Genomic DNA, 576,716 nt, shown 5'->3' on the forward strand with positions numbered 1-576,716 from the left:
GCCTCAATCCACTTAGTGAAGTAGTCAGTGGCTACTAAGATCCATCTGTGCTGGCCACTGGAATGTGGATTAATTTCTCCTATGAAATCCAAACCCACTGCTGAAAAGGACCACTGGCATGTATTGGCTTTAAGGGCAGGGATTTCAACTGCTATTTTCCTTCAAACCTCTGGCACTTGTCACAAGATTTGACAAATGAAAAGACATCAGAAAACAAGCTGGGCCAATAATACCCAGCTCTGAGGACCTTGTGGGCTGTGGTTTTCTAGTAGTGATGCCCTCCACAGATGCTGGAATGAAACTAATGCATGACCACCATGGATTGTTCTTTGTCCAGACACCTTAGAAGGATTCCAGATGGGTCCTTCCAATGCAGCAAGTTCTCATGAATGCAAAACTTGGCTGCTCTGAGCTTAATAGTCCTGGCTTAACTTGCACTTAGGCCTGGAGGGACTTCTAGCTTCAGTAAAAATTGAGTTATTGTAGAATACCATTCACACGAAGCTAGGTTTTCTGCCAATGACTGGTTTTGCCCTGGTGCAGCTATTTCTTCTATTTGTCCATCATCTGAACTTGTGCTTATAAGATTTATGTCCAACATCCTGCAATTTTCTTTAGCCATCAGTTTGGCAAGGCCCTGACCTCTGACAAGCTTTGTAGGCTTCAGCTCTATGTTGAATTCAATCAGCTTTGCAGTCCATTTAGCCCTTCTTCCATCAACTTCTGGCTGCATTAGGACATCTTTCACTGAAGCAGAGGGCACATATGCAATTACCTTGGAGTGCAGAATGTATATTCTGAAAGCTTTCAAGGATTTGATAAGAGCATAGGCCTGTTTTTCTATAATGTCATACCTCAGTTCAACATCCCTTAAGGTTTTGCTGAAGAATGCCACTGGATGCTCTGAACCTTCATCATCTTTCTACAACAGAACTGCTACAAGGGTGTCACCTGAGGCAAACGAAAATATATGGAACTCCTTGCTATAATCTAGGCTAATTAACGTGGGAGCTTCCATAATGGCTCTTTTTATGGCTTCAAATGATCTTCTCGCTGTATCAATCCATTTGATTTCTAACCCCTTTTTCAGCATGGAGGTGATGTGTTTTACAAGTTCTGCAAAACTAGGAATAAACCTCTTTACAAAGTTTATTTTGCCCAGAAAGGACTAGATGTCCTTCTTTGATCTTGGGACAGACAAGGTCTGTATGGCTTTCACTCTTTCTGGGTCAATTTTGACACTTGCAGCAGAGACAACGTGTCCTAATAGCTTGCCCTCTTCTAAAGAAAACTGTGACTTTTTAGGATTGACTGATATCCCAAACTTTCTACACTTCAGAAACACTTTCTTCAGGTGCTGCAAATGGTCTTTATGGCTGCTGGAAAATATTGTTATGTCATCTAGGTAGACAAGGACAAATTTATCCTTCTCTCCTACAAATGCTATATCCATATCTCTTTGAAAAGTTGCTCCAGCATTCATCAACCTAGAAGGCATCTTGGAATACATAAAAGTGCCCCAAGGAGTGGTGAATGCAGTCTTTTCTTAGTCATCTGGATGCACAACAACTTGATTATACCCTGAAAGCCCATCCAGGAAAGACATCACTTTGGCTCCTGAGACTTTATGTAGCAAATGCTCCATCTTGGGCAGAGGATAGTTGTCTTTCTTAGAAAAATTGTTTAAGTTTCCAAAATCAACACAGAGCCTGATTTCTCCACTTTTCTTCCTCACCACTACCAAGTTGGCTACCCATTTCGAATATCTGAGAGGGACTATGATTTTGGCAGCCAACAACTTCTTTATTTCCTTTTCATTTAGGGGAAGGAGCAAAAGATTTATGGGTCTCAGCTTCTGCTTGAAAGGGATGGTGTCTTTCTCCAGGGGGATCTTATGCTGGATGATCTTTTTGTCATAAGTCTTGAGGTCACTATATTCCCAGGCAAAAACATCAGCAAACCGCTTCATCAAGGTGCAATATTCAGCACTTTGGGCAACAGACAAGTGGGTAGACAGATTTATATACTTTGGATGGTCTGGACTCCCTATGTTATGCCTATGGACTGCAGATTGACCTTCTTTTTGGACAACCTTATGAGGCACATCATTCTAGTCAAACAGCTTCTCCAGGGGAACTAGGCCTTTAGGTATATAATTGCTAGGCAACTGAACAATGTTGTCTCAGCCAATTCTGTTCTTTAGCTGGGGCTGGGGGCATTCCTCCAAAGTTTCATTCTCTTGACCAATTTGCATTTCAGAGAATTCATCAATGACTTGCAGAAACCTATTCACTTCATCATCGTCATCAAAAACTTTCTAGTGCTGGACATTATCAGGCAAGGATGGTCTATACTTTATTTGGACTTCATAAAACAGTCTGGGAGGCATGGGAGGGATAAACATGCTAGGAGACACAGCAAGGGAATCAACAAGTTGATTTTTGACTATAGGAATATATGAGATATAAAAACTATCAAAAGAATCTTTGAGTCTCCATACCTCATCTCTGTATGCTTTCAGCCTTGGGTGCCTTGCTTGGAACGTTTTGTTCACTTGCTTAATGATGAGATCAACATCTCCAAACACCTTTATGTCTCTAATTCCCCTATCTTTAGCTGCGTTTAGGCCCAATATCATAGCTTCATACACTGCTATATTGTTGGTGACCTGAAAAGTCAGTTTAAAAGACAAGTGTGTGCTTTCTTGTTTTGGAGATACCAGCACCACTCCTGCTCCTGCAGTTTCCCTTGAACATGCTCCATCAAAGAACATATCCCAAACCTGTTTTCCTTACTCTTCCATGGCCTGGCCTATTGATTTCTTAAGCTGCATCGAGGCCCTATGGGATTCTTCAATTTGGAAAATACATGCTCCAAAATCAGTGTCCACAGCATAGATGGGATGATTGGTAGGATTCTTCTCATCACTGATGATATAAGCCAGTTGTGCTTCTCTGTACAATCTCCTGCTCTCTCCTCCAAAAACTGGGACAATGGCATAAGATAAGTCATTTTGTAATGTTCCACCCAACCTCTTAATCCACCCTCTGGAAAGTAGCATGCCAAACTTAGGGGGGACATCTGCTACCACAATATCCATCATCATGCTCTTCATGGGCAACTGAGTTAGGGTGATAGCCAAGTCTTTGATCAATCCCAGACATTTCACCTTTCTTGAATCAAAGGAGAATAGGTCATGATAAGGTCTGGTAATGTCAAGGCCTAACTCTTCCATGACAGCTTTGGGCATCAGATTATGGCTGGCACCTGTGTCCAGCAGGCAGTTATGGAGGGTTTTGTCATGAATGGTCAAGGAGACATAAAATGATGGGGAGCTATTATCAGAGGGTTCAGTCATTGGGCTAAGCACAACTGTAGGTTTATCATCTTGCAAATTCACATAGTCATTGGAGGCTTGTGAGGCTTTTAGCTCAAGGGCATCAAGAATAGGCTTTCTAAAGACTTCACTCTTTACAAGTTCTATCGGAGGGACATATATTTTTAACTTCTGGAGTTCTTATTTGAAACTGAAAGGGGAAGGGAACTTTTCAGGGCCTCTTACCTCTTGGGCTAGTGCTTTGAGGATGATGGGATCAACCACTTGTTTTTTTAGCTTGCTGCTCTATGGGGACAACAACTCTTTGGGTAGGGTCTGACATTACTCGTTCTTGACCTCAAATTATATCTTTGTTGATCTTCAGTTTGTAGAACAGCTTCTCTGTCCCACTCTTGGCTGGTCTGGTCTTTGAGTAATGACTCTTCATAAGCAACCAATGTCAAAAAGGTAGCACTTCCCTTGTCTTCCATGTAGTGAATCTCATCCTCTTCATCAAATTGTTCCTCCTCCATGACTATGTTCTGAAAATGAGTCTTAACTCTTTGTTCTTCATTGGTCCCTTTGCCTCTCTGAATGATCTGCAATTGATCATTTGCTCTTCTGAATGGATTTGGGTTTCTGGGAGCAAATGTATTAGGCAGCCTTACCTTCCCAGAATTCTGCTCAACCTTCAGATTGGATATCTCAGCAGCCAGTGACTCTATCATCTTAGTCATTTTATCTAATTTAGTCTCGGAAGATGAAGAAGAGGAGGAAGCTTCACCTCTCTGCCTCCTTCTATCAGCATGACCCTTGAGTTTTTCTGCAGCCATGATATTAGATTCTACCTCTAAGGTTGCATCTTGCATTTCAGCGAGAGTAGCACATCTTCTTTCTCTCAATAGCAGGCAGAAATCAGAGTCAAAAGCATTGGCATATGTGAGTTTTGCAGAGGTAGGGGTAGGCTTTACTTCAGTTGGTAACTTGATATACATACGGTTGAATCTCTTATTAAAATCAGGCAATGATTCCCCATTTTCTCTTTCAAGGTTGCCAAACTCCGTATGGTAGTATGGCAGGTCTTTCTTATCTCCCCAATGCTTTAAAAACACATCATCCAATGCTTCAATGTTTGCTATGGACCTAGGGGTCAGCTCTCTGAACCACTTTCTAGCCTCTCCATCAAGGCTTTGGACAAACACTCTCATCCACACATCATCTTCACTGATATCAAGATTATCAGCATAACCATAAAAAGACTCAAGGTGCTCTTCAGCTGTTACTCCCTCTGTGCCAGTGAATTTAGGCATGTATTTCTGGTATTCTCCTGTAGGCGTGGCATTCAAAGGAACAAGCAGAACCAGGGGTCCATACTTAGCAGCTATGATTCTTTCCATCTTAGTAGGAGCTTGTGGGCCTGCCATGACTGGGGTAGGTGGAAGGATACGGGCAATTTGGAAGGTAGGGAGCTGAGAAACGAATGACAGGGCTAAAGGAATATGATGGACTGTAGGGAAGGTTTTCTTTGGACTGAGATCCAAAGGGGAACTTATTGAACAAGGAGCTTTATGAATCTCTGAGGGTATTTCCTCACTGACAATGCTAGGCTCTATATATTCAAAATGAACATGCTCAGTTACAAACCTCTCTTGTAGAGATACATAAGATTGTTTAGGCTTACCTGGTCCTGATGCTCCTTTCTGAATGATCTTTTTCTGCTTAACAATCTTCTTAGGGTCAGGCACTGGGTCAACAGGTGATTTATGAGGATTTCTCTGGTTATGCCTCACAAACTGAGCCAGAACTATAATGTGGAGTCGGCAAAGGTTGGTCGTCCAGTAGAGTCACCAGAGAGATGATTACAACCAGAAATATGTCTAGACTTTGTCTATCGTCAAAGTTGGATCTACATCGTTCTCCCAAGGAAGCTGAGCTTCAAACTCCTCTCCCCGGCAACAGCGACAATTATGTTAGGATTCCAAGAAAATCTCCTAGGTTGTAGCTCGGAGATGCCTGGTAACATATAAATTCAACTTATTGTTGCAATGGATGAATGGAAGGAATGATGCTTGTCCAAGCCAGATAACCACTTCTACTTTGTTTCACTCCAGACATGCGTGAACACCCCCAGACTACAAGGCTTTAGACCACCAACTACTCACAATTTAGAGATAAGGTGAATATGGAGAATACTGACCACACCAGCAGATGCACAAGACCATGTGATGGTCGGCTGCAACCAGTAAAGAAGTCTGTAAATCTATTCTACTAATGCACAGACAGGATGACAACTTTCTGGCACTAGGTAGAAAGAAACCTGAATAACCTATTCAATGATGCATTCAACAATCTAACACATAGATAGGATGATAGCTTTCTAGTGCTAAACCTTAAAGATCAAGAACTCAACATATCGGGCACAACTTAGAATAGAAGAAAATGGAAAGTGAGTTGTTAACAACAAAAGAAGCTTGTATTAGCTAAAAATGAAGACGAGACGCTGCAAGTGACAAAATATCTATAGTCTCCAGAAGTTGAACCTTACATCAAAACATCAACCATCAACCCTGATTACATCTTGTTTAGGGGTTATTATAGATTTACATTACAGGGCACTTGGGCCATTTAGGTATGGAGAGGTCATAATTGACCACCAACTGCATTTAACTGCTTGATGGAGTCTCTGAGTGTGTTTTCTTGCTTCAATGGATGAATCTGATCTTTGCAGGTGTTGTGCTGTCCTCTTAGGCATTTGGAGTGCATGGGCGAGTGGACGAGTTGGATGAGAGGGAAAGTTGGCCGTCGGATCGAAGAAATGGACGGCGAAGATGGCTTGGCGGAGGGTATCGAACGAGGTGGGAGCCGGATGGACAAGGGCCGTTAGATCTTAGGCGGCCAGATCGAACAGTGATCGGAAGGCGAAGGTGCGTAGTCGTTATCGAGCGGGAGCGGTTTAATTGGGTGGTAATGGTATTGATCGCACTGCCTTTGGACATAAAGTGGTAAAAGGACAAGACCACACAATTCCACTCAGCGCATGACACATAGCGGCTGATGAGAGAGAAAAACCGCTCTCATCGCGCGCTAACGTTCCATCACTTTGTGGTCGCGATAAGTGCCAATGTCGTCCGATCTCTTCGGAGGTGATCAGACGGTGGGGATTTGATTGCGCAAGTTGCTTTATCGGGTGCGACGAGAGCTGTTGGATTGGTGGGAGGAAATCAATGGTGGGGAAACGTTGAAAGGCCTTTAGCGAGCGCGCGGGGGCGTATGGGATGGTTTTATGAGGGTTTGGGCTTTGCGCTTGGGGCTAAAGCTAAAAGGGGTTTTATGTCAGGTCTAGAGGAAAAACAGAGGAAATAGAGGTGAAGGAGAGTGAGCGGAGCAAAGGAAAAAGGGAAAAATGACCACAATGGGCTTTCTCTTGAGCATAACCAATCCAACCAAGCTTATCTCTGACCTTCAAAAACCATAGTTATATAGCAGAGCTAAAAGGTAGGATAGGTAGAATAAGAGTGCATTTTGCATATAAATTAAAGGCATTATGCATTTTGTGCTACACCCTTCATTTATGTTTCAAAAGTAATAGTTCCAATGCTATAATATGAATAGGTCCCTTCTTCCAAATAGTGTGAGGTCTAATTGCAACTTTACATCAAGGTCCCATATTTTTGACAACATTAGTTGGTGCTAAAAGGAGGTCCAACTATTTTTAAGGTCTAAGAGCGACTTTACATCAGAGAAAATGCCTACTATGTAGTAGGGAACTTTTCCCTCAACAATAGAAATTGGTCCTCTCTCTATTGTCAATTTATGCTTTAGAGATAAAACACAATTGCTCAATAGCAGGGGTTCTCTCAAATGTAAACTCCCAATAATACCTCACACCACTTGGAATAGGGAACCCACCCAGTTTCTAGCTTAACAAATGTTACTAATGAAGTACAAAATGAAGGGTGAAGTGCATTGTCTTATTCTACCTAGGAGCATTTGTTAACTAGTGGATGCAAGGGTGGCTATATATTTATGTTATTAGTTTCAAGAACCATAAGCTACCCACATAAACAATAGAAAGGCATACACATGCATATGAACATAAATGAAAAGTGTAAAGTTAGTTTTTGTATTACTATTCACAAACTCACATTCACCACTCTAAATAAAACATTTAAAAAAAAGGAAAATGAAGGAAAATAATGGAAAATGAGGAAAATAGAGGCCTCATTCATAAAAAGGCTTCTGGGGATCAGTTGGTAACCTTTGTCAGTTCAGTTTTGGAGTTCTCTCATTACTCTCTCTCTCTCATACTCTTGGAGACTTAGAGTTTTCTTGGAGCACTCTTGGAGGGTGTGGCATACTTGGATTCTTAAAGCAAGAAGGCAAAGGAAGAGTGGGAAAGTGCAAGAAGGAATTGAGATCAACAGCTACACCATATTTTCTTGCAGGTACCGAGTTGCATGTATGTTTCCTTCAGTAGTTTTGGCATGCATGACATATGCATGTGGATTTTTGGTTGTGATCTGTCATTGGCATGGAGGATGGTCGGGATTGATAGTGGATTGCCTAGCCTTTCCATTTCCTGGATAGCCATGGTGATTATGGTTTATTTTCATTGTTGTGGTTTTTATTGGTTCTCATGTTTCCTTAGCTTGAGTTGAGTTACTAGTCCTGGAGCCTTGTTTGGACAAACACTCTGGAGCCCTGCAACAATTTGGGTTGAGTTACTAGTCCTAGAGCCTTGGTTGGAAAAACACTCTGTAGCCCTTGGTGGGTTGATTTACTAGTCCCGAAGCTTCGGTTGGATAAACACTCTAGAGCCTAGTAAAAGCTGTGGATTGATTTACTAGTCCTGGAAACTTGGTTGGACAAATGCTCTGTAGCCCTAGATGGTTGGGATAGAGACCGATTAGATGATGGTTTTGTGATGTTCGACCGTGAGGTGGAATCACTATTTGATGGGTTGAGGTGGGTGGCCTCTAGAAATCCTGGATGAGTTATGATTGATGTTTTCTACAAGATCCCGCATTCATGCTTGGAATATAGCACGAGGGTGAATAACTGAAGAGAGATTTTGCTCAACCATTCTACGGTCGGGTGGAACATGGAAGTCACATCCTGGGTTTGGATTTTGAATCATTAATGAAAGGGTATTTCTCCTTGTATTTCTATGAGCATTTTGATGGATTATATGCGGTCTATATGGTTGTAATTATGATAGGTGTCAAGTGGAAGTGCAGTGATGTATGCAGCTGAGGCATTCTAACAGACCGGAAATAACTCCACAGGGAATTTCAAGACGTTTACCAATATGACGTTCCATTTGAGTACCAAATATTGCAGAGGGTTCCACGCGAGAGATAATATCTCCTTTCCAATATTTTTCCGTTGGAGTTTCCCTTATTCCTTTTCTCGAACATAATGATGCGAATCGCGCTCTAATGGGTTCTAATATGCAAAATTTTGTTGAATATATTCTCAAATTTTTTCGGGACTTGACCAGAACTCAGATTGGGGAGGAACCACTTTCGTGAGTATTTTTGTTGCTATTATATTGGTTATGTATGTATTTTATGACAGTAGCCATGTGTGGATCTCATCATGTTTTTACTTGTAATTGAATGATCAATGTATCTATGACCTAATGGATGGAATGACAATTGGTGTGTTGAGGCATCGATTATTCTTAATGATTCTTAGCTAAGTATGAGCCCCTATGCTCAGAACTGTTAATTACACCTATAGATTACACATTTGCAATATGTTTGACGAAATGTCGGTCATGGCTAGTAGGGGTCCGTCAAGGTCTTAAACAAGTATTTGCTTTAATACTGTCATTTCTGTGTTATTTTATTGATCTGAAGAGATGGTTCAATTTTGGGCAGTGAGCTGGGTTGTGGGCCTGAAAATAGTGGCTCAAATCCCGGAGTCACTAGCATAGCACTGACAGTTTTGGTCTCTAATCGCTGGCAGGCAAGCCTGTGAGAGCGACTTTGAGTTGTTGGTCGCACTCATGCTTATAGCATGGGAGCGACTGTTGATTAAATCGTCCAAAAGCGCAATGGGACCGGAAGGCAAGCTATCGAAAGTATTTGATTGATACTTGAGGGTCCTGTAGCTGATGATTAATGTTTGTATGGTGTGTGTTTCCGTCGGTTCCACTTCCTTAACATGACTTGGGAGGTTGAACCATATCATAGTGGCCTCTCGTCGCATGTTTACCCTGGCTGGACGGTTGCTTGGGTAGATGTGGGAGGAGGGTGTTACAGAGTGGTATCAGAGCATGGTTCACCCCTCGAACTAGATGGGCTATGTGTTGGTCATGCATGCATGTCAATTGCATGTGTGTCTCTCACCCTTTCATTCCATGTGTTTGTTGCATTTGCATGATGTTGTTCATGGTTGTAGTGATGTCGTCATGTGAAATTTGAGGTGTTATTGTGGAATGCATCGTTGTGAGTGTATGACTAGTTACATGTCGATTTATGTCGCTTACATGTATCGTTGTAGTATGCTTGGTTACATTCTTGCATGTTTGGTTACATTCTTGAATGCTTGATTGCATGTATCATTCTTGCAGGTTTGATTTCAAGTAGTGCTCATTCATGCTTGGTCATATATGTTTATGCATATGTGTGGATGGTTATGCATCGCTTATGCATGTTCATGGTTGTGTGTGGTCAAGTGTATAATGACGTAATGATGGTGGTTTTCATGCATGAGGTTGGGTGTGTGTTGTTGTTGAGGTCATGCATTGATGATTGGACCTTAGCTAGAATGACGGTTGCATGGTCGTATGCTTATGTTTCATGTTTCTATATGCTGTCATGATTATGTTATACATGTATCACGTTGATTTATTGATCTTGCAGACAAGGTATCCTCCTCAAGCTATACTAAGGTACGTCGGTTTATTGTGATTTGGTTTAGCTTACATGATATACCTTGCAGGAAGAAATATCAAATGGCTAGCAAGATGGTTGACTACAAAGACTCTCCCTATGAATCAGAAGAGCAGTATGGTGTTGGGAACTCTTCCAACTTGGCAGTGACACTGAGAAGTTTAAAGGAAGAAATAAGGAGTTGTAAGGCAGATAATGACAGAATCATACAGGCACAGGAAAAGTTAGCAGAGGTAAATGCAGTCATACTTCAGAGCTTGTCAGATTTGCAGCGACAGGGACCACTTCGGATCAACCATGAGCAGGAGGATAGAACTAATGGGGCATATGGTAGTAGATCACATGGTGGTCACCGATCAGAGAGAGATGACACAATCAGAGATGGCAGATTGTTGGACACTCCGGATAGGAGAAGGGATAGACATAAGTATGATTCTAGTTCTGATTTAGATAAGCACTATGATCATCATCGGTATCATCCTTATAGGAGGAGTGATAAGGGGTATTTGCCAGAACAGTTTAAGAAAGCAAAGCCACTTACTTTTGATGGAGAGGTAAGAAATCGTAAGATGCAGAGGCATGGTTGCTAGGCATGAAGAAGTTCTTCAAATTGCATGACTAGTCATAGAACATGAAAGCTAGAGTGGCTACAGCCAGTCTCGAAGAAAAGAAGACATTTGGCGGGAAGATGTGAAGAATGTCAAAGGTATAAATGAGGAAGATTTGACTTGGAGTGAGATTGAGTAGCTATTCAAGAAGAAGTATTTGTCAGAAAGATACTTTGATGATAGGGTGAATAATTCTATGAGCTAAAGATTGGATCCATGACAGATGATGAGTACACTAGCAGATTCTTGGAGTTGCCAAGGTATGTGCCTTACCTCAAGGAGGAGAAGGCTAAGATTCAAATATTCCTTAGTGGGTTACTAGTTGCATTCAAAGATAAGATTGAGTTCGACGAGCCTAGATCATTAGAGGAGGCCATCCGAAAACTGAAGCATTGCTATGAACAATCGAAGTGCAGAATTGAGACTAAGCCAAACTGGAGAGGTAATGCAAAGAACAAAGGAAAATGGGACAAGAAATGAGTACGACCACATGACACAGGTAATAAGGAGAATGTTGCACCACCTAAGAGGTTCAATGCATTAGATAGAGGACAGGGACACAAATATGAGGAGCAGAATAAGGAGCCTGTGCGGTGTTGGACTTGTGGAGGAGATCATCACAAGAAGGATTGTCCATAGTACTAGAGTGGTAGGCCTAGGATATATAGTGCACATGAGGCACAGACTATTGGAGATTTTGGTCAGAGTATTCCATGTACCTATGCAACATTGGATAACAAACATGCAGAGCATCAAACATCTATCATTGAAATGGACGGTAAGCTTTGTGATCAAGTTATTTCTATTTTGATTGACCCTAGATCTAATTATAACTATGTTAGTCTTGACTTGGTGATAAGTGTGGTTTGAGTAAGGAATTGCATGTAGAGTGTTGGTTAGTGTAGTTGGCTATAGGTACAAAGAAGTGAGTTCATCATAGGGTAAGAGCTTGTGAATTTGATTTGAATGGTATGCCTACTACAACACATTTGAATGTATTACCGTTGGGTTCATACAATATGTTATTAGGCATGGATTGGTTGTATCTTCATAGAACCAAGGTAGACTATTATGACAAAGCCATTGAGTGTGTTGATGACAATGGGGAACCATGAGTCTTACAAGGTAAGAAGAAATCTACATCAATTAGGATGGTGACAGCGATGCAAGCAAAGCGTAGTCGCGGGAAAGGGTGTAAACTATTCGCAATGCACATCTCTAGTGATAAGGGTAAGGAAGTTGAGGATATAGATGTTGAGCAAGTAGCTAGCTTTACAACAATTCAAGGATGTATTTCCTGAGGAAATTACAGAGTTGCCACCTCATAGGGAGGTAGACTCTTCTATTGAGTTAGTGCCAGGGGTAGCTCCAGCATTAAAAGAACCTTACAGTATGAGCACACCTGAGTTGGTTGAGTTAAAGTTACAACTGAAGGAAATGTTGGACAAGGGATACATTAGGGCGAGTGTATCACATTGGGGTGCAACGATATTATTTGTAAACAAAAAAGATGGAACACTGAGATTATGCATTGGCTACAGATAGTTGAACAAAATGAATATCAAGAACATATACGCTTTGCCGAGGATTAATGACTTGTTCAATCAGCTGAAGGGAGAAGCAGTGTTCTCGAAGATAGACTTGAGATTTGTGTACCATCAGGTACGCATCAAAGAGGAAGACATTTACAAGATTATATTCTAGACCAGGTATGGGCATTATGTGTTCGTTGTTGTTCCATTTGGTTTAACTAATGCTCCAGCTACATTTATGTGTTTAATGAATAGCGTGTTGCATCCATATTTGGATAAGTTTTTTATTGTGTTCATTGATGATATACTGGTATATTCTAAAAATGAGGAATATCATGCTGAACATTTAGCAACAGTGTTGAGGTTGTTGAGAGAGCATCAGTTGTATGCTAAACTCAGCAAGTGTAGTTTCTTCCAGATTGAGGTACACTACTTGGGGCATGTTGTCTCTAAGGAGAACATTACAGTAGATCCAGAAAAGATAAGAGCCATCATGGAGTGGGTAGCTCTTAAGAATGTAGATGAGGTGAGATCTTTCATGGGTTCGGCAAGCTATTACAGGAAGTTCATCAGGGACTTCTCGCAAATAAATTGCTTATCCTATCACATCATTGCAAAGGAAAGGTAAGAAGTTCGAATGGACAAAGGAGTGTGAGGCTAGCTTTGAACAACTTAAGCAGTTGTTGACGCATGCACCAGTACTAAAGATTGCAGATCTGGACAAAGAGTTTGTGGTATGCACAGATGGTTGCAAGAGAGGACTTGGTGGATTCCTTATGTAGGATGGACAGGTGGTATGCTATGAGTCGCAAAAACTAAACGAGCATGAGTATAACTACCCGACACATGATTTGGAGTTACCAGTGATCATACATGCATTGAAGATGTGGAGACATTATCGTGTTAGCAGGAGATTTGTACTTATGAGTGATCACATTGGATTGAGGTATTTGTTTGACCAGTCGAATCTGAACGCCATGCAGGCTATCAACGAGTTTGATTTTGAGATCAAGTACATCAAAGGTAAAGAGAACAGGGTGGTAGATGCTCTTAGTAGAGGGGAACAGGTAAATCACTTGGCAGCCATGAGCTTCCATGGGACAGACTTACAAGATAGGATCCTGCAGGCAAGTCAGCAGGATGTCAGGTATATGGAAATTGTACACAGGTTGCAACAAGATGCTGGTATAGGTACATGTGCAGGTACAGGCAATGGTACAATTAGAGATGAAAGTACAGGTACAGGTGCAAGTGCACACCGAATTATTGTCTTATAGCAGATGGGTTGGTCAGGTTTCGAGATAAGATATATGTACCGAATAACAGTGAGCTCAAGAAGGTGATATTGAGGGAATTTCATGCAAAACCATACTCGGGTCACCCAAGTTATCAGAAGACACTCACGACGGTGAAGAGATTTTACTATTGGCTAAATTTGAAGAGAGATGTAGCAGAGTTCGTGCCAAGATGTTTTGATTGTCAGTGAGTGAAAGCAAAATGTAAACATCCAGGTGGAATGCTACAGTTGATCGCGAGTCCATAGTGGAAATGGGAGGTCATTTCCATGGATTTCATCACAGGGTTGTTGAAGACAGTGAAACAACATGATTCCATTAGGGTCATTGTGGACATGTTAACAAGGGTTGCACACTTCATTACGGTGAAGTCTACGTTCTCAACTAGTGAGTATTTTTGCTGCTATTATGTTGGTTATGTATGTATTTTATGACAGTAGCCATGTGTGGCTCTCATCACGTTTTTCCTTGTAATTGAATGATCAATGTATCTATGACCTAATGGATGGAATGGCAGTTGATGTGTTGAGGCATCAATGGTTCTTAGTGATTCTCAGCTAAGTATGAGACCCCTATGCTCAAAATTGTTAATTACACCTGTAGATTACACATTTGCAATATGTTTGACGAAATGTCGATCATGGCTAGTGGGGGTCTAATTAAGGTATTGAACAAGTATTTGCTTTAGTACTCCCATTTCCTTTTTTTTTACTGATATGAAGAGATGGTTCAATTTTGGGTAGTGACCTAGGCTGTGGGACTGAAAAAGTGGCTCAAATTTCGGAGTTGTTGGCATAACACTGACATTTTTAGTCTCTGGTCGCTAGCAGGAAAGCCTATGAGAGTGACTTTCAGTTGCTGGTCACACTCATGCCTATAACATGGGAGTGACTGAGCCTTAAATTGTCCAAAAGCTTAGTGGGACCCCAAGGCAAGTTGTCTAATTTATTGGATTGGTTCCCAAGGGTCATGTAGCTGATGATTAATGTTTGTATGGTGTGTTTCTGTCAGTTCCACTTTCTTAAAGTGAGTTAGGAGGTCGAATCATATCATATGGCCTCTCGTCGCATGTTTACCCCCGTTGACCAGTTGCTTGGGTAGATGTGGGAGGAGGGTGTTACAGGTCCTTACAAGGTGTTGCAAAAGATTGGTACTATGGCATACAAATTGGAGCTACCCGCATCTTCCCAAGTACACCCAGTTTTCCATGTTTCATGCTTAAAGAAGGTTATCAGTGACAAGCTCCTAGTTCAAACAGTATTGCCAGAACTTGACGAGGAAGGAAAAATCATATTAGAGCATGAAGTCATGGAAATAAGAACTCGGCAACTACGAAATCAATCAATTTCAGAGTATCTCATTAAGTGGAAGAACTTACTCGCTGAAGATTCCACATGGGAGGATGATAATTTTATATAGAAGCATCTAAAACTACTCAAGCGTTGAGGACAACACTTTTTTTTGAAGGAGAGGGGCATGTTAGGTCCCTATAATACAAGTGTAACCCCCTTATTGTTATTATTGTGCCCATGTAACCCCCATATTGTTATTGTTGTGCCCCATAGAAGCCCATGTTTGTTATTATTATGCCCTTACATTATTATTGTTATGCAGGCTTTGATTATATTGTGACCCTTTAGACTCCTATATATATCAAGGAGGTCTTGTCATTTGAATCATCTAAGAATTGTTCATTTATGTGATCTAAAGGAGGTTTCCCCCTTGAAGAGAATGATTTTCAAGTCATTGATCTATCTTTTCTTTTGTTTTGTGATTTGGTTGCATAACACTGTTTTGCGCTCTTTTCTCTAGTATGAAAATATGCAAATAGGAGGAAGAGGTACTATCCATGGAGTTACCTGAGATTTATGGATTGTAAGGGTGTTATAAAAGTCTTATCCCTCTTTATTTTGCTCTAACTTATGACTCCTAATTGTTTGATCAATTGTGGAACAAATACATCGACACATAATGGAATCCCCATTCTTCCTAGTAGCTCGTTATTTAACATAGCTCAATAGCCATTTAGAGATAGGGTTTTGACTTCCTTAACCCTTAAATAGAGTAATAGTTTTGGACCTCCTAGAATATTGTTGAAAGTTCACACATGGATAGCCCCATATGTGGGACTAATGGGCGTTGACATGGCATCCTCTTGTACCACGGTGGACAATGCCATTGGTGGGAGGCATAACTTTTGCATACAAGCTTCGATTGATACGATGTTTACACTATTTGAAAGGTATTTATGTGTCGATCAACGTCAAGGGGTCCAAACTAAATCTGGGAAAGTTTTAACCCTAAAAAAATATGTTTACCTCAAAATGACTCTAGAAGGTTTCAAACTTCAATTTTCCTAACTAGGACCAATTACTAAAATGACCATGCAAGCCAAATCCTCCGATTGTTTTCCACTATGAAAGCATCAAGATAGATGAAAATAATATAATGATCCAATCCATATCAACAATGCTACTATGTATCATAACCTTGGAAAATGTGCAAAATTGAGACGGTTGAAACTTAAAAAAAATGAAACTTTGACATGTTGTGAGAGACTTTAAGACTTGATTGGGATGAAACTTAGTGGAATAATAAGGTATCTAAAATTTAATAGACCAATAACAAAATATTTAAATCATAAAAAGGACTGAGGACTTTATTCAAAGCAAGAAAAGATTAATTTTATTAAAGTTATGATATGAAAATTTGGATTCTCTTTAACTTAAAGGAAAGAAAAGGCAGGGTCCCCAAAATTTTTGCTCAAGTTACATGACAAACATAAAAGGAAAAGGGAAGTTGTTGCTTGCTCAATTATAAGCTGATTTATCATCCCTAACAATGAGTTTGATTTCTGGTCCCTACTTGAACATGCCCTTCTCTATCAAACAATTGGGATCTATTCTATTGTTGTTCACAAATACAATACAAGGGTTGACTCACTTTCTCTACTCCAAGAGTCAATATTCACTAGGTCTCTTCCTTTGGAATCAACCCCTAGTTAATTTCTTTTGGCATTGTTTCTTTGGGCCCTTTTCCTTTCTACTCGTCTATTGAGAGACTTGAAAATGTGTTCCCCTTTTGCAATTTGATGGAAACTCAATTGATTTGGGTGTCATCATTTTCTCCTCATGTTCTCCAATTGTTGCCATTTGTTTTTTCTCAAAATAATCATTTTGTTATCCCCTATATTGTTATGACACTCTAGTGACCAATTGATTCTCTTATGTTGAAGATTCATTTCATTTGAGAATGATTCATTCCCTTATATTGCATAATGTTGGGAGTTCATGTGTTTCCTTTAGCTACAATCCATTTTGTAGGCTCCTCCACTACTTGTTTAGAGACCATTACCTTCTACCAACAATTTGACTTGTTGGATTTTTAGATTAGGAATTCAACATAGTTGACAATCTTCTTGCTTGTTGAAGGTTTACTTTGTGGTACTTGGGAGTTGTTTAGGTAGATGTGGCCACAAGTTGAAATCTCTAACTCAAAAAATATGTCATTTGATTCCCTTCCTTAGCAGCACCATTCCATGCATTTTAGCTTCTCAATTGGATGAATCTCGATGACACCCTCTTTTGGTTTTGAGTCCATTCCAAGTCCATGTTGACTAAGGAATCCAAAAATCGTTAGTTGACTATTATGGCATATTATTGATGAAGAGGGTGATTAGATGATGTGTGTGGAATGCGTTCAAACCTTCTCCATTTACTTGTCTTGCCTCATGACCTTTTCCATGTCCAATAGAGAGTCACTAGTTGGACCTTACAAGCGAGGGTAACCTTGAACTCATTGTCCACTACCCACACAGAATCGTGGTTGACTTTTTCTCCACATATCTTGCTTCCTGTTGTGGTTCTACGAGCTGAGGTTGCTATCTTATGGATTTGGTGAATTAGAATTAGACATTGGTTAGAAAATCCTTCAATTCAACAAACCAATTTGACTTTTGTATATAATTTGTTTAAGAGCATGTAGAACTAGTACCTAGTAACCAAGATTTTCCAAGAAGGGCACCGATCCCAAAGCTCATGTTTCACAATGGGTACACTTCTTGTTTCATTTCTTGCACATTTACTTTTTTAATTTTAAGTAAAATGAAATATTTTAGGTGAAGGGAAATATTAATGTAAAATGAAATCATAATCCTTGCATTGAAATTTTTAAAATTGTAATCTTCACCTAGAATGAAGATATTTGAAAGTCTATGGAGATCTACATATTTTGTTGAAATTATGATCTCTTACAAGGAAACACATGTTCTTAAGTAGAAGGTCCACTCAAACTATAAGAAGTAAAATTGTAATTGAAGGTAATATTTGGTCTCATATATGAAATTAAAGCTATATACTTGAATGCACACAATTACATTTCTTTAATCTCAATAATAACAATATGAATTGATTTTCTTAGATATTATCTAAGTTAAAATCACATTTTGGTCTTAAAATATGACCGAAAGCTACTTAGTATTGGTTAAAAACTCATATTTTTTAATGTAAGGAAACAAATTAACAACCTAAAATCCAAAAACATATAAAAAAACAAAAGTCTATATTCTTATGACTATTAATCTAACTGACATTTTTACTTTTGATGATATATATATATTGCATTTAAAATGAGTTTTTGAATGCATGAATGGCTTCAATGTCCTCCATTGTGCATTTTTGAATGCATAAATGGATTCTAAGCCCTCAAAATCTCCCATTGCACTTGCTTGTATAGATCATAGAGCTCAAACTTACTATTTTAAAAAATTTCGACAAAATTTTAAGCATAATGCATGTAAAAATATTGCCCAAAAAATCAACGATGTCTTACCATTCCAAAAAATCCTCACTAAGATTTTGGATAAAATTGACTAAAAAAACAATTAAAAATGTTTTATTATTCCAAGAAATCCACAACAGATTCAAATTACTAAAGGAAAAAAATATAAAAATAAAAAATATTCAAATTAAAAAAGAAAAAGAAAAAGATCTTATAATTAAACTATGCCTTTTCAATAATCCAATTTTATTTGTACATGATTTAAATTATTATTATAATATGAAAATAGGTAAAATTCTAAATCGCATAGTCTAACGAGGTGGAGGAGTTGCCCGGAAAGTTATAGAAATTCTGGTTATATTTAGAGAAAATCCGGCAAGGATTTTTGTAAATCCAAGTTATAGTTGTTAAACTTCAAAATTTTAAGTGTTCTCGATGTTTTTGATGGTGCTGAATCCATTTCCACTATCAAAAACATGATTCAAACACTGTCTCTACAAGATTTTTTGAATTTTTTTGCCCAGATTCTGATCACTTTTGGTCGTCCAGGCAATTGCTCAATTGCTCATTAGAACACTCCATTCTAAATAATTTTTCACATAATTTTTCACGTGTGAAAATCATCAAATTGTATCGAAATTATACCAATAAATTAAGTAAAATAATGTTTTTTCTTGCTTTCTGTTGGTCTGTTTTGAAGGTAGAAACATAACCGCGGCCCAGAACGGCTCAAAGATTTCCCAATATTATGGTTCCACGGTACACATAAGTTGAGGAAAGTCTAGACTCTGGATTTCTTTAGCATAAGTTGGCAATGTCTAGACTCTGGATTTCTTTAGCTTTTATCCACGCCTAATTGTTCAAAGGTTTTGTTATTATTATATGATCAACGAGCCGCTCTTAGCTCCGAAGGTGTTAATCTGGTCCGAGTTAAACTAGATGCAATGGCCTGGGCCTGAAGATCTAATTATACGTGGCAAGATTGGTTAGTGTAATTGCAATGGTCTACAAGAAAAATGAAGGGCCTTAATTGTTTCAATGGATTGCTATTGATATTCGTATTGCTCCTTCTTTCCACTACGTCCAATGGAGCTTCTGTCACTCCCCAAGAGGCCAAGCTGCTCCGAGATGAGGTGGGTGATCGCTTTGCTGGATGCTAATTGCAGTTTTAGGGTTCTGTAGTCCTGCAAATAACCGGTTAGGCCTCCCAGAATGCGTTTTATTTTCAGATCTCATTCTGTTTCACCTTTTAGAAAACGTATCCATATACAGTTTTGAGCTTTAGATTAGTCTTCTTCTCAGTCTGATGCTGTCGAGGTAATGGCGGAATTTGAAATTGCACTAGAGCTTCATTTATTTGTTTACATTTTTTTTTCCGTTCTGTTCAAACTTGTTTTCCATTCTGACTGTTTAATGGTTTGCAAATAGCATGCCATGTTGCCTTGAGGAATATATATAATTTGTTTGCTTACATCCTACTATTCTTCTTTTCGCGTCCTCTGGGACAATCCAGTGCACTGTAATTCAATCCCATTGAATACCAGGCCTGTTAATTTATTGCCAGTGTGAATGAAGATCATACTTATGATATTTTTGATTTTTGGTTTCTAATTTTATTTTGAACTGGCAAGTCTCAGGGTGTAAACATAACTACATTCTTATTAGACACCCACGCTATCAATATGGCTTAGGAGGTCTGCATCAACTGCATATGAATTTTTTAGCACCATGATCTAGGCATATATGAATTCACTCCCAGTACTTGTGGTCCATTGTACTCTCCAAATCACCTTCTTCGCTGAATGGATCCAAAAAAACTGCTCGAACAGGGGTGGTGAACGATTATAGCGCATTGGTTTACCTCTTTGTGCCTTGATGACAGGTCAGCCCCTACCCGTGCAGATGTTGACTTATTGAGGCATGACCATTGATAACCTTGAGTGATTATGGCAGTTTAGATACTATTTGGATTGGTGGTTCTTATTATTATTATTTTTAATTTTTAGGAGGTCAAGACTCAAAATGTCTCCTTGCTTTTGTGTCTTTCCAGTATTCTTGATCCCTTTAGAAGCTCTAATAGTGTTGTTGCTATTTGTGAGGAGTTTGCTGTGGGTCTTCTTAAAGTTCAACTCGTCCTAGGAAGCTTCATATTTCATGTAGACTTGTTGATGTTCTTTAATCTTTGATAACTCAATATTTTGGGGATTATCTTGATAAACCTTTTTTTTGAGAAAATGCCCTAGCTGCTCTACCTCGTTTTGAAAAAAATCACATTCTGAGAGCCTTGTATATGTTTTGACATCTCTTAGTTGTTCAAATACGAGATCCATATGAGTATTGTGTTATTCTCTATTTTTTTTTAAAAGATTAAGATGTCTTCTAGAAAGTCACCTCAAAATTTCCTAATGATGGAATATATTGCTCATCATGCAAATAAAGATAGGAGGTGTGCTTGTAAGGACAAAGGCTATAAATAGGAATTTATAATGTATGTCTCTTGTTGTGAAACCTATCTTTGATTATTAAATTCTTGTCTAGTGGTATCTATTTCTTAGGTTTATTTTTAAAAAGATAGTTGTTCCTCTTTGCATCTTTTTCATATTGTTAATTTTAGGTAACAATGGTATGTTCTATGCTTAAGAGCAATTTTACTTCAATTTCTTATCAGCCCAATATCAATATTTAGTTTAGCAATCGAATCAACATGATAGTAAAATGCAGATAGAACATAAACAATAACAGTAGAAGACAGGCCAAGACAAGAGGACACAAGATATGGCACCAGCCAGGGACAAACCCCAATGTGGGGAAACCCTTGATCTATTCTTCTTATAATTCTTCAAAAGTTCAACAAAGAGAGAGAGAGTACAATATACAATTTTCACTTGCCCAATCAAAGTGAAATTTGACCAGTTAAACAACAGTAACAGAAAGTCCTAATCAGAAAGTCAACCCTGGTCAACATGGCAGATTTTGACCTCCAAAACAGCTCAATCAAACTCGGTCAACTCGGCCTCCAACAGCTAGTCAGATCAGCCCAAAAACAGTCTAAAAAAGTCTAGTCAAATATGGTCAACAAAAGTCAATGCTGCAGCAAACCCTTTTGCAGTGAGTGTTGGTCAAACAATGGTCAAACAACCTTGATTTTTGTGCCCAGATATGCAGCCTACCCAAACAGAGATCTCCCTTACAAAAACACAGTCAAAACAGGTCAACGCTAGTAAAAACGACCTTCCTACAACTTCGGTCAACGCTGGGACAAAAACCATTCCTTCTTCGCATGTGAGGAGAGTTGCCTCAGAAATCCGTCCCCAATCAACGAAGGAGTGAGAAGAATGTGAGTGAGTGAGGTGTCTAAATAAGGAGGAGGCACCTTGTATTTATATGCAAATGTTGAGGATGAATAGACGTGACTGTTGGGCTTCTGAGCCTACATTAGTTTCCTGGCCGACCTTGACAATTTGTCCATAAATAAAATAGATTCATAATTCCATTTGTACATGTTAGAATGAGATGATCTTTAGATCAATCCGACACCTCTCGGAGAGAGGAATCCAATAAAAATATCAGCTGCCTCATATGAGTTGTCCAAGATGAAGTTTGGCCCTAGTTGCCAAATTTAACACTCCCTCTCAACTAGGGAGAACTTCACTTGCCAAAATGTCTGATAAACAATACCATCCCTGTCTCTGCTCTGCTCTGCTTTGCTGAACCATGAAGAAAGAAGAAATGATCGAGAATGTATCATACCATTCTCCACTGACCCAAAGTCAGTTTCCAATAATAGAGAGTGTGTCATACCACTCTTAATTGACCCAAAGTCAGTTTTGATTAATCCCAGATCAATATCAGACACCCTAGCATGGGGAGTATGGTAGTACACGATGCGTCCATCGGTAGTACTATGGTCCCTATCCTCATTTCCCTACTCATTGGCTAGATGAGAGGTACTTCCCATGAGTCCCAGACTTCATGGGTAGGATGTATCGGCAGGAGAAGGTGAACCACTCATCCTATGCATATTTCAACATGGGCTATCACAAGGGAAGGTGAACCACTCACCCTGTACATTGCGCACCACTAGGGGAAGGTGAACTACTCACCCTGTGGTCGCTCATCGCTCCAAGAAGTACCCCGAACCCCCAGAGCTCCCAGAGCTCAACATCCATCTCATACGGGACCCTCATAAGAGGGTCTCTCCACGACTCCAAGTCGTTCACAGAAGGTTAAGAATTTGACCTTGCCTAGGGGCTTCGTAAGAATATCGCCAACCTGATCATCAGTCCCAATGTGTTGGAGCCTTATTGCTCCCCATTATACCATATCCCGGATAAAGTGGTACCTGGTATCAATATGCTTGGAGCGGTCATGAAACACAGGATTCTTAGAAAGACGAATCCCACTTTGGCGGTCGCAGAAGATCACGGTGGTATCGAGCACGTGTCCAAACAACTCACTAAAGAGCTTCCTCAACCAAACAACTTCACAAGAGGCCATACTAGCAGCAATGTATTCAGCCTCAGCGGTGCTCAAGGCAATTGACTTCTGCCTCCTGCTCATCTATGATATTGAAGCAGAACCTAGAGAGAAGCAATGGATGTGCTTTTACGATCCACTACACTGCCAACCCAGTCTGCATTAGAGTAACCATGGAGCCTCACATTCTCGGTAGTGTATCTCAGTCCATAAGTGATTGTGCCTCGGAGATATCTCAAGAGATTCTTGGCAGCAATCCAATGTATGTGATGAGGCTCGACCATAAACTGACTCAATGTATTCACTACAAAACATATGTCCGAACAGGAGTTCACCAAGAACATCAGGGCCCCCACGAGTTGACGATACTCAGAAGGATTTCCCAAATCGGGCCCAGCAACACTTCCACATAACTTCTTGAAGTTAAGTTCCATCAGAGTAGTCACGGACTTGCAGTCCACCATCCCAAATCTTTCAAGTAGCTTCACAATATATTTTCCTTGAGAAAGGAAAATCTCGCCTGGCTTTTGCCAGACCTCCAACCCTAGGAAATAATGCATCAGTCCTAGGTCCTTCATTTCAAATTCAGGAGCCAACTCCATCTTACATTGATGAATAAGAGGGTCTTCCCCTGTCAGAAAGAGATCGTCGACATAGAGTACCAAGATGAGAGGTCTATCATTCTCAACCTTAAAGTAAAAGTTCGGATCAACTTCACTTCTTGTAAATCCCAACTTCATCAGATAGCTGTCGATCCTCTCATACCAAGCCTGGGGTGCTTGCTTCAACCCATAGAGGGCTTTCTTCAACCTGCATATGTGTGTCTGACGATCTTGAACTTTGAACTCCTCAGGTTGTTCTACATAGACTTCCTCCTTAAGTGAACCATGCAAGAAGGCAACCTTGACATCCATCTTGTGTAGATTCCATCCTTGCGAGGCAGTAAGGGCTATGATTGAACGAATGGTGGTGTAGCAGGCAACTGGTGCAAATATCTCATCATAATCTACATCTTCCTTTTGAGAGAAGCCTCAAGCAACAAATCTAGCATTGAAATTTTCAGCACTTCCATCAGCTCCATGCTTGATCTTGTAGAGCCATTTCGAGGTGACAACGGATTTGTCCTTGGGTCTAGGGACCACATCCCAAACATCATTCTTCATAATCAACTCATACTCTTTGTTCATTGCATCCTTCCAAACTTGGTGCTTTACAGCTTCTTCGAATGTGCAAGGCTCAGATTGAACAATGGTGCTCATTGTAGTTAAGTACCCTTGGTACCTATTCAGCTTCTTGCTTTCATGAAATGTCCCCCTAGGTGCAACATGTTTCTCGACATCTTCGAGAGTCTCCCTAAGCCATGAGGGTCTCCTTTTTGAGGAGGAGGGCTCATGAGGGGGTGGATCAATGGGATCCATTGGTCCTTCAGCATCGGGCATCGGCTCATCCTGCGGTTCTCCTTGCTTTCTTGAATCTGCGTCCTTGTCCTTGCTTGGAAGAGAAAGGTTACTAATCTTCTCAAGGGTAGCATCCTCATCGAAGGTGACATCATGACTTATCTCCACTTCTCTTTGACCAGGCACATAGATTCTATATGCCTTAGAAGTTTCACTGTAGCCCACAAATGTTCCTTTCTTCCCAGAAGCATCCAATTTGCTTCTCTTTTCTTTCGGCACATGAAAATATACGGGGCTACCAAAAATTCTAAAGTGAGAAACATCAGGTTTCTTACCAGTGAAAACTTCTTCGGGAGTTTTGGAGTCCAACGCTTGATGAGGATATCTATTTTGAACATACACGGTAGTGTTTGCAGCTTCGACCCATAAGAAATTTGGAAGGCTTTGATCATGAAGCATGGCACGAGTGGCTTCTACGATAGAACGGTTCTTCCTTTCAACAACACCATTTTGCTCAGGAGTATATGCGGTAGTAGTCTCCCTCTTAATGCCAACTTCTCTACAATAATTATTAAACTCATTTGGTTCATATTCGATTGCATTATCTTTGATCTTCTTCCCGGTTTGATTTTCGACCTAAGCTTTGAAAGAACAAAACCATGAGAATACTTCGTCCTTCTTCTTCAAGAAATATATCCAAGTCTTGCGAGAGAAATCATCCATAAAGATAGCATAATATAAATATCCTCCCAATGAGTTCACAGGCATCATACCAGATAGATCAAAATGAACCAATTGCAATATGTCGGTAGTCTTGCTATCACTTGAGGGGAATGGTCCCCTTGTATGCTTTCCTTCGACACACCCCTGACAAACACCTTCATGTTCTAGTTTAAATTCGGGCATACCTGTCACCATCTTCCTCACATTGGGTAGAGCCTTATAATGTAGATGAGCAAACCTCCAGTGCCATAATTCAGGTTGAAGTGATGCGTGGCAAGACATAGCTCCCAATGGATTTCCTCCAACTTGATATAGGCTATCAACCCTGAAGCCAAGTGTAAATGCATCTTTGAAATTTTTATTCCACACACGTACCTTTCCATTAATGAATGCCACCTTGAAGCCTTTGTCTTCCATCGCCGAGATAGATACCATGTTCTTCTTTAGATCGGGTACATATAATACTTTTTGTAGATGAACGGTGTTACCTTGATTCAATTGAAAAGTAACATTCCCAACTCCCTTCATGAGATAGGTGGCATTGTCTCCAAGGATAGTTTCCAGATTTCAACCAGATTAGAAAGAGCTTCCTTATACCCAGTGAAGTGCCTTGAGGCACCACTATCAATCAACCAATTTCCCAACGTGTCCGGAGGAGAGGCAGTAGAGAGGGCAGATATAAGTTAAAATTCTTTTTGCTTGTTATCAACAACATTAGATTCATCATACCTGGTGTTTCTAGATCTCTTGGGAGGGCGACTTGATGAGGAGCGGGAGCATTCCTTTTTCCTTGGTTGTTGAATCTGCCATTCCTTTTATTGTTGTTGCCCTGAAATTGTTGTTGTTGTGGTTGTCATCATCATGAGGTGTATCCCTTCTATTAGGACACTCCCTAGCATAATGGCCAAACTTGTTGCAAATGAAGCATCTTCCCTTCCTTCCATTTTTGGAACCCGACCTTCCTTGATGTTGCTTCTTTGAACCTGCGTTGTTCTTCTTTTTAGCATGAGCGAAGAATGCAGTAGGATCATTCCTATTTGAAGGCATATCTAGTTCCATCATCCTTGTTTCTTCTTGAGAACATCTGGTCACAATTCTTCAAAACCTGGAATTTTGTTGTTGTTAAGAATAATGGTGTTGAACACGTGCCATTCACAAGGGAGTCCTCTAAGGGCAATGAGAGTAAGCTCCCTATTAGCAATAGCTTCTCCAATCGAAAGAAGATCATTTTTGATCTCAGTAATCCTCATGAAGTAGGATTGAATGTCTTCACCTCTTCCCTTCTTTATATCCTTCAGCTTGTTTTTGAGAAAGAGAACTTGGTTTGCATTGCTAGATTTGAACATGCCAACCAACCTGTCATATATCTCCTTTGATGTGTTCAAATCGGAGATGTAAGCAACTAAATGCTTATGAATAGAATCCCTGATGATCTTCTTTGCTTTGACTTCACCCTTCTTGTACTTTGTCTTAGCAGCAGCCGGTGCATTAGAAGGAGGTTCCGAAATATTTCCCTGCACATAGTCCATAACATCTTGCTCTTCTAAAGTCAAGTCAAGAGACATCTTCCATGCATGATAATCAGACTTATCATGAAGTTTATCATCAGACTTAAAGTAGGATGTGGAGGCCATTGAATCTTTTCCTTGATCAAAGGATCTCAGTGATTTCTCTTCTCACTCTTGCTTGGGCTTTGTCTTCACTTCAACTCTGATACCATGTTAATTTTAGGTAACAATGGTCTGTTCTATGCTTAGGAGCAAATTTACTTCAATTTTCTTATTAGCCCAATATCAATATCTAGTTTAGCAATCACATCAACATGATAGTAAAATGCAGATAGAACATAAGCAATAACAATAGAAGACAGGCCAAGACAAGAGGGAACAAGATATGGCACTAGCCAGGGAGAAACCCCAATGTGGGGAAACCCTTGATCAATTCTTCTTATAATTCTTCAAAAGTTTAGCAGTGAGCGAGAGAGAGTACAATATACAATTTTCACTTGCCCAATCAAAGTGAAATCTGACCAGTCAAACAACAGTAACAAGAAGCCCTAACTAGAAAGTCAATGCTAGTCAACAGGGCAGATTTTGACCTCCAAAACAGCTCGGTCAAACTCGGTCAACTCAGCCTCCAACAATTAGACAAATCAGCCCAAAAACATTTGAAAAAGTCCAATTAAATCTGGTCAACAAAAGTCAACGCTGCAACAAACCCTTCTGTAGTCAACGCTAGTCAAATAGTGGTCAAACAACCTCGATTTTTGTGCCTAGAAATGCAGCCTACCCAAACAAAGATCTCCCTTACAAAAACGCAGTCAAAACAACCTTCTTGCAACTTCGGTCAACATTGGTCAACGTAGGGACAAAAACCATTCGTTCTTCGCACGTGTGGAGAGCTACCTCAAAATCCGTACCCAATCAACGAAGGAGAGAGAAGAATGTGGGTGAGTGAGGTGTCTAAATGAGGAGGCACCTTGTATTTATATGCAAACGTTGATGATGAATAGAGGTGACTGTTGGGCTTCTGAGCCTACATTAGTTTGCTGGCCGACCTTGACAATTTGTCCATAAACAAAATAAATTCATAATTCCATTTGTACATGTCAGAATGAGATGATCTTTAGATCAATCCTACACCTCTCAGAGAGAGGAATCCAATAAAAATATCAGCTGCCTCATATGAGCTGTCCAAGGTGAAGTTTGGCAGTAGTTGCCAAATTTAACACATATGGACTAAATTTATTAGTTCTTTTATCTTGATTGGGGTCCTTCTTGATGTCTTTGTGGTCCTCAAGGCTCAAATATCTTGATTGTTGTTTTCGCTGTTAGGGCACTGATTGTATAATAAGGGCCTTTCATATTTTGCATTATATACATGTTCTTTTGAAATTTGTGTGCTTTCGTTTAGATTTTGGAATGGAGATCAAAAGAGTGAGTTTATGTTGAGGTTGTTCTTATTATTAGGACCAAACTTGGATCGATGAAAAAGTTGATGAGGATAAAAGTCAAGAGTATGACTTGGATCGAGAACTTGGGAAAAACTTGGCAAGTACCAAAAAAGAAATACACAATAATTGCAAGTCAAACTTACTCAACATGGCTCCAACATAGTTAAACAAAGCTTGACTCACTCCAAGTTTGGAAAACTCTTTTGTTGGAATATTTGAGTTAGAATTGCAAGTCTAGAGAGAATAGCTTGTGATCCTATTACACTAGGTTAGATTTTATCTTTGTTCAATTAATCTTTTGTTTGATTATTTTGAGCCTTCTACTTTTAGGGGAACATTGATGCTTTCTATAGTGTCTTGGGTTCTAGTGCCATTGTCAGTTATTTTGGGGTAAAAATCCCTATTATGATAATTTTAACATCGTTCTGGTTTGTTAGCGGGTTATAGGTTTTGGTGTCTGCTATGATTTCAATTTTCTACACTTTTACCATTTGTTGGCTATTCCTCGTAGATGTAAGGCTACTCTAGATAAATCACATTCACGAACATAACAAGAGTAAAAATAAAGTTCTACCAACTTTAACCATGTTTAGAAGATTGGTCTACTCAATTTTCCTTCTTAATTGGAGAAAGCTACTTCTTTGGAGTTCTTGCTTGTGGACTTGCCTTGTGTGGATTAGGATTGCATTGTATTATTTACGACAATATGAGTTTGGTGTTTATGTTTATGGAGATGTAATCATGATCTTTAGCCATCGAGTTACATGGGGGGGGGGGGCATTTTTCTTGAGCCTTGATACCACTGTTATGGATCAATTACTTTGTCGTTGAAGCACATTCTCAAACTTGTGAAAAGAGCTAGCATACAAATTGACCTATTTTAGTTACTACAAGGGATAGTGATGATCAACCATCTTACTATACCTCTTGAGTAAGGTGATAGAACATGGCTATTGAAAAATCTCCTTATTGTTGAAATCCATTTGATTTTCAACCTTGTCCCCCCATTGGCTCACTAACTTGTGGCTCCACCAACATCGCTATATGTAATCTCTACTCAAATTAAGTATAAGAGGATTATACCTTGATATAATGATTGATATTTCAATGGTGGCTTGTGAAGATGGTGAAAGTGGGGTGGTGTTGTTACCCCCCACTAGGTTCAAGTCTATACAATGACATGCTTGTGCTTGTGCTTGCGGAAACAGGTGGGGCTAGGTGTGACCCTTGGGTGACTTCAGTGGAATAGATACTCCTCACTCGTGGTTTCTTTTCCAGACAAGACTTATGTAGTATGGTAGGACATTTTTGGCCTATGTTATTTCTAAAACAGAGTAGTTGCCGCTTGCTTATGCTGATCATAAGCTTGAATCAATAAAAAAATTAAATGATATATTAAAGTATGAGGAGATCTTCAAAGTGAATACCTTCTAAACAAAATTTGGCCTAATCACTCCCAAAATGGAAGAATGGGGTGGAAGCCCCAAAATAAAAGAAAAAGGAGATGAAGCCCTAAAAAGGGAAGTATTTGTTGAAAAGTGTAGCCAGGTTTGGTCTTCATAATGACATATGTAAATGTGATTTTATGTAATTGATGTAAAGAAAAATAAAATTATTTTTGTAATGCTTATCTCATGGGTTTCATGAGCAAGGAATTTTATTTTTAGTAATGGCTCCCATTGTGAGCCCATTAGGATTGGTTATAAAGTCAAAGAGAGTCAATATCATGTATGAAGGACCCTTCTTGGGCATGTTACATTTGTATAAGAGTCAATGAAAGTGTCAAATAGCCCTCCAAGACAAGCACAAACATCTCCCTTCAAGTCGGCTTCAAAAAGAATAACAATATCTCTCCAAATGACACGTGGACCCAACTGGCTGTCAAGTCGGCTTATTTTGATGAGGAAACAACTATTTATAGGACAACTCGGCATCATTTCAGGAAGAGAATTTCAGTGGTCATCTAGTATGAACTATGAAGTAAGAGGTGCGAAGTACAACGAGGAAGCTTATTATCAAGCGAAGGAAGGAAGAGTATAATTCGAGCTCTTTTCTGGTCTGTTTTTGGGTTGATATCCTCCACACGTGTGAGGTAGCAAGAGATCTGTTGCATCAAAAAGAGCTAAGAAGAATAACAATCCTCATTGGGTAGTTGAGTTGGAAGAAGGTCAAGACAAGAAGGGAGTCGAGTCAAGCTAGAAGAAGACCCTATCCAAAGCAAAGAAAGTGAAGGCATAAGATAAGGTCTTGTGCATAAGCTAGGGTTTCTGAATTAGGATTGCAGACCTAATACAAGGAGGCCAAAGGTTTGAAGCAGTAAAGGAGTCGAGAAAAGGGAAGGAGCAGAAAGTTGACTATCGTTTTCTAAGGATCTCATCAAGGGAACTCGTGTCTTGGTCTTGGAGTGGCAAATAGGTTAAGGGTCTTGGTCTTGGTATTCGTCAATTGAAACCTCTATAAGAGGAGGAATTTGTTCGGGTTTTCCTCTCAAGTGGGAGAGGTTTTGGCCCTGGCTGATAGCCTATATTTAGTGTCTCTTGTCTCTTTATGGTTTATGGATTGGTGGTTGTTTGATGAAGAAGAACACTAATAACCTAAGTAAAAGAAGATCCTAATCTAGAGAAGTAAAAAAGCACTCACACGCAGTTACTAATAGAAGAGAAATCACTTAATTTCTATGCCCTAGATTTCTCAACATGGTATCAGAGCTAAGGGAACAAAGTCAAGGAAGGGCATCTTATCAAGAGACATAAGGATCAAATCTCGAGAAAGGTATCAAAGCAAAGATCATCTTAAAGTCAAGATCTACAAAGGAAGCATTATAACCCTAGATCGAAGAAGGAGCCTACAAAGAAGTCTTGGGATCATCATCAAGAAAAGAAGGCCAAGTTGAAGAGATCTACGAATCAAGGATCATTATTGAAGAAAACTATCTTCATCAAGGATAAGTTTTCTATTCTCTATATCATTATCAACATCAAAGAAGCAGCAAGGAGAAGTAGCATCCTATCAAGTAAGTATATTTATGTCCACATCTGAATCTGTCAAAATGTCTTTTTGCAAGGAAAGCAACAAATTGGTTGGGGCTTCAAACTATCTTGCATGGAAGAAAAGGACAGATTTGAATCTCATTGAAAATGAGGTGATGGAACATGTCAAAGGATCTATCACAAAACTAGGAAAGGAAGATGCTCAGGCTCTTGCAAAGTGTATGAAAGGGGAAGTTAGGGCTCAAAGGATTCTCATAGAATCCATCAAGGATCCTCATAGAATCCATCAAGGATCCCCTCATTCCATATGTATCAAAACTCGAAACTTCAAAAGAAATCTATGACAAACTGGTAGAGTTGTATTCCGTAAGCACTGTTGGAGAAGTCATTTAATTAAGGCAAGAACTCTACAAGCTGAAGATGTCAAGGGAAGATGGAATAGCCTCATACTTTATGAGGATATCTGAGATCCGAGATCAACTTCAAGATCTAGGAGAAGTCATGTCTGGTAGGGAAATGACTACAGTTGTACTAAATGCGCTACCAGAGGAGTGGGGTAACTTTACCTCAAGTATTTATGGGAAGAAAGAAGCTACTCCATTCCATGAGCTGTGGTCACCATGCAAGATTGAAGAACCCAGGCTAAAGGCCAAATCTGATGTGGGAGCAGGTGAGAAAAATCAAGCTTATGTTACAATGACAAGGAGAAAGGGTGGAAAGTTGGTTCTCAGAAAAAGAAAAGGAACATGGCTAAGATTCAATCCTATGAGTGTCAAGAATATGGACACTAGTCCTAAGATCAAAAGGGACAATAACAAAAGAGGAAGAGAAGAAACCCATATCACCAAAGAAGTGGAGGAAGCTGAAAAGAAGTCCAAGAAAGAGGAAGTAAGAGATCTCTACTATGACTGAGTGTTAAGTTTAGGTATGTTCTATGCTTAGAGCAATTTAATTCAATTTTCACAATTAGCTCAATATCTTTTTCAGATTAGCAATCACATCAACATTAAAGTAAACTACAGATAGAACATAAACATAAATCGCAGAAGACAAGCCAAGACAAGAGGACACAAGATGTGGTGCCTGCTAGGGACAAACCCCAATGTGAGGACACCCTTGATCAATTCTTCTTATATGTTCTTCAATAGTTCAGCAGAGAGAGAGAGAGAGATAGTACATTTACAACAGAAGTCAACACTTCGACTTTCTAGATAAGAGAATAGATCATCTCTACATGAGATCAGTTGAAGACATGCTGCTTCAATTGATTCTCCAAGGTGATTCCATCACCATGCTGCACCCATCACTGTGCTGCACCTCATCATCATGCTGCTCCTCATCATCATGCTGCATCCGTCACTGTGCTGCACCCAATCACTGAGCTGCTCTTATCATTGTGCTGCTCCCATCACCGAGCAGCACCCAACTATTACTATGCTGCACTTCACTACTGTCTCTAATACCATGCTGCATCCAACTGTTGCATCTAACCATACTGTCTAACATGCTGACCACACAAGCAGTCACATCAACCTTCAGTCCTTATCCTTGTGCAACCCTTAACACAATATGCTGCTGGCTATGGCCTGCGGCCTAGCCCAGCAGCAAGCAAGATTGTCATACAGTACTCAGCTATTACCCTTGAAGAACAATGTCTACCGATCAACCTTATAGCTGCACAGTCATGCCCAAAACTGATCTCAAATGTGTCACGCTATCATCTACAACAATGTGACATAGATCTGACTTTCCTTACAACGTCTAAGGGTTCATTCCTTACAGAGTTATGGACCTCTTAAACTTCATCATTTGGCTGATAGGGTCCTCTCCAATTGCGGCCAAGATGACCTCCTTGAGGGCTGAGACTAGGGCAGTATTTGGCCCTACTTGGACTGCGGTTTGAAGCACAAATGACAGCTGCTAGAAACCTTTATTTCGATGGCTGTAACCTTCACCTTTTACTGCGGCTAGGGCAGATAGATGCCTCTTTGAAACTGCGGATTAGGCTGAGTGTTTAGACAGTGGATGAGGAACCTTTTAGGCAGCGTATGGTGGCTCTCTTTGACTGCTAGAGATCTCCTCGAACTGTGGCCAAGTCTTTCCATTATCAACGGCTAGGTTAAGGCTCTAGTCCTCCCAATAGGACTGCGGCTAGGGCTTTCATTTAGAGCAGTCAGGGCACATAAGAACCCTCTTTAAACTACGTCCTAGAACAGTTTGTTAGGGCATCATTTAGGCTTATTCTTGCTGTGTAGGAAGGTCATGTTTAGGGCAGCGTAGAACCTTACTTAGATGACAACATTAGGCTTCTACCATACCAGCGTTAAGGCTTCATATGAAACCTTCCTCCCTGACTACGTGAGCCTTCTTCTTGCTGCGTATTAGATTTCTCCATCAGGGCAGCGTAGAGCCTTGTCCATGACAACTTCTAGGGCATCTTCTATTAGGGCAGCGTATCACCTAGGGCACTCCCTCTAGATCTCATCTTCATCAAACCCAAAACAAAATGAAGAGAGATCTCAAGAGTGAGTGTGTGAAATGACTTGAAGGCCACCTCTATTTATACTAAAACATTGAGCACAAGTGGGTTTATTTGGTTGCTGGCCGACCTTGACGAATTGTCCCATAACACTAATAAATTCATAACTCCATGAATACTTATCAGAATCAGATGATCTTTAGATCAATCCTACATCTCTCGATGAGAGGGATCCAAGAAAAATATCAGTTGCCATTAATAAGACGACCCACATGGAGTTTGGCCCATTTTAACACTGAGATAGTCTTCCTCACCTAAGTTCTTTTCATAGTTCCTAAGTCTTTTGTTGTAAGATATGACTATCATAATTTAGTAAGAAAAATTATGGGATGGTTCAAGGCATCATAGAAGCATTGAAAGCAAGAGCTCATGACATCATCATAGAGAAGCATGAAAGATGGTTGAAATTAATTGACAAGTCAACTATGAAGGATATAGCTATTGGGAACCTCATTGGAAACATAAGTTGCACTTATGGAAAGGAAAAAGGCGATCCAGGTCAAAGCTCATCATACATCAGTCAAAAAGGAAACTTCTGCTAGATGGGGATACTCTAGATCCTCAAGTTTCTTTGATGGAATCTTCATCAAAAGGTTCACCGATCAAGAGAGGAAGCAAGTGTTTCATCAAGAATTACAAACTTGTGGGATTCAAGCTTTTTCAATCAAGGGAGCTGCTACAGGAAGTTTGGATGACCCAAAGGAAATATGAGGTATGTATATTTACATTCAATATTGTAGAGTTATGTCATATGGTCGCAGGTAACATGGATCAATGCTCTATCCTGAGAGCATAATCAAAAGGAAGGATCTCCTCCCTCGAAGGAATGCAGGAATGCATGGGTCACACATTCACTAGATGAAATCAATGTAATATGTTCTCATATGAAGTATGAGGTGGTTGACATTAATTGGAGGAACTCTGATTGGAAGTTCTTGAGAAAGAAATGTGTGAAGAAAGGAAGGAAGAGATCGTGGGATATGCAACCATGGAAAAAGGCAATCAACATCCATAGACCAAGAATATTTGACTAGGATATCTCCATGAAAGATATGAAGATTCTAATGGAATCTGGAAAAAGAAAGAGACCCTTGACAATATATATATCTTTGGGAGATGTGTCGATATGTATGCAGGATGTTGATGCAAACTAGAATATGTAAATGATGAAAGACCATCACAAAGGTAATTTTGATTTATATGTTCATTTCTTATTTTTTGAACAAATATCTGGATGGGCTTATGCAGGGCTGCCGAGGGAAGATCTATGGATATATTCCACCATTGATGCCCATGTAGTAGGATGAAAGATCCTTATGGAAACATGGCATGAAGGAAGGCTAGATATGAACAAATGGATCACTTTCCGATGATGACATGACTGACTCATGGATGAAAGTGATGGATGGTCTGTGCCCTATGAAGAAGTCCCAAACATGAAGACTCCTAGATAACGAAAAGAAGTTCATGACATCGTGAGGAGTTCTTCAAGCAATTGGTTGTCCCATCATCTCCACCTGAGGAGCTGCTGTAGGTCCCTAATTAAGAGGGAGTTTGGAAACAAGTTTCTTACTTGGTAGAAACTTGGAAGCAAAATTCCTAAGCTAAGAGGGAGCTTAGGTACATTCCTTCTGTAGGAATTAGTACATTCCTTTATTGGAATAGATATGTCCTCCCTAATTAAGAGGAGAGATAGACACATCATTCTTGTCTTCACTTGGGAAAATAAAATGGAGGATTGGGTAAACTTCTAGCATCCGATGCTCTTTCAGGATGTGTTAGGGCATCCAAGATAAGTGTAGTCGTAGAGGACCGATATTCTTTGAGGACTGGGAATCCAAGATAAGAATAGTCCTGGTGGAACACACCCTGAGAACTTGGGTGGGGTGTGTTCCGAGAGAGACAATGATGAGGGTGTCTATACATCATTGGTCTTGCCAACATTGTGCTCAGATCTCATGGAGAGATAGAGCTGTTAGTCAAGGCCTTGCTATGTGAAAATGCTGGTTGATATGATGCTATACAGATGGGGTTACCAATCCGACTCTTCTTATAAGAAATTCTTCAAATTGAGAATGACCAAGAACCATTATGAATAATGGCATATGTAAATGTGGTTTTATGTAATTGATGTAAAGAATAATAAAATTATTTTTGTAATGCTTGTCTTATGGGTTTCATGAGCAAGGAATTTTATTTTTAGTAATGGCTCCCATTGTGAGCCCTTAGGATTGGTCATAAAGTCAAAGAGAGTCAATGTCATGTATGAAGGACCCTTCTTGGGCATGTTACATTTGTATAAGAGTCAATGAAAGTGTCAAATAGCCCTCCAAGACAAGCACAAGAATCTCTCTTCAAGTCGGCTTCAAGAAGAATAACAATACCTCTCCAAATGACATGTTAGCCCAACTTGCTGTCAAGTCGGCTTATTTTGATGAGGGAACAACTATTTATAGGACAGCTCAGCATCATTTCAGGAAGAGAATTTTGGTGGTCATCAAGTCTAAAGGAAGAGGTGTGAAGTACAGCGAGGAAGCTTATTATCAAGTGAAGGAAGGAAGAGTATAATCCGAGCTCTTTTCTGGTCTGTTTTTGGGTTGATATCCTCCTCACCTGTGAGGTAGCAAGAGATCTATTGCAGCAAAAGGAGCCGATAAGAATAACATTCCTTATTGGGTAGTCGAGTTGGAAGAAGGTCAAGACAAGAAGGGAGCCGAGTCAAGCTAGAAGAAGACCCTATCCAAAGCAAAGAAAGTGAAGGCATAAGATAAGGTCTTGTAGACTTGTACATAAGCTAGGGTTTCTGAATTAGGATTGCAGACCTAATTCAAGGAGGCCGAAGGTTTGAAGCAGAAAAGGAGCCGAGAAAAGGGAAGGGGCAGAAAGTTGACTATCATTGTCTAAGGATCTCACCAAGGGAACGTGTGTCTTGGTCTTGGAGTGGCAAATAGGTTAAGGGTCTTGGTCTTGGTATTCATCAATTGGAATCTCTATAAGAGGAAGAATTTGTTTGGGTTTTCCTCTCACGTGGAGAGGTTTTGGCCTTGGCTGATAGCCTATATTCTGTGTCTCTTGTCTCTTTATGGTTTATGCATTGGTAGCTGTTTGATGAATAACACGAATAACCTTTAAAAGAAGATTCTAATCTAAAGAAGTAAAAATCACTCAAGCAATTACTAATAGAAGAGAAATCATTCAATTGCTACACCCTAGATTTCTCAATAATATTGGTGTAGCATTTGATCATCGGTCCAAGGCCAATAAGTAAGGCTTATGATGGTGCACGCATATGTTACAGTTAGAAGAAATAAATAATTAGAATAGAAATGCAACTTTCTCAAAAGTTACAGTAATACTTATAGAAAGCTAGAGCCTAGAGCAATAAAAGGTACCTTTGGCAAGACATCTGTGAAGGCAAATAGAAGCTAAAATGTTTGATCTTTTAGTAAAGATGTCTAAATCTAATTTTCTATTCTACTGTGTAGATTTTTTTAGAGCACTGTAAAAGCATGGACTATACAACATAGCTTTGCTTCAAGATGTCAAAACAATGGCCGTTCAAAATCTGGGGCTGAAAACTGCAGTGATTTCTTGTTTTCTCCCAAAATTAGGATTTCTTAATGTGGAGCAATGGCATGCATATTTGAAGTGAAATCTCATGCACACAATGTGCAGAATGCATCCAAATTCCAATTATGGGTTGTTTATATGGGTAACATCCCCATAAGTATTCTTGTTATAGGTTTGCTGGGTGTTGTCAGGGCTCAGTTATCCTTCTTAATGTAGGTTTAAGTTTTTAACTCGATCCACAGGTTTATCATTGTCATTTTTTGTTCAGATCAAACCTTGATTTGAGGTGTTGAATCTTGATAACTGTCTTTCTTGTATAAATAAATTTTCTTTGCTGAGGAATTAGGCTGTTCGTTGTTATTTGAAATACACAGTATGCCAATTCGGTGTTTAGATATTTGCTAGTACCATAGCACCTTGTTATCTTTGACTGAACCATACCTTCCATCAATAAATTTCACAATTTCGTCACGTCCGGTCTTTGATATTAGATTCTGTGGTGTCCTCCAAAGTAACCAATCAAAACAGAAGCACACACTATTGGATGATTTTAGGTGCAAATTTACCTCATGGTACACCTTGGTGATGAACAACTGAACTGGTATAGGTTTCACCACTTCATCAGATGCAATATATGCTGTGGAATGCAAATGAGAATTGTGTGAGTGGATATGAGTCATAATGACCCCACCTGAGGGCAGCTAATCCTGGGAATAATTGGGTATATATGGTGAAAATTATGCATTCAATATAAAGGGAAAAGAAAATATGTGGATCGTGCAAAATTCCTAAATAATCATCTTGCTTAGTTTCCCTGCCTACTTGGATTTCCTTCCTCTCTATGGTTCTCTGGACATGTATCTTAATGTAATTTGTGCATCAAATAAACATAATTGAATTGTTATAACATGATCCTAGTACAATTTCTGCTGTTCTATTACTTGTGGAGCTAGGTTTTTTTCATTTAAATGAAACATAATCATGTTGTGTTTCTTGCTTGATTGTGATTATTTTTTTTGAGTGCAGGTTCAACAAATGTTTTATCATGCCTTTGATGGGTATATGGAACATGCTTTTCCTCTTGATGAGCTAAGGCCTTTAAGTTGTACAGGAGAAAACACACTGGGTGGCTATGCATTGACGCTTGTAAGATTGAATGCTATAACCCTAGCATAGTATTCAATTAAGAAATTACTTTAGAGTGAGGATTATTGTTTTAACCTTCAATGTATGAGGTTGCTGAATACAATGACATTGACATCTCTCAGGTTGATGCATTGGATACATTGGCACTGTTTGGTGATAGGGAAAGATTTACTGCTGCAGTTCAATGGCTGGGTAAAAATTTGCATTTTGATAAAGTAAGTCTTATTTTCCTGGTTTTTGACGCGTATCAAGAAATTTCCGTAGATATTCTCATAATATTTGGAGGGTATCATGTGAATAGGACATTCCTTGGTCGTTTCCACATAACTGGCCTTCTACACTTTCTCAGGGAAGCACATTTGTAATGCAAAATGGCTTCTTTATATTCTGTTAAAAATTATGCAGGTCAAAAGCTATTCTTGCTACAATTTAGTATTGAATGCATTTGATCTGTTTCGAAGCGATTCAGGAGTTTTCCTATGAGATTGCGGTTATCTGTTATGTGTATAGGAGAACACATTTGACTAGATTATGATGACTGGTCCATAAAGGACAGGGTCCAAAGACAGCAGCCAGAAAGTTTTTGCAAAAGGAACATAATCGTTATGGAATTTTCAGAGCTGCTCATTTATTTCTGTGATCTTGTCCCTGGAACATAATTGTGGTACAATCATGAGTTGCAATTAGATACTGAGATGTTCCATACATATAATCTTCTTAATAAATTCTTTGTCAGATATTAAGAGGATATTGTGTCTAACTCGGAGACAATTAATGCCAATTTCAAATTATAACCTTAGATGATTCCGAATTTTGCTCTTCAATTCTGATAGTTCCTGCAGTATATGGGGATGAAAAGCATAACAAGTTGTGGAATTTTAAAGTGATTAAAGTTTCCCTCCTTTTTCTTTCTTTCTGTGTGATGCTTCCCTGGGGAAATCCACTGGGTACTTCTCTTCATTCCAAGGATGCTACCCAGAATAATTTGGATTCTTCAGGTCTCAAGGCCAGGTCAACAGTCAACAATTGGCTCACAAAGAGAGCAAGCACAAAGTGGGATGTAAACCTTGACGGTGGAAGATAACAAGTTCCTGAGCTCTTGGCCACTTGATCTACAACTGGTTGACAAAGTGATTAAAGTTTCCTTGAATTATAGGAAGAATTGGTAGTAATTTCGGAAGTATACACCATTGGGCACTGAATATAGTAAGCTTTCTTCTTGCAATATTGTATGCATAATTATCTGCGTAGATTGTCAGAGGAATGACATCAAGGCAGGATGGGATTGAACCTAGAGACAAAATATTGCTTTTCATTTTCATTAAATAACCACAGCCCTCTTTGAAATCAGCATATTCTTACTAGCAAATCACTGCACAGTATGGGCTATAATTTGCAATGACTCTATGTATTATTATTATTGATCATATATTTGGCATGAATGATTATTTATTAACATGGGAAGTAATGTTTTTAGTATTTTTGATTAAAAGCTTCATTGGACTGTTAATAAAAGCAATATCTCCATGGATGGATTCTATACAAAAATGGCAGGCCACAACTGCAGCCTCCACAACCACTATCAAATTTCAAAATCAGGTTGGCTAGTTACCAAAATACCTAAAAGTCTTAACCACCATTATTCAAAATGTTGCAAATGAAAAATAATTGTAGTCCATGAAATTGAATCATTAAACATAATGCTGTTGTTCTGGGCATAAACACATGAAGATTAAGCAGCAGCAGATAGAGCTTGTTGCTGCTCAGATTGTACAGGCACTGCAACAACAACTCAGGTCGGGAGTTGTCACTTTGATCCCCGACCTCTCCGTTCTAGCTTTCTCCCAACAATAGGCTGTGGGGGGTAGTCCCTATGGAAATGTGAAGATGAAGGACAAGTTGGCAACCAATGAGTTTGGGAGACACGATTGAGTGGCCTAGCTACTTGGTTAAATTTAGCAAGACTTAAGGATTAAATTTAATTCAAATGTGAGACCAGTGCCTTATGGAGTCAGTTTCTTGCTTATTATCAATTAGAAACCAAGTTACCGGATGGACAATCGCTGCTTAGATGCTTCACTAACTTATATGCCATGCAAATCCTAAGACGTAGGTGTGATGCAAGAATCATGGTTACTTTTAATTATATGCCTATTCTAAGTATAACCTTCCCCTTAACTATTTTGAAGCTAGTCTCCAGAGTAGGTTGTGGGAAAGAGGCCAATAGGAAGCAAGCAATGGCTTAATTAACGATACCTTCTGTTAGGCTCTAACCACCCGATGCCTCCGACAGTGTAGAGACTGTGGCTCTGATGATTGTGAGGTAACTGTGTTAACCACTAAAGAGTTGCTAAGCCCCTCAAGCTAGATGAGAAGGGTGGCCCTAAAAAGTCTATCAACTAAGCTTATGCTTGGAGGTACGCTATTAATGCAACTAGACTTAGAATTCTTATGCAAGGTATATGAGTGATTTCTTAGGTTAAGATTGTTTAATGCTCAAGTACTTTAGTTATGATTAGCTTTTATGACAAGAGTACTTAACAATAAATGGAAAGACAATCTTATCACCAAGAATGTGCCAAATTATCAAGTGTCGATGCTAAACAATAGATTTCTTCAATCCAAGGTAAAAGAGCTTGATTCAGGGTGAGTTGAGTTGATTGAAGTGAAAGATACAACTGCCACTTCGTGACAGTTGGTATCAGAGCCCACTTTCCGCAGGGCTTTGATTGAAGTTGAAGAAGTTCAACAGGGGCTTGTTGTAGGGTCGAAGTTGAACAGATTGGTATATGGTCTTAATAAGATCACAAGCAAAACTGATGGCAGACCAGGTGGAAGAACCTTAGTTGACAGGTGAATGTAGTAGGGATGCCGAGATAGTTTTTATGGACATGCTATTGGACCGTATGGAGGAGTTTGTTGCAGAGATGGCTTTGTTGAAGGCCGAGAATGATGAGTTCCAGGACAAGTTCATGAAGTTGGAAGAAGCACATGAGAACCTCAAGGTTCATACGAGTATACTGAATGGCAGTATGCACAAACAGAGAAGGAAGTCAAGAACATTGGTGCTACAAGAGATCAAGGTTTGGACGAAATATTGAAGTTGCAGAAAGCTCTTGACGATGCTCAGAATGAAATAGCTGTTTTGAAGAAAGTAGTTGGGCAGGGACCAATTGGAGGGATTGCTCATGTGAAAGTCAAGGAACCTGATTCTTATGATGGGATGAGGAGTGCAAAAGCTCTTGGCAATTTCTTATGGGATATGGAGCAATACTTGGAACGCCTGGAGATACCTGATGATGAAGCCAAGGAAAAGGTAGCTGCTCAATTCCTCACTAAGGATGCTAAGATGTGGTGGAGACGGAAGTTAGATCTGATTTCCAATGGTGATGCTAATGACATATCTACTTGGGACGATATGTAGAAAGCTTTGCAGGCTCATTTAGCCCATGAGATGAGTCTTGGGATGTAAGGACGAAGATTAAGTATATTAAGCAAACAGGGAGTCTACAGGCATATCAACGGGAATTCTCGAGTGCGATCTTGGAACTACCTAACATGGCGGAGAAAGACAAGGTGTTCAATTTCATCATAGGATTGAAACCTTGGGCATGCAATGAGGTGAAGAGGCAAAAGATCAAGACTCTAGAAGAAGCATTTGTTGCGGTTGATTGTCTAGTAGAACATTATGATGAAGGGACTGAAGAAAGAAAGAAGAAGTCTGATAAACCGAAGGAGAAGTCTACAAAGGAGGAGCATTTGAGATCAAATGACAAGTCGAAGATGAAGAAGCCTCTGAAATGTTGGTTGTGCGAAGAGAACCACATGGTGAAGAATTGTCCTTCTAGATCGACGGTGGTTGCAGCAGCACAAGCCGATGCAAAGAAGAAGAAGGAAGATCCAACAGTTGGGGTGATGCAGATTTTAGGAGCTGCGGTAGCTACGAAAGCTATCCCAAGGCGGGATCTTGAAAGGAACAAGTTGGAGTATGTTAGCATGAAGGTTGGGCAAGGCACTTTACTCACAATGGTGGATAGTGGTGCAACTCATAACTTCATCAGAGAGGAAGCTGCGAGGAAAGTTGGGTTGAAGTTCTCACCAACCCAAGCTCGTCTTAAAGTAGTGAATTCTCCACCAGATACAGTTATTGGCATGGCAGAGAATGTGGATGTGAACATTGGTGAGTGGTTTGGGAAGATCGACTTCACGATTGTGCGGATGGATGACTATGAGGCTGTATTGGGTATGGAATTTTTGAAGCAGTATGAGGCTATGATGGTGCCACATATGAAGAAGTTGTACATTTACGACGGGATGATGAACCTTTGGGGGTACCGACTGTGGCAGCTATGTCAACTGGGTGTAAATTGACAATGATGAATGTGGAGGACATCAAGCGGGATGAAGAACTCTATGAGAGGTTGTCTTCTGCAGAGACAAAACTTATGGAGCAGTCACAGGTTATTAGAGCATTGTCTGATAGTATCCTGGATTTGACAGGCAGGCTAGAGGCAGTGGAAGGAAATGATGCTAGACCAGAGACTCAGGAGGAGAGCCGAGAAGCATACATGCAGAGATTGGAAGAGGAGGATCCGGATAGGTGGATTGAGCTATTAGCCGAGGATGAGAGAGCCTTTGGCCTCCACATGGGGATGAGGCTCATTGTTTGCTGCCCGTGGCAGTGAGTCCTCTATACTTATGAGCAGACACTTGGGGCGAGATGGACACGATTGATAACAGGATGCGAAGATGGTCATGATGATGTAGGGAGCATGCGTTCTTGTGGAGGCGATGTTACGGTTGGATTAGCTACCCAACTAATCACCATCACAAGGGGATCCAACACATGATTTTCTTGCAGAGTTTGGCAAATTTGTAGCATGGAGCAGGTCATGGGTGGAGCTATCTGGGTGCCCACACATATGGATATGTCTTAGCGATGGAGGTTGTTGAGATGGTGTTGTCGAGGGCGACAACATTTTTAGAGTGGTGGAGGATGTCAGGCCCACGAGTTGAGTCGGGCGCGCTCATGTGCGACGAGTGCCCATATTGACCAACTCGGGCAAAGTGCGACGACATTCAATTAAAGACGACTGAGTTGTAGTAGGCATGCCCATGTGCATGCCCGTACTACCCAACTCGGGTTGATGTGCTATGTGGTGAACGCGTTGGGCCAGCGTGTCGGTTAAAGGCGTCAGGCAGGCGAGACGAATGGGCGTTGGGCAAGACGTGCAGACAAGTTGTGCGACGACGGTCGGGTGAGCGGGCGATCGACTTGAGCGATCCATGATAGAAGTGCGACGAGTTACATGTGTTGGCCGAGTTAATACGATGGACGAGCCGAACTTATAAGGGAGGGCTGACTTGAATATTATAATGGACAAGCCGATGTGTTGATTTGCGGATGGGTTGACCCATGGTGAAATGAAGGGTTGCGTCTCTTGGAGGTGCCACGACTGTGTGGCATGGATATAAATAGAAGATAGACGAATGGTGGAATCATCATCGATCGAAGCCGAACAAAAAAGCATCGAACAAGGACTTGGATGCAGGGAGCGAGCAAGAAAGGCGGAACAACAACAGGCAGAGTGCGGAACGCAGGGCCGTGTTTGCTTGGCCGAAAGTCGGGGTTTCTGGGCAAACCACAGGGTGGTGCGACAGGCGAACAATGTTACAGGCTGCTACACACAGAAACGCGATGGGCTGACAGGGCAACCTGACCCGAGGGCGACTCGACCCGAGGGCGACCTGACACGAAGGGCGCGGGTGCAGAATTGTGCGACAGGTGCAGAACTGTGCGACGTGTGCAGAACGGTGCGACGGTGTGTTGAACAATGCGATAAGGCATGGGAGTGTGCCAAGAGGTGAAGAGGGTGTGTAATAATCCGATAGAGGTGCAGAAGGGTGCGGGTGGACCAAGACAACGGGTGGTAGACACGATAGTGTCAAAGGAGTTCGAAGTTTGGGCAAACCGTGCACGGTGACACAACTTGGTTAATTTCCGTAGGCATGACTTGTAAAACATAATTGTGCTGGCTGTGCTTGTTGGCAGCACGACCGTTTTAATTTTATGTACAATTGAATTATAAAACTTGTGTTTATTACTGATATTGGGCAGACTTCAGTTTATGGGAGTTTCCCTTCCCTTTATGATGATGTGTTGAATGTTTTATCCGCTGTGCATATTTATTTGATGAAGATTAATTGAAGTTTATTTTCGTTGCGATGTAACACGTGAAGTAAAAATTGACTAAGTGTTTGGCTAGGCGTAGTCCGCACATTTTAGTATTGGTGAAAAGAAAAAATGTGGCGGTGCCGCTGTCACGGCCCTATACCTATGGTAGTCTTTCAACCAACATATAGCGGGTGCGACACCACTACATTTTTTCTTTTCACCAATACTAGAGTGTATGGACTACGCCTAACTTCAACACTTAGTCAATTTTCCAATCAAGTGTTAACAATGCAGTGGAATTACATTTACTTCAATTATATTTCATAATCTTTATGCAGCGGAAATCAATAATCATACAAGTATAAGTATCCACTTCAACAATAATGACAATTACTTGAGACAATTTGAAACCTTCCAAGATATTTCAACAAAGTAAATGCCAATGATCATCTTATGCCAATATTACTTAATGCCAACAATCAAGAGATGCTCGATTAGATTAGAACCAAGGACACTTAGAATTTCAATACCAATGTGTATTTATCATTCATAAATGGATATCATTACTAAAGCAAGAATGATCATGTGAGAGTACCAATTTTCCAATTAGATTGCCACTTAAGAGAAACAAGATACTTTAATGCTAACTCAAAAACTTCAAGTAAAGAGCACTTAGATCTTAATGTCAATATGAGGTTACCATTCACAATGATATTTTATTCTTAATTTAGTACTTTACACAAGACAAGCACATGTTAGATTCCAATGTTCAACAATCCTTCTTCACAATAGCATTTAAAACAATGAGAGCACTTGTGTAACTTGCATTCCAATTAAATGAGCAATCATTAACCCTTTAGGACAGCAGTAAGATTATGTATGACAGCAGTAGATAACTTATGAAAACAGTGAGCTACTAGTATGTCAAATATGCAAAAATGCTTCTAGATGCCAAACCAAACTTGCCAATATGAAATTGTGATTTAACAAGTCTTCTTATGATGTAGTTTCCAAAATTATATCAGATCTGATCACACTTGTTATGCAGAGATATCAGTCATGAAAACTTGAAGATTTATGCCAAAAAATTAATGCCCAAGTTGCTTAAATTATTTGACAATATGCTAGATATCTTACCAATCAATTTTACGCCTCTTAAATGTGTTTATCAGTGATATATCAGATCTGATTACTTTCATTACAGTCAGCGAGAAACCATAAAACAAACCTAATGATGAATGCCCAACTCGAGTAATTAATTCCTTAGTATGCTAGACAATTTATAAATTTATTTTAGGACCATTAAAATGAGATTTTGCCACTATTATGAAGTAATTATGACTGCTGTAGCAAAACAGAAATGAGAGGATGGGGGTTAGAGGCCAAACCAAAGGCCCCAGGCCTAGAAGGAGCTTGCCAAATTTTTTCTAGAGGCTGAAACACCTGCAAATATCAAAATTTGAGCCAATATCTCTTGTAAAACCCACCAATATTCAGTCCAGAAATTGAATGACCAACTAGAAGATGGATGAGCACAAACTAGGGCTAGGAAGAGGGCAAAAGGCAAGGGAAAAAGGCCTTATAGGCCAGCGGCTAGGCTCTAGAGCAGGGTTGCGGGGGAGTGCCCCCCCGGAATTCGCTCCTAATTTGCGCTCTGCTCAGGGGCTACCTCGGGAGCGCGCTTCCTTTAAAAAAATTTCGTTCCCTGTTTTTGAGGGAGTTATTAGGGGAGCGATCACTCCTTGACCGCTCCCTTTCGCTCCGGGAGCAATTTTTTAAGAGGGAGAGCGGTCAGGGAGCGATCGCTCCCCCTCTTAAAAAAGCGCTCATGTCCGAAAAAGGGCCGCACGTCGGAGAGAGGGAGGCGACGACTGATGGACGGAGAGGGAGAGGAAAGGGAGGGAAGGGGAGGGCGAAAAGGTTAAAAAGACCCTCTCCTCTCCTGTTATTCACATGTTTGTCTAAGTTGGAGAGGGCAAGAGAGAGTTTGGAGCTTGGAGAGAGCAAGAGAGAGGAGCTTGGAGAGAGCAAGAGAGAGGAGCTTAGAGGAGCTTGAGGAGCTTGCAAGAGAGATTAGAGCTTGGGATTGAAGGCCAAAGAGGTAGGATCTACACTCTAATCTAGCATTTTTGTTTTTTTATGTTCATTGATAAATTTTTTTTTTTTTCTCTATTTCCCTTTCCCATTCCAGCATTTTTTTGCAGACTCAAAACTTCTAACATCATGGCTATACAACTTGGCATTTTCTTCTTATTGGTTCTTTTTTTGGTTATTATGGTGTTCGAGAGTAGAAGAAGGAGGGTTGATCATGATGAAGAAGAGGATGAAGAAGTGGGTAGTAGTGGATTTGATGAAAACCTTGGAGAGGAGTACCTTGGTTAGGAGGAAGAGAGTGGACATGATGAGGCCCCAAAAACTAAACAAAACCAAACCCCACTGTGGAAATATGGTACTAGGTCTGAAGCAGGGAAAGAGGGTGGAACCACTAAATTTACATGCAACCATTGCAACAAAATGTACACAGGTTCATAGACCCGTGCCAGAAGACACCTCTGTGGGAAAAGGCCATGGGATGGAGATAAACCAATAGGAATCAAAGCTTGTGTAAGTGTGTCAGCAACAAAAAGAGCCAAATACATAAGGGAAGAGGAGGAAGCCCAGTACAAATCTAAAAAATCAAAGGGATTATTTGAACATGACTCACAATCACATGCACAAAGAACTCCTTCAGCATCCTCCCATGACAGTGGATATGGAGGCACAGGAACAAACATCTCATTAAGGCGTAGAACCATATGAGATTTCCTTGACGAAGGGTCTAGGAATGATGTGGATTAAAAAATTTACCGGTTTCTCTATGCATGTGGGATACCATTCTATGTTCTTCGCACACCTTATTGGCATGAAATGGTTTCTGCCATTAATGATGCCCCCAAAGGATACAAGAGCCCTGGGTATGACAAGGCTAGAACCATTGGAATTGATCATGAAAAGGCAAAAATATCACATTCTTTGGGTAAAATGATAAATTCTTGGAATGAACATGGGGTATCCATTGTATTTGATGGATGGACAAATGTAAAAGGCAAGCCATTGATAAGTGTTCTTGCTGTGTCTGTTAGTGGTGCCATCTTCCTTTCAGCATATGATTACTCAGAGAAGTTCAAGATCGACATCAACATCGCAAAACCATTACTTGAAACAATTGAACGTATTGGGCCATACAATGTCATCACTGATAATGTTGCTAATTGTAAGGCATCGGGAGCAATTATTGAGGATAAATACCCCAACATATTTTGGTCTGGGTGTTTGGTTCACACAATGAACCTTTTAATGCATGATATTATTAAGAACAAAAACCAACAATACAAATGGATTGGTGATTTGTACAAGAGAGGCAAACAAATGATGAAATTTATTACAACTCATAGCAATACCCATGGGCTTTTCCGCAGTCACTCAAGATTGGAGTTGCTGAAGATTGCGAAGACTAGATTTGCTAGCTATTACCTCACCTTCAGGCACTATTTGAAGGTAAGAGATTGGCTAGCATGGTATCAAGTCCACACTAGCAGGTATTAAAGGACAAGGCTACAAATGTAGCTGACAAGCAAGGTTTTTAATAGGTGGAGGAGACCGCTCTCTATGGTCCGTTTTGGCACGTGTGAGGCAAGTATTGCAATTCACCAAGCCCATTTATAACACGATTCGTTTTGCAGATATAGATAAACCAGTGATTGGGGAGGTGTATGAGCAAATGGATACCATGTTGGGGCAAATAAAAGATATTGTTCTGGAAGATGATCCCAACTTGTATACAGTATTCACAATTGTGTGTGTACATGGTGGAATAAACTTAATGTTCCACTACATGCCTTGGCGTATATCCTTATGCCAAAATACTACTCTCCATCTTGGTTGGGCCAATCTGCATGTGGGGGTGGGGTTAAGGCCAAACCCCATATAGATCCAGAGGTATAAGAGGGATAAATGAAAGCATTAGACAAGCTAGTCCCTGATAGGGAGGAGTATGCTAATATGCGTCTTGAATTAGGCAGATACTTTAGTTGCACTAGTTTGTTTGGTTCTTTGCATGCAATGGAAGATAGAGACAAATTTGATGCTCTCACATGGTGGGAAGCATATGGCGGCATGGGACTTTTGCCAAAATTGGCAAAAAAGTTCTCTCATAGGTTGTAAATACTTCTTCTACAGAGAGGTGTTGGAGCACCTACAACTTCATACATAATGTGAGAAGAAATAGACTCAATGAAAACTGGGCAGAAAGCTTGGTTTATGTGCACTACAACTTGAGGTTGTTGAGTCATTATTGTGATTGGGCTTATGAGGATCCAACATATAAAATTTGGGACAACCACCCAGAGGACGATAATTTGGAGGATGGCACTATACATCTTGAAGAATTGGAAGCAGAACTTTTGAGAGATGATGATGAAGCAACAACAACCATGCCACCCCCACCATCCAGTAGTAGTGCCAGTGCTCGAGTTCCAACTATTGTTCCTTTGCTGTCACCACCTCCATCTACATCCTCACGTGGAGGGCATGTGCCTTCTGGTTCTGGTCGTGCGACTATGCAGGAGGAGACTCCTAGAAGACCACCAATAGTACCATGACCTGCTCAGAAATTAGACATTTCTTGTGGCAAGAGGCCCAAGAATTAGCAATAGATAATAGATTTACTTGTCTTTTCTAGTTTCTAGTAGTTTTTATAACTGTTGACTCTTTCATATTTATTATGATATTTTTTGTAAACAATATATGACAATTTAAGTTTGAAGTTTGAAGTTGGCAATTATAACTCATTAGTAATGAATGCCATGTGGTTCAAAATCCATTGTCCATGATCAGCCTTGGAAGAATCACCAGGAGGGTTAGCCAAGGCTTTGGCTACTATATTCTTCATTAACCAATAGAGATAGACTGTTTATTTATACTATGAAGACCTGCCTCTGGAATGACCTAGGTCGGACACCAAATCTTGCCAATCACCTAAATCAATATTTGCGTTTGCTGCCCGTTGGTTCAACTCAGCTTCCCAACCCGAAATTAACTGTCGAACTTGAGACGGAGTATCAATTTGAAATGCTTGAGCTGCATCTCGGATGAGTTGGGAGGTGGTTTTGCGGCCTTTACTCCTCACTGGGCGAGGTTGGGGTTCATTGCCTTTGCGGCTCGGCCCCGGCGTCCTACCGCGTCCACGCCCTCCACCTGTCAGAGAGCCTTTGACAGAGGAGGAGCGAGCCATGTGAATATTTAAATTAGGATCATGAGGATGACAAACCTTGGAATAGGGTGTTATAACCTTGGGCTCACTACGGGTGACCAACTTAAAGTCCCGAAACCCTCTCGGTACAAATAAACCTGCAAGGATACCATGGCATACATGTAGATAACAGTGAGAACGCAGACTGTCTACCCAACAATTGTCTTGGAAAATGCTTTGGATCTAGCCCAGGAGTCCAGAGACAACCACCCAAGGCTCCCCAAGTCGTCTTAGGATAGGATAAAGAGACAGACTAAGTAAAACCATATCCGGGAGATCCCAATACTTATTGACAAGCAAAACCAGTGAGCAGTCAAGGTAGTAAACATAGGCCTCCATGCATGAGATATAAATAAAATGCCAGACCAGAAAACCCCAATACATCCCATGCGAGATAGAAAGATTCCATAATAAACAGAAACAATAGTGCAATATTTAGACAATCCATCATAAAAACCCATTGTTTCCTTCCAACAATTGCGGGTAAGCTTCCAGCTGACTACAGGCATCGAAATATAACCACTTCTCCGGTGATAAAATAGAGAAACTGAGCGAACAGGGGAGATGGAACAAGAGAAGCCTAGAAAAGAAACATACCTGCTGAGATAGATCGTTGAGGGAAGGCGGCCGACTGCACCTGGGTGGCGGACTGCATGGAGCTCCTTCACGTTCAAATGTCGAGCTGCCAACAAACCTGTAGCCTTATCCTCTCTCAGAACATGAAAACTGTGGTGTGAAGTTAAAATATTGCCATCATAAAACCCCGGCATAGAAGTGGTCTTGCCACCTTTCCATGTGTCATAAATGATAAGCATGTGCAATGCCACCTCTCCATATGGCTCAAGTGTGCGAGGGTTGGAGTGAAGCCACCATCCAGCCTTACTCTTCATCACATTAATGACAACGACGATCCCGATGCAACCAACTCGCACCTTGATCGGGGAAATTTCTCTAACATTTAAATTTTTGACTCTAATTAATTAATTTTCTGGCTTAGGATTAATTTTTATTTTTGCCAGAAAAATTAATTAATTGAGATTTGAGAGGATTAATTATTTTTCCACCCTCAAGTATTTTAGCCATGGTGTCTAAGTATGAGGGACCATGCACTAAATTTTTTTACATAAGATTTTACAAATTCACCCCTCAAAGGGGGAATACCCGTTTTTTATAGACCCTCAAATAACTTACCCAATTTTGCAACACAATATGATCTAGTAGACCAAGTGACTTGTAATAAAATAATTTAGTGAATTAGCTTAAATTATTCCCAAATGACTTTTACCGAAGACTCGACTAAACACTAGGACTCACTTAAGTTTTTGACGATAAATGCCACCCTAGCTTTGGGGTGAGGTTGGAGGGAAAAACTCTACTGATCATCCGTGTTTAGAAACACAGATAAGTCAGTGAGACAAAAAACCTCCTAGGACGAAATTCGTTGCCAAAATAATAGGCTTACCTAGGCCGTTACATACATACACTGTCTTACTAGCATCATTTACATTACAAATTTTGTAGATTGGGTTTACAATGACTCAAAAAGCGGATGGCTGATGATCCTGATCCTTTGAAAAATTTGGTACAACTATTTCCTTGGAACTTTGACAAAATGTGTGCAACGGAGCCTAGCATTGGATTGCAGATCATCGTGATCACTACAGCTGGTCCCCAATCAATGCCATGTGGTTCAAAATCCATTGTATGAATGCTATCCCTTTTTGCCAAGTTCTGGTGGCTTGGTAGTCTTTGAGATAGCTAGTGACAGGGTCACAAACTGTCTTGCTTTATCTGGGGAGGAGGCCAACTCTCCCTCCCTTCATGCTTGCCTTTGATAATACGACTAGATTTATGATGTGGTTGATCTTCTGCTCTTTGCAATTTCCTGGATCGAGCTAACTGCATTGGGTAGGTGCCTGTGGAGGTGCTAGGTGACTCCCTGCTCATGTTATAGACAACACCTCTCCAAAATTCTAACAACTGTTGAAAGGGGTCCATTTTATCTAGCATCTTTCGTACTTGAATACTGGTCTGCAAGGACATGCTTGTATAGAATAGGGCATGGGCAAACCATGATAAAGCTCTAACATGTTCCTTCTTAAGTTCACGTTAAATAAAACATCATATGATCATTCCTTTTCTTCCATATTAAAAAATGGATTTCCACATGAACAAGGCGTTGTGCACCCTAGAATGCTATGGCCCAATAGACTTTGCATCCAAGGAGAGTGACTCTCTAGAAAATGGTAGCAGGGAGAAGTTGCTCACACAAGGACTTAACCCAGTCCCAAGCAGATTTTACAAGGGGACAAAACTATAAAAGATAAAGGAGTTTTAGGGTGCCTACACTGAGGATAATAATGATTTTAAACACTCAGGTGAGTAGGTCCCCTATCTATAGACAAACCTTGCATGACTAATGACCATGCAAAACAAATGTCTTTTGGGGTCTAGAACTAGTGTTCATAGGTTGCATAGCTTGGACAACCAAGGTTTCTGCTCAGACTTGATTCTTCATAGCTTGTTTAGGGGGCCATTTATGACTGGCCTTGTGCACAACCATTTGTAACCATCAACAAGCTCTTACTTAGTGAAAACAATTGATCTAAACTTAGTTCATGTGCAGAATAGGAAGCTATCATTAAATGCAAAATTGAGGAGTTTTGAAGGTTGCAACCCAACAATGGTTATGATCATATGAAGACCCAGTTTGGGAAAGTTGATGTGATTATGCTTTCTATTTATGATTCTTATGTAACTGCTATTTGGCCAAGACACTAGCAGGGGAAGTGGAAAATTAGCAAGTTGATGCTATTTTCTTTTAAACAGATCCAAATCACCAAAAACATTAGCATTTTGTTTATGTTGTAGTCACATCTTTTGCATTCTGCTTGCAAATTTGAATTTGACTGAATCTTTTCTTGTACAAATATGCACATTTGATCTGTAAATTGGCATGGATATTCCACTAGAATAGTTTATCACAACAAATCTAATAAGTTTTTGCAAATTTACTTGAGATTAAAATTTAATATTTGAAGCTTAGTGCTCAAAACACTGAGATAAATGGAGAACAAAGTGAAAGAAGATAAAACAGATGAACACAAGATCTACCTTGCGAAACCCAATATGGGAAAACTAAGCCAAAAGGTGTGGACTATGCCTTACTTATTTCTTTTCATATATGAAATATAAATACAAAGAAAGAAGTACTCACCATGGAGTTGCCATAGATGTTGTGGCCTACACGATTGCCACAAGGTCTCTTGCGTCCTGTATTTCGATAATAATGTTCCACTCCTTTGCTTTGCTCAACTATGTAATAGTAAATCCATACAAGATTAGAACCCCACCTTTCCCTAGTGGCCTAGTATTTTAACATGTCTTAATAGTGGTATAGGGTTAGGGTTTATCCATGCCTCAAGTCTTGATTAGGGTTAGCGTTTATCCATGCCTCAAGTCTTGATTAGGGTTAGGGTTTAGGGCACTTTAGAATCTTCCTGAAAGTCCACATGTGACTAGCTCCACGTGTTAGTAATGGGAGCCAATGTGACATCCACTTGGTGCCACATTAATAAAAAATATTGGTTAGCTTGTGGTAGGCTTAAATTCCTCATACTAAGTTTGATTGAGGTGATCTTTGCATTGATGGAAAGCTCTCAATGTGTTGACAAATGTCGAAGTGTGGGAGATTTCGTTTGCAAAGTTTTGACTCCTAAAATGATTGTTTAATTCCTCAAACAATATCTATGAGTTTCTAGATGCCAAATCACTAAAAAAGGTCTTGCCCTAGGTTGGACCCTACAAGTCAAAATCTTCTATTTCTCCACTCAAACTACCAAAATAAATGACAAATTATATAGTGATACATTTTCGATCATACCTCCCTATTTTGGGAGGTGTTTGGTCGCCAAAAGTTTTTACTAAAAGGGGTGAAGAAATTTTTCCTCTACCTTCTACCTTGAGTACCATTTGGCCTTGCTTGGAAGTTACCCTTTCAATCCAACCTATTAGATTTCTTGTCACCCTATTCTAGTTGTTTTGAACTTATTTGCAAAACTGTATCCTCTGCTAATTTTGCTTGAGCTTTTGGCTCCAAGTCCTCTATGGTAGATAAGCTTTTCCTATCACCTTGGTTTGACATGGAAGGCTCATAGAGTTTCCCTTTTTTCTCATTCACTAATGAATAAATCTGCATGTATGGAAGTAGATTGAGTTTGTAGGCATTATCACTTGCTACAACACTTAAGAACGATATTGCAAATCTTTGATCTTTTATGAGTATCTGTTAGCCTTTTTTTAGATGTAACTCTAAATTGTATGATATGGGGAAACAAGTATGTGTATCAAAACGGAAACACGTTGGACCCCTTAAAAATTTGGAAATTGGAAAAACAATATTATTTATATATATTATAAATAATGTGTGATTTTACAAATAGAAATTATATTGAAATTTTGAAAGAAAGAATTTAACATTCTGATTCCGATTTATGAATCAATGAGCAAAGAACATCTAAATAAGAAACATAAACAAGTGCTACATCACAATTTATACCTAAACCCATCTCTCTATTATATCTGATAGATGATTACATAATGCAAGTAGTAATATCCAAAAATGGCCTTTGTAAATGAGGTGATATATTCAAAATCAACCTTTATATATGAAGCTACAATGCTACATGTATGGAACTATGAACATAGAAATAAAACGTGAGCTAAGCTAGTAAAACCCAATAGTTATCATCCTCATCTTCTATGTGTCATGGAAAATTAAAAAAGATGCACGTTCAACAATGGAATGGAAAAAGTACTTCCAATTCCACTTCTAGATTTCTCAAGATTCAGTGCGTCAAGAGAGATGTCCAAGTCAGAGGTTCTTAGATCTGTTATCGCACAAAGTGTCTAGGTACCGCGACAACACTCAGAGTAAGCGCTGTCACTCTTATCCTTACTCACTCCGTTTAGACTCTCTCCTAGACAGTTCAAGGGGGTTAGTCCCTAAGGTGAATGAATGAGAATTGCCTGTGAAACATAGGCTCTAGGAGGCTTGAAGATGGACAACTTGATGAATTTAGAACAAATCTTGGTCACTGAGATGAATAGATCAAACACTAACACGACCAAGACACAACCACAAGATAAAAATGATTATAGACCAGTGCCTTTATACTCAATTAACCATAGACTAAGTAAAACAAGTTATTCAAAGCAATTTATAAATGTGACAAATAGTGACGATCATGAATGATCAATGCCCAAAACTTTATCTAGCAATTAAATCCTATGAAAAATTATGAAATTTAAATGCTAAGCAATGATTCCAGATTTAAAATGATTTTCATTAATAACCTAGATCTAGAATAATTTATCATTCTCCAATAGTCAATGATTTTAAAACATTAATCACACCTGACAATAGACAAATCACTACCACAAAAATTAAAATTTTATACTTAGCATAAAAGACACCAAGGAACTTTAGATTAACAAGTTAATTATTCCTTAGGCAATTAATTTAATGTGGTAAAATGAAGAAATTATTTTTTTAATGTGACTAAAAATAATAAAATCAAAAGGACTTTAATAAATTAAAATTTTTAATGGGCCATAGGCCACATAAACATTTAATTTTTTTAAATGCAAAAGTGTGGGTCCTCTTATGATTTAATTCCTTAGTAATCTCATAGCCACAAAAATGATTTTTTTTTTAAAACTTTTTAGATTTTTAAATGTTTTTTAAATTTTTTAGATTTTTAAATTTTTTAAAACAAAATCAAAATAATGAAAAGCAAAAAAAATCAAAACATAAAAAAAAAATGAAATCATAAAAAACAAATAAAAGGAAAAGAAGAAGCATCAAAATTAAAATAAAAAATTTGAATCTAGAAGTTAACCAAAGTAAAAATAAAATAAAAATCAAATTAAAACAAAATCAAAATGAAACTTAACCAAAAAAGTAGATTTTTATTTTTATAAAACATCAAACATTTAACCAAAACTAAAAAAAATAAAAATGAAAAGGAAACTAACTAAACCCTACGTATATTACAAATAAAAATAAAAGTGAAACCTAAACCTAAGTGAAGCGAAAAGAAAAAAGAAATCGATTTTTGAGTGTTTGTTGTGTGTGCAGATCAACGGCGGTAAGGGGAGCTCGACCCAGGGGAAGAGATGATGCAGGCTGAGGCGGAGACTTGTTAATTTTAGGTATATGTTCTATGGTTAGAGCAATTTATTTCAATTTTCACAGTTAGTTCAATATCTTTTCCAGATTAGCAATCACATCAACATTAAAATAAACTGCAGATAGAACATAAACATAAATAGCAGAAGACAAGCCAAGACAAGAGGACACAAGATGTGGCGCTAGCCAGGGACAAACCTCAATGTGGGGAAACCCTTGATCAATTCTTCTTTTATGTTCTTCAATAGTTCAACAGAGAGAGAGAGAGAGAGAGAGAGATAGTACATTTACAACAGAAGTCAACACTTTGACTTATCTAGATAAGAGCAGAGATCATCTCTAAGAAGATGATACATGAGATTAGTTGAAGACATGCTGCTTCAACTGATTCTCCAAGGTGACTCCTTCACCTCTCATTGTGCTGCATCTTGTCATCATGCTACACCTCACCGTGCTGCACCATGCTGCATCCATCATCACAACGCTGGACCTCATGACTGCTGCACCTTATGCTGCACTGCTGCCCCATGTGCCATGGTTGAACCATGTTGTCATACAATGTGTCTCATGTGCTTGTAGCACCATGCTTGCCACTGCTATCCATGCTGTCCATGATAGCCATGCTGTCCATGCTTACTGTTGTACCATGTGCCTTCTGACATGTCACAGCTGCTGTCGCACTTTGCCTTGCCATACCTTGCAGCTGTCCCATATGTCTTAGCATACCACGCTGCTGTCCATGTGTCTTAGCAACACCATGTCACCTTGCTGCCCCATGCATGTTAGCAACACCATGTCACCTTGCTGTCCCATGGATGTTAGTTGCACTATGTCCTTGCTGTCCCATGCATGTTAGCAGCACAATGTCCTTGCTGTTCCATACATGTTAGAAACACCATGTCCTTGCTGTCCCATGCATGTTAGCACTATGTCCTTGCTGTACCATGCATGTTAGCAGCACAATGTCCTTGCTGTGCCATATATATATTAGCACTATTGTACTAGTTACCTTGCTGTCCCATACATCTATCCATCAGTCCACAAACAACCCTTAATTCTGCTACATGCTACTGTTGATTTCTGCCTAGGGTTCTGTGCATGTACTAGTCTGGTTAGGGCACACCAACTAGCTTAACGTATAGGGAAAATATCCATGTTTGCCTTGCTGTCCTTAGTGTTGATTTGGGGTAGCATCGGATGTGCTCTTGCCACAAAATTTGGTGGAGAGGTTGGGGCACATGAGATCTCCAATACCCAGAAAGGGTTTGGGTAGATTCTAAACAGATAAGGAGATATTAAAATAATTAATATTTTTAATGGAGTCCCTAAGTCCAAACTTAGGGAAAATAAAATATTAATGTGTATTAATATGAATCTGTGTTAGAGTGGTCCAAAAGACATGGATCAAGCCAGATCTAATCTTAGCTGTTGATTAGGGACTTAATCTTGGCTGTTGAGATGTCAATAGGAAAAGTATAAGAGGAGGCTTGAGGGTCACTTGGAGAAAACACCAGATGATCAGTGATTCTATTCTCTAGAGCGGGGTTTGCTAAGAGAGATAGAATCAGTGATCGGGAGAGCAATTGAGGGGCATTGAGTACAGAGACAAAGAAGGCAGAGATTGTGCCTGGAGAGCAGTACAACAGCCAAGGAGAGTGACGCAGAGCCAGCAAGGGCTCACACAGGGCCACGCAGAGGTAGCGAAGTGCTGCGCAGAGCACCGAAGGGGCCAGCGTAGCTGACGTAGAGGCTCCCAGAGCTGACGCAAGTCCTCCTGGGGCTGACACAAGCCAAGAAAGGCTGACGCAGGGCCAGTGTGAGACAGAGAGGCGCTGACGTAGTCCAGATTGGGCAGACGTTGGGGTTGCAGGAGCAGTTTTGTGCTGAGGAGCTGCCGGAAGGGTTTTCCGGGGTTTCAGCCAGGATATTTCTCTCAAACTGTGAGGTATAGCTGCTAAGGAAATTCTCTGTTGGGTAGGCCAGTTACGACACCTTGATTGTACTATGATATTGCTTAATAAGAAAACCCTCAGATAGCTGCACCGGTTTTCCCGCATTGGGTTTTTCCAGGGACATTGGTCCAAAAAATAATGGTGTCATGTGGTGTGTTTGTTCGTGCTTTTTTTAGTTGTTGATGTTGGCATTATGTTTCAAGTGTTGTCCTTGATGGCAACTCACTCAGAGGTTGGTACAGGTGCTCAGAGGTTGGTACAGGTGATGGCAACTTGATCAGAGGACAGATCTCAGTACAGCAGGACAAGAAAGAGATATACGCAGGTTCAGCAAGGAGAATCCGCGTGTACACGCAGGTTGGCTTCAGTAAAAGCGCGTACATGTGAAAAGTACCTTTGGTCCGTGGTAGTTAGACCTTGGAAGTTGTGCCTATGGTTTTGGACCATAATGTCTCGACGGACGTGTTGATCCCTAGTTTCGAGGTTGATGGTATTGTGTTTCTATGGTTTTGGCTCTTGGTATTGAACAAGGCCTAAGGCTATATAAGGAGAAGATCACTAGGCAAAGGAGTATGGATTGTGAGTGTCTGACGCAGTGAGAGGATCTGGTATTGCTGGTTATCTGTTCGGGACGCTTGGTAAGGGTCGGATCTGACAGCGAAGGCAGAAGTAATCATTTCTAGATCTGCACGCGGGTTGCCTTTGGAGAAAGCGCGTATACACGCGGTTTTGGTACAGTGAAGTAGCGTATGCATGATAAGGGTTAATATTTCAGGTTGCTGCTGATTCTGGTGGTTGTTGCAGAGTTCTGGATTCTGGTTTGGGTTCTGTGTTCTTGATGACAGGGTTTCAGTGATTCGGTATTGGGTTGTTTAATGAATTATGATGCAAGTATAAGTTGATGATTGTATTGCGGTAATGTTTGCTTTGTACTCTTGGATCCAGTCTGAAAATTGATGAAACGTGGTCCCTGAAGGTTGTAGGGTCAGCACCTACATACTAGTAAATGGATCAGCTAGTACAAGAGCTGAGGGGGTTGTAACTCCCTTCCAGAAGTAGTTGGAAAACGAGAGAGGGTTGTAGCCCTCTGCAGGTTGTAGCCTGCGTACTGGTAAAGGACTGCACCAGTACATTGTAAAAGAAGTTTCTCATTAAAGAAGAAAGAGACGAATTGCAGCAGGTGGTTTTCACCCACATTGGGTTTCCACCTTATATCATGGTGTTCATGTGTGTGGCTCTTGTGTGATGTTCTGTTCTGTTATACTGCGCCTGTTTACTGTTAAATTGCTTAATAATGTTCTGATGCATTTACTGAAGATTAAGCTAACTGAATTATAAGATCTCTGGGTATACGCTAGTTGCATTAGACACAGTCGCGTGTACACGCGGGCTCACTTATCTGAAGTCGCGTATATGTTTCTGAGTATGAAATTGAAAAGTTTTATCTGATCTGATAATACTGATTCACCCCCCCCTCTCAGTATTATTTCCAACAATTGGTATCAGAGCAGGTCCTTCAGAGGAAGCTTGATTGCTTGAAGGAAAAGATCCATCAAAATGGCTAATCCAGAAAGAGAGGCACACATCAGGCCACTAGTCTTTGACGGGAACAATTTTACTCACTGGAAGATAAGAACCACTGCATATCTACAGTCTCTTGGAGCAGAAGCTTGGGGAATCGTAGAAGGAGGATACAAATTCCCATCAGCAACTCCTACAGATCCAGCAGAGAAAAAGCAATATGAGCTCAATGCCAAAGTAGTTACTGTCCTATTGAGTACTTTGACTCAATCAGAATTTATGAAGATCATGCATTTCAAATCAGCTAAGGAAATATGGGACAAAATCGTTACAAGCTACGAAGGAGATGATCAGGTAAAAATAGCAAAGCTTCAAACTCTCAGAATCCGGTATGAAACTCTTAAGATGCGAAGTAATGAAAGCATAGCTAATTATTTCCTGCGTATGGATGAGATTGTGAATTGTATGAGGGATCTGGGTGAAGAATTTGAGGAAGTTGTCTTAGTTCAAAAGGTTTTTGAGATCTCTGTCTACTAAATTTGATTCTAAAGTATCTGCCATAGAAGAAAAGGAGAATGTGCAGAAAATTACCATGTCACAGCTTCACGGGATCTTAACTGCTTTTGAAATGCGACAAGAGGTACCACCAGAGGCCGCATTCGAAGTGTCAGAGGAAGAAGATGAGGTAAATTTTGTCAAGAATCTTGAACGGGGAACTGGACGGTTCAAAGATAAGCTACCTTTCAAATGTTTTCTATGTGGTAGAGTTGGTCACTATGCTGCTAGATGTCCTCATAACAAAGGAAAGATATATGAAGAAGATGGTAGAAGCTATTATACCCATATTAAAAGTACATTAAATGATAGTGAAGATATTAGAAGTCTCATGGCACATAAGAAGAAGAATGCTTCATCCAATAATAGCGAGGATATTAAAAGTCTCATGGCACATGAAGAGAAGAATGCAGAAACTGAAGAAGTTGCCAAATTAAAAGAACAATTGGAGACAGAAACCAGGGTAAGGGAGAAATTGCAGGATATAGCAAAAGATCAGAGCACAACTATTCAGAGACTTGAATCAAAGATCCTCTCTCTAAAAGATGATCTTGAAGATCAAAAACATGAAGTGATCAAACTAAAGCGACAAGTGGAAGAAGGGAGAAAAGTTGAAGAAGACCTAAGGAAGCAGTATCTGAAAAAGGAAGAAAAACATCAAGTTGAGGTAAATATCTTGAAAGGTAAACTAGAAGAAAAGGATAAGCTCTTACGATTTCAAGATAGTTCTAAAGTCTTGGATGATATTCTTAATAGTCAAAGATCTCCTGCTATCAAGACTGGTCTTGGTTTTCATGAATATGTTGAAGGTGAATCTAGTTCACAAGGTGAGGCAAGAAACTCTAATGAGAAATCTGAAATGCTCAAGGAACAACCAAGGAAAGAAATTCCTCAAGGAAGATCCTTTACTCCTAACTATGGACGTGATAGACGATTATTTCCTCCGCTGAATAATGTTGAATGTTATGTATGTCATAATCTTGGACATGTTGCAGCCAGATGCAGAAGTAGAATGGTTCAAGAAAGATCATCGCATCCCAGGTATTTCAGAGGGTATTGCTTTGCCTGCAATGCATATGGACACAAAGCAATTGATTGTGATAGAAGGAACATGAAAAATATAAGGTGTTATACATGCAACAACTATGGGCATAAAGCAAGGGAATGCAGGAGCAGATTTCAAAATTCAAGACAAGGGGACCATACATCATCACAGTTGCAGGAATTGAAGAAGACAGAGACAGAAAGGTGTGGGATAACTCAGTCAGCTGACATAACAGACACAGGGGAATCTGAAAGTGATGAAATTCAGTATTCCATCCTGCATACGCTGATATAATGAAGACAAGTCGCGTATATACGCGAGTTACAGGCTGCAAAGTCGCGTATATGGAGAAAGGGCAGCAGAACAGACCCAGGTTCAGTCATGGTTGGCTCAGGCTCAGGGGGAGCAGAACAGACTCAGGAAATGGTTCAGACATGGTTGGCTCACACTCAGGGGGAGAATATTCTTCAAATAATTCATTGTTGGCACTATGGTTAGAAGTTGATGATACATCTTGTTGTTTGATCAAAGGAATGGTATTGCAGGCTGATGCTTATGATACAGATCTGAATGGCTGGTCTTAGAACTTGCATCTGCTCAAGGGGAGCGTGGATAGATTGGTACACTTTGGCATATACAAAGGGGGAGCCAAATCAGAAACTTCAGCATGTACTCAGGGGGAGTATGGACAGCAGTATGGACAGTAGAAGGTATACCAAAGAAGAGCATATCTTGGTACGCCCTTTGCCCTTGATGTCAAAGGGGGAGAGTGACTTGGTGTGGTGGTTGCCATCAAGTCCAAAGGGGGAGATTGTTGGCATTATGTTTCAAGTGTTGTCCTTGATGGCAACTCACTCAGAGGTTGGTACAGGTGCTCAGAGGTTGGTACAGGTGATGGCAACTTGATCAGAGGACAGATCTCAGTACAGCAGGACAAGAAAGAGATATACGCAGGTTCAGCAAGGAGAATCCGCGTGTACACGCAGGTTGGCTTCAGTAAAAGCGCGTACATGTGAAAAGTACCTTTGGTCCGTGGTAGTTAGACCTTGGAAGTTGTGCCTATGGTTTTGGACCATAATGTCTCGACGGACGTGTTGATCCCTAGTTTCGAGGTTGATGGTATTGTGTTTCTATGGTTTTGGCTCTTGGTATTGAACAAGGCCTAAGGCTATATAAGGAGAAGATCACTAGGCAAAGGAGTATGGATTGTGAGTGTCTGACGCAGTGAGAGGATCTGGTATTGCTGGTTATCTGTTCGGGACGCTTGGTAAGGGTCGGATCTGACAGCGAAGGCAGAAGTAATCATTTCTAGATCTGCACGCGGGTTGCCTTTGGAGAAAGCGCGTATACACGCGGTTTTGGTACAGTGAAGTAGCGTATGCATGATAAGGGTTAATATTTCAGGTTGCTGCTGATTCTGGTGGTTGTTGCAGAGTTCTGGATTCTGGTTTGGGTTCTGTGTTCTTGATGACAGGGTTTCAGTGATTCGGTATTGGGTTGTTTAATGAATTATGATGCAAGTATAAGTTGATGATTGTATTGCGGTAATGTTTGCTTTGTACTCTTGGATCCAGTCTGAAAATTGATGAAACGTGGTCCCTGAAGGTTGTAGGGTCAGCACCTACGTACTAGTAAATGGATCAGCTAGTACAAGAGCTGAGGGGGTTGTAACTCCCTTCCAGAAGTAGTTGGAAAACGAGAGAGGGTTGTAGCCCTCTGCAGGTTGTAGCCTGCGTACTGGTAAAGGACTGCACCAGTACATTGTAAAAGAAGTTTCTCATTAAAGAAGAAAGAGACGAATTGCAGCAGGTGGTTTTCACCCACATTGGGTTTCCACCTTATATCATGGTGTTCATGTGTGTGGCTCTTGTGTGATGTTCTGTTCTGTTATACTGCGCCTGTTTACTGTTAAATTGCTTAATAATGTTCTGATGCATTTACTGAAGATTAAGCTAACTGAATTATAAGATCTCTGGGTATACGCTAGTTGCATTAGACACAGTCGCGTGTACACGCGGGCTCACTTATCTGAAGTCGCGTATATGTTTCTGAGTATGAAATTGAAAAGTTTTATCTGATCTGATAATACTGATTCACCCCCCCCTCTCAGTATTATTTCCAACAGTTGATCTGTAATATGTTGAGCATGCACTGGTGTTTATTTTCAATATTTACTTTGTAAATAACTTGTCAAAGAAAAATGAACAAGTAGGTAGGAATAAATCAGAAAAGGTGCATGAAGGGTTTCTAAATTAAGTAAACTTAGAAACTTCAACACTTAGAGGTGACTGCGGCCTGGTTAGGGGGTCCGTTCTAGGTCTCTCGGCCATCCAAACTTCATCTCCAATTGCTGTAGCAGCCGCTCACTGCGGCCCTATAAATGTGTCACTAAAACTGCCCACAAATCTGTCCTATGACTGCGTCTGCCCTTCCAAGAGTCTATACTCTTCCACACGATCCTAAAACAATCCTTATTGCTGCGGCATGACAACAAGGGAACTCGGCCCCTTCTCCAACACTTCAGACCCCTCCAAACAATGGCTAAGACTCCTGCTCAATACGCTATCCATACAGCCCTTCCATGCTGTCTAGGGCAGCCTCCTAATGCTGTGGCTAGGGCATGGTATTGTCCTCCTTGACTGCATTTTGGTAGGGACCAACGTAGGGTTGTAGGCTTCCTTCTTGATAACGTTAGGGCTTCTCTTTCATGACTGCGTCCTCTAGATTAGGGCAGCGTATTCCTTCTTCTAGACTGCAGCTAGGGCAACCTCTTTTCCTCCAACGTCTAGGGCTTCCACTCCTAGATTTCTCTTTCACTAAAACCCAAGACAAGTGGAGAGAAATCAAGATAGAAGTGTGTATGAGAAATGACTCTCAAGTCATCTCCTTTTATACTAAAACGTTGAGCACAAGTGGGGTTTATTTGGTTGCTGGTAGACCTTGACGAATTGTCTTATAACACAATTAAATTCATAACTCCATGAATACTTATCGGAATCGGATGATCTTTCGGTCAATCCTACACCTCTCGATGAGAGGGATCCAAGAAAAATATCAGCTGCCATAAATAAGATGACCCACATGGAGTTTGGCCCTAGTTGCCAATTTTAACACTCCCTCTCAACTAGGGAGAACTCCATCCGCTGATCCATATGTCCGATTGTACTATCTCTGCCATCAGTGCCCTACACTGCTCTGCTCTGCTCCACTGAGATCTGCTCTGCTCTGCTGAACCATGAAGAAGAAGAATTGATCGAGAATGTCTCATACCATTCTCTACTGACCCGAAGTCAGTTTTATTGTTCCCAGATCAATATCACAAGAGAGTGTCTCAAACCACTCGTACTATCCTAGATTAGTTTCATTGATCCCACATCAATGGCGGTCATCCTAGCATAGGGAGTACGGTAGATACAACGATGCGTCCATTGATAGTACTACTATGGTCCCTAACCCGATTTCCCTACTCATTGGCCAGATGAGAGGTACTTCCCATGAGTCCCAGACTGCATGGGTAGGATGCCTCGACAGGAGAACCATTCATCCTGTCCCTCAGGCGCCTCGGGGTATCACAAGGGAAGGCTGAGCCATTCACCCTGTACACAGTGCACCATTAGGGGAGGGTGACTTGCCCTATGGTTACTGTTTGCTCCAATAAGTACCCCAAGCCCCCCGGAGCTCCCAGAGCTCAATGCATGCAACATGCAGGACCCTCATAAGAGGGTCTCTCAATGTTTCCAAGTTGTTCGGGAAAGTCACAAATTTGACCTTTCCTCGGGGCTTTGACAAAATGTCTACGACCTGTACATTAGTCTCAATGCGATGGAGCCTCCTTACTCATTGACATACCATATCCCAGATAAGGTAGTATCTGATGTCTATTTGTTGGAGAAATCATAGAAGACGGGATTTCTCAACAATCGAATCCCCCCCTGGTTGACACAGAGGATCATGGTGGTATCCGTCATGTGTACAAACAGCTTGTTGAAGAGCTTCCACAACCACGCAGCTTCACATGAGATCATACTCGTAGCTATGTATTCGGTTTCAGTGGTGCTTATAGCAACCGACTTCTGCTTCCTGCTCATCCATGATATCGAAGCAGAATCCAAAGAGCACCAACACTTAGAAGTGCTCTTGCGATCCTCCACACTGCCTGCCCAGTCAACATTCAAATAATCATGCAGCTTCACATTTCCGGCAGTGTATCTCAATCCATGAGAGATTGTGCCCCGAAGATATCTCAGAAGATTCTTGGCACCAATCCAGTGAGGCTCAACCATATATGAGCTCATCATGCTAATTGCAAAACATATGTCCGGACGGAAGTTCACCAAGAACATCAACGCGAATGAGTTTATGAAACTCAGAGGCATTTCCCAAATCAGGTCCGACATCACTACCATATAACTTCTAAAAGTTAAGATCCTCGAGGTAGTCACGGGCTTGCAGTTTATCATTCCACATCCGGAATCCAACTCCCTCTTACTTCTGCACATGAGAGGGTCTACACCTGTCAGAAATAGGTCGTCCTCAGAAGGTGCCGGTATGAGAGGTCTATCATCCACAACCTTCGAGCAATGGTTTGGATCAGCTTCACTCCTAGTGAATCTCAGCTTCATCAAACAGCTATCAATCCTCTCATACTAAGCTTGGGGTGTTTTGCTTCAAGCCATATAGGGCTTTCTTCCACCTGCACACATGAGATTCCCGATTATGAATCTCAAACCCCTCGGGTTGTTCCAAACCTGTGGGCCTGTTACATGAGGGGAATAGCCCCCTTGTAAGATTTTCCTTCGGTATATCTCGGACATGTACCTTCATGCTCTTCTTGAATTCAGGCATCCCTGTCACCATTTGACTCACATTGAGTAGGGTCCCATAATAAGTAGACCTCCAGTGCTATAGATGAAATGTGACAACTGACATGGTCCCCAATGGACCATCCTGCAACTTGATACAAATTTCCAACCCTGAACCCATGAGTAAAAGCATATTAGAAAATTCTATTTTCAAACACGTACCTTTCCATCGATGAATGCCACCCTGAAACCTTTGACTTCCATTACCGAAATGGAAACCAGGTTCTTCTTGCGATCAGGTACATAAAAGAGATTCTTTAAATGAATCGAGTTACCCTCATTCAATTGAGGGGTAATATTCCCTACACCCTTTCCGGGATACCCTTCTATCCGATGAAGTGCCTTGAAGCACTATAATCAATAAGCCAGATTCCCATACAATCTGAAGGAGAGGGCCAATACAAGATAACGCTTCTTTATTTGATCAGAAACAACATTTGATTCTTCATACCTGGGGTTCCTTGCTTTCTCTGAAGAGTCGGCCATTTCCTTGATGACCTGCATTACCTGTCATTCCTCTGATCATTGAAGATGTCCCTGGAATGATTGTTATCATCATCAAGTGATGTGTCCCTGCCAGTGTTGCAGGAACCGTCCCCCCCCCAAAGGATCCAAAGGTAGATCTGCGTCCCTTATGGATCCGCCTTCGATCCTTCGGCGGAACCGCAGATCGGAAAATTGGATCCGTGGTTCCTCCTTTTTTTGGCGATTCCTGCAAAATTGTATCGTGGGGGCCGGATCTGCGGCTCCTACTGCCCGATCCCTAGTTTCTATTTCCCGATCCGCTAATCTGGAAAGGATCGGGTGCGGATCTGTGGAGGTTTGGGCATGTATCCACCGCGGATTGCGAGCGGATCCGAGAGAAGGTGGACGGTTCCGCGGGGCTTTTTTTGTTTTTGGAAATTTCGAACTGTTATGTGAGGAACTACACTTTCCGAATACTCCCAAGGTGCCCCTTGATGCTCCCTAGACGCTTCCTAGATGCTCCCTAATGGTAATGTTAAATTCTTAAAGTAAAAGTGACATTCTTCTTTATCTTCATTTCCATCATTTTACTTAAATTTTTAACATTACCATGAAATGACTCAGGATGTTTGAGAGTGGTTCCAACCTCATCAGACTTCATATGGAGAAAATAGAATTTCATATCCCATTCAAAATTTAGCAGACTTAACAGTTTTCAGGATCAATGGGATTGTGGCATTTCATTGGATTATATCATGTATGAGGGCATGTGATTGGCATTTAATCAATAGCAAAAAGCCCTATATGTACCCCAATGTTGGTGTTATTGATTGTTGAACTCCTTTGTCATGGCCTTAGCAATTATGTACCCTTCACTCAAGTCAAAATCATTGATCAAGCATGTTAAGCTTTCTCTACCATATTATAAGGCTTGGATTAAGCTGTTTGATCAAAATTAGGCAATGTTGACTAAAATCCCTATAGAATTGAAGTAGAGGCAAAGGCTAGACAAGAGAAGAGGAATCTAGATTGTAGATGGTTGATGTTGGAATAATTAATCATTGATGTACAATGGATGCCATATCTATCTTGATTTATGTAAAAATATGCATGTTTTCATGTCTTCTACAACTAATTTGGTATTTTGGATGTTTTTTTAATATAAATGCAAAAAAATATAATATATATATATATATATAGTAGACGCTTTTGAGACGCTTCGCTTCCTAGATTTTTGGAAAATGATGCTTCCGCATCCCTGCTTCCAAAAAACGTCCCCGTTTTGTCCCCGCTTCATGCAACATTGGTCCCTGCCATTTGGACACTTCTTCGCATAATGGCCAAACTTGTTGCAACCAAGGCTTCTGCCTTTCCTTCCACCCTTAGATCCGGACTTCCCATTGAAGTGATCTTTAGGTAGGCCATCTGAAACTTCTGCTACGCCATTCTGATAATATTCTCTACTTCGAATTCACCCTCGGTGAATTTGAAGAGGGATGAGGAATCCACTGATCCTTTTGTTCTTTCCCAACTGTCTTCGGTGATTGCTCTTTCACTCTTGCTTGGGCTTTGTCTTCACCTCACCTCTGATGCCATGTTAATTTTAGGTATGTTCTATGCTTAGAGCAATTTATTTCAATTTTCACAGTTAGCACAATATCTTTTATAGATTAGCAATCACATCAGCATTAAAGTAAACTACAGATAGAACATAAACATAAATCGCAGAAGACAAGCCAAGACAAGAGGACACAAGATGTGGCGCTAGCCAAGGACAAACCCCAATGTGGGGAAATCCTTGATCAATTCTTCTTTTATGTTTTTCAATAGTTCAACAGAGAGAGAGAGAGAGATAGTACATTTACAACAAAAGTCAACACTTTGACTTATCTAGATAAGAGCAGAGATCATCTATAAGAAGATGATGCATGAGATCAGTTGAAGACATGCTACTTCAACTGATTCTCCAAGGTGACTCCTCCACTTCTCATTGTGCTGCATCTCGTCATCATGCTGCACCTCACCGTGCTACACCATGCTGCACCCATCATCACAATGCTGGACCTCATGACTGCCGCACCTTATGCTGCACTGCTGTCCTATGTGCCATGGTTGAACCATGTTGTCATATAGCATGTCTCATGTGCTTGCAGCACCATGCTTGCCACTGCTATCCATGATGTCCATGATAGCCATGCTGCCCATGCTTGCTGTTGTACCATGCTTGTTGTTGTACCATGTGCCTTCTGCCATGTCACAGCTGCTGTCCGACTTTGCCTTGCCATACCTTGCAGCTGTCCCATATGTCTTAGCATACCAGGGTGCTGTCCATGTGTCTTAGCAGCACCATGTCACCTTGCTGTCCCATGCATGTTAGCAGCACCATGTCACCTTGCTGTCCCATGCATGTTAGCAGCACAATGTCCTTGCTGTCCCATGCATGTTAGCACTATGTCCTTGCTGTCCCATGCATGTTAGCAACACAATGTCCTTGCTACCCCATGCATCTATCCATCAGTCCACAAACAACCCTTAATTTTGTTGCATGCTATTGCTGATTTTTGCCTAGGGTTCTGTGCATGTACTAGTCTAGTTAGGGCACACCAACTAGCTTAACGTATAAGGAAAATATCCATGTTTGCCTTGCTGTCCTTGGAGGTGACTGCGACCTGGTTAGGAGGTCCATTCTAGGTCTCTCGGCCATCCAAACTTCATCTCCAATTGTTGTAGCAGCCCCTCACTGCGGCCCTATAAATGTGTCACTAAAACTGTCCACAAATCAGTCCTATGACTGCGTTTGCCCTTCCAAGAGTCTATACTCTTCCACATGATCCTAAAATAGTGCTTATTGCTGCGGCATGACAACAAGGGAACTCGGCCCCTTCTCCAACACTTCGGACCCTCCAAACAGTGGCTAAGACTCCTGCTCAATATGCTATCCATACAACCCTTCCACACTGTCTAGGGCAACCTCCTAATGTTGTGGCTAGGGCATGGTATTGTCCTCCTTGACTGCATTTTGGTAGGGACCAATGTATAGGGTTGTAGGCTTCCATCTTGATAATGTTAGGGCTTCTCTTTCATGACTGCGTCCTCTAGATTAGGGCAGCGTATTCCTTCTTCTAGACTGCAGCTAGGGCAACCTTTTTTCCTCCGTCTAGGACTTCCACTCCTAGATTTCTCTTCCACTAAAACCCAAGACAAGTGGAGAGAAATCAAGATAGAAGTGTGTATGAGAAATGACTCTCAAGTCATCTCCTTTTATACTAAAACGTTGAGCACAAGTGCGGTTTATTTGGTTGCTGACTGACCTTGACGAATTGTCTTATAACACAATTAAATTCATAATTCCATGAATACTTATCGGAATTGGATGATCTTTAGATCAATCCTACACCTCTCGATGACAGGGATCCAAGAAAAATATCAGTTGCCATAAATAAGATGACCCACATGGAGTTTGGCCATAGTTGCCAATTTTAACAAGATGGAGTTGTGGTAAATGGGAACGCGGAAGAGCAGGGATGGAGCGAGGAAGGGAGAAGCTTGAGAGGAGAAGAGCACACACAAAATGAGGGCCACAGGAAGAGGGAGACCGACGGTTGTGAAGGAGAAATGAGGGAGTCAAAAGTGGGGAAGTAGCTGCAGTTTCGAATAATGGCAGCGTTGAAGGTCGTTAGGAAATTATATATTACAGAGCAATGGAACACATAAAATATTTGCAGAGATATAAACACAGAAAACACATAAAACAAGAGAGACACAGATATATGTGGTTCACCCAGTTTGGGCTACGTCCACCCCGAACAGCGAGTCCTTCCTTTCTATTATCCAGCAAAATGAAGAGACTCAACCTACAACAGATCCGCTGTAACATCCTCTGTTTTGCTGTCATAGTCTCACCTCTCTGTTTCTCGCTCGGAGAATACACATATATTACACAGACTCAATACAATGCCCTCATACAAAGAGAGGGGTTGCCTTCCAGGGCAAAAAACCCTAAACTAAAATAAGTTCTACCGTCAGATCATTTCCCTAATGAACGGCCCAGATTGACTAGAAATTACTATACTTTTACAAGGCAATTTTACATCTGTTTTTAGCTTCGGGGGTGCTGCCCCTGAAACCCCCCGCCAGGGGGGGAGGCTCCCTAAAGGTCGCAGCTGCCTCCCCCTGGACCCCCCCTGCAGCGAATATTTTACGGGCGAACTGGGGTCCAATGTGGCGGTACCTTTGAATACAGAAGATAATTAGGCTCCACACCCAACAAAGGTTTTGCAGGAAGGTCTTGATTTTAGATCCTCAGGCGTTAGGGGAAGTTTTCAGTTGGACCAGCCAACTCCCGATCCATGTTTTTTGGTGATGCACGAAGGGTTTTGAGTTAGCACCTCCTTAAAATTTAAAAATTTAATTTTTGTATGTGAAATTGATAGATCTGGCTGTTGAAAGTCTTAGATTATCAGATTTGGGAGTGGAGTTGGACTCATACTCCTTAGATCTGATAGATCTACCATTCTTGTGCATAGATCTGTAATTTTTTTTTGGTTTTCTGACTTGGGTTTCTGGGGTTTTATTTATTTTTGTATATTTGGGTTCTGGGTGTTTTTGTTTTCAGGTACAGGTTGCAGATTTGAAAGAGAATTTTGATTTGAAGCCAGATCTAGGCCTTGGAGGGTAAGATCTGGCATCAAAATCATTTTTTGCAGGGATATTATCCAATTTTTTTTGCAATCCAAGGGTTTTTAAAATTTCAATCTGGAAATTTTTTAAGGCTTTCACCGCCATATCTGAAGCATAATAAATGTATTGATGTAATATTCGTTTTTCTAGGTTTATTTTGGGGTTTTTAAAGCTTACCATTAGCTGCCTGGAACTGCTGTCTGGTTTTTTCTCTTGCTGTAAAAAATTTCGATTTTTTTTTTGTAAGAATCCTTCTGCAGCTCCTTGTCTTTGCTGCATTCTTATTTGCTGCATTTTTCCATTCGCTGCCATACCTCTGCTCCTTTTCCTTGCAAAACCCTCGCTGCCCTTTCTTCCCCACTCTTCTTTTCTCCTTATCCCTCCATCCCTCTCCACTTTCTACCCTCGTCCCTCTCTACGTGCTGCCCTCCTTTCTCTGCTACGTCCTCCTCTTTTCCCTGCGGCACCTCACCTTGCCAGCCCGTAGCCTTCAAGATTGACCTGTGTTTTCCGTTGCTGCCAGCTCCTTTCTCCTGCTATATCTCTTCCCCGTTGCTGCCTAAACCCTCGCAGCCATATCTGTCTTCTCATTCCTTGGCCTGCATCATTCCTTCCCTCAACCCGCGGCCTCCTTTCCTCATTGCGTTCGTGATATTTTCATCCCAAACCCTCGCTGCCATTTCCCACAACCCTTCCCTCCTCCACCAACACTGCACTCCTCGTTTCACTCCGTCGACTTGCACATGCAACAAACTCTCATTTGACTTTCTCTTTTTTTTTTTTTTTATATTTGTTTATGTATTGGTTAGGGTTAGGTATTAGTTTTATTAATAATTCAATTTATTTATTTATTTTTTCGTTCTCGTTTCCTTTTTTCATTTTTGGTTTTGCTTCTTTTTTGTTTAATTTTTTCAATTGTAATTCATGACTTTGATTTTTTTTTAATTTCTTTTATTCTTTATTTTTTTATTTTGTTAAAAAATAAAATCTTAAAACATTAAAAAACAAAAAGCAAATCTAAAAAATTAAAAACATTAAAAAATCTGAAAATTTTAAAATTATTAAAAAATATTAAAAAATTGTGGTGACTTTAGAATTGGTAATGAAATAAATCAAATGCGGTACTAAAGCTTTCACGTTAAAATTTTTAATGTGGCCTATGGCCCATTAAAGTTTCAATTGACCCTTTTGATTTGTTTTACTTTTGTCACATTACTTTTTTTATTTCATTTACCACATTAAGTTAATTGCCTAAGGAATAATTAAATTGTTAATCTAAAGTTCTTTGGTGTCCTTTCGTGGTAGTGATTTTTTTATTGTCAGGGGCGATTTTTTAAAATCATTGACTATTGGAGAATGATAAATTATTCTAGATTTGGTTATTAATGAAAAATCATTTTAAATCTGGAATCATTGCTTAGCACTTAAGTTTCATAATTCTTCACAGGATTTAATTGCTAGGATATCTTGCGTGATAAGGTTTTGGGCGTTAACATTTAATTGTTCATGATCGTCACTTTTCCATATTTATAAATTGCTTGGGATAACTTGTTTCTGTTTAGTCTATGGTTAATTGAATATAAAGGCACTGGTCTATAATTATTTTTATCGTGTGGTTGTGTCTTATTTTAATCTATTCATCTTAGTTGACCAAGATTTATTCTAAATTCATCAAGTTGTCCATCTTCAAGTCTCCTAGAGTCTGTGTTTCACAGGATATTCTCACTCATTCACCTTAGGGACTACCCCCCTTGACTTGTCTAGGAGAGAGTTTAAACGGAGTGAGTAAGGATTAGAGTGACAACCCTTACTCTGAGCGTTGCCGAGGTGTCTAGACACTTTGTGCAACAACAAGATCCACATCCAAATCTTTACAAGGCCCACTACTGTATTTTGGACCCCTACAAGATGCGGGGCAGTGGTTGGAATACACATAACAAGGATCCTCAACTTTTTGCAAACCTCCAACTTGTTGTGTTTCATTGAATGACTAGAACTGTAGGTACTCCAATTTCTTTCTGCTAATGAAGAGCTTGCCACTTGTGAAAGAATAAGAATGGGAAGGGTTTGCAAATGTACATTGTTGCTTCAAAATCTAGCAGGCCTTGTGAGAGGCCTCACAAGGCAAATGCCAGACCTAGTTGCAACACTGAGATGGATTGCTACTATCACCTTAGTATTCCTCCTCGTGCTTTTTAGTGGAATTACACCACACAGGAGGCTTCATAGTTTTCACGTAAAGGATATTATAATTTAGATGGCTCAACGTGATATGAATCAAAGGCTAAGTAAATGTACTTCTTTGGTGGATAAGGGTACAATCCTTTATGTGTAGGAGCAACATACCATATATAAAGCCCTAATGAGGGACTTGTGACCTAGGGTTTCAGGATATGGATCAACAATGGAATGCCTAGGCATACCAGCACTAAGAAAAGGTTTGGAAAAGATAAAATCAAAAAAATGAGAAGGCAAACCTTCAAATTAAGCCCAAATTTGAAGTGCTAGCTAATGTTAGAGTTTTTTTTCTACGACACAAATTGCATAGGAGGATGACGTCAGCCCTATTAAGGCAGATTTAACATGAAAAATGTTAGATTTTGAGTGCCAAGGATCAACAAAAATCAATTCAAGCTTCTCAAGCTCCAACGTCTATCTAACAAGTACCCTAATTGAATTTGGCTCTATGCCCTAGCCCTACTAGCTTGCCTTAAAGGTCTCAGAAAAATAGGGGAGAAGAAAAGGTAAATGTTTTTATGATTTTTAACAAGAAGGATTTCCAATGCCTTTTCCTACTTGAGTGATGGAGTCTTTATTGCTAAATTTAAGAGAAATTGAATCTATGCTTAGAGTAGGGAAAACCCTAGTTTTCACTTGATAAACCCTAACTATCCTTTTATGAGGGGAGAAATTAAATAGGGGAAAGCTCTCTAGGAGGTCCCCTATGGTATTCAAGGAAGACAAATTTAACATGCAATAATCAAGCAAGATTTTCCATAAAAGATATGGATTTAGACATGGAATAAGAAAAATCTTAGCTTTAATTTATCACATGAAAAACATTAAAAATCTGCAATTACACTTATAAATCTTCCAAGAAATAGCCTTCTTTCAATCCCAAAATGACATCTCCAAGACACAAATCATTCTATAATAGCAATAGCTCCAAAAAGTTCACATCTCCACAATAGCAAGTTACATCTAGGCTAAGTCGAGCTCTCTAAAGGGGTTGAAATCCACACGTGACAATGAAAAGATACAATGTGTTAGTGTCAGTCTTTCCAGCCTTCCTCCAGTGATCAAATATGCTCTTACAAAATGGTCTCAGAGTGTCAAGGTCAAATTTTGTTATTTCAAAGAGTCTTCAAGCAAAATTTGGTCACTAGGCTTCAGGTCTAGGGTTTGCTTTCACTCCTTCTAAAGTTGTCCAAATGTCGGTCCATGTCATCATTCAGCTGAGTCTATCATCATTCATAGGGTTGTCCTCATCATGTCAGGTTCCATTGGGTCATTTTACACCTTGTTCATGCTTCAGTGGCGCCTAGGCAAGGTTCATTTCCCTCTCCTAGGGTTTTGGAGGTAAATTCTCTTGGAGGGTCAAATCATCGGAAAAATTTGTATCTTGATGTTCATACATTTTCCCCTATCCTTCATGTACCTTATTAAACACTTCCCATCCCTTAGATCCGCCAAATTCCTCATTTTCGCACAAACCCTAGTTTCTTGCTACAACCTGGCAATTTTCTAGGTTGGGCCTGTGTTTTGCCCTTTTAGACCCCTTCCCCTCACTCGATCTCTAAGATTCCACTTTCCCCTGCTTCCTAACATCCCTCCCTACTTCCAAAAATTTCCCCAAGAATTTAGAAGCCCCTCATCCCCTTCATTTCGCTTCATTTCGACAAAATCCCTTGTTTCACACATCGGGATAGGTTTCACTCAAAAGATGTTTCAGAGCAATCAAAGATGAATTTGGAAAAACTGAGAGAGGTTTTTGTTCACAACATGCCAAAGAAGAAAAACCTCCTTCACTTTTTACACAGGTGTCATGGTTTTAGAGAAATGTCAAAAATATCGTTGCCTCAGGAGAATTGAATGCACCTCTGGAGTGACCTTGGGAAAATCAAATTTTCTCCTAGCTTGGTTGGTCAAAAGAATTTCTTGATGAGTCAAATGATAACTAGACACAAATATCTTTCCAATGAGCTATCATGAGCTCAATTTGGAGTTGAGGAAGGCATTCAAAAGTTGACTGCAACAGCACTCTGCCTTGAGGCAGCCTCATTTGGCACATTTTGACCAGTCTTGGGAGATTTGATTTTGGACAGGGCAAATGAACTCCAAATTGAAAAATTCTAGTTGTGTTGGAAAGTAGACTCAAAGACCTTTCCAACGAGCTATCCTGCGCCCGATTTCAACACCGGGAAGGCCTCCAAAAGCCTCCTGCAAAATGCACTATGTAGCTGGGTGCGCGCTACGCATCAGGGTGGGCGCGCTACGCATCAGCACGATTTTTCCTGTGTTAATTTGTTCGTGCGCTACGCACCAGAGGCGCGCTACGCATTGGGCAAGGCGCGCTACGCGTTGGGTTTTTCGCCCAGAAACTTGCCAGCAAGCATTCAAATCCTTTCTTAACTCAAGCAAACTACAACATTTTGAAAAAGGAAAAAGTCAAACAACAGTCAATTGTGTGCACAGTCAGCATATACATTTCAGCCATCTTGTCTTCAAAACTATGTCAGAAACCGAATCAGCTTATGAGCAGAGTTATGACAGTGATTCAACACCAGAAATAGAGGTGCCAAGGAGGTATCACAAGGGTGGCAAAGGTGGTCGGCATGTCAGGGAGGAGCCCACTTCTTTGGCTCATTTGCAAGCTTGTCCACTTGCAATGAACTGTTTTCAGTACCAATCATGTTTTGAATATTGTGAGCGGATCTCACAAATCCAACATCACCGAGAACTAGTTCGCTTATTTGTCCTACATTTGCAGAATGGTCATGTAAACCTTGCTGGAGTGGATTTCACCTTGTCACCTGAGATTATTGCTCAGGCCACCGGGATACCAAATGTAGGGGAGGAGTGGAATAAGCGCCAGCAGTTAGACAGATTTCACTATGAGCCATATATCAAACCTGGGTGTATGAGGCACTTAACTGCTGTTTTTCCTTTCAGATTCCTAAGGGATGAATATGCACCGTTGATTAGACTTATTATTCGGTATTTCACTTGTGAGGGCAGATTTTCACGTCTATATTCGTACCATATCCGTTTGTTGATGCATTTCACAAGGGTACGAATGATGAACATTCCATTTTTCATGTGTCGCAACATAGAGAGGATGGTGCCTATAGTACAAAGGAAGAGCCCAGCACAGCAGCATAAGAGCATCTATCATTATGCACTGATTAAGATCATAGTGATGCATCAATTGGCACAACAGGGTATTGCTTGGGAGGATTTCATTTCTCGCGACTTTTTCACGGTGCCACAGCCACCTCCCGAGATTGTCCATGATGAGGGAGGGCCTTCACATCAGTTTGACATTCCTGAGCCCGAGCATGTCAACGCTCCTTCATATGTTACATATCAGAGAGGCCACAGGGCCTTATTTGCATCTGCACGGCGAGTATTATCTCCACCTAGGGTGGAAGGGGTCTCGCCTTCTTCATCGGCACAGCGAGTATTATCTCCACATCAAGTGGAAAGGGTCTTGCCTTCTGCAGCACAGGTATAGGTACAGGTACAGGACAGAGGCAAGCAACCCATATTTGATGAGGGACCTTCAGGAGATCCGGACACGGATATTATTGATCTTGATATCAGTTCTCCTAGCTCGGAGCTAAAGGAGATCATTCAGCAACAAAAGACTGAGAATCGCTTGTTGCAACAGAAGTTGGAAATGGCCAATTGGACAATCAACTACTTGGAGCAGCGCAACAAGCAGCTAGAAGATGAACACACTCTTTATGAGTTGCGGCGAATCCGAGAAGACCGAAACTTGGCCCGCAAGAGACCCGGTGATTTGACACCTATTGAGCGAGAGTCTATGCTTATCCGGGTGAACACTCATTTAGAGAAATTGTTAGCCACGGCAAAAAGAGACAAAGATATGCTCCGCCATATGAAGAATCATTACTGGGCCCGCATGCATGTTTGCAAAGCGAGAATGAAGGTTCTTAAAGGGCGATTGAGCAAGGCATTAAAACGGCGAAAAAGGCCCAATCCACTCCAAATTTTGGCCGAAGCCTCCTTGAAGGAGCATGGTACTTGATGATACACCTCCAGCTCAAAATTCAGAAAATTTGGAGAACTTTTGGTCAATTTTGAAATTTTTGTGTTAAAAACAGGTTTTTGCCCTCAACGCGTAGCGCACCGCGCGCTACCTTGAAGATGGGGAGGTCCAATTCACAAAAGGTCTGCATTTTTGGATTTGTCATGATGAAATACACCTGCTCAGCCACTACCAAGACATTTCATCAAGTTTTGGGCCCCCAAAAGGTCAAAAAACATGCAAAAAATGACCTTACTGCCCCTTTTTGGACACATAAGAAGCAGTCTTGGGAGAATGCACTTTTGGAGGGGCAAATGGGCACCAAATTGAAAAATTCCACTTGGGTTGGAAAGTAGACATCCAGACCTTTCCAACAAGCCCACCTGAGCTCAATTTGGATGCCGGGAAGTGCCCCAAAAGTGAGCTGAAAGGCGCGCTATGCGTAGGGTTTTGGCGCGCTACGCATTAGGGTATTTTCTAAGTTTTTCATCTTCAGCACAGGAAAACGCAGCTATTTGACTAGTTTTGACTTTTGATGGGATTTTTCACCCTCTTTGATGTAATTAATGTATTTTCATGTTGACATGACACTTATTTACCTATTCTAGAAGATTCATTCATAAAATAGCAAAAAATTAATGAATGAATTGGTTTCCTAGCTTATAGAGGCAAGTTGTTTTGATTGCCTAGATTGTAGTGCTTTGTTTAGAATTGGTTGAAACAGCTCCTAGGATGATGAGCTCGACCCCTAAAGGCAAGGAAATGTGTTAGCTTGCCTATATTATGTATCTTCTTAGTCATTTTCATGGTTGGACTCTTGAGGGATAAGCTTAGACTGCATTACACATTGTATCTCTGTAATTTTGGCAAAGGAAAGACCAGGGTTTTGCAGCACTATTTGGGATTCCTGTGGTTATTTGTGTTGATGGTGTGTTTCTCTTATGTACTTGTAAGTTTGTTATGTGTATCATTTTCCTACTATTCTCTTCTGCAAATTAAACAAATGAAGTGTTGAGGTAGAATTCATAATCTTGTATGCTCTGCCTTTAAGTTTGTTTAATATCTATGTTTTCATCTGTTTAAGGAGAACTCCTGAAAGTTTCTCGCTCTCCTTAGCTCCTCACCGGTCATATCTATCCATTCAATTCCTTTAAAGACATCAGGACGATTGCCTACCTTGCCCCAAAAAGACCTCTGCAAAAATTGTGTCACATCCCCGCACCCAAAATTGCCTTTCCCTGTTTTCCAAAAAAACCCTAAAAATCTTAAATTAAACTATCTTTATCAATTTGCTAGCCTAAAATCAGTATTCATATCGGTCATCTCAGCCCCTTTGAAGACCTTTTGCCGAGATAGACCCGGAGAGAGCCCTCTCCTGTCCTCGTAGGGCTAGCTACGAGGCTGAGCGTGGTATGATATTGCCTCGAGTTTTTCCTTCCTCAGCCTGAGGCAGATTTGAGCGATAACACAATGGAGTGATCCTCTATTTATATGGGGTCAATCACTTCCATTCATTTTCCTAATAACCCTCTGACAAGTTTAATTTTGAGTGAACGTGAAGAAAGTGGGTTACAAGCCAACCCAATAGCTCAATACAATAAAATAGGCCACCAATAGTCCACATGTGTGGGTTGAAGATCCTCCTAAGCACTCTGTCATGCCCTTTTAAGCTAGTAAAGCTCCAAAAATGCAAGATAAGGGTTAGATGCATCTCCAACCATCATAATCAACAATGGATTTGAGGGTTAGTCTTCAAATCAAGCCTCAAAACGTCTCCATGTGTCTAAAGCCAACTTTTGGTGCCATGTGTAATCTCCATGAGGGCCATTAAGTCAACGTGGTGCAATCCCTCTCAAGCATTGGGGCTTCATAAGGTGGTACAAGCCCTCCCTAATCATCCCGAGGACAATCATCTTCACATGGACTCCGGATTAAGGCATGCCTATCCAACAGTGTCAAGGCTAGCTTGGGGGCATGTTGGGTCCACTGGGTACATCATTAAGAATCTCCAACACTAAGCAGAGTGAGCTCAACATTTTGGCATTTGGGGGTGCTCTGAGCTATCAATCAACTACTAGAATCATCAAAGTGAGAAATGCTTTGATGTGGAGGGGCAATGCCACATCTTCAAGGTCATCACTGCTCTCTGAAAGTGTAGTGCAACCTGGGCATCATGTGGAGTAAGCATGGAGTGGGTGTGCCCTCAAGGCCTTTGCTGCTTTGTGAAAGACGACTTGGAAAGACCATCTCAAGCTCAGGTGAAAGCAATTGATCATTAGAGACAGTGACCATAAATGCATCATAGGGGACCATACTTAATTTTTAAGGGCATAATAACACTTCAAACTGGGACCAACTTCAAAGATGTAACTAGACCAAGTCTCGTAAAAGTGTTCCCTACCTTGTTAGAGGTGGCCAAGTAATCAACCCTATTAGGTGCTTTTAGCCTCTAAGGGAAGGTGACATGTCCAAGGTCAACCCTTCATTTGATAGGTGTTAGTGATAGTGGTGGCAATAGGGGGGAAAGACTTCATGGCTAGGTGCCATGGCCATGGGACTAGTTGATGGTGGTTCATCATACTAAGTGTATAGATATATGGAGGAGCAATCGTGGAGGCATGAGTTGCTCCTTTCCTCGGCCTACTTTTTGCACCCCTCTGGTGTGCCTTTTACTTCTTTTTGATAATTCTTTGATAAGGAGCATAGCTCAAGTATCAAAGCTTTCTTTTAATGATATAGCATATATTTAACCCTTAAGGATGAGTCGGCCTCTCATATATCAAGGTTGGGACTTGCAAGGGTTCCTTATGATGTGATGGAGCATCAAGTTCTTAGGAACCGAGCGATGGTTATTGAGGGAGTTAGAGCTCATGCTAGGCATTTTTCCATGCACTAATCAATATCTTGGCCATCATTTGAATTTCAACTTTTCTTTTTCTTTTGGTGTGGCCACCTTATGCTTTTATCTTTCTTTTAGTTGCATCAACATCTAGGGCAAAGTTTTTCGACTTTGACTCAAGGATGAGGATGTGAAGGTGCCAAATCCCAATGAACGACAATGAACTCAGAGGATGGATGTGAAATCAAGGGAATGATGAAAGGTGATAAGTATGGGATGGTTATGGACACACTACTTCAATCCAAGTTTCACAAGTAGTGGCCCTCCTATAACCCTGAGGCCTTCGATGAGGTCCCATTGGACTAGGGCCAAAGACTAACCCCCTTGGTAAGGTGAGAGAAAAAGTTTACAGTCAAGATCAGTCAATCATCTAGATCACCCTTTTATCCATGCTAGAATGCCCAAAACATTAAGTAAAATCACTTTATTGCAAAATGGTTAAAATACCGAGTGGTAGCCCACCTTCATCCAAGAGGAATGCCAAATGGTGAGAGGTGTATGACATGTGCAAATGGCAAAGGAATGTGGAATATCATCATATTTGAGCAATGTATAGGGCTGCTATTTAGCTGGTTGTCCAAGACAGGAGAAAAGTTTTCTCTTATGGGGTTACCCACTTTTGGTGGGTAACATACACCATTTGCTCCATGACAAATTCACATCTATTTAGAATCATGTACTCCTCTCATCCAAAGTTGATATGTTTGAATAATTATCCAAATTAACAACCAAACTAGCAAATTCATCATTCACCTCTCTATGTACAGGAGATGAAAATATTCTCATAAGAGCTCTTTTCACTCCATTTGCCACCTGTCTCTCCTTATGTGGTGCCTTTCTCTTCCTACTGTTTTTGGCAATAAAGTCTTTATCATACCAGCCTAGATCCATCTTAACTCCTGATCTACCAAGCGTCGAGAGGGAACAAATCTCTTGAGATGCAAACCTCTCTTAGAGTGAAAGGAAATTTTATCCCTCTTGACACTCGGTAGATTTGGAGTTAAGATGGATCTAGGCTGGTTTAACTTCACCCTTTAAATAGGCTATATTCCACATGAATACCATGGGTTGTCATACCATGAAGTTATTTTTTTTATTAATTTTATTTTATGCTGACCAAGTAAAATTGTTTTCACGTAGGGTTATTTTAATTTTAATTTTATTTTCACCGAGTTAAAAAAATGAAGAATTTTATTGAAAAATAAAAAATAATATATTAAAGAACACCATATTATTTTTTAAAATAAAAATACTACATTTTAAAATATTATATTAAAGAACATTATATTATTGTTCAGTCCCAGTAACACAACTGGTTGAGAAAAGGTTTCAAACCTCACCGGGCTGTTAAGCACGTGTGCTAGGAGGAGACATCTGACTTACAAAAAAAAAACATTATATTATTTTTTAAAATAAAAATATTACATTTTAAAATATTATATTCAAAATATAGAGTCCAAAAATTGTCGATGGTAAATTGACTATTTTACTTTAATCTTATTTTGATTTATAATTTTATTTTATGTAATTTGACTAAGTAAAATGTTCAACAGGACAGGACAAGACAAGACATTACAACATATACTGGGATGGAGAGCGCCTCTCGGTGTAAAAATCTAGAGTTCAAGGCATGTGATAAAGTGTAATGAAGTGTTGAATTAGTTGCACCTTTAAATAATGATTTTCTTCACTAAATCAAGAAAATGAGCATTGACAAATAAAGTTGAGGAGATTCCTATGAAATAATTTCCATAGTTTTCTCAACCATAGTATCCATGCCATCGTAAACCTCTCCCAAGAAAGGCTTTTCCATGTCAACTCAAATGCAAGGGATGTGAACTTGAGCAAGAAATCTATCTTGCTCCACCACTCCTCATCAAAACACAATATGTGCATCATAGTTCCCTGCTTTAACTTTATATGTCTCCGCTTGGCTCAAAGTTGACTTACAATCGTAGAAACTAACAATTGCTTAACCTTAAGAACATAGCACAACATGATGAATTTTGATGCATATGTTGTCTCAACAACTTTCAACAATTCAATTTGGAGTACTCTTGATATATTGGTTAAAATTGGTGGTGGTTGGTGATGAATTTGATTATCTCTCTTGCTTTCCCTGTGTGTACCTTAATCCATGGAACTTTATTGTCAATATCTTCTAAGATCATATTTAAATTATGGACAACACAAGGAGTCCAAAAAATGTGATCATACCTGCTCTTAACAATCAAAATTGCAACTTTGCAGGATAGTACATTATCTGTGATCAATGTTCCATGGGCATACGTCCCTTAGGGTTGGAGGCTGCCACCCATGCTTCCCATGCTTTCAGGATATGAGAATGCCTGTGGAAATGTTTTCCCACATCCCCCTTTTGGGGAAACGTAGAGGGAAATGTTTTCCTAGCGTTTGCCCCAAAGGGGGATTTCTAGACATCTCCCTAGAAATGGGGTGCCTCTGAGTGTCCCCCCATGAAAGGGGGACTTTTGGGCTTTCTCCCCAAAAAAGGGGTGCGCGCCATAAAAAAAGGGGTGCACGCCATAAAAAAAGGGGTGCTTCTGGGTGTCCCTCCAATTTTTTTCCTATAAAGGCTTAAAAAATGAAAAAAATAAAAAGCCAAAAAAACACAAAAATAACCCTACCTCAGTTTTTGTTTTATTTACCTATTATTCACTTTAACTCTTTGATCCTCATTTTGTTTTCAATGTTCATTATGTATTGTTAATTTTTAGTTTGAACTTTTGAGTCTTGACGCTAGATATCGATGTATTTAACTTGTCACTCTTTACTCTTTTGAGTTTGACTAATTTCAATTTACTATTTCAAACTCTACTAAGATTCTGGAGGAGTCCTCCCTCTTTTTCTTGGCATAATCACAGATGATTTCCTTGCCTCTTTTGGGATTTCTTTGGAATTGAAGGGAAGGGGATTCCAGGGAGTCCGGGGGGGAAATGGGACTAGTTTGATTTGAGGAGAGTTAACAGGGAGGGGTCATCCAGCCAAGAGGGGTTCAACTTAAAAGGGCTAGGCGGTTTATCGAGGAATGAATCTAGATCTAAGAAAATTGGCATGTGACCTGAGTTACCCCCAACAGAAGACCACAGCTTTATTTTGAGACTAGAATCTAGCAGGCTCTTCGAAATGAGAAATTTGTCTAGTATTTCAGCGATTCTAGATGGACCAGATCGATTATTTGACCAAGTTGGCGTTAGTTTTTTGTCGAAATAACGTCACCGAGATTAAGGTAATCTTGTAGTGAGACCATAGAATTTGACAAAGGACCCCCAAGATTCAGAATTCCCTAAAGTGAAATTGAGATCGCTGCCTAGTACAAAACGGTCAGTACTGAAAACCAGGAGTCGTGCAACAACGGACCGAAATTCCTATCTGTCAATATATGCGCTGTAAAGATTGATAAAATGGAACGATGTGTCCAGTTCAACAAAAGTGAGATCCATTGCAAGGAAAGACTTTGAAGACCATGTTGAATTGAGGCGCATGAGTTTGGGGTTCCAACCTGTGATTAAGCCACCGTATCTACCGATTGCATCAATAGTCATAAAGTCCCAATTTGGAAGGATTGAATGCAAAACATTGGTGGCCTTATCTCCATCCAGCATGGCTTCTTGGAGTAAAATGACTTGGGGAGAGAAATGATCGAGGGGTCTCTTGAAGGCCAATTTTTTAGAGGGGTTGACCATCCTCACAGTTGAGAGAGAATTTTCATGAGGAACCATTTGTAGGGCCTGTAGCTCTACGTGCCCTTTCAATCGAGGTTTGATTCCCAGCTTGTATCTAATATTGAGCCTTACACTGGGCTTTTGAAAGGAAAGATTTTCGACCTATGGTTGAGGAGGAAATAGAGAGGTCCTCGATAAGCCCTAGTCCAACATTGGGATCTGTAGGGAGAGGAGTAGATGCGGCCGGGGGGGGGGATGAAGAGCGACCTGAAGATCACAAATTGTAGTGGTGAGGGGAGAGGGGAAGGGATGAAGAAGGAGGACATGGATCCGAGGGGGGGAAGATGTAGAGCATGGTCCCCAATGAGAAGGGATAGGAGATAGTGGGAGCTGAGGAAGGCAAAGAGAAGAGAGGGAGGGGAATGGCCGAAGAGAGCTGAGAGAGGGGAATAAGGGGGGCAGAAGGGGGTGTTGAGAAATCAGTGTGCTTATGTATTAGTGTTGATTTCTCTGTCATGATAATTACTTGTGAATTTGTTGGCTTATTTATTAAATTTTTATTCTCTTCTTTTCATCAAACAATTACCAAAATGCAAAAAATATTAAGATCACAGACAACAAGAGACACAACATATAGGCTCCAAGCCAAGGCAAAAACCCCACAAGGGGGAAAACCCAAAAAAAATCTCTTCTTATAGAGTCAAATCAAAGGGAGAAATCCAAGACCCAAGAATCCAACCTCCATGAAGCCAAGTCAAGCCCTCCAAATCTCAGATCATCTTCCATAAAGCACTTTCATAATCTTAGATTATCTTCAACAGGAAACCAACGTTATCTCAGGTTTATAATCCAGGAAACTTGCATTCTATTGCAGACATATGACTTTAGGAAACTCACATTCCTTCACAAGATGGTGACTACTAAAATTCACACATCTTCCTCAGAATTTATCACATAGAGCACTGGAATTTTTCTTGCCAAAATAGTGTAGGACGTATGCCAATACATAGTTGATTTCATATGCGAAAAGACTCTTCCTTTGAGTGTGCCGACTTGTCATCTAGGAGGGCCGACTTGGCTTCTTGAGGTGAATTGACCAAAATAAATTTTGAAAAATCCTTTTCTCTTTTTCTTTAAAAAAGGTCCAAATAGGACTTTGACTAAACAAATCCTAGAAGTATGAAGAATATGCTTTACTAATGAAACAATAATAAAAATTTATCTTTCCTCCTTTTCTTCTTTTTGCGTTTTACATAAAATACATAATGATACAAGTACAATGATAATTATGAAGACCGAACCAAGTTACACTTTTCAACAAGGGGAATAGGGAGAGAAGTACTGAGAGAAGAAGAAGAGAACCACAAATGATCTTCAGTCGGAAAGGGATAAACTAGGTGGGCCGACAAATCCATACATAGATTGGGAGGAGCAACTGAGGAGAACGTAGATGCTGCCGATACTTGAACTGTTGTGGTCTCCATTGCTTGATGTTCTTGTGCCTAGGGAGACATTGAAGAGGAAGGAAGTTGAACATGAGCCATGCAAGCTGTAGGTTCCTCATTAGTTTGTGACAGAATAGTTAGCAAATTTTCCTTGTGAGCATTCAGAGAGTCTTTAGGAGATTTTGCAGGTGATGGGGGCAGAGTGACCGAGTAGAAGTCATTCTCGCGAACCCATATCTTTCTATGTCCCTTTCAAATTTCATAGTCTCGGCTTAAATGCCTATAAGCATGGCAGCGGGAACACTTAAACAAAATTCCCTCATAATCGATGTTTTGCCTATGAGTAATTGAAACTGTGTGGATGGAAATGACTCCAGAAGCCCCATGGACAGATTTAGGCTGACTAGAATATGGGCAATCACCATGACATCTATTTGCTTGAAATAAAGGCTATCTTTGTAGAAGAAGCCCAAAGAATTCCCAACCTCTCGAAAAACACTTTTAGACTAGAAAATTGGGGGTAGGGCTAGCAAATAGTCCTAGATAGGAACTAGATCTATTTTTTTTGCTCATGCGTCAAAGCTAATGGTCCATTTGTTCAGAAGGAGGGCCTCAGTGCCCTACCCTAAGACCATTTTTGAGCTAGAATTTTTTCAGCATCCTCAGTGCTCGATGCCTGCTAGCCCATCCATCCCTTTGTGAACAACATGCAATGGGGCAAGTACCCAAGTGGGGGTTTTAGGTGAAGTTTCGTCCACTTGCGCAAAACAACCATAGACATTCTTCGACTGACGAAGCGACCGACCACCACCTTGTCTTCCATATCCCAAATCTTGTTTAGATGGACTTCTTTTCCTAAAACCAGGGAGGGCTCTTCAGGATGACATTTAATGCATTTTCGAGAAAGTTTCTTAGGCAATCCAGTTGGAGGAGAAACGTCGTCAACCTTCTTTTGAGAAAAACCACCATCGCTAAGCATATTCAGAGTAAGAATGCCATTTAGAAAACCGGTAGGAGGGGAGAGAAGGCAACTTCTTGGTGAGCAGTGGGGGGGATCCACACCATAACAGATTGAGTGAGCGGTAAAGGGTAATCCAATGGGAATCACAGTGAGGAGCTATCGACAAAGGGGAGGGTACATGGAGCTGAGAGAGACAAGCATGCTTCGCGGGATTGAGGAGGGGGAGAGGGGTGCATAGGAGAGTGGGAAAATCGCTCACCGTCTGATAGCCTTGGAAGTGACCTCAAGAGTCACATTGAGAGACTGCCTAAAGAGTTAGGCCATACCTTTGAACATGAACCAGATATGACAAAGGTAGGGTAGGGGTCGAGATTTTGCACGGGAATAGGGTCCCTCCAAATGTTAACCCCTTCCAAAGGGTTAGGTGTATAGTCCACCGGATCCTCAATCCAGTGTAGTGGCATATTTTGTTAGTTGATAGATTCACGGAGAGAAAGGATAGAGGAGACTTGCGGGGTGGCTTGTGAGAGTGCTGCTATAGAGTGCTGAAAACCCTAGCTGCAGGCTGAATACTTGCAGAGCCCTCCTCCACATATGATGAATTGTTATTGTTGGGATTTTATCATTATTATTTTTATTTTTATATTTTTAGAGATGGTGACTCCTATGATAGTTACCCAATGTCCCCCTGCCCCACCCGATTTTCCCCAAAATTTGGGGGTGCTTCCACATGTTCCCCGTGTGTCTACTAACTCCCATGCTCCCTTGTCTCATAAACTTGGAGGACATTCTTTGATAACTTGCACCACCTTATCTGGTCCTATTTGCTCCATAGTTTTGATTAAAATATCAGCAATGAATTGAGTACGATTCATTCTTTACATTCCTTGAAAAATCTTATACTTTAAAAAATGTTTCTCCTTTTGGTGAAGTGGCAATGATATTGATCATTGGACTATATCTAATATCTGTCCATTCATCCATGACAACCATAACCCTAGAGCTACTCCATGAAGCATGAATAGGTGCTAAAATATCCTCAACAAGTTCTTTCTCCTTTTTTAACAGATGGGTTCAGAGCTTTCCATGGATATGCCCCTTCAGCCCTTGAGGAGTTATGTTAGTTGCCCTCAACATATCTTGCTAATAAGGAGATTAAACTGTGTTAAAAGGGATAGCACAAGCATAGATGGCTCTTGCCACTCTTGTTTCAGCTTTTCTCTCTTGAACCTTCACCATTTTCTTGAATTGCAGAAGATGAACCAAAATCTTTAGAATTATGCTTGTACTTGTTGTTGTTGAGCTACTTTCTTCTTCCTTGCTTCATGCACAATCCTTGGCTCAATAATTGGAGCATGAGGAGTAGCATTGGCAAGATATTCATGTCTATTTTTAATCTTATTGGCCTCTTACTGCTCACTCTCATACTTCCTCTTCTCTGTGGGGTCACTTGTTTTTGGGCAACAATCAACACACTTTCCCACTTCTTGCAAAAAAGTGTGCCTTCTCTCTTGGGTAAGAGTGCTTCTGTAGGTTATTACAGAGATCACAACACCATTCCCATGAACCACCACCAAGAATTTTTGTAATATTTGTAACATGCCTGCAAAGAGGATAGTAGTCAGTCCTTTTCTTCCACTTGGGCATTGGAGTAGTGGTACCTTGGTTGGAAGCCATTGCTGCTGCTGCTGCAAAAAAGAAGATCTGCAATAAAGAAAATCAATAATGGAAAGCATAAACACTAAGAAAACAATAAATAATTAGTAAGAAACTTCAAGAAAGCTTGCTGCTCACCTAACACACAGGAAAATGGTTGTTGAAGTTGCACAAAACACCACAGAATACTGTAGCTGAAGCTGTCCAAAAACACCACAAAATACTTGATGTAGCTGAAGCTGTCCAAAAACACCACAAAACAACACCCTTTATGGCTGTATTTAGTATTTACCCAAGAACGCCACAAAATAGGAGACAATGATGGCTGTAGCTGCTCAAGAAACCAAAAAATACCATAGAAAGATGGCTGTAGCTGCTCAAAACACCAATGAAACTCTAAATGCTTGTTTTAGCAGCCTAATAAACTGAATCCCCTCTCGCTGGAAACATCTTTGCTCAAACTACCTTTCAAATCACCCTTGCTCAAACTATGTGAGGAAAAATGAGAGTGATTTCCTCTTTTTATTTATACATATATATATATATTTTCTTGGTTTCTAGAGGCTTCTAAGATTCATTAATTATTAATTGGCCTCTAATTAAGGATTAAATCCAAATTTGTGGGTCCCAGTAGTAAAAAACAATAAAAATTGGGTGAATTTAAGCTGGAAATGGATTGTACAGATGCGGGTACAGCCTTGGAACACGTTGCCCACACATGGGATGTATCTGTACAATTGGAAATGCATTTCAAAGCCGTACATACACACTTCCATATGGCACTTGAAGCCATGTTTCTTGCAACATAGACGCCACAAGATTTGGTCTCCTACCTTGAATGTGTTCTCAATTTTGTGTTGGTCATGTAATTTTCCATTGATTTCTTCAACGTCTCTAGTACTTGTAGATGGAACTCCCTAATCTCGTCAATAAATATTTCAGCCTTCACGGCTTCTTCTATGGTGTTTTCCCTTTCTCATCCTTGTTGCCCACAATACATATGCAACATTAAAAGTCAAAGGTGGCAAATATCCAAAGCATGTTTTAAAAGGGGAATTATTGGTGGATGCACAGATTTCTTTGTTATAAGGGTGTTGAGTGTAAATCAATTTTTTGTTTGATACCCTTGGATGCTTCTGATTGTGACTCGTTGAAGGCTGAACCAATGTGTTGTTACTTTTTTCTGCCTATCTGTTTACAGATGGAAAGCCATGGATCTCTTCAACTTGGTGTCCATCTTCCCCCAAAGTCCAGTCCAAAAGGCACTAAGGAATCTGGTATCTTTGTTTGAGATGGTGCTCCTTGGTATCCCAACGTGAACCCAAACCTTTTTAAAGAACATTATTGCTGCATCTTGTCCCTTGATGGTCTTTTCAAAAGGCATGAGATGTTGACTGAAGTAGAGCAGTAAGGGTTCTGCTTGCCTAGGTGCCAAGGCTAGCAGAGAGACCCACAAGATAGCCACTTAGCAGAATATTAATTTATTTAACTATTTCCTAAAGTTAAACTTCGGAAAAATTTAAAATCCTAAAGTCAACTTATAATTTAATCTCAGCCCTTCATCAAGATCTAATCTCAGCCATTGAGAAGGTTTGTGGGGTTTAAGTTGAAATTATAAGAGGAGATAGAGTGAAGAAGTGGCCAGTTCATTCGGCACAAGCAGTGTGTGTCAGATCAACGAAGGGAGTGACTAGGGTTTCAGTGGATCGCAGAGTTTCAACGACCAAGAAGGAGAGATTGAGCGAGGGCCGAATTGTTCTAACTCAGGTAGCATGAGTGTAGCCATTCAGCTTGCACATGTGTGTAGAGAGACAGGGCTGTGCGCAGATAGGCTGACTGTGCGACCATACGACAAAATGAGTGCGTAGGAGTTCGATTTTTCTTGGGGAAGTTGTTCAGAAATTTTCTGTGGTGAAAGGGAAGTTTTCCCTTACTGTGAATTTATGAAGAATTACCTTTGCCAGAGATAATAAAAGACACACCTAGTATGCATCAGTGTTGCGGGGGAGTGTCCCCCGCCCCCTTGATCCCGCTCCCAATCCGCGCTCCGGGCGGGAGCGACTGGGGAGCGGGTCGGGAGCGTGCTTCCTAAAAAAAAAACGCTCCCTGCCTTTTTGCGAGCATTTAGCCTTTTATGCAATTTTTTTTTGCAGTAATGTTCCAAATGCAATTTTTTTTCAAAGAAACAAATAAGTTTTGAGTGGGGCAACTTAATGATCAACCCTATGGCCCTAGTATTGATATGCGATTCATGGTAATGTTAAATTCATTGTTAAATTCTTCATTTTCATCCTTTTACTTAAATTTTTAACATTACCATGAAATGACTCAGGATGTTTGAGAGTGGTTCCGACCTCATTGGATTTCATATGGAGAAAGTAGAATTTTAGATTTCATTCAAAATCCAGCAGACTTATCAGTTTTTCAGGATTTCAGGATTGCAATGTTTCCATTGAATTTTGTCATGTATTAGGGTATGGAACTCGTATTTAATCAAGAGCACCAATCCCTCTATGTACCTTGATGTTAGTGACATTGGTTGTCGAACTCCTCTATCATGACCCTCCTAAAAATGTACGCATCACTCAAACAAAATCTTGACTTGACATGCTATGCTTTTTCTATCTTATGTTAATGCTTAGAGGGTGATATTAATGACAAAGATCCCTATACAGATACAGAGGTAATGACAAAGATACCTCTGGATATTAATGCTTAAAGGGTGATATTAATGACAAAGATCCTGATTTTCCAACAAGACTAAAAAATTAGACATTTCTCGTGGTGGCAAGAGGCCCAAGCATAAGAAATAGATAATAGATTTACTTGTCTTTTCTAGTTTCTAGTAGTTTTTATAACTATTGACTCTTTCATATTTATTATGATATTTTTTTAAACAATATATGACAGTTTAATTTTGAAGTTGGAAATTATAACTCATTAGTAATGAATTATGAATATGATGCTTCATGAAAGTTGAAAGTTGTTTCATTTCATTTTATAACATTTCATTTCATGTTAGATATTATTTGTTGTAATGGTTACACTTAGCTTACAAGAACATCTTTGGTGATCAATGATGATAAATGTTATATATTGAATTTTGAAAGCTTGAAACTTTAAGATTGATGAATCATGAGACTCAATATGTTGTATGTTACTATGTTACTAACTTGTGGATGTGGTTGATGAAGATTATAACTTCTAGATGATTGTTGTTATATGGTTCAATCTATGTTTTTTTATGTTTTATTATATCTAATTCATAATTCTACATGTTTTTGTTGACATATATGTATCAAAATATAAAAATATAAATATATATATAGTCGCTTCCGCACCCGTTTTCGCTCCTGCTCCCCGCTTTCGCTCCCGCTCCCCGCTTTCGCTCCCGCTCCCAAGTAACACTTGTATGCATGTTTTCCCCGGAGTTGGGGTTTCCTGGGTATATCTTGTGCGCTATGTGTTGAATGTTTGTCTTTTGATTCATTTATTTCTTCTGTGCATACCAAGTTAGAAAACTTGGTGTATTTGTATTCTAAGTTTTCAGAATAACAATTGTTTGTATTTCGATAACACACAGAAAATTGCAAATCAGTTCCTGGGTTTTAAGGAAATCTAACATGGTATCGGAGCGTAGCCTTTGATTGAAGACTAAACACATATTTTATCTTCAGGAGCAGGTTTTGTGATTCAGAGGAAGCGAGTTCACCAGTTCGATTTGAATGCTATCTATTCTGGGCAGTGCAAATTGGCAGTATGGCATATTAGGGCCTCAGATTCGAGGATGGATTGGTCGGTGCATCCAACTTTTGTTCTTGGCATGAGAGGATTGCTTTGGTGATGGAGGAACAAGGTGTGCGGGAATTTGTGGATAATGTCTCAACTGCACCCAATGATCCTCAACAGTTGACTATGCATAATCTACAAGATGCTAAAGCGAGAAGAATCATCTTGGAGGGGGTCAAAGACCACATTATTCCTCATTTGACTGGGAAGAAGACATCTAAAGCCATGTGGACTGCCATCATTGGCCTCTTTCAAGGTTCGAGCGAGGCTAGGAAATTAGTGTTAAAGGATAAACTGAGGACTATCAAAATGTCCAAGTCTGATTCCATTGTGTCTTACCTCACCAATTTTACTGAAGTAAGGGAAGAGCTAGCTGGTGTGGGCTAGACACTTCCAGAGAAGGATCTAGTGAATTTTGCCTTGTTCGGTTTCACCAAATATTGGCAAGCCTTCATGGATGAGATATGTGCCAGAGAAAAGCTTCCAAACTAGGAGCGATTATGGGGTGACTGTGTCCAAGAAGATATTCACAGACAAGTTTAATCTATGTCTCGTGCTAAGACTGAAGAAGATGAAGAGAACTTTGCCCTAGCCAACAAAGGGGGCAAGTCAAAGGGAAAAAAGAGCAGTGGTGGTGGAGAGCCAAGCTCCAAGGGTGAGAAGAAGAAAAAGGATCTTAGCAAGATCAAGTGCTTTTCGTGCCACTAGTTTGGGCACTATGCTACTAAATGCCCTAACAAGAAGAAAGGGTCCAAGAAGGACCAAGTAGCAGCCTTTGCAGAGATAGATGAGTTCTCTTCTCATTTTGAGGAGTTTTCACTCATTGCTTGCATGGCAAGCTTAGTGGCTACTAGTTTATGGTCATTGGTATGTAGATAGTAGTTCATCCTATCATATAATAGGGAACAAGAACTACAACAAACTGTCAGAAAGGGACATGCAGTTCGACATTGAGATGGGAGATGATGGGAAGTACTGGGTTGAGGGTATTGGTACAATCCGATTTGAGAGGGAGTCTGGAAACCCTTTGTATCTCAAAGATGTCCTTTACATACTAGGGCTCAAGAAGAACCTCATTTTAGTTTTAGCATTGGAGGACAAAGGGTATGAAGTGACCTTCAGATAGGGTAGGGCTTTTATAAAACCCTCAGACTCCAAGGTGGCCAAGCAGATTGGGGTTAGGCATAAGAGCCTATACAAATTACAGTTTGACATAGCCGCTATATGAACCAATAGAGGGAGCCGTGACTCAGGCAGGCGAGCTTGGGGAGTTATGGCATAGGCGTATGGGGCATTTGCACCATGGAGCGCTAAAAATTCTCAAGGAGATAGTGACAGGGCTGCCATAGTGCAGCGCAGATCGGCATGACGTGTGCAAGGGTTGCACACTTGGCAAGTATGCCAAAACCTCTTTTCCTAGCAGAGACAACAGAGCCAAGGGTATCTTGGACCTATTCATTTAGATGCTTGTGGTCCCTTCTCTTTAGTATCCCTTAGTGGGTACAAGTATTATGTCACCTTCATAGATGATCACTTGAGGAGGACCTGGATATTTTTTATGAAAAAGAAAGATGAAGCTTCTCGAAGTTTCCAGAGTTTAAAGCCTTGGTTGAGAACCATATTGGCAAGAAAATCAAGGCATTGAGGTCTGATAATGGTGGGGAGTACACCTCAAACATATTCAAGGAGTTGTGTGCCAAGGAGGGCATCCAGAGGGAGTTGACTACACCATATAATCCTCAGCAAAACGGGGTGGTAAATCGCAAGAATAGGGCCATAGTGGGAGTGGCCAAAGTTATGTTGCATGACTAGGGGCTGCCCAATTTTCTTTGGGCTAAGGCATGCAATAGAACAATTTTCTTGTAGAAGCAGAGCTCGCATAGAGTGTTGGGGCAAGTTACACCAAAGGAGGCCTTTACAGGGAAGAAACTGAATGTGTCACATTTTTCGATTATTTGGTACCCTGGTGTACTGCCATGTACCAGAGGACAAAAGGAAGCAGTTGGAATCCATAGCAGAGAAGGGCATCTTCATGGGCTACAATGAGACATCCAAAGCATATAGGGTGTATATACCAACACTCAGAAAGATAATTATTAGGAGAGATATGAAGTTTGAGGAGGAAAGAGCCTTGAGGAAGTCCTTAGAGTGTGAGCAGACTACTGTACAGGAGTTGCAACAGGCTCCCAAGAAGGAAGTGCAGCCAACACCTCAGACTACAACTGAACATGTTGATGGGCAGGCATAACAATGTGAAAATTCCTAAACCTAGAATCCCTACTGCAGCAAACTAATGTTACTTCTCCTACTTGTTAATCCATACAAGTTATTTACTGTGTTCTACAGTAAATATTGAAGTAAATACAACTGCAACATTCACTGTTAAAATAATATGCCGAAATAAGAAAACTGAGCAAAAGAAAAACATCACAGAGGACATCGTTATTTTTGGACAAATGTCCCCGGAAAAACCCAATGCGGGAAAACCGGTGCAACAGATCTGAGGGTTTTATTATTATGCAGTAGTAATTATGAGTACAATTCGTTGGATGCTCAACTAGCAATCCGATACAGAGAGAAACTGGACAAAACAAATAGTGAGATGCTCTCACCCTGTCACTGGAAGAATCTGAGTCTGATCATGCTGGACTGGAGCCTCTGCGTGGCCTCTGCGTAGAACTGCGTAAGCCTCACACAGTCTCTGTGCAGAATTGCGTAATCCTCACGCAGTCACGTAAGCCTCACGTAGTCTCTGCGTCACCCTTGCTGGGAATCACGCTACTCCTCCTCCTTCGGACCCTCTGTTGGCTGGAAATTCCGAATTTTTGCCTCCTGGTCTCACAACCCGGCTCCCAGCTTCTGAAACTCTATTTCCTCAGTAGGAATTCGATCTCCCTCTAAGCCCTGTGCTGCCACTGCGTCAGCTCTGTGTGGGCCAGCGTCTCCCTCTCTCTCTCTGGACGTTGTTTTGCCCTCTCTTCCTTGTACTCTCTAGCCCAGGAAAACTTCTCTCTTTCGGATACTATCTTTGCCCCTCACTACAAAAGATCCCTTAGATCACTCCTCTAGCAACTGCTGTGCTGCCCTCTCTGAGAAATTCGATCTTCTTGATCTCTCTCGGTGTTTTTTCCAAATGACCCTCAAGCCTCCTTAAAAAAATATTCTCGTTGATATTCAACGGCCCAGATTAGAAGCTAATCAATGGCTAAGATCATTTCTGCTTGATCTTCGTCTTCTTCTAGAAGTTACACCCACAGTTAAATTAATACCCATTAATTATTTTGATTTCCTAAGTTTAGACATAGGGTTTCATTAAAAATAATTAATTATTTTAATAAAATTGTCTCTGGGCTGAATTTCCCAAAACGCTTTTTGAGTTCTTTGGAATACATGTGCCCAAGCCTCCCTGCAAAATTTGAGACTTAGAGCACATCTGGTGCTACTAGAAATCAACACTCCCTCTTAGCGAGGAATGTGCTCTAGCAATGCCTCCCACTGAAGCATCACCTTGACTTCATAACATCGTCTTTTGCGCTGTTGATGTCTGACATGTCGTCCACCAACTACTGCGCTGCTGCTGATGCTGCCACTGTCAACCCTGCATCCGTAATACAACTCCCTCTTAAGTGTTGCATCTGTGCTGCTCCTATCACTGCCACTGCTAACACTTCATATGCACTGCAACTGAAAAAAATCCCAAAATCTGAACAAGTGTTCAGCATAGATGCATCTCGATGTTGAAGATTTGACTACTGCTAGTCCCACGCTATCCCTCTGAAGCCACTACGATGCTGCTGCTACTGCACTGTGTCTCCCTGCACTGTTGCAACTCTGCATTACGCTGCTCAGACTTGGCGTTCCAGCCACTGCATCTGTCGCTCCAACACTCCTTTGCACCAAATGACACTGGTCCATCTTGCTACTTATGATCTGGGCTCCCGTAACAAGGAATTGATCTGAGAGGTGGGCTCCTCAAGGATCCTGACCATCTATAGCTCTTTCGAACTACAACTCTAAATCAGCCCACCTCCCTCCTGGAGGTATCTCGGCTGTCATGCTAAACTCCTCCTCGATCTTCATGGGTGCTGCCTTCGAATCGTGCTTCTCATCTTTGTCCTTCTTCTTGAGAGGACACTGTGTTGCGTAGTGACCCATTTCACCACACTTGAAGCATTTGATTTTCGAGACGTCCTTCTTCCGGCTCCACTACTCCTGCTGCCCCTTGGATGCAAGGGCTGCATTCTCTTCCTTCTCTTTGGGCTTCAACCCACTACTACTGTTTCCGTCAAGCTTACACTTGACCAGATCTCTCCTCAGCTCTTCCTGCTTGAGAGTTGCCCACATACTATCCCAGTTTGGCAAAGCTGCCCTGCGCAGGATGCTTTGGACAAAGACTTGCCACTCTTATGAGACTGAGTTTAGGGCCAGTCTCACCATCTCGGAACCTTTAGGTGTAGACCCCACAGCTGCCAACTCGTCCCGGGTCTTCTGAAGCTTCGCGAGGAACAGATCAATGCGCTCCCCCCTTCTGCATCTGTGCAGATCCTAGTTGCTGCTCTTAAGTATATCTTTTGTTGCTCGGAAGATCCATGATACAACCTAGACAACGCATCCCACATCTCCTTAGCAGTCCCTCTGCTAGCGATGTGACAGACCACATGATCCTTTACTCCATCGAGGATCATTCTCTTTGCCTTCGCCATTTCTCCCTTGTACTTCTTCAGCGGATCTGGATCTGCAGGCTCAACCACCACGTTGTCGACATAGGCCTTGAGAAAATGCTTGTCTAGAAGGCACAACATTCTTGCTTCTAGATCACATAGTTGGATGCCCCATCCAACCTGTCCTGATCTCTCAACCCACTGGCTGCCATCTCTGCCACGAAAATGTCAGAACTGCTCCTCTCTGTCTCTTACTGCTGTTGCTCAGGCAATAAGAAAACAAACTTCTTGGTGGGAAGTCTACTGAGGAAAAATTCCCTCACTGTGCTTCTCCTCTCTTTTCTGATGTCTTTCAGCCCAACAATCTGCCTGCTGAAAAACTGCGTCCCACCAGATCTTTCCTCACACTTAGGCTCTGTGCAACTCCCTCTGGCATGGCAAAATTTCGGTCTGGAAGCCCTTCCTCTCTGTCGACTCACTTAGAGAGAGACTTTCCTTGAAAATTCAGCGCTCCTGGCTTGGACTGTGCAATACCTCTAGGGATTCGAATTGCTGCCTCTTGTAGCTATTCAACCTCCTTCTATGCTCAGCGCTGGGTTATCCGACACTGCTCTTCTTGTTTCACCTGCAACTCTGATACCATGTGAAAATTCCTAAACTCGGAATCCCTACAACAACAAACTGATGTTACTTCTCTTACTTGTTAATCCATACAAGTTATTTACTGTGTTCTACGGTAAATATCGAAGTAAATACAACTGCATCATTCACTATTAAAAATAATATACTGAAACAAGAAAACTAAGCAAAAGAAAAAAACATCACACAGGACACTGTTATTTTTGGACGAATGTCCCCGAAAAACCCAATGCAGGAAAACTGGTGCAGCAGATCTGAGGGTTTTATTATTATGCAATAGTAATTCTGACTACAATTCGTTGGATGCTCAACTAGCAAGTCGATACAGAGAGAAATTGGACAAGACAAATAGTGAGATGTTCTCACCCTGTCACTGGAAGAATCTGAGTCTGATCACGCTGCACTGGAGCCTCTGCGTCCCCTCTGCATGACCTCTGTGCAAAACTACCTAAGCCTCATTTAGTCTCCGCGTCACCCCTTCTGGGAATCACGCTGCTTCTCCTTCGGACCCTCTGCTAGTTGGAAATTTCAAATTTATGCCTCTCGATCTCACACCCCCGCTCCCGGCTTCTGAAACTTGATTTCCTCAGCAGGAATTCGATCTCCCTCTAAGGCCTGCACTGCCACTGCGTCAGCTCTGCATGGGCCAACGTCTGCCTCTCTCTGTGGACACCGTTCTGCCCTCTCTGCCTTGTACTCTCCGGCCCAGGAAAACTTCCCTCTTTCGGATACTATCTCTTTCCCTCACTGCAAAAGATCACTTCGATCACTCCTCTAGCAACTGCTGCGTTGCCCTCTCTGAGAAATTCGATGTTCTTGATCTCTCTCGGTGTTTTTTCCAAATGGCTCTCAAGCCTTCTTAAATAATCTTCTCGTTGACATTCAACGACCTAGATTAGAAGCTAATCAATGGCTAAGATCATTTCTACTTGATCCTCGTCTTCTTCTAGAAGTTACACCACAGTTAGATTAATACCCATTAATTATTTTAATAAAAATAATTAATTATTTTAATAAAACTGTCCCTGGGTGGAATTTCCCAAAGCACTTTCTGGATTCTTTGGAATACATGTGCCCAGCCTCCTTGCAAAATTTGAGACTTAGAGCACATCCGATGCTACTAGAAATCAACAAAAAACATAAGGACGAGGGGGACACACAGTTGGAGGAGAGAGTGGAGCCCAATTAGGCTGTGAATCCCAATACAAGGAGAAGGAGAGTGAGATGGGTAGTTGATCCAGGAGGCACATGAGAGAGTTGGTGCTCCTAGTACATCAGTTCGACAGAGAAGACAACCATAGAGGTACACATGATAAATAACACTTATGACAGAGTTGTTGGATGCCAAGCCTTCCAGTTTCCAGGAGGTAGCCACTCAAAATTTGTGGAGAGATGCCATGGTGGAGGAGTATGCCTACATCATGAAGAATGATGCCTGGGAAGTGGTGCAAAGGCCAAAGGGCAAATCTGCGGTGGACTCTTGCTGGGTCTACAAGATCAAGCATGGGGTTGACGGGAGCATTGAGAAATATAAGGCAAGATTTGTGGCAAAGAGGTTATCGCAAGTAGAATGGATCGATTATGACGAGACCTTTGCCCCAATGGCCAAATATTTGTCTGTCAGGACTTCATAGTGATTGTAGCTCAGATGGGGTGGAAGATCCACTAGGTGGATGTTAAAACACCATTCTTCAATGAGGTTGAGGAGGAGATTTATTTGAGTAGCCAGAGGGGTTTTAGACACACATCAGAGAGACACACGTATGCAGACTCAAGAGAGCCTTGTATAGGCTCAAACAGGCTCCACGGGCATGGTATGCTCGGATAGAAAGTTACCTTCAGGGATTGGGCTTCACCAATAGTGGAGTGGACCCCAAGCTCTACTACATTGTGGTTGGAAGTAAGCTGCTTATTCTGGTGTTATATGTGTACGATCTGGTTTTGACAGGCACAGATAAGGTCATCTAGGAGTGGAAGAGAGATCTTGCAGGCAAGTTTGAGATGAAGGATATGGGGCTGATGCACTATTTCCTTGGGTTGGAGGTTTGGTAGGGAGATGGAAAATCTTCTTGGGGCAAGGCATGTATGCACTAGAGATTTGGTAGGGAGATGAGTAGATCTTCTTGGGGCAAGGCAAGTATGCTCTGGAGGTTATGTGGAGATTTCACATGCAGGATTGCAAGCCCATGACCAAGCCTCTAGTCACAAATTGGAGGAAGGTTGATACATCTAGGATGGAGTGAGTAGACCCTACACCCTACCGGAGGTTGACAAGTTAGCTTATGTATTTGGGAAACACACGGCCATACATATGTTTGTAGTTAACTTCTTGAGCTAGTTTATGGTCAAGCCTACTAGAGCGCATTGGGTTGCTGCTAAGCATGTATTGAGATATCTCAGGGGGACAGTAGAGTACAGATTGTGGTATAGACAGGTTGATGGGGTGAAGCTTGAGGGCTTCATTGATGCAGATTGGGCAGGGAGTTCCACAGACAGGAAGAGCACATCGAGTTGCATATTCAGTGTTGGATCGATAATTGTTTCTTGGTTCAGCTTGAAGCAAAGATCTGTTGCATTGAGCTCAGCTGACGTTGAGTACATGGCTACCAGTTTGGCAGGGTGCGAAGCTATCTGGTTGAGGAAGTTGCTAATGGGCTTGTTTGGATAGGAGATAGAACTCATTGTGATACACTGTGACAATCTGAGTTGCATCAAACACTTTGTGAATCTAGTGTTTCACAATCGCTCAAAGCACATCGACATACGTTATCACCACATTAGGCACATTGTTCAGAGAGTTATAGTAACACTCCAGTATGTACCAACAGAGAAGCAGACAACAAACATTTTGACCAAGGCTTTGCAAGGGTGTAGATTTGTTTATCTCAGAGAGAAGTTGGGTATAGTGTAAAACAACTTCCTTTATGAGGGAGTGTTGATTGGAGTAGAGAAGTAGGGGTTCTGCTTGCCTAGGTGCCAAGGCTAGCAGAGGGACCCATAAGATAGCCACTTAACAAAATATTAGTTTATTTAACTATTTCCTAAAGTTAGACTTAGGAAAAGTTTAAAATTCTAAAGTCAACTTATGATTTAATCTCATCCCTCCATCAAGATCTAATCTCAACCATTGAGAGTTTGTGGGGTTTAGGTCGAAATTATAAGAGGGGATAGAGTGAAGAAGTGGCCAGTTCATTTGGTACAAACAGTGTGTGTCAGATCAACGAAGGGAGTGACTAGGGTTTCAGCAGATCACAAAGTTTCAGTGACCAAGAAGGAGAGATCGCGTGAGGGCCGAATTGTTCTAACTTAGACAACCTCAATGTAGCCATTCAACTCGCATGTGTGTGTAGAGAGATAGGGTTGTGCCCAGATAGGCTGAATTGTGCAACCATATGATTGAACGAGTGCGCAAAAGGAGTTCGATTTTCCTTGGGGAAGCCATTCAGAAATTTTTTGTGGTGACAAAAAGTTTTCTCTTGCTGTAAATTTTCTGAAGAATTACCTTTGTCGAAGATAATAAAAGACACACACAATTTGCAGGTTTTCCCTGAAGTTGGGGTTTCTTGGGTATATCTTGTGTTCCATGTATTGAATGTGTTTGTCTTATGATTTATTTATTTCCGCTGTGCATGCTAAGTTAGAAAACTCAATGTATTTGTAATTTAATTTTTCAAAACGATAGTTGTCTGTATTTTTGGTAACACACTGAGAAAATCGCAAACCAATTATTGGGTTTTAAGGAAATCTAACATAAGAATGAACATTTTACTAAACTTGTCCAATACGACAAATAAATGGTCATGTCCTCGTTTGGTTTTCGACAAACCACCTATGAAATCCATGGAGATGCTCTCCCATGGTCTACTAGGTTTTTTGATAATCTAAGCTACATCTTTTTGTATTTTGGGCCTAGGCACATACCTTTGTAAGTTGGCCTCTATTTTGCCAACACCAAATTGCTCTGCAACTTTGAAGTTGTTTCTCTCATAAGTTGCAATCCTTCTCCTATAGAACATTGAGCTTATCCAACTTGTATAGCAATCAATCTTGGAGATGGAAGTCATCCAAGGGCTGTGGCGATCTGGAGTGACCTTGGGAGCATGGTCCCAGAATTTGCTCCTTGCGAGAGCGAATACCAAGAATGCGCTCCGTTAAATTTTTTTCGCTCCCTACCTTTCCGGGAGCACCCGTATCGCTCTTGTTCGTTCCCAGAGTGAATTTTTAAATCGGGGAGCAGTATGGAAATCTCATCAAGAGGAAAGGTTTGGCTTGGTCTTGGAGGGGTCTTGGTCAAGGGTCATTGGTATTGGAATTCGTCAATTGAAGTTCTATAAGAAGAGAAGATTTCTGGTGGGTTTTCCTCTCAGTTGGAGAGGTTTGGCCTTCGCTGATCGCCTATATCTTGAATCCTCTTATTTTACTATTCTTTATGGTTTGGTAGCAGTTTGATGAAAAGAACACATAATAATAACAAGTAAAAGAAGAAGCAAATTAAGTTAAGCAAAATACATCACAAGCAGTTATCAAAGTAAGAGAAATCACCTAACTTGTTGCCCCTAGATTTCTCCATAGTTAAGACCAAACCCCATACAAATCCAGGGTACAAGTTGGGTATATGACAACATTAGACAAGTTGGTCCCTGACAGGGAGGAGTGTGCTAGATTGCATGGAGAATTAGGCAAATACTTCAATAGCACTGGAGTGTTTGGTTATTTGCATGCAATGGAAGATAGGGGCAGACTGAACGTTGTCACATGGTGGGATGTGTATGGCAGCGGGGGACATTTTGGAAAAATTGGCAATAAAAGTGCTTTGATAGGTTGTTAATACTTCTTCTGCAGAGAGGTGTTGGAGCAGTTATAGCTTCATCCATAATGTGAGAAAAACCGCGTCAATGAAAACCTGGCAGAAAGCTTGGTTTTTGTGCACTACAACTTGAGGTTGTTGACACATCCTCCATCTACAACCTCACGTGGAGGTCATCTGCCTTCTGGTTCTACTTCTGGTTTTGGACATGGCCATCCAACTATGCGGGAGGAGACTCCCAATAGATCACAAGCTTCTCAGAAATTAGACATTTCTCGTGGCAAGAAGTCCAAGTAGTAGATAATATATTTACTTGTCTTTTCTAGTTTCTAGTAGTTTTTATAATTGTTGACTCTTTCATATTTATTATGATATTTTTTGTAAACAATAATATATGACAATTTAAGTTTGAAGTTGAAGTTGGCAATTATATATCATTGGTAATGAAATATGAATATGATGCTTTGTGAAAGTTGAAAATTGAAACATTTCATTTCATGTTAGATATTCTTTGTTATAGTTTGGTTACTTGATAATGATAATGGTTACAAGTACAACTTTAGTGATCAATGATGACAAATGTTTTATATTGAATTTTGAAAGCTTGAAACCTTAAGATTGATGAATCATGAGACTCGATATGTTGTATGTTACTAACTAGTGGACATGTGGTTGATGAAGATTGTAACTTCTAGATGATTGATGTTATATGGTTTAATCCATGTTTTTATGCTTCTTTATATCTAATTCATCATTCTGCATGCTTTTGTTGACATATATGCATCAAAATATATAAAAATATATATGATATAAAAATTTGCTCCCGACATGAGAGCTTTTGAAAATGTCACTCCCACTCCTGCTTCCGCTCCTGCTCCCAAGCAGGCCTGAGTCATCCTTGCTATCACTTTCTTCTACATGAAATTGGCCTTGTAGTTGATGAAATACCTCCTTGGAGTCCTCATCTTTTTGTGTATTCCTCTTTGTAATCAACATGGGTGAAAAGAACTGTTGCTTCCTAGGAAGTACCATATATTTTTTCATGGAAAACACCACTATAAGACTTGAAGGGGATGCAAATCCCAAAGTCTTGTAGGCCATCTAGATGATTGTGTATTTGGTGTCCTAGGCCATTTTGATGGTCAGCCATACCCGACCCCTGTTGACCCCACTCTTAATCCCTTTAGTCTTGAATGGATTGGAGGCCTTGGGATGGATCTATTGGGAGCCACTTGTTTGCTATGTAGAGGTGATCAGACTATGTAGGGCTTGTTATATCCATGGTTTTATGCACACCTATGTCTTTTCCACATGGTCATGTTTATAGAGTATATATGCACTTCCTTGGTTGTGGTATATTCAGTTTTCCTCATGACACTTTCATAGTTCACAACAAACTTCACGTTTCCCAAGCACTTGATGGATCCAAATGCATAGGGTCCTCACCCCAAAATACAAGGGCTCAAAGTGATCAACAAGAGGTGTACTTGACATACCATATTGAGTTTTGGTCAAAGAGAGATCCTATCATGCAAAATTCAGCCTCCAAGACAGTTGATTTCTCTTCTATAGTCACATGGATGAAAGGTGGTGGGTTTGGATGTTGCATGTGCATGCGTGAATGTTGAAACCCATGCAAAAGATGAAATCAAGGTGAGCGCTAGCCTCCTCAAGCAAAATCTTAGCCGTCTCAAGCAAGTTGTTGACTAATCAAGGAGCCATCCTGCTTTTATCTAGCTGTTGCGGGTCAGAGAAGGTTCTCCAAGTCAACATTGAGCATCTAAAAGGAGACATTGAGCCTTTTTTGCCTTTCTAACATTACTCTAAGTCAATCCAACCTCTTTTGGAGGGGAATGTTGGAATCCCAAGTGAATCAAGCCTCTTCAAGGTAGCTGTCATACCATTGAATGCTAGCCATATCCTCTATCATGCAAGTCGCTGACCAATTCAAGGTAGCCGTTAGCTTCCTCAAGCAAGATGTTGACTCCTCCATGGTGGATGTTGGAGTTTCTCATAGCTGTTGGACTTTTCCTCATGCAAACAGAGCCCATTCAAGGGAACATTGGCACACTTTCACTAGCTGTTTCCTCTTCAATGCAAATCATTGCCATTTACTTGCAAGTCAAACCGCTAGTGATGGAATTTTCAGTTATCTTTCTTGTGTAATTGTCTTAGTCTCCGAGGATTTGTGGATGGCAAGTTAAGAAAATATTATTTCGATAGAGGGATGAACTAGCTGTCACAAAAGAAATCTATATAAGGCTAGTCCCTCTTGCCAACTAGGTTGTTGTTGAACTATGAGTTCATATGCCATAATGAAATTTTCTTTTCAGAGCATTTTTGGGGTTGACATTCGAAATTCTCTTTTTCTTAGTTAATGTTGTAACAGGGTTAAATGAATTGTAATGATTTTCTGGGGCTGCTACAAGGCAACAAGGTTAATCCTTCAAGGGGAAACAATGTCACGTGGAAGGAGAGGTCAAGGTTATAACCTTCATCCCTTCTTTGTCATTGTAAGATGTTTATCAAATCTCATTGCTGGACAAACCCTTATTGGGGGTTCCTTTACCATGGGTGTGATTTCACTTTCTGTCGTAGTTGACCCAATGGTTGGAGACTTTGCCATAGAGGGATATTTCCTGGTAGAATTCGGGGATCCTAATTCTATTCTTGACTAGATTAGTGGTTGATTGTTGCTTTGACGCCAATTCCCTTATTCGAGTCCAAATTGCATTATTGACAAAAGTGGGGGTTTTGACATTGACTCCACGCCTTGGAAAGGTAAAAAGCATGGCCAAGGCATGTCAAATCACAACAACCATTTTTACTCAACCCATTATTATTTTTCTGTTTTTATAAAAATAAAAATACAAAAATATTTTCTAACTAGTGCCTAAATTTTATTCTTAAAAGCTAGCAAATATTTTAAATTTTGGTTTAAGATCTATTCTTTTATCTAAGGAAATTATTGCCTTATGTTTTCTTTTGCAAATAAATCATATTTCACAAGGGCATTTTGAGGTGTTTTCATATATCTATAGTAACAACAAATTTTCCATGACCGGTGAAAACCCTCACTCAAGAGTTTGGGCAAGTAAATATAGTTTCAGATTTCACCCCTGTTTATTCCAAATCTGAATTTTATCGTTTATAATTATTTTAGCTTGTTGTAAGTTGCATATCTCTCGCTGGAAAATTTTCTGGGCATAGACCGTAGGTGGAATTAACCCCCTTTTATTTGCATGTTATTTCTAGATTGCAGGAAACTTAATTTTACTTGCAGATCTAAGGGGTTGGGCTGTTTTTATTATTACTAACTTGTTGCCCAAGCTTCCCCACCCACAGTTCATTGATCTAGTGTATTTCCACACTTGTGGGTGATTTCGAAGGGCACTTTGGCTTGCTGGTTTTCGGTGTTTTTATTATTTTTGCAGGTCTGAAAAGTGCAGGAAAACAACCAAGTTGTTTGTATACAGCCACTTAGCCAAGAGGTAAATCAAGGAAATCATCTCTCATCTGGTAGGGCATTTATCACTCACCTTGTATTGTTCTAGAGCCAAATATTTTGAGGTTTGAGTGGTTTCTTGTTGCTGGTTTGCGTTTTACTGTCATCCTATTAATTTCCCGATTAGTAAAATAAATAACTCCTACCTTCATCGTATATATCACAGCTAGGCACTGGATTACTGATTTTGGGTGAAGTTGTGTATGTGTGGATTAAGGAAACCTCCTTTAGTTTTAGTAGTAGTTGGCTTAAAATTTGGGGATATTGTGCTGAGGGGATAACGGGCATAAGAGCAGTGTTTTAAGATTCGGCCGGCTTGGAAGCGATTCGGCTGAGTTGGTCCGAGTCAAGGCCTCACCGGGTCGACTCGGCCAATGAACCGGTTCGGCTGGCTGGGTTGGATGACAGCGACCCGTGAATTAAAAAACAACGATTTTTTTTTTAATTTTTTTGATTTTGGGGGACTCCAAGGTTTTCACAATGATACTTTAATGGTTTTTTGTCCCTAAATAAGTTTATCTCGCTTGATCTTGAAAGGTTTGTTTAGTTGGTATCACATATGTAGTAGAGATTCCTTAAGGGATAGCTTCATTCTTGTTCAAAACCTTCCAATAGGTTCTTTGCCCCTTTCTTAAAGCAAACCTAACTTTGTGGCCCCAACCTTGGCCCTCCAAAGATGAGCATCAAGCCTTGAGTTGATTCCACATGATGCTACACCCCTTGATGAGCCTCCAAATGCTAAAACACTAAACTTAAAAGCTTGGATGTTGGATTATTTGATGATATGTCCAAATGGACTGAAGATGCCCCCTGGCTGGCCTTGACCCTATTTTGGTGGATGGTGTCTTCTTCCAAAGCACAAATGAGGATGGTTATCATTGAGACGACTTAGGAGGGCTAGCACATCCCTCTTTGATGCCAATGCTTACCCTTAGGGGTGCCATGTCACTCACATGCTTGAAAAGGGTGACATAGGGTCTCTCCTAGATGACATCATGGTGGAGGATGCACCTTTTGAAGATGTACACATGCACTTTGGGACTTTCTTGGAGTGAGGAACACTCTTGGACCCTTGTATTAGTTCCTTGATGACTTACAATCTATTTTGGAGGATAACACCATTTCTAGCCTCCTTGGTTATGTGTTTTTGTTTTGATCTCTATATCATCATCATGTATGTATTGGACAGTGCACTGGGTGCCATTTTGATATAATGGATATATTCATGAGCCTACTTTGATCATATGTTGTCTTCTATCTATATTCTAATGCTGTGTGTTTGGAAACATGAATGAAAATCTTTAAAATTATGTTTTTTTATAAAAAAATAAATATTTAATGTATTTTTTACAACGACTGAGTCATTGAAATCAAGCCGACTGAGTCGACACCGAGTCGGAGTCGACCCTCGGCCGAGTCGGAGTTTTAAAACATTGCATAAGAGTACCCATAGCGATGATCTTGGGTGTGGGTGGCTTTGAAAGGATGTTTTCCAACTTATTATTTCCCTTCCTATATTTGATGATAAGATGAAATTGTTGCAAAAGTCCCAACCACTTGTGTCTTGTTTGTTGAAGCTTGCTATGGGCTTGTAAATATTGCAGTGGTTGGTGATTGGGGTGGATGATTGTTTTCTTGTCCATTAGATAGTGCTTCCATTACCTAACAGCTTGTACTAAAGCGTAGAGCTCCTTCTCATATGTGGGGTAACTCAGGAATCTGCCATGAAACATTTCAAAACGAACGCATAAAAACTTACTTTCTTGTACCAGGACTATTTCCATAGCATATCCACATGCATCCATCTAGGCTTTGAAGGGCTATTGCAAATTGGGTAATGTGAGAACTAGTGTTTGACTAATATTCCATTTCAACCCTTGAAAAGATTTGCGTTGATTCTTTCCCCACTAAAAGCTTTTGTTGCTAGCTGTTATGGCACAGAGTGGTGTAACCACCATAGAAAAGGATGTTATAAACTTTCAAGGGAACTGTGTTGCTCGCATAAAGCTCCTGACTTTAGTGATTTTATTTAATTAACATGAATATATGAATAAACGTTAAATAATAATAATAATAATAATACAATTAAAAGACATAACCTAACTAAGGGACATGACCATTCAACCATTGTGACTAGCAAATGGCAAATGCATATAAGTTTATAGTCACATGCCATTGTATCAATCTATGTCTATCTCACGTTCAATTACTCAATTATAATATTGTTATCCTATTTAGATTTCAACCTATTGTCCTTCATATGTTGGATATCCTGTTCACTCATTACATTTCTATCAAAGCTATGTTTGATTTCGGTCTTTGGCCCCACTTCTTTCAGGCCTTGTTTGACTCGGCTTTTGGCCAAACATAATTTTTTAGAGTTTCTCTGATTATTGTCTTTGACCATGAACTAACCCTTGGCAATTTACAGCTTATAAATATCATTGAAAAAGAAACGTGTTTGTTGCAAATTCAACGAAAACAAAAAATTAGGAGAACACAATTTTGCTACAAAGATAAAATTAAGTTGTTGACAAATTGAGATGAGTTCCAATTATGTGGAAGGAGAAATTGAAAGGAATTTACATAGAATTAATAAGAGTAATTGTTGGCCACCGTTTGGTATAGCTATGACCAAGTAGTCTAGTACCAGAGGTGACAAGATCCCAACAAATGACGTCTTCATTAGAGAATCGAGGTCAAGGTAGAGATGAAAGCTGTTTTGTGTGCTCAATTAGCATTTCTGGTTGTTTATTTGATCTTTGATGATACTACCAATTGACATATATGTGGTCAAATTGCATGTCATCGTAAAATTGTTAGAAGCGAAGGTATATTGTGGGATGATAGGTGATCTTTGGGTCACAAGCATGTTCCCTTGTGAATATCATGAGGCGTCATGCTGATAATAAAACTCCCTTTCAAACTAACTCAATTATTATGAAGAAGAAGCACCACATCCGCTATCCAAATTAACTCAAGTATCAAGAGGAAGAAACACCATGTTCCATACTAAAATGTCCATTTTCAACTTAACCCACAAAAACTAAAACATGACAAATATAAAATATAATATTGAATTTACTTTTGGGTTAGTGGACATGGACAAGGTTATGTAAGGTTGCAATATATATTCCAAGGAAAAGGCTATTAAGCTTTTAGAAGCATGTGCCTTTGTGAATATCACGAGGCATCACACCCATAGTAAAAATCCCATTCCAATTAAAACATGTATCATGAGGAAAAAATGCCATGTTCCACATTCATATTTACTCAAGTATCATGAAGAAAAAGCACCACATTCCATAATAAAACACCCATTTATCTTAACCCACAGAAACTAGAACATGAAAAAAATATAATATCAAATATACTTTTCTGTTAGCAGATATGGACAAGGTTATGTAAGGTTGTAATATATATTCCTACGTCATCAGAACTGAACCGGTTGACCCAAAAACTGAGAATTGGACCAGAACTGGAAAAAAAGGGGAAAAATTCCGGACAAAAAACCAGTCGACCAAAAAATACATAAAATATCCAAATTTAAAAGAAAGACATATATACTCATGCACATCCATATGTATTATGAATCCAAACTATTTATACACAAATATGCAAAAGTTCTCATTTATATAGCAATGGTGCATATAACCATAATATCACTTAATGCAATACATCTCTGAACCAAAAATACATCAATATAGACAGGCTCTAGATGGTCTCTTGTGTCAAAATAAAATGCTACAACAAATATCTACATATCATAAAATGTAATTGCTTATATTGGGATCCTCACCATCAATATCACCCTCAAAGCATTAAAATAAGATAGAAAAAACTTCACATGTCAATTGGGATTTTGTTTGAGTGATGGGTACATTTTTACTAGGGTCATGATAGAGGAGTTGAACAGTCAATGCCACTAACATCAAGGTACATACCCTTGTACACGACATAATTCAATGGAAATGTTGCAATCCACCCAATCGTGAAATCCTAAAAACCTATAAGTCTGTTAGATTTTGAGTGGGAGCTAAGATTCTACTTTCTTCATATGAAATCCAATGAGGTCAGAAACTATTTTTGCTTTAAGAATTTAACATTACCATTAATTACGTATCATTACTAGGGCCCTAGGGTTGAACATTAGACTGCCTCGCTTATAAAATATTGTTTTCTTTTAAAAATTGCATTTGGAGGGTCCTTGGTTGCATTGTACAAAACTAGCTGGTTTTGTACCAAACCAATTTGTTCGGTGTAAAAAGGTTGGTTCGGTACCAAGGCCATTTCCGGTTTCATTCCATTGGTCGGACCAGTTTGGGGCTAAATTTTTTTACACGAAGCTACCAATTGATCATTTGGTCACAAGCATGTGCCCTTGTGAATATTACAAGGAGTCACACCCATAGTAAAACTCCAATCAAATTAACTCAAGTATCATGAGGAAGAAGTACCTAGTTCCACATTCAAATTAACTCAAGCATCATGAGGAAGAATTGGGACATTCCATAATAAAATGCCCATTTCAGCTTAACCCACAAACTAAAACATGAAAAAAATAAAGTATAATATTAAACATAATTCTAAGCTAGTGGATATGGACAAGGTTTTATTTTTGTATTTGGTGGAACTAGCAACTAGGGTTGGCTCTTGTTCATATGACATAGGGTCGATTCCATCCACTACAACTGTAACCTACAAGTGTATCGACACTGGCTTGCAAGTGGCACACAGGGCTAGTTGTGGTTTGAACCAACAATGTAGCAAGTAGTGCCTTAACAATGCACTCTATTCTCAATTGATCTAAGCCCTGGGGGCATAATAGTAAAGAAGGACATGGGGATGGGCTTTGTTAATGATATAAAATTGAAGGACATGGAGGTGGGCATTGATCTATTTGATATGGACAAGGTTATGTAAGGTTGCAATATATATTCCAAGGAGAAGGCTATTAAACTTTTACAAGAAGCTACCAAGTGCCTATATTGAATTCAAAACAAAATATTCACATACATGAAATTTTAAAGAACTAAAAAATGAATTTTAATAAAAAAGGAAGCAAGTAATATGATTTCTTTCCTAAGTTTTAGTTTAGGAAAAACACATTAATTAATTTAATTGATTAATGTTGGTTAATTGAGCAAAATTCTAATGATAAATAATTTAATTATTTAAGTGACTTAGATCTAATCTCAACTGTCAGGCCAGGTTAGCTCAGAAATTAATGAGCGCAAGAAACAACTGGATGAGTATTATTCATTCAACTATTATTATTTATACAAATACAAAACGGATCAGTTCATCTTCTAGATGACTGTCCGACTTCACCTCATCCGTTTCGGATTAGGTGTCAACATTCCCCCCCTTAATTTGAAGGGATGTTGGTGAGTCCAAGCATCGTTCTGAATCTTTCAAGCTTTTCTCTTCCAAGCGCTTTGGTGAAGATGTCTGCAATTTGCTCGTTTGTGGAACAATGACGGAGATGGATTGTTTTGGCCTCAACATGATGTCGGATCAGATGATATTTAGTATTGATGTGCTTAGTACGATCATGGAATTTTGGATTCTTGGCCAACTTTATTGCAGATGTGTTATCAATCATGAGTGGAGTAGATTGTATTTGTTTTACTTGCAAATCTTCAAGAATTTTCCTGAGCCACACAATTTCTTTCGTTGCTTCAGCTGCTGCCACGTATTCTGCTTCTGTTGTGGAATCTGCTGGTACTGATTGTTTGCGTGATCTCCAGGAGACAGCTCCTGATCCAAGACTCATAGCATATCCTGAAGTAGATACCCCAGTTTCTTTGTCTCCATCGAAGTCTGAATCAGAGTATCCAATCAAGTTGAAGTCGTCCACCTGTGTATACTTGATTCCAAGGTCTTGAGTTCCCTTCAAGTACCTTAGAACTCTTTTTGCAGCAGACCAATGTCCCTCACAAGGCTTTTGCATAAACCTGGAGAGGATTCCAACAGCAAATGAAATGTCTGGTCTGGTAGTAGTGAGGTAGATGAGACTTCCTACAAGCTGTCTATACCTTGTTGCATCCTCAAATTCCTTTCCTTCAGTAGATGTGAGCTTCAAGTTTTGTTCCATTGGAGTAGAAAGGGGATTGCACTCTGTCATGCCAAATCTGTATAACAAATCTCCAATGTATTTCTTTTGAGAAAGAAATATGGACTTTGGATGTTGGGTTACTTCAATGCCAAGATAGTAATGAACATAGCCCAAATCAGTCATTTCAAAAAATTTTCCTAATTCTTTCTTTATGGATGCAATATAGCTTTCATTGTTCCCTGTCATTAAAAGATCATCTACATATACCACAAGATATACAACTGTTTTGCCAACTTTCTTGACAAATAAAGTTGCATCATCAAGATCAAAATGTTTGAAGTTGAGTTTCAGAAGATGCTCAGTTAGTTTTTCATACCAGGCTCGTGGTGCTTGTTTGAGGCCATACAAGGACTTCACAAGTTTGCATACTTTGTGTTCATGTCCTTTCACAACAAATCCTTCAGGCTGGGACATAAAAACATTCTCTTTTAGATCTCCATTCAAGAATGCAGTTTTTACATCCATTTGATGGACTTTCCAACCGTTCTGAGCAGCTAGTGCAAAGAGTGTCCGGATGGTGGCCCATTTTGCTGTGGGAGCAAAAGTTTCCTCATAATCGACCCCTTCCTTCTGTGCAAAACCTTTTGCCACAAGCCTAGCTTTGTGCTTGTCAAGTGAGCCATCAGCTTTGTACTTGTTCTTGTAGACCCACTTGCAGCCAATTGGTTTGGTTCCAAATGGAGGATCAACCAGCTTCCAAGTGCCATTCTTTATGAGGGCATCATACTCCTTCTGCATTGCTTCTTTCCATTCATCATGAGAAGCAGCTTCTTTGAAGGAAGTTGGTTCAAAATCTGTAGACAAGTTCAATTCACAATCATAAGTAACATCCATATCAACAGGTGAATTAGAGTTATCTACATCACCTCCATCTTGTCGGTTTGAATTTCGGGTTCCTGTTTTTCCAATTTCATCAGGATGAACACTTTCAAGTGTCTTTGTCAGCCACTTTGGGGGACCTTTCTGAGATGGTCCAGGCTGTTCTGTTGATTGAGTTGGGTCTGAATCAAGATTGAGTCTCCCAATTCTATCGATTACATCACTTAAAGCATCATCCGTTGTTGGAGTGTCATGCAGGGGAGATTGTTCTTCAGAAGAAGATTCCACATGTTGATCTAGTATAGGAATCCCCCCTTCAAGATGTGGAATCTGATTATCAAACTCTTGAAATGATTTCGGTTTTGTGAATCTATCCAAGCGATCAAGTTGCCGCTCAACAACATTGTCAGATTTGGATGATTCAAGAAAAATGACATCTCTAGATAAAACAAACTTTTTATTTACTTCATCATAAAGGCGGTATGCTTTAGATGTGTTTGAATACCCCAGGAAGATACACTTACGACTTCTTGCACCAAGTTTGTTTCTATGTACCTTTGGTATTAAAGCATAACAGGTGGAACCAAATATCCTGAGATGTTTGACCGAAGGAACATGTCCATACCACAATTCATAAGGAGTCTTGTTTCTTATAGCACTAGATGGACATCTATTCTTTATATATGCAGCACATAGAACAGCATCAGCCCAAAACATTGTCTTTACATTTTTGAAGAAAAGCATGGATCGTACCATATTCAAAATTGTTCTGTTCATTCTTTCAGCTACACCATTCTGTTGAGGATTATAAGGCACAGTTGTCTGATGTTTAATCCCATGTTGGCGAAGATAGTGTTCAAATTCATTTGATGTATATTCTTTTCCATTATCAGTGCGAATAGACCCAATATGAGATTGTGCATCATTTTCAATCCACTTATGAAAATTCTTAAATGTTTGAAAAGCATCAGATTTGTTCTTCAATAAGTAAACCCAACACATTCTGGTGTAATCATCAATAAATGTCATGATATATTTATTTCCATTTGCAGAAGGAACAGGCATTGGACCACATAAATCTGAATGAATAAGTTCAAGCTTCCTATGTGCTCTTGAATGTGAATCATGAAAAGACTGTTTGCTATGCTTTCCTAGAATGCAAGCATCACATTGTTTATGTTTTCTAGGAATTGTAGGCAAACCAGCAACACCATTTTTCTTCAACAAGCGGAGACTATCATAGTTTAAATGCCCAAATCTAGCATGCCATAATAAACTTGATGGAAGTGTACATTCTTCATGATGAGAAATATATGAGAAATGCTGTGCATGAGCAGAGGTTCCTTGCAGTTTAAGGAGTCTTTCTTCTTCTATACCTCTCATGACAAGTGAGTGGTTAGATGCCTTTCTTACCTCAAGCTTGCCATCAAACATGTGAATGGAGTGACCTTGCTGGCAGATGTGGACCAGGGACAGCAAGTTTCTCTTCAGCTGTGGGAGATATAGAACATGATCCAGAAGAAAGTCTGGAAGACCAGGCAGTTTAAGCCTGATTGTGCCAAGCCCTGATGGCTTGATTTTTGACTGATCTGCAAAGTATACTGCTCCATCAACATTGTTAGTGAAATCTTCAAAGAAATCTCTCCTATGAGTCATATGACAGGTTGCTCCTGAATCAAGCAACCAGTCATTTTTCGAAGAAGCAAGTGAAGCATTAAACAAATCTTCATTTACTCCAATATTACATTGTGCCTCAATATAGTGTGCAGATTCAGGTGCTTTACCTTTGTCTGAGTCATCAGTTTTACCTTTCTGCTGATTTCTTCTCTGCTCAACTTTGTCCCATGGTAGCTTGCATGTAGAAGCATCATGTGATCCATTTCGTTTGCAGCGAATGCAATGGAGATCTGCCTTTTCTGCTTGAGAATGTCTGCTCCCCCTACCTCTGAAGTATCTTCCTCTTCCTCTTCGTCCACCTCTTCCTCTTGTAGAATCTTGAGCAGGATGTTTTTCTTTGTGAGCAAGGCAAACAGTCTCTTCAGAAGATTCAGGGACTGTTTTCTTTCCAAAGGCTTTCTCTCTTTCAGCAAACTTTTTCACAAGAGAGTCAAAGGTTATATCTTTAAGGTTTCCATTTGCTTGTAAAGACTCAAGATAATTGGAGTAGGTAGGATAGAGTGCTTTGAGAAAGGCAATAAGAGATATATCCAGCTCAACCTTAGTGGATTTTATATCATGCATTATAGACTTTATTTCAGATGCAAGAGCAAGAGGATCATTATTTTTCAGTTCAAGAGTGAAGAGTTTAATCATGAGCTGAACAACTTCAAGTGCAGAATGTGTATCATAGAGTTCTTTCAGCTTTTGTATAGCTTCAAAGGCAGTGGAATAGCAGGAAATATGACGACTTACTTCCTCATTGACAGATGCTGCGATCAATGCAAAGGCTTTGCTGTTCTTGTTTTCCCAAATGGCGAGTTCTTTGTCTGATGTGGGCTGCACAGGGTCTCTGTCTTCTTCTCCGACACACACACCTTTCCACAGCTCATTGTAGATGAGGGTGTGTTTCACCATCCGAGACCATTCAGAATAGTTCTCCTTGCCAGTGAGAACTATTCCGACCATTGAAATGATTGAATGCATTCTGTAAAAAAAAATTCTGCCAAAAACTTCTGTTGATAAAAAAAAATTTCTGCTAAGAGAAAAAAAATCCTTATGTGATAGCCTTATGCATTTTCTTCTAACATTCCATCAGCATATATATATCACTGCTCACATATATATATCACTGTTCAATCAAAACAAGGGCGCTCAAATCACTGCAATACTACATATGCTTTGAAAATCACTGCAATACTACATATGCTTTGAAAATCACTGCAATACTACATAAGCTTTGATACTCTGACTGATATAATGATTCTGATATATATATCACTCTGACTGCTTTTGAAAACTGCGAAATGTGAAAATTAAACCTCAGGAAATAAACATTCTGATATATATATATCACTCTGACTGCTTTTGAAAACTGCGACATGTGAAAATGCGAAATGCTTTGTCAGGCCAGGTTAAACCTTAGTCATACCTACATCCATATCCACATGCAACAGCAACTTTGCATGCGATGACCTGACCTTGTTTTGTCATGCCGAGGGTTATATAGACAGAGACCGATACCACCGAGATCAATTGAATGGATATAGCACGTATATTCAAACCGCCAGCACAAAAACGGATGGCTATACACTACTCAAACCGGTGTCAATATAACAACTGCGTTAATCAATACAACGCAATGAATGCACACTGAAAATCTATTTGAAAATCCGCCATCAACACAGGGGGAGCCGTGAGCATAACCATACATAGTCAGAGTAAAACAAATCCATAACAAGAAGCGTCGTAAGGAGAATGGGAAGTTGCTGTAAATCAAGATCTAGGTGCTAGAAATGCAAAATGCATATTCAATAGCCATAAATGTCCACGACAAAGGCAGCCCATTGCTCTCATAACTCGAAAATGATCAAATCCGTAAAGTATGAATAAAATAAATGAACGCTTCTTATCACAATCAAATCAAATCCCACTCATGCCGAGAGTCTTCAATAAGAAAGGCAGTCAATAAGAAAAAAACGCAGTCAGTCTTCAAATAGGTTCCGCATGAGATTTGAACGGTTATAAACGTCCATCCATTAAAAACGCAGTCCACAGCACAGGGTTCTTCTATATGCAGCGTTTCTTCAATCCACAAAAATGATAAAAAACGCAGTCTATGCCACACAAAAATGATACCTCAGTTTTCAACGCAGTATTCAACAGCGCATTCCACGCATTCCATGTCAGAGCCAGAGGTGCTCAGATCACCGCCAGAAGTACGCAGTCTCAGGACAGAGGTAGGTTTCATGAGGCTGTAGAAACCTGGCAGAGGCAGGAGCTATTTCTGGGACCTGTGCTCTGATACCATGTCAGGCCAGGTTAGCTCAGAAATTAATGAGCGCAAGAAACAACTGGATGAGTATTATTCATTCAACTATTATTATTTATACAAATACAAAACGGATCAGTTCATCTTCTAGATGACTGTCCGACTTCACCTCATCCGTTTCGGATTAGGTGTCAACATCAACCATTGATCAAAGTGTGTTAGGATTTAATCCTCGCCATCTATCACTTTGGAGATTGAGGGTTAGGGATTTTGCTCATTTTGAAATCATACAAAGAGCCTAAGGGAGAGGATGCAAACACAATTGTTTTTGGAGAGAGTCCACCAGATTTGCATGAGCTAATTGCAGGTTTGTGAAGAGGCTGAAGAAATCATAAAAGTGTACAGTTGGGAGTTCAAGTGAGCACAATTTTTGTAGGTGGAATGCACTAGAGGAGGGTTGAGCTTTGCTTGAGGTTGAGACCGAGCTTGGAGAGGCCGAGAGGGTTGAGGCCACACTAGTGGAGGGGCCAATTAGCTTCAGGAGCACCAAACTTTTAAGAGATAGCTACAAAAGTGTAAGATGAATTTATGGGGGCCAATTTTGCCAGGTTCCATTAGCTGTATTTTTTGTGTATTTCAGAGGGCCAATTTCCCTAGTAAGGGAGCCCTTAATTTTTCTTAGAAGAATTTAATGAATAGAAATTTGTAGGGTAAAATCTTTGCTGTTTCTGTGTGATTTTTTTGAGTATTTCTGCTGCGAATATTATCGAGTTACAAGTACAAAGTATTTCTGTTTTGTAGCTTTCATAATTTTTTTACTGTAGAAAATTAATTTGTTGGGTAAATTTTTTTATGGGGATAAAATAGCTGGAAAGAAACAGAAAATCTGAAACTGATACTGAGAAATTAACAGTTCTTCCCTCGTTGGGATGAAGAAAAACCCTCATAGTGACTAGTCCATGCTTCAGTACTGCACCAACGAGGGTTTGAACATGTCATGTTCCTCCCTCTCCTTCTCAGTTGGGACCCAAAAGAATCCCCATAGCAATAACCACTAGGATCAAAAAGTCAGTGGACGAGCTATACAACATCCGCCTTGAGAGGAAAGTAGTGGAAGAACGGCTGGAAGAGTTGGCAGTAAAAAGATGGTTGAGATGGGAGAGTGGGAAATGCACGAGTATCATCTGGAGGGAAATTTTTCGTATAATCAATCGGTTCCTTCAACGGGCAATGGGGTGATAGAGACCGAGAATAAAGAAATGGTTGAGCGAATGTCAGACCAGACAAGGAGGGATGGTAGGGAACTGACAGAGTGATGGGTAGAGAAGGAGTTACAAATAGCAGGCCAAAACACCTAAACTTGGCTCCGATAACATGTCAGGCAAGGTTGAGTAACTCCCGAACTTGAATGAATTTCTATCAATCAAACACATATATACTTGATGTTGTGACCTTTGGTTTCAACTTCCAAGGCCCAATGTCTCTTCCTATTATAAGTTATAACGTTTCATATTTTCATATTTATGTTTACAAATTATTTACAATTTCACCCAATCCCTAAGGATTAGGTGTCTAACAGTGTTTTAGTGTTTCAGATTTCTGTTTCATTTGCAAAGATATTGTGGCACCATGTGTTGTACATTCTGATAGCAATTTCCATTTAGTTAATCAATTCTGCATGTTGTAGTTAGTGCTTCATGTTGTTAGCATTTCCATTTATTTAGTTAATTATGCTGTGTAGTTAGTATTTCATTCTGTTAATTAGTTTGCATTGTAGTTAGTTCATGTGCCCAATAAGGCTTGGGTTGGGAACTCATTCGACTTGGGAAGTGCCATGGTAGAGATACTGGTATGCCAGACTCCCCAAGACAATAGGCTGGGTAGCCACCCAGGTGAATAGTTATTTGGGAAAGTTTGGGACCGGTAACTTTTCCCTAAATCAAAACCTCACTAGTCCTCAACCAACACATTTTACACTGTATTTCCCATTGTAGTTAGTTCATGTGCCCAATAAGGCTTGAGTTGGGAACTCATTCGACTTGGGAAGTGCCATGGTAGAGATACTGGTATGCCGGACTCCCCAAGACAATAGGCTGTGTAGCCACCCAGGTGAATAGTTATTTGGGAAAGTCTGGGACCGGTAACTTTTCCCTAAATCAAAACCTCACTAGTCCTCAACCAACACATTTTACACTGTATTTCCCATTGGCTGCTTTGACTGCCCACTTGATTGATTGTATCAAGATAATCGGTTGCACATATCGTTTGGTGCCACTTCAGTGCCTGGTCTACATGGTGAGATTTGGTCTCTGCAGACTGACTTAAAAGGCTGATGGCAGAATTGGTCCATGACATATTTGAGTATCAACAGTACACAGTGTCAATGATCATGTGGCAGAGTTGTAGGAAAGTAAACACTGGCTCGGGATGGTCTTTCTCAAATTTCTCTAAAAGAGTATTAGTTGCAGGAACATTATTGTTTATGTTATTGAGTAAAGTAATTACATGGCCTTTGAAAATATGTTTTAAATTTATGCAACCCGAAATCTGTTGCTTGTATTAGGAGGAAAACACTATAAAATGGCTTGTTGTATGTGTATATTCAGGTGTTGTGTTTTGCTTGTGTTTAATTCTTTTGCAGGAAATATTGAAAGGATAGGGAAAAGCAACAACAGGCCTCATTGCTTGAGCTTGTTGTAGTTCATGTTCAGATTTTGGGTTCAGGATTCATCCACATAGTTACTTTAAGACATAGTCATAAATTTCTCTGCTAGGCATATTATAATTCTCTTGGTGATCTCATAAAAGTACTAACAAATCATTTGCTTTGCATATCATCATAGATCCTTGAATTGATGTATATCAAATTTATTTCTAAATGAACTTATTGTTTATAATGAAGACAAGATTCCAAAGTAGTGACCTCATCAGGTCATAGTGAAGTATATTCTTTATCAAATGAAACCACACGTCTGAATCTTGTCATTGATATTTAGGTTGAGAAAAAACATGTTTTCTGTATTTATGCTATCTGTGTTTTTGAATCCCATTGACTGAATTATTGTGTTCTTTGGTGGACATTTGTAAATTTCTCTTTATCTTATCTTCATATGATTTTATTGATGCGTACTTGTATTCACTGGGAATACTTAACATGCATTATGACATATCCATTTTCATCTTGTTCAAGTTAAATCTTATTGTATTGCTTTGACAGAGCGTTTTCCAGTTGTTCTTCTGTATTGTGTTCGACTTGCCAGTTGCTCTAGTGGTTCATTCTCCAGAGTACTCATTATTCTGAAGATCATAATTTATGGTTTGAAATTCTCTTGAAAATTTGCTAAGTGCAAAGATCCCAATTATATTTTCACTTATGGAGTGCCTTTTGCACTTGCAGAACAAAACTGTTTCTGTATTTGAGACAACAATTCGAGTACTTGGAGGCTTGCTTTCAGCTCATCTTATTGCAAGTGATGATGCTACAGTGAGTTATTTTTCTCTCATTCAGATTCGCTTACAATATATGCGATATTGTGCTTGTTTGCATTGTATAAGTTGCTTTTCAATGCTTATCAATGTACTCCTTGGACAGTTTTCTATAGTTTCTCCTATAAATTATCTGAAAGGAACTAGTTATGCTCTAGTGTGATCTATAAAATATTGTTTTTGGAGGTTCAGTCTCTCTTTCTCCATGAACATTACTAGGTGTTCATATAGGATGAATAGTTATAAGAATTGCTAGAGTTACTTATTATTGACTCAATATGTCAAAGACAGCAATTGTTCTCCAGGTTTTATTTGAGAAGAAAAAATTTAGAAAGATACTGCAGAAAAACAGTGAAAAAATTGAAACGAATTCCTATTTCTGCCATAAATATGTGGTCTGTAGTTAATATACTTAAAGCTCTCAAGGTATTTTCATCAATATACATTTTGACTAAGCTGGGTTGGGCTTTCTTAAAGGTTGACTATGCTGAAATCTCACCTTATATGTTACCTATATTTTGTTATTGAATTTAGTGCAAATGGACTTGTTGTCGCCTAAGATGTACACCTAAGTGCGGGAAAAGTTTCTAACCCCGCAAGGTATAATATTTATGGTGTAACCCTCAGAATAGGGGCTGTCACCTATTCCCTACTCACTCCATTTAAGCTCTCCTAGGTAAGCTGAGGGGGTTAGTCCCCAAGGATGATGAAGAAAGGAAAACTTGCTGGAAACATCATGTTCTAGGAGACTAAGGGCAAGACAATTATTTACCTAAGTAACTTGATTAAAGTTTATTTAGCAAGTTTGATTATTAAAAGAGCAATGTAAATGTTCAAGAAATAATCTCAATAAGATCAATAAGTGACAATGATAAACCAATGCCTTATAACAATGCTCAATAGAGATTTAACACTTGCAAAATATAATAATATTTCAAGTCACAAGATAAATAATGCTGCAAGGCAAAGTGTTAGTACAACAAATCAAAAGTTTATGAGCAACTAGAATATGAGCAATCTCTCTTACAAGAAAATATTTTATGAGCAATATTTTATTTGTGAACTAGTGGATTGGCTTGTAACCCATTTTACTTTATGTCTACTAAAAATTAAATTTGTTTTAGGGGCTTTTAGTGGATTATTAGAGGTGAGAGACCTCATATAAAAAGAGGATCACCTCTTTTCATTTGTCATCATCACACTTGTGGATTTCGGCCTCTCTAGAAGAGCTCGACTTAGCCTAGTTGTACTTCGCTGCTTGAGGAGATGTGATCTTATGTGGATTTTGGCTATTGGAGACTAGTTTTTGTGTTGGAGACATCTTTTTGGGATTGAAAGAAGGCATGTTCTTGGATAATTTGTGAGTATTTTATTGCATATCTTTTATGATTTTACATGTGATGAAATATTGCTAGGGTTTCTATTTGTTCCTTGTCTAAATGCAAATGTTTATTGGAAATTCTTGGTAAATTATTGCATGTTTAATCTATTATCCTTGAACTCCCTAGAAAACCTCCTAGTGAGCCTTTTTCTAGTTAATTTCTCCCCTCATAAAAAGATAGCTAGGGTTAAAAAGTGAAAAATAGGGTTCCCCCCTACTCCATGCAAAAAATTGATCTCTATGGTTTAAGTTCCTAAGACTCCATCACCCAAGTAGGGAAAAGTCATTGGGATGCTTTTTGATGATCAAAACCTTGAAAATTTTACCTTTTCTGTCTCTCGTCTTTTTCGACCCTTCAAGGCAAGTCGCTAGGGCTAGGGCAAGGGTCGAATTCAACTAGGGATTTAATTGGTGCAATGTGAGCTAATTTGGCATATTTTCACCTTGTTTGACCTTACCCATTCAAAATATAGCTTGTTCATTTGTGGAAATGACCTCTTTAGGTCTGACGTCATCAATCGTAGGCATTTTAGGGCCTCTTGAAACTCTAGTTCTGCAGAAAGGCTTCAACTTAGGGCTTGTTGAAGGTTTGCAATTCCATATTATTGATCATACACTTAAGCAAGCCTTTTCCTTGTGCATGTATGCCTAGATGCATTATTATTGAATCATATCTTGAAACCCTGGGCTTCAAGTGCTCTCCTCTAGGCTTATTCTATGGTACATTGTTCCTTGAAATAAAGAATTATGTCGTAATCCAAACAAAAAGTGCCCTATTCAAGCCTTTTCTCTTACATCACCTTGTACCTATTGACTTAGAATACCCTTTTAGGTACCAATAACGCAAGAGGTGGAGTGCTAAGGTGACAATGGCAACCACCTCATTATTGTATTTTAGTCTAGTTCTTGTCTTGTGAGGTGTCTCATAAGGCATGTCAAATTTTGAGGCAACAAGTAATATGTTGGTCGAGGGGATCTCGACTTTGGGGTTGCTCGGAATTTGTTTGTCTATTTGTCTAGTGGCATGTGAGCTATGATCTATAACAACATGTCCCTTGGTAGGTCTTGAAAAGGAAGTTGGTCAACCTTGTGGGGGAGGGAGCCGAGAGGAGACATGAGGTCTCATCGATCTTGCCTTGAGGTATATTGGGTCTTTGGCTATTGTTTGTTTCTCCTATTAGAAGGGGCAACTAGGAAATAGGGGGTGATCCTCTCGAGATATCTTGGGTCTTTGGCTGTTGTTTGTTGCTTCTCTTAGAAGGGGCAACCGGGACATAGAGGGTGATCATTTCGAGTGTCTTTGGCTGTTGTTTGTTGCTCCTCTTAAAAGGGGAAGTTGTGAAATAGGGGTTGATTCTCATGAGGTCTTTGGCTGTTTTCTGTTGCTCCTCTTAGAAAGGGAAACTGGGAAATAGGGGGTGATCCTCTTGGGGGTCGTTGGTTGAGGCATGCCCTGTAAATTTTGAGATCTACAACTGAAAACCCGTCCCACAAAGACAACGGGGCAAGAGCATTTATTTGTATAAGAAAAAGGTGTATATATATTATATATTCATCATGACCTACCTTTATCAACAAAATCTAGCACCCCTAATGTGTGAAAGACCCAAGCACAATGTGTTAATTTCTGTATCTAAAGAAGGCTATCCATTGTCACCATAGCAGCACTTCCTCTCTCTTTAGGTTGATTCTTCTCCAACTCGAGAAGGGTATCCCTATGGAAAACTAATTCCATTTGGTCTGGCATGTATCCATGAAGTTTAGCGGATCAATGTGTTTGTTTTGGAATCTTGTTAAAGTGTTTTCAACAGAAAACTGGGAGTGAAGGTTCCAAATTAAGTTGCAAGTCTTATTATGATAGTTTGTCAAAGTTGATTAGACTTGCTTCACACCTGAAAGTTCTTGATATTGAAGTGAAGTGTTGCTTTTGATTTGCACGAGTTTAAGGAATTGAAAATATAAAGTGAAATGATTGGACATAAATTGTTGCCCAAACTGAATTTTGTAAATAAATTTCTGCATTAAGATTTGATGTAAAATGCAGAATTTTCCTGATGAAACTTTCAAATGCAAATTCCAGAGGTATTTCCTCATGCTTTGAGGCTGAATTTTGATCCTAAGATACAATTTTCAGACCTTCAACAATTCTTTAAATTAAATTTTCTGCAATAGGTTAATAACTTAATTGCTGTAAAAGGCAATTAGTTTAAGATAGAAAATTAAATAAGATTTTCAAAATGTAGAATTAAGATTTTGTCTATTTATTATGCGAGAAATAAACTAGCTAGGCAATTGCCAATGCTGAAAATAATTTTCTGAATGTAAAGATTTAATAAAATTGATGAAACAACAATAAAAAAAATTGAATTTTGAATTTTCAGCAAGCAAACATATGGTGTTCACATTGATAATGTTAATCACAAACTAACAATCACACATTGACATTCAGAATTAGTGCACAACCTTCAGGGAAATGCATCTTCTCATTAATGTTAATTTACAGAGTTACATGTTTACATGGATAGTGTTAATTTCAAACTAACAATCACACATCAACATTCAGAACTAGTGCATGACCTTGAGGGAAATGCATCTTCTCGTCAATATTAATAATTAGAGTACATAATTTCGTACTTGTGGAGCTCTCGATCATAATTGTTGGGAGAGGGAGCCAAGCATTTTGGGAGTGTTTTTTATGGCATTTTCATTTAAATATATTTTATTGTAAATTTAGTAAAAAACTTGCAGAATGGTGATTTAGTTGTAGAAAATATGAAAACATAGATTTTTGTAGTAGATTAATGATATCATTAACATCAACCTTTTAGTACTCAATTAACATCAATCATCTGGCAGTTATAAGTTATAGCTTTGTCATCAAATGATCAATTATAACATCAATCTTCATGTTTCAAGTTTCAACATATATAACATTTGTCATCAATAAACTGTAGTAGATAATATCAACCATGAAATGAAACATAGCATCATGACCAAAGAGTTGTAATATGCAGTCAACAGTTTCAACTTCAATTTTCATAGAATGTTTACAAAATGGGCCATAATAAAGACAAATAATTCTAACTTATTGAATCTATATCGTTAACTGAAAAGAAAAATAATTCTACTATCTACTAAGCTTTCTCAAGCTTCTTGCCACAAGCAATTTCGAATTTCTTCTCCTGTGGTATGGTAGCAACATGAATCGTTTTGGGAGCGTAGGGAATTGTCCTGAGATTTTTGTCTTCCTTGTTGCCCGTTCATATTTTGTGTTTCATTGTTTGAATCCATCCATTTAGCACATGTCATTTCATCTTTCTTTTGTGCTGTTTCCACTCAGTGCCAAGCCATGTGCTCGTTCTAGCACTATTCATCTCCAGACCGCACTAGTTTTGCAGGCTTGGTTTTGTCTCCACACTTATCATGTTGACTTATCTTATTGCCTAATTCCATCTTTTGCACCTTCATCTACTTTGTCCATCTCTCTTGGTGCCAATCCATGCGCTCATTCTCGCACTATTCTTCATGTCTGGACCACACCGTTTGCATGCTTTATTTTGTCTCCACACTTATCCTATTGACTTATCTTCTTGCCTGAATCCATCCTTTGCACTTTTCTTCATCTACTTGGTCTGTCTCTCTAGTGTGCCTTTTTCCTTTGATTGTGTGCTACTCCACAGTGCTCCAAGCCGTTTTTGCACAAGCATGCTCTTCTGTGCCCATGCTATTTCACTTTGCCTTACATCCATGCTTCCTTTTTGATCTTGTTTGAATTCTCCATGGTGTGTGCTGTTCACATTTGTACTTTGACTTGTCATGAATGCTTCCACATCAACAACAGTCAAAAAATAAGTTTGAGTAACAAAACTTGCGGTGATAGGCAATAAATGATGTTATCCCAATATGACCAGATACAATAATAAAGTTGATATGATTTTTAATGTATTATTTGGTTTGACAAATTGTTGCATGGAATGATCAGTTTGCAGCATTTAGGAATTATCTAGTTCTGTGAAATTGCACGTGAAAAGCTTGATTTTGTTGTTTGAAATTTTGTAAGGATGGCCTTAATGATTGAAACTATTTGTCTAAGGCATTTTATTGTTGACTGAATTTCCTGTGTAAGGCTTATTGATTGAAATTTCTTGTGAAAGGCTCCTGTTGTTTGAGCTACTTTTGAAAAAGCATTTTGCTCATGACTATAAAGAGGAGTTTAAAAATTGAAAATTGCATGTCCAAACCTCAGGTTTTCAAGGGGATGCGTGAAACATTTTACTCTGAATACAAGAGAACAATTAATGGCTTGGTGAAACTTTTGGAGTTTGTTGTCAATTTAGCCACATTTTGGTTGGGAAGTTGATGTAGTTTCATGGTCGCCCAAAAGGCTTGACCTGACCACATTGTTGGTGGGGTTGTAGTTTCCAAATACAGGTATCAAATGTTTACTTAATCACAGAATATGTTAATGATGGATTTCCAAAGTTAAATCAGAAAATTTATGCTGTCGGGGAGCCCAAAAGAAAGACAAGCTTTAACTCTAAAAAGTTGTGGTATGTTACCGTTGGGTTAGAAACTAGGCTTGATGAGGTAGCTAGAAGAGAAAGTTATGATGAGAGAAATATAGAAGCTCTCATTCTAATTATCTTATCCATGACAGTCTGGTAGATGAAGTTATTCCACATGCATAGGATGCATATTGTTGATTTTGGGTAGCATAGGATGTGCTCTAGCTCCGAAATTTTGTGGAGGGGTTAGAATACAAAAGATCTCCAAGACCTAGAAATCGTTTGGAGAAATTGCACCCGAATTATGAGTTATTAAAATAATTAATATTTTTAATGGGGTTCCTAAGTCTAAACTTAGGAAAATAGAAATATTAATGGGTATTAATAAAAGTATGGGTGAGAAGCTTCTAAGAGATGAGGATCAAGTCTGTTTTAATCTTATCCGTTGATTAGGGACTTAATCTCGTCCATTGATTCATCAACAGGAAAAGTATAAGAGGAGGCTTGAGGGTTAGTTGGAGATACACCAAGTGATCAAATAAGTTCGATTTTTCTAGGGCATGGTTTGCTGAAAAAATCGAACTGGTGATCTGAGTTGTAGCAGAGGGGCATGGATAGTTGGGCTTGGTGGATCTTCTCTGGGACCCTGAATACACAACAGAGAGAGGCAGAGATAAGCCAGAGGAGGTAGCGCAGACTAGGGAGGTTGGCCTGTTGAAATTTCTAAATCTAACCGTTAGAAATTTTATATGTATTCTTCTGGTTTATTCCTCCTACTTGTTAATTACAAACATGTTAGTTAAACATATAAACATCGAAATAAACACAATACAGGCTCAACCATCTACAGATCATCAGCTGAAAGAAATAGAAAACACACAAGTGACACCGTTATTTTTGGACAACTCGTCCCAGGAATAACCCAACTTGGGAAAATCGGTGCAACAATTCTGAGGGTTATTTATTATGTAGTATATCCTTGAGTACAACTGGGTGCCAAACTGGCTCATCCGATAGAGAAAAATAATCGGCAGTAATACCTCTCTATTTGGAAGCAGATATTCAGAAAATCTGCCCCACGAAACCCTCCCCAGCACCACTGAAGCATTGCGTCAGCCCTCCTAGCCTCTATATCAACCTCAAACCCCTCTGCGTCAGCCCTCTGAGGCACTGCGCATCCTCTACAACCTTCTGCATCACTCCTGCTACCCTCTGCGTGGATGACGAAGGCCCTTCTGGCTTTGCCCTGTCTCTGCTGGGCTTTGCGTGGCCTGCTCTAGCTTCCGCGTCTGCCTCTCTACTTTTGCGCTGGTCTCTTGGCACTATCTCTGCCTCTTTGTCCAGTACTCACTGCCCCTTGCGTCAAACTAATCACTGATTCGACTTTCCTTAACAAACCCCGCTCTAGTAAATCGAATCACTGATCACTCTGGTGTGTTCTCCAACTGACCCTCAAGCCTCCTCTTATACTTTTCCTGTTCGTCCTTCAACGAGCGAAATTACATCTCTAATCAACGGCTAAGATTAGATTTGGCTTGATCTATGTCCTTTAGAACCTTCTAACCTAGTTTTATATTAATACCCATTACTATTTTATTTTTCCTAAGTTTAGACTTAGAAACTCCATTCAAAATATTAATTATTTTAATATCTCCTAAACTGGGTAGAATCTGCCCAACCCATTTCTGGGTATTGGAGATCTCATGTGCTTTAGCCTCTCCACCAATTTTCATGGCTAGATCACAGACGATGCTACCCCAAATCAACATGACGCTGGGCCAGGAGGGCCCACTCATTTCTTGATGCAGTGCCAGCGCAGGGGAAGAGCTGCCCTCTTGCAGAAGTTCGAATTCAGCTGGGGAGCAGCAAGATCAGCTAAGAAGGCTGAAATCTGAGCTCCAAGAGGCAGAGGAGGCAACACAGAGCTGACGTAGTGTCTTGGAGTGCTCCACACAGGCCCACACAGCTACTGCGAAGGGGCAGTGTAGTTGTAGCTAGGGATAGTTAGTCCAGTTGCCGGATCGGAGGGATTTTGTCGAGTGAAGTGAGGTAATCTCACTTAGGTTTTTGGCAGTATATTTTATCTCTGTAACTGGATAGCTGAGAGGGCATCCAGAGTTGTATTCAAAACTATTGCTTAATAATAGAAAACCCTCAGAGCTGCTGCACCGGTTTTCTCGCATTGGGTTTTTCTGGGGATGTTTGTCCAAAAATAACGGTGTCCCTTGTGTGTTTGTATCGTATCTATTTTTAGTTTATGATCTGTATGTCAGTGTAGTCTGTAGTAGTGTTTTTCATCACTGTTTATAAATTCAATAACTTGTTGAATGTAATAACAAGTGGGAGATGATAAACCAGTGATTGCAGTAGGATTTCTGATGTGTAGATTCAAAAATTTTCACATGGTATCAAAGCATTGTAGATCATAGGACACTGAAGACATCAATCGAGAGATCTAGTGAATTTACTGCAGAGATGCAGCTGTCCTAAGTGACAGCGCTGTTCCAGAGGCAGAGGAGCAGTTGAAGGAGTGATGCAGAGCCAGAGAAGTGACGCAGAGGCTCATGCAGTGCATGCGTCAGCATTTCGAGCCTATAGAGGGTGACACAGTGACCGAGAGGAGCTCACACAGTGACTGTGTTAGCTCTCTGGGCTAGCATAGAGCCTGAGAGGCTCAAATCAGTCAGTTGTCGGGGCTGGAGGAGCAGAGCAGATTCGATCAGTGGCGCTGGTGGGACGCTGTTGCTATTGGTGCATATCAATGTCTGTGGAGACAAAGCCGAGGTAGAGGGAGTCACTACCTTGACAGATTTCTAGCCAAAGAAATGTAGATTCGGGTTGCAACAGCAAAGGAGGATTGGAGAGGGGTGATTCAACATTTGGCCGGAGGATTTTCGTGAAGGAAATTAGGACTCATAGGGAGTCTAGAGGAGCTTGTTCCTTAGAGGGTTTCTAGCACTGAAAAAAATCCAGATCCGAGTCTTGCTGGATTAACAGCAGGAGAGGGAGAAGAGAACTAGTCCTATATTTGTTGAGTAGAGATGGCAGTCAATGGACTGAGGGATCAAGACAAATTGGATGGAGCATCCAATTTTGTCGTCTGGAAGGCCATGATCTTGGCAGTCCTAGACAAGAATCGCATCAAGGATTATGCCTTGAAGGTAGTTGTTGTTCCGGTCGACGTTGATCCGTTGAAGAAGTACGAGGAGGTCCAAGCGAAGGCTAAATGCATGATTCTAGACGGCGTCAAAGATCATGTGGTCCCACACATTGCTAAGAAGGAAACAACAAGGGAGTGTGGGAGACACTGACCACCTTGTACCGAGGAACTTCCGTTCAACAAAAGATGCTATTGGAGAATCAACTGAGATAGTACTAGATGCAGAAGGGAGAAGAAATCGATCCCTTCCTTCTCAGGTTGCAAGGGATTCGAGACCAGTTGACTTCCGTGGGGTCTACACCAGATCCTGAGTTCATGGTCAGGACTGCCCTGAATGCAGTCACTGAAGACTGGGAGACATTTGTCCAGAGTATCTTGGGCAGAGCTTCTCTCCCCAGTTGGGAGGAAATGTGGGCAGCTCTTCGACAGGAAGAGATCAGGAGGTTGACCAAGGCAGGAAGTAGCGGCAGAGGAGCCCGGGTCAAGAAGGAGGAGGAGGAGGATGCAACTCTCGCATCATCGGGACAACATGGGCAACAGAAAAGGAAGAAAAAGGATATATCCAAGGTCATATGCTTCAAGTGTGGTGAACTAGGACATTTCGCCACTCAGTGCCCCCGGAAGAAGGGCAAGGAAGAGGCTTCTGACTCGAAGGCTGCTGCAGTGAAAGCTAACAAGGAGGATGATGACGAAGATTGTGCCATGAGTGTTCATGCACCTCTGGAGAAGAGGTGGGGTGACATAGAGCTGTAGTCGGGAGGACTACACGAAAGGGGTAGGATCCTTGAGGTGCCCCAACTCTTGGATCACATACGGTTACAAGAGCGCTTAACGACAGTAGCAAAATGACGAGTGTCAGTTGGTGCGAGGGATGATGGAGCGATAGTGGCAGAGCTAGAGTGCCAAAGTATGAAGCAACGCAGTGCGAGAGGCACAAAGCAGTTTGCAACAACTTAGTAGCAACAGAGGGTCAGTACATATTAGCAGCAGAGGTAGCTTCAACATCACGAGGTATCCAAACTGACCAGTATGTCAGCGTTTCGGTGGCTTTTTCAGTTTCTTATTTCTCAGCAACTGAGTTGCAGTGCAACAATTAGCAGTGGCAGTGCTATGGGCAACATGATGCAACATATTGAGAGGGAGCTGCAGTACAAATGTAGCAGTGACAGTGGCAGTGTCATGGGCAACAGTACAGGATGCAGCAATGCAGTGGATGAAGGGCAGTAGATCAAGCATCAGCAGCATAGAGGACCGATGCCGTGGATCAGTGTGATGCTTCTAATGGAAGTATTGCTAGAGCACATTCCTCGCTAAGAGGGAGTGTTGATTTTGGGTAGCATCGAATGTGCTTTAGCTCCGAAATTTTGTGGAGGGGATAGAATACATAAGATCTCCCACACCCATAAATCATTTGGAGAAATTCCACCCGGATTGTGAGTTATTAAAATAATTAATATTGTTAATGGGGTTCCTAAGTCTAAACTTAGGGAAATAAAAATATTAATGGGTATTAATAAAAATATGTGTGAGAAGCTTCTAAGAGACGAGGATCAAGTCTATTTTGATTGTAGCTGTTGATTAGGGACTTAATCTCGGCCGTTGATTCATCAACAGGAAAAGTATAAGAGGAGGCTTGAGGGTCAGTTGGAGATACACCAAGTGATCAAATAAGTTTGATTTTTCTGGGGCGTGGTATGCTGAGAAAATCGAATTGGTGATCTGAGTTGCAGCACAGGGATAGTTGGGGTTGGAGGATCTTCTTCGGGACCCCGAATACACAACAGAGAGAGGCAGAGATAAGCCAGAGGAGGTAGCGCAGACCAGGGACGCTGACATTGGGCCAGGAGGGCGCATGCATTGCTTGACATAGTGCCAACGCAAGGGGAAGAGCTGCCCTCTAGCAGAAGTTTGAATTCAGCAGGGGAGCAGCAGGATTAGCCGAGAAGGCTGACGTCAGAGCTCCAGGAGGCAGAGGAGGTAGCACAGAGCTAACGTAGTGTCTCAGAATGCTCCACGCAGGCCCACACAGCTACTGTGAAGGGGCATCGCAGTTGTAGCCGGGGATAGCCAGTCCAGTTGTCGGATCAGAGGGATTTTGCCGGGTGAAGTGAGGTAATCTCATGTAGGTTTCTGGCAGTATATTTTATCTCTGTAATTGGATAGCCGAGAGGGCATCCAAAGTTGTATTCAAAACCACTGCTTAATAATAGAAAACCCTCAGAGCTGCTGCACCGATTTTCTCGCATTGTGTTTTTCTGGAGATGTTTGTCCAAAAATAACGGTGTCCTTTGTCTGTTTGTATCTATTTTCAGTTTATGATCTATATGTCAGTGTAGTCTGCAATAGTGTTTTTCATCACTGTTTTTAAATTAAATAACTTGTTGAATGTAATAACAAGTAGGAGATGATAAACCAATGATTGCAGTAGGATTTCTTATGTGTAGATTCAGAATTTTTCACACATATGAGGCTCACAAAAAGTGATCGAGCCTTGTATGAAGACTCTAAGAAAACCAAAGTCTTCAATTTATAAAATAAATTGAATGAACTATGTTTGCAAGAGGGTACATCAAATGAGTGACCATGTGATAAATCTTGAAGGCACTAGGGACAAGTTGGCAAATGTTGGAGTGCAGATTGAAGAGAAGGAGCTTGTGTCTCTTGTTTTGGATTAGATTGTCTAAATCTTTTGAGAATACAGTTGAGACACTGACTTTTGTTTCCAATGACTGGTCTTTTGAAGAACTATGAAGATATCTAATGCTAAAAGAGCGGCATGGGCAGAAATTTGAAGCATAATCTAGGAAAGAGAGTGCATTTGTGGCAAAGTCAAACTGCATAGGTCAACAAATAGAGGAGGTAGGGGTAAGAAGGCAATCAATTCAAATTTTCAACAATAGGAAGAGATTAACGAAAAAATGTAGATGATTCTTCAGCTAGTCAGAAAAAGATAGATTCCTTTGTATATGGTTGGTTGGGACATAAGCATAATATGGAAAAACTAATGCTTTTGCAAACAATAAATGAAAAGTAAAGATGAAGAATTTGTTGAAAATTGGGTAGCTTGGGGGGTACTCCCACAAGCCTTGGGTGCTAGGTTTGTGAGGAGAAAACCCACAAAAGGACATGTTTGTGGACAAAGTACCCAAATTTGGGGTTTTGGAACCAAAGTTGTGGGCTTGGAACCTAAGGATATTAATAATATATTCTAATTAATTGTTGAGGAGACTCGTAATGGATAAATATGGCTCCTAAGGCACCTATTAGAGAGGTATACACTGGAGGCCAATGGAGAGGCTGGACACAAGTGCAAAGGATCTCATTTGTGGAGAACAAGAAGCCCTAGAAGATAACCACAGTTGTTCAAGAGAACCCGAGTTTGGGAGAGTTCCGTTTGTTAGAAGAGACTGAGTAGCTATCCAAGCAAGGCTGAGTTAGTTCTGTGTGCTGGCCGAGTTCTATTCATGGTGATAAGGTCTGTTAAGGCTGGTTGAAGTCTATTGTGAGGGACGCAAGGTTGGTTTGTGCCCTAGTTTGGGCCACAGTCAAGGAGAAGACCTTGCCGAGGATCTGTTCCTATAGAAGGGTGCTGGATGCAGTTGAACAAGTCTGTTCTATGGTCTGGCCGTAGCCCTAGGAGATGGCCAAGGGCCTCAGTAGCAAGTCCAGAACAGGCTGAGGCTTCCCAGGCCTACAAGAAGGTGGAACAGGTCAGGCCGAGGAGGATTTGAGGTTGGCCAAAGGTTGCTATAGTAGACTAAGGTGGATAGAAAAGAAGGGCTACAAGTGGAAGTCTGTTAGCCAAAGAAGGGACTAGCAACAAGGTATCACAGTGCTAGTATAGTACAATGGGCAAAAGGAGAAGCCTAACTGTGAGCAGCAGTGGACAGTGATCTAAAGGAGTTGATCTTCTGTGGACATGATCCAGATTTAAACAAGAACGCAACAAATTATAGAAATAACTATAAATACAGAGATGCAACAGAAATAATACTTCATTTCATTAATGGAAAATACTGAAATATGCTTACAAATAGAAATGGAAATAAACCAGCTAGGGCGATGGTAGCTTATCTCTGAGAAGAGATGTGGCTCGAAGGCCTATTTATTGTTGAGAAACAATGGAAAACCCTAAACATCCAAAAACCTAACCCTAGGAGATGAAGCGCCAAACTATGGGCCCCGTTTTGGGTAAATTGGTACATCAACTTCTCAGGGTCATAACTTTGGCATACGATCTCCATCATGGACCCAAGAGCAACATCGGTCCATGGACCCATGTTGCTCCAAGTTTTCCCAAAAAAACATCGTTTAGGGCCTCAAAACGGCTCTGGAAGTTTAGGACCCGAAAAACTACTAAAAATAGTAAATTGTGCTACAATTAAGGAAACTGAAAAACTGAAGAGACAATTGTGGGGGTCCAAGTGGGATAGGTGGGTGGCCACCAACATCCACCTGGATCATTCCTCCTCCCTTAGGAAGCAATGTTCCCCATTGTGTTGAGTGCCTCCATCAGGTGCAGAAACTTCTGTTGAACTTGGTCCCTTGTGAGTTGTTATGAAATCTCTGATGTGTCCAGTAATGGTGGGAAGCATGGCTGAGGGCGGTCCACATTGAACACTTGGTGCAAGCGAAGGAATGGAGGAATGTTGTGCTCCAAAGCATTGTTTCCCAGAACCTTGGTAATGGTGTAAGGACCATGTCGGAGTGGTTTGAGCTTCTGATGGGCTCTTGTAAGGCGTTCTTTCTGCAGGTGCAACCAGACTTTGTCGCCCACTTGAAACTTGTGTGGTACCTGATGCTGATCATGTCGCTGCTTATACTTGGCATTTTCCAGAATGGTGTGGCGATAGATCGGCGTGTTGGGTAGAGGTGCTCCAGAAGTCGGATCGGATGAATGCTTGACCTGACCATGCAACGGTACCCCTGTGGGTGAGGAGAAGATGTCCCTGTATTCTTTCATGATCGTATCCACCTGCTTCTGCTGCATGGAGGAAGCCTTCCCGGGGGCCATGGATGTGGCTACGATCTTCCCCTTACTTTGAGAGCTAACCAAACATAAAATAAATTTCCTAGTCTGGGAGATGATCTCACTGCCTTTCTTAGCAGAGATCAAACAAGTGGCAGTAAGTGGGGCTACCTCCGGTATCCTGTATAATGTATTACACAAAGAAATAATAACAGCGCAAGGCCTTGACTCATACACAACATGTCGCCTCCACAAGTATGGTTGGCTTAATAATAGATCACAAACATCAAGCGGTGCAACATCACACAATACCTCATCTGTGAAGGGCTTGATGCTGTAGGGAAGGTGACACTGCTGGCGAGCTCAGAGATCTCGTCCTTGGTGAAGCCACCTGATGTTGTACGATTGCGGGTGTGGTATGGTTAGCAGTCCCAACCGCTTCACGACCTCTGCTGAAATGAGGTTCTTTTGGTTGCCACTGTCGACAATGAATTACAGCGGCGAACCCTTCACCCACATTTGTGAGTGGAAAAGATGCTCCCCCTCCTCCTGATCCTCGGGCTTTTTCTTCTGGACCTTGGTGGTGGCAATAGTGGCATTGGGCTCTGCATCAATGATTTGCTTCCCTTTGTCATTCCCCTTGTCGGGTTTTGACTCAGGGTTGGAACATGCATCTGATTCTGAAGCCTTCAACTCGGCCTCCAGCGACTGCTTGGTCTGACACTCACTTGTGTTGTGAGTGGGGGGCTCTTATGGAATTCACACCACTTCCCTGTGTCCTTCTTTGACTTCGTGGTGTTGTTCTTTTCTTGCGGCTTCGACGAGCTGTCTTGGGTCACCCCGCCTTGGCTTTGTCCTTTATTCTTCGAATTCGTAGATCCAAAGTCTTGCTTCTTTTGTTTAAACTTTTGCTCGATCTTGACAACGTATCGGTATGCCGTGCCTAGTGAGATGTTTAGGAACTCCATCTCGTCTTGGATGTACCTATGTAGGCAGCTGTGGTATTTGAGTACCAAATGCAGCTCAGAATCCTTGATACCCAACTTTGTGCGAAGGGTATGAAAAATATTTGTGAACTTTGACACATCTTGGTCCCTTCCCTGCCGTAGCGTGGTCCACTTGATGTATTTGTCCTCATAGCTCTTGACAGGGTAGTGCTGCTCCTTGATGGCATCTCAGAATGCATTCCAAGTGGGTGCGGCTGAAAATAGTGAGCCCGTACTTTTATCCTTCTGCTTGCAGTAGGTTTCCCACTAGGCTTTGACGTGAGGGGCTACTTTGAGAAGAGCGAAAGTAATCTTTTCCCTGCTGGAAAAATCATGAACAGAAAAATAACCATCTAGCAGATTTAACCATTTATCTATGACATTTGCGTCTATCTGACCCTCGAATATGGGGATTTCAAAGTTAACTTGTACCTTAAAGGGTGTGGCGTTTCCAGAGTAGCTGTTGGAAGCAGATGCGTCGCCCCTGGGTAGCCGTTGAAGGATTTGGGCAAAGTTTTCTATCATCGCGTTCCTTTGTCGCTCGAGGGCTTTTTCGAGCAAGATTTTGATAGGATCCCCTGCTCCCTCGTCTTTCTTTTCATCCGCCATGGGAGGCTGTCGAGATTTGTGAGGCTGGTTTTGCAAAGGTTTGACCGGTTCAAGCCCTAACTCCTTATATCCTGACCTCGTTGGAGACATGCAAAGAAAAACAGAGAAAGAGCAGACCCCTTTGATATCATTGATTCAGATTTAAACAGGAATGCAACAAATTACAGAAATAACCATAAATACAGAGATGCAGCAGAAATAATATTTCGTTTCATTAATGGAAAATACTGAAATATGCTTACAAACAGAAATGGAAATAAACCAGCTAGGGTGATGGTAGCTTATCTCTGAGAAGAGATGTGGCAGCTACATGCCTTTGAATTGTTTTAGAATGAGACTCGAAGGCCTATTTATTGTTGAGAAACAATGGAAAACCCTAAACATCCAAAAACCTAACCCTAGGAGATGAAGCGCCAAACTATGGGCCCCGTTTTGGGTAAATTGGTACATCAACTTCCCGGTGTCCTAACTTTGGCATACGATCTCCGTTTGACGCGCACAATACCTCGTTAAAAAGATCTATCAAAATGGCTCTGGAAGTTTAGGACCCGAAAAACTGCTAAAAATAGTAAATCATGCTACAATTAAGGAAACTGAAAAACTGAAAGAGACAATTGTGGGGGTCCAAGTGGGATAGGTGGGTGGCCACCAACATCCACCTGGATCAAGACAAAGGACTGAAAGGGTTGATTGCTAAGGAGGGTTATCTAGCAAGTAACTCAAGTTGTTTTGTCTTTGTTTTTCATGGGCAGATGAGTGTCTGAAGGATAAGACGCTTGCCCTAGTTGTAACAGTCAAAGGACAGATTGTATTTTGTTCTACTTCTATTGGACTAAACAAGGCATAAAGATGCTGGCTTTTTATCATCCATTCGCTGGCCTGCAACTTTCCTTGAGCATTTGCTTGCTGTTCTGAACTAAAGTTGAACTGTAGTGAAGACTGAGGTGGCATATAACTGTCTTGCATTAAGTTTTTGATCATTGTTTGAGGGAACGTTGACCTGCTGTGAGGATATAGTGGGGTTCAGCTATAAAGTATGAATTTTGGACTGCTGTCGAGGATTTTATCTTCCTTTTTCTCCTTTTCCAGGTGCCTTCCAAAGTCAACAAAGGCTGCTGAAGCATAAAAGCTTATAGCTTGTAGACTTGAATGTAAAATACACAAGAGGTATTTTGTAATAATAATTTATTATATATAAATGTATAAGTGATGAATGTTACAATGAGGACCCGCATATATATACCTAAGCAGGTGTCCTTTCATGACTAGGCATGTCTTTTAGACATGCCTTTTCACTTAACTTAATGACTATTTAACCTTAATCAATATTTGATTATTTAATATTTACATTTATTTTATTTATTTACTTGTTATGAATTATATTCACAACATAGACCCTTCCTTCAGAAGCTTTGTCCTCAAAGCTATATTGCTGGCAATTATCTTTGCGGTTGTCGTCTCGACATATGGAAGGCTGAAGGTCTCCGTCACTAGTGGCTCAACGTCTATAATTCGCTAATAACTCTATTTTGAGTCCAAAGTTGTCTTATTTTTTCCCCCTTTTTTATTTAAGATTTTTGTTTTTTCTTTTTTAAGTAAGTTATATTATTATTATTATTTTTAAATAAGATATATATATATATATATATATATATATATTTTTTTTTTTTTTAAATAAGATTTTTTTTAATATATATATATATATATATATTTTTTATACATATTTTTTTGAAATAATAATGTTTTTTTAACTCTGTTTTTTTTAATTAAATTATATAATTATAAACTATATATATATATATATATATATATATATATATATATATAATTATATAATTTATACATCGATTTTATAAACCACTATCCTCACCGAATCGATCTCGTTCACCGAATTGATGCCGTTCAATAGTCACGCTACCTCGTTGACCATTTTACGCGACCATTTTACGGATTCGTGACAGGCACCCCAGATCAGCCGTCAACTACCATGTCACGGAATTGTTCGTCACGTAGCCTGGAGATGTCGCTTAGCCGACTGTAACTACACCCCGCGGAGCCAAGGACGTTGCCAAGCCAGTCGATGTATTGACCACACGGTTGACCCCTCGTACGGGCACGCTGTTTGACGGCAAGGACGAGACAATTTTTTTTTCGTATATCGGTTGGTAGAAAGGTGCTGTGTTTCATTATCTTTTGTTTCTACAACAGAGGCAGAGGTATTCTCGGTAATTGCCAATCCAGAGGTACTCTTCCCCATCTTACGGATTAACTAGGAAAACAATGGGATCATTGAATAAAACTCAAGAGTTAGAAATCCTTCAGTATATAGAATACCGTCAGAGCAATGAAAATGTGGAGTTAGAATGCTTGTAGGGTTGTCATTAGGGTTTTCAATGTTGTTATCATTTAAGACCTCTGAACGCTGACGGATCTCCCTTTGATGCAAGATAAAAGGAGGGAATGGTTCAAACACATCACGATAGCCGTTTGTCGCAACCGACGCGAGGGAAATTTCTAAATCGATCAATTCCAGTGGCATTCGGACCAGCTCTTGCAGTACCTGAGCTCCTAGCCCTAAAACTTCGAAGCTGAACAGGCATAATTCGTCAGCACAACTACACAACCTAGAGACAGTGAATGGGAGCCCTTTGTGGCAAACAATACAACGCTTAAACAATGAGGCAAAACGACTTCTAGTGAGTTCAACCTCAAACCTAACACACCATTCACTGTGTGCAGATGAATACACCTTACACCACCTGAGAATGTCATCTTTTATCTTCTCATCGCTGCTAGGTACTTCGATCACACGAGATTGAGCTGCATCACACTTTTTATTTGGGTCCTCTATAAGCTGCTCTAAATAACCGTTTCTCTGTTTGCCTTCTCCGACAGCCATGGAATACCCATCATCATCATCTATGGATTCATTTCTTCCATTGGTTCTCTCTGCATCCACACCTTTTTCTCCATTATAAAAAACAACCAATCCCAATTCGCATTTACTATTAGAACTCACCGCATTTTCTGAAGATATGATATCTTTATTAGAGTTCTATAACTTTGTTAGGTCAGTAAAATCTTGTTGTTCTTCTCTTTCAAATGAAAAGATTTCATTTCTGGACTGTACACTTCTTTGACTGTTCTAAGAACTAACCATTTTAGGTACCTTTTTTTTGTGATTTCCTAAACTCTAACCTTGCTTGGGATTTGGAAACCTGTCTCCATCTGGGCTCAAGTAATTTGCAAAAATTGTCAGATTTGAGGTTATTGTTTCTGGCGCCTCACTCTCTACGTTAGCCACGCTTAGCGACCTCACAATCCTATCTTCCAGCAAACACATGGGGCATTCTTCTGAATTTTTGGCTCGAGAATCTTCTGCAACACTCTCATCCAAATCAAGATTAGTTTCATCGTAATCATTATCTTGTTCTAGATCATCCTCATTCACATCAAGATCATCTTTATCTGAATCCTCATCTTGATCTGTATAAGCTTCATTGGAATCAACATCATCTTGATCTGTATAAGCTTCATTGGATTCATCATCTAGATCATTTTTCTTATTATTGATTTCCTTTTGACATGCTTTAACTTCTGCATATGATTTTTCTAAACGCTGAAATGCTTCTTGAATTTCACTAAACTGCTCAACATATTCAGGACATGAACATAATGGCACATTGTGCGGCGAACAACATTCAAAGACCCGCATGATTATATTGTGTGCCATGGCTCTGATACCACTGAAGCATAAAAACTGATAGCTTGTAGACTTGAATGTAAAAATACACAAGAGGTATTTTGTAATAATAATTTATTATATATAAAATATATAAGTTATGAATGTTACAATGAGGACGACCCGCATATAGATACCTAAGTAGGTGTCCTTTCGTGACTGGGCATGTCTTTTAGACATGCCTTTTCACTTAACTTAATGACTATTTAATCTAATCAATACTTGATTATTTAATATTTACATTTATTTTATTTATTTACTTGTTATGAATTATATTCATAACAATTTGCCTGCTGTTCTGAACTAAAGTTGAATTGTAGTGAAGATTGAGGTGGCATATAGCTGTCCTGCATTAAGTTTTTGATCATTGTTTGAGGAAACGTTGACCTGCTGTGAGGATATAGTGGGGTTCAGCTATAAAGTATTAATTTTGGACTGCTGTTTAGGATTTTATCTTCCTTTTTCTCCTTTTCTTTGTGCCTTCCAAAGTCAACAAAGGCTGCTCAAGAGGTTGACCTGCTGTTTGATCTGATATGCTTTACGGTGACCCCTTTTTATTTTCAGCTTCATATCTTTAGTGGAAAAGTCTTGCTTTAAAGGACTTTTAGGCTTTCTTTTCTTGAAATTTTTTGGCAAGACTGGTAGCTTTTGTCAAGGTAATTTGACCGCTTCTCACTTTGGGAATATGTAAAGTGGGTTACTTTAAAATTTTGAAAAATCAACCATTAAATGCCTCATGACCTGGAGGTCAAACCATATGTAAGCTTAATTAAAGACATCCCCTTAATTAGTGCCATGTGTCACCATGTAATTAATCCACTTTATTACTTCTCTTTGTTAGAAAATGTAAAGTGGCAGCAATTATATCTTATTTTCTTTAACCTTGATACTTGCTTGTGAATCTTTAGTTATCTTCTTTATGTTTTTTAGTTAGATCTTTTAATCAAACAGTATCAAGCACAACAACAACAAAAGAAGACACAAATATAGGATCTCAGTCAGGGCAAATCCCCTCCAAGGGGAAAAACCCGGAAACACTTCTCTTCTTAGAATCTGCTTCAAATGAGATACAGTGACCCAATCCCTAGACCAAGTCCTCCCAGTACCAAGTCAACCCTTCCTCAAGATCTTCCCTTAAACTGCTTCTTCCTTGCAACTTTGCCCTACCAACAATTGCGCAACTACTTGACCCAGCGACTTCGTCCTTCCAACAACTACATCCCAACAACTACTGCAGAAACCCTAATCTATCTTCCTTTTGAGACCTTCCTGGAGCAAATCAACTCTCCCCAAGGTCAACAAGGTCAAGAGAAGGGTTTCGCTCTATCCAACAACTTGTTCTTGCAATTCTACTCCCTAGCAACAACATCGCTCCCTAGCAATTCAGCCTGCAACTTCAGCCTCTTTTGACCAACTCATTTGACTTCTGTTGACCCACGTTTACTTGATTCATTTCTCTCTTGTTTGACCGGGTTATTGACTGAAGTTTGAAGGCCAAATTCTCTGTGGTTCGTGGACTGCCTTTGATCTGTTGAAAAATGTGTAACTAGGTTCAGTCCTCATTAGTATAAAATGTATTCTTGTATGTATAAAATGAAAAAGAAATTATTATTGTTATTGGGGCATGGGTTTCATGCTCAAGTTCTTTTATTTTATAGGTCAAGCATCCATTGAGTGCTTTTAGGGTTTGTCCTAGGTATAAGAGTCATTGTCATATATGGAAGACCCTATGGGCACATTGTAAATTGTAAAAGAAAATTTATTTTGTCTTGAAAGTGTCAAAATATCTCCAAGATCAAGTTGGCCTAATGAGCTGTCAAGTCAGCTTACATGAAGAACCATGACCACCCTTGAAGGAAGCCTATATATAAAAGGAACTCGTCCTCCATTTGGATCATTCATTCACTCATCTCTCATGCGAAGAAGGCAGAAGGAAGGGGTCGAAGAAGGAAGTGTGAAAGAGAGAAGTAAGAAGAAAGTCGAAGTGTTTGGGTCTCTCTACATTCTTCTGGAAGTGCGAAGTTAGGGTTTCTGCGCTGGGCTAGTCTGAGGTTCGATTTTGAAGCAAGAAGAGAAGGAAGGCAAGCGAAGGTCTTCTAGGGCATCTCATTAGCCCTAGAACTCAAGACAAGGCAAGCGAGGTCAAGGGGAAGGCAGTTAGAAGGAGATCGAAGTCTCCTAGAGAAGCAGTTGCAGTTGTTGGAGAGCAGAATTTCGGATCTATTGGGAGGGCGAAGATATTTCAGCAGGAGGCCGAGGAAGACTTGATCTTGGAGGGTATTTGTCTGAGTCTAGCTCATGGTATTGGTAAATTGAAATGTATGAAAGAAAAGAAGAGATTTTCGAGTTTTCCCCTCAAGAGGAGGGGTTTTGGCCCTGGCTTGCAGCCTATATACTGTGTCATTGTTCTTACTGTTTTTGGTAGCTATTTCATGTATTGCATATTGGAATAAGAAAGATCAAAGCTAATAAGTAAAAAGATAACACAAATAGTTATCAAGTTTCGAGAATTAACATACACATTGCCCTGTTGAATTCTTAACATGGTATTAGAGCTTTGGTTCTCTAAGGGCACCATGAAGATCTCCTCTACAATGAAGGTGGTCTTGAAAAAGATTGCAAGCCCTCTCAAGAAAGGTATCAAGGAAGTATGGTGTCTCATATTCTCTACAAAGAAGGTATCACTCAAAGAAAGGGATGAGGGACTCTACTCGGCTCTCTTTGGGACATTCCAAGACGAAGACATCTGGGTGATTGATAGCGGTGCAACAAGGCGCATGACTGGTCACTCCCACCAATTGAAGACCTTATCAAAAGGAGAATCCGCATACTCTGTGGAACTTGGAGACAACAAAAGCTATCTAGTGAAAGGCATTGGATCATCATCCATAAGGCTTGAAGATGGAAGCAACATCCACCTCAACAACATTCTGTTTGTTCCAGGTTTGCACAAAAATCTACTTTCTATTTCAAGCTTAGAAGATAAAGGAGATAGAGTAGCCTTCATTGATGGTAAAGTAGTTGTATGGGCAAAAGGCTCAAGCATAGAACAAGCAAAAGTAATTGGTATCTAAGAAGGAAGGCTCTACATATTAATATCTCCCGAACCATGCCCTAGTTCACACTGAGATTAGTCCATGTGAACTTTGGCACCAAAGGTTTTGTCATCTACATTTCAAATTACTTCCAACTCTAAATTCCATAGTAGATGGAATACCAAATCTAAAGGAAGATCATGAAGGTGTTTATAAAGGATGTGCATTGGGCAAGAATACCAAGAAACCATTTGGAAGCAGTGGTTTATGGTCAAAGGAAATCTTGGATCTCATTCATTCTGATGTATGTGGCCCTATGACTCTAAAATCACTTGGAGGACATCTTTATTATGTCACATTCATAGATGATCATTCAAGAAAGACCTGGGTTTACTTAATGAAAACCAAGGATGAAGTATTTACTAAATTTCAAGAATTCAAAGCCGAAGTGGAGAACCTTACAGAAAGAAGGATCAAGATACTAAGATCTGATAATGGAGGAGAATATACATCCAAGGAGATCATAACATTTTATAAGGAATCTGGGATTAAGAGGGAGCTGATAGTTCCATACAATCCCAAACAAAATGGAGTTGCAGAAAGAAAGAACAAATCCATTGAAGAAAGTGTAAAAGCGATAATACACGATCAAGATCTACCTAAGTTTCTGTGGGGTGAGGCAACAAAGACAACAATCTAGATACAAAATCGATGTCCTCACAGATCTCTAGATAACAAAACTTCGGAAGAAGTGTTCAGTGGGAAGAAGCCATCTGTTGATCATCTCCGAATCTTTAGATGTCCTGTGTATATTCATATACCAAAGGACAAAAGAAAGAGGCTGGATCTTTTTGGTGTGAAGGGCATATTTGTTGGATATAGTAACTCATCGAAAGCTTATAGAATCTATATGATAGATGGACATCACATTGAAGTTAGTCGTGATGTCATATTTGACGAGAGCATAGCATTCGAGAAATCAAAAGAACTTTCTATAGATTCTTATGACGAAGAACTTCCTATATTTGAGGAAGAAGTTGACAAGGAAGGAGAAGAATTTCACCACGAGGAAGAAGGACCTAGTGAACCTGTTCAATGCGTGGTCATTCAAGAAACAAGGAAAGACCGAACTGGTTGAAATCTACACTACTTGATGTAGAAGGTCATGTGGCAGCTCAAGGATCATTTAGAGAAAGTAAAAGACCCAAGAAATATTCTGGGTATGCTGCATACATGACTAAATTAATAGAAGCAAAACCATCCACCTTTGAAGAGGCTATAGAACATCGAGAATGGAAAGATGCCATGAATGAAGAATATCAATCTATAATGAAAAATGGAGTCTGGGAGATCGTACCTAGGCCTAAAGACAAATCTGTAGTTACTTCCAAATGGATCTATAAGATCAAGCATGCAATTGATGGAAGTATAGATAAGTATAAAGCAATATTTGTGGCAAGAGGGTTCTCTCAACTTGAAGGCATCGACTATGAAGAAACATTTGCTCCAACAACAAGATATACAACGATTCGATCATTAGTCTCTCTGGCAACATCGATGGGATGGAACATCCACCAAATGGATGTCAAGACTGCGTTTCTGAATGGCACTATAGATGAAGAAGTCTACATAGAACAACCCTTGGGATTCGAAATCAAAGATAGGAAGGCATATGTTTGCAGATTAAAGAAAGCATTATATGGCCTCAAGCAAGCACCGAGGGCATGGTATGCTAGGATGGATGCATACCTACAGAGATTAGGCTTCACAAAAAGTTCTGCTGACTCAAACCTCTATATTAAGGTTGTAAACAATGAACCTGTAATTATTCTTCTGTATGTAGATGATCTTCTCTTGATAGGTGTAGAAGGTCGAATTGAAGAATGTAAGAAGCAATTGGCAGCATAATTTGACATGAAGGTTCTTGGGTTGATGCATTACTATTTGGGACTAAGAGTCTGGCAGGAACCTAATGAAGTTTCTTTAGATCAAGGAAAGTATGTGATCGAGATTATAAAGAAGTTCAACATGATGGAGTGTAAAGAGATGACCACTCCGATGATCACAAATTTGAAAAGACTAAGAAGTTCCGGATGAAGCCCCATGGATCCCTTCAGATATAGACAACTGATTTATCTCATTAATGTACTTGGTGAATACTTGACTAGACATATGTTTTGCAGTAAATGTACTCAGTCAATTCCAAGTGGAGCCGAAGCATGATCATTGGATAGCAGCAAAACATATTTTGGGATATCTACGAGGAACCATCAATTACTGCCTGAAATATGATAGAAGGAATGATGTTCAATTAACTGGTTATACAGATTCCAACTGGGGAGGCAGTGAATAGGATGGACGAAGCACTACAGAAGGATGTTTCTATTTGGGATCATCTATGGTCTCATGGATGAGCAAAAAAAAACACCGTTGCTTTAAGTAGTGCTGAAGCCGAATATGTTGCAGCATGCAAAGTTAGCCGGGAAGTAGTTTGGTTAAGGAAGTTGCTATCTGACTTATTTGAAGGACCGATGAACCCTACAGTGATACGTTGTGATAACACTAGTTGTATTCGTTTGTCTGAGGACCCAATGTTTCATGGGAAGACAAAGCATATCAACAAGAAGTATCACTATATACGAGAGCTAGTACAAAATGGTGTGGTGCAGCTACAATATATCTCCATTGATGAGCAGGTAGCTGACATATTGACAAAATCACTTCCAAACAAGAAGCTTGTATACTTAAGGGACAAGCTTGGTTTGGTGGATTTGTCCTCCCGAATTGAGAGGGAGAGATAGACACAACATTCTTGTCTTCACTTGGGAAGAAAGAATGGAGGATTGGGTAACCATCTGGCATTCGATACTCTTTGAGAATGTGGTAGGGCATTCAAGACAAGAGTAGTCGTGGACCGATATTCTTTGAGGATTAGCTACCCAAGATAAGAATAGTCCAAAGGGAGGTCATACTCTGTGAACACCTAGGTGGGGTATGTACCTTGGAGAGACAATGATGATGGTGTCTACACATCATTGGTCTCGCCAGCATTGTGTTCTGATCTCGTGGAAAGATAGATCTGTTAGTCAAGGCCTTGCTATATGATAATGCTGGTTATTATGATGCTAGACAGATGGGTTACCAATCCGACTCTTCTAATGAGATCTCTTCAGATTGAGAATGACCATGTACCTCCTATGAATATCTCCCTAGTTAAGAGGGAGTTGAAACATGTGTAGCTAGGTTCGGTCTTCATTAGTATAAAATGTATTCTTGTATATATAAAATGAAAAAGATATTATTATTATTATTATTGGGGCATGGGTTTCATGCTCAAGTTCTTTTATTTTATAGGTCAAGCATCCATTGAGTGCTTCTAGGGTTTGTCCTAGGTATAAGAGTCATTGTCATATATGGAAGGCCCTATGGGCACATTGTAAATTGTAAAAGAAAATTTATTTTGTCTTGAAAGTGTCAAAATATCTCCAAGATCAAGTTGGCCTAATGAGCTGTCAAGTCAGCTTACATGAAGAGCCACGACCACCCTTGAAGGAAGCCTATATATAAAAGGAACTCGTCCTCCATTTGGATCATTCATTCACTCATCTTTCATGCGAAGAAGGCAGAAGGAAGAGGTCGAAGAAGGAAGTGTGAAAGAGAGAAGTAAGAAGAAAGTCGAAGTGTTTGGGTCTCTCTACATTCTTCTGGAAGTGCGAAGTTAGGGTTTCTGCACTGGGCTAGTCTGAGGTTCGATTTTGAAGCAAGAAGAGAAGGAAGCAAGCGAAGGTCTTCTAGGGCATTTCATTAGCCCTAGAACCAAAGACAAGGCAAGAGAGGTCAAGGGGAAGGCAGTTAGAAGGAGATCGAAGTCTCCTAAAGAAGCAATTGCAGTCGCTGGAGAGCAGAATTTCAGATCTACTGGGAGGTTGAAGCTATTTCCACAGGAGGCCGAGGAAGACTTGATCTTGGAGGGTATTTGTCTGAGCCTAGGTCATGGTATTCGTCAATTGAAAGATCTGAAAGAAAAGAAGAGATTTTCAGGTTTTCCCCTCAAGAGGAGGGGTTTTGGCCCTAGCTTGCACCCTATATACTGTGTCATTGTTCTTACTATTGTAAGGACCTGAATCCTATTATTAGAGCCTTTATTTCGTTATACACTAACATATCTATTTTTCTGTTAATTTATAAATAACAAAGGAGCTTGCTGACCTTTTCACATAGCTTTAAACATTTAACATTTAATCATTTTATCATAAGCAACATAAATTAAGGTGAGCATTCCATCAACTTAACAAGAGTAGTCCATGGAAAAATACCTGTTCCGGCGGTTGATGACGATACCTTTGTCTGATAGCTCCAGCTGAACGCTCCTTCTGGCTGACCCAACCGGATTTACCTCCCAGCCAACTAGGAAATAAATTCCTAGCCCAGGAAACCTCCATAGGTTCCCTAGCCCTTCGTGCCCAAGTCCAACCAGATATAGTGTGTCCTCAAGAAGAATGTGCAAAACTAGATAATGATACTTTCCTCCTCTCAAACCCAAGAAACCTCCACAGGTTTCCAAGGTCTCCCAAAAATCATAACAAGGCCAAACAATCACAACCAACCCCCACAATCCTAAGCAAAACTCCAACTCCCCTCTTCTTCCTTCCCCCTTCCCTTTTATACCCTATTTCCTCAACCACCTCTCATTAATGTCATTAACTCTCACCCATCCTTGGTTGACTTCTCTTCCAAGCTAGAGTACATTTGGAATTGTGATATGAATTTAAAATTGAGAATTTAATGGGGAAGTACATTTGGGAATGTGAAGTGTAATTACATGGGGAGGACCATGTCTCCTCCTTAGTAAATGTGAGGGTACATTGGGGAATGTGAAATGAATAAATATATATATTGATGATAAGATGGAGAGGACTATGTCTTCTCCCAATTAAATGTGAGGGTACATTGGGGAATGTGAAATGAATAAATATATATTGATGATAAGATGGAGAGGACTTTGTCTTCTCCTTATTAAATGTGAGGGTACCTTGGGGTGTGTGAATGAATAAATATATTTTGAATTAATGGAAGGAGACCATATCCTACACAATATTCAAATTGAGAAGGTAAGTGGGGAATTTGAATAATGAAAATCATAAATTTATTTTAGACCAATATTCCTCAATATTTTCAGATAATGTAAATATTAACACAATTTGTAGGATAAGATTTAAGTGGGGCATTACATACACCCCTCCTTCAGAAAACTTCGTCCCGAAGTTAGAATGAAAAGATACAAGGAGTTTGAAAGCATAGCAACCAGAGAGAGTTATAGCATTGAAATTTGATAAGTCAGACAATGACATTACTACCCATCAAGAGTCTCCAACTAATCTATTTCCTCCTATCCATCTTGACCTACTTCCGTTCCCACCCTATCCATCCTCTGCTGCTCTATCAGTGGCAACGACCATACTAACCCCTGATAAAACCGACATGGTGGAAGCGTCGAATACCTCGACCGAACTTTCCCCAGCAGGCATCTGGCAATCGTCATCACACGTCTAGGGGGAGCGTTCAGCTGTCCTCCCCACGATTCCAGGTTTCGGAGGATACACGGTGGGAAACACCTCCACCCCTCCTTCAGAGCACGGAGCACACTACAGAGGATACGAAAAAATAAACTTTGCAGGAAACCCTGCAGTATGCATCAAAAGTCCATGTTCTTCTGCACCTTATCCATGGAAGCTTTTAATATAAGTGGGTGCCTCCTAACAAGCTCCTTGATGTCATCTTCAAGGAGGCCAAAACTTGTCAAATGCTTCAATTTCTTTTCCCAAAATTCAGGCCCGTTTCGTTTAGGTAGAATAAGAGGTGCCGATTTGAAAACACTTGAGACATCAGCCTCTGATCCAAACAGGTTTTGAAGATACTGGATATTGGGACGCAGAGTTTTCTCGAGACTCCCGTTAAGCAATCTGGATCCATTGGATATGACATTTCCCAAGTCTTGTGCAGAAAGGCCCAATGTTTTCATGAACTCAATCTTGGGTTTCAACTGCCGATCAGCATTGAGAAAAAGAATAGCTGGGTTTCTGGTAATAGTCTTCCTTACCTGGTGCTCTGTGAACTCCGAATCTCTCAGTAACTGTACCGCTTGTTGGGCTGTGTGAGCTGATCTCGTCGCAACCAAGGATGTGTAATGCTTGCCTCCCCTTTGAAGGGGTTGAAAATTGGAACAAAAAAAAATGCATATTGGAAAAGGAGGATGGAACATTAAGTTGGAAAATAGTGTAGATCCCTGTCATGCAGAACATGTATGTGACGGTAATGTCACCAACTCGACAGGTATACGATCACAAACCAGCCTTTTGCAATCATGTTGAGTCGGGACAGCAAAGTAAGGAGAAAATATATTCAAGGGAATTGACTGTAGTTTTAGTTACGGTTTTTATTTTATTTTATTTTATTTTATATATGAATATATTTTAGGATTATAAATCCTTATGAAGGTTACAATTTCTTTATAACGAAATTTGGGGTTTAGTGAGCCTTGGGTCCAGATTTTGAACCAAAGCTCTGATACCATGTGTAAGGACCTGAATCCTATTATTAGAGCCTTTATTTCGTTATACACTAACATATCTATTTTTCTGTTAATTTATAAATAACAAAGGAGCTTGCTGACCTTTTCACATAGCTTTAAACATTTAACATTTAATCATTTTATCATAAGCAACATAAATTAAGGTGAGCATTCCATCAACTTAACAAGAGTAGTCCATGGAAAAATACCTGTTCCGGCGGTTGATGACGATACCTTTGTCTGATAGCTCCAGCTGAACGCTCCTTCTGGCTGACCCAACCGGATTTACCTCCCAGCCAACTAGGAAATAAATTCCTAGCCCAGGAAACCTCCACAGGTTCCCTAGCCCTTCGTGCCCAAGTCCAACCAGATATAGTGTGTCCTCAAGAAGAATGTGCAAAACTAGATAATGATACTTTCCTCCTCTCAAACCCAAGAAACCTCCACAGGTTTCCAAGGTCTCCCAAAAATCATAACAAGGCCAAACAATCACAACCAACCCCCACAATCCTAAGCAAAACTCCAACTCCCCTCTTCTTCCTTCCCCCTTCCCTTTTATACCCTATTTCCTCAACCACCTCTCATTAATGTCATTAACTCTCACCCATCCTTGGTTGACTTCTCTTCCAAGCTAGAGTACATTTGGAATTGTGATATGAATTTAAAATTGAGAATTTAATGGGGAAGTACATTTGGGAATGTGAAGTGTAATTACATGGGGAGGACCATGTCTCCTCCTTAGTAAATGTGAGGGTACATTGGGGAATGTGAAATGAATAAATATATATATTGATGATAAGATGGAGAGGACTATGTCTTCTCCCAATTAAATGTGAGGGTACATTGGGGAATGTGAAATGAATAAATATATATTGATGATAAGATGGAGAGGACTTTGTCTTCTCCTTATTAAATGTGAGGGTACCTTGGGGTGTGTGAATGAATAAATATATTTTGAATTAATGGAAGGAGACCATATCCTACACAATATTCAAATTGAGAAGGTAAGTGGGGAATTTGAATAATGAAAATCATAAATTTATTTTAGACCAATATTCCTCAATATTTTCAGATAATGTAAATATAAACACAATTTGTAGGATAAGATTTAAGTGGGGCATTACAACTATTTTTGGTAGCTGTTTGATGTATTGCATATTGGAATAAGAAAGATCAAAGCTAATAAGTAAAAAGATAACACAAACAATTTTCAAGTTTCGAGAATTAACATACACATTGCCCTATTGAATTCTCAACATGATCGAAGTTCTCTCTTAGTTCTGGGTGTTGATCGAGAGTTGATCGTAGGTCAACTACTAAAGTTTGAACATAATTTTGATTGTGGAATTGTAGGCTGAATTTCGGCCCATTGACTAATAGCCTTAGGCCAAAATTCGGCTCTCTTGTGCAGCCTTTGACTGTGAGCAGTTTGTTGACTTTTTCTCTTTCTTTTGAATGGTTTGACTTGGCAATTATTGAGGTCAAAGATTGGCACTTTGACAAGAATATTCTGATGTACAATTGATGAATTGAACTCTCTCTCATATGGAAAGATTATTGGGTTTTCCCCCTTGTGGGGTTTTGCCCCAAGAAATTTTGGTGTCTCTTGATTTATTGTTTTTTGTGATCTGTATTGATCTATTGAATTTTATGGTTGAAATTTTCTAGTATAACCGCTTAATGATTGGAATGCTCTAAAGAAATCGAATTGTATTATTGGAAGTAGTTATCAGTTTAAAAAATTGTTCTAGTCTTGCTTGCTACTAGAAAATCAAAATGGTATCAGAGATTTGGTGAAGGAAAAGAGCATTGAAGAGCATTGAGATCACCTTGAAGAGCACTGAGACCCTACATATTTTGTCTTGATTGGTCATCTTCATTATGAATTCCTTCACGAAGACATTAAACAAGCTTGAAGGAGCTACACAATTCAGAACATGGAAGACTAGAATTGACCTTGTCTTGGGCATTGTGATAGGAAAGGTTACTGAATTAGCTGATCAAGTAGGAAAAGATAAGTTCCAAGAAGATGACATTTTGGCAATGAGCATCATTGTGGAATCTGTTAGAGATCATCTAATTCCTTATATTGCTGATTATAAATCTTCCAAGGAAATGTATGGGGCTTTCATTGGACTATACACCATCAACGACATTAGTCAATCTATAAGTCTAAGGAATCAACTTTGTGATGTTAAGTGTTGATTTTTGGTAGCATCGGATGTGCTCTAGCCTTGAAATTTGGAGGAAAGGTTAAGGCACATGAGATCTCCAAGACCCAGAAATCGTTTTGGGAAATTCCATCCGAATGAGGAGTTATTAAAATAATTAATATTTTTAATGGGTTCTGTTGTCGCACAGAATGTCTAGGCACCACGACAACGGCTCAGATTGGGGGCTGTCACCCTGATCCCCAATCTCTCTGTTTAAGCTGTCTCCCTACAACAGGCTAAGGGGGGTAGACTCTATGGAAAAATGGAATCAAGAAGAACTAGTTGGGAACCAACCAGTTCGGGAGACACAATGAAGTGATCAAGTACTTGATTAAGATTTAGCAACACTTATAGGATTTGATTAGATTTTATATGATTAATACCAGTGCCTTATGGAGTCAATGATCTTGCTAGTGAAATTAAGACCAAGTAATCGATTAACAACTATTGCTTAGATGAATGACTATCCTATATGAAATGCAGATCTTAAAACTGATGTGAGATGCAAGAATCTTGGTTAATTTTAGTTAAATGCCTAATTGAATTTAAATCCTTTGATCCTTTCTATGTTGAGCCTGATTTCGTAGTAATTGGCAGAGAGAAGATAAGGCGAAGCACACTAAGGTGTGATTAACGATACCTCTCCTGAAAATCTAACATGCTCGGTGCCTTCGGCGTTGCAGAGAGCTGTGGCTCTGACGACTACAAGGTCACCATTTTAAGTACTATTAAAAGTAAGCTTCTCAAGCAAAGATGGATGGATACCTATCTCTCTATCGACCAAGCTTATGGTTGGAAGTAAATTTTATTTATGCAAAACTAACTTATATGCAAATGCACCAGATGATGAGAAGAAGTTAGACCCGAGGATTAAAAACACTTGTTTCACAAAAGTCCTTAATCACCAAAATAAAATGCTTGCTTTATTGGATGAAGACTTAAAAATAAACCCCTGAAGATATTACAATTAAACCACACGCTTATTTCAAATCTTTTTGATACAATTATAAGCTCAAAGAAAACAAAAACTTCTTTGTAATCAATGTCAATAGATACTCAAAAAATACTCAGTTTATGAAACAAAAGATATGCATTTTATCACAATTCTATGACAGAGTACTTAATTTTCAAAAATTAGTTTTTAGGACAGCAGTAAGAAAAACTTTATGACAGCAGCAATATGACAATGAAAACAGTAAGTTATCAATGATATCCTTATGCCAAAAATTTATCGAAATTTTTCTAAACTTGCCCACACGAATTATCAAAAAATTTCAGCCTGTTATGATGTGATTTCCATAATTATAGTAGATCTGATATACTTATTAAGTTATTACAGCCAACAATTAAAACATGAAATAAGCTTAAATGAATGCCCAACTCAAGAAATTAATTCCTTAATGTATTAGACAATTTAGGAATTGATTAGGCTAACCCACATGAAATTTTGCCACTATTATATTTCAGACATCAGAAACAGAATTATTCAGAGATAACAGTCACCCAAAATGTAGATCTAGGCCAAATTTTTGATACACATCAAACATAAATGACTTATTAATGTATTCAACAATTTTTTTAGTTAATTTCAAACCACTTAGATGTGTTTTTCACCAATATTAGAAAGGTATATGACTGTTCTAGAAAACAGTGAGTAAAATGATGGTTTAAAGATCAAACCCTTAGGCCCTAGGCTTTGAAGATCACTTGCCCAAGTTGCCAAAAAAATTTCAATATCCGAAACACAAATTTTTACCAAATTTTTTGCAAAAACCCACCAATGATCAACTTTAGAAAATTAATTATTCAGATCAGAAATGGAGCAAGGGGAATCTAGGGCCATAGAAAGCTAGCACTAGGCCCAATAGAACTAGCGTTGGGCTAGGAGAAGGCAGATCTAGGCTTAGAAGCCCCAAAACTTGAAACCCTTGTTCTGAAAAAATTATTTTGCTTCAGATCTTCAGATTTATTGTAAAATTTTTAATGGCTGGCCCTGCAAAAATATTTGGGACAAGATATTTCCCTCCAGGGCCTAGAGCTGTCTCAAAACCCTCAGATCTGCTTGAAAAAATATCAGTTCTGAAGATTTACTTGGCTGATTTCCCAGATCTATTCCTGCAAACAATTTTTGAGCTCAGATCTTGCCCTCTAGGGTCTAGATCTAGCTCAGATCTGAAGATTTTCTTGGCTGATTTCTCAGATCTGAAGATTTTCTTGGCTGATTTCTCAGATCTATTCCTGCAAACAATCTTTGAGCCCAGATCTTGCCCTCCAGGGTCTAGATCTAGCTCAGATTTGAAAATCTTCTTGGCTGATTTTTCAGATCTATTCCTGCACAAGTGAAAAGAGAAAAAACCAATATCCAATATGTACAAAAATAGAGAAAATCCCAAAAACCCAAGTGTTAAAATTCAAAATTATGCTACAAAATTTCAGATCTACACAAGTAAATAATAGATCTATACAAATAAAATACAGATCTATACAAATAATTTATAGATCTATCAGATCTTAGGAGTATGAGTCCAACTTCGCTCCCAGATCTGATAATTTAAAGCTCTTAATAGCCAGATCTATCAAAATTTCCACAAAATATTTAAAAGATTTTGAAATTTTAGAGAAGTACTAGCCCAAAAACACCTTGCAGAAAAGAAAACATTATCGTTAGATAAATCTTGAGGCTTATATGAGGTAGACTCTTCAGAAAATATGTGTTGAGAGTTGGCTAGCTCAACCGAGGACTATCCCCAAATGCTCAATGAGAACTTGAGAGATCTTCTGCAAACACTAGATCAACCATCAAATCAAGTAGAGAAATAGAACAACAATAAAATTCTGAAGAAATAGAGATACCTGCTACTTCAATCAAAATTAAAAATGTTACCCTAGATCCAACAAATTGAATAAGATACCTGTATTCAGATTATTCTAAGAGAGCTATTGATTGACAATTTTCACATAATATTAAGTAGAAATTAAAACAATGTTACCATAAATTCATGAAGAGGAACACTACAACACGTTGAAACCCCAAAGACTTTTGCATTAATTCAAAAAAGTATACAAGAGAGCTTGAGAGCTTAGTACACGATTCAGAGATCGGATGGATCAACTGACAAATGACCTCCTATTTAAAGATAAATCTTCCAACGGCTAGTTCGAGTGATCCTTGTCAAAGCAATCTCGACTGTTGATGATGATTAAAATTTCTTTTAATTTTATCCGTCGAAATATTAAATTCTTGAGGAAATTCGAATTTTTCAATAAAATGCATTTTAATTAATTCAAAAATTAAAATTTTGAATTAATTTCCTCAAAATTTTGACTTTGATTTAACCCCAGGGACCAAAGGCTTAAAATTGAGAAAAATAATTAATTTACTTTAGTCTCAGGACCGAGAATTTAAATTTACCTATGACCTAGAATTAATTAAATTTCTGGCTTAGGATTTTAATTAATTTTTTGGCTAGGAAATTTAATTAATTAACCTATGAGGGGATAAATTATTTTTTTCCAACCCTCAAGACACTTTACATTATAATTTTCATATTTTTACATCATAAGGGGGAAAACCCATTTGAAAAAGACCCTCATAAACTACCCATTTCAGCGACACAAATATAATCCAGCAGAGCAAACAATTTGTAATAAAATAACCTAACGAAATAGTTAGAATTATTCCCAAATCACTTTTACATAGACTCGATCTATAACACTAGGACTCGCCTAAGATCTCAGTGACAAAATCCATTCCGGCTTTGGGGTAAGCCTGAAGGAAAACTCCGCCAACCATTCGAGAATGGATCGGTGAGACAAAAAACCTCCCGGAATGAAGATCATCACCAGAAAAGTAGATTTACCTAGGCAATGACATACATGACACGGATCTACTGAGATTATTTACATTATACACAACCAGAATGGATTTACATTATAACATGATGATCACGCTGACGATGATAGCTGGACGACACTAACACATCGATAAGGCGCTATCCCTTCTGCGAAAAAGGGGGTGTACTGCTATGGGTCGTTGACATGTAGTGGTCAACAGGTTCCTAAGTCTAAACCTAGGAAAATAAAAATATTAATGGGTATTAATAAAGATAAGGACGAGAAGCTTCTAAGAGATGAGGATAAAGTCTGTTTTAATCCTAGCTGTTGATTAGGGACTTAATCTCGACCGTTGATTTATCAACAGGAAAAGTATAAGAGAAGACTTGAGGGTCATTTGGAGACACACTGGCAGATACTCAGTATCTCAAGGAAATTCGATTGTCAAGGAAGAGGAGATCGATTTCAGAGGGAGTTGCAGGGTGGGGGAAGAGGAGGGCTTCAACAGCAGGCAGTGATCGAGGAGGAGGTGATGTAGAAGTGGGAGCAGGGTTTCCAAAGTGTCAGATGGTCTCAGAGGGGAAGTCTCAAGTGTTTTCTTTCAGTTTCTCTGCAAAATCATTCCTTGTAAAAGCAATTGTTGTTGAAGATTAATAAATCCCTCATCTGCTGCACCGGTTTTCCCGCATTGGGTTTTTCCGGGGACAATTGTCCAAAAATAACTATGTCGATGTGATAGCTGCAGTAGAATTTATTTTAATATTTGTTGAAGGAATTTCGTAAATAACTTATTGTGAATAATAAGTAGGTGAAATAAATCAGTTGCTGCAGTGATTGAATTTCAGCTTAGAAATTTTCACATGGTATCGAAGCAGAGTTCCGACAACTAGTAAAGGAAAATCAATTATGGGTCAAGAGCATGATGCAGAGGCATCCACTCAAGGGGACTCGTGCATATTTCTAGAAGAATGCACAAGGGACAAATATTCGATGTTAGCTTCTAGATTGGAAGAAGCCGCTTGCCTTGCAAGCTCTGCCTCCTCAGAGGTTTGTTATATAGATAGTGGAGCTTCTTGGCATATGATAGGAATCCGAGAATGTTTTTCAGATTATCAGGAAGAAAGAATGAATTTTCAAATAACCATGGGGAATAAGGCAAAGTGTACTCCAGTGGGAAGAGGTACTGTAGTTTTTCAAATTGAAGCAGGAGAGCGACTTCGGGCAACCAATGTGCTGCATGTGCCGGGATTGGGGATGAACTTACTTTTTGTATCTCAACTTCAAAACAATGGCTATGACGTTTTCTTCATTAAGAAGAAAGTATATGTCAATCACCCAAGTTAGAAAAAGAAGACTCAGATTGGAATCAAAAGTGACAAGTTGTATAGGTTACAGCTAGAATCACCAATGGCATTGATAGGTAGTAATGGAGACAAAAACTTGAATGAGCTATGACACAGGAGAATGGGACACTTACATCATGGGGCTCTGAGAATTCTCAGGAAAACAGTATCAGGAGTTCCAGAACTAAGTACTGAACGAGATGATGTATGCAGAGGGTGCGCTCTGGGCAAGTATGCCAAAGCTGCGTTTTCCAGAAGTAACAATAGGGTGAAGAGTGTGCTAGGATTGATACACTCAGACATCTGCGGACCGATGTCCACAAAAGCTCTTAGTGGTGCTGAATACTTCGTCACCTTCGTTGATGACCATTCCAGGAAGACTTGGATCTACTTTCTGAAAACCAAAGATGAGGTTTTCGGTTGATTCAAAGAGTTCAAGGCTCTAGTGGAGAATCTAACAAGAAAGAAGATAAAAGTGTTGCGCTCAGACAATGGTGGAGAGTATGTTGACAAGGACTTCACCAATTTTTGCACTAAGGAAGACATCAGAAGGGAGTGGACAACTCCCTACAATTCGAGTAGAATGGAGTAGCAGAAAGGAAAAATAGGACTATTTTGGAAGCAGCTAGGGCAATGCTGTATGAACAGGATATGCCTAAATTCCTGTGGGCAGAGGCATGCAACACGACAGTTTATGTTCAGAACAATTCTCCTCATAGGGCATTGGGAAAAATCACTCCGGAGAAGGTCTTCATTGGGAAGACACCTAAAGTCAGTCATTTCAGGATATTTGGGAGTTTAGCATATTGCCGTATACCCAAAGAGAAGAGAAAGAAATTAAATCAAACTGCTGAGAAAGGATATCTTGTGGGACATAGCGAGAATGCTAAGGCATATAAAGTCTATCTTCCAGGGAGTAGGAAGGTACTAGTTCGGCAGGATGTAAAGTTCATGGAGGATAGAGCTTTCAGAAAATGCCTAGAAATGCCTTCGGGGGAGCAGTCGAAAGACGAGCCGTTGGTCAGACCACTTCAACCAACGGAAATTGGTACTAGAAATCCTCCTGAAGAGAAGGCTTCAGAACAGGAGGAATCTCAGGAAGAAGAGGAGTTGATAGATGTGCCTACTACCAGTGGAAGAACGAGCCAAGAACTCTGACAGATTCTACGGGATGCAGAAGACTTCATTGGTGCAACCAGGAATAGTAAAAGGGAGCGAAGATAGCCAGACAGATATCAAGCCTTAATAGCTCAGGTTGGGGAACCTTCTAGTTTTCAGGAGGCCATTCAGCATCAACTATGGGTGGATGCTACGGTGGAGGAATACAACACTATAATGGTCAATGATGTCTGGGAAGTGGTACCTAGGCCTCAGGATAGATCAGTGGTAGGTTCGAGATGGATCTACAAGGTCAAATATGCTGTAGACGACAGTGTGGAGAAATACAAAGCTAGGTTCGTGGCTAAGGGGTATGCTCAGAAGGAAGGGATAGACTATGAAGAAACCTTTGCCCCAGTAGCCAGGTATACTTCTATTGGGACCGTGATATCTCTTGCAACATAGATGGGGTGGGAGATTCATCAGATGGATGTCAAGATGAAATTCTTGAACGTTGTAATAGAAGAGGAAGTCTACATTGAACAACCAAAAGGTTTTGAGACACATGAGAAGAAATTTCATGTATGCAGATTAAAGAAAGCCTTGTATGGGCTGAAACAGGCACCTAGGGCATGGTACGGTCGAATTGATGGCTACTTACAGAGGATGGGGTTCGTTAAGAGTGACGTAGACCCTAATCTCTACCATCTGGTTGTAGAGAATGAGCCTCTAATCCTAGTGTTATATGTGGATGTTCTCTTCCTAACAGGGTCATCCAGGCTCATCAAAGACTGCAAGAAGAACCTAGCCACAGAATTCGACATGAAGGATTTGGGACAAATGCATTATTTTCTGGGGTTGGAAGTTTGGCAATAGAAGGGTGAGATCTTCTTAGGACAAGGGAGATATGCTACAGAAATCTTGAAGAGATTCAGGGTGCAGGACTGTAGACCTATGGCTACTCCAATGATCACCATCTGGAAGAAGATTGATGCATCATAAGATAAAGATGTTGATCCAACCTTGTATAGGCAGCTTATAGCGTCCTTGATGTATCTGGTCAATACCAGGCTAGACATTTGTTACGCTGTCAACACCCTTAGTCAGTTCATGGTAGAACTTAAGAGAGCACACTGGGCAGTAGCCAAAAATGTTCTCAAGTATATACAAGGAACAGTCGAGCATGGACTATTGTACACCAGAGGCAATGACATTAGGCTGAGTGGGTTCACTGACACAGAATGGGCTGGAAGTTCAGTAGATCGGAAAAGTACAACTGGGTATTGTTTCAACATTGGATTAGGAATGACCTCCTGGTGTAGTAGGAAACAAAAATCGTGGCTCTGAGCTCAGCTCGTGCGAAGCCATATGGATTAGGAAATTTCTTGTGAACCTATTCAGGAGGAGGATGGAAGCGACTAGGATCATGTGTGATAATCAAAGTTGCATCAAGCTCTCTGAGAATCCAATATTTCATGATCGGTTGAAGCACATTGATATCAGGTGTCACTTTGTTAGAGACTGTGTCCAACGAGGGGTAGTACAATTGAGGTACACTCCTACAGGAGAATTGGTGGCAGACATCCTCACCAAGGCTCTAAGAAGAACAAAGTTTGTTCATTTCAGGGAGAAGATGGGGATGGTAAACAATCCATTTCAATAATGGATAAGTATCAGAAGTTGCAGTGCAACTGTTAGCAGTGGCAGTGCTATGTGTAGCATGATGCAACGGGTTGAGATTGAGTTGCAGTGGCAGTGTCAGTGTCATGGGCAACAATGCAGGGGATGTGAGGCAGCAAGCCAAGCATCAGCACAGGTACCGATGCGGAAGATCAGTGTGATGTTTCTATAATGAAACATTGCTAAAGCACATTCCTCGCTAAAAGGGAGTGTTGATTTTTGGTAACATCGGATGTGCTATAGCCTTGAAATTTGGAGGAGAGGCTAAGGCACATGAGATCTCCAAGACCCAGAAATTGTTTTGAGAAATTCCATCCGGATGAGGAGTTATTAAAATAATTAATATTTTTAGTGGGTTAAATAAAAATATTAATGGGTATTAATAATGGTAAGGATGAGAAGCTTCTAAGAGACGAGGATCAAGTCTTTTTTAATCCTAGCCATTAATTATGGACTTAATCTCGATCGTTGATTCATGAACAGGAAAAGTATAAGAGAAGACTTGAGGGTCATTTGGAGACACACCGACATATACTTAGTATCTCAAGGAAATTCGATTCTCAAGAAAGAGGAGATCGATTTCAGAGGGAGTTGCAGGGTGGAAGAAGAGGAGGGCTTCAGCAGCAGGCAGTGATCGAGGAGGAGGTGACGCAGGGGTGACACAGAAGTGGGAGCAGGGTCTCCAAAGTGTCAGATGGTCTCAGAGGGAAAGTCTCAGGTGTTTTCTTTCAGTTTTTCTGTAAAATCATTCTTTGTAAAAGCAATTGCTGCTGAAGATTAATAAAGCCCTCATCTGCTGCACTGGTTTTACTGCATTGGGTTTTTTGGGGGACAATTGTCCAAAAATAACTGTCGATGTGATTGATTCTTGTGCATGTATTTTTTCTCTGGGTAATTGAGTGATAACTGCAGTAGAATTTATTTTAATATTTGCTGAAGGAATTTCATAAATAACTTATTGTGAATAATAAGTAGGTGAAATAAATCGTGCTGCAGTGATAGAATTTCAATTTAGAAATTTTCACATTAAGATGACAAAGAATGATACTTTGACATCATATTTTGTAAGAATATCTCAATTAAGAGATCAACTCAAAGCTATTGATGAAGAGATACCTGATAAAGAGCTAGTAGCTATAGCACTCAACGGTCTGCCTGATTCTTGGGATTCTATTGCATCAAGCATTAGTGGCAGAGAAACTGCTCTTGCTTTTAAGCTATGGGATGCTTGCACACAAGAGGAATCTAGGTTCATGTCCAAAGGCAAGATTCCGAAACCAAGTGAAGATTCTCACATTTTTGCAACCCACTCAAAGAATAGCAAGGGAAGTAGAAATTTTGAAATATTTCAAAGAAATTCAAGTAGAATACCTATTTCAAGACTTGATCCAGGAAGAGTACCTACTCCACAAAGAAGATCTCCTCCTCCCTCTCAAGAAAGAAGGGACATGTCTACTGTTCAATGTTTTTGTTGCCAAGCATATGGTCACTCTCAAAGGCGTCCTCAAAGGAATGAACTGATATTAATGAACCTTCATACAAGAGGAAGCCTAGGAAGAAAGATTGTGATAGTGATGAATATTCTTTTTATTCTGCTTTCATAGGTTCTATTGCAGGTCATGATAAAATTTGGTTGGTTCAAGACATTATGAAGTACGAAGTCAAGCATTGGTTCATCATCCTTCCATTTGGAATCAATAGGTAATGTCTCTATTAACAATAATTTATATGTTCCTGGTTTGAAGAAGAATTCGTTGTCCATTTCATCTCTTGAAGACAAAGGATATAATATTGTCTTCATTGATGGTCAAGTTCTAGTATGGAAGAAAGATTCCTCCTTTGAATTTGCCAAGTTCATTGGTGTACAAATAGGAGGCCTATATGGTCTCCTTGGACGCTCAATTCAAGCCTTGATACATAACACTTCTGATCTTTGTGAATTATGGCATCAAAGGCATGTTGAAATTCTGAAGTTCTATTCTGTAACAATTACTTATTTCAAAAACTTCTTTCTACTACAAAATTAGTTAAGCAATTGTAGATAGAACATAAACCAAACACACAATAGAAGACAACCAAAAACAAAAATGAGAGACAGAATTTGGGTCCAATGAACAAGGCAAAACCCACAAGGGGAAAACCCAACTAGATTCTTCTATTAGATATCAATGGTTCTAGCAAAGATACAAAGTACAATGAGAGATCAAGAGAATGGGTAAGTTAACCCAAATATGAACAAGCTTTAGCATAAAGATCACTGGTAGCAACATTAGATGCAAACACTGAATCAATCTTCTCTTCAATTGAATCAACATTGAAACACTGAATCAACCTTGGGTCACCAAGTCTTGCTCTTACTCTTCAAGTCTCTCTCTCACAATCTTCTTCAAGTCTCTCCAACTCTCTCTCAAGTTTGAATTCTTCTTTCACAATGTACAAGTAGTGAGAATGAGATGATATGAGATACATATATAGGAGGGGAAACAAATTTTTGTCATAGAGAAGGAGCAATACATAATCCTTGAGGAGGAGTTACTTATACCATTTATGGAGGTACACATGTCTTTGTAACTTATGCCATTAGGGAGGTATGCATGCCTTTGTAACTCATGCCATTAAGAAGGGAATGTAAAATATGCATTGAAGAGTGCGTAAGAGGAATCTTTTATGACATGCTTTAATGTGTGTAAGAGGAATATGCCATGCTTTTAATGAGTGCGTAAGAGAGAGTGTAACTTATCCATTAAGTGAGAGAGAGTAACATATGCATTAATTGAGGGGAGTTACATATGACATGATTGAGAAACATGAATTTCCTTTTAATAATATTATAACAGTATCATGAAGGATAATAGTAATAATAATACTAATAATAACATTGATGATTATGTTGAGATTGAACTATTATGATTGATTAATGATAAGTTAAGTGATTTTCCATCAACTATACTTGATTACAAATTGATGCAAGGTGATTTATTATTTTTGGAAAGTCGTAATTGAGATGCTAGACATGACATTCTATTTTTAGAAAGTCACTCCAAAATTGTTAGAAATGAGATTTTAGATAAGGAAATTCATCCCTGAGCTGCCAATTTTGAACACTCCCTCTTAGCTAGGGGGGGATTTCTTTCTGCATCAAAGATCTGTGTTTTCTCTGCTTGACAGGGCTGTAAAACAATAAAGGAGATTTTATCCTAAACCTGTAACTATGTTTCCTGAAATCTTACAAAATTAACTAACAGATTAACTGACAGCACTATTGAGGGTACCTACCTGTGCCCTTGCGGTTGATGATGCCTCCAGCTCCCTGCTTCGGTTACCAAAAGACCGAATCCACCCAGCCAAACTGAGCAGAACCTGGCTACTCAGTCCAGTAAGCTTCTGAGATGAAGCAGACTGTTCCCCCGTGCCCAGAACCTCAGAACAATTCAGGCTCTTCCTGTGGATAATTTCCGTTGATGAAGTTCCTCCTCCTTCAGAATTTCTTCCCTTCCTGTTTTTACCTTCCTCTTCCTTCGATCCCCATCTAAATTTCTGTTCCGTGGTTTTATCCGGTTTCTTGGCGGTGGCCGCTCTTCCACCAGCAGCCCACCGCTTAGTCTGCTAGTGACACCCTTCCATGTCACGTATCATCTCCCATATTTCTTTTTAAGGTCACGTATATAAATATTTTATGATTTAATAAATTACATTTCTTTATGTTTTATTAAAGTACTCTTTTTAATATAAAGATTATAACATGATCCTAAGTACCCCTTTTTAATTAATTTCTTATATATATTATTAATTATTTTATATATTTTATTAATTATTTTATATATTTTTATTAATAATCTGAAATATATAATTTATATAGCCCTCTTATAGTATTTACCCATACATTAAGCAATATGGGTGTTGATGGATGAGTAGAACTTCCATTCGAAGAAGTGTCATGGTATTTAGTACTTATAGTTAATTTAGTATATAAATACTAGTGCGGTGTATGCAACACATGCATATGTAGCTATCATATGCATGCATCGTATGCCTGCTATTATTCCTGCGTTCTCTATATTTATAGATAGGTCGTTACACTGCTCATATCTGTTCATCTCTGCTATGTATCATCTAGAAAAATGACGTCACAATCTAATGAAGAAGAATCATCATAGGGGAGATTCATCTATTACCCTATATCCATTGATCTTCCCATCTTGCCACAGGCTTGGGGGATTACTGCTTGTCAACACATGACAAGGATTGCGCAAAACCAAGTCTAACCTTTGCTTGGGGGGATTATCACTTGTCAACACATGATAAGGATCACACTCAACCAAGCTTTACCATAAGAGTCAAGTGGTAGAACACCTGCATCCACAAACTTTGGGGAGATTACCACTTGTCAACACATGACAAGGATCATGCATAACCAAGTCTCATCTCTGCCTGGGGGGGTTACCACTTGACAAGGATCACACAAACAAGTCTTACCTCTGCTTGGGGGGATTACCACTTATCAAGGATCGCACACAACCAAGCTTTACCACACCCATTGGCTAGATGGGTGGTACTCCCAACAAGCCCAACTTGTGGGTAGGATGCATACTGGGGTATACTCTTGGCAAGTCCCAGACTTGATGGTAGGGGGGATTACCACTTGTCAACACAAGACAAGGATTGCACACAACCTATAGTCAAGAGTTCCCTCAACCCTAGGAGCTCTCCTGGCTCCATTCCCAACTTGGGAGCTCAAACAAGAGGGAAGAGCATAGCTCAGTGTTCTCGATCATCCATGACCGCCCCCACCAGGAAGGGTCACATTCGTCAGTCCAAGCTGCTCTCTGAATACCAAGAACTTCCCTTTCGACAAAGGCTTGGTAAGTATGTCAACTATCTGATCATCAGTTGCAATATGATGGAGTCTTACTACTCCTCTTTGCACCATATCCCAGATATAGTGATATTTGATCTCAATGTACTTGGACTTGTCATGGAACATAAGATTTTCTACAAGTCGAATCCCACTCTTATTGTCACAATATATTACTGTCATATCCAACACATGCTCAAACAACTCTCCAAAGAGCTTCCTCAGCCATACTGCCTCACAACTAGCCATGCTAGCAGCAATGTACTTGACTTCAGCCGTGCTAAGGGCTACAAACTTCTGTTTTTTGCTCATCCAAGATATCATGGCAGATCCCAAGCTAAAGCAACATCCAAATGTGCTCTTTCTATTAGTAGAATTACCAGCCCAATCAACATCAAAGTACCCATGTAGTCTTACTTCTTCGGCAATATATCTCAATCCAAGATTGATGGTCCCATGCAAGTATCTCAGCACATGCTTTGTAGCTATCCAGTGCGCATGTTATGGATTAATCATATATTGGCTCAGGGTATTGATCTCAAAACATATGTCTGGTCTAGTGTTCACTAAGAACATCAGTGCCCCAATTAGTTGCCGATACTCATAAGGATTTGCCAAATTAGGTCTTGCAGTTTACCACATAACTTCTTGATATTCATTTCCATTGGCGTATTCATGGACTTCCATTTTGTCATACCAAATCTTTTCAGAAACTTGACAACATATTTTCCTTGAGAATGGAAAATATCATCAAGTCTCTGCCATACCTCTAGGCCTAGAAAGTAGTGCATCAAATAAAGATCTTTCATTTCAAACTCAGATGAAAAGAAGGATGACATGACTGATTTGGTTCACGAAAGTGATGGATGGCCGATGCCATACGAAAGATGAAGGCTCCATAATGAAGAAGATGAAATTCATGACATCGAAAGGAGGAGCTCTTCTAACTGTTGAAGGTACCATGATCTCCACCAAAGAGCTGTTGTGAGAAACAAGTCCCTAGTTGAGAGCGAGCTTGGGCAAGTCCCTGGTTAAGAGGGAGCTTGGGTACATTCCTTTTATAGGAATGGGTTGATCCTCCCTGGTTAAGAGGGAGTGACAGATATGATTCTCTACTTCATGTGTCATGCACTAGACTAGGACTAATAGCCGTAAGTTTGAGAGAAGGTCGTGAAGAGAGGTAGACACATCATTCTTGTTTTCATATTGTGAAGAAAGAATGGAGGTTGGGTAAGCATCTGGCATCCAATACTCTTTGAGGATGTGGTAAGGCATCCAAGATAAGAGTAGTCGTAGAGGACCGATATTCTTTGGGGACTGGGAATCTAAGATAAAAATAGTTCTGGAAGGACATACCTTGTGAACACCTGGGTGAGGTATGTACCTTGAGAGACAATGATGATGGTGTCTATCAATCACTAGTCTTGCCAACATTGTGCTATGATCTTGTGCAAAGATAGAGAAGTTAGTCAAGGCCTTGCTATGTGACAATGTTGGTTGGTATGATGCAAATAGATGGCTTACCAATCCGACTATTCTTATGAAAATTCTTCATATTGAGAATGTCCAAGTACCTTGTGTGGATTATGAATACCTCCCTAGTCAAGAGAGAGTGTTGAGATATGTAACTATGTTCGTTCTTCACAATGACATATGTAATCATGATTTTATGTATTTGATATAATGAGAAAAATAAATTTATTATTGTTATTCCTGAGGCATTGCTTTCATGCTCAAGGGAAATTTATTTTTAGGTCAAGCACCCATTGAGTGCTTCTAGGGCTTGTCATTGAGTCTACAAGTCAATTGAGTCATTGTTATGTATGAAAGATTTTTTTGGGCATGTTAAGTATTGTAAAGAAAATTTATTTGAGTCAAATACCCTCCAAGACCTTGTCAAACAAGTAGAAACAAGTCGGCCTACATGAAGGGACAAGTCGGCCTAAAGACAACAATTCACACCCCTCAAAAGCCTATATATCAGAAGGAATTCGACCTCATTTGGAGACACACTGAAGCAAGTTCGATCTCCTCAAGATAGAAGCTGGAAAAGGACGAAAAAGAATAAGAGCAAGATCGAAGTTTTTGGGCCTCTCTCTCTCTCTTGTGTTAGGGTTTCTATAGTTATTGGGCAAGTCGAAGTGCTGTTCGACAAGTCAAAGAGCTGTTGGACAAGTCAAAGTGCTGTTGGGCACGTCAAAATGCTGGGAAGAAACTGCTAGGTCGAAGTTCAGGAAGAAACTGTTGGGTTGGAGCTCCCGAAGAAACTGCTGGGTCGAAGTTGCAGAAGAATCTCCTGGGAGGTCGAAGTTGCAGAAGAATCTGCCAGGGGATTTAAATTAGAGAAGTACATGTTGAAGTTTCCAAGTCTACTTAGTTTAGAAACCCTTCATGCACCTTTTCTGATTTATTCCTACCTACTTGTTATTTTTCTTTAACAAGTTATTTACAAAGTAAATACTGAAAATAAACACCAGTGCATGCTCAACATATTACAGATCAGCGACTAAAAGAAACAAGAACAAACACACCACATGACACCATTATTTTTGGACCAATGTCCCCGGAAAAACCCAATGCGGGAAAACCAGTGCAACTATCTGAGGGTTTTCTTATTAAGCAATATCAGAGTATAATTTGGGTGCCAAAACTAGCCTACCCAACAGAGAATTTCCTTAGCAGCTATACCTCATAGTTTGAGAGAAATCTCCTGGCTGAAACCCCGGAAAACCTTTCCGGTAGCTCCTCAGCACAAAACTGCTCTGCAACCCCAGTGTCTGCCCAAGTTGGACTGCGTCAGCCCCTCTCTGTCTCACGCTGGCCTTGTGTCAGCCTTTCTTGGCCTGCATCAGCTCCAGGAGGCCCTGCATCAGCTCTGGGAGCCTTTGCGTCAGCTACACTGGCCCCTCTGGTGCTCTGCGCAGCACTTGGCTGCCTCTTCATGGCCTTGCGTGAGCTCTTGCTGGCTTTGCGTCACCCTCCTTAGCTGCTGCGCTGCTCTCCCAACATAATCTCTGCCTTCTCTATTCCTCTGTACTCAATGCCCCTCAGCTGCTCTCCCGATCACTGATTCTATCTCTCTTAGCAAACCCCGCTCTAGAGAATAGAATGACTGATCATCTGGTGTGATCTCCAAGTGACCCTCAAGCCTCCTCTTATACTTTTCTTGTTGACGATTCAACGGCCGAGATTAAGTCCCTAATCAATGGCTAAGATTAGATCTGGCTTGATCCATGTCTTTTGGACCACTCTAATACAGATTCATATTAATACACATTAATATTTTATTTTCTCTAAGTTTAAACTTAGGGACTCCATTAAAAATATTAATTATTTTAATATCTCCTGATCTGTTTAGAATCTGCCCAAACCCTTTCTGGGTATTGGAGATTTCATGTGCCCCAATCTCTCCACCAAATTTCGTGGCTAGAGCACATCCGATGCTACCCCAAATCAACACTCCCTCTTAGCGAGGATTGTGCTGTAGCAATACTCACTGAGTATTACTCTAATCATCCGGCATTGGTACCTGTGCTGATGCTAGGCCTTCCTGTCCAACATCCTCTGCACTGCTGCCTCCTATACTGCTGCCCATGATTCTACCACTGCCATTGCTGCATCTGGACGACAGCTCCCTCTGCATCCGTGCTGCTGCTGGTCCTTTCTTCTAGCACTGCATCCGCACTGCACCTCCTCTCATCATGCTGCATCGTGCTACCCACTGCTGCACTACAACTCAGTTATTGAGAAGTAACTGATCTCCCAACTGACCTCCCTGTTGGGCTATAAACACCCACTGATGCTGAAGCTCCCTCTGCCACTGACAAGTGCTCCCTCTCTCTGACCTCTGCGCTGCTGCAACAACTCCATGCATCTCGCGCCGTTGCACACCTCTCTGTGCCTTCCTGCATTGGTGCAACACTCCTGTGCCTCTCGCACTGCTGCAACGTGCTAGCTCTGCGCTGTCTCGAGACTCCTACACTGTAGCTCTCTCTGCCACTCCATCCGCATCCATCTCTACCCACTCAGCCAGTGCTGCTACTTCTCTTCGGGGCTCCCGTAGCAAGGTCTAATCCAAGAGGCTGGGTACCTCGAGGATCCTGCCCCTCATCGCCTGTAGTCTGCTTCACTACAGCTCGAGGTCTCCCCACTTTCACTCAAGTGGTGCGTGTACACTCACGGCACAATCATCGCTTGTCAAAACTTCCTTCTCTGCCCGTGCTGGCGCTGCCTTAGTCTCGAAAGACTCTCCCATACTCTTCTTCCTTGGGCACTGGGTCACATAATGACCCATCTCCCCACAGTGGAAGCACTTGATCTTGGAGAGATCTTTCTTCTTTTGCTTCTCCTGCTTTCCCTCAGGTGCTAGGGCCACATCCTCCTCCTCCTGCTTGACCTTGATCCCTTTGCTGCTGCTACCTGTCTTTGACTGCCATCTAATCTCTTCCTGGCGAAGAGCTGCCCACATCTCGTCCCAAGGTAGGAGAGTCCCTTTGCCTAGGATGCTCTGGACAAACACTTCCCACTCTTTTGAGACAACATTCAGGGTTGTCCTCACCATAAGCTCATGATCTGGTGTCGCTCCTATAGCAGTCAACTGATCTCGGATCTCGTTCAGTCCTCCGAGGAAGGAGTCAATCGATTGACCCTTCTTCATCTGATACGACCTCATCTGGTTCTCGAGCAACATTCTTCTCTGCACAGAAGTATGCTGGTATAGGTTCTTGAGAGCCTCCCACATCTCAACTTCCGTTTCCTTCTCGGCTATATGTGGTACCACATGATCCTTGACCCTGTCAAGGATAATGCACTTGGCCCTCGCCATCGCCTCCTCGTACTTGTCATTATCATTGGGGTCGATTGGGATAGCTATAACCTTCAAGGTGAAGTTCTTGACACGATTCTTGACAAGCACTGATAAGATTCTGGTCTTCCAAACTGCGAAGTTTGATGCTCCGTCCAGTCTATCTTGGTCTTTTACCCCGTGTAGTGCCATGACGCTCCTCTACTTCCCTCCTGGAAGTTCTTTGTTCGACTCCTTTGAGTCTCTACTTCCCGTCTAGAAGTTCTCTTCTGGACTCCCTTTGAGTCCTGATTTCCCTCCTGGAAATCCCTCTGCCGCTTGTCAAGATGACCCCTACTTTGATCGTCTTGTGCAATTGCACTGCTAATCCGTGTTCCTCGGTTAGAAACCCTCGGTAACAACTCCTGTGGCCCTGCTCTGTCAGGTACTGTTTTGACTACAGTTCCTCACCAGCTCCACTCTGCAATATTCCTGTAGCCTTCTAGACCCCAGCAACTGCCTCTCTGTGAATTGCGTCAGCACCTCTCTACCTCACGCTACCTCTGCGTCACCTTGGGATGCCCTGCGTCAGCCTTGGGATGCCCTGCGTCAGCTCTCTAGCCCTCTACGTCAGCAGCGTTGGCCTCTCTGAGGCTCTGTGCAATTCCCGGCTTCTTCTGCATGGCTCTGGCTGGCTCTGCGTCACACTTCCTTGGCTTCTGTGCTGCTAGAAACAACTTCTGTCACCTCAGGACAGTTGTTTTCTGCTGCTATTGTTCTGCTTGGCTGATGTCTTTTGGTGCTCTTGTGATCTGCAATCACGCTTTGATACCATGTTGAAGTTTCTAAGTTTACTTAGTTTAGAAACCCTTCATGCACCTTTTCTGATTTATTCCTACCTACTTGTTATTTTTCTTTAACAAGTTATTGACAAAGTAAATACTGAAAATAAACACCAGTGCATGCTCAACATATTACAGATTAGCAACTAAAAGAAATAAGAACAAACACACCACATGACACCATTATTTTTGGACCAATGTCCTCGGAAAAACCCAATGCGGGAAAACCGATGCAACTATCTGAGGGTTTTCTTATAAAGCAATATTAGAGTACAATCTGGGTGCTGAAACTGGCTTACCCAACAGAGAATTTCCTTAGCAGCTATACCTCACAGTTTGAGAGAAATCTAGTTGAAACGCCGGAAAACTCTTCCGGCAACTCCTCAGCACAAAACTGCTCCTCCAACCCCAGCGTTTACCCAATCTGAACTGCATCAGCCCCTCTCTGTCTCACGCTGGCCCTGCGTCAACCTTTCTTGGTCTGCGTCAGCCCTAGGAGGCCTTGCGTCAGCTCTGGGAGCCTCTGCGTCAGTGACGCTCGCCCCTCTAGTGCTCTGCGCAGCACTTGGCTGCCTCTTCGTGGCCCTGCGTGAGCTCTTGCTGGCTTGCGTCACCCTCCTTGGTTGCTGCGCTGCTAACACAATCTCTGCCTTCTCTTTTCCTCTGTACTCAATGCCTCTCAGCTGCTCTCCCGATCACTGATTCTATCTCTTTTAGCAAAACCTGCTCTAGAGAATAGAATGACTGATCATCTGGTGTGATCTCCAAATGACCCTCAAGCCTCCTCTTATACTTTTCTTGTTGACGATTCAACGGCCGAGATTAATCGCTAATCAACGGCTAAGATTAGATCTAGCTTGATCCATGTCTTTTGGACCACTCTAACACAGATTCAGATTAATACACATAAATATTTTATTTTCCCTAAGTTTAAGCTTAGGGATTCCATTAAAAATATTAATTTATTTAATATCTCCTGATATTTTTAGAATCTGCCCAAATTTACAACGGATTACCGGATTCCGATACTCATGAATCTTCTTGTTGGCTAGAGAAGATTATATTTTGGGGATCCGCATTTCTGGGAAATTCTTCAGGAAGGCCCAAACCCTTTCTGGGTATTGGAGATCTCATGTGCCCCAACCTCTCCACCAAATTTGCGTGGCTAGAGCACATCCGATGCTGCCCCAAATCAATAGTACATTGTAAGCAAGAGATCCAAAATTGTGCAAAAATTCTATGGAAGTAACTTTTCATACTTTCAAGATCAATTGAACTTTAGCAGCAGAGAGCATCTTGAAACAAAAGGGCAGATAAGGATAAAACAATTCATGAAACAGTGATAAGAGCACATATAGCTTCCAATCAAACAACATGGGAATAAAAACCACCCTTTCTTGAAATCTATCGCATTAATGATATCCATTCAACAACAAGCTTGATACCATTAAGAGCAATGTATGGTTTCAATTCTTTAATCCTTATCAATCTCAATCTCGTAAATTTTGAGGAAAGACAAAAAAAATTGTTAATAATGTTGGATACTGTTGAAATTCTAAGGCTAGAGCAGTGGAGTGCAATTTTTTGCTAGGTAATTACTTCCTAATGATTTTCAACCAGTATTTACGCCGCTGCTACCATTGAATAATTACACTTAACAAAATCTTAACAATAAATGCAGCGGAAACAGTAAAGATCACAGAAAGATAGCCATGCACAAAAGAGACAATAATTTTACCCTAGGAAACCAAACTTTGGGAGAAAACCCAACAACTTTTCTTAAGATAAATTATTCTTTTGCAAGGTTTACAAATCAACAATTTGTCTAGAAATCTATGCCAATAATCCAAGTCAAATACCAATCAAACCTAGTCAAATCCAACTAGTCAATGTTGGTAAAAAACTAGTCAAAAATTCAACTATGGTCAAAGTTTAGGCCTACGGTCAAATCTCTATGGTCAAACCCTTGTTCAATGCCGTATGCATTGCGGTTAACTTATTCGGTCAATGCTTAGTCAAACTCGGTCAAACAGAGTTCAAATCAGCTTGACCAAAATAGTCAAACACATCTTCCTTCTCCACAAGTGTGGCTATCCAAGAGAGATGAGGGAATGATGAAGAGAGAGAAGAAACTTGCTCTTGCTTTTTGGTGGAGAAAATGAGACATAAAACTCTCTATTTATACTTGTCAAATTAGGTGAAATAACCCAAGGGACACACTCCTTCATAGGTTGAGCCGACTTGTCACTTCAAACTTTAAATTTTCATAATTCTTCTAGGCCGACTTGAAAACCATTTAACTATGCGAGAATACCTCCCAATGCTATAGAAAAATCAACAAATACAACGCAAGAAAGACTATATGGAAATGCGAAAGAAACACCAAAAGAGCTCAATTAAGGACAACATTATACCAAGAAGAACAAGGTAGGATATCTGATTTAAACAAAATTAATATTATACCACTAATAGGTAGGATATGATACATTTAAGTAGCACGAGACATCCTTCCCCCCTTCTTGTCACATATTTCATCTGTCGTACACGACACATGTGTGGCACGTGTCTGACATGAGTTTGACTAGTCTCGGACACAAGCCCTACTGGTGTCTCAAAATTTGGACAGATGTCCAGTGAAAAAGCATTGTAAAATCGATTTATTGTCTCATTCTCATGCAATTCAGTCCAAGTTTTGGAGCTCTCTAAGGTTTTGGAGTTCAACTAAGCGCGATTAAGCAATGCTTGAAGGGATTCCAAGAGTTGGGAAGTAGATTTGTTTAGGCCCTACTAATGCTATGCAATTAATGTTAATGTTAAATTCTTAAATTTTTAACATTACCATTAATTAACTCAGGTGTTTGAAAGTGGTTCCGACCTCATTGGATTTCATATGGGGAAGTAGAATTTTAGATCCCACTCAAAATCCAACAGACTTAACAGTTTTTAGGATTTCAGGATCAGGGAAATTGCAACATTTCCATTGGAGTCTATGATGCATGAGAGTATGGAACTAGCATTTAATTAAGAGGATCAATCCCTCTATGTACCTCGATGTTGGTGGCATTGATTGTTGAACTCCTCTGTCATGACCCTAGTAAAAATGTAGCCATCACTCAAACAAAATTTCAATTTGACATGTTAAGCTTTTTCTATCTTATTTTAATGCTTAGAGGGTGATATTGATGATGGGGATCCCAATATAGGCAATGGTTTTGATGATATGTAGTACTAGTTATTTGTTGTAGCATGATTTTTTTTCGGATTCTACATGCCATTCAGGGCCTCTTTGTTGATGTATTTTGGGTTCAGTGATGGATTGAACTCAGTGCTATTGTGGTTATATGCATTAGTTGTATGACTAAATTTGTCTCATCATCATGTAAGTGTTTTATATATTTCATATTGTATGTGTAATTCACTAATTTGTTATATTTTTTAATATACATTATATTTTTTTAATATATAATATATAACATGTCCTCCATGTCGTGTTCTGGTGGGGGGGGGGGGGGGGTCATTGTGCCATGTGTCGGATAGCCATATTTTCGTGTTCTCTATGTCGTGTGTCCTCATGTCATGTGACTTAGCGGTACATGTGGAATATTTAATAACTCTCATTAATGTGAAGGTATTCATGTGAAATTATGTATGAGAACCTTTGCTTTCATAACTTATTTCAGTATTGGCAGAGCTGCTGAACATTAGTAGATTCTCTCAATGTGTATGACCCATTTTGGATATAATTGTGCATGGAGGTTTCCATGTAGGTTAACTTTAATTGCATTGCCTGTTGGAGAATATATTTTATTATTCAAATGAAAATGATCTTTAATGTTGCATTCTACAATGGATGATTTTTATTCTGTGCAAAAATGCTTGCATCTGTTAACACTGAAGCATATTGTGCTGAGTTTGTTGTGAAATAATTGTTTAGATTTTAACATACACATCTGGCTGATTTACTGGTTCTTTTCTGATGCATTTTGTGCACATATTATGTCTCTAACAATGTCTAATTTTACAATGTAACTTCCAACTATGGGTTCCATAATACAAAAAGATTATTTCTTGCAATCTTGGATTTTAAAAGGAACATTATTCTATTCTTTTTCATTATCCCACGATTGTTATAATTCATTATGATAGTGACTGAAGAAGGGCTATGTACTTATTGGCATGTTTGTTTTTAAAATTTATTATGCATTTTACTGGTAGTTGTGTTGAACGACCACATTCTTAGTTTCAGCTCAATGGATATCATTGTTAATTCTTTTATACCAGATCTGATTTACTTCAACAATTTATTGAAAACCTAGAAAATATTTATCTCAAATATTTCTGAAATTGCTAATAAAATAAACACTAGTATATTTACTCAGGAAATAAAATGCAGCGGAAGAAAAACGACGAAATCAATCACACTACAACAGAAAATTTGTGCCCAAAAAAATCTTCCTTCATATTAAATTTCTTAGGAAAATTTGGACCTAGACCCACAGAAAATACATGGAAAAATACAACTGCCGGAATCCTAGAACTCGGCCCCACTGGGAAATATTAGCTTCAAGGAAATCAACCCTTGGAAATCGGCACTATTGAAGAAACTCGACATTTGGAAAATTTAGCCTCCCTCACCAGCAATTCGGCCCCCCTTTTCCCTCGTACGACCCTTGTGCACTTGAGAAATTTGGCCGCTGGATATCTCGGCCCTCCTCCAGTAATTTGGCCCTCCTCTTCAGCTGACTCAATATCCTTCTTTCCTAGCTTCGGCTTCCCTGAAATTTCTCTCGAAATTCCCTCTGCAATTCTCCTCACTTCTCTTCAGTGTAATTGGGCCTCTTGCTCTTGAGAAAATCACTTTCTCAACATAATGCGTATTTTCACCTCTCCCTTAGGCTTATTTTATAATTTCGTTAAGCCAAAATCCCTGACCCTAATCTCGTAAGTAATCAATGACTAGGATTAAATCTTAAGCCTCACATGGGATCAACAGTTGAGATTATATCCAAGTCACTTGAATAATTTTATTATTTATCCTTAAAATTTTGGCCTAATAGTCCACAGTAATTAATTAAATTAATTATTGTACTTTTATTAAGTTGACCTTAGGAAATAAATCATAAAATCACTAACTCCACCAAGCAAGCACCTAAAGAGGAATTCAAATATCTTCTACATGTGAAGACACCAAGCCAATTTAGAAGACCTTCCCAGGCTACAAAATCAACAATCATTATATTCATCATATTTATTAATTGTGTATTGTAAGCCTTATCAGAAATATATGCCTTTATCAAACTAGTTTTATGCTTTTGTTATTGTAGATAAAAATACATTGTGTTACATGCAGGGAATGAGGGTTGATTCTTATAACAATGAACTGCTTCAACTTTCTGAGGATTTGGCTCGAAGGATGTTACCTTCTTTTGAGACTCCTACAGGTGTTGAACTTTTAACGTTACAACAAAAATATGTGCATATAGCAAATTTGATTTTTTTTAATAGTCAAATGCCTATTTTGTTGCTTTTGTACAATTATATTTAGTGGTAAAGGCCATAATTTTTTGTGATCAGTTTTGGATTTCTCATATGAGCTTATTGAAGTCTTGTCTACAAGTTCAACTATTGATGATCATTATGTTTAATCTACCTGCCTGATGTTTTCATGTTATTAAACTAATGATCAACAAGCTTTTAGTTTACCTAGATTAAACTTGTAGTAGGGCAAGTAGTTGATAACCTTCCACTGATTGTACAACATTGTTACTGTTTAGGTCCACTCTATAGTTTGTATCAGTATCATTCCTTATAAATGGCACAAAGAATACTCAACAAAAAGCAATAGAAAGGTATATAAGAGGAAAGAAAAAATGGAGTTACAAAACAGCTTCCATTAATGAATTGACAATGCATCATAATCTGTCAGCTCGATTGGGTGCCACTAAGAATATTTTCTCCTGTGGAACTCTTCTTTCAATACCACTGTTACCAATATCTCTATTTTCTTCTGTTTTTTCCTATTTTTTAAAAGCTTTCTCAGGATGCCAATTTTTCCAAGTTTTTCAGGTCTAAGTTTATGCTTGCCAATATTTCCTTGTTCTAATTCAAAACTTTAATATTAATCTGGCCTTGAAGCATGTTTAACTGCAAATTCAGTTCATCAGGGTTGACATCTTTGGCTGTTGTTGAGATTATGGGTGTCAGATATCTGCAGTAAGATTGAGGTAAACAGCTGGCGCATGTGCCAGTTTAAAGGAGGCACCTTAGATATGAAGTTATTACTATCATACAATCTTTTTGTTCTTTGTACCTGATTTAAATCCTTGTATTCATTTGTGTCATCAACATTTGCAATTTGCCAGTCTTAAATTTTCGATATATACATACCTGTAGCTTTCATGGCATTTTTCCTAACCTTGGTAGGGTAGAATACTCTGGCAAAGGATGGAAAGAAAAAAATCATCTGTAACACTTCTTATCTTTTTATCAAGAACCGTCTTTGTCATCACTTCTATTTGTGTCATTAATAATCGTATAGTACATAAGAGGAAAAATGTAATGCATTATCGTTTTCCATTATCAATATGCATCGACTTTGTAATTATCTTCTGGTAATGAGGTGCTAATCTAAAGCACCAACATATTGTGTCACAATAACCAAGAAAATTATCAAAAATATACTTGTTGGAATTGTTGATGTAATTTATAAATGTGGCTGCAGCCCATTCATAAATTCATCAAGTACTTGTAATCATGGTTAAGACCATTCTTTATGTTAATTTTAGATAACAATGGTATGTTCTATGCTTAAGAAAATTTACTTCAATGTTCTTTTAGCAGCCCAATGACAAATTCCAATTATATCCAATAGCAATCACATTAATGTGAAAATTTCTGAATCTACACATCAGAAATCCTACTACAATAACTGGTTTATCATCTCCTACTTGTTTTTACATTCAACAAGTTACTTAATTATTTAAAATGCGATGAAAACACTATTGTAGACTACACATACATACAGATCATGAACTGAAAATAGAACGAGACAAATACGCAAGGGACACCGTTATTTTTGGACAAACGTCTCCGAAAAAACCGAATGCGGGAAAACCGGTGCAACATATAGAGGGTTTGTATTATTAAGCAAGCATAATCTGAGTACAACAGGTTGCCTCTCACACCGGCTAACCTTTCAAAGAAATCTCAGTAGCAAGAAATACATACAAGGGTTTACCTCATTCTCCAAGTCACAACTGATCCACTGAATGGTTGACTCTGGCAAGCACTGCGAAAATCCCAACACAATTTGCTCTGTGTGGGCCAGCGTCTTGCCTCTGGGAGACTGCGTCACTTCTCTGCTGGATTGATTTGCTCATAGGAGCTTCTACTTCGGCCCTCCCAGCTCAGAACATCCAACTCCTAGCAAAATCTCGAAGTCTTGATGATTATCTTGCACTGCCACTACGAGAACCCTCTTGACCTGTGTCAGCTCTGTGTGAGCTCCTCCCTGGGTTGTGTAGGCCTCTACTACTTGTTGGCTCAGAACTCTTTTCTGATCCAACTCTCTGCTACTGCCCCTCTCACTGCAACAAATCACTTGTTCGATTTCCTCAGCAAACCTCGCCCCAGAAAAATCGAACTGACTGATCTCTCAAGTGTATCTCCAACTGACCTTCAAGCCTCCTCTTATACTTTTCCTGTTGATGAATCAACGACTGAGATTAAGTCCCTAATCAACGACTAAGATTAAAACAGATTTGATCCTCGTCACTTAGAAGTTTCTCACCCATATTATTATTAATACCTATTAACATTTTTATTTTCCTAAGTTTAGACTTAGGTACCCATTAAAAATATGAATTATTCTAATAACTCGTCATCCAGGTGGAATTTCTCCAAACGATTTCTGGGTTTTGGAGATCTCATGTATTCTAGTCCCTCCACAAAATTTCGGAGCTAGAGCACATCCGATGCTATATAAAATCAACAACTAACTTATAAACATTGACAGTAAATGTAGATAGAACATAAAATCATGTGCATAAGACAAGCCAAGACAAGAGGACACAAGATGTGGCGCATGCCAGGGACAAACCCCAATGTGGGGAAACCCTTTGATCAAATCTTCTTATTATTCTTCAATAGTTCAGCAGAGAGAGAGAGTACAAATATAAGCCCAAAACAGATCTGCTAAATCAACAGTCAAATCAACCATAACCAGAAAGTCAACAGTGGTCAAAGCTGCACCAAAATGTCCTCCAAACAGCACTCCAAATCAGCTTTCTAGGAGAGTCAAAGTCAGCTCAAAATCTTCGGTCAAACACAATCAAAGGAGAGAGAAAGTCCACTGTAATTTTCTGCAATCAAACCTAAAGTTAATGTTGGTGAACCAGCTCCAAATGCCTCGAGTTCTGTGCCAAAGAATGTGGCCTAGAGAAATCGGAAATCTGGCCCAAAAATCGATGTCAACGCAAGTCAAACACCCCTCGGTTAATGCCCCGAAGTCAATGGTTTGTTCTGCCCAGAAATTCGGCCTCCTGCCACATGTGCGAAGAAGAAAGAGGAGTTGCCCAGCCACACGTGTGAAAATGAGAGAGAGAAGCCTCCAATGATGTTTGACCCAAACAAGAGAGAGAATAAGATGTGATGAGATGTTGATGTCCAAATGAGGAAAAGGTCTCTCTTATTTATACACAACGTTGAGGGTGAAAAGACACATTTGTTGGGCTTCATGAGCCTACATTTTACTGGAGCCGACCTTGACAATTTTTCCATAGAAGAAATAAATTCATAATTCCATTTCTACTTGTCAGAATGAGATGATCTTTATATCAAAATTGTACCTCTCCGAAAGAGGAATCCAATGCAATAATCATCTCCATCATATGAGCTGTCCTAAGGTGGAATTTGGCCTAGTTGCCAATTTTAACACTCCCTCTCAACTAGGGAGAATTCCACCTGCCAATCCATCATCATGCTAACCTGTCATCTTGAACCATCATGCCATCACTGCTCTGCACTGCTCTTCTTTGCTGAACCATGAAGTAATAATGAAAAAGAAGTGATCGAGAGTGTTTCATACAACTCTGCACTGACTAAAGTTAGTTCTTGATCCCAGATCAAGTTGTTGAACACTATGTATCCTAGTCATAGGGAGTACGACAGTACACGATACGTCCATCGGTAGTGCTATGGTCCCTAACCAACTTTTCCCAACTCATTGGCCAGATGAGAGGTACTTCCCATGAGTCCCAGATTCTACGGGTAGGATGTGTGTCGGGGCATCAACAGTATCCTAGTCATAGGGAGTACGACAGTACATGATACGTCCATCGGTAGTGCTATGGTCCCTAACCAACTTTTCCCAACTCATTGGCCAGATGAGAGGTACTTCCCATGAGTCCCAGATTCTACGGGTAGGATGTGTGTCGGGGCATCAACAGGGGAACGTGAACCACTCATCCTATGCATATGTCAATTGTAGGGGAAGGTGAACCACTCACCCTACATGCATGTGTCTGGGTAGGGGAAGGTGAACCACTCACACTACACGCATGTCGACCATAATGGGGTATCATAGGGGAAGGTGAACCACTCACTCTGTGTCCAGCGTACTTCTAGGGGAAGGGGAACCACTTACCCTATGGTCGCTCATAGCTAGCTCCAAGAAGTACCCCATGCCCCTAGGAGCTCCCAGAGCTTTGTGTCCAACTCATACGGGACCCTCATAAGAGGGTCGTTCCACGACTCCAAGCCTCTCTTGGAAGGTTAAGAATTTGACCTTCGCAAGAGGCTTCGTGAGAATGTTTGCAACCTGCTCATTTGTCCTGATGTGTTGGAACCTAACTGCTCCCCGTTGTACCATATCCTGGATAAAGTGGTACCTGATATCAATGTGCTTGGAGTGGTCGTGGAACACGGGATTCTCTGATAAGCGAATCACACTCTGGTTGTCGCAGAAGACCACGGTCGTAGCAAGCACGTGCTCAAATAGCTCACTGAAGAGCTTCCTCAACCAGATTGCTTCACAACAGGCCATACTCGCAGCAATGTATTCGACCTCGACAGTGCTTAGTGCAACCGATTTCTGCTTCCTGCTCATCCAAGATATAAAAGCAGACCCCAAAGAGAAGCAACACCCAGACGTTATCTTACAATCCATCACATTGCCAACCCAATCAACATCTAAATATCCATATAGCCTCAAATTCTGGCAGTTTATCTCAGACTATAGTGGATAATGCCCTAGAGATATCTCAAGAAATTCTTGGCAGCAATCCAATGAATATGATGAGGCTTGACAATATATTGCCTCAACGTATTCACAACGGAGCATATGCGAGGACGGGAGTTGACCAAGAACCTCTGTGCCTCTACAAGTTGACGATACTCGGTAGGGTTTGCTAATTCGGACCCAACAACACTTCCACATAGCTTCTTAAAGTTGAGTTTCATCGGATTAGTCACGGATTTACAGTCCACCATCCCACATCTCTCAAGTTGGTTCAAAATATATTTTCCTTGAGAAAGGAAAATCTCACTTGGCTTTTGCCAGACCTCCAACCCTAGGAAATAATGCATCAGTCCTAGGTCCTTCATCTCGAACTCGGAAGCCAACTCCCTCTTGCATTGATGAATGAGAGGGTCATCACTTGTCAGAAAGAGATCATCTACCTAAAGGACCAAAATGAGAGGTCTGTCCTTTTCAACCTTGAAGTATAGGTTCGGGTCAACATCACTTCTTGTAAATCCTAGCTTCATAAGATAGCTATCGATCCTCTCATACCAAGCCCTAGGGGATTGCTTCAACCCATAGAGGAATTTCTTCAACCTGCATACATGTGTCTCATGATCTTCAACCTTGAACCCCTCGGGTTGTTCCACATATACTTCCTCCTTAAGTGAAGCATGCAAGAAGGCAGTTTTGACATCCATCTGATGAACGTTCCATCCTTGCGAGGCCACAAGGGCTATGATCGAACAGATGGTGGTATATCAGGCAACTGGTGCAAATATCTCATCATAGTCTACTCCTTCCTTTTGAGAGAAGCCTCGAGCTACAAATCTGGCCTTGAATTTCTCAGTACTCCCATTAGCTCCATGTTTGATCTTGTAGAGCCATTTCGAAGTGACCATAGACTTATCCTTGGGTCTAGGAACCACATTCCAAACATCATTCTTCATGATCGACTCATAGTCCTTGTTCGTCTCATCCTTCCAAACCTGTTGCTTCACGGCTTCTTCGAATGTACAAGGCTCAGATTGTACAATGGTACTCATGACAACTAAGTATCCTTGGTACCTATTCGGCTTCTTGCTTTCACGGAATGTCCCTCTCGGTGAAATGCGTTTCTCGGCATCTTCAAGAGTATCTTTAAGCCACAAAGTGTTGAAGTTTCTATGTTTACTTAGTTAGAAACCCTCCATGCACTTTATCTGATTTATTCCTACCTACTTGTTATTTGACTTAACAAGTTATTTACAATGTAAATACTGAAAATAAACACTAGTGCATGCTCAACATATTACAGATCAGCAACTAAAGGAAACAGAAACAATCACACCATATGACACCATTATTTTTGGACCAATGTCCCCGGAAAAACCCAATGTGGGAAAATCGGTGCAACTATCTGAGGGTTTTCTTATTAAGCAATATTAGAGTACAATTTGGGTGCTGAAACTGGCCTACCCAACAGAGAATTTCCTTGGCAGTAATACCTCTCAGTTTCAGACAAATCTCCTGGCTGAAACCCCGGATAATCCTTTCGGCAACTACTCAACACCAATCTGCCCCAAAAACCCCAACGTCAACCTCTCTCTAGACTATGTCAGCCCCTCTCTGCCCAGCGTTGGCCTTGCGTCACCCCGGATGGGTCTGCATCAGCCTTAGGAGGCCCTGCGTTAGCCCTCTTGCCCTCTACATCAGCAACATTGGCCTCTCTGAGGCTTTGTGCAACTCTTGGTTGCCTCTGCGTGAGCCCTGGTTGGCAATGTGTCACTCTCCCAGGCTAATGCGTTGTTCTCCCGACACTATCTCTGCCTCTCTGTACTCAATGCCCCTCAGCTACAACTCCCGATCACTAATTCTATCTCTCTTAGCAAACCCCACTCTAGAGAATAGAATGACTGATCACTCTGGTGTGTTCTCCAAGTGACTCTCAAGCCTCCTCTTACACTTTTCCTATTGACATATCAACGGCCGAGATTAAGTCCCTAATCAACGACTTAGATTAGATCTGGCTTGATCCATGTCTTTTGGACCATTCTAACATAGATTCATATTAATACACATTAATATTTTATTTTCCCTAAGTTTAGACTTAGGGACTCCTTAAAAAATATTAATTATTTTAATATCTCCTGATTTGTTTAGAATCTGCCCAAACCCTTTCTTGGTATTTGAGATCTCATGTGCCCCAAGCTCTCCACCAAATTTCCTGGCTAGAGCACACTTGATGCTACCCCAAATCAACACTCCCTCTTAGCGAGGACTGTGCTTTAGATATACTCCTCACTGAGTATTACTCTAATCATCCGGCATCGGTACTTGTCCTGATGCTAGGCCTTCTTGCCCAACATCCTCTGCACTGCTGCATCCTGTACTACTGCCCATGGTTCTGCCACTGACACTGCTGCATCTGTACAACAACTCCCTCTGCATCCATGTTGCTGCTGGTCCTTTCTCCCAGCACTGCATCTGCATTGCATCTCCTCTCATCATGCTGCATCGTGCTGCCCACTGCTGCACTGTAACTCAGTTACTGAGAAGTAAGTAATTGATCTCCCAACTGACCTCCCTGTTGGGCTAGAGACACCCACTAATGCTGAAGCTCCCTCTGCCGCTGACAAGTGCTCCCTCTCTGACCTCTGCACTGCTGCAACAACTCCCTGCTTCTCACATTGTTGCACACCTCTTTGTGCCATCCTGCACTAGTGCAACACTCCTGTGCCTCTCGCATTGCTGCAGCCTGCTAGCCTCGTGCTGTCTCGGGATTCCTGCACTGTAGCTCTCTCTGCCGCTCCATCCGCATCCATCTCTACCCACATCAGACAGTCCTGCTACTCCTCTTCGGGGTTCCCGTAGCAAGGTCTAATCCAAGAGGCTGGGTACCTCGAGGATCCTGCCCCTCATCGCCCGCAGTCCGCCTGACTACAGCTCGATGTCTCCCTACTTCCGCTCAAGTGGTGCGTGTGCACTCATGGCACAATCATTGTTTGTCAAAACTTCCTTCTCTGCCCTTGCTGGCGCTGCCTTAGTCTCGGAAGACTCTCCCTTACTCTTCTTCCTCGGACACTGGGTCGCATAATGACCCAACGCCCCACAGTGGAAGCACTTGATATTGGAGAGATCTTTCTTCTTCCGCTTTTCTTGCTTTCCCTCAGAGGCTAGGGCCACATCTTCCTCCTCTTGCTTGACTTTGATCCCCTCCTATTGCTACCCGTCTTTGACTGCCGTCTGATCTCTTCCTGACGAAGAGCTGCCCACATCTTGTCCCAAGGTGGAAGTGTCCCTCTACCCAGTATACTTTGGACAAATACTTCCCAGTCTTTTGAGACAACATTCAGAGCTGTCCTCACCATCAGCTCCTGATTCGGTGTTGCCTCTATAGCAGTCAACTGATCTCAGATCTCATTCAGTCCTCCGAGGAAGGTGTCAATTGGTTCTCCCTTCTTCATCTGATACGACCTCAACTGATTTTCAAGCAACATTCTTCTCTGCATTGAAGTATGCTGGTACAACTTCTTGAGAGCCTCCCACATCTCAAATGCCGTTTCCTTCTCGGCTATGTGTGGTACAACATGATCCTTGACCCCGTCAAGGTTAATGCTCTTGGCCCTCGCCATCGCTTCCTCGTACTTGTCATTATCATTGGAGTCAATTGGGATAGCTATTACCTTCAAGGCGAAGTTCTTGACATGATTCTAGTCAAGTACGGATAAGAATCTGGCTTTCTAGAGTGTGAAGTTCGATGCTCCATCCAGTCTATTCTAGTCTCTTACTCCATGTAGTGCCATGATGCTCCTCTACTTCCCTCCTGGAAGTTCTCTGTTCGACTCCTCTGAGTCTCTACTTCTCGTCTAGAAGTTCTCTTTTGGACTCCCTCTGAGTCTTGATTTCCCTCTTGGAAATCCTTCTGCCACTGTCGAGATGCCCCCTACTCCGATCGTCTTGTGTAACCACACCACTAATCCGGGTTCCTCGGCTAGAAACCCTCGGTAGCAACTCCTCTGGCCTTGCTCTGTCAGGTACTATTTTGACTATAGTACTTCACTAGCTCCACTCTGCAATATTCCTGCAACCTTCTAAACCCCAACAACTTGAAGGTGAGAGCTCATAGGCTCTACGCAATCTCGGCCTCTTCAGCCAACTGCGTCAGCCCTCCCAGCTACTGCGTGGCTCTGTGTGAGGCTCCTTTGCCTTCCTTAGCCTCTGCGCTACCTCTTTCGGGCTCACCCTTGATGACGCAGTCACTGCATCACCCTTCCCTTGTTGCTGCTTTGTTAGAAACAACTTCTGTCACCTCAGGACCACTGTTTTCTGCTACTATTGCTCTGCTCGGCTGATGTCCTTAGTTCTTCTGTGATCTGCAATCACGCTCTGATACCATATTAAAGTTTCTAAGTTTACTTAGTTAGAAACCCTCCATGCACTTTATTTGATTTATTCTTACCTACTTGTTATTTTACTTAACAAGTTATTTACAATGTAAATATTGAAAATAAACATTAGTGCATGCTCAACATATTACAGGTCAACAATTAAAGGAAACAGAAACAATCACACCATATGACACCATTATTTTTGGACCAATGTCCCCGGAAAAACCCAATGTGGGAAAACCGGTGTAGCTATCTGAGGGTTTTATTGTTAAGCAATATCATAGTACAATCTAGGTGTCGAAATTGGTCTACCCAACAGAGAATTTCCTTGGCAGTAATACCTCTCAGTTTCAGACAAATCTCCTAGCTGAATCCTCGGATAATCCTTCCGGCAGCTACTCAGCACCAATCTGCCCCAGAAACCCCAGCGTCAACCTCTCTCTAGATTGCATCAGCCCCTCTTTGCCCAACGCTGGCCCTGCGTCACTCCAGGTGGGTCTGCGTCAGCCTTAGGAGGCCCTACTTCAGCCCTCTCGCCCTCTGCGTCAGCAACGTTGGCCTCTCTGAGGCTCTGCGCAGCTCCCGACTACCTCTGCGTGGCCCTGCGTGAGCCCTGGCTGGCTCTGCATCACTCTCCCAGGCTACTGTGCTGTTCTCCTGACACTATCTCTGCCTCTTTGACTCTCTGTACTTACTGCCCCTCTGCTGCAACTCTCGATCACTAATTCTATCTCTCTTAGCAAACCCCGCTCTATAGAATAGAATGACTGATCACTTTGGTGTGTTCTCCAAGTGACCCTCAAGCCTCCTCTTATAGTTTTCCTATTGACATATCAACGACCGAGATTAAGTCCCTAATCAATGGCTAAGACTAGATCTGGCTTGATCCATGTCTTTTGGACCATTCTAACACAAATTCATATTAATACACATTAATATTTTATTTTCCCTAGGTTTAGACTTACCTTAAGTTTAGACTTAGGGACTCCATTAAAAATATTAATTATTTTAATATCTCCTGATCTGTTTAGAATCTGCCCAAACCCTTTCTAGGTATTGGAGATCTCATGTGCCCCAACCTCTCCACCAAATTTTGTGGCTAGAGCTCATCCGATGCTACCCCAAATCAACACAAAGACCTCTTTCTAGTAGTAGAGGGCTCACAAGGAGGTGGATCAATGGGATCCATCGGTCCTTCAACATTGGGCATAGGTACATCGGACAAAGATTCATCCTGCTTTTCTGCATCAACATCATCATTGGCCTTCCTAGGAATAGGAAGATCTCAAATCTTTCTAATTGCGGAATCTTCATCGAAAGTGATATCATGACTTAATTCCTCTTCCCTTTGACCAAGCACATAGATTCTATATGCGTTCGAAGTTTCACTATAGCTCATGAATGTTCATTTCTTCCCAGATGCATCTAGTTTATTTCTTTTCTCTTTCGGCACGTGAAAGTATATAGGACATCCAAAAATTCTAAAATGAGAAACATCAGGTTTCTTACTGGTGAATACTTCTTCGGGAGTCTTGAGATCCAAAGCTTGATGTGGGCATCGGTTTTGGATATACACAACGGTGTTCACAACTGCTCCCCATAAGAACTTCGAAAGACCTTGATCATGAAGCATAGCCTAGGTAGCTTTTATGATAGTACGATTCTTCCTTTCAACAACACCATTTTGTTCAAGAGTATACGCGGTTGTAGTCTCCCTCTTAATGCTAGCTTCTCTACAATAGTCTTTGAATTCATTAGACTCATATTCGGTCCCATTATCAGTCCTTAGAACTTTGATCTTCTTCCCTGTTTGATTCTCGACCAAGGTTTTGAAGGAGAGGAACCATTTGAATGCTTCGTTCTTCTTCTTTAAGAAATAAATCCATGTTTTGCAAGATAAGTCATCCACAAAAATAACATAATACACATATCCACCCAAAGATGTAACAAACATCATACTTGATAGATCAGAATGGACCAATTGAAGGATATCAGTGGTTTGAGCCTTACTTGAGGGGAATAGTCCCCTTGTATGTTTTCCAGCTTCACATCCCTGACAAACACCTTCATGATTCAAGTTGAAGTCGGGCATCCCTGTGACCATCTTCCTTACATTGGGTAAGGCTTTAAAATGAAGCTGAGCAAATCTTTGGTGCCATAATTCGGATTGAAGAGAGGTATCACAAATCATAGCTCCCAATGGAATTCCTCCAACTTGATAGAGACCTTTAACCCTGAATCCTAGAGTGAATGCATCTCTTGGATTCCTTTGCCAAAGACGAACCTTCCCATCCACGAATGACACCTTGAAACCTTTATCTTCCATCACAGAAATAGAAACCAAGTTCTTTTTCAAGTCTAAAACATATAGCACTTCTTGTAGGTGAAGTGTTTGACCTTGATTTAAGTGAAGAGTAACAGTCCCAATTCCTTTCACGGGATAGGTGGTATTGTCCCCAAGTATGATCTCCATATTTGTCTTTTTCTCAACCAAGTTTGAGAGAGCTTCTTTATACCCAGTGAAGTGTCTTGAGGCACCATTATCAATCAACCAATGGTCCAATGTATCCGGAGGAGAGGTGATGGAGAGGGCAGAAATAAGATAAAATTCGTTTTGCTTTGCAACATTAACTTCATCATACTTGGAGTTTCTTGACTTCTTGGGAGGACAACCACCTCCATTTCGAGCAACAAGAGTATTCCTCTTTCTTTTGTTGTTGAATTTGTTGTTCCTTCGATTGCCATTGCCCTTGAAGTTGTTGTTGTTATTGTGGTCATCATCTTGAGGAGTATCTTTCTTGTGAGGACACTCTTTAGCGAAGTGGCCAAACTTGTTACAATTGAAGCACCTTCCTTTTTTTCCTTCTTTGAATCCCAACTTGAACCCTTGTCCTTGATTCCTTGGACCAACATTGTTCCTTCTTCTAGAATGAGCGGAGAAGGTAGTAGGATTGTTTCCATTTGAGGGCTTGTCTCGTTCCATCATCCTTATTTCTTCTTGAGTGCATCTGGCCAATAGTTCCTCAAACCCCGGAATCCTGTCATTGTTGAGAATAGTGGTGTTGAACAAATCCCAATCTCTTGTAAGGCCCCCAAGTGCAATAAGAGAGAGTTCCCGGTCACGAGTGACTTCTCCAATAGATAGAGATCATTCTTGATCTCGGTGATCCTCATGAAGTAGGATTGGATGGATTCTCCTCTATCCATCTTGACGTCTTTCAACTTATTGTTGAGAAAGAGAATTTGATTTGCATTGTTCACTTTGAACATCCCAACCCGTCTTTCGTACATCTCCTTAGGGTTTTAAACAGGTAAGCAAAGGTGAAGACAGTGAGAGAAAGGGATCTGCTGGCGTACAGGTAGAAAAAGTTCCGTGAATGCGTGGAGAGAAGAGAAGGAATATAAGCAATGAGGAGACAGTGTGCAGATTGGCAGAGCAGAGATGGATTGGATCTCGCAGAACGCTGGAGCAGAGGATGCAAGTCAAGGCCGCAGGCCCTAAAAAAAAATTTTGAAATTTTTCTGCAACCAAAATGAAACCCCGAGCAACAGAACTGTACACCTGCAAAAAACTGGTTCTGAGGCCAGATCTTACCCTCCAGGGCCTAGATCTGGCTTCAAGATCAAAGCTCACCTTTAGATCTGCAACCTGTAACGACGAAAACAAGCACCCAGGAAAATATATACAGGAATGAAACTAAAAAAAAAAACCTAAAAACCAGCTAAATAATTACAGTAATTACAAACTGAAGGCTCTAAGCAGCCAGATTTATCGTTATGCCACAGAAATATTTTCAAAATTTTAAATTTAATATGAGGTGCTTCAGAAAACCCTTCATGCATTCACCAGAAAAATTTCTAATGATAAGCCCAGGATCAAAACCAACTGGGCTCTTCAGAAAATGCTTTTTCGGGAGTTGGCTGGTTCAGCCGAGAACTTCCCCGAACGCCCGGTAATCTCAAAAAAAGGATTTCCTGCACAGCTTAATTCAACCATTAACATAGAGAGAGAAAACGACAATGAAATTCAGATCTAATGGAGATACCTGCCATTATATTCAGAAATTAAACTATCATTCAAACCCCAGTGATCAGACAAGATACCTGTGTCTAAATCACTCTTCAATAAGCTAACATCAATGGCTGAAAGTAAATCTATGCAAGAAAATAAAACATCTTACGGCATTTCCCGTAGAGTAACACCAACAGAGATTAACCCCAAAGTCTTTCTTTATTTGCACATAAAAAAATAAAAAAAACTATTACAAGAGGGCTTTCACTCAGCACACGGCTCCAAGGTCGAATGATCTCAAATGACAACTGAACTCCTATTTAAAGGAAAATTTCCCAACGGCTAGTTCGAGTGATCCATGTCAAAGTGATCTCGACCGTCGATGAGGATCAAAATCTCTTTTAATCTCATCCGTCGAAATTTTAAATGCATTTTAATATATTAAAAAATTAAAACTTTGACTTATTATTATTTTATTATTTTATTTTATTTTATTTATATTTTTTTTATTATTTTTATTGGACCCTCGAACTTAGCCTTTGGAAAAAATTACCTAGGACCTAGGACTTATGAGGGGTTTAATTATTTTTCTAACCCCCAAGACATTTTACATCATGATTTTTACATTTTTACATCTTAGGGGGGAAAACCCATTTGACAAAGACCCTCATAGACTACCCAGTTCTGCGACACAAACATAATATAGTAGATCCAACAATTTGTAATAACCTAACCAAATAGTTAGGATTATTCCCAAATCACTTTTACATAGACTCAATTTAGCACACTAGGATTCCCCTAAGATTCTAATGACAAAATCCATTCCGGCTTTGGGGTTAGGCTGAAGGAAAACTTTGCCGATCATGGATTGGTGAGACAAAAAACCTTCCGGAATGTAGATCATCACTAGAAAATTAGGTTTACCTAGGCAATTACATACATGATATAAATATGCTAAGATTATTTACAATTTACACATGCAGATTGGGTTTACAACATAATATGATCGTGGTGATGATGATAGTCGAATGGCACAGACACATTGATCAAGTGCTATCCCTTTTGCGAAAAAAGGGGGTGTACTGCTATGGGTAGTTGACACGTAGTGGTCAACATCTGGCTCTACTTGGGGACATGTTGCTGCACTGTAGGAATGTGAGAATCCAGAATCTGCATCCACGCAACACACAACAAAACATAAGTAGCGTCCATCCAAAAAATCATCATATAACATTAAGCACAGGAAAGATATAAGGTCTTCATTTATTAACTATCTAGTAACATGAAAAGGTAGATCTAATCCTAAAACAGAAATGAAATGCTGAAAAGACAAGGAGTAGGGTTAGAAATATAGAGGATTTTCCATGGCATCAGATGCGTTCAATATAGTGTATACTGAGCATTTGCCTGCTTTCAAGCAAATTTGTCGGTTGCTTCTCGGATGTGCCATGTCCAATCCTGCATACGGTAGGACTTTTTCCTATCCGAAAATCAAGTTGCTCACGGCCATTTGATGCATCAAATCTTTTTCTCATTCTCTTTCTCTTGCGCTTTTTCTTCGTGGCAGGCTGTATCACTGATGATGTGGAACATTCTGCTTCAAAACTCTCAGATGAAGTATGTAAGATATGCATGACATGTCTTTCTTCATTCTACATCTGCTCTGTCAAGGATGATGGATTAGTCTCTTAGGTGTCATGAGTTATAACTTGATATTCTATGATTGGTGGATTAACCGTGTGAGCATCAACCTGATTATTAATTTCCCTTTTATCCAGGTCACCTTCAATTAGCCACTTTTCAATGGAACAAAGGACCTCATAATACAATGGAGCTTGTTGCAGCAGAAAATGAGGCTTCTGATCTATTGACATCTCCTTGTTTCTTTCATCCTTTGACTGATGCTGAAATTTCTGTACCTGTATCTTTATGGCATCCATCTGGCTAGAGTGTTCAACCTTCATAGTACTGATTTCCCTGGCATGGTCTTCCTCCATGGTCAATAACTTATTCTGAAGACATATCTGACTAGCTTCCATATCTTTTATTACTTTGTCGTCCTTTGCCTTTATGGTCATCAAGCAATGTTGCATAGAGTTTATCTCTTTCTTATGATTTGCTTGCATGGTAGCCAACTGATTATTATAATCAAATCTCATGATGGTCATTTCATCATCCATAGTTGACAACTTGTTCTAAATAGCACTTATTTCTTCCTGATAACTTGCTTCCATGGCAGTCACTTGATTTGAATGATTGAGTTCCATGATCATCATATTTTCCTCTAGGGCTAATAATTTGTTTTGCATAGAATTAATTTCCCTGTCATGATTAGCTCTCATGGTTTCCATTTCCTTGTCACGTTTTTCCAGGTGGGTGTATAAGGTTCTCATATCTTTGACATGATCAATTACAAATTTTTCTTGATTGATCTCCATATTTTTTACCAGCCGCATCAGTTCTTCTATAATTTGCTTATGATTTTCCCTTTCATTGTCGACACTGATTTTACAATTTGTCCTTGCTTTTCTACTATCATGGATTTGATCTGCAACGGTACAGGTGGATGGCACATTTTGATATGAAGAATTGTCTTGAAATATTTCATCGACAGCTGGACAATTTAGAAATGGCCACTTCCGGAATATCATGGAGAACATCAGTAAAATGACACGGGGTAAACGAATAATCCATGATGAATAATGAGGGACCAAATGGATGATAGAGAGAGATCTCTGCTCAAGAAAATCAAGAGATGAAAGAAGTGGAGTTGCCACTTGAACATGAATCTAACTCTAGGATCCAAAAGGCAACAAACAACCAGATATAAGGGAGGCTTCTTGTGTGGGAAAAATAAATGAAAAGAAATGGAGTCGCCATCCAAACAAGAAACGAACTGAGAAGTCCAGGTGCTAAAGGTACAGATGAAACCATTAATGAGATGATGAAAGATAGGGCAATGAAAAGATCAAATGACGCCAGGAAATGTTGGCTGTTTGATAGGCTAATGAATGGTAGAAAAGATGAGATGTGCCAAAAAATGTTGACTTTGCTGGCTTGAATGAGAGATGAAAAAGATGAAAGATGGATGATGAATGTCGAATAAACCAAGGACAGAAAAACTCTATCCCTGGCAGTGGCGCCAAAAAATGTTGTCGCTGCCGGCTCAAATGAAAAGATGAGAAATGAGAAGGATGATGACGAAATGTCGTTGAAACGCCGAGAATAAAATGTCCCCGGCAACAACGCCAAAAAATGTTGTTGTTGCCGGCCCAAATGAAAAGACGAGAAATGAAAAGTCGTTGAAACACTGAGAATAAAGTATCCTCGGCAGCAGCGCCAAAAAATGTTGTCGCACAAAGTGTTTATGCAGCACGACAACGCTCAGACCGGGGACTGTCACTCTGATCCCCGATCTCTCCGTTTAAGCCGTCTTCCTAGGCTAAGGGGGGTAGACCCTATGGGATAAAGGAAGACCAATTGGGAACCAGCTAGGTTGGGAGACATAGCAAGGCAAACAAGCACCTGGAGATTTTAAAGATGGATAACTTGATGGATTTAATGATTAAGTCAAGACAAGACATGACCACAAGATAGAAATAATTTCAAACCAGTGCCTTCATTATTTGAATTAACCATCTACAAAACAAGCTACCAAGAACGATTTTCAATATGTGACAAAAAGTGATGATAATCCACATGAATTCCTAACACTGTCACATGCGAAAAATTCCAGATTTAAAACGATTGTCGTTAATGACCAAGATCTAGAATTAATAAATTTTTTCCAACGGTCAATATAGCTTAAAACATTTATCGTAATTTGATCATAGGAAAATCATGCATTTAATGACCAAAGGAACTTTGAATTTAAATTTTAATTATTCCTTAGGCAATAATGCTTATGGTAACTGAAAAATTTAAAATCTTTTAAAACGATGGAAAAAAGAATTAAAAGGGCTAAAATATAAAAATTTTAATGGGCCATAGGTCACATTTAAAATTTTTTAACATTAAAGCGCAAATCCCTTTTGCTTAGTTTTTAATCACCAAAAATTTTTATGATTCTTTAAATGTTTAGGATATTTTTATAAATCTTTAGATTTTTTAAATTTTTTAAATTTTTTATTAAAAAATAAACTAAATTCTAAAATAAAACAAGACTAAATAAAAACCTAAGGATTAACTTTTTATGCTTTTGGGAATTTTTTATTTTTTATTTTTATGATTATTTGATGATTTATTATAAAACTAAACTAAATGAAATACACAATAAACCTAAACTAAAAACTAACTTAAAAATTAAAATCTCATCTAATTATGAAAATCGAATTTTTATAAATTATCACACTTCATATAAAAAATAAATATGCGCTAACCTAAGAATAACCTAACTATACCAACCTTATACAAAATAAAAAAGAAAAATATCGAATGCTTCTTGGATGCAGGCCTGCGTGGGAACTTGACGACGGCAGCGGAGAGGTAAGGAGAGGAAAATCGCGTGAAAGAGAGAATGAACGTTGCAGGTATGGAGGATTCAGAAAGGAGCGAGACCTCTCGATGAAGAAAGGAGATGACAACCAGTAGGCAGGCCGACGGAGGAGGGAGTCGCGTGAATAATGAAAGACGCACAGGGAGGCAGTACGTTGTAGCTCGATGGTGGACAAAGGTTGCGTAGGAGAGATGGATGGTAACAGTAGAACAAGTAGGAGACAACTGAATTGAGCAGCCACGATGGGGAATGAATTTGCGTGGAGAGGAAAATGCGCAGGGAGGAAAAGTATTGCAGCAGCGTAAAGGGTTTTAAACAGGTTAGCAAAGGTGAAGACAGTGAGAGAAAGGGATTCGCTAGCGTACAGGTACAAAAAGCTGCGTGAATGAGTGGAGAGCAGAGAAGGAATATAAGTGATGAGGAGACAGCGTGCAGATTGGCAGCGCAGAGACGGCTTGGATCTGGCAGAACGCTGGAGCAGAGGACGCAAGTCAAGGCTGCAGGCCCTAAAAAAATTTCGAAATTTTTCTGCAGCCAAAATGAAACCCCGAGCAGCAGAACTGTACACCTGCAAAAAACTAGTTCTGAGGCCAGATCTTACCCTCTAGGGCCTAGATCTGGCTTCAAGATCAAAGCTCACCTTCAGATCTACAACCTGTAACGACGAAAACAAGCACCCAGAAAAATATATATAGGAATGAAACTAAAAAAAAAAAAAAAAAACCTAAAAACCAGCTAAATAATTACAGTAATCACAGACTGAAGGCTCTAAGTAGCCAGATTTATCGTTATGCCATAGAGATATTTTCAAAATTTTAAATCTAATATGAGGTGCTTCAGAAAACCCTTCATGCATTCACCAGAAAACTTTCTAATGATAAGCCCGGGATCAAACCCAACTAGGCTCTTCAGAAAATGCTTTTTTCGAGAGTTGGCTGGTTCAGTCGAGAACTTCCCCGAACGCCCGGTAATCTCAAAAAAAGGATTTCCTACATAGCTTAATCCAACCATTAGCATAGAGAGAGAAAACGACAATGAAATTCAGATCTAATGGAGATACCTACCATTATATTCAGAAATTAAACTATCATTCAAACTCCAATGATCAGACAAGATACCTGCGTCTAAATCACTCTTTAACAAGCTAACATCAATGGTTGAAAGTAAATCTATGCAAGAAAATAAAACATCTTACAACATTTCCCGCAGATTAACACTAGCAAAGATTAACCCAAAGTCTTTTTTTATTTTCACATAAAAAAAAAGGATTACAAGAGAGCTTTCACTCAGCTCACGACTCCAGGGTTGAATGCTCTCAAATGACAACTGAACTCCTATTTAAAGGAAAATTTCCCAACGGCTAGTTCGAGTGATCCATGTCAAAGTGATCTCGACCGTCGATGAGGATCAAAATCTCTTTTAATCTCATTCGTCGAAATTTTAAATGCATTTTAATATATTAAAAAATTAAAATTTTGCATTTATTTCCGCAAAACTTTGACTTATTATTATTTTATTTATTTATTATTTTTATTGGACCCTTGAACTTAGCCTTTGGAAAAAATTACCTAGGACCTAGGACTTATGAGGGGTTTAATTATTTTTCTAACCCCCAAGACATTTTACATCATGATTTTTACATTTGTACATCACAGGGGGGGAAACCCATTTGACAAAGACCTTCATAGACTACCCAGTTCTGTGACACAAACATAATCTAGCAGATCCAGCAATTTGTAATAACCTAACCAAATAGTTAGGATTATTCCCAAATCACTTTTACATAGACTCGATTTAGCACACTAGGACTCCCCTAAGATTCTAATGACAAAATCCATTCCGGCTTTGGGGTTAGGCTGAAGGAAACTCTGCCGATTATGGATCGGTGAAACAAAAAATCTTCCGGAATGTAGATTATCACTAGAAAATTAGGTTTACCTAGGAAATTACATACATGATACAGATCTGCTAAGATTATTTACAATTTACACATGCAGACTGGGTTTACAACATAATATGATCGGGCTGCTGATGATAGTCGAATGGCATGGACACGTGATCAAGTGCTATCCCTTTTGCGAAAAAAGGGGGTGTACTACTATGGGTAGTTGACACGTAATGGTGAACAGGACTAATTCCAAGTCCTTGTCCAACAACTTCCTTTAATGATTGCTTTGCTTCACTCTTGCTTGGGCTTTGTCTTTAGCTTAGCTTTGATACCATGTTAATTTTAGATAACAATGGTATGTTCTATGCTTAAGACGATTTACTTCAATGTTCCTTTAGCAGCCCAATGACAAATTCCATTTATATCCAATAGCAATCACAATAACTTATAAACATTGACAGTGATTGCAGATAGAACATAAAATCATGTGCATAAGACAAGCCAAGACAAGAGGACACAAGATGTGGCGCATGCCAGGGACAAACCCCAATATGGAGAAACCCTTTGATCAAATCTTCTTACTATTCTTCAATAGTTCAGCAGAGAGAGAGAGTACAAATATAAGCCCAAAACAGATCCGCTAAATTAGTAGTCAAATCAGCCCTAACTAGAAAGTCAACGGTGGTCAAATCTGCCCCAAAATGTCGTCCAAACAGCTGTCCAAATCAGCCTTCCAAGAGAGTCAAAGTCAGCTCAAAATCTTTGGTCAAACCCAATCAAAGGAGAGAGAAAGTCCGCTGTAATTTTCTGCAGTCAAACCTGAAGTCAACACTGTTCAACCACCTCCAAATGCCTTGATTTCTGTGCCAAAGAATGTGGCCTAGAGAAATCAGAAATCTGGCCCAAAAATCGAAGTCAACGCAAGTCAAAAACCCCACGGTCAATGCCCTGAAATCACGGTCTGTTCTACCCAGAAATTCAGCTTCTTGCCACATGTGTGAAGAAGAAAGAGGAGCTGCCCAGCCACACGTGCGAAAATGAGAGAGAGAAGGCTCCAATGATGTTTGACCCAAGCAAGAGAGAGAAGAAGATGTGATGAGATGTTGATGTCCAAATGAGGAAAAGGTCTCTCTTATTTATACACAATGTTGAGGGTGAAAAGACACATCTGTTGGGCTTGATGAGCCTACATTTCACTGGAGCCGACCTTGACAATTTGTCCATAGAAGAAATAATTTCATAATTCTATTTCTGCTTGTCAAAATGAGATGATCTTCATATCAAAATTGTACCTCACCGAAAGAGGAATCCAATGCAATAATCATGTTCATCCTATGAGCTGTCCTAAGGTGGAATTTGACCCTAGTTGCCAATTTTAACACTTTATTACATTTATTGTTTATTAGGTCTACAGTTCAGGTTGACCTAGTCAAACTTGACATGTAGGCTTAAATTTTAATAACCCTCTTGGGTGTGTGCCCTTGTTATATGGGCCCAAATACCCTAATGGGAGGATGCCTCACTTGAGTTGTATATATATACACACACACACACACACACACTTGAGCTCTTAGGATGCACCCAATCAGGGTCCCATTGGGTCCCATCGACTTTGGGTGGAGATAGATCACCATATACAACAATCTGATAGGGTTTGCTAGTTGTGCCACCTACAGGAACCAGAGATCGGGATGCACCTCATTTTTCAGTGCCCCATATACTATGAGATTAGAGGACGATATCATTGTCTATATAGAGAGTCTGGGGGATCTCTCTATGCTTTCTTCCGGTATCTTGACCAAAGAAGCCTAGCCCTCTTCATCAGGAAGATTTTTAGACACAGATCTCAGATCCTACATACCCGCTTCACTCTAGGATGTTTCAGATGATCACATCATACTTTCAGGTCGATATTGCTAGTTGGAGCAACAAATAGCGAGCAAAGTTCCAGTGTATTTCAAATAATAGAGTAGTGAGACCTTGGGTCCCCCCTCAGCCACCCCCTTTGGGAGGCCAATGAGTACCCTCAAGACTTTTACGGAAGTACCGAACAACACATTAGTTCACTCACAACCAGAGCATCAGAAGGGTTTAGTACCAAGTGGTTCCTAAACAGCCACCCCCCCGACGGGTTCCTCCCTAGCCTCAGTGGGGTAGACAGAGACTTATCCAAAGCTTCTTTCCTTTGGCCTCAAATGTTAGGAGTATCCATCCTACACCCCCCCAAGATCATGCAACCAGACTCGTCGTTGGATCTAGACTCCATGTCAATTTTTGAAAACCAGTGCCTAGGTAAATAGATCAGATCTAGATTTACACTACTGGAATTCTTTAACCAAATAAAGCAGCAGAATAACTTAGAAAAGAAAGAAAAAGCAATGCTCGTGCATGCACAATTTTTCCTCTCTTTAACATATGCAAATAACTTCAGAACTTACAAGAGTTCCCATGCTAGGAAACTGGCTTTGAGAAGAAAAATGCAAACCAAACCCAACAAACTCAAATTTTCAGGTCTCGGAAATCTGCCTCGAATCACCTCTATGGTGGACCGTATGGTCTGTATGTCCTACAAACCCAACAAACTTGAATTTCCAGCTCTCAGAAATCTGCCTCAGATCACCTCTATGCTGGATCGTATGGTCTGTACAACCTGCAAAGTGATGGCTGCCCTCTCTGTTGCTGCTGTTGCAATTTTTTTCCTTGCCTGGAAAATAAAAAAGTCCTCCTTTTGATTTTCTCTCTCTCTCTCAAAATCCTTCTTTAGAAAAATAATTGATGTATCCTCTTTCATGTGGCTTCTATTTATAATTTTGAGTTGGTCCAAATCCCTAATCTCAATGGTCAAGATTAAATCTAATCTTTAGTTGAGATCAATGGTCCAAAATTCAACTTAAATCACTAGTACCCAAACTTGGGCATTTTATTAAATTAAACTCACTTTATAAAAATACAATCACTTTAATAATAAGTTAATAAAGTGAACTCCTAAGTTTAAGAGTCATTTAATAACAATTCCTGCAACTTGCACACTTTACTTTTGTGGAAATACCTGTGAGAGCCACAATCATCAACACAACCTACACATGACACTTTTATGAAGAATATTATGAAAAATACAATTTTGAATAAATTGAAAAACATGTTCAGATGCAGATGATTCATTTTCACCATCAAACTTAATTTTTGACAAGAGATTAACTATTTTTAAAGGAGTGCCACATGATACACGTCCATAAACACATCTCCAAATAAGGGTTTGGAAAGAAGCCATTAATAATAAAAGAACTTTAAAATCAATAGCTCCATAGGGTCAGCTTGTCATCTGGCCCTCCTAGTGCCAATTGTTGATAGGCGAAAAAATTCCTTTTGCAGCATGAGATGATCACCTGATCAAGGCCCTAATTAGGTCTATACTTGTTTGGTGTGGTGATGTCCATTGGTATGTGGGCTCAGTTGCCACTGAATTAATTGCTGCTCAAAAGAAGACTTTCAAATATGATTTCCTACACCTAAATGCATTCTAATCTAATAACAAAAATATATAATAACTAATCTATCTAATCTACCTCCAATTCTAAATCTAACTATCCCAATTGGGATAAGGAGTAGTTCATGGTATTCCAGTTAGGAACAGAAACACTTTAACTGTAAGATGTTGAGAGGAGGACAAGAAATAGTTCACTGTTTCAACAATTTGTTAGGTACCATGTATAACATAACTTATAGAAGATTACATCAACATTTCAACTTCTAATTATAATTAGCGAAAATAAAAAAGATAATTCAATTCAAAGATTGAAAATAGTTCCTAATCTTAGAAGTGAATATTATAACACGTTTACAATAAAATGTGAGAATTGTCCACACATCGTTACCAAGAATGTCTTTTCACTAATCGTAGGCTTTCAAATCCTTTATTAAATTCATATAATAGTATACAAAATTGAATATTATATTCTTCAACCAAAGGAAACACTAGCATTTGAAATATACATTATAATAGTATACAAGTTTGAGTTCTTCTGCCTGTCCTTCCTGTTGAGGTCATCAATCCTTCCTCTATCCTTGACAGTAGTGCACAAGTCTCAATTCTAGATTGCAACCTTCAACTTTAGGTTTGAAAGAAAAATATAGGCCCTCCCTAACTACATCGAGATTGTTGAACTTTTGTAGCTATGGTTGGTGTTCATATGGAAAGAAAATGATAAATATAATTTGAATCTCAAGTCGGCTTCTACGTTACCGGATCCGCTGAAGGCAAGAGGTGGAACTGCGGATCCCCGAATCCGAAACTGGTACGGATACGGATACGCTAGGATCCGTGTACGGTCAGTTAGTGACTTAGTTAATGACTATCTGCCAGCGTCTATCTGCCAGCGTATATATATAAAGATTTAAATAAAATTACGCGTGGTTTTTTAATACCATCTGCCGGCTTTTATATATATATAGATTTCAATAAAATTATGCGTCAACATTTTTTTAATAACCTTTCAATATAAAGATCTCTGATTTAATTAAAAAGTTTATTTATTTTAAATAAACTTTCAATCATAAAGATCTTTGATTTATATATATGAATAATAAAGTTATTTTAAATCAATTTATTTTTTTAATAAGCTTTCAATATAAAGATTTCCGATTTAATTAAAAGGTTTATTTTGATGTTAATATATATATAATAAAGTTATTTTAATTTATTTACGTATCATAGTTTTTAATACCATCTGATTGATATATATATATATATGATAAAGTTATTTTAATTTATTTACGTATCATAGTTTTTAATACCATCTGATTGATATATATATATTATATATATTATATATGCTTTTTAATACCATCTGGCATATATATATAAAGATTTTATTAAGATTACGGGTGAAGTTTTTTAATACCATCTTCCCGTATATATATATAGATAAAGATTTCAATAAAAATATGCTTCAAGTTTTGTTAACAACCTTTCAATATAAAGATTTCTGGTTTAATTAAAAAGTTTATTTTGAGGTTAATATATATGTATAATAAAGTTATTTTAATTTATTTATTTTAAATCAATATGTTTTTTAAATAAGTTTATAATATAAAGATTTCTGATTTAATTAAAAAGTTTATTTGGATGTTAATATATATAATAAAGTTATTTTAATTTATTTATTTTAAATCAATATATTTATGTTTAATAAACCGTATGTTTTGTATTTTATTTTAAATTTTTTATTTTTATAAATCATAACTTATATAACTTTATGTTAGGTTGTTAAAAATCAAAATATTTTTTAATTTTTATAAATTAAAAAAAAAATATTTTATGTAATAACTTTATTTTAACAATTATATCAATATGTTAGCATTAATATTTATATGTTTATTTGTTTGTTAGTTTTTAAATTTCATCATTTCAGTATTCAAATTCATAAATTATCTAATAATTTTAGTTCTAATGTTGTGATTCATGAATGGTTTTGATTTTAAACATCAAATGTATTTTCTAAAATTTTTAAAAATATTATTATATATTTTGTACTTGCCGTATCCTCCTCGTATCCGGATCCTGCCTTTTCAAAAATGCAACGGATCCGTATCCGGATCCGGATCCGTATGTGTATCCGTATCCGAATCCTGGTAACTTAGGTCGGCTTCAATAGAGGGAAAACCATTTTTTGAAATTTAAATAATTTCTCCTCCAAGTCAAGTCGACCCCAAATGTATAAGTCGGTCCAACCCAGCAGACACACCACTTGGGGGAATCTTAGATCACTATAAATTCACACTCATCCCCCTCAATGTGAGAGCAATTAAGGATCACCATCTGAGGCAGAATAAGAATGAATCTGAGGCAGACCAGAAGGACGAATCTAAGGCAGAATAAGAGGACGAATCTGAGGCATGAAGAAGGGCGATTTTTGAGGCAACAGACCGAATTTTCTGAGGAAAGTGCAAGAGGCAGAAATTTCAAGAAGCCGAATTTGTCTTTGTTTGACCAGGTTTGACCTGGGTTTGGTTACTGGTCAGTTTGACTTTGTTTTTGATTGGGAAATCAGATTGTATCTCTTGTTGAATTGGACAATTTATCTAAGAAAATGTTGCTGGGTGTTTCTCTAGTTAAGGTTTTCCTAGGATAAATTTTGTGTCTCTTGTTTGGCTATCTCTTTGTGATCCTACTGGCTTTATTGTTTTACTGTTGAAGATTTTCTATGTATAATTGCTTAATGATGAATGTGACACAATTTAAACTAATGAAGAAATCATTGGAAGTAATTATCAGTCTAGAAAATCTTGAAAAGTCAACAAGATATCAGAGCTTGGTTTGAAAGAGCAGCCTTCAAGAAGCCAGCTTGTTTGAAGCTATCCTCTAGGGCTTGAAGATCATCCTAATGAAGAGAAACCCTAGTTAAATTCTAGATTCCAAAAGAAGCCAAGATCTTGCTTTTTGATCTATGTTCTACTTTGCCCTAGAAACAAGACCAGTCAAAATTCTAGGCCGAGTTCTGTAATTGGAGACCTCAGGTGGGCCAAGAAGGCCTCAAGACTAGTTGCAGGGGGTCGAGAGTCCTCAAGGATGACCTCAGGAGGGCTGAAGGGCCTCAGGACTAGACGCAGGTCATGAAGAAACTGAAAAAGGCCTTAGTCCAAGCATTAGAGGCCGAGCCTCAAAAAGTGACCAGAAGAAACCCAAAGTATCTGAGTCTGTGGAAAAGCCAACAAAGTTGTCTTCTGTGCAAGAGGTCTACTAAAGTTTGTTTGCAAAAGGTGGATTGTAACACTTTGATTGTGGAGTCTGTAAGGCGTTGTATATACAGGTAACGAAAACGGAAGGATTTGACTGATGCCTTAGTGGGAATGACATTTCACGATAAGTTTAAAGTGTTTCAAGTTTCACATGTTCATACTAATTAAATATTGCTTAGTTATCTTTGAAGAACTCAACAAGAAGCCATCAAGGAAAATCTAGAATGAGAACCAAATGTATAGAAAACCCTTTACTAGATTGAGCTTTTGTATTTTGCAAGGATGGCTATGATCCATATAGTTTTTTATGGTATTTGTGATGAAAGGTTTCTAGGAGACAAACTTTCATCTCATGAGTCAATGATATTTCAGATTTTGAAAAAGTGCTAATATTGTGACAGACCTAGTTTATGCTAATCTTAAGCCACACAAAGCTGCCTCAGATTCCAAGATCTCGGCTTTATAGATTAGAGCACTTTTTGGGCTGTTTTTGATGATGAAAAAGGCCTGATCAAGCGACATATTTGAATCTTTGAAGAAGTTTATTCCTCTTATATAATGATATCAGGTGATTCTGATTGTTTGTTCTAGTACATGTTGGTATGACAACATCTCTTTCTCAAACCCTTGACAATACAAAACAATGATGCCTCAGAAATGATGTTGCAATTCTTTGAAGAGGTTATTCAACCATTGTTTGAAGAAGGAGAAGCTTGGAGTATTGGCTATAAACATTGCTAAACCTGAAGCAGACCTTTAGAGGTCTCTTGTTGAGGCAGAATGTACATTGGATACACTTGTTTCAAGTGTCATAAACTGTTAGGGCATATTGATGATTTGAATTTAAAGGCAAAGAATTCATGTTTTGATGTTTAGCACTGTGCCATGATGATCATATATAGGGACAGAGTTCAGTTTTGTTTACATTGAAATTGAAGGGGCATTCATAAGTTTACAGTGAAGAAGAGTCCGAGTTCCTTGTCAATTTTTGGAGACAAAATTTCTCTTGCAAAGACCGAGTTACCTTGAGGACTGGAGTTGTCCTTGTAAAGGACAAATTATTGCTGCTGCTACAATGGTTTTGAAGAGGCCGAGTTACTTGATTTGGAAGGACTGAAAGTAATCATCTGAGTTCTGCCAAATAGTTTGTACTACTATGACAAAATTTAATAATGACTCTTCTATAAAGGAAGTCTGAAGACATAAAGTCTTGGATGTGAAAGCCCTATTGTTTGTGGATAAAACCTTAGAGCTGGAACTAGATCAATGATTCCGCTGAATGGAGAAACCCTAGCTCATACAAGGAAGGAAAGGAAAACAACATGTTGATAATGAGGACAAGGATGATGATTTTGCAGGTGGATGCAGGAAGGCAAGGATGAAGAAAGAGATTCTCTACAGTCCTCAGATCAAAAGATAAGTACCTTATATCTTTCTTACTTGATTATTAATGTTTTTCTATTAGTCAACCTCTTGTCTTTGTTTCTTTTGTTGGGCTATAATTGTTCTTCCATGGGCCTCCTAGTGAGGATTGTAGGTACATCGTGGAGGCTACCAAGGCTTTGGAAATCTCTGGAAGTATTGGAAGAACAGAGCAAAATTTGTGGCAAGAGGATTTTCCCAAGGTTAGTGATTTGTTGAGGGAGAAATTGCACTGACACCTATAATCATACCTCATGACTGGAAGAGCTCCTAGTTCAAAGGGAATAGGTTGGCCAACAAGTTTGAAGGATGTCATTGTGCCTAGATCTGTGGAAAGTTAGTGATGAATTCAAAGAGGATTTACAAGATCAAGCATTTTGTAGATGGCAGCATAGAGAAGTACAAAGTGAGGATTCTCCCAGGAAGAGTGAGAGGACTATCAGGAGACATTTGCCCTAGTTGTTAAGAGGAAGAAGTGTAAAAGGAAAAAAAACCTTTGGACTTTAAGGTACATGAGAGAGGTTCTCATGTTTGCATATTGGAGAAAGCTTTGTACGGACCTTGGGCTTGGTATGGATATCTTGGTTGGTCTTGTTTCTGATGAGAGTGGAAGAACTCACTTGTTAGAGGGAGCAACAATGGCAAGAAGATTTGCTTCCATGATAGAAGGAGCAATCATGAAAAAGGTGGCGAAAGTCGGGTGAGATCTTCCTCGATCAAATGGAAGTGTATTATTATGATCCTTCAAAGATTTGGGATGATGGACATGAAGCCCATGGCCATTCTCATGGTATCCAATCTAATAAAGACGAGTGGTAGAGGGAGTAGCCTGGATTGTCTCAGCATAATTTGTTTCAGTGTTAGAGGGAGCACCTAGTCAGGTTGACAGGAAAGAAGATGTGGTGATGGTTTCAAGTTGGTCAGTTTATAGTTGAGCCAAGGCATGTGCACAATATGTGTTGAGGTACCAACATGGTACAATTGAATATTGATTGATATATGTCTCATACAGCTGTAGGAATTCACAGATTCAACTTGGGGTTTGTTATGATGAGCAGGAAGCTGACATCACTAATGAAGCAGAGTATATTGCACTTTGTTTGGCAAGTTGTGAAGCAGTATGGCTTTAGAAGCTACTCGTGACATTGTTTGATCAAGTGCATGAGATGACCATGATGACAAATCAAAGCACGTGGTACAAAAGGTGTAGTGAGGTTCCTATGTATTTCTGTAATTGACATTCTCACAAAGCCTTTATCACTGGATGGAGTTGGCATACTTTTGGGACAAGGTTGGAGTGATTGAGAATGCTTCCCTTGGTTGAAGGGAGTGTGTGTGTTGTAGCATCAAGGGGCAGATAATCTCCCTTAGGTTTTGGGTATTGAACGGGAAGCCATGTAACATGGTTGGGAAGATTGACCCAATTAGGATCGAGGCCTGAATTGCTCCCCCGGTCAAGGGTTATTTGGCCATATTTCCATGGGGATTGGCTAGTGGGTTGAGCTTGTGCCTTATAGCATCAAACAAGTATTTTCACCATTCAATAGCTTGTGACGACATGTGGGAATGGTAAATGGGCTTCGGATGTCACCATGGGTAAGGTGGGTTCCTGGCAAGACTCCTAGTGATGACTTGGTAGATTGGTGACTTCACCATGGGTCAGGTGGATTCCTGACAAGACTCCAAGTGACAACTTGGTAGATTGGTGACCCTAGGACTAATGGGTAGCTAGTTCCTTTATTTGTTGTTGATGTGGGGATGCTTTCCACATGGTTCTGGTATAGAACATAAGGTGGATGGATTCATCAATATAGCTGAGCACGTTCAACCTTTTCTTGGTATAGAAATTTCTTTTCAATAAGAGAACATCTGAAGAAGTCATTATGAATACCTCCCTAGCTAAGAGGGAGTGTTGAATTTTTGTAGCTATGGTCGGTCTTCATAAGGAAGAAAAATGATAAATATAATTTGAATCTCAAGTCGGCTTCAATAGAGGGAAAATCAATTTTTGAAATTTAAATTATTTGTCTCCTCCAAGTCAAGTCGACCCCAAATGTATAAGTCCGCTCAACCCAAGAGACACACCACTTGGGGGCATCTTAGATCACTATAAATTCACACTCGTCCTCCTCCATTTGAAAGTAATTCAGGATCACCATCTTGTTAATTTTTGGTAGCTTACTAATAAATTCCAACCATGGGACTAGTTTCCTCTTTCCGAGAGGACCAATTTTGTCTTTTGAAGCACTTGATTTGGACAAGGGAAAGTGGATTTTTGAAGTGAAGCCCATAGTTGCACAAATTGTCAAGTCGACCTAGAGAGACTAATTAGCCCTACTCTAACACCTATAAATACAAGTGACCTCCAACTCATTTGGACACACATCAACTCACAACTTCTCATCTCTCCTATCCTCATAGGTTCATACGAATTGCAGGATCTCTTCACACGCGTGGGCTGGAAAAAACGGACGAAATTTCAGGTGGAAGAAATCTGAAGCAGACTGCAAATTTGACCAACGTTGACTTTGACTTTCTGGGCTAAATTTTGGTTTGATCTTTTGAGGGCATTTCTGTCTTGGCATGCCGCAATTTTTGGCAAAAAAATGGAGGGAGTCTGGGCACTTTGACTGCAGACCTATTGTAGACTTTGACTGCAGGAAATTGCATATTTTGACCATAGTTTGACCAAGCTTTCCTTTATGTTTTGACTTGATTTGAGTGCGAAAATTTTGTTTTTCAGAGGCCGAGTTGACTGGCACTAAGATTGAGAAAATCTAGGCAGTTTGACCAAGTGTTGACCGCAGGAAATTACGACTGTGACAACAAATTTCTCTCTCCTTTGATTGATTTTGACAGGGATATCTTTGATTGTTTTGGGCTAAACTTGACTAGCATTCAAGGCCGCATTTATTTCTGCTTTGACCAAGTTAATTGGAGGGTTGACCGTTGACTGTTGTGGACTGGTTAGGGCAGACTTTGACTGCTGTTGACTTGGACAGAATTGCAGATTTGAGACAGTTGACCAGATTTGACTTTTCATCATTGGTATATTGGATTTATGGTTGGTTGACTTGGTTGATAGTCAAAGCCTTTGACTTTGACTCTTGTTGATGGATATTGCTCATTGTACTCTCTGCTGAACATTTTATGACAATCTAATAGAAGAAGAATTACAAAGGGTTTTCCCCCTTGTGGGGTTTTTCCCTGGTCTTTGACCAAACCGGTGTCTCTTGTTGATGTGTTGATTGTCTCCTATTTGTCATTGCATTTATTGTTCTATCTTCAATTACTGTTGATGAATGGAAGAATTAATTACTGTTGAAAAATTGCTAATTGAAGAATTGAATTGGGCTAAACTAATTGATACAGAATAGAGCAGTGTAAAAATGAACACATCTGAGGTTGAATAAGAACGGATCTAGGGCATACCAAAAGGTCGAATATAAGGTAGAATAAGAGGATGAATCTGAGGCATGAAGGAGGAGGATTTTTGAGGCAACAAACCGAAAATTCTGAGGATAGTGCAGGAGGCCCAAATTTAGGAAGCTGAATTTGTCTTTGTTTGACCAGGTTTGATGTGGGTTTGGTTATTGGTTAGTTTGAATTTGTTTTTCACTAGGAAATTTGATTGTATCTCTTGTTGAATTGGACAATTTATCTAAGAAAAGGTTGCTGGGTTTTTCCCTGGTTAGGGTTGTCCTAGGATAAATTTTGTGTCTTTTGTTTGACTGTCTCTTTATGATCCTACTGGCTTTATTGTTTTACTGTTGAAGGTTTTCTATGTATAATTGCTTAATGATGAATGTGACACAAGTTAAACTAATAAAGAAATCCTTGGAAGTGATTATCAATCTAGAAAATCTTGAAAAATCAACAAAGATACCCCACTTGGGTGGTTCGACACTAAGATACAAAAGAACCCCTCTACTTTAAAGTGATGGTTCTTTTTATAAAAAAATAAAATGTTTTTCTCAAACCTTTTCTTTTGGCCCAAAAATGAACTGGATATTCAATAAATTAATTTGAGAGAGCCACATATTAAAAATGAATACAATTTTAAATCATTATAATATCAATCGTTTCTTTCTCTTCCAATTCAAGATTTAAATCTTAAGTGAATATCTTCTAGTTGATAAAAATCCATTACATTAACTTGATACTTGAAATATGTTTCAAAATAAAACGAATTCAATAATTATAGGCATAAAATAAATCACAAAACAATATAGTTAAGAGCGTTGAGGAGAATCAACCCCGTGACCTCCCTTTAGCAACGTGCTTTAACGATGGGAACTCGACAAATAGGTTGTATTAGTATTTAGGATAAATCTTTATTATTGTGTGTACATTTATGAAACCAAATAATTAATAAAAAGAAAATAAATTATTTGGCAAATAGAAGTATGAAAAATAACAAGCATGACAATTGAAACACAAAGTCTTTTCTTCATTTAAATAGTTTATTTACAAAATAAAAAATAAAAATATCTAACAATTAAAATTAATTCAAGAAATTTTGCTAGGAATTCAAACAAATTTCATCCATGGGGTAAGTATAATTCACACTTTATCAAGCTTTTGTCAATTGAAATGAGTTCATGAATATTGAAAACCAAAAGCAAAGTGTTTCAAGAAAAAAAGTAATCAAATCCATCACAAACAAAATAGTGCAAAAAATCAATTTTTAATGAAGTAAGAGCTTTGTAAAAAATTATGCTTTGCTCAATTCGAATATCATTGACTTGACTATAATCTTTTAGATATATTCTTTTAAGATGTAAACCATTTTTCCAAAGGAAAAGTCGAACTTTTTATTAAGAAAATAAAAAGTTACATTTGTAGACGCTATAAGCATTCTTGAAGTCTGTTGTTCACATTGCTGCAAAAAACCAGAACCTCTATGAGGACATATAAAACACACCCTCCCCAAAGGGACTAAGTTGTTTCTCTATCATCATCACAATATCAAAAAACCATAAGAGAAATAGCATAGCAGGGCCTCCCCAACATTGGAGAAAACAACCCTCTTGTAAATAAGTTTTACATCATTGTTTGACGAAATAGATCCAGTATCCATACAAAAATGCAAAAAGTATATCGTAACCATAATCAGAAAAACAGAAAGCATAAAAGTAAAGCTTTCATGGTACTGCCAGGTCCCTGTAGAAGATAAAAGATACCATCTCATCTGATATAGGGTGGTTGATCCGACACACAGATCAAACCATCCTCATATGCTGATACTCTCCAAGTGCCTAGATCCTGTTGCAGACCTTCCTTAGAAAGGAAATCTGTTGCGGTGTTCCGCTCCCTGTAGATGTGACAAACAAATATGTAATAAAAAATCATTTTAATTTGTAAAATTTCTTCAATAATTGGGAACAAAATGTGGTTTTGACATCTTTGACTCTCATTAAACCAATTAATAACATTTAACGAATCTCCGAAGATTTGCACAGAATCAATCCCTGATCCAACATAGCAATAGTTTCAGTGTTTGGAGCTCTGCAAAGTTGTTTGTTCCTTCCCCAAGGCCTACTGAGGCTTTCCAGTACCTGTGTTCATTATGATAAATGACCAGTCCTGCCCCACATCTGTTTTGAGCATCCAATGCTTCGTCAAAATAGGCCCAGGGTATAAGAGGGTTTATCTGTTCTTCCTTTATGATTTGGGAGATTTGTGGTGAAGTAGTCAGCGAGAGGAGAGCAAAAATTGATGCGCATTCAGCTGCAATGAGGTATGGTGTCGAGGGGACATCCCTAAATATCCCCTTATTTCTAGCCAACCAAATGCCCCAGGAGATGATGGGTGGAATATTTTTTGGATTTTCCTCTTGATTTTCTTGCCACCAGAGTTGCCAAGCCTCCATGAGAGACTGCCCTCTCTAGCCCTGCCTGATTCCCATGAGATTCAATGCGAGCTCCCAAACTTTTGAAGTGAAAGGACAGGTTAGGAAAACATGGTCTGTAGTTTCTTCTACATTTTTGCAAAGTGCATACTGTTGATTTGGGGTAGCATTGGATGTGCTCTAGCCACGAAATTTGGTGGAGAGGTTGGGGCACATGAGATTTCCAATACCCAGAAAGGGTTTGGGCAGATTCTAAACAGATCAAGAGATATTAAAATAATTAATATTTTTAATGGAGTCCCTAAGTCTAAACTTATGGAAAATAAAATATTAATTTGTATTAATATGAATCTGTGTTAGAATGGTCCAAAAGACATGGATCAAGCCAGAGATAATCTTAGCCGTTGATTAGGGACTTAATCTCGGCCGTTGATATGTCAACAGGAAAAGTATAAGAGGAGGCTTGAGGGTCACATGGAGAACACGCCAGAGTGATCAGTCATTCTATTCTCCAAAGCGAGGTTTGCTAAGAGAGATAGAATCAGTGATTAGAGAGAAGCTGAGGGGCATTGAGTACAGAGAGACAGAGAGGCAAAGATAGTGCCGGGAGAGCAGCAGAGCAGCCAGGGAGAGTGACGCAGGAGCAGCCAGTGCTCATGCAGGGCCACCTAGAGGCAACTAAGTGTTGCGCAGAGCACTAGAGAGGCTAGCGTAGCTGACGCAGAGGGTCAGAGAGCTGATGCAGGGCTTTCTGGGGCTGATGCAGGGCCAAAGTTGGGCTAGGAGAGGCTGACGCAGTCCAAATTGGGCAGACACTATGGTTTTTGGGGCAGATTGGTGCTGAGTAGCTGCCAGAAGGATTATCTGGGGTGTCATCCAGTAGATTTGTCAGAAACTGTGAGTTATTACTGCCAAGGAAATTCTTTGTTAGGTAGGCCAGTTTCGGCACCCAGATTGTACTCTGATATTGCTTAATAGGAAAACCCTCAGATCATTGCACCAGTTTTCCCACATTGGGTTTTTCCGGGGACATCAGTCCAAAAATAATGCTGTCATATGGTGTGTTTGTTCCTGTTTCTTTTAGTTGCTGATCTGTAATATGTTGAGCATGCACTAGTGTTTATTTTTAGTATTTACATTGTAAATAACTTTTTAAGGAAAATAACAAGTAGGTAGGAATAAATTAGATAAAGTGCATGGAGGGTTTCTAACCAAGTAAACTTAGAAACTTCAACATGGTATCAGAGGGAGATTGCAGATCATAGGAGGACTAAAGGGCATCAGCTGAGCGGAGCAATAGCAGCAAAAAAACAGCTGTCCCGAGGTGACAGAAGTTGTTTCTAGCAGAGTAGCAAGAAGGAAGGGTGATGTAGTGCCTGTGTCATCAAGGGTGAGCAGGGAAGAGGCAGCACAGAGGCTAAGGAAGGCAAAAGAAGCCTCACGCAGAGGCACGCAGTAGCTGGGAGGGCTGACACAGTTGGTTGAGGAGGCTGGGTCGCTGGTGTCGGGATTGCGCAGAGCCTAGGAGCTCTCACCTTCGGGTTGCTAGGGTTTAGAAGGCTGTGGGAATATTGTAGAGTGGAGCGGGTGAGGTACTGCAGTTAGAACAGTACCTGACAGAGCAAGGCCAGAGGAGTTGCTACTCAGGGTTTCTAGCCGAGGAACCCAGATCAGTGGTGCGGTTGCATAAGACGATCAGATTAGGGGGCATCTCGACAATGGCAAAAGGATTTCCAGGAGGGAAATCAGGACTTAGAAGGAGTCCAAATTAGAACTTCCAGATGGGAAGCAGAGGACTCATCAGGAGTCAAACAGAGGACTTCCAGGAGGGAAGTAGAGAGACTCAGCAGGAGTTGAACAAAGAACTTCCAAATGGGAAGTAGACTTAGCAGGAGTCGAATAGAGAACTTCCAGACGAGAAGTAGACTCAGTAGGATTCGAACAGAGAACATCCAAACGGGAGGTAGACTCAGTAGGAGTCGAATAGAGAACTTCCAGGTGGGAAGTAGACTCAGCAGGAGTCGAATAGAGGACTGCCAGACAAGAAGTAGAGAGACTCAGCAGGAGTCGAACAGAGGACTTCTAGGAGGGAAGTAGAGAGACTCAGCAGGAATCAAATAAAGGACTTCTAGGAGGGAAGTAGAGAGACTCGGAGGAGTCGACAAGAAGAGTAGACAGATGGCCATGAATGGGCTGAGGGAATAGGATAGGTTGGATGAGGCATCCAACTGGAAGGCCAGGATCCTGTCTGTTCTGTGTGCTATGAGTGCTCACGCACCACTTGAGCGGAAGTGGGGAGACATCAAGCTGTAGTCAGATGGACTACAAGTGATGAGGGGCAGGATCCTCGAGGTACCCAACCTCTTAAATTAGACCTTGCTATGGGAGCCTCGAAGAGGAGTAGCAGGACTGGCTGAGTCAGGTAGAGACGGATGCGGATGGAGCGGCAGAGAGAGCTACAATCCAGGAGTCCCGAGACAGTGCAAGGCTAGCAGGCTGTAGCAGTGCGAGAGGCACAAGAGTGTTGCACTAGTGCAGGATGGCACAGAGAGGTGTGCAACGGTGCGAGATGCAGGGAGTTGTTGCAGCAACGCAGAGGTCAGAGAGAGGGAGCACTTGTCAGCGACAGAGGGAGCTTCAACATCAGTGGGTGTTTCTAGCCCAACGGAGAGGTCAGTTGGGAGATCATTTACTTACTTCTCAATAACTGAGTTGTAGTGCAACAGTGGGCAGCACAGTGCAGCATGATGAGAGGAGGTTCAGTGCAGATGCAGTGCTGGGAGAAAGGACTAGCAGCAGCACTGATGTAGAGGGAGCTATCGTACAGATGCAGCAGTGGCAGTGGCAGTGGCAGAACCATGGGCAGCAATATAGGAGGCAACAGTGCAGAGGATGTTGGGTAGGAAGGCCTAGCGTCAGCACAGGTACCAATGCCGGATGATCAGAGTAATACTCAGTGAGGAGTATTGCTAGAGCACAGTCGTCGCTAAGAGGGATTGTCAATTTGGGGTAGCATCGGTTGTGCTCTAGCCACGAAATTTGGTGGAGAGGTTGGGGCACATGAGATATCCAATACCCAGAAAGGGTTTGGGCAGATTCTAAACATATCAGGAGATATTAAAATAATTAATATTTTTATTGGAGTAATATTAATTTGTATTAATATGAATTTGTGTTAGAATGGTCCAAAAGACATGGATCAAGCCAGATCTAATCTTAGCCGTTGATTAGGGACTTAATCTCAGCCGTTGATATGTCAACAGGAAAAGTATAAGAGGAGGCTTGAGGGTTGCTTGGAGAACACACCAAAGTGATCAGTGATTCTATTCCCTAGAGCGGGGTTTGCTAAGAGAGATAGAATCAGTGATTGGAGAGCAACTGAGGGGCATTGAGTACAGAGAGACAGAGAGGCAGAGATAGTGCCGGGAGAGCAATAGAGCAGCCAGAGAAAGTGACGGAGGAGCAGCAAGTGCTCACACAGGACCATGCAGAGGCAGCTAAGTGTTGCACAGAGCACCAGAGAGGCCAGCGTAGCTGATGCAGAGGGTTAGAGAGCTAACCCAGGGCTTCTTGGGGCTGACGCAGGGCCAACGCTGGGCTAGGAGTGGCTAACACAGTCCAGAGTGGGCAGACACTGGGGTTTCTGGGGCAGATTGGTGTTGAGTAGCTGCTAGAAGGATTATTCGGGGTCTCAGCCAATAGATTTGTCAGAAACTGTGAGGTATTACTGCCAAGGAAATTCTTTGTTGGGTAGGCCAGTTTCAGCACCCAGATTGTACTCTGATATTGCTTAATAAGAAAACCCTCAGATAGCTGCACCGGTTTTCCCACATTAGGTTTTTCCGAGGACATTAGTCCAAAAATAATGGTGTCATATGGTGTGTTTGTTCTTGTTTCTTTTAGTTGCTGATCTGTAATATGTTGAGCATGCACTAGTGTTTATTTTCAGTATTTACATTGTAAATAACTTGTTAAGGAAAATAACAAGTAGGTAGGAATAAATCAGATAAAGTGCATGGAGGGTTTCTAACCAAGTAAACTTAGAAACTTCAACATTTCTTCTACATTTTTGCAAAGTGTATACCATCCAGGTCTGTTCTTGTTCCTTTTCTATAGATTATCCCAAGTAGGGACTTTATTCCTAAGGAGACACCAAAAGAACAACCATGCTTTTGCTGGGCACTTTAGTTGCCAGAGGGATCTCCACCACCGTTGTTGGCCTCCTTGGAATCTTCTGTCAATTTGGTAATCACAACCATATTTCGGGGAGTATAGGCCATTTGGGGCATGTACCCACCGAAGCTCATCTGAACGGTCTCTTAACCTGGCATTTGATCGAATCAAGTCTCTGACGAAGGATTGCCATATACCTCTCCACCCCGGATGGATTTGAAGGGCTTCGACAACTTTCCAACCTTGTTGCCAAAGAGAGGACTCTTCAGGGGCTGCAATCTGGTTAAGGGAGGTTATGCCTTGATTGTTGAGGAACTCCTTGATCTCCCTTGGGAGAGAAAATTGTTCGTTGCATCCCACCCACAGATCGTCCCCTATTCTTACTTTTTCCCCATTCCCAACCATCCAAGCCAACCCTTCTTCAATTATGCCTATTGATTCCAGAGTAGCCTTCCATATTGATGATGCACTGGCTGGTTTTTTATTTACTCTGCGAATCCACTCCTCCATAGGTTCAGGGTCTATATATTTTCTCTTTACTACCATTGTCCACAAGTTTTCCTTTGTTATCAGCCTCCATGCCGATTTTGTCGCTAGTGAGGATGCGAAAATGGGGAGATCCTTAATACCCCAGCCTCCCCAAGCCTTTGGGATGGCTATTTTGTCCCAAGCAACCCATGGAAGGACACCCTCCTCTTTTGAACCGGCCCACATAAACTGCCCACACAATTTCCTGATCTGAGCTAAAATGCCTTTTGGTACCCATGTGAGGGCAATCCAGTAAACTAGAATGGCCATTAGAACTGATTTGATTAGTACCAACCTGCCAGCCCTTGAAAGCCACTTATAGCTCCAGTGTTTAATCCTCTTTTCAACTTTTGCCAGCAGCCAGTGCCAGTCGTGTTTTCTATAGTTATCCGGCTTCAGGTGAAAGCCTAAGTATTTGAAGTTGTCAGTCATAGGCATTGCTAGATAAGGGAGGCTTGTAGTGACTTTGTTTATCTCTGCCACCGAGCAGCCTTCGTAAGCTATGGAAGATTTCTGCTCGTTTATGCTCATTCCCGTAGCTTTTAAGAAAAGATCAAGTGTGATTTTTAGTTGTTGGATGTCTTCTCTCGCCCCATTACTGAACAACAGGATATCATCTACAAAAAGGAGATGGGTGATGAACAAATTTGTAGCTACTTCGATCCCTTTTATCTCCCCTCTGCGCTTTGCTGCAATGATTAGCTGACTAAGACCTTCGACCGCTAGTAAGAACAACAAGGGTGACAGGGGGCATCCCTGCCTCAGCCCTCTCTGGCTATGAAAAAAGGGGGAAGCAACTCCGTTGATAAGTACGACAAAGCTTACATTTGTAATGCATCCCATGACCCAATTTATGAAACCAATGTCGAACCCTAGATGGGTTAAAAGTAGGCGAAGGTATATCCAACTAATTCTGTCATAGGCCTTCGATAGATCTATCTTCACAATGAACCCTTTTTTCTTGCTCCTTTTCATACTGTGCATGGCTTCTTGAGCAACTCCGATGGCTTCATGTATCTGTCTTCCATCTAGGAATCTGAATTGTTCTCTTGAGATGTTCTTGGAGAGGATGGGTTTTAGGCATACAACTATAACTTTTTCTATGATTTTATAGATACAATTACAAAGCAAAATAGGCATGAATTCCTCAAAATGCTTTGGATCGTCGATTTTGGGGATGAGGGCTATGAAAGTTGAGTTGAATGGTTCATGTATTGATCCTCTGACTCTCGATTCCTCCACCACCCTAGTTAATTCATCCCCCATAAGCTCAAAAAAGTGTTGGAAGAGTTCTACCATCCATCCATCAGGCCCCAGACTCATCCTTCTGCATTTTTTTGAGAATTCCTTCGACTTCTCCCTTTGTAACAAATGCCATTATCATATCGTTTTCCTCATCTTCCGCATATCTGGGAAACAATTGAGCCACTTGAATAACCTCGCTATAGTGGCTTCTTTGGAGCTCTGAACAGGCCTTTAAAGTGGTCCCTACCGAGGCCTGCTATCTCATCAAAGGATTTTGCTATTCCTCCCTTAGGTCACTGCATTTCCCAGATAGTATTGTAATTCTTCCTACCTTTTGTGTAATTTTGAAAGAATTCTGTGTTTTTGTCCCCAGCCGAGAGGCATATTGCTCTACTTCGTGAAAATTCCTAAATCAGGAATTCCTACTGCAACACTGATGATATTTCTCCTACTTGTTAGATTTAGATGAACAAGTTATTTGTAGTTTCCTACAGAAAACATCGAAATACATACACTGCAACCTACACCAATTAAATTATATGCCGAAACAAGAAACTGAACAATAGAGAAAGATACACACAAATGGCAATTGTTCTTGGACAAATGTCTCCGGAAAAACCCAATGCGTGAAAACTGGTGCAGTAGATATGAGGACTTTTATTATTATGTAGTAGTTTTCTGAATACAACTTCTGGATGCCCTCCCGACAATCCAGTCACAGAGAAATATGATTGGCAGAAGAAAGTTGTGATATTACCTCACTCTTCCCGACAAGTCCCGACTGATTCGGTAGTTGAACTGCGAGTTCCTTGGCTACTTCTGCACTGACACTGCGTGGGCCCTGCGTCACCTCAACGCTGGATCTGTTTGCTCTCTCGGAGCTCTGACGTCAACCCTCCTGGCTCAAAACATCAAACCTTAGCAAATTTTCGGACTTCTGCTTGGAGGATTGCGTTACCTTCGCGTGAGCCCTTTTGGCTCAGTGTCAACCCCTCCTGGGTACTACGCTGCCTCCTTCTGGTGTCTCTCTGCCTCTCTTCTGTGTATCCTTGGGTCAGGATATTATTCTCCAACCAAACTATCCTTGCCCCTCACTGCAAAAGCTCACTATTGAAATTCCCCAGTAGCTGCTTTGCTTCAGAAAATCGAACTTCTGAACTCACTATGTATGTTTTCCAAATGACCCTCAAGCTTCGTTAAATAATCTTCTAGTTAACATTCAACGACCCAGATTAGAAGCTAATCAATGGCTAAGATCATTTCTACTTGATCCTCATGTTCTTCTAGAAGTTACACCCACAGTTAGATTACTACCCATTAATTATTTTATTTTCCTAAGTTTAGACTTAAGGTCCCATTAAAAATAATTAATTATTTTAGTAAAACTGTTTCTGGGTGGAATTTCGCAAAACGCTCTCTAGATTCTTTGGAATACATTTGCCCAAACCTATCTGCAAAATTTGAGACTTAGAGCACATCCAATGCTACCAGAAATCAACATTCCCTCTTAGCGAGGAATGTGCTCTAGCAATGCAACCTGCTGAAGCATCACTCTGTTCTGTAACATCTCCCTCTATGTCGCTGATGTCTGACATGCTGTCCACCAACCACTGTGTAAATGCTGCATATGTACTACTGCTGACCCTACCACTGTCAACACTGCATCCGTACTGCAACTCCCTTTGAATTTCTTCATCTGTGATGCTGCTGGCATTGCCACTGCCAGCTGCCTTTGCTTTGCAAACTCTTGCTGCTACTGCATCCACAACAGAAAAACATCCCAAATTACTGAACTAACTGTGTTCAGTACGATACCATGTGAATGCTGGAGCCTGACTGCTACTAGTCTCTACGTTGACCCTCTGAATCTTCTGCGCTAGTGCCAACATCTGCTCTATGCCATTTGCACTGCTGCCAACTCTGCTTTGCATGTCTCTGGCGCTCCTAGCCACTGCAACTGTCTCTCTGACACTCCTCGACACCATTTGACACTAGTCCATCCTGCTACTACTGATCTGGGCTCCCGTAGCAAGGAATTGATCTGAGAGGTGGGTTCCTCAAGGATCCTGCCCATCTGTAGCTCTTTTTGAACTACAACTACAAATCAGCGCACCTCCCTCCTGGAGGTATCTCGGCTGTCATGGCGAACACCTCCTCCTCGATCTTCGCAGGTGCAGCCTTTAGATCGTTCTTCTCATCTTTGTCCTTCTTCTTGAGAGGACACTGTGTTGCGTAGTGATCCATCTCACCACACTTGAAGCACTTTATCTTCTAAACGTCCTTCTTTTGCCTTCGCTGCTCCTGTTGCGCCTTCGATGCAAGGGCTGCATTCTCATCCTCCTCCTTGGGCTTCGACCCACTGCTGCTGCTTCCGTCAAGCTTACACTTGACCAAGTCTCTCCTCATCTCCTCTTGCTTGAGAGCTGCCCACACCTCATCCCAATTCGTCAAAGTCACCCTGCCCAAGATACTCTGGACAAAGACTTGCCACTCATCTGAGACGAAATTGAGGGCTAGTCTAACCAACTCGGAATCTCGAGGTGTAGACCCGACAACTAAGAACTCATCTCGGGTCTCCTGAAGCTTCATGAGGAACGAATCTACGCGTTCCCCCTTCCGCATCTGTGCAGATCTCAGTTTCTGCTCCAAGTACATCTTCCGCTACTTGGAAGATCCCTGATACAACGTAGACAGTGCATCTCACATCTCCTTAGCGGTCCCTATGCTAGCAATGTGACAGACTACACGATCCTTCATTCCGTCGAGGATCATTCTCTTTGTCTTCACCATTTTTGCCTTGTACTTCTTCAACGGATCCTGATTTGCAGGCATAGCCACCATATTGTCGACATATGTCTTGAGAGCATGCTCATCTAGAAGGAATGGCATTCTTGCCTTCCAGATGACATAGTTGGATGCTTCGTCCAATCTATCGTGATCCCTCAATCCACTGGTTCCCATCTCTGCCACGAAAATGTCGAAAACTCCTCTCTGCTTCTTACTGCTGCTGCTCAGCCAATAAGAAAACAGACTTCTTGGAGGGAAGTCTTGTGAGGAAAAATTCCATCATACTGCTTCTCTTCTCCTCTTACGTCTCTCTGCCCAACAAAACGGCTTGTAGAAAAGATTTAGATTTGGAAGCCTTTCTCTTTGTCGACTCACTCAGAGAGAGATTGCCTCAAAATTCAGCCCTCTAGCTAGGACTGTGCAAACCCCTCTGGGGATTTGAACAGCTGCCTCCTGCAACTTTTTCGACCTCCTTTTTTGCTCAGCGCTGGGTTCTCTGGCACTGTTCTTCTTGCTTCCCCTGCACTCGCTCTGATATCATGTGAAAATTCCTAAACCGGGAATTCCTACTGCATCACTGATGACATTTATCCTACTTTTTAGATTTACATGAGCAAGTTATTTGCAATTTCCTTCGACAAATATTGAAATACCTACACTGAAGCCTACACAAATTAAATTATATGCCGAAACATGAAACTGAACAAGAGAAAAAGATACACACAAATGACATAGTTGTTTTTGGACAAATGTCCCCGGAAAAACCCAATGCGGGAAATCGGTGCAAAAGATCTAAGGGTTTTTATTATTATGCAGTAGTTTTCTGAATACAACTTCTGGATGCCCTCCCGACAATCTAGTTATAGAGAAATATGACTGGTAGAAGAAATTTGTGAGATTACCTCACTCTACCAGGCAAGTCCCGGCTGATTTGGCGGTTGAACTGCTAGTTCCTCGACTGCTTTTGTGCTGCCCCTGTGTGGGCCCTGCGTTAGCCTCTAAGGCATTGCGTCACCTCAGCACTGGATCTATTTGCCTCCCATAGCTCTGACGTCAACCCTCCCGGCTCAGAACGTCAAACCCTAGCAAATTTTCAGAGTTCTGCTTGGAGGACCATGCTGCCTCTGCGTGAGCCCTTCTGGGTCAGCGTCAACCTCTTCTGGATATTGTGTTGTCTCCTTCTTGTGTCTCTCTGCCTCTCTGTTGCATATCCTTGGCCAAGGAGAAGATTCTCCACCAAACTATCCCTGCCCCTCACTACAGAGCCCACTATCGAAATTCTCCCAGCAGCTGCTCTGCTTCAGAAAATCGAACTTCTGAACTCACTCTGTGTGTTTTCCAAATGACCCTCAAGCTTCCTTAAATAATCTTCTCGTTGACATTCAACGACCCAGAGTAGAAGCTAATGAATGACTAAGATCATTTCTGCTTGATCCTCGTCTTCTTCTAGAAGTTACACCCATAGTTAGATTAATATTCATTAATTATTTTATTTTAAAATTGTTTCTAGGTGGAATTTCCCAAAAGGCTTTCTGGGTTCTTTGGAATACATGTGCCCAAGCCTCCCTACAAAATTTGAGACTTAGAGCACATTCGATGCTACCAGAAATCAACATACTTTTGAGTCTCCACTGCTCCTCCATTCCGCTCTGTATCTTCCTTTTTGAAATTTCCAGTTGTTTGATTCTTTCCTTTTTCTCTTCTGTCTCATAGCCATCCACCTCCGGACTTTCGAGGGTCTCCAGTGTTTCCTTATAAGTTTAAGCTCAACTTCTTCCCTGTTCCTTTTCTCCTTTTCCCATGCTATTGTTTCCTGTTTCAACTGTTTGAGTTTTCCCATGAAAATATCGGTTAATGACAGGCCCTGATCAGCAGTCACAAACCTCCATGTTTCATTAACTAAGGTATTATATGCAAGGTCTTTTAGCCATTCAGGATTGAATTTAAAAGGGGAGCCTGGATTTCTGCAAGACCCTTTCAGTTCGAGGATAATAGGAAAATGATCAGAATCACCACTAGATCCAATCCATTGTCTGAAAAAAGTTAAATTGTTGACCAGATCCTCCATCATCAGAAACCGGTCCAATCTCTTGGCAACCCAGGCCTCTCCCGTTTGCTGATTCCTCCAAGTGGGTCGAGATTTTATCAAGTTTACATCAATGAGCTTCCCCATCATGAGTTTATTTGTAAAGTAGTCAACCAGAGGGTCCGCTTGAGCATGAGGCCCCCAAGTCTCCGACATGCCCAGAGAGAAGTTCATATCCCCTCCCATCACCAAATTTGGGGCCTTCATGAAGGATTTAAGAAACAAAGAGTTCCAAAATGTGACCCTATCCTGACATAGACCATATACATTCAGGATATTTAGCTCTGATCCAAGTTCAGAAGAGTAAATCTCGACCCCCAATATCTGATCCGATCCCCAGGAATTTAGGAGTTTTATGTTTCTGTCATTTAGTCCCACCACAAGCCCCCTCGATCTTCCTTTGGCATCCAAGGTCACAAATGACCATCCAGGCATCATTTTACACAGAGATGCCTTCACCACGTCCCCATCCCCCAGGGTTTCTTGTAACAAAATAACATCCGGACAAAGAGATTTGAATAATTCCTTAAGGGCTAGCTTTTTACGACTGCTAGCAAAACCTCTGCAATTGAAGGAAAGGATGATCATTTAGAAACCACCTCAGGGGACTACGCTGCTCTAAGCGCCCCTTGTAAATAAACCATTTCCCATCCGCTATGTCCAACTTGGCTTTCAGCTGGGCTTTCGACCTAGTTGACCAAGCCAGACTCGGGTTTGGCCTGGTTGACTGAGCCAGATCCCTGCTCGGGTCGGCTAGGTAGAACAATCGGTCAGACGGTCGATCTGTTACCGAATTGGCCGAGTCGAACACCGATTCAGCCGGTTCGGTAACGGATCGGCGAGTTCGGCCGAGCCTGTCTTAAACTGGTCGAGCTTGTTCGCAAGGAAAAAAGGTGGCAACTCAGACTTCAAACTCATTTTTTTTTTGGTTTTTTTTTTCTTTTCTTAATGCCTCTACCCCTCTCCCAAGCCTATAAAAGTGACCCAACCCCCTCACATTTACTCACAACTATCTCATTGCATTTGTGTAAGCATTTGTGAGGATTTTGTGACGAGTTGGAGTTGGTTTTTGAAGCAGTAGTGAGGAGGAGCCATGGGTTTCCCCATCTGACTCTAATTTAGAGTCTGAGCTAGATGATCTTGCCTTGTTTAGCAGTAGTGACTAGTGATGTTTTGTTGTAGAGGCCATTTAGAGCCTCCTTGGTTATGTGTTTTTGTTCTGATCTCTATATATTACATGTATTGGACTGTACACTGGGTGCCATTTTGATATAATAGATATATTCACGAGCATACTTTGATCATATGTTGTCTTCCCTCTATATTCTAATGCTTTGAGTTTGGAAATATGAATGAAAATCTTTAAAATATGTTTTTTCATAAAAAAAATAAATATTTAATGTATTTTTTACAATGACCGAGTCATTGAAATCAACTAGGCCAAGTTAATACTAAGTCAGAGTTGGAATCGGAGTCGACCCTCGGCTGGTTCTGAATCCGAGTTGGAGTTTTAAAACTATGATATCAAGAGATTTGATTTTCTGCCTCTGGCTTTTCGGGACACAGAGTGCTCCCGAGGACTCCCCAACCCACCCATGGAGGGAGGCATGAGTTCTTTTTTGTCCCTAGGCCAAAGGTTATAGTGAGGTCCCGTCGAAAATGAGGGCATAGGTAGTTGGCTGGGCAACGCGGAGGAGGAGGGCACCTCTAGGCTAAGGACAGGGATTGAAGTAATGATGCTATCTAGAGAATTGGAGATTTCACACTTGGAATTCATAGAGGATAATAGAGGCCTGGAGGGACCAGGCCATGATACAACATCATAAAAAGAAAATAGTGATTCAGATTCAAAGGTAATGGAGGGTAAAGGAATATTGACTGACTGAGACGTTGGTTTGGTATGTATCACTTCGTTCTGAGCCTCTTGATGTCGCTCGCTTCCTGACCTATCTTGATTCCCTTGAAGACTAGGCATCACTTCCTCAATCTCCATTTCAGCCGGATCAGGATCCCTCTGAACACCCTCAATCACTGCTTGTCCTGCTTCCTCCCCCTCTGTTGCCCCCTGCTCATCAGTCCTCGAATTTCCCTTCTGGCGCCTTCTCCGACAAAACCCCAATGGAGAATCCCTCGCCAGATGACCATGTTTATGACAATGGTGGCATCGGAAAGGCAATTCTTCATAATCAATTATCTGAGAATGTGTATACCCCTGGAGCTGGAGGTTGATTTTTCCGCTAAACCCTCCCTTGGGTTCAATTTTACCAGTAAGCGAGCCACAATTCTGTTCTTTGTTTCCAGAAATGTCATGTTTGCTTCTAGGAATGTTCCTAGCTCATTCTTCATACACCCTTTGTCCATAACTGAGGAGGCAGTGTCGAGAGCCATACCAAGACTAGAATCTCCTCTAGTTTCTCCCTTTGCGCATCAAATAATGGCATCCATTTTTTGAAAAATATGGGAGAAATCCTGAAACACCAATTTTGCTCGAGCACCCATTCAAGCATCTCACCTTTGCTGAAGCGAACCATGAACCAACCTCTAGCTAATATAGTCACTTCTACCTGGGCCTTTGACGCTCCTTTCCATTCCTTGTCAATCCATTCAAGTATATATTGAGCCGAATAACATCTTCCTTTGGCTCTCCCAACTAAGATCAACTCTGAGGCTTCCATGGCCTTGTCCAACTGAATATCAACTCCAAGAACCAGGTTGGGACATTCTGACTTTTTCCTTATTACTTTCCCCTTTTTTCGCTTTGCTCCTGTGGTTTGGCCATTTCTTCCCTCCCTTGATGCCGAGTTTTCCTACTCTTCCCCCACATATTCCAGATCTTCAAAAATCCTATCTAATCTCTCCTCTACCGGTACCGACTAGAAGAAGAATTCCCCTAAATCGGTTGATACCCCTTCCGCTTCAGATCCACGAGCTGTGCCCCTCCCTCCCATCGCCAAGAGGCTGGACTCTCGTTCTTCCCCAGGCCATTGCCCTGCTTGTCTTGTATGCAGTCACCGCCACTTCCCTCCCTTATTTCCATGGAGATTCATGGCTCTCCACCGACTTCCACTCACCACCAATGGCCTCATGTACACCCCCTGATGGAGCTGGAGTTTTTGACGTGATTTGGGCCTCCTCCTCCCTTGTCCGAGGGACTAAATTCCATGTCACCACTCTCTCAATCCTTTGAGCTGAACCCCCTTCCTTAGCCTGATTTCTCGATACCAAGCATGATCTTAGTCCTTCATTCCCCCACAGACCACTACTTCGAACTATGTCTTCCAGGCCTCTCGAGAGGTAAATGGGTTCAGAGTGTCCAAAGACTGTTGAAGCGACTTGATTCCCTGCCAACACCTCTGTTACCTAGACCCCTGAAACTGCCGAAGACTTGAAAACCTCCCGCAAACCACTGTCAAGGCTTCAAAACCCCTTTGATGCATTGTTTGGCTTCCTTGAAACCGTAAAGCCAAAACCATCCCCTAAACTCCATTCAAACCTCGTAACACCCTTCTTTCCAGCTGACGACTGATGTGGAGGCCTGACCTTATCTAGGTTTTGCTGAGTTGGTTCTAGCCCCCATACAAATAGAATATCCTCTGGTTCTGGTTCCAAGTCCACACAGTCCCTTGGGCTGACCATCACCGCTAGCTGGTAGAAGAATGTAGACCGGTATGCGACAAAAACCCTCGCAACTGTTACCTCCTGCACCAGGCGCGTGCTACCAACTTCCCAGATTGCCTATGCTTCCAGTCGACGACTCCTTCCTAGCGAGAACGCGGGTCATCCAGTAGATACTTCGATGTAGTTTACCCCCGCTCCATTTTCCTGCCGCATACCGTCCTTTGCTGTCAGGGGAGCTACCACGTGGTCCATGCAGGCGCCTAGGACCTCCCCTCGAGGCAGCCCTGGCACGGATCCCCTGCAATCCTAGCCGCCATCCTCCAATCACCTCTAATGTTTTTTGCTATTCATGTTTGTAAACCTTAATTGAATTGTTTTAACTTTTAATTTTCCGAAAAATGTAAAATTACAAATAAGGCATAATATGCTAATCATCTTTTGAAGGTTTCATTCCAAGGAATCAAGTCATCACCCCATGAACAAAAATCAATCATAAAGCGCTTCAAAACTTTAAAAAAATGAAAAGATTGAAAAGAAAATACCTTATAACCACCTCCTCAAATTAAGAAATGTAAGATGAAGTGACATGAAAATGACAATCATTTCAAAATCTATTGGGGCCTTCCTTTATTTTTGACAAAAATTAAGGGGAGTTGTTGAGGGCTTGACACATCTCTATTCTATATGGTTGCCAATTTTGCCATACTATTGTGTGAATTTCATGCCATTCGCATTAAATCCGTACACTATGAATTTGCAACCATAAAAATAGTGTTTCCATATACTGGCATCTCTATCTGATATGGTCCTGCCCCTCCCTAAATTTCTTTTTTAAAGCTTGGAATATATATATTAAATTTGGCTCTAGGTGTAAAAGTTAAATTAAACCTTTAATTTATTAAATCAATTTAATAAAGTGGTGAATCCTAAAATTTTATATGCAATAAAATTATATTAATTTTTTTTTCATTACTTTATATACATAATATTTAAAGAAAATTTTAAGATTTCAGAGTGGCTTGTACAAAAAAAACGTCTACTCCAACTCCAAGATGGTTAGCATTGACAAATTACATGCAAATGTTAATCAATGTAAAGATGAAGTCAATAGCATAAGACTTCATATCGGTAATGTTGAAAAAGGACAAACAAAGCCAGGGGAAGGACAAAAAGAATTAAAATATAAAATCAATAATTTAATAGAAAATGAGGACAAAATTGATAGGTTAATAGAAGACTTTGAGAAACAATGGAAAATTCTATTATGAATGGAGAAAAAATGACATGGTTGAAACACTGAAAAAATCATCATTAGCTTCAATCTCATGTGCCCAACAAGATAGAAATGAAGAAAATGAACTTCAAAGACAAATACTTGCTCCAAAAGACCAAATACAACTGATTGCAAAATTCATACCACCATATCTCAGATAGGATAAGACCCAATCACCAAGGAAAGAAGAAAGAAAACCTATAGTTCTAGTTGCAACCATGATAGGGAAACCACAACCTAGGACCCTGAAGATTAAGGGAGTCATACAAGATAGAAATGTAGCAATACTCTTAGATTCTGGCAGACTCATAATTGTATACACATTGTTTTTGCTAACCAACTTAACCTCTTCGTGTACCTCACCAAGGACTCAATTGTTACAGTTGCTAATGGAGAACGGGTCAAAAAAATTGGAAGTTGTCATAAAGTATTAATCCAAATACAATAAATGGAACTACAAATAGGACACTGTGCTCTCCTGCTCGAAGAAATGGATATGGTGCTAGGTGCAGAACGGTTGATGCAGTTGGGAAGTTATACGACATGGAATTTAATTGGTGAAGTCAACACTATAAATTATATGGTGTTCAAGGTTCCACTCTCAAGGATAATCAAATACAATTAATAAAAAGGGGGCAAGAAACACAATTAAATATACAACAATGGAAGTGAGGGAAATATAGTGTCAAGAACCATAAATATTTTATGTTAAACAATCAGGTTAAACAAATTCAGACTATAATACAAATGGTACAAAGGAGCTTCACCAACATTCAGCACAAATCAAGTCAAATCCCTACAAAATGACAAACTTCATTCCACCACAGAAATATGCTCTACTAGATAGAATCCTATTTACTATTCTTTGAGGACAAAGCATTCCTTAAGAGGGTGGCAATATTATGAACATAATAACACTAAAAATATAACAAATTAATGAAAAGTGAAAGGGAATGTACCCCTTCGCCTCGTGACCAGTCAATCTGTATAAGGAGACTGTCACGAGGCTCATTGTGACATCAATAATTCTTATTCATTATTATCAATTAATATATTATATTTGTAGAAATATTCCATTTTCAAGTAATAAATAGGGACTGCTTATTATAGACATTTACTCTCTTGAGCCCGCTGTATTGCTACAACAATGTTTTTTCAACATTAGCAATTGTGCTTGCGGCTCCACTTGCAGAAGATGGAACACTGGCACAGGGAGATAAAGAAGGGGGGATGATGACATGGGCAATCCTCCCGTTGCTTTGTGTTAAACTTCCATGAAACTCTGCAACTACTTAGTGAATTATTGGAAACTAGGCAACTGGAAACTGAAACCAAATTCACTTTCACCAAGATACAAAATTTCTTAACTAATAAGTAGCGGAATATAAACACAGATAAAACACAATCACACAATTTGACATGCTTGTTTACCTAGGAAACACAAAAGGGAAAACCTGCCTTCTTTGTTGTGGTATTTTATTGTTTAAGCAAATATATCGATTACAAGGCAATCTGTCTTCTATAGAACACACTTGTTCTCTTGCTATATAATCTTGACTCTACGCTATGATCCCCTGACCCTGCTCCTTTCCTGCGCTCTACCTGACCCAAATTCCTTGCACACTAGGTCTCCTATTTCCTAGTGCACAATGCCTCCTATTATTTAGGACACAACCTCCTAAATCATAGCGCAAAATTGCCTCCTACTTCGTAGCACAATTCCTCCCTATTATTTAGGACAAGAAAACTCCTAAAAATGTGCGCACTAGCTCCTCAATGATACGCACACCACAATCAAAGAGATCTTGCACAAACTTATGCACTCAACAATGAATAAACTTTGTTCCTTTGTCCTTCTTTTATATATTCTATCCATGCTAAATTAGGCAAGTACAAATTTAGAACTTGAGTTGTGATTGACTAGTTAACGGAGTTGAATTGGTTCTCTCTCCAATCATCATTGGAGTTATAACTCGTCCTTCCTTCAATCAAAGACTGAAGTCCCAACTCGTCTTGAACTGAACTTGTAATTGCCACTCGATCCTATAGTTAACTGAAGAAGGGACCACGCAATTGATCCTCCAACACTACGCATGAACTTGTTAAGTTATTCATGCAAACTAGAAATAAGCTCACCATCTCCATGAACTCGCTCCATGGTCAAAGAAAGACAACTTGTGGTCTTTCTGGTTAAGGCACAAGTGAAAGAAGGCTTTCCACTCTTTACAATTTCAATTTCAACACTTCATCTTAGCGAGGAAGGGATTTTGTATAACTCCTAACTTGTCTCTGAAATAGATGAAACTGCTTCTTGCCAATGCCTTGGTCAAGATATCTGTTCTCTGCTCCTTTGTTGGAATGTACGGTAGCTCCTTTGTTGTTTGATATCGATATGCTTGGAGAAATCATGAAACACTAGATTCTTAGAGAGCTTAATGCAACTTTGATTGTCACAGTGTATCACAATAGGCTCCATCCCCTATTTGAAAAGTCCCACAAGCAACTATCTCATCTAAATAGCCTCACACGCTGCCAAACTGGTAGCCATGTATTTGGCTTCTGTTGAACTAAGTGCATCTGATCTCTGCTTCCTACTAAACCAGGAAACAACTGCTGAACCAATGTTGAAGACGCAACCTGAAGTACTCTTTCGATCTGTGGAGCTCTCTGTTATGAAACCAATTCACAAAAAGATGGAAAAGATAGATGAATGCCTTAGAAATAAGCCTCTTTGAGGGGGAAACCTCCTTTACATTACACAAATGAACAATTCTTGGATGATACAAATGACAAGACCTTCTTTCTATATACAGGAGTCTAAGGGGTCATAATATAATCAGAGCCGACATAACAATAATAATGTAAGGGCACAATAATAACAATAGTGGGCTTTTATGGGGCACAATAATAACAATATGGGGACTACATGGGCACAACAATATAATAATGGGGTTGTATTAATAACGATAAGGGGTTACACTAGTAGTATAGGGACCTAACATGCCCATCTCCTTCAAAAAGTGTTGTCCTCAATGCTTGAGTAGTTCTTGATGCTTCTGTATAAAATTATTGTCCTCCCATGTGGAATCTTCACCGGGTAAGTTCTTCCACTCGATGAGATACTCTGAAATTGATCGATTTCGTAGTTATTGGGTTCTTGTTTCTGTGACTGCTTCAGGTTCCAATATGATCTTTCCTTCCTCGTCAAGTTCTAGAAATATTGTTTGAACTGGGATCTTTTTCAACTTTTGAATGAGTGCCACACTTCTTTGTTCTTCTTCCATTCATCCATTGCTTCATTTATCCAATCTGGTTGGATGATAGAAATAGCACAAAACGATGCTTCCACATCCTCATCCTTTCTTGAGAGTGCATCTGCAACAACATTTTGCTTCCCTTTTTTGTAGATGATTTCAAAGTCATAACCCAACATATTTGTGACCCATTTTTTCTGTTATTCTAAAGATAATCTTTGTTCTAAAAAGTAATTAAGACTATCATGATCCATTTTTACCTTGAAGTGTCTTCCCATTAGGTAAGGTCACCATTTCTTAAGTGCATGTAGTATTGCCAACATTTCCTTCTCATAAATAACTTGCTTGAGATGTAGCCGTAAAAATACCCAATCGCCTACATCAAAACTTCTTTTATTGCGATGTTGATCTGCCTGTTGTTTCATTCGATTCTGCACCAAAGTGGTGTTATCCTTTAAAAGTTGGAGAACTTGTTGTTGATGCTCGATGTGATCTTTCACTGCTTGAATGTTTTTCTTCTTGATATGTCCTTCTATCTGGAGAGTTTGAGAGGTGGTAATTTCTTCCAATGCATTACAAGATATGGTCAGATTCATTTCTTGATGCTCGATGTGATCTTTCACTTCTTGAACATTTTTCTTCTTGATATGTCCTTCTATCTTGATAGTTTGAGGAGTGGAAATTATGGCCAATGCATTACAAGATATGGTCGGATTCATTTCTTCTTTCTCTATGTGATCTTTCACTTCTTGAACCTTTTTCTTCTTGATATGTTCTTCTGTCTTGAGAGTTTAAGGAGTGGTAATTCTTGCCAATGCTTTACAAGATATGGTCGGATTCATTTCTTCTTTCTCTGGGGTTTGTTCCTGGTGTATATCCTTTTCTTTTGATGTTTCTTGATCCTCTTCTTCCTCCTCTTCATAATCTATGTAAAATAATTTCTTCTCAGCACACATATGACCTTTAATGTATTTGTTATCACAATTGTAACAAAGCCCTTTTTATCTTTTTTCTTCCAATTGTTGTTGGTGTCAACCTTGTAGGTTGTGGAAGGCTAAGAGAAACAATACTTCCATCTTTATAGTTGTGAGGACTAGACTTCCTTGTTGCCATAATTTTGCTTTCCACTTTCCTTGCCAACCCGAATGCCTTCTCTAATGAATCAGGTTCCCAAAGACGAACCTCATGTTGAATGTTCTAAAGTCCCTATGGAGACATCAATCCTCTGCTTCTCTGGAATGTCATTTTCCCTTATATTCAATTTTTGAAAGTCCTCAATAGGCTCTGCCATTGAACACTTTTGTTTGAGATTTATCAATTAGCTAAAGAAGGTTTTTCTCTTTGTATCCTTATAATGTGCTATCATTTCCTCCGTAAAAATTGACCACGTAACAAGTGGTTTACGAGAACAAAGCCCTTTATACCATAAAAATTGATCCAGTTCTAAATATGAAGATGCAATACGTACCTTTTGTAACAGTTGCACCTCATGTAGATCAAAATATTGCTCCATCTGTATTATCCAATTTATTGGATCCTTGCCATCAAACTTCCTCATATCGCCTTTTCTTGATTTTAGGAGCTTGATCTTGAAACAATTGTAACTCTGTAATTCCGGATGTTCCAGTTTTGAAATCGCGACTTGTAGTAGCCCTTTGTGTCCTCTTTCCAATGCCACCAGTTTGATCGAAATTGGATTTTCCAAGAAAGAGTTATGCACAATTTCCCAAGATGACCTAATTATATACCTTTTCAGAAGAGCTAACTTGTATGACGTGCCATGTGTCACTTTTTTGACCTTCGGATCTGAAAAATATACACAGAAAAGTACAGTCCGTCCTCTTTCTGTAACTTCTTATGAAATTTCAATCTGATGCTCAGAGAGACAGTTATGACGATTTTCCCTAGGTCACCTGTTTGGGATGTAATTCGGGAGCCTACAAAAACCCTAAATGTCTTTGACTGTATCTCTGAAAATATAGCAAACCAAGATCTGAAATTTGGGTTCGAGCTTCACTAAAATTGTGGCTCAAATGGTTTTAATTTTAGAGTCTGAACCTTCGTAGAAAACAAATTAATGTGAAAATTCCACGATGACCTGTTTGAGATGAAATTCTGGAGCTTGCAAAAACCCTAACTTCCTCAGATCATATCTCCGAAAATATAGTGAGACAAGATCTGAAATTCGGACCCAAGGTTCAGACCGATTTTTTCTCAAATGGGTTTTTTTTTAGTTTGTGAAACTGCGTAGAGAAAAAGTTATAGTGAAAATACCATGATGACTTTTTTGGAGCTTTGAAACCCTAGAATCCAAAGCTCTGATACCAAATGTTATGAAACCAGCTCACAAAAAGATAGAAAAGATAGATGAACACCTTAGAAATAAGCCTCTTCAAGGGGGAAACCTCCTTTACATTACACAAATGAACAATTCTTGAATGATAATAACAATATGGGGACTACATGGGCACAACAATATAATAAGGGGGTTGTATTAATAACAATAAGGGGTTATATTAGTAGCATAGGGACCTAACACTCCCTGCCCAATCTACATCTATGAAGCCCTCAAGTTTCACTCCATCAACCTGTCTGTACCATAATCCATAATCTGTTGTGCCTTTGAGATACCTGAAAACATGCTTCGCAACAACCTAATGAACTCTGGTTGGTTCCATCATGAACTGACTCAACTGGTTTATTGCAAAACAAATATCAGGCCATGTGTTAACCAAATACATCAATGACTCGATGAGCTGCCTGTATGATGTATCATCTACTCACTCTGTTTTGTTAGCATCCGCCTTCCTCCAGTTTGTGACTAGAGGCATGGTCATGACTCATGGGCCTGAAATCCTACATATGAAACGTTCGAAGGATCTTTGTAGTGTACTTCCCCTGTCCCATGAAGATCTCATCATCACCCTGTGAAACCTCCAATCCAAGAAAATAGTGCATAAGCCACATATCCTTCATCTCAAACTCCCTTGCAAGGTCTTCCTTGCAATCTCAAATCAGGTTGTCTACTCTAGTCAATATAAGATTGTCAACATAGAGCACTAGAATAAGCGTAAGCCCTCCAATCGTGATGTGGTACAGGTTGGCTTCAACCTCACTCTTAGTGAAGCCCAATCCTTGAAGGTAGCTATCAATGCGAGTGTACCATGGTCTCAGAGCCTACATGAGCCCATAAAGAGACCTCTTTAGCTTGCACACGTGTGTCTCTGCTGAACTGCTCAAACCCCTTTGGCTGCTCCATATAAATCTCCTCTTCAACAACCCCTTTGAGGAATGTGGTTTTCACGTCCATCTGATGGACCTTTGTTAATTTTAGTTAACAATGGTATGTTCTATGCTTAGCACAATTTACTTCAATGTTCTTTAACAGCGCAATAACAATTTCCACTTTCCAATAGAAATCAAAATAATCACATTGATAGTAAAAGTAGATAGAACATAAAACTGAATGCAAAAGACAAGAGGACACCAGATTTGGCGGATGCCAGGGAAAAACCCCAATGTGGGGGAAACCCTTTGATCAATTCTTCTTATTATTATTCAATAGTTCAGTAGAGAGAGAGTACAAAAGTCAAATTGACTAGCCCAATACAAAGTCAAACCTTGTCAAATTCCGCAGTAAACTACGATCAAAATTCAGCCCTAACCAAAAAGTCAATGCTGGTCAAAACAATAGTTAAGCACCTCCTTTGAAGCTCAGTTAAAGGCAGTCAAACTCGGCCTCCAGTGTTGGTCAAAGTTAACCCAAAACAATCACAAAAGCTCTGGTCAACCTACGGTCAACTCTGCGATCAATGCAGGTCAAACAACCCAGAAAACCTCGATTTCTGTGCCAATCAGTGTGGCCTAAGAAAATCGAAATTATGCCCCAAAAACTGTAGTCAAAATTGGTCAAAATCACCTCGGTCAACACTAGTCAATGCTGGTCAAACTGTCTGAAATTCTACTTGTAATTTTTGCCCAGAAACTCTGTCCTCGTAGCCGCACGTGTGAGAGAGAGAGAGGTTTCCCAAGCTGTACAAACCAATTTGATGAAGAGAGAGAAGAATATGTGAGTGATGGATGTCCGAATGAGGTGTGAGGCCTCTTGTATTTACACTTCGTTGTGGGTGAAGAGACACATCCATTGGGCTTCTTGAGCCTACATAATGATGAAGCCGACTTGATTAATTTGCACGTGTGGGCATAAATTCAAAATCACACTTCTTGTCCTAATGAGATGATCTTTATATCAATCTTGTACCTCTCTAAAAGAGGAATCCAATGCAATCATCATCTCCATCAAATGAGCTGTCCCAAGGTGGAATTTGGCCCTAGTTGCCAATTTTAACAATTTTCCACCCCATTTGTGCGGCAAGTGCCAAAATCGTCTTGATTGGATGAATGTCGTGCTATTGGGGAAAATTTCTTATCATAGTCGATGCCCTGAACTTGTGAGAAGCCCTTGGTCACAAACCTAACCTTGTACTTCTCCACACTCCCATCTACTCCATACTCCACCTTATACACGTAATGTGAGCCTACTACTGATTTGCCCTCTGGTCGTGGCACAATCTCCTAGACATTGTTCTTCATGATGGAGTAATATTCCTCCAACATGGCATCTTGCCAAACTTGCTGAGACGCTGCCTCCTCATAACAAGAAGACTTTGTGTCCAACAACTCTATCATCAGTGCCATATACCCGGTGTACCTCTGTGGCTACTTGCTCTGCCTTAACATAGAGCTAGGAGCTTCAACATGCTTCTGGGCCTCCTGAATCAACTTGCTGGCCCAATTTTCTCTTTTCCTCCTTGTGCCAAGAGTTTCTAATTGAGGAGATGCTTGCTCTCGTCTTGGGATCTCCTCCTCCTCATCCTGCTGTGTGGCCCTCTTGCCACTTGGCTGAGACTCAAACTACGATCCTGGGTAAGGCTCTTCCTTATGAGCGATTAGCTCCTCCTCAAGTACTCCAACCCGCTCTCTCTAAGGATTCCCCCAGAGCTCTTTCCTCCTCAAACCTCACGTCCTGCTTGAGAACTATCTTCTTGAGTGATGGAATATACACCCTGTACACTGAGGTGTCTCACTGTAACACACAAAAATACCCTTTTCAGTTGTGGGTTATAGCTTCTTCCTGCTATCTTTGGACACATGGTAGTAAACTTTTGTGCCAAAGATGCAAAAGTGGGAAACATCAGGCTTTTGCCTGTAAAAGCCTCCTCTGGTGTAAATCGTCCAAGCACCCTGTGTGGACTCCTATTCTACAAAAATACGACAGTGTTGCATGCCACTTCACACGAGCATAGGCAGTCCTTGATCATGCAAAATGGCCTTGGCTATTCCAACTTCCAAATATACTATGGTTCTTCCTCTTAGCCACCCTGTTATGAATAAACAATATAAAAAATAATATCAATAATTAAACAATAAAAACAATAAATAATGATTAAATAACTAGTAATTAGTTAATGAAGAGGTATGTCCCTAAGGACATGACCGATGGTGAAGAGATACCTGCCTAGGGTATATGAGCATGCCTTCATTCTCATTTGTAGTCATCACACATCAATTCTTCTTTATAATATTCAATATACAATTACTTGTTCTACAATGGATGTCTTTGTCTTCGAAGTATTTTGAAGCTTACTTCGCTGCGTATATGAACTTTGTTCATTACATTGGTATCAGAGTATACCACTGAAGTATACGAACCTTGTTCATTACAGTGGTATCAGAGCTTACCACTGAAGTATACGAACCTTGTTCATTACATTGGTATCAGAGCCACGTTGGCTGATCACCAGGCCTTTGGCCATCAACCCTTCGTATGTTACCATTGGAATTCAAGCTTTTAGCCACAAGAAGCTTTTGGAGGTTCTCCAGAGTTAATTTTAGGCCATTGGCCATTTTGAAATATATATATATATATATAAGAAGATTAAAAAAAGGGGGGAAAAAGAAAAATCAAGATTAAAAAAAAAGAAGTATAAAATATATATATATAAGAAGATTAAAAAAAGGGGGGAAAAAGAAAAATCAAGATTAAAAAAAAAGAAGTATAAAATTTATATAAAAAAATTAAAGAGAGAATAATTATAAAAATTAGAAGGTCAAAAAAAATTTGAAATATATAGCCAAAAAAAATATAAAAATAAACAAAAATAAATTATATATATCTATATATATATATATATATATATATATATATCTATATATATATATATATATATATATATATATATATATATATATATATATATATAAAATCCAAACCCAATGCATACAAACAGGCTGCCCACCTTCGTTAGGCGTTTGCAACTATTAGTGTCGTTGACTGAATTCGGGCTTTGCCATGCAAGATCTCGCACCCATTTTTTGCGACCGTTGTGCCTGCAACCATTGTCTGTTGACACCCTAGCAAACAACCAAAATTCACGTCGAATTGACTGCAATCGCTCACTGCAACCTCACTGCCGCCTGCGTGACCAACACTGTTGTTCATCCTTCGAGCAACCAACACTCTTGCTCTGCATACTCTGTCGAAGTATAGTGTGCCCCATCGCTACAACAATCATCAACTCTCATCGCCCTGTTGACTATTCCGTCACCTCTCCCTGTCGCTTCTCGTGCGACCATCCAGCTGTCACTACAGCAGACGTGAGGAACCACCATCGATCTGCCATTTGCTTTCTGCACAACATAGGCCGCTGCCGACCGACCCACTGCGGACAAAGCATAACTTGACCACCGCGTGGCCCGACCCCACACTGCAACTTAGACGCAAAGTAAACTCTGCCATCGAACCAACAACAAAATGTTGATTTCCAGTAGCATCATATGTGCTCTAAGTCTCAAATTTTGCAGGGAGGCTTAGGCACATGTATTCCAAAGAACCCAAAAAGCGTTTTCGGAAATTCCAACCAGAAACAATTTTATTAAAATGATTAATTATTTTTAAAGGGGCCCTAAGTCTAAACTTTAGGAAACTAAAATAATTAAAGGGTATTAATAAAAACGGTGGGTGTAACTTCTAGAAGAAGACATGGATCAAGCATAAATGATCTTAGCCATTGATTAGCTTCTAATCTGGGCCGTTGAATGTCAACAAGGAGATTATTTAAGGAGGCTTGAGGGTCATTTGGAAAGACACACACAAAGAGTTCAAAAGTTCGATTTTCTGAAGTAGAGCAGTTGTCAGGAGAATTTTGATAGTGAGATGTTGCAGTGAGGGGCAGGGATAGTTTGGTTGGAGTATCTTCTCTAGGACCCATGATCAGCAACAGAGAGGCAGAGAGACACCAGGAGGAGGTAGTGCAGACCCAGGAGGGGTTGATGCTGGGCCAGAAGGGCCCACGCAAAGCTGACGCAGAGCCCGAAGGGCTCACGCGGAAGCAACACATTCTTCCAGTGCAGAAATCCAAAATCTGTCGGGGAGCTGAGATTTCTAAACCTGGAGGGTTGGAAACTGCTCCAGAGGGCAGAGGTTTCCCAATTGAGCTGACACAGAGCCTGTTGAAGCTAACGGAGGGCCTATGCAGGGCCAGCGTAGCGATAGCCGGGGAGAGTTGGTTCAGCTACCGGAACAGCCGGAATTGCCAGATAGAGTGAAGTACTCTCACTAAGTTTTTCTGCCAGTTTATTTTTTCTATAACTGGATTATCAGAAGGGTATCTAGAGTTGTATTCAGAAACTACTGCATAATAATAAAAACACTCAGAGCTGCTGCACCAGTTTTCCTGCATTTGATTTTTCTAGGGACATTTGTCCAAAAAATATTGAGTCACCTGTGCATCTTTCTCTATTTGTTTTGTTCTTGTTTTGGGCAAATTAATTAATTCAAGGCTGCAGTGTGTTAGCTTCGATATTTGCTGTAGGAGACAATAAATAATTTGTTTCAGTATTTAACAGATAGGAGAAGTTTAATCAGTTGTTGCAGTAGGTGATTCGGGTAGGATTCTCGAATTTTCACATGGTATCAGAGCATTGCAGGTGAAGCAAGGAAGAACAGTGCTAGAGAACCCAATGCTGAGCAGAAGAGGGAGATCAAAAAAGTTGCAGGAGGCAGCAGTTCAAAACCCCAGAGGGTTTGTGCAGTCCAAGCTAGAGGGAAGAATTTCGAGGTAGTCTCTCTCTGAGTGAGTCGATAGAGAGGAAGGGCTTCTAGATCGAAATTTTGCTGTGCTAGAGTGAGCAACGTTGAGCCTTAGCGTAAGGAAGAGCTGGTGGGATGCAGTTTTTCTGCAGCGTTTTGCTGGGCAGAATGACGTTAGAAGAGAAAGAGAAGCACAGTGAGGGAATTCTTCCTCAGAGGACTTCCAACCAAGGAGTCCAAATTCTCACTAGATGAGCAACAGTGGATAGGGGTAGATCTACAAGCTCTAGAATGGAGTGCGTAGGTCAATCTAGTGCTACGCAGAGGAGAGGGAGCAATTCAACATATTTTTTGGCAGAGATGGCAGCCACATCTCCTGGAGGGAGGTGGGGTGATCTAGAGATGTAGTTTGAAATGAGTGTAGAGGGGCAAGATCCTTGAGGAGCCCACCTCTCGGATCAATTCCTTGCTACAGGAGCCCAGATCAGAAGTAGCAGGATGGACTAGTGTCAGATGGCGCCGAGGAGTGTCAAAGAGACAGTTACAGTGGCTAGGAGTGCCAGACACTGAACAACACAGCGTAGAGTTGGTAGCAGTGCAGATGGCACAGAGCAGAGGTCAACAACAGCACAAAAGATTCAGAGGGTTAGCGCAGAGACTAACAACAGTTAGATTCCAACATTCACATGGTATCATACTGAACACAATTAGTTCAGTAATTTGGGATGTTTATCCTTGCTGATGCAGTAGCAACAACAGTTTGCAATGCAGAGGCAGTTGGCAGTGGTAGTGCCAGAAGCAACACGGATGCATAATTTCAGAGGGAGTTGCAGTATGGATGCAGTGTTGATAGTGGCAAGGTTAGCAATAGTACAGATGCAACATTTGCGCAGTGGTTGGTGGACAACATGTCAGACATCAACATCGTAGAGGGAGATGTTACAGAACAGAGTGATGCTTCAACAGGTTGCATTGCTAGAGCACATTCCTCGCTAAGAGGGAGTGTTGATTTCTGGTAGCATCATATGTGCTCTAAGTCTCAAATTTTGCAGGGAGGCTTAGGCGCATGTATTCCAAAGAACCCAGAAAGCCTTTTGGGAAATTCCACCTAGAAACAATTTTATTAAAATAATTAATTATTTTGAAAGGGACCCTAAGTCTAAACTTAGAAAAATAAAATAATTAAAGGGTATTAATAAAAACTGTGGGTGTAACTTCTAGAAGAAGACATGGATCAAGTAGAAATGATTTTAGCCATTGATTAACTTCTAATTGGGCCATTGAATGTCAACAAGGATATTATTTAAGGAGGCTTGAGGGTCATTTGGAAAGACACACACAGAGAGTTCAGAAGTTCGATTTTCTGAAGCAGAGCAACTGTCGGGAGAATTTTGATAGTGAGTTGTTGTAGTGAGGGGCAGGGATAGTTTGGTTGGATTATCTTCTCCAGGACCTAGGATCAGCAATAGGGAGGCAAAGAGACACCAGGAGGACGCAGCACAAACCCAAGAGGGGTTGACGCTGGGCCAAAAGGGTCCACACAGCGCTGATGCAGAGCCAGAAGGGCTCATGTAGAAGCAACGCAGTCTTCCAGTGCAGAAATCCAAAATCTATTGGGGAGCTGAGATTCTGAGCCTGGAGGGCTAGAAACGTCTCTAGAGGGCAGACGTTTCCCAGTTGAGCTGACGCATGACCTATGCAAGGCCAGTGCAGAGATAGCTGGGGATAGTTGGTTCAACTGCTGCAACAACCGGAATCACCGGGTAGAGTGAGGTAATCTCACTAAGTTTTTTTGCAAGTTTATTTTCTTTGTAACTGGATTGCTGAAAGGGCATCTAGAGTTGTATTCAGAAACCACTGCATAATAATAAAACCCCTTAGAGCTGCTGCACCAGATTTCCTACATTGGGTTTTTTCGGGGACATTTGTCGAAAAAATACTATGTCACTTGTGCATCTTTCTCTATTTGTTCTGTTCTTGTTTTGAGCAAATTAATTAATTAAGTGAAGGCTGCAGTGTTTTAGCTTCGATATTTGCTGTAGGAAACAGTAAATAATTTGTTTCAGTGTTTAACATATAGGAGAAGTTTAATCAGTTGTTGCAGTAGGTGATTCGGGTAGGATTCTCGAATTTTCACACAAAACGCCTTGCTCCCATCCGCAACTGTCGCAACAAGCTGACACACATAAGCCCAAAGTCACCACCTTGCTTCACTTACCCACGACAAACCGCACGACCACCTATAACTCCGCCAGCAAGTCGCTATTCTACAACATAGTCTCACCGTCGAGCCTCTCTTGCAACTACCAATTGCTACCATTAACATCGATGTGTACAACCAAACCCTAGAATTGCAATCAGTCAACAGTCGATTCAACTAAATTCTAGAATTGTTTTACACCTTGTTCAAGGTTTCAAAACCATTCACCAGACGCCAAATAAAAATTGTCGTCTTCCTTACACTGTTGGCATATACAGTTTACCAGTTGAGCCACAAATCTAGCTGTTCACATACATATGATGCCACTGCCCATACATTCAAATGCCATACCAAATTGAACAAGGTCGTTTGGCGTTTCAGAATTAGACTAAAAATATATATATAATTATATATTATTTATTATAATTAAAAAAGGAAAAACCTATATATAAAAATTAAGTCAAAAGGGTAAAGCCTCAAGTTTCAAGAGGAATGAAAGACTACAGTTATTAAAGAGTAGGGGTTAAAATTAATTTACATGAAAAATTATAAGGAATCTAATTAAAAAGTTTTCAAGTTTTATATATATAAAGAAAGAATCATATCTTTTATTCAAAAAGGGGCATTTTTTTTTTCTTTTTTTTATTAAATTTGCCGAGGAAAAAGTGTAATTTTCATTAAAAAGTTAAGAAAATTACATGTTGTATATGAGCATATGAGGAATGCTTTCACTACTATCCAGAAGTTTATCGGTCCAATAGTCATGTGCATAAAATATTTACATATCATCCTTTTTAAACAATAGGATCGATGGCAAACCAGGGCCATAAGTCTGAAACTAGCTAAACTTAAAAACTGATAAAAGCTACTCAAAACATAGAACAAAACAAAAAGACATATAGGATGATCTCATAGATCAATCCTGGAGGAGTCCTACCCCTTCAATGAAGGGCCTATGGTAGATTTGGGAAAAAGCTCCATCCCTGAACTCATGAATCAACTAGTGACCTCTGATCAGCTGCGCGACCTCTTTGGAAAGAAGATCAACGACTTCATTCCTTTCCCTGTATATATGAGAGCAGACAAAAAACTCAAACTGAGATTTTAAGAATATAGCATCCTCCACCAAATCCCTGAGTGTGTGCAAGTGACAGTTATAGGTCCCATTGATCCAATTTATGATAAGCTGAGAGTCCCCGAAAATCTGAATTCTATGGCAGTGTTGTTCTCTTGCAAAAAGGAGGAGGTGTCTAAGGCTGTTTAGTTCGGCATAGTTATTTGTTCCTCGCCCAAGCCCCACTTTGATTTTGAAGAAAACAAAATCATTTAAATGAAGAACAACCCCCCCACCACAGCCCTCAGGCTGTGCCGAACCATCAAAATAGGCCCAAGGCTGGCTCCTGTCTATGATTTCTGGGTTGATGACTCTGATGGGACGTTGAATCGGATCCTCAGGGATCATGTTGTAAATGGCCAGCATATGATTGCATGTGGCTGCCCCAAAGGTGTTCTTTTCCTGAAATATCCGTTGATTTCGGATAAGCCATATACCCCAGCAAACAATGAGAGGAAGGTTTTTTATTTTCTGCGTGGCAGCACTCGACCACCAAAATTGCCAAGCTTCATTTACGTTCTGTCCTGCCCAGCAGGTGTGAATTGAGAGGGTCGAGATGATGAAATTCCAAATTCTAGCCGAGATCGGATAGTGAAGGAAGAGGTGATCTGTATCCTCCAAATCAGCTTTACACAGGCAACAACGAGAGGGGCCATGGAAACTGTGCTTTCTTAAATTTAGCTCTGTGGGAATTTTGTTTGAGAGTATGCCCCACATGAAGAGTCGAGATTTGTGGGGGGCTTTCAGCTTCCATAGATGCCGCCACCACCAGCAGGTTTCACCCGTTGCCTGATCCTCCATGATCGCAACAAAACCAGCTTTTGGGGAATATCTGCCAGTGGGGGCCTTTGCCCAAATAAGTTCATCCTCCCTATCAGAGATTTGGACGTTAGCTTCCTCCAATGCCCCTACGAAATGCAACCATACCCTACTCCATCTTTCGTTAATTCCCACGTTCTCAAAGGCAAGCCACTACATGTTTGGCCAAGCCGGGCAACCCACTGCCGCAATGTGAGCTAGCTGTGTAATTCCCACCACCATTAGGTCCTAACGCATATCTCTAGGTAGGATGTGTGCATTCCCACTTCCAGCCTAGGCATCAGAGCCAATTCTGATTTGAGAACCATCCCCAACTTTCCAGGCTAGTCCTTTCTTTATAATGTCAAAGGAGTGGGAAATGGCTTTCCAAATGCTCGAAGCCCCCTGGATGTTGTGGTCGGGGCTACGAATCTAGTCAGATATTGATATGGGATGGATGTACTTGTTGTATACGACGTCCTTCCACAAGCTGTTTGTGGTTATGATTTGCCATCCCATCTTTGCTCCGAGGGCTTTTGCGAAGTCCAGGGGTTCCTTCAGCCCCCATCCACCCCATTTTTTGGGCTTTGCAATCCTTTCCCATTTAACCCAAGCAAAGGTTTTTCCGGCATTTTGACCCTGCCAAAGAATCTGCAGCAAATCTGCTGGATTCTACGAAGAATGCCTTTAGGTATCCATGCCAGGGACATCCAATATACTAGGATTGCCTCTAGAACTGATTTTATTAGGGTGAGCCTACCGGCACGAGAGAGCCATTTCTGCTGCCATATATTTATTCAGTTTTCAATTTTTGCTAGCAGCCACAACCAGTCTGCAATATGGTACCCGTTTGGCTTTAGCCTGAAACCCAAATATTTCAGTCCTGAATCTAGATCCTGCCTGACGAAACCGAAATGCTGGGAGGCAAATCTTTGTTCATTTTGAAGACAGGAGTTAAAAATGATAGTTGATTTTTCATAGTTTGGCTCCATACCTATGGCTTTACAAAACAGAGATAGAATTGACTTGAAACAAGAGGTATCACGATAAGAGCCATTTAAGAAAATAAGAACATCATCTACAAATAAAAGATGTGAGATAACAATCCTGTCAGTGATTTCAACCCCTCCCAGGGTTCCATTGGATCTTGCTTTTTTAATAACCTGCTGAGTCCTTCCATAATCAGAAGGAATAACAATGGGGAGAGGGGGCATCCTTGTCTGAGACCTCTCTCAGCATGGAAGAAAGCTGAAGCCGCCCCATTAATTAGGACACTAAAAGAAACAGAAGTGAAACAACATACTATCCAATTGATGAACTGTTGAGGGAAACCGATGTGGGTAAGCATGAGCTGTAGATAGTTCCAACTCACTCTATCAAAAGCCTTGGAAAGGTCGATCTTAAGGATAGCAACTTTCTTGGAAAGAGTTTTAATCGAGTGAATCGTTTCTTGGGCAGTGCCTATAGCTTCATGTATTTGATGGTGGCTGAGGAAAGCAAATTGTTCTTTTGAGATCATCCTAGAGAGGATTGGCTTAATATGAAGGGCGATGATCTTGGAGGTAATCTTGTAAACACAATTGCAAAGGGAGATGGGCCTAAAGTCATCAAAGGTTTGGGGCTTGTCCACCTTAGGGATGAGGGCAAGGAAGGTAGAATTGAAAGCCTCTGACATCCTTCCTGATGTCCGACAGTCCTCAATGGCTAGCAGCAGGTCCTGCCCAATGAGTTCAAAAAAGTGGTGTAGAATTCTATTGGCCAACCATCAGGCCTTGGGCTTTTGTCTTTGCTGAAGCCTTTTATTGCTGCTTCCATTTCCCCCAAGGTGACCGGTTGATTTAGAGCCTCTCTTTCCTCATCCTCAACAAACTGAGGCACAACTTCCGCAACTCGAAGGATTTCAGCTATATTTGTTCCCCTTGGGTTCTTATAGATGTTTGAGAAGTGCCTAACTCCCATGTCCGCAAGCTGGGCGAAAGAGCTGGCCTCTTTGCCTGTGTGGTCTTTCAGTTCCCAGATCGTATTAATCACTTTTCTACCCTTGGCGAACTGTTGATTTTTTTTTGTATTTTCATCTCCCGACTTCAACCATAAAGCTCTGCTCTTTAAGCGCCAGGTCTCCTCAGTCCTTCTCATCAGCCTGATCTTTTCTTTCTCCAGGTTTATGAGATGATCCTTTGATTGAAGGGAGGCATAACTAGATAGTCCCAATGATTCAAGAAGTTTTAGCTCTTTTTCAATCCTGTTTAGCTCCTCACCTTCCCTTTTCTGCTTGGCCTTAACCCAGATGATAGTTTTTTCCTTTAGACAGGCTAGGTTGTTTGATATGACGTTGCTGGGGGGGGATTCCCTGTTACAGTGAGTCCAACAATCCTTAACAATAACATGAAAATCATCCTCGCTGAGCCATGCGGCATTAAATTTAAATGGGGATCCAGGTTTGAGGTTTGCATCCTCGATTTCCAGGAAAATCGGGGAATGGTCTGAGCATCCCCCCGAACCAACCCATTGACGAATATGTGCGAGGCGATTTAATAAAGGGAATTTGATTAGGAAATGATCAAGCCTTCGAGCCAGGGCATCCTCCCCCGTTCTGCGGTTCCTCCAGGTTGGCATGATACGAGCCAAATCAATGCTTATAAGGTCATGGCCATCCAACAGGTTTTCAAAAAACCCCGTTAAAACATCTGATTGGGCCCTGTGGCCCCATGACTCAGCAAGCCCAAGTGAGAAATTAAGGTCACCCCCAATGATCAGGTTCTCAGCTTGCATAAAGTCCGCCTGAAGCAGATTCTCCCAGAAGACCTCTCTATTCTGACATGGCCCATAAATGTTTATAATCCTCAGGGGGATATTGAGCGAGGTGGAAATGAAATCAGCTCCCAAAAAACCTTTTCCACCCCAGGCATTTAAGATCCTGATTGATTTTTTATTGAAACCAAGGGCACAACCCCCCAAACGCCCTCTCACATCCAAGAAAAAGATATCCCAGTCTGGCAAGAAGAATTTTAGGGTTTTATGTACAAGGGGTTTGTCCCCTAGGGTTTCTTGCTGTAATAGGAAATCCAGATTTTCAGACAAACACAATATTAGAATAATGCTATTTAGTGTTTAATGCTCATTCTTATTAGCTGTAGCTTGTTTCTATTTTTATCGTATTAGCAATTTCTTAGAAGAAACTGGTTGTTTCTATTTCCTAAATAGAAACTTGATGTTTCTATGTTTGTAAATATCTCTGTATTACTTATTGAGCTTCATTTAATCAATTCAATTCATTCATTGATTATGGTATCTGAGCACAGGTATCTTTTGAAATAATTTTTCATTGCTTGAAAAATTCTGTGGTTCATTTCGAAATTACTCTTGGAATCTGAATTTTTTTTTTGGCGTCAATTGTTTTTTGGATGTCATTGTTTAATTTGCGCCTGCGGGATCTGACTACTCCGAGGATTTCTTGACTGCTAGAATATACTTGGGCGCACGGTCTTTCTTGGCATCCGACCCAAGCCAGGTAGATCCGTGGCACAACGTAATTTGTTCCGCGATTGCCATTGCTGTTCGCAGACGCAGTTGTCATTTCCAGAATTTTGGAGGCGGCTTTGGTTATTCCCATGCTGTTTGGGAGAACGACAGTAAAATCGCTGATATCTTTAACGTCGTGCAGTTCAAGGGAACTCTGAAAGGCGACGTGCTGTTTTAATCTGTGGGTTTGGGCTTTTTTAACATGCGGGTTTCGTTTTTTTTTAACACGCGGGCAAGAGTTAGATGGTATCTACAATCTGCGGGTTTTGGTCCTGATTAGCGCAGTAATCAAAGTATCACGTTCCATGCAATCCAGAGTCTCGGCTGTCGGTGAAAAACACAATAACGTCTAACGTCTCTACAGCACCGTGTTCAGGGTCAAGCCGGAAAACAGTCAGCGTCAAGACAACAACATCATCCATCATTTGTTTTTTGCTGAGTGTCTGAGCGTTTCGGCTAGGCCGTATTAAATTTTTCAGATCTACGCATCCACTTTGGCGGTTTTGTTTTTTGCAGAGTTTATTTCTGAGGATCTGCGGAAATGGTCAACGCAGCATAGCTGTTAATAATAAGCTGAATTCAGTTCTGTGATTAGTTTCTTGGAGAGAAGTTCGAACTTGTGAGTACCATTTGTGACAGCGTCAAGCCATAGCCTGTAGTGACAACATTCTTGACAAAGGGACCAACCGAAGACTCTGATAGCACATGATTATACGTGGATCCATATTCGCTATCTTGGTGGGTCAGGTATTCTTGGGAGACAGTCAATGTAAAATCTGGTATGTTATTGTGGAGACCACGAATTACTGGTATCCTGCCTATATCAATCTCTTAGTATATGTTTTTTTATTATTTTTCAGAAAACATAGATTTTTTGCATACACATTAGTTTCTGGGCATACAAATATCTTCCAAGTTTCTCCCTGCCTAAGCTTCTTAGAACGATTTCTGGTTCTATTTACTTCAACCCTATGCCGGACTCCTTTTGTTGTTTTCTGTGTCTTGGGAAACGTGCAGATGGCTTCTCTAACCAATCTGATGTTAGAAGGCAGTCAATGCTTTAATGGCACCAATTATAACATCTGGAAACAGATAATGTTGACCATTTTTGAATACAGGCATTTTGATCAGCTCATTTTGGGCAAAGAGCTACGTCCTGGTACAGCTGGCACTGATCAAGATAAATTTGATGATTGAAATTGAGAAGCTGTTATGCTTCTCAAACTCTCTGTGACTGATGATCAGTTACCACAGATTCCTTTTGGCAAGACAGCTGCCAAAATATGGTAGCATTTGAAGGAACTGCATGAAACATCCAACAAGAGCAGAGCTTTCTTTCTAAAGAATCAGTTGTTCTCCATCATGATGGATGAACATATGTCTTTATAGGAACATCTTAACAAAATTAAAGAACTTCGAGATCAGCTCGAAGCCATTGGTTGGACAATGGAGGAAGAAGACATGGTAGTTATCACTCTGAAATGTCTACCGAAATCTTATGAACACTTCATAGAAACACTCAACATTACCACTACTAATGTTGATCTGAAGTTTCCAGAGTTATGCACCAAACTCCTGCAGCAAGATCATTGGAAACAGCAGTTTGGTAGTGGCGCTTCATCAGCCTCCTCAGAAAATGCTTTTGCTGCCAAATATCAGTCCTCTCAGTTCTTTCAGCAGAAAGCTTCTTCTCAACCTTTTGATCCTGCTAGGAAGAAAAATGTGCAGTGTCATTACTGTCACAAGTTCAGCCACATGAAGAAAGATTGCCGATAGAGGATTGCTTCTGAACAGAAGAAACAGGGAGGGCCCCATCAGAGAGCGAATGATGTAGAACATTCCGAGCAGACAAAATCTGCCTTTTACGCCTTTATGGCTAAAAGGTCTTTAGATCATGTCCCGTCTTCTACCTAGTACATTGACTCTGGTACATCACGCCATTTCTCTCACGGGCGTGACTAGTTTATTGACTTCTCACCTTTCAGTGATTCTGTGATATTCGGCGGAGGTGAAAAGTACACAGTGGTTGGCAGAGGTACAGTTCAGATCCAGTCTGGTGGGTGCACACTCATCTTCCTGAATGTGTACTATGTTCCTGGTATGGAAATTAATCTGCTGCCTGTTAGCCAGATTATGAGGAACTCTCCTCAGCTTGATGTAGTGTTCAATGTGCACAAGTGCTCCATTATCGATAGGGAGACTAGTCTTTCGGTTGTTGTTGGCCTAGAGGATCATGGTCTATACAGGCTTCTTGACACTGGTGATTCTCTAGAAGTGGCTCTAGCAACTCGTGTTTCTCCCATTAGCACTCTGTGGCATCAGCGATATGGGCATCTAAACATGCAGTATCTCTCTCAGCTCTCTCGGGAGGGACTTGTGTCGGGGTTACCTGATATTCAGACTCAGCAGTTGGGAGTATGTGGCGCCTGTCAAGCTGGCAAGCAACATTGGTCTTCATTCAAGGATGGAGAATCTTTGCGCGCATCTAAGGTACCAGTTAATTCATGCTAATATTTGTGGTCTTATGAATACATCTTCTATTATCGGTTGCAAATATTTTTTGCTTATTGTAAATGATTTTAGTAGAAAGATGTGGCTGTATTTTCTAAAATATAAATCTGATGTATTTAGTATCTTTCAGAGGTTTAAATCCTTAGTTGAAAAAGAGGCTGGCTGTAATATCATAACTCTTAGGACAGATAACGGGGGGAATTTTGTTCTTCTGCTTTCTCCAACTTCTGTGATACTCATGGCATCAAACGCCAGTTAACTACACCCTACACTCCTTAGCAAAACAGTGTTGTCGAACGCCGCAACCGTACGATTATTGAAATGGCTCATTCCATGTTACAACACAGGAGTGTTCCGAACAAATTCTGGGCTGAAGCAGTATTTACTGCTGTCTATCTTCTTTACCGATCACCTACTCAGGCTGTTAAGGGGAAGACTCCCGAAGAGGTTTGTTCTGGCTGTAAGCCTAAGATCAATCACCTCAAAGTATTTGGCTTGGTTGCATATGTTTGGATTCCAGTTGCTAAGCACTCTAAGTTGGATTCCAAAAGCCAGAAACTCATGATGACAGGGTACAGTGATCATCACAAGGCCTATAGGCTGATAGATATAGCCATTGGTCGTCTTAGCTTCAGTTGGGATGTAGTATTCGATGAAGACAGAGGATTCTTTTAGTCTCCTCCTTCTGCGCAGTGTTCTGAGGATCAGCCTCACAGTGTTCTTCTTCTGGTAGGTCCACTTGATGGGAGGGATGATGCAGCATCAGTATTTGATGATACACTACCTGAGCTTCCTCCGGAAAATAACCCTCCTCTTGCTGCTCCTATTGTTCCTGAGCCTTCTCTACCTCCTCCTGATATTGGTTCCTCTACTCTTCGGCCTAAATGGTGGGCTAAAACCATTGGTGATCTCCAAGATAATGAGCTCCTTGAAGGTAGAACTTCTAGACATAAGAGCAAACAACAGTTCACAGTAAATTTTGCTCTTATGGCTAACCTGCATAGTATTTTTGAGCCTCAAACCTATTCAGAGGCTAAGGGTACATCTAAGTGGGAACAGGAAGCTGAATTCCAGAGTCTTCAGAAGAATCACGCGTGGACCCTTTTTGAGCTTCCTGCAGGGGAAAAGCCTATCAGCTGCAAATGGGTGTATAAAGTGAAATACAAAGCTGACGGAACCCTAGACAAGTATAAAGCTCGTCTTCTTGCTCGAGGGTTCTCACAGAAAGAGGGCATCGACTATGAGGAGACCTTTGCTCCTATAGCCAAGATGAGTACCATACGACGTGTCTTTTTGCACTAGCAGCTCAGTTCAATTGGAAAGTTCATCAGATGGATGTAAAGAGTGCTTTCCTAAATGGTGACTTACAAGAAGAAGTCTACATGACGCAGCCTCCAGGATTCAAGGTTGCCGGTCAAGAACAGAAAGTATGTAGATTAGTTAAAGCACTCTATGGATTGAAACAAGCTCCTCGAGCTTGGTACATGAAAATTGATCGTTACCTAACAGATCATGGCTTTCAGCGGAGCCCATCTGATGCAAACCTGTATATCAAGCATACTGATGATGATATTTTGTTTGTGGTTGTCTATGTGGATGACCTTATCATTACTGGCAGTTCAACACATTTGATCCATGGGATCAAACAAGATTTATGCAGCACCTTTGATATGGCAGATTTGGGACTCCTTCATTACTATCTGGGGGTTGAAGTCTGGCAGACTAAGAACAACATCTTTCTCTCTCAGTCCAAGTATGCCAAAAATCTTGTGGACAGGTTCAGAATGCAGGATTGCAAACCTGCCACAACTCCTATGGAACCAGGGCTCAAACTTTCAGCTCAGTGAGCCTCACCCCTTGTGGATGAAACTTTATTTAGGCAATTAGTGGGCAGCCTCATCTACCTCACTGCCACTAGACCTGACATCAGTTTTGCAGAGCTATATTTCCCGCTTCATGTCAGCTCTTAAGGTTGATCATTGGACAACAGCGAAGCGTGTGCTGCGTTATGTGCGTGGCACTCCTGATTATGGACTTCTGTACACTCGAAGTTCCGATCCTATACCTAGTGGTTACACAGATTCTGACTGGACCGGTTCAATTGATGACCGTAAATCTACAGTTGGATATGTGTTTAGTCTAGGATTCGGTGCTGTCACCTGGACTAGTAAGAAGCAGCAAGCAGTGGCTCTCTTCTCAACAGAAGCAGAGTATCGGGGAGCAGTTAAGGCATCTTGTGAGGCAGTTTGGCTTCGACGTATGCTTGCGGATATGCATGTTTCCTAGACAGGTCCTACTCCCTTGTTCTGTGATAATCAGGGAGTGCTCAAACTTGCCAAGAATCCAGTCTTTCATGAACGAACAAAGCATGTGGAAACCCATTGCCACTACATTCGCCAGCTTGTTGAAGACGGATCCGTTCAGTTGCGATATGTTCCCACAACAGAGAAACCCGCAGACATCTTCACCAAGCCCCTTGGTCCTGATAAGTTTGTAAAATTCAGAGGATCTATCGGTGTTGTAAATAGATTGAGCATTAAGGGAGGGTATTAGAATAATGCTATTTAGTGTTTAATGCTCATTCTTATTAGCTGTTTCTATTTTTATCGTATTAGCAGTTTCTTAGAAGAAACTGGTTGTTTCTATTTCCTAAATAGAAACTTGATGTTTCTATGTTTGTAAATATCTTTGTATTACTTATTGAGCTTCATTTGCTCATGAAAATCAATTCAATTCATTCATTGATTACACAATCTTTTCAGCGCCAATTTTTTATCCGGGTTGGCCAAACCCCTGCAGTTGAAAGAGATGCCTTTCGTGGGTCAACCTTTGCAGGGTTCCCCTTTGCTCTAAGGATCTGGTCTATAGGACTCTGTATACCTGAAGCCACCTCAAGGTTGGCCCTTTTGATAGCTGTTGAGAGACGAGATTGTTTGCCCGGAGGGGCCGTGGGTGGTAGGGGGGGTGCAAGTCCTCATCCAGTCCGAAGGCATGGAGGGAGGGGGGATTGGAGCGCAAATTGTATCGGTGGGAGGTACTGGAGGCCGAATCCCCAGAGGGGTCTTGAGAGAGTTCATGATGGACTGTAGAGCAGGGGGTACTGAGGATGGGCACAGGGGCAGAGGCCACAGGGCAGATGACGGGGCTCAGCTTACTAGTATTAGAAACAATATTCGAAATACAAATTGAAGATGCAGAAACAGATAGCATACAATCATTTGTAAATTGAGGATGGAGGGGAGAAGAGGTACCCGAAAAACCATTGTTCTCCCTAGCGCGCGCTCTGGTAGTCGGGGCTTCCATGGTCCAAGCGTCCGACTTGGACCTCACAAAAGTCGGCCCGTCCTGACCCTGCCTCAAGCTGCCCTGAAGCACGTTGAGATCCTCCATCCCCAGCTCTATTTGAGTACAAGCTGCTGCAAAACATTTTGGGGGACTCGGCCTTCGCCCAATGACCAGGGGGCAAGATTTGTAAAGGTGGCCAACCTCATGGCATCTCTAGCACCTGAAGGGGATGCCCTCATAATCCAGCTCCTGCCAGCGGATAATGTCGCCCATTTGAAAGCGATAACTTTCCACCAGGCCCTCTCTTGTGTCTAGGTGAACCAAGAATCTAGCCATTGCCAAAACCCCCGAGTCCATATACGATCTGTCATGATCAAGATATGTGCCCAAATCGTTGCCTATCACCTGAAAAATGTCTTCGGACCAGAATTGCAGTGGGAGTCCCGACAGACAAACCCATATCGGCCCTGCACCCAGGCTTTCCTTCTTCGGGTCGAAAAGAGGTGTCCAACGTTTGAGGAGGACGGGGATCATTTCCAGATGCCAATAGTGAGTCAGTACCTAGTTCACTTGATCCCGCTATGAGAAGATAAGGGCAAACCAACCCCTGGACATCGACAAGACCGCGGGAAGTTGTTCCAGTATATTTCCCCATACTTCCATTGTCCATCTCTTCAATCGACTCGGAGAGTAATTTCTACCTCGGACTCTGCCCACTAGCACAGTACTTTCTGTCAATGCCGCTTTATCCATGCCAACTCCTTCCCCAAAAACTAGTAGTCGGCCCCTTTCTCTTGCTTTGGAGAGCTTGGATTTCTTGCCAGACTTCTCCTTTGGGCCTAGGCCAGAGGGTTGCTGTCGATCGACCTCCACCGGGTTATCATTTGAGTCCGAGGCACAGGTCTCGTCCCCCTTAGCTTCCTTGATCGCTATGCCGTCGAAAAACCCAGAGGGCAGAGCGTTGCTTCTAGGTGAAATATTTGGGAAAACTTCTGAGTAGGGTTCGGGTCTGCTAACAGGGATGTGCGCTGTTACATGAGGATTTGCCGGAACATTTGTGCCAAGACCCAGTCCTTTCGACCCTGCTACTGGGAAACCCTCCCTATTCTGAAAACCATCCGCATGTTGGTTTTGCTCACTCCATGTTAACAATTCTGAAGGCGATGGTATTGAGAGAAAAGGGGAGCTTGTGCCTTCAACTAGGTTTATAAACCCCTCCGAAACCGCCGCGGCCGGTTGAGTGAGGTCCAGACCCTGCAGTGACTCTTCCATGTCAGCCATATCTGACCCTCGCTCGCTTACCTGATCTTCCGGTGGAGGGGGTGAAGCCGGTCTAAGGCCAACTTGAGACAACGGGTGTGACTCCACCCAGATGTCCGAGTGTGTAAGACTGTCCGAGGAATAATCAACTAATTCTTCCTCAAAATCCTCCTCCATTCATGTAAACCACACTAAACACAGCTTGAAAGAGGTAACAGACCACTTTGTCTTGGGACAACGCGAGAAAACCGGGTCAAACCCCGTGAAAACTGCCTTGTAACCGCCGCGGGTAGCTCTAGAAGCCTCTGCCTTGGAACCACCACGGGTATCACTAGAGCCTTCTGCCCGCAGAGGAGCCACGACAGCAAGTTGTTAAGGTAAGTGGGAGAACGGTTCAAAACAAAAACCCTCTGACCAGAGCAGTCTTAAGCCCCCTTAAACAAAGATTGTCGGTGCCTTATAGAACCTCATGACAGGCTTTTCCGATTGACTTCAAACCCTGCAAAGAGCGCACAACGTCCCTGGTCCCATACCCCATGGTAGGCCTTTAACCAGAACTCGGGCACGTAAGGATTTCTTCTAGGACGAACCTAGATTCTAGGTCGAAACCCCTTGCCTTCTTTAAAATATTATATATATAGAGGAATACCAAGTGAAACAAATAAAGAGTTTAAATAAGTCATAAAGTGATTTTATAAAGAAAGGAGGCAAAAGTATTTAATACTAGATTAAGAATGGAGCCTAATTCAAAGATAACAAGAGAATTTTTTTCCTATAAAAGTCTTTCAATTGCAGATTGTAGATCACTTATATTAAAAGGGAACACCCAAGGGAAGGAGGTTAATATCGCTATTAGCACAAGTGTTGAGGAAAATTATGTCAATTTTACTTTGGCGAATCAACTATTAATTCCACAGTCAAGCATAGGAGAAAGAAAAAATATTTTTGGCAACAAAGAATATGAAATTAACGATTTACAAGTAATAATTGACCATTATGAATACATCTCTCAATTTCATGTTGCAACTATGTTTAATCCGAAAATTGACATCATTTTTGGTCAACCTTGGTTTAAAGAAGTGGGTACGTTTATATTAAATTCAGAAAAAAAGATTTTGATGTTTCCTTATAAGAAGAAGATTATCAAGTTTCAGGACATGACAATAAAGCCAGAACCGATAGTGCCTTCATCAGAAGACTTTAAGGATATTTCAGATTTGATGTTTCAAGATAATAAAAAAAAACTATACCAAAGAAGCAAAAGGAGCTTGAAGAAGTAATTTCTAGTAAAGACAAAAATTTTGTGCTTCAAAGATCACAATGAAAAACTACTTGAACAAGTCAAGAAAGCTAAGGCCACAAAGAAGGAACTCAAGAAGCGCTTATCAGAACAAGAAGAGGAAAATTTACGTTTAAAGAACCTTAATCAAACATTATTAGAACAAATCGAAAGTTTAAAAGATGAGGAGCATACTAAACATAAAGTCAACAATCCAGAAAGAGAAGAGCTTTTACGTCTAAGGAATCAGACGTAATGTCCCCAATTAAATTAATTTGGCTAAGATGAATTTCTAGTTTTGCAATTCGGTGTTGGGAAATATTTTGACATGTAAACTTAGGAGAAGTGGGTGGAGGGAGTCCACACTTAATTTTTGTAGAGATGGAGGCCACCAACATTAGAGAAAAAGGAAAGATTAAATTGGTAGTGGGATGTGGGGACAACCCAAAAAGGGGAATTCGAACCCCTTAGGAAAATCAAATTGCTAAGGGAAGGAGGTCGAATTATTGGATGGAGGGACCCACATGAGGAGGCAAGAAGAAATTATAAATAGAAGAAGCATAGAAGCGATTGGGGGATTTTTGTTCATTCATCTATTTTCCTTTGTTGCTCAAGCTGTTTAGCTGGGTCACGAGCACTTCTTAGCACAAAGTTATCCAAGGGGAGAACTCACCCTTCTTTCGGTGGACTTCGAGTGCCACCCTAGGGAGGTCAAATCGTACCAATTTGGAGAGGAGCTGGAGGGATTCAGAGCCAAACATTCAACCACTCACTTAGGCAGTGCGTATTCTAGGAGGATGCAGAAGAGGATATGCTTGGGTCATTTTAGTGGTCTTCTAGGTAGCAATTGCCAGGAGAATTTTGGCATAGGAGCTTCATTGGGATATCAGCCTTTTGGAGGAGTTTAGGAGTAGGAGATTGCTGCATGAAGGCAACATGATTTGGAGCATCGAGGGCTAGTGCAGAAGTCACTAACTGGGCACACGTGGGAGTTTTTGGGATGAGTTTTGGAGCTGGAATTTGCCGGGAGAAATAAGGAGAACCTTGGGGCAGTATAACTCAGCATTTTGGGAGTGATTGGAGGGATTTTTCTGGGAGTTTGCAAACAAGCCGTATTTCCCACTGTTGGAGGAGGACGTGGTATTTGGGACCAAATTTCGGTGGCCAGAACCAAACCAAGCACTTTCTGGGTTTGTTGTGAGGAGCTCGAGGTTAAATTTGCAGATTTTTCCGGGCAATATTCAGGCCAAAAATCCTTATTTTGTTCAGCAGTGAATTTTATTATTCAGCCAATAATTGCACCATTTTGTGGGTTTTGCAGGTGGTTGGTTTGGGGTAGATTCCTTTTTGGGTTTGGTTGAGTTTTTTTGGCAAAAGCTACAACTGCATTCTCAGGCGATTTTGGGCACCACAAAGGGTCATTCTCAGCATTTTCAGTGCAGCAACAATTGCCAATTTCTAGGTTTGCACAGAAAGATATTGGGCCGAAGTTTCCTAACTCTTGGGGGTTATGTCTGTTGATTTGGGGTAACATCGGATGTGCTCTAGCCATGAAAATTGGTGGAGAGGCTAAAGCACGCGAAATCTCCAAGATCCTGAAATGGTTTGGGGAAATTCCACCCAATTAGAGAGATATTAAAATAATTAATATTTTTAATGGAGTTCCTAAGTCTAAACTTATGAAAATTAAAATATTATTGGGTATTAATATAAAACTGGGTGAAAAGGTTCTATATGACATGGATCAAGCCAAATCTAATCTTAGCTGTTGACTAGAGATTTAATCTCGGTTGTTGAAGACTCAATAGAAAAAGTATAAGAGGAGGCTTTAGGGTCAGTTGGAGATACATCAAGATTGATCAGTGAGTTCAATTTTCTGGAGCGGGGTTTGCTGAGAAAATTCGAACAAGTGATCGGAGTTGCAGCGAGGGGCAGTGAGTGCATAGCAGAGAGGCAAAGATAGTGCTGAAGGACCAACGCAGAGGCAGAGGAGGCTACGCAAAGCCAGTAGGAGCCATGCAGAGGGCCAGAGTGACTGCGCAGAGGCTAGCACGGTTTGCATGAGTGACGTAGAAGGCCAGAGAGCCCGCGCAAAGCAGCAGAAGGCTAACATATGGGGCTTCAGAGTGACGCAGAGGTCAGGAGGGCTGACACAGAGCCTCAGAGAACCATTGGAGAGATTTTCGTGGAGCAGACTTGCTGGATATTTGCTTCTGAAGAGAGGTATTACTGTCAGATAGATATCTCTATTGGGTGAGCCAGTTTGGCACCCTAGTTATACTCAAGAAAGCTGCTTCATAATAAAACCCTTAGAACTGCTGCACTGGTTTTCCCAAGTTGGGTTTTTCCAGGGACAATTGTCCAAAAATAATGGTGTCCCTTGTATGTTTGTCTGTTATTTTCAGTTGATGATTTGTAGATGAGTTGAGACTACGTTTGTGTTTATTTTCGGTATTTATATGGTTAAATAACTTGTTAAGAAATAAGCAAGTAGGTGAAATAAACCAGATAATGCAGGAAGTATTTCTAACGGGTTAGACTTAGAAATTTCAACATGGTAACAGAGGATTGCAGATCACAGGAGAGCTGAAGACACCAGCTAAATCAAAAAATTTGCAGCACAGATAATTGTCCTGAGAGACAAAGCTATTCCTAAGCAGAAGGCAGTAGAGAAGGAGTGACACAGAGGGCCTGCATCATCATTTTGAGCCAGAGTAAGGGCCAGCGCAAAGGCAGAAGAGGCTCACGAAGAGCCACGTCATCCTACTCAGTAAGGTAGGCTCGACGCAATTGGCCACAAGAGCGTTTCATGCTTGCCGGGATTGCGCAGAGCTAAGAGGCTCAATTTCTTCAGCTGCTGGGACCTAGGGAGTTGTGGGCAGATTGTGGATTGGGAAGCTGGTGGGGTGCTATTGTTGTCGAAGCAGAACAATACCTAACATGACAGAACCAAGGTAGAGGGAGCCGCTGCCTTGAGGGATTTCTAGCCAAGAAATCCATATCCGAGTTGTAGGTGCATTGAGGATCGGAGAGGAGCAGTTCGACAGTTGACAGGAGGATTTTCAGGAGGGACATCGAGAATCGGAGGGAGTCAAGTAGAAAACTTCCAAGAGGGAAGTCGAGACTCAAAGGGAGTCGAGGAGAAGAGTGGAGATGGCAATGAACAGAATAAGGGAGCAAGACAGGTTGGATGGGGCCTCCAACTTTGTCATCTGGAAGGCCAGGATCCTGTCTGTTTTGGATAGACATCGCATCAAGGGTTTTGCCTTGCGAACCGTGGCTATCCCGGTCGACCCAGCTGATAACGAAAGGTATGAGGATGCAATGGCCAAGGCAAAGTGCATAATCCTTGATGGGGTCAAGGATCATGTAGTTCAGCGTATTGCCGAGAAGAACATGAAAAAGGAGCTGTGGGATACCTTGACGACATTGCATCAGGGCACTTCCGTGCAAAGGAAGATGCTACTGGAGAATCAATTGTGGTCGTATGAGATGTAGAAGGGGGAGAAGATAGATCTATACCTCAATAGGTTGTAGGAGATTCGGGACCAACTTACTTCCATAGGGGCCACTCCAAATCAGGAGTTCATGGTGAGGACCGCCCTGAATGCAGTCTCCGAGGATTGGGAGACATTTGTCCTAAGCATTTTGGGTGGAGCGACTCTTCCAGAATGGGAAGAGATGTGGGCAGCTCTTCGCCAAGAAGAGATCAGACGGCTAACCAAGGCATGGAATAGCAGCAAAGGAGGTCAAATCAAGAAAGAGGAGGAGGAGGATGCAGCTCTGGCATTTGCGGTACATCACGGGAAGAGAAAGAAGAAGGACATCTCCAAGATAAAGTGCTTCGATTGTGGGGCGCTGGGTCATTATGCAACCTAGTGTCCCAGGAAGAAGAATAAGGGAGAGGCTTCTGACTCCAAGGCAGTGCCAACTAAGCTGGAGAAAGAAGTTGAGACAAATGATGACTATGCCATGAGTGCTCATGCACCTCTAGAGAAGAGGTGGGGAGACATCGAGCTGTAGTCAGCAGGACTACAGAAAATGTGGGGTAGGATCCTTGAGGTACCCAAACTCTTGGATCATATCCGTCTACAGGAGCCCCAAGAGACAGTGGCAGGATGACGGATGTCGGTAGAAGCAAGATGTGGATGGAGCAACAAGGCAGTGCTCGAGTGCAGTGGTCTCTGGCAGTGCAATGAGGGTGGCAACAGTGCGAGAAGCATAGAGGTGGTTGCAGCAGTGCAGAAAGGCATGGAGGTGGTTGTAGCAGTGCGAGAGGTACAAAGATGTTACAACAACGCAGAGGCAGTAGAGGGAGCATAGGATAGCAGCAGAGGTAGCTTCAACATCAGGGGGCTTCTAGCCTGACAAGGATGTCAATAGTTGGTAGATCAATTACTTCTCAATAACTGAGTTGCAGTGCAACAATTAGTAGTGGTAGTGCTATGGGCAGCACGATGCAACATGATGAGAGAAAGCTGCAGTGCAGATGCAGTGTTGGGTGGCAACAGTGCGAGAAGCATAGAGGTGGTTGCAGCAGTGCAGAAAGGCATGGAGGTGGTTGCAGCAGTGCGAGAGGCACAAAGATGTTACAACAACGCAGAGGCAGTAGAGGGAGCATAGGATAGCAGCAGAGGTAGCTTCAACATCAGGGGCTTCTAGCCTGACAAGGATGTCAATAGTTGGGTAGATCAATTACTTCTCAATAACTGAGTTGCAGTGCAGCAATTAGTAGTGGTAGTGCTATGGGCAGCACGATGCAACATGATGAGATAAAGCTGCAGTGCAGATGCAGTGTTGGGAGGAAGGACCGCAGCAACACAGATGTAGAGGGAGTTGCAGTACTCAAGAAAGCTGCTTAATAATAAAACCCTCAAAACTGTTGCACCGGTTTTCGCAAGTTGGGTTTTTCCAGGGACGATTGTCCAAAAATAATGGTTTCCCTTGTGTGTTTGTCTGTTATTTTCAGTTGATGATCTGTAGATGAGTTGAGACTGCGTTTGTGTTGATTTTCAGTATTTATATGGTTAAATAACTTGTTAAGAAATAAACAAGTAGGTGAAATAAACCAGATAATGTAGGAAGAATTTCTAACGGGTTAGACCTAGAAATTTCAACATGGTATCAGAGGATTGCAGATCACAGGAGCGTTGAAGGCACCAACTAAATCAGAAAATTTGCAACAGAAACAGCTGTCCTGAGAGACAAAGCTATTCCTAAGCAGAAGGCAGCAGAGGAGTGACGCAGAGGGCCTGCATCATCATTTCGAGCTAGAGAGAGGGCCAACGCTAAGGCAGAGAGAGGCAGAAGAGGCTCATGAAGAGCCATGCCATCCTACTCAGTCAGGTAGGCTTGACGTAGTTGGCTAGAGGAGCGTTTCATGCTTTCTAGGATTGTGCAGAGCTAAGAGGCTCAGTTTCTTCAGTTGCTGGGGCCTAGGGAGCTGTGGGCAGATTGTGGATTGGGAAGCTGTTGGGGTGCTGTTGTTGTTGAAGCATAACAGTACCTAACGGGACAAAACCAAGGTAGAGGGAGCCATTGGCTTGAGGGATTTCTAGCCAAGACATCCAGTTTCGAGTTGTAGGTGCATAGAGGATCAGAGAGGAGCAGTTCGACAATTGGCAGGAGGATTTCCATGAGGGAAATCAAGGCTCAGAGGGAGTCAAGGAGAAAAATTCTAGGAGGGAAGTCGAGGCTCAGAGGGAGTCGAGGAGGAGTGGAGATGGCAATGAACTGACTGAGGGATCATGATAGGTTGGACAGAGCCTCCAACTTTGTCATCTGGAAGGCCATGATCCTGTCTGTTCTGGATAGACATCGCATAAAGGGCTTCGCCTTGAGAACCGTGGCTATCCCAGTCGACCCAGCTGATAACGAAATGTACGAGGATGCAATGGCCAAGGCAAAGTGCATAATCCTTGATGGTGTCAAGGATCATGTAGTTCAGCATATTGCCGAGAAGAACATGGCAAAGGAGATGCGGGATACCTTGAAAACATTATATTAGGGCACTTCCGTGCAAAGGAAGATGCTACTAGAGAATCAACTGCGGTCATATCAGATGCAGAAGGGGGAGCAAATAGATCTATACCTTAGCAGGTTGCAAACACCAACTTACTTCCATAGGGGCCACGCCAGATCTGGAGTTCATGGTGAGGACTGCCTTGAATGCAGTCTCCGAGGATTGGGAGACATTTGTCCAAAGCATTTTGGGCAGAGTGACTTTTCCAGGATGGGAAGAGATGTGGGCAGCTCTTCGCCAAGAAGAGATCAGATGACTGACCAAGGCAGGGAGTAGTAGCAAAGGAGGTCGAATCAAGAAACAGGAGGAGGAGGATGCAGCTCTGGCATATGCGGGACAATAGGGGAAGAGAAAGGAGAAGGACATCTCCAAGATAAAGTGCTTCGATTGTGGGGAGCTGGGTCATTATGCAACCCAGTGTCCAAGGAAGAAGAATAAGGGAGAGGCTTTTGACTCTAAGGCAAATTCAGCTAAGGCGGAGAAAGAAGTCGAGACGGATGACGGTTGTGCCATGAGTGCTCATGCACCTTTAGAGAAAAGGTGGGGAGACATCGAGTTGTAGTCAGGAGGACTACAAAAGATGTGGGGTAGGATCCTTGAGGTATCTGTTGTCACACAGATTGACACGACAACGCTCAGACCGGGGGCTGTCACTCTGATCCCCGATCTCTCCGTTTAAGCCTGTCTCCCGCGGCTAAGGGGGGTAGACCCTATGAAATGATGAAAACCAACTGTGAACCAGTTGGGTTAGGAGACACGAAAGGAAACCAACACTTACTTGATTTAGAAGTTAATAGACCAGTGCCTTGTGGAGTTAATGTTTAATCGATTAAGTATCAGATACTGCAGAAATATAAACCATGAAGAGCAATCATTTATCATGAAAAGCTTAACTTTTGCCAGATACAAGATAACCATAAAGGCTCAATAGCTCAGCGATTTAAAAGAGTAAATGCTTTAAACAACCACCAGAGATCACATATATGCAGTAAATCTTGAAATGAACATTTAAACACGATAAACATTAACTCCCACGCCAAAGTATTAGCCTCAGCACAAAAGATGAAACCTAAAAATTTCCCGGGCTAAAACTGAAATTGCAAAATACATTTTCCTCTTTTTTTTTTTTTTAAGATCTAAAAACAAAACTTTAATAAAACTAAAAGCTAGTCTAAAACTAAAATAAAATAAAAATAAAAAAAAGTTATTAAATCTAAAATTAGAAAATAATTAAAATCTACATAAAAAAAAAGGGACTCTTTTTAAGCTTTTTATTTTTATATTTCTGAATCTAAAATTTAATAAAACAAAACTAAACAAAAATTTAATTCTAACTTAATCTACAAAACTAAACTTAAATCTAAATTTGAATCTAGAATATACATCTGGAGCACCTAAGTTAAAATAAAAAATGAAAGTCAAAATTTTCTCTTTTTTTTTTTTAAATAAAATCTAAAAATGAAACTATGAAATAAATCTAAAATTAAATTTTTTTATAAAATTTAAATTATAATTAAAGCAAAAATAAACCTGAATCGCATCTACGAACTATGCAAATGAAACATCAAATGTCAAACAGTAAATCAAAACGATACGCAGTAACCCTAGACGGATACTCAGGCTTCATTCACGCTGAGAGGAATAAATGATACGCCACACAGACATTACAAAGGAATTGCCTGGCCCGAGAGAAAAAACGGCGGACAGATTTGCAGTTGTTACCTGAGGATTTCTGGCTGAACGAATCGTTTGAAACCGGGTTTCTTACCTGGAGCGGAATAGTTCACGCCAGAAGGCTTTCAAGCAACCTGGCATCACACGAAGTCATACCCACGAGCAGAAAGATGGAGATCGATGCCTCAACAAAATGCCCTCGAACTGGTCTTCGTGTAAACAAAATGCCCAACGCTGTTTCACGCTGGATACAGTGACAGATAGATAAGTGAACGCGTTTTCCTTTATCCAGTCAATGCACCTTCATTTTCTCACGCCCGTATTGAAACACAAATGTCTGATATTCACTGGAGATGGAACGATTCACGTTGAAAAGGCTCTCAGTTGATGGTTTTCTTTACTTGCGCATGTACAAACCAGCCACACGTATACTTTGCAGTTTTTCTCTTGACGGCTATAAAGCCACGGCGTGGAAGGAAATGCACAGATTTTGCAGATAGCCTGATGTTTTCACGTGGGTGACAGAAAAGCCAAAACCCTTGAAACGAAATATGCTTCCTTCTATGCGTGATTTCTGGGCCTTGATGCTTCCACGGCCAGCCAAGCAGATGGTCAATCAATCAACGCAACACCCAGAGGACCGAGAAAACTCCAGATCTTGTCTCAGGTCTGTAACCTGCAAGAGGAAAACAAAACCCGGCAGATATACACAAAATTTTAAAGTAAAACCCTTCAAAACTATCCTAAAATCACAAAAAAAATTTGCAGTAAACAAAATCAAAACCCTAGATCCAGCAAAAGAATTACAGTATTTACAGATCTAAGGCTCTTTAGTAGCCAGATTTATCAATAATCACAGTAATATTATCAGAATTTAATTTAAATGTAAAATGCTTCAGAAAACCCTGCATGCATTCATAAGAAAAATATTTCGAATGATAAGCCCGGGATCAAGAACTGGCTGGGCTCTTTCAGAAAACACAACCCGGGAGTTGGCTGGTTCAGCCGAGAACTTCCCCTAACGCCCGGTAATCTGAAAAAAGGATTTCCTGCACAGCTTAAAATCAACCATCAACGTAGAAGGAGAAAACAATGACGAAAACAAAATTTACATGATTTTTTGTACAAATAAGGCTAAATACTATGTTTTTTCCTCAAAACCTTGTTTTGAGGAAAAACACATTTCCGAACACTTGTTGATGAAATTTATTGATGTTGAAACATTGTCATGGCCTGCTGGCAATTTTTGAATACTCTGATACATTTTTTGACAAAACCCTAATACAACCCTAGACCTAAGTGACCATGAAACCCTAAAGACAACTTATGCAGTTTTCAAGATAAAAAGATTGTATATGTTTTTTAAATGATGAGCCAGCAGGTAGATAACATGAGGGGAATGAGTGAAAAGACCCTTCCGTCAAAAGATCGATGCTCCTAATGGAATGCAGATGATCGAACTGAATGAGACCCCTAAAATGAAATGCAACAAAAGAGATTTTGATCTCTGATGGAGGGCTGAAGAGACCGACTCTAACATGCTGGAGTTCATGCATTTGATCTCTCTCTTGGGGTTGGATGGTGAGGGATTTTGAGTTAGTACACCGTGGAGGGGGCTAGACTCATGGAGATGGACGTAGTCCAGTGTGAAGCTTAGTAGCTCCCAGATATCGAGGGTACTGGAGACCTAGGTTGGCATTTGGATCCAAGCGGGGCTTCCTATCTGACATCATACATGTGGGATGGCTATGGATTTGTAGTTAACCCAGTACCTGAGTGGATGCATTCCTCAGGGGAGTTTCAGTAGGCATTAGTGGCCAGATGGTTTATGAGCAGATGCCATGGGTTGATTTGGCATATTGGTTACGCATGGGGTTGCAAGATGATTAGCGCTCTTTGGTAGGAGATGGTTGGAGGAGGTGCCATGGCTAGGCCACCAGATTGGGCATTGTATGGGGACGATGTTCTCCCATTGGGGTTTAGGACTCGAGGGTCACCGAGGATTGACACAGCAAAGTTATCCCCTTTAGCAGGAGCGGAGTTAGGGCGCTCAGAGGATGGATGAGGAGGTGCGACCTGATGCTTACAAATGCGATTCTACACCATAACGCCTAGTGGTGTGTAGGGGTATGCAACGAGGAGCAGTGCCTTGCTGGGGAGCATGGAGTTGCATGGTGGTATGCCACAACTTGTCAGTTTACACTATGGGGTAGAAGGAATGGCTTCCATCGCAATGAGTACCTACAGGGAGTGTTAGGCATAGTGACACAGGTAGGACACAAGATGGTATAGAATGGTACAACAGTAGCAGGGGGTATCCAATGGTGCGTAGGGCGAGGCCGCAACGTATAATGGCACAACGAGGAGTATAGGGATGCTCGGTTGTATGTGGGGGCGTATTGTGCTCATAGTTTTAAAACTCCGACTCCGACTCCGACTCGGCCGAGGATCGACTCCGACTTCGACTCCGAAACGGTAATGACTTGGCCGGCTCGATTTCAATGACTCGGTCGTTGTAAAAAATACATTAAATATTTATTTTTTTATAAAAAAACATAATTTTAAAGATTTTCATTCATGTTTCCAAACACACAGCATTATAATATAGATGGAAGACAACATATGATCAAAGTAGGCTCATGAACCAATCCATTATATCAAAATGGTACCCGATGGCAATACATAGTCAACTGTCATACATGATCAAAGACTCAAAACAAAAAACACATAACCAAGGAGGCTAGAAATGGCCTCTACAACAAAATTAAACTGTGACCAGACTCTAGTACTAGTACTACAGCTACTGGCTAGTAGCTACTGCCAGAGGAGCCAAGATCATGTCGATCAATCTCTGGATCATCATCAGAGTCAGATAGGGGGCCCCATGGCTCCTCCTCATCATCATCATTTCCAACTGCAGCTGTAGAAGTGGTACCACTAGCAGGCTGTGCAACTGCAGCAGATGCAAGCTGAGATAGAGTAGGTATGCGGCTGCGCTTCTATCGTGGCTGAGCAGAGGAAGCACCTACAACTGGAGTCCTTGCTGGCTGTGAGACTGAGGCTGGTGGATTGGGATCTGCATTCAACTGAACAACATGTTCAAGTTCAACTGATGTCTCGATATCTAAATCTAAATCAAGATCCTCATCAGGATCAAACTCTGCTGGATGACTCTCCACTACCCAATCTGATGTTAGATCAATGTCTTCCAACACAATGGGATCTGAATCAGGTCTTTTGTTCAACAAATGGTTTCGTTTGAGCCGGAGGTTGTATTGGACATAAACTAGATCATTTAACCGTTTTTGATCCAAACGCTTTCTCTTCTTTGTGTTACTTGGGAGCAAGAGCGAAAATGGGAGCGGGAACGACATTTTCAGAAGCTCCTGGTTTGGGAGCGAATCCTAGAGGAGTTCGACAACCAATGTCACTAACATCAAGGTACATAAAGGGATTGGTGCTCTTGATTAAATACGAGTTCCATACCCTATTACATGACAAAATTCAATGGAAACATTACAATCCTCCAATCCTGAAATCCTGAAAAACTGGTAAGTCTGCTGGATTTTGAATGAAATCTAAAATTCTACTTTCTCCATATGAAATCCAATGAGGCCGAAACCACTCTCAAACATCCTGAGTCATTTCATGGTAATGTTAAAAATTTAAGTAAAAGGATGAAAATGAAGATTAAGGAGAATGTCACTTTTACTTTAAGAATTTAACATTACCATGAAATTTGAATAGCATATCAATAGTAGAGAGCATTTGAGTGTGTTAAATAGGGTTTGGGAGGGGGAAATCGACCCCAAATAACATTTAGCTAATTCATAAAACACCTTGAAGTCCAAACCAATCAACAAACCCCTTAAAATTTCATTAAAATAATGTTAAATCGCTGTTTTAGTGGGTTACGGGCCGCTGTTTGTGACTCGGCCGAGTCAGTACGGGAAACGGCCGAGTCATTCAATGACTCGGCTGAGTCATGGCTGACTTGGCCAACCGAGCTGTTTTTTGTACCGAGTCACTCCGGAGGGCAATGGAACGGACCAACTCGGCCGTTTCCGTTTCGAAACGACCGTTTTTTAAAACTATGATTGTGCTACATAGCGAGGTCATGGAGTGTCGCCTCCGGGGAGACTTATGGATAGAGACACTGGGTATATCTTTGGGTGTAGTTCACCCATGATCGACATAGACAGGGATGAGCGATACTAGACGGTATCCATGGGGACTCACACGCCTACCCCTCTTCTACATCACTTACAGGAACAGGTGATCTGGTTGTTGTCCTTTGATACTGTGGGCACGAGCAGTAGGGGACGGGGGAGCTCACTTGAGATATTTGGATGACACTTGGTGCGCTAGGGGAGAGACTTCTCAGCGGTGGCATCGGGTCGGTGCGTTAGGTGACAGCCACAGGTTGACGAATGAGGTGATCATCGATAGAGATGGCATATCGTTTATCACTGATCCTATGCCTGGGGAGCTGGTCACAAGGGAGACATGTGTGACTCTTTCCACAGTGCATGTCTGGACCATGCATGAGCAGAGAATACCATGTATGACTGAGACAGTTGTCCAGTATGTATTTGGATTACCGACATTGTATCGACACATTCTCCAGAGGGCGGGTGGCGAAACCAATGGCGATGGTTGGCAGGAGTAGGATGGATCTGCATACACTGAGTCGATTGTGCGTATCAGATACCCATCTATTGGTTGCATTCTGGGGGTAGCTATTTGGAACATGTGGTTTCTAGTGGTCATCATACACAGTGGCAGGCAAGTTTAGCATGCCTCAGATTAGTTCCATTCAGGGGGTAGCTATTTGAAACATGTGGTTTCCAGTGGTCATCATACACAATAGCAGGCACAGGGCAGTTTAGCATGCCTCAAATTAGTTCATGATATATGGAGCCTATATATTGGTGGCATGCAGTGACTAGAGATGAGGGCTAGAGGGATTCCATCAGTTGTCAGAGCTATGCATAGCAAGTCTGGTTATGGGATGTAGGGATTTAGTTGATTGCAGTGTTGCGAAAATTGCGATAATATCGAAAAATCGCGGTTTTTTGAAAATGGCGATATTATCGCCTGATTATTACGTGAATTTTTTTCGCAAAAAATTGCGATAACTTGAAATTATCACGATTATTACGAAAAAATCTTGAATTTATTTATTTATAATTTTGCCAATTTTTTGATGAAGAGGAGGAGGAGGAGGAGGTGACACAACCTACCCAGGCTACCCTGTCACCAGTAGAGGACATGGTCTACCTCCTGTAGCTCCTAGTTCTTCAGCTTCTAGAGCACAGCAGAGTCCACTGCCAACTCCACCGGCATCTACATCTAGAGGGAAAGCTATTGCATTTTCTCGCAAGAGGGGCAGAGGAAATCAGTGGTATTAGTTATTTGGTTCATTTCATTGTATATGACATTATGACTCATGATATGAGATACATTATTATATTTTTTGTTGGTATTTTGAGGCTGAGTTGGGACTCAGGGATCAGGATTGACTATTCAGGACATGATTCACTGTTATGTGTGATGTAGCACTAAAAATGATATTACACATCATATATATTAGTTCTTTTATCATATTTATGTGTCAATGTATTTATTTTATGTTGTAGATGCTTTAGATATTAAAAAAATTGAAAAAAAATGAATATTTTTGTATTTCCTGATTTTTTCCCGATTATTTCCCGATTTTTTCCAATTTTTTCCCGATTTTTTCCCTCACCGATATTATCGCGATAACAATTACTACAACATTGGTTGATTGATAGATCACTCGTGATGGGCGGAGTCGTGGCAGAGATATAGTTCGCTGTTGGGATGACACATGGGGGTTCGCAGAGGGTTTCATCATATGGGGAGGCAAACATTCTCTGTTGTTGCATAGGTTCGGAGTTAGATTTGGATGGGTAGGCTTTGGCGTCATGGAGATGTCTAGGCTGGATGTATCTCGCCTCTATTAGTATTTCACCATCGGGTTCCAGGAGAGGAAGATACAGTGCACGCACAATGGGCAGTTGGTTAGAGCTAGAGTGGCGCAACATCAACATGATGGCACCTTTCTAAGGGTAGCACGGGACTCAGGCATCACAATACTTGGTAGTTCAATGACCCTTAGGGATGAGCTGGTTGCTATATGAGGAGGTCACTCAAAACTTCCATGGGGCTTTAGTGATTTGTTGATGGTGTGGGGGACTTCATCAGCATGGAAGGTTGGCCAATAGGAGGATTTCAGGAGGAGCTCATGTAGGGGAGACTTCATTTGCATAGGGTGTGGGTTGTATCTTCAGGAGACCACCTCTGAAGTGTACGAGAGGGGACTATTCGATAGAGTAGTTTCATGAGGAGATGATTAGGATCGTATACTACTATGATGCTCTACTTACTGGCGGCATGTAGAGGGTGTCGAGGGCCTATGATGAGCTGGACAACGAATGGAGCGGGGGATGCTTTACGCTGGTCAAGATGGCTTGGGATCTTGGTAGGACAGGGTAGAGATCAAATATGACTCGATGATACATTTGGGACCTTGGTATTCTGTGCAGAAACTATTGGGGTTAGCTGATCGAGAAGGTGCTTGTTTAGGCATTGCTTGAGGACATGCAATTTTTGATGGGGAGGACTCTAATGTCCCCAATTAAATTAATTTGGCTAAGATGTATTTCTAGTTTTGCAATTCGGTGTTGGGAAATATTTTGGCATGTAAACTTAGGAAAATTGGGTGGAGGTAGTCCCCACTTAATTTTTGGAGAGATGGAGGCCACCAACATTAGAGAAAAAGGAATGGTTAAGTTGGTAGTGGGATGTGGAGGCCACCCAAAAAGGGGAATTCAAACCCCTTAGGAAAATCAAATTGCTATGGGAAGGAGGTCGAATTATTGGATGGAGGGACCGACATGAGGAGGCAAGAAGAAATTATAAATAGAAGAGGCATAGAAGCTATTGGGGGCTTTTTGTTCATTCATCTATTTTCCTTTGATGCTCAAGCTGTTTAGCTGGGTCACAAGTGCTTCTTAGCATATAGTTCTCCAAGGGGTGAACTCACCCTTCTTTCGGTGGACTTCGAGTGCCACCCTAGGGAGGTTAAATCGTACAAATTTGGAGAGGAGCTGGAGGGATTCAAAGTGAAACATTTAGCTAGTCACTCAACTAGTGCATATTCCAGGAGGATGCAAGAGAGGATACACTTGGGTCGTTTCGGTGGTCTTCCAGGTCGCAATTGCCGGGAGAATTTTGGCATATGATCTTTAGTGGGATATCATCCTTTTGGAGGAGTTTCGGAGTAGGAGATCGCTGCTTGAAGGCAACACGATTTGGAGCATCCAGGGCTAGCACATAAGTCACTCACTAGGCACACGTGGGAGTTTGTGGGACGAGTTTTGGAGAAGGAATTTGCCAGGAGAAATAAGGAGAACCTTGGGGCAGTATAACTCAACATTTTGTGAGTGATTGGAGGGATTTTTTTGGGAGTTTGCAAGTAGGCCGTATTTCCCAGTTGTTGGAGGAGGACGTGGTATTTGGGGTCAAATTTCAGGTTCAAAACTAGAGAAAACCTTTTCTGGGTTTTTGTGGGTTTGTTGAGAGGAGTCCGGGGTTAAATTTGCAGATTTTTCTGGGTAGTATTCAAGCCATAAATTCTCTTTTTGTCCAGCAGCGCGTTTTATTATTCAATTGGTAATTGCACCATTTTGTGGGTTTTGCAAGTGATTGGTTTGGGGTAGATTCCTTTTTGGGTTTGGTTGAGTATTTTTGGTAGAAACTATATATGTATTTTTAGGTGATTCTAGGCACCACAAAGCGTCGTTCTCAACATTTTCCGTGCAGTAGCAATTGTCAATTTCTGGGTCAGCACAGAAAGATATTGTGTCGAAGTTTCCTAACGCTTGGGGGTTATCTCTTCCACCTAGGTTGCTCCAGCTTGCTTATGCAAGCCCAGGTTCACTTGTTCCTTGCTACATGTACTCCTTATAGCTCATAATTTAATAAAATGGCTCAGCTTATTTGCCCAGTCTCTTGGTGTTTTTGATGGTGCATGCTTAATTGTGATTTTATTTGCTATAGCCTAGTTCATGTGTCTGTTATTAGCTGTTAATTTCAATTTGGAACATTACATCATAACCAAAACCTCCTTACGCAAATAAAGAAGCTTAAAAGTGCCAAGAAGTCACTAGATGACAAGTTAGAACAACTTACTCAAGAAGAAGTATTGAAGTCTCCAACTGTTTCAATCCAAGTTGAAGATAAAAGAATAAATACCAATCCAGTCAATATCACAACTCAAGAAGAAGAGAAACCTATAGAAGTTAAAACCAATTTAGATATTGCAGTTCAAACAATGGAAATTCCAAGTGATGGTTTTGTAGCCAACTCAACAACAACAATACCTGAAGTAAATGAGGAAATTACCACATGCATGATAAGGGGAAATACAACCAATAGAACTCCTTATCAACATCCGAACCATAAGAGCAGACAACTAAGCCAGTCTATATAGTCGAACCATTCCGAACTAGAATAACAGATTTATGTTGCAAGGAATACTGAAGTTTGCAGAATCCAGTCCTATGATAATAATTCATTACAAAATTCCAGTGATCGAAAGATTCCATAGAAGGTTAATCTAGGATAGTCTGATCCATTCTTAGTCCGACAATTTTGTTTAGCACTCAGAGCATCATATTATCTTATATCAATGAAGATGAAAGTTCAGAGACGAGAAGATATTCGAAATGGGAAAAGAGATCAAGCCCTTTCATTAGTAAGCTTTGAGGACAAAGCTTTTTGAAGAGGAAGGCAATGTTATGAATAAAATATATATAAAATAATATAAATAATGTAAATAATAAAAACAATAAATAATGATTAAATAACTAGTAATTAGTTAATGAAGAGGTATGTCCCTAAGGACATGACCGATGGTGAAGAGGTACTTGCCTAGGATCTATAAGAAGACCCTCATTCTCATTTGTGATCATCACACATCAATTCTTTTATATAATATTCAATATACAATTCCTTCTCCTACAATGGATGTCTTTGTCTTCGAAGTATTTATAAGCTTACTTTGCTGCGTATACGAACTTTGTTCGTTACACACCCCATTCCGCTGAGGGTTATGGGGTGTTTTCAGCTCTCTCCTAGTGCCCTCCTTGGGACACAAGTCCTTGAAGGCATTGGAGACATATTCCCCACCATTGTCACTCCTCACTTCTTTGATCTTCTTCCCGGTTTGGTTTTCTACCAAGGCCTTAAACTCCATGAACTTGGTTAAGACCTCATCCTTCTTCTTCATAAAAAATATCCAAGTTTTTTGAGAATAATCATCTATGAAAGTAGCATAATACTTGTGTCTCATAAGTGATGGAGAAGAGAAGGGCCCACATACATCTGAATGCACTAGCTCCAAAATCCCTTTGGCTCTGTTGTCTCGGCCTTGGAAAGATAACTTGGCATACTTGCCAAGTGTGCACCCCTTGCACACTCCATTCTTGTCAAGATTGTACTGTGGTAGCCCTATGGCTATCTGCTGTAGGATATTCAGCGCCTCATGATGTAAGTGTCCCATGCGCCTGTGCCAAAGTTCTCCTACATCTTTGCGCCGCCCACCTGCTTCCTTGTTGCTTAAGGCTACACACGTATCAACTTGCGACTTGTAGAGATTCTTCATCCTCACACCTATCTGCTTCACTGATCCATAAGCTAGACGAAACAAGGTTCTTCTTTAGGCCTGGAACATAGAGGACATCTCTGAGATGGAGAGAGCTCCCAGACTCCCTCTCAAAAATGACAGTACCAACTCCCCTAATCAAGTACTTGCTATTATCTCCTAACTCAATATGAACTTGCATGTCCTTCTCCTCTTGTTGGCTGAAATACTCCTTGTTCCCGGGAATGTAGAAGGACGCTCTGGAATGAAGATACCATTTGTTACTGCCTACTAAGCTTGCTATGCAAGCTATGAATGAAAAATCTTTCTCAAACTAAGAAGCAAACCCATCTACAGTAGCTGTTGCAACCACATGATCCTTACTGGACCCCTTCTTCCTGTTAGGACACTTAGTACCATAGTGCCCGAACTCATGGCAATGGAAACACTTGATCTTGCTTAGATCATTCTTCTCCTTCTTGCCCTTTTGATTTGTCTCGACCTTGCCTTTTTCCTTCTTGCCCTTGGTTATGGTACCTTTGCCTGCCAAGGCAAAGTTCTCCTCATCTTTTGTCTTCACTGATCTACCATCTCTTGTCCCTCTCTGAATTTCTTCTTGAACACAGTGACTCCAAATCCTTTCCCAATTGGGAAATTTTTCTCTCCCACTCACTGCAACCTAGAAACCATACCAAGACTTATGGAGTCTTGGAAGCGCAAGGCTCACAAGGTCTTTTTCTGCTACTGTCTCGCCCACGCCACCTAGCTCATCTCGAACCTAAGTGAACTTTGAAAGATATGTGGCGATGGGCTCTCCTTTGCTCATTTGGCTACTTCTTAGATTCTCCTTGAGAGCTAGCTTCTTGACAACTGGAACCCTGATACAGATCTAAGATGGATTTAAACATCTCATATGTTGTCTTCTTCCCATGGAGATGAGGGATAATATGGCCTTTGACCCTTTCTAGAATGATCATGCTCGCCTTGGTATCAATGTTATGCTGGGCCAATTGTTGGGGATCTTGAGGTGGCACTATAGCCTGCTTTATAAACTCAAGCACACCATTATCTTCCAACGCCACTGATATCTGCTCATTCAATGAGCAAAAGTTAGAGGCTCCCTTTAAACTATGATCTTCTCAGTGCTTGGAACGCCATCCCGCTTATCCAAAGAATTGCTCTCCAAAAAACTCTAGCGCAAGCCTTCCTGACTGATTTGCACTCTTCACTAATTGATCAACTTGGTGCTGGCCTTTATGCTCTGATACCATGTTAAATTTCCATGAAACTCTGCAACTACTTACTGAATTATTGAAAACTAGGCAACTAAAAATTGAAACCAAATTCACTTTCACCAAGATACGAAATTTCTTAACTGATATGCAACGGAATATAAACACAAATAAAAACACAATCACACAAATTGTCATGCTTGTTTACCCAGGAAACCCAAAATGGAAAACCTGCCTTCTTTGTTGTGGTATTTTATTGATTGAGCAAATAGATCGATTACAAGGTAATCTGTCTTCTTGAGAACACACTTGTTCTCCTTCTATAGAACGCTGACTCTACTCTGCAATCCCCTGACCCTGCTCCTTTCTTGTGTTTTGCTTGGCTCGAATCCTTTAGCACTAGGCCTCTTATTTCATAGCGTAGAAGGCCTCCTATTCTTTAGGATGCAACTCCTAAATCCTAGTGCAAAATTGCCTCCTATTTCGTAGCACAATTCTGACCTATTATTTAGCACAAGAAAACTCCTAAAAACGTGCGCACTAGCTCAATGATATGCACACCACAAGCAAAGAGATCTCACACAAACTTGTGACTCAACAATGAATAAAATTTGTTCATTCGGCCTTCTTTTATAGATTCAATCCATGCTAAATTAGGCAAGTACAAATTTAGAACAATAGTTGTGATTGACTAGTTAACTGAGTCGAATTGGTTCTCTCTCCAATCATCACAGGAGCTATAACTCGTCCTTCCTTCAATCAAAGACTGAAGTTCCAACTCATCATGAACTGAACTCATAACTGCCACTCGATCTTGTAGTTAATTGAAGAAGGGACCACGTAACTGATCCTCCAACACTACGCATGAACTCATGAAGTTATCCCTACAAATTGGAAATAACCTCACCATCTCCATGAACTCACTCCATGGTCAAATAGAGACAACTCGTGGCCTTTCTGGCTAAGGCACAAGCCAGAGAAGACCTCCCACTCGCTACAATTTTCAACACTTTGGCTTTTCCCCTAAGTTGCACGAAATGCTGAAATGTCTAGAAGTTTCAGATATGGGGACGACCCGAAACACGACCCCTAGAAAATGGAAACGCGACCGAAATGTCATATATATATATTATAAATAGTCAATATTAAATAAATTATAGCACATTATTTTGCAAGAAAAGAAAGAATGAGACATATAAATGACATTTTAGAAGGAAACCCAAATTTATATTAACTCCAACAGATGATTACATAATGCAAATATCCAAAATTAACCTTTATAGATGAGGCTTTAGATCCAAGACTCCAAAATTAGCCTTTATATGTGAGGCTATATGTGCTAAAACTGAAATAAAACATGAACTAAAGACAATCATGGCTACATCAACATATCATTACTAGTAAAAATCCTCATCCTCATCAGCGAAGATAGAACAGGATGCTTGTTTAGTAGAAACGTTAACTCTACTAGTGCTTCCAGTTGCACTTGCATCACAATTGGCACAAATATCAAGAGCAGAAAGAGAGAGCTTTAAATCTGGACATTCTGCATCCACATCCCTTTCTTTATGAGGTCCACTTGTATATTCTTCACCCCTATGAGACACAAGGCGTAGGTTTGAATGCACATATACAAGGTCCTCTGCCTTTTGATATCCCAACCTGTTGCGCTTCACATTGTGAATGAAACTGTAGGTGCTTCAATTCCGTTTTGCTGATGAAGAGCTTGCCACTTGTGATAGAATACGAGTGGCAAGACTTTGCAAATGAACACCACTTGCCCCATGACAAGTCCACCACTTACTGGGTCCATGGTCCGCCTCTCATCCAAAGCTGATATGTTTGCAAAATCCTCTAATCCAGCATCAAAACAGGGAAATTGTTGCCTTACATTAGTTTGTAAAGAAGCTGGAAATATCCTCTGAAAGGATTTCATTACTCCATTGGCCACCCCCTTGTCCTTATGTGGAGACTTCCTCTTCCAATTGCTTTCAGCATTGAATTCTTCATAAAAAAAAATTGGATTCAGAGCATGTGCCAAAGTGTGCAATGGAGTGTTGAAGCCATTCCACCTGGTAACAATAATGGACCTCACTTGTTCAACAAAATCAAAATCGACATAAAGAAGAGTGGGAGCCTCTTGTGTAATATTTTCCATTGTTTTTTCAACCATGGTATCCATGCCATCATAAACCTCTCCTAAGAAAGGTTTCATTGTGTTTGCAACTCAAATAAGATCAAATGCAGGTGATGTGAACTTGAGCAAGAAATTAATCTTGCTCCACCAATCTTCATCAACCAACACCCTCCTCACCATACTTCCCTTCTCTGAATCTGCCTATCTCCACTCAGCCCAAGTTGGACCCACTACCATACTCATTAATGCATTTATAACATCAACAAGGCAATGCAACATGATGAAGTTTGAGGCATATTGTTGATTTTGGGTAGCATCGGATGTGCTCTAGCCACGAAATTTGGTGGAGAGGTTGGGGCAGATGAGATCTCCAATACCCATAAAGGGTTTGGGCAAATTCTAAACAGATCAGGAGATAATAAAATAATTAATATTTTTAATGGAGTCCCTAAGTCTAAACTTAGGAAAAATAAAATATTAATGTGTATTAATATGAATCTATGTTAGAATGGTCCAAAAGACATGGATCAAGCCAGATGTAATCTTAGCTGTTGATTAGGGACTTAATCTCGACCGTTGAGATGTCAACAGAAAAATTATAAGAGGAGGCTTGAGGGTCACTTGGAGATCACACCAGATGATCAGTCATTCTATTCTCTAGAGCGAGGTTTGTTAAGAGAGATAGAATCAGTGATTGGCAGAGAAGCTGAGGGGCATTAAGTACAGAGGAACAGAGAAGGCAGAGATTGTGCCGGGAGAGTAGCGCAACAGCCAAGGAGGGTGACATAGAGCCAGCGAAGGCTCACGCAGGGCCACATAGAGGCAGCCAAGTGCTGTGCAGAGCACCAGAGGGGCCAGCGTAGCTGACGCAGAGGTTCCCAGAGCTAACGCAGGGCCTTCTGGGGCTAACGCAGGCCAAGGAAGGTTGACGCAGGGCCAGTGTGAGACAGGGAGGGGCTAACGCAGTCCAGATTGGGTAGACGCTAGGGTTGCAGGAGAATTTTGTGCTGAGGAGCTGCTGGAAGGGTTTTCCGGGGTTTCAGCCAGGAGATTTTTCAGAAACTTAGAGGTATTACTGCCAAGGAAATTCTTGTTGGGTAGGCCAGTTTCGGCACCTAGATTGTACTCTGATATTGCTTAATAAGAAAATCCTCAGATAACTGCACCAATTTTCTCGCATTGGGTTTTTTCGGGGACATTAGTCCAAAAATAATTGTGTCGTATGGCGTGTTTGTTTCTGTTTCTTTTAGTTGATGATCTGTAATATGTTGAGCATGCACTGGTGTTTATTTTCAGTATTTACATTGTAAATAACTTGTTAAGTAAAATAACAATTGGGTAGGAATAAATTAGATAAAGTGCATGGAGGGTTTCTAAGTAAAATTAGAAACTTCAACATGGTATCAGAGCGTGATTGCAGATCACAGGAGGACTAAGAGACATCAGCTGAGCGGAGCAATAATAACAGAAAACAACTGTCCCTAGGTGACAAAAGTTGTTTCTAGCAGCGCAGAAGCCAAGGAAGTGTGACGCAGAGCCAGCCAGAGCCATGAAGAAGAAGCTGGGAACTGCGCAAAGCCTCAGAGAGGCCAGCGTTGTTGATGCAGAGGGCCAAAGGGCTGACACAGGGCATCCCAGGGCTGACGCAGACCCATCCAGGGTGATGCAGAGCCAGCGTGAGGCAGAGAAGGGTTGACGCAGTTCACAAAGAGGCAGTTGCTTGGGACTAGAAGGCTGCAGGAATATTGCAGAGTGGAGCTGGTGAGGTACTATGGTCAGAACAGTACCTGACAGAGCATGGCCAGAGGATTTGTTACTGAGGGTTTCTAGCCGAGGAACCTAGATTAGCAGTGCAGTTACACGAGACGATCAGAGTAGGGGCATCTCGTCAAGCGGCAGAAGGATTTCCAGGAGGGAAATCAGGACTCAGAGGGAGTCCAGAAGAGAACTTCTAGACGAGAAGTAGAGACTTAGAGGAGTCGAATGGAGAACTTCCAGGAGGGAAGTAGAAGAGCGTCATGGCACTACACAGGGTAAGAGACTAGGATAGACTGGACGGAGCATCAAACTTCGCAGTCTGGAATGCTAGAATCTTATTAGTGCTTGACAGGAATCGTGTCAAGAACTTCGCCTTGAAGATTATAGCTATCCTAGTCGACCCCAATGATAATGACAAGTACAAGGAGACAATGGCGAGGGCCAAGTGCATTATCCTTGACAGGGTCAAGGATCATGTGGTACCACATATAACTGAGAAGGAAACGACTGTTGAGATGTGGGAGGCTCTCAAGAACCTGTACCAGCATACTTTTGTGCAGAGAAGAAAGCTGCTCGAGAACCAGATGAGGTCGTATCAGATGAAGAAGGGTCAAACGATTGACTCCTTCCTCGGAGGACTGAATGAGATCTGAGATCAGTTGCTGTAGGGGCGACACTAGATCGGGAGCTTATGGTGAGGACAACCCTGAATTCTATCTCAGAAGAGTGGGAAGTGTTTGTTCAGAGCATCCTGGGTAGAGGGACTCTCCTACCTTGGGATGAGATGTGGGCAGCGCTTCGCTAGGAAGAGATCAAATGACAGTCAAAGACAGGTAGCAGCAGCAAAGGGATCAAGGCCAAGCAGGAGGAGGAGAATGTGGGCCTAGCATCTGAGGGAAAGCAGGAGAAGCAGAAGAAGAACGATCTCTCCAAGATCAAGTGCTTCCACTGTGGGGAGATGGGTCACTATGCGACCCAGTGCCCAAGGAAGAAGAGTAAGGGAGAGTCTTTCAAGACTAAGGCAGCGCTAGCACGGGAAGAGAAGGAAGTTTTGACAGACGATGATTGTGCCATGAGTGCACACACGCCACTTGAGTGGAAGTGGGGAGACATCGAGCTGTAGTCAGGTGGACTACAGGCGATGAGGGCCAGGATCCTCGAGGCACCTAGCCTCTTGGATTAGACCTTGCTACGGGAGCCCCGACGAGGTGTAGCAGGACTAGCTAAGTGGGTAGAGGCGGATGCAAATGGAGCGGCAGAGAGAGCTACAGTGCAAGAGTCCTAAGACAACGCAAAGCTAGGAGGTTGCAGCAGTGCGAGAGGCACAGGAGTGTTGCACCAATGTAGGAAGGCAAAGTGAGGTGTGCAACAGTGCAAGATGCAACAAGTTGTTGCAGTAGCGCAGAGGTCAGAGAGAGGGAGCACTTGTCAACAGCAGAGGGAGCTTCAGCATCAGTGGGTGTTTCTAGCCCAACAGGGAGGTCAGTTGGGAGTTTAGTTACTTACTTCTCAGTAACTGAGTTGCAGTGCAGCAGTGGGTAGCACGATGCAACATGATGAGAGGAGGTGCGGTGCGGATGCAACGCTGGGAGAAAGGACTAGCAGCAGCACGGATGCAGAGGGAGCTGTTGTATGGATGCAACAGTGGCAGTGGTAGAACCATGGGCAGCAGTACAGGAGGCAGCAGTGCAGAGGATGTTGGGCAGGAAGGCCTAGCATTAGCACAGGTACTGATGCCAGATGATCAATGTAATACTCAGTGAGGAGTATTGCTAGAGCATAATCCTCGCTAAGAGGGACTGTTGATTTGGGGTAGCATCGGATGTGCTCTAGGCATGAAATTTGGTGGAGAGGTTGGGGAACATGAGATCTCCAATACCCCAAAAGGGTTTGGGCAGATTCTAAATAGATCAGGAGATATTAAAATAATTAATATTTTTAATGGAGTCCCTAAGTCTAAACTTAGGGAAAATAAAATATTAATGTGTATTAATATGAATCTGTGTTAGAATGGTCCAAAAGACATGGATCAAGCCAGATCTAATTTTAGCCGTTGATTAGGGACTTAATCTCGACGGTTGAGATGTCATCAGGAAAAGTATAAGAGGAAGCTTGAGGGGCACTTGGAGATCACCCCAAATGATCAGTCATTCTATTCTCTAGAGTGGGGTTTGCTAAGAGAGATAGAATCAGTGATCGGGAGAGTAGTTGAGGGGCATTGAGTACAGAGGAATAGAGAAGGCAGAGATTGTGCCAGGAGAGCAACGCAGCAGCCAAGGAGGGTGACGCAAAGGCAGCAAAGGCTCACGTAGGGCCATGCAGAGGCAGCCAAGTGCTGTGCAGAGCACTAGAGGGGCCAGCGTAGCTAACGCAGAGGCTCCCAGAGTTGACGCAGGGCCTCCTGGGGCTGGCGCAGGCCAAGAAAGGCTGACGCAGGGCCAACGTGAGACAGAGATGGGCTGACGCAGTCCAGATTAGGCAGATGCTAGGGTTGTAGGAGCAGTTTTGTGTTGAGGAGCTGTCGAGAGGGTTTTTTGGGGTTTCAACCAGGAGATTTCTCTCAAACTATGAGGTATTACTGTCAAGGAAATTCTCTATTGGGTAGGCCAATTTCGGCACCTAGATTGTACTCTGATATTGCTTAATAAGAAAACCATCAGATAGCTGCACTGGTTTTCCCACATTGGGTTTTTCCGGGGACATTAGTCCAAAAATAATGGTGTCATATGGCGTGTTTGTTTCTATTTCTTTTAGTTGCTGATCTGTAATATGTTGAGCATGCACTGGTGTTTATTTTCAGCATTTACATTGTAAATAACTTGTTAAGTAAAATAACAAGTGGGTAGGAATAAATCAGATAAAGTGCATGGAGGGTTTCTAACTAAGTAAAATTAGAAACTTCAACACATACCATGTCTCAACAACTTTAAACAACTCCAATTCGGAGTATTCTCGATATATTGCTTGAGATTGGTGGTGTTTGGTGATGAATTTTATAATCTCCCTAGCCTGCCCTGTGACCTCCTTAATCCATTCTGTTTTTTCCTCAATTTCTTCTAAAATCAAATTCAAATTGTGGACAATGCAAGGAGTCCAAAATATGTGATTGTATCTACTCTCAACAATCAAGCATGCAACTTTGCAAAAAGGTGCATTATCTGTGATAACTTGCACCACATTTTCTGACCCTATTTGTTCAATAGCAGAAATTAAAATATCAACAATGAACTTACTATCCTTTATCTCACCCGGACAATCTTTTGCTTTGATGAACATGGCTCCTTTTGGTGATGATGCAATGATATTAATCAAAGGCCTACGTCTTGTATCAGTCCAGCGATATGAGATAATAGAAACCCTTGTACTACACCGTGAGGAGCTTCGTTAATCACTCTCACCAAATCCTGACAATATGGGGATCAAACCACATTAAAGGAGATGCCACAACCAAAGATGGCCCTTGCCCCTCTTGAGTCAACTTCTTCTCTCCCTTGACTATCAAGCATTTTCACCAATTTGCTGTCTTGAATTGGAGTTGATGGCTTTAATGACTTTGCTTCTACTTCTGGTGCCCTCCTTTTTCTTGTTTCCTGAATAATCCCTGGCTCAACGCTATCAGACATGCGAGGATTGGTAGTGCCCATGCCGATTTTTCTTCTTTGATCCTTCGACCTTTGAGCATCATCGCTCTCTTTCTTGAGTTTAGCCCTCACCTCTGCATTTTTGGTATGTGCACACACATCAATACCCTTTATCTCTTCATGCAAAATGTGAGCCTTCACTCTTGTGTAAGAGCCCTTGAAGGTCTTTTCATTTTTGCATAAATTGCACTTCCATGTACCACCGGAACCCATCTGCCTCACTTTGGTAACATACTTCCATAGAGGATAATATTTTTGCTGCTTGCTTGCTTGAGTGGATTTAGGGGCAGTTGAAACACAACTTTGAGAAGCCATGATTGCTGTAAAATTACAATAATACAAAATGAAAAACTCACCCAATTTAGGGGCACTTGAAACAGTGCTGTGAGAAGCCATGAATGATGTAAAATTACGAAATGAAAGCTCACCCAACTAGCTGCTGCCCACGCTCCAAAACACAAATAAACTCCTTGCTGCTGCTATAGGAAGCTCTTCTTGCAAAACAATGTGAGAAATGAGCAAATGAAGTGCATTTTTAAAGAAAAGAAGAGACTCATAGGGTTTCTAGAGAATTATATTCTTCTCATCTTCTAGAGAATTCCATTTGTAATTTTTTTTAATTAAATTTAGCTAACAGCCACAAAAATTAGTTTATTAGTGTGTTTTGGTGTTAGATGGGGCCCACGCCCTGTTTCCACTCATTGAGATGACTGAAAAAGGCCCAAAAAACTTTCTATTTTTTTTTCCGCCAAAATTCGGCCTGTTGTGGCCAAAACACCGCCGGCCATACCGTCTAGCATTTCGATATAGCGAAATGCTGTACGGTACGACCAGTGGTGTCTCGGCGACATTTCAATCAAGTTTCGGTGTTTCGGGCCGTCTCAGGTACTGGTATGCCACTAAATCTGGGGTTTCCTGCAACATAGCTTTTGCTAGATGCCTTTGCTGATTGAACCATGATTTCTATGGAATGAGGGGGAAAAACAGTGCTGTAGGAGAAAACAAGAATTCTGGTGGAAAAATCCACCTTACTAAGTACTTGGAATTCCTTCAAATCTGCAATTTTCCATTCAGCTGCACGCCATAACACCTCAGAGCTCCAACCTGCATGAGAAAATGTGAAAAAGGAGGTTTGGGTCACCTTTTTAGTGGCTGTGGGTCACTTTTTTGAAGGATATGTGTCCTAAAATTCGAACACAATTAGACCTCGTGTCGGACATGTGTTTGGCATATGTCGTATGTGAAATCAAGATACAATTAGGGCATGTGTTGGACACATATTTGGCCTGTGTACTATGCACAGGGCACATGCCAGACACATGTCCAATTGTGTCTGTGTCCAACATGTTGGATACGGTCATTGAGGTTCATAAGGGAGTGTCCTGTTACTTAGGATGCAGTCCATTTTAAGGACTTGGTACTTCATTGTAAGATGCCCCAAGGGGCCAAGGGAGAATAAAAGATATCTTTGAAGGCTGGTTTCCCTGGTAAGGTTTCTCCAAGGTCATCTCTTGTGTTATGTGCAAGCTTGTTGTTATGTTTAAAGACTCTCTTTTTAAGAATTGTGAATAATTTAAACAACTATTCCCTATGAACAGAATATGAAATAACAGAATATTATAGCCGTTGCAGAGACAATAAAGGCTTCTAAAATTACACATCATAATCCTGTGAAAATTCTTGAATTTTATAAATTTAATTGACAGAACCAATGAAAGTACTTACCTGTAATCCTACAGTCGATGATGCCTCAAACTACACCTGTTTCGGTTACCAAAAGACCGAAACCACCCAGCTAAACTGAGCGGAACCTCGCTACTCAGTCTAGTAAACTTCTCAGTTGAAGCAGATTGTTCCCTCGTGCCCAGAAACCTCAGAACAAGCAAGGCCCAACTATTCCTGATGATAAACAAACTCTGTGTATAAGCTTTTCTCCTGTTTTTCTCCCCCCTGCCTCCAACCGTCCCTTCCTTCTTATAAGTTTCCATTTACCGACATCCTCCATCACCGTGTCTAAATTATGATACGTGTCGATTTTTATAAACAAAATCTGATTTTATTTTATTTGCATATCTTAATTTGAAATAAAGTTTATTTATTTATTTTAATGATTTAATTTTAATTTATTTAATTTATAATTTATAATTTAATTAATTTTATTTAATTTCATAAATATTAATTTACTATAAGTGGGTCATTACACTCTGTAATTTTAATTTGTTTCTAGTTGTAGTGTTGTTTATGCATTTTGGGCAAGTTCATTCTTTATGCGTTTATTAATTATTATACCATTTTACAACTCTTTTCGTGAATGTAGTTGAAGTTATTCTACCTTGTTTGTCTTGAACATTAGTTAAGTGAACTAACTAATTAGAGGTTCACAGTTCTATCTTTTGTTTGCTGCAGGGATCCCCTATGGTTCGGTGAATCTACTATATGGTGTCGATGAAAATGAAAGCAAGGTATGATTAAAGAAATGTAGAAATCTAATTGTAACCATTTTATAATTTTCAACTTGTGCTAATCTGAAAATGGAGTTGCAAAATTATCTGGTTTTAAAAATGCAACTTTCTGACTCCATTTACAGAACTGTACCAGTAAAAGCCTACTCTGATACAATACGATAAGATAGAGTGATAGCTCCTGTCAAATGGATAGAATGGTTTATTAGCACTAACTATTATATATGTATACTGTTTGAAAGAATTCACTTATCCAAATGGAACTAAATTTGCATAAGAAATCATCTTTCTAGATCTACCGTGGTATTGGCTTCAGGGATGCAATATTCAATGTTAGAGCATCATCATCTTGAGTGGCAATATTCATATTAGCATTTACAGCTCCACAACATGGAAGCTGCTATACCTGAATGTATTATTTATTATTTATTTTTATTTTTATCTCCTAGGCACTTATCTGCATTTCAAAGATGGTACCTAGTGTAAACCCTTTGGCCCTGACTATTGTTCCTGACCTGGTAGGAATATTGAGTGAGGCAGGCAACAGAGGCAGCCAGCCTGGGGGGTTGACCCTGAGACCTGCATGAAGCTCAAAGCACTCAACCACTTGAGCTAGCCAACTGGGCTATCTTAATGTGTTATTAAGCATTAACATTTGAATTATAACAAGAACACAAGGGAAGCTGTGGCTGTATGGGGTTGGTGGTATGAAGGTGTTACACCCTTTAATATTAAAAAACGACTCTTTCTGAACACTATTAATGCACATGGTATTTTAAGTTCACAAATGAAGTTTAATTTTCAGAAAAGCATGCAAACACAGCCTGGATTCTGGAGAAAGAGAGCTAACGCTTGTGCTAAGAAAGACCAAGGAAGCCAACTTTGACAAGCTCAACAAAGGAAAATTCTTAAGTGTAACAAGGAGAAATTTTAAGGCTTCCTACATGGTATTGTCCCTGTGCTGCTTATACACGGGATATTTAATAGCAATGAAATGATAGGTCACCCCTTACAAAGAAGTAAGATACATGGATTGGAGGATTAAAGGATCATTGAGGAACTATACCCAAAGCCTTTCAAAATGACTGCCATATTTAAGGGGAGAACTTGGCATGAGATTCTTTTTGCATGTATAAGTTGATGATTAGGCCAACCATTTCTTTGGATGGGAGTATTCTCCTCTCTCAGGGAACACTGTCATCTTAATGGAGGTGGTCCATGAGATTCACAGGTTTCTATGAAGGCCATTCACTGTACCCAAGGCCATTGAAGATGATCACCATAATGAAGGGGAGAACTTAGCATGAAATTGTTCTTGCGTGGATAACTTGCAGATTTGACTATCCAATTATTTGGATGGGGGTATTCTCCTTTCTCACAGAGCACTCTCATCTTCAATGGAGGTAGTCCATGGCATTCACATGAATCTTTGAAGGCCATTCACTGTTCTCACTGAAGCTTGCCTTTCTCCTTGGATTAGGAGTGATCTGCATTTGTCCAAGGAATAATTTGAGGAGTGTCAGCAAGGTTTAAAGTACAGTTCTATTGTTAGATGTAGGTGGCCAAGGTAGTCCATGGCATTCACATGATTCTATGAAGGCCATTAACTATTCTCAGTGGAAGCTTGTCTTTCTCCTTGGATTAGGAGTGACCTGGATTTGTTCCAAGGAATAATTGAAGAGTCCCAACAAGGTTTAAGGTAAGCCAGTTCTGCAGTTGTTAGATTTAGGTGGCCTACTTCCCGTGTCTGCTATGGTTCATCCATCACTTCAGCCTGCACGATGAATTATGTAGATTATTTTTATGTGAGCAGCTTGCATTACTTCAACCCGTTAATTGCTGATGTTATCCATGGGATGGAGGCTTATCTTAACCTCTGTTTCGGGCAATCACAGTATGTCTTTTCCAGCTGATTTGAGACAAAGTTTAAGGCTGATATGGGCCAAGTACGAGGGTGATTGTTTAGAGGATTTTGGGCCAAGTACACAGTTAGTTTGGGCCGAGTAGTATGTGGTTGATAATTGGCTGAATCTAAATTCTGGTTTCATGGACTGATTTCTTCCACGATCAACATCATGGCACATTCCACCTCAGTTCTGAATATTCAAAATGACCATTTGGTGATCTGTATTCCCATTCGTATATTTCAACTCAATAGAGTGGAATGCAGTGCCATGAATGCATCTATCAAACACTGGTATAGTTTCCTTACCGTAGGAACTTGCTACTTCTCTTAAATATCTGAAGAATCATTACCATCTCTGTTATCGATGGTCTGATTTAATGCCATTATTATTGTTGAATACATGGATTTATGGATATGACATAGTGTGAATACCATGGTGACATATTAGTGTTGTTCTAGGGTGGAAATTAAGTTTGTGGAATAGGTTTGTGAGATGCTGGGATATGGTGGTTAACGGTTACATCTCAGGGAATAGAATAGAATAGATTTTTTATTTCATGTTGAAGCAACTAAATAGCAAATGGGATGAAGATTATATCATCATCATGTCAAGCTTTTCAAAATAAAATGTTTAGCTATAAACGAAGGGAGTGCATTCGAGTAAAGATAACAAGAACATGGAGGAAATAAGTATGTGGGGGAAAACTCTCAGGGCCCACTCCATGTCGGAGGGTCACTCATCCATGCACCCCTTATGGAGATACTGATCTTAGGAACTTGCTCCTGTGGTTCATCATATTGCTGACCCTCTTCCCAATTTTCTTCAATTGAGTACTTTGAATTACTTTTGTCTTGATGACATTCTTAGAATCGACCCTCTCGGATGTGGTTGTGTCCTCCGTAATGGATGAAGTAATGCTTCTTTGTCTTGAACTCTTATTAATGTATCCAGTGTTCCCAATCTTTTTTAGGTTTCTATCATCTCCTTGTTTTCACCTGAATTGATATTACCTTGTTCTTATCTGAGCCAAAGTTTGTTTGTCCTTCCAAGGCATGTTAACTGTCAAGTGCTCTTTTAATATTATTTTGCATCTAGAATTGAACTTCTCTATATGGTACTGTTGTTTCCTTTTCTCTTTCTACTTTGCATGTTAACTGTCAACTGCTCTTTTAATTTTATTTCACATCTAGATTTGAACTTCTCTACATGGTACTGTTGTTTCCTTTTCTCTTCCTACTTCCACTTACCCTCCCTATAAATGTGCTAAATGTGCCTTCCTAGCTTTTAGTTTTTTCTTTTCTTTGGGGTAGTCCTCTCCTACTATGTCCCAGTGTTCGACTGTTTTTTGTCTTGTAATTTCCATGTTCCCTTCCTTGTCAATATATCTTTACTGACCTAAGTAGGCAGTCTCTCCTCTTCCTTTTTTGCTATTCTTTGCCAGTATAGAGTCAGCCTTCTTTGCGCTTCCATTCTAGTGGGTAGAGCATTGTGTATGCTAGAATAATCTCTTATGGCTAGAGCTCTTTATTCTCTTGAAATAATTATCTCTGTGTTTACGTACTCTTTCTAGTTGTGCATATCAAAGTCTTGGAGATACTAGGTCCCCATATCTCACTCTAGGCTGCTTGGAAGTGGGGACGGAAACAGGAGCGGGGAGCGACAATTTTCAGAAGCTTACGGGTTGGGAGCGAATCATGAGAAAATTTTATATAATATATAATTTTATATATTTTGATGTATAAATATCAACAAAAGCATGTAGAATGATGACTTAGTCATAAAAAACATAAAAACATGTATTAAACCATATAACATCAATCATCTAATAGTTATAATCTTCATCAACCACAAGTCCACAAATTACGAGTTCTCATTTATATAGAATGTAAGGGTGCACATAACCAAAATAACATAGAGTGCAATCTATCTTTGAACCGACAATACATCAACAAACAGGCTCTAGATGGCCTCTAACATCCAAAAAAATTATGCTACAACAAATACCTACGTATCATCAAAATCATTGCCTATCTTGGGATCTTTGTCAATAATATCACCCTCTTAGTATTAACATAAGATAGAAAAAACATAGCATGTCAAGTCAAAATTTTATTTGAGTGATGGGTACATTTTTAGTAGGGTCACGATAGAGGAGTTTGACCACCAATGTCACTAACTCCAAGGTACATAGAGGGCTTGGTGCTCTTGATTAAATATGAGTTCCATACCTTAGTACTTGACAAAATCCAATGGAAACATTGCATTCCCCCCAATCCTGAAATCCTGAAAAACTAATAAGTCGGCTAGATTTTGGGTGAGATCCAAAATTCTACTTTCTCCATATGAAATCCAATGAGGTCGGAACCACTCTCAAACATCCCGAGTCATTTTATGGTGATGTTAAAATTTAAGTAAAAGGATGAAAATGAAAGATAATAGAGAATCTCACTTTTACTTTAAGAATTTAACATTACCATGAATTGCAAATCAATACTAGGGCCATAGGCTTGCATATTAGGCTGCCCCACTCAAAAATTATTGTTTCTTTGAAAAAAATTGCATTTGGAATGTCTTTGCAATTCTTTTTTGCAAAGAAAAGCTAGGGAATGATTTTTTCTTGCGGGAGTGCGATCCCGAAAATCGCTCCCAAATGGGAGTGATTTGGGTGTGCACTTTTGGGGTCACTCCTTGAGCGTTTCCATCTGGAGTGTGCTTTGGGGGTGGGAGCGAAGGGGGCTGCTCTTCCCCGCAACACTTATCTCACTTCCATAGAGTAGTATTGGTGCACCGTGCGACCAATGTTTGGAAAAGAAAGCTAATATTCTGGCAATCTGAGATCTCCACTATCCCACATGTTTTGTGGGATAAAATTTACTTTCCATGTCCCTTGTATTCTTTTCTGTGTGCAATGGCCCTGGTTAGACCCAATGTTATTAGAGTCGATCTGTTGCAGTGTTACTTGGGAGCGGGAGTGAAAACGGGTGCGGGAGCGACATTTTCAGAAGCTCCCGGTTTGGGAGCGAATCCCAGAGCGTTTTTTATACAATATATATATATTTTTATATTTTGATACATATATGTCAACAAAAACATGTAGAATGATGACTTAGATATAAAAAACATAAAAAAACATAGATTGAACCATATAACAACAATCATCTAGAAGTTATAATCTTCATCAACCACGTCCACGAGTTAGTAACATAGTAACATACAACATATTGAGTGTCATGATTCATCAATCTTAAAGTTTCAAGCTTTCAAAATTCAATATATAACATTTATCATCATTGATCACCAAAGTTGTACTTGTAAGCTAAGTGTAACCATTACAACAAATAATATCTAACATGAAATGAAATGTTATAAAATGAAATGAAACAACTTTCAACTTTCATGAAGCATCATATTCATAATTCATTACTAATGAGTTATAATTGCCAACTTCAAACTTAAATTGCCATATATTGTTTAAAAAAATATTATAATAAATATGAAAGAGTCAATAGTTATAAAAACTACTAGAAACTAGAAAAGACAAGTAAATTTATTATCTATTGCTTATGCTTGGGCCTCTTGCCACCATGAGAAATGTCTAATTTTTTAGTCTTGTTGGAAAATCAGGATCTTTGTCATTAATATCACCCTCTAAGCATTAATATCTAGAGGTATCTTTGTCATTACCTTTATATCTATGTAGGGATCTTTGTCATTAATATCACCCTCTAAGCATTAACATAAGATAGAAAAAGCATAGCATGTCAAGTCAAGATTTTGTTTGAGTGATGCGTACACTTTTAGGAGGGTCATGATAGAGGAGTTCGACAACCAATGTCACTAACATCAATGCACATTGGGATTGGTGCTCTTGATTAAATACGAGTTCCATACCCTAATACATGACCAAATTCAATGGAAACATTGCAATCCTGAAATCCTGAAAAACTGACAAGTCTGCTGGATTTTGAATGAAATCTAAAATTCTACTTTCTCCATATAAAATCCAATGAGGTCGGAACCACTCTCAAACATCCTGACTCATTTCATGGTAATGTTAAAAATTTAAGTAAAAAGATGAAAATGAAGATTAAGGAGAATGTCACTTTTACTTTAAGAATTTAACATTAGCATCAATCGCATATCAATACTAGGGCCATAGACTTGATCATTAAGCTGCCCCACTCAAAACTTATATGTTTCTTCGAAAAAAATGCATTTGGAACATCATTGCAAAAAAAAAATTGCAAAAAAGGCAAATCGCTCCCGAAAAGGTAGGGAGCATTTTTTTTTTAGGGAGCTCGCTCCCGAAATTGCTCCTTTTTTGGGAGCGATTTTGGGAGCGTGCTCTCGACCCGCTCCCGAGTCGCTCCCGCCCGGAGCGCGGATTGGGAGCGGGATAGGGGGGGGGGAAGGCGCTCCCCCACAACACTGATATGTTGATTGTGTTGATCACTACGTGTCAACGACCCATAGCAATACACCCCTGTTTTTTGCAAAAGGGATAGCGCTTGATCATTGTGTCTGTGCCGTTCGACTATCATCATCAGCCTGATCATGTTATATTGTCAACCCAGTCTGCATGTGTAAATTGTAAATAATCTTAGCAGATCTATGTCATGTATGTAATTGCCTGGGTAAACCTAATTTTCTGGTGATGATCTACATTCTGGAAGGTTTTTTGTCTCATCGATCCATGATCGGCAGAGTTTTCCTTCAACCTTACCCCAAAGCCGGAATGGATTTTGTCATTAGAATATTAGGGGAGTCCTAGTGTGTTAGATAGAGTCTATGTAAAAGTGATTTGGGAATAATCCTAACTATTTGTTTAGGTTATTTTATTACAAATTATTTGATCTGCTAGATTATGTTTGTGTCGCAGAACTAGGTAGTCTATGAGGGTCTATATCAAATGGGTTTTCCCCCTTGAGATGTAAAAATGTAAATAGTAAAAATCATGATGTAAAATGTCTTGAGGGTTAGAAAAATAATTTATCCCCTCATAAGTCCTAGGTCCTAGGTAATTTTAAATTTTCCAAAGGCTAAATTCGAGGGTCCTTTAAAAAATTAAATTTTAAAAGGTCCAGGGACTAAGGTTAATTGATTATTTTGCTAAAATTTTATGCCCTTGGTCCCTAGGGTTAAGTCAAAGTAAAAATTTTGAGGAAATTAATTCAAAAATTTAATTTTTGAATTAATTAAAATGCATTTAATTGATAATTTCGAATTTTCTCAATAATTTAAAATTTCAACGGATGAGATTAAAAGAAATTTTGATCCTCATCAATGGTCGAGATCACTTTGACAAGGATCACTCGAACTAGCCTTGGAAGATTTGTCTTTAAATAGGAGGTCAGTTTTCAGTTGAGATCATTCGATCTTGGAGTCGTGTGCTAAGTGAAAGCTTTCTTGTAATTATTTTTTCATGTGCAATAAAGAAAGACTTTGGGGTTAATTTCTGCTGGTGTTACTCTTCGTGGAAATGCTGTAAGATGTTTTATTTTCATGCATAGATTTCCTTTTCAACCATTGATAGTAGCTTTCTAAAGAGTGGTTTAAGCACAGGTATCTTGCTTGATCACTAGGGTTTGAATGGTAGTTTAAATTCTGAATATAATGGCAGGTATCTCCATTGAATCTGAATTTTATTGTTGTTTTCTCTCTCTACGTTAATGGTTGAATTGAGTTGTGCAGGAAATTCTTGATTTTGAGATCATCGGGCATTTGGGGAAGTTTTCAGTTGGACCAACCAACTCTCGATTAGCATTTTCTGAAGGGCCCAACTTGATTGAATCCCAGGCTTGTCATTAGAACTTCCATTGTTGATGCATGAAGGGTTTTCTCTGAAGCACCTCACTTTAAACTTAAAATTTTAAAAAATATGTGTGGCATAATGATAGATCTGGCTACTTAGAGCCTTCAGTTTGTAATTACTGTAATTATTTAACTGGGTTTTTTTTGGGGTTTTAATTTCATCATTGTATATTTTGTTTCTGGGTGTTTTGTTTTTGTTATCACAGGTTGCAGATCTGAAGGGGAATTCTTGCTTGAAGCTAGATCTAGACCCTTGAGTGTAAGATCTGGCCTGAGAATCAACTCTTGCAGGGGTATTTATTTCAGATCTAGAAAATTTTTGTGGGGTTTTCATCAGGCAAATTTGAAGCAGGACGATTTAAAATTTTATTAAGATTTCTGGAAAATTTTGAACGTTTCTGGGCAACCTGTTTGTTGCTTCCTGGGGTTTCATTTTTGTTACAGGAAAATTTTCGATTTTTTTTAAGCAGCCTGTGTAAAACCCTCACGTTGCTTTCAAACCCCTGCCAAAATCTTTGCATCCGCAGACCCTCTTCTTCGTTCCAACGCCACTTCTCTATGCTGCCATATCCTCTGCGTTTTCTGCTCTTAACGCTAGTCAAAATTGCAGCTTCATAGCAGCCATATATCTTCCCTCCCATACCCATCGCTCCAGCCGTCTAGCAAATCCTGAGCTTCCTTCCTCCTCATTATCTCGCGTAGTCTTCAACATGCATTCAAATCTGAATTTCTCTTCCCCCGTCCACGCATCATACGCTGCTTGTGGCTGTCAATCCCTGCGGTTTTCCTCACTGATCCTTCACGCATTGTTATTTCCTCCTCGCACACAGCTACTGTCCAGTTCACACAATTTTTTATTTTATCGGGTTATGCTGCCTCCCCTCATCGCAACTCGCATCATTTGGCCGCCACACCTTCTCTGCGTTTCCTCAAACCGACAGTCTTTTTTTTCTCCATGCATTTTTCTTCTATGCTTCTCTCTGCGTCTTCCGCTGCCCATCCACCATCGTTGCCTGATCTCTAAACCCCTGCCTATCCTGCGTCCAGACTCCCCCTCGCAAACTTGCGCCTTTGGCTCGCCGCCAGTCCATCTCCACACAGCAAGCTCCTCCAGCATCCTCACGCAGTCTATCGCTGCCTTACATTGCATTATTTCTCCCTCCAAGAAGCCATTTCATCACACCTGCGTTCATTCCATCACATCTCTCAAACCCTCACCCTCAGCCATACTCCTTCGCCTCACTCCCCTCGCTCGAGCTCCTAACCTCTCCCATTGTTCATCCTCATCTCCAAACACTGCCGCCATCGAGTTCTCATGCAGACCTGCATCCAAAAAGCTTTCGATATCTTTTGTTTGATCTTTGTCATAGGGTTAGCAACATAGAAATTTCATTTTCACTTTCATTTACGACTTAGGGTAGTCTAATATGTGATTGCTTTGGTTAGATTTTTTTTTTTTTTTTAAGTTCGATTTTCTTAGTTGACATTTTTTACTTTATTTTGATTTAAAATATATAAAACAAAAAATCCTAAAACATTTAAAAAATATATAAAAAAATAAAAAATAATAATAATAATAATTTTTTTTTTCTCGGGTTCGATATGCTTTGGTCACTTTTAAAATTGAAAATCTTTTATTGATCATTTACTGCATTAAATCTTGCTTAGCATATTGAAAAGGGTTTTTTTTTTGTGGTATTAATATTTGTCATAGTTAAATGTGCTTAAATTCTTATATTTGAGGATTAACAACTTGAAGATGGTAAATTTCCTAGATTTTGGATTTCTAAGCATAATCAATTTAAACTCTAGGATCTAAATTGGTTAGCACTTAAATTTCGTGGTTGATTAATGAATTTGTATCTTTTGAAATTTGATTGCTAAGACATTGTGTATCTGCGAAATTTTGCTTGAATTGTTTAATGCTTGTTACATGTAGATATTTTTGTAGATATTTTCAAGCAATCGTTAATTATTTTCATCAGCAGCAACAAATAATCAATTATTTGGATCATTGACTCCATAAGGCACTGGTATTAATCAATTAAAAATTTAATCAAATTTTAAGTCTTGTTGAGCCTTAATCAAGTTTTCGATTGCCTCGTTGTGTCACTTGAGCCAGTTGATCCCAGTTGGTTCTCCTTCATCCCGTTTATCCATAGGGTCTACCCCGCTTAGCTTGTTGTAGGGAGACAACTTAGAGACCGGGGATCAGGGTGACAACCCCCGATCTGAGCATTGTCGCGGTGTTTAGACACTCTGTGCGACAATAGATTGAACTGGTAAATCCCCCAAACTGGGAACTAGTCAGAGCCAGAAAATTTGTTGGAGAGGTTGGGGCACATGAGATCTCCAATACCCATAAAGGGTTTGGGGAGATCCTAAACAGATCAGGAGATATTAAAATAATTAATATTTTTAATGGAGTCCCTAAGTCTAAACTTAGGGAAAATAAAATATTAATGTGTATTAATATGAATCTGTGTTAGAATGATCCAAAACACATGGATCAAGCCAGATCTAATCTTAGTCGTTGATTAAGGACTTAATCTCGGCTGTTGATATGTCAACAGGAAAAGTATAAGAGGAGGCTTGAGGGTCACTTGGAGAACACACCAGAGTGATCAATCATTCTATTCTCTAGAGCGGGGTTTGCTAAGAGAGATAGAATCAGTGATCAAAGAGACAGAGAGGCAGAGATAGTGTTGGGAGAACAACAGGGCAGCCAGAGAGAGTGATGCAGGAGCAACTCAGTGATCAGGGAGACAGAGAGGCAGAGATAGTGTCGGGAGAACAGCAGGGCAGCTAGAGAGAGTGACGTAGGAGCAACTAGTACTCATGCAGTGCCATGTAGAGGCAGCTAAGTGCTACACAAAGCACCAGAGAGGCCAGCATAGCTGACATAGAGGGTCAGAGAGCTGACGCAGGGCCTCCTGGGGCTGACGCAAGCCAAGATAGGTTGACGCATGGCCATCGCTGGGCTAGGAGAGGCTGATGCAGTCCAGAGTGGGCAGAGGCTGGGGTTTCTGGGGCAGATTGATGTTGAGTAGCTGCCGGAAGGATTATCTGAGGTTTCAGCTAGTTGATTTGTCAGAAACTAAGAGGTATTACTGCCAAGGAAATTCTCTGTTGGGTAGGCCAGTTTCGGCACCCAGATTGTACTCTGATATTGCTTAATAAGAAAGCCTTTAGATCGCTGCATTGATTTTCCCACATTGGGTTTTTTCGCAGACATTAGTCCAAAAATAATGGTGTCATATGGTGTGTTTGTTTTTGTTTCTTTTAGTTGCTTATCTGTAATATGTTGAGCATGCACTAGTGTTTATTTTCAATATTTACATTGTAAATAACTTGTTAAGGAAAATAACAAGTAGGTAGGAATAAATCAGATAAAGTGCATGGAGGGTTTCTAACTAAGTAAACTTAGAAACTTCAACATGGTGTCAGAGCGTGATCGCAGATCACAGGAGGACTAAAGGACATCACCCAAGCGGAGCAATAGTAGCAAAAAAACAGTGGTCCCGAGGTGACAGAAGCTGTTTCTAGCAGCACAAAAGCCAAGGAGAGTGATGCAGAGCCAGCCAGGGCTCACGCAGGGCCACGTAGAGGTAGCCGGGAGCTGCGCAAAGCCCCATAGAAGCCAGCGTTGCTGACGCAAAGGGCCAGAGGGCTGATGCAGGGCCTTCCAGGGCTGACGCAGACCCATCCGGGGTGACGCAGGGCCAACGTGAGGCAGAGAGGAGCTGACAAAGTCCACAGATAGGCAGTTGTTGGGGTTAGAAGGCTGCAGGAATACTGCAGAGTGGAGCTGGTGAGGTACTGTAGTCAGAACAATACCTGACAGAGCAGGGCCAGAGGAGTTGCTACTGAGGGTTTCTAGCCGAGGAACCCAGATCAGTGGTGCGGTTGCACAAGACGATTAGACTAGGGGGCATCTTGACAAGCGGCAGAAGGATTTCCAGGAGGGAAATTAGGACTCAGAGGGAGTCCAGAAGAGAACTTCCAGACGGGAAGTAGAGACTCAGAGGAGTCGAACAGAGAACTTCCAAGAGGGAAGTAGAGGAGCATCATGGCATTACACGTAGTAAGAGACCAGGATAGACTGGACGGAGCATCGAACTTCGCAGTCTGGAAGGCTAGAATCTTGACAGGAATCGTGTCAAGAACTTTGCCTTGAAGGTAATAGCTCTCCCAGTCGACCCCAATGATGATGACAGGTACGAGGAGGCGATGGCGAGGGCCAAGAGCATTATTCTTGACGGGGTCAAGGATCATGTAGTACCACACATAGCCGAGAAGGAAACAACATTTGAGATGTGGGAGGCTCTCAAGAAGCTGTACCAGCATACTTCTGTGCAGAGAGGAATGCTGCTTAAGAATCAGATGGGGTCGTATCAGATGAAGAAGGGACAATTGATTGACACCTTCCTTGGAGGATTGAATGAGATCTGAGACCAGTTGACTACTATAGGGGCGACACCGGATCAGGAGCTAATGGTGAGGACAACCCTGAATGTTGTCTTAGAAGACTGCGAAGTATTTGTCGAGAGTATACTGGGTAGAGGGACACTTCCACCTTGGGACGAGATGTGGGCATCTCTTCACCAGGAAGAGATTAGACGACAGTCGAAGACGGGTAGTAGCAGCAAGGGGATCAAAGTCAAGGAGGAGGAGGAAGATGTGGGCCTAGCATCTGAGCGAAAGCAGGAAAAGCGAAAGAAGAAAGATCTCTCCAAGATCAAATGCTTCCACTGTGGGGACTTGGGTCATTATGCGACCCAGTGTCCAAGGAAGAAGAGTAAGGGAGAGTCTTCCGAGACTAAGGCAGTGCCAGCACGGGTAGAGAAGGAAGCTTTGACAGACGATGATTGTGCCATGAGTGCACATGCGCCACTTGAGTGGAAGTGGGGAGACATCAAGCTGTAGTCAGGCGGACTAAAGGCGATGAGGGGCAACATCCTTGAGGTACCCAGCCTCTTGGATTAGACCTTGCTATGGGAGCCCCGAAGAGAAGTAGCAGGACTGGTTGACGTGGGTAGAGACAGATGCGGATGGAGCGGCAAAGAGAGCTACATTGCAGGAGTCCCAAGACAGCATGAGGCTAGCAGGCTACAGCAGTGCGAGAGGCATAGGAGTGTTGCACCAGTGTAGGATGGCACAGAGAGGTGTGCAAAGGTGTGAGATGCAGGGAGTTGTTGCAGCAACACAAAGGTCAGAGAGGGAGCACTTATCAGTGGTAGAGGGAGCTTCAACATCAGTTGGTGTCTCTAGCCCAACAGGGAGGTCGGATTGGGAGATCCGTTACTTATTTTTCAGTAATTGCGTTGCAGTGCAGCAGTGGGCATCACGATGCAACATGATGAGTAGAGGTGCAGTGCGGATGCAGTGCTGGGAGAAAGGACCAGCAGCAGCACGGATGCAGAGGGAGCTGTCGTACAGATGCAACAGTGGCAGTGGCAGAACCATGGGCAGCAGCATAGGAGGCAGCAGTGGAGAGGATGTTCAGCAGGAAGGCCTAGCATTAGCACAGGTACCGATGCCAGATGATCAGAGTAATATTCAGTGAGGAGTATTGCTAGAGCACAATCCTCGCTAAGAGGGAGTGTTGATTTGGGGTAGCATCAGATGTGCTCTAGCCACGAAATTTGGTGGAGAGGTTGGGGCACATGAGATCTCCAATACCCAAAAAGAGTTTGGGCAGATTCTAAATAGATAAGGATATATTAAAATAATTAATATTTTTAATGGAGTCCCTAAGTCTAGACTTAGGGAAAATAAAATATTAATGTGTATTAATATGAATCTATGTTAGAATGGTCCAAAAGACATGGATCAAGCCAGATCTAATTTTAGCCGTTGATTAGGGACTTAATCTCGGCTGTTGATATGTCAACAGGAAAAGTATAAGAGGAGGCTTGAGGGTCACTTGGAGAACACACCAGAGTGATTAGTGATTCTATTCTCTAGAGCGGGGTTTGCTAAGAGAGATAAAATCAATGATCAGAAAGTAGCTGAGGGGCATTGCGTACAGAGAGATAGAGAGGCAGAGATAGTGTCGGGAGAGCAGTAGAGCAGCCCAGAGAGAGTGACGCAGGAGCAGCCAATGCTCACGCAGGGCCACGTAGAGGCAGCTAAGTGCTGCGCAAAGCACCAGAGAGGCCAGCGTAGCTGACGTAGAGGGTCAGAGAGCTGACGTAGGGCCTCCTGGGGCTGATGTAGGCTAGGAGAGGCTGACGCAGGGCCAGCGCTGGGCTAGGAGAGGCTAACGCAGTCCAGAGTGGGTAGACGCTGGGGTTTCTGGGGCATATTGGTGCTGAGTAGCTGCTGGAAGGATTATCTGGGGTTTCAGCCAGTAGATTTGTGAGAAACTGAGAGGTATTACTGCTAAGGAAATTCTCTGTTGGGTGGGCCAGTTTCGGCACCCAGATTGTACTATGATATTGCTTAATAAGAAAACCCTTAGATAGCTGCACCGGTTTTCCCACATTGGGTTTTTCTAGGGACATTAGTCCAAAAATAATGGTGTCATATGGTGTGTTTGTTTCTGTTTCTTTTAGTTGCTCATCTGTAATATTTTGAGCATGCACTAGTGTTTATTTTTAGTATTTACATTGTAAATAACTCGTTAAGGAAAATAACAAGTAGGTAGGAATAAATCAGATAAAGTGCATGGAGGGTTTCTAACTAAGTAAACTTAGAAACTTCAACATGTTGACTATACTAGGGCTGGCCGCAGAGTTGACTTTTGTTGACCAGTTTTGACTGGACTTTTTCAGACTGTTTTGGGCTGATTAGACTTGCTGTTGGAGGCTGAAGTTGACTGGGTTTGACTAAGCTGAATTGAGGAAGGAATCTACCCTATTGATCGATGTTGACTTTTCTGGTTAGGGCTTTTCACTGCTGTCATAAATTATCAGACTTGTAAATTGTAGTATCTCTCTCTCTGCTGAACTATTGAAGAATATAAGAAGAATTGATCAAGGGTTTCCCCACATTGGGGTTTGTCCCTGGCTGGTACCACATCTTGTGTGGTCTTGTCTTGGCTTGTATTTTACTGTTTATGTTTATGTTCTATCTGCATTTTACTATCATGTTGATGTGATTTTTAAAGTAGATATTGATATTGGGCTAATAAAGAAATTGAAGTAAAATTGCTCTAAAGCATAGAATATACCATTGTTACCTAAAAACAACAATTTGTAAATAGAACATAAATCAAATGCACAATAGAGGACAACCAAGAACAAAAATGAGACAAAGAATTTGTTAGAAAATGTAACTATGTGCTTCGTTCTTCAATAATGTATTTGAGTCATTATGAAATGTACTTGTCAAAAGAATGAAGAAAACAATTTTTATTACTGTAACAATGACTTATTAAAGCATGGGTTTCATGATTAGGTCATCATTATATTAGTCAAGGTCCCATTGTGGACTCCTAGGATTAATTTTGAGTTTATAGAGTCATTGTACATTCGAAGAGACCCTTCTTGGGCTTTCGAGTCATGTAAAAAGGTTTTGTATCAAGTCAAATATGAATTATGTACCGTCCACATCATGTCAGCCTAAGAGAGATCAAGTCGGCCTAAGAACCCTCATTTGACCCACAAGAAGCCTATATATACAAGGAGGTCGAAGTCATTTGGAGCATTCACTCTCAAGCAAGTTTGATATCTCAAGAAGAGCTGGAGAAGTGCGAAGTCTGTTGCTGGGAGGACGAAAGAAGTGCGAGTTTGGGGAAGTCTATAGAGAGGAAGAAAATCAAACTTTTGGTACCTCTCTCTCTCTCTCTCTCTCTCTATTTCGTGGTCTTGGTTGGGAGATTGAAGTCTCCTAAGATTTCGTTGTTGTCGGAAGCTGTTGCCTAGTCGGCGCTGCTGGAAGGGGTCGAAGATCTAGGAGGATGATATGGTGTGGACGGAAAGTCTGGTCTTGGTTTAGGGTAAAGAGTCTCAAACAATACTATTGAAAGGAAGAATTATCTTTATTGGTTTTCCCCTCGAGGGAGGCTTTGCCTTGGCATGTGCCTATATCTTGTGTCTCTTGTTTTGTGATCTTTATACACACATAATATGGTAATTGCTTGATGAAAGATAAGATAATAAAAAAGTAAAAGAAGCCAACACTCTCACAAGTAATTATCAAGAAAGGAGAATCAAACCCTAATTGAATATCTTTGATTTTCCAACATGGTATTAGAGCTAAGGTCAAGAGAAGTCGAAAATCACTTTGTTTGCATGGATTCTCCCTCTATGTGAACTACATAAGATGGGTTACAAGTACTTACAACACTGCTGGAAGATGGATCAAGAAGATCATCTACTACTTATTCGACAAAGTCAAGAGTCAAGGATTCTTGGCTGCCATTATAGGTTCTCTTACTGATGTTTGGTTGCACCTCAAAGACTGGGCAAACTGACTTCTTGAAGCACTATAGGCCTACTAGACAACATGGCGAACTACTATTGGCTGCACGCCATATGAGTTAGTTTATGGGAAGAGAGTTCTTTTGCCAATAGAGACAAAAATATAGACCCTTAAGGACAATAGCACAACTTGATATGGACCTACCCTAAACACAACAACAAAGACTTCTCCAGATCAATGAATTGGATGAGCTTCGTTAAGCCGCCCTACGTCAAACAATCGTGAACCAACATCAAAGAGCTTGGTGGCATAACACGTTCATAAAGAAGAAGAGATTGAAGGTTGGACACTGGGCCTTATTATTTGATTCAAAGTTCAAGGATTTTAGAGGAGATTTTAGCATTTGTTGGCTTGGACCCTATGAGATTAACATAGTGTATGATAGTGGGGCCATCAAGCTTCGTACTATTGATGAGGAAAGAACTCCGTTGATGACAAATGGACATCGACTTTGTTTATATCACATACCCCTATCAAAAGAATCCTTCTTGGGGAAGATCAATAAATGATGGCTTGATAGCGATATGGAGATTGTCCGTAGGGGAGAAATCTTTGTCGGATGATTTATTCCTACATTTTGTTGATATAATAAAGCCCACTCGTGAAAACCCATAAAAAGGCACACTTGGGTTCATGGAATGTGAAAACCAACTAGTGTGGTGCATGACATGTTAAAAGAATTAAAAATGATATATATATATATATATATATATATATATATATTAAATAGAATAAATAATTCATGAGTAGAAGGGCTCTTCATGGTTTTCTGATGGTTATGTCATGGTACTACCTGTAACCTTATAGATTAGTTTCTACTTTCATTTACATTTCAGTAACTTAGTTTCTTTATATTGCCGCAACTCGTTAACCTGTCAACTTACTCTGTTTTGCTGCAACTTGTTAATCTGTCAACTTTAATTTGCTGCAACTAGCTAATCTAATAAGTTAATTTTTTATGCTTTTGCATCTCTCTAACTTGATAAATTACCCTGTTTATGTACATTGTTGCAATTCGCTAACTTGATAAATTACTCTGTTCTTATCTGATACTGCAACTCACTAATCAAGATAAATATGATAAGTAGTTCTGTTTGCTGATTAATCTGAATAGTAGTTATGTTTCCTTATATCATTGCAACTCATAAATTTGAATAGTTAACTTACTCTGTCTCTACAAATTGTATTTTACTACTATGTTTTCTATATTTACAACATTGTCTTTACTATTAGATTGACTTTTGTATATTGTAGTTTATCAACATTCTACCATTGCATATGCATCTTTGTTCTCAGGATCATGATCACCATAAACCTTGAGCGAGTCACCAGATTATTTCTTGTAGGATTTATTTTTGCTTGTGATTTACTTTATGCATGTGTGGATTGTTCTACATGTGTTGGGGGTTACAACATTAAGTTTCCTAGGCCCACTAGGTAGAAGTGTGCTAAAAAACTAATATCTTACTCTAAAACACATCTAGAGTACTACAACTTCATTGATACTTAACAATATTGTACTAGCATATACAGTGCACGAAAATTCACAAGTTCCATTCAAACATTGGATTGATAATTAAATGCATGATTCCTAATTTATCTGCTAAATAATCAGGAGGTAATTGAAGAGCTCGTTAGAAACATTTTTTTTTTCTATGTTTAAGAAGAAGGTACCCTTTGTTTCAAACCAGGATAAACCAAGAATTATGTTGGTCTTATTTTTATACATAGTTGTAACACTGAATTGAGATATATATTTCATAAATACCAATTAACGTTGACAAACCCTTAATTTCATATTGTCTCTTGCAACAAATATTTTCCTTTTAACTTATATGTGGCTATGGAATTGATAATTGATTTGCCAAATCAATATCAATATTAATTGATTCTTGTTCATGCTGATAACAATATTAATCTCTTTTCCTTGAATACTCTCCTTTTGAGTAAATAATCCACAACATATATCTAGGCAAGCACTGTAAGAGAATCTTCCTTCATCTTTCATCTTATTAAAATTGATTTTAGATCTTCAAGCAATTAAAGACTTGAAATTTTTTAAATACTTATCCAATAATATTTTATATCTATTTATATGTAAATAGGTTTAATACTCTCCTTTTAACTTAGTATTGGTTTTTTTTATACTAATAAAAATACTCTCTCTCTCTCTATGTATATATATATCCTTTTATCTTGAATACTCTCCTTCAGGGTAAATAATCAGCAACATATATTTGTGCAACCATTATAAGAGAATCTTCCTTTTTCTTATTAAATTGTTTTTAGATTTCCAAACAATTGAAAACTTGGAAACTTTTAGATACTTAATAATATATTATATCTATTGGATATATAAAGAGGCTTAATACTCTCCGTTTAAGTTCAAATTGGCCCTTTTTATGCTTATTAAAAGTATATTTCTATTTAATTACTCTTTTTTGTTATATATATATATATATATATATATATATATATATTTGTTGGCTAATCAACAGAGGATTTGAATTGATAGGCTAGTGCAAGAAGTGCCCTAACAATGGGCTTATTCATTGTAATTCCAAAGCCCTGTAGGTCTATACACACACACATATAAAACCGAAATGTTTTTCTTCTTTTTATAAATTTTTTTAAAACTTTAATGAAAAAGTTAATTATGCCCAAAGGTGTCTATTTTGAAATAATGCTTCCAAAATTTTAATTTAATTATCACTAATTAATAGGTGGATGATAGAGATTTAACCTTTACAGGAATGTTTTTAGTAGTAGTTAATATAGATGGATGGGATTTATATCAAAGGTAGTTATGTGCTTTTTCTTTTCAATTTAATGAGAAAAATATATAATTAAATTCTATGTGTGTGTGTGTGTGTGTTGACTATGAATGAGTTATGGTTTTTTGAGCATGTGCTAGTGATAAGCCATGGTATTGACCATGATATTGTAACAAAGCCTATTTACAAAATAAGAATTTACATGGTAAAATGTAAATTCATGCAGAGGAATCTCCATGATTAAAATGTTGTTACATGTTTTTAAAAATGCATATATATGCCAAATTCATATATTAAATTTTATTATAATTAATAATGATAAAATAATTTAAAATGAAGTTATAACTTAATTAATTAATTTTTATGATTTTTTTTCTTAACAACGCGAGATGTATTATAAGTTAAGTGTTTTGATGCTTATAGATTTTTATATGATTGGGCTAGTTTAATATTACTTCAAAATTATAAAATGAATGAATGAATGAATGGTATTTTAACGTCCACGAGACTAAAGATAAACTATGGGACTACCAGCCTCCTTGTTTTTTTCCATTTGCAATTCAATCATTTTCTTACTCAAATTGATGATGAACTCACCCAACCTTCTATCAATCCCCTCATTGAAAAGACAATGCCAAGGAATTGATGCTAACATACTGCCATCACTATCCCTGATGTCTCTGAAAGCATCACATTCCAAAATGAAATGCTTTTCTGATTCCACTGCCCCTGTAGTGCAAAAAGTACACACCTGTTCTTCCCAAAATTCTTTAGGTCTCTTCCACCCTCCCATTTCACACCGAAGTTGATGTGAGTCAGTTCTTAATTGAGCAATAAGAATCTTTGCTCTTCACGAAATGCTAGCTCCAATGTACTCTTTTTGTTGGAGATCACAAGTGGGGTTGAAATCCTGAACATAGTACTTCTTTTTTCTACCCAACCCTTTTCCCCACACACGCTTACGAAACTTCTCCATAATGAAATTATTTAACTCCTTGCTATTTGTAGGACAACCATTGAGGTAAATATTCCATTTTTGCATCCATTTGTTGTTTTGTCTTATCCATGATTTCTTTCTTTCGCTCATGCCTTCATTGAAGATAACTTTCAGCCATTTACCGACTCCCATGAGAGATGAGAAAGATGAAAGATGAATGTCGAAGAGCCAAGGCCCAATAAACCAGTCCCCGACAACGGCCCCAAAAAATGTTGTCGCACAAAGTGTCTAGGCACTGCGACAACGATCAGAGTAAGGGCTGGCACTCTTAAATTCTTACTCCATTTAGACTCTCACCTAGACAAGTCAAGGGGGGTAGTCCCTAGGTAAATGGATGAAATAACCTATGAAAAACAGATTCTAAGAGGTTTTAATGATGGACAACTTGATGAATGTAAACGAATCTCGATTAACTTAGATGAATAGATCAAGTGCTAATGTAACCAAGACACAACCACAAGATAGAAACAATTATAGATCAGTGCCTTTAATTTGAATTAACCATCAGCTAAATAAAACAAGTTATCTAGAACAATCTTCAATATGTGACGAATAATGACAATCATAAATAATCAATATAAACACCCAACATTGTAACATGCAAAAGATTCCACATCTAAAATGATTTTCATTAACTGCCCAGATCTAGATTCAATTAACTTTCTTCAAAAACCAAATATGATTTAAAATTATTATTGCACCTTGACCATAGAAAAATATACATTAAATAACACTAAGGAATTTCAAATTCAAATATTAATTATTTTTTAGGTGATAACTAAAGAAGTAAAACAAATCAATGGGTTAAAAAAATCGAAATTTTTAATGGGCCATAGGCCACATTAAAATTTTTAATGTTTAAGCGAAAACCCCTTTATTTCATTTTAAATCCTTAGTCACAAATTTAGAACTTTTAGAAATTTTTAATGTTTTTTAATTTTTAGGATTTTTAAAATTCTTTTTAAATTTTTAGGATTTATTGAATCTTTTAAATCAGAAATAAAAGAAAGAAAATTAAAATGTGAAAAAGTTAATTTTTTAAAAGTTTTTAGATTTTTTAAATGTTTTTCAAATCTTTTAGATTTTTTTAAATTTTTAGGATTTTTTTTTTTTTTTTTTTTTTTTAATGTTTAGAAATATTTTAATGTTTTTAGTTTTATTTAACTTCTAGGATTTTTTAAATTTTTTTTATTTTTTTATTTTTAATGTTATGAATTTTTAAATTTTTAGAATTTTAGAATTTTTATGATTTTTTAATATTTTTAATGTTTAGAAATTTTAAAAGATTTTTTAGAATTTAAAATAACAAAAATAAAAATTTTAAATCAAATGTCACAAAGAAAAGAAAGAAAAACTATTTTTTTAATGTTTTAGTTTTTAGATTTTTTAGATTTTTGTAATTTTTAAATATTTTAGATTTTTAAGTTTTAAAATTTTAAAATCATAAAACAAAAATCATACATTACAAACTAAAAAAGGAATGAAAACAAATAAAGTCAAAATATAAGCGTATCAAAGCAAAATCAAATTGTGGAATACAAATAAAAATAAATAAATATATATACAACCCTAACTCCTACGATTATACAAGTGAATTAAAATAAAAAGAATGCATATATCACAATGATAATGAAAGTCGAATGTTTTGAGTTTTGCAGCTGCAGGTCTGGAAGACGGCGACAAGGAGCAACGAGGAGAGGGTTTGCATTTGACGGAGGGAACTAGAGGAATAACACAGGTTATAGTAGCGGAAATGGAAGAAGACTGCAGGTGAGAACTGCGTGAAGGATAATGGCAGCGGAGTGATGGAAGGTATGGTGGCTGCGGATAGGGAACGAGAGGAATGGGGCAGCAAGGAATGGTTTGCAGGGGACAATATGTAGATGGAGGGTTTGGTCAGTGGAACGGAGATGGCAGAAGGGAGCTGCTACAATGGGCAGGGAGGAAGCTCAGAATGGCAGCTGCGGGTTGATGGGGAGGACGAAGCCAAAAGGTGGAACAACTCGATGGAATGGAGGAAGGAGAGAAGAGATGCGTAGAGGGGTTTAGCAGGTTATGGCAGTTGCGTAAGGGTTTGCAGGACCCTGCAGAAGCGCTGATGCAACAATGAGCTAAAGATGCAGACTATGACAACGTTGCAGAGAAGGGTAATGCTTGGAGGACTGTGTGAGGGTTTGCTGCGTTGAGGAGTAGCGTAGGCAACTACATGGAAGTAATGGATGAGAAGCGGATTCGAATGGGGAATGGAGTAGAAGTGTGATGGGAGAACAAAAGGAAAACATAGGAAGAACCCCAAGTTTTTCCAAATCCCATAAAATTTTTCAGATTTAAAACTCTTAAAATAAAAATAATTTCGAAATTTTCCAGAACACAATAGTAAAAACGAATTCGAAATTTTCTTCTCAGGAAACCCCAGGCAGCAGAGAAACTGTAGCCCAAGAACCGAAGATAAATTTACCAGATTAAGATTCTATACATCTGCTTAAGATTCAGCGGTAAAACCCTTATAAATTTTCAGATCTGAATTTAAATTTGAACCCTGGACTGCAAAATCTCTGAATAATATCTCTGGAAAATAATGCTGTTGAACCCTAGAGATCCAAATCTTACCCTCCAGGGCCTAGGTCTGGACTCTGCACAATTTTCTTCTTCAGATCTGTAGCTGCAAGAAACAAGAAAACACCCTAACGATATATACAATGACCCGAAAAACCCAAGATAGAAAACTAAAAATAATTCGAGATCTATGTATATAAATGGAAGATCTATCAGATCTAGGGAGTGTGAGTCCATCTCCTTCCCAGATCTAATAATATGAGGCTCTCAACAACGAGATCTGTCGATTTAGCACAAAAAAATTATTTTTTTCAAATTTTAAAGATGGTAATGAGCTCAAAGCCCTTCATGCATCACCCATAAAAGATATCTTATGATAAGCCCGGGATCAAATTAAGCTGGCCTCTTTGGAAAACACGGATCGGGAGTTGGTTGGCTCAGCCAAGAACTTCCCTGAACGCCTGATGATCTAATAATCAAGGATTTCCTGCAAAATTCAATTTAACCATCAACATAGAGTGAGGAAACGATAATAAAATTCAGATAAATAGAGATACCTGGTATTATATTCAAAACTTAAATTATCATTCAAACCCTAGCGACTGAGGAAGATACCTATACTCAAATCACTCTTCAAAAAGCTATCATCAATGGCTAAAAGGAAATCTATGCATGAAAATGACACATCCTACAGTATTTCCAGGAAGAGTAACACCAGCAGAAATTTAACCCCAAAGTCTTTATTTATTGCTCACAAAAATATTACAAGAGAGCTTTTCGCTTAGTACACGATCCAGAGATCGGATGAACTGATTGACAAATGACCTTCTATTTAAAAATAAATCCTCCAATGGCTAGTTCGAGTGGTCCTCGTCAAAGCAATCTCGACTGTTGATGAGGATCAAAATTTATTTTAATCTCATCCGTTGAAATTTTAAATTATTGAGGAAATTCGAATTTCCCAATTAAATGCATTTTAATTAATTCAAAAATTAAAATTTTGAATTAATTTCCTCAAAATTTTGACTTTGACTTATCCCCAGGGACCAAAGGCTTAAAATTTAACAAAATAATTAATTTACCTTAGTCCCTGGACCTCTTAAACTTTAATTTTTGAAGGACCAATGAATTTTGTCTTTGGAGAATTTAAATTTACCTAGGACTTAGAATTAATCAAATTTTTGGCTTAAGATTTTAATTAATTTTGGCCAGAAAATTTAATTAATTAACCTATGAGGGGATAAATTATTTTTCCAACCCTCAAGACACTTTACATCATGATTTTCACATTTTTTACATCTCAAGGGAGAAAACCCATTTGTGATAGACCCTCACAGACTACCCATTTCTGTGACACAAATATAATCCAACAGACCAAACAATTTGTAATAAAATAACCTAACCAAATAGTTAGGATTATTCCCAAATTAATTTTACATAGACTCGATCTAGAACACTAGGACTTGCCTAAGATCCTCTTCTGTGTCGCCTCCTTAGAGTCTCTTTACTTCCCACCTAGAAGTTCTCGGTTCGACTCCTGTTGAGTCTCTCTACTTCCCGTCTGGAAGTTCTCGGTTTGACTCCTCCGAGTCTCTCTACTTCCCGTTTGGAAGTTCTCTTCTGGACTCCCTCTGAGTCCCAATTTTCTTCCTGGAAATCCTTATGCCAATGTCAAGTTGCTACTCTCCGATCGTTTATGCAACTGCAACACTGATCCAGATTCCTTGGCTAGAAATCCGCCTCGGTAGCAACTCCCTCTAGCTTGGTCTTGCCCTGTTAGGTATTGTTTTGATGACTGTACCCCACCAGCTTTGCTCCGCAAACTACCCATAGCCTCCTATGCCCCAGCAACTGAAGGATTGAGCCTCTTGGCTCTACGCAATCCCGGCATTGGTAAATCAAGTCCCTCAGCTAACTGCGTCAGCCCTCCTGGGCTCTTCGTGAACCTGATTCTGCCTTCCTCAACCTCTGTTCTGGCCTCTCTCTGGCCCAAACTAATGACGCAGTCCCTCTACATCACTCCTTCCTTTGTCGCTTTCTGCAAGGATCAACTCTATCACTTGGGACAACTGAATCTACTGCAAATGCTTTGCTTAGCTGATGCCTTCAGTTTTCCTGATATTTGCAACCACGCTCCGATACCATGTTGAATTTTCTAAGTCTATTCGTTAGAAAATTAATCTGTATTCTGCTAATTTATTTCTTCTACTTGTTTAAATTCGAACAAGTTATTTAATACATTTAAATACTGAAATAAACACAATATAGTCACAACATCTACAGATCATTGACTGAAAGAAAACAAGCACACAAGTGACACCGTTATTTTTGGACAAATGTCCCTGGAAAAACTCAATGTGGGAAAATTGGTGCAGCTATTTAGAGGGTTATATTATTATGCAGTCTATCTGAGTACAATTGGGTGCCTAACCGGCTCACCCGATAGAGAAAAATACACAACAGCAATACCTCTATATTCGGAAACAGGTATTCAGAAAACCTGTCCCAGGAAACCCTCTCCGGCAAAACTGAAGCTCAGTGCTGGCCCTTCTAGCCTCTGCATTAACCTTCTTCTAACGTGCGTCAACCTTTTGCTGACATGCGTCAACCCTAGGACCCTTTGTGTCAACCGTCTGAGGCATTGCGCAGCCTCTTGGACCCTCTGCGTCACTCCAGCAGCCTCTGCATGGATGACAAGTTCCTCTGGTCTTTGTGATGTCTCTGCTGGGCTCTGCGTAGCCTGGACTGGCTGCTTCTCTCACTCTCTCTACTTCTGCGCTGGTCTCTCAGTATTGTCTCTGCCTCTCTGCCTCGTACTTACTGCCCCTTGCTGTTGATCACTGATTCAACTTTGCTTAGCAAGCTCGCTCTAGCAAAATGAATCATTGATCACTTTGGTGTGTTCTCCAACTGACCCTCAAGCCTCCTCTTCTACTTTTCTTGTTGGTCCTTCAACGGTTGAGATTAAATCTCTAATCAACGGCTAAGATTAGATTTGGCTTGATCCATGAATTTTGGAACCTTCTAACCTAGTTTTATATTAATATCCATTAATATTTTATTTTTCCTAAGTTTAGACTTAAGAACTTCATTAAAAATATTAGTTATTTTAATATCTCCCAAACCAGGTACAATCTGTCCAAACCATTTCTGGGGCCTTGGAGATCTCATGTGCTTTAGCCTCTCCACCAATTTTCATGGCTAGAGCACATCCGTTGCTACCCCAAATCAACAAACCCTGGGTACGTCATCAATGGACACCTCAACAAAAAATGGCATCTCAGCAACAGGTGTATGCTCAATTGACTCCTTGCCAACCATGTCCCCTTCAACTACTCCATCTTTTGCCTTAATCCTCCTCATTTTCCCTGCATAATTCCAATGAATTCCCATTGATTTGTGCATTTCTCTTAGTTCATAGAACTCCCAAAAAGAGAGGAACGCCTGAATGCCATGCCCTAATGATTGGTATGCCTTCCAATTTGTTGCCAATAACTCCACATCAGTTTCAATAAGGTCTTGCCATCTTGAAGCATTATCCATAATTTTGGGCATAGTGGATTTGTTGTATAATTGAGAATGGTCCTGATCCCCAATTGTGGTATGAATTAACTGCTTCCCCACATCAATCATCATTTGTTGCATCCTAATCACCTCATTCAAGGTTAATGCCATGTTGTTTGATTTTAACCTTTGTTTGGATTCCATGATTTCTTAGTTTTTTTTTTCTTGGTCTTGTCATAGAATGAAGGGTTTCCCACAGGCTGAGCCAAGATTATGGCTTTGATACCACTGTAATATTCCTAACGGAAATATTAAGTGAATAATAGAAACATGCACTATAACGATAGCTAGGAAATTCAACACATACACAGGAAATCAAACACAAGAGGAAATGCACCACAACTCTAAGCCATTTTATTTATTTCTGAGCAAAATGGAGTACAAATGAGTATGGAATGAGGATCCTGGGCTTGCTACAGCAAGCTAGGCAAACCCCAGGTCAGAATTGTAATGCCCAAGTGCTAAAATGACTCCACCAACAACCTCTGCGCTGATCTAGAAAATCACTGCCACTGCTGCTGTAGGTGCACTGAGATTTTGGCCCTCAAATTTACTCCAAAATTTCTGCAAAATTAATGTAGGCTCTCTACACCAGCTCGAACAAAACCCAGAAATATCTCATGGACCCTAGTGGTCGAAATGGTCCCGGGGTAAACTACGCCATCCTCCAACAATTTGAGCTATTGTCTGCTAGATGGAACTAGGAATTCTGTCCTTAGAAGTGCCCAGAAAATTCTGTAAAATTAATCCTAGCCTTCTCTCACCAAGCCGACAAAAACCCATAAAGGGTTTGGGCTGAATCCATCGACCCCTCGTGACCCCCAACAAGTGTAAATTGCCCATTTTGGCCAAAAAATGCCCTATAGTTTAGATATTGCTGAATTAGTCCCAATTCCAAATCTCCCTCCAAGAAATCCCTCAATCACCAAGCAGATCCCAACTTGAATGCTCCCCAAATTATGAATCTCTTCAAGTGCACAAAAGCTGCTAGTAAACCCCTGCGTAGGCCCTGGAATAGATAAATTTGGTCCTCCAAAATGTAGCACCCTCGGCCCTATAAATCCCCAAGGAAAAACTCGTCCTCCCTATGGATAATTTTGCAAATTCTCTAGCCAAAACTCCACTCTCTGCTAGCCTCTCTCAACCCCTTCGAATTTCCTTCTACACCCTAAGAGAAGCACACTCTAGCTAGAAATAGTATGCAGTGTAGCTCATAGAGAAGCCCTAAGATGGACTCCTTACTCCCCTAGGGTGACACTCGAAGTTCACCGAAGGTAGAGGTGGAATTCCGCTTGGAATTTCTGGTGCTAAACAACACTTCTTGTGCTAAAGAACCCCAAGAGAAGATGAAAGATAAAATGTAATAGTCAAAAGATAATTAGCAAATGAGTTCATCCTCCTTTTATAATTTCTCCCCATGCTTCTAGAATCATTTTTTAATTATTATTCTATTGGTGGGGGCCATTTTCCACTAAGTGAATTTTTCCTCCATTTTAATAAAATAATAATTTGCCGCCAATCTCTAATTAAATAATACTTGCCAGCTTTCTCCAAAATAATATTTGCCTCTTTACTTAATAATACCAAAATTAGGTAAAATTCCCATGCTCACAAAATTGGGGATATTACAGTGTGGTGTGATTGTATGGACGCAATGTTTTATTTCTTATTGGCAGCGACAAAAAAAGCTATGGTGGTACAGCAATAGACGAACTGATTTGGCAATAGTCGGTTCATAAAACGAGAAATCTGTATGGCAGAGAACGAAGGCAGAAATTGGTAGGTGACTTTATTAGACTGCATGGCCCACTATTATTGTATGGTTGGGTGGTGGCCTGGAAGTTCCTAAACGGCAACAATTAGGGGATTAATTGAATACTATATTATTTTCTAATTGTTGTATGACAACTTTAAGGAAAGCAATGTACGACCATAGTAGGAGGAGGATAGTATGGAAATGTACAGCCCTACTCTGAACAGATTGCAGCAAAAAATGACATAGTTGCTCTGTGGGGTGGAACCGTGGATGTTGTTTGCAATTCATATGTACGTAATGCCAAGAACAATAAAAATTTGGTGTATGTATGGTGAAATGTGTGGATGCATTGATTATGGTGAAGTGATGGTGGCTGTTGAGCAAGGGTATGACAGTGATTGCTAAGCCAGGGTACAATAGTGGCTGCTAAGTAAGGGTGTGGTGGAGACTTCTATGTGGATGTAGTATGACTGGCTATGGTCTTGCTGGGTGGTGGGGGTATGAACTGTCCGGTGGTTAATTGGTTGGCATGGTTGCAATTAAACAAGTGGTACAAAGATTACATGTAAATGGTATGACAACCACAGATGTATGGTTGGAACTTGGTGGTGGCTAGCCGCTAAATTGTATGGTGGCAGTTCAAATTAAATTATATAGTCAATCATTTCAATTGTACAACGCTGAACTTATTAGAATTTTCCATACGGATTCTTGGTAACTTTATTTATTTATTTATTTTTGATAAATCGATCATATGGCTATACGGATCCAATGAATTGGATTTTACAATGGATGTAAATTTGTTTTCTAATATTTTTCTTTCTTTACCTGTCGAATACTCTTCTTCATGGAATTCTTGAGCTTAAGTGGCCAAAGGTCAGTCTTGTGGTCAAATACCTGAAGAAACTAGAGAAACTCTAATAAAGGAAATGATTGTGATCAAAAGCTTGGTCAGAGAAACTATAATAAGGAGCATGGCAAACGGCTGGGATAAAAAAAAACTTTTATATGAAATGTGATGGTCAAACCTTGCTCACGAGTTATATATCCAAAATATTTATAATATAAAGTAATTCAGAGGTTAAAATAATAATATATTCAATAATGTATGAAGAATTGATATGGCTGACAAATGAAGACCCCCTATATATAAAATATATAGGTGAGAGTGCCTTATAGTGATGTCTTTATAGTTGTACATGTCCTTTCATTATAAGTTATTATTTAATTATGACTGAGTTATTATATATATTTATGTTTCTCATCCTCTCTTGACCGGGTTTGTTTCTGCATTAGCTGTCATGCACTTTCTAGGTTTTCCCCTCACAATAACCTACTTGTATCCCTAGGTTATGTCGTTTCTTTTCCTGTTGTTGTTGTACTCATTTTTTCTTTTCATTTCTTATCTTAGGGAGCCTCTTGTACCCCATGTTTTTTATAGGCCTGTTATGATGGATGTAATCTCTAGTCTCTTTCACCTAGTTGGTCTCTAGTGGAGATTAATTTAAATATCATTTCATTTCCTTTTCCTTAAACAGTATTTTTTCCTGAAGTTTTTTTGCCAATAAGAGAGTCTGTAGCCAAGAATTAAGAAGGGACAGCCTTGCATTGAGATATGTTTTTCTATTTGCTAATGGTCAAAATCCTTAAAGATCAGTGATATCATATTTGGCTTGTCAGGAAATGCCCCCTATATTTTTCTTTTCAATTTTTCATGATGCCAATTCTATAACACTTCACTGCATTTTGGAAAAATAATTGCTTATTTGGAGTTTGGAATGGTAAATTGTTATCATTTGTGGTTTGCAGGTCACTTCAACGGCTGGAGGTGGCACTCTTACCTTGGAGTTTGGGCTTTTGAGTCGCTTGATTGGAGATCCCAGTAAATAACTAAACTGCCCCTTTTCACTGATATAATTTGCATCCCTTTGTGCAATGCTTACATACACATTTAAGGAAAATACTGGTTTTTAAGTATTTCAGCTGAAGTGGATATAACTACAAAATCAAGGGAACTATTTTTAGACACAAATATTTGAAGTCTGATCAGTGGCAAATATGTGGCATGATTATTTTTGCAGTTTTTGAGAAAGTTACAAAGAATGCAGTGCTGGGACTCTGGGCCCAACGCTCAGAAATTGGTCTTGTTGGAGCTCATATAAATGTTTTCTCTGGGCATTGGACTCAGAAGGTGTGATTAGCAGTTACTACATTTACAGAAAATCTCAGTAAAATCATGTTATGATATTTCCTTTTTACTTAATTTCTAGAACTGCCTGCCTTCTTTTTGACTGAGCAATTACTATCATCAAAGAATTTCAGTTGGGGCTGACTTTTTTAATTTTTATTTTCCTCCCACATTTGTAGGATGCTGGAATTGGCACCAGCATAGACTCATTCTACGAGTATCTCTTGAAAGTAAGTTTATCCCATGCATTATTAATTACTAAATAGATTCATTCAAAATAAATTAAAAAAATTAATGTTTAGTATGCTTGTTTGATTCCTTGGGATTTTTTGTTCTTGTTTTGATAATTATCATTTTGCCAATTCTTTTTGGAATTGATTGACTTAATTCATAGAAGTTCAACATTTTAATACCACATTTTCCCTTGCGATATATAGCTTGAACAGGTAATAATGTGTTGGGAACGTTATAATAATCCATGACTAATTTACTAGGAAATATTCAGCAATTACTCTTTGACCAATCTATGTCCACTTCGATGTAAATTAGAGTCTATTCTTTCAGTGCCTTGAGAATGGAACAGACCTAGGTTCTATTACAACCTATTTATAAGGCAGGTGACCTGGGCCTTTTCCAAGCTACCCAATTATAAGGCAGGTTGTCTTCAGAAGACATGTTCAAAGATATATTGATATGAGAATTGTACTTTACTAAATTGTAGTGACATAATTTGAGTCATATTTATAGGGTTTTGTACTCTTTTCTAGAAAGTTCAAGATTCTGTTGAATGGTGTCGTCATTAATGTCAATGTCAGTGTTTGAACACTTTTAATATGCATCATTGGATTACAATAATAGGAAGTACCAATGGACAAGAAGCCCTAGAAGAGAGGGAAAGGAAGCCCAAGTCTTGATGCCCCGCACTTGTTGGGGTATATGAATGGGAAGGACCGTGATTTTAATTTCCACACCATCATCATTTGAGTGTCCTCGTCATGTTGTTTCCAATGATAGGTGGCATGTCACATGGTTCCTCTCGGTTAAAGAGAGATGCCCCTTAGAAGAAATTGGACCCCATTGTCAAGGTCAATTGGGTTGGCTACCATTAAAAATATTTGGTTAAAAGGAGGTTATAACAACTTCCATTGCTAGTTGAAGTCGGCCGCCTAAATGGGCCATAAATCTCAATATTTTTATTAAAGAGTATGGAGCAACATTTTTCTATTCAATGATTATGAGGAATTTTTTTTATTAAAGAATGTGCATGGTTATATGATTACATGGTCATATGGTTGCATGGTTATATGGTTACGTGAGGCTCGCAATTGGTCATCACTATGAATTTTTGGACTGTACCACGTCGGCTCACATACCTCTTGGACCATCCGATAATGAATATATATGTGTGTATATTTGTGGGCTAAAGAAGTGTGCAAGAAGATCTCGTTGAAAACACACATTTTTTGTGGCAAAAGATTGATTGTTGCTCTGATTTGAGGTCTCTTTGCTCGATTGATCTGCGACCCTATCTTGTTGATATTCTTGGCCATAGTAAGTTGAGGTTGTGGATAGCAAACCAAAGATAATGTGGTTTGAGTACCTATGATTTGAAGACGATTCAATCAAAGAAATTGTTTCTATTTGTTTTATTGTTTTGGTATAGGTATAAATGGAAAACTCGTGATTTGAACACCACAGTAGGGGATGTTTTGGCGTATAAGAATGCTTAAGTTAGTTGCAATATCAAAAGCTCCCATGAATAAAAGCTATTGAAGATAGTTGATGCTTGAACTGTGTTTAAATCTGAGAATAAAAGTCTTACCTGGTTGTGTGAATGATGGACACAACCTCTTTATTCATGTGTTAATGATGTTTCTTCCTGTGCGATTGATGATAAACGCTGTGACAGATCGACTTATTTGGCGCGATAAGTATGTAGTCAAGTAGTTCTGGTTGCATTGATCAAGGCACGCAGTTGTGCGTCTACATCTTTGATCGAGTGCCCTCCTGCAACCTCGATCTCAGCCCTGCAACAGCTGCAGAAACCCTAAAACCTTCACATGTGTCAACATAATGGATAGAAATCAGATCTTCTTCCTTTGGTTGGATTTTCTCCTTGTCTTCTAGTCTTTTGTGCTCTTCTTTTTTTGCTTGAGATCGAACTACAAAAGTGTATATCCAAATGAGTTGAATCTCCTTCTATATATATGCTTTCATGAGGTCAAATAGCCTTTTCTAGGTTGAATTTTCACTGGTAGGGCTGACTTGAACTTGGAGGCTTATTTTGACTTTCTAGACTCAAAATAAATTCTTTTACAAGTTACAACTTGCCCAATAGGGTCTTATACAAATGATATTGACTCTCTTGACTCATGACAATAATTCTTATGACATGAAAAACCCTAGAAGCATGAAGAACATGCTTAACCTAGTTGACCAATCAAAAGAAGCATGAAACCCATGCTTGAAAATAATATTTTATTTTTTCTTTTGCTTGTTACATAAGATATACATAATGACATGAGTATAATGACAATTATGAAGATCGAAACTAGTTACATTTTCCAACACTCCCTCTTAACTAGGGAGGTATTCATAATTGTACAACTGGTACAAGGATATTCTCAAACTGAAGAGTTCTCATAAGAAGAGTCAGATTGGTAAGCCATCTTTAAGCATCAACATCGTAACTGACATTGTCAGCATAGTAAGGCCTTACCTGACAAGCTCTTCTGATATCAGTGCACAATGCTGGGAGCATAGTTGCAGGAATCGTCCCCCCCCCCCCCCCCCCCCCAAGGATCTGGAGGCAGAACCGCGTCTCGTACAGATCCGCCACTGATCCTTTAGCGGAACTGTGGATCCAAAAATCAGATTTGCGGTTTCGCCTTTTTTTGGTGATTCTTGGAAAATTGGATTTGTGGGGGTTCGATCCTCGGTTCCGAATACTTGATCTGCGTACCCGGAAAGGGTCGGGTGCGGATCTATGGACGTTTGGGTGTGTATCCACAGTGGATCACGAGCAGATCCAAGAGAAGTTGGACAGTTCACACGGTTCTGCGAGGACGTTTTGTTCTTTTTTGTTGGAAATTTCGAACTGTTATGTGAGGAATTACACATTCCGAATACTCCCAAGGTGCCCCTTGATGCTCCCTAGATTCTTCCTAGCTGCTCCCTAATGGTAATGTTAAATTCTTAAAGTAAAAGTGACATTCTCCTTTATCTTTCATTTCCATCATTTTACTTAAATTTTTAACATTACCATGAAATGACTCAGGATATTTGAGAATGGTTCCAACTTCATCAGACTTCATATGGAGAAAATATAATTTCATATCCCATTCAAAATTCAGCAGACTTAAGAGTTTTCAAGATCAGTGGGATTGTGGCGTTTTATTGGATTATATCATGTATGAGGGCACGGGATTGGCATTTAATCAAGAGCATCAAGCCCTATATGTACCCCAGTGTTGGTGTTGTTGATTGTCGAACTCCTTTGTCATGGCCTTAGCAAGTATGTACCCTTCACTCAAGTCAAAATCATTGATCAGGCATGTTAAGCTTTCTCTACTGTATTATAAGTCTTAGATTAGGCTGTTTCATCAAAATTAGGCAATGTTGACTAATATCCCTATAGAATTGAAGTAGAGGCAAAGGCTAGACAAGAGAAGAAGAGTCTAGATTCTATATGGTTGATGCTAGAATAATTAATCATTGATGTACAATGGATGCCATATCTATCTTGATTTATGTAAAAATAATCATGGTTTCATATTTTCTACGAGTAATTTGGTATTTTGGATGTTTTTCTAATATAAATGCAAATATATAGTAGAGGCTTCCGACATGCTTCACTTCCTAGATTTTTGGGAAATGACGCTTCCACATCCCCGCTTCGAAAAATGTCCTTGCTTTTTGCAACATTGGCTAGGAGGCTTTATGTGAGACACTCACTACCTCTCAAGGTACATACCCCATCCAAATGTTCACTAGGTATGTCCTTCTAGGACTATTTGTTGAGATTTTTGGTAGCATCGGATGTGCTCTAGCCTTGAAATTTGGAGGAGAGGCTAAGGCACATGAGATCTCCAAGACCTAGAAATCGTTTTGAGAAATTCCACTTGGATGAGGAGTTATTAAAATAATTAATGTTTTTAATGGGTTCCTAAGTCTAAACATAGGAAAATAAAAATATTAATGGGTATTAACAAAGATAAGGGTGAGAAGCTTCTAAGAGACGAGGATCAAGCCTGTTTTAATCTTAGTCGTTGATTAGAGACTTAATCTCGGCCATTGATTCATCAACAGGAAAAGTATAAGAGAAGACTTGAGGATCATTTGGAGATACACTGACAGATACTCAGTATCTCTAGGAAAATCGATTCTCAAGTAAAGGAGATCAATTTCAGAGGGAGAGTTGCAGGGTGGAGGAAGAGGAGGGCATCAACAACAGGCAATGACTGAGGAAGGGGTGACGCATGGACAATGGGAGACAGTGCAGAGAGAGATGCAGTTCAGAGGAGAGACGCAACCCTCACGCAGGCTGACGCAGAGGGACGCAGAGCCACGCAGAGTGATGTAGAGGTGACATAGGAGTGGGAGCAGGGTCTCCAAAGTGTCGGAAAGTCTCAAAGAGAAAGTCTCAGGTGTTTTCTTTTAGTTTCTCTGTAAAATCATTCTTTGTAAAAGCAATTGTTGCTGAAGATTAATAAAGTCCTTGTGTTGCACTGGTTTTCCCACATTGGGTTTTTTCGGGGACAATTGTCCAAAAACAACTGTGTTGATGTGATTGGTTCTTGTGCATGTATTTTTCTTTGGGTAATTGTGTGATAACTGCAGTAGAATTTATTTTAATATTTGCTGAAGGGATTTCGTAAATAACTTATTGTGAATAATAAATAGGTGAAATAAATCAGTCGGTGTAGTAGAATTTCAGTCTAGAAATTTTCGTATGGTATCAGAGCAGAGATCTGGTAACACGAAAGGAAAATCAACTATGGATCAAGAGCATGATGTAGAGGCATCCACTCAAGGGGACTCGTGCAGATTTCCAGAAGAATGCCCAAGGGACATGAATTACAATTATTCTATGTTAGCTTCCAGATTGGAAGGAGTCGCTTTCTTAGCAAGCTCTGCCTCCTCCGAGGTTTGGTATATAGACAGTGGAGCTTCCTGGCATATGATAGGAATCCGAGATAGTTTTTCAGATTATTAGGAAGAAAGAATGATTTTCAGATTACCATGGGAAATAAGGCAAAGTGTACTCCAGTAGGAAGAGGTACTGTGGTATTTCAAACCGAAGCAGGAGAGCGGCTTTGAGCAACCAATGTGCTACATGTGCCAAGATTAGGGATGAACTTACTCTCCGTATCTCAACTTCAAAACAAGGGCTATGACATTTTCTCCATTAAGGAGAAAGTATATGTCAAACACCCGAGTTGGAAAAAGAAGGCTCAGATTGGAATCAAAAGTAATAGGTTGTACAGGTTGCAGCTAGAATCACCAATGGCACTGATAGGTAGTAATGGAGACAAAGATTTCAATGAACTATGGCACAGGAGGATGGGACATTTACACTATGGGGCTTTGAGAATTCTCAGGAAAACAGTATCAGGAGTTCCAGAACTAAGTACCGAATGAGATGATGTATGCAGAGGGTGCGCTCTAAGAAAGTATGCCAAAGAAACGTTTTCCAAAAGTAACAATAGGGCTAAGAGTGTGCTAGGATTGATACACTCAGATATCTGCGAATCGATGTCCACAAAAGCTCTTAGTGGTGCCGAATACTTCGTCACCTTCATTGATGACCATTCCAGAAAGACTTGGATCTACTTTCTGAAAACCAAGGATGAGGTTTTTGGTCGATTCAAAGAGTTCAAGGCTCTAGTGGAGAATCTGATAGGAAAGAAGATAAAAGTGTTGCGCTCAGACAATGGTGGAGTATATTGACAAGGAATTCACTGATTTTTGCACTAAGGAAGGCATTAGAAGAGAGTGGACAACTCCCTACAATCTGGAGCAGAATGGAGTAGCAGAAAGGAAAAACAAGACTATTTTGGAAGCAACTAGGGCAATGCTGTATGATTAGGATATGCCTAAATTTCTGTGGGCAAAAGCATGCAGGACGACAATTTATGTCCAAAACAAGACTCCTCACAGGGCATTGGGCAAAATCACTCTGGAGAAGGGCTTCACAGGGAAGGCACCTGAAGTCGGTTGTTTCAGGATATTTGGGAGTTTAGCGTATTGGCATATACCCGAAGAAAAGAGAAAGAAATTAGATCAAATTGTTGAGAAAGGATATCTTGTGGGATATAGTGAGAATGCTAAGGCATATAGAGTCTATCTTCTAGGGAGTAGGAAGGTAGTAGTTCGGCGGGATGTAAAGTTCATGGAGGACAGAGCTTTAAGGAAATCCTGAGAAATGCCTTCCGAGGAGCAGTCGAAAGACGAGCTGTTGGTGAAGCCACTTTGACCAGCAGAAACTAGTACCAGAAATTCTCCTAAAGACAAAGCTTTAGAACAGGAGAAATCTCAGGAAGAGGAAGAGCTGATAGATGTGCCTACTACCAATGGAAGAACGAGTCGGGAACTCCGACAGATTCTACGAGATGCAGAGGACTTCATTGGTGCACCCAAGAATAATAAAAGGGAGCGAAGACAACTAGATAGATACTATGCCTTAGTAGCTCAGGTTGGGGAACCTCTTAGTTTTCAGGAGGCCATTCAACATCAAGTATGGGTAGATGCTATGGCGGAGGAATACAACTCTATAATGGTCAATGATGTCTATTCAGTGGTACCTAGGCCTCAGTACAGATAAATGGTAGGTTCGAGATGGATCTACAAGGTCAAATATGTTGTAGACGACAGTGTGGAGAACTACAAAGGAAGGTTTGTGGCTAAGGGGTATGCTTGGAAGCAAGGGATAGACTACGAAGAAACCTTCACCCCAGTAGCCAGGTATACTTCTATTAGAACCGTGATATCTCTTGCAGCACAGATGGGGTGGGAGATTCATCGGATGGATGTCAAGACAACATTCTTGAACGGGGTAATAGAAGAGGAAGTATACATTGAACAACCAGAAGGTTTTGAGACACATTAGAAGAAATCTCATGTGTGCAGATTAAAGAAAGCCTTGTATGGGCTTAAACAGACACCTAGAGCATGGTACGATCGAATTGATGGCTACTTGCAGAAGATGGGGTTCGTCAAGAGTGATGCAGACCCTAATCTCTACTATCTTGTCGTAGAGAATGAGCCTCTAATTCTAGTGTTATATGTGGATGATCTCTTCTTGACAGAATCATCCAGGCTCATCAAAGACTGCAAGAAGAACTTAGCCACAGAATTCGACATGAAGGATTTGGGACAAATGCATTATTTCCCCGGGTTGGAAGTTTGGCAGCAAAAGGGTGAGAGCTTCCTGGGACAAGGGAGATATGCTACAAAGATCTTGAAGAGATTCAGGATGCAGGACTGTAGACCTATGGCTAGTAGGCTACACCAATGATCACCAACTGGAAGAAGATTGATGCATAAGAAGATAAAGACGTTGATCCCACCTTGTACAAACAACTTATAGGGTCCCTGATGTATCTGGTCAATACCAGGCCAGACATTTGTTACGTTGTCAACACCCTCAGTCAGTTCATGGTGGAACCTAAGAGGGTGCATTGGGTGACAGCCAAACATGTTCTCAGGTATATACAAGGGACCGTCGAGCATGGACTATTGTATACTAAAGGCAATGACATCAGGCTGAGTGGGTTCACTGACGCAGATTGGGCTGAAAGTTCATTAGATCGGAAAAGTACAACTAGGTACTATTTCAACATTGGATCAGGAATGATCTCCTGGTGTAGTAGGAAACAAAAGTATGTGGTTCTGAGCTCAACAGAAGAAGAATATATGGCAGCTAGCACAACTTCGTGCGAAGCCATATGGCTTAGAAAATTTCTTGTGAATCTATTTAAGAGAAGGATGGAAGCAACCAGGATCATGTGTGATAATCAAAGTTGCATCAAGCTCTCTAAGAAACCAGTATTTCATGATCGGTCGAAGCACATTGATATTAGGGGTCACTCTTTTAGAGACTGTGTCCAACGAGGAGCAATGCAATTGAGGTACAGTCCTATAGGAGAACAGGTGGCAGACATCCTCACCAAGGCTTTAGGAAGAACAAAGTTTGTTTATTTTAGGGAGAAGATGGGGATGGTAAAGAATCCATTTCAGTAGCAGAAATGGATAAGTGTCAGGAGTTGCAGTGCAACAGTTAGTAGTGGTAGTGCTATGGGCAACATGATGCAGCATGTTGAGAGGGAGCTGCAGTACAGATGCAACAGTGGTAGTGGCAGTGTCATGGGCAGCAATACAGGAAGCAACAGTGCAAGGGATGTGAAGCAGCAGGCCAATCATCAGCAAAGATACCAATGCTGAAGATCAGTGTGATGTTTCTATAGTGAAGCATTGCTAGAGCACATTCCTCACTAAGAGGGTGTGTTGATTTTTTTGGTAGCATCAGATGTGCTCTAGCCTTGAAATTTGGAGGAGAGGCTAAGGCACATGAGATCTCCAAGACCTAGAAATTGTTTTGAGAAATTCCACCCGAATGAGGAGTTATTAAAATAATTAATATTTTTAATGGGTTCCTAAGTCTAAACTTAGGAAAATAAAAATATTAATGGGTATTAATAAAGATAAGGGTGAGCAGCTTCAGAGAGATGAGGATCAAGTTTGTTTTAATCTTAGCCATTGATTAGAGACTTAATCTCGGCCGTTGATTCATCAACATGAAAAGTATAAGAGAAGACTCGAGGATCATTTAAAGATACACCGACAGATACTCAGTATCCCTAGGAAAATCGATTATCAAGTAAAGGAGATTGATTTCAGAGGGAGAGTTGTAGGGTGGAGGAGGAGGAGGGCATCAACAGTAGGCAGTGATTGAGGAGGAGGTGATGCAAGGACAGTGGGATACAACGCAGAGAGAGACGCAACCCTCACACAGGCTGATGCAGAGGGATGTAGAGCTACTCAGAGCCACTTTGAGCCACACAGAGTGACGTAGAGGTGACACATGAGTGGGAGCAGGATCTCCAAAGTGTCAGAAAGTTTCAAAGGGAAAGTATTAGGTGTTTTCTTTCAATGTCTCTGTAAAATGATTCCTTGTAAAAACAATTGCTGCTGAAGATTAATAATGCCCTCATCTACTGCACCAGTTTTCTCGCATTGGGTTTTTTCGGGGACAATTGTCCAAAAACAACTCTGTTGATGTGATTGGTTCTTGTGCATGTATTTTTCTCTGGGTAATTGTGTGATAACTGCAGTAGAATTTATTTTAATATTTGTTGAAGGGATTTCGTAAATAACTTATTGTGAATAATAAGTAGGTGAAATAAAGTAGTTGTTGTAGTAGAATTTCAGTTTAGAAATTTTCACACTATTCTTATCCTGTATTTCCAATCCTCAAAGAATATCGATCCTCTTCGACCACTCTTACCTGTCCAATCATAAAAGAATGTCTGTCTACTTCCTATCTTGGATCCTATCCTCAAGAAGTATTAATCTCAAATGCTTATCCAATCCTCCATTCTCCCTACCATGGCCTTCACTAGACGTACGACTGTTAGTCCTAGCCTAGTGCATGACACATGATAGAAGAGAATACAATGTCCATCATCACTCCCTCTCAACCAGGGAGGATATCCTCATCCCCCCTTAATCAGGGAATAAATCCTCGCTCCTTCATAAACATTTAAGGAGACTTCTTACTCCGTCTCAAGCATAGAGGAGATTCCTTCATTTCAATTGGGAAGTCATAACCACAAGCTCTTTAGCTTGTTTTCATAAATGTATCAACTACTAGTACTTAATGGAGATCTTCAAGTTGTAGGTGCATGGCTCCTTATCATATTGAGTTTCTACCTTCCTGGATGTTATGGAGCCATCCTCTTCCTTTAATGTCAAGATCTACCCACCCATCACTAGTCTCAATCTTGAGCTGCAACTGAAGAAGCCTTCCTCGCCAAACAATGGAGGCCTCAATGATCCCCCATGTGTCAACCCCAAAGTGAGATAGATCACCCTCTGCTATGGTACTGCTCCTCACGAGATGGAGTGGCCTATCAACCAACTGAATCCTTAGATCCCCTAGCTAGACCTACTGTGGCATAGCTCTAACAACTATTGGAATCCATCTGTTCCTTGTCCCTAGTCCCTAGAAATGACACTGTTATTTTTGGACAAAGGTCCCCGAAAAAACCCAATGCGGGAAGACCGGTGCAGCATATCTGAGGGTTTATTATAATTAAGCAGTAGCAAATTCTGAATACATCTTTGAATACCTCACGAGTTATTCAGTTACAGAGAGAAATACTAGCAGAAAGATTTGTGAGATTACCTCACACAATCACTGAGAAAAATCCCAACTGATCTAGACACTGGATGAGGTGCCTCTGGCAGGCCCTACACTGCCTTTGTGCAGTCCTCACGCAGTCCCTATGTCAACCCCTCTAGGCACTGCATCACCCAGCCAACTGATCGATTTGCTGCCCGGAGTCACTGCTCTCAGCCTCCCGATTTCACATCCTGGTTCCTGGCTTCTGAAACTGACTTTGCCCAGCGAAATTTCAGTCTCTCTCACCCTTTGTGCAACCTTTGCATGGCCCTGCGTCAGCGTTTGCATGAGAGCTGTTGGATCACTCTCTGTCTCTATCTGCTGATGATTCTTCGGCTGAGAAAATCTTTCTTCGGATGCTATCCTTGCCCCTCAACTGCAAGAAATCTCCCCGATCAGAATTTCCTCTTGAGAACTTCTCACTTCAAAAATTCGATCTCTTGATCGCTCAGTGTGTCTTCCAAATGACCCACAAGCTCCCTTAAATAATCTTCTTGTTGACATTCAATGGCCCAGATTAAAATCTAATCAATGGCTAAGATTATTTTAGCTTAATCCTCATCTTCTTCTAAAAGTTACACCCACAATTAGATTAATACCCATTAATATTTTTAATTTCTTAAGTTAAGGCGTAGGGTCCCATTAAAAAATATTTAATTATTTTAATAAAATCGTTTTTGGCTGAAATTTCCCAAAATGCTTTTCGGGTTCTTTAGAATACATGTGCTCAAGCCTCCTTGCAAAATTTGAGGCCTAGAGCACATCTGATGTTACCCCAAATCAACACTCACTCTTAGTGAGGAATGTGCTCTAGCAATATACGCTGCGGCCTAAGTTGTAGGAAACGTTGCCTAGGGGTCTGTTTCCGGCTGAAAACGAAACGAAAACGAGGAAACTTGTACCGTACGACCTAGGAACTCGTTTCCGGCCGTACTGGCCCGTTTCACACTGGGGAAACATGGCTAGTACGGTCGGAAACGAGTTTCCAGGCTATACGATGGAGTTTCTAGTTAACACTTGATTTTTATTTATTTATTTATTTTATTTTTTTTCGCTTCTAATTTTTTATTAGGCGACTAAAATATCTTCTGGATGCTTCTACATGCCTCTCTCAAGTTATAAAAAAGAGGATTTTTTTGAGTGGGGTAGTCTAATGTTCAAGCCTATGTCCCTAGTGTTGATATGCAGTTCATGGTAGTGTTAAATTCTTGAAGTAAAAGTGACATTCTCCTTTATCTTTCATTTTCATCCTTTTACTTAAATTTTTAACATTATCATGAAATTACTCGGGATGTTTAAGAGTGGTTTTGTTAATTTATGGTATGTTCTATGCTTATAAGAGTTTAATTATCTTTCTGATTATTATCCACAGATTAGCAATCACATGTACATAAAGTAAAGTGCAGATAGAACATTAAATAATTGACAGAAAACAAGCCAAGACAAGAGACACAAGATGTGGCGGCTAGCCAGGGACAAACCCCAATGTGGGGAAACCCTTTGATCAAATCTTCCTTTATCCTCAATAATCCAACAGAGAGAAATAGTACATAAATCAGATTTACATTAGCAGCTGCAAACCCTAGATTAGTCCCAAACTAGGGCAAACAATATCTCGCAAACCGACTGTCGGATCGGTTTGATTCCACCACCAAAAAATGCGGCCTTCAGAGGAGATCCAAATGGACCTACATCACAGCTCTGAGGAGGGAGTCTTCTGGTCAACGCTAGTCAAACTTTGGTTCTGCAGTTGCTACCCCAAAACTGTGTCCTTCCTTCCACGTGTGAGAGAGAGTCTCTTTTCTACGCAGGAGAGAGAGAGAGAGAGAGAGAGAGAGAGAGAGAGATGTGATGAGATGAGCGAGTGCAAATGAGGAAAAGTCCTCCTGTATTTATACACAATTGTTGATGTTTGAATAGATGCGACTGTTGGGCTTCTGAGCCTACATGAGTTGCAGGTCAGCTTGATAATAATTCCATAATCAAAATAAATTCATATCTCCATAAATACTTATTGGAATGAGATGATCTTTAGATCAATCCTACACATCTCGATGAGAGGAATCTAATAAAAATATTATCAGCCATGAATAAGATGACCCACATGGAGTTTGGCCCTAGTTTCCGATTTTAACACTCCCTCTCAACTAAGGAGAACTCCATCTGCAATTTGTCTGTCAGTCGCTACTATTCATCCATCAAATGCATTGCCCTGTACAACTTGACCCCTGCTCTACTCTACTCTATCTTGCTTGCTCTGCTCTGTTCTGCCTGCTCTGCTCTGCTCTGTTCTGCCCTGTTCTGATCTGCTCTGCTTTGCTCTGTTCTGCTTTGCTCTACTTTGTCTGAATTATGAAGAGGAAGAAATGATCGAGGATGTATCATACTGACTCAAAGTCAGTCTCAAAGTATGTACCATTGGCCCCAGACTAGTCTCAACTGACCCGAAGTCAGCGTCATAATGGGTACAACTCCTACCACTGGTTCCAGACTAGAATCATCCTGCACTGACTCAAAATCAGTCTCAGAGTGCATACCACTGGTCCTAGACCAGTCTCAACCGACCCGAAGTCAGCGTCATAGTATGTACCACTCCTACCACTGGTCCCAGACCAATATCATTGATCCCAGATCAATGAAGGTCATCCTAGCATAGGGAGTACAATAGATACAGCGATGCGTCCATCGGTACTACTATGGTCCCTATCCTCATTTCCCTGCTCGTTGATCAGATGAGAGGTACTTCCCATGAGTCCCAGATTGCATGGGTAGGATGCCTTGACAGGAGAACTTAATCAATCCTGTCCTCACAGGAGAACTAATCATCCTGCTACATAAACGCCATGGAGAACACATCATCCAGGCCTCACAGGAGAACTAATCATCCTGTTACATAGTTTTCATGGAGAACACATCATCCAGACCTCACAGGAGAACCAATCATCCTGCTACATAGTCGCCACGGGGTGTACATGTATACCACCAGGGGATGGTGAATCACCCTGTGGTCATATGTCGCTCCAAGAAGTACCCTGCACCCCCCCGGAGCTCCCAGAGCTCAATGCATCATACAGGTCCCTCATTAGAGGGTATTTGAACAACACCAAGTTGTTCTCGGAAAGTCAGGAATTTGACTTTCCCTAGGGGCTTTGTCAGAATGTCGATGACCTGTTCATCTGTACCGATATGTTGGAGCCTTATAGCTCCCCGCTGCACCATATCTCGAATATAGTGATACTTGATATCGATATGCTTGGAGCGATCATGAAATACATGATTCTCTAACAAATGAATCCCACTCTGGTTGTCACATATGATCACGGTGGTATCCAGTGTAAATCCAAACAGCTCACTGAAGAGCTTTTGCAACTAGACTGCCTCACAGGAGGCCATGCTAGTAGCAATATATTCTGCTTCGACGATGCTCAAAGCCACCGACTTCTGCTTCCTGCTCATCCAGCATATCAAAGCAGATCCCAAGGAGAAACAACACCTGGAAGTGCTCTTACGATCCTCCACATTGCCTGCCCAATCAACATCAGTGTATCCAAGTAGTCTCACATCTCCGACAGTATATCTTAACCCATATGTAATTGTGCCACGAAGATATCTTAACAGATTCTTGGCACTAATCCAATGTATGTGGTGAGGTTCAACCATATGTTGACTCAACGTGTTGACTGCGAAGCATATATCTGGACGGGAGTTCACTAAGAACATTAATGCTCCGACGAGTTGCCGATACTTGGTAGCATTTCGTAAAACAGGTCCAGCAACACTACCGCTTAACGTCTTGAAGTCAAGCTTCATCGGGGTAGTTACAGGTTTGTAGTCTACCATACCAAATCTTTCCAATATCTTCACCACATATTTTCCTTGAGATAGGAAAATTTCCCTTGGCTTCTGCTAGACTTCAAGTCCTAGGAAATAGTGCATCAGTCCTAGATCCTTCATTTCAAATTCAGAAGCCAACTCCCTCTTACATTTGTGAATGAGAGGTTCTACGCCTGTTAGGAAGAGGTCATCCACATACAACACTAGTATGAGAGGTTTGTCATCTTCAACCTTAAAGTAAAGGTTAGGATCGACTTCACTCCTAGTGAATCCCAGCTTCATCAAGTAGCTATCGATCCTCTCATACCATGCTCGAGGTGCTTGCTTCAGCTCGTAGAGATCTTTCTTCAACTTGCATACATGAGATTTTTGGTCATAAATCTCAAATCCTTCGAGTTGTTCCACGTAGACCTCTTCTTTGTTTGAACCATGCAAGAACGCGATCTTGACATCCATCTAATGTAGGTTCCATCCTTGTGAAGCCGCAAGGGCTATGATCGAGCGGATGGTCGTATATCTGGCAATAGGTGCAAATATCTCATCATAGTCTATACCTTCCTTTTGGGAGAAACCACGAGTAACAAAACGAGCCTTATACTTTTCTGTACTTCCATTTGCTGCATGCTTTATCTTGTAAAGCCATTTAGAAGTGACAATTGTCTTGTCCTGGGGTCTGGGAACTACTTTCCAGACATCATTCTTCATAATAGATTCATATTCTTCGGTCATAACATCCTTCAATACTTGATGCTTGACGACATCTGAGAATGATGAAGGCTCATTTTGTATGATCGTGCTCATGATGGTCAGGTATCCCTGATACCTGTTACGTTTCTTGCTTTCACGGAAGGTTCCTCGGGGTGCAACATGTCCTTCAGCATCATCAAGTAGCCCCCTAAGCCATGAAGGCCTCTTCCTAGAAGAGGAGGGCTCATGTGGAGGAGGATCAATCAGATCCATGGGTTCTTCCACATCAGGCATTGTTTCATCATCCCTTTCTTTCGGTTCCCTGGTGTCAGTATCTTGAGAGCTCCTCAAAGTTGGAAGATTGTCTACCTTGCTGAGAGCCATATCTTCGTCAAAGGTGACATCATGACTAATCATGACTTCCCTTTGACCAGCTACATAGATTTTATAGCCCTTAGTATTGTCTCCATAGCCCACGAAGGTTCCTTTCTTTCCAGATGTACCCAATTTATTCCTTTTCTCTTTCGGCACATGAAAATATACTGGGCTTCCAAAAATTCTAAAATGAGATACGTCAGGTTTCTTACTGGTGAACATTTCTTCAGGAGTCTTGGAACCCAATGCTTGATGAGGGCATCGGTTTTGTACATATATGGCAGTGTTTGCAACTTTGACCCATAGAAACTTCGGAAGTCTTTGATCATGGAGCATGGCACGAACAACTTCCACAATCATACGGTTCTTCCTTTCTGCCACACCATTCTGTTCAAGAGTATATGGTGTAGTAGTCTCCCTCTTGATGCCAGCCTCTTTGCAGAAATCATGGAACTCGTTAGATTCATATTCAGTCCCATTATCAGTCCTTAAGATTTTGACCTTCTTTTCAGTTTGATTCTCGAGCAAGGCTTTGAAGTGTCGAAACCAAGAGAACACTTCATCCTTCTTTTTCAAGAAGTATATCCACGTCTTTCGAGAATAGTCATCTGTAAAAGTAAGATAATATGAATATCTTCCCAAGGAGTTCACAAGCATCATACCAGATATGTCTAAGTGAACCAGTTGTAATATATCGGAGGTCTTGCTTTGCTTCGAGGGGAATGGTCCCCTTTTGAGCTTTCCTTAGGCACATCCTGGACATACACCTCCTTTCTCTACTCGGAATTCGGGCATCCCTGTTACCATTTGTCTTACATCGGGTAGAGCTTTGTAATGAAGGTGGGCAAACCTCCAATGCCAAAGTTTGGACTGAAGAGATGTGTCACAAGACATGACACCCAACGGACTTCCATCGACCTGATATAATGAATCAACTCGAAACCCAAGAGTGAAGGCATCTTTAACATTATTTTTCCATATACGTACCTTGCCGTAGCTGAAGGTTACATTGTAGCCTTTGTCTTCCATTTCCGAGATGGACACCAGGTTCTTTTTGAGGTCAGGTACATATAATACATCCTGTAAGTGGATCGTATTACCTTGATTCAATTTGAGAGAGACATTGCTTACACCTTTCACGGGATATTTCATATTATCTCCAAGGACAATTTCCAGGTTAGTTTCTTTCTCTATCAGATTATGGAGAACTTCTCTGTAACCAGTGAAGTGCCTTGAGGCACCACTATCAATGAGCCAAATTCCCATTGAGTCCGAAGGAGCAGAGGTAGATAGAGCAACTGGTAGATAATATTCATCCTACTTATTTTCAACAATGTTGGATTCATACTTGGAATTTCTAGCCTTCTTGAATGGTTGTCCTCTTCCTTGATTCCCAGCGCTCCTTTTACTTTTGCTATTGAATTTGCCATTCCTTTGATTGCCATGGGAGGGATTTTGATCATCGTCCCGGTGTGAGTCCTTTCTATCAGGGCACTCCCTTGCATAGTGACTTGCTTTATCACAAATGTAACATTGTCCTTTTCTTCCACCCTTAGGTCCAGCCTTTCTTTTTGATTTAGACCCGGAAGTATTTCTTTTCTTAGCATGAGAAGAAAAGGCAGTAGGAGGACCTTTAGGCATGGGCATTTCTTGCTCTTCTACCCTTGTTTCTTCTTGGATGCATCTAGCCATTAATTCCTCGAAACTAGGAATTACATTATTGTTCAGAAGAGTAGTCCTGAACACGTACCATTCGGATGGTAATCCTCCAAGAGTCGTGAGTGCCATTTCCCTATCAGTAATAGTCTCCCCAATAGATAGGAGATCATTCCTGATCTCGGTGATTCTTAAGAAGTATGCTTGCATACTCTCATCTTTACCCTTCTTAATTTCCTTCAGCTTATTTCTAAGAAACAAAACTTGATTTGCATCATTAACTTTAAATAAACTCACCAGTCTATCGTAGATTTCCTTGGAGGTGTTCAGATCGGAGATGTAGGCCGCCAAGCGCTTGTTAATATAGTCCCAGATGATCATCTTTGCGTTGATTTATCTGGTTTTCCATTTGTTCCTGGCAGTAGCGGATGCATTTGATGGAGGCTCAACAATATTGCCTCTCACATGGTCCAACACTCCTTGATCTTCTAGGGTTAGATCGATATACATCTTCCATCCGTGATAGTCAGCTTTCTCACAGAGCTTGTCCTTGACAGGAAAGAGTGATGAGGACCCCATAGTTCTTTTAGGATAGCCTTGCCAATCTTCTCTTCGGTGGTTGCTCTTGTTCTTGCTCGGGCTTTTCTCTTCACCTCAGCGTTGATTCCATGTTAATTTATGGTATGTTCTATGCTTATAACAGTTTACTTATCTTTCTTATTATTATCCACAGATTAGCAATCACATGTACATAAAGTAAAGTGCAGATAGAACATTAAACGATCGACAGAAAACAAGCCAAGACAAGAGACACAAGATGTGGCGGCTAGCTAGGGACAAACCCCAATGTGGGGAAACCCTTTGATCAAATCTTCCTTTATCTTCAATAATCCAGCAAAGAGAAATAGTACATAAATCAGATTTACATTAGCAGCAGCAAACCCTAGATCAGTCCCAAACTAGGGCAAACAATATCTCGCAAACCGACCATCGGATCGGCTTGATTCCACCACCAAAAAATGCAGCCTTCAGAGGAGATCCAGATGGACCTACAACGCAGTTCTGAGGAGGGAGTCTTCTGGTCAACGCTGGTCAAACTTTGGTTCTGCAGTTGCTGCCCCAAAACTGCGTCCTTCCTTCCACGTGTGAGAGAGAGTCTCTTTTCTGCGCAGTAGAGAAGAGACTCTTTTTTGCGCAGGAGAGAGAGAGAGAGAGAGAGATGTGATGAGATGAGTGAGTGCAAATGAGGAAAAGTACTCCTGTATTTATACACAACTGTTGATGTTTGAATAGATGCGACTGTTAGGCTTTTGAGCCTACATGAGTTGTAGGTCGGTTTGATAATAATTCCATAATCAAAATAAATTCATATCTCCATAAATACTTATCGGAATCGGATGATCTTTAGATCAATCCTACACCTCTCGACGAGAGGAATCTAATAAAAATATTATCAGCCATGAATAAGATGACCCACATGGAGTTTGGCCCTAGTTGCCAATTTTAACAAGTTTCGACCTCATTGGATTTCATATAGAGAAAGTAGAATTTTAGATCTCACTCAAAATCCAGTAGACTTATTTGTTTTTCAGGATTTCAGGATTAGGGGGATTGCAATGTTTCCATTGGATTTTGTCATGTACTAAGGTATGGAACTTGTATTTAATCAAGAGAACCAAGCCCTCAATGCAGGGGAGACTCCCAATAATCAAGAGCACCTAGGGTATTAGGGTATGGAACTTGTATTTAATCAAGAGCACTAAGGTCGTTCGACTATGTAGGAGGAGACTCCCAATCAAGCACGAGACAAGAAATTAGAAATTTCTCGTGGCTGATTTTGGATATTTCTATTTTCACTATGTGATCATTCATGAGTAAATGTGATGTAAATTTAGAGATTTATAGTTTATGCATTAACAATTGACAGTTTAATCATAATGTAATAAATTAGGATGTATCATGTATGCTTTATGATTGCAGATATTTCTTAAATGTCCTAATATATATATATATATATATATATATATATATATATTGCATTTCCTCGTTTCCGAAATTTGGGGGAGCCACGTTTCGTACCCTTTCCTGTTTCAGAAACTTGTACTCATTTCCCCATACACTGCTTTGACTCTGAAGCATCGTCCTCTGCGCTGTTGAAGTCTGACATGTTGTCCACCAACTACTGCACTGCTGCTGACAGTGCCACTGTCAACACTGCATTCGTACTATAGCTCCCTCTCAAGTGTTGCATATGTGCTGCTGCTAGCACTGCCATTGCCAATTGTCATTGCACTGCAAACTGTTGCTGCTACTCTATCAGCAAGGGAAAAACATCCAAAATTACTGAACTAATTGTGTTTAGTATGATACCACGTGAATGCTGAAGCTTGACTGCTGCTAGTCTCTGCGTTGACCCTCTGAATCTACTGTGCTATTGTTGACCTCTGTTCTGTGCCATCTGCACTGCTGCCAACTCTGCTCTACGTTGTTTAGTCTCTGGTGCTCCTAACCACTGCAACTGTCTTCCCGACACTCCTCGGCACCATCCGACACTAGTCCATCCTGCTACCACAAAACTGGGCTCCCATAGCAAGGTATTGATCCAAGAGGTGGACTCCTCAAGGATCTTGCCCATCTGTAGCTCTTTCGAACTACAGTTCTAAATCAGCCCACCTCTCTCTTGGGGGTATCTCGGCTGTCATGGCGAACTCCTCTTCGATCTTCGCAGGCGCAACCTTCAGATCGTGCTTCTCATTGTAATATTCCTAATTAGCCATGCCTAATTGGAATATTCGATTTTGCTCAATTTTACCTTCTATAGTTATTTATAAATAAAAAGTGAGGAAAGGGGGACATAACTCACTTTCTGAACAAAGTCACTCCTTAGTAGCACAACATTGTAACTTAAAAGGGGAGCCGAGGGGGCCAATGACCACATAGAGAAGGGGGCCCACGTAGACACTTTGAGGGACTGCGCAGATGGAGAAGGAGCACGTGGCAAGAGAGAGGCTACGTTGGAGGAGGTAGGCCTTGGGGTTTTGAGAGAGGCCAACGCTATAAAGGAGAGAGGAGCCTCTTCATTTTGCATATGGGGATTATGTTGCATTTGAAGTAGTCATTTCGACTTAGAGCACGCTGGCTGTTTAGCCTGTCTGCAACATTGTTTAGTGCATCGAGTGTCTCCGTTCGGAGATCTCACCCTTAGCCCCGGGGGACTTCGAGTGCCTGCTCGGGCAATGTAGTTTCATCAGCATTTTGCAGGAGGAGCGACCTCTGGAGTTGAGGAGGAACTAAGCATTTTGATGACTGTGCAGTCTTGAGAGGGGAGGACGCAGTCTCTTTTGGTAGGAGCTCCGGATTGGGTTTATGTGGAGGATTTGATCTTGGAGATTGAGCAAGGGATCAACCTTCGCTTATTGGAGGATTTTGGCAGAGTCTCGGGTAGAGTTTTGGAGGATTCTCTTCAGGGGCAGCGCAGAGCCTTGAGGGATAGCATAGATCCTCAAGGGGGTGATTTTCAGGGGTCAGCTATTTTAGAAAAGCTTTCTGGGTTTATCTAGCAGAGGTTGATTCCAAAGTTTCAACATTTTTTGAGGAGGGGAACAACCCCAAATCCTCACTTGATTCCAGCAGTAGCAGCTTGGACGCAGTTCAGAGAGAGGCCATTTCCTTGCCATTCTGAGCATATTTCTTCACTTGCCTTGTGCAGGTCGAGATGCTATCTTTCTGATCACCTCTTGTACTCTTTCCATTACTGAGTATAATAAAATGGCTTAGAATTTCTCTCTGCATTTCTCGAGTATCTGCTTATATTTCATGTATACATTATTGTATGTTGCACCACTGCTATTTTTATCTCTTTGAGCTTCTCGGCTACTATACCACTTGTGTGTTTTTCTCCTATACTCTTAGACAGAGTCTGGAAAGGGCCAGGTAGCCTCCAGATCTCATCCTCTTTTTAGAGGCGACATATCTGGTAAACGCCCTCCAAGTCCATCTCTGGTTGGAGTTTGCTTGTGTTTGAGGGATACCCCGGATAAGGGATATTACACTCGTCCTTCTTCTTGAGAGGACACTGAGTAGCGTAGTGACCCATCTCACCACACCTGAAACACGTGATCTTCGAGACGTCCTTCTTATGTTTCCGCTGCTCCTGCTGTCCCTTCGATGCAAGGGATGCATTATGCTCCTCCTCCTTTGGCTTCAATCCACTGTTGTTGCTTTCATCAAGTTTAACCTTAACTAAGTCTCTCCTCAACTCTTCTTGTTTTAGAGCTGCCCAAATCTCATTCTAATTCGGCAATGCTTCTCTACCCAGGATACTCTGGACAAAAACTTGCCACTCATCCGAAACAAAATTGAGGGCCAGTCTAACCAACTATGACTCCTGAGGTGTATGCCCTGCAACAGAGATTTCATCACGGGTCTCCTTAAGCTTTGTGAGGAATGGATCCACACGCTCTCCCTTCTTCATCTGAGCAGATCTCAGTTTTTGCTCCAAGTACATCTTTCGCTGCTCGGAAGATCCTTGATATAGCGTTGCCAAGGCATCCCACATCTCCTTAGCAGTTCCTCTGCTAGCGACATGACACACTACGCGATCTTTTACTCCATCAAGGATCATCCTCTTCAACTTTACCATTTCTGATCTGTACTTCTTCAATGGATCTGCGTCTGCAGGCACAACCACCACGCTGTTGACATATGTTTTGAGGGCATGCTCATCGACAAGGAATGACATTCTAGCCTTCTAGATGACATAGTTGGATGCTCTGTCTAACATGTCATGATCCCTCAAGCCATTGGTTTCCATTTCTGCCAAAAATAGAAAGTCGAATGACCTCTTCCTGCCTTTGTGCTATTGCTGGGCTAGCCTACGCACTCCCTGCTGGAGCTAGTAAAACTGTTTCCCCTTGCTACTGCTTAGCTCTAGAGAATTCGAATTCCTTGGCTAGGAATTCTCTGAGGAAGAAATTCCCTCAAACGTGCTTCTCCTCTTTCTGCTGACGATTTTCTGCCCAGCAAACTACCTGCAGAAAAATCTGCGTCCCACCAACTCTCCTCACGTTGAGGATTTAGTGTTGCTCCCTCTGCCCTGACAAAAATTCAATTTGGAAGCCCTTCTCTCCGTCGAGTCTCTCGAAGAGAGACTACCTCGAAATTTCAGCCCTTCGACTAAGAACTGCGCAAACCCTCTGGGGTTTCGAACTACTGCCTCCTACAGCTTTTCGATCTCACTCTTCTGCCCAGCGCTGGGTTCTCTGGCACTGCTCTTCTTGTTCCACCCGCAACTCTGATACCATGGGAAAATTCCTCAAATGGAATCCCCACTGCACCAACTGATAATGTTTCTTCTATTTGTTAAATTAATCAACCAATTTATTTGCAGTTGCCTACGACAAATATCAAAACATATACGCTGCAACCTTCACTTAATTAAATATTATGTGGAAACAAGACACTGAGCAGGAAAGATAATACAACACAAATGACACCGTTATTTTTGGACAAATGTTCCCGGAAAAACCCATTGCGGGAAAACCGGTGCAACAGATCTGAGGATTTATTATTATTAAGCGGTAGCAAATTTTGAATACATCTTTGAATATCTCACGGGTTATTTAGTTACAGAGAGAAATACTAGTAGAAAGATTTGTGAGATTACCTCACACAATCACTGAGAAAAATCTTCGCTGATCCGAACATTGGATGAGGTGCCTCTGGCAGGCCCTACTTTGCCTCTGCGCAGTCCTCACGCAGTCCCTGCGTCAACCCCTCTAGGGAGTGCATCGCCCAGCCAGCTGATCGATTTGTTGTCCAGAGTCACTGCTCTCAGCTTCCCGGTCTCACACCTCGGCTCCCGGCTTCTAAAACTCACTCTACCCAGCAAAATTTCAGACTCTCTCACCCTCTACGCTGCCTTTGCATGGCCCTGCATCCGCCTCTACGTGAGAGCTGCTGGATCACTCTCTGCCTCTATCTGCTGATGATTCTCCGACTAAGAAAATCTCTCTCTCTCCGATGCTATCCATGCCCCTCAACTGCAAGAAATCTCCTCGATCAAAATTTCCTCCTGAGAACTTCTCACTTCAGAAATTTGATCTCTTGATCTCTCGGTGTGTCTTCCAAATGACCCTCAAGCTCCCTTAAATAATCTTCTCGTTGACATTCAACGACCCAGATTAAAAGCTAATCAATGGATAAGATGATTTTAACTTGATCCTTGTCTTCTTCTAGAAGTTACACCCTCAATTAGATTAATACCCATTAATATTTTTAAATTCCTAAGTTTAGACTTAGGGTCCCATTAAAAATATTAATTATTTTAATAAAACCGCTTATGGGTGGAGTTTCCCAAACACTTTCTAGGTTCATTGGAATACATGTGCCCAAGCCTTCTTGCAAAATTTGAGGCCTAGAGCACATCTGATGCTACCCCAAATCAACAATATGCCTCAGATATCATGAACTAATTTAATGCATGCTAAATTGCCCTGTGCTTGCCACTACGTAGTACCAATGACTGTTGGAAGCCACATGTGCCAAATAAATACCCCTTGAAGGCAGCCAGTAGATGGGTATGTGGTACTCGTAATTCACTGAGTGTATGCGAACCCGTTCTGCTCCTGCCAACCATCACCATTGAGTATGCCATCTGCGCTCTCAATAATGTGCCAATACAATGTTTGGAGGCTGAACACATATTGGAAAGTGGCCTCAATCGTACACGATATCCTCTGCTCATGCATGATCTTGACATGCCCTGTGGAAAGAGTGCCACATGTCTCCCTCGTGACCAGCTCCCCAGGTGTAGGCTCACTAATGAACGATATGCCACCCCTGCAGATGATCACCTCATCCCCCAACCTGTGGTTGTCAACTCGTGCACCGACCCAATGCCACCATTGAGAAGTCTCTCCCCTAGTGTGTTGAGTGTCATCCCAATATCTTGGGTGGGCTCCTTGTCCCCTGCTACTCGCACCCAGAGTGTCAAAGGACAACAACCAAATTGTCTGTCCCTGTAAGTGATGTATAAGAGGGACAGACGTGTGAGTCCCCATGGATACCATTGAGTATCGGTCATCTGCGTCTTTGTCAATCTTGGGTGAACTACAGCCAAAGGTATGCCCAGTCTCTCTGTCCATAAGTCTCCTTAGAGGCAACCCTCCAAGACCTTGCTGTGGAGCACCATATGTCCTTGCATCCCATCGAGTTTCCCTGTACTCCTTGACCTACCATTGTACCCTACAACCTATTCTTGTACATTGCTAGATACCCCATGCTACTTCTGTACCATCTTGTACTGTCTCATATCCTGCCCGTGTCACTGTACCTGGCACTCCCAACTTGTACTCGATACGATGTGAGTCGCTCAATGCAAACCAACATGCTACATCAAAAAATGACACATCTCTGTGCTCCTCTGCAGGCCACTACTCATCACCACATACCTCTATACAACAGTTGATGCTAGGGTCTAAAATTGGGTCTGTATGCATTAGGTTGCATCCCTTTGCATAACACTGGACTCTGCGGCATATCCCTGTCCACCCCTGGGTACCACTGCCTACTGTCGTACCACTCTTTATCATATGTCATTCCTCATGTTCCAACACATCCACCACTCTGCTAGTAAGCCCTCCATGATGTGGGCTACATCTCCATATCTGCCTTGAAAGATTTGCGCAGCCCGACTCCTCACATGCCATCGGGAATGACACTATTGTGCCTATCCTTAGTAGCTTCGGTGTCCAATATACCAATGAGAGAGCATCGTATCCATGTAATGCCCTGTCTGGTAACCTGTCGATGCCACCTCTTCCTACCAGCTCCTGCTAGAGTAGGCTACTTACCCTGTGACTCCATGCACGATCAATATGCCAAGACAACTTATGTACTCTCTTTGCTCCCCTGTCAAACCATCTTGTCGCTGGTGTTGTCTAGGGCTCTGATGGAGATCTGAATCTGTGTATGCGCCCAAACGTCAGATCCATCACGCAGCTACTACCATCACCTACCGACTCTATGATGTGATGGGAAATCCCATTTGGATCCCAACAACAATCTGGCCCTCGTGTCCGCCTAGTAATCCATGGCCTCTGTTGAAATGTGGCCATGGATATATCCAACTGCCTAGCCTGCTCCATCAGGTCCCAACGCAATGCTTCTCGCCATCCAATCCCAAAGGAGGGATCAAATGTACAATCCCCTATGGAAGGAACAAGCCCTCCAAGCTGATGCAGTGTCATACTTAGCTCATGTCGCTCAGTCTTGCTAATTTGGCCATCCCCTCAGGTATGTCTAGACAACTCTGCCTCCCTTAATCCAATGCGTAAGGGTGGGCTAATAACGTTGTAGATCTCGTTATTGTGCCTCTGAAACGAACTGTGCTGAAATCCCATTGTGTGGTCTCTATGTTGCCCCTCATTAATGGCTAGCCCAAAGGATGGCTGCACATCTTCCTCCATCATGGACTCAACATGAGCCTCCAACTGATCTTCCATAGACAACCCAACACACAAGACATGATCACTAGTTAGCTGCAAGTGACTGTTGTCTGGTAACTCTGGCATAGATCTAGATGCCTTTGTACCTATTGGTTCATCATCAAGGTGGAGATGTCTCTCGGCACCTTATCAATCTGTGGTGCATCGTTGTCACCTGAGTACTTGGTCACAACCCCAGATACCTCATTAACGGATACCTCAACAACAGATGGCATCTCATCAATGGGTGTGTGCTCAACTATCTCCTTGCCAACCATGCCCCTTCAACTACTCCATCTTCTTCCTTAATCCTCCTCGTCATCCCTTCATAATTCCATTGATTTGTGCTTGTCTCTTTGTTCAAAGAACTCCCAAAAAGAGAGGGATGCCTGAATGCCATGTCCCAATAATTGGTATGCCCTCCCATTTGTTGCCATTAACTCCACATCAGTTGCAATCATGTCTTGCCATCTTGATGCATTATCCATAATTTTGGGCATAGTGGATTTGTTGTATAATTGGGAATGGTCTTGATTCCCAATTGTGGTATGAATTAACTTCTTCCCCACATCAATCATCATTTGTTGCATCCTAATCACCTCATTCAAGGTTACTGCCATGTTGTTTGATTTTAACCTTTCATTGGATCCCATGATTTCTTAGTTTTTTTTTTTTTTTTTGGTCTTGACATGGAATGAAGGGTTTCCCACAAGCTGAGCCAATATTATGGCTCTAATACCACTGTAGTATTCCTAGTGGGAAATATTAAGTGATAACAACACATAAAACATAAACATGTAACCATAAAACTAACACACAAGCATAATGACAAATTGCACCAGAAATTGTACCAAGAGTTGAGCCATTTTATTAACTGAGAAACAAGGTACATATAAATGAAGAAGAGGAACCTTGGCTTGCTACAACATGCTAGTCAAGTCCGAGTTGAAGATGGCACTGCCTAAGTATTGGAAATTGCTCTCCCCAAGTCTCTACACTAGCCCAGTAAATTTTGCTACTGCTAGCTGGAATGGAATTGGTGTTTCGACCCTCTAAACTGCTCAAAAAATTCTAGGAAATTAACTGGAGCCTCCTCACAAGGAACCCAAAATAACCTAGAAAATTCTCGCAGACCCAAGTGGTGGAAATGGTCCAGGAGTGAACTGCGCCCTTCTCCAATAATTTCTACTACTGGCTGTTGACTAGAACATTGATTTCTACCAGAAATACTGCCCAAAAAATTCTACGAAAGTAACCCCAGACTCCTCTCACGAAACCCACAGAAACCCAGAAAGGGTTTGCATTGAATCCACCAACCCCCGATGAACCTCAGCAAGTGTAAATTGCTCAATTTGGCCAGAAAACGCCCTACGGTTTAGATACCGCTGAATTTGGCCCAAATATCCCTCCACAAAATCCAACCTAACACCTACAAATTTCTTGCCTCAATCACTAAGCAGATCCTAGCTCGAATGCTCCCCAAATTATGAATCTTTGCAAGTGCACAAAAGTTGCCAGTAAACCCCTACACATGTACTGGAATAGATAAATTTGGTCCTCCAAAATGCAACACTCTCGGCCTTGTAAATCCCCAAGGAAAAACATGTTCTCCCTATGGATAATTCTCTGCAAATTCTCTGGCCAAAACTCCACTGTCTATTGGCTTCTCTTAGCCCCTTCGAATTTCCTTCTGCGCCCTAAGAGAAGCATGCTCTAGCTAGAAATAGTATGCAATGTATCTCCTAGGGAAGCCCTGAGATGGACTCCTTCTTACTCCCCTAGGGTGACACTCGAAATTCACTGAAGGTAGAGGTGGAATTCTGCTTGGAATTGCTGGTGTTAAACAACACTTTTCTTCTTGTGCTAAACAACCCCAAGAGAAGATGAAAGGTGAAATATAATAGTCAGAGGATGATTAGCAAATGAATCCATCCTCCTTTTATAATTTCTCCCCATGCTTCTAGACTCCTTTTTTAATTATTATTTTATTGGTGGAGGCCATTTTCCACTAAGTGACTTTTGCCTCCATTTTAATAAAATAATAAAATAATAATTTGCCTCCAATCTCCAATAAAATAATACTTGCCACCTTTCTCCAAAATAATATTTGCCCCTTAATATCAACAAAATTAGGCAAAATTCCCATGCTCATAGAATTGGGGATATTTAGTCCTCCCCACCAAAAATTGCTTGTCCTCAAGCAATGCCAGAACAAGCGCCCCCTCTGCCTGCTAATCACCTCTATCATCACCAGTATTACCATGCTCCCAAATATGCCACTGATTCAGCCCCAATCTTTGCACTGTCTGATCATGAAGGAGTCTCTCAATATCAACATCCCAAAGCATCCTGATCAGTGTGAAGCACTCCTTGCTCCACTCATCGTGTAACCAGGTATAAGCTCATGAAGCTCTCTGCATACTATCAATAAGTAGAGCATCATGATAATGTAGGACTCTATCCAACTCTCCATGAAGTTTCCCTACCAAGTAGTCCACCTGATGCACACCAAGAGTAAACTCCTGAAGATACTACCTAATCCATGTCGGGACGAAGTTTCTCCTGCATTTGCTCCTCCTGATATCCTCCTGCTGACCAACCTGCCATGCTGATGAAGTCCCCCATGCCATCAGCAAGTCACTGAAGCCCAACAAAAAATCTGGTTGATCTCCCCCTATAGCAGTGAACTCATCCCTAAAGGTTGTTGAGTTGTCTAGTACTGCGATGCTCGGGTCCTGTGCTCGTCTCAGAAAAGTGCCACCATGTTGTCACCGCGCCACTCCAACTCGAATAGGCTGCCCATGGCGTGCACACTGCAACCTCCTCCCCTGAAACTTGGAGGCAAAATATCGACGAAGGCCAAAGCTCATCCTGCCCAAGTGTCTCTATGATGTCAATATTTACCCACCCATCGCTAGTCTCGATCCTGAGCTGCAACTGAAGAAGCCTTCCTCACCAAACAAAGGAGGCCTCAGTGATCTCCCGTGTGTCAACTCGAGACTGAGCTAGATCACCCTCTGTTATGGTATTGCTCCTCACGAGATGGAGTGGCCTATCAACCAATTGAATCTCTGGATCCCCTAGCCAGACTTGCTGCGACATAGCTCTAACAACTGCTGGAATCCGTCTGTTCCTCGTCCCTAGTCCCTACATGCAACTGACATATAGGCCCCATATATCATGAACTAATCTGATGCATGCTAAACTATCGTGTGCCTGCCACTGCGTAGTATCGACGATCGCTGGGAGCCACATGTGCCAAATAACTACCCCCTGAAGGTTGTCCATGGCATGTACACTGCAGCCTCCTCCCATGAAACCTGGAGGCGAAATATCGATGAAGGCTAAGCTCATCTTGCCCAGGTGTCTCTATGATGTCAATATCTACCCACCCATCACTAGTCTCGATCCTGAGATGCAACTGAAGAAGCCTTTCTCGCCAAACAATGGAGGCCTCAGTGATCCCTCATGTGTCAACCCCAAAGTGAGCTAAATCACCCTCTATTATGGTCTTGCTCCTCACGAGATGGAGTGGCCTATCAACCATTTGAATCCCTGGATCCCCTAGCCAGACCTGTTCCAGCATAGCTCTAACAACTGCTGGAATCCGTCTTTTCCTCGTCCCTAGTCCCTGCATGAAACCGACATATAGGCCCCATATATCATGAACTAATATGATGCATGCTAAACTATCGTGTGCTTGCCACTGCATAGTGTCGATGATTGCTAGAATCCACATGTGCCAAATAACTACCCCCTGAAGGCAACCAATAGATGGGTTTCTAGTACTCGCAATCGAATAAGTGTATGCGGACCCATCCTGCTCCTGCCAACCATCACCACTGAGTCTGCCATCCACCCTCTCGATAATGTAACAATACAATGTCTGGAGGCTGGACACATACTGGAAAGATGCCTCAGCTGTGCACAATTTCCTCGGCTCATGCATGGTCCTAACATGCCCTGTGGAAAGAGTGAGACTTGTCTCCCATGTGACCATCTCCCTAGGCGTAGGCTCACTAATGAACGATATGCCACCCCTGCAGATGATCACCTCATCCCCCAACCTGTGGCTGTTAACTCGTGCACCAACCCAATGCCATTGCTGAGAATTCTCTCCCCTAGTGCGTTGAGTGTCATCCCAATATCTCGGGTGAGCTCCCTGCTCCCCGCTGCCCGCGCCTAGAGTGTCAAAGGACAATAGCCAAATTGTTTGTGCTGGTAAGTGATGTATAAGAGGGACAGGCGTGTGAGTTCCCATGGATACCATCGAGTATCGCTTGTCTGCGTCCCCATCGATCCTGGGTGAATTACACCCAAAGTTATGCCCGATGTCTTCGTCCATAAGTCTCCTTGGAGGCAACCCTGCAAGACCTGGCTGTGGAGCACCATGTGCCCCTGCATCCCACCGAGTATCCCTGTACTCCTCAACCTGGCACTGTACCCTGTAGCCTATCCCTGTACACCACTGGATACCCCGTGCTACTGCTATATCATCCTGTACTATCTCGTATCCTGCTTGTGTCATTGTACCTGGCACTCCCCACGTGTACATGATGTGATGTGAGTCGCTCAATGCAAACCAACATGCTACATCAAACAACCACGCATCTCCATGCTCCATTGCAGGCCATTGCTCATCATTGCATACCTTTGTACAACACTGGAAGCTAGGGTCTAAAATTGGGTCTATATGCATTAGGTTGCATCCCTCTACATAACACTGGACTATGCAGCATATCCCTGTGCACCCCTGGGTACCATTGCCTACGGTCGTACCACCCTGTATCATATGCCATCCCGCATGAGCCAACGCATCCACCATTCTGCTGGTAAGCCCTCCATGATGTGGGCTACATCTCCCCATCTGCCCTGAACGATCTGGGCAACCCGACATTTCTCATGCCAACAAGAATGACACTACTGTGCCTATCCTCAGTAGCTCTGGTGTCCAATATACCAATGAGAGAGCATTGTCTCCATGTAATGCCTTGTCTGGTGGCCTGCTGATGCCACTTCCTCCTACTAGCTCCTGCCAGAGTATGTTAATCACCTTGTGACTCCACACACAGTCAATATGCCAAGACAACTCATGAAATCTGTCTTCTCCCCTGTCAAACCATCCTATCACTAGTGCTGTCTGGGGCTTTGATGGAAATCTGAAAATGTGTGTGCGCCCAAATGTCGAATCCATCACGCAACTACTACCATCACCTAACGACTCTATGATGGGATGGGAAATCCCACCTAGATCGCAACAACAATCTAGCCCTCATGTCCCTTTGGTAATCCATGCCCTTTGCTGAAATGTGGCCATGGATATATCTAACCGCCTAGCTTTATCAGGTACTAGCTCAATGCCTCTCACCATCCAATCCCAAAGGAAGGATTGAATGTACAAGCCCTCCCAACTGATGCGGTGTCATACTCAGCTTATGTCGCTCAGTCTTGCTAATGTAGCCATCCCCTCGGGTATGTCTAGACTCTAGACAACTCTTCCTCCCTCAATCCAATGCGTAAGGGTGGGCTAATAACACTATAGATCCCATTAGTATTCCTCTAAAACAAACTGTGCTGAAATCCCAATGTGTGGTCTCTATGCTGCCCCTCATCAATGGCTAGTCCAAAGGACGGTTGTACATCCTCCTCCATCATGCACTCAACATGAGCCTCTACTTGCTCCTCCATAGACCAACCCAACACGCAAGACATGCTCGCTAGTCAGCTACAAGTGACTGTCATTTGGTAACTCTGGCATAGGTCTAGATGCCTCTATACCTATTGGTTCGTCATCAACAATGGAGATGTCTCTCGACACCTCATCAGCTTGTGGTGCGCTACTATCACCTAAGTACTCAGCCACAACCCTAGATACCTCATCAATGGATACCTTAACAACGGATGGCATCTCATTGAAGGGTGTACGCTCAACTGTCTCCTTGCCAACCATGGCCCCTTCAACTACTCCTTCATCTTCTGTCTTAATCCTCCTCGTCATCGCTGCATAATTCCACTGAATTCCCACTGATTCGTGCATGTCTCTTAGTTCATAGAACTCCAAAAAAGAAAGGGACGCCTGAATGCGATGCCCCAATGATTGGTATGCCCTCCAATTTGCTGCCAATAACTCCACATCAATTGCAATCATGTCTTGCTGTCTTGATGCATTATCCATAATTTTGGGCATAGTGGATTTGTTGTATAATTGAGAATGGTCCTGATTCCCAATTGTGGTATGAATTTGCTTCTTCCCCACATCAATCATCATTTGTTGCATCCTAATCACTTCATTAAAGGTTACTGCCATGTTGTTTGATTTTAACTTTTCTTTGGAACCCATGATTTCTTAGTTATTTATTTATTTATTATTTTATTTTATTTTATTTTATTCTGGTTTTGACATAGAATGAAGGGTTTCCCATAGGCTGAGCCAAGATTATGGCTCTGATACCACTGTAATATTCCTAGTGGGAAATATTAAGTGATAACAATAAATAAAACATAAACAAGTAACCTTAAAACTAACACACCAACATAATAACAAATTGCACCAGAAATCGTACCAAGAGCTTAGCCATTTTATTAACTGAGAAAACAAGGTAAATATAAATGAAGAAGAGGAACCTGGGCTTGCTACAACAAGCTAGTGAAGTCCCAGGTGAAAATGGAGCTTCCCAAGTCTTGGAAACTGCTCTTCGCAAGTCTCTGCCCTGGCCCAGTAAATTCTACTATTGATGGCTGGAATGGAATTGGTGTTTTGGCCCTCTAAAAAAATTCTAGGAAATGAATTGGAGTATCCTCACAGGAATCCCAAAATAACCCAGAAAATTCTCACGGACCCAAGTGGTGGAAATGGTCCCGTAGTGAACTGCGTTCTTCTCCAATAATTTACACTGCTGACTGTTGACTAGAACACTGATTTCTGCCATAAATACTGCCCAGAAAATTCTACGAAATTAACCCCGGACTCCTCTCACCAAACCCACAAAAACCCAAAAAGGGTTTGGGCTGAATCCATCGACCTCCAGTGACCCCTAACAAATGTAAATAGCTCAATTTGGCCAGAAAACACCCTATAGTTTAGATACTGTTGAATTTGGTCCAAATCTCCCTCCAAGAAATCCTCCCTAACTCTTGCAAATCTCTCTCCTCAATCACCAAGCATATCCCGGCTTGAATGCTCCCCAGATTCTGAATCTCTGCAAGTGCACAAAAGCTGTTAGTAAACCCCTGTGCAGGCCCTAGAATATGTAAATTTGTTTCTCTAAAATGCAACACTCTCGGCCCTATAAATCCCCAAGGAAAAACTCATCTTCCCTATGAATAATTCTCTACAAATTCTCTGGCCAAAACTCCAATACCTGCTAGCTTCTCTCAGCCCCTTCGAATTTACTTCTGTGCCCTAAGAGAAGCATGCTCCAACTAGAAATAGTATGCAATGTAGCTCATAGAGAAGCCCTGGGATGGACTCCTTACTCCCCTAGTGCGACACTCAAAGTTCACTGAAGGTAGAGGTGGAATTCCACTTGGAATTCCCGGTGCTAAATAACACTTTTCTTCTTGTGCTAAACAGCCCCAAGAGAAGATGAAATGTAATAGTCAAAAGATGATTAGCAAATGAGTCCATTCTTCTTTTATAATTTCTCCACATGCTTCTAGAGTCCTCTTTTAATTATTATTTTATTGGTGGGGGCCATTTTCCACTAAGTGACTTTTGCCTCCATTTTAATAAAATAATAATTTGTCACCAATCTCCATTAAAATAATACTTGCCACCATTCTCCAAAATAATATTTGCCCCTTTACTTAATATCATCAAAATTAGGCAAAATTCCCATGCTCACAAAATTGGGGATATTACAAATATTGTCAGTGAAAGAGCACAAAATTCAAGACAGATCAGTGAGCTTTCAGTGCATTTATTGTAGCTGTCAGAGGTTAACTGTGGGGCATGAATTTTTATGACAAAAGGCTGAACAGTGGCAGAGAAAAGGGAGATAAGTATACTGCTGTTTTATTGCTGCGTAATTGTTTTGCTGAGAAGCAAATAAAAATCCTCCTTGAAGGCTGGTTTTCCCCATTGTGGGGTTTTTCCAGGGTCTAGCTGACCAAAAATCACTGTGTAAATTCTGTGTGAGCTTGTGTTATTTCTTCCTTATCAGCTGAAAATTAAATGGAGTAGAATAGTCCTGTATGTTTCAAGTTAATTAGCTTTATCAGTTTTTATATCAGCTAACACTTTGGGGCTGTGGGTATTAAACATTATGCTAAAACCTTGAAACTGGGTGGGCTACAAATTTGTAAAACATTTCTATAATTTATATGACAGAAAGTTCAGTTTAGCTATTGATGCAAAACCTATATATTGCTGGACTTTTAGGGACAGATCTGTAAAATGATAAATCAGAGTGGGTTCCAGATTTGTGAGTTCCAAAATAAAGAGTCTTTTGAAGGGTTTTAATGGTGGCTGAACATGATACTGGTGTCTTCTAAATGTATTGGGCAAATGGAGTCTAACAAGGGTTTGCGGAAGGCCGTCCTATTAAGGAAATAAGGAAAGATAGGGCTGCAGATTGCAAGCTATATTGATACCTTCCTTGGTGTCCTAACTTTAGAAACTTAAATTAGATTGCTAGAATTGTCGAACTCAATGGCTATGGGGTTTGCATTTATCATGCAAGCATTACAAATGCATAAAACCAAGTGTTGAGAGACATACATCACTATAAACAATTCCAGTGACAAACACAAGTAAATAGGAGTGATATTATTGCTTCAGAACCATCATCCAAGAAGAGATCATCAACAAGAACATCAATAAATATATGGAAATCTTCTCATCCACTTGGGTGCAATGTTAACCATCCAAAAGCATATACCAGAAAGCAGCCAGATTTCTTTACTCAATCCTTCACCAACCATTACAAATGGAAGAGCCTTTCTTTTATAGAGTTCTAGGGTCAAAATGTCCAACATGAAATAATATTATTTGATCAAAAACCTCAGATTCGGTATAGGAATGCATACACTAATGATATTTTTGTTGGGTTGTGTTATATGGTTTTGTGCATGGTTTTCGCATATGGTTTTGGACGCAATGGTTTTCGGTCTATGGTATTGGATGCTTCGGCATGTATAAATATGTATTATAACATTGAAAGGAACATAATGAAAAATCAATCTGGTAGTCCCGGTTTTGGGATCCAAGAGAAAATCTCTGTGTGTATGTGTTTTATGTGTTATGCTCTCGCATTGTTTATTTTTTGTGTTTTAGAATTCGTATGTAGGTAATTTCTGTACAGGGTTAAAACCTACATTTGGTATCGGCGTTGTTTTGGCTTCAAGGGGACGCCTTTGTTGCTGAGGGGTTTCGCTCGGGCCAGTGTTACTTGGGAGCGGGAGCGAAAACGGATATGCAGGTAATTTTTGTACGGAGTTAAAATCTACATTTGGTATTAGAGCTGTTTTGGTTTCAAGGGGACACCTTTGTTGCTGAGGGGTTTCGCTCGGGCCAGTGTTATTTGGGAGCGGGAGCAAAAGCGGGGAGCGGGAGTGAAAACGGGTGCGGGAGTGACATTTTCAAAAGCTCCCGGTTTGGGAGAGAATCCGGAGTGTTTTTATATAATATATATATATTTTTTATATTTTGATACATATATGTCCACAAAAACATGTAGAATTATGAATTAGATATAAAAAACATTAAAAAACATAGATTGAACCATATAACAACAATCATCTAGAAGTTATAATTTTCATCAACTACGTCCACAAGTTAGTAACATAGGAACATACAACATATTGAGTCTCGTGATTCATCAATCTTAAAGTTTCAAGCTTTCAAAATTCAATATATAACATCTATCATCATTGATCACCAAAGTTGTACTTGTAAGCTAAGTGTAACCATTACAACAAATAATATCTAACATGAAATGAAACAACTTTTGACTTTCATGAAGCATCATATTCATAATTCATTACTAATGAGTTATAATTGCCAACTTCAAGCTTAAATTGTCATATATTGTTTAAACCTTAAAAAAAAAATATCATAATAAATATGAAAGAGTCAATAGTTATAAAAACTACTAGAAACTAGAAAAGACAAGTAAATCTATAATCTATTGCTTATGCTTGGGCCTCTTCCCACCACGAGAAATGTCTAATTTTTTAGTCTTGTTGGAAAATCAGGATCTTTGTCATTAATATCACCCTCTAAGCATTAATATCCAGAGGTATCTTTGTCATTACCTCTGTATTTGTATAGGGATATTTGTCATTAATATCACCCTCTAAGCATTAACATAAGATAGAAAAAGCATAGCATGTCAAGTCAAGATTTTGTTTGAGTGATGAGAACATTTTTAGGAGGGTCATGATACAGGAGTTCGACAACCAATGTCACTAACATCAAGGTACATAGAGGGATTGGTGCTCTTGATTAAATACGAGTTCCATACCTTAATACATGACAAAATTCAATGGAAACATTGCAATCCTGAAATCCTGAAAAACTGATAAGTTTGCTGGATTTTGAATGAAATCTAAAGTTCTACTTTCTCCATATGAAATCCAATGAGGTCAGAACCACTCTCAAACATCCCGAGTCATTTCATGGTAATGTTAAAAATTTAAGTAAAAGGATGAAAATGAAGATTAAGGAGAATGTCACTTTTACTTTAAGAATTTAACATTACCATGAATCGCATATCAATACTAGGGCCATAGGCTTGATCATTAAGTTGCCCCACTCAAAACTTTTTTGTCTCTATGAAAAAAATTGAATTTGGAATATTATTGCAAAAAAATATTTGCAAAAAAGGCCAAACGCTCCCGAAAAGGCAAGGAGCGTTTTTCTTTAGGGAGCGCACTCCCGAAATCGCTCCCATTTCGGGAGTGATTTTAGGAACGCGCTCTCGACCTGCTCCCGAGTCGTTCCCGACCGGAGCGCAGATTGGGAGCGGGATTGAGGGGGGCGGGGGCGCTCCCCCGCAACACTGGCGCGGGCCTGTGGTAGACCCTGTTCAGTGGGAGATCTATGAGATCGATTCTGGTGGTGAAAGAAGATGGTGAGCAGTGGAAAGATAGAGATTGAGAAATTTAATGGTCAGAGTTTTGAGTTGTAGAAACTCAAGATGGAGGATCTGTTGGTGGATAAAGATTAGTGGATTGCCGTAGATCTGGGTACTAAACCAACGGGAGTGTCCGATGAAGAATGGAAGAAGTTGGATCGGAAGTCTAAAATCACAATACGATTGTGTGTCTCAGATTTAGTATGGCTGAATGTATCAGGGGAAGCTACGACGAAGGCTTTGTGGGACAAGTTGGGGACTTTGTACCAATCTAAGTCTCTGGTGAATAAACAGTTTCTATGGAAAAAGCTGTATAATCTGAGGATGAAAGATGGAGACTTGGTGACAGAGCATCTGAATGCATTTAATACTGTGGTAAGTCAGTTATTCTCTGTTGATATTAAAATTTCAGATGAAGATAAGTGCATTAGTTTGTTGTGTTCTCTACCAAATTCGTGGGATAGTCTGGTTATTGCAATAGGTAGCAATGCAACTGCCTTGCAGTTTGAAGAAATAGTCTCATCCTTGCTGACAGAGGAGATGAGACGAAAAAATATGGAGAGCTAGAATGGTGATGCCTTGTCTGTATGGGGACGGTCTCAAAACAGAAACAAAAATAAGTCATCAAGTGGGAGATCTAAATCTAGAGGGATATCTAAATTTCCAGGAAAACTTGTAAAAGTAGTGTGTTGGAAATGCAGAAAGGAAGGGCACTATAAAAGGGACTGTAAATCTAAAGCTCCTCACAAAGGAAAGGGATCTGATGATGCTCCTTCCGTAGAGGCGAAAACCATCTCAGATGAAAGTGGGGATGTGTACTTGGCTTCTGCAAGTACACATGTAGATCATGAGGCATGGTTGATTGACTCAGGTGCATCCTTTCACTTCACTCCCCATAGAGAGTGGTTCTGCAAGTATGAGAAATACGATGGTGGTGATGTCTTCTTAGGGGATGATAGGAAGGCTGTTGATTTGGGGTAGCATTAGGTGTGCTTTAACCATGAAATTTGGTGGAGAGGTTGGGGCACATGAGATCTCCAATACCCAGAAAGGGTTTGGGCAAATTCTAAACAGATCAGGAGATATTAAAATAATTAATATTTTTAATGGAGTCCATAAGTCTAAACTTAGTGAAAATAAATTATTAATGTATATTAATATGAATTTGTGTTAGAATGGTCCAAAAGACATGGAACAAGCCAGATCTAATCTTAGCCGTTGATTAGGGACTTAATCTCGGCTGTTGAGATGTCAACAAAAAAGTATAAGAGGAGGCTTGAGGGGCACTTGGAGAATATACTTAGGGAGACCATTCAATTCAATTTTTGAAGCAGGGTTCGCTGAGAAATTGAATCAGTGGTCTGGAGAGTAGTCAGGAGGCGGCAAGTAAAGAAACAAAGAGATGAGAGATCAGCCCAGAAGAGACAGACGCAGAGCCAAAGGAAGCCATGCAAAGGCAACAGAGACTGTGCAGAGTCAGAAGGGCCTACGTCATCCACGCAGAGGCTGTAGGAGTGACGTAGAAGCCTAGAGAGACTGCGCAAAGCCTCAGTAGGCTGATGCAATGGGTTTCATGCTGACGTAGAGGTTAGTAGGTCCTAGGCTGGGTTTAGGAAAGTGCTGGAAGTTTGTCAATCTGTGGGTAAGCCAGTTTGGTACCCTGTTGTACAAAAAAATTGTTGAATAATAAAATCCTCCCTTGTTGCACTGGTTTTCTCACATTGGGTTTTTCCGGGGACATTAGTACAAAATAGTCATGTCAATGTGTGCATACTTTTGTTTCTGTATTACGATGTGATATCTGCAGCTGTATTTATTTTAATGTTTGTTGAAGTAATTTCATGAATAACTTATGATGAAATAAGTAGGAAAAGTAAATCAGTTTCTACAGTGATAGAATTTTCACATGGTATCAGAGCAAGTAAAAAGAGACAGAAAGGGAAAATCAGTTATGGGTCGAGACCACGATGCAGAGGCATCCACCTTAGGGGACTAACGCAGATTTTCAGAAGATTGCACAAGAGAGAGAGATTTCGATTTCTCTATGTTGGCTTCCAGGTTGGAAGAAGAAGTGGCGTGCATGACTAGTGCTGCATCATCAGAAGTATGATATATAGACAGTGGAGCCTCGTGGCATATGGCGGGAATTAGGTAGTGTTTCTCAAAATATCGAGAAGAGAAGATGAACTTTCAGATCACCATGGGGAACAAGGCAAAGTGTACTCCAGTAGGAAAGGGTACCATAGTTTTTCAGACAAAATCGGGAGAGCGGTTCCGTATCACAAATGTGCTACATGTGCCAGGATTGGGGATGAATTTACTTTCCGTGTCACAACTACAAGGCTATGATGTCTACTTCATCAAGGAAAAAGTATATGTCAAACACCCGAGCTAGAAAAAGAAAGTGCAGATCGAAATCAAAAGTAATCGGTTGTACAGATTACAACTAGAATCTCCAATGGCACTAATAGGCAGTCATGGGGACAAAGACTTAAACGAACTATGGCACAGAAGAATGGGTCACTTGCACCATGTAGCTCTGAGAATTCTCAGGAGCACTATAACAGGAGTTCCGGATTTGAGTACGGAACAAGATGATGTATGCAGGGGATGCGCTCTAGGAAAGTATGCCATGGCGGCATTTCCTAGGAGCAACCACAGGGCCAAGAGTGTACTAGGATTGATACACTCAGATATCTGTGAACCTGTCCGTCAAAGCTCTCAGCGGTGTCGAGTATTTCCTTACTTTCATTGATGACCACTCAAGGAAAACTTGGATCTATTTTTTGAAAACCAAGGATGAGGTTTTTTGTCGATTCAAAGAGTTCAAGGCTCTAGTGGAGAATTTGACAGGTAAGAAAATAAAAGTCTTGTGCTCAGATAATGGTGGAGAATATGTTGATAAGGACTTCACTGATTATTGCGCTAAGGAGTGCATTAGAAGAGAGTGGACAACTCCCTACAATTCAGAGCAGAATGGGGTGGCAGAAAGGAAAAATCGGACTATTGTAGAAGCAGCTAGGGCCATGCTGTATGATCAGGATATGCCAAAATTCCTGTGGGTAGAAGCATGCAACACAACTGTCTACGTTTAGAACAGGACTCCTCATCGGGCATTGGGCAAGATTAATCCAGAGAAAGTCTTCACTGGGAAGACACCTGAAGTTAGTGATTTCAGGATAATTGGGAGTTTGGCATATTGTCGCATACCCGAAGAAAAGAGGAAGAAGTTGGATCAGACTACAGAAAAGGGGTATTTGCCAGGATATAGAGAGAACGCTAAGGCGTACAGAATCTATCTTCAAGGGAGAAGGAAGGTAGTAGTACGATGAGATGTAAAGTTCATGGAGGACAGAGCTTTCAGAAGATCTCCCGAAATGCCTTCCAAGGAGCAGTCGAAAGAGGATCTGTTGGTCATGCCTCTTCAACCAATGGAAGTGAAGAATCCTTCCTCAGATCAGGAAGATTCTCAGGATGAGGAAGAGGAGCAAACTGAAGCACTTGTTGGCAGAGGAAGAACTAGCAGGGAACTTCATCAGATTCTGTGTGATGCAAAGAACTTCATTGGAGAACGAAGGAACAGTAAAAGGTAGCGAAAACAGCCAGATAGGTATTAGGCGTTAGTAGCTCAGGATGGAGAGCCTGCCAGCTTCAAGGAGGCAGCTTAGCATCAGGTTTGGCTAGATGCGATGGTGGAGGAGTATAACTCCATAATGGTAAACGATGTCTGGGAGGTGGTGTCAAGGCCTCAAGACAGATCTGTGGTAGGTTCAAGATGGATCTACAAGATCAAATACGCTGCAGATGACAGTATTGAAAAATACAAGGCCAGGTTTGTGGTTAATGGGTATGCTCAAAAAGAAGGGATTGACTATGAGGAAACCTTCGCCCCGGTAGCCAGGTATACATCTATTAGGACCGTGATATCTCTTGCAGTTCAGATGGGATGGGAGATCCATCAGATGGATGTCAAGACGACATTTCTTAACGGGATAATAGAAGAAGAAGTATACATTGAACAACCAGAGGGCTTTGAAACTCATGAGAAGAAGTCTCATGTATGCAGACTGAAGAAAGCCTTGTATGGGTTGAAGCAGACACCAAGAGCGTGGTATGGTCGAATAGATGGCTACTTGCAGAAGTGGGGTTTGTCAAGAGTGACGCGGATCCGAATCTCTACTATCTGGTCATAGAGAGCGAGCCACTTTTAGTATTATATGTGGATGATCTCTTCCTGACAGGATCATCTAGACTCATTGAAGACTGTAAGAAGAATCTAGCCACAGAGTTCAATATGAAGGATCTGGGACGAATGCACTATTTTCTATGGTTGGGAGTTTGGCAGCAGAAAGGAGAAATCTTCCTTGGGCAAGGAAGGCATGCTACAGAAATTCTAAAAAGGTTCGGGATGGGAGACTGTAGACCTATGGCTATGCCAATGATCACCAACTGGAAGAAGATTGATGCATCAGAAGACAAGGATGTCGATCCCACCCTATATCGACAGCTCATAGGGTCCCTGATGTATCTAGTTAATACCAGGCCAGATATTTGCTACGTTGTCAACACTCTCAGTTAGTTCATGTTGGAACCAAAGAGGGCTCATTCGGCAGTAGCCAAGCACGTTCTCATGTATTTACAAGGAACAATTGATTATGGGCTCTTGTACAACAAAGGGAAGGATATCAGGTTGAGTGGATTTACTAATGCAGATTGGGCAGGAAGTTCAGTGGATCAGAAAAGTACCTCTGGGTACTGTTTCAACATTGGATTAGGAATAACCTCCTGGTGCAGTAGGAAACAGAAGCCCGTGGCTCTGAGCTCGTTCCAGGTAGAATATATAGCAGCAAGCACAGCTTTGTGTCAGGCCATATGGCTTAGAAAACTGCTGGTAAACCTATTCAGAAGAAGTATAGAGGCGACCAGGATCATGTGTGATAATCAGAGTTGCATCAAACTCTCTGAGAATCTAGTATTTCATGATAGGTCAAAGCATATTGATATCCGGTGTCGCTTTGTTAGAGATTATGTCCAACGTGGAGCTGTACAATTGAGCTACACTCCTATAGGGGAAGAAGTGGCAAATATCCTCACCAAGGCCCTTGGAATGTCAAAATTTGACTACTTCAGAGAAAAGATGGGGATGGTAAAGAACCCCTTTCAGAAGTAGTGTGCTAGCAGCATGAATGAAGAGGGAGTTGCAGTGCATATGCAGTGTTGGGAGAAAGGATCAGCAACAACATAGATGCAGAGGGAGCTGTCGTACAGATGCAGCAGTGGCAGTGGCAAAACCATGGGTAGCAGTACAAGATGCAATAGTATAGAGGATGTTGGGTAGGGAGGCCTAGCATCAACACAGGTATCGATGCCAGATGATCAGAGTAATACTCAGTGGGGAGTATTGCTAGAGCACAGTCCTTGCTAAGAGGGAGTGTTGATTTGGGGTAGCATCGGATGTGCTCTAGCCACGAACTTTGGTGGAGAGGATGGGGCACATGAGATCTCCAAGACCCAGAAAGGGTTTGGGCAGATTCTAAACAGATCAAGAGATATTAAAATAATTAATATTTTTAATGGAGTCCCTACGTCTAAACTTAGGGAAATTAAAATATTAATGTAATATGAATCTGTGTTAGAATGGTCCAAAAGACATGGATCAAGCCAGATTTAATCTTAGCTATTGATTAGGGACTTAATCTCGGCCATTCAGATGTCAACAGAAAAAGTATAAGAGGAGGCTTGAGGGGCACTCGGAGAATATACTGAGGGAGACCAATCAGCATAGTTTTAAAACTCCGACTCCGACACCGACTCGGCCGAGGATCAACTCCGACTCCGACTCCGAAACGGTAATGACTCGGCCGACTCGATTTCAATGACTCGGTCGTTGTAAAAAATACATTAAATATTTATTTTTTTTATTAAAAAACATAATTTTAAAGATTTTCATTCATGTTTCCAAATACACAGCATTATAATATAGATGGAAGACAACATATGATCAAAGTAGGCTTATGAACCAATCCATTATATCAAAATGGTACCCAATGGCAATACATAGTCAACTGTCATACATGATCAAAGACTCAAAACAAAAAACACATAACCAAGGAGGCTAGAAATGGCCTCTACAACAAAAGTAAACTGTGACCAGACTCCAGTACCAGTACTACAGCTACTGGCTAGTAGCTACTGCCAGAGGAGCCAAGATCATGTCGATCAATCTCTGGATCATCATCAGAGTCAGACAAGGGGCCCCATGGCTCCTCCTCATCATCATCATCTCCAACTGCAACTGTAGAAGTGGTACCACTAGCAGGCTGTGCAACTGCAGCAGATGCAAGCTGAGATAGAGTAGATATGCGGCTGCGGTTCTGTCGTGGCTGAGCAGAGGAAGCACCTACAACTGGAGTCCTTGCTGGCTGTGAGACTGAGGCTGGTGGATTGGGATCTGCATTCAACTGAACAGCATGTTCAAGTTCAACTGATGTCTCGATATCTAAATCTAAATCAAGATCCTCATCAGGATCAAACTCTGTTAGACGACTCTCCACTACCCAATCTGATGTTGGATCAATGTCTTCCAACACAATGGGATCTGAATCAGGTCTTTTGTTTAGCAAATGGTTTCGTCTGAGCCGGAGGTTGTATTGGACATAAACTAGATCATTTAACCGTTTTTGATCCAAATGGTTTCTCTTCGTTGTGTTACTTGGGAGCAGGAGTGAAAACGGGAGCGGGAGCGACATTTTTAGAAGCTCCTGGTTTGGGAGCGAATCCCAGATGAGTTCGACAACCAATGTCACTAACATCAAGGTACATAGAGGGATTGGTGCTCTTGATTAAATACGAGTTCCATACCCTAATACATGACAAAATTCAATGGAAACATTGCAATCCTCCAATCCTGAAATCCTGAAAAACTGATAAGTCTGCTGGATTTTGAATGAAATCTAAAATTCTACTATCTCCATATGAAATCTGATGAGGTCGAAACCACTCTCAAACATCCTGACTCATTTCATGGTAATGTTAAAAATTTAAGTAAAAGGATGAAAATGAAGATTAAGGAGAATGTCACTTTTACTTTAAGAATTTAACATTACCATGAAATTTGAATAGCATATCAATAGTAGAGAGCATTTGAGTGTGTTAATTAGGGTTTGGGAGGGGGAAATGGACCCCAAATAACATTTAACTAATTCATAAAACACCTTGAAGTCCAAACCAATTAGCAAACCCCTTAAAATTTCATTAAAATGATGTTAAATTATTGTTTTAGTGGGTTACGGGCCGCTGTTTGTGACTCGACCGAGTTAGTACGGAAAACGACCGAGTTGGCCGAGTCAGCGATGACTCGGGACTCGGCCGAGTCATCGCTGACTCAGCCAACCGAGCCGTTTTTTGTACCGAGTCACTCTGGAGGGCAATGGAACGAACGAACTCGGCCGTTTCCGTTTCAAAACGGCCGTTTTTTAAAACTATGCCAGTCAGTTCAATTTCTGGAGTGGGGTTTGCTGAGAAATTGAACCAGTGGTCTGGAGAGCAGTTAGGAGGTAGCAAGTACAGAACAAAGAGATGGGAGATCAGCGTAGAAGAGACAGATGCAGAGCTAGAGGAAGCCACGTAGACGCAACAGAGACTGCGTAGAGCCAGAAGGGCCTGCATCATCCACGCAGAGGCTACATGAGTGACGCAGAAGCCCAGAGACACTGTGCAGAGCCTCAGTAGGTTGACGCAGAGTGTTTCAGGCTAATGCAGAGGGTTTCACGCTGTAGCAGAGGTCAGTAGGGCCTAGGTTGGGTTTAGGAAAGTGCTGGAATTTTGTCAATATGTGGGTAAGCTAGTTTGGCACCCTGTTGTACAAGAAAATTGCTGAATAATAAAATCCTCCCTTGCTGCACCGGTTTTCCCACATTGGGTTTTTCCAGGGACATTAGTCCAAAATAACCGTGTCAATGTGTGCATACTTTTGTTTTTGTATTACGATGTGATATCTATAGATGTATTTATTTTAATGTTTGTTAAAGTAATTTCATGAATCACTTATGATGAAATAAGTAGGAAAAGTAAATCAGTTGCTGCAGTGATAGAATTTTCGGAAAGGCTAGAATCGTTGGTCGCGGAAAAGTAAAGTTGAAGTTGCAAGGTGGAAGGGTTAGAACACTTCCAGGTGTTCTTTATATTCTTGCATTGGCTAGAAATCTGATTTCCGTAAGCAAGCTAGATGATGCAGGTGTAAAAATAGTGTTCGAGAAGGATACCTGCAAGATGGTTTGGGGAACACTGGTATTGATGCGAGAAGTTCGGATTGGAACTCTGTACAAGCTGCAAGGTAGCACTGTTGTTGATGGGTGCAACAATTCTGTGGTTTTTGAAAGTGGAGCAGAAAATCTAGTGGTCTCTAGAGAGAAGACCATGCTGTGGCATCAAAGGCTTGGACATATTGGAGAGAAGGACCTTCGAATACTTCATGGTAAAGGTATGGTAGAAGGTATGACTAATAGCTCTCTGGATTTTGATTTCTGTGAAAATTGTGTATATGGGAAGTAGAATCGGGTGAGTTTCCCCTCTGGTGGTAAGAGAGCGAAACAGAGATTAGAGCTTGTGCACAATGATGTGTTTGGACCTGTGAAGGTTCTATCACTGGGTAAGTCTGTGTACTATGTATCATTTATAGATGACTTCTCAAGGAATATATGGATATATTTCCTCAAGAAGAAATCTAAAGTCTTTGATAGGTTTAAAAAATTTAAGGCTCTGGTGGAAAAGTAGACAGAGAAGAAGATAGAGGTGCTGAGGACAGATAATGGTGGAGAGTTTTGCAGCAAGGAATTTGGAGAATTCTGTAAGAAGTGTAGTACACACCTGAGCAAAATGGAGTTGCAGAAAGAATGAACAAGATGTTGATGGAAAGTTCAAGAAGCATGCTCAGTGGTGCCAGGCTAGGACAAGAATTCTGGGCAGAGGCGATGGAGATAGCATGTTTCCTGGTCAACAGATCACCTTCATCAGCGTTGGAGGATAAGACTCCACAAGAGGTATGGACTGGTAAGAAACTCTCTCTTTCACATCTGAGGGTATTTAGATGTGATGCATATGTACATGTTCCAAAGAACAAAGTTGGATAGTAAATCTGAAAAGTGCATCTTTATTGGGTATAAGGATGGTTTAAAGGGTTATAAGCTTTGGAACCCAGTAATAAGGAAGGCTGTGTAGAGCTGAGATGTGGTGTTCAGAGAGGTGAAAGATGTTGTTAAACATGAAGTCCAGCGAAAGGAAACTGAGAAGATAGAGTTTGAGCTTAAGGAGGAAGAATTAGACAATATAGCAGAAGAGGAATCAAAAGATGAAGAGGCACAAAATCCAGTTGTGAGAAGATCAGTTCGAGAAAGAAGGCGTCTAGAAAGGTATAGTCCATCTGCTTTCTGTTCAAATTTTACTGATGATAATCCTGGAACTGTGAAGGAAGTAGTAGATTCAGAGGATGGCAAACTCTGGAAAGAGGCCATGGTTGATGAAATGGCATCTTTGCGCAAAAATGAGGCTTGGGATTTGGTGGAGTTGCTGGCTGAAAGGAAACCCATTAGCAGCAAATGGGTGTTCAAGAAGAAGTCAAATGCAGAAGGAAAGGTGGAGAAATACAAAGCTCGGTTGGTAGCAAAGGGTTATTCCCAGGTACCGAGAATTGATTTTGGTGATATTTTTTCCCATGTTACCAAGGTAGCTTCTATTAGATTACTTTTATCTGTTGCTGCTGCTTTTGATTTTGAGGTAGAACAGATGGATGTGAAGACAAAATTTCTTCACGAGGATCTGGAAGAGGAGATCTACATGAAGCAATTTGAAGGCTTTGCGGTGAAGGGTAAGAAAGAACTAGTATGCAAGTTAAAGAAGTCTCTGTATGGGTTAAAACAATCACCGAGGATGTGGTATCGGAAATTTGATAAATTTATATGGGGACTTGGCTTCACCAGAAGCAAAGTAGATCACTGTGCGTATTTTAAATTAATTGGTGACTGTGTTATTTATCTGGTCTTGTATGTGGATGATGTGTTGCTGGTTGGAAATGATAAAGAAATTATCTAGGATTTGAAGACCCAATTGTCCTCCAAATTTGACATAAAAGATCTTGGTGCTGCAAACTATATATTAGGCATGGAAATTAAAAAAGATCAGATAAAGAGGATGCTTTGGTTAAACCAAAGGAAGTATGTTGAGACAATACTACAGATGTTTAATATGCAGGATAGTAAACCGGTGAAGGTTCCTATTCCTGTAGGTGTAAAGTTATCTGCTAAACAGTGTCCCAAGACACAAGAAGAGGAAGAGGACATGTCCCGTGTTCCATAGGCTAGTGCAGTCGATAGCCTGATGCATGTAATGGTCTGTATTAGACCAGACATTGCACATGCAGTGGGAGTATTGAGCAGGTTTATGTCAAAACCAGGGAAGGAGCACTGGAGAGCAGTGAAGCGAGTTTTCAGGTATTTTCTGGCACTAGTGATTATGGTTTGTGCTACCAAGGAAGACTAGGATTGGACAGAGTGTTGGATATTCATGGCTTTGTTGATGCAGGCTGGGCTGGAGATCTGGATCAGAGAAGATCTACAAGTGGGTATGTGTTTAATCTATTTAGAGGTGCAGTCAGTTGGATGACTAAGAAACAATCTATAGTGGCACTATCAACTACAGAGGCAAAATACATGGCAGCCACTCATGTAAGCAAGGAAGCAGTTTGGTTGCAGAGATTGTGTTCAAGTATGGGGTTAGTACAGTGAGCTACAAGGATAGACTGTGATAGCGAAAGTGCAATTTTCTTGGCAAAGAACCTTGCTTATCATTCAAAGTCAAAGCACATTGATGGTCAGTATCACTTTGTGAGGGATATGATAGAAGACAAAAAGGTGTTGTTGGTAAAGGTGGACACTTTGAAGAATACTGTAGATGCATTGACAAAATCTGTGAGCTCTGAGAAGTTCTCTTGGTGTAGAGAAACAATGGGCGTTTCAGGGCTGGATAAATGACTAAGCTCTCCTGTGGCCCCCTGTGGAAAGAAAACAACAAGTGGGAGAATGTTGGGTTGTGTCTATTCTTTCCACAACTAGCCGGGGGGTTAGAGGGGGGGCAAAGCCCCCCCTTTGTTGCGTCGACTACGCAGCGATGGCATCACAGGGGGTTTGAGGGGGGCGAGTAGCCCCCCTCTATGGGGTTTGGGGCAGTGCCTTGGGGAAATTTTTTTGAGACCCTATATTTGGTTGGGCAGACCTACTTATGCTTTTGTGTGTGGTTTTCGCACATGGTTTTGGACGCGATAGTTTTCAGTCCATGGTATTGGATGCTTTGGCATGTATAAATATGTATTGTAACATTGAAAGGAACATAATGAAAAATCAATCTGGTAGTCCCAGTTTTGGGATCTAGGGGAAAATCTCTGTGTATATGTGTTTTATGTGTTATGCTTTCGCATTGTTTATTTTCTGTGTTTTAGAATTCGTATTGTAATGACCCACTTATAGTAAAGTAATATTTATGAAATTAAATTAAATTAATTTAATTAAAAATTAAAAATTAAATAATTTAATATTAATAAATAAACTTTATTTCAAATTAAGATATGCAGATAAAATCAAATCAGATTCGGTTTATAAAAGTCGACATGTATCATAATTTAGACATGGTGATGGAGAATGTCAGTAATGGAAATTTATAAGAAGGAAGGGACAGTTGGAGGTAGGGGAAGGAAAAAGGGGGAGAAAAAGTTATACACAGAGTCTGTTTATGATCAGGAAGAGTTGGGCCTTACTTGTTCTGAGGTTTCTGGGCACGGGGGAATAGTTTGCTTCAACTGAGAAGTTTACTAGACTGAGTAGCAAGGTTCTGCTCAGTTTGGCTAGGTGGTTTCGGTCTTTTGGTAACCGAAGCAGGAGCAGTTGAGGCATCATCGACCGTAAGATTACAGGTAAGTACTTTCATTGGTTCTATCAATTAAATTTATAAAATTTAGGAAATTTTTATTACAGGATCATGATGTGTAATTTCAGAAACCTTTACTGTCTCTGCATTTATTATTTCTTATTCTATTCATAAGGAATAGTTGTTAAAATAATTCACAGTTCTTACACGTATGCAGGTAATTTCTCTACGGGGTTAAAACATACAATTTTTCTAGCTAACCAAGTGGACTTTAAAGTATATTTTGACAGGGCTGCTAACAACAACCTTTTATCTCTCACTTTGTACGAGGATTTTTCATTATGTCCCAGCTTCTCTAGACAAATATTTCTTGATGACACATGCAATTAATATTCAATACAGAGGAGTGTTTTATAGATGCACATACTTTCCCTGGCATTACCTGAATCACACCATTGACATAAGAAAGATGCTTCTAATCTACAGCTATTAACAGCAGTTGCCAATCCTCATGGGAAGGGAAGACCCTCCCTAATGACTGTCCCTCAATGGAAAAGTCCTTTGTACTTAGTAGATTTACATTTTGTTGGGGCATTAAAATAACTGTTAAATCCAGATGTCTGTCCTATTTTCTTGCAGGCATATTTGTTACTTGGAGATGAAGAATATTTATACATGTTTCAGGAGGCTTACAAAGCTGCCATGCAGTACCTTTACAATGATCCATGGTAATGGATAGATTAATCATTAGACAACCATAATTGACATGTCGTAATGCCCCTTTCTTATGAGGTATTTACTTTTAATTAGATGAAATTCTACATGTTTGCAGGTATGTGGAGGTGAATATGAACTCAGCAGCAATTGTATGGCCATTGTTCAATAGTCTGCAGGCATTTTGGCCTGGTCTTCAGGTGATTAGCAGAATCTTGTTTGGGTGGTGCTTTAGTTCTTAGAAAAGGTTGCTGATTCATTTATTGTTTTTGAAAGGTTTTGGCTGGGGATGTTGAGCCAGCTGTACGAACACACAGAGCTTTTTTTAGTGTCTGGAAACAATTTGGATTTACACCAGAGGGTTTCAATCTTGCCACATTCACTGTGCAGGTGACCTTTTTGAAGCTTGGAAAACTTTTCATCATTTTTTTTTATTGATGTTACTGGCAAAGGTAGAATATACATAGCTGGTATAGAGTTTGTCTTGGATTTTTTGATGGTGATCACATTGTTAATAGATGTAGATTAGAATCATCTTTCTTATGTCAATGGTGTGATTCAAACCATGTCCTAATTCTATTAAATTGTGCTGAGCAGCCTGGTCAAAGGAGTTATCCTCTGCGTCCAGAGTTAATTGAAAGCACCTATTGGCTTTTTAAAGCTACCAGGGATCCAATGTAAGTGGCTAGAACTCCATCATACACTGGAAGCAATTGTGAGAATACATTTGATAGATCTTCCCATTCATATGAATGTTGTAATGAATGTATCTTCAGTTTTCTATTCTGCTATATTCTTACGAATACTAGAAAAGAGAATTTAATGCATGCATTTTTTATTTGAAAAAAATGAGGACGGAAACTAATGGGGCTAAATATAAAGTTAAAATGGTTATTTTACATAAATTCTAAAATTGAAAGAAATGCATAGGTAGTACCCCATTTATTACTGGTATATACGTATCTTGACAAGAACATTTTACATGCCTAAAGTTTGTCATCCAATTTGGTTCTTAGTTGTGAGTTTGCATCTCTAGAACATGCCAGCATACAATCATCATTAGCTATACCTAAAAAATGAGTAAATATGGTAAAATACTATGTTTGATGCTCATCATCAAGTATGGTTATGAAGTTTTTCTGGGGCCTGGAAGAGAAATTTTTTTTTACTAGCCTAAGATGCTGAAGCTGATGAAACTACTTTCATTCTTGAAGTTAATTAAAGTAAAATCAAAGGCTGGAACACATATCTAGACTCAAAATTTTAGTGGTTAGGGACACAAATTTCAACCAATCTTGTGATGGTAGATGCTACAAGAGAGATCCAAGCAAGGGCGGTGTAGACCTAGCATCCATTTTTCTTTTACGTTTTCTAAAGATCCACTAAGTTTCCATAACATAGGGATGTGGGTATGGGGGAACACATCCAACGGATATGTAGAAGCACCCCCCCAGATATTAGGCAACAACATAGGGAACAGCAAGATCTTCAACATGTAGGACCCCAGCCAAAACACAAAAAAAATATACAATATATGAAACTTAAAACATAAATGATGAATCATCAGAATTTTATAATCTTATACACAACAATGTAACATAATAATAATAAATCGTAAAAGATGATTTGTAATTCATCTAGACTTCACCCATTGCATTTTTCATTATATTTAGAAAATTGAAAACTAGAAGATAGGACTACCTTTCCAAGTTTTGAGGCAGAAATTATATTTTCCCCAGTATGATTTTGTTAAAATCATGACGTAGGAGTTCAACAATCAAGACCATCAACATTGGGGTACATAAAGGACTTGGTGCTTTTGATTAAACATCAATCCCATGCCATCATACAAGATAGAATCCAATGGAAACAATGCAATTTGACCAATCTTGAAATCCTGAAAACTATAAAATCTGCTGAATTCTGTATGGGATATGAAATTCTACTCTGTCCATATGAAGTCCGATGAGGTTGGAACCACTGTCAAACATCTTGGAACAATTAATGGTAATGTTAAAAGCATCCTTTATCTTTCCTTTCTTATCATCCTACTTTAAGAATTTAATATTATCAATAATTACCAGGGATGGGACATTCAAAACAATGAACTTCGGTAAAAAGAGAGCGTGGGATTGTCTCATTTTTTTAGGGGGATATTCCCCTTGTGCTTTTCCTTGTGTCCCCCCCCAAAGGGGGATAGTGCCCCTTGGGTACCCGCTTCCCGAGAGCATGGAGACTGTTACTATAAAATCTAGCAGCCTAGTGCAAAGCCTCACTAAGTACCCTAGGCAAATGGCAACAATAAGATCAACCACCACTAACACCTTAGTGGCTAAATAAGATGACATGTCCTCCCCCTGCCTTGTGTCACGTATTTCATGTGTCGGACACGACACATGGGTGACACGTGTCCGACATGATTTTTTCTCGTGTCCTATGAGTTTGATTTGTGATGGACAAAAGCCTTACTGGTGTCCCTAAATTTGGACACTTGTCCAGTGAAAAAACATCCTAAAATCGATTTATTGCCTCATCCTCGTACAATTCACTCTATGGGCATAACAAACAAAGTTCATACTGACAAGTAAAATACTCCAAAACACTTAGACTATGAAAATGTCCATTGAGGATACTAATAAATATATAAAATGTATGAATGAGAATATGATGATGAAATTGTTACAAATACGGGCCCACTTATATACCTAGGCAGGTGCCCTTTCATGAATGGTCATGTCCTTAGAGACATGCCTCTTCTATAATAATCACCAATTAATCATTATTTGTTATTTATATCTACATTATTTTTATATATATTATATTCATAACATTGTCTTACCTTTAGAAAACTTTGTCCTCAAAGCTTATTGCTTATAAGATGTGTCATTTTGTTTCTTTATCTTGTAATCTATTCATATCTTTCGGAATTCTTCAAGTCGTTATCTTTGATGATACAAGATGATAGGATCCTTTGAGTGATAAACATCATTGTCGCACTGAGAAGGAATCTATGTAGAAGATTGTGCTTATGCTGTAGCCCACCTAGTTTTTGCAAGGTTTAATGCTGAAAACCCATGATAAACATGTGATTGATATAACATGTAACTTTTGCATTTAACTTGAAACAAAAGCTACTCTACTTTTACTTTTCACAACTGATATAAGATAAAATATGCAAGCACATACACAAGAATTTACACACTTGCTTTTGGTCTAATGTCCCTGGAAAAACCCAAAAGGGTGTAGGTTTGAACCCCGTACAGAAATTACCTGCATACGAATTCTAAAACACAGAAAATAAACAATGCGAGAGAATAACACATAAAACACATATACACAAAGATTTTCCCCTGGATTCCAAAACCGGGACTACCAGCTTGATTTTTCATTATGTTCTTTTCAATGTTATAATACATATTTATACATGCCGAAGCATCCAATACCATGGACCGAAAACCATCACGTCCAATACCATGGACCGAAAACCATCGCGTCCAAAACCATGTGCGAAAATCATGCACAAAACCATAAGTGGATTCGCCCAACCTAACATAGGGTCCAAAACCAAAATTTTTTGGGGCGCTGCCCCAGACCCCATCGAGTGGGGTTACGGGTACCCCTCAAACCCCCTGTGACCTCCCCCCCTCTAACCCCTGGGTAACTATGTGGGCTAGTCGTGGAAAGAATATAATACAACCCAACATTCTGCCACTTGTTGTTTTCTTTCCACAGGGGGCCACAAGAGAGCTTAGTCATTTATCCAGCGCTGCAACGCCCATTGTTTCTTTACACCAAGAGAACTTCTCAGAGCTCACAGATTTTGTCAATGCATCTGCAGTGTTCTTCAAAGTGTCCACCTTTACCAGCAACACCTTTTTGTCTTCTATCATATCCCTCAAAAAGTGATACTGAACATCAATGTGCTTTGTCTTTGAATGATATGTAAGGTTCTTTGCCAAGAAAATTGCACTTTGGCTATCACAGTCTATCCTGATTCCTTATAGCTTTCTGTACTAACCCCATACTTAAACACAATCTTTGCAACCAAACTGCTTCCTTGCTTGCATGAGTGGCTGCGATGTATTCTGCCTCTGTAGTTGATAGTGCCACTATAGATTGTTTCTTACTCATGCAATTGACTGCACCTCCAAATAGGTTAAACACATATCCACATGTATATCTTCTCTGATCCAGATCTCCAGCCCAGTCTGCATCAACAAAGCCACGAATATCCAACACTCTGTCCAATTCTGGTCTTTCTTGGTAGCACAAACCATAATCACTAGTGCCACGCAAATACCTGAAAACCCGCTTCACTGCTGTCCAATGCTCCTTCCCTGGTTTTGACATAAACCTGCTCAATACTCCCACTGCATGTGCAATGTCTGGTCTAGTACAGACCATTGCATACATCAGGCTACCGACTGCACTTGCATATGGAACACGGGACATGTCCTCTTCCTCTTCTTGTGTCTTGGGACACTATTCAGCAGATAATGTCACACCTACAGGAATAGGAACCTTCACCGGTTTACTATCCTGCATATTAAACGTCTGCAATATTGTCTCGACATACTTCCTCTGGTTTAACTAGAGCTTCCTCTTTATCCGATCTCTTTTAATATCCATGCCCAAAATATAGTTTGCAGCACCAAGATCTTTCATGTTGAATTTGGAGGACAAATGGGTCTTCAAATTCTGGATAATTTCTTTGTCATTTCCAACCAGCAACATATCATCCACATAAAAGACCAGATAAATAACATGGTCACCATTTAATTTAAAATACACACAGTGATCTGCTTTGATTCTGGTGAAGCCAAGTCCCCATATAAATGTGTCAAATTTCTGATACCACATCCTTGGTGACTGTTTTAACCCACACAGAGACTTCTTTAACTTGCATACCAGTTTTTTCTTACCCTTCACCGCAAAGCCTTCAGGTTGCTTCATGTAGATCTCCTCTTCCAGATCCCTGTGAAGAAATGTTGTCTTCACATCCATCTGTTCTACCTCAAAATTAAAAGCAGTAGCAACAGATAAAAGTAATCTAATAGAAGTTACCTTGGCAACATGAGAAAAAATATCACCAAAATCAATTCCCGACACCTGGGAATAACCTTTTGCTACCAACTGAGCTTTGTATTTCTTCACCTTTCCTTCTGCATTTGTCTTCTTCTTGAACACCCATTTGCTGCCAATGGGTTTCCTTCCAGCTGGCAACTCCACCAGATCCCAAGCCTCATTTTTGTGCAAAGATGCCATTTCAACAACCAAGGCCTCTTTCCAGAGTTTTCAATCCTCTGAATCCACTGCTTCGTTCATAGTTCTGTGATCATCATTAGTAACAGACAAAGCAAAATTTGAACAAAAAGCAGATGGACTATACCTTTCTGGCTGCCTTCTTTCTCGAACTGATCTTCTCACAGCCGGAGTTTGTGGCTCTTCATCTTCTGATTCCTCCTTTGTTGTAGAGTCTGATTCTTCCTCCTTTAGCTCAAACTCTATCTTCTCAAGTTCCTTTGGTTGGACTTCATGTTTAATAACATCTTTCACCTCTCTGAACATCACATCTCGGCTATACACAACCTTCCTTGTTACTGGGTTCCAAAGCTTATAACCTTTTAAACCATCCTTATACCCAATAAAGTGCACTTTTTAGATTTACTATCCAACTTGGTTCTGTTCTCCTTTGGAACATGTACATATGCATCACATCCAAAGACCCTCAGATGTGAAAGAGAGGGCTTCTTACCAGTTCATACCACTTGTGGAGACTTATCCTCCAACGCTGATGAGGGTGATCTGTTGACTAAGTAACATGCTGTCTCCACTGCCTCTGCCCAGAATTCCTGTTCTAACCCGGCACCACTGAGTATGCTTCTTGCTCTTTTCATCAACGTCTTGTTCATTCTTTCTGCAACTCCATTTTGTTGAGGTGTATATGGAGTAGTTTTCTGTCGTGCTATACCACACTTCTTACAGAATTCTTCAAATTCCTTACTGCAAAACTCTCCACCATTATCTGTCCTCAACGCCTTTATCTTTTTCTCTATCTGGTTTTCCACTAGAGCCTTAAATTCTTTAAACCTGTCAAAGACTTCAGACTTCTTCTTAAGGAAATATATCCATGTATTCCTTGAGAAGTCATTTATAAATGATACATAGTACATAGACTTACCCAGTGATGGAACCTTCACAGGTCCAAACACATCACTGTGCACAAGCTCTAATATATGTTTCGCCCTCTTACCACCAGAGGGGAAACTCACCCGATTCTGCTTCCCATATACACAATTTTCACAGAAATCAAAATCCAGAGAGCTATTACTCATACCTTCTACCATACCTTTACCATGAAGTATTCGAAGGCCCTTCTCTCCAATATGTCCAAGCCTTTGATGCCACAGCATGGTCTTTTCTCCAGAGACCACTAGATTTTCTGCTCCACTTTCAAGAACCACAAAACTATTGCACCCATCAATAACAGTGCTACCTTGCAGTTTGTACAGAGTTCCAATCTGAACACCCCGCATCAATACCAGTGCTCTCCTCACCATCTTGCAGGTATCCTTCTCGAACACTGTTTTTACACCTGCATCATCCAACTTGCTTACAGAAATCAGATTTCTGGCCAATGCAACAATATGTAGAACACCCGGAAGTGTTCTAACCTTTCCACCTTGTAGCTTCAACTTTACTTTTACGTAACCAATGATTCTAGCCTTCCTATCATCCCCCAAGAAGAGATCACCACCATCATATTTCTCATACTTGCAGAACCACTCTCTATGGGGAGTGAAGTGAAAGGATGCACCTAAGTCAATCAACCATGCCTCATGATTTACATGTGTACTTGAAGAAGCCAAGTACACATCCCCACCTTCATCTGAGGTAGTTTTCGCTTCTGCAGAAGGAGCATCCTCAGATCCCTTTCCTTTATCAGGGGCTTTAGATTTATAGTCTCTTTTGTAGTGTGCTTCTTTTTCGCATTTCCAACACACCACCTTTACAGGTTTTCCTAGAGATTTAGTTCTCCCTCTAGATTTAGATCTCCCACTTGATGAATTATTTTTATTTTTGTTCTGGGACTGTCCTCGTACAGACAAGGCTACCACAACTGTCCCATGTGCCATTGCTGCACCATGCTACCACAACTGTCCCATGTGCTTGTTGATTGGGGGTAGCATCGGATGTGCTCTAGCCACGAAATTTGGTGGAGAGGTTGGGGCACATGAGATCTCCAATACCCAGAAAGAGTTTGGGCAGATTCTAAATAGATTGGGAGATATTAAAATAATTAATATTTTTAATGGAGTCCCTAAGTCTAAACTTAGGAAAATAAAATATTAATGTGTATTAATATGAATTTGTGTTAGAATGGTCCAAAAGACATGGATCAAGCCAGATCTAATCATAGCCATTGATTAGGGACTTAATCTCAGTCGTTGATATGTCAACAGGAAAAGTATAAGAGGAGGCTTGAGGATCACTTGGAGAATACACCAGAGTGATCAATCATTCTATTCTCTAGAGCGGGTTTGCTAAGAGAGATAGAATTAGTGATTTGGAGTTGCAGCTGAGGGGCATTGAGTACAAAGAGACAGAGAGGTAGAGATAGTGCCGGGAGAGCAACACAGTAGTCGGGGAGAGTGATGCAGAGCCAATCAGGGCTCACGCAGGGCCACGTAGAGGCAGCCAAGAGTTGTGCAAGGCCACGCAGAGGCAGCCAGGAGCTGCGCAAAGCCTCAGAGAGGCTAGCATTGTTGACGCAAAGGGCCAGAGGGTTAACACAGACCCATCTGGGGTGACGCAGGGCCAATGCTGGGCAGAGAGGGGCTGATGTAGTCCAGAGAGAGGTTGACATTGGGGTTTCTGGGGTTAGATTGGTGATAAGGAGATGCTGGAAGGATTATTCGGGGTTTCAGCTAGGAGATTTGTCAGAAACTAAGAGGTATTACTGCCAAGGAAATTCTCTATTGGGTAGGTCAGTTTCGGCACCCAGATTGTACTCTGATATTGCTTAATAAGAAAACCCTCAGATAGTTGCACCGATTTTCCCACATTAGGTTTTTCCGGGGACATTGGTCCAAAAATAATTGTCATATGGTGTGATTGCTTCTGTTTCCTTTAGTTGTTGATTTATAATATGTTGAGCATGCACTAGTGTTTATTTTCAGTATTTACATTGTAAATAACTTGTTAAGTAACATAACAGGTAGGTCAGAATAAATGAGATAAAGTGCATGGAGGGTTTCTAACTAAGTAGACTTAGAAACTTCAACATGGTATCAGAGCATGATTGCAGATCACAGGAGGACTAAGTACATCAGTTGAGTGGAGCAGTAGTAGCAGAAAATAGCTGTCCCGAGGTGACATAAGCTGTTTCTAGTAGAGTAGCAACAAGGGAAGGGTGACGCAGTGCTTGCATCATCAAGGGTGAGCCAGGAAGAGGCAATGCAGAGGCTAAGGAAGGCAAAATGAGCCTCACGCAGAGCCACGTAGAAGCTGGGAGGGCTGACACAATCGGATGAGGACGCCGGGTTGCTGGTGTAGGGATTGCGTAGAGCTGAGGAGCTCTCACCTTTAGGTTGTTGGGCTTTAGAAGGCTATGGGAATATTGCAGAGTGGTGCTGGTGAGGCACTGTAGTTAGGACAGTACCTAACAGAGCAAGGCCGAGAGGAGGGAGTTACTACCGAGGGTTTCTAGTCGAGGAGCCCGTATCAATGGTGTGGTTGCACAAGATGATTAGAGTAGGGGGCATCTCAACAGTGGTAGAAGGCTTTCCAGGAGGGAAATCAGGACTCAGAGAGAGTCCAGAAGAGAACTTCCACACAGGAAGTAGATACTTGGAGAAGTCGAATAGAGAACTTCCAGGAGGGAAGTAGAAGAGCATCATGGCACTTCATGGAGTAAGAGACCAGGATAAACTGGACAGAGCATCGAACTTCGCAGTCTGGAAGGCCAAAATCTTATCCGTACTTGACAGAAATTGTGTCAAGAACTTCGCCTTAAAGGTTATAGATATCCCAGTTGACCCCAATGATAACGACAAGTACGAGGAGGCAATGGCGAGGGCCAAGAGCATCATTCTTGATGGGGTCAAGGACCATGTAGTACCACACATTGCCGAGAAGGAAACGACATATGAGATGTGGGAGGCCCTCAAGAAATTGTACCACCATACTTTTGTGCAGAAAGGAATGTTACTAGAGAATCAATTGAGGTCGTATCAGATGAAGAAGGGAGAACCAATTGACACCTTCCTTAGAGGACTGAACGAGATTTGAGATCAATTGACTAGTATAAAAGCCACGTCGAATCAGGAATTGATGGTGAGGACGACCCTGAATGTAGTCTCAGAAGACTGGGATGTATGTTTCCAAAATAGACTGTGCAGAGGGACACTTCCACCTTGGGATGAGATGTGGGCTAGTCTTCGTCAAGAAGAGATCAGATGACAGTCAAAGACGGGTAGCAGCACCAAGGGTATCAAAGTCAAGCAGGAGGAGGAAGATGTTGCCTTAGCATCTGAGGGAAAGCAGGAGAAGCGGGAGAAGAAGGATATCTCCAAGATCAAGTGCTTCCACTGTGGGGAGCTGGGTCATTATGCGACCTAGTGTCCAAGAAAGAAGAGTAAGGGAGATTCTTCCAAGACTAAGGTAGCGCCAACAAGGGTAGAGAAGGAAGTGTTGACACACGATGACTGTGCCATAGTGCACACGCACCACTTGAGTGGAGGTGGGGAGACATTGAGCTGTAGTCAGGCGGACTACAGGCGATGAGGGGCAGGATCCTCGAGGTACCCAACCTCTTGGATTATACCTTGCTACAGGAGCCCCGAAGAGGAGTAGCAAGACTGGCTGAGTCGGGTAGAGACGGATGCAGATGGAGTGGCAGAAAGAGCTACAGTGCAGGAGTCCCGAGACAGCGCAAGGCTAGTAGGCTGCAGCAATGTGAGAGGCACATGAGTGTTGCACTAGTGCAGGATGGCATAGAGAGGTGTGCAACGGTGCGATATGCAGGGAGTTGTTGCAGCAACGCAGATGTCAGAGAGGGAGCACTTGTCAGCGGTAGAGGGAGCTTCAGCATTAGGAGGGTCTCTAGCCCAAAAGGGAGGTTAGATTGGGAGATCAGTTACTTACTTCTCAGTGACTGAGTTGCAGTGTAGTAGTGGGCAGCACGATGCAACATGATGAGAGGAGGTGCAGTGCGGATGCAGTGCTGGGAGAAAGGACTAGCAACAGCACGGATGCAGAGGGAGCTGTCGTACAGATGCTACAGTGGCAGTGGCAGAACCATGGGCAACAGTAAAGGATGCAGCAATGTAGAGGAGGTTGGGCAGGAAGGCCTAGCATCAGCATAGGTACCGATGTCGGATGATCAGAGTAATACTCAGTGAGGAGTATTGCTAGAGCACAGTCCTCGCTAAGAGGGAGTGTTGATTTGGGGTAGCATTGTATGTGCTCTAGCCACGAAATTTGGCGGAGAGGTTGGGGCACATGAGATCTCCAATACCCAGAAAGGGTTTGGGCAGATTCTAAACAGATCAGGACATATTAAAATAATTAATATTTTTAATGGAGTCCCTAAGTCTAAACTTAGGGAAAATAAAATATTGTGTATTAATATGAATCTGTGTTAGAATGGTCCAAAATACATGGATCAAGCCAGATCTAATTGTAGCTGTTGATTAGGGACTTAATCTCGGCCATTGATATGTCAACAAGAAAAGTATAAGAGGAGGCTTGAGGGTTACTTGGAGAATACACCAGAGTGATTAGTCATTCTCTTCTCTAGAGCGGGGTTTGCTAAGAGATAGAATTAGTGATCATGAGTTGCAGCTGAGGGGCATTGAGTACAGAGAGGTGGAGATAGTGTTGGGAGAGCAGCGCAGTAGCTGGGGAGAGTGACATAGAGCCAGCCAGGGCTCATGCAGGGCCACGCAGAGCCATTCGGGAGCTGCGTAGAGCCTCAGAGAGGCTAGCTTTGCTGACGCAAAGGGCCAGAGGGCTAACGTAGGGCCTCCTAAGGTTAACACAGACCCATTCGGGGTGACCCAAGGCCAATGCTGGGCAGAGTGGCTGACGCAGTCTAGAGAGAGGCTGACGCTGGGGTTCCTGGGGCAGATTGGTGCTAAGGAGTTGCCGAAAGGATTGTCTGGGGTTTCAGCCAGGAGATTTGTCAGAAACTGAGAGGTATTACTGCCAAGGAAATTCTCTGTTGGGTAGGCCAGTTTTGGCACCCAGATTGTACTATGATATTACTTAATAAGAAAACCCTTAGATAGCTGCACCGGTGTTCCCACATTGGGTTTTTCCAGTGACATTGGTCCAAAAATAATGGTATCATATGGTGTGATTGCTTCTGTTTCCTTTAGTTGTTGATCTGTAATACGTTGAGCATGCATTAGTGTTTATTTTCAGTATTTACATTGTAAATAACTTGTTAAGTAACATAACAAGTAGATAGGAATAAATAAGATAAAGTGCATGGAGGGTTTCTAACTAAGTAGACTTAGAAACGTCAACAGTGCCATTGCTGCTAATTATAGTCACCAATTTGGCTCCCACAGACTACCCAACAATCTGATCCAAACTGACCCAAAGAACAAATCCAACACACATCACAATTGTTGCTAGAAGACTGTTGTACACCACTGTTTGCACTGCTGTCCCTACACTTCTGGTTAGGGCATGTACCATTGCCCTTAACCCAACACACAATCAACAAGACTAGCCCTCAAGGGCCGCAGCCTGCCAAGGAGAGGCTCCTCCCATGCTACATTGTCCTCTCAAGGGTCTGTCCACCTCAATGCAGCCCTAGTATACCAACAACTTTCTATGGCATGCGGCCTAGCTTGCTGTAGCTTTTTGGCCTCCTCCAAAACGTGCCCAAATAGTCACCTAATGACCAACGTTTGCTCCTCCTTTACTTGGCCTAGCAGCATGCCCTCTCGGCCCTAGAAACAACTCTGTTTTAGCCTTATGACAGTCACCAAACTTGGCCTCGTGTAGCAGACCTCTTCCACGCTGTTCCGTGACTCTTTTTGTTTGTGGTTAGGGCTTGCATTTGGCCTCCTCCTTGATTGTGTCTAGGGCATATTGGAACACCAGCTTGTGGCACTTGTTGGACTGTGGCTAGGGCTTGTAAAGACCTCTAAACAATGTATAAGTTTTCCTTAGAAAACCTATAGAAGGCTTCTCCTAGAAGCGTAGATAAGCCCTCCTTCCAGCACTTGGTCACCTGAAGCTCACCTCCAACATCCCTTCAAACCCTCGCTGGCCTGTCTTCCTTACTGCAGCTAGGGAAGCTTGTTTAGCCTCCTTTCCTCCTGCGTCTAGGGCTTCATCCTCCTAGATTTCTCTTCCACTAAAACCCAAAGCGAGTGGAGAGAAATCAAGAGTGAAGTGAGTGTGAAATGACTCTCAAGTCACCTCCTTTTATACTAAAACGTTGAGCAACATGGGGGTTATTTGGTTGCTGGCCGACCTTGATGAATTGCCCCATAACACAAATAAATTCATATCTCCATGAATACTTATCGGAATCGGATGATCTCTAGATCAATCCTACACCTTTCGAGGAGAGGGATCCAAGAAAAATATCAACTGCCTTAAATAAGATGACCCACATGGAGTTTGGCCCTAGTTGCCAATTTTAACACTTCCTTTCAACTAGGGAGAACTCCATTCGCTGATCCATTTGCTAGACTGTACTATTTCTTCCATCAGTGCGTTGCACTGCTCTGCTGAACCATGAAGAAAAAGAATTGATCGAGAATGTCTCATACCTTTCTCTACTGACCCGAAGTCAGTCCCATATGAAGAGAGTGTGTCATACCACTCTTATTGATCCCAGATCAGTTCCAAAAGAGAGTGAGTCACATTACTCTTACTGACTCGAAGTCAGTGCCAATTGATCCCAGATCGATATCAAGAGTGTCTCAAACCACTCATACTAATCCCAGATCAGTTCCAAGAGAGAGTGAGCTATATCACTCTTACTGATCACAGATCAGTGCCGAAAAGAGAGTGAGCTATATCACTCTTACTAATCCCAGATCAGTGCCATAAGGAGAGTGCGCTATATCACTCTTATTGATCCCAGATCAGTTCTAATTGAGCCAGATCAATGTAGGTCATCCTAGCATAGGGAGTATGGTAGATACAATGATGCATCCATCGATAGTACTACTATGGTCCCTAACCCCATTTCCGTACTCATTGGCCGAATGAGAGGTACTTCCCATGAGTCCCAGACTGCATGGGTAGGATGCCTCGACAGAAGAACCACTCATCCTGTCCATAAGTCGCCACGGGGTATCACAGGGGAAGGCTGAACCATCCACCCTGTACACAACGCACCATTAGGGGAGGGTGAGTCGCCCTATCGTCGCTTGTTGCTCCAAGAAGTACCCCAAGCCCCCTGGAGCTCCCAGAGCTCAATGCATGCATCATACAGGACCTTCATAAGAGGGTCTCTCAACGACTCCAAGTTGTTCTAGAAAGTCACAAATTTGACCTTTCCTCAGGGCTTCGACATAATTTTTGCGATTTGCACATCAGTCCCAATGCGATGGAGCCTTCTTGCTCATCGATGTACCATATCCCAGATAAAGTGGTATCTGATGTCTATATGCTGGAGCAATCATAGAATACGGGATTCCTCAATAATCGAATCCCCCTTTGGTTGACACAGAAGATCACTGTGGTATCCATCATGTGTACAAACAGCTTCCTCAACCAGGCAGCTTCACACGAGGTCATACTCATAGTTATGTATTCGGTCTCAGCAGTGCTCAAAGCAACTGTCTTCTGCTTCCTGCTCATCCAGGATATCGAAGCAAAACCCAAAGAGAACCAACACTCATAAGTGCTCTTGCGATCCTCCACACTGCCTGCCCAGTCAACATTCGAATAATCATGCAGCTTCATATTTCTGACAGTGTATCGCAATCCATGAGAGATTGTGCCTTGAAGACATCTCAGAAGATTCTTGGCACCAATCTAGTGAGGCTCAACCATATATGAGCTCAACATGCTAACTGCAAAACATATATCCGGATAGGAGTTCACCAAGAAAATCAATGCTAGAATGAGTTTATGAAATTCAGAGGCATTTCCCAAATCAAGTCCGGCATCCTTACGACATAACTTCTGAAAGCTAAGATCCATCGGGCTTGGAGTTCACCATTCCAAATCCGTAATCCAACTCCCTCTTACTTTTGCAAATGAGAGGGTCTGCACCTGTCAGAAAGAGGATGTCCTCAGAAGGTGCCAGTATGAGAGGTCTACATCCACAACCTTCAAGCAAAGGTTTGGATCGACTTAACTCCTAGTGAATCTCAGCTTCATCAGACAGCTATCAATCCTCTCATATTAAGCCCGAGGTGTTTTGCTTCAAGCCATAAAGGGCTTTCTTCCCCCTGCATATATGGGATTCCCGATCATGAATCTCAAACCCCTCATGTTATACCAAACCTGTGGACCTACTATATGAGGGGAATGGTCCCCTGTAAGATTTTCCTTCGGTACATCTCGGACATGTACCTTCATGCTTTTCTTGAATTCAGGCATCCCTATCACCATCTGACTCACATCGGGTAGATCCTCATAATAAGCAAACCTTCGGTGCTATAGATGAGATTGTCAACTGACATGGTCCCCAATGGACCGTCCTTCAACTTGATATAAATTGCCAACCCTGAACCCATGAGTAAAAGCATCTTTGAAAATTCTATTTTCAAACACATAACTTTCCATCGGTGAATGCCACCCTGAAACCTTTGATTTCCATTGCCGAAATGGACACCAGGTTCTTCTTGCGATCATGTACATGAAGAGATTCTTATAAATGAATCGAGTTACCCTCATTCAATTGAGAGGTAACATTCCCTACACCCTTTCCGGGATAGGTGGCATTGACTCCCAAGTGTAATCCCATATTGTTTCCATCTCTACCAAATTAGAGAGTGCACCCTTCTATCCGATGAAGTGCCTTGAAGCACTACAGTCAATAAGTCAGATTCCCAAAGAGTCTGGAGGAGGGCCAATATAAGATAATGCTTCTTTATCTTATCAGAAACAACATTTGATTCTTCATACTTGGGGTTCCTTACTTTCTTTGAAGAGTTGGTCGTTTCCTTGATGACCTGCATTACCCGTCATTCCTCCGATCATTGAAGATGTCCCAGGAATGATTGTTATCATCATCATCAAGTGATGTGTTCTACTATTCGGACACTCCTTCACATAATGTCCAACTTATTACAAACAAGGCATTTGCCTTTCCTTCCACCCTTAGATCTAAACTTCCCATTGAAGTGATCTTTAGGTAGGTCATCAAAAGCATCCGCTGTACCATTTTGATAATATTCTCTGCTTCGACTTCACCTGTGGTGAATTTGAAGAGGGATGAGGAATCCATTGATCCTTTTGTCCTTTCCCAATTGTCTTCAGTGATTACTCTTTCACTCTTGCTTGGGCTTTGTCTTCACCTTAGCTCTGAAACCATGTTAATTTTAGGTATGTTCTATGCTTAGAGCAATTTATTTCAATTTTCATAGTTAGCTCAATATCTTTTCCAAGTGTGGGCTTCCCTTTTATTAGCTACCCTTGCACCCCAGCATGTGGCCCAAGGTTGCCCCTTCTCATCCCCTACTTCATTCACCTCTCTATCACATACCACCCCCTTTTTAAAGGATGCGCCTTGAACATATTATCCTCTTTAGAAGTAGAAACCACCTAATATGATACTTGGTTAACCCCATTTGGAGTTTGAGAGACATTAGCACATATTGAAGCCCATTATGGAAGGGCAGGCCATTATGATGTCCCCACTTGTGGTCCATGGTTGGTAAGCTCATTTACTCAATTTCCCTAATGACTTGTTGTACTAGAAGGCATGGGGATGCATTGGATCTTATGTAGGATTGTAGATGGTCTCCATCTTGTGTTTGGTCTCCCTATACGGGTCCTAACCCTCCAGAGGGCCACATTGGCACATGTAGGGTGTGTGTTGAGAGCCATGGACCTCCACAACAGTAGACAACATTCCATGGATTATTCTCGAGGATGTTCAAAGATTGTTTCAGATTCACCTATTGGACGAGGAAGATGCACTTGGTTCACCTTTGCCCAGCTGGACCCACAGATGGACCATGCACTTAGCAGCTGCCCCAAGATTTGTAGGATGATGTGGCATCACTTACACCATCATCTGAGCCCTTGGTCTACAGACATCTTTGACTCTTTTGGAGACCCATGTGGTTATTATTGTGCTCCCACGCCCACTGGGAGCACCACAGGTTTATTGTTTGGAGAACAAGGGGCCACCCCCTTGTCCATCACTTTTGAGGGTCATATTCTTCATTATGGCACCTATGGACCTCAACAGGCTTCTTGGATGGCCTTACGACATCTATTGTTTATCATTTGACCTCTTGAGAGGCTTAAATTTTCATTTATAAGCTAGTTTGGTGGGCTTGTCACCAAAAGTTAGGTTATTAGCACATTATTTTATTTTTGGGGCTTATGTAGGCCTAAGAGACTGATTCGAACTCTTAATTAGTGTATAAATACAAGTGAGATAAGTTCATTTTCTCATCATCACTTTGGATTGGATCTCTTCTCTCTCTTGAGAATTTTGCACTTTTTCTTGGAGGATGAATCGGAGCTTTATGGATGAATTTTGATGTTTTGATTTGGTTTATCTTATCTTGGAGCTTCTCTATTGTCAAATTGTGGATGGTTGGATATGTTCCATTACATGTAAGTACATGCTTTTAATGTTAATCTTGTTTTACTTTGTCATATAGATTGGATTGAGAATTTTGCTATTTTTAGGACTAATTGTTGCATGCATTTATTGCTTAAATTGTGGAATTTTGTCTCTATATAGCATCTCTCAATGTATGGGCCATGTAATTTTGAATGAAATTTCCTAGGGATAATTCTATCAACGAATTCATCTTGATAAGCCATCACCTTTTGCAAGTCGAAGTATAAAGCTGTAAGGTTGCTTCCCTTTGCCCTGAAAGGAAAGCAAGGTAGTCTTAAGACCTCATTGACTAAGAAACAAGGTCCTCATTCATATTTATCCTAGACTCCATTCTCCCAAGACTAACGCACTGATCTACCAAGAGGTGGTCACTTAAAAATCAACTCTTTTTCACATTCTTCTTGGTCTAGCCAAATTGGGTCACCTAGGGTATCATTTTCCTGAAAAAGTAGCCCTCTAAAAAGTTCGATCTCCTAGCCTCTCTTACGTTGGTTTGTCCTCAAGGCCTCCTCCAATTTTGAAACCATTCTGATGGTGGAGTTGTGAGATAACCCAAGCCCTAGCTCCGAGATCAAACTTTGCCTTGGTATCCCCAAGGCTAGTGCCTTGTAGGATCAATTTGACACCTTTAAGTGAAAATTATTGCTTTGATCCTTTCCCCTTCCTTGTCTGGGTTAAGAACATCATTGGTTACTAAATTCTTACCTCTTAACCTAGGTTGGGTCCACTTTGTCTCGTGTGGTCCCACTCCTTTGAAAAGACAATTCTTCAAGAACCATCGGGGATACCAATTTCAATAAGGATTTTAGGGATTGGGAAACTCTTTTACAAGTTATATTCCCTAAACCTAACCCTCAAATCCCCACATCTTTCTTCTAGAAGACATTGTACCTTGCTTAGAAAGCAAGCAAGCCCCATTCTTGACCCTCTTCTGGAAAGGGATTGTTTGGGTCACTTTATATCCATTTGTTGATTTATCCTTCATTTGTGACTTCATATATACCGCGTCTCCTCCCATCGGTGAAAGTCGTAAATAGTAGTGTTAGGTCCCTATACTACTAGTGTAACCCCTTATTGTTATTAGTGCAACCCCCTTATTGTATTATTGTGCCCATATAATGCCCATGTTGTTATTATTATGTCCCATAGAAGCCCACTATTGTTATTGTTGTGCCCCTACAATATTATTGTTATGTAGGCTTTGATTGTGTTGGGACCCCTTAGACTCCTATATATAGAAAGGAGGTCTTGTCATTTGTATCATCCAAGAATTGTTTATTTGTGTAATGTAAAGGAGGTTGCCTCCTCGAAGAGGCTGATTTTTAAGTTGTTGATCTATCTTTTCTATCTTTTTGTGAATTGGTTTCATAACATTTGGTATTAGAGCTTTGGATTCTAGGGTTTTGCTGCTCCAAACAAGTCATCGTGACATTTTTTCTATAACTTTTTCTCTACGAAGTTTCAGAAGCTAAAAAAACCCATTTGAGCCGAAATCTTTTTGAACCTCGGGTTCGAATTTTAGATCTTTTCTCGCTATATTTTTGGAGATATGATCCAAGGAAGTTAGGGTTTTTGCAAACTCCAGTATTCCATCTCAAACAGGTCATCGTGGAATTTTCGCTATAATTTTTTTCTACGAAGGTTCAAACTATGGAATAAAAACCCATTTGAGCTTAAATCTTGGTAAAGCTCGGGCCCAAATTTCAAATCTTGTTTCGCTATATTTTCGGAAGTACAGTCAAAGACATTTAGGGTTTCTACAGGCTCCCAAATTACATCCCAAATAGGTGATCTTGGGAAAACCATCATAACTTTCTCTCTGAGCATCATATTGAAATTTCGTAAGAAGTTACAGAAAGATGATGGACTGCACTTTTCTGTGTATTGTTTTTAGGTTCGAAGGTCGAAATAGTGACACGTGGCACTTTGTACAAGTTCTGTCTACTGAAAAAAGATATAATCAGGTCATCTTGGGAGATTGGGCATAACTCTTTCTTGGAGAATCCAATTTCGATTAGGCTGGTGACATTGGAAAGAGGATGCAGAGGGTTATTGTCGGTGGCAAGTTTAGACATTGGAGATCCGAAATTTCATAGATACAACAGATTCAAGATCGAGCTGCTAAAAGCAAGAAAAAGAATGACTCGAATCAAGAAAATAGAAACACCTAGTAAGCAAAATTGGATGGATGATTTGAAGAATGCGATCGAAGTTAAGATAAATAGTTTTATATGTGCCATGGAAGCTAATATTGACGGTAGGGAAGCAGATTTGAAGAAAGGCATAGAAGATTTGAAGAAAGACATGAAAGATTTGAAGGAAGGTGGGACAAAGTTGCTACAAGAAAGGCCTCCTAATGACGAAAAGGTAGTAGAGGAAACTCATGATGAGAAGAAAAAAAATGTTAATCATGATTTCATAGAATCTAACATTGGATTGAAGACCCACCATATTCCAAAGATCGATATGAGGAAGTTTGATGGCAAGGATCCCATAACATGGATACTACAAATGGAGAAATATTTTGATCTACATGATGTGCAACTGTTACAAAAGGTACGTATTGCATCTTTATATTTAGAACCAAATCAATTTTTATGGTATAAAGGGCTTTGTTCTCATAAACCACTTGTCACCTGGTCAATTTTCACGGAGGAAATGATAGCACATTATGAGGATACAAAGAGCAACACCTTCTTTAGCCAATTGATAAATCTCAAACAAAAGGGTTCAATGGCAGAGCACATTGAGGACTTCCAAAAATTGAATATAAGGGTAAATGATATTCCAGAGATGATGTTTTCATATGGACTTTAAAGAATAACATTCAACATGAGGTTCGTCTTTGGGAACCTGATTCATTGGAGAAGGCATTCAGGTTGGCAAGAAAAATTGAAAGCAAAATTATGGCAACAAGAAATCCTACCACTCACAATTATAAATATGGAAGTGTTGTTGCTCCTAGCCTTCCACAACCTACAAGGTTGACACCACAACAATTGGAAGAAAAAGGAGAAAATGACCTTTGTTATAGTTGTGATAGCAAATACACTAAAGGTCATAAGTGTGCTGAGAAGAAATTATTTTACATTGATTGTGAAGAGGAGGAAGAAAAGGATCAAGAAACGTCAAAAGAAGAGGATATACATCAGGAACCAACCCTAGAGAAAGAAGAAATGAATCTGACCATATCTTGTAATGCATTGGTAGGAATTACCACTCCTCAAACTCTCAAGATAGAAGGACATATCAAGAAGAAAAAGGATAACCTCACTTTCACACAGAATCGAATGAAACAACAGGCAGATCAACATTGCAACGAAAGAAGTTTTGACATAGGCGACTGGGTATTTTTACGACTACAACCATACAAACAAATGTCCCTCAAGTAAGCTAAGAAGGATAATAAATTATCACCAAAGTACTATGGTGCTTATAAAGTGCTGCAAAAGATTGGCACTATGGCATACAAATTGGATCTTCCTACATCTTTTCGAGTGCCCCCAGTTTTCCATGTTTCATGCTTAAAAAAGATTGTAGGTGACAAGTTCCTAGTTCAAACAATATTGTTGAAACTTGACGAGGAAGGAAAAATCATATTTGAACCTGAAGAAGTCATGGAAGCAAGAACCTGACAACTACAAAATCGATCATTTTCAGAGTATCTCATCAAGTGGAAGAACTTACCCGCTGAAGATTCGACATGGGAAGATGAGAATTTTATACAGAAGCATCCAAAACTACTCAAGCGTTGAGAACAACACTTTTTGAAGGAGAGGGACATGTTAGGTCCCTATACTACTAGTGTAACCCCTTATTGTTATTAGTGCAACCCCCTTATTGTATTATTCTGCCCATATAGTCCCCATGTTGTTATTATTATGCCCCATAGAAGCCCACTACTGTTATTGTTGTGCCCCTACAATATTATTGTTATGTAGGCTTTGATTGTTTTGGGACCCCTTAGACTCCTATATATGGAAATGAGGTCTTGTCATTTGTATCATCCAAGAATTGTTCATTTGTGTAATGTAAAGGAGGATGCCCCCTTGAAGAGACAAATTTTTTAGTCGTTGATCTATCTTTTCTATATTTTTGTGAGTTGGTTTCATAACAAGTAGGGAGCCTTAGCTGAGGTGACAGTGGGCTAAGTCTCCATTAGTTGCCCTTGGTCTAGCATTTGACCCTTTAGGAATCCCCTTTAGGTCCCCTGCTAGTTTGAGCAGTAGTAATAGGGCCAAAATTCGACCTTCATTGTAGGACCGAGATTCTTTGTGGTTTGACCAGATTTCAGAGATTTGAGCAGCATTGACTTTTGTTGACTTGACTTTGTTGGAGGAGACTTGAAGGAGGGTTGACTTGGGTTCATTGTGACAGTCTTGGTCTTGGTCTTGGGTCTTGGAAGTCTCATTTTGGTCTGATTCTATAAGAGAAGTATTTCTTTGGATTTTCCCCTTCAAGGGGTTTTGTTTTGGCTTGGAGCCTAATTTCTTGTGTTCTTTGTCTCTTTGTGATCTTCATGTTTTATATTTGGTAATTTCCTGATGAAGAGAACATAATATAAGTAATAAGAAGCCAACAAACATTCACAAATAATTATCATGATAAGTGAAATCAATCATTATCTTTTAGCACTTGGTTTGTCAACATGGTATCAGAGCTAAGGTGAAAGGAAGACAATTTGAAGATCACAAATTGTTGGCATACTTGAAGACTCTATTACAACAGTCATCTCTCCAAAAGAAGGCTTGAAGAAGACATCCTCATAACAACTATCTCTTTGCCAACGGGTTCTTGGAAATATCATCAAATCATCAACATTCTTGAAGGCACTATTTTAACAAACATCTCCTTCTTTGACAAGTACTCTACTATTCTCTATGTCTAATACTCCTAGCTAAATGACATCTATCTGTAAGGAAAGCAACAAACTTGATGGAGCTTCCAATTACATTGCTTGGAAGAAGAGAATTGATCTAGTTCGCCAGGAAAATGAAGTTATGCAATTTGTTGAAGGGAAAGATCTAGCACCAAACAAGAACAATGCTCAAGAAGTGGCCAAGTACAACAAGGGAGAAATTAGGGCTCAAAGAATCCTCTTTGAGTCTATCAAGGATCACCTCATCTCTTTTGTTTCAGATCTGTCAACATCCAAAGAAGTTTATGATAAATTGGTCAAACTATATTTTGTTAATACTACCAATCAAAAGATATCTCTAAGGAATCAACTCTATGGAGCAAGAATATCAAAAGACGAAGATGTGGCCTCATATTTTGTGAAGATATCAAAGATAAAGGATCAACTTCAAGGACTTGGAGAAATCATATTAGATTATGAATTAATCACCTCCGCACTCAATGCTCTACCTCGAGCTTGGAGTGGTTTTGCAAGTGGAATATATGCAAGGAAATATACTCCATATTTTGAAGAACTTTGGGCTCTATGTGTTTTCGAAGAAACAAGGTTGAAGGAAAAAGATGGTACAAACCCCCATAAAAATTCTCAAGCATTTGCTGCCAGATTGAGGAAGAGGTTTAGAAGGCTTGGTAGATCTGGATCTCATCACAAGAACAACAACATCATGCTTCGTGGAAACAAGGACATGTCTAAAGTTCAATGTTTTGGTTGCAATGAATATGGACATTATAAAAGAGATTGTCCCAAGGACCCAAGGAACAAAAAGAACAAAAGAAGTAAGGAAATAGATGAAGCACGTGCAGTAGAAGATGACGACGCTGAAAAGAAACCTAAGACTGAAGACACCAAGTACCTCTGCTACTGAAGTTTATAGTTAAGTTGCACGAAATGCCGAAATTTCTATAAGTTTTCGAAACGGGTATGGCTGGAAACATGACCCCCCAAAAATGGAAACGTCGGGTGAAACGTCATATATATATATATATGTATGTATGTATGTATGTACCTATTTTTTTTTACAAATAAGTTAATAGTGCATCTTGCAAGAAAAAAAGAATGAGACACATAAATGACATTTTAGAAGGAAAACTCAGTCTATGTTTACTCGCATAGAAGATTACATGATTCAAAATCCAAAATTATCCTTTATAAATGAGGTTGTACATCCAAGATTTGAAAATCAACCTTTAGACACGAAGCTTTACATCCAAAATCAACCTTTATACATGGCTATATATGTTGGAAAAGAAATAGAACATGAGCTAATGAGAAATGCAATTACATATCTTATAATCCTAATCTTCATCTTCATTAACAAAAATAAAACAAGTTGTTTTTAGCAGAACTAGAGTATGGATTGATTAGAGATAAATTAGTTTGTGGAGTGATTAGAGATCAAATTGAGTGTTATATTAAATTTATTTTGGCCATAGAAGGGCCCCACAACCTTCTTGGGTGCTTGAGTGAGCCTGCAAAAGCAAAAAAGTGACGGAAACAAGGGAAAATTAGGTGGAAACGGGGCAAATTTGGGCTGAAACGCCCCCAAAATGTTTCGATGACATTTCGATGGCGCCTCCAAATCAAGAAATGCCACCAAGGCATTTTAGCCCCGTTTTGGTCACGTTTCGGTGATGTTTCGACATTTTGGATATGGGTACACCACCTTGGGGGGATTTTCCTGCAACATAGGTTTATAGCATGTACCAGGTTTGCAAACAATTTTGTTTTCATTAGATGGCAGTTAGAGTAGCAGTTATAGTTACTTTCAAAGTATAGAAGATTTTTGGAATTCAAAAGTTGTGAAGTTATGAAGGTCTAGAAGAAGCATGTAGTTTTGATAAAATCATCATGGAAGCATATATCATTGGAAGAAATAGAGTCTACAGTTACATCTCATCACAAAGATTTGGAAGCAGTCATCACATCATTTAGCAAGTAAGGACTACAAGCAGTACAATAGTAGAATCAAGGTCATTATGCAGCATTATAGAAGTCTCTCCAACATAATATTTTGTTTCAAGTACCAGTATAGTGATACTACCAAAGTTTAGCATTTGAATTAAAAAAACGTAGCAGAAGTCCATTCTATAAGAAGAGGAGACAACTTATCAATATGCATTAAAGTCGGTCAAGAAGCAACATGGAAGCATAAATGAAGTTACTCTTATCACAAAGGAGGAATCTCATCATCTTATTCATAGACATCATCTTCAAAGAAAACTTAAGAAACAATTTGATCAAAGAAGTCAATTAAATGGCAGCATGGAAGGAAGAAGTACACTTACCTTAAAAGAAGTTCTTCATGAATACCTTTCAATCAAATATCTAAAAGGGACTCATATCTTCAAAGGGAGTTGAAGGAAGAACATGATACATGTAGATCATAAATATAGTTGGGCAGAAAATAATTGTTGAAAAAAAAAAGAGCTTGGTACAATTTTGTCAAGATATATTACTTACAGAAAGTTGGAAGGAAAGTCAAGTCATTAAAATTCTCCTAGTTGGTTGACAGTTCACATATATGACAAACAACATTAGCCTTGGTCCAACAGCTAATTAGTTCAAAATCTGAGTACATTATTAGAAGAACTTATGTTGACAATACTGTTGGTCTTTAAAGAATGTGAAGCCGGATAATGAGAAGGAAGGCTTCAAAGAGAGCTAGCAACAGAAACTGACATAAAGGATCTTACACCTTGGAATTTGGAATAACATCGATTAATTTGGCAAAAGGAGACTATTGACATGGTATGGGCTCCTAGAAGAATACATAGCAAAATCCTGAGCAATAGGGAGGAAGAAGTTGTGGCGGTTGTCACAGTTTGACTCTATAGAATGTTTGAAGAACTACATGATGACATGTTGGATTCAATTTTGATCAAGGCTACATGAAGAGTGGCAGAGAATCAGGAAGGTCAAAGTACTTTATGATCTTTGACATGATGCAGAAAGAAGTTGTGAAGCAAAAGGATTGACGAAGCAGATAGCCGATGCATTGATGATGTTTCTTTCTATAAAGAAGGTTAGTTATGGCAAGCTTAGGCTTGTGGTTACTTCTCCCTGTTTAAGAGGGAGTGAGGATCTGCTCCCTTATACTGTCTCAAACAGCAGTGATTGCAGGTTCAAAGTTGAAATTACTTACCCTTCCAAATCTATGGTAGTTTAGTATCATAGTTGAAACTTGAAACTACAATTTGAATGTTGGCCAACCTGTAGCCATTCATAGCTTTTGGTCCCAGTTCTTATTACACAGAAAAAAATCATTTGACAACCAGTTCAATTGATTGTGGCTGTAATGTGCTTGAAACCTAATGATATGTCTCAAGCATGTCAAAATGTGTTCTGAATGTGTCAAAATATTTTTTGATTGTCCTAAATATGCTGAAGTTGTGTGGCATGCCCAGATAAGGGATTGGAAAATTTTGCATTGCAGAACATTTCCAAGAATTTTGTAACTTGTTAAAATGTCTCCAGCATCACTCTATGACCCCATGTAGAAAACAATGCTTTGATGTTTCTAAAGTTTTATGATGTGTCTGAGCTTTGGCCATTTGCACTGAAGAAAGTGCTGATTTTACTAGTATGGCAAGACTAGTATATTTTTTCACAATTGATAACTACTTTTAATGATATAACCCGTCCTTTCTTTATATTCCAATCATCAAGTAGTTATACATGAAAAACTTCAACCATTCATTTCATCAATAGAGCAATATAGAGATCACAGTAAACAATAGACAAGAGACACCAAGAATTAGGCTCACAGCCAGGGCAAAACCCACAAGGGGAAAACCCAACCAATCTTTCCTTATGAGAGAGAGAATTCAGTTCATCAATAGTACATCAAGAATATTCCAACAAGATTCCAAATCTGACCTCAAAATGTCCAAGTCAAAACCAGTCAAAGATGAGAGAGAAATTCAACTTCTGGTCAAAGTCAAGTCTGCAACAATAAAGCTAAATTTAGGCCTATTGAAGACAGCCCAGCCTCAGTCAACAATTCCTGAAATCTTTGGTCAAATGCCACAGTCAAACCCTGTGGTCAACTCAGGTCAATGAGCCAGAAAATAGGACAGAACTTCAGTCAAACCAGGTCAATGAACATCTGCAATTTTCAGCCTCCTTCAACAGTCAAAACAGAACTAAACCATCCCAAGTCAATGAAATTCAAACAGAAAAAGATATGCTGGTCAATGCAGAGAAAAAAAGCTCCTTTGACTCCTTCGCATGTGTGAGATACTCCTGCAATTTCAGACCAAATTGATGTGTGATGATGATGGTGCAAATGATTATCAACGATGCCATATTTATATGTGTTTGAGGAGGTGACATTTCACACATGTGGGGCCAACATGACCTTGAGGCTGACTTGGTCAAAATCAAAATTTTTGGTTGTCTCCATTAATTGCCAATGAAAATACTGTTCACAACTATCCAATTTTTTAACACTCCCTCTTAGCTAGGGAGGTACTTTTCATTTTCTCTCAAGATCACTCTTCCCGACCACAAAGTCTCACAGCACATAGCCTAAGGGAGGAATCATCAAATCAAAGCATCTCCCCAACCATAAGTGTTGATTTGGGGTAGCGTCGGATGTTCTCTAGCCACAAAAATTGGTGGAGAGGCTAAGACACATGAGATCTCCAATACCCAGCAAGGGTTTGGGCAGATTCTAAATAGTTTGGGAGATATTAAAATAATTAGTCCCTAAGTCTAAATTTAGGGAAATTAAAATATTAATGTGAATTAATATAAAACTGTGTTAGAATGGTCCAAAAGTCATGGATCAAGCCAGATCTAATCTTAGCCGTTGATTAGGGACTTAATCTCAGCCGTTGATTTGTCAACATGAAAAGTATAAGAGGCTTGAAGGTCACTTGGAGAACACACCAAGAGATCAAGATTTCGACTTTCTGGGATTGGGTTTGTTGAGAAAGTTGAGAGAGTGATTAGAGTTGCAGCTGAAGGGAAGTGAATACAAAAGCAAAGAGACAGAGATAGCACCAAGAGGATTAGCATAGTAGTCGAAGAGAGGGACGCAGAAGCAGCGAAGGGTTCACCCAGAGCTAGCTAGGGCTCATGCAAAGGCAGCCAAGCGCTGCGCAGTGCCTCAGAGAGCCAGCGTGAGTGACGCAGAGGGCTAGAGGACTGACACAGTGCCTCCAGAGGCTGATGCAGGCCAAGCCAGAGTGACGCTGGGCTAACGCTAGGCCAGAGAGGGGCTGACGCAGTCCTTAGAGGCTGACGCAGGGGTTTCATGGGGCAGATTGGAGTTGTGGAGCTGCCAGAGTGTTTATCCGTGGTTTCAACCTGAATATCTGCTTCTGAGTAGAGAGGTACTACTGCTGAGATTTTTCTCTGTTGGGTGAGCTGGATTTGGCACTCAGATTGTATTCTAAAACTACTTAATAAATCAAACCCTCAAATAGCTGTACCGATTTTCCCGCATTGGGTTTTTCCAGGGACATTAGTCCAAAAACAACGGTGTCACTTGTGTGCTTGTTTCTATTTTCTTCAGTTGATGATCTGTAATGTGTTGAGCATGTACTTGTATTTATTTCTAGTATTTACATGGTAAATAACTTGTTAATTAACAGAAAAGGTAGGTAGGAATAAATCAATAAAGTGCATGAAGGGTTTCTAACGTGTCAGACTTAGAAATTCCAACATGGTATCAAAGGGTGGTTGCAAATCATAGGAGAACTGAGGACATCAGCCCAGCAGAGCAGCAACAAGAGAAAACAGTGGTCTCGTGTGACAGAAGTTGTTCCTAGCAGAGTAGCAACAAGGAAAGGGTGACACAGTGCCTGCGTCATTAAGTTCGAGCCAAGAAGAGGCAGCGCAGAGGCTGAGGGAGGCAAAGGCAGGCTCACGCAGAGGCCGGGAGGGCTGATGCAGTTGGCTGAGGAGGCTGATTTGCCGGTGCTGGGATTGCGCAGAGCCTAGGAGCTCTAAACTTCAGTTTGCGGAGTGGAGTTGGTGGGGTACTATAGTTAGAACAATACCTAACAGGGCAAGACCAAGGAGGAGGGAGTTGCTACCGAGGATTTCTAGCCAAGAAATCCAGATCAATGGTGTAGTGGCATTAAGGATCAGAGTGGGGGCAGCTCGACATTGGCAGAAGGGTTTCCAAGAGGGAAATCAAGGCTCAGAGGGAGTCACACTGAGAACTTCTAGGAGGGAAGTAGAGGAGCAGTGAGATGGCAGTGAACGGGGTAAGAAACCAGGACAGACTGGACGGAGCCTCAAACTTCGTAGTCTGGAAGGCCAAAATCCTATCCATTCTAGACAGGAATCGTGTCAAGCACTTCACCTTAAGGACGATAGCTATTCCAGTTGACCCAGCTGATAACGACAAGTACGAGGAGGCAATGGCGAGGGCCAAGAGCATCATCCTTGACGAGGTCAAGGACCATGTAGTACCACATATTGCCGAAAAAGAAACGACAAATGAGATGTGGGAGGCCCTAAAGAAATTGTACTAGCATACTTCTGTGTAGAGAAGGATGTTACTAGAAAATCAGCTGCGATCATACCAGATGCAGAAGGGAGAACAAATCGACCCCTTCCTCGGTCGATTGAAGGAGATCTAGGATCAGTTGACTTTCTAAGGGGCCACGCCGGATCAAGAATTGATGGTGAGAACAACCCTGAACACAGTCTCATAAGACTGGGAGGTGTTTGTCCAGAGCATACTGGGCAGGGCGACCCTTCTAGATTGGGAGGAAATGTGGGCTACTGTTAAATTTGGACAACTAGGTCCAAACTCCATGTTCTGATGCTCAGATTAAGAGGCTAATATTTTTGTTGGATTCCTCTTTCTGAGAGGTGTAAAATCCATATAAAAATAGTCTTAATCCGATGAGCAGAACTTATATTTTGAATTTATTATTCTTAATAAATTATATGTGCAAAGGTCAGCCAGTTTTGTAATGTAGGCTCACATTCCCAACAGATGTGTCACACACCCTCATTGATGGATATATATATACAGGAAAAGTTGGAGAGAATTTGATCACAACACAACTCACATCTTCCTCTCTCATCCTAAAAAGTACGAGCTACCTGGAGGACGAATTTCAGCCACACGTGGGAAGGACGAAGAGGATTTTTCTGCTGCTAGGGTTTCGCAGAAGTTTAACCAGCGTTGACTTTGGTCAACGCTTGGTCCAAACAAGCTGAAAACTTGTGGGAGGTTCGATTTTTGAAGGCCATACTACCTGGCACAAAAATCGAGGTCAAAGGGTTGACCATTTTGCTGCTGCGTTGACTTTTAGCTTGCTGCCCCTGCGTTGACTTTTCAGGACAGCGTTAACTTTTGTAGAACTGACTTGGGTTGACTCATCTACTGGTTGGAGGGTTGTTGTGACACATGCTGGGCTGGCTGACCAAAGGAGACTTTGCTGGTTGAAGCATCCTGTTGACCGCCGAAACAATCACATACATTTTTCTTGTTTCTGATTTGTCTTCTGTAAGATCTGCTTATATGTTCTATCTGCATTTTGCTTATCTACTTGTATGATTGCTGTGAGAAAAGTGAAATTGCTCTTAGCATAGAACATCTACAAAACTTGACATGGTATCGGAGCCAAGGTGAAGACAAACTCTATCTATAGCAATCATCATCGAAGGAAATGGATTCCTCTAAGCTTGAATTCAGGGAGAATGACAAGCTGACTGGAAGTGATGACTTCCATGCCTGGAAGATGTTATTAGATCTCAAATTAGAAGATCATGATCTCCTAGATCATGTGACAGGGAAGATTCAAGAACCTCCATCAAATGCCTCTGCTGCTGTTAAACACAAGTATAAGAAGGGAGAAATCAGAGCAAAACTGCTGATCAGGGAATCCATAAATAAGAGTCTGGTTGCCTACATATCTGAACTAGGCACATCCAAGGAGATGTATGACAAACTGATACTTATGTTCCGAGTAAACAATGTGAACCAAGTGCTATTCCTCAAGAACAAGTTGAAGAATATGAAGAAGGGCCGAGACGAGTCTATTCAAACTTTCTTTATGAAGTTGACCGAAACCAGGAACAATCTGCTAGCTATTGGGGAGACAATAGTTGATCGTGAGATGGTTCTCACCGCACTTGGAGGACTTCCATATGAATGGCAAGTATTCACAACTACCATTCTCAACAATAATACCATCCCTAACTTTGATGAGCTTCTGTCTAGATGTATGCAAGAAGAAACAAGGATGAAGGAATTTGATAATGAAAGAAATGCTGCCTATGTTGCTCATTCCCGAAAGAAGAACTCTGGTGGTTCCAAGGACAAAGGAAGGACTAAGACTCAAAAGAAGAAGGGTAAATGTTTCACCTGCCATAGGACTGGACACTATGCTAGAGAATGCCCCTTCCAGAAGAATTCTCCCGATAGTGACGACAACAACAACAACCGAAGGAATGGGAATCAAAGAAATGACAAATCCAAAGGAAAGAGGAAGGCTCACTTTGAAGGAAACCATCCACCTTCTAAAAGGACCAGAAATACCAGGTATGAGGAGTCTAATGTTGTTGATAAAAGAAATGAGTATCTTTTAATATCTTCTCTCTCAGCTGCATCTCCGCCCGACACTATGGATGTCTGGCTAATCGATAGTGGTGCCTCAAGACACATCACCGGATTCAAGGAAGCACTTTCTGACATGGTTGAAAGGGATACTAATCTAGAAATTATCCTTGGGGATAATGCCATTTATCCTGTGAAAGGGACCGGGACTGTGACCCTCCACTTGTCTCAAGGACAAGTCCTCCATCTACAAGATGTACTCTATGTACCCAAATTGAAGAAGAACCTTGTGTCTATATCTGCCATGGAAGACAAAGGATTCAATGTAACTTTCTCTGATGGAAAGGTACTCATGTGGAAGAAGAGCTTCAAGGAAGCTATCTCAATTGGTTTTAGAGTTGGTACACTCTACCAGGTTGGAGGGAGTCCGTTGGGAGCTATGACTTGTGATACTATCCGTCAAACCGAACTATGGCACCGAAGATTTGGACACCTTCATTACAAGGCTCTTCCCGAAGCAAGGAAGGTGGTGACAGGGATGCCTGATTTTGGAAATAATCATAAAGGTGTATGTAAGGGCTGTGCTGAAGGAAAACATACAAGGGGACCTTTCCCCTCAAGTGTCACAAAGACATCTGAGATATTGCAACTGGTCCATTCTGATCTTTCCGGTATGTTGCCTGTAACATCCCTGGGGGGATGTTCTTACTATATGACATTTACTGATGACTTCTCTCGCAAAACCTGGATATACTTCTTGAAGAAGAAGGATGAGGCTTTCATGTGGTTCCGTACCTTCAAAGCCTTGGTGGAAAATATGACCGGAAAGAAGATCAAGATTTTGAGGACTGACAATGGCACTGAATATGAGTCAAATGAGTTCAAAGACTTTTGCAGAGAAGCTGGCATTAAGAGGGAGACTACCACTGCATATACTCCTGAGCAGAATGGTGTTGCTGAACGCAAGAATAGGACTATTGTGGAAGCTGCCCGTGCCATGCTATGTGACCAGGGTCTTCCAAAGTTTCTGTGGGGAGAAGCTGCAAATACTGCTGTGTACATTCAAAACCGATGCCCTCATTCCGCTTTGGACTCCAAAACTCCCGAAGAGGTTTTCTCTGGTAAGAAACCTGATGTCTCACATTTTAGAATTTTTGGATGTCCTGTCTTTTTTCATGTGCCGAAAGAAAAGAGAAGTAAGCTGGATGCTACTGGGAAGAAAGGAATGTTTGTGGGCTACAGTGAGACTTCTAAGGCATATAGAGTCTATGTACCTGGCCAAAGGGAAGTAGAGATAAGCCATGATGTCACTTTTGACGAAGATGCTTCCCTGAAGAAAGTAGTAGATCTTCCTAGATCTGAAGAAAACCATGAAGAAAGACCTGGAAATCTGGAAGAACCCCAGGATGAGACTATGCCTGATGTTGAAGAGCCAATGGACCCTATTGATCCTTCCCCTTCTCTAGGAAAGAGGCCATCATGGCTCAGGGACACCCTCGAAGATGCTGAGGGTCATGCTGCCCCAAGGGGAACATTCCGAGAAAGCAAGAAGCCGTGCAGATACCAAGGGTATCTAGCTGCCATGAGTACTATTATACAATCTGAACCTGGATCTTTTGAAGAAGCCATCAAGCATCAAGTCTGGAAGGATGCTATGCATGAAGAATATGAGGCTATTATGAAGAATGATGTCTGGGATGTGGTCCCGAGACCGAAGGACAAATCTGTTGTCACCGCTAAATGGCTCTACAAGATTAAACATGGATCTGATGGGAGTGCTGAAAAGTTTAAGGCAAGATTTGTTGCCCGTGGCTTCTCTCAAAAGGAAGGAATTGACTATGACGATATATTTGCACCTGTGGCTCGATATACCACCATCCGATCCATCATAGCCCTTGCTGCTACGCAAGGATGGAGTCTTCATCAGATGGATGTCAAGACCGCTTTTCTGCATGGTGCAATAAAGGAAGAGGTGTATGTAGAACAACCTCTGGGATTTGAAGTTCAAGATCGAGACACTTATGTCTGCAGGTTGAAGAAAGCCCTCTATGGGTTAAAGCAAGCACCCAGAGCTTGGTATGAGAGGATGGATAGTTACTTGATGAAGCTGGGCTTCACTCGAAGCAATGCTGATCCAAACCTTTACTTTAAGGTTGAGGAAGGAAAGCCTCTCATTCTAGTGCTGTATGTGGACGACCTCTTCCTGACAGGTGATGACCCTCTCATTCATCAATGTAAGAGGGAGCTTGCTGCTGAGTTCGAGATGAAAGACCTAGGACTGATGCACTATTTTCTAGGCCTGGAGGTCTGGCAGAGACCTGGAGAGATTTTCCTTTCTCAAGGAAAGTATATTGTGAAGCTTCTGGAAAGATTTGGGATGGTGGACTGTAAGTCCGTGTCGACACCAATGGAACTCAACTTTAAGAAGTTGAGTGGCAGCGCTGCAGGGCCTATCTTGGCCAATCCTACTGAGTATCGTCAACTCATAGGAGCTTTGATGTTCTTAGTGAACACCCGTCCGGACATATGTTTTGCAGTGAATACTTTGAGTCAACAAATGGTTGAGCCTCATCATTTTCACTGGGTTGGTGCCAAGAATCTTTTGAGATATCTTCGGGGCACGATAAACCATGGGCTGAGATACACTGCCGGGAGTGTGATACTCCGGGGATATACTGATGCCGATTGGGCTGGCAGTGTGGTGGATCGTAAGAGCACATCTGGATGCTGTTTCAATCTTGGTTCTGCTTCGATCTCATGGATGAGGAGGAAGCAGAAGTCGGTGGCTTTGAGCACCGCGGAGGCCGAATACATTGCTGCTAGTATGGCCTGTTGTGAAGCAGTTTGGTTGAGGAAGCTCTTTAGTGAGCTGTTCCAACATGTGCTAGATACCACTGTAATACTCTGTGATAATCAGAGTGGGATTCGTATGACTGAGAATCCTGTGTTCCACGACCGATCCAAGCATATTGATATCAGGTACCACTTTATCCGGGATATGGTACAGCGAGGCGCCGTAAGGCTCGATCATATAGGAACTGATGAGCAGGTCGCGGATATTCTCACTAAGCCCCTGGGGAAGGTCAAGTTCCTAACCTTCCGTGAGAGTCTTGGTGTCGTGGAAAGACCCTATGATGTGGGTCCTGTTGGACGATGAGCTCTGGGAGCTCTGGGGGGCTTTGGGGATAGCTTCTCGGAGCTATAAGCACTCATAATGCTTCTGCCCCACCCTTGTGATTATTGAGCTGGTTCGCCACTCATTTAATCTGTGCCCCGTATGCATCCTACCCATTGAGTTCAGGGCTCATGGGAAGTACCTCTCATTTGGCCAATGAGGTGTGGAAAAGCTAGAGACTATTAGCAAAGACTGATGGACGCATCAGAGATTGCCGTACTCTCTATCTAGGATGGCATGGTCCAACCACTTGATCTGGGATCAAGATTTGTGAGGTTTGGGACCTCTGGACTGATTATGTCAGTCGGGGAATGATGTCTTTGTGACTGACCCACTTCTGTTCTGAAATAAAGAAGCCAGCAAAGCAAGTTTCGGCGGGATGACTCACGATGTTAATTGCACTAATAGATGGAGTTCTCCCTAGTTGAGAGGGAGTGTTAAATTTGGACAACTAGGTCCAAACTCCATGTTCTGATGCTCAGATTAAGAGGCTAATATTTTTGTTGGATTCCTCTTTCTGAGAGGTGTAAAATCCATATAAAAATAGTCTTAATCCGATGAGCAAAACTTATATTTTGAATTTATTATTCTTAATAAATTATATGTGCAAAGGTCAGCCAGTTTTGTAATGTAGGCTCACATGCCCAACAGATGTGTCACACACCCTCATTGATGGATATATATATACAGGAAAAGTTGGAGAGAATTTGATCACAACACAACTCACATCTTCCTCTCTCATCCTAAAAAGTACGAGCTACCTGGAGGACGAATTTCAGCCACACGTGGGAAGGACGAAGAGGATTTTTCTGCTGCTAGGGTTTCGCAGAAGTTTAACCAGCGTTGACTTTGGTCAACGCTTGGTCCAAACAAGCTGAAAACTTGTGGGAGGTTCGATTTTTGAAGGCCATACTACCTGGCACAAAAATCGAGGTCAAAGGGTTGACCATTTTGCTGCTGCGTTGACTTTTAGCTTGCTGCCCCTGCGTTGACTTTTCAGAACAGCGTTAACTTTTGTAGAACTGACTTGGGTTGACTCATCTACTGGTTGGAGGGTTGTTGTGACACATGCTGGGCTGGCTGACCAAAGGAGACTTTGTTGGTTGAAGCATCCTGTTGACTGCCGAAACAATCACATACATTTTTCTTGTTTCTGATTTGTCTTCTGTAAGATCTGCTTATATGTTCTATCTGCATTTTGCTTATCTACTTGTATGATTGCTGTGAGAAAAGTGAAATTGCTCTTAGCATAGAACATCTACAAAACTTGACAGCTACTCTTCACTAAGAAGAGACCAGAAGGCTGAGCAAGGTGGGAAGTAGCGGCAAGGGGATCAAAATCAAGAAGGAGGAAGAGGTGGATGTTGCCCTAGCATCTGAGGGAAAGCAGGAGAAACAAAAGAAGAAGGACCTCTCCAAGGTCAAATGCTTCCACTGGGGGACCTAGGTCATTATGTGACCCAGTGTCCAAGGAAGAAGAGCAAGGGAGAGGCCTCCGAGACCAAGCCTGCATCAGCAAGGGCGGAGAAGGAAGTGGAGTCAGACGATGACTGTGCCATGAGTGCACACACGCCACTTGAGCGGAAATGGGGAGACATCGAGCTGTAGTCAGATGGACTATAGGTGATGAGGGGCAGGATCCTTGAGGTACCCAACCTCCCGGATTATACCTGGCTATAGGAGCCCCGAAGAGGAGTAGCAATGCTGGCGGATGTCAGTAGAGATGGATGCAGATGGAGGGAGAAAGGGAGCTACAGTGTAGGATTCCCAGGAGAGCGTGAGGCAGCAGTGCGAGAAGCACAGGAGTGTTGCACCACTGCAGGATGGCATAAAGAGGTGTGCAACGGTGTGAGATGCATAGAGTTGTTGCAGCAATGCAGAGGTTAGAGAGGGAGCACTTGTTAGTGCTAGAGGGAGCTTCAGCATCAGGAGTGTTTCTAGCCTGACGGAGATGTCAGAGTTGGAAGATCAGTTACTTACTTCTCAGTAACTGGGTTGCAGTGCAGTAGTTAGCAGTGGTACTGCTATGGGCAGCATGATGCAGCATGATGAGAGGGGTTGTAGTGCAGATGCAGCAGTGACAATGGCAGGGCCATGGGCAGTAGCACAAATGCAAAGGGAGTTGCAGTACGGATGCAACATTGGCAGTGGCAGGGCCATGGGTAGCAGGCGTAGCATCAGCACAGGGACCGATGTCGGATGATTAGAGTGATGCTAAGTGAGGAGTATTACTAGAGCACAATCCTTGCTAGGAGGGAGTGTTGATTTGGGGTAGCATCGAATGTGCTCTAGCCACGAAAATTGGTGGAGAGGCTAAGGCACATGAGATCTCGAATAGGCAGAAAGGGTTTGGGCAGATTCTAAACAGTTTGGGAGATATTAAAATAATTAATATTTTTAATGGAGTCCCTATGTCTAAACTTAGGGAAATTAAAATATTAATGTGAATTAATATAAAATTATGTTAGAAAGGTCCAAAAGTGATGGATCAAGCCAGATCTAATCTTAGCCATTGATTAGGGACTTCATCTTGGCTGTTGATTTGTTAACGAGAATAGTGTAAGAGGAGGCTTGAGGGTCACTTGGAGAACACACTAAGAGATCAAGATTTCGACTTTCTGGGGCTAGGTTTGCTGAGAAACTTGAGAGAGTGATTAGAGTTGCAACTGAGGGGCAGTGAATACAGAAGCAGAGAGGCAGAGATAGCACTGGGAGGATCAGCATAGTAGCTGGAGAGAGGGACGCAGAAGCAGCCAAGGGTTCACGCAGAGCTAGGTAGGGATCACGTAGAGGCAGCTAGGAGTTGTGCAGTGCCTCAGAGGGCCAACGTCAGTGACATGGAGGGCCAGAGGACTGACGCAGTGCCTCCAGAGGCTGACGTAGGCCAAGCCAGAGTGATGCTGGGCTAACGCCTGGCCAGAGAGAAGCTGACGCAGTCCCTAGAGGCTGACACTGGGGTTTCGTGGGGCAGATTGGAGTTGTGGAGCTGCTGGAGTGTTTATCCAGGGTTTCAGCCGGAATATCTGCTTCTGAGTAGAGAGGTACTACTGCCGAGATTTTTCTCTGTTGGGTGAGCCAGATTTGGCACCCAGATTGTATTCTGAAACTGCTTAATAAATCAAACCCTCAGATAGCTGCATCGGTTTTCCCACATTGGGTTTTTCCGGGGACATTAGTCCAAAAACAATGGTGTCACTTGTGTGCTTGTTTCTATTTCCTTCAGTTGATGATTCGTGATGTGTTGAGCATGTACTTGTATTTATTTCCAGTATTTACATGGTAAATAACTTGTTAATTAACGGAGCAAGCAGGTAGGAATAAATCAGTAAAGTGCATGAAAGGTTTCTAACGTGTCAGACTTAGAAATTCCAACAATAAGGTCTTTCAACACACAACCTAAGGGAGGAATCATCAAATCAAAGTCCCTGACCACACAGGTCCTATGGGAGTGACAATCTTCCTTACCAATCCATAGGTCTTAGAACCTTCGCCTAAGGAAGATTGTTCATCATATGATGCTATGCAATCAATGCTCCCTCTCTTAGAGTGGGGTTCTCAACAACTCCAAGTTGTTCTCTGAAATAAGCAAACTTCATATGGGAGAACGACTTTGCCAACACATCAACAACTTGCTCATCAGAAGGGAGATATTTGAGCCTCACAACTTCCCTCTAAACAATATTCCGGATGTAATGATACTTGAGCTCAATGTGCTTCAACCTGTCATGGAACACTGGGTTCTCAGAGAGATTTACACAACTTTGATTATTACAGTATATAATGATCAATTCCAACACTTGATCAAACAAATCAGCAAACAATTTTTGAAGCCACACAACTTCACAATAGGCAAAACATGCAACAATATGTTCCGCTTCAGCTGTACCCAGGCAACAAAAGTTTGATTTCTACTAGACCATGAAACCAAAACTAAGCCCAGGGTAAAACAATATCCAAAGGTGCTCTTTCTATCAGTAGAACTACCAGCCCAATCAACATCACTGAAACCATACAACTTCCTCCGTTAGAAGGATATCTCAAATCATACTCAATGGTACCATCTCAATAGATGCTTTGCTGCAACCCAATGCACATGCAGGGGCTCAACCAAGAATTGGATCAACATGTTCACAACATAACAGATATCAGGTATAGTGTTCACAAGATAATTCAACGAGCCAATCAACTTACGATCATAGAGGGATCAATCAAATCAGAGTCATAGTTCTAGATCTTCTTCAAATTCGTCATCATCAGAGTATCCATGGACTTGTAGTCCATCGTGCAAAATCTCTTAAGGATTGAAATAATATATTTGCCTTGGCCAACAAAGATTCCATGAAGTTTTTGCCAAATCTCCAATCCCAAATAGTAGTGCATCAAACCAAGATCCTTCATTTCAAATTCAGACACTAGCTCCTGTTGGAGAAGATGTAACTAGGTTTGGTCTTCATATATGTAATTTTGATATTTGTACTTATTCAAGAAAAGAAAATTTATTTTGATATTGTTTGTCAATGAGTTTCTTGCTCATTGAAAATAGGTCAAGCACATTTTGAAGTGCTTCTAGGGAGTCAAAGTCAAAATGTAATTATGATGAGACCCTTTGAGGGCATGTTACATCATGTATGATGTCATACAAGGCCATGGGAACACCTCCAAGGCAAGTCAAATCCTCTCCTAGCACCAATGAAGTCTACAAGCAACAAAAACAATGAATAAATGTTGAAATATAATGCAACTGCAAGTCGGCTTTAGGGACAGTCATGTCGGCTTCAAGGAGGAGGGACAGACCTCTATAAATAGAGGTTGTCCACTCCTCATATAAATAGAGGCTGTCCACTCCTCATTTGAACACACAATCATATCTCGGAAATCTGCAAGCAAGGAGGACGAAGTAAGACGAAGAAAAAGGTGAGAGAGAGGGCTACAAGGGCAGCATAGGAAGGAAACAAATCAACGAAGGTAAAAGGGTGAAATCTGAAGCTTCTACAACCATGCGTGAAGAATTCAAGGACAGATCTGCGGCCAGAACAACAACAAGGTTGCGGTGGTATTTTCTTATGGTTTGGGCTAACAAATAGGTCAAAAAAAGTCTCCTACTCCATCGTTGAAGGTGGGCTCACAAGCGAAGGAAGGAGGGACAAATTTGAAGAAGAAAAGGACTGTTTCTAGGGATAGAAATAGTCACACGTGCAAGGTGCTCGAAGGGTTTGACTGCTATTAAGGGCAACAACAAAAGAAACCTCCTTCCGTTGTGTATTAAGGTCCACAAGGTATCCAAAGAAAGGTGAAGAAAGATCTCTTTATAGCAAAGAAGAGAAGCCCTAATATTCTAGGGTTTCCTAACCTAGAAGATAAAGTGGTAGAAGACAAAGTGCGGAAAGAAGTGTTGGAAGATGTGCCAGAAGTGACAGTGTAGAAAGAGGAAGGATTTGGCTCATGCTTGGAGGATATCCTAGTCAAGGGTCTAGGGTTTGGTAGTTGTTCAAATAAGAAACTTCAATAAGAGAAAAGTTACAAAGTGTTTCCCTCTCAAGAGTGGAGAGGGTTTGTCCCTGGCAGAGAGCCAAATTTGTGTTCTTGTTATTTTTTTTTTGGTAGCAGTTTGATGAAGCACACACATATGCACTAATAAGAAGAAGTATAAGCTAACGAAGAAAAGTAAAAAGGCTTCACAAATGGTTATCAAGTCTCAGAGAATCATCACATCACCACTTTGCCCTAGATTCTTTAACAACTCCATCTTACGCTAGACAATCAACACTTCAATCCTTGTCAGAAACAAGTCATATACATACAATAACAACATCAATGGCTCACCTTCAACAACTTCGAAATACAAGTTCGATTCAACATCGCTCTTCTTGAAACCAAGCTTCAACAAATAACCATCAATGCTGGGATACCATGAATGAGGGGCCTGCTTCAGCCCATAGAGGGCTTTCTTTATTTTGCAAACACATGTTTCTCTATCATGGACCTTAAACCCTTGAAGTTGTTCAATATAGACTTCCTCTTCAATGACCCCATTTAGAAAAGTAGTGTTGACATCCATTTGATGTAATTTCCAACCTTTAATAGAAGCAAGAGCAATGGCAGATCTAATAGATGCAAACGTGGCAATGAGAGCAAACATGTCTTCATAATCCTCTCCCTCATTCTAGTAGAATTCTTGGGCCACGAATCTTGCCTTGTACTTCTCAACACTTCCATCAATAACATGTTTGATTTTGTAGATCCACTTTGAAGGAACAACAGACTTTCCTCCAGGTCTTGGCACGATTTCCCAAACATCATTCTTTAATATAGATTGATACTCTTCAGTCATAGCAATTTTCCAAACTTGTTCCTCAGTAGCTTCTTAATAGGTGGATGGTTTAGAATCAATGATCTTGCACATCATGGCTGCATAACTAGGGTACTTCTTCAACTTCTTGGTTTCCTTGAAGGTCCCACGATTTGCAACATGTCCTTCATCTTCCTTCAATGTCCTTTCAAGTCAAGCAGGTCTTTTTCGAGTCTCAACTGTAGTGGCTCTAGGAGGTTCAACAATTTCATGACCATCAGATTCTTCATGACTGTCTTGGTCCATCAGTTTGGGGTCCTTAGAGTTCGATTCCACATTCTTTGGAGCCACCTATATTTCTTCATTAGAATCCAAGTGCGAACCTTTGGACTTCCAGAAAGCAGCATCCTCATCAAATATAACATCCCTGCAAGTCTCAATGTAATGTTGTCTTCATACATAGACCCAGAAGGCCTTTGAATCTTCATTGTAGCCAACAAAGGTTCCTTTCTTCCTAGAAGGTTCTAATTTTTTCCTTTTCTCCTTGGGCGCATGAACATAAACAAGACAGCCAAAGATTCATAAATTCTCAACATTTAGTCTCTCACCTATAAAGACTTCTACAAGAGTCTTGTAGTCCAATATTCGATGTGGGCACCTGTTTTGAACATAGACAATTGTTTTTGCAGCTTCTCGCTAAAGAAACATAGACAATTGTTGATCATGAAGCATAGCCTTGGCAGCTTCCATAATAGCCTTGTTCTTCCTTTCAACAATTCCATTTTGTTGACAATAGTAGGGAACTATCAACTCCCTCTTAATTCTTGCATCCCTGCAAAAGGCAATCAATTCCTCAGATACATATTCTCCTCAATTGTCAAACCTCAAGGTCTTGATCCATCTTCCTGTAGCATTCTCAACTCGTGCCTTGAATACACAAAACTTTTCAAATAGTTGATCCTTGGACTTTAGAAGATAAATCCATGTTTTGCGTGAATAATCATCAGTGAAAGAGACATAATACAAGTTTCCACCCAAGGTATTATCAAACATAGGCCCACAAACATCAGAGTGCACAAGTTCAAAGATTCCTTGGGATCTACTATCACTGCTAGTACATCTTCCCTTAACATTTTTCCCATGGGAACATCCTTTGCATACTCCATCATGTTCAGTCCTAAGTTCAAGTACACCTTTGACAAAGTCTTTCACTCTAGATAAAGCTTTATATTGCATATGAGCGTACCTTCGATGCCATAACTCACAGAGATCAGTGGTATTGTGTAGTAAGGCTTGAATTGAGTGTCCAAGGAGACGTTATAGTCCTCCAATTTGAACACCAATGAGTTTAGCGGATTCAAATTAGGCATTCTTCTTCCATACTAGAACTTGACCATCCACTCTATATCCTTTGTCTTCAAGAGAAGAAATTGATAACAAATTCTTCTTCAAACCAGGAACATATAAAATATTGTTAATGGATACATTACCTCCTTATTCCAATTGGAAGGAAGATGACCCAATGCCCTTAACTTCATATTTTCCAGTGTCTCCAAGTTCAACTCTTTGAGCTATCTTCTTTTCAACCAATTTAGAGAGATGATCATGATTCCCTGTCATGTGCCTAGAGGCACCATTGTCTACCAACCATATCTCATCATGACTTGCAATGGAACCTGTAAAGACATAATAAAATAAGTATTCAGAATCATAATCATTATTCCTATGCCTTTTCTTGTGAGATGATTCATTTAGATCAACAACAAAAGCATGATGCTTCCCTCTTCAATCTTCATCCCTTTGATAGTCATCCCTTCAATATTTTTGAGGACAATGAGCTTGATAATGGCCATATGCTTGGCAATGAAAGCTTTGAACATTTGTCATATCCCTTTCATCTTTTCTATCTCTTCTATCTCTCCTATCATAAGAGGGAGGAGGAGGTCCTCTACATGGAGCGAGTTCCCTTTTTGAATCATATCTTGAAGCACGTATCACATTAGGTCTTTTACCAGAACATCTTTGAAACCTTCCAAAATTAGGTCTTCTTATCTTGATGCTTCTTGAATGTGTTGCAAAAGCTTCTTCACTTGGATCTTCAATGTCACCTCTAGAAAGGAGTCTTGATTTTTCTTGAGTACAGGCAACCCATAGCATGTCAAAATTAGGTGCATTTTCTCTTCCCCAAACACTTGATGCAAAATAATCCCATGATCTAGGAAAATCACCCAAAGCAACAACTACCAATTCCTTGTCAGAAGCTTCTTCTTCAATGGCCTTGAGTTGATCTCTTATTGAAGTAATTTTGACGAAGTATGATGCCACTGCATCATTCTTTGTCATCTTGATATTGCGAAGTTGACCCCTTAGATTGATGGATTGATTGAAATTGTTGATAGTGTACAATCCAACAATGGCATCATACATGGCCTTGGAAGTGTTATGCTCAACAATATATGGAATTAAAAGATCCCTAATAGAATCTAAGATGATGCTTCTTGCCAAGATGTCATCTTCATGAAACTTCTCCTTTCCTGCTTGATCAGATGGTTCAGTAACTTTACTTGTAACAATTCCTAAGACCTTGTTTCTTTCAAGTATTATGTCAACCTTAACCTTCCATGCCCTGTAACTAGTAGCTCCTTCAAGCTTTGCTTTCAATATACATGATGAAAATTGCTGGTCAAAAATAGAAGGCAGAATCCAAACTCTTCAAAGTGCTTCTTGATGCCCTTCAAGTGCTCTTCAAGGTGATCTCACAACTCTTTTCCCTTCACCAAAGCTCTGATACCATGTTGATTTTACTAGTATGGCAAGGCTAGTATAGTTTTTCACAATTGCTAACTACTTCTAATGATATAACCGGTTCTTTATATTCCAATCATCAAGTAGGTATAGATGATAAACCTCAACCATTGTTAATTTTTAGATAACAATGGTATGTTCTATGCTTAGAGCAATTTTACTTCAATGTGGGGAAACCCTTGATCAATTCTTCTTATAATTCTTCAAAATTTCATCACAGAGAGAGTACAATATACAATATTCACTTGCCCAATCACAGTGAAATCTAATCAGTCAAACAACAAAAACAAAAAGCCCTAACCAGAAAGTCAATGTTGGTCAACAGGGCAAATTTTGACCTCCAAAACAGCTCGGTCAAACTTGGTCAACTCGACCTCCAACAACAAGTCAATCAACCCAAAAACACTCCGAAAAAGTCTAGTCAAATATGGTAAAAAAAGTCAATGTTGCAGCAAACCCTAGCACAGTCAACATTAGTCAAACAAAGGTGAAACAACATAGGATTTCGTGCCCAGAATTGCGCCTTGCCCAAACAGAAATACCCCACAAAATTGTAGTCAAAGATGGTCAACGCTGGTCAAAACAACCTTGTGTAATTTTCGGTCAACTCTAGTTAACGCAGGGACAACAAAAGAACGATCCCTTCTTTGCACGTGTGGAGAGAGAGAAGCCTCAAAAATCTGTACCCAATCAAGAAGAGATAGATGTGTGAGTGAATGAAATGTCCAAATGAGGAGGAGGCACCTTGTATTTATATGCAAACGTTGAGGATGAATAGACGTGATTGTTGGGCTTTTGACCCTACATGAGTTTGCTGGCCGACCTTGACAATTTTTCCATAATCAAAATAAATTCATAATTCCATTTGTACATGTCAAAATGGGATTATCTTTAGATCAATCCTACACCTCTAGGAGAGAGGAATCCAATAAAAATATCAGTTGCCTCATATGAGTTGTCCAAGGTGAAGTTTGGCCCTAGTTGCCAAAATTAACACTCCCTCTCAACTATGGAGAACTTCACCTCCCAAACTGTCTGACAATCTGTACCATCACTGTGTTTGTTCTACTTTGCTTTGCTTTTCTGAACCATGAAGAAAGAAGAAATGATCGACAATGTATCATACCATTCTCCACTGACTTGAAGTTAGTCTCCAATAATAGAGAGTGTGTCATACCACTCTTAACCAACCAGAAGTCTGTTTCCATTGATCCCAGATCAATATCAACATCCTAGCATAGGGAGTACGATAGTACACGATGCATCTATCAGTAGTACTATGGTCCCTATCCTCATTTCCGTACTCATTAGCCAGATGAGAGGTACTTCCCATGCATCCCAAACTGCATGGGTAGGATGTGTCGACAGGAGAAGGTGAACCACTCATCTTGCTCATGTGCCATAGGAGAAGGTGAACCACTCAACCTATGCATATGTCACCATGGGGTATCATAGGGGAAGTTGAACCACTCACCCTGTACATCACGCACCATTAGGGGAAGGTGAACCACTCATCCTATGGTCGCTCATCGCTCCAAGAAGTACCCCAAGTGCCTAGGAGCTCCCAAAGCTCAACATCCATCTCATACGTGACCCTCATAAGAGGGTCTCTCCACAACTCCAAGTCGTTCACGGAAGGTTAAGAATTTGACCTTCCCCAGGGGCTTCATAAGAATATTGGCGACCTGATCATCAGTCCCAATATGTTGTAGCCTTAGTGCTCCCCGTTGTACCATATCCCGGATAAAGTGGTACCTGATATCAATATGCTTGGAGCGGTCATGAAACACGGGATTCCCAGAAAGAATAATCCCACTCTGGTTGCGCAGAAGATCACGATGGTATCCAACACATGTCCAAACAACTCACTAAAGAGCTTCCTCAACCAAATAGCTTCACAGGAGGCCAAACTAGAAGCAACTTATTCAGCCTTAGTGGTGCTCAAAGCAACCGACTTCTGCTTCTTGGTCATCCAGGATATCGAAGCAGAACCTAGAGAGAAGCAACATCTAGATGTGCTTTTGTGATCCACCACACTGCTAGCCCAGTCTACATCAGAGTAGCTATGGAGCCTCACATTTTCGGCAGTGTATCTCAGTCCATAAGTGATTGTGCCCCGAAGATATCTCAAGAGATTCTTCGCAGTAATCCAATGTGTGTGATGAGGCTTGACCATAAACTGAGTCGATGTATTCACTGCAAAACATATGTCCGGACGGGAGTTCACTAAGAACATCAGGCCCCCCACAAGTTGACGATACTCAGAAGAATTTCCCAAATCGGACCCAGCAGCACTTCCTCATAATTTCTTGAAGTTAAGTTCCATCGGAGTAGTCACGGACTTGTAGTCTACCATCCCAAATCTTTCAATTATCTTCACAATATATTTTCCTTGAGAAAGGAAAATCTCACCTGGCTTTTGCCAAACCTCCAACCCTAGGAAGTAATGCATCAGTCCTAGGTCTTTCATCTCGAATTCAGAAGTCAACTCCCTCTAACATTGATGAATAAGAGGGTCTGCACTTGTCAGAAACAAATCTTCCACATAAAGTACCAAGATGAGAGGTCTATCATTCTCAACCTTAAAATAAAGGTTCAGATCAGCTTCACTTCTTGTAAATCCCAGTTTCATTAGATAGCTATCGATCCTATCATACCAAGCTCAGGGTGCTTGTTTCAACCCATAGCGGGCTTTCTTCAACCTGCATACATGTGTCTGACGATATTGAACTTCGAACCCCTCAGGTTGTTCTACATAGACTTCTTTCTTAAGTGAACCATGCAAGAAGGCAGTCTTGACATCCATCTGGTGTAGATTCCATCCTTGCAAGGCAGTAAGGGCAATGATCGAATGAATGGTGGTGTAGCGGGCAACCGGTGCGAATATCTCATCATAATCTACACCTTCCTTTTGAGAGAAGCCTCGAGCAACGAATTTGGCCTTCAACTTTTCAACACTTCCATCAGCTCCATGTTTGATCTTGTAGAGCCATTTCGAGGTGACAACGGATTTGCCCTTGGGTATAGGGACCACATCCCAGACATCATTCTTCATAATCAATTCATACTCTTCGTTCATTGCATCCTTCCAAACTTGGTGCTTTGTAGCTTCTTCGAATGTGCAAGGCTTAGATTGAATAATGGTGCTCATTGTAGTTAAGTACCCTTGGTACCTATTCAGCTTCTTGCTTTCACGAAATGTCCCCCTAGGTGCAACATGTCTCTCGGCATCTTCAAGAGTCTCCCTGAGCCATGAGGGTCTCCTCTTTGAGGAAGAGGGCTCATGAGGGGGTGGATAAATGGGATCCATTGGTCCTTCAGCATCGGGCATCAGCTCATCCTGCGGTTCACTCTGCGTTCCTGAACCAGTTTCTTTGTCCTTCCTTGGAAGAGGAAGGTTACTAAAATTCCCAAGGGCAGCATTCTCATCGAAGGCGACATCATGACTTATCTCCACTTTTCTTTGACCAGGCACATAGATTCTATATGCCTTAGAAGTTTCAATGTAGCCCACAAATGTTCCTTTCTTCCCAGAAGCATCCAATGTCCTTCTCTTTTCTTTTGGCACATGAAAATATACAGGACTACCAAAAATTCTAAAGTGAGAAACATCAGGTTTCTTACCGGTGAAAACTTCTTCAAGAGTTTTTGAATCCAACACTTGATGAGGACACATATTTTGAACATACCCGACGGTGTTTGTAGCTTTGTCCCATAAGAACTTTGAAAGACTTTGATCATAAAGCATGGCACGGTGGCTTCTACGATAGAACAGTTCTTCCTTTTAGCAGCACCATTTTTCTCATGAGTATATGCGGTAGTAGTCTCCCTCTTAATGTCAGCCTCTCTACAATAATTTTTGAACTCATTTGATTCATATTCGGTTCCGTTATCAGTCCTCAATATTTTGATCTTCTTCCCGGTTTGATTTTCGACCAAAGCTTAGACAAAACGGAACCATGAGAATACTTTGTCCTTCTTCTTCAGGAAATATATCCAAGTTTTGCGAGAGAAATCATCCATAAAGATAGCATAATATAAATATCCTCCTATTGAGTTCATGGGCATTGCACTAGATAGATCAGAATGAACCAATTGCAATGTGTCAGTAGTCTTGCTATCACTTGAGGGGAATGGTCCCCTTGTATGCTTTCCTTCGACACACCCTTGACAAACACCTTCATGTTCTACATTAAATTCAGGCATCCCTGTCACCATCTTCCTCACATCGGGTAGAGCCTTATAATGTAGATGAGCAAACCTCCCGTGCCATAATTCGGATTGAAGTGATGTGTCACAAGACATAGCTGCCAATGGGCTTCCTCCAACTTGATATAGGCTATCAACCCCAAAGTCAAGTGTAAATGCATCTTTCAAATTTTTATTCCACACACGTACCTTTCCATCGATGAATGCCACCTTGAATCCTTTGTCCTCCATCGCTGAGATAGATACCAGGTTCTTCTTTAGATCGGGCACATATAGTACTTCTTGTAGATGAATGGTGTTACCTTGATTCAATTGAAGAGTAACATTCCCAACTCCCTTCATGGGATAGTTGGCATTGTCTCCAAGGATAATTTCCAAATTTGTATCCTTTTCAATCAGATTTGAAAGAGCTTCCTTATACCCAATGAAGTGCCTTGAGGCACCACTATCAATCAACCAATTTCCCAAAGTGTCCGGCGGAGATGCAGTGGATGTGAAAATTCCACAACCGGAATCCCTATTGCAACAAACTAATGTTATTTCTCCTACTTGTTTAAATCATGCAAGTTATTTACTGTGTTCTACGGTAAATATTGAAGCAGATACATTTGCAGCCTTCACTTAATTTACATATATGTGGAGACAAAATACTGAGTAAGAAAGAAAAATACAACACATAGGACACAATTATTTTTGGACAAATAGTCCCCGAAAAACCCAATGCAGGTTAACCGGTGCAGCAACACTGAGGGTTTATTATTATGCAGGAGAAAATTTTAAGTACAATTCTAGGATGCTCAACTAGCAATCCGATACAGAGAGAATACTGAACAAAAGGTCGGTGAAATGATCTCTCCTTGTCAATGGAGAATCAGTGACTGATCCTGCTGCTCTGGAGGCTCTGCGTCACCCTTTGCGTGGCCTCTGCACAGAACTGCGTCACCCAGGGCAATTTCTGCGTCACCCCTCCTGGGTATTATGTAGCGTCTCCTCCGGATCCTCTACTGGCTGAGAAATCGACTTTCTGCCTCCCAGACTCACCCTGGCTTCTGGCAACTAAACTTCAACTTCCCTCAATAGGAACTTGACTTCCCCTCAATGACTGCACTGCCTCTATGTCAGCATTGCGTAGGTTGTTGATTTGGGGTAGCATCGGATGTGCTCTAGCCACGAAATTTGGTGAAGTTGGGGCACATAAGATCTCCAATACCCAGAAAGGGTTTGGGCAGATTCTAAACAAATCAGGAGATATTAAAATAATTAATATTTTTAATGGAGTCCCCAAGTCGAAACTTAGGAAAATAAAATATTGATGTGTATTAATATGAATCTGTGTTAGAATGGTCCAAAAGACATGGATCAAGTCAGATCTAATCTTAGCCGTTGATTAGGGACTTAATCTCGGTTGTTGAGATGTCAACAAAAAACGTATAAGAGGAGGCTTGAGGGGCACTTGGAAAATACACTGAGGGAGACTAGTCAGTTCAATTTCTGGAGCGAAGTTTGCTGAGAAATTGAACCAGTGGTCTAGAGAGAAGTGAGGAGGCAGCAAGTATGGAAGAGAGAGACGGGAGATCAGTGCAGAACAGGCAGACGCAGAGCTAGAGGAAGCCACGTAGAAGCAGCAGAGACTGCGCAAAGCCAGAAGGGCCTGTGTCATCCATGCAGAGGCTGTAGGAGTGACGCAAAAGCCCAAAGTGTTGGGTTGTGTTATATTCTTTCCACGTAGTTAACAGGGGGTTTGAGGGGTACCCATAACCTCACTTTATGGGGTTTTGGACCCTATGTTAGGTTGGACGGACCCACCTATGGTTTTGTGCATGATTTTCGCACATGTTTTTTGGACGCGATGGTTTTCGGTCCATGGTATTGGATGCTTTGACATGTATAAATATGTATTATAACATTAAAAGGAACATAATGAAAAATCAAGCTGGTAGTCCCGGTTTTGGGATCCAGGGGAAAATCTCTGTGTATATGTGTTTTATGTGTTATGCTCTCGCATTGTTTATTTTATGTGTTTTAGAATTTGTATGCAGGTAATTTTTGTACGGGGTTAAAACCTACATTTGGTATCAGAGCAGATTTGGCTTCAAGGGGATGCCTTTGTCGCTGAGGGGTTTCGCTCGGGCCTATGGTAGACCCTGTTCAGTGGGAGATCTACGAGATCGATTCTGGTGGTGAAAGAAGATGGAAAGCAGTGGAAAGATAGAGATCGAGAAATTTAATGGTCAGAGTTTTGAGTTGTGGAAACTCAAGATGGAGGATCTGTTAGTGGATAAAGATGAGTGGATTGCGGTAGATCTAGGTACTAAACCAACGGGAGTGTCCGATGAAGAATGGAAGAAGTTGGATCGGAAGGCAAAGAGCACAATACGATTGTGTGTCTCAGATTCAGTATTGCTGAATGTATCAGGAGAAGCTACAGCAAAGGCTTTGTGGGACAAGTTAGGGATTTTGTACCAATCTAAGTCTCTAGTGAATAAACTGTTCCTGCGGAAAAAGCTGTATAACCTAAGGATGAAAGATGGAGACTCGGTGACAGAGCATTTGAACTCATTTAATTCTGTGGTAAGTCAGTTAGCATCTGTTGATATTAAAATTTCAGATGAAGATAAGTGCATCAGTTTGTTGTGTTCTCTACCAGATTCGTGGGATAGTCTGGTTATTGCAATAGGTAGCAATGCAATTGCCTTGCAGTTTGATGAAATAGTCTTAGCCTTGCTAACAAAGGAGATGAGACGGAAAAATATGGAGAGCCAAAATGGTGATGCCTTGTCTGTACGAGGACGGTCCCAGAACAGAAACAAAAATAAATCATCGAGTGGGAGATCTAAATAGAGAGGGAGATCTAAATGTCTAGGAAAACCTGTAAAGGTGGTGTGCTGGAAATGCGGAAAGGAAGGCCACTTCAAAAGGGACTGTAAATCTAAAGCTCCTGACAAAGGAAAGGGATCTTATGAGGCTTCTTCTGCAGAGGCGAAAACCACCTCAGATGAAGGTGGGGATGTGTACTTGGCTTCTTCAAGTACACATGTAGATCATGAGGCATGGTTGATTGACTCAGGTGCATCCTTTCACTTCACTCCCCATAGAGAGTGGTTTTGTGAGTATGAGAATATGATGGTGGTGATGTCTTCTTGGGGGATGACAGGAAGGCTAGAATCATTAGTCGCAAAAAAGTAAAGTTGAAGCTGCAAGGTGGAAGGGTTAGAACACTTCCGGCTGTTCTTCATATTCTTGCATTAGCTAGAAATTTGATTTTTGTTAGTAAGTTGGATGATGCAGGTGTCAAAACAGTGTTCGAGAAGGATACCTGCAAGATGGTTCGGGGAGCATTGGTATTGATGCGGGGAGTTTGGATTGGAACTCTATACAAGCTACAAGGTAGCGTTGTTGTTGATGGGTGCAACAGTTTCGTGGTTCCTGAAAGTGGAGTAGAAAATCTAGTGGTCTCTGGAGAAAAGACCATGCTGTGGCATCAAAGGCTTGGACATATTGGAGAGAAAGGCCTTCGAATACTTCATGGTAAAGGTATGGTAGAAGGTATGAGTAATAGCTCTCTAGATTTTGATTTCTGTGAAAATTGTGTATACGGGAAGCAGAATCGGGTGAGTTTCCCCTTTGGTGGTAAGAGGGCGAAACATATATTAGAGCTTGTGCACAGTGATGTGTTTGGACTTATGAAGGTTCCATCACTGGGTAAGTGTGTGTAGTATGTATCATTTATAGATGACTTCTCAAGGAATACATGGATATATTTCCTTAAGAAGAAATCTGAAGTTTTTGACAGGTTTAAAGAATTCAAGGCTCTGGTGGAAAACTAGACAGAGAAGAAGATAATGGTGCTGAGGACAGATAACAGTGGAGAGTTTTGCAGTAATGAATTTGAAGAATTTTGTAAGAAGTGTGGTATATCACGGCAAAAGACTACTCCATATACACTTCAACAAAATGGAGTTGCAGAAAGAATGAACAAGACGTTGATGGAAAGGGCAAGAAGCATGCTCAGTGGTGCCGGATTAGGACAAAAATTCTGGGCAGAGGCAGTGGAGACAGCATGTTACCTGGTCAACAGATCACCTTTATCAGCATTAGAGGATAAGACTCCACAAGAGGTATGGACTGGTAAGAAATCCTCTCTTTCACATCTAAGGGTATTTGGATGTGATGCATATGTACATGTTCCAAAGGAGAAACGAACCAAGTTGGATAGTAAATCTGAAAAGTGCATCTTTATTGGGTATAAGGATGGTTTAAAGGGTTATAAGCTTTGGAACCCAGTAACAAGACATGTTGTGTACAGCCGAGACGTGGTGTTTAGAGAGGTGAAAGATGTTATTAAACATGAAGTCCAACCAACGGAACCTGAGAAGATAGAGTTTGAGCTAAAGGAGGAAGAATCAGACTCTACAGCAGAGGAGGAATCAGAAGATGAAGAGCCACAAACTCCGGTTGTGAGAAGATCAGTCCGAGAAAGAAGGCAGCTAGAAAGGTATAGTCCATCTGCTTTCTGTTCGAATTTTGCTTTGTCTGTTACTGATGATGATCCCAGAACTGTGAAGGAAGCAGTGGATTTAGAGGATGGAAAACTCTGGAAAGAGGCCATGGTTGATGAAATGGCATCTTTGCACAAAAATGAGGCTTGGGATCTGGTGGAGTTGCCGACTGGAAGGAAACCCATTGGCAGCAAATGGGTGTTCAAAAAGAAGACAAATGCAGAAGGAAAAGTGGAGAAATACAAAGCTCGGTTGGTAGCAAAAGGGTATTCCCAGGTGCCGGGAATTGATTTTGGTGATATTTTTTCTCCTGTTGCCAAGGTAACTTCTATTAGATTACTTTTATCTGTTGCTGCTGCTTTTGATTTTGAGGTAGAACAGATGGATGTGAAAACATCATTTCTTCACGGGGATCTGGAAGAGAAGATCTACATGAAGCAAATTGAAGGCTTTGCGGTGAAGGGTAAGAAAAAACTGGTATATAAGTTAAAGAAGTCTCTATATGGATTAAAACAGTCACCAAGGATGTGGTATCAGAAATTTGATACATTTATACGGGGACTTGGCTTCACCAGAAGCAAAGCAGATCACTGTGTGTATTTTAAATTAATTGGTGATCGTGTTATTTATATGGTGTATGTGGATGATATGTTGTTGGTTGGAAGTGACAAAGAAGTTATCCAGGATTTGAAGACCCAATTGTCCTCCAAATTCAACATGAAAGATCTTGGTGCTGCAAACTATATTTTGGGCATGGAAATTAAAAGAGATCGGGTAAAGAGGAAGCTTTGGTTAAACCAGAGGAAGTATGTCGAGACAATATTCCAGAGGTTTAATATGCAGGATAGTAAACCGGTGAAGGTTCCTATTCCTGTAGGTGTGAGGTTATCTGTTGAACAGTGTCCCAAGGCACAAGAAGAGGAAGAGGACATGTCCCGTGTTCCATATTCAAGTGCAGTCGGTAGCCTGATGTATGCAATGGTCTGTACTAGACCAGACATTGCACATGCAATGGGAGTATTGAGCAGGTTTATGTCAAAACCAGTAAAGGAGCATTGGACAACAGTGAAGCGGGTTTTCAGGTATTTGGGTGGCACTAGTGATTATGGTTTGTGCTACCAAAGAATACCAGGATTGGACAGATTTTTGGATATCCGTGGCTTTGTTGATGCAGATTGGGCTGGAGATTTGGATCAGAGAAGATCTACAAGTGGGTATGTGTTTAACCTATTTGGAGGTGCAGTCAGTTGGTTGAGTAAGAAACAATCTGTAGTGGCACTATCAACTACAGAGGCAAAATACATGGCAGCCACTCATGCAAGCAAGGAAGCAGTTTGGTTGCAGAGATTGTGTTCAAGTATGGGGTTAGTACAGGAAGCTATAAGGATAGACTGTGACAGCCAAAGTGCAATTGGCAAAGAACCCCGCATATCATTCAAAGAAAAAGCACATTGATGTTCAGTATCACTTTGTGAGGGATATGATAGAAGACAAAAAGATGTTGCTGGTAAAGGTGGACACTTTGAAGAATACTGCAGATGCATTGACAAAATCTGTGAGCTCTGAGAATTTTTCTTGGTGTAGAGAGACAATGGGTGTTTCAGGGTTGGAAAAATGACTAAGCTCTCTTGTGGTCCCCTGTGGAAACAAAACAACAAGTGGGAGAATGTTGGGTTGTGTTATATTCTTTCCATGTAGTTAACAGGGGGTTTGAGGGGTACCCGTAACTCCACTTTATGGGGTCCAAGGCAGCGCCCCAGAAAATTTTGGTTTTGGACACTATGTTAGGTTGGGCGGACCCACCTATGGTTTTGTGCAAGATTTTCGCACATGTTTTTTGGATGCAATGGTTTTCGGTCCATGGTTTTGGCTGCGATGGTTTTCGGTCCATGGTATTGGATGCTTCGGCATGTATAAATATGTATTATAACATTGAAAGGAACATAATGAAAAATCAAGCTGGTAGTCCCAGTTTTGGGATCCAAGGGAAAATCTCTGTGTATATGTGTTATGCTCTCGCATTGTTTATTTTATGTGTTTTAAAATTCGTATGTAGGTAATTTCTGTACGGGGTTAAAACCTACACAGAGAGGTTGCGCAGAGCCTCAGTGGGTTGACACAAAGGGTTTCAGGTTGACACAGAGGGTTTCACGCTGTAGCAAAGGTCAATAGGGCCTACATGGGGTTTAGAAAAGTGCTGGAAGTTTGTCTATTTGTGGGTAAGCCAGTTTGGCACCGTGTTGTACAAGAAAATTGCTTAATAATAAAATCCTCCCTTGTCGCACCGATTTTCCACATTGGGTTTTTCGGGGGACATTAGTCCAAAATAACTGTGTTAATGTGTGCATATGTTTGTTTTTGTTTTACGGTGTGATATCTGCAGCTGTATTCATTTTAATGTTTGTCGATGTAATTTCATGAATAACTTATAATTAAATAAGTAGGAAAAATAAATTAGTTGCCGCAGTGATAGAATTTTCACATGGTATCAGAGCAAGTAAAAAGAGACAGAAAGGGAAAATCAGTGATGGGTCGAGACCACGATGCAAAGGCATCCATCTCAGGGGACTCACGCGGATTTTCAGAAGATTGCACAAGAGAGAGAGATTTCGATTTCTGTATGTTGGCTTCCAGGTTGGAAGAAGAAGTGGCGTGCATGACTAGTGCTGCATCATCAGAAGTATGGTATATAGACAGTGGAGCCTTGTGGCATATGACGGGAATCAGGGAGTGTTTCTCAGAATATTGAGAAGAGAAGATGAATTTTCAGATCACCATGGGGAATAAGGCAAAGTGTACTCCAGTAGGAAAGGGTACCATAGTTTTTCAAACAAAATCAGGAGAGCGGTTCCGTGCCACAAATGTGCTGCATGTGCTAGGATTGGGGATGAACTTACTTTCCGTGTTACAACTACAAGACAAGGGCTATGACGTCTAGTTCATCAAGGAAAACTTATACATCAAACACCCGAGATGGAAAAAGAAAGTGCAGATCGGGATCAAAAGTAATCGGTTGTACAGATTACAACTAGAATCTCCAATGGCACTAATAGGCAATCATGGGGACAAAGACTTAAACGAACTATGGCATAGAAGGATGGGTCACTTGCACCATGGAGCTCTAAGAATTCTCAAGAGCACTGTAATAGGAGTTCCGGATCGGAGTACGGAACGAGATGATGTATGCAAGGGATGCGCTCTAGGAAAGTATGTGAAGGCAGCATTTCCTAGGAGCAACCACAGGGCCAAGAGTGTACTAGGATTGATACACTCAGATATCTACGGACCTATGTCTATCAAAGCACTTAGTGGTGCCGAGTATTTCCTTACCTTCATTGATGACCACTCGAGGAAAGCTTGGATCTATTTTCTGAAAACCAAGGATGAGGTTTTCTGTCGATTCAAGGAGTTCAAGGCTCTAGTGGAGAATTTGATAGGTAAGAAAATAAAAGTCTTGCGCTTAGAGAATGGTGGAGAGTATGTTGATAAGGACTTCACTGATTATTGCGCAAAGGAGGGCATCAGAAGAGAGTGGACAGCTCCCTACAATCTGGAGCAGAATGGGGTGGCAGAAAGGAAAAACAAGACTATTGTAGACGCAGCTAGGGCCATGCTGTATGATCAGGATATGCCAAAATTCCTATGCGCGGAAGCATGCAACACAACTGTATACGTTCAGAACAGGACTCCTCATCGAGCATTGGGCAAGATTACTTCAGAGAAAGTCTTCACTGGGAAGACACCTGAAGTCAGTCATTTAAGGATATTTGGGAGTTTGGCATATTATCACATACCCGAAGAAAAGAGGAAGAAGCTGGATCAGACTGTAGAAAAGGGGTATTTGGTAGGATATAGCGAGAATGCTAAGGCATACGTGATCTATCTTCCAGAGAGCAAGAAGGTAGTAGTACGACAAGATGTAGAGTTCATGGAGGACAGAGCTTTCAGAAGATCTCGCAAAATGCCTTCCAAGGAGCAGTCGAAAGAGGATCCGTTTGTCATGCCTCTTCAACCAATGGAAGTGAAGAATCCTTCCTTAGATCAGGAAGATTCTCAGGATGAGGAACAAGAGTGAACAGAAGCACTTGTTGGCAGAGGAAGAACCAGCAGGGAACTTCGTCAGATTCTGCGTGATGCAAAAAATTTCATCGAAGAGCCAAGGAACAGTAAAAGGGAGCAAAAATAGCCAGACAGGTATCAGGCATTTGTAGCTCAGGATGGAGAGCCTGCCAGCTTCAAGGAGGCAGCTCAGCATCAGGTTTGGCTAGATGCAATGGTGGAGGAGTATAACTCCAAAATATAAAACGATGTTTGGGAGGTGCTATCAAGGCCTCAAGATAGATCTATGGTAGGTTCAAGATGGATCTACAAGATCAAATATGCTGCGGACGACAGTATTGAAAAATACAAGGCTAGGTTTGTGGCTAAGGGGTATGCTCAAAAGGAAGGGATTGACTATGAGGAAACCTTCGCTCTGGTAGCCAGGTATACATCTATTAGGACCGTGATATCTCTTGTAGCCCAGATGGGATGGGAGATCCATCAGATGGATGTCAAGACGACATTTCTGAATGGGGTAATAGAAGAAGAAGTATACATTGAACAACCAGAGGGCTTTGAAACTCACGAGAAGAAGTCTCATGTATGCAGACTGAAAAAAGCCTTGTATGGGCTGAAGGAGGCACCAAGAGCGTGGTATGGTCGAATAGATGGCTACTTGCAGAAGATGAGTTTTTTCAAGAGTGACGCGGATCCGAATCTCTACTATCTAGTCGTAGAGAGTGAGCCACTTATCTTAGTATTATATGTGGATGATTTCTTCCTGACAGGATCATCCAGACTCATTGAAGACTGCAAGAAAAATTTAGCCACAGAGTTCGATATGAAGGATTTGAGACGAATGCACTATTTCCTAGGGTTGGAAGTTTGGCAGCAGAAAGGAGAAATCTTCGTTGGGCAAGGAAGGTATGCTACAGAAATCCTAAAAAGGTTCGGGATGGGAGACTATAGACCTATGGCTACGCCAATGATCACCAACTAGAAGAAGATTGATGCATCAGAAGACAAGGATGTCGATCCCACTCTATACCGACGACTCATAAGGTCCCTGATATATCTAGTCAATACCAGGCCAGATATTTGCTACGCTGTCAACACCCTCTGTTAGTTCATGGTGGAACCAAAGAGGGCTCACTGGGCAGCAGCCAAGCATGTTCTCAGGTATTTACAAGGAACAGTGGATTATGGGCTCTTGTACAACAAAGGGAAGGATATCAGGTTGAGGGGATTTACTGATGCAAATTGGGCAGGGAGTTCAGTGGATCAGAAAAGTACCTCTGGGTACTTTTTCAACATTGGATCAGGAATAACCTCCTTGTGTAGTAGGAAAAAGAAGTCCGTGGCTCTGAGCTCGTCTGAGACAGAATATATGGCAGCAAGCACAACTTCGTCTGAAGCCATATGGCTTAGAAAACTGTTGGTAAACCTATTCAGAAGAAATATGGAGGCGATCAGGATCATGTGTGATAATTAGAGTTGCATCAAACTCTCTAAGAATCTAGTATTTCATGATAGGTCAAAGCATATTGATATCCGTGTCACTTTGTCAGAGATTCTGTCCAACGAGGAGCTGTACAGTTGAGCTACACTCCTACAGGGGAACAAGTGGCAGATATCCTCACCAAGGCCCTTGGAAAGTCAAAATTTAACTACTTCAGTGAAAAGATGGGGATGGTAAAGAACCCCTTTCAGAAGTAGTGTGTTAGCAGCACGAATGAAGAGGGAGTTGTAGTGCAGATGCAATGTTGGGAGAAAGGACCAACAACAGCACAAATGCAGAGGAAGTTGCAGTGCAGATGCAATGTTGGGAGAAAGGACCAGCAGCAGCACGGATGCAGAGGGAGTTGTCATACAGATGCAACAGTGGCAGTAGAAGAGTCATGGGCAGCAGTGCAGGAGGCAGCAGTGCAGAGGATGTTGGGCAGGAAGGCCTAGCATCATCATAGGTACCGATGCCGGATGATCAGAGTAATACTCAATAAGGAGTATTGCTAGAGCACAGTCCTCGCTAAGAGGGAGTGTTGATTTGGAGTAGCATCGGATGTGCTCTAGCCACGAAATTTGGTGGAGAGGTTGAGGCACATAAGATCTCCAATACTTAGAAAGGGTTTGGGCAGATTCTAAACAGATCAGGAGATATTAAAATAATTAATATTTTTAATGGAGTCCCTAAGTCTAAACTTAGAGAAAATAAAATATTAATGTGTATTAATATGAATCTGTATTGGAATGGTTCAAAAGACATGGTTCAAGCCAGATCTAATCTTAGCCGTTGATTAAGGACTTAATCTTGGCAGTTGAAATGTCAATAGAAAAAGTATAAGAGGAGGCTTGAGGGGCACTTAGAGAATACACTGAGGGGGACTAGTCAGTTCAATTTCTAAAGCGGGGTTTGCTGAGAAATTGAACCAGTGGTCTAGAGAGCAGTCAGGAGGCAGCAAATATGGAACAGAGAGGCGGGAGATCAGCGCAAAAGAGGCAGATGCAGAGCCAGAGGAAGCCACGCAAAGGCAACAGAGACTATGCAGAGCCAGAAGGGCCTGCATCATCCACGCAGAGGCTGCAGGAGTAATGCAGAAGCCCAGAGAGACTGTGCAGAGCCTCAGTAGGTTGACGTAGAGGGTTTCAGGTTGTAGCAGAGGTCAATAGGGCCTACGCTAGGTTTAGAAAAGTGCTAAAAGTTTGTCTATTTGTGGGTAAGCCAGTTTGGCACCTTGTTGTACAAGAAAATTACTGAACAATAAAATCCTCCCTTGCTGCACCGGTTTTCCCACATTGGGTTTTTCCGGGGACATTAGTCCAAAATAACTGTGTCAATGTGTGCATATGTTTGTTTCTGTATTACGGTGTGATATCAGCAACATTATATATTTTAATGTTTGTCGAAGTAAGTTCATGAATAACTTATGATAAAATATGTAGGAAAAATAAATCAGTGGCTGCAGTGATAGAATTTTCACATAGGCCAGCGTCAACCTTCCTCTGGACATCTTTCTATTCTCCCTCTGCCTGATACTCTCCGGAAATTCCTTCTCCCGGATTCTCACTGCCCCTCTGCTACAAGATCTCCTCAATTGATTTTCCTCCTAAGAACTTCTCACTTGAGAAAATTGATTTTCTCAATCTCTCTGTGTGTCTTCCAAATGACCCTCAAGCCCCTTCTTATATCTTCATATTGGGTAATCAATGACCTAGATTAGATCTTAATCAAAGGCTCAAATCGTTTTGGCTTGATCCATGGATTTTTCTCGAAATTTCACCCCTGATTAAGTTAATACCCATTAATATTTTAATTTTCCTAAGTTTAGACTTAGGAACCCCATTAAAAATATTAATTATTTTAATAAAATCACTTTGGGGTGGAATTTCCCAAAACACTTTCAGGGTTCTTTGGAATGCATGTGCCCATGCCTCCCTACAAAATTTGAAGCCTAGAGCACATTCGATGCTACCCCAAATCAACACTCCCTCTTAGCGAGGAATGTTCTCTAACAATACATCGCTGCTGCATACTGCTCTGACTCTGAAGCATCGTCCTCTACGTTGTTGATGTCTGACATGCTGTCCACCAACTACTACGTTGTTGTTGCTACTATACTCGCTGCCTTTGATGTGAAAATTTCTGAATCTACACATCATAAATCTTACTGCAATCATTGGTTTATCATCTCCTACTTGTTATTACATTCAACAAGTTAATTTAATTTATAAACAGTGATGAAAAACACTACTGCAAACTACACTGACATACAGATCATAAACTAAAAATATATGAGACAAACACACAAGGGACACCGTAATTTTTGGACAACACGTCCTCGGAAAAACTCAACTTGGGGAAACTGGTGTAGCAGATAGAGGGTTTGTATTATTAAGAAAGCATAATTTGAGTACAACAGTGTAATATTCCTAATTAGCCATGGCTAATTGGAATATTCGATTTTGTCCAAATTTTCCTTTCTATAGTTATTTGTAAATAAAAAAGTGAGAAAGGAGGATATAACTCACTTTTAGAATAAAAAGTCACTTCCTAGTAGCACAACGTTGTGACTTAAAGGGGAGCCAAGGGGGCCAAAGGGGGACGCAGAAATGGAGCCCACGCAAACACATGGAGGGACTGCGCAGGAGGGAAGACACGTGGCAAGAGGGGAATCACACAGGAGGAGGTGAGCCTTGGGATCGAGAGAGACAAAGGCTATAAATGAGAGAGGAGCCCCCTCATTTTGATCATTCTGTGATGAACATTTGTGATAGTCATTTCAACTTGGAGCACGCTGGCTGTTTAGCTAGTCTGCAGCACTGTTTAGTGCATTGAGTGTCTCCGTTCAGAGATCTCACCCTTAGCCCCGGGGGACTTCGAATGCCTGCTCGGGCAAGGTATTCCCATTGGCATTTCAGCAGTAGTTTCATCAACCTTTTTGCAGCAGTAATGGCAGCATTTTGGAGGACTGCACAGCACTAGTAGAGGGACGCAGTTTTGAAGGACTGCACAGTACTGTGAGAGGGACGCAGTTTTGGGTTGAGGGTTTGCAGGAGCGTTGGTGCTAAGAGATAGAGCAGGGGATCAACCCTTGCATATTGGGGAGTTTTGGCAGGGGTTTCAAGCAGGTTTCTGGAGCATCTCATTCAGTGGCAGCGCAGAGCAGTGAGGAACTGCGCAGAACCCCAAGGGGGTGATTTTCGGGGGTCGGCCATTCCACGAGAGCTTTCTGGGTTTTTCTGGGTTTCTTGAGTAGAGTTTGATTCCAGAGTTTTAGCTTTTTTGAGGAGGAGAGCAGCCCCAAATCCTCATTTTATTTCTAGTAGCAGCAGCAGCATAACAGTTTCGTAGCAGCTTGGACGCAGATCAGAGAGGGGCCATTCTTTCGCTATTCTGAGTGTATTTCTTCACTTGCCTAGTGCAAGTAGAGGTGCCATCTTCCTGATCACCTCCTGTACTCATTTTATTACTCAGTATAATAAAATGGCTTAGCATTCTCTCTGCATTTCTTGTGTATCTACTTATGGTTTATTTGATATATATCGTATCATTGTTATTTGTATCTCTTTGAGCCTTCTCGGCTATTATACCACTTGTGTGTTTTCTATTATACTCTTAGACAGAGTCTGGAAAGGGCCAGGTAGCCTCCGGATCTCGCCCTCTTTTTTAGAGGCGACATATATGGTAAATGCCCTCCCAGTCCATCTTTGGTTGGAGTTTGCTTGTGTTTGAGGTATATTCCTGATAAGGGATATTACAAACAGGTTGCCTGTCACACCAGCTAACCTTTCAGAGAAATATTGGCAGCAAGAAATACATACGAGGGTTTACCTCGTTCTCCAAGTCACAACTGATCCACTGAATGGCGTGACTCCGACGAAATCGCAACACAATCACTGCTTGGGCTAGTGTCTTGCCTCTAGGAGATTGCATCACCCTTTCTACTAGATCAATTTGTTGGAGGAAGACTGTTGTTCAACCCTCCCGACTTAGAACCTCGCTTCTCTAGCAAAATCTCAAACTTCTGACGAATATCCTGCACTACCACTGCAAGAGACCCTCTTGGCCTGCGTTAGCACTGCGTGAGCCCCTTCCTGGGCTACGTAGTCCTCTACGTTGCCTCTCTGCCCAATACTCTTTGGCTCGAAACTCCTTTCCGATCCAAATCTTTGCTTCTGCCCCTCTCACTGCAACTCAGATCACTAGTTCGATTTTCTCAGCAAACCACACCCTAGAAAAATCGAACTGATTTGATCAACTTGGTGTATCTCCAACTGACCCTCAAGCCTCCTCTTATACTTTTCTTGTTGATGAATCAACAACTAAGATTAAGTCCCTAATCAATGGCTAAGATTAAAACAAACTTGATCCTCGTCTCTTAGAAGCTTCTCACCCATATTTTTATTAATACCCATTAATATTTTTATTTTCCTAAGTTTAGACTTAGGAACCCCATTAAAAATATTAATTATTTTAATAACTCACAATCTGAGTGGAATTTCTCCAAACGATTTTTGGGTCTTGGAGATCTCATGTATTCTAGCCCCTCCACAAAATTTTGGAGCTAGAGCACATCTGATGCTACCCAAAATTAACGCTCCCTCTTAGCGAGGAATGTGCTCTAGGAATACTTCCAACTAGAGGCATCACACTGATCCACGACATCGGTCCTTTGTGCTACTAATGCTTGGCCTGCTGCCCTTCATCCACTGCACTGCTGCACCCTGTACTACTGCCCATGACACTGCCACTGCCACTGCTACATCTGTACTATAGCTCCCTCTTAATATGCTGCATCATGCTTGCCATAACACTGCCACTGATAATTGTTGCACTGCAACTCAGTTGCTGAGAAGTAAGTAACTGAATAGCCACCCAAAGTTGACATGTTGGTTAGTGTGGATATCCCGTGATGCTGAAGCTATCTCTGCTGCTAATCTGTGCTAACCCTTTGATGCTATTGCGTTGTTGTTGTATCTGCTCTATGCCTGCCGCACTACTCAACACTCTATTGCGCTGCCTCAGACTTTGGCACTCTAGCTCTACCACTATCGCTCCATCATCCCTTCCACCAACTGACTCCCGTCATTTTGCTACTGTCATTAAGCGCTCCCATAGTCGTATGTGATCCAAGAGTTTGGGCATTTCAAGGATCTTGCCCCTGTGTAGTCCTCCTGACTACAACTCGATGTCGCCCCACCTCTTCTCCAAAGGTGCATGAGCACTCATGGCACAATCCTCGTCATCATCCTCCTTGTTAGCTTTCACTGGAGCAGCCTTCGAGTCAGACTTCTCTTCCTTGCCCTTCTTCTGAGGGCACTGAGTGGCGAAATGTCCCAGTTCCCCACACTTGAAGCATTTGACTTTGGTTATGTCTTTCTTTTTCCTCTTCTGTTGCCCTGGCTGTCCCGCTGATGCTAGAGCTGCATCCTCCTCTTCCTTCTTCTTGACTCTGACTCCTTTACCGCTACTTCTTGCCTTGGTTAACCGCCTGATCTCTTCCTGTCGAAGAGTTGCCCACATCTCCTCCCAACTGGGGAGAGAAGCCTTGCCCGAGATGCTTTGGACAAAGGTCTCGTAGTCTTTAGTGACTGCATTCAGGGCAGTGCTGACCATGAACTCAGGATCTGGTATAGACCCCACGAAAGTCAGGTGATCTCCAATCCCTTGCAACTTGAGAAGGAAGGGATCGATTTCTTCTCCCTTTTGCTTTTGATACTGTCTTAGCTGGTTCTCAAGCAACATCTTCTGTTGGACAGAAGTTCCATCATACAAGGAGGTCAAGGCCTCCCACATTTCCCTCCTTGTTTCTTTTTCAACAATATGTGGGATCACATGATCCTTGACCCAGTCCAAGATCATGCACTTCGCCTTCGCTTGAGCCTCGTCGTATTTCTTGAGAGGATCAACATCGACCGGTACAACCACCACTTTCAAGGCATAATCCTTGATGCAATTCTTGTCCAAGGCTGTCAGGATCCTGGCCTTCCAGATGACAAAGTTGGATGCTCCATCCAATCTCTCCTGATCCCTCAGTCCATTGACTGCCATCTCTACTTAAACAAGTGTATTGTTCTCTTCTCCCTCTCTTACTGCTGCCCCAACAAGACTTGGATCTGAATTTCTTTGGCGCTATAAATCCTCTAAGGAACAAGTTCTTTCCAGACTCCCTCTGAGTCCTGATTTCCTTCACGGAAATCCTCCCACCAAATGCTGAATCACTCCTCTTCAATCCTCCTTTGTTGCTGCTCAGCAACCTGGATCTAGATTTCTTTGGCAAGAAATCTGCTAAGGTAGTGACTCCCTCTACCTCGGCTTTGTCTCCTAAGACATTGTTCTGCACCAACAACAATAACGTCCCAATAGCACCATAAATCGAATCTGCACTGCTTCTCTTACCTTGGCAACTGGCTGAACTGAGCTTCTCAGGCTCTGCGCTGGCGCAGAGAGCTGACGCAGTCACTTCGTGAGCTCCTCTCGAGTACTGCGTCACCCTCCACTGGCTCAGAATGCTGACGCAGGCACTACGTGAGCCTCTGTGTCACTCCTTTAGCTGCTCCTCTAGCTCTGAAACAACGCTGTCACTCGGGACAACTGCTTCTCTGTAGCAGTTTTGTTGGATCTCTTGGCTGATGGCTTCAGTGTCCTATGATCTGCAATGCTCTGATACCATGTGAAAATTTCTAAATCTACACATCAGAAATCCTACTGCAATCACTGGTTTATCATCTCCTACTTGTTATTACATTCAACAAGTTATTTAATTTATAAACAATGATGAAAAACACTACTGCAGACTACAGTGACATACGGATCATAAACTGAAAATATATGAGACAAACACATAAGGGACACTTTATTTTTGGACAACACGTCCCGGAAAAACCCAACTCAGGAAAACCGATGCAACGGATAAAGGGTTTGTATTATTAAGCAAGCAGAATCTGAGAACAACAGGTTGCCTCTCACACTGGCTAACTTTTCAGAGAAATATCAGCAACAAGAAATACATATGAGGGTTTACCTCGTTCTCCAATTCACAATTGGTCCACTGAGTGGCTTGACTCCAGCAAACACTACGAAACCCCAACACAATCACTGCTTGGGCCAGCGTCTTGCCTCTAGGAGATTGTGTCACCCCTTCTGCTGGATCAATTTGCTGGAGGAAGACTGTTGTTCAACTCTTCTGGCTTAGAACCTCGCTTCTCTGGCAAAATCTCGAACTTCTGACGAATATCCTACACTGCCACTGCAAGAGACCCTCTTGGCCTGCGTCAACACTGTGTGAGCCCCTTCCTGGGCTGTGTAGGCCTCTGCGTTGCCTCTCTGATGCTACTGCTGCCTCTCTGCCCAATACTCTTTGGCAATCTTTGCTTCTGCCCCTCTCACTGCAACTCAGATCACTAGTTCGATTTTCTCAGCGAATCATGCCCCAGAAAAATCGAATTGATTTGATCAACTTGGTGTATCTGCAACTGACCCTCAAGCCTCCTCTTATACTTTTCCTATTGATGAATCAACGACCAAGATTAAGTCCCTAATCAACGGCTAAGATTAAAACAGACTTTATCTTTGTCTCTTAGAAGCTTCTCACCCATTTTTTTATTAATACCCACTAATATTTTTATTTTCCCAAGTTTAGACTTAGGAACCGCATTAAAAATATTAATTATTTTAATAACTCACAATCCGGGTGGAATTTCTCCAAACAATTTCTGGATCTTGGAGATCTCATGTATTCTAGCCCCTCCACAAAATTTCGGAGCTAGAGCACATCCGATGCTACCCAAAATCAACATTTGACACTCCCACTGCCAATGCTACATCTATACTGCAACTCCCTCTCAAATGTTGCATCTCCTATGCTGCTAGCATTGCCACTGCTAACACTGCATTTGTACTTCAACTCAGTTGCTGAGAGAAGCAACTGAAAACACCCAAGACTGGAGAAGTATCCAGTGGATACACCTCGGTGCTGAAAGCCTGACTGGTCCTAGTCCCACTCTCTCTTCTGAAGCCACTACGCTACTGAGGCTCTGCATTGTGCCTCCACGCACTATTGCCTCTTTGCTCCGTGCTGCTCAAGTTTTGGCGCTCCTAACTACTGCATCTGTCGAATCAACACTCCATGGCACCAACTGAAAACTCCTCCATTGCGCTACTACTGATCATGGGCTCCCATAGCAAGGTGATGATCCAAGGGGTGGGCTCGTCAAGGATCCTGCCCATCTGTAGCACTATCGAACTACAGTTTTAAATCAGCCCAGCTCCCTCCTGGAGATGTGGCTACCATCTCTACCAAATAGAAATGTCAAATAGCCTCCTCTCTCCTCTGTGTAGCACTAGACTGACCTACGCACTCCCTTTTGGAGCTTGTAGATCTGCTTCCCCTTGTTGTTGCTCAGTAATTGAGAATTCGAATTCCCTGGCTAGGAATTCTCTGAGGAAGAAATTCCCTCACTATGCGATCTGTTTCCTTCCAACTTTTCTGCCCAGCACTCAGCTTGCAGAAAATTGCGTTCCTCAAGCTCTGCGTGGATCCCTCTGCCTTGAAAAATTTTCGACCCGATAGTCTTACCTCTCTGTCTGCTCACTCAAAGAGAGACACCCACGAAAATATAACCCTCCTAGCTAGAACTATGCAATCCCTTGGGGGATTCGAACTGCGGCTTACTGCAGCAAGTTAGTCCTTGCTTCAGTGCTAGATCTGCTCTTCCTTGTTTCACATCAACTCACTTCACCCAGCAAATCCCTCTGATCCGATGACTGCACTGACTATCCCCAACTACAACTGCGCTACCCCCCTTCGCGGTAACTGTGTGGGCCTGCGTGGAGCTCTCTGAGGCTCTACATCAGCTCTACGCTAGGTCTCACTACCTCTTGGAGCTCTGACGTCAACCTTCCCGACTGATCCGGCTTCTCCCGGACAACTTTCGGTTTTCTGCAGGAGGACAACTGTTCCTCTGTGCTGGTCCTTCTAGCACTGCGTGGACCCTCCTAGCCCAGCGTCAATCCTACCTGGGTCTGCGCTGCCTCCACTAGTGTATGTCTGCCTCTCTTCTGAGTATTCGAGGTTAAGGAGAAGATCCTCCAACCCAACTACCCTTGCCCCTTTGCTGTAAGAGATCTCCTCAATCGATTTTCCTCTTGAGAACTTCTCACTTCAGAAAATCGATTTCTTGATCTCTCTCTGTGTATTTTTTCCAAATGACCCTCAAGCCCTTTCTTATATCTTCCTGTTGGGCAATCAACGACCTAGATTAGATCTTAATCAAAGGTTCATATCGTTTTGGCTTGATCCATGGCTTTTTCTAGAAGTTTCACCCCTGATTAGATTAATATTTTAATTTTGCTAAGTTTAGACTTAGGAATCCCATTAAAAATATTAATTATTTTAATAAAATCACTTCTGGGTGGAATTTCCCAAAATGCTTTCTGGGTTATTTGGAATGCATGTGCCCAAGCGTCCCTGCAAAATTTGAGGCCTAGAGCACATCCGATGTTTCCCCAAATCAATAGTGGAGAGGGCAGAAATAAAATAAAATTATTTCTGCTTGTTATCAACAACATTAAATTCATCATAGTTGGTGTTTCTTGATCTCTTGGGAGGGTGACCATTTCCTTGATGAGGAGCGGGAGCATTCCTTTTTCCTTGGTTGTTGAATTTGCCATTCCTTTGATTGTTATTTCCCCTGAAATTGTTGTTGTTGTGGTTGTCATCATCATGGGGTGTATCCCTTCTATTAGGACACTGCCTAGCATAGTGACCATACTTGTTGCAAATGAAGCACCTTCTCTTCCTTCCATTTTTGAAACCCGACCTTCCTTGACATTGCTTCTTTGAACCCATTGTTCTTCTTTTTAGCATGAGCGGAGAATGCAATAGGATCATTCCTATTTGAAGGCATATCTAGTTCCATCATCCTTGTTTCTTCTTGAGAACATCTAGTCAGCAATTCTTCAAAACTTAGAATTTTGTCGTTGTTAAGAATAGTAGCATTGAACACGTTCCATTCACGAGGGAGCCCTCCAAGGGCAATGAGAGTAAGCTCCCTATTAGCAACGGCTTCTCCAATCGAAAGAACATTTTTTATCTCAGTAATCCTCATGAAGTAGGATTGAATATCTTCATTTCTTCTCTTCTTTATATCCTTCAGCGTGTTCTTGAGGAAAAGAAATTGGTTTACATTGCTAGATTTGAACATTCCAACCAACCTGTCATATATCTCCTTTGATGTGTTCAAATCGGAGATGTAAGCAACTAAATGCTTATGAATAGAATCCATGATGATCTTCTTGGTTTTGATTTCACCCTTCTTGTATTTTTCTTAGCACCAACCGGTGCATTTGAAGGAGGTTCCGAAATCTTTCCCTGCACATAATCCATAACATCTTGCTCTTCTAATGTCAAATCAAGAGACATCTTCCATGCATGATAATCAGACTTATCATGAAGCTTATCATCAGACTTGAAGTTGGATGTGGAGACCATTGAATCTTGTCCTTGATCAGTGATTTCTCTTCTCACTCTTTCTTGGGCTTTGTCTCCACCTCAGCTCCGATACCATGTTAATTTTTAGATAACAATGGTATGTTCTATGCTTAGAGCAATTTTACTTCAATTTCTTTATTAGCCCAATATCAATATCTAGTTTAGCAATCACATCATCATGATAGTTAAATGTAGATAGAACATAAACAATAACAGTAGAAGACTAGCCAAGCCATGAGGACACAAGATATGGCGCCAGCCAGGGACAAACCCGAATGTGGGGAAACCCTTGATCAATTCTTCTTACAATTATTCAAAAGTTTAACAGAGAGAGAGAGAGGACAATATACAATATTCAGTTGCCCAATCACGGTGAAACCTGATCAGTCAAACAACAGAAACATAAATTCCTAACCAGAAAGTCAACACTGGTCAACAGGGCAGATTTTGACCTTCAAAACAACTCGGTCAAACTTGGTCAACTTGGCCTCCAACAACAAGTCAAATCAGCCCAAAAACAATCTGAAAAAGTCCAGTCAAATCTGGTCAATAAAAGTCAATGCTATAGCAAACCCTAGCACAATCAACATTGGTCAAACAGAGGTCAAACAACCTCAGATTTTGTGCCTAGAACTGTGGCCTGCCCAAACAAAAATACCCCACACAAAACCATAGTCAAAGATGGTCAACGCTGGTCAAAACAACTTTCTACAATTTTCGGTCAACTCTGGTCAACACAGGGATAACAAAAGAACAATTCTTTCTTCGTACGTGTGGAGAGAGAGAAGCCTCAAAAATCCGTACCCAATCAAGAAGAGATAGATGTGTGAGTGAATGAAGTGTCCAAATGAAGAGGAGGCACCTTGTATTTATAGACGTGACTATTGGGCTTCTGAGCCTACATGAGTTTGTTGGCCAACCTTGACAATTTGTCCATAATCAAAATAAACTGATAATTCCATTTGTACATGTCAGAATGGGATGATCTTTAGATCAATATTACATCTCTCGGACAGAGGAATCCAATAAAAATACTAGTTGCCTCATATGAGTTGTCTAAGGTGAAGTTTGGCCCTAGTTGCCAAAATTAACAACCATTCATTTCATCAATAGAGAAATATAGAGATCACAATAAACAATAAACAAGAGACACCAAGAAAGGCTCATAGCCAGGGAAAACCCCACAAGGAGAAATCCCAACTAGTCTTTCCTTATGAGAGAGAGAATTCAGTTCGTCAATAGTACATCAAAAATATTCCAACGAGATTCCAAATCTGACCTCAAAATGTCCAAGTCAAAACAAGTCAAATATGAGAGAGAAATTCAACGTTTGGTCAAAGTCAAGTCTGCAACAATGAGGCCGAATTTCGGCCTATGGAAGAAAATCCAACCTCAGTCGACGATTTATGAAATCTTCGGTCAAATGCCACAGTCAAATCCTATGGTCAACTTAGGTCAACAAGCCAAAAAATAGGACAAAACTTCAGTCAAACCAAGTCAATAAGCGTCTGCTATTTTCGGCCTCCTTTAACAGTAAAAAACTTAGTCAAAACCTAAGTTGCACGAAAACGGGGAAACACGTACGAGTTTTTGAAACAGGCACGGGTACGAAACGTGAACCCCCCAAATTTTCGAAACAGGGAAACACAATATATATATATATATATATATATATATATATATATATATATATATAGGACATTTAAGAAATATGTGCAATCATAAAGCATATACATACATTCTAATTTATTACATTATGATTAAATTGTCAATTGTCAATGCATAACTATAAGTCTCTAAATTTACATCACATATACTCATGAATGATCACATAGTGAAAATAGCAATATCCAAAATCAGCAACGAGAAATTTCTAATTTCTTGTCTTGTGCTTGATTGGGAGTCTCCTCCTACAAAGTCGAATGACCTTAGTGCTCTTGAATAAATTCAAGTTCCATACCCTAGTACCCTACGTGCTCTTGATTATTGGGAGTCTCCCGTGGATAAAGGGCTTGGTTCTCTTGATTAAATACAAGTTCCATACCCTAGTACATGACAAAATCCAATGGAAACATTGCAATTCCCCCAATCCTGAAATCCTGAAAAACAGATAAGTCTGCTAGATTTTGAGTGAGATCTAAAATTCTATTTTCTCCATATGAAATCCAATGAGGGCGAAACCACTCTCAAACATCCTGAGTCATTTCATGGTAATGTTAAAAATTTAAGTAAAAAAATGATGAAAATGAAAAATAAAGGAGAATGTCACTTTTAATTTAAGAATTTAACATTACCATGAACTGCATATCAACATTAGGGCCATAGGCTTGAACATTAGGCCGCCCTACTCAAAAAATCCTCTTTTTTATAACTTGAGAAGCATCTAGAAGCATCTAGAAGATATTTTAGTCGCCCAATAAAAAATTAGAAGCGAAAAAATAAAAAATAAAAATACAAGAAAAAGTCAAGTTAGAGGAAGAAACTCCATTGTATGGCCTGGAAATGCGTTTCTGACCATACTAGCCTCGTTTCCTCCTCGAGAAATGGGCCAGTACGGCCAGAAACGAGTTTCCAGGCCATACGGTATGAGTTTCCTCGTTTTTGTTTCGTTTCCGGCCAGAAACGGACCCTTTTCCAACGTTTCCTGCAACTTAGGTCAAAACATAACCAAACCATCCCAAGTCAACAAAAGTCAAACAGAGAAAGATATGTTGGTCAACACAGAGAAGAAAAGATCCTTTGAATCCTTTGCACGTGTGAGATACTCTTGCAATTTCACATCGAATTGATGTGTGATGATGATGGTGCAAATGAGGATCAATGATGCCACGATGCGTTTGAGGAGGTGACATTTCACACGTGGGGTTGACATGTCCTTCTTGAGGCCGACTTGGTCAAAGTCAAAACTTTTATTTGTCTCCATTAATTGCCAAATGAAAATACCGACTGTAGCTATCCAATTTTTCAACAGAACAAGGCTACTTGGGAGCGGGAGAAGAAGTAGGAGCGAGGAGCAACATTTTCAAAAGCTCCTGGGTTGGGAGCGAATTCGGAGCGAATTTTTATATAATATATATTTTGTATATTTTGATACATATATGTCAACAAAAGCATGTAGAATGATGAATTACATATAAAAAAAATAAAATCATGGATTAAACCATATAACATCAATCATCTATGAGTTATAATCTTCATCAACCACAAGTCCACAAGTTACAAGTTCTCATTTATATAGCATGTAAGGGTGCACATAACCAGAATAGCATCAAGTGTAATCCATCTCTAAAATGAAAATACATCAACAAATAGGCTCTAGATGGCCTCTAGCATCCAAAAAAATCATGCTACAACAAATACCTACATATCATCAAAATCATTGCCTATCTTGGGATCTTTGTCATTCATATAACCCTCTAAGCATTAATATAAGATAGAAAAAATGTACCATGTCAAGTCAAGATTTTGTTTGAGTGATGGGTACATTTTTAGTTGGGTCATGATAGAGGAGTTGCGACAATCAATGTTATTAGCATCAAGGTACATAGAGGGCATGGTGATCTTCATTAAATACGAGTTCCATACCCTAGTACATGACAAAATCCAATGGAAACATCGTAACCCCCCCAATCCTAAAATCCTGAAACACTGATAAATTTGCTGGATTTTGAGTGAGATCTAAAATTCTATTTTCTACATATGAAATCCAATGAGGTTGGAACCACTCTCAAACATCTTGAGTCATTTCATGGTAATGTTAAAAATTTAAGTAAAAGGATGAAAATGAAAGATAAAGGAGAATGTCACTTTTACTTTAGGAATTTAACATTACCATGAATTGCATATCAATACTAGGGCCATAGGTTTGAATATTAGGCTGCCCCACTCAAAAACTCTTGTTTCTTTGAAAAAAAAATTGTGTTTGGAACATCTTTGTGAAAAAAAAATTGCGAAAAAAGCCAGGGAGCGATTTTTTTTAGTGGGAGCGCACTTTGGAAGCACATTTGAGAGGAGGGGGGAGGGGGGGGGGGGGCGCTCCCACGCAGCCCTGCAACTTGAAAATATGTTGGGTACCCAAACTGCATTTCGGGCGTCTTTTCATACACACACATATATTTCCATGGGAAACTTCCTCTAGGAAACCCTACAAGCACTTTTTCACATTAATTTTGTGAATGGTGCTTGGGGTAAGTGCTGATGTATTCCTAACCCAAGGGGACATAGGTGGGTTTGACCTCATGACCTCCCATGGTAAGTCTAACCACTCAGCTAACCCTTGGGACTGGAAATACTTCATATATGTGTGTGCGTGTCTTATCTTTGTTCTAAATGTAGAGCTAGTGACCAATAAGAAAAGAAAATTATGTACACCTTTTCCAACCAGGTTGGAATCTAGCATTCCTTTCCTTTTTCACTCCCAAAAATACATTAAAAGAGCACAAACAAGGATCCCACTCTATGACAAAACTATGATATTCTAGAAGTACAGAATCTACAGATGTACACCAAAATATAGCAATATAGAATCTAGATTTTAAAAAATGTAAAATCTGAAATCATTTTATAAAGAAAATCATCAAGGGGAAGCTAACGAGGTTAGGGATGACTATAATCACTCCTACCTTAATAAAATTCACTGGTAATTCTTCTCGTGATCAAAGCTTTGGGTTGGAGTACTAACATGATGTATTAACACATGGCCAACTAAGTATACAGAAAAGTAAGTTTTTAGTATTCTGTAGTGTTTTATGACTATGAATTTCTAACATTTGAAGTAAAGCCACCTGATTGGTCAAACAGGGCTCTCATCATCTCAGTAGTTCAAATTCATTTCTTGATACTCATCTTCCTCTGTGGCAGGTATCTTGATGTTGGACGAGACATTGTTGTCAGTTTACAGTATGCTGCACGGTGCCCTTGTGGATATTGTCACATAGCAGATGTAGAGTCCCACCAACAAGATGATCACATGGAGAGCTTTTTCCTTGCTGAAACAGTATGGCTCATGATGAGTGGATGTGTGTAGTGTTAATAGTATGTTGCACTTCCTCAGGGTTTATTTGTTCTACTTTTGGCATTGTTTTCTTTTCTCAATGCATTTTGCATCCATGCAACCTTTGCAGTGAAATAGAGCTATTAACTCATTACAGTAATCCCAATGCAGGTTAAATACCTTTGGCTTCTGTTTGATTTGGCTGTGGGTGGGGAAAACATGGTGGAAAAAGGGCCTTACCCGTAAGTGGATGTTTGCAATGCTCTTTCAGTCAAGCTCACAGATTAGTGCGAGAGCAAAATATGCAGATATTCACTAAGTATATGTGTTTTGCCTCTTCAGGTACATATTTAGCACAGAAGGCCATTTATTCCCTATGACTCCTGAGATATCTTTAACAACAGAGCACTGCACTTATGCTGGAAGCTTTTGCAATAATAGCAATCACCCTGAAGGTATGGTAAATTATTTGAAAACTGATGTCAAGGAGGTAAAGGAATTGCAGGCAAATGAAAGGGAATTTGGCACGGGTTGGTGTCCTGCAAAAGAATCAACACAGGTGATAAAAGACAAGAATAATGCGATACATGGAATCATCAAGGTCAGCATTTTGTGTGTTGTTTCAAGGATTCTCCCATCATTTGAATGTGCTTGACATGATATTTATATACATGTGGGTGTGTAGACAGATGACTTTTTGATATTGAGAATGCATGCATATTTTGCAGGGGGTTTGTCCAGGTTTAAGCCATTGGCGTAAGTTTGGAATTTCTTCCTTGGCTGACGATGTGTCTATGGAAAGGAAAGCAAGTAGGCACTTTCAAGATGATGAGGATAATCAACACAAGGCTGGTTCGAACAACTCTCCCATAGTTATGTTTTTCCATAAAGATGACCAAGAGTCTGTAATTTCTGATAATGATAATGTTACCGAGAAGCCATTATCAGATAGTGGAAGCTTTTATGGTCAAGATCTTACTGAGGACGAAAATTTAGATGATCAAGGAAATAGGATATCTAATGTTATGACTACTAATCATTTACATCACAACACTGTAGATGATAGAAGTTCACAAAATTTTTCAGAGGAAACTTAGGTTATGCTGTCAAATTAGAAAAGGGAATAATCCACAAGGATATGAATGATGTTCATTTATGTTGTTAAATCCTGAATGCGTTTCTCATATCAGGATTCATTGGAATTTCCTATCAGAATTCATAAGTTTTATATGCTTACGTTGGTATGGTTCAGATTCCATGGTTAGAGAATCCTGCAGTTTTTGTGCACGGAGAAAGTATATTGTCAAAATATATGAAAATATACAATGCCCCGCTATACCAGTAGAATTTATTGATTTAATTGTTAACCAGCTTTGAGAATTCACTTATTCAATTATTGCATTATTTTTTGTCTTTTCTGTTTGATTTTCCCTACATTTTCTGAGGCTGTATTGTTTTGTTCTTTGCCAAGTCCTCAATATTTGTGTTATATAAAAATTATCAAATGAAGGGCATGATCAAAGATCGTGCCCATTCACCAAGAGGCACCCAGGGCAGTATAAAGCCAAGGGCCTCCCTCAATTTGTAATCATCTTCTATCTTTTTAATAATAATAAAAATGAATTCGTTGAATAATCGGTGTTAATTGTGCCATATGGTATCAGAGGGGTTCACTCCCGAGATGTTGTTGCTGTTGGGCCATCAGGTACCATCCCTACACCTGTTCGACACTGCTCCTGTCATGTTCTGCTGTTCTCCGCTAGTCATCAAACCCGACCGCATCGGTTGCCATCGCTGTCCCACTGTGTCAACCACCGCTGTTATCTCCGCCATCTCCTGCCGTCTCATCGCTGCGATCTGCTATCCCTGCATTCTCTACGATGTCCCTATTAGCGGTCGCCGCACCCATTCTACCGGTAAGGATACGCGATATCCTTTGGTTGTTGTTGTTGTAGCCATGGAGCCATCGACAACAGCCACGGTCAACGGAGGCAGTTGCACGGGTTGGGAAGGTTGCTATTGTTGTAGCCACATGGGAACCGTCAACGTTGGTCACAGTCAACGGACATGACAAGCGTTTGGGCGTTGGTTAATAACTATAACATAAAAATTTAAATTAATTATTTTAATTTAATTATTAAAATATATATATATATATATATATATATATAGATATATATATATTTACTTATTTTAGTTCAAATTAAAAGTTGGTGGCCAAATATACACCCCCACAAACCCATTCAATGTCATCAATGACAATGGCCAATTTCAGCAAAAAATTGATTGATCTGCATAATAGGATTACTAGCCACTCCAATGATTTCAGCGAAAAATTAGTCGATCTCGAGAGTAGGGTTATCGGACATTTCGACGATATCAAGAAGCTTCAAGATACGACAAATCGGATAGAACAACAGCTCGGGCAGAACTATCTCAAATCCAAAATGAACCATAATCAAACAATGTCAATGCTGAGCACTTTATGTGACAGGATGAAGGTTACACCCGAACAACTACTCCAAGATGATGGAGGTAATCAACAACACAATTCATCAGATTCAACAAATTCAACAGATTCTCATGAAAAAATGGAGTCTCCAAAAAAATCATCCTCGCACCATCAAGGAAATAGTAACGCGACTTTTTCAAATAAGCAACTCTGGAATTCATTCGCCAATCAATACCCTCTTTTCGCTCTACCATTAGCGACGTATCAGTGAAAGGAAAAAATCAAGCTGCCCAAATTCGATGGTAACGAAAAATGCAGCGTTGCATGGCTGAATAAAGCAGAAGAATACTTTGAGATTTACGACATCGACAATGATGACAAAAAGATTAGGCACGCTTCCATGAAAATGGAAGGAGAAGCATATAATTGGTATATGCGGTGGAAGAAGACGACAATCGCCATCAGTGGGAGAAAATTTAAGGATGCTTTCTTTAAAAGATTCCAAGGTGTAAAGGAAGAAGAGTTCTTTTCAACACTCATTAGATTGCGACAAAAAGGAAATGTTGTTGAGTACACTTGAGAATGGGAGACCTTAGCAACACGAGTACTTGGGTTATCAGAATCTCGTCTAATTCAATCATACATATCTGGACTTAAAACTCATCTACAAGTAGAACTTGAGCTTCATGACATCATGTCAATAGAAGTAGCAAGACAAAAAGAAAATGTTGCTGAAAAGAAATTTGAACAGATACTGTGGTCAAAACCGGAAAAAGTATATTCGCGATGAAGAATGCCCCAGTCGGTGGATACGGATAATACAAGATATGTTCCACAACATCGTCATGAAGGCGAAAAATCTAACGTAGAAATGCAAAGGATAAAAGAAGGAAAATGCAAACGCTTTGGCGAGAAGTGGGACCCTAAACATAAGTGTGCTAAAGGAAAAGAATCAAAGAACCTATATAACTATGAAGCAACTAATGATTCAAATAGTGATGAATCAGACATAGAAGAAATAGAAGATGTCCCAGAATTCTCTCCAGAATTAGAGGACAGAAGTATTCTGCAAGTGTCACTATCAGCGATGACAAGTATATCGCAACCCCAAACTATGAAATTAAAAGGACATATAAAGAAGAACAACGTAGCGGTTCTCATCGACTCTAGTAGCACCCACAATTTTTTAGATGTGACCATGGCAAAGAGACTCGACATTTTCTCATTTCCCTTACCCAACATGAAGGTGATGGTCACTGACGGTAAGAAGATTGAAAAGGTAGGGAAATGCCATAAGGTAAAATTGCAGATACAAGACTTTAATTTAGAATCCCCGTTCTTCACAGTACCATTAGGAGGAGTAGATGTGGTCTTAGCTATCCAATGGCTACGAACCCTAGGCACTTATTCTACCAACCATCAAGTATAATTCATAAGCTTTAACTGGGAAGGGCAGAGGTACAAGTTATACGAATTCCAAGCACCGAAGAATCAAATTGTATCGTCATCTCAGATGATGAAGATGATTCGAAAAGGAGCACCAGCTTATGTAGTACAATGTCACCAACTAGAAATGTTATCTGCAAACATGATCAACGAAGACTCAAGAGTCACCAGAGATACAAGATCTAATTTAGAAGCATGAAAGGGTATTCCAAGATCTACCTATGAAAATGCCTCCTAATAGGGGAATTGAGCATACAATAGAAGTCAAAGCAAGGTCAGACCCCGTCAACATCAAGCCGTATCGATATCCACATCACCAAAAGACAGAAATTGAGAGATTAATCCAAGACCTTTTAAAGTGTGGGATCATTTCGAAAAGTAAGAGTCCTTATGCTGCTCCAGTGGTATTGGTAAGGAAGAAGGACGGATCATTCAGGCTATGCATTGATTATACAAGACTAAACAAAATAATGATTAAAAACAAATTCCCAATTCCCTTTATCGACTAAATGTTGGATGAACTACATGACGCAAAACACTTCTCAAAATTGGACTTAAGGTCAAGCTATTACCAAATCGGAATCAGATTGGAATGTTGAAGTTTCTAAGTCTAATAGTTAGAAACCCTCCATGCACTTTACTGATTTATTCCTACTTATTTGTTTTGTTAATTAACAAGTTATTTACCATGTAAATACTGAAAATAAATACAATTGCATGCTCAACACATTACAGATCATCAACTAAAGGAAACAGAAACAAGCACACAAATGACACTGTTATTTTTGGACTAATGTCCCTAGAAAAACCCAATGCAGGAAAACCGGTGCAGCTATCTGAGGGTTTTTTTATTAAGCAATATCAGAGTACAATCTGGGTGTCAAATCCGGCCTACCCAACAGAGAATTTCCTTGGCAATAATACCTCTCAATTTGAGACAAATGTCCTGGCTGAAACCCCGGATAAACCTTCTGGCAGCTCCTCAACTTCAATCTGCCCCATAAACCCCAACATCTGCTTTTCTAGACTATGCTAGCCTCTATCTGCCCAGCGTTGGCCCTGCGTCAGCCTCAGGAGGCCCTGCTCAGCCTTCTGGCCCTCTTCGTCAGCAATGCTGGCCTCTCTAAAGCACTGCGCAGCTCCCGGCTGTCTCTGCGTGAGCCCTGGCTGCTATTGCGTCACTCTCCCCGGCTACTACGCTGCTCTCATGGCACTATCTCTGCCTCTCTATCTCTCTGTACTCAATGCCCCTCAGCTGCAACTCCGATCACTGATTATATCTCTCTTAGCAAACCCCGCTCTAGAGAATAGAATGACTGATCACTCTGGTGTGTTCTCCAAGTGACCCTTAAGCTTTCTCTTATCTTTTTCTCGTTGGCAGATCAACGACCAAGATTATGTCCCTAATAAATGGCTAAGATTAGATATGGCTTGATCCATGACTTTTGGACCATTCTAACACAGTTTTATATTAATTCACATTAATATTTTAATCTCCCTAAGTTTAGACTTAGGGACTCCATTAAAAATATTAATTATTTTAATATCTCCCAAACTGTTTAGAATATGCCCAAACCCTTTCTAGGTATTGGAGATCTCATGTGCCTTAGCCTCTCCACCAAATTTCGTGGCTAGAGCACATTCGATGCTACCCCAAATCAACACTCCCTCTTAGTGAGGACTATGCTCTAGCAATACTCCTCACTGAGTATTACTCTGATCATCTGGCATCGGTCCCTGATGCTAGGCCTGCTGCCCATCATTTGTACTGCTGCATCCCGTACTACCACCCATGGCTCTGCCACTGCCACTGCCACTGTTGCATCTGTACGACAACTCCCTCTGCATCCGTGCTGCTACCCATGGCCCTGCCACTGCCACTGCTGCGTCTACACTGCATCCCCTCTCATCATGCTGCATCGTGCTGCCCATAGCACCGCCATTGCTAATTGTTGCACTGCAACTCAATTACTGAGAAGTAAGTAACTGATCTCCCAACTCTGACATCTCTGTCAGGCTAGAGACACTCCTAATGCTGAAGCTCCCTCTGTCACTGACAAGTGCTCCCTCTCTGACCTCTGTGCTGCTGCAACAACTCCTTGCATCTCGCACCATTGCACACCTCTCTGTGCCATCCTGCACTGGTGCAACACTCTTGTGCTCCTCACACTGTTGCAGCCTGCTAGCCTCGCATTGTCCTTGGAATCCTGCACTATAGCTCCCTCTATCGCTCCATCAGCATCTATCTCTATTGACATCGCCAATACTGCTACTTCTCTTCGGGGCTCCTGTAGCAAGGTCTAATCCAAGAGGCTAGGTACCTCGAGGATCCTACCCCTCATCGCCTGTAGTCCGCCTGACTACAGCTCGATGTCTCCCCACTTCTTCTCAAGTGGCACATGAGTACTCATGGCACAATCGTCATCGCTATTATGCACGCATTGGCTAAGTGGAGACAATATCTTTTGGGAAGTAAGTTCTCCATTCGAATGGACCATAACAGTCTCCAACACCTCCTTCAACAAAAAACACTTTCCGAAGAACAAAAAAATGGATTGAAAAAATTGCCCCCTTTGACATGGAGATACTACAAAAAGGGGGAAGAAACAATGCAGTAGCAGATGCCCTATCTAGGAAGGACGAAGAACTAGCATTACTTGCAGTCTTGGTTGTTGTTCCTGAATGGCTTAATGAGATTCAAAGTGAGTATGTCAAGGATCCAGAAATAACTGCAATAATAAATAACCTTCTAGGCAACTCAAAATTTGAATGGAAGAATGATATTCTATGGTACAAAGGAAGAATCTATCTGAATTCAAACTCCAAGTTTAAATCCAAGATACTCAAGGAGTCACATGATTCAATGTTAGCCGAACATGTAGGATTCTTTAAAACTTACTACAATGCACGTCAATCATTCTTTTGGAAGGGGATGAGTCGTGATATTCAGAAATATGTAGCGGAATGTGACACATGTCAAAGAAATAAAAGTGAAAATATTATGACACCTGGATTACTTCACCCCTTAAACATTCTGAATCAGAAGTGGGAAGAAATATCCATGGACTTTATTGAGGGATTACCTGTGTCTGAGGGCAAGGACAAGATTTTCGTAGTAGTCGGCAGACTCACCAAATATGCTCACCTTATGGCAATACAAAAATCAGACTCAGCGAAACAAATCGCTGAAATATTTTGCAAAAATATATATAAATTACACGGTTTTCCGAAAGTCATTGAGTGATAGAGATGCCAAATTCAAGGGTGATTTCTGGAGGGAATTGTTCAACCACATAGGAATCTACCTAAATATGAGTTGCGCTTATCACCCTCAAACAGATGGACAAACAGAGGTTGTCAATAAATGTTTGGAAGCCTACCTACGTTGTTACGCTACAGAAAAACAAAATAAGTGGGCTCAGTGGTTGCATCTCGCTGAATGGTGGTATAATTCTACTTATCATACGTCAGCAAAAATGACTCCATTCCAAGCTTTGTATGGATATGAACCTCCAAAATGGAAGGATCTAGCTGTCGTCCAGACAAATCTACCTGCTGTTAAAAATCAACTAGAAGAAACCCAAAAAATCGTCCAAACCCTAAAAGAAAACTTGAATAATGCAAGGAACCGTATGAAGAAACAAGTGGACTGAAACAGAACCGAAAGAGAATTTGAAGTCAAACAATGGGTATTTGTCAAGCTCCAACCATACAAACAGTTGACTTTGAAACAAAAAAAGAAAAAATAAATTGGCACCGAAGTTCTATGGACTATATCAGATCAATAAAAAGATCAGCCAAGTTGCATATAGTTTAAGCCTCCCGGAGAAAAGTCATGTCCACAACGTCTTCCATGTCCCCTGCCTTAAAAGGGCACTGGGCGACCATCAATCAGCGCAAACAACGCTTCCATCCCTAGATGATGAAGGAAGGGTCATTTTAGAACCAAAAGGTATCATATTTACCAAAGAAAGGAAGCTTTGATCTCGTGTAATCAAGGAATACTTGATCAAATGGAAGGACTTACCAGAAGAAGAAGCTTCATGGGAGACTGAAACGTTTCGCCAGCAACATCCGTTGTTATGTATACTTTGAGGACAAAGCATTTTTTGGGAGGAAGGCAATGTTATATAAAAATTAGTAAGTTAAGTAGTTATTAGGCAGAGGGCATGATCTATGATCATGCCATTCACCAAGGGGCACCCAGGACGGTATAAAGCTAGGGGCCTCCCTCAATTTGTAATCATCTTCTATCTTTTTAATAATAATAAATTATTCAACGAATTCATATTTATTATTATTAAAAAGATAGAAAATGATTACAAATTGAGGGAGGCCCCTGGCTTTATACTGCCTTGAGTGCCCCTTGGTGAATGGGCATGATCTTTGATCATGCCCTTTGCCTAATAACTACTTAACTAACTAATTTTTATATAACACTTTGCTACTGCTAGCTCTTCTTTAGTTGGGTGTTTGGAGGGGCTTCCTCCTCTTCATTACAGTGGTTGGTGGCTTTTCTTTGGAAAGGCCAGTTTCTTCAGATTGCTGACCTGTTATATACAGTTGATGCTTTGCATTGAATTCCTTTCCTCTTTTCCTCATTGGGCAGAACTTTTGATTGATTCTTCTTCTGTGGATAAGTGTTCAGATATGTATCCTTCCATTTTGCTTAGCCATGCTACTGTCTTGTTCCTTTAACTTGGTTGAGAGTTCTTCCCCAAGTTGTTTGGCAGGAGATGGCATGTCTAGTTTCTCGACAATTTCTGCTGAAGAATTCCAATTTTTCATAATCTAAAGTTTGGTTCCAACTGAAATCATCCAATGTTAAAGTCAGTTCTCCTGGTGAACTTTTTCCAGTGTCCATCTCCACAGAAATTCTGGCACAAGAGAGAAAATTGGTGTCCAATATGATTATTAATGCTCCCAAAGGCCTCCTCATTCCAGAGAAGGTCGAGAGGTTTCAAAGCCTCAGCCAAAGAGGGAGATATTCAAAGCTTTCCAATGCATGATTGGAGTTGGGGTGCCATCATTTCATGCCTAAAACTGAAATATTCCTAAAAGCAAGGACCTCCTCTAAGGAGTCAGGACAGATGCACTATCTGCTTCAAACTAAAGATGATACATAAAAAACCTCTTGGACAGAAAAAAAACGAGAGATGAAACCTCAGATTAAATCTACAAACTAACCCCTTTTCATTGAAATATTTCAACCTAGAGCAGGAAATTCACTCTGATATCAAGAGGAGGTGGCAGATCCGAGCTAGCGAAAATGCATGAGATCTTACCAGGGGCAGTCTGGGGCAAAACTGTGGCCACGCTAAAGTCACCACCCTGGAAGGAATGCCAGGAGGGATAAACGGACCCAGCTGAGGGACAGCCCCAACTTCTTCCAAACAAGAAGGTAGGACTCAACTCTGGCAGAATCTGAGGGGAGGAAGTTGTCACACCCATGACATCCATGTAATAAGATGTTTGAAATACACTGGTATATTGGTATTAAGAGTTTAACTATATGTGCATCTAAGTTGACTCTAAAGTGAGAGCATTATTTCTCTGTAATTTTCTTAAATTGAGATATGAGAGGCTTGCTGGGTCAGTGAAAGTGGGGCATTGTGTCAGCCACAACAAGGGTTCAGTTCCTCTCACATCTTGTGGTCCTTTTCCAATTATTAGGAGTCGATATGCTTTAACAAGGGGATCATTGCTTGTTTTGTGGTTGAGCCATCAAGGCTGTTCATTTGGGGCAGGTGGTATATGCACAAAACAGCAATAACAGTACACCTCTTGGTAGCTGGTGGATGTTTGGCACTTCAAAAAAATATAAATGAAGCATGGCTCTTCAAACCAATGTCAATCCTTTTTAATTTGCTTATATTTTGAAAAACAAGACCTATGATCAAAGCATTGTATGGCATATTAAAGTAGGAGAGAAAAATGGAAAAGGAAAGAAAAAGTTGAAATCTAAAAAACAATGTAGAAGACTTTATGGCATCTGCATCAAGATGTATGGGCATGCATAAGTAGTCAGCAGTGTAATATGGATGCCTCTAAGTTACCTAAAACAGGGAAACAATGACAGTGTTTGAAATATATAGTTGGAAAGGGGGAGGGAAGGAACATCAAAAGTAAACAAAAAAAGTGTAAACATCTTAATGTTCATATATAACGATACTCTGATGTCAATTAGGTTTATCTCGGGTGGTTGGTAGGAATGATTATAATCATCCCCACCTAGATTCAATTCCCACAAGTGACAGGTTGAGCTCATAACAAGTGTATTATTGTAATGACTTCGAGCTTTATTGTTGACAGGTCTTGTGCCCTGAGAAATCTAGGGTTTACCTAGGGTACCATCCTCAAAATGAAGGGAAGTGCTTGGGTGCTTTCCTCAAGCATGTAACCTTGTAGAAAAAATTTGCTTTCGTTCATCATAGATATGTAATGCTCATTGCACATCCACAAGAAAAGCTGTTGTCACAGTTGGAAATATGCATCCTAAAGTAGGTGCATGGGAAAACCATGAACTTTGGGAGACTTCCTTGTTATTAAGTGAATGTGCAAGTTTGTGAATGAGAAAATACAATGGCAAACAAAGTCATAAGCAGAACACCATTAGACACCAGATATCCTACTCTAAATAATATAGTTGTATTGAATGAAAGAACAGATTCTACTGCAGAAAACACAGAGACAGTAAGAGTGGTGTTGTTCTATAGAGCATAATTCAGCTGGGGACCACAAGGGCCAACCCAGTATAATGAGATGAAATGACAAGTATGTTTTCCAAGTATAGCATAACTCAAGAAGAGCTAAGAGGGCAGAATGCAGGTGCTAAGATAGATTGTTCGATGACAGAAGAGTTAGTCACATTCTGTTATTTCCAGGTGTGTTACAGATTGTTTTGTAGTGCCTGTCTATTCATCTTCAACCCAATGTGGATCGAATGATTGGGTTGGGTACCCAATTATTTCCAATCAGACGCTGACTTGGATCATCAGGTGTTGGAAAGTGTTTCTTCTGATGTGCCAACTATTATCGAGTTGAATGCAGGTTCCCAACAAATCCAGTAGATAAGGTTTCAACAAAAAATTGAGGAAATGAAATTAAAGCTTTTGAACTTTAGGAAGCTTATAATTTAATATTACTAATTGGCATTCAAAAGAAAGGAGACATCAAAGGGCGATGTGAATCACAGATAAGATGTGAACAGATACACGCAGGTAGATAGACAGGTCATACAAACAGCATTTACTTTTATTTCATATCCTAAGGAAAATTTTCCCTTAAGGTTTTATGTTTGCCTAGGGTTTCCAATAAAACAGAAAAGATTATATGAAAACAGTGTATATGTGTTCATTAAACAGTAGGCAATTTTGAGTAACATACAGATTTCTAACAGCAAAAATATCTTCAACAGCAATATGATTCTTCAGCCACACAACCAGTTAGGGCTAACTACCCAATAAACAGTGAATGTATCCAATAATCCACCTGATTTTCAATGTCAGCAAAATAAACTAGCATTCAACTGTAATTCTTATATACTAACCAATACAAGTATGCTATATTAATTTACTGTCTAGTGTGCTCCTGAGTTTATCGCAACAGGAGTCTGAATTCACCTGAAGATAACCCACAGACCTGGAGAGTAGCTTCACTAGGGTTCGGCTGCTTTTTCTGAAGGCTGAGGGTACCTGCAGCCCTAAAAGAGTACTCACTGGCCTCAGGAAGGCCTAATCAACTTGCTGTTCTGAATAATGACACGAAATGGTTGCGAAAGTTGAGCAGAGTCAGCAGGCATTGCAGTAGGCTTTGGTCACTCTGTTTATGGCTAGCCACAACCTTAGAAGGCTAACCGCATGCCTCATTTTCTCTCCTGAACAATGCCGCAGTGATACCATGCTTGACCAATCTAGCCTGTACAGGTTTTAAGGTCTGTGTGAACCAGAGTTAGGTGCGGCAGCTTCAAAGAGACGTTCACAGCCTCAGGATTAAATTAGGGGTAGGTCACCACCCTAAATACCTTCAGAAAAGGGAACTCACCTTCAAAATTGTGCCCTGTAACTCCTTCGCTATCTTGGTTCACTTTGTTATGTTTCTGTTCCTTGACATCTGCCTTAGGTGACCTAGAAATATGTTGTAGGAAACATTGCCCCCGGATCCTTTTCAGCCAGGAAACGAAAAGGAAACACGGAAACGTGTACGGCCTGGAAACGAGTTTTCGGCCATACTGGCAAGTTTCACATTGGGGAAGCGTGGCCAGTACGGCCGGAAACGAGTTTCCAAGCCGTACAACAGAGTTTCCACTTCATCTTGCGATTTTTTTTTGTTTTTTCGGTTCTAATTTTTGATTGGGCGAATAAAATATTCTAGGAAAATGAAAGTTCTATGAAATGCCATGAAATAACCTAGCTAAGAATTGACAGACATTACTTGCAAAAGAGAACTAATCTAACCTTGCATTCTATCATTTAGCTATTTGGACTAAGTGGCCATGGAAGTTATCCTATCACTGCTATGACTGATGTATGCATGCACTAGCTATCTTATGTCAAAATTGCAAAAAAAAGTCTTTTGATTTTTGATTTAGAAATGTAAATGCTAAGTTAAACAATCTGATATTTGCAGGGGAGAAAGGCATGTAAAATCTGGTCCAAAATGGCAACGAGAGGCATGGAAGTCATGTGGAGGGCCTACCCTATGCTCAGATCCTCATTTTTTCGCAAAACAGGCTAAAACAGGTTGCTACAAGGTTTCCTGTAGTTACTACAAGATGTCCTAGTTTTCTATAGGAAACTAGCTGAATGCTATCGGAAGGTAGGGAAGGTAAAATGAATTGTTGGGAAGATGTCTGATGGTGGAATAAGGTGTAGGGAAGGTGCACAGTGCCCAAGGCTCAGTCCAACACTTCGGGATGGTTGGATTTGCTCAAGGTGGTTGTCCACGGTGGCTATAAAACAAAAATTCGGATTAAGGGTTGGTAGGCCTTGGCAGTAGGTGGAGAGGGCTTAGATTAGGCTAGTGGAATGAGTTCCTCCCTACAGATTAACACATCCTGCAGTAGCACATGTTCTTCTCTTCATTTATTCATAACTTCATATAATTAGGGAAAAGATGAATTGAATTTGAGAAAACTGATTTATTGATGCCTATTGACTCATGAAATGAATTGCCTTCTTAAACAACAACAAACTCAAGAAACAAAATGAAAACTCCAAGTGCTTCCAAGAAATCATAAACAGTGACCTATTCAGCAATGAACCCTAAGCTATGCAATGATCAAAAGATAAATTTGTTTTTGGGGTTGTGAGAGTGGGGCCCTCAAACCATGATCCCATGAGGGAGATGAGGAAGAGGCCACTATCACTGGCTTTTTTGAAGTATTCTTTCTCACTACTATACCACTGATCTATTTCTTCAATTAATAGAAACAAGACTAGACAATCATTCAAACATTTGTTAAACTAAACAAAGAAAAAATAATTTCAGTAGCTAACTATGATTTTAATCTAAGAATACATGTACAAAAAGAGGAACCTCTACTGCTAGGGTTGGGCCCTAACCCAAGAGCTTCAGCCCTCTGAATCAACTCAATGCTGGATCAAAGTAAACCTTCTCATTATCATCAAAATATCAAATACAACATAAGATTAACAGTCACAATGTTTTAGCTCTAAATTGCCTCTTGGCTACAACAAAAAATTGAATCCTAATGAGGCCCTTGGCCTTCTTATTTATACAAACTAAAGCTACCAACAACTTCCTAAAAATTAGGGAGACTTGGCTCCCAAAATCGAGAATGACTTGTCTTCACTTTCACTAGCTTGGCTACTTGTAACTCCGAGTCGATGAGATATGGTGGAGGAATCTTCAAATGATTTGAGGAGTTAAGGAGGGAGACAAATCTCCTAGAATCCCTCTTGCTTTTCCACTTCGAGTTCTTGCACTTAATTTAACCAAAAACTACCCCGATACCTGCAATTAATGCATATTAGGCCACATGACATAACATAATATAATAAAATATAATAAGAATATGTAAGTAAATGTGAGAAAAGTTGATTTTAATAAGTTGGAGAGTGGCATTAAGAGCCAAATAGATTACCTATTGATGAGCCTCATCATCACCCCTTATTGAAGGTGTTGCTCATCCTTTGAGCAACTTAGTCTATGTCCATATCTTTCATAGCTCTTGTGGCCTCTCTGACATCCTAGGCCTCTGTTGATGGAGTTTCCTCTTGAGGATAGAACCCTGCATGTTTCTCTATTTCTTCCCAATGCTTTCTTTCCTCCTCTTCCTTCCTACCTTCTATCAGACCCAACAACAAGGGTGGACTGAGTTTCAACCCAATCCAATTGATTTTTAGTCTCTGCATGGCATTCTTATATAGTGGGGTCCTTTCCAGTGCATTCCTCAACCTCTCAGGGGAATGGTACTCTCTAATCCTTAGACTGTGTGGTAGGTTGCTCCATCTCCTCTGGCATGCTTGCTGGCTTTCATTTCCCAGCAACCTCAAGGTGTCTTCAAAGTGGGTGATGGCCTGTTCTTGTGTAGCTAGGTATCTTGGTGCAAGTTGGGCATCATTGGAGATGATGTTGTGGTTGCTAATGACAACCATTGAATTTATATGTTCTGCTTTGATGTAAAGGGGCTCCCCTTCCTTTTCCAATATTCTCTTCACCTCCTTAGCCCTGGCCTCCTCATGACTCATCCATGATGCAAGGGCCATTAGTTGTAAATCCCCCAACTTTGCATTGGGGTCCCACACATTCAAATCTGTTAAGGCCAAGTTGTGTAGGTAAAATTCAAATATCTTGGCCTTATCTTCCAGGGTGCTCTTGTCACATAGTTCAATGAACTGCCTATAGTCTTGGAAAGGCATAGTCCCTTGTTGTGCTAGTGTCTTGATCTGAAATTGCAGCCATTGATCTTTGAGGTATAGTGCATATGATCTTGATGGCATCCTGCACTGAAGTGCCTCCATGGAGAGGCTTGCCATGGTGGCCAATTGGCTCTCTTTTTCTTGCAACTGCCTCCTTAGCCATGTGTTTTCTTCCTGTAGTTGAGATCTCATAATTTGTTCCCTGTCTCTCATCTCACTCAACTCCCTGCCCATCTCTAGGATTTTCTCTTCCATATGGCCCACATCTTCTACCTTCTTTGACTTGGCAATTTGCATCCAGCGATGTGTCCTTCCTCTCTCTTTCTCAAGCTCAAAGAAGAGAGGGATGGCAAATTTCTGTGGTATTACTCTACCTCCCTCAATGAACTTGTAGTAATAGCTCAAATTTGTTTGTGGGCTATTCTCCTGTAGCTCTTGGAACTCCCCCTCAAATGTTTTTGGAGAAGTTATCCCCTCCTGCACTTGTGGTGTTACTTCCTTGCCTTTCCTCTGCCCCTGTTGTCCTTGTAGATTTTTTTGTGTTTCCTGTAGGACTGACAAAGTTTCCTGTAGGACTCTGAGGATCCTGTAGAAGGCTTTTTCCTCTCTGTAATGGGGTCACAGGTGTCTTGTCTTGCTTTGTTGATGTTGACCTGGTGACAGGTTTCCTAACATAGGTGATGGGAGACTTTGGGGTAGCTTGTTTTGATGTGCCCTCTTCAACTTTCATTCCCAAGGAAACTAGCTCTTCTTGCTTTTTTGGTGACTCCTCAATTATGATTGGAGTCCTAGTGGGTGTTTGTGGCCTCCCTTGCTTGATCCTGGTGCTTCTTCTTGTTTTGAAATAGAGGGGAGTCTGCCTCTATCTTTTCCTTTTGACTTGATAGGTGTGCTTAGGGCAGTCAAGGCAACAACTACCTCCTTCTCAGTGGGTTCAAGGGATAACCTTGGAGATTCCTCCCCTTCTTTGGTATGTTCCTCAGGGCTTGCCTCTTCCTTCTACTCTTCCTCTTCACTTTTCTCTTCTTCTCCTTCTTTTCCTTCTTACTCCTCTGTTTCTGCCTCCTCCTCCTCTTCTTCTTCTTCTTCTTCTTCTTCTGGTTCTTCTTCTTCTTCCTCGTCTTCACCACTAGAGGTTGGGTCCCTATCATATTCAAGGGCTTGGATGTCAATTACAACCTCTCTGTCCAAGTCTCTAAATGTGGACCATAGAATAGGGATTCTTAACTGGCTCAAGGCATCCTCTAGTATTAGCTTAATGAGTCCATGATGTGCCAATTGTTGATGTTTCCCTTCTTGTACCTTTAGGCTCATATCTATTATTGATTGCAATAGGAAATAGGGTACACTGAGTCATTGGTTTATGGGTAACTCTTCTCCAAATCTCAACTCATGGAGGAGTCTAAATTGGTAGCCATAGACTATATTGAGCCTCCCTTCACAAGAAATATATTTGAGAAGGTGATAACTCACCTCATTCCAAGGATAGGGAAGGCTCTCCCTTCTGACCCCATTTTTGTCTTCAATTGGCTCTTCATCGTCTAGAAAAAAGGTTTTCTTAGCAAAAGAGTTGTTAGCCTTATCCTCCTTTCTCCATTGCACCCCTTGAGGAATTGTAGTGACTCTACTCATCACCTCAGGGTTAATTGTAATTGACAACCCTCTTACCACAGTAGTAGCATTGGTTCTAGCCTGAGGATTGAGTACCATGGCAACTTCCTAAACTATATCATCATCATACCCTCTGAGTAGCTCAAAGAATCCCAACCAGTGATGTCTTCTAAATATTTCTATCAGAGGGGGATGGAGGTGGATCCTAGATGTGTCTGTGGGTTCCCTTCTATTGAACCCTAATGTCATTTCTCTTCTCTGATTAGCTGATTGTAGGAAGTTTTGTAGGTTGGCTTTAGTGTGAGTTCAAGGTGACTGAGAGTTTAGAATTTTTTGTGGATGACTATATTTTTTACCCTTTCCTAACACCACACAATTTTCTTTAAACTTCACAAAATTTTGTTTAAACCCTAGGCCCACTGTAATTATTAGACAATTTCAGACTTGTCCCTCTTTTTCTTCCCTAGCTATCAAGTTAAAAACACAAGAGATGTGGGTCGCCTACCTTTCACTATAATGTTCTGGATGATGAGAATTATTGAACAACTGGACCCTAGGCACCCCCTTGCAGATTTCTGGTGAAATTCTAGTGTTTCATGTTGCTCCCTGACTTTCCTGTAGTTCATGTAGCTTTGTTTCCTGTAGGGTGACCAAAACAGGGTTTGCTTCCTTGATGGCTCCAAGGTGGTCCTGGTCTCTCTGATATCGAAATGAACAATTTGTGCATAAAAGTTTGGAATTTTTGCTATTTATGGTCGTTTTCTTGGAGCGATGTGTTGGCTGGAAATGGTACGAGATTTCCTCATTGGGACCATTGGCCCACTGTTGGTGATCATGCAGTCTCCCCTCATAATTATCACCCACTCTCACATAACTAAATCGACCACCTTTTCGACTAATGCTCCTTGATGTGACCCTCCAATGTGGCATGCCAATCGGAAGTTTACTTTTTGTCATCGAGCTAAGGGTGGCCAAGTTAATTGGCCACCTCCAGCTTATAAAAAAAGGTTTTCACATTCCTTACACTTTTAGCATATTGTACTCGGGGAAGAGTTTCGGTGAGGTGCCATACATGTGCCTACCTTTTTTGGTCGATGCATGCTGGAGGATGACTTTGTTGTGCTTCTTGTTCAAGTGAGTTCTCTCCTTTGGTCTTATTTTTCTCTTTTCTTTCGCTGATGTAGATGTCTGCTTTGTTGTTGTGTGTAGGTGTTTGGTCTTTGTTGTTGTTGAGCTTTGGATAGGAGTCACAATGCTTGCAAAGATGATGGAGCTCCTTATTTGCATGGGTGGTGAAGGAGAATTCAACAATGGTTTGTTGTTGTTGTTGTTATAACGCAGGTTGCTACAAGGGATCATGTAGCTACTACAGGAAACCTTGTAGGTGCCTTTTTTCATTATTGTTATTTTTTTTGCTTTTTCACTTGGAGGGAGGCTTGGTGGTGATGTAGGAATGGAGAGATGGTAATGACGTAGATTGAGTGATAGGTGGCTGAGGCCAATGATGGCATGTCCCTTGGATTCTCCTTTTTTGTATTTTTTCATATTTTCATGTGTTTTTTTTATGGACACAGGGGTTGGTATGGTCATGAGTGGATGTGGGTGAGAGATGATGAGGTGTAGGGTCGCTTTTTCTCAACCTAGAATAGGCTTGCATCATTGTTTTCCAATCGAGACTCCTTTTGTGTAGTCTTTCAGGACATCTTGTAATACTACATGATCTTCCTGTAGTAGCTACAGGAAATTCTATAGAAAGCTAGAAAATTGCATAAAAATTGTTTTTTTTATGCCTGAAGGTGGAGATGGATGATGGTGGTATGGTAGGCATGAATGATATGAAATGGATGGAGGAAGATTTTGTGTGATGCTTGGATTGTTGTCCCTTGAAGTCTGAGTCCTTTGTTGTCCTTAAAAACATGCAAAAATCACGTAATCTTATTAGTGGGAAGGTTTGAGGTCCCTGCCATGGCACTTTGTTTTTGTTTTTTCTCTTTTTCTCTCTTTTTTTTAAAGACACATAGGTCGCCTCAAAGGAGGTTTTCAGCCTGTTTTCCTGCCCTAGACGCCTCAGGGGAGGTTTTCACCTAAGTCCCTTATTGTTTTTTTCTCTTTTTTCAAAAATAAAAACGATCTTCAAGAATTTGGTGAGCTGGAAGCTGAGACACTTCCAAGCACATTCACTTCCTTACTGATGGTACTGATGAACTCCTCCCTTGACAGAGGTCTTTTATAGGTTTTCAATCGGTATCCATTGACAAGCAAGGGGATACCTTGTTCATCAATGGTCTTTATTTGAACAACCCCATTATCATGGCACTTTTCTATCAAATATGGGCCCACCCACCTGGTCATCAATTTGCCTTTGAAGTCCTTGAACCTTGAGTCATATAGCAGAGCTCAATCTCCTTCTTGAAAAACCTTGTCCTTGGTGTTTTTGTCATGCCAAACCTTTCTCTGTACTTGAACATCTTCAATGTGTAGGAGGGCCTGCATCCTGAATTCATCCAAACCATTGAGTTGAAGCAACCTCTTCTAATGTGCCTTTGTAACATCCAAATCCAATTATGCTGCCATTCTCAAAGTGTTGTACTCAAACTCAATGGAGAGCAGAGCCTTCTTTCCATAGACCAAGTCATAAGGGGTGAAGCCGGTGGTTGTATTAAAGGCCCAAGTGGCCTCCACTAGTCTGTCAGCCCAATCTTTCTTGTTGCTGCTCACAAAATATTTTAAAAAACGGCCAAATCGAATTCGAAACGACTGAGTTGATCCGAGTCATTGGGATTTTTTGTGACCTGGCAGAAAAAACGGAACGGGAGGCCGAGTCATGACTGACTCGGCCGAGTTATTGCATGACTCGGCCAAGTCAGTCATGACTCGGTCAACCCGGCCGGTTCTGCAATAACTCGGCCGAGTCAATGAATGCGGCCTGTAACCCCAAAAAAATGCGATTTTTCATATTTTTTTTAAATTTTTAACTGTTAGCTGAGTGTTGGGGACTCCAAGGTGTTTTCTAAATTAGTTAAATGATATTTGGGGTCCATTCCCCTCTCCTAGTATTGATATGCTATTTAAATTTCATGGTAATGTTAAATTCTTAAAGTAAAAGTGACATTCTCCTTAATCTTCATTTTCATCCTTTTACTTAAATTTTTAACATTACCATGAAATGACTCAGGATGTTTGAGAGTGGTTCCAGCCTCATTGGATTTCATATGGAGAAAGTAGAATTTTAGATTTCATTCAAAATCCAACAGACTTATCAGTTTTTCAGGATTTCAAGATTGGAGGATTGCAATGTTTCCATTGAATTTTGTCATGTATTAGGGTATGGAACTCGTATTTAATCAAGAGCACCAATCCCTCTATGTACCTTGATGTTAGTGACATTGGTTGTTGAACTCCTCTGGGATTCGCTCCCAAACCAGGAGCTTCTAAAAATGTCGCTCCCACTCCGTTTTCACTCTCGCTCCCCACTTTCGCTCCCGCTCCCAAGTAACACTGAGCCAGATGATGTTGGCAACTCTAGCAGTAGCCAGTAGTACTGGTCACAGACTTTTGTTATAGAGGCCATTTATAGCCTCCTTGGTTATGTGTTTTTGTTTTGATTTCTATATCATCATGATGTATGTATTGGACAGTGCACTGGGTGCCATTTTGATATAATGGATATATACATGAGCCTACTTTGATCATATGTTGTCTTTTATCTATATTCTAATGCTGTGTGTTTGGAAACATGAATGAAAATCTTTAAAAATTATGTGTTTTTATATAAAAAAAAATATTTAATGTATTTTTTACAATGATCGAGTCATTGAAATCGAGCCGACCAAGTCGATACCGAGTCAGAGTTGGAGTCGACCCTCGACCAAGTCAGAGTCGGAGTTGGAGTCGACCCTCGACCGAGTCACAGTCGGAGTCGGAGTTTTAAAACATTGCTCACAACCTTGGTGAAGATGCCTTCCAATGCTTTGTTAGTAACCTCTACTTGCCCATTGGCCTGAAGACGATAACCAATTGACTTCTTTTGTTTGATCTTATGCTGCCTCAACAAATTCTTAATCAAGTGTGATGTGAATTGAGCTCCTTGATTAGTGACTAGTTCTCTAGGGTACCCAAAATTATAAAATACATTCTCCCTTAAGAACTCAACCACTTTTTATTTTGTTGTTACCTTGACCACCTTGATCTCAGCCCACTTTGTCAGATAATTAGTGCATACAATTATGTACTTTTTCTACCCTTATGGTGGATCAATGGGCCCAATGAAATCCATGACCCACTTGTCAAATGGCTCTAGAGTCACCTGAAGTTGCAAAGGCATTTCATCCTTGGGAGTAGGTTTCCCCATTCTCTGGCACTGATCACATCCATTGGTGTATCTTCTTGCATCTTGGTGGATAGTGGCCCAATAGTAGCTAGCTTGCAGTACCTTGAAGGTCGTCCTCTTAGCTGCAAAGTGACCTCCACAAGGCCCATCATGACAAGGCCAGAAAGATGTCAAAGACTTCTTCCTCCCTGACACATCTCCTCAAAATTTGATCTGGGCCTAGCTTGAAGAGGTTGCCACCAATCCAAGTGAATGGGGCACTCTTTCTTACAATTTTGCGTTTTTCCTTGGAGGACAGATTTGGAGGGAACTATGCAACCACTAGGTAGTTGGCTATGTTAGCGAATCATGGAGAGAGAACTAAAATAACAAATAAATGCTCATCTAGTAGTTGATCATCAACTATTCCTTCCTCACCTGCAGGCAAAGCAATTCTAAACAAAAAACCTGCAACTACATTTTCTCTACTAGGCTTATCAATGATAGTTAAATCAAATTGTTGTATTAGAAACAACCACCTAATAATTTTGGCATTCACATCAGGCTTGTTCATCAAATATTTGATAGAAGCATGGTCAGTATGTACAAAGGTCTGGTAACCAATGATATAGTGGCTAAATTTGTTCAAGGAATGGACAACAGTTAAGAGCTTTTTTCAGTCATAGTATAGTTCAATTCAGCCTTGGATAGATTTTTGCTAATGAAGTAAATGGCATAAGACAACTTGTCATCTATCTGGCCTAGAGCTGCTCCTATAGCTTTGTCAGAGGCATCAGCATGGATGTGGAAAGGAAGGGCCCAATTTGGGCCTCGGAGTATGGGTGCAGTAATCAACTTGTCCTTTAAGGTTTATAGCGCCTCTTGGCAGCTTTCTGACCAGCAAAAGTCAGAGTCCTTAGCCAATAGTCCAAACAATGGTGAGGCTACTTTGCTGAAATCCTTTATGAATCTCCTATAGTATCTAACTAAGCCCAAGAAACTTTTGACATCCTTGTGCTTCTGAGTAGGGACTCTCTTTATGATAGCAATTTTATTTAGGTCCACTTGTAACATAGTTACCGATCAAGCAGGAAATATTACCTCAAAATGGGTACTCGAGCCCAAAAATCTCAAAAAACATGAAAAAACACCTTGAAATCGAAAAGTGTTGTTGTTGTTTTTTTTTTTGTGTGTTCAGAGTAAATTTTCAATATTTTTTAAAAATTACAGTGAAAAGCAATAAAAGCCATTATGCAAAAAACATCTTGAAATCGAAAAGTGTTGATGCCAGAATAACGTGTTTTTTTTTTTTTTTTGCAGGGTACATTTTCAACATTTTTTAGTAATGACATTAAAAACAAAATATCGTGACTCTGAAAAACTTTAAATTTCCAATGGTTTTCAAACATGACATTAACAATAAAATATCACGTCTTTGAAAACCCTTAAAATTACAACGATTTTTAAGTATGATATTAAATTTAAAATATCATTTCTTTGAAGAACCCTAAAATTCCAAAAATTTTCAAGCATAGTGTTAAGAAAAAATATATATAATTGTATTCAACCATAACATTAAAGATAAAATATTATGACTTAGAAAGACATAAAAAATCCTGACAATTTTTCAACCATGGAATTAAAACTAAAAATTATGACTATAAAACAATTTTAAATTTTCAAAATATTTTAAGCATGACATCATGGAAAAAATTTATGACTAAAAAAGCTTTAAAAATAAATCCATGAATGAAAGAGTCATTATACCAAAAGTAATTTTTTAATTTTTTTTTAATGCTAAATCTATAGCGATTTTGAAATCTTAACCTAAAACAACTTGATACATTGCTTAAAAAATTGTAAAATCAACTATCAAATTAACATGCATTGTAGGTGAGCTCAACCCATTGTAATGAAAACTTAAAGACCAACAATGAAATTAACACTGTGGAGCAGACTCTATTCATTATAACGAAAAATTAAAATCAACTATCAAATTGAACATAATGGAATTGGGTTGCTAGGGAAGCATGACAAAAATTCAAATATTGAAAAAAAAAAATTCAAATATTGAAAAAAAAAATTAAAATAAAGGTAATAAAACATGACAAAAAAAATCAAATATAAAAAATATATAGTAATGATATAAAAAAAACTATAAAATGTAACGAAAAAATTAACCATATCATGTAAAATTTAAAAGAAAAAAAAAAAGAAGTAAAATAAAATAAAAACCAACTAAAAAATAAAATAAAATAAAAAAACAAAAAAATTACAAAGATAAAATAAAACATTAAAAAAAATAAAAACTTAAAAAAAAGGGAGTGACAAAAAGAATGATTCATGACAAAAAAATAAATTAAATTTCATTAAAAAAAAAAACCCATAAAAATCTAAAAAAATCAAAATTAACTTGTAAAAATGAAAAATTTAAATAAAAAGATAAATAAATATAAAAAATAAACAAAAAATAAAAATATATATGTAATATAAGAAAAAATAGTAATAATTAAAAAAATACCATTTTTAAGTTAAAAAATAAAAACATCATTTAAAAAAATATGAAATGATTATCAAAAATAAATAAAATAAAATAATTAAATTAACACACACACACACACACATAAATTAAAAAAAAAATAATAATAATTAAAAAAAAAAAAAACAATTAAAAAAAAAAATATAAAAAAGCAATTAAAAAAATAATGAAAAAAAAGTATAACATAACCCCCGCCTCTCATCCCTACGCCATCCCATCCCTCCCCCACTCGACCCGCACCTCGCCGCAATCCATTCCCCTCCCTCACTGTCGTCCCTTCCATCACCCTTGTCCCTCCCCCTCTCTCTCCTCCCCTTTCCCCTCGCCCACCCGACCCACACTCCAACCCTCTCCCTCACTCCCCTTCCCTCCCCACCGGCCTCCAACCAGCAGCTGGCTGGGGGCCCAAGCAGCCCTCCCCCACCTACCCGGGCTCGGGCGGGGAGGGGAGGCAGGTAAGTGAGGGGAGGGCGAGGGTCGATGGGGGTGAGGGAGGGCGATGGAGTGTGGGTTGGGTGGGAGAAGGGAGGAGAGGGATGAGGGTGAGAGAGGGGATGGGGGTGAGAGAGGACGGTGGGTTGCACTGGAGGGGAAGTGGGGGACATGGGTGAGGGCCGTGTGGGACGGGTGGAGGAGGGGAGAGGTGAGGGGCAGCGGTTATGTTTTAATTGTTTTTTTTATATATTTTTTAATTGTTTTGTTAATGTTTTTTTTTATATAATTTAATTTTTTATTTTTATTTTTAATGTTATTTATTTATTTTATAATTTTGATTTTAAAAAAATTATTCTTAAATTTTTATTTTATTTTTTATTTTGTTTATTTAAATTATTTAATTTAATATATATATATATATATCAATTATTTTAAGATTCTTTTTTTTTTAATTAATTTGGTTATCTTTAAATTTTATATCTTTTTTGAAAAAAAATCATTTATTTATTTATTTATATTTTTTCATTAATTTGTTATTCAATTGTTTTGTCTGTACTAGTTAATTTTGTTTTTTTTTTTTTTTTTTACATTTTTATAGGTTTTTTATTTTTTTTGTCATTTTTTAATTTTTAATTTTTTGTTTTATTACGTTTTATGTTTGTTTGTTTTTTTTTTTGTCATGTTTTTATTATTTTTATTTTTGTCATGCTTTATGTTTTATGTTTTTTTACATTTTTATAGGTTTTTTGTTTCTTAATATATTTTTTTATATTTGATTTTTTTTTTGTCATGTTTTTATTATTTATTTTTTTGTTTATTACTAACATGAAAATCACCAACATTTAAAAAAATTATCCACACTTAATTTATTAGAAAATTTAAAGTGTAAAAACTAAGCTCTCTAAACAAAAAGGGAAGGTTGATGATTGGGTTGATGCTCATCAACCATTTTCAAAATCAAGATGAAAAGCACTAACAAAAAAAAAACGTTCATATTTGATACATAAAAAATTTTAAAGCGTTAAAAATAAACCCTCTAAAAAGATGTGTTGATGTTGCATCAACACTTTTCAAAATCAGCATGAAAATCACTAACATTTTAAAAAATGTGTTGATGTTGTATCAACACTTTTCAAAATCAGCATGAAAATCACTAACATTGAAAAAAAAATGTTCATAGTTGATACATAACAAAATTTAAAGTATCAAAAATATGCTAAAAAAAAAGGTGTATTCTAGCATCACCACTTTTCAAAATCGGGTGATTTTTTGCTACTTCAAAAAAATGGGTACCAGTTCACTTTCTCGTTTGATCGGTAACTATGTTTGGTAGTCCTTCCTGGGATATTGGGTGACTTAGAACAATCCATGCATTCATGAAGAACTCACACTTCTCAGGACTAAGGGATAGGTTCATTTCAATGCACTTATCTAATACTTTCCCCAAGTTAGAGAGAGCCTCCAGGAAATCACACTCATAGGGTGTGAAATCATCCATATAGATTTCTAGAGTCATGGACTAGCTCTGCAAAGATGTTTAGAACTGCCCTTTGAAAAGTGACAGAGGCATTACATAATCCAAAAGGAAAGACCCTATAAGCAAAAGTACCCCAAGGACAAGTGAAGGTGGTTTTATCTTGGTCCTCTGGGCTGATGTGGATCTGATTGTAACCACTGAATCCATCCAGGAAAGAGAAGAACTTCTTCCCTACAAGACCATCCAAAACTTGATCAATGAAAGGTAAAGCGAAATAGCTTTTTTTAGTGTCTTTATTTAACTCTTTGTAGTCCACACAGATCCTCCATTTTCCATTCTTCTTTGGGACCAGAACTAGAGGAGACACCCACTCACTATCTAAGATGGGGTAAATGAACCGTGCATCCAATCACTTCTACAGTTCTTCTTTAACTATGTCTTTGAGGGCTGGGTTCGTTCTTCTCTAAGGTTGGTGCACTGGCTTGCAGCGTTCCTTGATGTAAATGTGGTGAGTACACACCGAAGGGTGCATTCCTTTCATTTCCTTATAACTCCAGGCAAAGGCATCTAAATGCTCTCTTAGCATGTCACATAACTCCCTTTCTTGATGTGCAGAGAGGGGTTGATTTTCAATGTTTTAGCTGGATCAAATTCTATCATCTTGACATGAATAGGACTTGAGTCAGCGAAGCACAAATCAGTCCAAGGGTTATCTTCAAATTTCTTTACTAACTCATCAAGAGACATGGTGTTCGGTGTTGATTCTGGAGGATTTAATCAATTAGGTTGTGTTCATCAGGTTTCCCCCCTCCTATAATAGAATTTAGGGTACGTATTAGGTAAGATGTGGCATGGTACACTTCATCTTCCTCCTCCTCTTCCAACCATAAGGGTAAGTCATGCTCTAGAGATGGTTAAGCAGGAGGGTACAAGACTAATTGTTTGGACAAATGCCCATTTTTAATGGTCATATTCCCAGCCTCGTAACTTATGTAAGCATCAGCAGTGGATATCCATGGCCTTCCAAGGATGAGAAGATAACCATTGAATTTGGTCTTAGGTTGGAGAACTAAGAAGTCAGTAGGGTATTCCCAGGAATCAATGGAGACCATCACATCCTCAACAACTCCCTCAGGAGCTACTGTGGATCTGTCTGCAAGCTGCAAGATTGTTGTGGTCTTCTTTAATGATTCTTGGAGATTCAGTTTAAGCATTATCTCTTTAGTCATCACATTCATGGCAACCCCAAGATCAATCAAAGTATGGGGGACAATGATGCCATCAATGTGCACATCTACCACAGGACTTCCAACATTTAGATACTTCGGGAAAATCACTCTCCCCAACATTAAGTTAGATAGTTGTCCAATGACATTAATGGTAGGGGTGTCTTTCTTTCTCCTCCCAGGATGTTTGAAGCATTTCTCCTTGATTAACTTTTTGTAGATGGGGACATCCTTGATAGCTTGGAGGAATGGGATTTTACACAGAAGTTTTTCAATTCACCTAGTAGTTCAATCTCTTCTGGGGTGTGCTAGCTAGGATGGATTAGTCTCTCGAGAAAAGGAGGTGGATTGGCTTGAGGAACACTCTCTTCTTTTTCCTCTTCAAGCTCCTCGGGTGGAGATGGAGGTTGGTTATCTAGAAGCACTCTTCTAGACCCGAGGTTGATTTCTTAAATTTCAACAACATAGGCAGGGTAGGATGTCTCTCCACTATAGACTTGTTGTGCCTACTTGTTGTTCGGGTTTGGATTTGGCTGAGCAGACATCTGAGGTTTCTTAGGTGGAGCAAGGTGAAGTAGTTGTGGTTGAGATGGAAGTGGAGGAAGTAAAGCTAGAGATTGGTTGAATGAGGGCCTCCACCCCTGGGATGGGGTATTCCACTGAGGTTGTGGGGGAGCATATGGCTGAAATGATTGATTGGCAGGTTGGGAATGGTATTGAGATGCATTAAGACCAGGGAGAAGGTGTGGACCATGAAGGATGAGCAGGAGGACACCAAGGGGGAAATGATGCATTCTGATTGGGGTTGTAATATGAAAAAGATGGCCCTTACATGCCCTGTTGGTATGGTCGAGGTCTTTGAGGCTTCCTTTGGTTGATATAGCAAAGTTGTTTAGTCACACCTTCAGTTCCTTGATACACAACTTTTAATCCAAGCAAAGAAGGGCACTTGTCTATGGAGTGGTTTTCCTCATAGACCGAGCCAGTGTTACTTGGGAGTGGGAGCAAAAGCTGGGAGCGAGAACGAAAACGGGAGCGGGAGTGACATTTTCGGAAGCTCTCGGTTTGGGAGCGAATATATATATATATTATATTTTTTATATTTTGATACATATCTGTCAACAAAAACATGTAGAATGATGAATTAGATATAAAAAACATAAAAAAACATAGATTGATCATTGAACCATATCACATCAATCATCTAGAAGTTATAATCTTCATCAACCACGTCCATAAGTTAGTAACATACCTATTACAACTGCAACATATTGAGTCTCGTGAATCATGATTCATCAAATTCAATCTTAAAGTTTCAACTTCAAGCTTTCAAAATTGAAAATTCAATATATAACATTTATCATCATTGATCGCCAAAGTTGTACTTGTAAGCTAAGTTTAACCATTACAAGAAATAATATCTAAGTTTCTAACTGTTAACATGAAATGGAATGTTATAAAATGAATTATGAAATGAAATGAAACAACTTTAGTCTTTCATGAAGCATCATATTCATAATTCACAATCATTACCAATGAGTTATAATTGCCAAATTCAAACTTCAAACTTTCAGTGTCATAGTCATATATTTACCAAAAATATCATTATGATATGAAAGAGTCGAGAGTCAAGAGTCAAGGACTCAAGACTCAACAGTTATGAAAACTAATAGAAACTAGAAAAGACAAGTAAACTGTAAATCTATTATCTACTACTACATGTGGCCCTTGCCACGAGAGTCTACTGTATGAGCAGGTCGTGGTGGTCTTCTAGGAGTCTCCCGCACAGACCGACGACCAGAACTAGAAGGCACATGCCCTCCATGTGAGGGTGTAGATGGAGGTAGCGACAACAAAGGAACAAGACTCGGAACTTGAGCACTGCTATTGGATGGTGGAGGTGGCATGGCTGCTGCAGTTGCTTCATCTTCATCCCTTATAAGTTCCTCTTCCAGTTCTTCAAGATGTATAGTGCCATCCTCCAAATTGTCATCCTCTAGGTGGTTGTCCCAAATTTTATATGTTGGATCCTCATAAGCCCGATCACAGTAATGACTCAACAACCTCAAGTTGTAGTGCACATAAACCAAGCTTTCTGCCCGGTTGTCATTGAGTCTACTTCTTTTCACATTATGTATGAAGTTGTAGGTGCTCCAACACCTTTTTGCAGAAGTATTTACAACCTGTGATAGAACTTTTTTTTGCCAATTTTGGCAAAAGTCCCTCGCTGCCATATGATTCCCACCGTGTGAGAGCATCAAATCTGTCTCTATCTTCCATTGCATGGAAGGTACCAAACAAACCAGTGCCACTGAAGTATCTGCCTATTTCAAGGCGCACACTAGCACATTCCTCCTTGTCAGGTATCAACTATTCTAATGCATCCAAATATCCTCTGGATACCTCTTCATCTAAATGGGGTTTGGTCCAAACCCCACCCCCTGGTGTAGGTTGGCCCAACCAAGATGTAGAGTAGTATTTTGGCGTAAGGATATATGCCAAGCAATGTAGTGGAAGATTAAGTTTATTCCACCATACACACATACAACCATGAATCAGTTTGTACAAGTCGAGATCATTTTTATGAACAATATCTTTTATTTGCCCAACATGGTATCCACCTGCTCATACACCTCGTCAATCACTGGTTTATCTGTATCTACAAACCGAATCATGTGATAAATGGGCTTGGTGAAATCCAATACTTACCTCACACTTGCCCAAAACATACCATCAAGAGCGGCGTCCTCCACCAGTTCAAAACCTCGCCTGTCAGTTGCATTTGTAGCCATTTCCTTTAATACTTGCCAGTGTGGACTTGATACCATGCTAGCCAATGACTCTCTTACCTTCAAAAGGCGCCTGAAGGTGAGGTAATAGCTACCAAATCTAGTCCTCGCAATCTTCAACAACTCCAATCTTGAGTGACTGCGGAAAAGGCCATGGGTATTGCTATGATTTGTAATAAATTTTATCATTTGTTTGCCTTTCTTGTACAAATCACCAATCCATTTGTATTGTTCATTTTTGTTCTTAACAACATCATGCATCAAAAGGTTCAATGTGTGAACCAAACACCCAGACCAAAATATGTTGGGGTATTTATCCTCAATAATTGCTCCCGCTGACTTACAATTAGGAGCATTATCAGTGATGACTTGGATGACATTGTATGGCCCAATACGGTCAATTGTTTCAAGTAATGCTTCTGCAATGTTGATGTCGGTCTTAAACTTCTCTGAGTAATCATATGCATTTAGAAAGATGGCACCACTAACAAACACAACAAGAACACTTATCAATGGCTTTCCTTTTACATTTGTCCATCCATCAGATACAATGGACACCCCATGGTCAGTCCAAGAACTTGTCATTCTATTCAAAGAATGTGATATTTTTTTTTTTTCATGATCAAGTCCAACGGTTCTTGCCTTGTCATACCCAGGGCTCTTATATCCTTTAGGGGCATCATTTATGGCAGAAACCATTTCGTGCCAATAAGGTGAGTGAAGAACATTGAATAGTATCCCACATGCATAGAGAAACCTGTAAGCTTTTGAATCCACATCATTCCTACACCCTTCATCAAGGAAATTTGATATGGTTCTACGCCTTAAAGCCGATGACCCTATGCCTCCATAACCACTGCCTTGGGAGGATGCTGAAGGAGTTCTTTATGCTTGTGATTGTGAGCTTAGTTCAAAGAAACCCCTTGATTTTTTAAATTTGTATTGGGCTTCCTCCTCTTTCCTTATGTATTTGGCTCTATTTGTTGCTGACACAACTGCACAAGTTTTGTTTCCTATTTGTTTATCTCCATCCCATGGCTTTTTCCTGCAGAGGTGTTTTCTGGCATAGGTGTATGAACCTGTGTAATTATTGTTGCAATGGGGGCAATGAAATTTAGTGGTTCCACCCCCTTTCCCTACTTTAGGCCTGTTAACATATTTCCACAATGGGGTTTGGTCTTGTTTAGTTTTTTCAGCTGTTGAATCTTGTTCACCCTCCTCCAGCTCCTCCTCACCGGGGTTTTCATCAAATCCACTTTGTCCCCCTTCTTCATTTTGAACCCTCATTTTCATACTCTCCAACACCATAATAACCAGAAAATGAACCAAGAAGAAGAAAATGCCAAAAAATATAACCATGATGTTTGAAATTTGTAGTTTTGAATCTGCAATATTTAATAAAATGGAATGGGAATGAGAAAAATGTATTTATTAATTTTATTTATTTAGATTCTAGAAATTAGGAGTAAATTATTAAGTTACTAACCTACCTCAAATCCAAGACTCCTTGCAGGCTTGCTCCTTGCTCCTCGGCACTAGCTCCTCGCTCCTCCTCGCTCCTTGGCACAAGCTCCTTGGCTCTCCTCCAACTCTCTCAAGTCACAATGACTTACAAAAAGCCCTCCATGCCTTTATATAACAAAAACATTTCTTAAATTTTATTTTTATCTTTTTATGCGCAGATTTTTTTTCCGCCTGTTTTGCTCCCAGCGGCAGTGCGCGTCACTCCGAGAGCGAAAAATAAAGCTTGGGAGCGATCGCTCCCGGGCTTTATTTTTCGCTCCCGAAGCGATGGGAGCAACGCTCCCAAAGTCGCTCCCTGTTTTGGCAGGGAGCGCAATTTTTTTCCGGGAGTGCGCTCCCACCCGGAGCGCGGATTGGGAATGGGTTCGAGGGGTGGGGGGGGGTGGGGGGCACTCCCCCACAACACTAGACCAAGCATACCTCTATAATATGCAATGGACATTCATTTTTAGGGTGCCTCCTGGTGCATCTAGAGCAAATGACAACTAAGGCTCTTTCTGCTTCCTCCTGCTTCTTCTTGATCTACATGGTGTCCATTTGTAGAGCAAGGGTATGCAACATTTCACTCTTAAAGTCCTCCAACATGTTTCCAATTTCACTTTTGATGGATGTGTTGGAGGAGGATGAGTTGGCCAAAGCTTGACTAGCCCTACCCTTCTTTCTAGCTACCCTAGAATGATTTTTGAAAATTGTCTTGATATCATCATAAGATAACTGGTAGATGTCCCCTCCAGACAACATGTTTAGGGTTTCTAGGATATCTTCCCTGATCCCTCTAAGAAGGACTAACTTGAGTGATTCAGGATCGAGGGTGCATCTGGTCCTTTTGTAGCTGAGTTGGAACCTTTCCTCATAATCTTCCAAGGATTCATCATGTCCCAAGGTCATTCTGAAGATTTCTTCTTTGGTATCCTTGGACCTATAGTAGTCCCTATACTTGTCATTGAAGGATTGTTGCATCTGAGCCCAGGTAGTGATGTTGTCCCCAGGCAAACCCATGAACCAATGCAAGGTTGCATCCTTAAGGGTGGATGGGAACAATTTCAACTTCTGGTCATTAGAGGTATAATCATAAGTTCTGTAGATGACAACAAACTCAAACAAGAAGGTATCAGGGTCTTCTAAGGTTAAGCCATGGAAGTGAGGAAGGGCAGAGGGGCTTATGTTTTTCATCCTAGCATCTCCATTAGTCTCTCTAATGGGAAAAGCACCTTCATTTATGTTTTCAGCCATGTTGTAAGTGTGTGGAAGGGTTTCTTCTTCTTCTTCTTCCCTAATAGGCTCTTCAAAGATCTCTGGTTGTTCACCTAATGGGTCCTCTAGCTCCCTTGCAGTCAGAGAGGGAAGCTGACAGCCACCGAAGAAGAGGGAAGGTTGGTTGTCTGATGGTGTGGGGGTATTTGGAAAAACATTTCCTAAATTATCTCTACTCCTACGAGGCATGAAAGAAATTGTTTTTTTTCCTATAATTACTTGCAAAATAAAAAGAAAGCAAAAATTGCAACTATCTATTGAATGCAAATAAAAAGAAAGCAACAATTGCAACTAACTATTGAATGTCAAGCAAGGATGCTACAAATCCTAGGGCTACCAACTTTACTTTATCAACCCGCAGTTCGTACAAACTTGGAGGTGACAGTGTTGTATGCACAGTAGATGCAACAGTCTACTCTTGTCACTTTTCAACTAGGGCGATAGACCACTAGGGTTTTCAAACCAGTCTTCTATTAACTAGGAGGAGACTGACTGCTGACAGTGAATGTAAAGTTATCTTTAATGCAGGAAATTAAATGCTTGCCTATTCTAAGAAAATGAAAGTGTTGAATGGAAAGTGTTATGAAATTCCATGAAAAAACCTAGCTAAGAACTGACACACATTACTTTCAGAAGAGAACTAATCTAACCTTGCATTCTATCATTTATCTATTTGGACTAAGTGGGCATGGAAGTTATCATATCACTGTTATGACTAATGCATGCATGCACAAGCTATCTTATGTTAAAATTTGCAAAAAAAGAGTTTTGATTTTCAATTTAGAAATGTAAATTCTAAGTTAAACAATATGATCTTTGCAGGGGAGAAAGGCATGTAAAATATGGTCCAAAATAGAAATGAGAGGCATGGAAGTCATGTGGAGGGCCTACCCTATGCTCAGATCATCATTTCTGCTCAAAACAAGCTAAAACAGGTTGCTACAGGGTTTCCTATAGTTACTATAGGATGTCCTAGTTTACTGCAGGGTGTCCTGGTTTTCTACAGGATACTAGCTTAAGGCTATAGGAAGGTAGGGAAGGTGAAATGAAGTGTTGGGAAGATGTCTGATTGTGGAATAAGGTGTAGGGAAGGTGCACAATGCCTAAGGTTCGGTCCAATACTTCGGGATGGTTGGATTTTCTCAAGGTGGTTGTCCACAGTGGCTATAAAATATACATTCAGATTAGGGGTCGGTTGATCCGGATTTAAACAGGAACGCAACAAATTACAGAGATAACCATATACACAAAGATGCAGCGGAAATAATACTTCATTTCATTAATGGAAAATACTGAAATATGCTTACAAACAGAAATGGAAATAAACTAGCTAGGGCGATGGTAGCTTATCTTTGAGAAGAGATGTGATGGCTACATGCCTCTGAACTGTGTTACAATGAGGCTCGAAGGCCTATTTATTGTTGAGAAACAATGGAAAAACCCTTAACATTCCAAAACCTAACCCTAGGAGATGAAACGCCAAACTGTGGGCCCCGTTTGGGGGTAAGTTGGTACATCAACTTCCCGGGGTTGTAACTTTGGCATATGATCTTCGTTTGACGCGTACAATAGCTCATTAGAAAGATCTATCCGAGCACTATCATTGTTGGAACGGGCAACACCAGTCCATTCCATGGACTCGTGTTGCCCCCGGATTCCCCAAAAAACGTCGTTTAGGGCCTCAAAACGGCTCCGGAAGTTCAGGACCCGAAAAACTGCTAAAAATAGTAAGTTGTGCTACAATTAAGGAAACTGAAAATGCTGAGAAAGACAATGGTGGGGGTCCAGGTGGACTTGGCAGGTGGCCACCAATATCCACCTGGATCATTCCTCCCCCCTTAGGAAGCAATGGTCCCCATTGCGTCGAGCTCCTCCATGAGATGAGGAAACTTCTGCTGAACTTGTTCCCTGGTGAGCCACTTGCCCTGCTGAAGGAGTTGGCCCGCTTTGACAACTCGATACAGTTGGATATTCTGTTGGCGAGTGTTCTTGATCTGTGTGTCCATGATCCGATCAGTTGCAGCTTGTTCCATGCAATCTGGATTTAATTCTGTGGGTTTGAGCTGTTCTGCAATGTCGGATGTGTCTAGCAATGGTGGAAAGTATGGCCGAAGGCGGTCCACATTGAATACTGGGTGCAGGCCAAGGAATGGGGGAATGCTGAGCTCAAATGCATTGTCTCCCATAGCCTTAGTAATGGTGTAAGGACCATATCGGAGTGGTCTCAATTTCCGATAGGCTCCAGTAAGGCGTTCCTTTTGCAAATGCAACCAGACTTTGTCGCCCACCTGAAACTTGTGTGGCACCCGATGTTGATCATGTCGCTGCTTGTACTTGGCATTTGATTTCTCAAGAATGTCATGGACCTGCTGGCGAATATGTTGGATGCGCTCAATGAAGCTGGTGGCCTTATCTGTTTCGGACTGGACATGAGCTGAATTCATGTGAGTAGCTGCAAGTGGCATGGCCACATCAATGGGGCATAGTGGCTGGAATCCCAAACCCACCTGAAAAGGGCTATGGCCAGTGGAGCTGTGAAGAGCTCGGTTGTAGCTGTGCTGAACGTAGGGGAGGCTCTCGTCCCATGTGCGTGGATGCTTTGAGTTATACATGCGCAGAATGTGCACAATCATCCTATTGACAACCTCTGTCTGGCCATCAGTTTGAGGATGGAAGGCTGTGGACTTCGTGAGTTTGGTGTCCAGCATTGACCAGAGACTAGACCAAAAGGTGCTGAGAAACCGACTGTCCCGATCTGAGATGATAGACTGTGGGATCCCAAAGTGCACCCACACTCGTTCAAAGAAGAGTTTAGCAGTGGCTTCTGCTGTGATATTCTTCTTGCAGGCCATCATAATGGCCATCTTTGAGAACCTGTCGACGACCACAAAAACACAGTCATTTCCATGCTTAGTGGAAGGAAGGCCTGACATGTAATCCATGGAGATGGATTCCCAAGGTCGACTAGGGGTAGGCAACGGGGTATAGAGGCCTTGCTTCTTAATGGTCGGTTTGGCAATGGCACAAGCAGTACATGATCGGATGTACTTCCCAACATCCTGTCGAAGATTCGGCCAATAGAAATAGTTTTGCAGTACTGCCACTGTTTTCTCGACCCCGAAATGCCCAGCAGCCCGACTGTAGTGTGCTTCCCAAATCATCTTGGCACGCTCGCTTGAAGGAACACAAAGGTGACCGAGGTGGCATAATAGGGCATCCTGGAGGTGAAAATCTGCAACCTGCCGACCCTCCAAGAGTGTCTGGTATGTGTGGCCGAATTCTGGGTCGCTTTTGTAGAGAAGTGGCCAATCAGAAGTCTCGTGCCCGCAAGAGTTGAGCACGGTGGTTAGCGCCATGATCGGTGGTCGACTGAGGCAATCTGCAACATTATTGGTGCTGCCCTTTTTATACTTGATATTCAAGTGAAACTGTTGCAGGTATGTAGACCACTTCTGATGGCGATCATTCTGCAATTTCCCTTGGGTCTGTATGAACTGCAGAGGTCGGTGGTCTGTGTGGATGACCGTTTCCTTCCCCAAAATGTAATGCTTCCATTGTCGGCAGGCCTGTACAATGGAATACATCTCTTTATCATAAGTGGGGTACTTCCGGACTGTGTCTGAAAGTGTTTCACTGTGATATGCCACTGGATGTCCATGTTGAGTAAGGACTGCCCCAATAGCATAGTCAGAGGCATCTGTCTCGACCTCAAATGGTTGTTGTAAATCTGGTAACGCGAGCACTGGTGCCGTGCAGAGGCGATCCTTCAACTCCCTGAATGCCTTCTGTTGAGATTCAGACCAAAAGAATTTTGCTTTCGCCCCGCCCTTGGTGACTTGACTCAAGGGCCAAGAAATATGAGAAAATCCCAACACAAACCTGCGGTAGAAGTTGGCAAGACCTAGAAAGCTGCGGAGCTCTGTTAGAGTGGTTGGAGAGGGCCAATCCCGAATGACTTGGACCTTGGCTGGATCGACATGCACCCCCTGTTCATCAATGATGTATCCCAGATACTGAACCTCGGTCATGCCAAAAGTGCATTTCTCCAAATTGGCACATAGCTTGTGTTGCCGCAGTGTTTGGAGAACCTGTCGGATGTGGTGGAGGTGCTCTTCCCAACTCTGGCTGAAGATCAGAATGTCATCCATTAGCCTCATAAAGGTTGCGGGAGCATTCGTCAATCCGAAAGGCATGACCAACCATTCGAAGAGGCCCTCCTTGGATTTGAAGGCAGTCTTCCACACATCTGAGGGTTCAATTGGTACCTGGTGATATCCTGACTTCAGATCGATCTTGCTGAAATATTTCGCCCCCTTTAGTTGGTCTAGGAGGTCATCAATCCGCGGGATCGGGTACCTATTACGGACAGTGATCTTGTTCAGCGCCCGATAGTCAATACAGAGTCTCCACATCCCATCCTTCTTCTGTACCAACACTATCGGGCTCCCACAGGGCGAAGAACTCGGACGGATGTGACCTTTCTGCAGGAGCTCCTGAATCTGCCTCTTGATTTCATTGTTCTCCAGAACGGAGCGCCGATAAATTGGTCCATTGGGTAGCGGCGCACCTGGGGTCAGATCGATGGAGTGCTTGACTTGACAGTGCAGAGGAACCCCTGCCGGGGAGGTGAAGATGTCTTCGTACTCCTCCACAATCTTGTCCATCTGTAGCTGCCGTGCAGAGGGACCCCGTTTGGAGGCCGCGGCCACTGTCTTCTTCTTCCCTTGAGGGCGTATCATCAGGAAAACAAATTTCCTGGTTTTGGAAATGATCTTACTGCATTGTTTTGCAGTAATCAAAGAGATGGCGGCAGGTGGTGCTACCTCTGGTATCCTGAACAACTTATTTCCCAATGTAATAATAACAGCACGGGGCCTTGATTCATACACAGCATGTCGCTTCCACAAGTATGGTTGTCCTAGTAATACATCACAAACTTCAAGGGGAGCAATGTCACACAATACCTCATCCGTGAAGGGCTTGATGTTGTATGGAAGGCGACACTGCTGGCTCACGCGAAGATCTCGCCCTTGGTGAAGCCACCCAATGGTGTATGGTTGTGGATGTGCTGTGGTCGGTAAGCCCAACCGCTTCACGACCTCTGCCGAAATGAGGTTCTTTTGACTCCCGCTATCAACAATGAACTGTATCGGGGAGCCCTTTACCCACATCTGGGAGTGGAAGAGACGCTCCTCCTCCTCTGGATCTTCGGGTTCATTTTTCTGGATCTTTGCGGTAGCAACAGTGGCGCTGGGATCCGCATCAATGATTTTCTTCCCTTTTTCATACCCCTTATCGGGTTCTGACTCAGAGTCGGAACATGCATCTGATTCTGAAACCTTTAGCTCAGCCACCAGTGACTGCTTGGCCCGACACTCACTTGTGTTGTGAGTGGAGCTCTTATGGAACTCGCACCATTTTCCAGTGTCCTTTCTCGGCTTCGCGCGTTGCTCTTTGCTTGCTGCTTTGGCTGGTTGTCTTGGGCTGTCCCGCCTTGGCTTTGTCCTTTGTTCTGTGGTTTAGGGGCACCTTTCCCCTGCTTTGGATTCGCAGATCCAAAGTCTCGCTTCTTTTGTTTAAACTTCTGCTCGACCTTGACGGCATACCGGTATGCTGCGCCGAGCGAGGGGATGTTTAGGAACTGTATTTCTTCCTGGATGTACTTGTGCAGGCAGCCACGGTATTTGAGTATCAAATGTTGCTCTGAATCCTTGATACCCAACTTTGTGCGAAGGGTATGGAAAAGATTGGTGAACTCCGGCACGTCTTGGTCCCTTCCCTGCCGCAGCGTGGTCCACTTTATGTATTCATCCTCATAGCTTCCGATAGGGTAGTACTGCTCCTTGATGGCATCCCGGAACGAATCCCAGGTGGGTGCGGCTGAAAATAGTGAGCCAGTACTTTCATCCTTCTGCTCGCAGTAGGTTTCCCACCAGTCCTTGACGTGGGGGGCTGCTTTGAGAAGAGCAAAAACAATCTTTTCCCGACTCGAAAATTCATGAACAGAAAAATAACCCTCTAGCAGATTTAACCATTTATCTACGGCATCGGCGTCTATCTGACCCTCGAATATGGGGATTTCAAAATTAACTTGTACCTTAAAGGGTGTGGCGTTTCCAGAGGAACTGCTGGAAGCCGATGCGCCGCTTCTGGGTAGCCGCTGAAGGATCTGCGCAAAGCTGTCCATCATCGCGTTCTGTTGTCGCTCGAGCGCTTCTTCGAGCAAGATTTTGATGGGATCTCCTGCCCCCTCGTCTTTCTTCTCGTCCGCCATGGGAGGCCGTCGGGATTTGCGAGGCTGGTCTTGCAAAGGTTCAACCAGTTCAAGCCCTAACTCCTTATATCCCGACCTTGTTGGGGACATGCAAAGAAAAACAGAGAAAAAGCAGACCGCTCTGATACCACTGATCCGGATTTAAACAGGAACGCAACAAATTACAGAGATAACCATATACACAAAGATGCAGCGGAAATAATACTTCATTTCATTAATGGAAAATACTGAAATATGCTTACAAACAGAAATGGAAATAAACTAGCTAGGGCGATGGTAGCTTATCTCTGAGAAGAGATGTGATGGCTACATGCCTCTGAACTGTGTTACAATGAGGCTCGAAGGCCTATTTATTGTTGAGAAACAATGGAAAAACCCTTAACATTCCAAAACCTAACCCTAGGAGATGAAACGCCAAACTGTGGGCCCCGTTTGGGGGTAAGTTGGTACATCAACTTCCCGGGGTCGTAACTTTGGCATATGATCTCCGTTTGACGCGTACAATAGCTCATTAGAAAGATCTATCCGAGCACTATCATTGTTGGAACGGGCAACACCAGTTTTGTGTGTTGCCCCCGGATTCCCCAAAAAACGTCGTTTAGGGCCTCAAAACGGCTCCGGAAGTTCAGGACCCGAAAAACTGCTAAAAATAGTAAGTTGTGCTACAATTAAGGAAACTGAAAATGCTGAGAAAGACAATGGTGGGGGTCCAGGTGGACTTGGCAGGTGGCCACCAATATCCACCTGGATCATCAGTAGGCCTTGGCAGTAGGTGGAGAAGGCTTAGATGAGGCTGGTGGAATGAGTTCCTCCTTGCAGATCAACAAATCCTGCAGCAACACATGTTCTTCTCTTCATTTATGCATAACTTCATATAATTAGGGAAAATATTAGCTGAATCTGAGAAAACTGATTTATTTTTGTCTTGTGACTAGATCCATGAAAAAAACTTCCTTGTTAAACTGCAGCAAAATCAAGAAACAAAATGACAAGTGCGGGTGCTTCCAAGAAATCATAAACAATGACTTATTCAACAATGAACCCTAAGCTATGCAATGATCAAAAGATAAATCTGTTTTTGGGGTTGTGAGAGTGGGGCCCTCAAACCATGATCCCATGAGGGAGATGAAGAAGAGGCCATTGTCACAGGATTTTCTAAAGTATTCATTCTCACTATTGTACCACTTATCTACTTCTTCAATTAATGGAAACAAGGCTAGACAATCATTCAAACATTTGTTAAACTAAACAAAGCATAAATAACTTCAGCAGCTAACTATGATTTTAATCTAAGAATACATGTACAAAAAGAGGAACCTCTGCTATTAGGGTTGGGTCCTAACCCAAGAGCTTCAACCCTCTGAGTCAACTCAGTGTTGGATCAGAATAAAACTTCTTATTATCATCAAAATATCAAGTACAACATAAGATTAACAATCACAATGTTTTAGCTCTAAATTGCCTCTTGGCTACAGCAAAAAATTGAATCCTAATGAGGCCCTTGGCCTTCTTATTTATACAAATTGAAGCTACCAACAACTTCCTAAAAATTAGGGAGACTTGGCTCCCAAACTCAAGAATGACTTGTCTTCACTGCCACTGGCTTGGTTGCCGATGAACTCAATTGGCTTGGCTGCTTGTAACTCCAAGCTTATGAGATATGGTGGAGGACTCTTCGAATGATTTGATGAGTTAAGGAGGGAGACAAATCTCCTACAATCCCTCTTGCTTGTCCACTTTGAGTTCTTGCACTTAAATTAACCAAAAACTGCTCCAATTCTTACAATTAATGCATATTAGGCCACATGACATAACATCTCACCTTTATCCTTCTCACTACGCAAAATATAATTACATATGTAAGTATTGTAAGTAAAGTTGGAGAGTGGCATTAACCCAATATAGTTTACCTATTGATGAGCCCCATCACATTTGTCGTTTATATTTCATGACTTGATAATACATTTGAGATTTTGCACCTTTTTTTTTACGTGTTGATTTGGGATTCGGATGGCTCGAATAGATACCCTCATAGTTGTTCGAATATAATTTCAATGGTACGTATATGGCACACTTTTCTTATTTAATTGTCCAAGGCAATACTTATAACCATTGGCATCGATTATATACAGTGTGAATGTACAAAATGTTGATGTCAAATTATACAGTGTGTGTGGTATTGGCATTCTGCGGTACGTTGACTTCAAATTATACAGTGCGTGTGGTATTGGCATTCTGCAATACATTGACGTCAATTATACAATGTGTGTGATGTTGGCATTCTGCAGTTCATTAGCATCATATAGAGTATATATGGCTCAGCATATACAGTCCCAGCATTGATTATATATGCAAATCGTAAGGTTTGGAGATAGAGTGATTGTTGGTATATCTATGATATTTTGTTATCCAGGGTATCAGTTTCCCTTATCCTCTATGTCAAGCATTATAGTGTGACTAAGACGTGGGTCAAAAGCCTTGAAAGACAATTCCTCCATGATAACAGTATGACTGGAGTATGTCAATGATCCCTCTTATGACCTAGAGAGGACAGTGACTGACAATGATGCATTTTACAAGGACCTGTATTGCATTGAATTTTGCTTATGTTGACAACCCACTTAGATGTGTCTTGTATTGTTCACAAACGTAGTTGTGAACCCCTTTGGATTGACTCGAGAAGGTCTAATATGTATATGATAATGTACTTTATATCGCAGTTGAACTATTGATGAAATCTAATAGAAGAAGAAGAAGAATTATGGGTTTCCCCCTTGTGGGGTTTTTGCCCTGGTCTCTGACCAATCCTAGTGTCGTTTTGTGTGCATGCTTTTCTTCTGATGTTCCTTTTTACTGTTATGTTGCATTATTGATGATGTTCTTTCTATATAATTGCATATATTGTAATAATGTCATAATGTTGTGGGGTGAATTTAATGTGTAAATGATGCAATGCAAATTTCAAAGCGAAGAACAACATAGCCCTAAAGAAAATTAACATTGTCAATTCCTTTAATATTTTCCTCCTTGCAAAAATCACTGAAGCCCATATGTAATCTTGTCATGCTTATATTCCTTTGTCTTTTTCTGGGGTGGATGTTCATTGTCATCATCATCAACATTGATTGTTGATGCATGCTTCTTTCTCTTCCTTTTCCTCTCATGATATTAGGAGTCATAGTGTCCAAAATCATGATAAATGAAGCACTTGACCGTTTGACATATCCTCCTCCTTTTCCTTAGGCACCAATGCATGGGTTGGTCATCCTCTCAATCTATATATTCCTCCCTCTTGAACACCTACCACTTTCGCTAAGTATATGTTTAATCCCTTAGGCCATGCAAGAACTTGGCCATCTACAAATGCAACCCTGTAGCCTTTATTCTCCAATTTTGAAATGGAGAGTAGGTTCTTCTTCAAACCTAGCACAAGTAATGCATCACTGATGTGTATAAAATCTTCGGACTCCAACGGAATTGAAGTTGTCTCAACTCCTTTCACAATATACTTGGCATTGCCTCCAAACTTCACTTCCCAAATTGAATCTCTCTTAGTCAGATAGGTGAGAGAATATTAAAAATTGACATGTGCCTAGAAGCACCACTGTCCACCAACCAGGTATCATTGTTATTGGGAATAGTGCTAGAAAGAGAAAAAACAAAGACTTTCTGCTTAGCTCCCTCTAGTTCTAGAATAACTTCCTTCTGAAGATTGGTACAACTCTTTAAATTGTCTTCCATTTTGAGACTTGGCATCATTTGGCTAAGAAAATATAGTCAAGTTGTTGAACACTTGTCTCTTAGGCTGACTTCAATGGCTACTCTTTCAACAAGATGGCTCTTAAACCATGTTGGATTTTCTACAAGATGCACAGTAGAAACCAATCTTCTAATCAAATAATTACTACCTAATGATCTTCAACCAATTTATCTCATGTCGCTGATATCATTGAACAATTATATACAGAAATATCAACAGTAAATGCAACGAAAACAGTAAAGATCATAAACAGACAACCATGCACAATAGAGACAACAAATGTTACCCTAGGAGACCCAACCTTGGGAGAAAACCCAACAACTTTTATTTAGGAGATATTATTCTTTAGCAAGGTTTACAAATCAATAATTTGTCTAGAAATTTGTGCCAATGTCCAAGTAAAAATACTAGACAAATTTCGTCAAACTCCAGCAAGTCAAGGCTGGTCAAACTACCCAAAATAATCAGAAGTCAATGTTGGTCAAATTGCCCAAAAGTTGTGGTCAAACTAGCCTAGTCGAACTCGGACCTATGATCAACTTTGCAGTCAAATTTGACCTTGCAACTCCTGCAGTCAACTACGGTTGATTGTGGCTCCTGCAACACGGTTAACTGCGGTAAAACTTGACTCTTGTATTTTGGTCAATTTTGTTCAAACTCGACTCTTGTAGCTCAATCAAATGGTCAATCGACCCTCCTTCAACTTGGTCAAAGTCATGTCAAATGATCAAAATAAAGTGTCACATCATGTATATATACAAGTCAAATGGGTTGAATTTTGACCAAGGAACACACCCCTTCATGGTGGGGCCTACATGATGCCCAAAAAATAAAACTTTTATTTTAATTTTCATAATTCTTCTAGGTCGAATTAGTTGACCTCTTGGCATGCGAGAATACCTCCCAATGCTACACAAAATTAACATGGAAAACGTCATTTCTCCCTAAGTTCCCTTTAGATGCAACCACATCTAAAACTTGAATGTTATGGTTATCAGAAAGGGGTTCCCCATTTTTGAGAAGACCATTTTTCTCCCTGAGATTTGGTCGAATTCTTTCATCTTCATTGGTAATATAGTTACCCTCAACAAAACTACCACTGGGAATATTTTTTGTCTTGTCAGGAGCAATATGCAATAATTTTGAATCTTTACTTTGACTGATAATAACATGCCCGTTCTGCATAACTTCAGACACTATTGGCCCACTTCCTGAGATGTTGCATCCCTTCTATTCAACTTTTTAAATTATGCAAGAGCTTTTGCCTTATACTTGTTTGTTCTCTCTTCTTCTTCTTTTTGTCGTTGCTTTGTACATTGTGCTGCAATTTCCTTTATCCTCGCACACTTGGTCTCATAATCCATGTCTCCTTCAGTATCCAACACTTCACATGTTGGATGATTATCATTGTGCTTAAGTAAACGAATGTTATCCCTCACCTTAATAGTTTTATATGGGGCATTAATTGACCCTGTTGGTTGATCAAATGCTCTAGGTGATGTCATAAGTGATTGTGCCCTTGGAGTTAACAGAGGCATTGTCCTTACTTGAATTGGTTTTTCATTAATGGGCAGACTATATATTTTGTCCTGAGAAAAGAGAAAAGATTCCCCTCTATGACCAATAGACATTGGAGGCATGGCCTAGAAGTTTCCAAATGGATATTCTATAGTTGTGGTGTAGTGACCATTGTGTTTCGTTGAGTGGGTTGCCCAAAGGTGCTTTGCTCAAAAATTGGTGTTGATATGTTACTAATGCCATTAGATTTAAGAGATTGATCTCTTGTATCCTTTTTTGGATGATATAACCATTCAAAATTGTAAGGTGAAGGATTTGAGTCACCCATAATGTCTAGAGATTAAGGTTTGTCATTATCTTTATGAGGGTATAGCCATGACCAATCATTTGGGTGTGCCTTCACCCATGCTTTAGTGTCTCTTACTAGGTTCTTGTGAAACTCTTCACATTTCCACAAAGACTGCATATTCCTTCCCAAAAACCAATTCCAATAGCTTCATTTTTCAAACAAACCCTCCAGGCTGGTCGGAGAGCCATATCTAATACCATTTTATTTTTTTGTGTGCCCTTATCACCATTTATGGGGCTACCTTCGTACTTAATGTCACAAAACTCCTGGAAAGTTAGGGTTGCCCGAGTACCCTCTTCTAGCATTTGCTACTCCCTCCAATAATCTAAAGCATCTTTGCTATGTTCTGGTGATCCAAAAATCCCTATTTTTTCCCATATAGGAAATGGGGAAGCCAAGGTCTCAGAGCATTATGACTGGTTGTCACAGTGCTAGTCTATCTAGGGTTATTAGGCCAAATAGGAACATGGTGATTATTACCTACATTATTCCCCCATTGGGCATGTTGTGTTAGCAATTGTTGGTTTTGCTACCATTGAGTAGCTATAGTTTGCTTGGTCTTTTCCCAAGATTGCTTCTACCAATCCTCCACTAAAGCCTTCCCTAACGATCTTGTTCAGTGACATCAACCCAATTGCTCACAGGATGGTAGGGTGATCCAACTCTGATACTATTGTAGTATCCTAAGCAAATTTCCCCCTTGGGGTTTTATGTTTTTTTAGGGTTTCCAATCAAACAAAAAAGATTACATGAAAATAGTGCATATTTGTTCATTTAACAGTAGGCACTATTGAGTAGCATAAATATTTCCAACAATAATAAATATCTTCAACAACAATATGATTCTTCAGCCACATAATCAGTTAGGGCTAATTGCCCAATAAATAGTGAATGTATCCAATAATCTAACATTCAAGTGTAATTATTGTGCCAAGAGACACTCCACAGCCCAGTATGGAGATGGAGATGTCGTTACGTAACGTTACGTTTAAAAATAATAAAATAATACTTACATTAACAAATTAAAGATAGCAATAACAAAAAAAAATATATGTTAGCCATAAATACAATATTTCAATTTCTACCTTAATTTTACATAAAGTTTATATAGAAAGATAAAGTGATTAAAGAAAAAACTTTTTTAGTATGACGGACATATAATTTCTTCACTACTTTATGGCATTGACAGAAAATAAAATTATTGATTGCTACAAAATAATATTATGTAATTCATTCTATGTTCATTTTACATGTAATATTTATAACAAAAAATGTTTTACTGCGTAAAATTTATTTTATTCTTAATACAAAGTTGATATATAAGATTTAAAATATATTAATAACAAAGAAAAGTTTAACGTCGGTTATAAGTCAAATCGTTTAATTTGCATGTTCACTAAAAGATTTTAACATGAAACACATATAGAGAAAGAAAGAGAGATAATTCTTATTCCATTAATATGGGATTTTCAATTCAAGGTATGAAATGGATTTGATATATAACATTTTAAAATATATATATATATATATAGAGAGAGAGAGAGAGAGAGAGAGAGAGAGTATTTCAATGTTAGCTATGTAAGGGAAAATAAAAAAGGAATCTTATAGTTAAAACATTTTATTGAGCCTAGAGGTAGGATGGAGGAGATGTCACGTAAACAAAACAAATTTGTCGGCCATAAATAAAATGTTAATTTCTACCTTAATTTCACTTCAACTTTATATATAGAAATAAATTACTTTAAAAAAATTACTTTTTTAGTATGAAGGACATATAATTTCTTCACTACTTAATATGTAATTGAGAGAAAATAAAATTATAGGTTCATACAAAATAATATTATGTAATTCATTTTATGTTCATTTTACATGTAATATTTATAACAAAAAATATTAACAACAAAAAAATGTTTCAATATAAAACTTATTTTATTTTTAATTTGGACTTGATATATAAGATTTAAAAAATATTAATAACAAAAAAAATTGAAGTGGGTTATAAATCAAATATTTTAATATGCATGTTGACTAAATTTTTTTAACATGAAACACATATGGAGAGTGAAAGAGCGAGAATTCTTATTCCATTAATAGGTGATTTCCACTTCAAGATATGGGAGAGATTTTAATAGAAAGAAAGAGAGAAATTATTTTAACGTCCACGAGGCTAAAGATAGCCTATGGGACAGATTGCTTCTTCATCTGCTTGATGTATTCAACCCTTTTTCTGTGAAGCTTCAAAATAAATGCTCCTAGCTTCTCGACAAACCCCTCACTAAATAGATTATCCCAAGAGCTAGCTGCCAGCATATCTGCATAACTTTCCCTGTTGTCTTTCAAAGCCTCACATTCTAAAATGAAATGGTTTTTTGTTTCCACTTTTCCAGAAGAACAAAAAATGCATACTCTTTCCTCCCACACTTCCTTTGGCTTCACAATGGAGTTGATGAGAATTAGTCCTTAACTGAGCAATAAGAATTTTGACAATATGAAATTGATATGTGACATCTAAATATATATATATATATATAGAGAGAGAGAGAGAGAGAGAGAGAGAGAGAGAGAGGGGGGGAAAAAGAGATGTTTTCTATTTCGGAATATGAAGGGGCATGTATTAACATTTTAATGTGAATTATAAATAGAATATTTCAATGTTAGTGATGTATATATTATATAAAACAAGTGAAATAAAAAAATTCTTATAGATAAAACATTTTATTAGCATATTAAGCTCAAAACAAGTATAGACCAACTTAACTCTGGATCTATAAAGAGTTGAGAGGAATCAAATCTATCTAGGTGAAATCCTCTTTGTATATATTCTATAAAACAAGTGAATAAAAAACTTCTTATAGTTAAAACATTTTATTAGCACGTTAAGCTCAAAACAAGGATAGATCAACTTAACTTTGGATCTATCAAGAATTGAAAGGAATCAAAGCTATCTAGGTGCAAACCTCTTTTTGAGTCCAAAACTGAGAAAAGGTGTGTACCTAGATAGATTTGATTCCTCTGAGCTCTTGATAGATCCAAAGTGAAGTGGATCTACACTGGTTTTGAGCTTAACTACTAATAAAAAAATATTTACATATAATATTATTTAAAATTACTATATATAAAATATAATTAATATTTTTAATTAAATTATTTTTTTAATAATATTTTAAAGTCAAATAATATTATTTTAATTAATTATAAATAATAATAAAAAAATTAAAAAAATTTACAATCAATACAAACAATGTAAACTTTGAAACGGGAACTATAAACTCAAAAGGAGAACTTTGGCAAAAAAAACATCAAAAACAATGCTAAAAACAAAAAGTGTGTATACTGGAATGATGATTTTTTTTTTAGGGTCAATTTTGAACATGTTTTAAAAATGGCAGTGAAAACGAAATTTGCATGCAAAAAAAAAACCTTGAAAACGAAAAATAGTTGATACTGGAACGATGATTTTTTTTTAGGGCCAATTTTCAACATTTTAAAAAAATGCTAGTAAAACCAAATTTTTGTGTGCAAAAAATAGTTGTTTATGAGGAAAAAAACACTAATGTTTTTTGTATAATAACATTTTTCTTTCTTAAGTATAAATTCAACATGTTTTCAACCATAACATCCTAGATACAAAAAAAAATTGGAATTTTTTCAACCATAAAATAAAAAAACCATGACATTATGAACAAATTACATGACTAAATGAATCAAAATCTCATTATTTGTATATTTAATGAAACATACATTATATCTTTAATTTAATATTGCATTGCAGATATTCTAAACAATAAAAATTATCATAATTAAGACATATAATCCAACTGCAAGACTGTTCAATATTCTGGAACAAGTTCTAACATGTGTTTGGAATATCTTCTTGGCTGTTGATGCCCATTGCCAAGAAGCGATCCATCCAAGATGAATCTTTGTTCTTGCAGGACGTTTGTTTTTGAAGCATCTGTTTGAAGAATGGCTGGTTTTCTGACAATGCTTACATGGATGAAGATCAAAACAGTGATCTTTCAAATTGCCAACTCAGTCACAGTGTTGGCATTTCACGATCTGTTGTTGTTGTTGCTGTGGAAGAGGGGCAGAATCTGAAACAACTGAAGCTGAACTGTCATGAGGAGTAGGTGCACTGTCATGAATGAATCCAGCACTCTGAAACTGAATGGGCTTGGCATAGTCTGGAATATGAAAGGACAAGTCCTTGTCATATCCAAGACCAGTTCTGTGCTTGTTGTGGACAAGCTGGTCCCAAGGTCTGATGATGGGCTTGGGAAGTGCAGACTGAGTTTCTGCATCTGCATATATAACTGCTGCTTTATTTGAATGAACTGTACCATTATTGACTTGTTGTTCATGGGAGTCTGTTTCATTGTTCTGAACAGAAACAGGTTCAGAATGATGACTCCACTGCTGTAATTCTTTCTGCTGCAGTTGTGATTCGAGCTGCAAAAACTCTATCTTTTCTTGTGCATATTGCAGACATGTTTGAATGTCTGAAAGAGAGGCTTTGTTAATTTTGACTGTGCTGTTAGCAGTGGACATGATTAGAGTTCTCAATAATTCTAATATTCTTTCAAGCTTAGCCATTTTTCTACACCTTAAAAATCTCCAAATCCCACAGAAAAATGTAAGCTGCTAAATATCTTCAAGTTGCACAAGAGAGCCCTATAGCTTAAAGGGAAAAATCAACCAGAGATATCTTGAAACTGTCAAAATTATACAAATATCACCAGACTTTCAGAGATTCTGTTCTTTAAATTCAGCAAATGTTAGGAAGAACAGTGGCTGTAGATAAGTGTAACCACAGAAAATACAAGTTTGTAGCCTTGGGGCTAGATCATTCTTTATGGAAGTCGCTGTAGAAAATACAAAGTTGGCCTATGCAGGTCACGAACCAACTTTAGAAAGATTGCTTTAGGCCTGGAAGTTACAAGGCTATTGGAGGAGTACACCTGGTATAGGCTCCTTCTATTAAGAAATTGAACAAGTTGATTGCATACGCCACTGAAATAAACTCAATCTTCTGTATAGGTAGTTTCCCGCTTTGTGCTCATCAAGCCCTGATTGATTGAATCCTCCCGGCAGGCTCCGCCCCTTTAACATTGCGCTTTTTAAAATTAAGTTGCTCGCGTTTCTTCCTTTTCTCAGTCCCTCTGCTGTTCGTTCTTTCCTTAAATACTCTACGACGTCTTAACCTCAGACAGTACATCAAGCACAGAAATGTCTCGCAGTACAAGAAGCACAGAAATGTCTCGCTTAGTGGAGCCACTGGTGGTGGCGAGCGTGATCGGAGATGTTCTTGGATATGTTCGTGCCAGGCGTTGATCTCATTGTTACCTACGCTACCAGCCAGGTCAACAATGGCTACGAACTGAAGCCCTCAGCAGTTGCATTGCTTCCTCGCGTCGACATTGGGGGTGAGGACCCCGGCAACTTTTACACTCTGGTAATGGACGTTGAATACATATGTTTTAACAGCAATAATAATTCTTTGATAATAGTTCTTGGAGATGAAGATGAAAATCCAATGCGAGCGTTGTATATCCAATGGCGTGCGGTAGATCTAACAACATTGGGCCAAAGCCCCTTGCCTTTCCATCGATTCGCGGCGCGTCTGCATTGGCAAAGAATTTAAATTCTAGACAGAATTCTGAGTAAGAGCGTCGCTGGAAAACAAATTCCAAACTGAAATCTGAGCAAGAGCGTTAATTCCAGAATGAAATATGAGCAACAGCGTCCCTGAAAAATAAATTCCAGAATGAAATCTGAGCAAAAGCGTCGCTGAAAGTTAAATTGCAGAATGAAATTAGCGGACGAATATCTTGAAGAAAGAACAATATGGAGGCCAACAGCGTGGAGAGGGCAGAGGCCTGCAGCGTATGGAGGCCTGTTCACTGCATATAAAATTAAAATCGTGAATCTACTAGGCGATTCTTAACAGCTCAGCCTTTGTAGATAGGTCCATCAAGGAATCCGCTTACGAACTGATGTTTGATAGAGCAATTGGGTTTGCTCCATACAATGATTACTAGAAATCAAACCTCCTTGTAGCGTTTCTACAACAGATTCACTGCGTATAATGCGTGAAATCCAATCCAACGTATTCACTGCATATAATGCGTGAAATTTCTGAGCGATGTGACAGAGATGTCAGTCAGGAGTAGCGTTACCAGCAAAAACGTACACAGTGACAGAGATGTCAGTGTCAGGCCCAGAGCAGCGCAGGACAGAGCAGCGATATTCAATTACTAGCATATCCCAGGCAGAGGCAGAGCAACGCAGGACAGAGACGTTATATATGGCAGAGGCAGCATATCAGGGGCGCTGGAAAAGAATATGGCAGAGGGCCAGGACTGACATGCACATAACAGGCCACAGAAAAACAAGTGGCTCCGATACCATGTTAAACACACATGGAAAACAATAGAATAGGAAAGATAAATCAGTGAGTACTTTCTTTTATTAACAGGAGATGTACATTTATAATACAATGTTGTGACTCTTGGGTTTCAGATCCCAAGGTCTCTTGGACTGCTTAGTCTTTTCGGCTTCCACACTAACCCTTTAGGATTAGGTGTCCAACAAAAATGACTCATAACTTTTAATTTAACACCATATGGAAATCAAAATTTTTATTTCAAGATATGATGCAAACATCAGTTATGTAAACTGTTTTAGACAATTATTCAAAATCACTCATATTTTCTTGCACACCATTAGAATTCACATTTTCAGATGAATGATTGGATGCTGACGAAGATGTTCCATATTCTTCTCTTTCATCAACTAGTGCCCCATCTGAATCCACATGCATGCCCACCATTTCTTGTTTCAAAATTCTTCTAGATCTACGACTGGTTTCAGTAAACTCCCATCTCAACACTGTTCCTTCTGGTAACAACCTTTTCAGAATCTCTATCATCATGAAGCGAAGAGTTCCTCTGTTAAATTGAAGTCATAAACAAGTATGTCGACATCCTCCAATTTTAATATGTATGTGCGGCGGCGATTTATATTTGTACCCTTTCTTTCTCTTTCCGCCATTTTTTTGTCAACTACCATCTCTGCCTTATACACACCATTGAATGGGTGTGTATTTGTGGCATACCAATGTATTTCAACACCTGTAACATCCTCATTTTCTGTAAAGACCTTTATAACCTTAGCAACCTAGAATGGATAGCCATTGGGATCTCCATCTGCTAGCACTACAATCATGCAACCCTCCTTAATACCCTGTACTGAAGCCCTGTAAAGGTCTTCCATGGCTTCACATTGTGCACGAGACCTTCTGGAACCAATATACATCTCTCTTTCCTCTGCCTGTGAAAAATTAATAATACCTTGAAAATGTTGTCGTTCAACAATGTTTATTTCCTCATGTTCATTTAACACATTTTGTGGCCAAATAAATGGATTTTTCAAAGGTATATCTTCATTTGTTTTTGTTGAAATGATATCACTTTGATTATTGAAAAATGACTCCCACCAAACTGAATCAGCAATGTGAAAGTACTCATATGTATATCTAATACATTTTTTAATTTTTTATAGGCAATTAGAATAATTTATATCTCTATTCTGTCTGCGTGCATTATGAAATTCACCAACTGATTGTAATAACAATATTTTTTATGCAAATATTAGATGATCTGGAATGGACTTCAAAAATTCCAAACCTAATGATGATGCCCATTCTGCAGTAGTTGAATACTTCTTGCCCCATATTAGTGTTTTCCCATCAATTTTTTTGATACGAAATTGATGTTGGAAGCTAATGTCATTAAGTTGTTCAATGCATTTCTCCTCACCATGTGATTCCAGAATAAACCTTCGCATGTCAACAGTGTCTTCCAACACATCAAAAGTAGGCTCTGGCATGTATGATTTCTTAATACATTCAATTAATGATGGAAAGCTCCCAACTTCCTTCCTCCTCAATGTGATTGAAAAATGACTGAACATATGATCAATATGGTCATGAGTGTGCCCAACAAGAAGGAAACCAATCTTTACCTTCTGAGAAGTTCTCAATTCAACAAGCATGTTTAAATATCCAAAAACAACCTGATTTTTGTTTTCACGGCAAGTGTTGTCCAATTGTAGATGCAAAACTTCAAGAAGATTACTAGACCAATGAGAAAGCACATCATGAATTATGGTTATTGTCATATTTGCATCATTATGAATATTTGGAGCTGTGAAATACACCCTTGGCAACATTTTTCCATTGAAGACCATACAACCGACCAAGTGATACTGAATAAAATTTTCCTCTTGTAAATTTTTGGGTGTGCGAACAAAATGTGGTAAACATGTTTTCTTTTGGTCCATACCATCAATTATTAAACCCAAATATTTATTCAGATTATCATAACACTTCTTTCGATGCTTGTACAACTTTTTCCTCTCTTGTTTGTTGTTCGCAATGCTCCTGAAGTTCTTTGACAATTGAATCTACAATACATAGAAGAAAGCCATTAAGAAATATTTTTTCATAGTTGATGACTACACATTTTAAAAGTTAAATTTATGAATGCTTACCTCTTTTTGACCCTTCACATTTGTCTCTTTTTTATTTAAGAGAAGCACATGTACTGCAAATTCCCATCCTTGTCTTCTAAGGAATATAGACATTGTTGAATTCTTTCTTCCATACCTTCACAAAATATTGATATGTAATAAATCGACCATGTCCCTCACCACCTTCTACATATTCTTTGCACAAGTTGTAGATTTCTCGTCTTGAAAAATTATCTGGAATATGTATTGTCTTTCTATTTGACATACACTCTCCATGCTTTGAAAAAAAATCTTTCATCCATGACATTGCAGTATTTGATAATGGCCCAAACTGTCGTTTATGATGTACTTCTGAATAAAATGTGGGATCATTTTCCAAATTTTCTTGAATTCTCAAGAGACGAAAATTCCCCATCGAATGAAACATTTTGAAAGCCTTTCTACAGATAAATAAAGACCCAATATGATAATCATAACCTGACAATGTAGATTGCATGCACCCAACTAAATATGAATTTTGCATGCTTTTATTCATTGACAAATATCTCTTCCTTTTCTTTAATGCAAATTTGAAATCCATATGTTTCAAGCAATCTTTTTGACAACATTCACTTGAAATGAGAGCGCTGATAGAACTTCTTCTCGTCAGATATTCTGCTCTACCCCTTGTATAACTAGAACATCTTGCATTGATATGAAAAGGTCTGCTCCTACTCCTCAATACAATATTTCTTGGCAACATCTCCATCATTGGATCATCATTAAGAGGAATGTTATCCACACTATGATCAGTTGTGCTTTTCAAATACTGACTTGGAGGATATTCTTCATCTTCCCCTTCTTCAGTGCTATTGTCATAGTCCTTAGAATTGGGACTAAATGGAAAATTTGACTCGATGTTTATTGGATATTCTTCCTCATGTGCATTGTCAGTGTTACTCTCATAGTCCATAGAATTAGGACTACGTTGAAAATGTGACTGATTAGTTACTGAAAATGCTACATCCTGTCCGTTGTCACTGCTACCTTTATAGTCATTAGGATTAGGACTAAGTGCTTCATCCTGTCCTTCATCACTACTGCTCTCATAGTCCATAGGATTTGGACTAAGAGGACACCGTGATACTCCATTCTTTTGAAATTTTTCATCATGCTCTTCATCACTACTGCTCTCATAGTCCATAGGTTTAGGACTAAGTGGACACTGTGATACTCCATTCTTTTAAAATTTTCATCATACTCTTCATCACTGCTGCTCTCATTGTCCATTGGATTAGGACCAAGAGGACACCGTGACACTCCATTCTTTTGAAATTTTTCATCACGCTCTTCATCACTGCTGCTCTCATAGTTTATAGGATTAGGATTAAGTGGACACCGTGACACTTCATTCTTTTGAAATTCTTCATCACTACTGCTTTCATAGTCCATAGGATTAGGACTAAGTGGACATTGTGACACTCTATTCAATGGAAATTCTTCATCACTGTTGCTTTCATAGTCCATAGGATTAGGACTAAGACGACACCGTGACACTCCATTTTTTTGAAATTCGTTATCATGCTCTTCATCACTGTTGCTTTCATAGTCCATAGGATTAGGACTAAGAGGACACCGTGACACTCCATTCTTTTGAAATTCGTCATCATGCTCTTCATCATTGCTGCTCTCATAGTCCTTAGGATTAGGAGTAAGTGGACACCATGACACTCCATTCTTTTGAAATTCGTCATCATGCTCTTCATCACTGCTGCTCTCATAGTCCATAGGATTGGGACTAAGTGGACACCGTGACACTCCATTCTTTTGAAATTCGTCATCATGCTCTTCATCACTACTGCTCTCATAGTCCATAGGATTAGGACTAAGAGGACACCATGACACTCCATTCTTTTGAAATTCGTCATCATGCTCTTCATCCCTGCTACCCTCATAGTCCATAGGATTAGGACTAAGAGGACACTGTGACACTCCATTCTTTTGAAATTTTTCATCATGCTCTTCATCACTGTTGCTCTCATAGTCCTTAAGATTAGGACTAAGTGGGCATCGTGACACTCCATTCTTTTGAAATTCGTCATCATGCTCTTCATCACTGTTGCTCTCATAATCCATAGGATTAGGACTAAGAAGACACTGTGACACTCCATTCTTTTGAAATTTTTCATCATGCTCTTCATCACTGTCGCTCTCATAGTCCTTAGGATTAGAACTAAGTGGACACCGTGGCACTCCATTCTTTTGAAATTCGTTATCATGCTCTTCATCACTGCTGCTCTCACAGTCCATAGGATTAGGACTAAGTGGACACCGTGACACTCCATTCTTTTGAAATTCGTCATCATGCTCTTCATCACTGTTGCTCTCATAGTCCATAAGATTAGGACTAATTGGACATCGTGACACTCCATTATTTTGAAATTCTTCATCATGCTCCTCATCACTGTTGCTCTCATAATCCTTAGGATTAGGACTAAGTGGAATCTGTGACCCTTTATTTATTTGAAATTCTTCATCCCCTATTTCATCAGTGCTTCTCTCATAGTCCTTAGGATTAGGACTAAGTGGAAGAATCGACTTTCTATTCATAGTGGAAGAATTTACGTTATATTCATCAATATGATTAGAGTTGTTACGCGATGAAGATGTTGATGCTTTACAAAGCGAAACTTCACTATCAGAAGAATCCATCCCTTTCAAATAGAAGAGATTGAATGATACAAATGCATACTCTCCTAAAGATATTATGTAGCTTAGAGAATGAAATTTTCCCTCCAAAAAGTTTCGTCAAAATATTTCTCTCCAAAAATTTTGTTTCATGCATTTCCCTTCATTATTTTATTTTACAATTTATTGAAAAAATTTAACTAAATTTTCTTATGAAATAAATCTTTAAATTTAAAATTGTAAACTAAAACTTTTACCTAAATTATTTTAATAGTTAAACTATATAATATTTACTAAACAATTGAATGTTTTTTTTTTTTTTTAATATCTTCTAAAACAAATTAATCTCACATTCACCGCACTGTAAAACAATTCCATAATATTCACTTTATCATAGTTTCTTATATCGCCATAAAAAAATTAATATGTTAATTTTTTTTAAGCAAATTAATCCCACATTAATCGTACGTTAAAACATCTCCGTAATTTCACTTATATAATAAATTTCATTATCACTATTACTCACATCACATCAAGGTTTTCCAAGGTTCGTTAAAAAACTTGGAGCGAATTTGTGAAGCAACTACATTGCTATCAACAACATATTCAACAGAGAATTTTCGCATTTGAAAGGTTAACTTTTTTTCTTTGCAAATTTTAAAATTAAATAAGTTCAATGAAGTTAAATTTTTTTTTTTAAATAAAACTTTTATGGACCAAATTTTCACACTATGTCCGCAATGGGCATGGTGGGCCCGGTAATGCTCACGGCAGTCAAACTGGCCCAGTGATGCTCACGGCGGCCGAACAAGCCCGTAGGTTAGGGGCAATGGGGATGGCTACCTGGCCCTCCGCCCCACCCCGCCACCCCGCAGGCAAGCGGGCCGCCGAGGTGGCGCGGGGGGGAGCTATAGCAACCCCCCCACACCACCCCAGCGGCCCGCCCGCCCGCGTGGTGGCGGGGCAATTGCGACAACTCCCCCCCTGGCGCCACCCTGGCATCCTCGCCCGCCACCTCGCAGGCAAGCGGGCCATCAGGGTGGCGTGGGGTGGTGCTATCACAGCTCCACCCTGCGCTACCCAACTAAGGGCGACCAACCCATAAGGGCTCGTTTGGCCGCCATGAGCATTACTGGGCATCACCCTAGTGAGCATCACCTTGCCGCCGCACCCTGAAAATCGGCTGGCCAATCGAGCCGGCTGTTGGGTCTGGCCCCCTAGCCCACCATGGCGACTCAACCACTGCCCCCCACCTAACCCCAATGACCCTGCGGACCGTCGGGATGGCAGGGTGGGGTAGAGGGGCTGCCGTCGAGGTGGTCATCTCCTCCGCGCCACCCCGGCGGCCTGCCACCCCGCGAGCGAGCGGGTCGCCGGGGTGGTGCGATAGGAGCTGCCACAACTCCCCCTGTGCCACCCCAGCGGCTCACCCACCCGCAGGTTGGCGGGGCAACTTTGTGCCACCCCAGCAGCCCGCCACAGCTCCCCCTGTGCCACCCCAACAGCTCGCCCGCCAACGGGTTGGCGGGGCAACTCGTGCGCCACCCCGGCAGCCTGCTCGCAGCAGGCGGGTCGCCGGTGTGGCACAAGAGTTGCCCCGCCACCCCGCAGGCGGGTGAGATGCTGGGGTGGTGTGGGAGGAGCTGTTGCAGCTACCCCCACGCCACCCCGGCGGCCCGCCACCCTGCGAGCGTGTAGGCCGTCGGGGTGGCGTGGGGGAACTGGCCACCCCAACGTCCCACAGCAACGCCTCCACCCCACCTCGACGTCCCATGGTCCTTGGGGTGGCGGGATCGTCGGGGTTGGGTGGGGGGCAGTGGTTGGGACGCCATGGTGGGCTAAGGCGCCAGATCCAATGGCTGGCTCGGTTGACCAGCGATTTTCAGGGGGCGGTGGCAGGGTGATGTATTTTTTAATTTTTTTTTCAAAATTGTTATGGTTTATAAAATTAATTATCATTTATCATTTTTGTTGTTAATTTAAGTTACTATGTTTTTGTCATTCACTGATTTATGTATGTCTTTTTTCAGGAAAATAGCATCAAAGTAGATTTCTGTGAATCTTTCTGGACCAAAGAGTCTTAAAGGTGGATCTTCAAAAAACATTGGTGAACGAACCCCGCCTGAGCTGATGGCTACAAATCTTTCAAGTGCCTCAAATGATAAGAAGATGATTTCATACTGAAAGAAATCAAAAGAAGTGAAACTTCCATCGAAAGTCTAGTATGTGAAAGAAAGAGAAATCCAAAATGTGTAAATATATTTATATGTTGATATACCTAATGATAATGGAATTTATGACGTGATGGGAAGAGTCATAGACATGTGTTCGGTACCGGACAGTGAAGTTGTTTACATACTTACAAAACTGTCCAAGTCACATGAAAGGATTAAATACCAATTATCGTATTCATTATATGGCACGAGAGAGGTATCTACAAAGTTGTGTAAACAAATCGTAAATGAGATGAAACAAAATATCGTAAGAATTGTTATTTATATTTGTGTTTTGCATTCTTATAACTGTCTCACTATATTTTTCAACTTTGTTTTTATTGACATATGATATTTTTTTTTGCAGAATTTTGTTGAAAGTTGTTCAATTAGGTTGGGAGGCATTCATTTCACAGAGCATGATATTATGAAAGTTGTCAGTAACTTCTACTCAGTATCAGAAGAAGATATGGCAAACAAGCAAAATGAAGTAATTCATGATGCTACAAAACTACATCCAAGGGATCAAAAAAAAAAAAAAAGGAGAAGAAGAAGAAGAAGAAGAAAAAAGAAGCAAAAAAAAGCCTCTAGTGGATATATCTAGCAAGGGTAGACAAGTTACTTTTGAAGAAGAGGAAGTTGAAACTGGCAGTGAAGAATATGTTGTTGTTACTGAGGATGACATTGGAACTAAGAAGAGTCGTAAAAGACCAACAGTAACAATGCCCAAGAATAAATCTGTTACAGTTAATGATGAGAATGTTATGAAGAAAAAAGTAAAGTTGAACATTTTGAAGTAGTCATTACCAACAGTCAAGAACCTAGTGAAACATCAAAAGAAAACAGAGAAATCATTACACTAGGAGCTGATTTAGAGGATGGGATTATCAAAACAAAACAAAATGCCATTCGACAAAACTTGACAAAGACAAACTTAATTAAGGGTGGTCGCACATTTCAACTTGATGTCAGACAAATCTATAAAGCAAGTGAAGGACAATGTCAATATCAAATTAGAAAGACACACCATCTGCATGTTCACAACTTGAAGACATTGATGAAATACAATCCATATGCTCATGTGGTTAATTATGTGCTTCTTCTTGATCCAGTTCAAATTCCCAACAAAGAAGCATTAGATAAGTCAAAATGTTTTGAATACAATTATTATGTGCTTGGGGGGAACCATTCTGTAGAAGCTGAAAGACACTTGATAGAGGAATATCCCAATAACCCACATTTTGAAACAATGAAATATATCATTTATGCTGGTTTATCAGATATAGAAGCAAAGTTAGTGGCATGGGATCATAATGCAAATAATGAATATAGGATGTCTATGAATTTCATCCAAAGGGTTAGATTTATTTATAGTGAATTTGAAGAAAAATGTGGTGGGGATAGGATAAATATCACTGTAAATTTCTGAAAGGAATGTTGCATGGAAATAGGCTATCAAATTGAAGAGAAAATCAATTCAAAAGGCGGCAAAGGCAACAAATTTAGTGATTTATTCAGAGGTGTTGATAACATTTTCTAGTTGGCATTTAGAACTGGAGAGATATGGGAGTTGATTAATGAGATTTTTAGCATGCGGGAGAACATTGGCATTAAAAACCAGAAGGTTAAAAAGTATAAGCCATTGATATGTAGCAACTATAAATCAGGTCCTGAAATGAAGCAGCTTCCAGAAGATATGACTATCACACCTTGGAGAGCATTGTAAGGAGTAAAGGATTAAAAACTTGTCAAAACAATATTATCTCGTGTGAAGTCAGGGGAATTATCATTGGAGGAAATGTCTGAGGGATTTCAACAGTAAGTTTGTTGAATTATTTTTATTTATTTCTGGATTATAATTTTCGTTTAAATATAACATATTGTTCTTGGTAGTATTTGTTATACATATCATTATATTAACTTTTTTTACTTTATCTATGCAGTCACAAAGTTTACATGAAAATTCAAGAACAAATGGTTAAATTGTTGAATGAAGATAGTTAGGATGATGTTGTACGCAACTATCGAAATTCAAGTTCTACATCAACATTAAAAAAAAATTATCTTGCATTTAAAAAGGTATGTTGATTTATACATTCATTTTTATTCATCTGTATGTTATTTTTAATTTGTAACTTACACATATATTTGTTTATTTTATAAAAGGTGAAGAAGGATGATAATGGAGCACAAGATAGTTTTAGAACCTTTATTGAAAAAATAAAGATCGAAAGACTGAAGAAGCAACGTCTTAAGAATGTTGAACATGATCCAACTCTTACTCGTTTCATTTGGAGTGGGCTAGGCATTATTCAATATCAAGTAATACAAGGCGACTATAAAGATATTGCTAAACTCATACATAAAAGGGATTATGCCCTAGTTATTGCAGATATTCCCCATGGTTTCAATATTCCAAACATTAACTATGATAGTTACCCTTATACTTATCAAGCTCTTAGTAAAGTGATTGCGGGATTTCTAGAAGTCACGTCATCACCATTATGGAGATTTGTGACATTTCATTCAGACACACAATTAGCAATGTTATTGTCAAGCTTCAAGGGAAAACAAATTCAAGGATGCAGCTTACATGGTAAGAAGTTTAAAATGTATATTTGATTAAGGTTAAAAAAATTTGTTTATGTACAAGTTAATTGAACTTTTACTATTTCATGTTATAGGCAAAAGTCAAATCTTCTTAACCGTGAAGATCAACTATTTATAAATGATTGTAGGTTCACACATATTGATAGTTGGGAAAAAGATGATAGATATATGTGTATGATTTTTAATGGGGTAGATGGAAAGATTCATAATCAAATACTGACTTATGATGTTGTTGTGAGAAAACTAACATATGAAGACAAAAAAACAAAATGAGAGATAGTTAACATTTATCAAAAACCACAGTTATTGATTAACTATCTTATAGACATATGTTCAAATGAAGGAGATTGAGTTTTGGACTTATTTTCTGGCTTAGGTAAGTTTTATTATATGGAATTGAATTTCAATATGTTATTTATTAATTTATATGTAATTGTACTAATTTACTTCATTATTTCTTTTGTTCTTGATAATTAAGCACAACACTAGCATGTTGCCTTCAAAAAAGAAGAAATTGCATTGTCATTGAAAAAGATCCAATACAGTGCAATTTTATTCAGCAAATAATTAATGCTCTTCAATTTCTTCTAGATGCAATGCAAGAAATTGGGTTGAAGAAAGGGGACTTTAGTGAATCACGTGTGGCAAAAAAAGCAAAGGAACCCCAACCACCATTACATTGAATGATTAGAAAGATATACATTGGGAGATTCACAGACATCAAAGATCCATTAGAGGAGGAAAATGAGCAAAATGAAGCAGAAAATATTGTGGAAGCAGACAATGATGAAACTCCAGAAGACGAAGAGTTTGGATTACGTGACATTGTTGATTAAATTTAAGTTATGCTTGGAAATCAAGCTCATTTTTTGTAACTATTAATTAATTATACTTGTAATGTTTTGACTTTGACATTTTATGAGAAGAATAAGCACTCAATTAAAGTTGTTATGCGTTCAATATTTGTATTATGTTATTTTCACATTAATTTTTATGTTAATCATTATTTTTGAAAAAAAACAGTGATTATTATTATTTTTTGACATGAAATTCATAAAAAAAAAAACTATTATTTAACCATTTTTAGTTAAAAATTTCCTATAAAATTTGTGATTTTGACATGTCATCTCTAGCAAAAAATTACAAAAAATTATCAAAACATGTAGTTTTTTAGTTATATTTATGTTAAAAATGGTTATTTTTTGTCAATTGTTAAAAATTATTGTTTTTTAGAGACAATTATTTCATGTGGATTGAAATATTAATTAATGGTGTATAAATATGTAGAATATCGAACATTCAAAATATCGACCTTTTTTTTTAAATATGCGAAACAATAAAAACTCACTACAAAAAAAAAAACAATATGAAGAAAAAGACCACTTCAAAAATTATTAAATTTAGAAAATAATTATTTACATTTCATACATTAGAAAATTTAAAGTAAAAAAATAGGTCTTTTAAAAAAAGGGTCTGATGCAGAATTATCACTTTTTTAAATCAGCATGAAAATCACTACCATTTTAAAAAGTAATGTACATAAAAAAATTTAAAATGCCAAAAACTATGCTCTAAAAAAGACATGCGTGTTCTATATCACCCCTTTTCAAAGTCGGGTCACTTTTTTGCTATCTCTACGAAACAGGTAACAATATTAGTTTTCGTTTCAAAGTTTACATTGTTTACATTACTCAAAAAGTTAAACCAACCTCGATCCATCTGAATTTCAGATCTACCAAATGACGAGAGGGATGAAATCTCTTTTCAAGGTAAACATCTCAGGAGATTTGATCCCTCTCGATGCTTGGTAGATCAGAAGTTAAGATGGATCTAGGCTAGTGATATACTAACCAGTCCAAGTATGCTATATTAATTTACTGTCTATTGTGCTCTTGAGCTTATTTCCATAGGATTCTGAATTGACTTGAAGATAACCTGCAAACTTGGAGAGTAGTTTCACTAGGGTTTGGTTGCTTTTCCTAAGGGCACTAACAATGCTAAAAGAGTACTTGTTGGCCTCAAGACGGCCTAATCAACTCGTTGTTCTAAATAATGACAGAATGGTTGTCAAAGTTGAGCAAACACTGTAGTAGGTTTCAGTCACTATGTTTATGGCTAGCGACAACCTTAGAAGGCTAACCACATGACTCCCTTGCTCTCTTGAACAATGTCACAGTAATACGTTGCTTGACAAATCGAGCTTGTACCGGTTCCAAGTTTGTGTGAACCAGAATTAAGTGACGTAACTTCATAGAGACATTAACAACCTTAGGATTGAATTAAGGGTGGGTCGTTGCCCTAACCTTTAGAAAATTGAACCTACCTTCAAAATTGTGCCATGTAACTCCTTTGCTATCTTGGTTCACTTTGTTATGTTATGTTCCATGAAATCTGCCTCAGGGTGACATGGAAGGGTTCATGTTGTCAGGATTCATTGTGCTTAGACCCTTAATGTCAGTGTTAGGGGAAATTTGTGAGGATTCCTTCAAAATAATCCTTCGCTGATTTGATACATAGATTTTTGTTCAACATAAGCGCAAAGACATCTCCCTTACTAACCAAGACAGATTCGAGTTGCTTCAAATAGATACTTTGTACTAGAACAGAGAAGTGACTAGCTAGGGTGGGATCACCTCCACCGAAACTCGATAGGGGATTAGCTAGGGTGTCATCACGTCCACCGAAACTAATCAAGAAGAAGGGGTCTTAAAACCCTTAGAGCATTAGACTCAAAGAAAACAGAGACAATTCAATGCAATTCATTGATGCCAAAACGATTCCATCTTTCCTTTATTTATAGATACTTCATAGGGGGTTTCTTTTCCTTAATCTAATGTGGGGTTTATTTGCAACCCCCAATTTGATATTTTTGCCCCAACTACTCCAAAATTTACCCAATATCGCCCCAAGACATTGGTTTATAATGAGTTTCCCCCTTATCAAAGACTATAGTCTACGGGGTTGGATAGACTACCTTAAACAACTAATCAACACGAAACATTACAATTCTCATGGGCAAAAACATCAGGTTTTCATAGGGGAAAACACAAACATTGCTATCAAGCACAAATGCCAATGGGTGAACATGGTAGTGGAACATTATTGTGTAGATAACAACATGGTTGTGAGTCAATCATAGATTGCACGTGACACAAGACATGCATTTATTACATGTGGGGAGCATACAGATAAATCATAAATCTTAAAAATAATTGCTAAAGAGATTGCTAAGTGTGGTGAATTTTTGTAAAACCACAACCATATTACCAAAGAGGAAAATTGTTTTACAATCAGTTGAATGGAGGGAAGCACTTAGTAGTTTTTAGAGAATCTTTTGGACTTTTTTCAATTTTTTTATTTACGTCATAAGGCGTTCCCTCTTAGAAAGAAGTCCCTCCCATGCCACCTTGCAATCATGAGACGTTGATTTTTGTGTTAGAAGATTCAAATAACTTTTTCCATTAGATCAGATTGAAATCGTATTGTCAGTTACAATTCAGTACAATGATAAGCCACTGCCCAAAAGATGATATCTCCATTGCACAGAGACTCTTGCTAAGACGTTGCGAGCTCACCAAACTATTTTTATCAAGAGGGCCGGTTGAAGACATTGGCTGGGGACAAATGGCGAATGAATGGCGTAGTTCAGAGGTTTTTCGGGATAGTGAGCTTTCTTCCCATAACTCGAGGGACTTAGGAAAGATGCAATATATTGTTCATGCCAGTAGGAAATGATCTGGAGGATGCAAGGGTCACCTCGCCATGTGATTGAAGCAATTGAAGTTGATCACCCAATATCGATTTACCCAGAACCAATGATGTGTCAGTGCTAGTACCAACATCTCTTTTTATTAGTTCGAAAGCCACCATCTTTCCCAACAGCACCATCCAAGGGTAACCTTATTGATGGTCCAGTCGATCCAGCAAGTGATTCAGTCGATCTAGGACCAAACCACTACTTCACCCAGCAGAAAGAGAGGCAGGAGGATATTCTGACCTTTATTCTCTTATTTGCGCGGGGATTGTCGAGATGCAAGAAATAGAAGTTTCACTGACGTTGTCATTCAATGATCAGCACAGTTTTCCTATGATTCTCTACATTTGGTATTACATCTCATTCTACCGTTGTATCCTGCTTCATCTCTTAGAACTACATCAATGGCAAGGGATAGAGTGAGTGCTTTGCCCGACAACATATTCTCTTCTTATATTCTCTCCAAACTTTGTTTAAGAGATGCGACGCACTATTCTTTGCTATCTAGTTAGATGGAGGTACCTATGCACTTTATTACCTCATCTCAAATTTTCCTTCCTAATTTTTTTTCATGATGGAGAAACAAAAAAATAGGGAATTGATTATGTCCTGTTCTTTCATTCCGTTCAGATTGAAAGTTTTGAACTTTTAGTTTCCATGGGTGATCTTGACAGAGGGAGAATTGGTAAATGTTAACAGAGATGGGTTCAATCTGCATCTTTAAAACTAGTGAAACAAATTGATCTGGGAATTCGCATTTTCTTAGATATTCCAATTGTGTTTTCTTCGAATGCCTAACATGATTGAAATTCTAACATTCAGTCATGGTTATCTTTAAATTGTAAGCCATATTATTCTTATTTACCTAATATATTATTTTTACAAAAGTTATGTTAATATGGAATAAAAATTGGTAAATTGTTCACAAAATAAAATAAAATAAATAAGTATGTTTAAATTATTTTACATGCCTAGCTTCTTCTCTACATTGGCTGTATTATTGAAGGATATTTTTTTCTTTACTAATTTTATTCAACAGGGTTTCCCCACTTCCTTCGTTTTCCCTCGCTTCTACCGTTTGGCTGGAACACCTGATGGGCCATTCTGGTAGTATTGTTAATATCATCACCCGCCCCTAGTTTCTTATTTGTGTTACCGGTGTTTTGTACAGAAGTAATATTTTGATGTTTGGCTGGAAAACCATGGTTTCGTGTGGAACCAAGGGTTCCTCCCTTCTACGTAATTTGCACAAAACCAACGCTTGCTCAATGTCAAGATGAAAATTTCTTCTTATCCAACTTAGTTTCATGTATATATATATATATATATATATATATATATATATATATATACACACACACACACACACACACACACACATGAGTGGTTGCTACAAGATACCCATATTTTGTTAGGTTTCCGCTTCTACCTAGGCTTTTAAATTGCCCCCATATTTTTATTTATTTTGGGAGCATTCTGGCGTAGGGGATTCTAAAAAATTACGGATGACCGCATATGATTTAGCTTAACATAATTTATATTATTGTTTGATCTGTTTTGATGAGTTGGTGAAAATAGTCTAATTTTACCATGCTGTCTCTAAGTGGATGAGAGTTTGAACGCGAAGATGGATTGTTCATGAGTTAGATTATTCATGACTCATTTAAGGGATGGATTGTTCATGATTAATTTAAGGGAAATTATTTGTCCGTCAAAGCTATTGTTTTTTTTTAATATTTAGTTTTCTTTCATTTAAAACAAATTATAAAATTGAATTTCCATTTAAAATTTTATAAAAATAATAAAAATCTATTGTTTTGTCAAGGAAATTTTATTAAAATAATGAAAATCTATATTATCTTTTTTTTTGGTCAAATAAGAGTGGAGCTTTCTATTAACCGCAAGAAGATTACATATATTACATGGCTTTACAAGGTAAGGATCAACAAGGCTAACCCTATGAAGGGTAACCAAATACATAACCTGAAACTAATTGAAACCATTGTCAGATCTCATGAGATCTGACGATCACCAACACTCTCATCTTGCCAACATGCGCTCCTTTTGCTCTGTTCATGGACCCAAAATGATTGTGAGCCATTGGTTTATAAAAGTTCGAGTCTATTTTGAAACTTAAACTTTCATTACTTGTGGAACCCGATGATTGATCTGATGGTCCTCCACGATATCGGAGCGGAAACCTGCATGGTCTATAATTTCCTTTTCGGATCCGATGAGGATTATAAACCATTAGACTAAAGAGCATCGGGTTCGCTTTGGTGGTTAACCTTTGATTGCTTTTCCGCCTGATGGCCATTAGATTACACAGGCTATCAAGATCCGTGGCCGACAACCCACGAAGAAACTTGTTGTTTACCCAGTGCCTCTCCCCTGTGGAAAGCTCTGTTTTAAGCATTTATCTTCTCCCTTTTTTCCTTTTTTTTTTTTTAATTTAACTGTTAAAAAGACTTACACTTCTGCTTTCTCCTGCTTCCACTAGTCTTTCTTCTTATCCAGTCATGATAGTTTTGAAGTTTTCCATGTCTTTGTCTGCCTATCTTTGACAATCCTCACGTAATTTCCCCGAGGGTATCGAGTCCCATGCATACCTTCTGTAAATTTCTTTGCAAATCACTCCTTCATTCGCCATACGATTAGCTAACATATTGGATTTTCTTCACACATGAATAACGTTGGTTGTTCTTAGGGTTTGTAGGTGGGAATGAATACGCTGAAAGACCTGCAAAAGTCGCCAATGTTTTGATACTTTTCCAGGTGCTTTCCCATTGCAGATCTTCTTGGCCGCATTAATAACCAATTCCGAGTCTACTTCAATGATGACATTATGATAATTTGACTCAATTAGTATTTCCAAGCACTGCTCTAAGGCCATGAGCTCCACCATGTTATTTGTGGCAGTTCCCAAATGACTATGAAAGATGTCCTTTATGCACCCTTGCTCATCTCTGATGACCCCACCAAAACCCGCCATCCCTGGGTTTCCTTTAGAGGCTCCATCTATGTTAATTTTCAAGAAACCATGAGGAGGAGGTTGCCAAAAATCTTTACCAACATTTATCCGGCTCACATCCTTGTGTATGCTCTGGGGAACTAGCGAATGGAGACTCAACTGCAGTAGTATGCGAGTGTCCTGGGGCAGAGTCAGGTTCTCAAGAGGTCTCCCTAACATGGCACCAACAGTGTCTTTGAGCTGTCTTAATATCTATGCAATAGTGTTCTGGGTTGAGCCAGTTTTGCCCTTGAAAATCCTACCATTGCATTCTTTCCAGATGTCCTAGATTAAGAAGCCTAGAACCAGAGTCCAAGCGTTGTTGATGATCTCATTGCTTGAGAAGTTCCTTCTCCAATTCCTCAAAGTGTTGGTAATATTGAGGCCATCCCTGTCAGTTTTCCTGAAGACTGAGGCCACCCAATCCCACAATGTTGAGGTGAAGGGGCAAAGGTTGAGTAAGTGTTCCATCATCTCTTCTTGTGTGCCACACAGATAGCATTTGGATGGGCCAACAAATCCTTTTAGAAGATTTTCCCAAGTTATAATTTTCTTTTGTTGAACTAACCACATGAATAGCTTTATCTTCATCCAATGTGGGTGCTACCAGAGGTTCTTCCATGCCTTATCAGGGTTTTGATGATTGAACCCTAGGGCTATTTGTTTGGCTTCTTTTAGGTTAAAGTTACCTTCTATGTTTCTTCACCATCTTAGTTGGTCAAGCGAGGATGAAACCAAAATCTTCCTTTGTTCCAAGTCCATAGCAAGAGAGTTCGCCTGTGCTTTCAAAGGGCTCTCTTCCCTATACCCTAGATCCTTCCATATTCTCCATTTTCCATTGTTCCTTACCAACTCCCAGAAGTCACTTACCATGCATAACCTTTGTTATTGGTGTCATCTTGAGATTAGTTAGTTCTTCCCTAAACAGGTTTGGTTCTTGCTGCCAGTTGTACTCCCAGAATCTTGCCACGTTCCCATCTCGGATCTCTTAGAAGCTATGTTGCTGGACAATGCCTCTATTTTCCTAAGAAAGATTCCAAATGTGGGAGCCCTAGATAAGCCCAGACATTTGAATATGATCCATTTCTTGTAAACTTCATGCATATATTTGTTTTCAAAGCTTGGCCCAAGGGTTACCAATTCCTTGAGCCACCTCCACCAAATCTTTGCACCCGAAACTTTGCTGAGGGTTTCAGGGTTATAAAGCCCCAAACCTCCATGGGCCTTAGGTTTGCATAGCTTATCCCAAGCTATCAAATCCCACTTCTTTTTCTCTTCCCCTTTGCCCCAAAGAAAATCTCTTTGAATGTTCCTGATCTATTGTAAAACTCCTTTAGGAATAGGAAGAGAAGACATTATGAAAATGGGTATGGCTTGCAGGATAGCTTTTTTGAGCACAAGGCACCCTGCTAAATTTAAATATCTACATGTCCATTTCCTGACCTTATCTTGAAGTTTGTTAATGACCGGTTCCCACACTCCCCTGCTTAGAGGTTTGTTTGTAAGGGGCATTTCCAAGTACTTAGAGGGTAAATGATCCCTTTGGAACCCTAGAATTCTAGTAAGATTTCTCTGAATAGCAATGTCAGTGTTAAAAAGGAAAACTTTTGATTTGTCAAGGCAGTGGCCATAGCAAAGTCATTCAAGATTTGTTTAAAAGCTTTGGCTTCCTTGACTGTGGGAATGCCCTGCAGCATAATGTCATCCACAAATTGTTGGTGAGTTTCAAACCCTTGATTCTTCCCTCAACACTTGCCATTTTTATCACTCTGCCTAACCCTTCCATCATGAGCACAAAGAGGAAGGGGGAGAGCAGATCTCCTTGTATTAGTCCCCTAGAAGGCATGAAGGTTCTTAAGGGCAAACCATTAAGCAAGATTGAGAAACTAGCTATCGATGCAAGGGCCATAACCCATATGATCTAATTACGTCAAAACCATAAGCCGTCAACATTGCCCTGATGTAAGACTAGCTTAGCTTTTCATAAGCTTTCGCTTAGTCAAGTTGTATGATCATACTAGCTTGCTTGTTGCTTTTCAGAGAGTGTACCATCTCGTGAGCTTGTATGATATACTTGAGAATCTGTCTTCCTTCCACATAACTAGTTTGCTCCTCTGATATGAGAGCTAGAAGAAGGGGCGTGAGTTTGTTAGCAATTACTTTTGAAATAATTTTGTACACCACATTACATAAAGCTATGGGTCTGAATATGTCTGGTGTGATGGATTTCTCCTGCTTTGGAATCAAAGCTATGAAAGAGGCATTGAGAGCCTTCAAGACCGATCTGGATCTTCTTGAGTCTTCCACCACCTCAAGGATGTCTTGTTTGATTGTTTTCCAGCATGCTTTGAAAAAGTCCACATTGAAACCATTCGGCCAGGAGCTTTCCCATTTTACATCTCGTTGATAACTTCACTGACCTCATCTTCAAATACTGGCCTATTGAGATTATGATTGTCTTCCCTTGTGACAAGCTTGGGAATATACCTTGTGAATTTGTTAATGAATTATGACCTGTCTAAGAGAGGCTCCTTTGCAATGCTAAGGAAGTGTTGTACTAGGACAGACTCCATTTCTTTGTGGGTGACAATCAATTTCCCTTGAGAATCTTTGAGTTTTAGAATTCTGTTGTGTGACCTATGACTCAAAGTTGACTTGTGAAAAAACTTTGTGTTTCTTTCCCCTTCTTTAATCCACTGTACTCTCGATTTTTGTCTCCAAAAAATCTCCTCTTTCCTGCCCCTGTCATCCCATTCCTTCTGAAGAACATCTGCTTAAGATTTCATTTCCTTGTTAAAGCCCTTTGTGATCATAAGCTGATTAATCCCCTGAAGTTTCTGTTCAACTTCTTTTTTGGCTTTGAAAATGTTACCAAACTATTTTTTGTTCCAATATTTGAGTCTAACTTTGATGTGTTTAAGTCTTTGTTGTAGCATGAACATTTTGGTGCCTTGAAAGGGAAACTCTTCCATCCACCATTTATCAATATTGTTGGTGAAGTCAGGGTGAGAAAGCCAAACATTTCAAACCTGAAAGGTCTGTTCCTCGGTGTGCCCATAAAAGTGGCTTCAATCTAGACTAGCCAGTGGTCTGAGCCTCCAAAAGGAAGGATTAAAGTTGACATGTTAGGGCCTGTGAGAAATAGGTCCTCTGAGATCATGAATCTGTCTAGTTTGGAGGCAACTTGAGAAGCCCCTCCTCTCTTGTTGTTCCAAGTGAAGGTGCCATTTATTGTTTCAGCATCCACTAATCTCATGTTATTTATGAAGTTCTGGAAGGCAATGCAGTCTCTACCCAGTGTTCTGGTACACCATTTTTTCTCTGTGAGAGATTTGATCTTATTGAAATCCCCTACCAGAATCCAGGGTATATCAGGATATCTCTCTCTTAGCTCCTCAAGGGAAGTGAGAAGCTTGAGTTTGTCTTCTAGTTTTTGAGGACCAAATACATTTGTAATCAGGTAACTCTCCTTATCACCCACACGTTGTATTACCAGCAAAAGATAGTTCCTGGATGCTTCCATGTCCAAGATTCCAAGATTTTCGGGATCCCAGAGCGTAAGAATCCCTCATGCCGAGTTGTCTGCCTTAACCTCTATATAATCATACCTGCTCAACCATTTGCTATGTATTTCTCTAATTTTATCCATCGATCATTTTGTTTCCTGAATGAAAACCATGTCTGGTTTTCCTTCTTTTATTCTACTACTAAGATTTCTTTGTTTCCTTTTACTTCCTAGGCCCCCAATATTCAAGGTTGTGAACTTCATTAAGAAAGGTTTGTAAAAAAGTAACTGGTGAGATCTTTCATCTTACCTAAGTTGATCATGAGTTTTCCACATTCCGTCAACAGCTCATTCTGCCTTTTCCTTCCTCTTTTCCTACCCGGGTTCTTGGAAGAGTGCCCCGGTGTATCCTCCATTGTCTTCACCCCTCTATTTTCTTGGCTTTCACTGTTTCTTTTGACTCCAAACCTTTTCGATTGGGATCTCTATAGGAAGAGTTGTTGAACCCTATCAAACTCCTCTTTTGCCAGGGAGTCAACTCCTTTGGTAATACCATGCTCCAGAAACTTTTCTAGATCCAAGTTTTCCTTCTCAAGAATATCCTGTAGTTCATGATCCTTTGTTCTCTCACTTGGGGTCATCTCATGGTCCCTGCTAAGCTCCACACTGCTTAGTAGATCATCCTGTTGCTGGTTGTTTTCTGGTATGTCCTCCATGCTAGTATCCCTATCCTTCTCATTGGTCTTAGTCTCCGATTTCTGGTTTTCCCCATTGTTTCCAATTTCTTCTTCTAAGATTTTGAAACTATTATGGCTCAGTGGTCCATCCTCGTTGACTTTATTTTGGTGCCACTTTCCTCCTTTCCCCTTACCCCCCACCTTAGTGAAACCCTCGGGATCTTTGCTTGTGGTGGTTTTTTTGTTGCTTTCCAGTTTGTTTAATGGGCAGTCTCTGTATAGGTGCCCATGTTCATGGCACTTGCGGCACCTAAATGGGACATGCTCATAGTCCACCGCCTGCACCCATTCCTCATCATAAACTTCTAAAATGATCTCGTCTAGGAGTGCCCCAGATAGGTCCATTTCCACACAGATCCGGGCGAAGGAAGTGTATTTTCCTCTTAATGTTGCATCTGATATCTTTATAAAATGCCCTAGTTTATTGCCAATAGCCTTTAGAGACTCTGGCAGCCAATAATCTAAAGGAAGGGAGTAAAGTCTTATCCATACCGGTACTGAAGTGAACGTTTCTCATTCTAGGACAAAGTTCATCACCCAAGGTCGCATGTACAGGCTTGCAGTAGCGTAAAAATAGGGTCCTCCCTCGAACACTTTGTCTTTATCTTCTAAGCTCGTGAACACCACCATGAAGAAACCCTTGGATCCAAGGTGAAGGTTTATTTCTCCTTTTGGTTTCTAGTGGTACCTTATCCATGCATGTAAGGCCTTCTCCGTCGGCCAGGTCCCCATAAATTTGCATATGATCGTGTGTTCCACCATCTGATCTCTGTGCACCTATAGCGTTGGGTCACTTAAAACGACCCAAGGAGTGATGGTCGACTTGGGTTTGCAGCCCCCTATCGCCCTCAAAGGTGCATCTTTCTGACTGCTACCCTCTTTCCTCTTCTCCCTACTATCTTCCTCATGATTTGCTCTTTGTTCATGAGTTTTAATTTTTTTCGTGTTAGTGTCCTCAGTGATCCCCTCTGTTGGTTTCTTGAAGTGATGCAGATCAGTTTCCTTGTTTCTGTTCGCGACTATGTGATTGTAGGAGGGAGCAGAACTCCCTCCTCCACGACCTGCCATGGCCACCAACTTCGAACCTTGACTCAAACCCTAGATCAGAAGTAGCTTGTCCTCCCCATCAAATAATCGACCATGAAAATCTATATTATCATTACAATATAAAATTTTATAAAAATAATAAAAATCTTTTTGTTTGTTATGGAAATTTTATTAAAATAATAAAAATCTATTTTTTTGTCAATGGAAATTGTTTTCTTTTTAACATTTAATTTCCTTCATTTAAAACAAATTATAAAATTGAATTTCCATTTGCTTATTGTCATTACAATTTAAAATTTTATAAAAATAATAAAAAACTATTTTTTTGTCAAGAAAAATTTATTAAAATAATAAAAATCTATATTATCATTACAATTTAAAATTTTATAAAAATAATAAAAATCTATTTTTTGGTCAAGATAAAATTTTAAATTTTAATGATCATGTTTTAATTTGCTTCTAATTATATAATTTAGATGTTCCCTAGATAGTTGGCAATGGGCAAAATCACTTGTAATTATGTTTTATTTTAACATTTAGTTTTCCTTCCTTTAGAACAAATTATAAAATTGAATTTCCATTTGCATATTACAATTTAAAATTTTATAAAAATAATAAAAAACTATTTTTTTGTCAAGATAGAATTTTAAATTTAATGATCATGTTTTAATTTGCTTGTAATTATATAATTTAGGTGTTCCCTAAATAGTTGGTAATGGGCAAAAGCATTTGCAATTATATAATTTAGATGTTCCCTAAATGGGTGGTAATGGGCAAAAGCATATCTAAGAGAGTAATATCCATCCTCCCTTTTAGGATGTTCTTTTGTTCATGACTCATTTAAGGGATGGATTGTTCATGACTCATTTAAGGGAAATTATTTGTCCATCAATTACATTATAAAATTTTATAAAAATAATAAAAATCTATTTTTTTGTAAGGGAATTCATGACTCATTTAAGGGATGGAGTGTTCATGACTCATTTAAGGGAAATTATTTGTCTGTCAATTACAATTTAAAATTTTATAAAAATAATAAAAATCTATTTTCTTGTCAAGGGAATTCATGACTCATTTAAGGGATGGATTGTTCATGACTCATTTAATGGAAATTATTTGTCCGTCAAAGCTATTGTTTTCTTTTTAACATTTAGTTTTTCTTCATTTAAAACAAATTATAAAATTGAATTTCCATTTTCATATTATCATTACAGTTTAGAATTTTATAAAAATATTAAAAATCTATTTTTTTGTCTAAGGGAAATTATTTGTCCATCAAATATATTGTTTTATTTTTAACATTTAGTTTTCCTTCATTTAAAACAAATTATAAAATTGAATTTCCATTTGCATATTATCATTACAATTTAAAATTTTATAAAAATAATAAAAAACTATTTTTTGTAAGAAAAATATATTTTTATTATTTTTATAAAATTTTAAATTTTAATGATCATGTTTTAATTTGCCTGTAATTATATAATTTACATGTTCCCTAAATAGGTGGTAATGGGTAAAAGCACTTGTAATTATATAATTTAGATGTTCCCTAAATGGGTGGTAATGGGCAAAAGCATATCTAAGAGAGTAATATCCATCTTCCCTTTTAGGGTGTTCTTTTAAGCGTTTAAGATGGTATGCCATGTTCTTTTAAGATGGTATATCATGTTGTGTTCTTTTAAGATGTTATATCATGTGCTTTTAAGATGGTATATCGTGTTCTTATGTTGTGTTCTTGAGGAGAAACTATAAGAAAAGAGTGGGATGTATGAGGAGGGGAACGATAGCTATTGAAGAATACAAGATTAAAAACATGATTAAAAAGAAGAAAATATGGTGACAACTAGGCTTGGAAAAAGGATTGTTGTGTTCTTTTAAGATGGTATATCATGTGCTTTTAAGATGGTATGTCGTGTTCTTATGTTGTGTTCTTGAGGAGGAACTATGATTAGCCTAGGTATTGTAGCAAGAATAACTCCCAGGGCTATCAGCTTTACTTATCAACCTGGGGTTCGTACAATCTTGGAGGTGATTGTGCTATATACACAAGTAGAAGTGAAGGTACTTCCTGTTGTCACTGATCATCTAGCAAGAAACCCTAGGGGTTCCAAGCCAGACTTCTATAGGGTCAGAAGAAGCTTGATTTTGATGGGAGGAGAGCAAACCTATTCTAGGGGAGAGCTATTCTACTGCAAAAATGAAGAAAGCAATCATGTAATGATAAACTCACACCAGACCCTAGTTAACCAATTAAACAACTATTCTAAGAAGAATTACTAGATCAATCACTAATCTAATGCTAATTATCTAAGTTGCAGAAGTAAAAGCATCAAAACTAGACTATGGGTAAATAATGGAAACTAAGCTAAATTTATGTCTACACAGAAGAAGCATTCAGAGGTCAAATTGGTGAAAAGAGGACGTGAGGGAGCAATAGTGCCTAAGAACCATTGGATTAGGCGGGTGAAAGGCAAACGAACGGTCGAGATCGGATCGTAGGAGGGTACGTAAGTAGATGGGCAAACAGGGTTAACTAGAGGATGAACGGTGGAGATTATATCACGGGCGGTTGAGTGAATAGATGAACGAATGGGGACAACCGGAGATGGACGGCTGAGATTATATTGCGTGGGTGGAGTCAGGAGATGGACAGATAGGATTAATTGGCAAATAGACGGTGGAGATTAGATCGCAGGCAAAAGAAACATGTAGAAATGGTATCAGGTGATGCGATGGCCGTCAGATTAGGAGACAGATCGACGGTGGAGATTGGAGCACTTAAAGGAACATGCAGAAATGAGGGAGCAGGTTTAGAGGGCAATAAGCAGTATTTCGCGTGCCCTCAAAGCTATAAGCAGTTTTCTCAAATTTCACGCAATTAGCCTCCCCGGTCGACACGTAGCACGGGGAAACCACCCATTTCACGTGCCCTCGGGTGGATAACGATCGAACAGAAATCCACGCGATATGGCGCGATAGCCATCAGATTTGGCGAGGGAGATCAACGGTGGAGTTTTGACCGAGCTGGTTGGTGAGCAGGTGCGTCATGGCCATTGGATCTGACAAGGAAGATCCATGGTTGGGATTTAAACTGCATGAAGTCAAATGCTAAAAGTGAATTCGGGTGGTGATTGGTTAGTTTTGCTGTGTGAGGTAATCTATGGGTAAAAACCATTTGAACATGAATCAACTGCTTCCACCGAAGTATTTCATGCTGAGGGAGAATGACAAGGATATGATGGAGATCAAATGACAAGAAGAAAGTGGATGAACAGGTGACCATGAAATCACTGAATGACCATGAAATGAACCAAGTAACAATGTAATGAGCCAGTGACTGTGTTAAACAATAAACTTCATGCAAAACTGAAACTCTGTGTTTTTGGGTTTTCTTCAAGGTTTCTTCCTCACGTCATGGTCCCAAAGGGAGGAGGTGAGGCCGAGACACCTGTGGACAACCTTATGGATCTTTTCTTTGCCAACCTACTGATTGAATGAAAGCATAAATGGAAGCAGAATAAATCACAGCTAATCTACTCTGCACTATTGTAATGAGACTACAACTACTTAAGCAAATGAACAAAAGACAGGAAGCTACTTAAGTAAATGAGTAGGAAAGCCATAAATCTATGCTGAACTAATGTCATGAAAATGCATCTACTTAAACAAATGGACAATCAAACCATGTATATATGCTACTGTTGTAATGGAAATGAACTAATTAAGTAAATGAACAGAAAACAGGAAGCTATGCTAGCATAACAGTATAATAAAGAGGAGCTTTGGCTGCTAGGGTTGGGCCCTAACCCAAGAGCTTCAGCACTCTGAGTTAACTCAATGCTGGCTCAGAACAAAACTCATCTTCATTATAAAAACATTGTATTACATCAAAAACTGTTACAAGTTTGCACTTGGACACAAAGTAGAGTAAAAAGTCTGAATACTTCTAATGCTTGCTAATTGACTAAAAAAACTGAGGTCCTAAGCCCTTCTATTTATACATCTAAAGTCTCCAACGACTTCTTTCAAAATTAGGGAGGCACAGCTCCCAACTCAATGATAAACTTGTGATTTCACTTTCACTAGCTCGATTGCCTTCTAGTAGGGAGGCTTCTTGTACTTTCACTTGCTTTGCTACCTTCGAGTACACCTGATTTGGATGTTTGCACCTTCACTTGCTTGGCTACCTTCTAGTACTCCTGATTTGGTTGTTTGTAATTTCAGATGATGGAGGAATATTCGAATGGAGGGGTAGTAAATGAGGAATATTTACCTCCTGTAATTCCTCTCCCTTGTTCCATCCGAGTTTTTACCAAGGTATTTTACCATAGTTCCTTGATTTTACCTTTTATCCCTACATTTCCCTTGCTTTTATCCTTTATTCCTATATTACATGCACATTAGACCACAAAGCAAAATATCCAACTCTAACTACAAATTGAAGCTACCAACAACTTCCTTACAGGATGTATGTACATAATTTACAGGATGATTTATTGGCTTTTCTTTACTAGTTATCATGTATTTCATCTTTTGCTCCCGATATAACTTTCTCATCTGAACGAAGACTGGAATTGTAGCATAAGAAAAGTCTAGCTGAAGTGTACCTTTCAACTTAGCTCCCCAAGATCTCGAAAGCAACATACCAAAACGCGGAGGAATATCCGCCACAACCACATCCATCAAGACATTCTTAGCTAGAATTTGATCTAGGCTTACCACCAAGTCCTTGATCAATCCGATACACTTTACCCGGCTGGAATCAAATGAATACAAATCATGATATTTTCTTGTGATGTCCAATCCTAGCCTTTCCATGATTGCTTTCGGCATCAAATTGTGTGAAACACCCGAGTCAAACATAGCATTATGTAAAATATACTAGAGTTGGTCTAGTAGCCCTCCACCAGAGATCAAAACTCTTTGCATTTCATGATTAGGTGTCTCATCAGTGTGATCATGTTGCATTCCGTTAGGCATGCCATAATCTTGGTGGAGGGGGTTTGGGTCTTTATTCCTCTCTTGGTTGGCGCTGCTGGTTCAGGTTTGTTCAAGTAAATAAAGTCCTCAAAGGGTCATTCATCTTGCTTTAAGTTTTAAGGTCTTAGGTCTAGGGTTGAGTCCATTTTTGTCTTGAGAGGTCACAAAGGACCAACAGGCCAGAGGGATGTTCTTCCTTAAATATTGTTTCAACAATTCTCATCATTGTACAGCTAAATTTTCACTTTGTTCTCAAAAACTCTGTTTTTGAAAACAAAGGTCATTATCTCATTTTTGTAAAAATTCTCAAAATTTCAAATTCTTCAAATGGCGAAGTGCAGCCTTGGTCTCCTTTGCCAAGACATCTCTGAAGCTATCCCTGCAAAAATTTTCAAGAGAAATCATCATTTCAACCAATCTATTTAAAAAAAAAGGAAACCAGAAGTCAACAGCAATTAATTCAAAAAGTGTCATTTCAAAAACATTATAAAGTGGGTTTTGGGCAAATTAAATTCAAAAGTGAGCCTATAAAAGCCCCTCCCTCCTCATTGGTAACTCATTTGCCTCTCAACACTTCAAGAGAATACTTGTCAAGTCGATTTCAAAGTTCATTGGGCGAATTGGGCAATTACAGCGGCGCGCTACACATCAGAGGAGGCGCGCTACGCATCAGTGCGCATTTTCCAGTGCTAAATAACTCAGGCGCTACGCGTTGGAGGCGCGCTACGCATCAGGCTGGGCGCGCTACGCGTTGGGTTTCTTGCTCAGGAAATCGCCAGCAAGCCACCAAAACTACTTCTCTCTCAAAATCTTTTCAGGTAGGCCTCTAATCCATGGTGATTTTGGTTTGGCTAAGATGAATGAGCAATGAACATGCAAAAAATGCCATGCTAATATGAAGTAAAAACCCTACCTTGCTGTATCAAATATTAGAAATGCAAATGTGCTAGGGTTTCATTGAAATTTACTGCCCAAGGTTACCCATTTTCCATTCCTCTTTCCCCATATTTTCCTCACCATTTTCCTTGATATTTTTCCATGAAAATCATATAATTTCCCTATTAAAAATCATTAAAATCCCTAAACCCTACTAATTCCTAAAACCCTATGTAAATTTTCTAAACCCTACTTCCCATTAAAATCCCACAAATTATGATTATATATGTTCCATGTTCCTTTCCTAAAATTTCCTTTCACATTTGTTTTCCCTAATCCCCTCAATGTTCCCTTTTCCCTAACATTTCCCATGTGTGTTTTTCCCCCTTGGTAACAGCATTTAAACAAGTCAAAACAGCAGTTCATTGGGTGCACAGTCAGCATTATTTTTTAGTCACTTGCCTCCAAAACCATGTCAGAAACCGAAACAGATTATGAGCAAAGTGATGACCGTGAAACAACACCAGAGGTAGAGGTGCCAAGGAGGCATCACAGGGGTGGTAAAGGTGGTCAACATGTCAGAGAGGAGCCCACCTCTTTGGCTTATCTACAAGCTTGTCCACTTGCAGTGTCATGTTTCCGATACCAATCATGTTATGAATATTGTGAGAGAATATCCCAAATTCAACATCACAAGGAATTGGCCCGCTTGTTTGTCCTACATTTGCACAATGGGCATGTGAATCTTGCAGGAGTGGACTTCACATTGTCACCCGAGATTGTTGCTCAAGCAACAGGGATACCCAATATTGGAGAAGAGTGGAACAAGCGCCAGCAGTTGGACAGATTTCATTATGAGCCATATATCAAACCTGTATATATGAGGCACCTAACTGCTGTTTTTCCCTTCAGATTCTTAAGAGACGAGTATGCACCTTTGATGAGGATCATCATTCGCTATTTCACTTGCGAGGGCAGATTTTCACGTTTATATTCGTACCATATCCGTTTGTTGATGCATTTCACACGGGTACGAATGATGAACATTCCATTCTTCATGTGCCGAAATATAGAGAGGATGGTGCCCTTGGTGCAAAGAAAGAGCCCAACACAGCAACACAAGAGCATCTATCATTATGCACTGATCAAGATTGTGGTCATGCATCAGTTGGCACAACAGGGTATTCCATGGGAGGATTTCATTTCTCGTGACTTGTTCACAGTGCCACAGCCACCTCCTGAGGTTGTCCGTGATGAGGGAGGGCCTTCACATCAGTTTGATATTCTAGAGCCCGAGCATGTCAGCACTCCTCCTTATGTTACATATCAGAGAGGCCACAGGGTCTTATTTGCATCTGCACGGCGAGTATTATCTCCACATCAGGTGGAAGGGGTCTCGCCTTCTTCATCAGCACAGCGAGTGTTATCTCCACATCAGGTGGAAGGGGCCTCGCTTTCGACAACAGCACAGGTACCAAAGAGAGGAAAACAACCCAAGATTGATGAGGGGCCATCAGGTGTTCCAGGCATAGATGTTGTTGACCTTGATATCATTTCTCCTAGCCTAGAATCAAAGGAGATCATCCAGAAATTAAGGGCTGAAAATGACTTGTTGCAGCAAAAGTTGGAGATGGCAAATTGGACAATTACTTATTTAGAGCAGTGCAACAAGCAATTAGAGGATGAACACTCTCTTGATGAGTTGCGGAGGATCCATGAAGACCGCAACTTGGCTCGCAAGAGACCCGATGATTTGACACCCATTGAGCGAGAGGCTATGCTCATCTGGGTCAATACTCATTTGGAGAAGTTGTTGGCCAAGGCAAACATGGAAAAAGACATGCTCCGACACATGAAGAATCACTATTGGGCTCGAATGCATGTGTGTAAAGCAAGAATGAAGGTACTCAAGGGACGGTTAGCCAAGGCACTGAAACGGAGGAAAAGGCCCGATCCCCTTCATATTTTGGCTGAGGCTTCCTTGAAGGAGCATGGCACTAAATGACACACCTTCAGCTCAAATTTCAAAGAATTTGGAGCAATTTTGGTCATTTTTGAATTTTTTGGTTAAAAGACAGGTTTTTGCCCTCAACGCGTAGTGCGCCGCGCGCTACCCTGAAGATGGGCAAGTCCATTTCTCAGAAACTCAGCATTTTTGGATTTTTCATGACAAATTACATTTTCTTAGCAATTGCCAAGACATTTCATCAGGTTTTGAGCCCTCAGAAGGTCAAAAAACATGCAAAAAATGACTTTCTGCCACTTTTTGGACACACAGGAAGCAGTTTTGGGAGATTGCAATTTTGGAGGGGCAAATGGACACCAAATTGAGAAATTCCACTTGGGTTGGAAAGTAAACATCCAGACCTTTCCAACAAGCCTACTTTTGCCTCATTTGGATGTCGGGAAGTGCCTCAAAAGTTGGCTCAAAGGCGCGCTACGTGTTGAGAATTGGGGCGCTATGCATCAGGGAAATTTGCCAGATTTTCACCTACAGCTCAGCAAAACGCAGATTTGACTAGTTTTGACTTTTTGGAGTGATTTTTCATCCTCCTTGATGTAATCGATTTAATTTTATGATGTCATGGCATTTATTTATCTCTTCTAGAAGATTCATTCATAAAAAGTCAAAAATTTAATGAATGAATTGGTTTCCTAGCTTATAGAGGCAAGTTGTTTTGACTGCCTAGATTTTAGTGCTCAGTTTAGAATTGGTTGAAACATCTCCTAGAAGGATGAAATCGACCCCTAGAGGCAAGGAAATGTGTTAGCTTGCCTATATTATGTATTTTCTTAGTCATTGTCATGGTTGGACTCTAGAGGGATAAGCTTCTATTGTATTACTCTTTGTATCTCTGCAATTTTGGCAAAGGAAAGACCAGGGTTTTGCAGCACTATTTGGGATTCCTGTGGTTATTTGTGTTGATGGTGTGGTTATCTCATGTAATTGTAAGTGTGTTATGTGTATCATTTTCCTACTTCTCTTTTCTGCACATTAAGTAAATGAAGTGTTAAGGTAGAATTCATAATTTATATGCTCTGCCTTTAAGTTTGCTTAATATCTATATTTTCCTCTGTCTAAAGAGAAATCTCGATGGTTTCTTGCTCTCTTTAGCGCCTCACCGGTCATTCCTATCCATTCACTTAAATCAAAGGCATCAAGACAATCTCCTACCTTGCCCCAAAAAGACCTCTGCAAAAACTGTGTCTCATCCCCACACCCAAAATTGTTGTGCTCAGTTTTCCACCAAAACCATAAAAAATCTGAAATCAAACCTTCTCAATCAGTCTACTAGCCTAAAATCAGTGTTCTTTATTGGTCATCTCCGCTCTTTGAAGACCTTTTGCCGAGATAGACCCGGAGAGAGCCCTCTCCTACCTCGTAGGGCTAGCTACGAGGCTAAGTGGTTTGATGTTGCCTTGGATTTTGTCTTTTTCAGCCTGAGGCCAAATTCAAGCACTAACATATTGGCGACCATACTGGGGAGAACAAACTTGTTTGTGGATTGATGTGTTTGTTTCATAAGTCTTAGACGGAGCCTGAAGTTATGCCAGGTAGCCTTCGAAATGCTTTTGCTTTGCATAAGCGGAAGTAGATAAACGCTGCTTCAGTCAATCTCCGTGAGCTTGTGAATACGGCCATTTCGATTACATTTTACCCCAGTTCATTTGTTAACTCTGAACTTCGGATGATTAGTTGAGAGTTTTCAGAAGCTGATTGGTTATTTGTTCCTCGATATCCAAACTGGCTTCAGATTCTAAACATATATTCAAATCTCATTCATGCCCAGCTGTTTTTGAGTATCTCGAAGACATTGATTTTGACGAGAGTTTTGAGTTGTCCTTGTTCAAAACCAAATCTGAAAGTGCACTTGGTTCTCTAGTTCCCAACCCTAATTTTGCTGCTGCTCTTGAAATCGAGAGACATAATAAATTGGTTGAAAATTTCATCCTAAGACACCTTCAGACAGATATCCAAGTCACTAATCTTGCTGATTTCCTAGAAACTATATCTAGCAATATTGGATCTACTATCACGGCTTCAGTTCCGCACGAACAGACCAATCCTCCTTTTATTTCTATATCCCCTATAGTCACACATCCTGAATCAACAGTCAATTCTCCTTCCTCGTCACATACCGCTTCTCCTCTGCCTACACCTCCCTATACCCCTCATACTACAGCTACACCTACTCCACCTGCTACTCCTAGACCCAATCTACCTAAAGCAATGGCTGCCCGGTTTGCTCCACTTGCTCTTCCTCAAAATCTGCATGATATGCCAGCTGATTATCAGAGTAAAATTTCCATGTTTGATGGCACTCCTCAGGGTGTTTCCGCTCAACAGCATATAGACAAGATGACAACTTTCTTTGATCTATATGAGATAGATGAAGAGGATGTAACTATGCATTTGTTTGTACAAACATTCGATGGAGAAGTAAGAAAATGGTTCAGAGGTTTGACAGCTAGAAGTATACCCACATTGGAAGAACTTCAGAAGCAGTTTCTAGATCGATGGGAAATCAGAAAGGATCCACTTCAGATCAATGCTGAGTACAACAATCTCAAACGTAATCATGGTGAGTCGGTTCAAGATTACATTATCAGATTTAACACAATTTATAATGCTATTCCAGATGATTTAAGGCCATCTAGAAAGTCAGCACTTCTCAAATTCCCGGATGGCTTTGATCCGGAGATGGCTTATTCATTGCGAGATAGAGATCCGCCTACCTTGGAGGATATGAAGAAAATCGTTGTTAGTGTTGAAGCGAATTTGAATGATAAGAGAGCGAGGATGAAAGCTGAAAAGCGAGTGACAATCAAAGAAGAAGCTTCTACATCAGATCAGCTCCTTCGCAAGGTAGAAAGGTTGCTTGAAAATACTCATCTCAGCAAGCCGAAACCGCAGATCCGTAATCCTAATTTCCGAGGTCCACAGCAACCACAATACAGAATCAAGCAGCGTGAAACTAGGGCACAAGAAACAACAGTTCAGCAGCAAGGAAAGAAGTTGATCATTTGAACAAGATTCTAAAGAGCTCTCAAATCCTAGATGGCATCCTAAGTCATCAAAGTCCCCCCTTGATAAATTAGGTCTTGGTTATGCAGGAAAAACCTCAAGCAAAAATAATGCAAAACCTAATGCATCAAATTGATTCAAGAACCAAGATAACCTTGGAAGAAATCCTACTCCTAGAAGGTTTGCAAAAGGTATCAAGGATGCAAGAGGAAATGGTTATCATCAAAGGATCCCAAGGAAAAATGACTTTAGAATTACATCAAGACAATATCCATATCCCAGGTACAAAAGTATATCTTTTGGTTATTGCTACTATTGTACAAAGTTTGGGCATATGGCAAAGAATTGTAGGGCATACCACAAGGAAAAATATAATGGTCCCCATCAATCCTCTAGAAGAAACTTTGCAAGAAGAATTCATGCTTCCTCATTGATAAACAAGATGGAATGCTTTAAATGTCATAAAATTGGACATGTGGCTCATAATTGTAACTTGACTTGGGTTCCTAAACAAGCTAAATCCATGACTACTAAGCAATAAGAGAAAGTTACACAAGTTTGGAGAAGGAAGCAAACTGAAGCAGAAAGCGTCTTGAATAATCAAAGCATCAATTCAAGTTGTTGGTTTCATATGCCCTAAAGCCAATACATGAATGGAATCCTATGTGTATGGAACCCTAAGCCTATGAATAAGACCTTCATATACATGAATGAAACCCTATCCTTTGTTGATACAAACTCTAGGAACCCTAGTACTATGTCCTAAGAAACAATCCCTAGCATGAATCTTGAGAAATATCTAGTTAAGGGATTGTAATAATATTACAAATATTGTCATTAAAAATATTTTACTTTTGACCATTGAGACAAAACCTTGAAATTATTTTTACACCAACTTATAGAGGAGGTCATGCCCTTTCCAATGAGTACTCATTTACCTCCTAACTCTATGTCATTGCAGAGATTTTAATTTTTGAAATATGTGTATGTTAAAATTTGAAAAAGGCTGCTAGCCAACTTGAGTAGGCCCACTAAGGCATGTATAATCCTCACATGTCTCTTCATACACTCAAACAAGTATATATACCCAACTGAACTCATCCATTTTAGCTCTGAAATTTTCAGTCAATAAAGTACAGAGAAATTATGTTAAGAAGAGGTGAATTGCAGAAAAGAGAAAAGAGTTAAGAAAGGACAAATTTTGGTGAAGATTATGTGATTGGGATTTGATCAATATACTTTGCAAACCTCAGACTTGTGTCACAAGTAGAATTTGAAAACGTGAGACATAACCTATGAGTATTGTTTGGACCCACAAATCTCGCAATTTTTCAGACCTCTGGTGTCTTCTGCTTGTAAAATGAATTAGTGGATCTATGAAAGAATTCGAACTTGTTGTAGCTTGGATTTGTAATGGGATTTTTTGGACATGTGGAAGAATTTAAAATCAGACCTGTGGTGAAATTTTATGTGCTCTGTGGAGGAAATTTTCCTTGAATCCTTGAAGCTCAAATTTGTGGAAAATAGCTTGGTCCAATATAGAACATCAACATATATGTGGAGCATCTCTTCTTTACGTGGACAGTCTTTTGAAACAATTTTTTAAGCAACCCTTTGAGACAAATTGAGCAGACGTAGGAGGCATTTTGAAGCACTTCCTTGATGTCTTTAGAGTAGACCTTCAAAATATTTTGAAGTAGCATTTTCTATACATTTTGGAATAGTCCTAGAAGTAGCTTTGAAAGCACCTTGGAGTATATTTTGAAGGGCTCTTAAGATGACATCTATAGCAGTATTGAAGTGCCTTGGAAGCCATTACTGGGATAGCCCTTAGAAGATATCTTGAGAAGGCTTAAAATCTTGTTGGTGTAGACCTTAGAGCAGCTCTTGAAGACTTCTTGAGAATATCTTGAAGTGATACTAATGAAAGTTCTTAGGGATGATTTGAAGCCTACCTTGAGTACTTATAGAGGCATCTAGGGGGTAGCTATTAGAAGAATTTGGGAACAATCTTTGAGGAATTTTTGAAGGTGTTTAGATCAGACTAAGAGTTGGTTTCATAGCATATTTAAAGACATTTTTGGAAGACCTCCTGAAGTGGAATTTTTGGAACATATTTGAAGGAGTGCTTGAGCATCTTTTGAAGACTATTGAAGGACACTTAAGAAGATTCTGAAGATTGTTGTGTATTACAGGAAATGCTAACACTTGTGAGCATACTTCTATTGTTTTGGATAGGCGACATTTGAAGGAGTTTGTGCATCTCTTGAGAAGCAATTCATTGAGAATCGTTCAGAGGAACCTTGACAAGGTTTTTCTTGAAAAGGGTCATTGTAAAGCAACCCTTGAACCCTTGAAGAGCTTATTGAAGATTCTTGGAGGCCTTCGGAGCATGTTTTAAACCCTCATGGAGTGACCTTGAAGGAAGTTTCTTGGGTATCATGAATAGCTTTGAAGACTCCTTCAATGATTGATAAAGTTGTCATTCATGAGCTAAGCAAGGGCATAGTTGAAGGCGAACTTGAAGATATTGTCAAGACTTGTTGCAGAAGGCATTGAGGAAGTCTTGAAGAACCATTTAACTTGTCTTAAAGAATTGAAGCATAGGGTTGGAGCCCTAGAGGATAGGAGTCCTCAAGAAGATCAAGTTGGAGCATGTGCCAGTGGAGAGGGTTGGAGCCCTAAAGGTTAGAGCCTTGTGGAAGATAGGGTTGGAGCCCTAGAGTTTGGAGCCTCGTGAAGTCCAAGTTGATGCTTGGAAAAGTATAGGTTGGAGCCTAGTGATTAAAAGATTGGTGTCTTCATCTAGGGTTGGAACCCTAAACATTATTGTACTTGCTTTATTGTAAAGGAGAGGATTGCAGTCCTTGTTATTTCTGATTAATAAAATTATTTATTCCATAATATTCATTTTTTGTTTTGTTTATAAGAGATCTAAGCTGGTAAAGTAACAATTGTAAAAAAAAATATTGATTCACCCCCCCCCCTAGTATTTCCAACAATTTCTACCTTAGAGTCTTTATCCTCTTCATTTGTACAAGTGTCTTCTTTTACTTCCACCACTTTGTACTCCTCAATGAGGTGGGATGCTTTACCATTGTTCTTTTCTTGAAGTGAGACACTCAACTATGTAGTGCAATTTTCTTTGTTGTTGATTTTTTTGAGACCTTGATGGTAAATGAAGCATTCTTTGTCCTAATGTGGTTCTTTCATGCTCTCTTCACTAATTTCTTCCTTTGGATAGATACAAACAATTTCCTTATATCCTTCTTCAATAATATCTCCCTTACTACTTGTCTTAACCATTTCCTATACCATTTTCCTAGTCATCTATTCATCTTCATTCTTTGAGTCATGCAATAATAGTTCAAGAGGGCAAAGAGAAGGTTGAGCATCTTCATGGAAATCTTCTTCTTCTTCTTATTCTTCACCTTCATTCCTTAATTCCTTCATTTGTTTTGTTAGGAGAGTGATGGGATCTAGGATAGCCTTCGTGATGATTTTTTCCTTGAGCTTCCGCACACAATGCTCAACATATTTTTCTTTGATAGAGTCTAATATGAAACTGAGTGCATTCTCCCTCTCCTTGATTCTTATACAAAGATTGTTGGAGCGATACCTATCATGTTCCACCATCATGTCATTAATATTTTTTATCATTCTTTATTGCATAACAATGAAGATGTTGATATCTTCAATCTCTCCATAATTGTAGACCCACTGCCACTAAAAAAATTTATTGCACTAAGGGCATGACTTTTAAATTTTTGGGCTCAAAGCCACAATACCACTTCCATGCTTCATATCCTTTCATTTCCCATGCAGAATATTTCATTAAGTCGTCTTAAAAGGCAATGTTAGTATCTACAATATAATTCATAAAAGACTCTTAAGAAATCTAGAGCTAAACATGAATTTTCATTCAACTTAGAGTGTGTGTATGCAAATTAGCAATGGAAGAATGAGGAAATATTGGAATGTATCATAAATCTAAAGGAAAAAATATATAGTTAATAGATCATTTTTTATTATAACCCAAACTTCATACATTGGCACGATGATTCGTTAAGCTGAAACAATTAGCATAAATTTGGAGTCACCAATATTTACCTTAATTCTTATCTTGGAGAGGATCTTCTTCTATTGTACCTCTTTAGATTTTGTACAAGTGGAGTCTTTCGATGAGATATTGCAATTTAGCCCTTAAATAAATATCTCATCAAGTACAAATACAAAATGAAATTTTACCAAGGGTGTTGTTGTGTACAACCAAGATTAAATGACCTTGTCCCTCGCAATGATGCCAAAATATGTTCGTTGTGGACAAAATAGTTTCCACTTTGAAATAAATCTCTGAAATGTCGTTGAAATGCAAAATTATTTAACCTTATCACCAAAAATGATGCAAAAAATTGTTATTGATCCTATTAGCAGGGTTTCTAAGGTTCATGCAACTTGTTGGAATTGACATAGACGATATGGGCCCACTATTACCTTGGCCCAAAACCCCAATATTTAGGCCCAACTTGCTCCTGAAATGCCAAGGGAGGATTTCCAATTCATACATGAATGAACTCCAAGTAATACTAGTGCCTTAAATGGATTCGATGAGAAGTGGAGGAGTTAATTGTTAGATTTGTCTTGTTGTCTTTGTGTATGATTATGTAGCAGAAAACTAAAACAAAAACAAAAAATACACCAATTGATGTTAAATATTGTGTATAGGTACTCAAAAATGATGTAGAGAAAATATTATAATAATTAATGATGTTGTTTTTTAATTTAGGTTGCTAGTTAGGGGTTTTACAGAGAAAATTAGCTTGTTGTCCTATTAAATCAGATAGCAAAAACTACAACAAATAACAAGTACAACAACCTATTTCACTAAATTTGACACCCAATGAGTACCAAATCACTCCTAGATCATCAATCTAGGTGTGGGAAGCTTGGAGGATGAGAAATGAGCCTTAGGAGACCAATTTCCAACCCATAACAATTGGATGTCCAACTTCGAGCAAGTTGGAAATTGTACCTTTTGTGGGATGGGATCATGTCCCTAGAGGCAAGGTGCCTAGGAAATTTCCAAATTTAAGATAGACTTTATATATGGTTGTAAAACATATATTTTAGACTCTAAAATAGTAAATCAACAATTTAAAACTGAAATAGAGACACTATACAAGATTTAAATAGTTCACTTACTTGTTGGGGGCAGGAAACCTTGATATTTTATGCATATTTTATATGTTACAACCAAAAAATAGCCAATATATGCACTCAAACAACTAGATATAAAGTGTAAAATATGCCCAATAATAGAAAAAACTAATGTATCTAACCTTGTATTAGATTCTACTTTATGTTAAATTATCCTGGGGTAAACAAAATTTGTCGTCTATGATATAAAAATGTAAAAATCAACAATTCCTAAGCTAAATCACAAAAATAATATTTTTTGAAAAATTTAAAGTGTAATGTTTATTGAAAACCTCACTTACTATGATATGAAACATGTGCTTCCTTAAGTCAATAATGCATTTCGTCATGGAAGTGGGTTTGCTCTATAACATAAATCACCCCTGCTTATGAATTAACAAATCTTCAATTTTTTGGACCTAACTAGGGGTGGGGGCCTTGATATGGCATTCTCTAGCCTTTAGTTTGAGTGAGAAATGGAGTACAAACCCCTTCTTGTTTGAAGCTTCCTCACAAAAAGGTCCATTGTCACTTAGAGTGATCCACCTACAAACAAGAAAACAAAGTCTGGTCTTCCCCTAGTTTTCCTTCTCCACGTGAAAATGTAACCCTTAAATGGCTCAATATATTAGCCTTTGTGTGATATCACTTGTTAGAAGAAAAAAAATTGAATTAAGAAATGGATACAATAATTAATCAAGATAGAAAAAGGTAGTGAAAACCATCCCACATAATAATCAAAATAATTGAACATGTATTTTCAAAATGACACTTCTTTATTGATGGAACTTATCTCACAAGACAAAAACCACCTTTGCTAGAGGGGAGGCTAGTCTTTTATAAACATTTTCGAATGACTAGAAAATGGCTAGCTAAAAGTAGTTGACTCTCCACTAGCTAGTTCTCTTGATTTTTTGCTCCACAGTAAAGTCAATTAGCCCCCATTGGTTGAGATCTCCAATTCCCTAGTGGATTTGGCGAATATGACACCTGAGTATATTGAACCATGCCCCAATATGAACTAGGTATACCTCGAAATCTCTATATCCTGTGTAGCATTGCCACATCATCATTGTCCCTCCCATGTTATCAATTCAATGTCTTGGTTCTCTAACACCTTGAGGAATATGGAAATCCTAACACTTGGGTTTTTTTCCTCTCTTTCTGTAGATAATTCATAGCATAATTCATGCACCAAACTACCCAACGTTGAACTTGTTCTACCACTTAGAAACATGTATGACCTATTTGACCAACTTTTCCCAAGTTGTAACTAACCACTGGTTAGAAAAAAATTATGTGTCATGGATTTCTCTCATCAAGATGAAAAAATAGAGACCAAGTTGACATTTTAACTTCCAAGACCACTTTGCATTTAGAATTGTGAACTACCTCAGAAACTGTGAAAAAATGTCTATGTAAGACTGTCAGGAATGAGAATTGTCTAAGGGATTATGCACCAAAACCAAGGCCACCTACATACTATATGGATAGACTCTAACCACGCAGTAATACATAGGTGCACCTTGACGCAGGTTGGATTGGACCATACTCTAGTGGTCACCCATACAAAAGCATGCGCCCATAAAACCATGAGTCCTCAAGTAATCCCATCTAAGGCTCTCCTTTCCTATATAGGATGAAAAGAGCCTGAGATGAACTCCAAGGGATCAGCCATGGTCCATCAACCAAAAAAACAAGATACAGACAATGAGACATAAGGTATAATATGCCTCATGCATGGCCTCACATAGTTGTTATATGGATTTTAACTTATGACCTTGAGCTTACAATAATCGTGAAAAATTCTATAATGATTTGTATGTACCCTTGTTGACATGAGGGGTGACAGTAGGAAAACAAAAAATATCATTATTTTTCAATACATGAATGCTATCATAATTAATGTGTCCAAATATAACATGCCATAGAAGACTAGATGGCAATGTATATTCATTGTGGTGTGGGAAGCATGCAAAATTGTGTGCATGAGTATGCGTACCTTTCCACTTCAACAATATTTTCTCCTCCACTGAAGTCATGAAAACCATGTTTTCAAAAGCCATACTTATTTCAACTTTGCAATCAACTATATGGATGCAGTGGCATCTTTTTTGAATGTGCACAAGGGACAATAATTTCCTTCCTAGCTCCAGAAGATAGAGCACATCCTGTAGAAGAAAATCTAGGAATCCATAAAATTTAAGCATGATGGTGCCAATTATTGGAGGTTTGAGACTCGATTTATCTACAAAATAAACTATACCATCTACATTGTCACTAAAATAATTAAATAAGTCCCTCCTCAAGGTCATGTGTCATGTTTCACCTATGCCAAGAAATCGTGTCTCTCCAAGAAGCAAATGAATTGTGAAATAAATCTTCAATTACATCTATATTGCAATGGACAACAATTTAATGAGCAGATTTAGGTGATTTACCTTTTATCAAATCTAGTGTTTCAACTTTGTCTTCTATCTAATATTTCTTGTCTTTGATCTTCTCCCATGTCATTATGTATGTATTCGACTCATGTCCATTTCTGTTATAATTGCATAATGAAGGAAATATCTCTCAACTTGGTCATGTCTACCTCCCCTTCCTTTGAAATTCTTTCTTCCATGTCATCTTTTACAACCATCTCCTCTAGAAAAATCATGTGATTAATTCTTCTCTTTCTGAGCAAGGCACATAGTCTCTCCAACAGGCTAAGCTATCTTCTTATTTCCAAAATTATTCTCATGTTTTGCAACTTTTCCCACTACATAGTCAAATCAGATGGACTTCATTTGGCCACTAGCTTGGAAGGATTCAAGGTAGTGGGAATAAGTTGAATAGAGGGCCTTAATGAAGGTTGTGAAAGGAATGTATATTTTCAATTTTGTGGAATCTATGTTGTGCATGATGGTTGTGATATTGGAAGCTAAAGCCATGGGGTTATTATATTCCTTCACAACTCTAGCTTGTTGAATAGATTGACTAGTAGTTGTATGAGTTCTAGCTCTAAGTGTGACTCATACAAGTCCTTTACTTATTTAAAGCACCATAAAAATATTAAATGGAAACAATAGCATGGCTCACCTCTTCATTTGTTTTCACAATAATTAGGGAATATTTTTTCTTGTATTTTCCATTACTTATGACTAGCTCCTTCTTTGATGTCAACTTGTTAGGTCTAATATCCTACTCTTGTTTATTAGCATCAACCTCTCCTTCATACATTTTATCCCACAAATTCTTAAATATTAGAGTTGTGTTTTATTGTTTGAATTCACAATTATACTAAGAGGGAGCGTGAATTAGTAAAATGACAATTTTTACTTATTTAATTCCATTCAAACATCATAAGAGATCAATCTCATAAACTGAAAACACAAGATATACATGGAAACAGTTATAGGAGAAAACCACAAAATTTTTTAAGATTAAAGACCTTGTAGGCACCAACTTACGGGAGACACCAATCCCCTTTTCTACTTTGTGGGCACCAACCTACAAGAGACAAAAATCCCTTTTGTTTATTTGTAGGCACCAATCTACAGGAGACACCAATCCCCTTTGTTTCTTTGTAGGCACTAAACTACAGGAGACACCAATTTCCTTTGTTGCTTTGTAGGAACCAACCTACAAGAGACATCAATCCCCTCTGTTGCTTTCTAAGTGCTAACCTACAGGAGACACCAATCCCTTTTAATGTAATATTTGTAGGCACCAACCTACTTTCTTGCTTCTTCACAATGTTTGTCTTCTACCTTCACTAGGTCTACCTGCTGCTTCTTTCTTCACCAAGTCTACTTCTCCCAAAACTTGTTTCTTTTAGTTGTTTGAAGAATATTTTAGGAGCATTCGGAAATCCTAACTTTATTCAACCATGTCTTAAAAATTATAGTAAATCAAGGTTTGAAACTTGAACCACATGTACATATATATCTTCTATTTGTGTCCTCTAAGTTTCATTGTCTACAACATCTCAAAACAAAAGTTATAGTGAAAATTCCCTGCTAACCTGTTTGAAGAAGATTTCAGGAGCATCCAAGAAGCCTAACATCCTTTGGCCATATCTTTGAAATTATATTGAATATAGGTTTAAAACTTGAACCATTGGTACATGAAGATATTATCCACATGTGCTACAAGTTTCACGTTTTGAAACATCACAAAACAAAATTTATAGTGAAAATTCTATGATGACCTATTTGAAGAAGATTTGAAGACATTCAGGAAGCCTAAATTCCTTCGACCATCTCTTCGAAATTGTAGTGAATCAAGGTATTAAAAGTGTACCATATGTACATGAATATCTTCTCTGTAGTTCATCCAACTTTCGTGGTTTGAAACATCAAAAGAAAAAAGATATAGTGAAAAAACCAAGATGACATGTTCACTCCATAAATCACATTTTTTCTTCCACCTTTAGACACCAAGAATCACCCCAAAAGTTATTCATCAACTCCTCTTGTGACCTCAAATCTATTCTTTTATGAATTGATATTAAATCAACTCATATTCCCTTTATTTATAGTGTTTGTATGTTCACTTATGTGGATGACTTGTAAAACTAGTTGGGTCAGCCTGCTTATACATTGGTTGGGTCATATTGACAAAATATTCCATATCTCCTCATTTCTATGGAATTAGGAGTTCCATATACTATTGGAAATATATCAGAATAAGGTTTCCAAGCATATATCCTATGCTCCCATTTAAGCCAGGAAAATTGAGTAAAAATTCCTTCAAAGGTAAGGTATCCAAATGGGCACTACTTGTACTTTGGTTTAGTCGTCTTTGAAAATTCTTTCAAATCTCTTCATTCCTATGAAATTAGAGGGAGTGCCATATATTGTTGGAAAGGTATCATAATAAGATTTCCAAACATATACTATACTACTATTTGAACTAGATAATTGTAGTAAAAATTACTTCAAATATAGGGTATCCAATTGGGGCATCAAAAGTCCAAAAACAATATTTCCAACAATATTCAGTTTCCAATTTTTATTCTAGACGTATGTAGTCTCCCCTATATTTAACATCATTGAAAAAAATATTTCCAAAATCCTCCCCCTTAGTCATTGATGGCAACCCTTAATGAATTATGCAATAATATTGTAGAACTCCCCCTATCTTCAATTCTCCTCATTCCTATAACTTATCCCCAGTTGACATCAACAACATAGGGATGCTCGCCTTGAACTTGTGCTTCTCCTTATTTATAATTCTCCTTTTGTGTGAAATTTTTTATGTCTACAACTACTCCCCTTTCCTACTATCTCTCCTATGTCTGCATATTCTACTCCCCCTATCAAGGTTGTACCCTTTGTATGCAACATTTCTTCTTTTGTGCTTTTGAGACTACTCCACCTCTAATTTTGTTGTATATGAATAACCCTTTTGTCTTTTTCAATGCACCTTATGATCTACAATTGGATTCTACTCCTTTTACTGATGAGCTATTATGAATATTACTGGCATAGAGGAGGGTTTATTTCTTTTCGTTTCATTGAGGACATATACATTGTTTGAATTCTTGATTGCTTTTGCCACTAAACTTTCAAATCCTTCCTTGCTTATTTTAAAACCTTTAGAATAAAATGTGACCTCATGTCTTTATTAGCCATTTGACTTACACTTCTAATATTGTGCTTTAAACCTTCAACAAAGAGGACATCTTCAGCTTTAGCTTTTTCATTATCAAGGCTAACTATTTCGTTGCCCATTATTCTAGTTGATGTATTATCTCCAACAGTGATACTAACACCTTTGACTTCCTTTAGAAAGAAATATAATTTTATCTCTTGTATGATATGAACATCCACTGTCTATATACCATTGCCTTTATTTATTTTGAATACGGAGCTATACCACGTTATTCCTACTTCTCTTGCTTCTTTATACATAAATTTTTTCTCTTATTTCCACTTCTAACACAATCTTCTTCCTTGCTTTCATTTAGAGGCCTCAATGTACTACTTCTACAATAATGATATTTGTGCCCAAAATTATTGCACTTGAAACATTCAACATGATATAATAAGGGGGGAAATCAGTTGTAATTTCTAACACCATTCTCATTAAAACTTTTAGGATTATTGATTAGACAAGCATTCCTTGAGATCATATATGATACCTTGCTCCTATTCCTCATAAAGTCAATTTTTGCATATGCTTTGAAATCCATTGCCGTGTGACCAAAATTATTACATGAAAAAGAATAACATTAAAAGAGATTTTGATACTTTGACGTAAAAGTCCTTCTTGGAGGAATTATTCTCCTGAATGCATGCCTAGGTCTCGACTAGTCTTCACTTCCTTTAGTATTTATTTCTTACATTTTAGGATTAGATCTTTGATGGTCCTCTCCTTCTTTCTTGTTGATTTTTTCATTAACAAGGGTTTTGAGCAAATTTATATAGATTTCAAGGTCCTTTTTGCATTTTTCTTTTCATGACATTATGTTTTATTCTCCCTTGGAAATTTCAGGATATCCAAGACCTGTTCTAATAAGAGGAGATATTTGGAAATTGAGTAAATTAGTCAAGATCTCAGAATTTGTTCCAAACCTCAACTGATCATTTTCCTTTTCAAGATCATTTCTCAAGTAAATAATTTCAACTTCTAGGTTCTCACAATGACCTTCCTTTTGTTCCAGTTGGCTTGTTACCACTTCTTTCATTCTCTTTGTTTCTTCTAATTAAGTTTTAAGGATGACAACCATTTTCTCTTTTTCATCATGATCCTTATTTTCATACTCTTGCAATTGCCCCTTATGAATTTTGTTTAGTATTTTAATTCTATTTATCTCTTCTAAGTCAGTAAAGAGCTCACCTTGAAAATATTTCATACCTCCAATTCCCCCCTCTGCATTTATCTTCTCTTCCTGGTTATCTTTATTTTTTTATCAATAGTTTGAGAATTCATTCCTAGAGAATCGTCTTCATCATCATTTCCTACATATTTTTCATATGGACATCTAGAAGAGAACTTACCTTCATTACCACAACTAAAACAAAGTGGAAGATTAAATTTTCCTTTATTGGTTCCTTTTCAGATAGATTGCACTACATCTGATTTCTCCTTTTGATTTCCCAAGGCCATGAGTAGGCATTCTTCTTGATCATCATCGAGTGCATATTTATCACTATATTTTGATGAGTTGTTATATTTATATTTTCCAGATGTTGTCTTTAGCTTTCTCACGACTTTAGTTTCTTCTTCATCTGATTCAAGGCTGGAGTGATCATGGTCCTTGTGCCATTTTATTTTCTTTAATGCTTTAAAGGCCTCTTCCTTTAGTCCAAACTTCTCTTTTCCTGTTCGTATCTCATATGCAGTGAGTATTCCATGTAGTTCATCCATATTCAAGTTTTCAATATTTTTCATTTCTTAATAGTTGAAACCTTTGGATTGAACCTTAATGGAAGAGATCTCAAGACTTCTAAACAATTGTTGATTATTCAATATTTTCACCCAATCCTTTAGTAGCGTTCACAAATTCATCTACTTGAAGGAAAAAATTAGAAATGCCTTCTTCTTCGTTCATCTCTAAACTTCCAAATTGTATTCTATGAGCTTAATTTTTAGCCCGTTTTACCTTATCCTCTCCTTCATAGATGCTTTAAAGCTTGTCCCAAACTGATTTAGCAAAGTCATAGTGCATTACCTTGACAAAAACCATTTTATCAAGACCACTCAAAATGGCATCCATTTCTTTGGAATTATTTACATAAGCCTTCTTCTCATTTGCATTTTTTGGATGAATTTCTTGAACTTTATAACCTTGTATCATTGAACACCAAACATAAATACCAAGAGACATTAGATGTTGCATCATTGAACACCAAACATAAACACCAAGAGACATTAGATGTTCCCTCATTCTTATCTTCCAGAAAGCATAATATGATCCATCCAATAATGGAACTCTAGTTGTAAGATCCATCATGACTATCCATGGTCCATTTGAGATCTACCTTCTAGTGGTTATGTTGCTTCTGAAGGAACCTGCTCTGATACCAATTGCTGTAATTCACAATCATATTGAGATGGGGGGTGAATCAGTATAATGACCATTTTTATTTATTTAATTCCATTCAAACATCATAAAACATCAATCTTGTAAACTAAACAAGCAACACAAGATATACATGGAAACCCTTACGGGAGAAAACCGCAAAACTTCTTAATATGAAAGATCTTGTAGGCACCAGCCTACAAGAGACATAAATCCCATCTACTAATTGGTAGGAACCAACCTACAAGAAACACTAATCCCCTTTGTTTCTTTGTAGGCACCAAACTACAGGAGATACCAATACCCTATGTTGCTTTATAATCACACCCCTACAGGAGACACCAATCCCCTCTGCTACAAGATTTGCAGGCACCAACCTATTTGCTTCCTTCTTCACATTTTTTATTATTTTCTTCTACTTTCACCAAGTCTTATTGTCTCTTATGTCTTCACCACCTCTATTATTTTCTTCTGATTTCACTAGGTCTACATGCTACTTCTTCCCTCACCAAGTGTGATTCTCCCAAAACTTGTTGATTTTGGTTGTTTGAAGAAGATTTCAAGAACATTTGGGAAGCCTAAATTTCTTTGACCATGTTTCTGAAATTATAGTGAATCAATGTTTGAAACATGAAACATAGCTACATGGAGATATTGTTTTTGCATCCTCTGAATTTAATGATCTAAAACATCCCAAAACAAAAGTTATAACCAAATTTCTCAGCTTACCTATTTGACGAAGACTTCAAGAGCATTCATGAAGTCTAACTTCCTTCGGTCATATACAAAAAAACAATAGAGAATCAAGGTATCAAATTTTAACCACAAGTGCATGAATATCTTATCTATAGCTCCTCCAAGTTTCATGATTTGAAAATCACAAAAAAAAATTAGCGAAAATTCCTAACTTCCCTATTTGAAGAAGGTTTCTAGAGCATTCAAGAAACCTAACTTCCTTCAGCCATATCTTCAAAATTATAGCAAATAAAGTTCTGAAACATGAACCACAAGTACATGAATATATTCTCTATATCTCCTTCAAGTTTTATGGTTTGAAACATCACATAAAAAAAGCTATAGTGAAAATTCCAAGATGACCCGTTCACTCCATCAATCACATTTTTTCTTCCACCTTTAAACTCCAATATTCACCCCAAAATTTATTCCTCAGCTCCTCTTACAACCTCAGATTTGTTCTATAATGAATTGATGTTAAAATGAACTCATATTCCCTTTATTTATTGTGTTTATACGTTCACTTATGCGGATGACTTGTAAAATTGATTAGGTTAGCCTACTTGTACTTTGGTTAGGTTATCTTGACAAAATATTTCATATCTCCCCATTCCTATGGAATTAGAAGGATTTTCATGTATTTTTGGAAAGGTATCAGAATAAGATTTCCAACCATACATCTCGTGCTCTCATTTGAGCTAGGAAATTGGAGTAAAAATTCCTTCAAAGATAGGGTATCCAAATGGGACATTTTGGTACTTTAGTTGGGTCAGCACGACAAAATATTTCACATCTCTTCATTCCTCTAGAATTAGAGGAAGTTCCATATACTTTCGGAAAGGTATTAGAATAATATTTCCAACCATATATCCTATGCTCCCATTTGAGCTAGGTAATTGGATCAAAAATTCCTTCAAAGATAGGGCATGAAATTGGAGCATCAAAAGTCCAAAAACAATATTTCCAACAATTTTCATTTTCCAATCTTTATCCTTGACATAAGTATTCTCCCCTTATATTTGACATCAATGACAACAACATTTCCAAAATTTATCTTTCTAGAACACTCTACGTATTTTTCCTTTTCAATCAACACCATGCCCATAATTGAGATGAGGGAATGCATTTCTGTAATAAAAATCACTACAAAATACTCTAAAATTTAGTTCACCCAAGCAACTAATAATAACTATATATAGATTCCTCCCAATCTGAAATGGGCATGTACTTCCAATTTGCAACACACATAGGGTGATTTTCTTCCTTGGATGTTGATTTCTTCATAAATGATAAACATTTCTCATTTGCACGACATTCCCAACATAAACAGTCCACAGTAGATGGTTTAAATTTTAAAGTAATGAGTAATTATAGTTGGTGCAAATATTATGAGAAAAAACTTCACAAAGAAACAAACCAGGAGCATTGTGTCTCAAAAGTTATTAGTTTTATTATCAAATAAAATATACTCAAGCCTTCCATTTCTAATCTTGAGCATCATTTGAACATGCATATGACCAATGCTTGTTGTCAATCTCTATAATAAGTTTATATTTGTCAGGAATTTGGTCAAGATTGTTAGCTCCTCCTCAGACGTAATGAATCTATAAGCGTTAACTTGGCAGCGTTAGTGATTAGTATTGGTATTTTTAATTATTTCCACCATGTTTTTTCTCATCATGATACCAACACTAGGGTTACAAATGGGTCACAAATAGATAGAATGGGCATGTGTGACAACCACATCTCACACTTGACCTCTTAAGTCACCTTAAATAGATTGTGGGGGGGGGGTGGGCGAGTTTAAAATTTAACTTTTCTTACTTAACTCAAACCTCATTTTTCAGGTTGAATTCTCCTTCTACCCGTCAACTTTAACTCAAATCTCTTGGTATTTATGTTTGGTGTTCAATGATACAAGGTTATGATTTTCTAGGAATGAATTCTCAGCCTATTGATAAAAACTCCTAGAAATACTCATGAAAAATTTAAAATATATGTCATGAGTATCATTGTATTGGATACATGTTGAATTGTGTTGTTTTGATATCATTGTATTGAATGCATGTTGAATTGTATTGTCTTATAGAAAGCATGGTTCTTGCAGTAAATCCTCCCATAAGAAGTATTTGATAGTGTTACCGTACCTCAAGGGTTCTTCCCTCAATTTTTCTTATGTTGTATATGGTGGATGTCTTGGATATATTTGGTGTTTAAGGGTTTATCTCAAAAAATTATGGAAAATTATCTCTTATATATTTGAATTTTTTCTATAAGTGGTATTGTAGCTCTTTCTTGGGCTTGAAGTGAGAATTTTGAGCACAAATTTGAGATCTCTTTTTCCTGATTTTTTATAGAAAAAAGGGGGATGAAAAAATTCTTAAACTTACCAAAGAAAAAAATAAATTTACTAATAGAATATTAAAAACAAGCAGCAACAAAAAACACACATAAACATAATGTTTGTCTTCGAAAACCCTAATTCACGGAGAAACTAGCTAACAAAATATTCGATTAGTATTCCTTGGCCAAACTTAGCTAAGCCAACCAAGTGAGCCTTCACTACTCACATCCTTGGCACATTACAATGAAGCATTCCCAATCATTTTAAAGGCATCAGTATATGCAATACATGGGCACAAAATGAAAATCATGTGCCAAAAACCATTGTTGTTTGACTGAGCAAATTTAACTCTTTCACCAAGTCAAGTTTTACCTAACTATCCCCCTTTAAATCTTGTCTTGGGTTTTCCCTTGTCCAAATCTTGCTAAACCAACCAAGTGAGTCAACACCACTCACCTCCAGTTCATACCCCTTCAAATTTTATATACAGGGTATCTAGTAATTCAACATGCCCCCTATCACCTAGGTCTAGCTCTAAAATTTACTGGTAATTTCCTAGGTTATGCACGCCTTACCAACGCTTACATCCATATGCCCATTTACATGCAATTAAAAAAGTGTTAGGAACCATTATAAACTTTATTATTATCATTATTTCTATCCTAACACTTATGTCACCATCCTCTAGACTTGGCACAAATGATGCTCTCCTCGCCCATGTAGAGCCACATTCTGTGGATCCAAGATAAATCATCTCATTAAAGAATTTTTTCAAACACTTTGCAAGCATCCTTGAAATAAATTACCTGGCCATATGCTTCTTTTGGTGTTGCCTACTCAACCAATTATCTATGCATCATCCACTAGGGAGGGATTAACCTTCACTCTGCAACTTCTTAAAAAATATTATATCAATCACTGCCACCACAAATTCACACAATCATTCTCCTCGTAGCTTTAAGAATCATAAATCCTCAATGCACTCATCATGTAGGTGCATCTCCTCATGAAATTTACTAACATTGCAACATTTTTTGATGACTATCCTTTGTATTAAACCACACTTCTTGGAGATTCCATGTTAATTTGGCTCTCATACCATGTTAAAATTCTTGAAGAATCTAGGGAAATTAGCATTAGTAATATTCTTCTAGACTTGATACTCCATTGAGACTTGTGACAACATTTAGTAGCATGCTCCACCGAGACTGTAATTGTATTCTCCTTGCACCGAAATCACATTTATATCGAGAAAGTGTAACACTGTAATGCCTATTCGAAAATCACAGTGATCTGAGTTTTCTACACCATTGTACCTTATCCGAAATTATGTTCTACTTGCACCATAATACCTTGTCTGAAATTATGTTCTTCCTGCACCATTGTACCCATCAGAAATTCAGTCCTACACCCATCTGAAATTACAATCATGCACCCATACGAAATTACAGTCCTGCACCCATCCAAAATTCAGAGGAATCCGAGTTCCTGTACCTCATACGAAATTTCAGAGATGTCTGAAATTATGTTATTTAGTTTTTCAGATACCCTAGCTAGGTATTTATAGTAGTCTGTCCTCCATAATTAGTTGACGTGTCTAGGTGAATCGTTTTGTCTTTTATATGAGCCGACATTACATTAATATACATATTTTGAGGTAGACATGATGTTCTCTTCATTGTTTTTCTTGTAGTCTTCTTCTTTGAAGAATGGTGCTCATCTTGGAGGGCTACTTGGCACTAGGTTGACCCATGTACATTACATAAATGCTCAAGAAGAGCTCTTCAACATACTTTTGACTCTTTGACTTTCCCAGGTCTATGGAATGAACAAGAAACTCATTCATGTAATTTATAAAAATAATATTTCTTTTTCTTGACAAGTACAAAGATCAAAATTATATTGACAAATATCGAACCTAGTTACACTTTTTTTCAACACTCCCTCTTAACTAGGGAGGTGTTTACAATGGTACTTGGTTATTCTCAATCTGAATAATTTTTCATAAGAAGAATCGCATTGGTAATCCCATCCGTATAGCATAATAGTAACCAACATTGTTTCCACAGCAAGGCCTTGACTGACAACTCTATCTCTAAATAGATCAGAGCACAATTTTGGTGAGACCAATGACTTATAAACACCTTAGTCATTGTCTGTCAAGGTACATACCCAACCAAGTGTTCACTGAGTATGACCTTCTAGGACTATTCTTGTCTTGGCTTCCCATCCCTCAAATAATATATTTCCTCTTTCCTACTCTTGACTTGGATGCCCTATACATCCTCAAAGAGTATCAAATGTTATATTATTACCTAATCCTCCCATTCTTTCTTCCCAAGTGAAGACAAGAACGTTGTGTCTATCTCTTCCTCTCAATTGAGGAAGACATGCCAAAGTATCCTCTGACAAGGTACTTGTCCAACTTTCTTTGTAATTAGGAACATGCTATAACTCCCTCTTAGCTAGGGACTTGTCCATTCATCAGCAACTTCTTCTTTGTGGGTCCTCTGGCTACTTGATCTCCTTCTTTCCTTTGATGTCATGAAGTCTTTGTTTGGACTTCTTCTTGGTAGGGCACCATCCATTGATAACTTTCCTTATTATTTCGTCATGTCATTACTTTCTTCATGGAAGGTGGAATTCTTGCTACATATCTGGAACTTTCTTCATATGGTTACTTCTTTTCTCTCCATGCTTCTTTTAGGAGTTTCCATCCATCGCATGAATTGTTGTTGTACTTGTACTTATAAGTCTTGTTCTAGTAGCCTTGCATGAACTCATCCAGGTATTATTCAGAAAATCAAAACATCATATTAAATTAAATCATACCTTATGAGATGTCTCTTCATCATGACATCTTCTTGTAGGTATCAGAATCCTGCATTCATGTTGACACATCTCTCAAAGATATCCATTATCAAGGGTCTACTTTACATTAGAGTCTTCATATCTTTCCAAGAGATTTTCTAGTCAAGTCTTCTTGATCTTTTGGATGTTGATTGTTTTCATCAGGGTTGCATATCTCACAATCTCTTCCTTACTTACACATTCCATTCCCATGTGTCCTTTTAGATTTTTCTAATAAGAGTTATGTAATTGTAGTCAACCGCCTCATACTTCATATGAGGACATATTATGTTGAGTTCATCTAGTGTAAATTATGCCTTTTTGCATCCTTTTAGAGGAAGAGATCATTTTTATTTTGATCATGCTTCTTAAGATAGAAGTAATGATCCATGTTACCTGCAACCACATGACATGTCATTATAATATTAAACATAGGCATACATACCTTATTTTACCTTTGGGTCATCGAGGCTTCTTCCAGCAGCTTCCTTGATTGAAGAGATATTCAATCCCTTGATCTGCTTCATGTCATCACATCATTATCTCATGGATTCCATAGGTTGGAATTCTTGTTGAAACACTTACTTCCTCTCTAATTAGAGAACCCTTCAATGATGATTCCATCAGAGAAATTTGAGGATCTTGTATATCCCCAACTGGTAGATGTTTCCTTTTTTACTTGATGTATGATGAGCCTTAGATGACTCCTTTCTTTTCTTCAATGTCCACTGAGGTTCCCAAGAGCTATATAACCTACATGTTTGTCTTCCATGGATTTTGTCCTTTATGATTCCCATTGTGATGTCACGATATCTTGTTTCTAATGCTTCCATGATACCATGATGCATCTTATTATCATTGTCATATCTTATAACACAAGATTTAGGAGCTTATGATAGGACTCTTTTGTGAGGGATACTATTTTACTCATAGGAGAGATTTTTTAGTCCCTCTTTCCTTGGCCCTTTTCTTCAACTTCCTCCATCTTTCAGTGATGTGAGCTTCCAATTTTTTTTATAGCATTGAATCTTAGCTATACTTATTCTATCTTGTTTGAGGATAGTTTTGGGAAATTTGGTATCTACGGATAAATACTAATTCCTTGGATAAGTAGCCATATCTAGAACAACAGTTTAAAGCACTTTAGCCTTTTCCTATAAGCAATAAATAAGACAAAGAGAATGAGAAGACCTACTTGTAGTTCCGCTTTCCTCTTGTCTCCTTTGTATCGGTCCCGTCGCTCCTTCCCATACATAACACACTTGAGAAGTACTTGTAAACATCAACATAAGACAAAGAACCAATCAAAGGAAAAGATCTATGGATTACAAGTAAATGGAATCAGATACATTCACACATATAAGCATCATCTAACAAGATAAGCATATGGAAAAAGGTTCAAATACTTTATTGAATAGAAGAAGGAATTACAACCATCAAGTCTGATTCGAAGTCACTCCTCCAGCTTTGATCCAGTCCACATCACATCAAAAGCATGACAAAATTGTAGCATAACAATACTTGTCTCAAAGTCAATTCTCATAGCAACATTATCTACTTACAATTCAACATAGTCCAGCCCTTGATCACTTAGATGAGTGCTCATTTATAGGAAGATGGAGGAGGTTATGTCATAAATGGGGGTATTGAATGGTCTTCCATACTTAGAATTAGTTCCATGGAGGAAGGGATGAGAGGATAGGATGCATCTTAACTCATTCCTCATCCATCTTCGAGCTCATAGGCGTTGGTAAGTGAGGGAAACTTCTAGAAGACTCCAAGAGATAAGAATATTCCCCAAACCCTATGTGAATTTCGCTCAATCTTGCCCAGCGCAAGTCAAAGAGGGCCTAAGTGCTCTGCAGAGCACCCTGGCATGGACTCAACTACTCTGCAGTGCACCCTTACATGGTCCTACCTGTGCTTGGTCCCTTTAGAGATCATTTCAGGATGTCTTCAAGTCATGAAATTGTATGGGAAGGAGGCATTCAAAAGGTTGACTTGTTTAGGGCACGTAGCAATTGAAATTAGGGTTTGATGGGCCCTAAAACACTGGTCTAGATGATGGTATTGATATGCCCAAATGGATCTGTAACAACTACCCCCTAAAGCATGAAGTCGAAAAATTTAAATGTTGAATGAAATGCTTTATAATATGATGAGGAGGTTTTGAAGTGGAAGGTGACCTGCATCAATTACAATACATATATCATGATATTTTGATTTTCTTCATGAATCGCTAAGGGAAGGCATACCCATGCTCAACATATAAACTTTCATTACATGTACATATATAGTCGTCTACAGATATAGACCCATGAATGGATGACCATCAATGTAAGGCCATTGTAAATATGATTTAGTACTCCTGAAATCGCAACCCAGATGGATGAAACTCGATCCGGGGTCTTTTATCTTGTTCAATCATTTGCTCTAGTACGAGTAGAAGAATGTGAATATGTGATCTGAAGTCAAACATGGGAATACATCGTCTGATTACCAGCCGATGATGTAAGTTGTTAACAGACGTGAGAGAAATCACTGATAATGATAATGATCCTCAAGGTACTGCAGTACATTCTACATGGTGTGAATGGATGTTTTGATGTCGAACACCATACAAAGTCTTTTGGTCGAAGGCCAGTGATGTCAACCTGTCGCCAGAAGCAAGAAACTTTCCATTGATGTATGCAAGCCCCTCAAGGTACTGAAAGGGTTTTTCTAAGTCAACTTCTTGGATAATGTGTTCATGTCAAAAAGAAGCGGCTCGTCATAGGAGGGCCTTGATGTATCCCACATCAATGAAATGAAACGAGTATAATGATTTTGGAGACAGAATTTGACTAACGACACAAGGTTCAGGAATGGCAGTCATGAAAATGAAGGTTTATGGTATTGCAAAGGATGAATTTTGACTGAATGACTTCTCTTGAACATGCCGGCGACACTGAAATGAATTGGTAGCATTGACCCAAAACAAAGTGATGGATGGTATGATAGACCAATGGTATGATAACCATCAAGCTTATAACCCAACCCAAGTAGTCACGGTGATGAAGTGAAAGTGTCATGTTCAAGAGTGACCTGCTACCATAAAGTGGTTTTCCCCTTTTTCCATTTTCCCCAATCATTGCTAACCATTACCTCTTTATTTTTTATCAAGCTTGAGGAGGATAACATATGCTTTTTGTATAATTTCACCCTTCAGGTGAATCCATCACTATGTGATTTTTTAACAAGTCTAGCGAAGGTGAAACTCGATCTTGTCTAGATGGACAAGTTTGTCGCTATTTGATGTTTTAATGAGTTTAACGGCGAAGATAACTCAGTCCTTTTCATTTTTAGAGAGTTTGAAAAGGGACAAAAAGAAAACTCCACAATTTCTTTTTCATAGATTTGTCTCTCAAGTCCGAAAAAGCGTAAAACAATATGAGAGAGGACCTATTGACCATGTTCGATCAACGTATTCTTTTTTCTTAGTTAATCTATCTCAGCTCAAAAAAAGGTTAAACTTATATTGAGTAGATGGCGTTTCCAATCCGTTAACGAGCCAAAAAGGACAAGCACTTGGCAATACTTTCACATTTAGAGAGTCTGAAAAGAGCTTAAAGAGGACTCCAAGGGGGTTCCTTTTTTGTTATTTAACAGAGCTCGAAAAAGAGATAAAAGTACGCTTTGTGGTCAAAGGTACAATTTACAATTGAGCACGTCAAATTATGTAAGTCAGATGTAAAACCTGCTCAAAACACCACCAAATGGATTAAAAATACTTGTTTCATAGGTAAAAATAGGTAAATACTAATGTTTACTCGATTAATGAACATGAAGTAAACATAAAACAAGTTTTTACCATGAATTTTTTACCATTTGATACTTACCATTCAGTTTCGTGCTTTGAAGCTAGTTTTTTACCTCAAACTTCAGCAGCTGATTATGAGAGATCCTATGGACCATTTCTCATGTCGTCCAGACTAGGTAGGATATATACCCCTCCTCTTTCTTTTCAGGTCATTCTTTTACTGTTTCATGCAAGTTTTAGGGTTTTTTGGGGCCTCTGGAGTTTGATTTTTTCGCCCTGGGATCAACAGATGCTTTCACATTGAAAATTGCGCTAAAGAGCACCCTGATAGAAGGATTTCTGCTCTTTAGTGCACTATCTCTGTGCCTGGGCTACGCTGGAGCAAGTTTCCCAAATTTGATTTAGCTGTTTGCTCCAAAAATTGTCCTTTTTTTTGCATGGAAAGGATCCTAACTAAGCATATGATTGGATTTCAGGATTTCATCGGAATAGAATGTTGATTACACGGTGAGAAAGAGAGCATGAAGAATAAGACATGGTTGCCCTAAAAAATCCGGGTACAGTTGAGGCCCTAAAAAACTGTGGGTTACTCAAATACTTCAAGTTGTCTAGAATGAGGCAACAAATAGAACTATTGCAGTTCCTTGTTCATGCATGAGATCCGACAGATCAGACTTTTCACATAGGGGAAAAAATGGTCCCTATTACCATTGATGATATTTACTTTCTTACTAGATTGTCGAGGTGAGGTGCCCCCATCTCACTTTCTAGATTTGCCCGTGGAGGTGAATTGGTGAGGGATTACATTCGACAGTTTTGTCGGCCAGGTACACAACCTAGCAAGGATGGGAAAATAAACATCAGGGATGTAAGTGATTTGCCTTTGAGAACGATCCTCTTCATAATCACAAAATTGGCTGGCAGTGTGACACTTCATATGGCGAACAGATCATATATGTGGTATGCACTTCAGTGTCTAGAGCCACTGGTGTGAGGTCGTGCTTTCTTCATTGAAAGAACAACTGACCAAGGTAAAAAGTGGTAAGACAAAGAATTTCTATTATGGTTTGATCTTAATCGCTTTTACCTTAGAGAGAATTCCTTTGATGCAACCACAACATGTATCACAGGGTGTAGATGGTCCTAGAGACACACGGATGTAGAGGTGGGTCGAATTGATGGCTCTACATGTGGGTCAGTCAACAATCATTTTTTCCACTACATTCTTCAGTTGGCTCGATCAACAACACATTGTCATCGAGGAGCATCCATACTCAGGGATGGATTTTCGTGGAGATCCAGACTTGATTCTACCAGTTGAAGAACAATGGGGTGCCATAGGTAAATTGTTTGACCGACGTGTTTTTTGATTTTCAAGTTTCTACATGTTTTTGTGTTTTTAATGTTTCCGAGACTAAACTAAAATCATTCTCATGCATGCAGATGTGGCTAATGTTTGCCCTGTGGGACACCAACAGGGAGCAGGTGGGCCAACATGGAGAAACATTGGGAGAGTGGTCCACATAGAGGGATTAACCCTTGGTAGTCTGGATGTCTAGATTGAGGAGTTACCTATGAGGCTACAGAACCACACTATTGGTGTTCCTAGCCACTGGATGAGGCTTTTGTGCATGATAGCACAGGTTGTGACATGTTATCATGAGCATCACTAGGTCTACTTCGGATATTTTTTTTTGCATGCATTTTGAGTTTTTGGGTCAGATGACCAAACGTGTCTTAGACACAAATTTTTTAAAAACTTTTAAAACATATATCTATTTTTACTTTCAGAGTTTTCTATGGTTATGTGCAATCCTATTCAACTAATGATGTGAATTGAAAATGTTACTTTACATGTGTCACAAATGTCTATTTAACACAATTCACTAGAGAATCAGTTAATGTGTTAAAGTTTCTAGAAATATGTTGAGATTGAATGTATTCAAAATGCATTTCCAAAATATGAACTCTAAGGAACATACAAAGAATTGTTGGGTTTCAGACGGTATACACACTTGTAAGTTGTAGTACGACGAGTTGTGAGTCCATCCTAACGATGATTCGACAAATGCCAAGTGAAATGGAATCAGAGAGAATTTCGATCAACGTGTTATACTCAGCAATGTTGTTCGTTGATCGACCGATACAAATCCCTTGAAAACTCACTAACTCGCCACTTGGAGCAAAAATGGCCCATGCTACAGAAGATAGGTTCTACATACTATGACTAGCACCGCCGACGTAACAAACAAATGGTTCTGAAGATTCTGACATCTGCAACAAATGCAAAGCATTGCGGCTCAAATAATATATTGGATGTTCAATCCCATCTTCCTCTTGGACTAAAACCATGCCAATGGTTGTATCTGCAGTAGGGAGATACAAGTAATAGCCATTTTGATAATTCAAAGAATACATTAATGATGCTATAATCAAGGTATCTTTAAGAGCATCAAAGGAAGCTTGCGCAACTTGATCCCAATGGAAGGGTATTCCCTTTTTCAAAAGACGTGTAAAACCTTTAGCCATTTCAGCGTAATTGGGAAAGAACCTCCTCAGAAAGTTAGCCTTCCCTTGGAGTCTCTATAACTGTAAAATATTTGAATGTGGAGGCAAGTCAAGAATTGCCTAAATCTTTAGAGGATCGAGTCGAATTCCATATCTAGACACTACGAATCCAAGCAATCGACCAGAACCAACACAAAACACACATTTGTGTGGATTGAGTCGTATCTTGTAGTGTCGACACCGTAAAAATATTTCTCTCAAATGCTGCGGGTGATCAACCCGCTTTCGTGAATGAGCAGGTAAATCATCAAGGTAAGGTTGAACAATATGCTTGATGTCATGGAAGGCATAGTTCATTGCCCTCTGAAATGTGGCCCCTGCATTCTTCAAACCGAAAGGGAGTTTCCTATAAGCGAATGTGCCCCATGGACAAATAAAAGCTATTTTAGATTGGTCCTATGGGCGGATATTGATTTGATTGTAATCGGAAAAACCATCCATAAATGAGAAAATTTCGCATCTAGCACATTCATCAATAATCTGGTCGATAAAAGGAGTAGGATAATTTTCTTTTGGACAAGCCTGATTTACATCCCTATAATCGACACACACTTGAATTGTCCCTTGTTTTTTCATGACAGGAACAATGTTGGAAACCCAATCAATAAAAGGTAGTGGCTTTCTTTGGATGAATAGGTCGAAGTCGTTGTCGTACTGGTTTGACATCAGGATACATTTTAATTTCATGTTCAACTATACTAGAGTTAATGCCTGGCATCTCCTCATATGACCTTGCAAATATATCTTGAAATTCACGAAAGAGAGTATGGTAAGTATCAAGTTCTGATGGAGAACAATATTTTCTGACATGAATGTTTTCTACAACATTAGGTTTGGTTTAAATATTAACAAAAATCGTTTCTTCAATATTTGACAGGTTTCGCTCGGAATCTACTGTATCTATAAAAAAAGAATTCAAAGGGAAATCAACAACTGATGGGTGGTTAAGTTCATTTGAATAATCTTCGATTTCATTTGGAAGATGGGAACGATGATGATAACCTTCCCAAGGTTCTTCTCCTATCATCATTTATTTGATGATTCCTTCATCCGTAGAAAATATACGTGAAAAAGGATCCAAAGAAGTACCATATTCTAATGAATGGTCTACCCATACAATTGGTGAAAGTGGATTTGGGTTTGCCACGCAAGCCAGAAAAATTGATTGCTATGCAAGCTCATGGGGCTTAGCAGCATAACTTCAGTATCACTCTCCACTTCAGAACTATTGGTAATTCTCCTTAAATCAGATGAGGTGGAAGATATCATGTTGAAAGTCTCTACTCTTGCCACTTCCACCAAATCAGATGGTGACAGTAGCGTAAAAGTACCCATTAGGGAAGGATCTTTAAAGAGACCTACACCAACATTTTGAAGTGATAGCGGGGGTCTGTGTACCAATGGAATGCTTCCAATAGCCTAAGAACTAGATGCAAAGAAGGCAAGCTGATCGAATAACTGTGATTCCACCTTTATGAGGGAATGCAATCGTATGAAAGTACATGGAAACCACAACAGCCATAGCATATACCCATGGTCTTCCTAGTAAAATGTTGTAATCAAGGGGTCCGTCAACTACCTCAACTTCAACAGTAACTGTTTTTCCCCCTAGTTCAACTTGCAGGTTACTCAAAATCCCACAAGGTGTATATGTGCATCCATCGAAAGCTTTTAACATTATTGGTAATCATGACAATGACGGTGAACCAAGTGTTTTCTAGTATCTCATGGACATAATGCAAGTAGATACCCCCTCGTCAATAATAGTTCAATTTACTTGAATTAAGAAAGCTACTTGTGCCGGTAACTGTGGTGTATATCCATATGGTTAAAAACAGCAAGATTGGAATCCGTAGGGTCTATTCCACCAATTGTTGTAGTAAAGCCTACTTCTGGGAGGGACATTTTTGTAACATCTCAAGCGTCGACATAGTAGAAGGTGATTGAGCAAGGTCTTCTACTATGCTATAATTCTGAGCTACTTAAGCTCGAGGGTTAAATGTCGATTTATGTACAACTCCCTTTGGTGATTTTATTGTCAATCCTGGCGCAATAGGCAGTGGAATATTTTCAGATGAAGTCGAATTTGAAGGATTCAGTTGATCAGTAGCCTGATTATTTAACAATGACAATGGATTTCGATAATATTTATTTCGTGTTGACACCAAAAATTCATTTTTAGGCTTTGCAATGAATAACATAAGTACTTGGGATGTGGAAGCATGGTCTATCACAACCAAATGTGTCTCCGAGTTTGGAAACGGATCAGTCAACACTGCAGATGTGTTAGAAGTCTTTAAAAGTTTAGAGACTTCTAAGCAGTGTAGACAATCTCTTGTAAAATGCTCATCATTACAGATTAAACATGGATATCGAGGTTTTCTTGCCAAAGTAGAGGAATCAGGTGATTTCTCTTGGGGGGGATTATCTTGTTTCTTCTTGTTTTTCCCCTTCTTCTTGCCTCCTGGTTTCTTTTGATTCTTGTGTTTTTTAGATGACACGGCATTGACTTTGGAAGTAAGAGTGTTTTCTGATGCATTTGAAGTTTGATTGGAAATGGCAAGTGTTTGACCAAATGGTCTACCTGTCGTTTGCATGCTCGAAGAACCAATCACATTGTCGCTTGCATGAGAGTCCTTAGTCAACAATGGAGGAGAAACAGTGAAAGCTTGTCATGGTGCATTCAGAATCTTGTCGTAGAGCGTGCCAGACTTTGTATAAATCAAGTCCAAATATTGGGCATGAGAAATTACTTGCTCTTCTATGACAACCCCACCTTTTGCCACATCCTCGGTGATTGATGGCAACAAGGATTTTATAAACCACTCAGCCATAAGTTGATCAAGAACATAAGTCTTAACCATTCGATGATGATGCCGCCACTCATGAATATGATCTGATATATGAGTAGCAGTAGTCTGTTTAAAGTTGGTTAGGAGTTCCATTCCAGTCTCATATCTGATAGGTAACTAGAAGTGGGTCAAAAATGTGGTGGCTAAAGTTGTAAAGTTGTCAAAAGAAACTCATGGTAACTCAATGTACCACTTCGCAGTGGGACCAGTATGCGTTCTTTGGAAAAGACAGAGTCTAACTGAGTCATCATTCAAGGAGTTTGATGAACACCACAAATGAAAAGTCATGACATGATTTGATGGGTCTTCTCTGGGATTTCCATTGAATTTCAGAATGTCAGAAGGTAACTTATGCAAAATTACTGGCCACCAAGGTGCATATAAAATTGGATCATTAGTGAGCCAATTTAAATATGGTAATTCAAGAGTTGCTACAAACGGCAACTCTCGATTCAGGTCAAGTTGAGCATACCCAGGATATGATGGAATTGCCTGAGTAATAGGTCTTTTCATACCAGCATAGGGCATCTGTATTTGGTAACCTTAATAAGGTGGTTGTTGAACAAATCCGGTATAAGGTGGTTGTTGATAACCAGGTTGAATTTGTGGTTTTCCATAACTAGCAAAGCCTTGTTGACCAAGACCTTGGTAGGCTTGATGTTTTCCAAAACTAGGTTGAACTTGTTGGGCAAGTCCAAATTGGGGTTGGGATTGCTGGAATTGAGGTTGTTGATATTGAGGCTGCCAAGGTTGTTGGGGTATAAGTTGTTGAATCTGATATTCCCCCCCAATGGTAGCTTGACCAGGTTGTGAATAAACTATACCAGTGTAAGCCTGAGTCACTCCAGATAAAGGTACACTAACCTGAGGTTGTTGAACCCTGGACACAAGCTGTTGTTGTACAACAGATTGATAAACTTGGGCCTGTTGACCTAAAACTTGTGGTTGCAAGGTACAAGGACTAGTTTGTATAGGTTGAGATACAATTGTTTGAACTTGTGAATGCAGTACAGTGGTAACAACAAGTGTAGTAGGAGTAGCTGACACAGTTTGCATTGGTTGTGTTGTATACACAAGCCTCGATTGAACTAGCATTGTTGACTGCCATTAGCAGACTTGCATTACAGACTGACCTGAATACGATGGGATACTGCCATATGGTGGTCCTCCAGAATATGGAGGATAATGTGAATAGTCATATTGCTCTCCATATGGTGGCAATCCAGTATGTAGTGGATACATAGGTCATTGTTGACTAGATTACCCAGTTTGATATTGATATGCAGGATCAAATTGTTGAGTTCCCATAAATGAAGAACCAGGTAAAATTCCAGTAAATGACATGGGTGATGACCATGGTGTAGAAGCAACCCCTGAGTGGGTTCCAGATAAATATTGGTAACCAACTGGGATGGATGGTTCACCATATAGATGTGACTTAGGTGTAGTAGAAAACATCAAAGAGGTTGCAACAGAAGATTCTTCTGCAGCTGCATCAGATGATACAGTCTGGGATGTTGATGGTTGTTTAGCCATAGTTAACTAACCCAATAGATGTCCTAAAGAATCAACGGGTACTTGAAAAGAAGCAGGATCAAAAGGAGCAGTAAAATGAGGAGTATAAGGGTAAAGATAAAGCCATGTTCCAAAATGGAATGGGGTTCCAGGTGTAGTATCTTCTTCAAATTCTTCCTCAACAACAATTAAACCAGGTGGAAGAACTTCACCGTCAAGTCCGTAATAGACTTTTGGTATTGGTAAAGTGGAAGTTTCAGTTGTTACTGATGTCTGAGGGTTAACCGGTTGATCATCTTCCAATAAGGTAACAACTTCTAAATGTTCAAATTCAAAGTCTAGATGTTCTGGTAAAAGAACAACAGTTTCAGGGAGAGGTTCCTAAACAACTTCAGGTTCAGAAGTAACTTATGATTGAACTGTGATAGGTTCTGGGTTAATTTCTGGTTGAATTGATTCAAGTTCAGAAGTAATTTCTTGTTGAGCAAATTCAAGTTGAGAATCAACTTGTTGAACAACTTCGGTTACCATTTCACTAGTGTCAGTTACAGTGTCCTGAGGTAATTGTGAAACTTCTTCTTCAGTAACGGATGTACCAGAAATAGTTGGAGTAACTGGAGTCTCAGTACTTATCGGAATGGGTGACTATGGTAATTCAGATGAAGAACCAGAAGTTCTTGATGTACTTGACTCAGTTAAACGAGACTGCTTTAATCGAATAGGTGTAGCTTGAGGCGATAAAGGCATTTTACTCGTTATTCTACACAAAAGACAGGGTAAGAACACATATTTCATTAAATTTGGATTTTTTTTATTACAATGACATCAATAGAATTGAGGATTATGGTTATTTTTAAATTCTAGATTCATCATTTAATTCCAAATTTAATGAAATATGTGTTTAAGGGTTGATTTTCCTCCACGATTGTTGATTAATTTTATGACAAAAAAGAAATAAACAAAAAGGGTAATCTAGGAAAAAACGTTTACCAAGCAACTGTGAACTGCAGAATACCTCCTGGCAAACCAAGAAGTATGGGTAGGAAATCTCCCCGAATGATGTGTTCGGTGTATCAAAATGTACAAGGCAACTGACTGGGTTACCTAAGGATGGATAGCAACCTAGTTTTTTCCTCCCATATGTACCTGAAAGTACATGGAGGCCCAATCCATATAAGCGATGTCTAATGCAAAACCGCACAGTGAGAGCATTCCCATATACTTTATGTACTATAACACCGCCCTATATACCCAAAGGTACATGGATGAGCTACAATATACTCATGTACGTGGAATAAGGTATCACACTCGAAATGTATTGCAGACAAGTTAGCGACAACTGCTTTGTTTTACGACGTCGGAACACGTCTCTAACCTAGAACCACTAAATGTTTTTTGTTAGGTGACAATGCTCCATTAAGTAAATTGAGGTTAATTTTAAGTTGATCTTGCTTAGGAATTTGCCTTTCAAGTTCACCACGTTATGAATTCTAAAATACCTAGGAATGAAACTACGATGATAAGCATTATTTCCATTCAATTTAACAATGAAAATCTTAGCTAATAGGGATAGAGCAATCAGATTTCTTTTGATCAAAGAGCAAAGAGCACAATCTAATGCAATTTCCCTAAACTATTCCTATGAGCACACACAAAATTTTTCAATGCAAAATGCATGTATTTCTTTTCGATTTCCTTAATGTGAATATGAAAAAAAGGAAATTAATGCACATACAATCAATCAATCTTTAACAAGAACAAAGACTTTACGACAGTTTTGTTTCGAAGGAAAAGAAGACTTTTACGACACTTTCTTTCGAACAAAGATTAATCAACTATAATCTAACTTTGACTATGGATCGATAATGACAAAGAAAACATTTAAGAAACATTAATCAACCAAGTCAAAGTAGGGCTAGAAAAGGAGATAAAAACCTATTTTCTGAGACATGACATTCATTGACCAATCAGCAAGCAAACAAACAAAGGAAAGTTGGAAAAAACTCAATCTAGAGGTGGGAAACTGACCCTAGGAGGATCAGCGCAGCCCTGAATGGGAGACAATGCACTTCAAAGCACTGTCCCTAAACCAAGGGTGCTCTTGTTAAGTTATGGTATGTTCTATGCTAGAGCAATTTATTTAAATTTTCACAGTTAGTAATCACATCAGCATTTAGATAAACTACAGATAGAACATAAATATAAATCGCAGAAGACAAGCCAAGACAAGAGGACACAAGATGTGGCATGAGACAGGGACAAACCCCACAATGTGTGGGGAAACCCTTTGATCAAATCTTCTTTTATCTTCAAAGTTCAGCAGAGAAAGAGAGAGAGAGAGAGAGATAGTACAGTTACAACAAAAGTCAACACTTTGACTTATCTAGATCTAGCATAGATCATTTCGTATAACGATGAGATCAGTTGAAGACATTTTGCTTCAACTGATTCTCGAAGGTGACGGCTTCACCTATCGTAGTGCTGCATCTCGTCCATTTGCCGCACCTTACCATGTAGTACCATGCTGCCCTATCACAGTGTTGGACCTGGATGATTGAGCTGCTCTGCTTCTCATCGTGCTGCATATTCCATGGTCTCTTCATCATCAAGCTACCCATGCTTATGATTACATTCATCATGATACTGTTCATGCTCCATGTATCATTGTGATGTGCATGCACATGATATCATATATTATGTTGCCCATACATCTCATGATGATGTCCATATTCATCATGCTGCCCCATATATCTCATGATGTCCATATTCATCATGGGGTGTCTTTCATGCCATGCCATACCATGTCATTGAAAATTCCACTGAAGATTGTTACAGTCATACCATTTTACTGCTATATCAACATTGCTGCCCCTCAAGGATGACAACATATATGTATGCCCAGATCACACATCATGCGTATAACCATGACTGTGTTGCCTTTTCATCACTTAGGCTCAGTTTCATGCACTTACTGTGGCTCCATGTATTGTTCATGTTGTGGATTCTATGTTGTATTCTCCATGCGTATATCATGCATAGAGTCTTCATGCTATGCTTATACCATGGTGCAGATATCAGTCACCTTTGACAACGGATAGGGTTCATGTCTGTGCGTATAGTACCCATGCTGTGCGTATACCATGATGCTCTGTGTATACATAACAGCGTATATGTTAATTCCTGCGTATACATAACAATGTATTCCCTACGTACACATGAAATCGTTGAGTTTCCATGACTGCATTATTATTGTATACATGATAGCGTTGAATTTCCCTGCGTATACATGACATCGTTGAATTTCCATGACTGCGTTATGACATCGTATAACCTCATCATGTATAGCGTGTAATCCATCGTGGATAGTGTGTGAACTATAATCTCCAGTGTAAGAATATCTTTGTCTTCCTTTTCCCGCGGATCTTTATGACCTGCGTATGTGTCTTCATTGCTAGCAGAGATTGCGTTTATTCCTTCCCTTACTGTGGCTAGGCTCCACTACAATGTATAAGCTAGGGCTGTGTATAAGTGTCAACATGTATAGTGTGAACATTGACTGTGGACAGCATGACCATTAACACTTGAATATCTCCCATGATAGCATGAAACCAGCGTATAACATCCACAACATTTCCACTATGAACAGTGTATATCATTCATATGCCAACGTATAGGTTTGCATACGTGACCATAATTTAGGGCCTTTCCTTTTGCTGCGTGTGAGGCCTCCTTTACTGCGGCCAGATCTTTGCGACTAGGGCAATGTACAGCAGCTAGGGCAGCACTTTGAAGACCAGCATATCACTCATGGTGTCTCTCTCCTTCTCCAAAAACCCAAGACGTGGAGAGGAGATCACACATGAAGAGGATGTCTCTAATGACTCCAAATCCTCTCTTATTTATACTAAAAACGTAGAGGTTGAATAGACATGTCGGTTGGGCTTCTGAACCTACCTAAGATGCTGGTCAGCTTGATAATAATTCCATAATCAAAATAAATTCATATCTCCATAAATACTTATCGAAATCAGATGATCTTTGGATCAATCCTACACCTCTCGACGAGAGGGATCCAATAAAAATATCAGTTGTCATAAATAAGCTGACCCACATGGATTTTGGCCCTAGTTGCCTCTTTACACTTCCTTTCAACTAGGGAGAACTCCATCCGTTGATCCATAAGTCCGACTGTACTATCTCTGCCAGCAGTGCCCTACACTACTCTGCCCAATTTACTCAGCTTTGCTTGCTCTGCTCTACTCAGCTCTACTGGCTCTGCTTTGCTCTTCTCAGCTCTTTTGTCTCAGCTGGCTCTCTTCAGCTTTGCTAGCTCTTCTCTGCTCTGCTGAACTATGAAGAAGAATAATTGATCGAGAATGTCTCATACCATTCTCCAATGACCCGAAGTCAGTCTCAGAGTGCATACCACTGGTCCTAGACCAGTCTCAACTGACCTAAAGTCAGCGTCATAATGGGTACCACTCCTACCACTAGTCCCAAAACAGTATCGTAGTCTCAGAGAGTGTACCACTGGTCCCAGACCAGTCTCAGCCGACCCGAAGTCAGCGTCATAGTATGTACCACTCTCACTGGTCCCAGACCAGTACTGCACTGACACAAAGTTAGTCTTAGAGTATGTACCACTGGTCCTGGACCAGTCTCAACCGACCTGAAGTCAGCGTCATAGTATGGTACAACTCCTACCACTGGTCTCAGACTAGTATCGCAGTCTCAGAGAGTGTATCACTGGTCCCAGACCAGTCTCAGCTAACCCGAAGTCAGCGTCATAGTATGTACCATTCTCACTAGTCCTAGACCAATACTGCATTGACATGAAGTCAATCTCAGAGTATGTACCACTAGTCCCAAAAAAGTCTCAACCGACTCAAAGTCAATGTCGTAGTATGGTACAAATCCTACCACTGGTCCTAGACTAGTATCATTGATCTTAGATCAATGGAGGTCATCCTAGCATAGGGAGTACATTAGATACAACGATGCATCCATCGGTACTACTATGGTCCCTAACTTCATTTCCATGCTGATTGATCAGATGAGAGGTAATTCCCATGAGTCCTAGACTAAATGGGTAGGATGCCTCAACAAAACTTAATCAATCCCGTCCTCACAAGAGAACACATCAATCCTGCTATAATCGCCATGGAGAACAAATCAATCTAGACTTCACAGGAGAACACATCAATCTTGCTACAATCGCCATGGAGAACACATCAATCCAGGCCTCACAGGAGACACATCAATCCTACTATAATCACCATGGAGAACACATCAATCCTGCTACAATCACCATGGAGAACACATCAATCCAGGCCTCACAGGAGAACTAATCATCATGTTACATAGGAGAGTGAATCATCCTGTTCCACAAGAGAGCAAATCATTTTGTCTCACAAGAGAGCAAATCATCTTGTCCCATTGCGCACCACCAAGGGAGGGTGAGTCACCCTGTGGTCGTACGTTGCTCCAGTAAGAACTACAAGCCCCCAGAGCTCCCAGAGCTCAATGTATGCAATATGTAGGACCCTTGTACAAGGGTCTCTTGATGACTCCAAGTCGTTCAGGAAAATCATAGATTTGATCTTCCCCCCAAGGCTTTAGCGACCTGTACATCATCTCAATGCGATGGAGCCTCCTTGCTCATCGACTTACCATATACTAGATAAGGTAGTATCTGATGTCTATCTGTTGGAGCAATATTCGAATACGAGATTCCTCAATAATCTAATCCCACCTCTGGTTGATACAGAGAATCTCAGTGGTATTCATCATGTGTACAAATAGCTCACTGAAGAGCTTCCCCAACCAGGCAACTTCATACGAGATCATACTCATAGATATGTATCTGATCTCAGTGGTGCTTATAATATTCGACTTATGCTTCCTACTTAGAAGTAGAATCAAAAGAGGAATAGCACTAAGAAGTGCTATAGTGATCCTCCACATTGCCTGCCCAATTAGCATTCGAGTAATCATGTAGTTTCATATTTCCGGCAGTGTATCTCAATGCATGAGAGATTGTTCCCTTAAGACATCTCAGAAGGTTCTTGGCACCAATCTAGTGAGGCTCAACCAAGTATGAGCTCCCCGTGCTAACTGCAAAACATATGTCCAGACGGAAGTTCACCAAGAACTTTCCCAAATCTGGTCCAACATCACTACCACATAACTTCCTCGAGGTAGTCACAGGCTTGCAGTTTATCATTTCACATCTGGAATCCAACCCCCTCTTACTTCTGCAAGTGAGAGGGTCTGCATAGGTCGTCCTCATAAGGTGCTGGTATGAGAGGTCTATCATCCACAACCTTCAGATGGTTTGGATCCGTTTCACTCCTAGTGAATCTCAGCTTTATTAGACAGCTTATCGATCCTCTCATACTATGCCTAGGGTGTTTAGCTTCAAGTCATAGAGGGCTTTCTTGTCAGAGTTTCTTCCACCTGCATATGTGAGATTCCCGATCATGAATCTCAAACTCCTCGAGTTGTTCCAAACCTATGGACCTATGGCATGAGAGGAATGGTCCCCTTATACAATTTTCCTTTGGTGCATTTCAGACATGTGCCTTCATGCTCCTTTTGAATTCAGGCATCCTTGTCACTATTAGACTCACAAACCTCCGGTGCTATGTGTCAATGGACATGGTCCCCAGTGGACTTCCTATAACTTAATACAACCCTGAACTCAAAAACATCTTTGAAAATTCTATTTTCAAACACGTACCTTTCCATCGACGAATGCCACATTAAAACTTTCAACTTCCATTCCTAGGGTTCCTTTCTTCCTTGAAGAGTCGGTCATGTCCTTGATGACCTGCATCTTTGCCATTCAGACACTCCTTTGCATAAGGGCCAAACTTATAACCAGGACATCTGCCTTTCCTTCCACCCTTAGATCTGAACTTCCCAATGAAGTGATCTTTAGGTAGGCCATCAAAAGTTCCGCTGTGCCATTCTGATAATATGCTCTGCTTCGACTTCACCCTAAGTGAATTGTGAAGAACCATTGATCCTTTTGTCTTGTCCCAACTGTCTTCGGTGATGGTTTGGGCACTGTCTTCACCTCAGCTCTGGTACCATGTTAAGTTATGGTATGTTCTATGCTAGAGCAATTTATTTAAATTTTCACAGTTAGCAATCACATCAGCATTTAGATAAACTGTAGATAGAACATAAATATAAATTGCAGAAGACAAGCCAAGACAAGAGGGCACAAGATGTGGCGCGAGCCAGGGACAAACCCCACAATGTGTGGGGAAACCCTTTGATCAAATCTTCTTTTATCTTCAAAGTTCAGCAGAGAAAGAGAGAGATAGAGAGATAGTACAGTTACAACAGAAGTCAACAGCATAGATCATTTCGTATAATGATGAGATCAGTTGAAGACATTCTACTTCAAATGATTCTCGAAGGTGACGGATTCACCTATCGTAGTGCTACATCTCATCCATTTGCCGCACCTTACCATGTAGTACCATGCTGCCCTATCACAGTGTTGGACCTGGATGACTGAGCTGCTCTGCTGCTCATCATGCTGCATCTTCCATGGTCTCTTCATCATCAAGTTGCCCATGCTTATGATTACATTCATCATGATATTGTTCATGCTCCATGTATCATTGTGCTGCCCATGCACATGATCTCATACATTATGCTGCCCATACATCTCATGATGTTGTCCATATTCATCATGCTACCCCATATATCTCATGATTTCCATATTCATCTTGGGGTGTCTTTCATACCATACCATACCATGTCATTGAAAATTCCACTGAAGATTGTTATAGTCATACCATTTACTGCTATATCAACATTGTTGCCCCTCATGGATGACAGCATATATGTATGCCCAGATCACACATCATGCGTATAACCATGACTGCATTGCCTTTTCATCACTACGGCTCAGCTTCATGCACTTACTATGGCTCCATGCATTGTTCATGCTGTGGCTTCTATGTTGTATTCTCCATGCGTATGTCATGCATAGAGTCCTCATCTGTGCTTATACCATGGTGCAGATATTAGTCACCTTTGACAACAGATAGGATTTATGTTTGCGCATATAGTACCCATGCTCTGCGTATACATAACAACGTATATGTTAATGTCTGCGTATACATAACAACGTATTCCCTGTGTACACATGACATCATTGAGTTTCCATGACTGCATTATTATTGTATACATGATAGCATTGAATTTCCCTACATATATATGACATCGTTGAATTTCCATGACTGTGTTATGACATCGTATAACCTCATCATGTACAACGTGTAATCCATCGTGGAAAGCGTGTGAACTGTATATAATCTCCAGCGTAAGAATATTTCTGTCTTCCTTTGCCTGCGGATCTTTATGACCTGCGTATGTGTCTTCATTGCTAGCAGAGACTGCGTTTATTCCTTCCCTTACTGTGGCTAGGCTCCACTACAACGTATAAGCTAGGGCTGTGTATAAGTGTCAACATGTACAGTGTGAACATTGACTATGGACAGCGTGACCATTGACACCTGAATATCTCCCATGACAGCATGAAACCAACGTATAACATCCACAACGTATCCACTATGAACAACGTATATCATTCATATGCCAATGTATAGGTTTGCATACGTGACTGTAATTTAGGGCCTTTCCTTTGGCTGCGTGTGAGGCCTCCTTTACTACGGCCAGATCTCTGTGGCTAGGGCAACGTACAGCAGCTAGGGCAGCACTTTGAAGACCAGCATATCACTCATGGTGTCTCTCTCCTTCTCCAAAAACCCAAGACGTGGAGAGGAGATCACACATGAAGAGGATGTCTCTAATGACTCCAAATCCTCTCTTATTTATACTAAAAATGTAGAGGTTGAATAGACATGTCGGTTGGGCTTCTGAGCCTACATAAGATGCTGGTCAGCTTGATAATAATTCCATAACCAAAATAAATTCATATCTCCATAAATACTTATCGAAATCAGATGATCTTTGGATCAATCCTACACCTCTCGACGAGAGGGATCCAATAAAAATATCAGTTGTCATAAATAAGCTGACCCACATGGATTTTGGCCCTAGTTTCCAATTTAATAGCTCTGCAACGCACTGTGTCCCTCACAAGCCTGTGTTTGTGATAGTGAGCCATTTCAAGAGGCAAATTGACACATTTTTTGACCAAAATTCAATGCAACAAAGTTGAAATACAATCAATGAAAACAAGTAGGGTCTGCAGAGTGTCCTAGGAAGTGGATAAGCTACTAGGAAGGATGTATCTTCCCCAATATGGTCACCAATTTGTCTTGGAGAATTTGGTAATTATGAATAAATACTAATTCCCTAGATAAGTAGCCATATCTAGAACAACAGTTTAAAGCACTTTAGTCTTTTCCTATAAGCAATCGATAATACAAAGAGACTGAGAAGACCTACTTGTAGTTCCGCTTTCCTCTTGTCTCCTTTGTATCGGTCCCATCGCTCCTTCCCATACTTAACACACTTGAGAAGTACCTGTAAACATAAACAAAAGACAAAAAACCAATCAAAGCAAAAGATCTATTGATTACAAGTAAATGGAATTAGATACATTCACACGTATAAGCATCATATAACAAGAAAAGAATATGGAAAAAGGTTCAAATACTTTATTGAATAGAAGAATGAATTACAACCATCAAGTCTAATTCGAAGTCACTCCTCCAACTTTGATCCCATCCACATCACATCAAAAGAATGAAAAACTTGTAGCATAACAATACTTATCTCAAAGTCAATTCTCATAGCAACATTATCTCCTTTACAATTCAACATAGTCTAGCCCTTGATCACTTAGATGAGTGCTCAATTTATAGGAAGATGGAGGATGTTATGTCATAAATGGGGGTATTGAATGGCCTTCCATACTTAGAATTAGTTCCATGGAGGAAGGGATGAGAGGATAGGATGCATCTTAACTCATTCCCCATCCATCTTCAAGCTCATAGGAGTTGATAAGTGATGGAAACTTCTAGAAGACTCCAAGAGATAAGAATATTCCCCAAACCCTATGTGAATTTCGCTCAATCTCACCTAACACATGTCAAAGAGGACCTAAGTGCTCTACATAGCACCCTGGCATGGACTCAAATGCTCTACAGCGCACCCATACATGGGCCTACCTGCGCTGGCCCCTTTAGAGATCATTTCAGGACGTCTTCAAGTCATGAAACTGTCTGGGAAGGAGGCATTTAAAAGGTTGACTTGTTTAGGGCATGTCGCAACTGAAATTAGGGTTTGATGAGCCCTAAAACATTGATCTAGATGATGGGAGTGATATGCCCAAATGGATCTGTAACAAGGACCAACCTTGCCTTTCCTTTCTACACATGGTTGATTTCTTTTAACCTTCAATATTTTTTTCATCAACTTGTCTTTCTCTATCTAGCATAGAGACCACAAGTTGTTGAATGAGGTAACCTTATTGTTCATGGACATTTGTTACCTTGCCTATCATTTAGAACGATGATGATTATCTTCCTTCCTAGATCTTGTAGATGAGATCTTATGAAGATATCCTACATCCCTTGATACCCTTTACTTTCTTGTAGATCATATTTCATGTGACCTTCTTCATTGCATCTTTAGAGAATGAGTTTATCATCTACATCACTTTGATGTCTCCAATATTTCTATGTGAGGGGATATTTCATAAGCATCCCTTTCCATAAATTCAAAGGAGACCTATTGATATGTTTAACGTATTGATATGTTTAATGACTTCTACTTCTTAGAGGACTATGACTATCCTCCTTCTTCATGCAAGGAATCTTGATTACCCATCCAACCTATAGATGTCCTTGCAATCATGAAATCATTTAACCAAACTTAATTATAGAATGAAAAGATACTTACTTGTCATGTGAAGCTAAAATCTTCACCTTGATCATGTTGGAAGTGGTTGAAGCATATGCATTGATGCTTCCTCTGGATGAGATCCTTGTTGTACTGATAGGAAGATTGCCTTCTTTGACTTCGAGTCACTTCAACTTATACATCTGAAAAATTGTTGATGTACTTGGGATGGCACTGCATTTCTATCACATAAGTAGACCATGGAACCTTGTAGTATGCATCATTGTGTAGAATCATAGAGTATTGAGGTCGCTTGCCATGATGTATAGGGACCCATTAGTTAGTATTGTTGTGTCATAGGACTTCTTCATTTTGTATTGAGTATTGTTTATACAAACTTCGATATATATTCCTTTGAATATATACAATCAAGCTCTTAGAATCCGAGATGTCAACACTATTCCTTTTATAGAAAGGATTCAATCCGAGGTTGACATATTCATATAGTGGCACTGAGACTATGGGTAGAGTGGGACTTGTAAAATAAATGCCATTTGGTTGTGTATATCTGAGCTGAATTGTTGTATGATCTCTCCTAATTGAGTCTTCTGCCTGTGAACATTTGCATCTTTTGTCCAAGTTTTCTGAGGCTAAGAATGTGGGAAGAATCTGAGTATAAATCATCAAGTTGAGAGAGACTAGAATTCAAAATTGTGACATTGTATATTGTGGTTGTAGACTGGTCCTTGAATGTCTCTTTTAGCTTCCCTTCCTTTGACTTTAGCACCTTAGCTCTGATACCATGTTGAGGAATCTAGGGAAATTAGCATTAGTAAGATTCTTCTAGACTTGATACTCCATTGAGACTTGTGACAACATTTAGTAGCATGTTCTACCAAGATTGTAATTGTATTCTCCTTGCACCGAGATCACGGATCTGTCGAGAAAGTGTAACATTGTAATGTCTATCCAAAAATCACAGTAATCTAAGTTTGCTGCACCATTGTAACTTGTCTAAAATGTTGTTCTTCCTACACCACTATACCTTGTCCGAAATTATGTTCTTCCTGCACCATTGTACCCATCCAAAATTCAGTCCTGCACCCATCTGAAATAACATTCCTACACCCATACGAAATTACAGTCTTGCACCCATCCAAAATTTATAGGAATTTGAGTTCGTGCACCTCATACGAAATTTTAGAGATGTCTGAAATTTTTTTATGTAGTTTTGTGGATACCCTATCTGGGTATTTATAGTAGTTTGTCCTCCATAATTAGCCGACATGTCTAGGTGAATCATTTTGTTTTTTATATGAGCCGACATGACATTAATATACATATTTTGAGGCCGACATGATGTTCTCTTCATTGTTTTTCTTGCAGTCTTCTTCTTTGAAGGATGGTGCTTGTCTTGGAGGGCTACTTGACATTAGGTTGACCCATGTACATTACATAAATGCTCAAGAAGATCTCTTCAACATAATTTTGACTCTTTGATTTTCCTATATCTATGGAATGAGCAAGAAACTCATTCATATAATTTATAAAAATAATATTTCTTTTTCATGACAAGTACAAAGATCAAAATTATATTAACAAATACCGAACCTAGTTACACTTTTCTTCAACAAAAAATACCAAAGAAATATATAAATTTACCGAGAAAATATTAAAAACAACTAGCAAAAAACACACACATAAAAATAATGTTTACCTTGGAAAACCCTAATCTAATGAAAAAAACAACTAACAAAATATTATATTAGTATCCCTTGGCCAAACTTGGCCAAATTGACCAATTGAGCCTTCACCTCTTACATCTTTCGCACATTACAATGAACAATTCTCAAGCCTTCTAAAAAATTCATTACATGCAATCCTTAAACACAAAATTGTGGGTAACCAAAACCTTGTGCCCAAAATCCACCATTGATTGGCTAAGCAACTTTGACTCTTTCACCGAGTCAAGTTTTACCTAAACAAGCACCCAGATTGATTTCTGAGACTTTTTATGTAGAATTGAAGAATTCAATTTGACGAGTCAATTCCTTTTGAAAAATTATCTCATTTTGAAAGAAAAAAAGAGTATAAGAAGTGAAGTTATTAGAAATTGAAAATCAACAATTTTTAGGGTTTTTGGGTGATATCCATGAATTTCACTAACAATTTAATTCAAGTCAATTATTAAAATATTGTATATAATTTGAAGAATCCAATCCTAGGATTTATATTCCTATATGAAAAAGTATCATATATATATATATATATATATATCTATATATATATAGATATATAGATATCAAGAAAGAACTAAAGTTATGAACAATTTATGATTGACATTTTTTTTAGGGTTTCTTCTAGTAATAACTGCAAACTTTGTAGATTGGATATATTTTTATAGAGAGCACAAACATTAGTCAAACTAGTGTCAGAAGATCCAGAGAAGTGATGGCATTTCATAATTGAGGCCATAAAAGCAAGTTTGAGATGTACAACACATGATTTCACATATTAAGTCTCAAACCCTAACTACATAAGGAAGCAACATTGAAAAGTATGTGATTCAAGTAAGATGTATTTTATAAGAAAAGATTATGGTCATAACATTGAAGAATATATAATAATAAAAAAATTAAGTCTAAAAGGGGAGACTACTAGAAATTGTGGGTATGTATGAATTTAAAATATGATGAATTCATATGGTTGAAATTAGTTAATCATAACAATGTATGGGGAAATGCTAAATAAAATTTTTGAAAAAACATTTCTAGATAAGTGGTCTCGTGTTGTTAAGAAGGATAAGAATAGCACTAGGGAATTTCGTTTCACTTGACAACTTCATACTACAGGCCTATGGATATGTTCAACAAGCAAATGTCATTGTTTCTATCAAACCAAGATGCAAGCATAATTTCATGATTGTTAACCTAGCTAAAAGATTGCTAAGTTCCAACAAAAAATATTCAAAACACATAGGTTGAGGGTGAAAATGTTCAAATTTTTAAATATTTGAAGGTTTCCATGGATAAATATGTGTTGCATCCAATTTTTTCTACTATAGATATGGATATTATAAATATTGTTTTGGGACATCCTTGGATGGATTCAATTTGTATTGTTAATATTAATATGCAAAGAAGTTTTTGAAGCTTTGGTACAAGAAAACTAAGATCACATTGCAGGATATATCTCTTAGTAAGAAACAATGGACTAAGGGGCAATATGAAAAAAAATCCCTCTATAGAAGATAATTGCAGTACCTAATGACATATCACATGAAGAATCCATAGTTAAATCAAAAGAAGAGATTATAGAAATACTTGAAGAAAAGCCAATGGGAGGGCATGAAAAGGAAGATGAAATTAACGAATTACATGTTGAAGAGTTATAGAAAGAAGAATGAAATGAAGATTTAGAGCTTGTGTTGGGCCCATGGAATGAACTCTTTTTGTCACTAATCAACCATAATTATGTTTATCATACTCCTTAGAAACCCATCACATAAACCAACTTATACTATATCTCTATCCTTTATGATGAAAACTCATGTTATGAGCTCAGATTAGAGGAAATTTGATTTTAAAAAGTTAACATTGAATTTCCATGTCATAATGTGTAAGCCAATCAAAATCCTTTAAAATTCAAAAGAGATACAGGTGTGACTAGGTACCAACAATTTTTTTAATAATATAATTTACTTACCTTAAGCGTGAATGGTGCCCAAGTGACCCAGAACTACATTAAATATTCAAAATAAAATTAATAGTTTATTTTATAAATGTTATAGTATCAAGAATATTTTTAATGAAGAGTAAATCATGTGTTGTGTGTTTCTAATGATGCATAACTAATTTTAATTTTAAATTTATTTTTAAATAAATTTTATTAAATTTTGTGTGTGTGTGTGTGTGTGTGTGTGTATATATATATATATATATATATATATATATATATATATATATATATATATATATACATACACGGTTATTTTGATAAAAGTGTCATTTTGATTAAAGTGCATTTGTTTGGGTAATTTAATTTTAAATTTTAAATTCACCTTTTTAAGTTAAATTTTATTAAATTTTGCATTTATATATATAGTTATTTATTTTTAATGATGTGTACCTAAATTAAATTTTAAATTTACGTTTTTAATTTAAACTTGGCTAATTTACATTTTTAATTTAAATTTTATTAAATCTTGCGATAATAAATTTATGTGTGTGTGTGTGTGTGGTTATTTTGATAAACATCACATTTATTTGGAAAATTTTGATAAAATAAAAATAATAAAAACGATATATTAAAAAATTGTCTATAAGGCATTATTTTATTAATTTCTTAATTTTTTCTCTGGTGGCTATTTTTGAGTTGAAATTTCCTCTAATTACTACATGAGTTGATATACAAAATAAATCCAAGGTAAAATTTCCATTCTTCTTGTATTTTCACATATTCTTTTGTAGAAGTAGTTTAAATGTTATAAGCTATGAAATTAACAATTTAGTAGCCAAATATCATTTTGTAGCTAATTACTGATCTCGTAGTTGAGTTATAGGTTTAGATAGATATGAGCATGGAAAAGTGAGATCGAAGGTTGCATCTTGTTTCAAATGAGAACCTCAAGCTTCTCTACCTGTTAGCCCAATTCCAGAACTTTCCAGGACAACATAGGACTAGAGTCAAAGGCACGGTCAAAGGCAACCATGAGGTGGCAGAGTATGCAGACAAGTAGCATAACAGTTGGATTGATGGCGCGACAGATAGATTAGATTCACTTTCGATTCAGTGACATTTGATCATGATAATGGGTTTGAGAGATTTATGAATATAATCTCTTATTCATGGATTTAATCTCTTATACATGCATTGTATATATCCTTTGTAATCTGATTTTTTATAACACATCAAAATCATTCTAAAAGCATGCATCCAATATCTCTTATGATTGTGATTTAAATTTGTATAAATACCCATAGTATGGACTATGGAAAACATTCTTAAATTTTGGAAAACAATGCTCTTTGTTATTAATATAAGCCTTTATATTCTCAGGAGTTAACATATTGGTACGACTGCGTTTTATGAGTTGTTTCATGTCTTGGAGTTTGTCAATAGCTTAAATTTATAAGAATTTTCTAGCAATGCTTTACCAAGCTAGTAGAGGCCCTTTGTAAGGAATGAGTTCCTTATTCTTTAATTTTCCTTTAATTTCAGTCGAATGAATGTGTGTTGGTTTAATTTCATGTTATTTACAACTTGAGTGCAAATGCACATTAAAGACTACATACACAAACTATTACATTGTTTAAGGAATTATTTGATTTGGTTGTAGAACTTATGGCTAACTAAATTACTAACTGGAATGAATTTGAAATTATCTCAAGACAAGAGATCCTTACAAGCTGATGGTTTAAAAATGTTTAGAACCAGTGTTGTGATGACTTTTATTATTTGTGTTTGTTTTTCATCATTAAATTATGTTTCTTTACTTAACAATAAAAAAATTTCAAAGTGATTTTCAGTGGATAAGTTAGAAACTAGGTCCTACATATATTTTGCGTTGCACTTGACAAGTTTACCAACTTGGATTAATGAATTAAATGTAACAGAATTCTCAAACAATAGAATTGACCAACATTTTTGGCTTCCTTGTTGGGGAATTGTACATAGGAATTAGTTTATAATTTAAGCATATAATTATTTCCATAATTAAATCATGATAAGTAGGATGCATAAATATGGAAAGAGATTCTAGAGGTAGATTCGTTAGAGGTAGAATCAACTTAAAAATTCATCCACCAACCACCCCAACTAGTTCAACATGTGGCGTAGTAAGAAACACATCATCATCCACATCACACACTCCCACATTTGCAGGTAGAAGAAGGTATCCAGTGGAAACTTCACAATCAAGAGAAAGAGCTAAAAAGCATGAAGAATCTTCGACACAAGTAGTTGTCTTCACTTCACATCCAATAGTAGAGGCATTCAGTGGACATCAATTAGAGATACCAATTGAAGAAACTATAATAGGGGAAATTTAACTTGAATAAAAACCAATCCAAGAGCAACCAGTTAAAGAACCAGCATATTCTCATAGAAGCATCAATGGTTGATAATAGACGAGAAGGCATAGGAGAAACATGAGTTGGAACTGGACTAGTAGGAGGAGGAAATGGACAAAGAATTCTAGCACATCATGAAGATGAGGAATAAGAAAAATAAGAATTTGGATTTCTTATTCAATATCCAACAACCAATAGGAATATGAAAAATATATCACCATCAGTGCTACCAAATTTTCATCGTTTAAGAACATAAGATATTGAAACTTTTCTCTTTGAGTTTGAGGAGTTATGTTGAAGCTATGACTATTCACTTGATGCTAAAAATTGATTTTATGTCTTGCTACTCTTAAATATGGTGCTTTAGGATGTATTATGGGGTCAGATACAAATTTTGTTAGAACGTGGGATGCAATTCATCAACTTTTTCTTGAAAAATACAAAGACTATTGCTTAGATCATGAGCTTAAAGAGAAAGTTTTTAAAATTATTCAAAAGAAAGATGAACCTCTTAAGGGTTATGTAGAAAGATTTTCCTATGATGTCAAAATATCTAAACAACATAATTTAAGTCTTGATACTCTTAAAACTCTTTTACTTAGAAGCATTAGAGATGAATGGATGGATCTTTTAATTCTAATGGGAAAAGAAGTTGTATCCCAATTATGTTTTGCAAAAAAATTTGAATTTTGTAAACATATTTCAAAAAGAAGATCCAAATATGGTAAGGGACCTAGATATTTTAGCATCTTTAGGTAACTAAATTGGAAATTGGTGGAATAAATAGAGATGAACTGGGTAATTTACTTGAAAAATATATATATATATATATATATATATATATATATATATATATATATATATATATATATAGATATAGATATATATTCTTGGAAATATTAGTTGTCAGACCAAATATCACACTTGGGGGTGGGGGTGAATCATTGTAACGAAAAAAAATAAAAATAAATAAATAAATAAAAATAAAAAATAAATTCATTTCAAATCATTTCATCAATAAAAAAACATGTAACAGTGTACCATAACCATTTGCAGTATAACAATAAATAGAATCGTGCATGAAGAAGTCATCATCACATCAACATAAGAGCACACGATCTTTTACATGGAAACTCATGCAGAAGAAAAATACAAATTATTTTCTTCTTCTTCTTCAATTTAATTATATATATTTGTTGGCATTGACCTACTAGATGCACCCACCCCAAAAATGTGCAAGCAAATACTTTCAATAGGCTACAACCTGATTGAGGCATCAACCTTGAAAATGTGCAAGCAACCACTTGGGATAGGATACAACCTGATTGAGGCACCAACATCAAAGATGAGCAAGCTTAGATTTGATATAGGCTTCAACTTGAATGAGACACCAACCTCAGTGGAGGCACCCACCTCCTTCTTCACTTCGTGTGGACCACTTTTCACAATATTTCAAACTAGAACCACTTGCTCTTCAATATAAGTCTTAAAAATTGATCATGCTATTGTTGTTACACTATTTTCATCAACTCCTCATATCATGCTCATGCCCTGTTACACCCTGTTCATCAATCTAGTCACATAATATGCTTCCCAAAACCTGTCCTAGCCATATACACAACACTCGCTACAACCTACTCATGAGTATCAAAAAGAAATAATTGTTTGTTTCCACGCATTAAAAACATGTCATCAAGGATTTGCATGCCTTCATAAATGTTCACAACTGATCATTATCATCATGCTTCTTCCATAATTAAATTTGGCTTTGAAATGAGCCCGACAACCCCCAAAAACCATGTAAAACCAAAAATCAAATTAAGTGTTTAACAAAATGGCCCTTTCAGGGCACATTCTATAAAATGGCCTTTTTTAGTAACCCTTCTACAAAATTGACATCTTCGGCCTCTTAATCGTTTGACAAATTGAGTTTCTGCAGGAATATAAAAATAACAAAAAAATATTTCTAACCTCATCAACCATCAGATTCGAACCCACGACCTCAACTAGTTAATATATGCATGTTACCAACTTTGTTGTGTGTTTTTTCATGTAATGTCACTCAAATAGAGTGATTTTTTTTCACTTTAATGTTTTGACCCCAAAGAGGATGGGACCGATTCTTGTGGAAATGATAATATATGTTTCAATCATCCAATCTCCACATATGCCCACAGCACTAACTCAAATATAATATGATGTGTCTACGAGGTACAAATATCAACCATGTCATCCAATCATCATCCAATATTTATGATAAAAACCAATCAATGTGTCTACTGAGTTGGAAAACCATAGAGAACGATAAGGATTGAACCCATAACAATGCAAAACAACGAAGGAAACCATCAAGCTCTGAACCAACTCTTGATGGGCCTTCTTGAGAACATTGGTAAAAAAAAATTGGAGTAGCAACACTTCTAATATGACATTCTCTGTGACTTGGATTTTGTAGAATGCTAACTTTGTCTTCAAATTCAACTTTTAGAGACTTGGGACTTGAGTCTTCTTTGCAAGGAGACTTACCTATATAACCAAGACCTATTTTGTCACATGGAGATCTTATACAACTAATAATGTTATCTGATACTTGCAAACTCTTCAAGTTCTTGATGATTTTGTTGACTTCAACCCTCAATGGACCAACTTCTTCTTCAAGCTCCTCACAATATTCATATTTCTTCATCATCTGAATCTTCATTACTTCTTTTTCTTCCTCTTCTTCAATTTGATATTTCAAGGAGATAATTTATTCTTCTACTTTGGTAAGTTTGTGATTCTTCTCTTCAAATTCTTGCATCTTTTCTTTCAACTACTTCACCAGGACATCCTCATTTTGTTTAGATTCTCTTGACTGTGTTTCAAGAATGGTAACATCATGATCCCTACTTCCCAATATCTCCCCTTGTTCTCTGTTAAGAGATGTGATATTTCTTAGCTCTTGTAGAGTAGTAGTGAGCTCATCTTAAACAGATTTCAGATCTTGTGGCTAACCCCTTGATGTAAAAAATAGCAACAAGAACTTCCAATTTAATGTATCCTTGAATTAAATTGTGAATTCAATCGAAATTCTATTCTCATAGAAACTTGTAATAGTTAACTAAGTTAAATTGACATAGTTGGATTAGAAAATTTGAGTTGAAATTCTATCTAGAGTCATGTAGAGTGATCCCTAAATTTTAGGGGCCCAAGATGAGTTTTTTTGAGTTGTAATTAATTAACTCAGTCTAACTGAGTTATAGTCAGTTAAACTAGTTCTAACTATTGGAGGAGCTAGTAGGAGGTCTAGTAGTGGGGAAGGGCACCAGTGCATCCTCAATACCACACCAGCTAACTAAAGATTCACTCATAAATAACACATGCATGTCAGTTAAGAAGAAGACCTAGTTGAGATTAGAGTTCATGGATAGTGTACTATCAATTGTATAATTTTTCGAGTTGTACAGATGGTGCATGCAATCAGTTGAGGGCCTATGGATGGATTGCGTAGTTATGGAGAGTGGATTTTCCAACTAAATATGGGCTAATTCTCTCAATAATTGTGCAAGGAAGTAGGGGCTTGGCAGGCAACAGAATTGGCTAAGTGTTGTCTTGAGATGGTTTGTGAAGCAGAGAGATAGATTGTACTAGTGCATGAATTGTTCGAGTTGAACAAGCATTGTGTTTTCTTCTCAGATATTCTGGTTGATGAAATATAGATAGTTGGGGTTTTTAGCAGTTCCTTTCCCCAAAGAAATGTTCTGTTATGTGTGATTGATATTCTTCCTTTTCTGATTATTGTTTTCATCGATCAATTTTGGTTTCGGCTGAAGAGTAGATTAGATTCTTGTCTTGTGTTTTAGCGTATCACATAAGCTATTGAATCTACAAGTAAAAATATACATGGTATCAGAGTTTAAGACAATATAGAAGAGGGGAATTTGAGTTTGTTGTGCAGGTGAAATCAAATTTTCAAGTTCATACTTCAGAGTCAACAATATGTCATTCGTTGGTTTGAGACTTGAGTATGCTCTGGAGGGCATCACGAATTACATAGCTTGGAAGGACATGATGGAGGCAATGTTGGAATACAATGGCCTCAAGGAATTCATAGATCATGACATTCCTAAGCCTCCAACATCTGATGCTAAAGATCTGGCTGAATGGATAAAGTGTGTGGAAAAAGCGAGAAATATTATCCTGGAAGGAGTTCGAGATCACATTATCTCGAGTCTCCACGGTAAGGACACTCCATATGCAATGTGGAAGGCATTGACAGAACTGTTTCAAAATAGTAGTGAACATAAGAAGTTGGCACTAAAGGACAAACTTAGAAAGATCAAGATGGAAAAGGGTAACTCAACTTTGAAGTACTTAACCAAGTTCACCCATTGTTGGGATGAGCTTGGAAGAGTCAGGATTATTGTTACTGAAGATGATCTGTTGAGCCTAACACTTGTAGAACTTCCCAAGATCTTTCACAATTCCCAGGACTCATTTAATGGGAGGGAGAAGCTACCGGATTGGGAGTGGTTGTGGTCCGACCTGGTACAAGAAGAGATTCGGTGGAACACCAAAGACGGATCCTCATCAAAGCCTGATGATGAGGTGAATTGTGCCTTAGCAGGTAAGGTAAAGAAAGGGAAGGGGAATTCGTCCCATTCTAAATCATATTCTTATCAAAGCGGCAAGAAGAAGGACATGTCGAAAGTCAAGTGCTTTCACTGTCATGAGCTAGGGCATTTTTCCACAAACCGTTCTCTCAAGAAGTCCAATAAGAAGCCCTCAGCAAGAGCGGCAGGTGAGGCTCTTGCCTCACAATTCAAACTGGACTTTACCCTCATCGCTTGTATGGTGTCATTGATGATAGGTAGAGTGTGGTACCTAGACAGTGGAGCTTTTTCTCACATGACTGGTAACAAAGAGCTCTTCAGTAACTTGGAGGAGAAGGATCTCCAGATGCATATCAATATGGGTGATGATGGGAGGTATATTTCTATGGGTCTCAATACAATTACCTTTTAAATGGATTCAGGTTCTCCCCTCACTTTGCGAGATGTTATGTATGTTCCTGGTTTGAAGAAGAACTTGGTATCTGTTTTCATGTTGGAGGATAGATGCTATGATGTGATATTTAGTAAGGGAAAGGCATTCCTTCGTCACATAGCCATAGGACAAGTGAAGAGGATAGGGGTTTGAGTGAAGAATCTCTACAAGTTGGAGGTAGAAGATTGTGTTACCTTGAGCATGAAATCGAAGAAGGTGCAGATCCGAGCCATTAGTGAATTATGGCATAGGAGGTTGGGTCACTTGCACCATGGCACTTTGAAGATCATGCAACAAATTTCTACCGGTCTTCCCAAAGGTATACTAGAGTAGGTAGACACATGCAAAGGGTGTACATCAGGAAAATACACCAAATATTCCTTTCATGACAAAGACAATCGAGCATAGGCAATCCTCAATCGAGTTCACTCATATGTGTGTGGACCGTTCTCGGCAGTATCCACGGCCAAGAACAGGTATTATGTTATATTTTTTGATGATTTTTCTCATAAGTGTTGGATCTTCTTAATGAAGAAGAAAGATCATACTTTTGCAATGGTTGAGAAATATACTAGTAGGAAAGTTAAAGCTCTCAGGAGTGATAACGGGGGACAGTATGTGTCGAATGAGTTTAAAAATGTATGTGCATCAGAAGGCATTCGATGGGAGTTGATAGCACCTCATAACACACAGCATAATGGGGTGGCTGAAAGGAATAACATAAGCATTATAGGAGTAGCACAAGCGATGTTGCATGATCAAGGCCTACCATTACACTTGTGGGCTGAAGCATGCAACACAACTATTTATTTGCATAATAGAAGCCCTCGTCAAATTCTTGGGATGACTACACCGGAAGAGGCTTTTTTAGGAAAGAAACCAGATGTGGGACACTTTAGGATTTTTGGTTCATCAGTCTACTGCCATGTAACCAAAGATGCGTGGAAAAATCTTGAGTCAACAGCAGAGTTGGGGATATTTGTGGGGTACACTTATACACCTCAAAACTATAGGGTGTACCTGCCAACCAATAGGATGACAGTGGTTTGCAGAGATGTAAAATTCAATGAAGAGAAGGCCATGAGATGTTACCTTAAGAGGGAGCTTCAACTACATTCATTTGAGGAGATTTTAGCTCCTAAGGAGGAACCTCAGGATCATGTGGAGCAGCCACATGAAGAGGATCAGGGAGTGGAGACACCCACTCATGCAGAGTCTTCTAGAGATGGGAGAAAGCACACCAGAGAGGCTGAAAGTTCATTATATGATGCTAGAGAGAATGTGGGATCACCCACATCATAGCGTAGGCAGAGGAGGTCACCAAAGATGTACACTAGCTACATGGCTCTAAAGAGAAGATGTGTAGAGACTAAGCCATCCTCTTTTGATGAAGTAGTGCAGGAACCAGTTTGGGTTCATGCCATGGTTGAGGAGTATGACTACATTTTTAGGAACACTATTTGGGACGTGGTCCCAAGACCGGCAGACAAGTCAATGGTAAGTTCCAGATGGATTTATAAGGTGAAGTAAGCAGTGGATGTTAGTGTGGAGAAACACAAGGCCATGTTTGTGGCCATAGATTTTTCTCAAGTGGAGAGGATTGATTATGATGATACCTTTGCTCCTGTTGCAAGGTACTCATCAATCAGATCCATTCTAGCACTATCAGTGCAGATGGGATGGAAGATACATCAAATGGATGTAAATACAACATTCCTCAACAACGTGATTAAGGAAGAGGTGTATATTTGTAGCCTAAAGGATTTGATACCTTCAATAAAGAGTCACATGTGTGTCGACTCAAGTGAGCATTGTATATGTTGAAACAAGCACCCCGTGCTTGGTACACCGGGATTGATAGCTACTTCACCGAGTTGGGATTCACCAAAAGTGAAGTAGATGCAAACCTTTACCATATTATGGTTGACGATAAATTGTTGATTATTTTTTTATATGTCGATGATTTGATTTTGACAGGTGATGATAATTTGATCAAGTCTTGCAAAGAGGATCTTGCAGGAGAGTTTAAAATGAAGGACTTGGGGCTCATGCACTACTTTCTGGGTATGGAAGTATGGCAAGGTGATGAGGAATTTTTTGTCTCTCATGCAAAGTATGCCAACGAGATACTCCAAAGGTTCCACATGGAGAGAAGTAAACCCATGGAGACTCCTCTAGCAGGTAACTGAAGGATGAAGGATGCTACTTTCAATGAAGTAGTGGAGGCTACTATTTCTAGCCATCTTGTGGGTTCACTCATGTATTTGGTGAACACACGATTGGACATGTGTTATGAAATTAACTATCTTACTCAAGCGATGGTTAAGCCGACCAAACTATATTGGAAGGCAACCAACCATGTGTTACGATACCTTAGAGGCACTACTCAATATGGTTTATGCTATAGATGGATAGAGGAAGTGAAGCTTCAAGGCTTCACCAATGTAGATTGGGCAGGGAGTCCATCCAATAGGAAGAGCATATTAGGTGGGATCTTTAGTATTGGGTCAGCAGTTGTTTCTTGATACAGCAAGAAACAGAGATCAGTTGCTCTCAGTTTAGCAGAAGTAGATTACATGGATGTTAGTCAAGCAGCTTGTGAGGCTATCTAGATGATTAACATTATTGTTGGATTGTTTGGTCAATATATGGATCCAAATGTGATTTACTGTGACAATCATAGTTGTATCAAACTCTCTGAGAATCTAGTTTTTCATGATTGGTCCAAGCATATTGATATCTAGTATCATCATCTTCGAGATTGTGTGCAGAGGAGAATTATGTTGTTGGAGTACATTCCCACAGAGGAGAAGGATGTAGATATTTTGACAAAGGCTTTGTCAAGATGCAAATTCAAGTTTCACAGAGGCAAGATCGGGGTAGCAGATAATCCCTTTCTTGTTGAGAGGGAGTGTTAAAAATAGCAACAAGAAATTCCAATTTAATTTGTCCTTGAATTAAATTGTGAATTAAATCAAAATTATATTCTCATAGCAACTTGTAATAGTTAACTAAGTTAAATTGACTTAGTTGACTTAGGAAATTCGAGTTGGAAGTCTATCTAGAGTCATGTAGAGTGATCCTTAAATTTTAGGGGCTCAGTTGAGTTCTTTTGAGTTGTAATTAATTAACTCATTCTAATTGAGTTATAGTCAGTTAAACTAGTTCTAATTGTTGGAGGAACTAGTAGGAGGTCTAGTAGTGGGGATGGGAACCAGTGCATCCTCGGTACCACAAAAGTTAACTGAAGATTCACTCATAAATAAAGCATGCATGTTAGTTCAGAAGAATACCCAATTGATATTAGAGTTCAGGGATTGTGTACTATCAGTTGTATAATTTTCTGAGTTGTACAGATGGTGCATGAAATCTGTTGAGGGCCTATGGATGGATTGCGCAATTATGGAGAGTGGATTTACCAATTAAATATGGGCTAATTATCTCAGGAATTGTGCAAGGAAGTAGGGGCTTGGCAGGAACCAAAATTGGCTAAATGTTGGCTTGAGCTGGTTTGTGAAGCAAAGAGATAGATTGTACTAGTGCAGGAATTGTTCGGGTTCAACAAGCATAGTATTTTCTTCTCATATATTCTGGTTAATGTAATATACATAGTCAAGGGTTTTAACAGTTGCTTTCCCCAGATAAATATTGTGTTATGTGTGATTTGTAGTCTTCCTTTTCTACTTATTGTTTTCATCAATCAATTTTGGTTTCTGCTGAAGAGTAGAGTAGATTCTTGTCTGTTAGGTCCCTATAATACTATTATATTCCCTCATTGTTATTGTTAGTGCATCTCCCTTATTGTTATTATTGTGCCCATGTAGTCCCCATATTATTATTATTGTGCCCCATAGAAGTCCACTATTGTTATTGTTGTGCCCTTACATTATTATTGTTATGTCAGCTTTGATTATATTGTGACCCCTTCGACTCCTAAATATAGAAAGGAGGTTTTGTCATTTGAATCATCCAAGAATTTTTCATTTATGTAATGTAAAGGAGGTTTCCCCCTCAAAAGGATATTTTTTAAGTCGTTGATCTATCTATTTGTGAATTGGTTGCATAACATTTGGTATCAGAGCTTTGGATTCTAGGGTTTCACTACTTCAAATAGGTCATCATGGAATGTTCGTTATAACTTTGTTTCTACAAAGTTTCATAATTTGACATTTAAGCCCTGAGGCATTGAAATCGTTATGAACCTCGTGTACAAATTTCATATATTGTCTCATTATATTTTCGGAGATATGATCCGAGGAAGTTAGGGTTTTTGCAAGCTCCAGAATTCCATCTCGAACAGGTGACCTTGGGAAAATCGTCATAACTTTCTCTCTGATCATTGGATTTAAATTTCATAAAATGTGACAGAAATAGGATGGGTTGTACCTTTTTGGTTATCCTTTTCAAGGTAGAAGGTCAAAACAATGACACATGGAACTCCGTACAAGTTCACTCTCCTGAACCAGTCTATGATCAGGTCATCATGGCATATTGGGCATAACTATTTATTGAAGAATCCAATATCGATCAGACTTGTGGGGTTGGAAAGAGGACTCAAAGGGATACCATAGGACGAAATTCTAGACCTTGGGGATTCGAAATTACAAATATACAACAAAATCAATTTTGAGCTCTTACAAAGCGAAAAAACAATAAATATAAAAATAAATAAATAATAAAATAATAAAAAAGTAAAAATAATAATAATAATAATAATAATAATAATAATAATAATAATAAATATGTATTTTTTTTTAAATTGCATAACTTTTGTTTGAAAATTTAGTTTGAAGTGATTCAAAGGGCATAGTGGAGCATAGATATCATTGTTTGATTTCAAAATGACTAGAAGCAAGAAAATGGAAACACCTAGTAAGCAACCACAAAGTTATACTATGATGCATGAAGAAGAAGAAGAAATGCAACGTGATATATCAAAATTACGAGACCAAGTGCAACAAATTCCGCTCTTACAAAGAGCAACCAAAAATGAAATGGAAGCTAAGATGGATTATTTGAATAATAGCTTAAATTCAAACATGGAAGGGTTGAAGGATGACATGAAATCTAATATGGATGGCATGAAAGATAATATGAATGGTATAGATGAAAAATGAAACGAAACATGGAAGATTTGAAGAATGGTTTAAAAGTAGACCTGGAAGGTTTGAAGGAAGGTTTGACAAAGTTGCTACAATAAATGCTTCCTAATGACGAAAAGGTATTAGATGAAACTCATGATGAGAATAAAAGAAATGTTAATCATGATTTCATAGACTCTAACATTGGATTGAAGACCCACCATATTCCAAAGATCATTATGAGAAAGTTTGATGGCAAAGATCCGGTAACAAGGATACTACAAATGGAGTAATATTTTGATCTTCATAATGTACAACACACACAAAAGGTATGTATTGCAACTTTATATTAGAACCCAAATAGTTTTTACGGTATTGATGGCTTTGTTCTCTTAATTTAACCACTTGTCACTTGGTCAACTTTTACGGAGGAAATGATAGCATATTATGAGGATACAAAGGGAAACACCTTCTTTAGCCAATTGATAAATCTCAAACAAAAGGGTTCAATGGCAGAGCACATTGAGGACTTCCAAAAATTGAATATAAGGGTAAATGATATTCCAGAGGAGCATAGTATTGATGTGTTCATAGGGACTTTAAAGGATAACATCCAACATGAGGTTCACCTTTGAGAACCTGATTCATTGGAGAAGGCATTTAGGTTGGCAAGAAAAATTGAAAGAAAAATTATGGCAACAAGGAAGTCTGCAACTCACAACTATAAATATGGAAGTGTTGTTTCCCCTAGCATTCCACAACCTACAAGGTTGACACCACATCAATTGGAAGAAAAAAGAGAAAAAGGGCTTTGTTATAGTTGTGATAGAAAATACACTAAAGGTCATAAGTGTGCTAAGAAGAAATTATTTACACAGATTTTGAAGATGATGAAGGAAAGGCACAAGAAATGTCAAAATAAGGGGATATACACTAGGAACCAACCCCAAATAAAGAAGAAATTAATCTGACCATGTCTTTTAATGCATTCACGGGAATTACCACTCCTCAAACTCTCAATATAGAAGGACATATCAAGAAGAATAAGGTAATAGTGTTGATTGATTCGTGTAGTACCCATAATTTTATTCATTGTAAGCTAGCCAAGGAATTGAATTTCTTCCTATACCCAGCACCATAGTGTCAAGTGATGGTTGCAAATGTAGGAACTATAAATTTCTCTGATACCAAATTTTAGGAAACCAACTCACAAATAGATAGATCAATGACTTAAAAATTATCCTCTTCCGAGTGCACCCATTTTTCCATATTTCATGCATAAAGAAGGTTATAGGTGACAAGATCCCAATTCAAACAATATTTCCAGAACTTGACAAGGAAGGAAAAATCATATTGGAACCTGAAGCAGTCAGGGAAATAAGAACTCGATAGCTACGAAATTGATCAATTTCAGAGTATCTCATCAAGTGGAAGAACTTACCGGCTGAAAGTTCCACGTGGGAGGATGAGAATTTTATACATAAGAATCCATAGCTACTCAAGCATTGAGGATAACACTTTTTTGAAGGAGAGGGGCATGTTAGGTCCCTATAATACTAGTGTATTCCCTCATTGTTATTGTCAGGGTATTCCCCTTATTTTTATTATTGTGCCCATGTAGTCCCCATATTATTATTATTATGCCCCATAGAAGTCCACTATTGTTATTGTTGTGCCTTCACATTATTATTGTTATGTCAAATTTGATTATATTGTGACCCCTTAGACTCCTATATATAGAAAGGAGGTTTTGTCATTTGAATCATCCAAGAATTGTTCATTTATGTAATGTAAAGCAGGTTTCCCCCTCAAAGAGGATAATTTTTAAGTTGTTGATCTATCTATTTGTGAGTTGGTTTCATAAAATTGTCTTGTGTTTTAGCATATCACATAAGTTGTTAATATTACAAGTAAAAATCTACACTTGATGCATCATCTCTATTGTTGTTTTTTTCTAGCATAGATTTTAATGAGATAATTTCAACTTCCAATATCTCACAATGACCTTTTGCTTCTTTCATATGCATCTATCTTACTTCATCCAATATGCTTGCTTCTAGTTGGGCCTTCAAAGTAGAAATATCATGGTCCTACTTCTGGAGTTCATATGTTCCTTTATAATTTTGGAGTTTCTCTTCTAATTTACCAAACCTTCTTCTTACAGCTTTTAATTATTTTAAGGAACTTTTGAGTTCTACTTCATAATCCACTTTTACCTCAATTTCTTCTTCTACTTCCTCTAGTCAATTATCATCAATTAGATGATCAGGAACATGATCTTCATTACTTGTAATGGGACATGGACACATAGATGTATAGTGACCTTCATTTCCATAATTGAAGCAAAATGCAATACCTGATTCCTCTTTCTGACTGTTTTCAGCATCCATGATCATGAAGAGGATGTCTTCTTTAGGATTTGAAGTATTACTCTCCCCTCTTCTTATAATACATCTTCTTCTTTCTCTTCCTTTATTGGCCATGATATACCTTCCAACAGTTAATTGTTCCTAAAGGAATCTACTATGTTACCACTTATTAGACCAATGAACACACTAAGAGAGGGTGTGTGAATCATTGTAATGGAAAAATTTTCATTTCAAAACATTTCATCAATGAACAAATATGTAGAAGTGTACCATAACCATTTGCAGTATAACAATAAATAGAATCATGCATCAAGAAGTCGTCATCACATCAACATAAGAGGACACAAAATTTTATGTGGAAACCCTTGTGGGAGAAAACCACGAATTATTTCCTTCTTCTTCTTAAATTCCATTAGATATATTTGCAGGAACCGACCTACTAGATGCACCCATCCCAAAAAATCACAAGCAACTACTTGCAATAAGCTACAATCTGATTGAGGCACCAACCTCAAAAATGCAAGTAGCCACTTGTGATAGCCTACAACCTGATTGAGGCACCAACCTCAATGGAGGAACCCACCTCCTTCTTCAACTTCGTGTGGACCACTTTTCACAATATTTCAAGCTAGATCCAACTACTCTTCAATATAGCTCTTCAAAATTGATCATGTTATTACTATTACGCTGCTATCATCAACCTGTCATATATTTTTCATACCCTCTTACACCATATTCATCAATCTGGTCACATAAAATGTTTCCTAAAACTTGTTCTGTCCATATACACAATACTCACTACACCCTGCTCATAAGTCTCCAAAACACGTAACACTATTTCCAAACATAAAAAATATGTCATCAAGGTTTTTCATGCCTTCATAAATGTTAAAAACTAAATTTTGATCATCATGCTTCTTTCGAAATCAAATTTGGCTTTGAAATGAGCCCAGAAACCCCAAAAAAACATATAAAATAAAAAATCAAAATAAGTGTTTGACAAAATGTCCCTTTCAAGGTGTGTTCAACAAAATGGCATTTTTTAGCAGCCCTTCTACAAAATGAACATCTTCAACATTTTAATCATTCGACAAAATGAGCTTATGAGAGAAGAATAAAAATAGTAAAAATTATTTCTAGCCTCATCGACTACTAGAGTCAAACCCACAACCTCGACTAGTTAATATATGATCACTACCAACTTTGTTGTGTGTTACTTCATGTAATGTAAATTGGATAGAGTTATTTTATTTTTAACTTTATGTTCTAACCCCAAAGGGGGAAGGACCGATTCTCGTTGAAATGATAATCTGACGTGTCAATCGTTTAGTCTCCACATATTCCCACATCGCCAGCTCAAAGACAGACTGCCATGTATATGAGATACAAGCTTCAACCAAGTTAGTGAATCATCATCTAATATTCAAAAAACAAAATGTATCTGTCGAGTTGTCCAACTAGAAATCACCACAGGGATTGAACCCATAACAATGCAAAAAAATGAAGCCAACCATCAAGCATTAAACTAACTCAAGTATCCACTAAACTCATAATTATGTTGATCACACAGGTTATTCAGGGTTGTTCTTCAGCTAAGTACCACAACTACAGAACAATAAAAAGAAAATCCTTTTAGAAACATTGATATGTCATAGGACACGAAGTGAAACCACCAAAAATAAATCCCTTGCCACTTTCCACTTGTTATAAAACAAAACTTCTTCGCAATAGCTTGAAACCAAGACCTATCAAACTCTTATGGTCCTCGGGCCATGAGAGTTGGCTTGGGGCCAACGGTTATGCCAACACCTATGGATTTTTTACTCATATGACTGCATACTTTATTGTCATGTGACCACGTATTGACTTAAAAATAATAAGCCTTAGCCCTTTCACCACATGACCATGTCGTGTGACCCTGTCTTTAGGGGTCCATGGTCATCGACATGTTGATGTCAACATGACATCATCATGCCACATGGCAACGCATGGCTACATGTCATCCATTTTTGGCCTTTTCACTGATCAAAATGCTCCAAATGTGTTTATCATGTCGCAGTCCCTAGTAGCACCACATCATCCTGATGATGTTTCAATCCCTATCAACGCTACATCACTTATGTTACCACATCATCTTCTCTAGCCAACTAAATATTGCCACATGTCATGATTGACATGTCATCTCTTCTCAACCAATATCTAGTTGTCATGTGTCATTGTCATCAACATGCCATGTCATCACTATCATCGCTACCACTTCATCACTTTGAGCCAATCAAAATACTCCATGTGTCACTTTGGGAGTAGGCCAATGTAGCGGGGTGACCCTTGTTAAGCCTTGGGCAAGTTGACATGTCTTTTATCATTCAATTCCTTGAATATCGGATCTGTTTGATCTGGGAAACAATCCTCGAAATTTAATTTTGCTAAAGTTCATGCAAGTTTGGTTGTTATTCCTCGTATATATGACCTCTGAAATAATGATATTCCAACAAGATGCACATTATTTAACAAATTTGTTGTTTGTGGATTTTTCCCCATAGCTTAGCTCCTTTACTACTGCTAATCTTCAAATGGTCATAGCTTCTCATCGAGGAGGATCTTTTCAATGTGTGATAAACTGTTGTAAGTTCTTGGCGAGGACTATCCAACCATACTATCCATAGACTCATTAGAACATCATAACTTCGACAAAGACACGAGAAACTTCAAACCTCTTTGACTTCTCTTGATGAGGGCATGCAAGAGATCCACCTATCATACTACTTCACTTGATTCATGAATGACACTATTGATTCCTTACTAATCTCCTTTGACATCAATAACATTTGTTGTCATCAATGACAACACTATGTGCAACATTAGTGAGCAATTAGATGCATCGAAAATCTGGAATAAACAAAAAGAAGAAAATGTATTCTTATCAATATTTTGTCCAAGATATAGAAACAAGCATCCTTTACATGAGTTCCCTTTAGATAACATTAAAATATGTGCTATATGTGAAAAAAATCATGCAACAAAGGATTTCCCATCTTTTCCAGGACTAAAGGAAGTTTATCAAGGAGACAATGAAGTAAATGAAGCATCTGAGAAACTTTTTTATGTTGCACTAAGAAGACCAATACCATGACAACCATGACAATGAGGTATTACCCAATATCCCACACAGCAATTTAATCCTTATCAATAATATCCACAACATAGTTGGAATACACCTTTACCTTGGAAAACATGGCCACCACAAACCCAAAACCAACCTTGGAAACAAGGATGGTGAGGGAATACTTATGGAGGTATGCCAAATTTTCCTCAATATCCACAACAATATCCCCAATATCAACAAAATCCATAACACCCACCATATTATCCTCAATATTATTCTCAACCTCAACAATCATATCCAAATCAAACTCCTATACAACCACAAAACCCACAACCACAGTAGTTACAA

At 39.9% G+C, this 576,716-nt stretch overlaps 2 protein-coding genes across 6 annotated transcripts; both read left to right on the forward strand.

The window, feature by feature from the left end:
• The first annotated feature begins 19,107 nt into the window (after positions 1-19,107).
• On the forward strand, positions 19,108-444,249 carry LOC149143811 (Glycosyl hydrolase family 47 protein). Of its 5 annotated transcripts, none has more exons than XM_089447853.1 (18): positions 19,108-19,562; positions 38,104-38,223; positions 38,346-38,438; positions 119,537-119,623; positions 174,582-174,672; positions 279,810-279,865; positions 309,467-309,539; positions 309,739-309,848; positions 310,025-310,075; positions 358,916-359,004; positions 359,109-359,190; positions 359,267-359,380; positions 359,588-359,667; positions 431,084-431,219; positions 431,388-431,458; positions 431,559-431,817; positions 431,945-432,064; positions 443,743-444,249. In XM_089447853.1, exons 1-18 carry the CDS (start codon positions 19,446-19,448, stop codon positions 443,848-443,850), a joined length of 1,857 nt encoding a protein of 618 aa, XP_089303979.1. In that variant the 5' UTR covers positions 19,108-19,445; the 3' UTR covers positions 443,851-444,249. The 5 variants fall into 5 exon arrangements, with proteins under 5 accessions (XP_089303979.1, XP_089303978.1, XP_089303980.1 ...); XM_089447852.1 differs by lacking the exon at positions 443,743-444,249 and adding an exon at positions 20,067-20,311 and having other exon boundaries at positions 431,945-432,580; XM_089447854.1 differs by having other exon boundaries at positions 19,109-19,562; positions 431,945-432,068; positions 443,743-443,892.
• A 36,112-nt stretch (positions 444,250-480,361) lies between these two features.
• LOC149143812 (protein BROTHER of FT and TFL 1-like) lies at positions 480,362-480,703 on the forward strand. Its single transcript, XM_089451947.1, has one exon. It carries the CDS (start codon positions 480,362-480,364, stop codon positions 480,701-480,703), a length of 342 nt encoding a protein of 113 aa, XP_089308073.1.
• Positions 480,704-576,716: the final 96,013 nt, after the last annotated feature.

Source organism: Pinus tabuliformis, chromosome X (assembly GCF_031772625.1).
Source record: "Pinus tabuliformis cultivar Carrire ecotype Pingquan chromosome X, CPIR1, whole genome shotgun sequence".
Classification (NCBI taxonomy): Eukaryota; Viridiplantae; Streptophyta; class Pinopsida; order Pinales; family Pinaceae; genus Pinus; species Pinus tabuliformis.

What these genes read in the sequence shown, in the direction of transcription:
- LOC149143811 (XM_089447850.1), top strand. Translation starts at nt 19,446, where the DNA reads ATGAAGGGCCTTAATTGTTTCAATGGATTGCTATTGATATTCGTATTG. An exon ending in AAAATTTGCATTTTGATAAA is followed by an intron (nt 38,439 to 119,536) that starts GTAAGTCTTATT and finishes TTGCACTTGCAG; the next exon opens with AACAAAACTGTTTCTGTATT. An exon ending in GCTTTTTCCTTGCTGAAACA is followed by an intron (nt 431,220 to 431,387) that starts GTATGGCTCATG and finishes ATCCCAATGCAG; the next exon opens with GTTAAATACCTTTGGCTTCT.
- LOC149143812 (XM_089451947.1), top strand. Translation starts at nt 480,362, where the DNA reads ATGTTCTTGGATATGTTCGTGCCAGGCGTTGATCTCATTGTTACCTAC.